Source organism: Aquila chrysaetos, chromosome 4 (assembly GCF_900496995.4).
Source record: "Aquila chrysaetos chrysaetos chromosome 4, bAquChr1.4, whole genome shotgun sequence".
In the NCBI taxonomy this organism is placed as follows: Eukaryota; Metazoa; Chordata; class Aves; order Accipitriformes; family Accipitridae; genus Aquila; species Aquila chrysaetos.
In genome coordinates, this window is record NC_044007.1 from 39,842,902 (window position 1) to 40,308,463 (window position 465,562).

The 465,562-nt window shown below is 39.1% G+C and overlaps 1 protein-coding gene and 1 long non-coding RNA gene across 5 annotated transcripts; one reads left to right on the forward strand and one right to left on the reverse strand.

Annotated features, from left to right (window-relative positions):
- Nucleotides 1–17,945: 17,945 nt before the first annotated feature.
- On the reverse strand, nt 17,946–403,184 carry NKAIN3 (sodium/potassium transporting ATPase interacting 3). 3 transcript variants are annotated; one of them, XM_030012704.1, is made up of 7 exons: nt 402,857–403,184; nt 215,451–215,588; nt 205,967–206,047; nt 111,969–112,166; nt 44,502–44,562; nt 24,711–24,794; nt 17,946–21,007 (listed from the first exon to the last, which is right to left on the reverse strand). In XM_030012704.1, the coding sequence occupies exons 1-7, from the start codon at nt 402,908–402,910 to the stop codon at nt 20,994–20,996; spliced, it is 630 nt and encodes a 209-aa protein (XP_029868564.1). In that variant the 5' UTR covers nt 402,911–403,184; the 3' UTR covers nt 17,946–20,993. The 3 variants fall into 3 exon arrangements, with proteins under 3 accessions (XP_029868564.1, XP_029868566.1, XP_029868565.1); XM_030012706.1 differs by lacking the exon at nt 24,711–24,794; XM_030012705.1 differs by lacking the exons at nt 17,946–21,007; nt 24,711–24,794; nt 44,502–44,562 and adding an exon at nt 108,163–108,315.
- A 5,951-nt stretch (nt 403,185–409,135) lies between these two features.
- LOC115340543 lies at nt 409,136–415,583 on the forward strand. 2 transcript variants are annotated; one of them, XR_005932259.1, is made up of 4 exons: nt 409,136–409,207; nt 410,531–410,612; nt 411,658–411,935; nt 415,322–415,583. It is a non-coding gene; the product is annotated as an uncharacterized LOC115340543 (long non-coding RNA). The 2 variants fall into 2 exon arrangements; XR_003923088.2 differs by lacking the exon at nt 409,136–409,207 and having other exon boundaries at nt 410,263–410,612.
- The last annotated feature ends 49,979 nt before the right edge of the window (nt 415,584–465,562 follow it).

Below are 465,562 nucleotides of genomic sequence, written 5' to 3' on the forward strand. Positions count from 1 at the left end.
CAAACTGTAGGAACCCAGAATTGGCTAGCACTCACCAAGTAGAGGGTTTAAAAATTTGTTCTAACGGGTTTCAGTAGACCTTCTCTCTGCTCTACATGATTTGCAATATGGTTTTTTGTTGCTCAGGCAGAACTTCTAACATAGCTTTTAGGGTTAATGCTGGAGAGAGAAGAAAAGGAGCCTGTGGCCATACTCTCAGCTTATTCAGAGTATGGCTTATGAGCCTAATCATCTTGCTGCTGTGTGGGAAAAACATCCATTGATCAGGAAGGTAACCCTGTGTGTCTTGCAGATTATATTAAATCATCTTTAAGAAGGAAAAGTTTGAAGTGGTTTTCTCTTTGTACTATTCTGCTTTTACCACCAGATGGCCTACAAGAACCAGTATTTCATCCAATTTTGTAATCGGGTGTGGTGGTGTCTCAAAAGTTTAAAGTGACATGTTGAGTAGGATATTTACTGTACTGTGGTATTTACTTATGTACCAGGGTATTTGGGATGTGGGGGAAGAAGAAGGGAGCAGACAGAATAAAACTGGAACCATATTGGCATAACTGGCCAGATTGGCAGGATTGCAGGAGAGAAACAGAGAGTACATGAGCATAGAATTAATTCAGCTGGGATTAAATCTTGTTTCCAGTGAATATTTAAAACACTTGAGCATCAGCTGGAGGTGACTGGAATGACATCACTATTTTCAGGTGATTGTTCCTCCCCTATAGCTACAGAATCTGTCTTGGTTCCTTTTTCTATAAATACAAAACTAGTTCATCCGAAACAGGACAGCTTAGATGGGAAGAACTGAGAACTGGAGCTTAGAAAACCTTTGCCTGGGAGGTAGGAAAGACCAGTCTGAATTCCTTCAGGTAAGGAAGAAATTACAAGGAAGAAATATCCCGAGTAAGTGCTCTAAGTATTGAGTTAAAGAGTAAGAGGAAGAGCCTAGCCCACAAGCTGCATTGTGGGGAAAAAAACCCCAAACAACCCACCCCAAACCCCAGCACTTCTGGGCTGGCCAGCTATGCAAAATTTCCTAGCAAGGTAGTGAATCCAAAGCAAGAGATTAGTGTCTGAGCAGGCCATGACCCCATTCCCAGTTCAATGCTGACTAGCTTATTTTTAGGCTAATTTTTATCCTTTCTCCCTTCATCATCAGTTCCACCTTATTCATTGCTGTGGGTTTCACTCAGCAAAATGATACTGAAAGCTAGACTGTACTGCACTTCTGGGCAGATTTCCACAGAAATTAGTGGCCTATTAGGGATGTGGTTGTTATTTTCTTGGAACAGCGGAGAAAGTATGGAGACAGTTTGAACAACCAGGAAGAACAATAATGAATAGTTTCCCAGTTGTGTGTTATCTCTGCATTGCCCTTACGAAGCAGGAGTCCCAAGGGGAGAGAAATAGCTGTGTGTGTGATCAGGCAGCTGAAGACTGCATGCCAATGCATACTCTAAGAATGTTTGGATTTGAGATGGGAGGGTGTACACGAGAAGATTTCACAGCCACTTTTATTGCAGTAATTAATTTTTTATTCTGTTTTATCTGGGGTTGTGTTTTTTTTCCTTCTGTGGAGTTCACTTGTATGTAGCTGGTGGTGGTATTATCAGAAAAGCTATAGGAGTTGGCTAGCATTGAAGTCCCATTAAGGTTTCTAAATGCCTGTTGAAATTATTTTGGTTTGAGTACTTACCTGGAAGACAGATTGCCAGATACTGTGAGGTGATTAATTACCTTCCCTTGTTAGCCTTGTGTCTTTCCCCAGGACAGGGCTTTTTCCTAATCCAGTGCTTATTTATAGGGCAAATAGCGAGGAATATCCTGCCCAGAGCCACCTGTTGATAAGGATACTATTCCAGCTTTCATCACTTCCTCATAATGTTTATATTTGTTTCATAATGTAAGCAGTATGTTTTAAGAGCCAACTTTCTCTGTGAGTTCTTATATAACCAAAAATTTCCAAGACCCTTCCATTGAAAAAAACTCCAGACCATCTAAAAATAGCTATCAGTATTTGAAAGAGCACTTGAGCAAGGCATTTGCTCCAAACTTAAGCAAAACCCCTCAAATTCTCTTATTTGTGATTCTCAGAAATGTAGTGAACAAACATTCCTTGCAACCAAGCTTTCTGTAATGAAAAGCAAAAAGCAAGCAAAACAAAAGGCCGAAAGGAGTAAATTCTAGTAATTGTTGCTTCTGATCATCAAAGCAATTGGGTTGAGTACTATTAGCCTTGGGACTATGTACCTCCCAAGCTTCCTTTGATGATCTAGGCTGGAAGGTATTTCACTGTGTTTATGCAGTTGTACAAGTCCAAGAGCTGGTTTTATATGTGTGTAGTTTCTTACTATTTTTCTGAAGAGTAGATCAGCAAAACCAGAAAGCCTGAAATAGCACTTTTCTAGCTAGGAGCACATTAGGAAATTAGTTTCTCCCTGTGACCTTCTTGAGGCACCGATATAAACAGTTTGTAATCACCTGAGTTCAACTTCAGACTGGGAAGTTTAAACTTCACATAGCTGTACTTCACTGGGATTTACTCAGCAGCTCTCACACTAGGCTAACTCCTAGGGGCCTGCCTTTTCAGAAGACAATGAGACATATTATTGTGACTAATTACTCAACAATTAGTAATTAATATAATAATACTATTATTACATTTTATTAATAATAATGTTAGTGTTACAGAGGAGACACAAAGTACAATGAATAATTTACAGACAATTTCTGAGATTTTTCCAAAGAGTCCCTGGCAAAATGGAAGTACTCCAAAGATTTTGGCCAGACCCATTCTCACCCTGGATGGAGTTAGTCCTTGCAATCCTTCTAGGCTTCCAAATTAATCACTAGCATTCATACTGTTGTACCACTGATGGAGTTTGATGGAGGCCATTTGCAGTCTCTCAAAGCAGATCTAACCATGTCTTACACTTCCAGAGGAAAAGAGAGAAACCTGAAGAACCTTATTACTTGCTTTGCTTTAATTAGAGGAATTTGTACTGATTATTTCTCATTAATATTTGCAAGAAGCGTGTCAGTCCACCCTTTCAACCAAAAGTACCCGTAAACATTTTGTCTCTGGAGTTATACCCACAACAGTTTTGTTTGTTCTTTATGCCACTAAACTGAAAACTTTATTTTTCTCTTACTAGAAACAGAAGCTAGTTCACCCTTCATCCCTAGGCCCTTAAGCTTTACTTTGGGTTTCTCATCCCTCCCAAAGATGAGTCTGAACACATCCCTGCAGTTTTCCCACTTTGGTTCTTGCCGCCCATGCTACTTTGCAGCACCTTAGGGAGCTTAGTTACGGTACCATAACTTCCAGCCAGCAGTCGCTACTTCCAGGAACAGCTGCCATAGTCTTCCCAAATTACCGACAGTTGCACTTCAGATGCTTGCAAATGAGGGAATTGGCTTCATGAACGCACTAAATGCTTAAGCAAGCCCAGTAGCTCCCTGGCCAGTGGACATGCTAGCTGGAGCCCAGCCTGCTGCACCATGCTGGGAGGAGATGCTGGAAAGGAAGCAGCGAGCAGCAGAAGCAGCAGCCTGTGCCATCTGAAGCAGCAGCTCAAGCCGTCCTAGCCTGAGCTATGATTAGGCAGACAGAACTTTAACATAAAGGACTTTCATGTCCTTTTATTCTTAACCTATCAATGCTCTTGCCCTCCCTTAGTTGTGTTTGTAAGGCTTCCCGAAGAAAGCCTTTCAGAATCAGTGGTTTCCTCTTTATTTTCCACACCCAGGGGGTCTGAGACACGTGAAATGAATGAACCTGGACTAATTTCCAACTGTTTTAACCCAAAGAGAAGCGAAACTTGCACTGTGGATATACTGTGGCTTTTAGCCGCACCTCAGTGTAGCAGTGGGGGCAAAATTATGGTACAGATGAAAGTGTATAAATAAATTTTATTTGAAGAGAAGATGAATCATATCACATCAGTCTGGGGAATACCAATCCAGACAAAAACACCTGTTTGAACAGCAGGGCTTGCTGGGCATCTTTTGTTTTCCCAGATTTCTAACTTGAGCATTTTGATAGCAGAGTCCAGGCTATTTTATAATAGGCTACCCTTTTGGCAACTGTTTCTGCAACGGCTTAGTGTAGATGGTGACAGTCACACCAGGGCTTTGGTTCTAAACCCAGCAATGCCTCCGTCTGTGGTTTGGCTGTCTGTGGCAGTGAGGCCACAGAACTGTGTGTGGGAAGAATGCAAGTCATGTGACAGATGAGGTTTGACAAGTCAGGGTTTCACAATCACACCCAATCTGTCATGTCTCACTCACACTTAAACAATTTAGGAGAGTTTCACTTTCCTAAAAGCAGAGCAAGTCTGAGGCTCGTACTCTACACTACCCCACCAGTGAGCGCAGACGTGTGCAAAACGTGCCATGTTTTTGTGCTGTTCACAAAGGTCTTAAAGTGATATTCAGAAAGGTCATAAGGTGTCAAATAATGTTCTGTCTTCCTTCATTCTTCATAAGAGATAAAATTGATACTTAAATAGCACGATGAAATTATTTCTATTTAGAAATTATATCCTGTTATCCGAATAAAGGGGATGTTTTTTCTCTTCTGCTGCTTGGGACCTTGATAGGGTAGCAGTGCTTCCTCTCCTGCTCACCTTTTCAGTTTGCTGTCCATATCCCTACGATCTATAAAGAAGCGAAGAGCCAGGCTTGCAGACGTGATGTCAGCCCATCCTCTGCTCCGTGGATGTCCCTCCCAGAAGCGGACATGCTTGCTTGCTGCTGCCCTGCACCTGCGTAATCCAAGAAGGATGGCGGTGACCACGATAAACCTCCCGTGCACTCACTGGAGTTGAATGCTCATCAATGCGGTGGCATTGCTAACAAAGCCGGTGTGTATTTTGAATTTCCAGACAGCCTATTTGGTGTGGTGGTTGACACGAAACAGATCTCTCCTGGGATCACTTGTCCCCAGGTTGAGGAGTGTAAAAAAAAAAAAAAAAAAGCTGTCTTTAGAACAGGTCTTGATTGTCCTGCTCAGTGTTTAGTTACAAGACAGATGACCCCATATGGTAAATGAAGGGGTAAACTGACATTTTTCTTATGGACTTTGCTACAGCCTCTAAATCACTACCACACATCATTTTTATTCCTTTAGCACAGCTTATCTCCTGCTAAGCTTGCCATGAATTCATTGCATGTTTTTTAACTCATGACTATAATATTGAAGAATATAATCCAGACAGATGGATGATTAATTATATGAGAAGTAATTAAAAAGAAACATGATCTAATACTTTCATGAGCAGCAGGATTTTTGGTAGTTGTCTTGTTCTCTGTGTCCTGTTGAACTTATTGATGAATTATAATCTAGATACCAAGACTTCAAACCAGACAAGAAAAATTGAAGAGCTTCATTTATGCAATTTGAAATTAGACCGGAGCACTAAAAAATAGAGGCAATTAAAATTTGGGATGTCTCATCTGCCTGATTAAACATCCAACAAGATGCGTGACTGACACTCCTCTCCAATCTTCATTTATTTGTTTAATATTAAAAAACTCCTCAGATGTATATAAGCCATCTGCTGTTCTCAGATTCACTGAGCCTTGGTATATTATGCATCTGCAAAGCATTTTCATTTGATGCTATTAACTATGGAAATTTGCTCATGAAAATTTCCAGTAGAAAAAGCTAATGCTTTCTAGACATTTCTGATTATGGCCCAATCTTCTTTCCTCTTTTGTCCACAACAGCTTTATTTTGATCATTACAGCTAAGCTGCAGACTGCTTTGGTGTGATAAATAACACTGGTCGAGCGACAGCAGCCAGGCTGGTTCCTTCTCAACACGTTCGGGCCACGTAACCTCGTTATTTCCTCAGCGCACTGCAGAAATCTCCACCTGGAGATGGGGCCCTTGCTCAGCCGGTGGGCTATGGAGCAGCCTGGAGCCTCGATCCCAGTGTGGTGAAGGTCACGGTCTAACAGTGCCAGGGTGAGCGGGAGACCGTGACAGCGTGCAAGGAGCTTCAGGCGGAGGAGGAGGAAGCCGTGTCTGCTGACATGGACGTCAGGCAGCCCAGGGAGGGACTCATCTGGGTGAGCATCCCCGCTGGCCACCTTGGCTCCCTGCTTCACACCCTCCATCACACTGAAGTAAGCTGACCCATGCCTTCGCGCTGCCCCTTCCCCTCCTGCAAAGGCAAGATCCCGCAGCCCTCCCCGGGCAGAAGCAGGGTTGCAAAGAGACGTGGGAGGAAGCCCAGCCTGGGTCAGCTTCATCCAGACCCGCCATGCAGCTGGTGGTGAGCTGCTGTCCTCTCTCTGCCTCCATTTGCCTTCCTACCTACTGTGCCTTCTGTCTGCTGGAAGCTGTTATACGTTCGTACAGTAACAAGCGTGCTGGGATTTGCTGGGACAGCTGCTGTAATACAGCAAACATATGGAAATGAGAAGGAATACATCAGTGCCATAAAAGAAACTAGCCCTTAGGTCCTGGATGCAAGCTGAAGCAAGACATGGCAGTTGCAGTCGGTTAACACTGTGAGTTACTTCAGGCGTTGGACTTCCCGTTTGACTCTTGTTTTTCTTGATTTGAACAAGTACCTGTGGCTTTCAGTCATCTGCCTGCCTGCCAGCTGCAGCGTCTGAAAGATGTAAATCCTTAGAGATGATTTCTGCTCAGCCTTATGGATCGGGACAAGGATGAAATAGCAGTGTTCGGTGGGTAGCTACCATTTGACCTTCAGTGCTTATCATCTGCTTCCACCTGCAAAATGTCGGGAGAAGGCCACGCGCGAGGGGGATAGTCCCTAACCCTCTGCTGCAAGGAGCCCGTCATGTAGCACCAATTCTGTGGGCCTCTTCAAGCCCCCTGAGTGAAAACCTGGTGGTGGGGAGGTACCACTCTGACAAGTGAAGCATGATTTCGCTGTACCAGGTCCCATCACAGCGTAGAAACGTTTTTCTCTGAAGAAAGGTGGTAGCTGATCCTCTCTACCTGTGCACGTGGCACTGCTTGCCTTCCCCCAACTCCATCAGTCAACCCACTTAGCTGCAGGGAGGGGAAGTCGGTGCCACACAGCAAAGATTTCACCTCTCTCAGGTAAAAGGTGAGATTGGAGCGTGCAACTTCGCATTTGTGAAGCATGCAACCAATTTTCAGGTCAAAACCTATATGACTTTGGCTTCTATTTACCTGCAGCTGCACCAGCACTTCCCATTCACATTGCAGGAGTAGCCGGGACTCGAGGCAGATGTGTGGAGCAGAGTGAGCTAGGCACATCTGAAGAGGTGGATGAGCAGTTACAGAAGCTCATGGACACAAAAGAATGGCTGTGGAGACTATCCAAGTGTCTTGCTGGGTCCAGGTATATTTTATGCACTCCTGTTTTCCTCATGCTTTTCCCTTTTGCCATCTGTGTTTGTACAACCCTCCCTCCTCCTTGTTTCTTGCAGAGACACAGCGGAAGAGCGCAGTGAAGTCAGCAAGCTGTGTATGTTATTGGTCACAGCAGCCTCTCCACTTTGAATTCCAGTGTTTGGCTGCACAGTGCAGTATGTGCACTGCACGCAGTATCACAGCCCCACTGCAAACTAAGAGAAGTCAGCATGAGAAAGTAAGCTTTATTTTATTTTATTTTATTTTACTTTATTTTATTTTATTTTATGTCTCTTTGCTCCTAATGACCCTTTAGTCTCCTATGCAGCAAAGCATGAAAAGAAGAAGTAGATAAAATGGCAAATCATGCTGGTCACACCTTATCCACTTAATGTACAGAATGCAGGTATTACACCAAGTGGACTACAAATGCAGAGCGCCTGGCGTATGTGCAAAGAAGCACTCCAGTGTGTGATGGTCTCTTCCCGGACTGGACAGAGATTTAATCCAGTGCAAGCAGTGTCCAGAGCTTGCTGAGTATGCTGAAGGGATAGGCTGCCTGTCACTCCAGCGGGCACTAACTCAGCTCTTGCTGTGACTATGATCATTGGTAATGATCTTTATTACAGTCACTGGGGCCAGTTTCAAAGACAGAGACTTTCCTATGGCTGTCTGCAGGGTCACCCAAATAAGCACATGCTATATAGCATTAAACATGCTGTGTGCAAGGTGCACGTGCCCCTAACAGTCTATATATTCATACTGAACAAATCAAGGGTCGTTTGTTTACAGCCAAGTCAAAGCTAACACTCGCTACAAGCCAACCCCCCCAAAAGACTATGAGATTACTAGAAATCTGGGAAATACCCCAAGTCCTCAGATGATGATCCCAAAGGGTGCCAAGCAGGTGTAATTTCTGGATGGGGAGAAAGCACACACCCAGGAGCAATGGCCATGCAGTAGCCCTACACAAAGGATCCCTATAATTTAAATTCTGTTGCACTATATCAGCCTTTGTACTATATTTTTATAGTACACTGCTTTATTGCAGTGTGGTTTTCGGCAAAGTTTTTTTGTCTCCTTCGGAAAACCATTTAATAAACTCTTCTGGGTTTTGTCTGATTTTGCAAAAATAACAAAAGCAAACCAACATAGCACTGAGTTTTGGTGAGGGCAATAGGACCTGATGTGGTGTTAAGAGCAGCAGGTACAGGGAGTACTATTGCTCAGTTACTTTTTGACTGAGGGCTGAAGTGGAAGCAAAGTCTGGGGACTGTGTCAGATTTCCTGACTGTGCTTTTAAACTGCTTTAAGTGTTCAGGAGCACTTTTGACTACAATGAAGAATAATACATTTCTAGTTGAGTCTTTTAACCTATTTCATGGAGGAGTTTGTGGGCATTTTTTTGTTGTTGGTTGTTTTTTTTTTAACGTCTCTCACTTTTCCCCTGAGGGAAAAAGACATAGATAAAACCCACTCCTGTAAATGACAACATGTTATTTTTAGTTCCTGAACTCAGCTATGCTTAATTAGTTTATCCAGCTGAAAATGAAAAAGAAAACCCCATGCCCTACAGCAATATGCATTCATGTACAGCTCCTAATAACTTCAATTCTTTAATTTGTCTGTAAAGAACACCCATTAAAGTTGTGTGTGAAGAAAGCGGCACAATCCTTTATATATAATCCTCATACTTAGAGAAGTACAAATACTTTCCACTTTTATAAAAAAGTGGGCAACTTCACTGTCAACCTGCACACACCCATAACAAGCCCTGAGAAAAGCCATTAGAAACCTAAATGTAATGGAAGAATCTCACCTTCTCTGTTGGTTTCCTGCATAGCTCTTTCTACTCTGTTGTGTTTGTTCCTCACACAGCCCATGGAATTAATCTTTCTCTGACTGGCATATTTTTCTAAATTACCTCTTCTCTCTGAAGATGGAATATTCCCTTTCTTATGTTTTCTTCTTTGATGTACCTTTCAAAGTTCTCATCTTTTGCACTGTTTTCCGTGATTCATGTTACATGCCATATCATTCCCTCCTTTTTGTCCTTACCTTGGTTTTCCCTTAAAAGAGGTGAAGCCTTTATAGCTCTTCAGTTAAGTGGCATGATTCACAGGATGGTTTTGGTGTTGCCTTCTCTATTCCTTTTCTTTGCAAATGTACCTGCACTCAAAGCTTTCTTAGCGCACCACTGCACACCTCGTTTTACCGCCCCCATACCTGTGTCCATAAAGTGAAGAAAATAAAGTGCTCAAGAGAAGGCAAGGGAAACCTTATGACCTGTGAGCTTTCCACCCACTCTGAGGTCAAGAGCAGCCAAAATGCAACCCCCACTTTGTACAGAGATCTCCCCGTGTTCTGTCCATCCAGGCTGGAGGAAGAGGAGCCCTGGGGGTGTTGTGAGCCTCCTGCCCCTGCCCTGCGATTTGGTGTTGTGGATGGTGTGTGCTCTAGGCAATGAAGCTTTGCAAAGTGGTTGGTGGTACCACAGCCATGCCTGCTCCTGTATGTACATATGTGACATACGGCATATTCAACAAGTTAGGGAGAGCCATCACTGTGGTTACGTCAGTACAGAAAATAAAGTGTGCCAGGGCCTGTGCTCTAACTTTTTGCTCAAGGGGCCCAGTGCAGCTCATTTACATGCTGCTAAAACTCAAAGCAGGGTGTACCCATCCATACTGACTACTGGGGACATTCCCCAGCCTATGCTTTCTCCCAGTCTGGGCTAGCCTTGCTGGGACTTTGAGCTGGCCTTACTCAAAACCATGCTAAGGGGTTAGTGACAATGCCACAGCAATGGTGGTCAAGGCTGGTGCCTGAGACCCCGTCCTACATCAGTGTACTAGGCAATACAGAGCCTGAGCAGCTGCTCTGCCCTAATCTTTACCAACCACAGCTGTGGGTAGACCCCGTCCCCCCCTTGTGAGACTAGACTTGGCGGGGATGGAGGGGAAGAGAGAAGGCGTTTGGTGCCAGCACAGGTTTGCTTTCTGAAGGAGGCACAGCCTTGGTCCTTTCTCTTTGCAACTACATGATAATTCGCATCTGGAGTCAATGGAAATTGAATCTTAGAAGGTGACCTGGGAACTACTAGTACGGCTGCCATCCAAACATCATACTTTGTAGTCAGTGACTCTGCTAAATAAAATGTCAAATCTGAGTAAAATCCTGTTTCTGTGGGCAAGGGCTACATAGTGATTACTGTTCACATTTCACAGAGGAGTGTGATACCGAGAGATTGAACATACAGTCCCAGTCCCACGGTGGGACTCCATTTCACAGCCACAATACAATTCGGGCCATTACATTGAGGTCTCACTAGCAGGCAGTGTTGCTTCTTCAGAGAAATCCCAGGAAAATTCTGTTTCCTTAAAGCTTCTGTGGCAGATACAGCTAGCAGAATGCCTTGCAATTCCCTACCACAAAGGGAAAAGGCCTGCATTTTCTTTTTGGTTTGCCAGTAAGGCTTGGACCTCAGAGTACAGCTGTGTTAAAATAAAGTAAGTAGCCACATCTACTGAGAAAGCCAAGTCTTTATTCTTCTCCAGGAGGACAAAGACATATCTACACACCATTAATTACTAATGCATTGGTCCAAGCAGGTATTCATCAATCATTTTAAATGTCATTATAGAGGACCTGAGTGTTTTCAGAAGATAGCTTTTGGAGTGTATATTCCAGCCAGCTCCAGGGAGTCATCTGTATGTAACTTGGAAGCAGAAACTCTATTTATTAAGGAGCCCCCACTTCCAACATACTGACTGATGTTACGCAAAATTATATGTCACACAGAGCAGACTGAGAGTCATAATAGTTACACTGCATGAACAGAATGAATCTCAAAAGGTAGGAAGCTGGTCTGGTAACGCATTATTCATGGCTGGCCAAATTAACCCCAGAAACTGGAAGTAGGGGAAGAATGCACAATTTATAGCTTGTTTTACTCTCCAAAGATTCTGACTGCAATGTTGCATTTGCACCACACATGACCTCCTTGTTTAAGCAATCTCCAGAAAGAGGTTTCAGGGTGATTAGATATTTCTGCATTCTAAGTTTAAAAACTGGCATAGTTACCAATAAATGTATTTTGTTTTGCTGTAATGAACAATTGCTTCTGAACAGGAAATAACTAGTATTTTTTCTGAGGAGGCTGGCATTTTAATTTATTTGCATGGTAAGTCATCCTTCGGGAATATGAACTTCCTGGCAAGTCAGAGAAATGAGGATGATCCCTAAATGCATCAGTAAATCTGTACTGCAGATTACTGCTCCAACAAGTGCATTCCCTGGATAAGAGGGAGAGAACCCATCCATAGCCTTTCTAGACATACAAAACAAAAGTATTTTATTATCCCTGAATTAGATTGCAATAAAAATAGGGCACAGCCCTTTTTTCAAACAACTACATTAACAAGAGAATCTGAATATTCAAATGCAAATAGTGCCTGACTTTCACAGTCACTTTTACAAAGTTAGCGAACAAGTCTCTTGCTGAGAGATAAACCAAGTAAAGTTTTTCTATCCTCTGTCATGATGAAAAACTGCAGTACCCTTTAAAAGAGGAGTTTTAAACTATGCGTAGTTGTTTCTCATGTGTCCTGGATGGGTTATCTGGTTTGTGAGTTAACCAGGTCATAGAAAAAAAGCCAAAAGACCTAATTTTTGATGCCTCATTTCCACTTCTCAAGATGGCATGTGTGTGCCTAATTGATAAATGTTTTTGCTTTATGTAGATTTCCTCAGATCCTCAGGAGCTGACCATACTCTGAACTGTCTGAAGCTGAGTATACTTCATTGAAAGATTAGGAAAGTAAAAACACAGGATTTGGAAGTACATTTTTTCACATTCCTCTGGCTTGACTCTGGGTTGGACTGAGGTGCCCAAGTTAAGAGCTTGATTACCACAAAACCCATACTGGAGCAAGAGAGACACAGTTTCCTTCCTCCTGCTCCTTTGATAATGTCAGGTGACTGGACTCCCTAATTTAGATATTTCATATAAAAATGCCTAACCTTAAGTGAGATTAATCTATTTCTACTCATACATGAGCCATCTGAGTCCAAACCATTGGTTTTAGCAAACATTTTCTCCAAAGTAACTTTAGCGTAGCTGAGACTCTAGGCATCACCGAGCTGGCTGTACACTCCAGGTCTCATCGATTCACCCATCTTCCATTTCTACTTCATTGTATAATTTATTCTAATGCAAAAATGTAATCCAGTCTTTGCTAGTGTATATTATGAACTCCTGACTCAAATGAAAATCATATTCTCCTGAGGTTCTGGATTTGGTTTTGCCTTAAGAATTTTAGGTCATGCTAAAATCCAAGTCCAATACTTAGGTGTATGTTATACACATCCATGACTGGAATTCCATGTTAGTTATCCAACTGTAAATAAATAATATTTCTTGTTATTGAAGTGAAAGAGGCAAAGAGATGATACTTCCTGGAGTGGATAACACTGTGTGCTTCCAGATAATGGCAACCTACTGAAACAAGTTAAACATGAGAATGTAGCTCCACAGGAGGAGTTGTTTATGGGATAGTACCAGATCAGATTTGGATTACATGTTATGTTAGCTATATATTTGCAGTAAACCAGCAAAATCAACTGTTAAGAGGAGATGTGTTTTGCAGTTCTTTGTCCTTATATATTATATATAATTCACAGGTTTGATCTTAGCACTCTGCAATGATTGATCCCAGTGGGACCTGTGACATTTCAGCAATATGTACCAATAAATGAGATGTGCTACTTTTTTTCCTCTGCTATATTTTTGAAACAGCACTCTTGAGAGTGTGGTGGTATTTCTGCCACTAACCATGAGGTGGCATAACATGCACAGCAGAACAGCAGTCAAACCTCCCTTTGTACATCATATTTCTTGGCATATTAGATTTTAATGGTGAAAAACAGGCTGTAAAACTAGTTGAGCTTTTAGAAACCCTACACTATTACCAAAGCAATGACAAAGATACATATTTGTGTGTGTCTATGTTGTGCTGCTTTTCATTCCAGCAAACAACCATTTTGAACATATTACTACATGATGATGTTAAAAACAAAATCACAATTCTTTTCTTTTTTTTAGTTTGCTTTCCACTATCTAGTTTTGCTTTTAGCGTGCTGCCTTTTGTAAGTCTGATTTTTTTTTTTTCCCAAATCTCTCTTCCTTCACAGACCTAGCCTCTCCAGGTTTGATTTTCCTTTCAGATTATTGTAATGTGAAATAGATTTGATGAGTTAAGAATAGCCACAAGTCTAATTTCTTACTAACTGGGCAGATTAATAGAAGTGTCTTTTAAATTAGATACATATTACACGACTGTTAACTACATACGTGAGTTTAATACTTCTCCAAATACACAGCTTGCCTTAAGAGGGTGGAGTCTTAATTTGGGTAAGAACATCTTTATCACAGTGCATGAATTTAATATTTTGTCATCAAAAGCATATCAGAAACTCATTTCTTGAGCACAGCTTTTTGTATTTGCTTGCTTGAAGAAAAAAGGCCAAAGATTCTGTAATCCTAAATAGAATCCAGCACAAAAGACTTCCTGCAGATTTGGAGAACTCCCTGGCAAGCCATAAATCAGGAAATGGACTATATGCCATGGGTCTTGCTTCCCTAGCAAACACAGTCTCTGTTACAGCTGTCTCATTTTGATCACTGGAGCACCTTACAATAAAAGGATGCAAAAGGGAAGTCATTTTAAGCTGTCAGTGGAGAATACTTTATACAGGAAGAATCCCAATCCTCTGCTTCGCAGCCCACAGAGAGAGGAGTGGAAGAATGGAAGAGACGAGGCCAGGACAAAGGTGTTATGTGAGCCTTTGTTGGGGGCAACGGGAGGGGGATGCTTGGCCAGGGGAGGCAAGCCGGGAGCTGCAGTTGGTGGCCAGACTGGCAGGACCCTGCCAGTACCAACGGGGCCCTGTCACCCCGTGCCCAGCGAAAAGAGCTGCCACCATCCAGAGATCACCAGAAAAGGTGGCGGTGACGAGGCAGAGCCCAGAAGCGGCGTTGGCGAGTTGGGGTCAGGGAGGTCCCTGGCCAGGCGCAGGCATGGCCACAGCACAGCTCAGGTGAGCACCACGGCCCGAGGCCTGGGTTTAAATGCAGTTAATTGCAGGTCCTGAGCAAAGCAGGGGAGGTGCGTGATGAGGTCTCCCAGGGCTGTTTCCCAGCAGGCTGCTGCAGGTCGCAGAGCCTGGGGTTGGGACCTGGCTGTGGCAGACAGGCCCTCCTGCTCCTCTCGGAGCTCTCGGCTCCTCTGGGTTTCCTCCAGAGCTGCCAGCCAGTGCTGGCACCAGGACAGGTCCTGGGGGGGCTCCCATGGTCAGGCAATGGTCTCCATAGGTGTTATTCTGGTCTCCAAACACTCCAAGGGACACTCCCTACAGCAGTCTACATACACAGCCTCCTCTAAACTTCAGGGAAAACAGACTTATTTGAGTTATAAGGCCTTTAGAAACGAAAACATGACTGTGAATATATACGTGTAAGAGTGGCATAGAAGGTTACTGGTTATCACACACCTGAGGATCTGTCTGCAACCTGTAAGCCAGGCAGCTTTATTTGCTAAGAAAAAAACCACATTGCAGTGAGGATTATTAACATCAGACCAAGGTGGTTTAAACCAGTTCTTGGCTTGCATTTGCCCCAGCACTTGGGACTCTCCACCTGCTTGCCACTCCGGTTCTGGCTATGCAGATAAAGCAGGATAAGTACACCCTCGTGACGTTTTATTGAATAGTATGGGCCAACAAGGGGAGCTGATTTGTTTGCTCATGTGTGACACAGTTCTCATTCCAAATATGTCATGTGCTGGGAAATGCTGTAACCCTTCCTTGTATATGATGCTGTACTAATTGGGCAGGTATGCAATGTTGTGGAAAAAGAGAAATTAGATTACTCTTGGAATTGCATTCAGCCAACTTATAATTCAGCTTCAGCGAGTCTGCTTGGCACTGACTTACAGGAGTGTTTTGAAAGCATGGTTGCATATGGCTGGTGTGAAATAAATAGGAAACTGGGACAGAAGGCTTAAAGAAGTGATATTGGGTCCTAGGGGGATAAGAAAAACAGGGAGAATCTTTTTTCTTTCCTGGTATTATTTACGCATGGCTGCTGTTTAGTAAGACTATCTTCAGAGTCTGTTGCTGGTTTTGAGAGGCAACAGACCATGCGAGGGCAGCTGTTCCACAAAGCTGTCACATCCAGGACTGTTGTGTGACTGACCAGCAGGTACTCATGTGGAGGCAGGAATTAAATCCAGATGTTTAATTTGTTTAAAACCAAAGAGAAACTTTCAAACTACAACTTGTGTGAAGGAAATGGAAATTACGGCAAGAAACCATCATTTATCAGCAGTTGCCTATCAGCCTGGGGAAAATGGTGCATCTTATATGTAGCTGTCAAACAGCAAGCAGTACAGGCTAGATCTGTGCCCTTAGCTGCTAAATAATTATTTAGGGTCCTGAACAGGCTAGTGCCCCCTTACAGTGAAGCAGAGTGCTGCTGGTACTCCCGGGTGATCAGGGCTGCTCTGACACTCTATGAGCACACCACCAGCGTGCAATGCAGACAGAGCTCTAAGGGGCAAACCCTTCAGCAGTAATCTTGATAGGAAATATCTTCTTTATGTGCCCATTTTCGCAGATCTGAATTCCCTGATTGTCCATAACGCATATATTAGTTCACTCCTGAACCCCCGGCAAATTAATGAATCTTTCAGGCTGATCCCTGGTTATGGTTGCAGGGATAGTCAGCTCCCTGGACAGAGAGGAGAGAGAGGCCACTTTAAGGCTTTGGCAAGGGCACCCTCCACCTGATGCAGCTCCAACCCATCAAATTCTGACATAACCTCAGGGTGTAACCCAGCCACCCTGCTGTAAAAGCCCTGCTCTGGCAGGCAACGATACGGTCCCAACACTGTGTTGGGCACTAAAGAACAGGTTTCTGTCAAAACGCTCAGCATAGCAGGTAAGAGCTGAATTCGTCTGCGAAAAACATCCTGCCGACGTTGGAGCTTCACGTGGAAGGAACATTTTCCCAACTTGAAAAGAAACTTCTTCAGTGTGTAAAAGAGCTCCCAGGTTGTAATTTGTTATAATTAAACTAGATGAGGCCGATACTGGAAGGAGGCAAGCCAATTAGTTTGGGACGTCAAATTTTGTTTGCCACTGTCAAAGTCTGTTACAGGAACTTGATAGATTGCTGGGTTGGCTTTTTCAACCAGATAATCCTGAAGTGAAAGACAAGCAGGCAGCCGGGTGCAGAGAAGCACACTGCAGTTGCCATTGAAAAAAGGCTGCACCTGCCAGGGTGATGCTCAGAGGTGACAACGGTGTTGCAACGCCTGAGCTGTGGACAGCTGGATGGAGTGGTGAAACTCAAGATTCAAACATGGAGCAGAACTCTGCACAGCAGCTGCAAACAAAGCAAGCCTGCACTCAAAGGTGTTTGAAAGAGACAAGCCACCAGTTGTTTGGGCTAAAATCTGACATTTTGGGGACAGGACTACAGGCTTTCGAGTGGCCCAATTATGTGTGCTCAGATTTTAAAGAAGAAAAGGTAGTCTTGTCGCATGTTAACCAGCAACCATACCACTAGCTTAAACTCCAATACCCTTATTAATATATGGTAAATACCATCTTCTTAATACCATCTTCTGCACTACAGAAAGCAAGCAGTTGTTAAGTAAAACCAGGCATAATTCCCATGGTTTTAACTGGTAGAGCTCTACTGAAAATTATTTATACTAGTTAATGTCATATCCTAGCACTAAAAAACCCTTCAGCAAATCCAGGCTATGAACTGTTTAATTTTAGAGAGTTCTTCCAGATCATAACTGAACTTCAAAAAATTTATTTGTTTCAAATTTTTGCGTAAAAAATCTCTATGGATAGGAAAGAGCTGGGGACATCAGCCCAACCAATAATTCCTCCAGCAACACCAGAAATTGTAATATATAATCACTCTATGTCACTGTACCCGGCAAAAATCTGTTAATTTCTTGATATAGTTCCTGTTTTCACATCCTGAAGACATCAGCTGCTTTTTTATGAAACTGGTGGTACCTGGCTCAGTCCTTAAAGAATATATAGTTCCATATTTCTGCAGTCACATCTCCAGTTTTGCTATCAGTTAAAGTACTGTTGCAGATCTGATTCTCTGTAAAACTTTAATTGAGCAGAAACTTGGAGAAAGGAAAAAAGTCTAAAAGTTTGAAGGACAGATCTTCAGCTGTTCTAAGTTGTTACACTATGACTTATTAATGCCACCAGAACAGTTCATACCAACTGATAATCTGCTCTGAGGTTTTAGGATTGTCAGCAAATTCTGTTTTGCAGTACAAACCTAGTCATTTCCTGAAATTGCATGTTACAGTTGAGCTTAAGAAAACTACCCAAGTTTATTTGGAAAGCCAACACTTATTTCCTGTGTAGCTGGCTGATCTGTGATTCACCTAACACCTTACTGAAAGTATGTGTTGCAAAAATAAAAGAATTATTGCTCAAGGCTTCCTACAAAAATGTGAGCCAATATACTCTACTGTATTGGAGGACACAGCAATTAACATTCAAATCCATTTATTATTCTCAAGATTTTTTACCCCAACATGTACAGATTGATTGGTACTATTTTTTGTGTCTCAATTTAGAAAAGAATGACAGTTTCCCTTGGCATTGCAGTGTGCATTTTGGCTTGTTCTAATGAAGACAAATTCTTCTCAATCAGGATCGTTCTGTTCATTAAGTGAGACAGATGGCAGACTCGCTGTATTGGTAACGATTCTGAGATTTTAAGCGTGTTTGAGATATACTGGTTTGTGTTCCTCAGCTAAAAAGTGATCGATATTTCAGATGGAAGAGAAGTCAGGTTCGTTCTTGGCAGAATTTTTGTGGTGTGTACACAGTTCTTCATTAGCAAGCTGAAAACCTGAAGGACCAACAGAAAGGCAGGGTTTAGACACATTCAGACAAATTTGAAAAACACAGTCCAGCAGACATGTGTGTCTTGGTAGAAAATTAAATACACACTTCCAAAGCTCTGCCAGAACAGAGTGTGAATCTGTGCAACCAGTGGGGATGTAGCGCTCCTTCCCTTTCCTCCTGCCTGGTCCTGAGGGTAGCACTGGGTTCAGTTGGAGGCCTTTAATCTGCCAGCCCATAACAATTAATGCAGGGAAATTAATGCTGAAATGTAAAGCACAAATGGGAACCGTCTTGATCATAGGAATCATTATGCTAGATGCCCACGTCCTGGGTTCTCACTGTACTTGAGAAAGTTGAAGCAAGGCAGCTTCTGGATACTGTCAGACACTGAACGGTGCTCAGATATCCCTATCTCTGAAGTTCTGGAGCCATCACAAACACAGAAGGCTGCAAGCACTGGCTAGGTAGATATCATCGCTGTTTAAGGCATCATGTAATAAAATGGAGTAATCTGTTGTGCTAAGCAGAAGTAAATTACAGAAGTAGATAAAAATATGTTCACCTTATTAAAATATTACAGCTATAAAGCAATTCACACTGTATATTCTTCATGATGCCTCAAAAATGTTATTATTCATATTAGTTTTGTGACAAACTACCAGTTTTTTAGTGCTAAGATGAGATTTTCAAGATGGGACAAACCTAGTACTTTGCAGTATTCTAGAATATAGGGGAAAAGAGTGTATGAGGGAATACACAAATACACAAGGACAGATGGCATTAACTTCATACAAAGCATCCCTCTTTTTGACACAGTCTGGCTTCACACACGAAGACATGCCATTTGAGGTATATTCAGTTCTAGGAATACTAAAAAAGGGTTTTCATAGAATCATAGAATGGTTTGGGTTGGAAGGGACTTTAAGGACCATCTAGTTCCAACCCCCCTGCCATGGGCAGGGACATCTTCCACTAGACCAGGTTGCTCAAAGCCCCATCCAACCTGGCCTTGAACACCGCCAGGTGTTCAAGTCATCATTTCTGTTGGATTTGTATTCAGTTGTCGTTTCTGTTGGCTTTGTCTTAACACTTACTCATACTTAGTTTCAGGGAAGGTTAACCTATGTTCAGGCTGTGTTTTCTCCAGAGATGGTGAGGTCTGATTTAACTAGCTGGGAAACAGGTGGATGCACTGCAAGAGCCTCGTCACCTAAAAATGATGAGACTCTACCTCCTTTGTATTTATTAGCATCCCCATTAGGTTTGTATCGATAAATAACACAAATAGACTTGAGAAGGGAAAGAATCAAGACAAGCCTTCTTCTAGCTCTCATCTGCTCAGACTTGAAAATAGCTGATTCAAGAGAAGACCCCAAATTTAGGATCTAAATGTTGTTGGACCAGGAATTACCAGGTGAAGACTGTTTAGGATATTTATGAAGGAACTTAGTGGACCTCTGTTCAGCTTCTGGTGGAGAGGTAGAGATACACATAGCAAAAGGAATGTCCTTCCTGACAGTCCCACCAAAGAAACCATAAAATAAGAAAGCTCAAAACCAGAAACAGCCCCAAAACTCTGATGAAATTTCCGCTGAATGCTGAGGCATGTAGGCTCTGTGGAGAGATGTAACTCCCTGGGGCATACAACTGTGCACAGCACTATATATAGTAATTAAGAAGAAAGAAACAGTGTTCTGTTAAAAAGACTGCCAGTTCCCCAGAGAAAATAGCTTTGTGTATCACTTTATGCTAGTGGTGACAGAATAGAAAACAAAATACCACAGAGTTACATACATGTTCTTTGTCTAGAAGTATTTACAAATAACTTTACAAATTTTTACACACATTTTCAGGTTTGCTTGTCTACTTTTAAATTAAGAGCAAAATTAGTCCCCAGAGGCTTCTAAGGCTTCAGTTGGTGCCTTGTACGGTACATTCATGCTTGGCTTCTTCCTGGGAGAAGGGAGGAAAAGAGTTTAAAAATGTGCAAATCATAGACATCTAAAGAGCCCTGGATGTAAGGGTTCCACAAGACCAACATCCATAGATCAGTCATCCTACTTCTCTTCAAATCAGAGAGGGCTACTGGTGGTGGGCTCAGGGCAAAAGAGATTAGGAAAGGAGAAGGAGCCATATATGAATTGTGATAATTAGATGAGTACGTTAGCGCTGGAACATCTTTTCAAACAATGCAAGGAGTGGACATTGTGAATTCTAAATACAGCATTGAAATGATCTCTTGTACACTGTTAGGGTTTGACTCCTGCTGCATATTTTGGAGTCAAAATTACTGTTTACTGACACAATCTTGACCAGGCACAGTATGATTCTATCAGTCAAAAAATACTGACTTGTTTGAGAAAGACTCACCCTTCTCCTAGTTTTCACAGGTTGTTTTGTTTTCATGCCTTAAGACTAAATGTTGTAAAAATATTGAAATTAAAAAAGAAAAAATTTACAATTTACAAGTGTCCATATAAGTAAATTATTCAAAAATTCAAGATCATCTACAAGGATCTACGAAATAACAACGCTGATAATGACACTGAGCCTGTGGGAAGAAGAATCCACATGCCGTGAGAAACGGATGGTGGGTTTCTTCCAGAACGATGAGTCACAAGGTTGGTCTTTTCTTCTAAAGTCTGTTTCTTCAGCTACAGCAGCAGAAGTCTTGAGTCCATGTTCATTACTTACTTCGACCTAAAAAGCAGAATATATGAATTACTTACAAATTAAAACCTATTCTGTTTATCTTCTAATTTGTGAGATGTAGGTTCACACCAGCTGACCGATTAGTAAATAATGAACAAGTGGATAAATCACCTCTGGTCACTAATTTCCTCAGCTCTATGACCCACATATAAGGTCAAGAATGAATAGTTGGGTACAAAGCAGTAGCTTTGTATCATGGATACCACAAAGGCAAAACACATTTGGGGAAAAATCCCGCAGGTGGTGAAACATGTTCAAAGCTAACATAATAATAGATTCTTTTTAGCATAATATATTTTAACAATTTAAGATGCATTTTCATCAGGTTATAAAATGCTGACATGACCTCATTACAAACATGTGCATTTGAGCTGGACTTACACTATTTATAGTCCTCACCACAACCACATGCCTGCTGAATCTAGGTATTCTCACATGACTCCCTGTAAACCATGTTCACTTGTGTAATCTTGGACAATCTGTGATGGTCTTTCATAGCAATTTTACAGTGGGTAGAGTCTCAGGAGAAAATACAAACAGGACAGGACCACACAGAGGCATCACACAGTGGTGACCGCTCCACTGGCAGAGTTTCTCAGACACTGAATCAGTCCCACGAGCAGAAGTTAGCAATGTCCCTAGAAATGCTAGGGACATCCCTAATTGGAATTAGGGATTTGGTGCCTGTCCAGACAGGGTTGCCCAAAGCTATAGTAGCACTGGATCAGATGTACTCATCCAAACAGGAATAAGGCACATATAAACTTGAACTTCTGCAAAACATTAATAATAATAATAATAATAATAATAATAATAATAATAATAATAATAAAAAACCCTAATGCAAGCCAAAATGCAACTTCTTATTTTTTTTCTTCTAATCCCCATTCTCCTCTCTTTTCCATGTAGCAGTACATGAAGCAATTCTAAATACTACTGAGTGACCCGGCTGTTGATATTGTGCTTGAAACAGATGAAAACACAACAGTCTTCTTTATAGTCCATATGCTTTAGTCCATTAAGAGAACATGATGATTTTTTTCCACTCCCTCTCTTGTCTCCTGCCTTACACATATCTTAATTGAAACTGCACAGTTCAGGGCAAAGATCCTGCTTCTCCTTGTCCAGTAGCCTAATGGAGTTATAGGCAGAACAAAGAGCAAGCAGACAAGCTATGATCATTCATATTTGCATTAAAAAGTGTTCCCCGTGAGAACAAGTTCAAATTTAGCCTCTTCTCAGGGGTGACAAGGAAAACTAATCTTAGACTTGCTAATCATTAATAATTATGGCAACACTAAGTAGACATTATGCTGAATATGAGTACTTGTTAAAAACAGACTGTCTTCTACATAGTTTGGATGAGGCCACAAAACCTTGTATTTTCAATGGGCTATGTTTAGTTAATTTATGAATGACATAAAGGAAACAAAAGGGATGAGAAAAAGGGAAATATAGCCAAGCTTTCATTTATAAAAAGCATCACGCTAATTTTTCCCATGAGTAAAGTTGTAAGGATGACAAAAGATCTGTAACCTTTATTAAGGCTTTGAATATATTTAACAAGCATTATTCATGTTCAATTCTAAGAGAACAGAAATGGAGTTTTTCACAGCCTGGATACCAGAAGTCACATTTCTTAGGGATACTCTGGATTCTCAGACTATATATAACTGATACAGACAGCAACTAACTTATCAAAAGATGTCAAGAAGGCTGATGTGCTGCAGAGGGACAAACATCTGCAAATTTCTGGCACAATCCACTGACCATACAAATTGTTTCCAGCAATTTGGCTTTTAATTCAGACTTTGATCACTGATAGTATTTTTCCTCCCTGCTTAGGTAAAGATCCTCTCTGTATCTTTCAGTGCATAAAGCCAAAACATCAATAAAGAAGAAAACACGATATAATTTGTCTTCCAGTTTTATACTTCAAGCAGCAATAAAAAGGCCAGAGAGGGTCCTCCCAGCTGTACAATACCCATACATGGGCAATGGGAAGATGCCATTTATTTTCCAGTATTGCAAGCTCACCAACAACCCCCAAATTCTTTGAGCTACTTAACCAAAATCTGCTATCAAAGAACAAATTCTCAGATTCTGTGACTTTTCTACTGCAAAACAAATGAACATATTCTGCAGGAACATATTTATAACTCTTCTGTGAAAATGTCTTTTTTTCCCCTCCTTTAATTATAGTAAATTTGCTAAGAAAGTACTAAACATTTATTCACCTAATAGTTTAAAATTAACCTGAATGAAGGTTTAGAGATTAAAATCTTTTATGGAGAGGTGGAGGTGTAAATGTTGTAGCTGTGGCTTTCTTCCTCCTGGATACCAATGTCACTTTTTCAGCCTAGCAGCTTATTCAGAATGGTCAAAACCCCATTTTGCTGTCATCTTTCCCACGGAAAATACAGTAAAATTGGCATTTAATGAAATATTACTGAGAATGCAGATTCCAGTGTAGAAGGTGTACTTAATGCTGTGTCAAACTGTTCATTGTTTCATTTTGTTGTCTTAATGTGATATTTCTTCCTGTTCTAACATACACAGTCATATTGAGAAAGGCCTTTTCTCCTTTTTGGGCCTTCATAATCCTACAATATTTACTCACTAAATTTGAGTAAAATTTTTTCCATGTTTATTTCTACAAACTGAAAGCTGCAGCATGAATAAAATATATTTAAAAAACATGCAAAAATTAATAAAGTCAGAAGAAATGTTCAGGTGTCAAGTGCCGACTCAAAACATTTGGTTAGCAATTGTCCACTTTAAATTAAAACTCCCAGCACATGCACACATGCATACACCAGGAAAAACCTTCAAACCCATTTTAATTCTGTTAACTGGTAAGTAAAATACAGTAAGTCATTAAATCAGTTTCAGTCAATTAGCTGCATGTGGGTCTCATGTTGCATTTAAGATGCATGAGAGGCCTGAAGGTAAATTTAAAAACAGAAAGCATCACAGCAACAACTTACAAGCATCTAAGAATTTCCAAATGAACATCTTCTGTTTTACCAGTAATACTTTGAAATATCATCTATTGGAAGTTATCTGAGCTTCTGCCAAAATATATGTACTAGTAATGTCTCCCCATATCTTAATTTATTACACATAAAAAGAATAGATATGCATCCAAACTTATTCATTAGGTAGCAGAGTAGGAAGACTCTATGAAAATGTGATTTTCATGGTGGGAGCAAATAAGTGATGGCAAAGAGATAATGAACTTCCAGTGAGACTCTACAGATAGATAGATTTTAAGCTGACTAGCAGTTTTTCAGCAAACATTTTTTGTTCAGTAGCTAGACAAATGTAAAAGCTTCTGCTTTTTCATAAATGGGTTAATCTCATTAAGGTTTATAGCAGCCATAAACCAGCTCTTTTCTTGCTAAAAAGTCAGCAAGGAAGCAATTCCATCCTTCACTGAGAGCCTCTCCTTGCGTTAAGCCAAGGCACGACGTGGCAGACGTGGTGGTATCTACTAATCCTTGCTTTAGTGGATATGTCATCAATGACAAAGTGGCCTTACTTGAATGTTTTATGTGGATTAATTTTTAATTAAGTTCTAATTAAAATATAATTAAATTATTAGTAACCTGATGCCAAAATTATTTCAGGAGAAGGTTAGCTTTCAGTCCAGTTAGAAGGATTAATGCAGTCCATAGGACCAGAACCTTACCTACAGGCTTTACAGGCTTTAACTCAACATGTTCCTGGGGGGGCTGTCGGTAGGAGTATGTGTCAAGTCCGCCTATGAAATCAACTGAAAATACAACAGTTCCAGAAATGAACAAATGGAAATGAAAATATGTCAACTGAAAAAGAAATATGGACAAATTATGTTAAAAAAAATAGTAAGCGCATGCACAGGTTTGCGTACAAGAAATAAACCAAGTAGGTAAAGATGCTGTGGAAACGGCTTACAGAGGGCTCTGTGCTCTGTCTTCCTTGGGGTCCATTTAGCCCTGTGCCTGGCAAGACAGGCGAGCAGTTGGCTGACCAGACCTGCACACTCCTGCCAGTGTGCGTGCAAAAGGAGCATTCACGGATCTGCAGAGTATGTAAACAGAAACCACTGCGGGGTAATGTAGCTGCTTCTCTTTAGGGCAATCTCAGCATATATTTCATAATTCACTTTCAAATCCTTTTGAAGGGTTTAGAAATTTAGGCAGTGGAAACAGTTTAGCTCCTCAACCTAATTTCACCTAAACTTTTATGACTCAATGGACTTGCAGGAATGTAACGCACCAACAAAAACCAAAGGTGCTGTCCGCTGAGTTAAGAATAATCAGGTGAGAACTGAATGTGAAAAAGCAGCAGCTGTCTTCTCCAGATGAACTTGTGGGGACAGGAAGCCTTTTCAGAATCCTTCCGCTTTCTCTCAGGATTTCTGTGTCAGAAATAATGTGGGGATATCTGCTCTTGAGAAGTTTTTAGTTCCTTCTGTGGTCATAATGATTTTAAAATAAGACATTTTAGTCTGAGTCTTGTATCTCGTTATTTTTTGTAAGATTTTAAGCAGCTTCAAGAAGCCACACATCCAAGCTATCCTAGAAATCTTAAAAGCAAGTTCATGCAGAAGGTTCTTTTTCTATTGATTTAGAAGAGCTTTTTGCAGACCTGTGCAGAGCTGACAAATTCAGAGCACATTAGGATTCTTTGGTCACATGGAAAGCAACAGCCTTCATTTGTTTATATATAGGCGTATATACAAAAGTCCTAAGCAGACTTTAGATCCTCATTGTGTTAATCACCATATAAGCACCTAATAAGCAACAGCCCCTTCCCAGGCAATGTATGCACTAGGTAAACAAAGAAAGAAAGAGTGCTCACCAGGATGAGGGGATGGGGAAATAAGGCTTAGAGATTGAAGGGCTGATGAAATTACCCATTGAAATCTGTGAAAACGCTCCTGTTGATTTTAGTTGCCTCTCCTCGTGGCTCCAGGAAAGGGGTAGCTTGGCTGAAAACTGAACTTGATGTACTTCAATCATACAGCACCACCTTAGCCACAAGACTGTTTTCTTAAAACTGTCTGAGCAGGACATAATGCTGAAGAGGTGGCCCAGCCCGAGTGCCAACCTTAGCCTATCTGCACCTCCTCTTTATACTGTATTTCCTTCATGTTGCAGCTCTCCTTCAGAATGCTGTCACTAAATAAAATAGCATACATCAAAATTGACTTAAGCACTAATGAGACTGAACTCTTACAGAGAGACATATTTGCAGATATATTTTTGTAAAAGTTGATTTTTAAAATATCTAGATGTCTAATGTAAGACAGTTACTGATTCATTTTTTTAGAATAAATTGTGTCCATAGTGATGTTTTGCTTTGGTTTGGTTTTTTTTCCTGTGGTTATATACTTTAGTTTTCCCTGCTCTCTGAAGGACTTAATTTTTTTACTGAGGACATGTGACAGAAGGAGTTAGAAAGTATGTTTTTGAGATAATTCAGCACTTCAGAACCACACATCATTCCTCTCAGCAATCACAAGCATCATCTGCAACTGTAAGCAGGGAAAGAATTTAAAGTAACTAGTCCTTCTACCAACAAATCTTTTGGAGAAAGAAATGAAGTCAATATGTATTAACGATTGACAACATAGATGTGTCTTTGTCGGACAAAGAAAATATATTTAATAGCACTATCCAACAAGTTTTGAGATGAGCTGCTCAAACCTGTTTAACCGAGGCTTTCTCTTTTGCAATCCAAGATGTGTTATATAGTATTAAAGTTGGAGTTTGACTTAAAATTCATGTGAAGCTAATTCTCAAGGCAAGAAGCTGCTCTATCACAAAAGACAATGGAATGTGTCATTTTTCATTATGCAGTCTATGTTATGGCTGATAGCTCTTTAATATGAAGATTCATCACCAGCTGTTTAAATTATAAGTTACTTTTAGTTTTAAAAATTCAGTCTGATTTTAACTGATATTTTCACCACTTGTATCTAGTAGTTTTCCAGGACTAAGACCACAAATGGCCATTAAATATAGAAATTTGAATTTTTATTTTCATTCCATATAAAGACATTACTATGTACATTTCAGTTCAAACAGGCATCTTAGACATCCAACTTTTTGATCAAATACTTTACAACTTTACATTGACTGAACTTTTCAGAAGCATATATCCCTCTGTTTAAATGACCAAAAGTAAACAGCAGCAACATTTCTATAGGTTTCCCAAGGGGAAAACATTAGTTTAAGGATGATATCAAATAACTGATTTTGTTTATTTCTGGCCTGGTTAATGGATTATGGATAATTTCTGCCAGAGATTCATAGGACTACAATAATTAACTTCAGAAAGTTGCATATGCCTGGAAGAAAGTTCAACACACACAAGAAGATTTTCTATACACTTCTATAATTCTATGCATTAAATGAAAAAAACAAACAACAACCCCACAACTTGTTAGCAGTAGGGATATTCAGTCACTAAACAAGGAAAACCCCACGGAGTCCAGTCATTAACTACAGTCATGCAGAGAGAAACTTAAAATCCTAGGCAGAGGATTTTTTAGCACCCCACAGATAATAGCAGGTTAGAGCAGAAGCTAGTTACTTTATCTGCAGCTGGCTGCAAAACATGATCCATATTCCCAGGGAATTGCTCTCTCCTTGTGTCACCTCAATTTTGTGGTCATGCTGGATACTTAATGGCCAGTGTGAAATGTTCCTTTGGAGTTCACTACCTGCTGGGCTTGGAAGTGCATATCTGTGGTGGCTGTCCACTGTGGGTAGTCCATTAAAATGATGTTCATTCACTCACGGGCCATATCAGAGGAACAGTTGTCATAATCTGCCTGAGTGAGAAAAGAGCAATATGCTGCTGGCTGAAGAAAGTGTATCTACTGTCATCAGTAATTTTGAGGCTTATTCTTTTCTAGACAGATGACATTTACGTTTGTCTTACTACTATTAATTCAGTGCGTTCGCCCATATGCCAGTTCAGATTTGCTTTCCTTTGAAGTTAGCACAGAAGAATCGGAGCTGTGAAAAAATCCTTTCTCCTTTCCCACCCTTTCATCTGGAATTCAGCTTCTCTGGCAATGTCCCACTGACCTGCTGGCAGGCCCTGTGCAAACAGCTGCCAGAGCTTGTCAGCCCATTGGTATATTACTAATTTCTCCTTTCAAAGTTGGCAAATTCTAAGCGTGTCTGGAGGTGCAGGGTATGAACAGAGCAAAGCAATATGCAGATAGCACAATTCTTAGTAAATCCTTCAGCCTCTTGGCCTGGAATACCTTAGATCCTATTGATGCTTGCCTCTCCTTTCTATAAATGAGGGTAAACCCCAAAACTGACCGTTTGAATGGCTGGTACCTCCAGCTGTCCCCTTTCCAAGAGAGGGGCAGGCTAGCAGCTAGCTGCTTGATCGTGTGTTTTTATGTACAGAAGATTTTCTTAACCTGAAGGGCTCTAAATACTGTTTTGCAGTGCATTATTTTCCTTGTGCTGCGATTTTTTGAATGGCAATATATTAATGCAATCGCATTCTTTAAGAAAAGGTGTGTAACTGCGGAGGGTGTAACCAGGTCACGTAAGTGACAGGTAGTAAGAAAAGGAGCCAAAGTCAACAAGGAAGAGGAAGTGAAAATGGGGGATTGATCATAAGAAGTCAGTGGTAGATGCATAAAGTCCAAACTTTGGACTTTCCAGTGTTTGCACTTGTAGCTTATATAAACTTTCCAGATAACCAAGGGGTTTTTCTAGGGTCTCTACTTTTTCAGCTGCCTTCCATTCTCAAGAGACATGCTGTTCTTACACCCTTCACTGAACCAGTCACACTGACCCCGCTATCTGTCTGGAGCCGATACTATTCATTTTCCCCTCTTCATACTAAGTCTGAGCACCAAAGCCTCAAGTTATGCAGCAGAAGAATCACACATCCCAGGAATAGCTTCTCATTTATGTAGAGGACTAAAGGAGGGAAAATGTGTGCAAGACAATTAAGAAAGGGAGAAGAAGAGACATCAGTAATCATCTGTGACACTGTGATTGCTGCTCTGCCTCTATAAAGTACTAGATCGTAATCAGGTTGAAACAGGATAAAGTGGTAGAAAACTATTAAGAGACAACCCTTTACATAAAGTTTTATTACTGGAAGCTAGAAGGGGAATATTTCAGGGTTCCACAGTAATTGTTAAGATTTTGCACTAGATTTTCTTCTTAATCTCCCCCTATTGAGATAGATCATAATTTTAAAAACTGCCCTACATTGTAACACACGAGTACCATGCTTCTCTGCAGGACTGTGCTGAAAGAATCATCCTCTCACAAGATGACTTAAGAAGGGCAGAAATTTTAACTAGATCTTTGCTATTGAACTTTCCCCTCATTGTATCAGTGTTGTGACATCCAAGATTTTATTATTGGATATTCAGAGATTTTTTTATTTTCCAAGGATACGACTGCCCAGTAAGATGAAAAAGTATGAGGAAGTTCAAAGTTGTTAGAAAGCGAAAGTGGCTCAAACCTTCTTATCCCAGATCCCTGAGTCATTCCAAATATGAAAATACCTTTCCAAAATATTCTCTGTGCCATGCCTTTGAAAGCTGTTTACAGCCATACCATCCCATTACTGAGGTTAAATGACAGGCTGCCTGATTATGGTTTTTTTTCATAAAGTAAATATTTCTCAGTCACTTCCAGGTCATCAAGGACCCTTGGCCACTACATGGTGAAAGCCCCTGGAAAAGTACAGTCATCACACATAAGGTCTATAGGAAAAATACTTATCACAAGTTTATTATCACTAATTTAGTATCAGAAAAGGATAAACTTTAAGATGCAAATATGTAGGAATTCTTTCCTTTAGGCTTCAGCAAACATCTGTTTTTCATGATGTTGTGCTATCCGCAAACCTATATGCAAAACAAGCTGATGAGGAACAGTTTTCCATTTTGGTTTAAAATGTTTTATCTTAGTCTCTCTAAATACCTATCAGAGCCTAACCTTTTCGGCAAAGCAAATCAGCCTGGGCAGCAAACATCCCATACATCTCAGCATAATTGGCTATGATGTATGTTATTCATCAGCAATACTGTTCAAACAAAATATTTCTGATGATATGTTTTCTTCCTATACAGGTCACTATTTTTCTGTTCCTTGTTTTAATGCAAATGCTAACATTTTAATGAGAATACTAACATTGTTTTCTTAACTTTTGTATTGATAACTAAAATACTTGTCTAGTGACTAATAACTAAATGACTTGTTATTTATTTATGGAAAAAAGCATATGGAAGTTGTCTTTAAAAACACTTCAGAAAAAGAAAGCTTTTTTCTGAGGCTTGTATTTAAAGGTGCTATTGCTAGTTCTAGAATAAGATTTCAAATTCAGTGAAGGGTAGCCTTCTTTCTGCATATGACCAAAGTAAATTGCAAACAATTCCAATTACAACTTCCTACATAATTTTTATACAGTAAGAAAATTAGAAATGTGAAGAATCTTAGCTCACTTGTTTTCACTAATTACTGATTTTCCCCTCTCTGGCACCTTTTCTGATCTAAGCCCTTTTGGTGCAGCATGCTCTGGGATTCCTGTTTTTTCTTACCATTAAAGTTATTATACTGCCTATGTACAAATTAAGCTAGCAAAGGAAAAATATTCCATGAATAAAAGATATTAAATGCCCAGAAACTACATCTATCAATTACATTTACACTATACCAAGAGAGAAACATTGCCATTGAGTTTTCACAACACATATCCAGTCAATCCACTAAAATGGCAGCTCAAGTAGTCAAGAGGAAAGACTGTTGTACAGAAGGCTGCTACAGCTTCAGTCACACCTCCAAACACATGATCTTCACCATAAATGTGTCCAAGTTGGCTTCAGAAGAGACAGAACTTTGAATCTGCTTTTTGAAGTTATGCTTTGATCTTTTTTGGTATTCTGATTCAGGGATATATGTTATGTATTAGCGTGCTTTTATATTTCTGCTGAGTTTGATGCCATAAACTACAGAGTTCTTTTAAAAATGTTTACTGCAGATGCTAGGACCCATTGGAATTGATCTATTCCACTTACAGTTCATTGCCAAGTCACAAGTTAGGTGTTTTGTTCCTTCAAGTTGGGTATTTTTTTCCTATCAGTTGTGTCCCACTGGGCTCTATTTCTGGCCTGTTGTTCTTTGTATCCATACCAGTTTCTTTTTTTTTCAGTTGTTTGTCAGTCTGATCCAATTATTTATTTTTGAGACAACACTTAAGTGTTTCTATCTGCCTGGTTATTATATATCCGAGAATATCACAACTTATGTTTCTAACCTTAACTACAAGTCACAGATGCTTTAGTATGTGAAATCAATGTTCCCTTTATATAATGCAGACCCTGTTCAACTCTCTTGAATAATTAAAGATAAACTTCCTAGAGCAAAGCATTTACAGGATCAAATACATGACATAAAGCCATGCCCATCAGAACACTTAGGACATTTGAAGGAAAGGATTTCTGTGCATAGAAGAAAGTTCACATCATCTATTCACAACAGAATATTAACTTTATTTTTAGAAGTAGGTTACAGGACTGGAAGGATTCTTTTTATCATTGAGTGATTCTGGATTTTTGTTCCCACCTTCCTAGGGATGGAAGACTGTTCCTGAACTTTGCTGCTACCACCCTCTGTGACATGCTATTTGCTTCATGTGTTTGTATCTTTACTTGTCTTACGAAGAGTGAACAGGAGTGAGCCAAGGGTGTTCAGGAGAGCGTGTCTGTGTTTGTGGCACAGCACAGGACACAAGCCAGAGACGCAAGGAGCTGCCAGCCTGCTCCTCAAGCAGAGGCTGCAGTGGGGAGCAGCAAACCAGGTGGGCCTTAGAGTTGATGGAGAGGAGGCACTGCTGAGGACTCGGGAGGCCAAGCAGAGTCTGCTGCAATTCAAGAAACCAGAGACTTGGCTGAGACTCAGATGGGAAGCATGGTTCTCCAACTGCATGGACACAGACAACAAGGGAGGAAATGTTATAAGCCTCTCATTTCTATTTTGTTTGATCCAGTAACTTTGAGTTTTCCGTTTAAGAAGTATGCTAGTTTATAATCCAATTAATTCTGCCTTTTTTTGTGTTGCGGTTTTCTTTGGGAGTTTTCTATAAAGGGGAGTGTGCACATCCACTTCAAAGATCTGGCTGACTAAAGCTCTGTCATATTCAGCCTACGTTGCCATTTTTCTTGTCTTTCCCTTATAGACCTATTTTCAGATCTTTGCTTTAAAATCTGCTTAACATCTCTGCCTGTTAATGTCTTTTGCTGTCAGTCAGGAGAGTCTCCTTCTTCCCTGACCCTGCCTTCCGTTATTAGTAACTGACTTTTCTGGGATCCAGGTACAGAACTACCATCTTTACCTTGACAGACTCGGAATCTTGAGCTTGACACACATGCTAAAATGTGTACTTCCAGTAGCCTGAGAGGTCAGGTATCAGCTTTTCCAGAAGAATACTGGTCTGGTGATATTTTCCACTTTATGATATCAAGCATATTAACACTGTGTAACATTGTTTTCCATTTCAGGTGAGGCATTTTCTGTTTCCTCATCCTCCTTCTCATCTATCATCCTGCCTTTGCCCCCATGACCGTCAGTGACATCCTATGCAGAAATCCTGCTTCACCGCATGACATTTGCTCCTTAGTGCAGGGCATTGTATGCATTCCCTCCTCTGCAACTACACTGTACTCACAGCTACACCTTGCTTGGTGGTGGTCTGCTTCAATCCTTGGAGAGGCAGACCCCAAGGCTTTCTACCACACATCTGCTAGGGTTTCAGCCTCTTTAAACTCCAAACTGCCTTTTTTCTCTGCTAAGCAGACAACACTGCCTCCAGCACTGCTGGAGCCTTCCTCTCCTCATACCAGCAGAAAATCCCACATTCTCCCTCCCAGCAGGTAAGCTTGTGGTCATACTGTGCCTCGTCTGAATTCAAGTGTACAGATCAGAACAGAAGTGGATTAACTCCTTCTGTGATCTCCAGATTCCCAATCTTCTTCCAGTCTTTTATCTCTGTGGATGAGCACAAACTAGCAAGCTCTAATCTTCTGTTTGTTCTTGCCTTTAGCTTTTCAAGATGGGGAAGCCAGGAAAATAACCCTTCTGTTGATCAGTGTCATGCCAGCCTTCTCTAGCCCCCATAAAAGCACTATCAAGTCCTCTATGGTACCCTCAGTCTGCTCCAGAATACCTGATCATCCACTATTTCAGAGCCATTGTGGATATATCTGCTAAGTCTACTACTTAGTTACATCCAAGTGCATCAACAGGTACTAGTTTGTCTCTGTGAGTGTTTCTCTGCAAATGGGGAAACCTATTGCACCTCATACAGTTATTGCTTTTGTCCTGCTCTATCTTCACCTTCAAGTCTTCTTGCTGATCTCATAATATTTCTCTTGGCATTACCATCTCTGTCAGCAACACAAATTATTTCCTCAAAACTCCAAAATATATTATGACTACATTCTCGGCTTGGAAAATAGAGCTAAAAATGTAGAGCATTATAAAAGTGGAGCTTACAATGGCCAGTGGTTGTCTCATATATGATGGAGGGAAAAAAGGAATATCACGTGTGTCAGCAAATGTGATGGCTAGGAAAATGGTTTTCTTATTGTTAGAAAGTTGGTATCATTTCACATTAGGAGAAAGATGAATGTGCAAAAGAGGAATAGAGTCTGTAGCAGGATTAATACTCAGTTTGAAGCCACCAGTGAATCAATCTGCAAATGATAAAGAAAGATAATGCAATACTGACCTCATCCATAAAAAAATCTTCTCCCTGAAGAAAGATGAAGTAAAAAATACACTTTTATGAGAATCTTGTAACTCTCGAATTTCAGTCCTCCAAAATAACACATTGTCATGATTAAGGAGGAAAAGAAAATGACTAGAAATCAATGCCAAGGAATAAGAGTCACATAGTACTACTTGGTTTTGCTGCACCTAACCTGTAATATTGAGAAAATCACAGATGTACTGAGATTAAATTTCTGCTAACAAAACCAACTGTATATTTACTGATTCAAGCCAAAAGAATGTCAAATGAAGTTTAAAGTGAGTCCAGCTATGACCCAGATCACAGAGCACTGGTAGAAGAAAGCCTTGTTATGATATAGAGCTAATAACGCACAACACAGACTAAATGCTATAAAAATAATGTAGCCTGTTTGAAAAATGTGGTTTTTAGGAACAGGTATTATATTTTATTTGAACAGCTGGCCCAGCTGGAAAACCATATCAGCTATATCACCCAATTTAGTAAGATAACACCTCTTGCTATAAATCTTGCTTCTCTTGTATCCTGAAATAATTAGGGCTGTTGAAATAGTACAACTAGAAAATCTGAAAAGTACAACATATAGACAACGAGTCCAGGTTTACAAATAGCAGGAATTTAGAAAGGTTATTTTATGAAGGGTTGAAGGTGTGATGACATTAGAGACACAGTAAAAAGAATTAAAGAATAAGTAAAATTTCAACAGGCTAAAGAAAAAGGTTTAGCAAAAAAACCTTATATTAGTTTTAATATTTTAATATCTTCTCCTTTCTCTTGGTCCTTCTAAGAAATCCTTGTGATACTTTATTTGCAAGGGTCTTTCTCTTGCTTTGATTTTATCAATAATCAGCATTATTATCCTTTCCTTTTTGAAACGAAATTGACAACTTTTCTTGGTGGAACATGCTGGTTGCCTTTAGATTTAAGAGATCAGAGCTGAGATTTTCAAAGATCAGTAAAACTGTGGATAGTTAATTCTTATTTGAGTTCTTTGATTTTGTCACATTTTGAGAAAGTATACATTACCAAACAAAATGACCTTCCAAAATTACCTATGACCTGAAATTTATGGCTTGGTTCAAGGTACTTCACTGACTTGTGCTGGTTAGCCATCTCTTTTAGAATTTATACAGTAGCTGTTTTGCAAAGTAGTTGTTTGAATAGCCTCTAAGGCTATAATGTATGATTACATACACTGGGATCCATTACATACAATGGGACCCAGATTGTATGATTTTTGTCATGGATACTTCCTTGAAACAAAAAATTATGAGCTTTGGCTTTTTTAGTGCTGTATTTCAAAGCTTAGTATTGCCAGACAGGAATTGTGAGTAAACCTCATCTTCAGGAAAATTCAGTGGCAGTAGCTCAGCTCAGCTGGTCTGCATGGATCTGTTTTCATTTTTGAGGTTTTTGTCTGTTAGGAAAAAGGGAGGACATTTCTTTCTTCTAAAATGAAACCTCACCATCACTCTCTCAAGCCAGACATGGACATAAAGTAAAAGGCATTGAGAACTCTGGCCACCTAAACTGCTAATTCATCCACAAGTTTGTTGAGCGTGCCAAAAATGTTGAGATATGTATAACGGGAAGCCATAGGAGTATTTGTCTCAGTTGTAATGGTTCAGCTCACTGAATCCCCAGATTTCTTATCAGCATATAACCAAGATAATTTATGGCCCAGTGTAGAGCCTGATTAATCCTGTACCCTCCTTGGCTCAGTACACCACCTCATCACACGGGCACACTAACTTGTTCCAGGCTTACGCTTCCCACACCAAAGACAGCAGTTATTACAAGTCAGAGCTCTTAGGTGTGACGTGCTAACTGGGCAATTATCACTTAAGCAACAATAACAATGAAATGAATATTACTTTAGCTGAGGCCCAGAAATCAGGATAACCCATCTGCATGAAAATTAAGACTTGGGAAAAATGGCATTTACACAGAAGAGTGGGAGTCTGAAAAGTTTCTTTTCAAGCTCCACAAATTAAAACAGACACAAAGCTGTTGCCATTTAGAAATGAAGAAGTAAGAAGATTGGTACTGGAAGTGGAAAATAGATTTGTAAAGAGGTTTCATTTTAATGGAGAAGCTGGGTGAAAGGTAGGGACAGGAATGGGCACCACTTAGGCCTGTATGTGATGTCAAGTGGAAAGCTCAGGAGAGGGACGCTGGATGCTGGAGTAAGATTGATTTAACAATAGATGCAATTTAAGTGAAAAGGCTAAGGTGCCGGCAACTGGGGGTTGGGATAGCATCCATTTAAAAGAAGATTTAATTTAAACAGAAAGGCCAAGGAGGTGGAAGGTGGAGACTAAAACAAAATCAATATTAAGTTAGCTAAGTAGAAGCTTGAATCAAATCAGCTAGTTAAAAGAAGGGCATACTGAGTATTTGGGAGTAGGGAAGCAATGAACAGACCTAAGAAATGTCAAGGAACTTTCAGTAAACAATATATACCCTCTAATCAGAATACTAATCCCATTTTAATATGAATATTATTTATTACAGTAGTAAACCAAAAAATCTTAAAGGAAGGTATGATCCCCAGTTAAAGGAAAATTATATGATTATAATTATATTCCTATTTGAAGTTAATTGTCTTTTATGTATATATATATGTGTGTGTATGTGTGTGTATATATATGGGATATGGCATATAATATTCATAGAATCATAGAATCATGGAATAGTTTGGGTTGGAAGGGACCTTTAACGGTCATCTAGTACAACTCCACTGCAATGAGCAGGGACATCTTCAACTAGATCAGGTTGCTCAGAGCCCCGTCCAACCTGACCTTGAATGTTTCCAGGGATGGGGCATCTACCACCTCTCTGGGCAACCTGTTCCAGTGTTTCACCACCCTCATTGTAAAAAAATTCTTTCTTATATCTAGTCTGAATATTCAGAATCAATGGCAGAAACGCTTAACATGACTTATATTTGCAAAACAGAAATTTATGAAGTAGTTGTGAACTAGCCTTTAAAAATTTTCCTTTCTAGTTATCAGACTGGAAACCAATTCAAAGCTAAGGGGAGTCTGTATATACCTATGTTTGAAACAAAATATGTATATATATAAATACATATCCATCCATATGTATATACGGATCCATCTGCACACATATATACATATATATAGTATATATTTATCCAAACAGGTAAAAATTGTCCAATATATGACATAATACTGTTCTGACACATTTTTCTGTTCAGAGAACTGTGTTGTTAGTACTTTCTGCAAATAATACATAAAAAATATTTTGCTTCCCATACAGATATTTCTAAATACTTCACCTGTACTCCTGAAGTTCCATTTAAACATTATATATATGTGCATATTTCTACAGTCAGAATCCAAAATCATGGATGGAAGCTAGTGATTGCAGCTCTGTACCTTTTGGTATCTGAAAGCTCACACAATTCATTGGTATAGAAGAGATCTTCAAAAAATATTAAATTTTACACTCCTAAACTCTCCCTCAACTTTATACAAAAAAGAATGAGTGGATAACTCCGACTTGATCAAGATGACCAAGTATCATTTCGATGTATGAAGTAGAGGGGAGTATGTATCATCTGATGAGCTATCTGTAGCACCAGGCAGATGGCTCTGGGTACTTGGGTTTTTCTCACCCACACAGGAACATTTGAAACCGGTACCATGTGTTCACCACTACTGCTCACACCTACTAATATTCTGGGGAATATCTGATAATAATTCTTTGTGCTAAAGTGATTGAGGTGATTCTTTCCTACTGAATTTCAGGAAAAAAATTGTGTCTTGTGCTTATGGGAAGAATTGTGAGAAGGCACTGGAGGAACTCTTATAATTTGAGTGATTTACCCTTTTCCTTAATGAAAAATAAATGAGCTGCAGGCTTGCATGGAAATGGTATCTTGACTATTATCTTCATACCTATTGCCAGGCAAGTCAGTCCGAGTTTAAAGTCATAATTAAACTCGGTGCAGGAAGTGAAAATTAGAGGCAACCCTAAAGTAAGAAATCAATTCTTTACCGAAGATAGACTAAAATGTTTTACTCAAGTGGTATAGAAACTCAAGGGGGATTTCTTCAAGTTGTTTTGAGTCACACCTTATAGTATGCTGCGCTCTATCAAGGAAAAAATGGAATTAGTTTACGCCTGTCATTTAGATGATGCCATTTTCTCGTGCTTTGTCTGCATCCTATCTGGATAAGTTGCATTCCACGTTAAATGTATGGTACTTTCAGGCAGATAACTTCTGCTACTGCTAGAAATATTCCACAGCCAAGACTTCCCTTGTCGTACACTGTGCAGTATCTATTATTTAAAGACAATCTCTCAGCTAGAACAAGGTGTTCTGCAACAGTCCATGGAGATTACAACTGGAAATGAAGACTATTTTGTACATTTTGCTAGGAGAATGTAAAAGCAGAGGGTGGCATGGGCCTATTTTTTTTTTTTTTTTTGAGTTGTTTTTCTGTGATGGATTATTCATCTATGGTTTTTAAACAGAAAAAAAGAAGGGGGAATCATGCCTCTGCTGCAATTTTTTTTTGCCACTGACTTACCTAAGATCAAGACTTTTTCTAGTTTTTAGTATTTATATTGTTTAACTGCTTTTATTTTACACCACCTCAGAGGTTATACCCTTGGTTGTGTGTGCATTATATCTATGCATATGTTTCCATAGGAACTAGAACAAATGTTAGCTCGGGCACTGTATGATAACTTAATGTAAAAAAAAAATAATATTGAAATAGCATGTAGTGGTAATTTAAATAGTATAATGTCCCTGCTGTATTTCTTCCTTCATTAAATACTTCAGAATTTGTTGTGTTAGTTTAGAGTAAGAGTGAGCATGCATTTTCAGTTAATTCACACATTCAGGCTAATGCTAAACAGGAGGACACCAATGGGACTGTAAGACCATACAATGTTGTTAGAATAACAGGTTTATCCTTTATATTTCCAGTACGGGAGAAAATGGAGTCAGGTATAAGTAGGATAGTAAATAGGTGAGTCTGCATCTAATCAACAAACTCCAGCTGGACAGACCTGTAAAGTCTACAGAAACTGTAACTTGACATTTGTCTCCATTAAATGTTTGGTGGGATTGGCCTCGGCAACAGCTGAACTGATGGAGCCCCCTGGATACTCCCGGTGCTATTTCTGATCGCACTTCAACCTCTCCTTCATTCACGATGGGCATCTGCAAGGCGATGAGAGCAGCTGCTAGCAGGGGACAAGTCACTCCCTGGCACCAGCCACCCCGCCACGTGGGCAGCACCTCAGTGCACGGAGCAGCAGCCAGAGGTTTTACGGCGTTAGCAGGGCTCCCTGGCTTTCCAGATGTCACAGACCACATTTGAGGACAGCTATGTTAGACTCTTCACCTCTGCAGGAGTCCCATTTGTTTATTTTTAGAAAACTGTTCGGCTGAATGAACACTTACAGAATATATTTTGGTTATGGATCCATTACAGTTCTGTGCCTAGCAACATGTATAGTCTATGCCTGATGAAAATAATTGATTCTGTTGTTTTACCAAAACTTGTATATCAAAATTCTGGGGGTTTTGGGTTGCTTGTCCAGATGAACAGAAAGATGCAAACTGCTTTTCAAGCCTTCAGAAATATTGATAGTCACTGCCATTTTACAGAAATGCCAAAGCCAGGAGAATGCTGTCAACCTGGCAACTATAGTGCTGTTTCAGTGCCAGGCTGTAAAACTTACTATCATTTTAAAAGTCTGTGTCAAGCATATTCATCCAATGGTGAGTAACAATACATTTTGTTTCAGTATCTCAAGTCATTATGGCCTAAAGGTGAGCGTAGTGAGTGCTAAAGCCCAGTGATGATCTGCGCTGCTGGCTGCTGTTTGGCAAGTTTCGGTGAGGTAATTTAGGGTAGTCATTGTCTGGGGATGTTTCATTCTTGTATTGCCAAACAGAAGTGTAGGTCCTTCTTGGTCATTCTCGGTATTAACCATTTTATGATAAAAATTCTCTTTTCTAGAAGGTAAATGGACTCAACCATATGGGCAATTGCAATTGATGTAAAGATATTAGTAGTGAGTTCCCAAAAATTCCTTAGTTAAGGAAACTTGTATATTTATATATAAAGGTAATCACACATACAAACATATATAGGTCTGTTGCTAATATTAGCTATCGCTAGTTCTTCATTCATTTGCAAAAAATAACATATTTATAAGAAATTTGTCACTGCTGGACCTACTGTGTAACTACAAATATTAAATTAAACGTGAAGAAAAAGTTCTTTCTCTCTAGTTTGATTACTGCCAACAGATGCTCAATAGTGTGTACAAATGTAATGCCATATGTCAGATAAGGCAATGCAGTAGTTTTTCAGTGATGGTAATAATGTACCTTGCTTTACTTAATATTTGTCTAATGATGGCATATGGAGGTTCCTATTGATACCATAGTATGGGGAAATTCTTCTTTTTTAAAAACAGATCCACCTTCCACTCTGTTCTGAAAGTACAGCTGAGCTCTGAATACAACTAGCATAGGGGAGAGACCAAAAAAAAAGCTTTTGTTCATTAATTTTGTTCTTGTGGTTTCATTTAGGGGATAAAGCTCTCCTTCATAGTGAATGGAAGCCCTTTCCTTTATTTTTTGTTCATGCACAAAAAAGGTTTGAGTTTCCTTGGACTGACTTTTTAGTGTTTCGGTCTTGTTTTTATGATAAATGCTGAAATCACAATCGCAGTTTTGTGGCAGATCTTCTCCTCTGATTTCAATTTTTTTTCCTTATGCAATTTATATGCAACACAGCTTCCACTCCACAAATTCACATACAGTACAGAACTATCAGTTCTGACATGTGTCAATGTCGTATTTATGAACTAGAATTTAGCAGCAATAGTGCTATCAACTGTCTCTCAAAAAAGTCCAGAAACTATTTAGAAATTTAATAATGATTTTAACAATGTATTTTGCCTAGTCTCCAGACTCTGCTTTATTAAAACCATTCAGTAACTCTGACAAGGTGGCAACAAGCTTCTGAGTTCATTTTTAGGAGAAAATGATACACAAACAGGATAGTGACAGGCTTTTATGATTACAGATTTCACATATTCTGTTCCTTCAGAAGGGCTTATATAAATTGATAGATCTACAAAGAAAGAAATGAAAAAATGAAAGGAAGAGATATAAATAGACTTTTTCATTAGGATGAATGATGGAAGGTATTAACCCCACTACAACAGTGTGCCTTTTACATGTCTTCTTTTTCATTCCTTTTGACCTGTTATCATCCTCCTTCTAAGTAAAAGTTAACTACAGTCTGAAACGTAGGTAAGGTGAGCAATAGCTGGAAATAAATGTTTCCTCAAGCATTATTACTGTTCAGAAAAGTGTCCATCAGCCAAAATGTCAGGCTCAAAATCCATTTAAGTACTGCACAGAGGCTAAACAGGCAGCTATTATTAATTTTTAAGTCTGCCTGATGGGTTTCAGACCAAGAACTGGGGTTAACTTGATGCACTGAATATTGCAGAGTATATTTAATTAGGGAGGCTTTGACTCTCAGATGGCTGAGGATTTATTCTGTGCAAACTACTGCAAAAATATGATAGAATAGCTGCATCTACCTAAGAAAACAATCTGCTGCATTATATTAAAATGTGTAAAATTGCTCTTTTGTTGCAGTTTCTTGGACTTTTATCCTAATGTAATTACTGTCTACTTTTAACCTGACTGTTTTGAAGCACCACTGTACTTCTTACTTAAATACACTTTTGTTCATTATGCTGCAAGTTAACAATGTGAATTTTTCTAGAGTAAGTCCTGTTCTTCTCAGCTCATTACCAGACCAAACTCTTTTCCCACTGTGCCTTACACAGACGTTTCTTCATTTAAAACATATCTGTGGGATTGCCATGAATGAGTTACGATTGCCATTTATGTTTAATGTGTTTCTCTGTAAGCATAGAGGACTCTAAAACACAAATGGGCATTAAGTCACAAATTAGCAGAAAGTGAGATATTAAAGGGCTATTTAGTTGCTTTTGATTGGATTCAGGGTCTTAGAAGGGAATAAAAAAGTAACAAATCAGAAATTATTTCCCTCCACTGGTTGTAACATCTCCTAGATGTATCTATTCTTCTTAGCTCCACTTCCAGTGCACCCCTCTCAGCCCTGCCCCAGGTCATCCTCTGCTAACTAAAAAATCTATTCACACCAGAGTCTAGAAGATTATATGTAAAGGTACAAGTGAAAATGTGAAACTTGCCCATTCCTAACAAAGGACATTGCTGAACTAAATTACACCATATTTTCCAAGATGAGTGAGATGGTTTTCACTTGTAACAAAACACCAGATTGCCATCGGCAGTTCTGGAAGGCAAGCAGAAATTAAACACAAATTCCTTTGTGGAGAAAGGGCACTGAGTAGTTTTACATACTGGATCACCCTAGCACTTGATGTGTTTTACTGGTTATTAAATATGTCAGCATACTCAGTGATTTAAATTTCCATTGGTAACATATGGCACGAAACTCTCAAAAGACAGTAAGGTGGGCTCGCAGCCAGAGGAAGGTGGATCGGGCCTTGGATGTCAAAGACAGACCTTGCCCCAACTCTTCTGAAGTAGACACATTTTCTAAGTAAACAAGGCCCTTAACTTGACAATAACCTTCTTGTGAGACCCTGAATATAAACCACATATACTCTTTAGCAGGTGACTGCATTTTCCATGAGCACGTTGTATCTTTGGTGGGAGTTTTGTCTTTCTGTCACATGTGCATAAAACACGGATGTGTGAAGTGCACTATAAAGGACTAAACAAAACCAACAATAATATAACATACTTGTGTAAAAAGTGAAGAGTCTGTCTTCCCAGGTACAGATATATCTGTGTTTGCATGTGGGTGTGCGTATACACACACTATTACTCTTTTAAAAGCAATGTAGTTTGTGTCCTCCTTATCAGTCTGCTGGCCTTCCCAATCATTTAATGAAGCCTCCCTGTTCCAGGAACTTAGTTAGTAATTGTCTCATAAACAAAGTTTCCAGATATCCATATGAAGCCCTAGCTACTGTCATGACTCACCACAGCTATACGGAAAGGAGTTGTCTCTGGATTTCACAGACCAAAGACTCCGTTTATACTTCCCAAATTATACAGCTGTCTTGCTGCCCAGTATCCTCTGCTGTTACCCTGTGTTACCGGTTACTGACTAACTGGCAATTCCCAGCTTTCCAAGGGAACATTGTCTGGGCTTTTCCTCCTCCTCAAGACCTACATGCTCCTTTCATGCTCCTTCTCCAAGTGTTCATATTTCTCCTTCGTAGTATCAGTCTTTGTCCAGGCTCCTTGTACCTTTTCACAGTATGCGATGTGCACAACATGCTTATGACTTCTTCCCACTCAGTTTTATCTGAGAATCTCTTTGATATATTTTCTTCCTATCAGAAATTTAAATGAAAGTGTTAAAATAGATTTGACACTAATGTCTGTTGCATTATGATGGAGAACCGAACGTTGTACAGTTTGTAGCAATGGAAAAGTATTTTGTTTATGGTCCTTCACACTGTTTTCAATCAAAAAGTCTGCTTTTACCTCACAGCCATGAATTACTTAAATTATGTTTTCAATAAGATTTTCCAGATATTATCAAATGCTTTCCTACAAACTGAATCAATGTTTTCTACTATATTCATTTCACCCACTAGTGCTATTCTGTGAAGAAACAAAACAACTATGTTAAGATTTATGAATAAAAGTTTATGAATAAATATTTGGCTGTGTATTATTTATCCTATAGCCATAAAATGGTATTGACATTTGTTCCGCTTTTTTTTCCCTAGAGGTAGATATTTTACTGCTTAACTCCTCATATATGAGAGGAAGTAACTGCCATGATCACACATTGTCCCTTTTTTAAATAGGCTTTTTCTTGTATTTGATCCTTTTTGCTCATCCAATATTATTCCATTCTCACTACTGCTTTTACCAAACGCTATGCTAGTCATGTGGGTATGCTGACCTTGTTAGGCAATTCTCACAATCTCTTTTCACACATCATCCTACCAAAATGTTCAGCATATTCAGATTTTTCCAATGCCTATTTAATGACTTTTGAGAAATAATTTTTTAAAGGTGTGCACATTTTCAAACTTTTTGAACAATATGGGTATGTATATAAGGATTTTATTGATAAAGGCAGGTTAAGAACATAGGGTCAGCATTTTGGATGCATGGTCTAGTAACTTGTAAGTGTTGAACAGGTCTACCTAATTATTGAACAGAGTGATACTGCATACTGCAAATGGCTTGGTCTGTCATCTCCGTTAATTTTACTGCTGATAAAGCTGTCATTTGGAAAAACAGACTAAATGGCTTCAGCACCTTTGATTCAAATCTAAATGTACATGCATAAAGGCTTACATAAATATATATATGCGCAGTGTGGATTACATGATTTTCAGCAGTGTGACTGGTTCATGCAAGTGGTTCACAGATATCTATGAAGAAGTTTAGTAAGTATAGTCCTGACAGCTAGATAAGGTGGTAGTACCTAAACAACTATGTCTTTGAGCACAATTGATTGTGTACATGAATGCCAGATTCTGCCATTTTTCAAACTTTGTTCTTCCCCTTGGTAGTTAATGCAAGACTAAGTCTCACCCCAGGTACTGTGGCTCCAGAGATGGAGAGGTATGTATCAGTACTTACAGCTGTCCTCCTCCTCCATGAAAATACTGATCACGTAACAGGCATACACAAATCCAATAAGCTGTATGAAAGAAGAGGAAAAGCAATCATTAGAACACATTGAACACTTATCAAGCTTTTAGTACAATGGTATATAAATACAGGTATCACAGCTAAATTTAAAAATGATTTGCTTCCATTTCCTGTACCTATATGTAAATTTTGGAGTAAATGGTCACAAACAGCTAAATTAAAGAGACTTTCTCTCTTTTGCTCATGTTGCATTATATTTTAAAATCTTTTCCTATTCCCACTGAGATCAGTATTGATGAATACTACTGTTGAGTAATACTGGTGGAAAACACTCGGACCTTGACGTTCAGCTATTGCTTACATTCCTTTGTTTGTTCAGTACCTCTGTTCTCACATGACTTTGTCCACATGAACGTGGGCCCTCTAAGCACCTAATTTATGTATTAAAAAGATAAAATATTTGTTGACTGCTACAGAATTAAGTCATGGTAAAGCTTGTATGGATACCACAAGAGATGTCTTTTTGTATTGCATAAAGTGTCCCAGTGAAGAACTGTTTGGCAAAAGTTTAATTTGATATGTGAATTGTCATGATGTAGCTGAACAGTAAAGCTGGGTAATGATTCATCAGCATCAGGAAACACCTTATCACAAGGGCCTAACAGTAAATCACATTAACTATGCAAGAAATGAACAGACTTATTTCCCCAAAGGACACCACCAGGAAAATCAAGCCATTATTTTAACAGCAGCTTCCACAAAACCATCCTCCTCAACCCAGATCTGTGTCACTTGTGGCATCATGGGGAAGGGATTAAGATCTTTAGGATCAGAGAACAGAAACTCTGCTTCTTTGCTTTCCATATAGACAAAATGTTTTCTTATGACCACCACCAAGGAAGAAGAAAATCCCACTGGGCAAGGAAACCTATTAAACTGCACTGCCCAGACATGTCCATGCTTGAGAAAATATTGTTTGTGTAGCTGTACACAATTCATGCTATCTGAAAGCCTTGAAAAGACTGTCCACGAGAGATTTCTAAAATAACCCGGAGATTAGTTTTAAGAAAACTCCTTTTTCTCTCGTCCATTCAAAAAATCTAATTAAAATAGTTCTTCTAAGCGTGTTACGGATCAACCATCTGAGAAAGAGGTAATTTAATAGTATCTAGACAGGTATAAGCTCCTTCAGAGGCACAGAAATCATTCCAACCTGCTTTCTGGTTGGGCTGCACGAGTAGCTTTACAAGCAGCTCCAAGAGCCTCTCTGCAGACAAAAACCTTGTCCACACAAGGGAATTCAGGGAAGTTAAGATGAATTAACTAAAGCTGTGAAATCAATGCACATAAGATAAAGTACATTAAATCCCTGTGTGGCCTTTCCCATTCTGAAATAAAGTGGCCTTAGTTCACTGTAGCTTAATCCTCCTCCAAGGGATTAATCTTCCCCACGGAGAATTAAGCTACAGTATGCTAAAGCTGAGTTACTTGTGAATGAGAGCTGTCACAGCGCTGCGGCACAGTCCTGTCAGAGCTTCCTCTCCAGGGCATTCACCTAGTTGGTGCTTCAGGAAAGCGAGTTTAATCCAACTTTCCTCTCGCTCTAAGCAGACCGCAGTATCGGCAGCTTCGCTGGCTTTTTTGAGGGTTCAGTTTACTGGGGCGGTCAGCATTGCCACAGCCTCTATCAGGTGGACACCACTTTGTTGTACTGATGCTCTGAGCCAGCTAAACACAAACCAGCTCTGGAGGAGATGCTCACTGGAGATGGCTAGGGGCAAGCTGTGCCCGAGCTACCGAGCCCTGCTGTGCCTGGTGTCACGGTGCCTGCAGCTGGGTGTACCTAGAGCCACGGCGGGGCTGGCTGGCTCAATGTGAGCCCGCGTTTACCTGCTGAAGACTGTGCGCGTGGGTAAGAGGAGTCCAGCCTCCTGCTATTAATGAAAATGGGATCTTGTGGTTCTGCTGCCCTGCACCTCCAGGACTAGCATGGGCTTACAGACTCCTTGACAGATTAAGCACATTTTTTTCCCTAAACTTCACAGTTTAGAGCACCTTTCAGGCATGACAACTGAAGCAACATGATATAAAGGCTTCCAAGGGATCAAAAAAACGACCGTAGTTGAGGTATATTGCTTGTGCCACCTGAACGTTACATATAGCTTAAATAATTCTTGCATTAGCACCACACGAATACCAGAAAACAGGTGGCTTTTCATGAGGGAATGTCACCTGTTTATTTACCATATTTCCTGTTCACCATTTGTGTTGTGTAATTTGACTGTGTAAGCCGCTTGGGTTTGTTTCTTTTCCCTAAACGTGACTGAAATATTTTGAAGAGGAAAACTGCTGAGTAAATAATGAACATGATAAAAATGAATTGTAGTACAGCTTGTGGGTTGAAAGTTTGAGAAGGAAGATCAAATGTTTAGAATTATTTACTGTTTTCCAATCACGTATTTCTTTCTTTTTTCTTCTTATTAGTATTCTGTATTAAATTAACTTTACTTTTATAAATGCAATTCCTTCTTTATATGTATATGTGTACTCCATATCCATGCATATTATATAAAACATCTATCTGAGAGGGCTTCCAGCAAATTTCTCACACACGTCTAAGGTGCTGGACAGGTGGATAAAGCACAGAGACTTCCACTCTAATGTGTAATAAGAAAGCAAAGAAGAACAGGCAACAATACTCTAAGAGGTCTTCCCTCCAAAAAAGTATGGGACATGGCGAGCCTGATATTGTTTTAACAGTCCTAACAGCTTACATCTTGCTCTTTCAGTAGATCTTCTTCTTAAAGTAAATCTTTTCCCACTCTCTTCAGTGTTTGAGACACACTTTTTCTAATCTATGACCTTCTTGCAAAATCAGCAGTCTCTCTCTGCTTCTCAGTATTTCTTTACATTTTTCAGCATTAGTAGATAAATATTCTTCAGTCAAATAGAAATCACTGCCAACTGTTGTGTTTATGGCATATACTTGTTTAAAATATACCATTTCCCCCCATCTGTTTACTTATTAATACCAGGAGAAATGAAAAAATATATTCACCCTCTCTCAATTTCATGGCCTTTTTTTAGGAAAAAGAAAGATCAGGTCTCTAATCATGCTGGGAGATATCATAACCCACCATATTCCAAGAATATCTTTTTGTAATTAAATGGCAGAATGCACATTTCTGAAAGAATAAAGCAACAAAGAGGAAAAAGAGCCTTTTGGCATCAATTGTCAGGTATTGCTGTTCAGAGGTGGACAGCAGTGTTTGGCTTGTAACTAACATACTAGTAATTATAGTTGGATAACTCATACCTACAGTACAATTAACACGAAGTGATAAAGTGGGAATATATCCTTCTACAGATGAGACCTGTTTCCAGATCCTTAAGCAGTTACAGCCACCACAGTGTGAATATTTTTATAAATGAATTAATTAAAGTATCTTCTTTTGCTTTATTGATGGACACACTAATAAAATATTTATTCCAACAAATTACTTTTGCTATCTTGATTAACCCAGCTGCTGTTTAATTAATAATCTTATGCTCATGTGAACCCATCTAGCCATCATGTTAATTGCCAATTTGCAGTGAGCTGACTGATGTCTACTGCCCGGTTTCTTGATATTAGAAATGTTGGCTATTGGCCTGGCACCAAGTGATAGACTTAAATGTGTATTCCCTGATAACGAAAGAAAATGTGATGCAAATGAGCTGGAAGATACTTAATTTGCTCATCTGGGGCTTCAGTAATCATTCAAAGGGACCGATGAAGTGCTTGGAACAGGATGTCCAAAGCATCAAAGGTCACTAACACCTCAAAGTATAAATGGAAGCCTCTGGCTTGATCCAGAGAGCAATCTAGATGGCAAGGTGGACTTGTCTTGAAAATGTTGAGTTTCAAGGCATGGAAACCTTCTGGGATCCCTGCACTATACCGGGGACTCCCTGTCTTGCCTGCACAGCCCAGTCTAGTAAACTGTCTCAGAAGGCACTTGTTGTCCTGGTTTCAGCTGAGATAGCATTAATTGTCTTCCTAGTAGCTGCTATAGTGCTATGTTTTTGAGTTGGGTATGAGAAGAATGTTGATAACACTGATGTTTTCAGTTGTTGGTAAGTAATGTTTAGTCTGAAGTCAAGGATTTTTCATCTTCTGATGCCCAGCCAACAAGAAGGCTGGGGGGGCACAAGAAGTTGGCACAGGACACAGCCAGGGCACCTGACCCAAACTGGCTAATGGGATATTCCATACCATGTGATGTCACATCTAGTATATAAACTGGGGCGAGTGGGGGTGGGGGGATCGCTGCTTGGGGACTAACTGGGTGTCGATTAGTGGGTGGTGAGCAATTGCACTGTGCATCATTTGTGTATTCCAATCCTTTTATTATTGCTGTTGTCATTTTATTAGTGTTATCGTTATCATTATTAGTTTCTTCTTTTCTGTTCTATTAAACCATTCTTATCTCAACCCACGAGTTTTACTTCTTTTCCTGATTTTCTCCCCCATCCCACTGGGTGGGGGGGGAAGTGAGTGAGTGGCTGTGTGGTGCTTCGTTGCTGGCTGGGGTTAAACCATGACACTTGTCAGTGCTATTCTGCAGAAAATCAAGTGGGAAACTGTGTGAAGAGGCTGTTGCCCCCTGCTTTCATCCAGTTACACAGCAGTTAGAATACACAACTTGCTCTGGAGACAATAAGCAATACATAAAATACTCAGACATTTCATGGAGTCACAGCATGGTTTGGGCTGGAAGGGACCTTTAAAGATCATGTAGTCCAACCCCCCTGCCGTGGGCAGGTACATCTTTCACTACATCAGGTTGCTCAAAGCCCAGTCCAACCTAACTTTGAACACTTCCAGGGATGGGGCATCCACAAGCTCTCTGGGCAACCTATGCCAGTATCTTACCACCCTCATCATAAAAAATTTCTTCCTTATGTCCAATCTAAATCTATCCTCTTTCAATTTAAAACTGTTGCCCCTTGTCCTCTCACTACAGACCACGGTAAAAAGCCTCTCTCTGCCTTTCTTATAAGATCCCTTCATATATTGAAAGGCCACAATAAGGTCTCCCGGGAGCTAAATAACCCCAATACTTTCAATCCTCTGATCATCTTCATGGCCCTCCTCTGGGCCTGCTCAAACAGATCCGTATCTTCCTTGTGCTGGGGACCCCAGAGCTGGATGCAGTACTCTAGGTGGGGTCTCACGAGAGTGGAGTAGAGGGGGAGAATCACCTCGACCTGCTGGCCGTGCTTCTTGTGATGCAGCCCAGGATACAGTTGGCTTTTTGAGCTGCAAGCACACCTTGCTGGCTCATGTCCAGTTTTTCATCCACCAGGATCCCCAGGTCCTTCTCTGCAGGGCTGCTCTCAATCCATTCATGCCCCAGCCTGTATTGCTATTGGGGACTGCCCTGACCCAGGTGCAAGATATTGCACTTGGCCTTGTTGGACTTCATAAGGTTTGCACAGGCCCACTCCTTGAACCTGCCAAGGTCCCTCTGGCTGTTATCTCCTCCCTCTAGTGTATCAACTGCATCACTCAGCTTGGTGTCATCAGCAAACTTTCTGGAGGTGCACTCAATCCCGTTATGTCATTAATGAAGATGTGAAATAGCATTGGTCCCAATACGGACCCTTGGGGGACACCACTTGTTACTGGTTTCCATTTGGACATTGAACCATAACTCTTTGGACATGGCCATCCAGTATTTTCAGAACCACCAGTATTTTCATACCAAACCCCTTATTTCTTCAATGACTAGCTGATAAATGTTGCTCACATTCTCCAAATTATAGTGATGAGCAGGCTCAGGGTGTGGGAAACAATTGTCACCTAGGCTAAGTTGGCAGAGACTTCAGTGTGGAGTGCACAAAGGCATTTCTTATTAGTGGAACATGGGTACCTTTATATGATGCTATTATCAGGGCTTTTGATGCATAATTTATTTTCTGCTGATAGCCTTAGGTAGAAATGAAGTAGTAGTCTCTGTTATTTTTCTCCTGTGCAGGCAGTATATTCTCTAGAGGACCTAAATGCTTCAGTCTAACTAAAATCTCTGGGCTTAAGCTATGGACACCTGCATGAAATATAAATGCCTAGTTTAATAGAATTGAAATTAGATTATATAATTGTCCATCATTAAACTGTAAGAAACTATGAAAACATGTAAGAAATTAAAAACCTAATCATCTGAGCAAATATATGCTGTGACATATAATTGCTTTAATAAATGAATATTGCTAGAATATATCCTATTAAAAATAAGAACCAAACTGAGTGTAAAATATATATTTACTTGCAAATTAATGTATTTTAATAGTTACCAGTTATTGTGGATTAACCTTTCCTTAGGAAAACAAGGACAAATGCAAAATAAAATTAGAAGTGATTATTTAAATCAAGGCTATTGTCTGCAGACTGAAATATTTTTGATTAAAATTGATGATTTAGATAATTTTGATTTAAATCTTTCTGTTCGGTTTTGTCGTCATCTGCTGTGGCCTTTAAATACACTCACACAGTATGTGATTACTTTCCTATCTATCTGCTTCATATACTGCAGTTTCACTGGTTCAAAGGAGATATGTGGGTGTATACCGGCTATCTAAGATTACATGAAGCAGTGCCCTTGGCTATCAGGTTAATCTTCAAGATCAGGTGTACAATAGGACACTTATCACTGCTAAGCTACTATGCAGAGTTTTGTAGAGATATTATTACAACAAAATAGGACCATCCAAATAAACTAAATAAATGTTCAGTAGTCCTGGCTCCCAGAGGATGTATGCAATGTTATAGGTAAACTAGATTTGGAAGATTTCTCCAATCAAAAAGATAAGACAACTGTGCTTCACATCCTTCCTTGTACACACCCAGTCCACCCAGATTGTCATCTCACTGAATATGGCTTTTTCTTGACTTCTTTTTTGCTCATGACAGCTGAAGAACATTATTTCCCATCTATCTCTGTGGTGCTTCAAAACTGTAACTTGGTGAACACAAGTCCTGTTTTCTGCAACTTATTTCACTATTACCCAATTTCCCACAAAGATTGAGGAAGTATGAAAGGAGAAGAAACTTTTAGAATTGGGTTTTTTTGTATAAAAAGGGTGTAGGATACAAAGCTTGACAAGGTGTCTTTAAATTTAACTTATAAATGGAAACTGTGTAGCAAAAGTGAATTTACTGAGTAAAAAGATAAAAATGCATTAAATTACAAAACATCCTGACTATTACTATCTCCTGACTCGCATTTTCAGGAGAGCTAACAAATTCTGAGGAAAGGGTGAAACATGACTAGTTCATCTTCTTAGCAACCTACTTGCCACTAACATTTTTAATACTCTGCAAAGAGGACTGTAAAGCCCTTTTCTTCCATTAAAGACTAGAAAAGCATTAAATCAGAATGGGAGACACATAAGAGAAACAGGATATTATCTCAGGATCTGTGTGTATACACGACTCATCAAGATAGAAATATGACTAAGTTTATCAGGCACAAAGAAATGATAACTGCACATATTTCAAGACAATGACAAAGGAACCAGGATCAAGAGTAACAGTAGTATATAGTTGTAGTATAATAATAACCATTCACTATAACTGCATGATTATATACTATATACTAATGTATATAATTATCCAATTATATGACTGTATATAATTATCTGCTGTAACTGCTTGATTATATATATTTTATTAGAAAGATACTGTAAAACTATATAGTCATAGACAATTTCAAAACCGAATGCAGTTTTTTGAATTAAAGAAGAGACAGGCTGAAAGGTATGTTCTCATTTTCTAGAACTAAATGATGAAATGCACAACATTTTACGGTGGTAGCAGTAGGAGCCCCAGCCTTAAAGTACTTAGAAATCTAAAACCATAAAAGCAGACAAACTGGGAAAATGTCCAGAAAACATAGCAGAATATGGTAGCAGCAACACCTGAAGTACACTGCGCTGTCTAAGCATTATTTTTTTTCTTTCTTTCATCTTCCTAAAATCTATTGGATTTGACTTCAGTAAAATTCAGGCTATAGGGGCATTGTCTACCAATTTCATCAGCATGACCCAGAGCCGGTCTGGGCCAACTGTGTCGTTTACAGTGGTAGTGGAGGGGTCCCAGAGGCTGCAACTCTGATAGGCCTTAAAATATGTTATGGACTCTAAAAGTGGGTGACAGGAGCTTATGAGTACTTTTGCTTTATATTGATCAGGGAGAAACAAGTGAGCAGAGATAATAAAATAAATGCCCATTCTTAAAATACATAGAGGTTGCTGTTGGCTAATATTGCGGGAGATAATTCCTCTTGAAAGCCATCTACCTAGCACAGGCAGGGGAGAGCAGCATGCTAGAAAAGACTATGCCAGTTAGCTAACCTGCTTTTTGAAGTTCCACCCTGTATCCACAGTTCTCAAATCCTGGTTTTCACAGTGTCCCTTTGTCTTTAAATTAAAAATTGTATTTGACAACCTAATTTTCCCAGGCCATGATCAGAACCATTTTTGCGTACACTTGGGCTGGGAATTTATTTCTCCAGCAGCATAAACATATAATTACCCCTTTTGCCCAGCTGCCCAAAAGGACTTTACCACTTAAGAGGGAAGACTGGCGTGTGATGTTGCCAAGGTGTGTCCCAGCTTTGTCAGGGTTGAGAAAAACAAGTGAGAACATCGTATGTTCTCTCACCGTCTCCCTCTTTAGCTTGGTTATGGCTTATTCTCTCTCCTTTGTTTTTGCTGCAAGACCTTTAGAAAAAATATTGTATGTTCTGAGAACAGAAAGATGGTGGATTTGGAACAAACTGTGTAATCCAGACTCCTGTATAATTTTGTAGGTCACAGAATTTCATCTAGATACTCTGGTAGCCTAATGATAACTTTGTCAGAGCATCCCTCACAGACTAGGTTGTGGTACTGGTGCTCCAGACGAGTTATGTCCACAGAAGGGGTCTGGGAACCTTTGTACTTCACTCGCACAACAGAAAGAAATAAATTCCAAGCGTTAATCCTTATTTATTTGGTTGTCTATCATGTGATAGATATATCAGTTTTATATTTTGAATGAAATGAAAGACTCAATATGTAAAAACACTGAACACAGTATTTAAACATGACTGGCTAGAATACAGTGTTTTATCTTGCAATATATTAATTCCTTGTTAATGATTCAACTGAATACAGTGAAAGTCAAGAGTGTAAAGTAAAGCCAACCTCAAAACTTGAAAGTTAAAGAACAAAATGATGGAAAGTGACAGGGATGAGTGTGGTAGGAAGGAAAAGGAGAGAAAGGAGATCTACATCTGGATAGGTCCTTAACAAAATCACCAGAAAATAACTGGATAAACAAGCAAGACTTTCTCTAGATCTAGTTTTTCTCCAGTAGTAAAGAGAATAAAAGTTCTCCTAAGAATGGTGTCAAAGTTCTCATATTTAGGTTAATGACTAATTAGCTAGTCAGCTGAATAACAAGGAGTGAGAAAACTCTTTACATCTAATTTTACAATAAGCAGACAGAAAGATGACCTTACTTCATTTCTGAAAACCTGACTTTGTGTTATTTGTTTTTATATTTTCTAAATAACTACTTTTATTTGCTTTTGCCTTAACTTGTCAGTGTTAAGGATAATTTCAGAGCTACTTGCAGATGACACAATATTTCACATCTTTTGATATAGCAAATAAATTCAGGTTTGATGGTGTCTTGTAACCCAAAGTGTTTCTTCAAGGTATCTGTCAGGTAATGAATTCACCTCCACCAAGTTGCACATACCACTTTGGAAGCTGGTAATGAAATCAGAAGAAAGGATGAAAGAAATGTCTGCCAGTTACCAGAGCCAATGTAAATCTCTTTGGCATGTGACAAGGTACTTGGGAAGGTTTCTGAATCCCAGGGAAGCCAATTATGCACACAGGGAGTACCAAAGTAAACTCCTTTCAGAACAGCAGAATATTGCAAATCTTGGCCATTTTTTATGCTAATACTCCTTTTAAAATTCGTCCACTGGTTATACTGCAATTATGAAAGATGTCCTCTGTTGGTAGAATGCCAAAAGATACTTTTTCCCTCCTTATCAGATGAGAAGGCACATAATGGGAGTATTATTTCCACTTTCTTGTGGCAATAGACACAGAGAATGCATTTTAATTCCAACAATGCATTGCAATCTGTAAGAATTACTTATTTTCTACTGAATCATTTCTTTCCCTTCATGCACAATGTAAATAACACATGTATGAAACTGTTATATCACCATGAGGCAGTAGCCATTTAAAGACAGACAAACTGTGGCACAGAAACAAAAATAACTAGTTCAAGATTTCAGTGGGGTGACAGTGAATGTAAGAATAGAATTACTACAGTCTGATTCCCACTATTCTCTAATCACTTTTATAGATACTTCTTAAATACCTAGGTAATAAGAGCTAAGACTGAACACATTATTATTCAAGCTCCTGTTAATCCATAAACATGGCTTGAAAATTGTATGAAAAAACATGCTAAGCTTTCACTAACAACAATTATGCCAGAGCATACCTCAGGGAAAAATAGAACAACAAAAAGCAACCCATAGACAAAACCTAAGCCATCATACTAACTCATGTTAGGAAATGTTATATGATCTAATGAACTGCAAAGTAAGATCTAATCTCTACCTATACGAGGTTGCTCATATTAGCCCCCCTAGTGGTACCCTCAGAGAGGATTTTCAGGAGTGGTAGGCACAGAAATGCACCTCAGAAGTAAGCTCCGAAGCCTGAAAGACATGTACCAGCTTAGACTTGGCACTAATTAAATCACAGGCAAAAAAAAGGCTTGAATAATAACCAAAACATGGTTAAAGTTCAGAAGAGTGTAGAAATTCATATAAGGCAGCATGGATGAGCACCGATTGTCTGAAAACTTTTCTTATAATCTAGTCTGCAGGGGGAGCTGGAAAAGCAGCATATAGTATTTCTCTCTGTGGATCTCAATTCCAAATTATTTTTGGACCTTTCATAGTTCAATTTTCATTTTCTATTAACATTTTGTTCGATACAGACAAGGAAAATCACAAAAAAAATTAATTTTTTTCTTGGATGTGTAAATATATACTGGAAATTCTTAAAATCTTATCTTCCTTAGAGGACCACAGATGATGTCTGTCTATTCTTGGCAAAGGAAGTTTACCTCTATCTTTAAGAAGGTAAGAAAAGACAGAACAGGCAAACGGATGATGGTTTTTGATTCTTGAAAATGAAAAATGAAACAAATCACTTCTACGTCCACCAGACTTTGGTATTGTTTTGCCTTTTTGTGTGTGTTTGTTGAAATACTACAGTGATGAACAATAGTATATCACAGATAGAAGTGGTGAAGATAAGAAACTCCTTCTTGATCATCACTTTGTTTTTCCTAATCAATTTCCACCTAACAGGATATTTAGCAGCTGATCAACCACATGTGTTCTTTCACTTGTGCATGAATGTGCTGTATTCAAACTACAGAACAAATGACTTGATTTTGAGCCACAGTTGAGCTGGTTTTGCTCTTTGGAAGGAACAATACTATAATCAGAAATGTGGCTGTATTTATGTGTTTGGCAGGTAACATAGCAGACTCTTCACTCAGCTGTAACATCTAAAACTGCAACACAAAGAACTCAAAACCAGTAATGCAGGTTGTTTTGAAAAATCCTTGTTTGATAGTTGGTTTTCTTTTATGGATATCCTTCCCACTGTATTTCTTCTTACTATGGATAATATTGTTTAATTCCTTCAAGCTGCTACCTGAATGTGCAGATGGACGTACATAGACACACAGACACACACGCATACACGTCATTAGAATGCTTTGTGGAGTGGTCTGCTGTGATATGTGAGAAACAAGACTACCATAAAAGCAGCAATGTTATCAGTTTGCTCAGGTATTCCCAGTTAAACTGTGTGCTAAAAGGCTTTTATGCTGGATTCCCACTGGGCAGAAAAGCTATCAAGAATTGCAATGAAGCTTCGCATTCTATCAATGCCTATTGAATTTCAGAAGCTGCTTCTCCAGTCATATCTGACCCACTGTGATCTCTTATACCACATCTCCCCGGCACAGTTTATTTGCTTGCTGTATACGGTTCCTGTATGTATGTTGTGGCTTTGTGTCCTATTCACTCCTGTTTCTTACCAACAGCTTTCACTTGACACTGCATCCCACTGCTCCCTTTACCTTCATCTGGGTCTGATTCTGCAGCCCAAAGCCGAGGGTGCACCCCAAATCAATAATTCTTTCCCAAGGAGCCTGAGTTCACCCTGTAATGAGGCAGCGTGCAAATACAGAAGCTACAGTGGAGCCATTCTAGAAAGGACTTTGTCTCCCACTGTCAGGACAAAACCACCATAAGCATCCCTACATGGCTGGTGAGGATGTCCCCACGTACTGGGTGTATGGGTGGCAACAAATGTATTGTCCCAGAGCCAACTGTCAGGGTGTTTTAGCAAATGGAAGACAGATTTAGCCTGAACGCCTACCTTGAGGTTACTGCTACAAAGAAATGCAAATGCAGCAAGAGAGTCTGCACCTGGTAAATAAGCAATCACAAAAGGAGCCAAAGCAGAATTTGCTGCACTGAGAATATGTCTTGACCAGAGACAGGTATTAACTATGTCTTTGGAGTCCTTGACTCTGGCTCATCTAGACTGAGCTTTTGGCTACAGCATGTAGAGTTTCTTTCCAGAAAACAAGCTCAGATTTAAAGAAATCTAGGACATAGGTGATGGTGCTTATTCAGGTCTTGTTCTGACATGAAGATAGACTCTGAATTATGCAGCCTGAAGGAGAGGAAGTCAAGCAGAGAAAATGCTAGCCCACTTCTCCTCCTCCTTCTTGCATCCAGAGCTGGCACAGATCTTTGCCAAGAAATCTCCCCCCTGTACATGGGCGACACCAGGACCTCAGGAGTATGTCCTTAGTCCTTGAAAGAAACCTTAATATACATTGGGGAGGTTGAAGGCATCACCAAAACAGGCAGCTTTGGGCATTTGGAGTACATTTCTATTATTCCTCTGCTTCCATTGGACTGGCTGTTTGCTTGAACCCTCCTCCTTTGCTTTGTTGCAGGTACAAATAAGTTTAAGCCTACTAAACCATGTGGTGCTGCACAGACTAGCTGAATAAATATCTGGGAGGTTAAACTTTATGGCACTCTTTCCCCTGCTGTTACAATTCCCTTATATTGTGAGCAGAAGTAGAGCTAGCTCATTTAAAGGCAACTCAGGTAGGTCTATTTTATTGACAACTCTCACAGTTCTTTGAAATGTTAACTTTTACAAAAGCCAAATTTCATCAAAAAGAAAATAAAGGAGAGGCAGTCTGGCTCCTGTAATAAGCAAATTGGCACAAACTGTAATTATTCAATATGAGGACACAGGGACATATATGACAGAATGGTGAAGAATGAAAGATGATGGAAGGGGAAAGCCATGTCCCATGTTAAAGCCCTTTGGGGATAAGTGATCCAATTGATATAGAGCACTTGCACATCCAAAAATTTGTTGACCAGATCCCTAACCACAGCTTCTCAAGAATTACATGCTGTCATGGAACAAAAAAGATTCATCTCTTAATCAAATAGAATAGAATAGAATAGAATAGAATATTTCAGTTGGAAGGGACCTAAAACAATCATCTAGTCCAACTGCCTGACCACTTCAGGGCTGACCAGAAGCTAAAACATCTTGTTAAGGGCATTGCCCAAACACCTCTTAAACACTGACAGGCTTGGGGCACTGACCACCTCTCTAGGAAGCCTGTTCCAGTGTTTGACCACCCTCTCGGTAAATAAATGCTCCCTAATGTCCAGTCTAAACCTCCCCGGCACACCTTTGAACCATTCCCACACGTCCTATCCCTGGATAGAAGGGAGAAGAGCTCAGCGCTTCCTTGTCTCCTCCCCCTCCTCAGGAAGCTGTAGAGAGCAATGAGGTCACCCCTCAGCCTCCTTTTCTCCAAACTAGACAAGTCCAAAGTCCTTAGTCTCTCCTCATAGGACATTCCTTCCAGCCCTTCCACCAGCCCTTCCACCAGCTTTGTTGCCCTCCTCTGGATGCATTCAAGGGCCTTAATATCCCTCTTAAATTGTGGGGCCCAAAACTGCACACAGTACTCAAGGTGAGGCTGCACCAATGCTGAATACAGTGGGATAATCACCTCTTTTGACTGGCTGGTTATACTGTGTTTGATGCACCCCAGGATGTGGTTTGCCCTCTTGGCTGTCACCCCGCACCCCCGAAGTATAAGGATATATAAATGGTGTTATGAGTAGATCAGTGTTCACAATGGGGGAAGTTATGTATAGTGCCCTATACAGAATCACGCTCAGCCCTATGCATTTCAAGTATTCATGAATGATTGGGAAATACGCTTAGGAACTCAATCAATTTTGGTGACAATGGAAAATAAAAGTCCACCGAAATGTTGCAGATGGATCTCATGATATTAAGTGACTAGGTGATAAAATTAGAGCTGAAATTCAATGTCAATAAATGCAAAGTAATGCACATAAGGAAAACCAACCGTAACTACACATATACAGTAATAGGCTCTAAATTTGTTATTACCTCTTGGAAAACTTGTGAATAGTTCATTATAAACATCAGCTCAGGCTCAGCAGCAGCCAGAAAGGAGAATCAAATAGTAGAAGAGCAATAGAAAAGAAAGTAGAATACATCATTATGCCACTGTACAAATTCCTTGTGTCCTGCATCCTCAGTACTATGCACAGGTCTTTCTCCTCATCTCAGAAAGGGAGTAGTTGAATCAGAACAAGCACAGAGAAATGTGTCAAAGATAATCGAAGATATGGGTGGCTTTAGAATAAGGAGAGATTAAACAAATTCACCATTGGAAAGGAGACAACTGATGACAGAATTATAGAAAAAAAAAGAATGGCTTGGAAAAGATGAATACAAAATAATTAATCCCACTTTTCACTATATAAGAACAATGGAAAATCAAACAAATTATCAGATCACAGACTAAGGCGTTGCCTTTCATCACAGACTGAAGGAAGGACATTTTCCACACAAATCAGAATTAAACCGTGGAACTCAATGCCCAGAACATGTTGAAGAGTTGAGACCTGTACATGGGTCGAAAGCTGATTAGGCACATTAAGGGAAAAAATGTTCACTGAAGGCTATGAAAAACAACATTTCAGCTACAACAGGTTTGTCACAGGAAGTCCCAGGCAATATCGCCAGTAGATGTTAAGCACTCATGTTTGCTGCATTAAACATGTCAATTTATTACTATTTACATTTGCTAAATTCAGCTGTAAATCACATAGCTGGAAAATTAGAAGTATGGAAGTCTAACTTACACAATGGGAAAAAGATTAAAATATTAGCTCTAGGCTTAATGTATGTATTATAATTTCAACCCACTATTTGTTGAATTGAAATGCATTAATTGAAGTTTGGTTGCATTCAGGTTTTGGAATTCATATGAAATGATTCAGTTAGGTATGCTACCCATTCCAGACGAAAGGGAAGATGTAATGTTAGATACTTCCACATAAAATATTGAGAATAGACATCATGCTAGATTTTAGAATTGCTCTCAGCAGTTCATAATCCAAGATTTCCTTGCAGCTTTATTCATTGTGAGAAATATGGGCTATGATCGGAGCTGGGCCAGGAAAACTTTTATTGTTTAATTATGAGTAAGTTGGCTATAGCAAAATGTCAAAATACTTTATGGATTTGGTTCTGAAGTCTTTAAAATGTCAAAAAGTCACACTAGTCAGCCAATCTTTGCTGGTAAAAAGTCATTAATACATAAGAACTGAAACAACTGCAGGGAAAAAAAATACCCTCTTAAATGAAAGGATGTGTTACGTTAATCGTTACATTTCTAAAATATTATTTAGCTGACTGTGGGACTCATATTCACAAACTTATCTCAAGAACTGATATCAATCTTCCAAGTATCAACCATACCTATAAGCCCTTTGTATTTTTCAGATTTTTGGACGATTAGTTCGTCCATGGTCAACTTAGCAGATATGTTGAAATGAAAAGCTGTGCACAGAAGCAACTTTCCTCTGTGACCAAAGGCCTAAAAGTCTGTCCAGTGGGAGAGGACTGAACTGTATCCATAATCCAGAATATCAACTAGTTGGTCCTGAAAACTTGCGTGAGAAAACCACCCCCAGGTGAAGAGTACTTAGAAAAAAATTATTCTTTTGTTATACATCTTATTTTCTTATAGTCTGGCCTACAAAATTCAATGCCCCTCTTTCTCCATTTAGGGTCTCCAGAAAAAAAGTGATCTGAGGATTTAATTAAGGGAGTTTGGTAAGTTTACTAAAACCTGAAGATCTTACATTCGTCAGGTAAACTCCTACTGCCTGTTTAGAGATATTCACAACTCTGTGACTCAAGCTTCACTAGAACTCATTCTTCCTTAATTTTTCACTGTATTTTCTTAGGTTATGGCTCAGTCTTTACATGTGTATATGGGAAAATGTGTGTGCTTACAAAATGACACTTCCAAAAATTCCCAGCATTAAACAACAAAGATTTTTAATCTCTAAATTATACGTACATTAAATATTTAAAAATAATTATCAACCAAAAACTTGTATTATGCTGAACTTGACCTTTATTTATTCTAAGTTAGGGGAAAGATTCTATGTTACTACATGAGAAGAGGAACAGAGCAACAAACCAATAATATTTGGTAAGAATGAGATTTAAGCGAGAAGTGGTAAAATAGCTTCACCATGACAGAGCCAAGGGATATCTCTGTTTGTTCTGGGAAATACCCAATAGCCAAAGTGCAATAGTCACCGCACCAATACGTAAGTTATACCTAAACAGTGACCTGTGGCTTCTTAAATCTTTTGCATGTTTAATGCTTAAATTGTATTGATCACTGATAGGGTCTAAGCAGGAAGGACAACGGCCTCTAAAGAAATAACAAATAATTATTGCCAGTGGCATTCAATCTGGTTATCTGGTAGCATATTAACTGGATGATGTGAGAAACTGAACTCACTGGTTCATTGACTCAATCTTAAATGTAGTCTTGATTTGATTATATATTCCATCCTTTCCATTAGCTGAATTGAAGTAAACTATCTTAATAATCTTGCTTAGGCTTCTATTTGTTTGTTAAATGTTTTAACAAAATCCATAAGAAGTTTATAGAATAAGTCGTCCTCTCAGATTGCAACATGGATCATGAACACAAGCACAGTTAAAGAAGATATTCACAAGGCACTTGACTCTGTGTCCAAAGTGACAGGGATATTTCAGAGTGGATAAACAGTGAGCTAAAGAAAACAGTATAATACAATTCCCCAGATCAATCTAAACAAAGAAATAATTTTCAGATAGCTCCTTTAAGACAAAAAAAAAATAGCTTGTGCATCTTTGCTGGTGAAAAAATTAAAATACAGATGTCCAACAACTTTATTTAAAAATCTTTAATGTATTAATTTAAGGTAAGAAGAAACTTCTTAAAATAGCTTTTGATAGATCATAAATTACTGTATAATGAAATGCTAAAATGTCAGTAATCTCTTTTAAAATTGGAAATATTTCTGACTGATTGTCAGGGAGCAGAAAATTAATCTTTTACATGGAAAATGAACAGACAATTTCAGCTTGTGAAATCCTTATATAACTTTTAAAAATTATTAAATTTAGCAATTTGGGGAATCCAATGCAAACCTAATAGCTGTTAATAATTTTGTAAACTTCTAATATTCTTAGATAAATATTGTTATTTGTTTTAAGAACACAGTCATTTTGTCTTCTGTATGGTTTCTCCAAAAATTTACGTCACTGTGAAGAAAAAAAATTAAGTATTTGTTACATTCATTTAGAGGCAAGAACTGATACTAAGAAAACTTTAAAATCTGTATGATCTTACTCACTTTCATGCAGAAAGTCCTGTGAAAGGGATTAGATTTCTTTTTTATCTTATAATGAATAAGATTGATAACATTTATAAGAAATAACATTGAACAGGAAGACAGCTTGCACTACAGAAACCATGAACTACCAGAGATAACGATTCTAGGAGGAGAACAGTGGAATGAGGACAGTAAACACCCAGGAACCAGACTCCAGTGACACGAGATAGAAGGTAGCTTCTAAGAGTAAACAGGTGTATCGGAAAGTGAAGTTCAAGAAGGCAGTCAGACTGACTGGAAGAACACACACTGAACAAGTACAAACTTTTCCAAGCACAAAAAGTGATGGGTTTGGGTCAATAATGGTCTCTTGGGTGACGTGCATACAGATTGCCAGAGACAAACATATAATAAAACCAGAAGGGCATAGGCACAAAGTCAGAAAGGTTAAGATACAAGATAAAACTAAAAAAAGAATACAGCACAATAAAAAATATTCAGTGGCACATTACTAATAAAGAGAAAGCTCAAGCAACGAGCTGTCACAGTCCTCAGTGATGTGACCCCGTGGCTGTAGGTGCATGTGGCAGCAGTAACTATTTTCCGGCATGGGCAGGTCAATCAGCTGGGCAGCCCTCTGCAGCTATGCAAACCTCTCCTCCAGCCAACTGGAGGCATGGGTTTGAGCAGCTGGGTATAAGGTTTGGCTATGTCAAATGGCAGTGCCTTCAAGGGAATGAATACAGAACCATGGCCTTCAGATGGCTAAAATCCAATGTCTTTTCTCTATCCCCTTCTTCAGTAGAAAGATTAACTTTGGTCAGCAAAGTAATGCCACTAACACTAATGAAAGACAGGTGAGAAAAGGGAAGAATATGTTATTGAACATTTGCATAAGTTAGAAATCTGAAGAAATTCAGATTTACTAACGCTGGTAAATTCACCTCGAAGCATGTAGAAGTCTGGCTAAAGCAATCTCAAGCATGTTAGAACATACTTGTGAGAATTTGATTAAAACAGGAGAGGCTGAAAATCAGAAAGTCAAAGATTGTCCCTATCTCTTTACACAAAGACAGGAAAAGAGAAGAGAAAGAAGACACACAGAATTATATCCCTAACTCCATTTGCTATAAACTTACTGAAACAAGTAATCAAATTATTAGTGGGTAAATAAACATACTAGTAAGAAGACAAGGTGATAAGTAATAGTCAATATGAATTTATCAGAAAATGAATCATGTTAAATCACGTCTGTTCCTCTTCAGGAGAGATAATGGGCTTTGTGGTTAGGGAAGGAGCAACAGGTGTGATATATCTTGATTCTAGTAAGCATTTTGACACTGCTTGGCATTCTTCTAAGCAAAATATGAAAATATTGCTTAGATCAAAGTACTGTTACATAGATTGAACAACTGCACTCAGAAATAGCTACACATTGTTCTCCATCAAATTAAGACATGGTAGCTGAATGGGGCTCCATAGAATTCCACCTGGGTCCAGCATTACCCAGTAGTTTCATTAGTCACTTGGTTATCTGAAAAGATATTATGACCTTTACACTTCCACATGGAAGCAAACTGGCAGTGGTTGCAAACCCCATGGAGGACAAGACTAGAATTAAAATAATCTTGACAAACTGGCAAAGGGTCTGGAAAAAAAATAGGATGTGATTCAGTAAGGCCAAGTGCAAATTACTATATTTAAGTAGGAATAATGAAGTACTCGAAGACAGAATAGGATGAACAAAAGGCTACTTAGCAGTTCCACAGAATAATGAATCACACCCAGACTATGACTTGATAATATCACAGTATTGGGAAAAAAACCAGACAGCACACTGGGATGCAAAACTTAATTTCAAGGTGAATAAGGAGTTCTCTAGAAGGCATCGGTTGACAGATTGTGTATATTCTGGAGACTTCCCTTCAGCAAAGATGAGAACCAATTGGAGGAAGTCCAGATGAGAATTATAAGTATGATCAAACATCTAGAAAACATGACCTCTGTGGAAAGATTATGATACTAAACTACACACTCCCTTAAAATTTCTGGATCCAGGAGACTGCATTTACAGTGTATTGTTAGCTCACATTGTTCATAGAAAGATTAAGTGCAAAGGTCTTCTTCACACTGCTGCCATCTAAACCACTTATCAAACAATTTTATTCTAGAAATAATAAGTTACTGTCAGAGGATAAAAATCTTAACAGAGCTTTTCAAATTCAATTACATCATGAAACAACTACTAATATCAAAAGGCTCAAGGGTTTTCTCATTAGTATTTTAAAGCAGCATGACAGACTATTTTGAGTGTGTCAATAATGATTCATACTTCTTCTTGAGTCCCCATTGTAAGGGAAAATCTTGAGACAGTTGAACTGTCTTTTTTCAGGCCAGTATATGAAAAACATCATTAAAGTTGTTATGAATCTAGACAGGGCATAACTTTGTCTGACAGCTATAACTAGAGCGGATCAGATGCAAAACAGAATCTGATCACGTTTTGTGCTGGCTACTATGAGGGCAAGATTCAATTATTGTAGAAGAAACATGACACACAGGAAATCTGTCCAAAGCTGAAAAGAGAAACAAGGTGCAGAGGGGTATTATTCTCTGATGGTGAAAAGATACTATTCAAGATGGGATATTACCTTCCCAATAGGCTAAACAAATCATCACCATGAAATAGTAAACATCTTCAACATTTAAAATAATGTAAATTACTGTTGGACCCTGGGCTGTACATGAGAATAACTCTGTAATTCTTTCTAGGAAGCACCTTTGAGACATTGCCAGCCAGATGTCCAGATGCCTACAGCTATCCAGAAGGTGGATAGATGTCTAAACATACATATCTAACATCATTTTAGGAATCACAAAGTACTTTGCCAGTTGCCACTCCAGGAGGTTGATACCGTGTAGGTCCCACTTCACACCCATTTACCATATGCAGATGTCTTAGGCATTTAAAATAGCCAGCTGAAAACTTGGTTGGATAGCATAAGGTGTCTACAATGACACCAAATACTTTCATTTAGAAGGCACAAGATATCTTCCAAACTGGGAATAATAATGATAATAAAAAAAGGTATTCTAGAAAGTTTTTCTTCACGGTCTAAACTTTACCTCACTTACATCGATCCAAATGTGATTAGGTTGTGTATGGTTGTACTGTACAAAATGCTTGATGTTCCTCCTACCTACATAATACAGCTTGGCACTACCAAGGGAAGTTGAATTAGATGTCAGTTAAGGGTGGTTGTACTTAGATTAAAGTCTTCTTCCCAGAAGAGGCAGAGGAGCTCAGGAACCTAGAACTGGTCCATAGGACACAAGAGAATTTCTTCCAAAAGCTGTGGTTTTGTGCTGTGGTCAAAAAGACACCAGGGAACACAAGTTTCAGATGAAAACTAAGTGGAATGGGTGAAAGATATGTGTTGTACTAAAAATATTGTGCAGGCTGTGGAGATCACCCGCCAGACTCTGGGAAAACAACACATTCAGCCAAAGTCTGAAATGGCAGTCTCCCCTGTCCTGCATGTACCTACAGGGATGTTTAACTAGCTAAGAAGGTGGACAATCTTAATCCAGACTAAGAATCAGGAATGACTTGATTACAAGATAGTATTAATAAGGAATAAGTTAGTTATATTTTTATGTCTTACATTTTGAAATATGACAACAGAGTTCAGGCAGTATCTTTCTCTTTGGTCTGGACCATCAAAGAAGTGACATGAGACCATTTTACATCCTTTCCTGCATCAACTTTCTCAGGATCATCTACAAAAAATAGCAGAAGGGCAGAGTGAGAGTTGTCTGTTTTCCAAAGGAGGTGAAGGAAGCTGAATGGAAAGCAGAAGTACCTGGCTGTGTGTGTATTCAATAACTTTGTTTTCAAGAACAGTTTGATTCTCAGTGCTTATTGGTTGGGGAATCAGAATACATCAAAAGGCCAGTGAAGGATCAGGATTTGACTACCTGTCCTACTCTTGCATCAGTGCATACCTGGCTGTCTTTTTGAAAAGATATGCAAATTTAAAAGGCTGTGCTTTCCAAGCTTGGCTGAAGAGTATAAAAGAGGTGAAATCTTACCTTACAATATATTAAGATACAGTCCAACTGCCTTTTAGAGAGCAGAGAAAGATGCTGAATAATAGTAATGATGGCTGGAGTTAGGTGGGGAGGTGACAAGAGCGGTGGTTCTTACTGTGAAGACCTTTATGAATAAGGTTTGTATAGATTTATTAAGATTTAGTTGACTAAAATCTAGTGTATAAACATGAGTAATTATTACACTGAAAAAGTGGTAGTAGTATACAGAATGAAAATATTTTATAATTGCAACATTTCAACACAAAAATTGCTGAAAGCTGTATCCATTTCAGATTTCAAAGACAGATCAAGAGGTTACGCTGGCAAAATAACACCTGTTTTATCTTTTTGTCAGAAAAGGAAGCTGTAAGTTTTGCAGTAAACAGTAGTAAATTCAATTTCCTCACTGCATTTTGCTAATTTTCTTATTTTCTCTTTTCAATATATGCCGATCGTATCTGGTTTGTACCTATGCCAAGTCCTATCTGCATTACAGAAGGTGAATAATACAGGCTGGAAGAATTTTCTCTGCTTATTTGCCTGTACAGAACCCTGGGAAATGAGATAGTTTGACTGGCATTTCTAGTTTCTTTTCCTGTTTGTTGTAGCATCATATATCTCCCAAATACTTCCTAAAAATGTTTACTTCATGTGAAACTTCCTTAGATGAGCCACACAGAAAAACAATTATTATATCATGGTATATAAAAATTAATCCCTACTGCAGCAGAATTCCTACTTGTGGAAGACAATGAATTCAAAGAGATTTAATGCATGAACGTAATTTTATGTACTGAGTTACAGTCAGAGGAAAAAAAGACATTGACATACAGGCAGTTAGGTAAACAACTCTTCTACCATGCATTTCCCATATTTTTAATAACATCTTATTAGTACAATGTATCCTTTGTTCCAATAAAGTGCTTTACAGACCCAGTTCCATCTATTTAAAATATCCTTCTTTTTTAAAGCGATGGACTAGCAAGAATAAAGAATTCCGGTTGGTGCAGTGCATATGAAAACATTGTCTTCTCTTAGGATTGCAGTTTTGTCTTCTGCCCAGCTTAGCTAGTTTAACATGACTAATAGGCAATAGACATTAACAGTTAGCTTAGCTTATCTTGCTTCTGAAGGTTTTTTTATGTGCATGATGAAAATTGACAGGAAAGATAGGTAAGGGGAAAGAAGAAGAGATACTAAAAGTGAACTAGAGGTAGTGTGAGAAAGAGGACTGGCTAAACCAGAGCAAAATCCTTCCTTGTATTTTCTCATTGCTTGCTTGCAGGAGGCCAGCTGGCTCCCAAAAGCGCTATGGAAATAGCTGTGTAGAATCTGCAGCTTAGCAAGGATTTCAGACTAACTGTTCTTTCTAATGCTATTGCCGTGCGTATTTTCCCCTTCAAAGGAGGATCTACTGGAAAGTTATTTATTTATATTGCATATAGATTGCATGCTTCGATTGTTATGGTTAGTGTCTCCAGCTGCAGAGCTCAAGGACACCCTCTGTCATGGTGGTTAGCTGTTTTCTGTCCTCAGCTCTCGTGAAGCTAACTTGTAGTCAGAGCAGCAAGTCAAGACCATGAAAAGAAGGAACTTAGGTTTTAGGATTTATATATTTAAAGCATCCTGCAGCCAAAGCACACCTAAATTCAAAGAAAAGCACTGATGGAAAGCAATTTCTCTACTTTAAAAGGCATCTCACTCTAGCAGTAGATCAGGTTGGCAACCCTTAGGAAAGGCTCACCTGAGACTGTTGGGATCCTTAGGGAAGAACAACTGATCTCGGCTGAATCCAGCTGGACTGCCCTAGCAATTCATTCCTTAACAGAAGAATGGGTGACCATAGAAACTGTTTTGATGTGGTACAGGAAAAACTTTTCTATTCCTAAAAAAACAAGGAAGAGGGTTTACCAGGCCCTACAATAACTGTTTGAACTGTTATTTTTATAAAGTATTTTAAGCAAGTGCTCAATAAAAATATGGCACACTATTGTATAGAGTGGATATTTAAACCTGCTAAGATAAATTTGCAAAACCGCTAAAAAAAACCTAAGTATTGCAGCTGAGGCAGATGAGTGAGAAGTCATTTTGTCATTGAATAAAAGCTGATAGTGAGATAGCATTTATTGGATTATAAACATGGTAGCATTCAAACATGGGTTTATTGAAACATTATTTTAATACTTTTTAAGATCAAATGATTCCAGATGGTTAATCTGGAATCCCCACAGCTAGGCCTGTCAGATATACTGAAAGTTTAATCAGGCTTTTAACACACCAATGGGCTTTGAACAGCCTAGATCCTCAGGAAAAAAAAATCCTTAGGAACAATCATGAAGAGATTGATGAAGATATCTGAATAGTAGGCAGCAGCAGTTATGAACATCAAGAGAATGCTTGAGTGCACTGAATTCAGGCAGAAGGTAACAGCACATTAGAGCAAAGCAACTGTAGCCAAGAATAATGCACTTCTAACATAGGAAGCTGTGCTTTTGATTTTCCCCACCTTGCTGAAGAAACCTGCCTGAGACTTCAAATCTTGAAAAGAAAGGCACATAGATAAAGGATTAGCAAATATTTATTTTAACACTTGTGCAAGACTTACCTATAGACAAAGATCACAATAATACTTATCTTTAACATTTCACTACTGACAGAATATGACAAATGACTGTCCCTGTTTTGCTATGGACAGAAGCTATTCAACCTAGAATGAGTCCAGAATAGATACTTTCCAATCCCTTCCTTTGACAGAAATGCAAAAATTGTGCTTACTTCTATAAGTACAAACATCGCTAATTAACCCTTATCTTAGGTATGCAGCTACATTCTGATATTTTCATTTAATAGTTATGGAAGCATAACTATTAAACCATTCCCCCCCAACCCCAAGTGTCACACAGAACAAGAATAAGGACCAAGACCTATCAGCTTACAGGTTTCCATCAGCGAACCACTTAGACTTTGCTTCAGTTTTTAAAGGTACACAGTGTATTAAAAGATACCAAGTCAAATAATGATAACTCATGAACATATTTTAGAGTTTTTGTGATAAAGGCCCAAAGAGACAGGAGGTCTTAAAATCATACCAAAAAAAGGTTAGATACTGGAGTTTAACTATAGCCTGGCAGAATAAGAGAAGCCTAAATCCTGAGCCCATGTCACATGCTAGCCAACACCCAAAATTTCATGTTAAAGTAAGTAGGACAGGCAAAACCTGGAGGTGCAAATCACATCTCTAACCCATCCTTATCTCTGTTTCTTGGCTACAAAGTACTTCTGACAGTACTTCACACAGAATTTTTCCAAGCCAAAGCAGAAGACAATCTAATCTAATGACCAATAAACACACTTCATGTGGTGTTTCTGAGAGGTACTGTGATATAGTGAATAAGAAGCTGATCCAACATGAAAGAAATATGGCTGCTTCTTCCCAGATCTGCTAAATCATCCCACTGAGTCCACTGTGCCCTCTATGTTTCACCTATTGTATCAGTAAAACCAAGTGAAAGGGTGCACCTCTCTCTTAGGGATGTGGCATCCCATCACGGGAGGCTTTGAAAACATCTCTCGCAGCTGCTCCCTAGAAGTGCAATTCTGCTGAGGCTCATGCTGTTCTTAAAAGCTAGTCTAAAAACTAGTTGCATCTAAAGGCATTTCTCTGGCTTTCCAGAGACTGATCTGAGGTTGCTCCACACGACCTACCTAACCCTGTGTCCCCAACACAGCGCAGGGGTCTGAACCACTGCAACACTGTACTCCTCCATAGGAAAGTCAGGGCAATAAGGATGCACCACAGAGGTAATATTGTCCAGATTAACTGGGTGATTGTATCAAAGACCCTAATAACAGTGTATGGGTGCTACAGCCCCACAGAACCTCTCGTGTCTGCAGCTAATTGTTTCTGCTGTGGGTCTCCCTGGCTTTACAGGGTGATTAATAACATGTTCTCTCATTACTAGAGTTTACATCTCCCATGTCAGGTCATAGCCTATCTCTCCCATAGGTAAAACTCATTCAGAACAAAATGAGGGATCCTGTGTCACGACAATTATTATCTCAATTAGTGACATTATTAATATGCTCTAGCAAAAGAACAACCGCACTTTACTGCTTTAACAGGTGGAAATGTTCAATTCTTAATTAACTTTATAGGACAGAAAATTATTAGACTACATCTAGAAAGGTCAAATTAAAGGGTAAGAGAAGAGCAGAACTATACTGTAATAAATTCTGTAGCCAGGGAGCCCGTTTCAAGTTGTGGAACCCTTTGCAAGGGACTGAAAAGCAGAAAGCCAAAAATCTCTTTACATAGCCACAATTTCTGAAGGTATATGCTATGTTCTTCTAAGAAATCAATACTGCATTTGTAGAGCAAATTATTGCACAGATGCTAATGTGCCGATGCACTGTTGAATGCCTCTGCCTTTAGAAACTCCAAATCATAATTCAGAGTAACAGAAAAAGCCTCCCCAAGCTGCTTTTTCATTGACTACTTAGCCAGCCATGCAGTAGGAATTCTCCTGCCTTTCATGCCCTATGTCCTTCACCATCCCTGGAGGTATTTAAAAGATGGGTAGATGTGGCACTTAGGGACATGGTTTAGTGGTGGACTTGACAGTGTTAGGTTAGCGGTTGGACTCGATGATCTTGAAGGTCCTTTCCAGCCTAAATAATTCTATGATTCTATTATTTCCCTGGTTTCCACCCTCCTTACTCAATGAACGATGATCTGAGGATGATTCACAATATAGTAGAGAAGAATGTAAAAATAACAGTTTTTACACAGCACTTGCAAATGGATGAATGTTGCTGAAGCTTCAAAACTCAATACTAGGCTCTCCTTCAAAATTCCCAGGCTTCCAATGAACCTTTTCTCTTTTTTTAGCCCAGTCACTCTGTTTTTACGGTCCCTCTCCCTGTTAACTATGTTTTTTTCTAAGGATTATCTCATACAATGTTTACAGAATTAGCGACTGGGTTTTCAGAATACCACTAAATAGTGTGTTTGTGTGGAGGAATTAGTCTCAGTCTTTAAAGACTGAAGCTATTTTCCCTTAATAAAGCCTGTTTTCATATTTTCAGTCCTCACAGCTTCACCACAACAGAGCTAAACAATATGGTATTTCACATGCAGACTTAGCCATGGAAAGCCAGAACAAGCTTCATGTTTGGGTATACAGGAGGTCAAACAGTCTGAGGGGGTCTCAGGGCACTTTCCCAAATTATTTTGCATTGTTGTATTTCAAAATTGATTTAGACTGGAAACTCATCTTTGTCCAGAGTTTTTGGCAGATGCCTTCAAATACTTAGATATGGAGGGCAAAGTGAGTAAATAATTATTTATACATTTAAGAGGACTTATGTGTATTTCACAGAGTCTAAAATCCTTGCAATAGACATTGCCTGCTCTGCTGAGAAGCTTCTATAGTAGATATGGTGCCAAAGCTTGCTTTAAGACTTTGCGTGGCCTCTGTGAAGTTGGACACTATAGGAGGACTGACAGCCAAGGAACATGCACAAAAGGGAAAGAGAGCACTTTGGGGTATGGGAATAACATAAGAAACTCTGTGAGGCAGCAGAATTAGCTTGAAAGTGAGTAGAATACGGTATTCTGTAATGATTGCCATGCTCCCAGCAGCAGACAGATGTACTGAGTGAAGAGCTTCTCTCCCTTTCATTATTATTATGGTTATTATTGCTGTTATAAGGAAATGGTACCTGAATATTTATGGGAGACTGATGTGCTATTTCCTTTTCATTGATTAATCTAAACTACAGTTATCACTTAAAATCTCAGCATTTTTATTTTTAAAAGGCACTGGAGAATGTATTTTGTGCATGTGGTAAAATCTGTACAGAAAGGAAAAAGATTTCCCTTCTTATTTAAAACAGTGGGAGTTTTGTGATTTGTTTCACCAGCACCAGGACTTCATCCACACTCTTACCTTCTCTCCGATTCCTGCTTCTCATTTTGCTAACAACAGTGATGTCTAAAAATAATTTCCCATCTTAGGAACTAGCTTCCTCCCCTTTCCTTGTTAACTGCTTCTTTATCTCTTATCTGACAAGGGAGCAAGAGGAGTGATTTAAAGACACTGGTTGTTTTCATTCATACAGAAAAAAGCAAAATATTTTGCTTTTTAGCACCCAGAGACTTTGGCAACAGAGGCTGAAGTTACCCAGGTGCTTCCATCACCAGGGAGGTGGATTCCAAATCCTGAATCTCGAATCCCCCTTGGTGTCTTCTGTTTGCCTGTGGCATGGTCTGCTGCGCTTCTCTCAGCTGTGCTGCTGGCACACAGGCTGTGAGGCTGATGGTAGAAACATCCAAGCTTTAGAAAATGGTGAAGAAAAAAGTTTTAAAATAATAAACAGCAAAGAAAAAGATTTAAAGCATGCCAGCACAAGTATTTACATGAGTAAAGAGACAGGGATCTGCTGCATGTTGGGTCAGAACATTGTCTTCCGAAATTGGCTTTCCTGCTCTGAAAGCAGGTTGGAGTCACTGCCCGGAGGGGCTTCCCCATCTTGGAAAGTCCTGTCTTGTGAGGGCTGAGGCTCCCACTCTGCATCCCGCAGGTGGTGATTAGCCATGCAGAGCACTCGTCCTGAATTTTCACTTCTTGTATGTTTTCGTTATTCATGACCCTATCATGCTGTTTCTGCAAGGGAAACTTTCATTGAATTGAAGCTTTGGATGGGTTTCAATGCTTGACTCTTTTTCTCTTTTTTTTTTGTCAAATCCATAACAAATTTACTTTTACTTTGAATTGCTAACTTGCAGAAGAGACACAGAACCTCTGGAAGTCCTTATGCAAATGGTACATTACCTCTTTAACTCTCTTTCTTTAACTTATCAGAGCTTTCCTTTCAAATAAATGACCTACAATCTCAAACAGTCTTCAGCCTTCAGGTTTCCCCCCCCCTCTCTCTTTTTATGTATTAAAATATGGATCAAAATCACATTTTCCTCTAACGCTCTTTCATCATGACTTTGAATGAGTGTGGAATTTTCCCTGGAAGTAAATGACTGTGTTCATTTTCCAACAGATACTCAGATAATGAAAATGCTTTCATAAGTCATGTCTTTATAGAATTGACTGAGAGTCTATTTTCAAGTAGAAGGAAACAGTCACATTTATTTCAGAGTTCCCCTGATCAGGCATTATTTGTCCTCCACCTTCTTCAACTCTCTAATAGTATATTTTATAATGTATGATTATAAACTCTGTAACTATATTTTTTATATCATGATACCTGTTGTGACTACTTTTAATCCAGTAGATTTATGTTTAGACCTATACTTTAGTATCTCAGGTGGTGTATGCTTAGAACAGATATTGTACCTCTCTACAAGGTAGCTGACTTTGCTTCTAGGTTTTTCTACTGGATAAAAGCAGTTTGGATTTTTTTTTTTTAAATAAGAAAAAAAAAAAGCAGGAGACAGCTGCTTAGTTTTACTGCTCTTGTCTCTGATAACATCCTCATTTGTTCTTATGAGATGAATCATTTTTTTCCTTCCCATCAGAATCAGTGGTCAAATGGAAAATGTGAATGGCACATAACAAAGTAAATAAGGCACGATGTGAGGGGAAATTTGGTTGGTTAGAGTAGAGGTCTAGGATATAAGGACAATAATAGGGCTCTAAAAGTGCCATATGGTGACTAAAAGGCTCAATTTGTTTCAGAAGCGCTGCATTACACTAGATAAAAGACCTTTTATATCAGCTTCTTTATATCTCGTCTTTGCAAATCGACCCTACTTTATTCCTTCACTCATTTACATATTTTTCTGTTGTTAATAGCAAATGTAAGAAAGCTCAAAATTGCCCAAGTTCCATAAAAAATCGGATTTATTCTTCACAAAGTTGCAAATGTATGGATAGTCTTAGAGCTAGAAAATATATCTATTACACTTTTGCCCAAGACAAATATAAAAAAATACACTGTATGGATGGAGATAGGAGTTATCTATAAAATCACAATTCACTAACAAACATATACCAGATGATTGTGTTAATCAGCCAGACCATGAAAAAAGTCATTTGCATCTTTCAATTTTTGATTGACATAATATCAGTTTAATGTATACATACTGAAACATATGCTATCTAGATTTCAATTTTAGAGAAAATAAGGCAAATACGGTTTTAGGAAAGAAAATTAATATGTGCCTATAAAGAAAACAAATTACATTGGGGTGCTAATTATAAATACCCCTAATTTGGCCAAACCAACAAGCTTTATATCTAAGCAATTCAATTGTATATTTTTTCATTTCTGTACAAATAATAAAAAGATACATAAGGCCAACATTTGATATAGAGGACTTGGTTTTAATCTTGCTTAAACTAGCATAAATCAAAGGCTGCTCAGCTAACAGCAGTAGAAATACGGCAACGTAAGATAAGTGTGAAGTGAGAATTAAGCCCATACTCTCCTTTTGGCATAGCTTTTTTCTTCCGAGATGTAGTATTATGTGCTGTTCTCTCAGCACCAAAGACACTATCTTTGCTAAGGGCATAAAATGTATTGCCTGGCACACAATAAAAGAACTCATATTAATGCAGAATGACACTTTAGAGTAGGGATTGGTTTGCCATATACTCCTGAAAGACATAGTAAAGGATAATTGCTATTTTCATTAACTATCTCACTTACAGAGTTACTTGCAGTGGTTTAGAAAGCCAGCAACCTAGACCGAACCCAAAAAACCACAGATAGCTGTCTCTTTGATACCCTGATATCCAGAGGCAATATTCTGTCACTTCTGATAGACATGCAGTATCTTTTAATTGAAAGCTAGCACTTCTTTATACAGCCAAGCAAAAATCTTGGAAGTATACAGAACAGAAATGAAAACTGGCCAGGAAAATGTTTTGAGATTGAAATACTCCACTGCAATCAGTGGGACAAGATATTTATGGCTGTGAAAATGCCACATGAATCTGCACTTCTCACTTCAAATTCTTTCCTTTAAAAAGAAAAAGAAAAAAAAACCCCAAAACCAACCAAACCCAAACTATTATAGTTCGCATTCCACTAAGGCTTCATTCAGTTTTATTTTTCGTAATCCATGTGAGAAATGCAGGTCAGTGACCATTAGCAGCAATGTATCTTAAGAACATTTAGAAATATGTGTCAGAAGCCCAAGTGCAATAAAAGACAGAGTAGAGTGTAAGAGTACAGATTAGTCTATTCTTGAGTATCCGATGTTCTTGGAGAAGAGGTGAGGAGTCACTAGATAGACATTTAGCAGTGAAAGCCGGCCGAGGAAAAATGGAAATAGGAAATGAAAGAGAAAGCAAGCAGACTGTCTCTTTGCTTCCCTTTAACCTCTCTCCTTGAGGTTCATTGGTTTAAAAAACCCAAACCAAAACAACAACAACAACAGGAAAACCTAACTCTGGTGCTCCAGAAACATGCCCAGTAGAGAATCAGAGAGTGAGCTGTTATGGCCTGGGGAGTACGAGCTTCCCTACACCATAAATAAATGAGTGCATAAGGAGTCATAGAGCTATGTATTTTTCATGAGAGAAAAGATGGACACTAGAATTTACTGAGAGGCTGACATTTTATAACAAGGAGATCATATTCTCCTCATAGTTACCTAAAAAAGGAGATAGTGAGAGTAGTATATGAGAAAAATAGAACAAAGAGCATATATATAAGGATTTTGTTGTAAAAATGCCATTTAAAATACTTAAATACACATTGATTTGGACTGTTCTGTATCCTCACATGCATCTGCCTTCTGGAAACAGCATTTGGCTAATTTGGCCATTAGCCATTGTGCCTGAATATCATATGAAAAGATTCATTTCTGCCATGTAATTTCAAAAAAATGAAAATCTGGCACAATACTTATTCTTCTTTTGATAAATCCAGCCCACTATTTTTAATCATTGATTTACAAGACAAATGTTTGCCTAGGTTTTCATTAAGTCTTGCTGCTTACTTTCAAACGTGGTTGCTGCCAATGTGCACTTGGTTTGTATGAGTGAAATATGCCACACAAAATTGGCATTCCTGACTTTTAATTCTTATTAATAATTAAATTGTAGTTTGCTTTGAAATGAAACCATTAACAGTGGTGCAAGTAGGAACATACTGCAATTCATCCTTTTTGTTCTAGGGGCCTCCAGACAGCGATGGTCTGACCGAGTGTACAGGAGCATTAGAAGAGCTGCATTTTCAGTGTGCATTACTGAAGTGTTACGAGCCATCACCACCTTACCCTGTAATTTCCTGTGATTACTTTGCAGATGTCTAACACATATAACTGAGATTGTAGTACCCTCTTACATTGGAGAGCTGATACAAAGTTTCCTGAAATCAATAAGAAGCATAGCATGTTACATTTATTATTATGGTAAGCAGAAAGTATGGGCTGCTAGAGAGCCTACTGAGGATTTTCAAGTGTTCAGTCAAACTCTGAACTTCAACCATTCTCTTTTTTCTAATCAGACAACTTACAGTGTAATTATCTTGATATATGAAAGGAGGAGGGCTGAACAGAAACAATTAATACTTGCAACGCTTGTTTCGTCTGCTAGCAGTGGACTTCACCATCCTTCACTCCCTCACGGTGTCACTTAATTCTTGTTTAAACAGCTCCTGTCTTCTTATTTCTTCAGCTGTGACTGTTGGACCATTTCTCACAGTCATGGCCCTCAATATGATAACGGCTTTGCAATTTTCAGGCACCTGTTCCAGATTTGTTTTCCTTCAAATTTCCTTTATGAACGTATTTCTTCTAGAGTTACTATCTAGCATGAACAGAATAATTTACCTAGAGTGGACTAAAAATAACACTTATATAGAACTAATTTTAGAGAATTTTTCTGTCACCTCCTAGCCCTCCTACTGTATGCATTTATGTGGTTCTTCATGTCTCTGCTTTTTGCTTTTGTTGTGCTTAAATACATTTATATTGATTGACCACATTTGAATAAGCAAACCCTGCGTTGAAAAGAAAATCAATCCTGTTTTAATTCTGAACACACCACTTAGTATGTAGGAGAAAAATATATCCCCAATTAAACATGTGCATGAAACCACACAGACAGAAATACAGACTGATCTTTCAAAATTGTGTCCTTTAAATATGTATGTAATAAAAATGGGGCAGATTTTTCACAGCCACAATCAACTAATGAGAGAAAGGAAAGGGATTCAAAATGACCTACTGAAAAAGACAAAAATATTTCAATTTTTCTGCATCCTCATTCTATATTTATGATGTTTTAACTCATTTTGCAGTTATCCTATGCCTACCTCTGGAATCCATATCTTACGCTTTTAGCAAGAGTCTAGCTTGTCAATTTTTATCAGGGGCTTTTAGAAGATGCTAATAATTTACATCAGTGGATATAGATTGCCATTACCATTGAGCCTGGCTAAATAAAATATTCCTGAAGTCTAACTGACCATTTCTAATGAGAATATTATAACTCTGTATTTACTATCAGCATGTCTCCTGATAGTCCTAAGGAACTTGTTCTTTGGAGGCTTTCCGTTTAAAAATCCACAAGAAAAATGAAAACATGTTAGAAAGGTTAAAAAATAACAGCACTCACCATTAATCAGTTTCAGGACTACAGGCTGGTCTAATCTCCTTATACATACTGGTAAATTTAGTTGCCCAGATACCATTTTAAGCTTTGTGTTTCTAACCCTCATTTTGGTTTTTCCTCCCGTGTGCATTTCACTTGTAACTAGAGCCACATAATTCAAGCTGGTAAGTCTATGAACATATTTAAGGATTATTTACATAAGCCAAGATTTCTAGGACTGAGTCTCCAGCTCCACAATCCCATCTCATACCTTCCATTGTTTTCAGAGTCAGAGTCATCAGACTTATTTCAATAAAGCCTGAGTTTGTGCATGCCTAACGTATTCCCAGGGATGCCAAAAAAGCATCTTCTTCTTTGTTTCTTTCTCTGCAGTCCTGGATTACTTAACTCTTGAAGGAGCTCTGGGATACACTTTCTGTCTAAACATTTGAAAGGCAGTTGCCACAGTGCTGTATTGCTAAAGAGGAGATAAAACACTATTCTTCAGAGCCAAGAGACCTCCTTTCTCTGAAAATAGCCTTTAAACTCAAATGCATTCCTGAACCAAGATTTCTCAGGGCAAAGAATTAGAAGATAAAAGCAGGTGACTCTTCCCACGTACATTGTGGAGAACCAAAGACATCTAGCTTGTTACTCAACTAAAATTCAAGACAAATAAAGAGAGGCTGTCAAAAGAAACAGCATAGACACTGCTGGCTACAATAAAATGAATATTGCATTTCCCCTCCCTAATGGGAACTCTAAACATCACAGGCTACTGCTTCACACCACTTTTTAGCCCTATTCTTGTCAAACAGACATTGCATACCCTACTGCTGCAATCCTACTACTTTTCTATATAGTTTGGTGATATGATGGATCCTTCTGGTGAGGTTCAAAGACAGAGGTAGGACACATGGTTTTTTTCTTTGTCCCATATTAGTTCCTTTATCTCTCATAAGGCTACCTATTTTATTTCCTCTAAAAAAAATGAGTTCTCTCCATGTTCTCTGCTCCACCCTCCATCACTCCTTGTGTCTCAGACCCTGTGATTGTGATGTTGCCTGCTTCTCTGTGCTGGCTTCAGTGTCTCGGTGTTACCCATTCTGCTACCTCCTTGGTCCTCCACTTGGTGTTCTCACAGTCTCTCCTCGTCCCCATACCTTTTCATTTCATTACTCATCCCTATCAGTTCCTATAGTCTCTTGTATGTTGTCCACAGTCATGGCTCTCAAACTTATCTCTTCATCCATGGTGTGACTCCCTGCTCATGTAATTTTATGTCTCTGTCTGTTTTCAGGAATGTTGACACTTCCAAAAGCCAAACTGCTGCACCACTTCTGCAGAAGCTACTTTCATATTCCTTTTTTTCAACTACCATATTATCTCAGTTACTTTGACATAAAATATTAAAGTTGGTTTTGATTAGTTTCCCTTTCCTTCCTTTTATGTTCGTATCAGTATACTTGCACACAAACTAATCTTCTTACTTCTCCCCTTATAACTGTTCTAAATTCCTCTGTTCTCTTCCACTGTTATCTAAAACGGTGATACGGCTATGGTTTTATTTTTTCTTTGTGTTTTATCAGAACAACAAATCACCCCCTTTTTTAGCCTTCTTGGACTTCTTTGCTTTCAAAAATGAACTTACAACTATTTATAGCAACAAAACTGGAGGGCAGTATGTGGAAGGGCAAAGCATGCTCCGATAAGACTGAAATGAGTAATCTGTCACAGGACCTACATGAGCATGAAGCAAGGCCATGCTCATTAAAAATGCATGTTAATTCCTTAAGTAATATTTCTCATAGCCTTTCTTCCACAGCCTAAGCCTTTTACTGTTAGCTGGGAGTTCTCAGAAAATAGATATTAACGAAGTCTTGCAGCAGTGATGAATAGAGACTAGTAGATCCTTCAGCTCTCTGTGAAGAGAAAATGGCTTTTAGTGGTAGAAAATTAGACCTTTATTCTCTCCAGTCCAGAGGGAGCTTTCAGTTATGCGGTTAAACAAATGGCACGTGCTCCTCTTCTCTTCATTTATTCTGTTGGCAGTATCTGCGCAGGCTTTATTCTTCTGAGACTGTTAGCGTTATGCCATTTAAGATTAATTGAGCAAGGTTAGGAATTAAATTAATATGATTTCATTAATATTTGAACAGCATGTTACAACTGCCTATAAGATTATTTATAGCTCTTTGTGCATCACAATATCATTAATATATATTTTCCATCTGAAAAACTTCTATTCAAAATATGTTTGATATTGTGAATTAAAATACACACTACGAGGTGAATGCATGTAATAAACATATTAATTATTAAAATAAATGTATATGTGCATTAGCTAATTATTTTATTCACATTTCCCAACTAGCAGCAGAATGAATCCATATGTGTGACAAAATTTCATAAATTCGCCGCACCGTAAACAAATTGGCCTTGCTTTACTCTTCTAAACAGCCTTAGAAGGTTAAAAAAAAAGAATATTTTTACATGCTCAGAAATTCAATTACTCAAGCCCCAAACCCTAGACCTATTTATAAAAACAATGTACTAATCTTAAGTGAAGTCATAATTTTATTTCTACTCTATTGGTCCAAATACAGGCAGTAAGCTGGAGTAAGGCTCAGAGAACTCCCCAGAGCAGCAACCACCTGGTCCAGTCAGTGCAGTGGTTAATGTTTTATTCAGAGGAAAGATCAGATTAATTAGTTGGTGGTGTACAAAAACAGATATGTAGGTTCCCAAATATGCATATTATGCTAAACTAGGAAAAGCTACGAACAGAGAAAATAGGATAACAAGGAATAAGGTGGTAATATGGGCAGGAACAGGAGCTTGAGATTCAAGTGGCAAAAAAAGCAGGTCAGCACATTCTGAAAATAATAATCTAAAACATAACTCTTCTGATGGAAATACTTGGAAAACAATAATGCTCGGAGAGACAAAGGGGAGATACAGGTCATAAATTGGACGTGAATCTGTGCTGGGAAACGAAGGCAGCCAGTATGATTTTGAGCTGGATACGCATAAACAGTGTATGCTAGGACACTGATAGCCCTTTCTATACAGCACTGATAAAACCACAACTAGAATCTTCCATCTCAGTATGAGAAGATGCCAACAGAGAGAAATTTTGAGGAAAAGAAATAAATATATGCATGTGAGAAATAGAGTTTTCACACGTGGAAAGGTGAAAATAATGAAAAAACCCACCCAATACTCTAGAAATGGGAATATAACATCGGACTTCCAAATTTACGGCTCTATACCTTTATGTATGATTTACTTAAAATGTATTAGTTTGTGATAATAAAAAGAATTTCTCCTCAACACCTTTAAAGTAAAACTGCTTAATAAGGAAAAACAAATTCATTAACACAGATTTAAATTTGGCAGATTAACCCACTTTGGTTAATTTTCTTTAATTTTCATTTTCAGTTGTTGGCCATTATGCATTGTTTAGGTGAAGTGCTGAAATAATAAAAAAAATATATTTCATGAGGTACAAAATTGAAGAAGGAAAAATAAGAATTTTGTTCAAGGATATTATAACAGTGAGTAGTATTTCTTTAGACTTTCTGTGCTTCAGTGTGCTCTGAGCAAGCACTCATGTTTTGCTCCTCTTACAGCTGTAGCAACATTTCCTGGCTCCAGAGTGTTAATCTGGAGAGGTATATCAGAATATTTTATATACACATATATTATATAAGTAAGCAAATAAACTTTAAAGATTAAACAGATGAAAGAATCATAAAATATTTGTGATACTGAGATAGAATGAGAATCAGATTTTTTTCCCATATGTTAAACAATGGGAAATATTATAACCATCATTTAGAATTGGATTATATGTTTTGAAGCAGACTTCTCTGACCCTGTATGGATGTTGAACAGAGGAACTGTTATTTTCACATCTGTGATTTAAATGGATTGTTAATTTTTACCTTCACTTGTGAGAAAACAGAGCAATGACAGAAAGAGGGCAGGAGGGCAGAGCCAACTCAGGCTCTACGTCACCACTCAGGGCAAGACACAGGGTGACAAATTGCTCAGGTTCACCATTTTCCATCTGAAAATCAGTGAGGTCGCACAGAGAAATTAGGGTTGCCTAGTATTTCCTGATAGTTCCAGCTTCCTCTGATCATTCATTCTCAAGGACAGCGAGCCAGTGAGTTCTCCAGTTTCCCCAAGCATCTTTCTCTGCTAAAGCTGAGAGATTTGTTGCAATTTATTGCTGTGCCCAGAACAAAATGTCAGATGGTTTTAACCAGCTGTTTGACTGAAGAACAGTGCCTTGGGTTCATTAGGGCAACACAGGAGGTATTTGCAGACAGTGCCCTAGTTCTTTATTGTTGTTTCATTTTCATGTTAAAGAAAATGTCAACTAGGCAAAGTTGGCCAGTTACAAATGCTGCAAAAAAAAATGCCTGATTAAGATCTAGCATATTCAAAATTCAGTACTAATGGCAAAAAATGTGTGCGGTCAGAAATGCAGGTACCATATATAAATATCTGTGTCTTGGATTATTATAAGAAAAAAACCATACTGCTCAATATCTTGAAGAACTAAGAAGGGATTAGTGATGAAAAGAGCAGGTATTTCATTTTGTCCTAGACCCCTTCTGCAGCTTTTGTCAGTGATAATGACTTTTGGGGCAAACTAAATAGCTGATCAGAGACCTACCCCTAAAAAAGCCTGAAGCGAGGGTCACTTCAAAGGTTTTGCTAAATCCAATTCTGGTAGATTTTCAAGGCCATCACATTTTGAATTTATATTTTTGATTGCCCTGATTCCAACAAAGATGTTCAACTGGGAAAAGGAAGTCTTGTGAGAAATACATGAACGATCTCACAGAAAAAGCTGTTTTATGGAAATGACAGCAGTGTTTTTGGGAATGTGGAGGTGCTCAACACTTGGAGACATCTTCCTCCCTGATTTCAGTAGTGTTTTAGTGGGTTTCTTCACAAAAAGTTCCAGCAGACAATTCCTTTGGCAGTGTGTTTTAGGCAGTAATGTCTTAAATTTCTCCACAAGGCCTTGCCAGGACTCACCTGCACACCCACTGAGCTGCTTTTAGAGATTTTTTTTGTAATGAGAAACCTTTGGTGCTTGCCTGTTTTCTCCCTTTACAACCTCATGCTTACAGTCCTTTAACTTCTGAAGGGAGCTGAATAGAGCAGGGACTGGAGGCTGCCCTTTAGTAAAGATGGCTAGACTGGAAAGTGAGTATAGCAGTATATGTGACAGCAAGTCAAAGGACGGGGAAGACCGGTGGGAGGAGATGCCAGGCAGGGGAAGCCTTGTGCAAGCAGTGGGATAACGGGGAGGGTACACAGCTGAATCGGGATGCAGTTCAAGCCCAATTTTGAATGTGCTGTTGAACATCTCTGGAGAGTCTGGTCCTTTGTTGTTTTTTTCTTAGGTTACATTAACAGGTCTTTTTATCAAACTGACCAAAACAAAGAACAATTTTACTTTTTAGGCATGTGTATCACAAGTTTCAGAGATTTGCAAATTTAGTAGCAGATGCTGCTTGCTGCTGCTGCTTCTATATGGTGTATCTTGATTTAATCTGAAGAAAATAAGTCTTTTCAAATACATCTGGTGATTATTCAAACAGAATTATGCACACTGAAAATTTCTGCTAATTTATTTTAAATAGGGAAATGCATTTTAAGCATATACCTTTTTTTCCAAAAGCAATTTTCCAAACCGATCTTTGAAAAAGATCTCACTCCAAATTAAGCTAACAAAACCCCAATAAACATTGAACTATTCCTCATTTAAATAACAGATATGAATCAATTAAAATGAGTAAAGACAATTTTGAAAATAAGATTACACAAACGTGGTTATAAATTTAAGTTTTTTCACCATTTTACAGTCAACTCTACTTGCAAACTACAGGTCATAATCGTTTTAAAACTTGGTAGTTTAGCCAAAAAGGGAGCAAGATTTTTCTAACAAAGCCAGATTATGCCCTCTAGCAAAACAAATAATTAAGTGTGATTACTTACTGTTGTAGCAAAGCACAGTTTGAACTGATTTTAGGAAAATTATCTTCCCACTTTTAAATACCTTTCCACAACCCTAAAATTCCTCAGTAATTATATAAATGTATATATTTATAAATAAACACTTACTATATATATAATATTTATAGTTATTATTTATAATTATAATAGTATGTAACATATATTGTCCTTCTAAGGGCTCATATCTGTGTAATTCAACCACAAAACCAAGGTACAGACTGAAGGAAATACTAGAATTATTGTGAATATATGTTCTCATTTATATTAACCATTCAGGCCAATATGAATTTTTTCTTTGAATATTTTGGGAGCAGACTGCATTTGGTCCATGGACGCAACTGGATTAAGCAGTGAAACAAAGGCTGAGAAAGTGTGGCAGTTTATAATAGCTGCAAAAACATTCCTGCAAAAGTTTGCTTTTCCAAGGAGGATGATATTTATGAATGTAAAGTTGCAATGCCATTAGTGTCTTATGAAAATCGTCACTTATTTACATTGCTGTTTCTTTCCTGAAGATATGTATCAACTTGCAATTCACATGCAGATTGTATAGTCCTATGAGTATTTTGAACATAACAAAGCTAATATACAGGTGGGCAAAGTGCAATATCCCCCTCATTTATTTTCTGCTTGTAAAAGCATTTTACAATGAGGTAATAAGGCAGAAAAAACCATAAATGTAAGAAAAGTGCCTGCATGCACGTGAATCACACTTTCAGATAGCACCAATATAATGAGATTAGTTCAAACTGGGATCATTTCCCAGCCTCATTTCAACCTGCAGGTCTTCCTCAGACACTGGTCCCACAGGTTCATTTGAAGCATGTGGGTGCTCAATTAGACTTTTTTATGATGCCTATTAAATTATACAAGGTGGTCTATGCTCAAACCTGTGAAGCACTCATTAGCACAGTGTTATAATGGTGAGCAAGCTTGATTGCAAAAGCAGAGTCTGAGTAGCTCGTTCATGTTTTCTCAATGAAACTGATTTTAATTGCCTGCCACCTTACACTCTGTGCCGTTGCAATGCCTCATCCTAACAAACGGTATCAAAGGCTCTACCAGCTGTGCCCATGCTTTCATCTTCCTTTCAGTAACAGCTTCATCAAGAGGACTTAGGACATAGGACTGTGGTTAACTGAGGAAAGGCAAGCACTCCTTGTCTCAAAGAGCCCCTGTAGGAAGACAACCGGTCGTCCAGACAATAAGATCAGCACAGCTTTGTGCTCGACTGATCAATGGTGCTGCATCCCTGACAGTATGTTTGACTCTCATATCAAATAGCCAGCTTGACTTGATTTCCTTAACCTGCTCACAACCCTCTCTGTTGCTGCTTTGCAAGGCTGCCGGAGCCTGCTGCAAGTTCCCAGCAGCCTGGAAGCTGGTCTGAGCTTTTTATTTCACCTGATGTTTCTTTCAAGCACTTGTGTTCAAAGGGAACATCAATTACTCCAAATCAGACTGATAGCTTGCATGAAACGCAACTGTGAGTCCGATGCCTCTGACTCATATCCCACCTTTGTTCACTATATAACCCTACTATTACTTGACTTTTCTTTTAATTTCTACCTGTCTTCCAAACTCAGCAGTGAGCCAGAGAAGAGACTGATCCTTGACTAACAGTGTAAGCATGGTGACACACCGTGTGACAAGTGTATGTCAACACTGAATAGAGAGAGGTCGTAGGACTAAACCAGTTAATAACAGAGTAATGGCTGCACAACCTCGCGCTGGGGAACCGATGACACCGGCAGTGCCTCGCCAGGGAAGAAAATCCCCCAAGAGATGCCCTTGGGTGAGGCTGCATCACCTCTCCTCACACTGGGTGATGTGTTTGTTGTGTGCTTACTTCACTGATTTTGATGAGCTCCCCTCCAAAGTCAGGCACCGCTCAGCTGGCAAAATGCAGCCTCACAGAGCAATCACATGAGGTAGCAGGCAAACCATGGCCAGCGTGCAGGAGGAATATGCCTGCTTCTATTCCACAGTGCCATTTCAGGCTGCATTAGACTGGTGTGTAATACATTTCACACAAATATTTACTAAGGGATGACTATGGTAGTAGTACTGACATATCTCTTACTGGCTCACAACTGTTTCTATTCCCACGCTGACCTCCGTAAGAGAGAATTTATACCTTCTGCATATTTCATTTACAGCAAAAGTAATTGAAAAATCATTTGCCTCTGGCTGCTATGTAGAATATGGGAAAATGGCATTTTCTAGGATTGCTACACAATGCTTCCTTTGTATTAAGGAGTCTCTGAATGAAGAAAGTGACTTTCAGTGATTCCCTTAGTAGCAAAATAATACACGAGGCAAGATAATATCTGTTATCAGTTCAGCTTTCAGACACAAAGAAGGAATCATGCACCTGGAACCTTGATTGTTCATACCAGCTACAACCATTTGTTGTTTCTGTTTCTGTTTTCTGTTGTTTCTGATTTATGTTGCCTGAGTTTTGTACAACCTTTGCAGCTGCCTGGGGAACAGCCTCACAAATGCCAGCAGAGAGACGTGATCAAAGTTTAGACTGGCACGACAGAAGAGGGCCAGACTTAGGGAGGCTCTGTGGTCACACCATGAGAGCAGAAGCATCCCATGAAGAAAGAAGGTCATTTTATCTAAGATATAAATCAGGCTCACTGCTCAACTCAACTCACCATATAGTGGGTGAAATTTTTAAATTATGCATTTTGTGAATTTAGTGCAAGTATGAGGTAGGATGACATCAGTGGTTGAAGTCTACCTTAGCTACCATGTTCTTTATTGGGCATCACACTTCAGGAAATATTGGAGAGAATCCAGAGCACAATGACAATGATCACAGGCTTGGCGAGAGTGACCTAAAGTCACAACTGGAAGAATTAGTACAGCTAATCTGGAGAAGAAATGACTATGGTAATCAGCAGGATGTATGATAATAGTTTTCAAATATGTGAAAAAATATTCTAGAGAGAAATGTAATTTTTTTCCTTGTTCACTGAATCAAAAATGTGGTGGAAAAAATGCTTTTCATTTTTAGCAAAGAAAATTTAGGTAGGAAAACTTTCTAGTTATGAAAAGTGTTAACTAGGAAGACTGGAAATGCTGGCATGGTCAGACTTTGCAGAACAGATTGTACAAACATCTATAAAAGATGGTAAAGATTACTTGATCTTGCCTCCATGCAGAAAGTGAGACCTGATGATCTCTTGAAATAACGTGGAACTTTTTTCAGATATTCAGTGATGTCTTAATAAACAAATATTACATGTATTAAAGTAAGCATTGCAAGCAGTAGAATTTTTTAGCAAACATATGTAATGCTGAGCCATATTAATAGGCATTGCAGACTAGAAAAAGGATAAACTGAGAGCAGGTTTTTGTTTCCATGGCCATATGCCCAGGTCAGTTGTTTGCTTACCTGTTATCCCCCGCAGCTATGTCTGCAGTAAATTAACCACATAGACTACTTTCTCATAGGAAAAAGATACAAAGACAATAATAAGTCAACATCCAATCATCATTTTTTTCTTAGATATTGCATAATTATATATTCCTAAGGCTTTCCAGAACCCTGGGAGCTTGAGCAATGGTTTCACATATATGTCTTTCTGTGAAATGCATAATGTGTGTTAGCAAGGTAAAAGCAAAGCGTGTGTGTGTAGTGTATGATAACGGGAGGAAAGAATTGAGGAATTCCTTATGGGCTGTAGGTTAGATAAGGCAGGTGCTAGTAATTGCCTATATGTCTCCATGAACTACTGATGGGTGGGTTGATATCTGTTGTGTAAAGGTTTAAAGCAAAGCAAATAATTCCTCAGGCATCCCTCAAAGTTGTTTCTTTGGAGATGTCTTTCAAAAAAGGCACTGAAGAGCTCTTTGGAGAAAAGCAACAAGAAAACTAGGCAATGGTGGTTACTGCTATTTACTCCAGAGCTAATGCAGAGGAGGAAGGAAGAAAGACATGTTGGCAGCAGGATGAGGAGAGTTGTGTAGCAGTGCCTGGCAGTGGGATCCGTGCTGGATGCAGAGACAATACAGGACACCAGCAGTGTTCGTTTTCATACCTGCAAACCAACACGCAGTGGATAACTTGTCTTTTAATACTTGACGTCCACTCAAAGTAGAATCCTTAAATGCAACCACAAGACAACCCTCTCCTTTGCTACTTTTTCTTTTCTGTCTCTTGCCATAAATGCTCTTTTTTCCTTGAATGTTATTCTTGTCAGCCCATGAAGTGCCCTCTCCCTGGGCATGGAGAAAAGGAAGGACCAAAAATTAAATCCTATGTAGGGGTTGAGAAGAAAAGCACTAAGCACTGGCTGCGTTGCATGCGTAGGGAAGGGGGACATCCAGGTATTTGTATATTTTTTAATACGTCTCCCATTTTGAGCAGTAGGTAGGAGCAGGGTGAGAGAAAAGAGACTGAATGCTCAGGACAGAAAGATGATTAGAAAAGTGGTAATGCCATCGTTCTCACAAACCAACACTTTAAGCCTTTCTTACAATCATATTAATATCACACTGTGCTGATTGAATGTAGTCTCCTCTTATCTTTGGGCCTCCAACAGATGTGTGATAGCTCTTCACACAAGTTTTAGGCAGTATGAAGTCTCCCACAGGCCCTATCATTTTGCTAGCACTCCTCCAACCTGCCACAAGCTCCTTTGCTTTTACTATGTTACTGCTTTCTGTCCCAGCTTTTTTATTCTGCTTGCAGACCTGCTAGTCAATCCTGCTAAGTGACTGTTAATCACTCAGAGGGATCTGTACTTACCCTCTCTCCAGAGAGGACTGGTACCAGCAATCATAATATGCGACTACCCAGAAGTATCCATATACCCCACAAGTTAGAGCAGCAAGGGGTGACATCCAGCTGCACACCCACATTTCATCAGGGAGGTGACACTGGGCTGGGATGGTCTCAGAGCACTAGTGGCAGACGCAGGTAAGCTGGCAAGCCAGGTACTGTGGGACACCCGTGAGAAGGCATGGTCATTGCACATCACTTCTTCTGGGGGAGGAAGCATCTAGGCTTGTTAGCACGAAGGGCAAACCAGCAGTTTCCAAAGGAAGTGTGATAATGCTCATGAAGATGACACACAGTACCCAGGCACAGAAATAACTTATGAAAGAAAAAGATGTCAATGAAAATAAATCCTAGTTCACTCACAAGAAATCTGAAGTTCAGATACATCCTCATGCCCACAAGAAATATTCCTTTTTATTCCCTGAGATAATCAAGGCTTCCAGCACTTGATCTTAATAGTCCTCTTCTCTATTACAGTCATGTTCATTTAACTAGAGAACAGGGCTTAAAACACAGGCTGAATAACCAACCCCTTTCCAGCTGATAATTATTTATAATTAGTACAATCAAAAAATTGTGCAGGCAACTCACTGCCTAAAATTTATTTGTGTGGAAGATTTCCTGAATAACTTTCTGTAACAAAATCACAGTCTATTCACTTAAGATTCATGAATGAATGTGGGAAAAATTTATTTGTAATTATTTGCTGCTAGTAGTTGGCCCCACTAAATATTCTTTCCAGTTTAATAGACCCAGGTCATGATAGAACAATCAGATATTAATGATGAGAAAGAACCAGATAATTTTCTTCTCTAGCTGAGTACTGTTGTCCTCTCTCTTCGTGATGTGCTTCTTAACAAAAAGCCGTGAGGAATTTCTAGTCTGTGTACATTCCTTTGATGCTTTGTACTTGTCCGGTCTCAAAATCTTCAGTATTGCTTTGAGCATGTCTGCTCAGTTGAAACTGTGTTAATGACAGTAGGTTTTTTACTGCTTACTGAGATTGATGCTTTCTTTGAAGGCTCCTTGCTCATTTAAATCTTTGCTGGATAGTTAAAAAGCAGTAGTATATGCCTGTTTGACAGGCATCAGTGTTCTGTCTGCTTCGTCCCACATGTCTCGCTTTGGCTTGTTGTAAATCATAATTCACAGACAAGACACCACTAAAACTTGAGTGAACGAATGTTTTGAGAAACTCAAAATGCCAATTAGTAAATGACAGTCAGATGCAATGTGTTCCTGCTTATTCAGGATTGTAACTTCTAAAATAAATTGGTCTTAGTATCTCTACCAGCTTTTTTGCCACTAAATTATCCCAAAGAAGCTCTGGAAAATCTCTGATTACCACTGACCATGTCTTGTGCCTGTATGACAGTAGCCCAATCTCAGGCAAACAAACTGGTGAAAGCGGTGACCCACTCTCTCTTAAACAGACTACTTATTTTCAGATACATATCAGTGGATAAAGCCTGAGCACAGCATTCAAGCAATTGCTCACCACAGAATATGAGAGAGGAAAGAGTGGGAAAAACCACCTTACAGTATCATGTGGTGCATACAAGGAGTCTGACCACAGCTATACAGAGCACCCTTATTCCGGGGCTGCCTTATTTTACTCATTGGCAGATGTTAGTGTTTCTGTTTGCTAAGCACCAGCATTGTGCTTACCTGTGTGGACAAATACAAACAGAATCACTCAGCCAACGTATTTACATCAAAGAGTTTGATCTGGGAGGTGCTCATCATCTTCTGAAGATCTTCAGCATTTTTTTCAGAATCAGACAGATGAGAGAAAAGTTACCAAAGACACTACAAAGGAAAAAAAGAATGATAAAGATACTGTAATTTGTCCTAAATTTTACAGTACATATCACCTGAGCAGCAACTAGCAATTCTTCTGAGCCTGCGCACCCTTTTTTTTTCTTGAAAAAGAGTAAGCAGCAATTAGTCCTAGTATGAGCAGGTATGAAATAGCCCAATGTCAATTACCGTCTACATAAATGCATAGAAGAATAAAGTTAAGAGAGTTGGGATATTTCAAAATTGGTACTTAATTAGTAATGCTCTTTCACTTGAGTCCAGACACACTAACTGTAGCTAACACTTAACCCAGAAATGTCAAGCTAGATTAGGCATGCACGATAGTTCAGGTACTGATATGGAAAGGTGCTTACACTAACTGTGAAGGACGGATCAAAATGTCTACAAGAAATAGAGCATCTGTGTTTTCATATAGGATGTGAATGTACTGCTTAGAGTCAGCTTATATGTCTTCTCTGAAGAGCACACCTAACGTTTGAAGTGGAGAATTTCCCCTCTCCTTTTATCACTTAGCCTCCTCATACATTTTTCACTTGTCTGCCTTCTCTATCGGTCCTTGCTTACGTTGCCTCCTCACATGTCACCAGCAAAAGCGTGAGATCAAAAGGCAATGCCTTTCGGTCACTCCTGGAGGAGCTGCTCTAAGTGAAAGGCTTGCTGGGCCTTTGCAGCTCACCTATGGGGACACTGCAAGGCAGCTCTGAGGGCTGGGCCTGCTCTGCATTAACAGAATCATCAGAGAAGGAATGTGACATGTTTAAGAGAAGTTACTGAAACAGGACTCCACCAGATTTCTGTGTAGTCAGAGAACAAAAATATTGAACGTCAGAGGACTCCTCTTCATCTCTTCCTCCCCGCAGACTTCAAACTCCTGTTCTACAACAAGGATCTCCTCATTTTTTTTCTAATTGGCAGGGTGGAGCATTTTATCTCGGTCTCATTCTCAAAAAAGTTTTGCTAGTTGAGCTAAGTCAGCTTCAGGCATTAGCATACTAGGGATAATTTTAGGCAGAATGTTTCAAATTTGGTAGAATTATATGGTAGTGGAAAATATTTTATAAAGCTAGGCAACCTTAACGACAATGATGACCAGGGCTGTGTCTACACTAGCAAGCAGTGCAGACCAACAGGCACAGAACTGTACAGTCTAACAGTTGGACTTGAGAATCTCACACTTACACTACACACATATCAGGTTCTTCTGTCTTTGTTTGGCTTTAACTTTTGGATTGGCTCTGGTCTGATCCCAACAGCTGAATGCCCATTTGGGGTTCTCATGCCTGATGTGTCCTCCAGGAGTTCATCTTCCAGTTCAGTTTCATGCAAAGGGAATCCAGCTCATGTACTTGGAGATGTCTCCCTGATGTGAACCACAGCACAGCAAGTTGGCATGGCTGAGAGATGTGCTGTAAAAGCCGACTTTCATCGGAAATGAAACACTAATATAAATTCATGCTAGCAGTACTAAGGATGATATTGCAAGAACGGTGACAGGGTTATTCATCAAATGTTATCCTGTTCCCATGGGTTCTGGACACCTTAATCTTCCATTTGCTTGCACAAGGGATCACCTGGCATCTCTCATGCTCAGAATAAGACGTTCTGATTTCAGCAGAACCTTATTTGGGGTTCAGTAGAAACCAGAGTTAATGACATTTGCCTATGTCCACTTTGCAGACTGGAACATATGTGACATGACTGATAGCAGCAGAGAGAAATTTCAAAACAGGAACATAAATAACTTAGCCCTCAGTTTAGAACAACTGACAAATGAAAAAAAAGTCCTAAAGTTGATAGGTAAGAGAAAAGTGGGAAGGGAGCAAATTTCTTGCTCTACAAAGAGAGATTGCAGTCTATTTTATGACTAAAGGTGAGTCATGGAAAAGGTAGGTGAGGGAAGCATGGAAACTACTCTCAGCTGAAAGATATTAACACCGAATTTGAACTGAGGGTAGACTTGTTCATGTTATAGTATCAGAAATCAAATGAATTGGCCAGCTTTGCAGACCATAAGGCTCACCAAGTTGGGAGTTGGCATTCTTAAAGCCATTGTACCTGTAAAAATCCAACCAATAAACTCTAATTTGATTCTCCTCATTTTTTTTTATTTGTCTCCATTCCTTTCCACTAGGATTATTGCTGAGTCTGAACTACTCATTTAAAAACTGCTAATCCACAGAGCCCAGCTGATGCTGCCTCAGGTCAAAGTGCAAAGCAGCTCCTACCTTACATCCTCTCCAACCCCAACATATGCCGCGTATATTGGCTTTGAGAATTAGGTGGTCATAGACTAGTTCCTCCTGACTTATGCCCCAAAATATTGTCTGTGAGTAACTGTCTAAAGAGTATCCATATGTGATGCATAGCCATGCTGTTAGATGTATTAAGTAGTAACCAAAACATTAGGTTTTACTTTGAATTAACACAGTGCACATTATAAAATCTCCACATGCTGGAAGAAAGAGTAAATCCTCTGTGGTTTACTCATAAATATTTATAGGATTATTCAACCCATTGTGTAGTGAATAAGCAAATGCATTCTGATGCAAACCAGCCCAGCTCCTGTGTTTATATAGTCTATCTGACAGAACACAATTACAAAACACGTTTTTCTTTTTTAAATTTCTACTTGAGCTCCTTGAAGCACCTAGAATTTGAGCTTGGCAATATAGAATTGTAATTGTCCAGGGACCTGGCATCTTACAGATTAGAAGTGCATGTATTCTTCAAGGACAATACTGCATGGTTTATATTCACATAAATGTATTCTGTAAGGACAAATCAATATATTATATACATACATCCTATATTTTTGTTCCTGGTAGGTAATTGTATCACCAAGTAGAGCAAACCCACAAAAACAACTCTACAGATTCAAGAAAGGAACACTGCCTTTGCTTTATGTTACTGTATGTTCAAAATGAACACGGCTCAGGTGTAGGATGTAAATTTCAATTTAAGATATTCATGACTGGGGCAATTGGCAAGGGTCTGCTATTTCTGACAGGTGTAGACAGTCAGGCTCAGCCTTAAATGCATCTTATCTCTTTGTATTTATTCTGGTTGTTCCCCACTATTCAGTTTATTTGCTGTTGAAAGATTTCTTTTATCAGAAAATCATAATCTGAGCCAGAGACCGAAATGCTGATTTCAGCGACAAATTAGAAACTGAAAAATGAGAGATGAAAGGAGTGGGAAAGTGAGTCCGTACTGTGCAGATGCACTTTCATTCTCAAGAGCCTCTGTTTCCTCAAATGAAAGGAATTCCAACAAAAAAAGGGTTTAATTCACCATGGAAATGTGGAAAACATTTCAAGGCAAAGTCTTTGCATATGCTAAAGGCACAGATGATGTTCCATGTAAAGCATTACTTTTATCTTTATTGTTTTGAATATGTTGGATCATAAGAATGGATGCACTCCAACTGCCACTTCAAAGCTGTACAGATAATCCCACATCCCACTTGCTTTGTTTGCATTTTTAATTTTGCTCAAGTAAAAGCAGAATCAAAGCTCATACTTTATTCTCTGTACAACCTTCCTCAAAAATCCAGCTCATCTGCACCAGGGTAAGTTACAAAGTTCCTAACTCATTTGAGGATATTTCTACTTACTGTGTGTGTTTGCCTTATTTTACATGATAAAGTGCTTCAATTTCTCACTGGATGGAAGTCATCAATCTCCACCACGCTCAAAAATTCTTCCTTTGTAGATCAGGGGGCCCCTAATCTGTGGAGCAGGTGTTGGTGTTGAAGCAGGGGCAGCAAGAGAAATGTAATTGTTTCTGATGCACGTGACAGTCATTGTCACTCAGCTTGCAATGCAGGTGTCAACAAAAGCAAGGTCAAACTCCTAGTTGCAGGACATTTTTGCCTGTTTTGGTCCCTGAGCCTGAAAAATGGGCCTGAGAGTAGGCAGTCTGTCCCCAGCTTCCTCATCACCTGGCTGCAGGATCCATGGGCCAATGTGGTGCCTGGGGTGGCTTGCTCAAAGGAGGAGAGAAATGGCTGCAATTGTAAAATTACTTCATTCACTGGTAAAACTTTCCCAGGTGACAGGGAGCAGAGAAGTCTGGTGCGTCTTCATCTGCCAGCTCTCTCCATTCCCTCTTTGAAGTCTTTGAATCTCTGTTCAGGCTCTAAAGGAGTTCCTAAAAGATACAGTTCCCACGTTGACATCTACTGCTGAAAGACTTCCCCCGCCCCAAAAGAGGTCGAGAATATTACTATGAAACTGAAACAGTTGGTATGGAAGGGTTTATAGATCAAGTGCTTTTCAGTGTCACTTCTGTTCAGAGCATTTCAAACACAAAAATAAATACAAGTTAGGAAAGCTTTAAGTGGATAAAGCCTTTTTTAGATGACATTATTCCCTCAGATGGCTTGATATGCAGTGGTTGCTAGTTAGAAATAAATATATCATGGTGACACTCCTTTGGTCTTTCGTGAAATCAGACACCCTATATAGCAAATGTGTGGATGCATTCCTTCTCACCAGAGGGAATACACCTTCTATTCCCTCTGTAAAACCCCACAAAGAAATGAGTGTCTGGAAACACACTATTTATTGTAATGAGTGCCTTAGGTTCAATAATGCTGCTAGGAAATATGTGAAAGTCCTGGAAACTGCAAGGTCTAGGCAATCTTCTCCTTATTCATTGTTTCCTATATAAATTCTTTATCAATGAGCACCTAGGGGCTTATTTTTCACTTGCATCAGCTTTACAACTGTATATTTCCATTTATTTCACTGGAATTATTTCTGGTGAAAATGGTGGTGTGTTTTAGTGGTGTTAGTTTACAATATTTTAATAAAAATGAATGACTCCCCTATGAAAAAGAAAAATCCCTATTCAGCTATTTTCAAGCAGCACCTCTAGACTGAAACTAACAGGCCAAAGGAGAAAACACTGGTGGCTATAAAATATTTTTAGCCTGGAGGTATGAGAATCTGCCAATATAACATCATGAAAAAACAAGCGCCTGGGAGATTTCAATGTTATTTATGCTTTTTGTCTACAGACCTCCCATGGAGTCCCATCACCATCGTCTGGGGACAAAATCCACAAATCAGTAAAGTAAGAAGAATTTGCAAGAGGCTTAAAACCAAAAGCAAACACCCAACTCTTTCAGGCACTCTATTACAAGAGTAAATTGGACACCCCCCCGCCCCGCGTTTGGTGTGGGAGCTGAAGAGTGTGTTTGTATGAAATAACTGACATGGTACCAAGCAGTCACATTCCTGTGAAGTTGAGTATAATTCCTCATTAATGTGGGGCTGTTTGTAATCTCAGAACTGGCCAATGCAGCCTCCCTGTACCAATGAAAACTGGACAGGCGGCATGGAAAACAGGGGAACAGGAAAAAAAAAAGACCAAAATAGTCCCAAACCCTGAACGATTTTTGTAACTGCGTCAGGCACAAACACCATGAAAGTGCCCCATTTGTGATGGTGAATGATGGAAAGCCCAAGCAAAGAAACTCCACAGCACTCTTGCTTCCAGGGGCTACACGGCAGGAGTAAATAAAATGGGTCAAGGCACAATCCTGGCCGTCCCAGGGTAAGTGGTGTGGCTGGCATGGCTCACACCTTGGCACCTATTTCCTCCCCATCCCTCCCCCTGCACAGCCCAAACAGGGTGGGTTTGTCCGCCCTGGCTCCTGGGCATAGTCCCTGGCCTGCGCCGTGCCCAGCATTGGTGGTCAACATGGCCAAAACAGTGATGCTAACGTTCACACGGGACGGGTAATGGAGGATGATGCTCAAACTCATTTTCTGGCCCTCTTGGGTGCATTGGTCTAGACAGGGATATTGAAATTCTGCAATGCACACCAAGTGTTTTGGAAACGTGAGGATGTCCTGCCTATTAGTACGAGCGATACAGAAAGCAGAGCATCAGAGGGGAATGGTGAACTGCTCTTTTTATGACTTTCATACCCCACTTTAGCTGACTGTGGAAAAATGAGCAGATTAAAATATCCTGAAGTCTTTTGTGCTTTTTCCTTGGAGTCTAATTACTTGGATCATATTGTAGTTAGGTAAGATTGCTAGAGAGGGTTATATTATTACTATTATTAATTATATATCATATGATAATATTAAGATAATTACACATTGTACTGTATCAATATAATTTTATATTAGTATTCTAGCTCACATTAGAAAAAATTCTATGCTTAGAAAAAGCAGACAAACTCTCCGGGTACAAGCCCTGATGAAGGTCCCATCTTTACATCATTTATGTAGGATTTGCACAAGAAAATAAAAAAGTGAAGGCCAAAAAGACTCTTGTAATAGGAAAATTCCTCAAGACAGTTACTATATTTGAAAATTATATCTATTAAGCTTTCCAGTTGGAAGGGCCCGTCCCAGATTGTATATTGATAAATTATCGTACTGTATCACTTGTTAAAGCTTGGTAGCATGAGGCAGATATGGTACATGTTACCAGTGAACAACATGATGGCACAGATAACGAGATTTTCATTACTGAAGACTAAAATGTGTTTAAATGAGGCTGTGGTTTGGGTCCGCAAATGAATTAAACATAGCTTCCAGCACTTTCTAAAAATAACAAATGGAGAACAGAGATTTTTCTTTTTCTTTTATAGTTTGGTTTTGGTGAAGAATCACTTTGATGGTTTGTTTTCTGCTCACATGGACACTAAACTCACTGCCTTCCAGAACATAGGGGAAGCTTCAAACGTCTGCAGAATTTCGCTGATACCCATGCTTATGTAGTTTATGCAGAAAAATCTTTTGTTTTCAATTGTAGTAGATTTGTTTGGCTTAGTTTTGGAGAAAAGTAATAGAACAATTTAATCTATCATAGACTGTTGTTCTTACAAGCTTTTAAGTAAACAAAGTACTAAAGAAAAAGTTCTGTGCTAGTTTTAGCAAAAGAAAAAATACTGATTAAAACCACAAAGAGTGGAGAAAGCCAAAAACTTCAAACCTTCAAATATTATTTAAAATGTTTCCTTTCCACAAAACAAAAGTGCAAATACTGCCAACAAACATTCAAAAAGTTGTCCCTGGACAATTAATATTGATCCTGGGTTGCTCACAAGAACTGTTGCTCTGTCTTGGGCTGATAGAGACAAGGTTAGGGGGCTGGTTTCAAAATCATTCTTAGGTCTTGTGGATGTAAGGAACTGAGCATTAAGCAGTGCCTGTAAGTGCTGCCATGTGGATAGAAAAGGTATTTTGAACCTAAGAAGGGGTAAGATGTTAATAAACTCTTTGGTCATTATTGTAATATTTAAATGTGAACTGGCGGTTTGCATCATATTAAGATTGGCTTATTTTTCACTGTACCTCTTTGTATATCTTTTTTAGTACTGAGTTAGCAATACAAACTGTTAAAACATTTGATATGTAAGATATTAAGGAAGAATTTGAATTAAAAAAAGAAAAATCCTGTATTTCTTTCTCTCAGGTTTGACTGGGAGAGAATGAAGAGGTGAGCCTTAATGCAACGGTTCAAGCTGCCCTCACTGAACACACGAAACATGTGGCACGCGATGTGCCCCTGGCAAGTCTCGCCACAGTGCCACCTCCCTGCCCCACCGCCCGTCTAGGCTACAGAGGCCGTGTGGAGAGACAGATGAATGACTATGGGACATGACACATCCACAGTCCCAGATGTTGTTTTGCATTTTGCGTGGGAAAGGGATCTTTAAAGGATGTTTAGGGGGTAGCTGAAATAAATTACTTTAGTAAGCACGTTAGGTGAAATGGTCTGGGGTAGCTGTTATTGCTAATAAAGTCTAAGCCAGACTCTTTTCAGACAAAACAAGATAAACAAGTGCAAAAGAAGGTAGAAATGAACAGCAGAGCCAGAAGATATAGCTCCTCTTTCTAGCACAGCCTCTTAAATGTGAGGTCAGTGGCGGGAAACCCCAGTATGGCATGGCTTCCCATAACTCTCTCCCACTCCTGGTTATTTGTACCCGTAACAAAATATTTAGAAAATTGATTTCAGCTGCCTACAGCAATGACAAACTCACGGCAGTGAAGGAACAGATGCCTTTATAGTGAAGCCAGAACTTACTGCACAAGTGGTAGAGAAAATAAGGAAATGAAGTGGAGAAGTAAAAGAAATGCAAAGCTTGCAGGCCAGTTGTGTTCTAGACTGCTCCTCTGTGGGCTGGTTTAGGGAGAGCACCTTCATGTGGTGTTACTGGTGAAATCATGGTCCCAGGAAGAGGAAAGGAAGAAGAAGGAATACTGAAACGCTTGGGTCTTTCCAGTTCACTCCTGCTTGCCTGAGTAAAAAATCAGTGTCCAGGAAGGGGGAGCTTGGCAATCCCTGGCCTTTAGTGATGAGAGCTACCAGGAAGATCAAATTTCTAAGAAAAGCCTACAGGTGATGCAGAGGGTATTTGAAATACTCACCATGCAGGATTTCACTCTTGAAAACTATTTCTGGAAATCAGTGTATTACGTGAAGAAACACTCAAGCTATCTGGTATAAGTGACCAGAACGCAGCTTTAGTTTTTTATGTTGATCTGTATATTTTAGCTATTTATTTGAATCTGTATACATGTACATGTGTGAATATATCAGGTGCATTATAAGTTAATAAACAAGATAAAAATAAATTAATCACAAATAAAAATGGAAATGATCATGTTGCTTTAAGAGGCTGTTTAATTATCTACCACTTTTTACTGTCTTTCACAATGATTATCAATTAATCTACATAGCAGGAATTTACATAGGAGGTAATGGAAAGTTAAGCTAGAAAAGTTCCACATCATTAGGCATGATTTCTTGAAAAATCTTTACCTATGTCATAGATTCAGACAGAGATCTAGTAGATGCAACACCCGATTTATTTGATTATCATTTCGATTCAGACTAACATCAGAAATTTGAAGCAACATGATTATTCATCAATTTTGTCCTTCCACGTGGGCAATTGTTTCAACTGAGGCCTTCTACATATTATACAAAGGTAAGAAGAAATGAAATTTGCTTTTTAGGCTTCTACTTTAAGGTGATTTTGTTCTCTCAGAATAGTTACTGACAGCAGACAGAAACTTACAAGCTGAATGTAATTCACATCAGTCTCCCTTTCAAGACCACTAGCAATCTTACCTGTTCAAATCATAATCAAACCACAGGAAAGAAATGCCTGAAGCATCCATTTCACTCAATCTCTGTCTATTCTGAACCTTCAGAGAACACAAAAATCCTTATATATACTTATTGCCTGGCCACAACCTCGACCCCATCCTTCTCACCTGTGTTTGTCGGTTTTCTTTCCATGATATGAGACACATTTCTTTTTTTCTATAAAAGTAACAGAAGTGCTTACTCCCTTAGGCAAGCCTGCCAACCACTGAAAAAAAGAATTCAAACTGAAAAAAAGGCAAATTCATCAGGCAACTCTACATAAATTGCTACTGTGATATTGTAAAGCATCACTTCCTAGGTACTTATCAACATGAGTCTTGGCTATACTCGTACAAAATTTGTATTAGTCTTCCTTGTTGCATTGCAGTGTCACCTAAATGCTGCTGTCTGCTACTTGTGTGAGTGAATCTTGTGGGTTATATTACATATATAGGCTCAGTGCCTTTCCCTACATGCTGTATCAGAGGATTTTGCATGAACTGGGCTGTTTCCATGTCCAGCACCTTCCCCAGGAAAGCTGAAAGGAGCTGAGTGGATATTTGTAGCAGGGGATGAAAAAGCCCCATAACGAGTCCACCACGTCCTGTTTCCAAACCTGTCACCTACACGGGTGCTGGGGAAACACAGCCCGTGCTGGACCTCACACCTGCAGGTGGGATTCCCTGCTCTGCTTTGCAGAAATATAAAGGAAACAGTTAAAAGAAGTTTTACAACAGTTTCTGCAATACTAGATGGTGAACTAAGAACAGGGAAAGATATGCAGCTATATTACAGCATTTGGGCCAGAAGCATTAACTATAAAAGCTTATGAAGGCAGCATTTACAGAACACAGGCCTTTTAAAACTTACTCTGGATTCCAGTCTTTCTAAATCAAAATATATTTTCCCAGAAAACCTTGTATGTCTTTCTGTGAGTTGTTCTAAGAGGAGCACATATGCACATTGACTTTCTTGCTCAGTGAAAACCAAATCATTCCCTCAAAGCTTGAGGAGTATGAGCTGTTTCACTGCTTGTTTAGTGAAATCCCTGCTCTGTCTTCTCATATTTCCCTAGGACAAAACAGAGAGCATTCCAAATCATTGGAGACCGTAGTCAAGAGAAAAGAGGAATTCTTTCTGCAGTCAGGTCACACTCAGGCGACAAATTTTAATGGAAGAGCTAGGCTGTGAATTCAGTACATGATTAAAAGAAAAACGTCCTGTTGGTGGAAGCTCACACAGAGACAGGTTTTAATGAGTGAATATTTTTCCCCCATATAAGAAAGTCTGGTCACATAGTTATCAACTACAATATGCAGAAGGAATCATTCTGATGAATATCAGTGAGCACAGATCTATTGCTGTTAGGATCAGTGAGACTGTAGGGTGAGGCTTGTCTCTGATTTGCCTGTGTCCCTTATACTACATGTGCAGATGTAGACTAAGGAATCAGACCATCTTAGTAAAATACTTTTTCATTACTTAAAACCACATCTGCATCTAAAAATCAATCCAGTGTTTTCTGGAAATAAAACAAACCCAACAAAGTCAAGCCTATTCAGCCAGAGCTGTCAATCACCATGCAAACACTTAGCCTAGAGGAGTTAATTTCCTTGGTTGGTTTATCAGCTTTGCAAACAGACCAGACCTGATGCAGCACACTGCTGGAGATGGAGCAGAGCTGTTTGCACTGAATTGCAGCTAGGCAGAAAGGTATGAATCTGATTCCACTTTCTGAGGAAACTATCACAGACTGATTGCCACAGAGGTTGCTGAAAGCTCAGGAGTGTCCCAAGAGGCATGAAGACAAACGTCCTTGGGAATACCGTGCTCTGGCTTTCTGAATTTCCAGGATCTTTGGTGTCTCAGTAGTCCATCAAACAGTTAACAGCTTCAGACAATAGAGTCAATAAAAATATCCCTAATGTACAAAGGAAATACTGCTTCAATTTTTCTAAATGAAAAATGCTGGATTTCCTTGCTCTCTAAAAAAATGGTTAAATTGCTAATCCTTGTTACACTTTCCACATTCTCTTATAATTTCCAAATTCCTAGTGCAACATTCAGCATTCTGCTCAGCTCTAAACTTGTAGGCTTTAACGTGTCTTTACCTTTCCACCACCTCTCCTGCTTATTTGCAGGAATGCTGCCTTGTATTAGAATCAGTGACCACCAAGTTTACTGTGCACCAGATCGCTGCAGTTCCCTGTTCAGTGTCAGTTCAGGTTAACTTGAAAATACTGGAAATGGGTCTGAATGAAAGTATCTAACTGAGAATTACAGTAACTAAGTTGCAGACATATAGTCTATTACACTGCTCCTGCCATAGGGGACGTAATTTTGGGCAAAAGTTGAAAGGGAAAAAAAGGATATTTTTCAAATCTTCCATTTATCTCCACTGTTTCTGCATAATTTGTATTGAAATATTAATGAACTAAATAAAAAAAATAAGCAATCAACTTTTATTTTTAGTCTAAATATTTTTATGTAAATGAAAGTATTTCATAATACCTGCATACAATTTCATCAAAATTTTTGTAGAATATTGAAAAAATGCCATAGTAATTTTCATGTAAAATGGAAAACAAATCTATATCAAGTACTGCAAAATGTCTAGAACAATTTAGTTCTCATATTGATTAGTTGACAAGGTGAAGGCACTACTATATTGTTAGTGCTTAAGTTGCTGTCCCCTATCCCCTCACCTTTAGCCAGCTCCACTGCAGAAGTTGCCTAACTCCTTTTCACAAATCCATATCATAACAGTTAATGAATAAATGAGCATGCAAATAACTATAATATCAGTGGTTTCAGTTCCTTTTAAATGAGCTGCTTGAAAAAGAAGATGCCCCCAGAAAAGACAACTGACATGGAAAAAACAGATTTTTCTTGATTCTGTCTCATGTAGTGGCTTTATTGACCCAGACTGGTAATTAGAGAAATATACCTGTGTATTTTACTACCTACACACTACCATGCATAATGGGGTCTAACTAAATCTAACGAGAAAGGACAAGGTCAGTTCTAGAACGTAGGTGCAGATAGAGTCTCTCACTAATTTTGTTTCTCTTAGTTACATTTTTTTAACACTGAAGGCTTGTTATTGGCAAGGGGCTGTATGTATCCCTGATTTAATACTATAAACACTAGAGGAACTGCACAAGGCATAGATTGCCATAAAAACACAATAACACAACTACTACAAAGAATTAGGGGAAACATCAAAAGCCATTTGCACAAGCTGTCTTCTCTGCAGTGTGTTCCAGAGACTGACAGCTCCTCTGTAACATTGCTCAGGCTGAAAACATTTTTCTGAATTTTAATAATCTGGTGATGACTTTAAACTTACTAATGAATCTTTGAGAAGCCAACAGCCCACCTTAACTCACTATTCACATGGCTAAGAGACACGTGTTCCTGACTACGATGATGATGAAGAATAGGTATATCTTTCATACCCTCTTTGGAGTAATGTTGAACTTCAGCTTTGCAGACAACGCAAAGTTAATTTTCCATGCCATTTGTGTAATGGTTTATTATGGAAAAGGAGCTACGTTAACTATTTCCTAAAAAAAAAAAGGTGAAAAATTTGCAAGCAAAAATTCAAGAAAAGATGTAATACCTCCAGGACAACTGTATTTTATTCATGTACCATTCCTCTAGCCCTTAACACTAAATTACCTCATGTTTTTTTATCACATGCTTATACCAACCAGCTTTCTTCGTCAATCACACGTCACTCGAGGAAATCGAAAGAGAGCAAGGAACCTGGCTGAGCACTGGTATCAGCCCCTACAGGGATATTCTTTGGAGAACAACATACATGATATGCTTCCTAGCATCCTTATCTGTCCAATTATAAAAATAAGAGGGCCATAGCTAATGGGAAAAAAGGGGCTGCGGCAGTGCCCTTGAGAAACCACATTATACATTGATATCATTAAGCCTTTTGTCCCTTTTAAATGAATATGAACCAAACTGCATCTCTGGCTGCCTGAAGGAAGGGGCAAAAGCTGCTCTGCAAGCTCTTATGGAGCAACTCCTAGAGCTTTTCAAATGGCATAGGGAAGGCAATCTTAACATCCGGGATAGAGGAAGAGCCATCCAAATTAACCCAAAAAGTATTCAAACTTATGGCTCAGTAGTAAAAGCTTGGTCAATGATCTGAACTTCATTAAGTCACTCTGGCACTGCCCCTGATCTTAGTCTCTCTATAGCTCAATAGTCACAGTGTTTCCCTTGATTAATTATTTACACGGGACTCATAACCTCATTTTAATATCTGTTGTGCTAAATACAGTTGTTAATTAAATTCTATTTTTCTCTGATAAAAAAAAGCATTTAAGTCTAGCAAATGTCATAATTCATTTTCATATTAAATAATCAACATTTGGCAGATTCTTTGAAGACAGCAAGGCAGAAATAGTTCACAAAGTGAGTGTGCTGGTTTTGGCTGCGATAAAGTTAATTTTCTTCATAGTAGCTAGTACGGGGCTCTGTTTTGGATTTGTGCTGAAAACAGTGTTGATAATTCAGGGATGTTTTTGTTCCTGCTGAGCAGTGCTTACACAGCATCAAGGCCTTTTCTGCTTCTCACCTCACCCCACCAGCGAGGAGGCTGGGGGGGCACAAGGAGTTGGGAGGGGACACAGCTGGGACAGCTGACCCCAACTGACCCAAGGCATATTCCAGACCATATGACGTCATGCTCAGTGTATAAAGCTGGGGGAAGAAGGAGGAAGGGGGGGACATTCGGAGTGATGGTGTTTGTCTTCCCAAGTCACCATTAGGCGTGATGGAGCCCTGCTTTCCTGGAGATGGCTGAACACCTGCCTGCCCATGGGAAGTGGTGAACGAATTCCTTGTTTTGCTTTGCTTGTGTACGTGGCTTTTGCTTTCCCTATTAAACTGTCTTTACCTCAACCCATGAGTTTTCTCACTTTCACCCTTCTGATTCTCTCCCCCATCCCACTGCGAGGGAGTAAGCGAGCGGCTGCGTGGGGCTTAGCTGCCGGCTGGGGCTAAACCACGACAGTGAGGCAATTGCATAGGGTCAGTATGAGGCACTGACTGGTGACAGATATCCAGAAATAATGTAACCAAATCACATTGTTTTTCATTTCCTTATGGAAGTGATGCTCTGTGTTCTGGGGAGAAGAACACACATCGAGAGACTTGTGAGGAAAAAGTAAGAGGAATTAATTCCTCAAAAATAAGAGGAACTAATGATCTTTGTAACAGGCATGATTGCATTATTATGAGACGTCATAATACCAACAAAAATTCAAAATATTTGAAATCATCCTACCTGGTTAATTAATACAGGAGAACCTGCAAATGTAAGGATGACAAGTCTAAGAATATTAATGATTAGATTTTTAAAAGTGTTCAGCATCAATTTACATCAATAATTATGAAACATTTGGTAAGATACCAAGACAGGTAAGTACTATTTTTACAGAAAATGAGGTAAGAGCTAGAAATGTTAATTTTTTTTTTTTTTTTTAGCACAACATGCATCATGAAGTTCAACAAGGGGAAATGCAAAGTCCTGCACTTGGGGAAGAACAACTCCATGCACCGATAAATGCTGGGGCCACCCAGCTGGAAAGCAGCTTCACAGAGAATACTGAGGGTCCTGGTAGACACCAGGTTGAACATGAGCCAGCAATGTGCCCTTGCCACAAAGAAGGCAAATGATACCTTGGGCTGCATTAGACAAAGTATTGCCGGCAGGTCGAGGGAGGTGATCCTGCCCCTCTGCTCAGTGCTGGTGAGACCACACCTGGAGTGTTGTGTCCCTTGCTGGGCTCCCCAGTACAAGAAAGACATGGACATACTGGAGAGAGCCCAGGGCAGGGCCACAAGGATGATTAAGGGACTGGAGCATCTCTCACATGAGGAAAGGCTGAGAGAGCTGGGACTGTTCAGCCTGGAAAAGAGAAAGCTCAAGGGTGATCTTACCAATACCTGAAGGGAGGCTACAAAAAGGACGGAGCCAGGCTCTTTTCAGTGCTGCCCAGTGACAGGACTAGAGGCAATGGTCACAAACTGAAGTACAGGAGTTTCCCTCTGAATATCAGGAAACACTTTTTTACTGTGACAGTGACTGAGCACTGGCATAGGTTGCCCGGAGAGATTGTGGAGTCTCCCCCCTTGGAGATATTCAGTAACCATCTGCACATGGTATACATGGAAAGTATACACTATTTATAGATTCAGGAACTGAAAGGTGCACTGAGAGGACATCTTCACAGGACATGTATTTTAGAGGTTATGTTTTATATGCTTTTGTTGTCTAACTCAAATCCTGGAAAACAGTGACCATTTACATGTGGTTTTGTCATCTCCTGCATGCAGACTCATAGTTAGATATACCCAGATATGAAGTTGTCCACGTCCAACTACTATACAACGGTGCAAGCTGCCTCCGCACTGTCACACTGCTGTACCTATACCAGATGCATTCCGGTAGCAGAGTGAACTCATGCTCCAGACCAAGGCAACCGATACTGAAGGAAGACCAACTTCTTTATCTTCAAACTCTCTTAATGGTTTTGGCCCCAATGGTCTCTAGAGCACCATAGAAAGTTTCAGACTAAAACTATGGTCAGCAGCCCCACTACTTCTGATAATATCTTCACTCCACCATTTACACAAAGACAGACCTTTCTTGGGGGCCAGAATGAAGCCAAATATAAATTAAATGAATTGCCACAATAAATAAAGAACATCTCAAGCCTTGCAGATCTGTACCCCAAGTTTGAGCTGTTTTCAGCTTCTTTTCTGTCTGCACATCAAGAGGGCACATGTTCAAGAGTGAAACAACATTCAGAAACCGCACGGAAACTCAATCCTTATCCAGACAAAGCCTCAGCTCCATGCCCCGTTCTGCATCTGGGGAGAAGGTGGCAAAACAACAGACATGAGACAAATGTATGTTGTTTAATGCAAGGCTGGAGGTGCTGACACATTCCTGCATGAGGATGGTAGAAGAGCTTAAAGGGATGGAATGCCCCTGAATGGAAATCCACCACTATCTCTGGTTTCATCACTGGTGGAATTAGCTAACCTCAAAAGGGGATATTAATAAGAATAACAATTCATGAGATTAGTCCAATATTGCTTGCTTGACATTGTGTATTATCATAAATGTCACTGTAACCACTAGATATCGTATGAAAACATATCTTTCTCTACCACGTCAAAAAGGTAGGGGATAAGTTTCTCTGGTAAAGATTTAAAAAATAAAATGTTGGTATAAATCACTGACTTCTACACCCCTCCAGCTAAATAGGCCATTCCTGCCAGCTCCTGCCTCGGTCCACTCTGAAGAATGAATTGTGGCTGGACATTTGCCCGCTACAGCTGCATCAATAGGAGGGAATTCCTGCATGCCTGGGAGTGTTCCCGGCACTGGAAGCTGTCACTCATGGTGCTACATGGACATGAGTTTGGCCTGCTCCAGCCAGCACTCTCCCCACACAGTTCCCAGGCACAGTTTTGGTCAGGAGAACAATCCCAGGGATTATTCCCAGTGGGTGGCTTGAATGCACCAGCCTGTTTTGAAGACTGAGACTGTTAGTGGAGACGTGAGCTGTTCTGAGCCAGTTGGCCTCAGTACCCAGTTTCCTTGGCATGCTTTATTTATGTGTATAGATATAGTCTGTCCATCCTGTGGGAAAATTGTTCAGACTCACAGTGACCACAGTATCCAACTCCCAGTTTGGCTGCCAGGAGTGTTTTTTCTTATACTTGTAATATTACAACTTCATTATATTCTGTAGAAAGTAATATATTTTTCTGGCTATGTTTTGTGCTTGGTAGTGTTACTGTTAAGTTATTCCCCATTGATTAGTGCCTGACTTTATCTTAGGCAGGTATGTTCACTGCTTTTAAGTCCACTATGGAAAAGATTCAGTACTCTTAATGTCTCTATATCACATCTTTGCCTGGCTTTACACTGTAGTGAAAACCACGTGACTCTCCAGGGGTGTTTTTTCTGTGAGTGTTCCTCATCTGTAGGCCCAGCAGTCACCCACAGGTTATATCAATTGACACTTATGAGAGGCAACAGATGGACCTCCGCTAAGTAAACCAGTCCTTTTCTTCAGTACGTCCTCCATCTGTCAGCATCAACATGTCAAACAGCTTGAATGTTTTGCATGTTTTCAGGTTTAGGGTTCCTTCTTTCTTTCTTTCTTTCCTTCTTTCTTTCTTTCTTTCCTGCTTTCTTTCCTTCTTTCCTTCCCTCTTTCCTTCTTTCTTTCCTCCTTTCTTTCTTTCTTTCTTTTATTTTTTTTTTTTCCCCTCCTTGAGAGTTCTAGATTTTGGGTATGGCTCTTCTATACAGTGAAGATTAAGGTGATGAGACCCAGACAGAAAGTTAACCTCACCTTGTGCAACGCAGTGTTGTGGGAAGGTAGTAGCTCCTGTCCCCAGAAGCAGTCGAGTTGTGTTAGCTTGTTGCTCTGGAAAATTAATTTGTTTTGCTTTTTCAGTGCTGATGAATTTATATGGCTGCTAATTCCAGAGCTACCTCAGTGAACCCTAGCTTGGGATGTCTCTGCTTGACAGTGTAGCTGTGGACAAGCTTACTATGGTATTAGGCTCATGGTCTAATACAAAATTCTCTGCAATCACTTGGAGAACTTTTTAAATCTCAGGCTTTAAAACCCAGTGTCTACCTGGCACTTAACAGTCTCAGCGTGCATTATCTATTTTCAAATAACAAAAAAGACTGTATGAAAGGCCTTTCTCAAAGTTGCTAAACTGTCACCATTTTGACTGTAATATCCATTTGTCCTCCAAAAATTCAGGTTTCAGTAAAGGTGATCTGCCTTGCATTTTAAAATTAAAGGTGTTGTGTGGAGGGATTTATTAATTCAAAATAATATGTACTGTTCCCTACATATAAAAAAATGTAGAGTTTAAACACATAATTTAGATATATTTCTTCTTTACTATTAATTGCATCCCACTCTCTCATATTTCTCTTGATTTTCCCCCAATGTAAAGAAATGCCTTCAATAGGCACCCAGAATCAGGATGAGATACAAAGTTACTGTTTCACCAATAAAAGCTACTTTTTTTTTAGAAACAACTATAAAGCAAATACAAAAAGAGCCTTACTATGTTAGAATTAAATAAATGAATGTCGAGCCTATTCCCTGAAGCAGGTTCTAATGTAGTCACAGCTGCAGCATTCTGTGCATATAAAAAATTTTATACCAGTTAAAAAAAAAGATTTCAATAAAAAGTCACCTTTCAAAAATGGAGAACTGCTGCTAGTGAGTTATATATCTCGACAGGTATCCAATATTTACCCCTGGAGGGATTTCTTCTTACAGAGGCTCTAACTGCCTACCAAATGGAAGCGCTCACCTTCCCAGTCGTTTGGACAAAGGTTAGTATGATGAAATGATTTGTTATGCCAATAAAGTTTTTGTTACGCTGTAAAATGGTTTGTTACGCTACTACTGCTACATAAAAATGTTATGAAAATTAAGTAGGTTGTAAGGTCCAAAAAGGAATAGGCTACTTTTAGGACTAGCTACTAGGAAAAGAAAAAAAGAAGGCTCTTCTGATCTACAATTCTTCAGTACTGTAAAAAGACAACCTAAATGACCTTTTAACTAACAATTGAAATTGGTACCCCAATTAGGAAAACAGTTATGCATCTGAAACAAATGGGAACTTCCTCAGGTCAACAGTATTCAGAAAATGGGAGGAACCTGCAACAAGTCTGATAATCTAGGTGGTGGCTTCTGTCCTGTGTGACAGTAAATTAAACAAGCCTAAATTACAATTCAGAATGGAAACTGAAGTACAGACTCATGGTACACTAATCATAATGCGTCACAGATGGGATAGCAAGATAATAAGACTGGAGGAAAACCTTACTTTGCATACAGGATTTTAATTTTAACATTGTATATATCAGTCAAAAGCAGTATCTGAAACTGGCAACTATTTAATTCACAGTCAAGCCTTGTAAGTTCCTGGCATATTTTGAACTTGCAATGAATTGCATCCAGAATTTATTTATGATTGTTCCAGGCAATCAATCACTCCACAGGAAAGGGAGGGCCTGTGACATCTTATGCTTTACAATTATTACATCATTTTTATACTTTTCCATTTTCATATTTCTTTTAGTTTGTAAATATTAATTTTTTATTCTATTATCCTAATATTAATATTTGTGTTCCTGTCATTTGGTAAATTTTGACCAGAACTGTACTGCGCTGATAAGCTGAGAAGAAAACAGTTCCTGATTTCAACAACCAGCTGTACTTCCACTGAACACTAAATTTGTTTCTAATCACAAAAATTCTAGAAAAATTTCTAACATGATACATTTTGTCTTATAGAAGTGAGGAAGTGTTGGAAATATTTATGGTTTTCTTCTGTTAAACCAACCACACCCCAGTTTCCCTTGTACAGGCTCACTGAAGCAGAGTGAACGACACTGCATTGCAAGGGGAATTTGTTGCAAATGAAGAACTCATAGGAGAAGCAACCTGCTTTGAAGTATCAGGCCCCCACAGGAGTAAGGAAGGTGCATTCAGTTAAGCTTTGTAGACATATTGTGCAAAATCCTTCTGCAAGGCCTGCTTTCACAGAAAAATTTTAAGGTATGTTGACATACACAGGACTGGGCCTCAAGAGAAGTAATTTTGTCTTCACTGGAAAAGATCCTGACTCAAAAAGACTTTGGTCTTTGCTGCCTGACTGAATGACAGTCAGGAGACAGCTTGTGTAGGTGCTTGTGATGTCACTGGTACCTGAGAAGCTGATAGGCCAGGAGCAGACACATGGCTTGTGTAGGTGCATGTGATGTCACTGGTGCGCTAACCAAGTGCACTATTTCAGACCTGGATTGTCAAGTAGAAGTCCATTAATCACTGCTGTAAGATACAAGTTTATCAAATTTTGATTAAAAGCAGTGGCAAGGAAAAAGCACTTGACATCTTACAAAAGGCATTTAGTAATGCAGAGAAATTATCTTGAACTTTTAGACTACTTCATTCTAGACAGTTGGACAGGATGATAGATGTAACCATATACACTGATTTTTTTCTTTCAAAAGAGAACTGTCCTTACCTTGAAAAATGTAAAAATTAAAATTTTTACCAGCCTTTCTGGTTGCTCAGACCAGGTAGCTCACCCGACTAGTAGGTGTGGACTGTAGACTACATCTCTTCTCCCACTGTCTGACAAGTACTGGTGGCCATGGTTAGGACCACGAGCCATGAGCATAGAATAGGTCCAGACATCTGGGGTGTATCAGGCCTATGTGCACCCACTTGGGGTGGGCCAGTTGCTATGTACTACACATAGCTATGTAGAGAACAAGCTACCACTTCTAGGACATCACACGCAGCTCATGCCATACAATATTTTAAGCAGAAGCAGAAGCAGCCATCAGATTGAGGAAAGGCTGTGGCCAAGACTGGGCTGTTGCTCCCAAAGCAACTCATCCAGCCCCAGCACTTCCCTGCACTGCAGACTTTTTATAACGACTTCTTGTATTTGCAGGTTTTGATTGGTATTGCAACTACAAAATGTGGATCACGGAGTTAGAATATTCCGATAACACAGAGTTCCAGAAAAGAACAAATAACATGGTTAAATATAAATGAGTACTTTAATTCCTAATATTTCTCTCACCTTTTTCAAGTGTTACATCCATATCTCACTTTGGGAAGAAACCTGGCCACGTATCATGTAAAATGTATTTACATTCAGGGCTGAATAAATACCGCCATTGATTGTGAAATTTGGAAAGGTTTAGGCAAATTGATTTTGGACAAGTCTGCTCTCCTTTGCTGTAGAAGTCTCAGTGAATGCCAGCCAAGAACTCAAGTTAATTTTCACCTGTCCCAGCAAAGGCCAGAATGGGACTATGCCTGTACAGTGCTTTACGAGATATAAGGAAAGAAAAGAGCAGTGCACATTTTAATAACATGAATCTCATTCTCTAATTGAAAATACAATTAAAAACCTGCACTGCTATCCATCAACTACTACATCCCCCTTTCAGGACAGAGACACCCAAGAGCAGCAGGCTGCATGCGAAAGGACTGCTGGAATCCGAATACAAAAAGAAACAGGAACTTACGGAGAGGAGTATTTGGATAGCGCTGTGAATGACCTCTAGGTACTGGAAATCAATTATGCAGCCTGTCACGGAGACGTAGGAGTAATCCTCTAGGACACCAGGGGCAGAAGGACGCACCACCCTTCGTATGCAGCCAGGCCCGTGTTCCCGCCACCAAGAGCGGTGCATTGAGATGTTAAAGGTCATGAGATCGGTTTCCTAGGAGACAGGGAGGGAAAAAGTGTGAAAACCTCTAACTTTGTATTATTTAAGGTAAAGCAAGGGAAAGAAAAGATGTTTTCAATTATCATAAGGAAAATGAGATAAATAACTTGCCTTCTCCCTCACCCCAGTAATTTTAACATGAATATAGGCCGTTAAAGGCGAGAGAGGAAATTGCAAATGTATCATTTATTTTGTAATTGTGCATAGGGGCTTCTGTCTGGCAGAAGAACCGTCGTACCAGGTACTGTACAAAACACAGTGCATATCCTATGTCTCCATGGACTTATAGCCTGAAAAGCAATTTCATTGTTACTTGATTAGAATGTCACTTAAGAATTAATCTTTTTAACAGGCAACAGAGGCAGTTTTACCCCATGGTACTGGAGACAATCTAAAACAAACTTCCACCATATTTATTTAAAATATTAACTATAAATTATAGCTATTTTTTTAAGTAGAACCACAGACTGTTCCAGCTGCCAAAGGTTCAAATGAAAGATTGTCTCCAGCCAAGCACCCTGCTCTCTTTTCTCCCTTCTGTCCCCCATCCAGATTACCATCTCCTCAGTTTAGTGAAGAAACCTGCTTCTCTGAACAGATCTGGGTTTAAAATACAAGCAGTAACTTCTCTTCACTGAAATCATCTGCAGCCTCAACCACGGCTTGTCTGATCGGGCCTTAAATCTACCCTAATGGGTACTGGCTGCATTGTAACCTGCACAGTATGTATGTCTGTGCATTTTAGTAAATATCATCGCACTTCCACTTGGAGCAGTGAAAGTGGCAAACATATTAATGTACTAAAGATTTTCTAACAGCTTATCTATGAAGTACAAACAGGAAAATTCATCTGAATTAACAACAGATTTAGGTCTTTAGGTCATGCCCATGTAAAATACACTGAAGTTGAATGGATACCATTTAAATGCAAAAAAAACCCCTCCTCCCTGGAGATAAATGAGAGTTGAGCTATAGTGATACTTCAAATAATTAATTCAGATTTATGTTTCCGTGTTTCCCATTCTCAACTCCAAGGCAATTGTAAATAATGTATGCAAAATTGTCAGCCGTATGCCCACAAAATATCCCCATTTCCATACATGCCAGTTTGTGAGCACTGCCGTGACACTGATTTGACCTTTGAATCCCACTCCAAAAATCTGTCCTGTCAGTCCTGACCCTGTCCTGACCAAAGGGGCATTCAGTGCAGATTCCAGTTGCAGGAGTCCTCTTGTTTTCCTCTGTTAACTGCCTTTATTCTGGCCATACCTGAAAATTAATGGGTGAATTACATCCTGCCAGTCTCTGTTAATGCTAGTTAGCAGTAAGAAACCTGCCTTTGTGATCTGCTGTTTTGCTCTCCATAACTTCTTTACCCTTAAAATGCAGACTTGCTGGAGCATTATTGACAGTTGATGAGGCACCTGTATTTTGACTTTGCGTGTCATTCCTTGATACTGGTCTAGAAAATTTTTAGCTGCAATATGAAAATGACTTGTGAAATCAGAAGTTGACAGACAATTCAGTTTAATGAAAATGTAATTATAAATATATAGTCAGAGGAAACAGCCGACGCTTTCTGTGTACAACAATGCCAGAGATTGCACAGTGTTATCAAGTGCTTTTAACAATTGTCAACTGAAAGAAATGCCATTTGTCAAGCAGCACACACATATTCACTGTCATCTATTTCCGCAACTCTTTGTTGTGTAGGAATATGGGTTTGCCATGTGGGTTAGTGTGTATCAAATATTGCGAGTTAACACTTTGTTATCACAACTATGGGAATACATTGTGATGTCCGTGGCATTGGTGTCACAGCGTTCTCTGCTCTCAAGGGATTTTTTTCTCCTTTTTTTTTTTCTTTAAGTTTTTATTATTATGCCCCATTTCAGTATTTGTGCTTGGCTAGTTCACAGCCAATGGCACAGAAAAATGGTAAACTTGCATTGGGAAACAGCTTGCTAAATGTTGCCAACACATTTAAAATGTAAGAATTTGGCATGCGGTCAGTACAAACACCTCTTATAAATAAAATCTTTCATTTCTGGAATACTGTTATGTTTGTTTCTTGGGGTGATTAAAAAAAAATTGCTTGACTTGATGGTCCTGTTTAGAGATGCTTAACTAGATGGTCATGTTCATATTTCAAGGCTGCTGCTGATGCAGTGAGAGAAGGAAACAGCAATATTATAGATAAAATTGTTTGACTAAAAACAAAAGAGATGTCATCAGGGCACTTGCTGCTTTTTAAAAAAAGATTATTATTAAGAAATTATGGATAAAGGCTGGGAGAAGAGCTTTGCATAATTACTTTTCACTATGTATGTGTTCTGAGTCCTTAAAGCAGGTAAAAGCGGATTATGATGGCCCAGCAAAGATCAGTTTTAGAAATGCAAACAAAACCACCTGGTGTATTAGCTTGACCTCTAAAATATCACTTCACAAAATGGCAGCTGTAAGCTGTTTGAGCTGATAAATGTTAAGCTGCCAATCAATAAAAGAAAGCCTGACAAAAATCAATTATTTTTTTAGCAGCTGAAGCACACTCTTCTCTAACTTCTTGAAGATTCTTAATCCATAAAGCGAGTTGAATGTGCCAGGCGTTAAAAAATTCACCTGTACCTTTATCATCATTTACAGAAGTTTTGAAAATTCAGAAACTCTTTGCCTGGGTGTACAGGTTTTAAATATCAGTGAACTTCTGATGGTGTTTCAGTATTTGTGATCTCAGTGCTTGGAAACACTGTGCATGGTGAAAAATCTGCTGCCCAAGTGGCTTATTCTCAGTTTTATGTTTAATGAAAGTTTAGAATTCTTTCAGAAAGAACAAGCAGATACTTGAAGATTTTCCGCAGATCATGTACTGTTTTCCAATGTCACAAGCCATCATTAAGCAAATGCATATAAAATGCTTAATCTTCAGCAGGTCATGTAATGTAAACTGCTTATCTCTTATAGAAGAATGCTGCTACTTCATAGCAAGAGACTCAATTTCAGGCTCTGTACAAGAAACATCAAGTAGTCTCTTTGACAAATCCAGTTGGGATTCATTTAACAATTCAAATTTCAATAATGGATGGAAAATTGCTGTTTTCTGAGCTTCACACTCATGACATATATTCTGACTTTAATTCCATACATCAGCTGGTAAACTACACTTCCTCAGCTGGTAACCTCTCAGATGCCATAAACAAAGAGTGGGCAGAACACAGATAAAAGGACTTCCAGGAAAATCACATGGGACTTATGGAAGTGATACAAGGAAGGGAAATCCTGTGCCCTACTCCTCCCTTTTTCAGGCAGCACTAAAGCAATACTCAAATTTGTGGTAAGAATTTTGCTCCTGAGTGTAGGAACAGCCCGTAATCACACTTCTACTGATGTAGAGTCCCTACTGATGTAAAGTCCCACTTAACTGTCCATGGATTTTTAAGCTTTTAAACTATGTGTAGGATTCGTGTTGGCTGTCAGCCCAAGGATTAATTTTGATCATTATTGGAAATCATTGCTATGGCAGGTACTTTCTTTTAGGTGAGATGTAATCCCTTTAAGTCCCAGTAATACTGTTTCTAAGTGCTTGTAGATAATGTTTAATTTCATTATATCTGCTTAAATTCTACATTTGGTTTCAAGTGGACATTTTCTATTGGGCAGGGCTTTGAGCAACCTGATCCAGTGAAGGATGTCCCTGCCCATGGCAAGGAGGTTGGTCTAGATGACCTTTGAGGGTCCCTTCTGACCCAAACCATTCTGTGATTTTATGATTCTATTTTTAGGTGGTGAATCTAGATACATTTTAACAGATAATAGCATAACACAGTTTATTTTAAAACTAAAGAGCAATAATAAGGATGATGTTCCTTTCATTTATTTGTGTATACTTTATGTACAGTGCCTATACTAACAACACAAAAAATTAATGAGAAATTAAGACTAACTAAAGTCACCAGACGTAAAGAAAATAAGACACTAAAACTCCAGGAAAAAAACCAACACACCAAGATTGCCTTGTATAACAAACAAATATTCTGCTGTGACACGATGATAACGCATTGCAGAAATATTTTTTTCCACTGTATGTTTCTGCTTTATGACATGCTATTTTATATTTCTTTCATTCCTTGTTAGTATCTGAAAAATACACTCTTAGGAAAACTATAAAAAAGACATTAGTATGTTGAGTGGGATGGAGGAGAAGCACTTTTTCCTCCACAAGACAGCATTCAACACTTGAAATTTCACAGAAAGGTGCAAGAGCACAAAGGCCTGGCAAAGCATAATGCTAGAGACCTCGACTTTATTGTTGCTTGTGTGGTACCTAGCCCCCCTAACACTTTTTATTTTATTGATACAAATTATAATACTTATTATAAATGAACATTAATTAGGCTGAGGCAATAAATATTCCCTAAGAGTAACAAGGATGCTCTAGTTCTGACTTGCTACCCAGTTTCTGTTTTTAACAGTGAGGAGAAAAGATTTTCAAACAAACACCTGGTCAATAGGTAATAAAAGATAATATGCATGATGCCAGGAAAAAAACCACCACATTTCCCTGTAATTCCCTACACCCAATTAAGCTTGTAGTTAAGATGCAGTGGTGTTGGCATGGACAAGGGACACGTACATTCCTTAGTATCCAATTTCAAGGAGACGTTAATCCTCATTAGATACAAATGATGTGTTCCAGCGTTAACGAAACCTGCTCTAATTGTAGAAGTATTTTGAAGCATGAGCATCAGCTATTAGCCAAAGACCCCCATTGGCAGCATAACCTTAGTTTTCCACCCTGTTATTTCCCAAAACCACAGGTTCTGATCCTGGCTTGCTCTGCATGTGACCAGTTACGCTCCTTCTCCTCTCACTGCCGCTGAACAAATTGGTTTTGAAGGCCTGGGCAGATAATACTGAAGAAGTCCATTGACAAATAGGGAAACTTGTGTCACTAGCTCCCACACTTTCTTGACTGGGATGATAATTTTTGAACGTTGACTATTGACTCAATTTTTTTTCTGTTTGTTTTTAATTTAAACTCTTGCTTCAGTGTTACACAGATGGCTTTTACCTGCCCCATGAGCTAGAGATCGAAGGCTGCCCACTCAATAATTGTGACATTCCTGCTAATGGGATGGAACAATGAACTATGCTGCTTCCAGGCAAGCTCTCTAGGTTGAGGTGGCTGCTGAAAATACAATACAGTCAATATCTCGTCCTCATCCTGAGCACTCTGATGAAGACATCACATGAAGAACATTCATAAATTGAAGCTTATGGGTTGACTCCATTGGGACTATTCAGCTGTCTGAACTGGCTGTTAGACTAAGAAAATTCATCTCTTTTTGGTAGCACACCCAATGCACACTAAACCAGAAGAACCATGTGAGACACCTGAATTAATTACCACTAAAAGAGAAAATTCACAGCATCAAGATCTTCAGATGTAGACCATGAGGTAACCCCAGCATCACGGGCTGAGGGTGGTTAAGAGAGGTAAAGAGGCAAAGTCACTTTTGGGTGGTGTGGTTAGAGGTTCATGGTTCCCACTCACTGAGATTAGAGGCTCACATATTGAACAAATCCTGTAACCATGACATTGGACCATGACTACAGGAAAGGATTTCCATAACAAACATAATTACTGTTAGAAAGTTACACTGATTTAATCTGTATTTTTCCCAATCAATCCACACAACAACACTTGTTAACCATTTGGCTACAGGCCACCCCCCACCCCTACAAAAAAAGACGTACGAGTTAGGCAGTACTGTCTTCTCCTTTTTTTACTACTTTTACTCCTTGGGCTATAGAGAGTCTTGTCAGATTTTACTTTATTTTTTTTTAAGTGAAAAAAAGAACTTTTGGAAATTCATTTAAAAACCAGGCAGATGATCTACCTAAATGATAAAAGTAGTTCCTCTGCATTGCTTAATTTGCCACATGCTGAGGGATCTGTTTCCTGCTTTGCAAAACAGGCAATTTTAAAATTAGATTTACCAAACTTACTAGCAAAGTGAAATGTCTTTAGAAAGCCAGAAGGCAAGAAGTCAACAAGAGAAGCATACTGCTGTCTCCTTCATGCTGTGTTATTATTAATCACAAGAAGAAGTCATAAGAACCAGCAAGGGGCTGTTTTCTGAAACTTGTTGCCCCTAAAGATGAGCTCTGATCTTTGGCAATATTCAGATCCATGTGAAAATCCCAGCTCCATGGCTTATGCCTTTTCCGTGGTCTACCTCCCTTTTGTGGCAGTCTCTCTGTCTGAGAAACAGCCCAGAGAGGTAACACGGGACAGCAGAAATAAGCTCCAAGCCCAAAGGAAAGAACGGCATAAGACAGGGTGATCGGATCAATAGGAGCCTTACTCATCACTTGTCATAGGAAGTTCAACATGACCACAGAAGCTCAACATGAGCACAAAGAACTCATGACTGCCCAGAAAAGCTGTTGTGCTCTGATGGAATCCTTGACGTGATTAAGCCGAGCACTTCGCTTGAAAACTGCTCTCACCTATTCCCTCTGATGATCCAGAGGTGTGAGACAACATGGGTTTGGAGTGATGGCAAACTGCAAGCACTGCTTCAAGTTTTTGAAAACTGGGAATAGGATAAGGGTTTGTGCAGGTTGGTGAGTCCCTCACTCAAGCCATATCTGATTTTGACTGAAACGAAGAATCAAGACAAGACTGAAATGTAACTGTAACAGCGAACAACTAGAAACATCGTTGGCAGGCCATATATAGCCACCAGCACAAATGCTATAGGAAAACTTTTCAGGGCAGAGAGCCAGGAAAGGTGAAAGTAGGCTTGAAAAAGTCTTAATATACAAAAAAATGTGAAAAAGTTCTGATTATAGGCCATAAAAAAATTCTGTCCAAAAGGTTCATAAAACTATGAACGTTTGAAAAAGGAGTTTACAATGTAAAGCAATTTTGAGCCTCAGCAAGAACGTTTTAATCTTTTTCTTTTTTTTTTTCCTGTTGTCTTTAAACAAAATTGCTGAGATCCCTATGGAGTTATGCATACATTTGAAATATCACAAAATCAAAATTTGTCACCAACATACCTTCCCTCAAAGACAAACTGCCTCAATAGCTATAGAAAGCTCTTCCCACACTATTTTGTAATATTTTATTTATTGATTACCAAAGCAGAAAGGATCAGCCTCATGTGCCTCAGTATCTCACCACTGTGTACAGCCTCTAAGCTTTTGACAAAGACACTCGTTAAGGAAGTACATACCTATTGAGAAGACTCTTGCAATGTTGATGGGGACTGGATTTCTACACTTAAAATGGATAGGACTGGCCTGGCTTGATCAGGCTAAAACTATTTGTTCTTCTGTAGTTCTCTTGTGTTTGGTACCATGGACACCCTAATGTGACAAATCCTACAAAACTGACCCTTTCTTGGGGTTTTAGTTCTGTACTAGGAAATGTATGCAAATAGGAGACGCAGTTTGTGCCAAAAGCCCACATAATCTAGTATGAGGAACAGATGCAATGTAGCCTCTAGCCAAAACAGGATTCAACTTCGTTATTATCCAAATAACCGTATTTTGTGCACAGTGGTTGTGAACAAAGACAAAACATGGGGATAAAGGCATGATTAAGAATACAATGTCACAATAATAGTACAGTTAATTTTAATAATTTCCTTCATTTCTGGTGGGTTCTGTGCTCTGTCTCTCTGTCCCAACTATATGAATACTTTAACATCCCTTGCTATGTAAGCAGATAAATGCTATGCTGGAGATGCAGGAGAGAGTGGGTCCTAAATTTAAGGGTCTGTACCAGACTCCAATGACATTAAAAAGCACCATAAAAAGACTTCTGAAAACTCACTTGAATTTTAAAATTTCTGACAAGAAAAATAACTCCCTCTTTTGAGACTAACCAGAATGTTCCTACCTGCATCCAGGAACACTTTTAAAGATTAATAGGCCAGTTTAAGCAACTGCTGTTGTGTTCTCTGCTTTGCTTGCTCGAAGCAATGCAATTGCTCATGATATTGCCAACTCTTGTTGTTTTATGGCAAGTCTGGTTATGTTCAGCATTTTTGTTAAAGCCTCCATTCCCAGGGACATGCGATTACAATAAGAAGTTTGGCTTGTAACAAGAAAGCGAGCTGAAGAGTAAAAGCTTCAAAAATCATGAGGCCTACTGCTAGGCACTTCCAGTCTGTGCTGTAACTTGCATTATTTGCTGCTTTTCTTAAAGCTGGGCTCCTAGAATCTGGATGCATCTCTAGTTCAGATCATGGCTATCCAGGGCACCATGTGCCATAGTTGCCCATCTCAAACGATCATGGATCCGTCAGGGTATAGGAAAGGACCAACTGTTTTTTAACTGTTTGATCAAAGAGAATGACCCAAGTGCACCCCAAAAGCTTAAAAGACAGAGGTCATAAGAGATACTCAACTTTATTGATATTTAAATTAAACTGCATGTTTTAATTGAACTTCTGTCAGGATATCCTAATTTTATTTTAGAGTGTGTGCAAAGGGCAACCAAACTGATGTGCTAATTCACTGCATCTTTTGAGTGAACTCCTATACAGCTCATAGAAGAAACTGCCACTAACAGATTGCCAGGAAGTGAGTGTCTGCACTGCTGAAGCCCTTCTGAAGACTCAGAATACAAAATGAGACAAGGTGAAATGAGCAGCAGAAGTGTATTGAACTGCTAGGAGTCTATTTTCTTACTAATTTCATTTCAGTGAAGCACAAGATGCTCCTAGAAACATATACTTCCTATGACACTTTTGGTTTATATTTGTCTGTGATATCAGGTCATCATATTTTTGCCAGTACCTCAAGTTTTGTGGTGCTGTTTGCCAATGACCTTGGCTTTAGCAGAGCAATCCTTTAATCACAGGTCTCGCTCACATTCAGCTGGAGCAATGGCAGTCTCCAAAATGAATTTGATAAACATTTTTAAAAAAGCAAAGACAGCCCCTGTGGAAACTTTAAGGTCAGAAGATGAAATTTGAAATCCTCCCTTTCCTAGCAGAAGAAGTGAAGGACCGATGACTATGGAAAAGAGAATCTGCTGTAGCAGAACTCAGTTAATATGAGTTATTATTTAATAATATTTGAAATTATTCATTTCAGATTGACTGTAGGTATTAGTCCATGTGTTAGGCTTCTTAAAACATTTTATGTATTTATGTAAACATATAAATACATGCATACTGTACCTTTTATTTATGGATACACAGTATGCATATATTTATATATTTACATAAATATTTAAAATAAGTATATGCATATTTACTTGTACAATTTAATGACTCAACAGTGCTTTCCTGAGAACAACTGTCAACCATGGTCAAAGAAGGCAGAATTAACAATCTCTTTCAGCAATGCATTGTACCCCAGCCTTAGTCAGATTAATTTAATTTGCAGCCAAATCCACCTCCAAAGCTCAATAACTCTCACAGACATTCATACAAAAGAGAGTTTTCATTTGTCCTCTCTAGTCATTTTCAGATTTTCAGAAGACTATTTCAGGAACAAGGACCCCTTTTTTTCTCTGACATACTCTCTCTAGAGCAGGTCTACACTCATCATAATCAAAATTCTCAAGTTCTTTTGATGAGGTTAATCAGAAAGATCTGATGGTGTCCAGTAACTTTTGGATAATTTCATGTTTGTCATGCCAAAGGAAATCAGTGAGGTGCTAAGTCTACTTACATTTTTTTCATTCTGAAGAAATTTCTCACACAAGTTCCTTTAATCAACATGGTTGAATACGTTCCCCAGAAACGTATTTTCAATTCAAGAGGGAACTATAAAAGGCTCTGTAAAGAACTTTAAGTCTAGGTGGATTACTTAATGGTCCTGTTAACAGATGTTATATAAATCCGGTCACTTTAAGAGATGAATAAAGCCACAGAGAAGCCTAATGATCCATTCACTCTTTAACATCACAAACTTGTCTGTAATCCTTCATCATGCAATTTTTAATATATCCTGCTCTAATAAATAAGAACAAAATGAGACCACTGCAAAGATGTAAGAGCATATTGATATTTGAAATGATAGTTTCATTTTACTGTCAAAATTGAAATAATATTAACAGACAAAAGGAAGAACAATAATCAATTTTTAGATAGGCTGATTGAGTTGTGAATGACAGCAGGACACAACTGTAAAAGGACAAGTAATATTAACATCAGTTTACATACTTACTGAATACAAAATCAAGACTACTATGTAAAGAGTTTCCTCATATATAATAGAAAAAGAATTTTCAGTTTGCTTGAGGAAAAAAAATAATGAAAACATTGCCAACATAAGGCCTTTTACTGCAAGCTGCTGAATATCTACAAAATCCAATACACTCTGGAGATCATTAATCTTTACAATAAATAATAGTAATTATTAATACAACCAGCATTTTCACTTTGTAAGTGTCTCTATTTTTAAAACTGGTTTTAAAAGCAGTGGTATGAGGATGTCAGGGTGACTCCAGAAAGCAGCTGAAAGTCTGAGAAGTCTACAAAGCTACAGAGTTGATTCGACAGGCATGCATGCACGTTACTTAATTTCAATAAGCATCACATTGACATTAGAGATCTACATATATTTGCTGGATTAGGGCCAGCAAGAAAGGCGATAAGAAAGGTATGAGAGGGAAAGGATAAGAAGGGTAAGAACATGTGAGTATATTCTTACTAGCCTAATTGTATACATCTTGGAGATAATACAGAATTTCTTTTCAGTGTAGTATGTCCTATATAGAGTTGTGTAGCGTACTGATGCACAGAGGAAAATTTTCTTGAACACGTGGCATATTTTGCTGTAAAACTCTAGTTAAGTCTGTGAAAACAGTCCACAGGTAACTGTAGTGGATGTTAATGTTACTCTCAGGTGCAACTGCTGCTGTTTTAAGAATATGTTTTTAAAGGTGAATTTCCCTTTCAGCCTCTGGGAGAGGAAGAGGAGCATGAAGAGAGTAGACATTGTTTACTTTTAGCTTATTTGTCGCTTGTAACCAGCTAATGTCTGTGTGCTAAATAGCAACGATATAGACAAATTCAGGACTAAGCGTGTCAGGGGGGACATGGTAGATAGGATAAAGCAGGGAAATTTTGAGATGTGGAGATATTAAGTAGGATGGGAGAAAGTTTCCCACCTCTTGCTGCTCCCTGGCCCTCACAGACTTCCCCACTGCTGCTCTTTCAGTAATTGCCTCTTCTCAGAGCCCAAGACTGAACAATTTTGCTTCTTAAAACACTGCTGAGGGCTGGCTGGATGAGAGGGGACGGGTCAGCTTTAATTGCTTGCTGGCTGAGTGCAGGCTGCATGTCTGTGGGCATCAAAGCAGTGCCAGCTTAGGTGACAGCGGCTGTGGGGAAAAATAGAAATCAGCCCTGCCCAGGAGAGCCGCCTCAGCGCGCTGTATTTGGACGTTGTCTAACAGGGCTAAGGATCAGGAAACATAATGGGGAAAAATCTCACCAAATGCTTCCCCCTCTCAGTACTTCTAGATAACTCTCATGTCTTCACATCTACAGCACTGCAAGTCTTAACATCTACACATTCATGGATTTGGTTTTAAATCTAAGCTGCATAGTAGCGATATGGCCAAACAGCCAGTGGTTGTACAGATCCTCAGGAACTTCAGACAGCTTTGAATTAGATCCCTTTCAACCTAACTCTGGGACAGGGAAGCACACACTACTTTGCTCTAAAACAGAAGGATTTGGGATGACAGGATAGCTACTGGTGGGTAGCTATAAAGGCACATTGACATGGACACCTAGAAAATAGGTATGCCTCCACTGAACTTTGCTTTCCTGTTCAGAATCAAAATAGATTTTGCCAACTTGAAATTTTTGTTTCAAAAAAATACAATTATTCATACAAACACAAGGAGGGCATTAAGTCACCCACATACTGTAATCAGGTATGCCTTTCACAGCATGCAGAACATTGTGGGGAGGGCAGAGCACTTAGTTTTGCAGGTTAGAAAACAAGGTAAACATCTGCAGACATCTGAACTTGACAATCCTTTTAAAAAATGAAATTGTTATTTCTGAATTTTTCTCTTGCCAACAGGAAAAGTGAATATTACACAGTAAAGACTTATGACCTGAACATGGAAAATTAAAATATCCTAATGGAAAAATAAACAAACCAAACAAAACCCCCTGAATGTTCATATTCTGTTTCATTTTAAATGCATTGGGAAGCAAGCAATTTTTCAGCTGAAAATGCACTTCCAAAGTGAGAGCACTAAAAACCAGTAATAAAAAGACCATGTGTCTCAAGGTTTATCTCTGAACAAAGAATACGGCCTAGTTAGAAACTCATGAAAAGGAAAATTTCTAAGGAGAGATCTGATCTAATTTCACAGTTTTAAACATAATCTGTATACTGTATAATTCTGCTACTGCCCTGTTTCTTACAGAAATATTACACTTATTTCACATGATTTTATGAAGTCATTACTCAAATTGGTCCAAATTTGAAACAAAAAATTAAATGTTTGAGATGCCACCTTTAAAATGCTCCCTCACATGATTTTACTGAACTCTAACCTGAAGTTAGTGATATAGTTAGAGTTTCTTTGTAAAAAAATTATCGATAAAAGCTATTTGGTTTTCAAAAGATTCCAAAAACTTTACAATTCACTTGTTATATTTTATTAAATTCAGCTTCTACTAGGGAGGAAAAAAAAAAAAAGAAGTTTTAATTATTTTTCCTGGCATGGTTCAGAAAGCACGAGTCTTGTAAAATCGTGCTAACTTTACTGCACTGTATTTTACAGAGGTGAAATCTGTGGGCTGCAGTTCAAATCTGTAAATCCACAGCTGCCATTCAGTTTCCAGCAAATTGTCCCTGTTGGAGGTATTGTGGCCTGCTGAGTGCTGGAAGCCACGAATCAAGATATTTGTGGAAAAGATATCCTAATCCTATAATCAACCAAACTGCTCAGCTTTCTTTTCAGAAACAGCACGGTGGATTGCATGCTCTGCTGGTGTAGCTTAAAATTTGACACTGGAACAGGTTTCCCAGAGAGGTTGTGGATGCCCCATGCCTGGAAGGGTTCCAGGCTAGGTTGGATGGGGCTTTGATCAACCTGGTCTAGTGGAAGGTGTCCCTGCCCATGGCAGGGGAGTTGGAACTAGGTGATCTTTAAGGTCCCTTCCAACCCAAACCATCCTGTGATTCTATGCTTCTATGAAATAACTCCACTGATTTAGGTTCCAATAAACACAGTTTATGTAAGTGTATATGGCAGGGCAACCTCTCCTATGTGATAGCAGAATGAGCAACTGTTGAAGTCACTGTGAGTCAGTAATATCTTCTAAGGCCACCATTAAATTCCTAAGTCAAAAGTAAGGCTTCATAGTCATTCAAATTAACTACTTTAAAAATGTAGATGACTACTCTTAATTCAACTTTAAAAAATATGTGATGAGAGATTAACAAAAGTAGGAAACAATGTCTAAATGTCATAAACAGATTATGGTGTTAACATGTTTACACATGTTACGTAATTTAAAATATTGGTTAGCAGAAAGGAAACAAACTGCAAGGCTTTGTCATAGAATGATACCCTCTTACATCCCCAAAAGAGCTGTACTGGAATGTACTTCCAGAATGGAGTACATTCAGGTAATACTATATAAGGAGAGGAATGGAACATTGGTACAAATGAGGACAACCCCTAATGCTCGCATTATGATTCATGGAGGCATAACTCTCTTTTTCTTCCTGTATTAGTAAATTGCTACTTTAAAATTCACTTTCCTGTGATTTGAGGAAAATATCTATGTTCTTCAAAAGTTGTGTTAGCCTGATTTGTCAGTCTAAGTCAATAATGCTGTGATAGAATAATAAAGTTATTGTGATTACCTTAACAAGTTTATACAGATGGACTCGTCAGCAAAAGGATGTTTCAATAGCTATGATTAGCTTAGCTGATTACTTCTGTGGAAGGTGCACTTTCTTAGAAGTGGGGAGACCACCTCCACTATATGATTTAGACTCAATTCAAGTACAATCCCTCCCACAACTTTTTAAATTTTAAGGTATGTATCTCAGAAAGGCCAAGAAGGAGAGAGGAAAAAAAAAAAAAAGATAGCTTTCTACAAAACACCTAAGAAAGAAGCAAACAATTTGTTTTCCCTGAAATAAAAAGCATAATACCTGGCAAACTTTATACATGGATTATGTCTGTAGAATAAATTCTTTTGAGTCTTCTTACTAAAGGAAAAAAGAGAAAACAGCTCTTAACAAAGGAGGTTTGCTCCTGCTCACTTTAAATGCTGGCATAGACAATTCTTTGGACAACCTTTAATCGCTAAGAACTTTAGTCATGTAGATTGTGCTAACTCATGAATGAAAAGCAAAAAAATAACCCAAATCCAGACAAACCAAAAATTTCCTATTAACAGAGCATGAGTAAATCACACAGAAGTAAATCACACAGATTGCCACAGCCAAAGCCTGGTCACAGAGTGGTACAATCTCAGCTAAATTGATATAATTAAATTGGCATGATTTCCACTGCCATAGAAAAAATTATAATGCTATAAAGGCATTTTAATAGTCTTTCTTATTGTGCTACAGTATGGAGAACAAACCATAATGGTATAAGGAAGGTTTGTAATATAAAGCATAATAATGACTATGGTGGTGACTATACCATTTCAATAATCTGATTAAAACTAAAATTTCACCCCTAACTCTTGTAGTAGTATTGCTGTTTAGCCCAAGCCTTTACTCCCTGTAAACTGTAAAATGGTCTATCAAGGAGTAAATTACTCTGCAGATGTCATATAAAGAGCCCTAACAAAATTACAATCGTCGATTCACTGCAGGTATGACTCAAAGTCCACTAAAGAATTTTTTTGCCTATCGACCTTACAGACACTTTTAAGGAAATGAGAAAGCCTGTTTGATCTGTACCTAACAGCTTCACCAATATGCATGGACAAAGTACTGCTTTGGGTGGTAATCTACTAAATTCTGACATAGTGATGTATCAAGTTTCTGGAAATCCTAAACAAGTGACCGCAGCTCATGTGCAGAGCAACTGAACATCAAATGTACATTATGCAGACTGTCCAACTTGCTGCATGTCTCAGGTCAACTGAACATTTGCAGCACATTCCTAGTGAGAAATGCTGGACCTATCAGTCCTGAATGGCCAATACTCACAGGTGTATAATAAATCAGGCATGCTTTTTAGTCTGATCCTATCTGGTTTTCATTTGGTTTCCTAAAGAAAGAAATCTCATAGCATCTCAGTATGTCCACGTGTCTGTCTCTCAATCACCTCGGGGCATTTTAACGCATTTGCAAATGAGGAAAGGTCACAAGTATATTAACTTCCCTAAAGATTTCATTAAAATAAGAAACCAGGAAGAGGAGAAGGACCCTAGGGAAAGTTTGCCTTTTTCTGATATCAGAGAAACCATAAGGGAGATTGATGTCAAAGCACAAATATAAAATAAGGCATCATTACTTCCACTGCTCATACAACTACCTATATTGCATATTAACTAGGGTTTCAACAATGTTATGACTGAATGTTGTCAAGCAATGAAATTACTACATTTACGGGAGAATGGCCATCAGAAATTGTGAATTGTTTTCAAAGTATCAAAATATATTATGTAGCTGTTAAAAGGAAAAAGAAAGGAAAAAAAAGCTTGCCCCATCGGAACCAAGGGCCATAGACTGACCTTTTCCTGCCTGATGCATTCAGGCAGGATGTCCGGGGTGCTGGACTTTGAAGAAGATCCTGTAAGAGCAAGCTAAGTTGGAACAAAACAGACAGCTTGTATGAGGCAAGAGGTTTAAAATCCTAGAAACTGCTGCTGGTTGATCAAAGACCATGAGAGGAAGTCCACCCTACTGGCCAGTCTTGGCTGTTGCAATAAGAACAAGCAGCAAAAATGCATGTTGTCATTGAGTTTTATGGGTAGAAAAGGATGTTTGAAGACTGGGCTGTGGAAGGCTCCCCAAAAGAGTGAGAGAAGGTGTCTTGAAAGAGAAAAGGCAGATTCTCAAGAAAACTAATCTCAGGTCTTTTGTACGTATTCCCAGCCAAGGGGGATTGGTAGTTCCTACTTCCCTTTTTGATACCTAAAGACATGTGGGAAAAGCAACAAAAGTCTAACCTAGGGTTTGGGAATAAACATGGTCAAAAAAAAAGAGAAAAGGCTGTAAATAAACAACCAGCTACAAACTGGTGACCTAAGGAAGAGAGAATGGGAAACTCACTCCAAAACCTGTAAACAATAGTTGCTATCCTACAAAGAATATGACTTAAATTTAAGATCAGAAAGTAAAAAAAATTCATAGTGGGAGAAAAAAAAAAGAAGTTGCAGGCTGGGGGGGTATAAGACAAAGTCTAAAAAAGTCTGAAAAATACTCTACCAGATTCCTGGTCTGCCATGACCAGGAGGAACTGATGAATGACAAAACAGAGAAAGCATACAAGAAAATGAAAGTGCTTAGGACTGATCTTGTTGAGCTCTACATAACAGCAAACACTCTCCCCTCCCCAGTATGAAGCAGGGAAGTCATCAGAAGACAGGTCCCAGTTTAACTCTTAGAAGTATTTTGTAATATTCAGTTCCAGTGTAATTTCTTTCAATTCCTCACCATTACTTCTACTTAAAGCCACATGTATTATCCTAAAGAACCCATCAGGGTTCTTGTGTGTCATTATATTTTTTTAGATTTATGTCTTGTTCTAGCAGTTACTTCAGCAGATATGAATCATTTACTCTTTATTGCTCTATTTTCATAATGTAGTCCATTTTGCGTAGTGTGATCTGTACAGAAAACAGCTGCAGAAATTACATGAATCACATCTGGTGAAATGCTGGTCTATGGAAACAACATATGTTTCTCTCTTGATTCTATTGGAGCTAAAGTTTCACTCCAGCTGCATTACTTTTGCTTCTGTCTCTGCTTAAATTTTCATATCCTATGTTGAAACTTATACTTGTCTTCCAGACCCTACTCATCCCCAACTCAGCCACCATGCTGGATTGCTATTCCTATCACAATCTTTGGTGCTTTAAATTGTGCCAAAGACTCGGTGCTTTTTCTGTGCATTTTTAATGCCTAAAGAAGTAAACAAGAATGAATGAAAACAACTATTATCTACTACAACTCACAGTATTTTAAGAATGTTCTTCTGTAAATAAATCAGAGAATTTATTTTCTACCATGGTACAATATGCAAACAAAATATATAGTCATGGGAATTACTCCTCCAGAACACGACATGAGGCTGTGGCAGTATGGAACAGTACCTCCTGTTATAATATATGCACACTCATCTGGAACACTTGGCTCTTTTTAAAAGTTATGCATAATTACGAGCCCTTCTGTATTACATAAACAGCAAAGGAAGAGAAAACATAATTCAAAACTAATGCTATGCTACAGGGGGCAAAAAAGTTTGTCTCCCTAGAATATTTCCTTTCCTTCACCTCCTAGCTTAGATTCTCTGCTAAAGAAAATGGGGAATGAAATGCATTGATGCACCTGCACTAAAGCAAATGCAGAGAAGAACGTTTAGCTTGCTAAAGAATTTGGCCTTGGGAATGTGGTAGTCAGGGAAGAACAGAAATTAGGCATTGGATTTTAGCCTGGAAAAGCCAATAGTAAGAGAATAAGAAACACCAACAGTTACGAATAATGACAGCATCACTTACTTAGGTAATTAGAGTTTCTGCAGTAGCAACATTCTAGGCATTAATGCCATTGTCATTTATAGCCATAGAGTAATTATTAAAAGTTTAAAAATCTCCTGTGACTGAGGTTTACTGTTGCACATTAGACTTACAGTGAAATAACTACCACCATCATATTTTACAGCATTGTCTATTGCCATGAATAATTTCAGGTGTCTGACTGGAAAGATACAGAGTGATGCTAATATTATCTTGTTAATAATTAATCCCTGTCATGTTCAGAGAGGTCTGTTTTCTGATTTTTTTGCTTTCAGGATATTAGCATGGATTTAAAGAAGTATTTTCACTAATTTTTACAGATAGAATTAGTTGCAATTATAAAATTGCAAATATCACAAATATTTCTCCTATTTCAGTATTTGATTTTGTAAACTGTATAAAATACCAAAGCTGCAATCATGCTTCGTTCAGAATGTTGATTAGTTAGTCCAAGGTCATTGCAGCCCTGCTTATTATGAATTGCTTAGGTTCAGTTTTTACGTGCATGCTGGCTGTCTAAGAAAGGGGAAAAGTAGCTCCAGATAGACCTTACGCTTTTGCCAAATCTTGGTGTCAGGCTAATTCAGAGCAATCTTTTTGTAACTCCCTATTCCACCAGCTAAAATAATCCTTCTTAATGGAATCTCCTGTATGGAATGCACTTGTCAAGTATTTTTTTTAAAACTCTTTGTGTTGCAAAGAGGTGAGGTTGTTTTACGACATAGTCTCTAAACTTGAAGAAAATCCTAAACCACTTATTTAAAGCAGGATTATTTGGACTTTCTACAAAGATCTTTCCAAAGAAGTACAATGAATAGTGGCATCTGTCCCACCCTCTGTCTGTTTGTCCCTCCAGTTCTTCAGAAATATCTAAAAGTGGCACCTGACAGACACCATCTGTATCAGGATCATCAGTAGGACGTTGTCACAAACAAAATGCTGGAGGCAATGCCATCATTAACATCTTTCTCCTCAGTTTAGGCATGTTTTTTTTCCTGAAGCAGAAGGTAATGTAAAATAGATTAGCAGTACCAGCCAGGCAGGGAGATATCATCAGTACCAGCAGCAATCATGTAATTACTCCCACTGCATCATTTCTCAGATGTCACAGGAAAAGCCTAAAGTTTCAGTTTTCCAGAATGTGGCTAGTTTTCCCAGAGTCAAATGGTGCAATAACAGTGAAAGAGCTCTTTTATTCTCTGCAAATGGCTACAGATTGCTAAGGAAGGGTTTAAGTGTACTGGAAAACACAGTGTTTGCCTCAGTGCTCCTCTGCGAGTGGTTTATGCTCTCAGTCCATCACCAAGTGTAGTCTTCAGTGTTGCTAGTGACAGTCTGAGAAAGAAAAATAGGTAAACAGAGCAGCTAATGTTGAGAACCTCATTTTTTAATGATTTCTCTGGAAAATTTCCCAGATTCCACATCTGCCCTGGCACAACAGCCTGCACTTCAGAAAGCAAGTTTCACTGGACGTGCAGTGAGAACATCTACACTTACTCACAGTGGGTAGGTTGCTTTCCCTCCCTTCATTTCAAATACTGTGCCTGCTACTTATCCTTTCAAAAAATCCAGCTAGTTTTTAAGAACAAGAACAATATACTTTATAAAAGCCACAGCTAGGTGACCTTCCAGTTTCCAATATGCAGGTTGCAACACCAAGAACAGAAAAGGTGGAGAAACAGATCCATATGACAGACAGATCTTCAACACAGTTAAGATGCTTTCTTTTGTTGTCTCATTGAAATATTTTTAGCTTGTCTCCTGTGCTTCTGTCCTTAGTTGCAATATGGAGGTGCTAGTGATGGTCACAACACAAAAAGTACAGTCCCAGGCATTAATGCTTCGGACAATTTTTCTATAGTACAAATATCAGATTCAATTTCCCATATGTAATATTTTATCTCCCATAGAATTTAATTTTTAGAATATCTCCATTCCTATTGCTCAGGATTTATAGCCATGTAATATTAAAAAATAAATGCTAAAATAAATCATCACATGACCTCATGAAAGTCATTGTGTTTATCCAGTGTTGCCAGTAAGTGAAGAGGACGTCACGGCATATATGAAGGAGTCCCCTTATTTCTGACAATACAAAAAAATTGGCAAATATTCTGGTGTTGTTTTCCAAGATGTCCAATAGTAAAATGATGCATGCTATACAGACTGACTGGCTATTATTTTGCCATATTCTTAAATTAAACTACATAAGTTTGAAAACAGCAGAAAACTCAGCCAGAGTTTCCAACACTCTTGCAGTCCATTTTTGCCTCTAAAAACAGCTCTGTCTTCTTCCTGTGAGGAGAAGGAGATAAAGAAAAATCCTAATAAGAAAGAAAAAATGGCAGAATTGCTTGAGAAACTTGCATTTTCTTTTAAAACCTGGAGTAGATTTAAGAAAGAAAGTGCCTGTTTATTTCATAAGGAACTTTTTGTGTTTTGCAGAGGACACTTTATTTTTGTGTAAGGAATGGTAATTGAGCAACTATAACACACAATGTGAGAGTGTCCTCTCTTTTCTTTGTATGGCTAAAGGGGGCACTATCCCCACAGGACAGCCCTACAGTCCTTTCTCCTCCCTTGACCATCCCCAAAATAATTCTTTGCATAGAGTCCCCAGTTCAAAACCTTAAAAGAGTTTCTAAAAAAAACCCCTGTAATGGGCCCTGTAGGGCCCTATTTTCATTTCATGGCTATTCATCCTATGGAGGAAATACGTTCTATATCGGCAATGAAATTTCATTTGTTCTGCAGTCCCGTCAAGGCACCTGTGCGCATATTCCCCAAGGACCAGGGTACATCTTGAGACAATCATGGGCTCAGGTGTGCTGAAAAGGTTATTCAAGAGACCCCAAGGTCAATCACAGTCTCTTCATTCATGTGCATTTTGTCCCCAGTAAGGCTCCAGCATATGCATATACAGTATTGGACATATTATCTTACAAGTTTGAGATCTTTCTCATATGCTGGTTCTGTAGTCTCCCCGGCCCATAAGTCAGCTGTTACATCATATTTTTTATAGGTTTCACTGTAATTTCCCCAAAATCTTACACAAGACGCTTGAATATCTATATGGCTGTAAATGCAAATAAACCCCATTCTTGACAGGCAAAAGAAAAATAGAAAAAACAAAGACAAAAAACAAGGAAAAGAAAAGCTACCATTAGTTCAAGTCTAAGAAAGGAAAAAAAATCAACATCTCTTAACTCAACTGAAGGAAAACTAACTGCTGATGAGAGAGACTGGGGGACTGAAAGATTAGTTGTTAACTGCTGAAGATTGGATTATGATAGTGGACCTGAGGAAAAGAGTAAGTGTTTGTTAAAGCTGTTTCGCTTAGTTCAGAGGACTGCATAGATAATGAAACTGAGAAGAAAAGAAAGAGATATTCAAGTCAGTGACCTGGGATTAAGGTGTGCACTGTAGCTAATATGACTTGTCACAAAAATAATCAGCTGGTATAATAACTTAGCCTTCTCCAATTAGAAGGTCTCCCCAGGGTACCAAATTTAGTGACAGCAGGCAAGTAATATCTGGCGTTACTCTTTAACAGTCCCACTCTGACTGAAACTTTGACTTTCCAATTACTATATATCAAACAAATAGCCATTTTTAAAGATCCAAATTAATATTTAAATGGAAGGATGAACTGATACAGGCTTCCACTGTTTTCCCTTGATAATAATCTTTGTCTTTAAATAAAGAAAATAGAGAAAGATTTTTATGGAGGATAACAATTTCTGAGTTAATTAATAGCAAGGAGAGTGACAAAGAGAGCATCTTAGGCATCTTAGGGGCGAGAGAGATAAAAAGAGAATTTTGTCTCTCTTTATCAGTTAATTAGTTAAAGCTTACATTTAATTTTACCAATTCTTACTACTCATTAGATGGATCTAATTTGTAGAGCCATGCAGTCCATTCGCCATTTATCTAAAGTATTTCAATGGCACATACTAGGAGTTCTTTTACAGGGCATCAAAAGGAAACTAATGATTAGACTCTTCTCTTGAGAGCTCAATCTCACCTATCTTCAGCAGGTCTAAAGTGTCTAAAAGTTAAGTACCTCATTTCACCCAATTGTCTATCCCTCCTGGAAAGAGAGATGTCCCTCTAAAGGGCAGCTGTTCCTACAAATGGATATTTAAAAGTAGTGTGAGATGCCTCTGGAGGATGCCTCTCCCTCTTTCCACTGAGGATGGAAGGAACCCACATAATCAGCCTAGACTAGTTTGAGTTGATTAATCCTCCAAAGTGTTTTGAAATGTAAATCAAGACTTTAAATCCAGCAGACAGGATCTGTACTAGATGCATTTATTTAATAAATGGTGCTTTTTTTTTTCATCATTTAGAGGTACTGATGAGGCTAAATCCATTTATATGTATAAGTTGCTTTCAAATCCTGGAAGGTGGTGTATAATAAGGTGACTACTTCATATTTCTAAATAGCACACTGAAAAGTTGAAATATAATAATTTAAGAGGCAGGCAACAGCTTGGTTTTCTTTAAATGTAGTAATCATACTCATAAATTTTATTAGTAATAATTAATAATAATATTTTCCTTTAATAAAACAGTTTTTTCCAGATGGACATTTCTTTTTATTTTAGTAGTGAAAACCTAATCCAATTTCCAGCTATAAATAACACTGTTCTGAGCTCTTCAGATTTTGAAAGATGTTGACAAATAGAGGCTAAAGTAGAAGAGAAATAAAATGATTAAGGAACTGAAAAGGCTGTTCTAAGGGCCCAGCAGAGTAGCTGGACAGGCTTAAGTGTTTTGGGTACCAGGTACTCCAAACCAGGACAATCTGTTCAAGTACCTAAACTGGATTTGGACACTTGACAAGAGTGTAACAGGGTGTTAAGAAGGAAGCCAAAGGATGTTTGGGAGCACTGCAAAGGGTAGTTTGCTGGGCAGCCCCACAAGGCTGCAAGCCTCCAGCCACATTGCTCTGAACAGTAACCAAGGAATATTGGGTTAATTTGTTCCCAGGAGAGTAAAATCCTGAAAAAAACCATGGAAACATCATGTTCTTCAAGCCTCCTCTTTAAGAGAAGCTTTATAATTCACGTTCACACAGAAATGGCGAATAAGGCTTATAGCCCTAAAATATGTGGTACTGTGGCACTGTCATCCTTCTGTGTGGATGGCCAAAAGATCTCCAGTTTGCGGTTTAGAGCTGGTCCAACACCAAAGCTCCTGTTGCTTTCAGGCTGCTCCATCGGGCTGCCATTCCTCTTTTGTCTAACGTGATCTCTGTTGCTTTCCATATATACTTTACTTCTTGTGGTGTATCAGACATTTTATAACCCACAATCTCCACTATCCCCAGAAAGACTTTCTGGAAGGGCTGAATACTTTCTTCATAACTGACATACATTTATATTTGCACCACATGAAGGGAAAAAAAAGTCATTTTTTTGTGTACTCACAACTTATCAGTATCGATGAAATAACCATTTCATAATTATTTGGTTCCTTCCAAACTACAAAAGGGGTAAGTAATCTGCGTTCCTAAAGTAGACAGGAGCACAAAAATCTGTGTACTTCTAGAATGACTTGGCATTTTATAGTGAATAACTTATGCTGCATTTATCAAACTGAAAAGAACCTTTCCTCGGGGGTGCATAATCCTTTCTGCTCCTTGTATTATAATGAACTAGATCTATCCCTAACATTCTCTTCTGTATAAAATTTTGCAGACCTACTACATGTAGGTTTTAAACAAAATCTGCAAAGATATTGCTTTCCAATTTTCGTAAGAAAAGCAGTCTTAATGCTTTAAGGAGGTCACTTCCTACATTTCCTTCCTGTTCTGCTTCCAGGCACAGAAATCATACCATTAATCTCCATAACAGTGAAAAAAAAGGGAAATCTCCATCAGCCAATATTTTGTGAGTGTGTCTATTTTAATAGCTGCAGTTACTCTTGCAAGTAGACTATTTGAATTCTGCACTTAGTACCAGTTACAGAATTGTGTTAAATATGAAAGCCCAAACCCAAATAATACTCTATGTCTAAGAGTCAGCAATTTTCTCAGTGAACAGAGGGCAGTGGATAATGCTAAGAAATATCAATGACAGTTCGCTTCAAGTCCAAAGAGAAATTTGACTTCAAAGTATTTGCCACAGAAGATGAATACATGATAGTAAAAAATCTCAAACGTTCCTTTAAAAATAGCATGAAAATAAATTACTCAATAATTCACTACTATTCTTCGCTAACTTTTCATCACTTCTAGCTTAAATTTTCCAGAGTCAAATCTGAAGAATGAGTAAGGAAAATAATATTAATTTTTCTAATGAGATGTAATCCTTTTCACCCAATGTAATTTGAAAACAAATTAGATTAGCAAAGTCAGGTAGTCAAACATCATCTCTAGTGTATTCAGAAATAGTCAGAAATATCTGTGAAACCAAATCAAACAAAATTCACAGTTTCTCTGAACAGCATCCAGCTTTATCTGCATAGGGAAAGATGTAGACATGAATTTGGCAGAATGGCTGCTCTCTTGTGGTATGAAGTCATGTTTTCCTAAGACAAAAAGACTACCACCAATATTTGTCCTCATGGAAATGGTTGCCAAGGGGGCATAAATGTTAAGAGAAATTAATTACACTAGGATAACTGAACTATTCTTTCAAAGATAGAAGTTTCGAGAACAGTTCAGAAAAAAAAGCTCTTACGCATACCTGAAGAGAAAGATATGAAGTAGGGTTATGTTTAGTCTATTGAATCCAGCTCATGGGTATGAAATTGAAATGCAACAGCTATGAAATTGCTGAGATTAAGTGACATATGGACAAATCAGTAGTGTATTTGATTTCTCTACCACACTGGAGTCCAGAAATATATGTGGTGGCTGCCTCCTAGGATTTACTAAAAAAGATCAACATCCTAACGATTTTCCAAATTAATTTTTCAAAATAAAACAAACAAACAAAAGAATTCCTGATTCACAATAGCAGACATATCATATACTCCCATCTGATGTGTACCACACCCTCTAATTTGCTGGCTTTTCCTGGCAGTGTTCACCATGTTGTGCTTGGTAAAGAGGCATGAATCGACCTAGCACTGCTATGAAAACTAAATCCTTCAATAAGTTCATGGACAAAATAGGAAAATAATACACTGTGATCTTATATATTACCTCTTTCTTGACTCACTGTAGTAAAACAAAACCAAAACAGGAATTCCTCCCTGAGGAACATGGACTGGAGATTTTCTATGATTATACTCAGGGTGAGAATTTGACCTTCTAGCTACATTTTTAAAAAACTCTGAAAACTTGCCCTCTGTTGCCTGGTATTACATTTAACTTTGTACAAAATCCATAAACAACACTGCCTCTTGCCCTATGGATGCAAACAGAAGGATGATTGTTGGCTAACTGAAAAATAAAATAACTGTTTTTAACAAATAACTTTTGTTGTACCAGCAGGAATTTTCAGATAAAGGAAAAGCAACTCTGACATCAAACACTAACTGATGTGGACCTTATCTCCATATAAATAACGGTATATCTCCTTTTGGATGACAAAGGACTGCCTGCATACACTACCTGTAAAGATCTACCAACAGACTTGTGTTCTCAGATCCATAAATACAAAATGATGGAGAATGTCATCTTCAAGTAATCAGGTATAATTTGATGTTACCAGCAGCATCTTTATATAATCAACATTGGCAAAGATTACATTTATTAAAATTAAATTTAAATTAACTTTCTAAATGGCTATTGCAATAAGTAACTGCTGAACTAAATTTCAGAGAAATTATGGCTTTAATTTAAAGCACTTAGGGGAATTTTTCTTACCCATTTTATTTTTCAATGCCTGTATAAACATGAAAAAAATCTTTAATAATTCCATGAGAAATGCTTTATACATCCTGAGCAATTAACTATTTCTGCAGAACATTTGTGAGCCGTGTTTGAAATAATCCAGTTGTTTAGTGACTAATTATCATGCAACCTGCAGTTTTTAGAGCTCAGGAAAATGGTGACTTCTAGAATACAGAAAAAAATCCAGGTAATTATGTACTACTAAGGATACCATGTCATCAGTTTTTACAGTATAATTAGGAAGATGTTACATTATCGTATAGAAAAATAAGAGCTGACAGGCAGTGAGGCTGCGTAATTAGGACCCTATCTCAGTGGTGATGTCAAATGTAAGGCCAAAGAAAGATAATTTCCTCTCCCAGAAAGAGCAAGTAGGGAGTGCACTCCCTCAGTGCTGTTACTGATATGAAATAGGATTTATGCACAATGAGGGAAGTCAGATTCAGGTGTTAATGCCAGGGCTACGACTTTTAGTACCATTGCGAGCACCTAAGCTCATTGTCAGGGACAAATGCACCAAGCGCTTCACAGACAGAGCTATACATGGGCAGGGAATGCAAAGTTCTTTTTGAGCATCTCAAACTAGTTCTTAGTTTCTAGCAATCCAATTCTTAATCATGATTATTTTCATGACTAAATAACTTCTGTTTTTAGGAGTTATTCTGAAACACTGAAAAGTTTGGCCAACAGCTGAAGAAGGCATGGATTTAAGTCATTCAGATCCCCTCTCTGCATCTCTGATGCTCTATCCAAACTAACAAAGGAGCCATAAGCTATGCACTAAAAAAGAATAATCTTCCAAAATAACTTCCTGAATTACAAAGAGATGCTACAAGTTCCCCACAAAAAAATTCAGTGATAATGCCTCTTAGTGAATTTACTTTAGCAATTTTAGTTACAGAATCTTGTACCACAGCTGTGATGATAATGTGTACCTTCCAGATGAGAAAGCTCAGAAGGAAAAACTTCCCAAGCTGTTTTATCCTGTACCCACTTTCAACAGAAACCAGAAAGGACTTTTGAAGGGGTCACAAGAGCTATCAAAATGGTTTTCTACAACCACAGGCACCTATGCAATAGTTTTAGTTCAGAAAGGTCCACATGATTATCTTTCCACCTATTCCCATATCTATCCATAAAACCCTTCCCAGAGCTTTGTAGAAAATGGAAGAGCTGCAGTACAAAAGACCAAAACCTGCAAAAATATAACTTAGTTACTCTGGGTTCATCATGGCACTGACGTGATTGAATGTATACATCTACGTCAAGAAATTGCCTTGTATCCAGATCCCTTCATCTTGTGCCTTTGTGGAGGATTTCTCAAATCAAAATTAGGAGTTCTACAATACCATGTAATGCTCTGTTCCTCTAGAACGGGGCGAGAGGGTGTGTTGTTTGGTGTCTTTTTTTTTTTAACTGTGTTATCAGAGCATCTTTCGTGGTGTAATAGCTGACACAGCCAACATTTTTTCCAATGCAGTTCATTTTTCTTTTCTTACACTTCTTTGGGGAAAACTGTTTGACTCTGGGTTTGTACCAGCAAAGAAAGGATCAAAGCTATGTCCCTGCCATGCCTCCCATCTTGGACACAGAGCTGAGGTCTCAGTCCCAGTGTGTAGGACTCCATTTGGAGACAAAGAATTATAAGGCCAAGAACAATCTATTTAATTTTATTGTATATAGCACAATCTTCCAGCTGGGATCCTGGCAGGCTGACAGAGTAAACCTCAGCTGGAAAAGATTTGGGGCATCTGAGCCTTATGTCACTTATGTATATTTATACCTGCCAAATGTCATGGCCGCATACTTGTCCCGATGGCTCTGACCCCTCCTGAAACACCACCCTTTGTTTGCTGCAACGGAGGAGATTATTTTCACTTCCCTCTTGTAGCCACTCAGGTTTGCTGATGAAGTAGCCCAGATCTGAAATCGTTTCTCTACCTCATTCAGACAACTGTGGATTTCATCACTGTTTTCCTTCAGGAACAGCATGAAGCCATTCTAGCTCCCTTTCCTAGGAACTGAGGCAACTAATATGGGAATATTACAAAGGCTTATCTCCCTGGCCTTCCTGTAAATCCTACGGTCTCTGTGTGCACCATAAAAGATGGAATAACAGACAGACATCACTAACATTTGATGCTGAGTGTGCAAAAACTTATTTTTAATGGCTCCAATTGAGAAACCTAAAGCTGTTTTAAAAGTACAGCTAAGTGGGAAAGGGAGGAGGAAGGGTAAAAATTAATGGTGAGGAGGAAGAACAGCAACGTCTACTTCTATTCTCCTCACCTGTGTTCTGCATGTGCATAGTAACAGAATCAAACTAGAAGTGGAGACAAATAAAAGAATAATACTGTGGCAGAGGAAGATGGATCAAGCTAGTAGAAGGCTTATGGGATAGGATAGAAAGAGGGCTAGAGCTGAAGGAAAGGGCACTAGCAAATATGAGAAGGTAGCAGTAGCAGAGAAGAACACAAAAAAGGCAAAGGAAAAACAAGATAAAAGGGATACAAAGACAGAGAGAGGTGAGCAGAGGAGAGAGAACACTACAGATAAAAATAGATCTAGGAAAGCAGGCCCAATTATACAAAAAGCTCTCTTACTTCCCATGCTCACGCTGATGAAAAACATCCCCCTTGAAGCTACACAGACCTTCAAAACCATGTGTCCTGCCAAACACGGAATCACTTTTCTGTGTTCTCTGATACCTGCTCATCTCTTCACAAAATTACATTACTGAGATGAGCCATTAGCAAAAAGGTACTTAAAATTCTTTTGTGAGCACATTAATTTCTTTCTCCTTTGTTCTGTCTCTTCATTACCTCACTGTGCTGCAGACTCTTCTGTGGTCTTTTGTGGGGGAAAAAAAAAAAAAAAAATTAAATACTGGCCACTACTTAGTAGTTTTGGAAACAAGATGGAAGTGGAATTGTTAGCCAGATTGATCTAAATTTAGGCTTTTAATGCTCTCTTCTTTGACTTAACTGCTGTGACATTGCAAAATTATATTTAATTTTCTTTTTTCCAGATCTTCAGCAGCTGAGAAGCATGTAATAAAATGTAAAACCCTCACAAAGTACCTTTCTTGTCAAGCGTATGTAAAGTAATCTGTCTCTGTAATATTTCATGTGCTCACTGATGATCTGGAAGGGAGAGTTTGTTATCAGCAATAAAGTTCAGGTAAGATGCCAGACTAGAAGATGTTTCAAATAGCAGCATAGGAAATGGATTTATGTGCAGCTGGAGAGCTGGGAGTCACTTAGAAGGATACTATATAAGGGAGACAGGATGAGAAGGGAACAAAAGGTCCTAAGAGGGAGATTGAGACTGTTAGTCTTGATAGAAATGCAACACCGAAGGAAGCAGGAAAAGACAGAGATGTCAGGGGAATACAAATCAGGTAGACGATAAGGCTCCTGCATGGTGGAGTGGGACTGATGAGGAGGAGAGGACAAAAAGAAGGAGGGAGAAGAGATAGGTTGGGGAGGACAGAGCAGAAAGTGGCAAACACTTCACCTCGCCAGAGCTCTGTGCTTCTTGAAGCACAGTCACCTCTTTGCCTGTGAGTGGAGTCCAAAAACTCCTATTCGCCTGCAAAACCCATGGGCAAAATCTCCTCTCCCACTCCAGTTCTGGTCCACTGAGATTTCCAAACACTTTTTCTGGCTGCTATTCTGCTAGTTACAGTGGCAGAGGTCTATGCCAGGAATCAGAAAGCTCAAATCTAAATGATGATCCATGTGTTAATATTACTAGACACACATAACTGTGCTAAAGAAGTATAAAAAAGCTCATCAATCAAAAATAAAATTTCTATTTTGTTTTGGTGAAAAATTGATACCCCAGAATTTCCTCTTGTCCAAGCAGAAAAAACAATAATGAATTTTCAAAAAATAGAATGGCATTCTAAATATTCTGTCAAATATTAGAAACGTCAAAACAACCTGGATTAGCTTTAATAATTTCTTTCCCTTTCTTAATTTATGTAAACCAGTGTCATATAAGAGTAACACAAAACCTGAAGCAGTAAAATGAAAGTGAGACTTCCTGACCTAACCAAAATGAAAAGTTTTGGGAAGAATCTTACTACGATGACAATTGAAGACCATACGCTCCTGAAACTTCATCCTGTGGGTGGAATGTTTTCTGCTAGAGAACCTTTTTGTCAGAAATTTCTGACCAGTTGCTAGTCAGCTGGAGAGTTGAGATGCAATGCCAGGCTGCTGCTTGTGTGTCCAGATCAAGGAGGAACTGGGGCAAGAGTGGCAGTTCCCACAGAGAAGCCCTTTGTGGTTTCCAGAGCAGGCTGCATGCAGCAGAGAATGGTTTGCTTTCTTGGTGTCCTAGTTTCCGCTGGGATAGAGTTAACTGTCTTCCTAGTAGCTGGTACGGTGCTATGTTTTGAGTTCAGTATGCGAAGAATGTTGATAACATTGATGGTTTCAGTTGTTGTTAAGTAGTGTTTAGACTAAAGTCAAGGATTTTTCAGCTTCTCATGCCCAGCCAGCAGGAAAGCTGGAGGGGCACAAGAAGTTGGGAGGGGACACAGCCAGGGCAGCTGACCCAAACCGGCCAATGGTGTATTCCATACCATGGGACGTCACATCTAGTATAGGAACTGGGGGGGGGGGGTGGGGAATCGCTGCTCGGGGACTAGCTGGGTGTCGATCGGCGGGTGGTGAGCAATTGCACTGCGCATCGTTTGTACATTCCAATCCTTTTATTATTGCTGTTGTCATTTTATTAGTGTTATCATTATCATTAGTAGTTTCTTCTTTTCTGTTCTATTAAACCGTTCTTATCTCAACCCCTGAGTTTTACTTCTTTTCCCGATTTTCTCCCCCATCCCCCTGGGTGGGGGGGGAGTGAGTGAGCGGCTGCGTGGTGCTTAGTTGCTGGCTGGGGTTAAACCACGACAGTTGGGTTATTTTTTGCTGTACATGACTAGCGCAGAGATTGCTGGCAAAGCCAGAGGAGGATTTGCTCTTTGGGAATAACCAAAGAGGCTGCCGACTCTTTCCAGTCCTGATGTTGTGGCAATGAAATGACCGCTCAGGTCCCCCAGTCTCTCTTGTAGCTGCAGGTAGTTCTCACTGGACACCTTTGACAGTATGACCCACCATGTAATAAAATAAGCCTAAATACCTTCACTATTAAATTATCACCCTGCATCCCACACCACACTACCCACAGTTGTAAAAAAACCCACAAACCCACCCAAACAAACAAACCCCCAACTAATTTGGTTTCCTTCCCTTCTACTTGCTTGTGCCTGAGAGCTGGTCCCCAATTACCAGCATACCTAGTTCAGGCTGACAGAGCACATCTCTCGTGTGTGGAGGTGGAGGGTAGCCCTTCTCCCCTACACACAGGGCAGATGATACTCTCCAAAATGTTGTGAGGAACCACATCAAAAGAAAGGAAAGCAAGGAGACACCATTCCATTGTCACCTTCTGGAGTGTGGTGACAATTTCTATCAGTTTCCTTTACATCCTCTGTCTGCTGGCATAGTAGTAAAAAACAGGAAGAAAGGGAGGGGAAGAAAAAAAGTGCAAAGACTTAACAGTAGAAGGAGAAGTACCACAAAGAGATAGGAAAGAAATCAAGGGATAAGTATCTCAGCCAAAAACAAACAGAAAATCTCCAGGGGAGGATGAAAAGCTGGGGGGGTGGGGCAGGGGGAAGGATGTTGAGTAAAAATCCTGACAATAAGAAATTCCTCCTTGAAGAGGAAGGAGACTAGAGTAAAGTATCAGCCTAGTCTTTAAAAAATAGACAATAATATACTATAGACAGAAAAATGTGGAAAATAATTATTTAAAGGGAGCTGTGTTATGCAGTATAGAAAGTGAGGAGGTGATACAAAAGAGTAGAAAACAAAGGCTAGGTATGTATAATAAAATTTATTATTTAATGTAAATTCTAAGTAAAATGTCAGTCCTACAAAAAGCATGAGTTTCCCTCCCTCCGTGTATTTAGCCAGTTTGTGCAGGCTGGAAGATGGTAGCGGTTTACAGACCTTAGAATCATAGAATGGTTTGGGTTGGAAAGGACATTAAAGATCATCTAGTTCCAACCCCCCTGCCATGGACAGGGACACCTTCCACTAGACCAGGTTGATCAAAGCTCCATTCAGCCTGACCTTGAACACTTCCAGGGATGGGGTTTCCACAACTTCTCTGGGCAACCTGTTCCAGTGACTTACCACCCTCACAGACAAGAATTTTTTCCTAATATCTAAAGCTACCCTCTTTCAGTTTAAAACCATTACCCCTTGTCCTGTCACTACATGCTCTTGTAAAAAGTCCCTCTCCAACTTTCTTGTAGGCCCCTTTAGGTACTGGAAGGCTGCTATAAGGTCTCCCTGGAGCCTTCTCTTCTCCAGGCTGAAAACCCTCAATTCTCTCAGCCGTCCTCATAGGGGAGGTGTTCCAGCCCCCTGATCATCTTCATGGCCCTCCTCTGGACCCACTCGAGCAGGTCCATGTCCTTCTTATGTTGGGAGCCCCAGAGCAGAACGCAGTACCCAAGGTGGGGTCTCACAAGAGCAGAGTAGAGGGGGAGAATCACCTCCCTCGACCTGCTGGTCACGCTTCTTTTGATGCAGCCCAGGATGCAATTGGCCTTCTAGCTGCCACCGCACATTGCTGGCTCATACTCAGTTTTTCATCCACTAATACCCCCAAGTCCTTCTCTGCAGGGCTGCTCTCAATCCACTCATCACCCAGTCTGTATTTGTGCCTTGTGTAAACCTTGAAAATGTTTACACATTAATTGAGTGAGAAAGAGGAATGAAACAGAAATAAAGCAGTGAAATGTTTTTTGTAGCATTGCAGATTCTTAAGGAAAAGTAAGAAACCTCTGCTTCTTAACATAGCTAATTAAAAAAAACCCAAAGCACTGTGTAGAGAATACATTGTTAAAGACAGATGGACAGGGGACTTAACTAGCTTTTGTTAATGGACTTCTTCACTCCCTGTGTAATTTTCATGAATCCATACTCCTTCAATTTTGGGTGCATAGCCTATGTTAAAAAAAGGAAAAAATGCATGTGAAAATACCACTTGCATGTTAAAATTGGGTAGTAAGGAACATGTTTCATCTGCATGCACATATATGCAGAGGGCGGCTTTTGTGGTGTAAATACTGGTTCACAAAGACCTAAGGGCTTAAATGTGAAGGCCAAGTTGATGATAGTTGACAAATTAAACTACTTGGACTTTTTCATTGTAATCTCTGAATTTTTTTTTGTTTTTTTTCCATAACTCTGTGGCCAAGAACCACATTGCTTCCAGAGAACCAAAGATAGCAGAAGGGCACATCAGAGAATAGTTTAAAGTATATGGAAACCAAAGGCACTCAGAAAAAAGGCAGAGAGAACACTGGGATATGCTTGGCCACAGACTGCTGCTTTAAACCTCACAGAAAAATAATTGAAGAAAACAGATCATTAGCCATAGATGAAACCCACAATTATTTCAGTTTCTTCTGGCAATATTGCATCTTCAGAGGTCACGTAATAATAATAATAATAATGACAACAACAACAACAACAACAATAATAATAATAATAATACTGCTAGAAATTACATTGGAAATTCTGTAGCTCTATTGTAGAGCTCAGTGCAGACTAACAGAAAGAATCAATAAAAAAAAGGAGGCTGTAAATGCATTGTGCTCCGCAAGGAATTAGCAGCATCCCAGTGTAATTTGTGGCGGACACAACAGCAATTGTTTCAGAGACCCAATTCTTGTTTCTTATTCAGAGAACAGAGATGAATTGGATCCAAGGGAAATAAGATTCTCTCTTAAAGTAAGAGTTTCAAAACTAATAAACCACAATTTCAGACAAAATAATATCTTTATTGTATATTTTGAGGTCTAGTGCTTATACTACTTCTTCCAGTCTAGGTTGTTTGTTGCATGTTATTTAATGCAGAGGTGGTTTAAAGCTCTGCTTTTAGGCTGTCATCAGCTACAGGTGCACATGCATTCAGCTCTAGGCAATTTTACACATGCAGAACACATTTGTATGATCATATGCATATCTCAGCAAATGGGTCCTCACGTATAGGTAACTTCAGGTTTTGGTTTTGGTTTTTTTTAGCTGAAATTCACATAAATTTGAAATTTTAGATAGAAAGGTCTTCGCTTTGAATAATATCCCATAAAAGCCTGCCTCCCAAGATCTGTTTTCAGAGAGAGGAAGGGACTTCATAAAAAACATCCTCACCACCAAAAGCTGGTTCCTGGGAAGATATTTGACTTAGCAAAATCCTATCAGTTGTGTATAAAAGAGTTATTGATTAAGAACATTTCATGGGCACAGTCAGAAGAGGGGTTTGGTATTGCTGGAGTGAGTAGTCCTACAGCATACTACACTGAAACTGGATGCCAAGAAATTCCATCACCTCCCTCCTTAGCAGGTATGGGTCAGACCCCAGGAGGTTGCAATAATTCACTTCTCTTTCAGTCCTCGTGAAGTACAAAGACACTCTTTCTATCAGCCTTTTTCTATGCACAATTTTATCCTGTTGCTACAAAATAACATAGTACAGAACCTTAGCAGGGATACCAAAGATTATGATAATTAGTGTCACACTATTAATAGATGTCTATATAGGTTCTGGCACAAAAGTAGGTATGGCCTAGTAAAAATTTACTCTCTGGGACACACCAGAAGTAGAAGGTATCAGTAAAAAAGAGAATCACAATAATAAATGGTGTGAATCAACTGGATTTTTAGTAAGAGATGAAATCCAATCGTCCCAAAGTCTTTCATTTAGGGAATGACAAAATACGCATGCTGTCAAATGATCATTTGGAAATGCCCGAGTTTAAGCAGCACTGGACGTGCTAGTATATTTTGGAACAACTCAGAAATGTCAGTGCAAAAAGGAAAAGGCAGCTGTGATACATCAGAGGTAATTCCCAACGAAATAGGGAGGGCTCTGACACAAAGCACTGGTCAGGTTACCTAAGTTCAGTTCAGACCACCCATGCTCAGAAGCTGGAGCAGATGCAAAGAAGATTTAAGGGACTGCTCAGGGGAATCTGGAAGTACGGCGTGAGAGGAGACCAGGAGACTGGCATGTTTAGGCCGAGCAAAATGAAGGCTAAAAGTTTTATGCACTGACCAGGGGAAAAAGGGGAGGAGAGGTAAATGCAGGAATCCATCCCTATCACTGACACTAGCCAGTTTTGTACAGCCCTTTGATTAGCATTAGTTACGATCAGAATTATGATCAGAAGCCAAAATCTAGGATGTAGGGGAGATGCACAGGAAGCTCCATGGAATACATTCAAGATGTGGGTGCTCTGTGCCCTTGAAAATCAGATCACTTCCTTGGTGCCTTCCTCAAACAGCCCAACTATATGAAATTAACTTTAAGTCTCACTATGAATAAAATGAAGCTATTGCTACCTAACACAGCTTTGAAGATCTGTAAATTATATACATCCCAGGTTGCAAAGATTATCAAATCAATGAAAGGAAGCAGGTTAATATTTTTTATTTCTAATTAATTTTAAATTAAAATATAATTATTTTAATGATTTACATATTTTTAATACAAAAAATTTAGTCATTCTGGATATACGAATCTACTGAAGGCAATGGGCTTCAGAAACAAATATACAGAAATCTCCATGCTCATCATCATGGAAGAAAGACTCGTGACATTTCAAATAAAGTTAAAATATATCACTCAGAAGACTTACAGAATATGCAACTGCAGCTTTCCCTGAATGCAGAAACATGGAGAGACTGAGACAAGTTATCTAAAGGTAAAGCACCTAGTATTTTAATTTGAAATGTCAACGTGATATGATTTAGAAGGAAGAACTAGGAGAGGATCCATAAAACAGAAAGTATTATTGTTTTGTCCTTTCATGACACTACTTTTCTCATTCCATTAAAGTACTCAGAATCTTAAGACTTGGTCTCTAAGTTCCATCCAATAATATGTGATACTGTCATGGATTCATCTTCGATCTGTGTTTAGGTTAGAAGGGCACTATTCATTTCTGAGTGAAAATCTCTGAGGACAGAACCTTTGTGAAATCATCTGTCTGATATGCTTAACCTGTACAGGAGCAAAAAGTACCTCTTAAATTACTTCCAAATCTATATAGGTTTCCCCCCTATACTCTGCTTTATCAGCTTGAAAAGGGGAGGGGAAAGCAGCTCTGACTTACCACAGTACAGCTGTTAGTAAATGTAATGTGCTGGCCCAATAGTTAAATACCCCAGCTCAGCAGGATTTAAGACAGCTCCATCCATCATAGCACAGCTCCTTCCATACAACCGTACCAACCAAATGGATGCAAAATAATGATTGTTCTAAGCAGTCAAATGAAAGAAGACAGTGAAAGCATAACATAAACTCTCTGGACACTCCAGCACTTCTTGGAAATCCTTCTCTTTCTCACTGTGCTTCAAGTTAATTTATTTGCTATTCCTGCAATATGTATTTCTATAGCAGAGACATTAGGGTGAACATTGCATTGCAGGGCATACTAAGACTTTCTCATCCGAACTGAAATTACAATAAAGAAAGCAGGGTTAAGCAGGACTGACAGGAAAGTCAATGAATACAAGCAGGCAGATCTTGGTCTCTGGTCCAACAGTTGGATGCAGAGGGTTGCATGCATAATGCCTAATATTTTTTTTTATTCAGAAGATAAACCAGGAAAAAAACCCAACAAACAAGTCAAGCCAACCCCAAATAATTTTTCTACAGTTTTCTCACTTAGAGGAAAGTTAAAAATGTTACTTAAATTAATGTAAGAAAGAACTAGAGAATATAATCTTCTATTAAGTCTCAGAAATAGCAGGGTGGAACATTTTCACTTTGTCCTGTGAAGGATCCATTTTACAGAAAATGTTCAACAGTTTTATACAAATGGGTTACACAGCCCCTGTGAAGGACCTGGAGATTTATTTAGAAGCATAGGAAAGCAACTTCTAAAGCTATGATCTGAAGTCACCTATGGCCTTTGAGTTCATGCGCTATACTAAAAGGTAATTGAATAAACTATCTCTGCATGCTTTTAAGGGATTTTATTTAAAAGCCTAAGCAAGCAAATATACATGTTAACATGTGTATGATAAGTGCATTTACTGTAATATAACTGTTCATTAAAATGGAGCAACATAATGATCAGTCTGAAGGTGGGGCTCTGACTATGTCAATGTATCTTCCAGTGTCATTAATAGATTAACACAGCTCACAAACAAGTAAAACGAGTGGATAAAGTGGAAGGCTAGCATCTGCAGGATCTATCTTGTGCTAAGATTAGAGGTAGCAACTACAGCACTGTGAACCATGGTACACAGTACTCAGGGAAGGATGATCACAGCAGGATTCACTCACTTTCAGCATTATGCTGCTGTTATAGCACTATTTTCTGTTCCCAAGTTAGCTATTTTAAAGCTGACTAGCTAACTGCTGCTGGGAGTGACAAAGAGCTCAAGATCTATGAAGATGCCCAGAGAGTCAACACTGTATCTTGGTTCAGTTTAGGGATGTAAAGATACCCAGCACAATCTCCTTATATTTCACTGCTATCAGAAATCACTGTCTGTTTTTCTATCAAAAGCTTACAATGACCAGTTCAATGATGGACTGACTTAGTGTGCAAGCATATGCATACACAAACAAATAATAAAATAAATGATATTAAAGTATCATTTCACTAAAATATAGGTAAAAATAAATACTTGGAACTTTTTTTTTCCTTTTGTTTCTCGAACAATCTCTTTCACGAGTACTATTTTCTCCAAACTGGTGGCACAGCCTTGAAGCCTTTCTTAAGGTTGCAGACTGATACACATGCAGAATGAGAACTACCTGCTTACCTATTTGCTCCATTCAGTGAATATTTTTTACAGTTTAAAGCTCAGTTAGATGAACTTGAGAGTTTTGGAAAGACAATGCTGAATTGTTCCTTTTATAGCAGACAATCCTTAGGCTTGTTCATGTACAATACCTAAAGACCACAAGTCCGTTCCAGGACTATTTTCTCTGAAAAGTTAAGGATATGAGGAAACACTTTGCCATACTGGGCTGGAATAATCATGGAGAGAAGTAACATGACAAAATGGTCTTGTTTTCTCAAGGTCAGCTCAGATACTCTTTCAGAGATATGGATAGCAGGCTTTATGAGGAAAGGTTTGCTTTCAAAGCAGTAGTCATAGCAAAAGCAGAACTGATACAGGGATGAGAAGGACCAGAGACATTAGAGGCCCATTGGTTGCACCTTGTGCAGGAGAGATCGTGCAGTTGTGTCTTCTTCTCCCTCTTCCCCCTCTCATTCCCCACCCCATGCCCCATCGCCAGTATGTTTCAGTCAACCCTTGATATTGGAAATGCACTCAAGAAAAATAATTTCTGTATAAAATAATCAACAAAACCTGAACACAATTCTCTTCCTGGCAAGTACTTAAGTGTTCTCCATACTGCTTAAAATGTCATGATCTTTTTTTTCAAAAAAAACCCCCTGGAAGATTAACAGAACAGCCAGAACTTTCCCTAATGGCTTTGTACCTAAGAGGACTTAACATTTTATTGGAATAAATTATTTTACAACTTATTTACTTATTAGTAATTGTGTCTGAATCATTTAACTGGAACTTTCTGGAAATAATTCAAATTAAGATAATTCAAACATCAGGTCTGGAAATGATCATCATAAATAGCTTAAAAAAACCCCAACCCACTTTTATTTACAATAACTGTGAACAACAGACAAAGGGCTCATATGTAACAAATTCAGTTTTAGTGGGACTAATCATTTGCTTTCCCAGGCCGGACGAGAATGATCAACACCTTGGAACCAATTATCATTAACACATTTCCACGCTGTCACATAACTGGTATTTTCAGTCATCTAAAAAGCCTTAGCCAAATGTTAACTTATGCATTAGGCCCCTGCTGCCTTGAACTGACATTTCCTAATCACACCCTATGGACAGAAGAGAGTTTTTGCACACAGTGTAATCACTGAGTAAAAGCACATAGGCTTTTGCCCAAATGCATCTAAGCATGAAAACTTTCACATATTCAACCAGAAATATTCTACTTCTACGTGATCAAATGTACTGTTAAATCTTGATCAGAAAGCACTAAACATCGAGTAAATTGTGTGTGATGGCTTTGGGAGGGCACTGTTCCTCATTTTGTCCAGCAGACCATACCACAATATCCCTTTCATAGAGGGAAGCTGTTCATGACTGCAAGGAAAGAAATCTGTGCTGTAATGCATCATTAAGTCAAATTAACCCAATCATCCACCTGTTAAGTGAACAAAATGAAGGAAGACTCATTCTCAGCAAGTTCCTTTGCACACAATCGACAGGGAATGGTTGCATCATGCCAACAATTCCTTAATCTCATTAGTTAACTTTCAGTTCTTTTATAGACAAGTAATGTACTTTGCTTCTAACTTTTTAGCACATTCACTACGGCCAAATACAAGTTCTTTCTCAAAATTAACTGTAACAAAAATTGTACTTCCTTTGAATGCTTTTGTCTGTTTTCATGGGAAGTGGGATGTGTTTCTTTGTAAAATAAATAAATAATCCCCAAAGGGAAATATTTAATATCGAAGATGTCACTATGGCACTTGCTACTTTTAGTTTGCTTGTGTTATGCCCTCACCCCATCTGGGCTTGGGCTTCTACCTAAAACTCCATTTTTCTTTATTTACCTCCTCTTCACAACCAGTGACATGATACACTGGGAACTCCCAACCTTTGCTGGTTCAGAGTGGGGACTAATTTGCTTTTCTTCCTTACCAACACAGCATCACGAAAACAAAAGAACTATCCTAGAGCATTTTTTTCCCTGTAAGAGTAGTTAGTGGCTGACTTCAAGGGAAGGTGTGTGAAATTGCAACAGGCCCCTTATTAGAAAATAAACTACCACCTATGAAAATTGAATCCTAGTCTTACTTCAGTTTTACAAATTGAAACATCACACTTATAAGCCCTGCAACAGCATTTTTGTTAATGTGCTTTGACACCGGATAGTTTTATTATTCATATAAACATGATACTTTTCTTGCTTTGATAATTTATTTTATCAATAGTATACAGTTTTCCTATCTGGTGGAAAAGTATTGTATTTTTTAAAAAGTGAGGTCTTGCTTAAGAGGGGGGTAGGTGGGGGAATCCTGATGTATTGGCTGATATAGGAAAAGTTACAAGCCATTTTCCTATAATTAATTATACTAAATGAAATCAAATGATATTTGGATTTACACAAATAAATGAACCTTCTTGTCTATTAAGGTAAAGTAGACAATCCTTTCAAAATACAAACTGGAAAAGTAAAGAAATCAGGAATGACTATAGCTGATATGACTTCCATTGCATCTGGCAGGTAAAGAATTGTGGATAAAAAAATTTGAAAAGCTGTGGAAGATAAGGATTTATTGCATTTATTACAGTAAAGATTGAAGAGAAAGGCTTTAGGTTGGACAGTAATTTAGAAGCGTTGAAGATCACACCAGAATATCAAATTGTTTCTTATAAGATGAAATGTTTCTTGTGATCCTATTATTAAGCCTTGGTTTTGGTTATGTGGGCATATGTACATATATCAATGACAAGATTAAAAAAACCAAACAGCAAGAAAAATGGTTATTTAAAATTATGTGCTAAGGTTTCTGTTCAAGATTACCTTTTTCTACATCCTAGTCAGTCTATTTTGTAACTGTTATTCATGCAGTAGATTTTGAATTTAAAATGTTTGATAACACAAATATGCAGAAAATCCTGTCATTCTACAATTTATAACTAAGGACATAATGGAAAAACTATCCAGCAAAAATCCAGCAAACAGAAAGCGAAGAAATGTGTGAGCAATAAGCATTTTATTGCTGAATTTCCTAAACAAACAAGAAACCTTCAGTCTAGTTTTCAGATAGGATAAAAACATTGATCAAATAGGAAGAGAGACTTAAGTGAGAAAAATAATTATTGCAACAACCTACTTCTTTCAGGGGTACACCAGGCTCTTTAAAAAATTTATACATTTTCAGCATTTAAAATTTTTGCACATACCTAGTATATCCATAGGATGTGTGTGAAATTTACAGTGGAAAAGGCTTTTGTGATCAGTGTTGTGGAAATACAAACTATTGACAAAGCAGCAAGGTTCTTTGACCAAGGTGAACTGCTGTTACACAGTATAGTAGCACAAAAGGAGGGACTGAAGAACAACACAAAATCATCATCCTTAATGGCCTGACAGTCATCAGCAAAAAAAAAAAAACAAACCCCACCTGAACAACCCCCCCCCCCCCCAAAAAAAGGCCATAGAATAAAAACCATCTGCTCTCAAAGTAGCTCTGACCCTGACCTTCTTGAGGAGAAGCAACACATGGGGCCAGTGTTACCAGCAATGCTTGCTTTGAGTAATGTAATTCTTGCATGGTATGAATTCTCTCTTTTAGTCTCGAGCTAACCTGGGAACCAGGAGTGTAAGTTAGCCTTTCACTCTCTGAGTCGCATTTAGGGCTTGATCCAAAGGCATGACCTGGTGTTACAGACCAGTAAGGTATATATCCTTGCCAGTGTCCAAGAGGTCTCCAATGTTAGATACTGACAAACACCAAGTATATTTGTCCTCTTGTAAAGAGGCTGTAAGAGTGTTTGGGAACAACCTTTAAATGTCTCATATAACTCAGACTGAATCCCTACAGGCAATATTTTGTCTACATCAAACCTTTTTCTGCAAGAACCAAAAGGCTCATCTGCTATTGCACACAGTTATCAAAGATAACACAGGTTGATTTCTAAAATTAAAACCACTTAATTCCCCTATATAAAAACAAACGACCTTTCTCTTAGTTTTCTTAATGACCAAAGAAAGCTCCTGAAGTGTTACTACTTTTTTAGCAAAACACTGAAGCAAGGGATTTCCTGAAACAAAAATGATCTTTGAAGAACGTGATTCCTTTACAGCATCCCCCGCTAGGGATGGAATCTCCATCTACGTGGTTGAAACACCAGGATACTTGGGAGCTGCTTTTGAATTGCAAGCAGTGCTTTTGAATGTCCAGAAACAGAACTTGGGGAGAGGATTTCATGCAATACAATTAAATAGAGAACAGAAACAAAAATCCTTGCACATGTGACATTTGGGCTTGACTGGTACTGGCAAAAAAAATTAATATGAATTACAGAACTACCATCAGACAGTATACACATTAGTTTCTCTACTGGGTATCTCAGGTTACTTTGAACCTACCTCCCCTATACTCTTTGCCCCTGACCAAGATGTCTCATGATATTTGAAGCTCTGCATAGCTAGACATGAAGTACACTTCAAAATTGTTAAACTGAGGAACAGCTTAAACTTTTAAAATTTAAACTTTTGAACTTTTAGTTTAAACTCAGGAGAAAAAATGAAAATTCTCTAAAGTGAAAGATCAAAACTTGAACATGAGCTCAACCAAGCAGGAAATCAGATGGCTCCACAAAAAGAGCATTTGCAAGACTTTAACTTTCACATTTTTCCCTAAATATATTTTCCTCTCCCTGTTTCTCTCTCACACACTCACCTCTCTTCCTACCTCTACTCACTAAAAGCTACAAGCAAGCAAAATGTCTCTATTACCCAAGTTATTCCTCTTTCAGCCACACTGGGAAAAGAAAGAGCAAAGGGTCTCTCCGCTCATTACTCGTGAAATACCATGAGCTGTTCAGGTACTATGTGGTTTTTATACCACATAAGAATCTAAACAGATAGAATTCAGACTACTTGCATCATCATAACATGTAACACAGAGAATTGTGCTGTATAAAATTCGTATTACTGTAGGTGAGAATGCTAATCAGTATATGACATAGGTTTATTGGATTATAACATTTTAGTTGATAATTAGGATAGAAGCTGGCAGCTAGGACCCAGTATGGGGCTGAGTAATGCTGAATAATGCTGGATAATACTTAATGCTGGCAGGCAAAGGACACATGGGGCCAGCAGTTCAGATGAAGCTGGGCTTGCAAATAGCCATATATATGCCATCTCCTTCAAAAGGTCACCTGCAAGCTGGAGCTACTCCAAACATGGCAAGGGTGTGCAGGCAATATTCGGTGGCAGAAGACGTTTATGTACGTATATATCTGTGCACCTGGAGTCTATAACTATGTTTTGAAGTTAGGATGTAATGCCTTGGAATATACAAAGTAGAGAGAAGCTTTGATTAGTAAATTTTGGATTTCTAGCTCTGGACAGCTAGAAAGTTCTTTGTGCTCCTGCTTCCTGAGGTATAATATAAACTGGGCTTTTGCTCTGCAGTTTGCTATATTGCCTGACAATCCTCCTGCTGCACTTGATGAGGCTGAGGAACCCAGCAGGAGGGGCAGCCATCACATGAAAAGACAAAAAACATGTTAAAACAGAGGTCTCCAGACTAAGCTCCACATATCTCTACATGACAGGTATACCACAGGAAAGCAAAACACAGATCCTGTGTGACAAGCAAACATCTAATCTCATATATGAATAATGTATAGATGTATATATGTTACTAGGTAGTGCTGCTTCTGCTTTCTCAGTGGTCAAGAGCAAATTAGGAAATCCCTGTGTAAAACGTGCCTGAGCAGGAAATAAACCATAGGCCTCCAGCTCTAACAAATACAGATCAGAGAAATTTTCTACTCTGCTCCAAAGATTTTCTATGTCCTTTCACTCCCAGCTGCAGGATGGATGGCATGAAAGAAGCTTTTAGAAGGGATGCTGAGCATCCCAAACATCTGTTTGGGTTGGAGAAAAATTGCTTGAAAATATCTTCAACATTGAAGATTAAAAATTCCATCTCTGGGATGATTCATTCCATTAAAAATGCAGACTCAACTTACAGAATCACCATGAAAATAGCAATGCAATAGTATTTCATACAACCTTCTGAAAAACATAGCTGTCTGCTCACATCAGTAAAAGCATTGGAAATCACAGTGGATTGTATATACAAATTAATGAAAAGGGAGACAATTTTAAAATTTTCATTTCATTACTGGTTTTCTCCTACAAATGATTTTGACTTTCTGGAACAATCTTTAAAAGAAAAGTGGAACCTCTTTTATCATGCAAATGTGAATGTAAAAATGTGAACAAAAATTAAACTACAGGTTACACAAAGAAGAAAGAAACATATCAAAGTTGCTCTGAAAAGCTTGCTTCTCCCTAGGGAAATTAAACTTGCAAATGTATTCCCTTTCTTTTCAAACATTTTTCCTTCCCCCCCCGCCGCCTTTTTTTTTTTCTTTTGCAGGTGCTGGTGGGAAATCAGAGAAGGTATTCAAATGTAGATTAATTTAAAAATATACATCTGATTGGATACTGTATTTGCTGTGAGCTTTTATTGACTGCCGTTCAAAGGCTCAATTAAGACAATAAGAAGAGACTAAGATGAGGCTGTACTAATAGAGGCCTTTTCTTTCCATGGAGAGCAAAGATTGTTAATTTAAAAGAAAGGTCTTGTACAGCTAATTCCATCTGTGTAGCTGAGCTACAGAAATCTTTATTTTCAAACACTCCTCCATAAGTGATGAATAAGCAACTACACACATACATAGCGATAATCACCAACATGCTGTGGACACACATCCAACATCCAATATTCAAATCTATATATTCTGCAAACCTGCCACTCATTAAAATTCTGGCACCAAGTGATTACAAACATTGGTGACTACCCAAAAGGATTACTTGTTTTCTTCATCAAGAATATCTGGTTCTCGGAGAATGGGAGAGAGGAGGAGGCAGGATACCAATCACTCCTTTTAAAAAAACAAACGGAAGCAAGTGAGAACACATGGAACAATACAGAGAAGGCACATTTTTCCCTTTCTTTCTTTTGCTTTTTCCCCTTCCACTTTTGCTGTGGTCACTGCCTGTATCTCCCCCATCTTGCTGGGGTCTACATTGGGACTGTCAGGTGTGTGTGCAAGTTCTTTAGTGTTTCCATAGTATCTGGATGCAGCAGCACTTTGCTGGAGCACTGGCAGAGCCTCAGCTGGAAGAGCAATCCCTAGACAAATTGGGTGTACTGGGCCCATGTGGTGACCACATCTGGAAGTCCTCTCTCCCAAAGCATCCTAAGTCTTCCAGTACCTACTCTGGTGAGTCACCCAGTACAGCACCTACACCGGTGCCCTCAGCATACTACCAGAGTTTGGGTTAACGCATTTACTAGGCAGTGGATTTACTTGAAGTACTGCCATCGCCATAAGAGAGCAGAGGAGGGCAGGCACCAGTCAGGATATCGAAAGCCGCAGCATTTCCAACGTAAAAATCCCCAAAGATAAAGACATTTTCTGTTAAAACAAGGAATGAGAGCAACTCTGCCCATTCATCAACTGCTTGCCCTTTCTCCAGTGCCTTTCAGCAACCATCTCCATCTAAGAAATCCATCCAGACCAGAATTCCCTGGAACCTACCACATCAGCCGGTAATTGGGCCTCTGACTTTCCAGAAGTCTCAAATTTGAGCACGAGGAAAACACCCTGGCAGGAGACATTTGAACTCTCTTCATCTGCTGTAGGGAGGCAGAGCTGGATGGTGCAGGAACCCTGAGGGGTGGTGGTCACCAGCATACTGCCCTGCACCCTATAGCAGAGGGTACGCTGCCTTCACAGGAAAGCTATTCCAGCTGGAGACAGCGCTTAGTGATCCCCGGCTCTGTGCTGGAGCCTACGCAGCCCTGAGTACCCTTTCACTCTCTCGCTACAGCAACACAACTTTATTAAAATATCCAGTCACTTCCTAAGTCTCCCCCATGCTGATGAAAAACATAAGACAAGCTAATATAATTGAAAGTCAGGTCTTCTGAGACTGTATGCTTTATCTCCAGTATTAAATATATTGAATTTATTTATTTTAATTATATTTATGTTATTAGCTCTTACATTACAACCTGCTTAAACTGATTTATTCTGAGAAAGGAATTATGAGAATGATGTATTTATAATTTTAATTCTGTTTTCATCAACATTTATTACTCTGATGTGTTTTGTTTGTTATTGTTCTTAAAACATTTGTTTTTATGATGTTTTTTCCTGCAGCAAGTTGTTTTTCTATTAGTGTCACTGTTTGTTTATGCAGTTATGAGATTTGCTTGATGCGCTATTTGCCTGGGCACTAGGACAGATTAACTGCGGAGAAATGTCATTGCTCTCCATTCAGGCACAGTTGTTACGCTGCAGTTTTATTTTCTATTGAATAATATCTTACTACACTATTTTTCAACTGATTTAGATTCTTTGATCTTCAGTTCTGCAGCAAATTTAAATTAGGAATAACTGGAGAAACATTGAAAAAAAAAAGTTTACTTGGATAAACAATTTTAAACATTTTTCATATCATTGCTGTTACCACTAGCAAGACTGCCACTCTTTCTTCCACAAAGTCCATTGATTATCACCTCTAAGTGTAGCAAAAACTTAGAGGTTATATGTATAAAGCCATACTTTATGCAACCTAGAAAAACTTGAACAGAAATATGAGTGCCCCATGTCTTAAACGCTGGGTTTTGAGTGGCCATCTGTAAGTCCTGCCTGATCTGTTCTTCTGTAGCTGTCATCACTGCAGCTTTTGTATCTGAGCGTCTGTCAACAGGACCTGCAAAATAGCTTCTCTGTACAATCTGAGGTACCTGAGTTAGGGTAGACAATTTCCTTTTTTTCTTGTTCTGTTCACAGATTTTATGACATAGTCTTCTACACCTCTATACAGGTAAATGGATATATGTTTTTATATATATATAGATAGATGCACATAGATATCTATCAATATATACACACATACACAAACATATACAGGAGCCAAAATACAGTGCTATTATGCATATAACTCAGACGCATAATGGTGTAAATGGTAATGGTGTAAAAAAATGCTGAAACATTGTAGAAAACAGGAGTATTTGTTGAAAAAGTAAATACTTCAGTGACTGTTACATGCAAAATGTTTTGCATAGAGGTCTATAGTGTGTATCTGAAAGACAAAGCTAGGGTTGAAAATGCAAACATAGAACTAAACTCACTGTCTCCTTTCTGTCTTTACAGGTTTTATCAGTTATCGTCATTTTGTTGTTTGTTACATCATTTATGGACTTCTGGCATTCCTGTAGAATACTCTAATTTACTCCTGAATTCCTATAACTTACCACTACTTTTACTGTAACCATTACATTTTAATGCCACAATTACTTATTCCAGATAAAAAAGGTTCACAGAATCCTAGATGCTTCTTAGACAACATCATAAATTAGCAACAAACAAAACCCATAGGTTTTATACTTTGCTTTTGGGCTTTAAAATAAATTAAAAAAAAAGCATTACTGATCTTGTTAGGGAATGTAGCTAGTGCACCCCTCTCTATGGTGATGAATAGCTTGTGTTTTAATAGGTAGTTTACATAAAAATTACTTGGTGTCTGTGAACAGTAAAACTATTCTAGAATGAGGACACTTAGAGTTACTTTAATACATTGGTTTAATACACTTCAACAGCACTCCTACAGTGTGTTTTCAACTAGGGAGGGAAGATTGGGTAATTTTTAATTGCTCAAACCTAGTTTTAATGTAAACTGGCTGTGCTCAGCTGTATATCATGACTCTGAGGTCTCTTGCTATGGTGGAACAATAGCATGTGATAATTACCACTTCTGCTGGAGCAGAAGGAGTGAAACAATATAGTTGATAAAATTCAATGACCTCAAGGCTACACTGTCTGTGCTTTCATATATAAAACTGTAAATGCCAGGAGGAATAAGAACTCATCTTGAAAAAGAAAATGACTGCTGCCAACAACATGCCTCAGCAAGAGGTACAGCTCAACTGGCAAAGCTCAGAAGGCACTTGCAAAGGTACACAGTGAAAAGCAGTGTTAGGCATCCTCCCAGAAATTATTATAAGTGAATGCCATTTGTTGTGATCTGGAGTGGAAATATTTACTCATGGCATCAGTGGCAAGTAAAATCTTTGTAGTACACATAAGCCATTTGGTGGTAGGTCCTAAGCTTAAGGACTGCACAAGCATGTTTCCCAGAAAACTCCCTGGTGTACTTCACGAGCGAGGAGATTAAAACAAAGAAAATGAAGTCCCACAAGGAGAGCAACATATGATGCTTGCTGCAGTCCATTACTGGTCTTACTGGTTATTGGCCAGCAAAAGTTAGGGACCACTACTTTAGCATATATTCTTCTCAAGTGAAATACTTCGTCATCTTATTTGCTTGCTGTGTATTTGGCACATTTCATTGCTGAGGTCATCATTCATCAAGGCATTCAAGAATGTGCTGGATTTAACAGTAACTCAGAAGTCAGGCATATAAGTGTTTGGCTGAAAGATGGTCTATATTGTGAGAAATAATAAAACATCTGCACTTATACTTATTTTCCAGCTTACACATATCAAACTTCATGTTTATGTTGCCATAAGCATGGCAGTCAGATTCAACCAGGTAGTAGGCAATGAGTTTCAGCTGAGATGACCCAAGAGTAAATATCTGGAATGGTTTTTTTCCTCTCCAGAGATGCATTTGTGCACCAGTTCTGGCATAAATATTTGCCATACAAGAGCTGACAAAGTAACCATTCACACCTACTTTCCCAAGCTTTGTCCTTCATTTACCACAATGAAATTCATAGGGTAGATGATGGCACTAAAGCTGCAGAAAAAAAAAAAAAAATTGTCTGTCAAGATTTCTTCTTAATTTTTCATCAGAGTCTCAAAATGGCTGTATACAGTTGAAATTTACACAGACAAATGCTAGTGATCCGTATAAAACTCACTATAAAACCTGTTTAAGGCAGGGTAAAAACACCATAGGAATTTAGGTTTTGCACTGGACCTCTTTTTCTGTTTCTTTAAAAGGACACTAACGTTCACTGAATGAACTCTTTAGCAAACAGAAGAACTAAAACCAGATTTCCTTGAAAAAAATCATATTATGAATAAAAATAGAAAACTGGACATGTTGATACTTTATTTCAGGCAGAAGGAATAAATTAAGGAACAAGTGTAATCCAACTGTGAGCATCTGCTGAAGGTGTGTGGTACACTCTTTGGTATCATTCACCAATATAGGAACCAACAACAGTGACAACCACAAGCAAGTTTGGCAACTTTACTTCAAGGTTTTGACTCTTGTGCATTATAAGCAGCCCAGTTGCTTTTCATTTTAATTTTTCCACTGAAACTAGGAATGAAGTTGACTTAAACTGAGAAAATTTACCCAATCTGTGAGATAAGAAAAGTTATGCTGTTTGTTACTACATCTTAGAGGATGTAGAGTAACTTAAACTCTGGCAGATGGATCACCTGTCTGAGCCATTGCCACCTTCAACACTGTTAGGTACAAAAGATCTGATTTACAAGGTCTAGTTACTTACTGGTCAGTCACGGTATCCTGTCTTCAGAAGTGGTCCGCATTTGATATTTTAGAAAATAAAAGATTCACAAATACACTTGCTTCATTGTTTGACAGGGCACAAGAGATGAAATTCCCTCTTAATCCTGGAGCTTATACATAGTTGCTTGTGCACTGTTATCTCAGTTCACAAAGACTGCTGTTCGTCCTCATAGCAAATATACAGATAGATGATCTTCAAACCATTTTTACAACAGCCTTTCCAGCTTGAGTTGCAATTTGTGTTAAACAAAAAAAACAAAACAAAAAAACCTCCAAAAAAAGAAAAGAAAAAAGGAAAAGATAAATGTTTCCTGAAACAAGAGATCCCCAAAGCAGTAGCAATGTCTCAGTTCAGAGGCCCCTTATTTGGTTCCAGAGAATGAAGGTGCAAATACCATAACAAATTGAGAAAAGAAAAGCGTAACTGTGGAATCCATATCCCCAAGTGTATTATGAGGGAGGGGGTGACTGAACACAGCCATGGAAATATGCACAAGCTGCAGATTTCATTTATGCAACCGGCTGCCCCCCAAGAGAGCAGCCAACCTACATAAGATGAATTGATGCATTTTACAACTACCAGTCCCACTAAAAAACCCAAGTAGTCAGACAATATGTAAGGAATAAGGTGCTATTAATGTAAGCACAAGACCTGCAGATGGCGTGAAATCTGTTTCAGAAGCATAACAAGGCAGAATTGCTGCCAGGCTACCTATTTTATTTCAAATGTTGGAAGACACAAAGCAGACAATGAGTCTTTTCTTGGATGATTGCTTTAAGAAGCAAATGGTCATTTGGGGATTCTTGCTTTGTTTCTTTTTTAGTTTTAAGTCAAAACATAGCAAGAAGAATCCTCATGTTTTCCACAAGTTGTTCATGGAACAGCAATCAAGCATCCATTTCTTGGACTAAAAAGCCCCCACATTATTAAGACATCCACTGTTTCTCATAACTGCAGCTATGGGATCTGCTGTCCTGTGTTGGTCAAAAAGACTTACAGTTATAGAAGTAGCCTATTTTCAGCAGACAGCCAGTTATTCTCATTCCTATCTGGATTTACCAGAGAGTACTCCTGCAAGGCTAAAGGTATGTAAAGTAACATCAAGAAAATAAGCATCTGAACAACTACATATTAGTACAAAGTACTACATATTACGCAAACATTGCTTTATCTACCCTTATGGCCTATAAAAACAGTAATTTTTTTCCCTTTAAGATCATAATGGTAATGAACACATCTTTCACTCATTTCCTCGCTTTTAAGGAGTTCTCAGAAGAAATGCCTGAAAGGGTGACATTACTTTCTTTTCTAATGCCTTCAGCTATCGAGTTCCACATGGTTCAAATTATTTTCCATACACTGGGAACCCCCAAGGAGGCAACAACAGGTGAAGCATCATCATTTTACATAAAATGCCCAAATCTGCATCTTTTTAAAATAAAATTAATAACATTACTTTTCAGCTTTCAAAATCAGAATGCATAAAAAGAGGTGCTAATTGTAGGAAAGATTAATATAACTGGGAAAGAGGAGGAGTACTTCAGAAAAATAAAAAGACAATCTCATTATTTTGGAGTGACCTGGCTCAGCTTGATTTGTTTGGGTGACGGGTACTAATGAAGCTGTCAACCTACAGAGGGAAAATTTTCAGATGAAAACTCTTAGAGAAGCTAATAAGAGATTAAGATCATGTTCATTCAAGATCCTAAACCAGTCATAGGTTTCACTACTTTGCAAAATTAACTCAAAAACTCAATTCTCTAGCTTTCATAATTCTGAACGCACAAAAACACAATGTACCAATTCATCCACAAATAAAGAAGACGACAAAATACTAATCAAGAAATTGGAGACTGGGAAAGAAGCAATCAGAATTAAGGATTAATAAACCATGAATCATTGACATGGGTCTGGGACTGAAAATCAGGCATTTCTAGTGTGAAAAAAGCAGATTTTTTTCTAATCTTTTTACTGAAAAGTTACTAGGAGGCAATCCTTATACATCTCAGAGGATGAAGGACAAAAGGTGTGCTACATTATTAGCTGCCCTTGGAGATTTTGCTACTTTTGCTTTGATTTTCATCTGAGTTAAAAACTGGCCGTTTCTTTGAGGTAATACTCAAACCAAGGCATTGACAAGCAATTCTAAAATTTAAGGATTAAGAAGTGAAGCTTGCCAATGGCCTCCTAATGTCTCTCACTAGAAGCATGCACACCTAAGTTAATGATCCCTTCATTTCATTACTAGGAACCAGAAACTTCCCTTATTGCAGCTTCAACAGACCTGTTGGCGTTGCTCATCTGGGAACACTTTCTGTACTGGAACAGCTCGGCAGGCAGCTCTCCTAATAGACTCTGGCACTTACCGTGAAGGCTTCTGGACCTGGATAGCTTCATCCAGATGTCAGGGACAACAAGAATGTTTGTATACCTTTAATTTCACTACTGTGTTACAGATCATTGGAGCCTTTGAGCTATCTGTGGGGTAGAAGTGTGAGATGACCGATCTATGTCATTTCCCCAATATCTGTCTCTGCCAGTGCTTTATGTGGACAGAACTCTACTGCCAAGGCAAAATGAGACAACATCTGACTTGCTTCCCACGCACCTTGTGATACAGCTGTCAGTCATAATGTGCCCTCTTCTTGAATTTCCTCTATTTTCTTTTCAATAGGTCTGCTTATTTTAACCCCCTCTGTAAGTCATTTACCATGACTTTATCAGTAGTTGCAACATTTCTTTTATTATTTACATATATATGATGTATATATTAATATATTTTTATATTAATATGCTAGGCTACCATTGCAGCAGAAAAATATCTAAGAAATGTACCTTGTTCAAAATGCAAGAGTTTAGCCTTTTTTATCATAGAGAACATTATGAAAATACCTAAGACATCTGAGGCATCTGAAGGCAAATTAATAGTACTAATTTTTTATTTTGAAATCTCATTGTTTTTCTGGTCTTGATTCGTTATTTTTGATTGTCTGGATTAACAGTACTCGGCCTTACCAATAATTCTGACATAGTGCTGGACTCAATTCTTTTGAAAGATATAAAAAAAAAAAAAATCTAAATAAATAATTGATCTTTAAAAATCCTCAGGTCTTCCGCAATACAAAATGACAGCAGCATTGCTAGACTCCACTTCAAGGATGAATGTACAGTGGTTTCACATTGCACAGCCACACGGTGGAACTACTCAGGAATTATCTGACAAAATGATTCAGACTAAAGCTATTATGTACAGAAATGTACTGGTTTGGGTAAGAGACAGAGGCTTCTGCTAATAACTTTTTGTGTTTTCTGACCTTCTGTATCGCAAGTCACTGTGTTATGCGAGCCCTCAAAATTTCTGCCTGCTGGGCAGCACCACTACACAATGCTGAAAGACCCCTGGACTAAGGAACCCAAGTATTTTAGAGTGGCTTCAAAATGCCTTAGAGATAGGTAAACCTGACCTTTCAGACTTTCAGGAGCCTGGAAGGACTGGAGTCCTGAGGTTCCCATCAGGAGCCAGGATTATCAGGACCTCTGTGTTGCCTGTTATCAGGAGATTGCTATGACTCTTCTATATTTCCCAGGAGGTGCTCAGCTTCCTGGGAATAGCATCATTTTGGGCCAGGACATCTGGGGAATCTGCAAGACTTGTCCTACGAGTTGTTCTGGATTAGGATATGGGGTTTTTTTAAAAAAAAAAACATAACAAAACATAAACCTGGTCACTCAAATATATTTTTCTTTCAGAATGTCTTTTTGCTGAGAAGTTTTGGAGTTTCTTGTTTCTGTTCTGATCTCTGAGTTTTAATAGGTCATTTTCAACAACACTTGTCAGGTTTGGACCAACCCTGAGGAGCACCCAACAGCCATCACAAAAACCTGTAGGAAATATATATAGCTAAGATAGGATGTGGTGCCAGCTTTGGACTTAGTTCGTTAGTAGAAATGCAGAGGGTTTGTAGCATTTTCATCTAGTTATTATCTCCATTTGTGCCACTGTAATTTAAAAAAAAAATTGCTTTAAAAACCTAGAAGCAAGATTGAAGTATGGATGTAGATAGGTTCTGATCTTCTACAGCTCTGGTGGCTGCATCCAGCCTTTAAGATTACACAGTGACAAAATGGTTGACAAGACTGACCTAGCTGGATGCCATGCCTCTCCCTGGTTCCTCTGGCTGTCTGCAACAGGAGCTGCCAGCAAGGAAAAGCACCTGACCACGCTTAGCCACTGTGCACAAAGTCACACAGCCCCTCTGCTTTCACTCTTTCCGAGTCACTTTAACAAGGTCAGAGTGCTGCTACCAAGGAGAAAAGAAACATTTGGCATATAATAAACAGCGCTGTTAATCAAGAGAGAGACTTTCCCTGGCTCTTGCCCAGATGCGCAGGGCTATAAACAAGCATATGTGGAGTTTTGCTCTTTTTTGCACCCTCTGGGCAAAGGCAGGCTTTGGGGAAAGCAATGACTGCTTCTTCTATCAACCCCCAAAGTGCAAATTCCCCCAGAGGTGCCCCAGAAATGAGAACCATGGTTTCAGCCACAGCCCAGACTCATGCTGGGGTGTTGGCCAGCTGAAAAGGAGCATGCACGCTGTTATCTCTTTTGGGCAGAACGACTCAGAATTAATGCGTACCAACACACATTGCCTTATGCATGGTTTAGTTTCGAAATGCCTTGAAGATGTGCAACTAGTCACCAGAACAGTCAGGACCTCCTCTCTTCCCCATTCCCTTAAAAAAAAAAAAATCAATAGAATAGAATTGTGCTCTGAGACTAATGCAGTGTCATTAAACACCAGTGTAAATACCCATGCTTTTCCCATTTAAAATGCAATACCAAATTAATTCAAGCATCAACAATAACACTTGGATACACAGTGCTCCAAGCAAGTACAACTCATAGTATATCTGTTAATTATGCTGTAACTTCCATACTAACAGTTCATCTAATCCCCAGTTGAGCAGAGAGGTGAACCTGTGAGAAATTATGAAATTAAACACTGAAAAAAAAATTTGCATATAATAAACCACTATATCTGTTGGTCGTTAATGTTACAACTTTGTTCGTTTTATTCAAGGGCTCATCTAAGAAAAGTTAGAGACAATTCTGATTGATAGGACAATTCTAACTGAAATTTTACAGACTGACTGCATAATACATGGAAATGGAAAGTGCCCAAAACAAATGGTTGATGTTTGAATTTTCCAAACCCTACCTGAAAATTTGTGCCTCTATAGCTTCTGCAAAAAACCCTCCTCATTAATTGAGGAATTCTATAAGAAGATCAGGAGCTCACAGAAAACAACTATTTTTTTGACAGAGTTACTAAGTGTGGTTTCAATTTTGTAATGCAGGAGTGACCAAGGTTATGGGGTTTGGGTGGGTATTTTTTGGGTAGTTGGGGTTTTTTTTGTCTCCAGCACCACAAATGTGCCTGTGGCTGGGAAGACCAGGTTCCCAGTTCAGATAATGAATTCTACTACCAGCAGTCATTTCCCACTCTTTGACAAAGAAGTCTGTAATACATGATTCTTTATCAGCCCCACCTGATAAATTCATCCAAGAAAGAACAACACAAAGTTCCCATTTTTAAGTGAACTACAGAAATAGGCCAGCTGTCAAAGAAATATTTAAATGCACAAACATGCACATACATGTATACACAAACAAAGCCTTTCGGAAAGATTCTTGTAGCACACTACAACTTAATCCTCTCTGTCATCAACACCTACGATTATTTATTCACAGCTTTTCAAGATGGAGATGAAAGGATTGCTCTTCCAGCATCCATCCTTAGATGACTAAATTTACAGTAGCAAAATAGTGATAAAAATAAATCTTTGAGAAATGCTTCAGTTTTAATTCATGATGTTGTATTATACTGAGAAATCAGGTCTCTGTCTGAATGCTAACTCTGACTACGTAGGAGTCAAACATCCATTTCGGTGAGTGTAAGTTATACCTTCATGACAGAATTCCTGTGGATTTTTTTTTTTTTTTTGTTATTATTAACTGCTGGAACTGTCTGATCTTTTTATCATAACTCCATAGCTACTGTATCAAACTTCAAAATTTGATTGCCAAGAGCTACTGCCCTGTTTACAGATTTTCCAGTGTGGTAATTTTCCAGATAAAGGAAGATGTTGTCAGTCAGTGTAAACTACATGGGACCTCATTACTGAGTACAGACATTCCAATTAATCTTAAATACATGTGGTGCCAAGAGAGTAATTACCAACAATAAATTGCTGTGATTTTTTAAAATAACAATCACTCCTACAAATCTCATTAATGCTTCATAAGCCCCCAAATAGCAAAGTGTATTATTTACTACTGCTATTTTTAAAGACAGTAGTTCTTTCTGATTTTCACCAGTGAGCAACCTAATTTACAAAGTTAGTCATTTTAGCAAACCCCTCCATGGAAGGCCAAAGCATGTGAATTTTGCAAAATCAAGCATAAAAAGTTATTAAGTGCAAGAATTAAAATTGCTTATGTGGTCTTTACTTGGCCCCTTTGTGCATTTGCAGTTTGATACAATCTTTAGTTCCATGAACACATGCGGGTTTTTTTCCCTTAAGAATTTATGTTCTATATAATAAATATTTGCTTAATTATTCACTCCTTCCTTTCATATCTGTTATTTAGTGCATAATCCTAAATCTTTACTGCAAACAATCTACTTATTGTACTGCATGCTGCTTGGGGTGGCACGCTTTAAATTTGCTTCCACAACTTACTTGGGATATGAAGCAGTATTACCGTTCCCATTTGACAGAAGCAAGAGCAGCTCCAAAAGATTAAGATCAACACTGTTTGGGGTAACTGGCATATTTCCTGCTTTTGAAAACATGAGCAAAAATATACACTTGGTTTGTGCAGAACAGATCTTGAACTAACCTCCTCTGCGAGCGCTCAGTGTTTTTGCCCCTCTGCTTCTAATCAGTAAATCCGAAAATGAGGAACACATGACTAATGACTATTATGATGTTTGTATTAGGAACTGCTGCGTGTTGTGCCAGCAACTAAAGGGTTAAGAGAGGCTATTCATCTACCTGGATGTTGCTAATGGATTATCCAGCAACAGGAAAGGGGTTGCAGGTGAGGTGGGAAGGTGGGGTTGCCATGGAGTCAGAGGTTTCCCAGCAGGAGCCTGTCCATTAAGGACTGGCCGAGATCTGAAAGAGCAGTCACACCTCCTGCAAGGAGTAAAACCAAGGGTAGGTACATTCCCCCACACCCAGAACCATCCCTAGAGCTGCGGTGCGGACCACAAACCTTATAAGATCAGGTGAAACCCACAGCAAAGTGGTAATTCTTTGACTGATGGCACAAGCACAGGCATAAAAACTTCCCTTGTGCTGGCCAGTGGCAAAGGAGGTGCAGGTAGGTCACCGCGTGGTGACACCAGAAGGAAGCAGAACAGCAGTACCAGCAGCTTGAAGGAGCTGGGCAGCACTGCCTCAGTCAGCACTGGGTCCCTTAACGGCCGTAGCCAAACCCAGTAATAAGATGTGGTTGGGGGGTGAATGTCCTTACTGAGGCTTTTTGGTTTTTAATGACAAATTGTAGTTAGGATCGAGGGTTATGACCAGTTGTTTCATGCTATTTTGAGGGGAAGACACAAGCAGCCTGCCATGGTCTGACTCATAAGCAGCTCTTGGCATCAAGCTGTGAAGGTGGCCTTACTATATTGGCATGCTGAGTTGTGAGAAGTAAGGTCTGATGCCACGCTCATACCAATCTTTTTCTTAGTAGAAACACTGTAGTAGCTGGGCCCAGGAAGAGCTTTTGCATAATAGCTGGTAGCTTCAGGCAGTAGACTCCGTTGCACATCATCCTGTATCATTTCCGCCTGTTCAGTCACAGCTGATACTGTAGCAGCTGGGCTCTTACAATTTTGTGAGAACTGGCCTAATGAGAGACCGAAGAACACATTTCACTCAATTGCTGAGAGACAAACCAACCCACAAACCAAGAAATTGATTTGAAGCTTTAATCAAAAGAAATGAAAAAAGGCTTCACATAGATGTGTCTATACCACTGGGAGATGACTCTCCTATAATTTCAGATTGCTGTAAGAGAAATCTTACAGGCCTCAGCTAGCTTTTTTTTCTTTTTCTTTCTCCTAGGAGCATTTGGACCCTAGCAAGAGAAAGCTAAAATCACAGATGGACCCGTTCCTCCATGATAAAGAAAAATTTGCACAACAGAGTCTCCAGAAGTCCAGCTGGTACCAAATGCATTTACAGAAGGCATCCTCCTAAACATGGTAATTAATACTGTTCTCTTACTCTAAATTACTGAAGAGACAAGGGCAACATGAAGACCCACAGAAGTACAACTTACAAAGTTTATTAGCCAGACTGCAAGGAAGACAGACTATCATACCAGATTAGTTACAGGATCATAGGATACTTCAGGTCGGAAGGGACATTAGGGGTTCCCTATTCCAACCTCCTGCTCCTTGCAGGGTCAGCTATGAGATCACATCAGGTGGCTAAGGCTTCATATTGTTGGGTCTTGAAAAAGTCTGTCAAAACTTTAGAAGATTCTCATAGTCTTCTACCTTGAAAAGTTCAAACTGGGACTCAGTATAGATCACTTGACAGAAAATCTTAACCTCCAACATTGGAGTGAGTATTACATTTGACAGATGCATTCCGTGTCTAAGATCTAAAAAAGATGGAGGGATGGGAGGGAGAATAGGAAGAACAACATTCAGAGTACTTTCAACTATGACAGTTCCTCATCTTCAACCCTCATTTCCCCAGGATAAAGGCAAAAAGTCTTTACACAGACTTAGGCTGCCACAGTGTTTGATTTCTTGACTTGCAGTAGAAAACGTTCCAGAAACCAAGAAGGCATTTGTAAAAATCATTCTGTAGGAACTGAATTTTTAATGTTCATAATGGCTCCAATTTCTATAACATAAAGCTAAATTCCATCCCCGGGAAGCAGATTTCTTTAACAAGAGCTGCTGAGTAAGCTTGGTGTTGTAGAATAAAGGCTGCACTCATCGCCATTAATACATCTCTGCAGCTATGAGATTAAGTGGAAAATGCCTAATCACAATAACAAAAATTCATCAGTAATCCACTAATGCCTTATAGCACATTTACTTCTGTTTTGCTTTGCACTAAGTAGCTCGATGACAAACTGACGTTCAGGAAAACTGAGCTGAGACTTTGTGCTACTTAGTAACTCAATCACAAGATGAAATTGTTAAAACACACAGAGCTAACGCACCTATTTAGCAGAAGCTGAAGGACTTCTTGGAATACATGCCTTTTTCTGAGAATTTGCTCCAAAATAAGCTAGCCTATTGCACACTGCCTACTTTTGTTTAACTCTTGGTGTGGATGTCGGCATATATTAAGTGAACTGAATTAATTTACATATTTTATATGCCCAGGATTTCCACAGTGGGTGTTAAGATACAGTAGCTAGTATAAATTAAAATTGTAGTGTTCTTCACAGATTTACCAGGGAAGGTAAGCCCATAAGACAAACCGAGACTTAAAACCTTTTTTTTTTCTTTTTTGTCAAAAATCCTGAGATACTCAGCTAGAAAGAAAAGGTTCCTTTGCCGAAATACCTTCCTTCTTTTGTTCTGGAAGCTGGTACAAAATACTAGCTACTGACACTAAAATATGAATGCTATGGTGGACTCAGCCTTGCAGGTAATTTCCCCAGTCACTCTGCCTCGCTTGTAGCAGAAAAAAAAAAAAAAAAAAAAAAAAAAAAAAAAAAAAAGAGTATATTAGAAAAATGTTCTCCTGTGAGATTAAGACATTTTCTAGATTAAGTTTAAAATTCATCAGTTCTCTCTCCCTTAGTTCCCTCTCCCTCTGATAGTATTTATTATTAATTTTGACTCATTTACAGCACAGGGTTTATTCCCTAGTATGAAGGTTGTTTGAAAGATATTATAGCCATGTGGTACATTTATTTCACTACCAAGTGTGGCAGGAGACTTGGACATCTGACCCTTCTATCCAGTCTCAGGATAACCAGGTTTTGTGCTCCAAGCACAAAGGAGTCCATGAAATGAGACCGACAGCGACCATAAGAATTACGGCTCCTGCTGTTCTCCAAACTGCCTGTTGTCCCCATCCATCCCTTTCCTACACCTTAGCCATACCTCTTTGTCATTCATTTCTTGAACGCTTTTTGGGCTTGGTATGGCATGACAAAAGCAGGCCCACTATTCAAGAAGGCAGGCAGTACGCAATGCCATTAAAGATGCATTGGCATCCCAGTTTTGATGCAAAAACCATGACATAGCCCTCGTGAGGAGAGAAGACGGGCTCTTAGCAAGCGCGAATGGCTGGCATTCAGCCGGAGGGTCTCAGCGCCGGGGTAGCTGGGAAGGGCTAAGGTATGCTCAGCCGCACTGCCGTGGGAACCACTCCCATGGGGTCAGAAACACTCTGTATATGCTCACTTGTGTAGATATAGATTGTACACCAGCCATACCCACTATGTTTAGCTTGACCATAGAGAGAGGGCAGTTTGAGAGGGGGTTATTAGTTCACAATTAATGAGGAAATGCTAACTGGCTTCCCTCCTTCCACACTTCTGGTAGACGAACACCTGGCATTAGGTTTCCCTTGCCAACGTGCTTGTTTAGGAGTGGTGAGCACCCCACCACGCATACTCCTTGCTCTCTTTCAAATTGAGGTACCATAAACATTTCCTCCAAGCTGGTTAGATCTCTAATTAATTACTATTGACATCTCCATCCTGCCCTAGGTTTGCTATAGATTTTACCCTACAAGTATAGGTATTTCTGAGTTCTCCTGACTTAGAGCTTAAGGAAAAACACAGCTTCTGACTCCTAGCTCCTTAAGACATATGACCCACACAGTTAGGACAGTGTTAATTGCAGCATCCCTCTTTTAAAAACATAATAACATAGTCATCTGAATATTCGATACAATTGATTAACTGGGAGGGAAAGAGACTTTTCCCAGGAGCTGTCAAAGTATGAAAGATTATTTTGTCTTCATAAAGAGGTAGAAGAGGTCTAGTCATATCTGTTCATTCAAAAGGCAAAACTATGTTGCACCAACTTCAACAGTTTTCTTTCTGTCTTCTCATACAGTGTCTACTTTCTGTGGTTTTAATTCATTACCCATAGTATCCATCCAGGAGTCACATGGAGAATCTTTCTGCCTTCCTTTTTGGATTGCTTCTTTTTTACAAACGAGGTACTAAATGCAATTAGCATTCTTATCTATTTATTTAGTGCTGAAACAATATATAAGAGACAACAAAGAAGGAAGCAGTTGCTGAACCAAGCTTGAGAAAGCAGCCTGCAAGGCATTTGACTGGTGGCACTTAATCTATAATATGAATGAAAGATGTGATCTCCTACAATCTTCTCTCTCTCCCATTCATGAGAGCTGAAAGATAGTGCCCTCATCCTCAGCTCCCTTGGAGACAGATCTTACTGACTGAGTAATACACAAGAGCATCTTCGTCTGACATATAGTGCAGGTATGCCACAGCATAATCCACTGTTGCCAGCCCACTAAATGGCTGCACAATGTCTAGGGTGCTTGACATCCAATATATCTTTTTCAAAGCACACTAAAGCAAGCAGTCCACTGCAGCAGCTACTCTTTTCTTCAGAAATCTGGGTATGTATGCCCCAGGAGGAGGCCAGCTCCCTCTGAAGTTTTTTATATAGCATTTGTGTGGTGTAAAAACATGGAATATTTTGTATGAGTGGATATAGATTCTCAGAAGTAAGAAAGCAACAACACTTTGAATTTATATGTTGTCTTTTTAAATAGTGGTTTTGGCTTCTTTATTGATATTAATCAATGCTAAAATATAGCCCAGCAAGTAACCAGAACATCTACAGAAGGATTATTTCAGCAATCTCTTGGGTGGGAACACAGCATTTCTTTTTAATACCGATAAGAAATACCACATCATGTCAAAACACTATGGGGGCTGCAGATACAGGAATCAGAGTGCTCAACTTCAACACCAGCTAACTGTGCCAGAGCATCTTCAATGATTACAAAGGGGCAAAAATAGGTTTTTAAAAGATGGCAACCTTAGCAGTGCTGCGCCTCTGGGCGCCATGCCAACCGCTGACTAGTTTGGGTCTGATTTACAGGAAAAAGAACAATTTAACTTTTTTGCCAGATAATCTGCTTTCTATTTATGTGTGTCTGTTGTGCAGACCACAACAAGAGACTGGTTTGATTACTGCTGCAAACAGCATCTAATTTAGAAACAAGCAAATACAAATACCTTCCCATCCTAAACAGTGCTCTTGTGTCCTAATGCTATATATAGCACCACCCTAACCAGACAAATGATGTACAAATTTAAGGCTATGCTTGTGTCCAAATGTATCAGGAAGCTGTTCAGAACAATTTAAGGCAGAGTTAAAGATACCTGTTGTTTTTATATACATTAATAACAGCTGATTAATTACAACATACATTAAAAGCCTACATATACAACTAAAACATGGAAACTCTGATAAGTTTTATTAACAGCTCCTAAAAATGAAGAGTCAGCCATTTAAAGGAGCTCTACATTGGCAATTTTCACTTAAAGCAAATAAATTTTAACAACTCTTGAAAACAATTCTCATTTTTTTAATTTTGAGCAGCAAAACTCATTTTAGAATAGGTATAGACAAATCTTAAAATGGGAATGATTGGAGAAAATAATTTTTGGAATGAATACTGATATAATTAATAGGATAAAATTAGATTGTAATCACTTTGGAGAAAGAAACTCCACCTTTATTTTGCCTAGCACAAGGAGAGGGAGTCTGAGCTCCACAGGAGAGATTCTGAAGTGCTACTTTAATACAAACTATTAATAAAATGTTAACTTTCTGGGAAAGGTAGTGATGAAAGCTACAGACCAGGGTGGTGTTGCAACCACCATATGCAGGACCACAGGCCTGAGCAGTGGTCCCTCACAGTGTATGATAGAGACGAAAATGCTGTTCACTGTTAGAAAACCCTAAGGTTTTAAGTACCCTTAAAAAAAGGACCATTATTAGTATTTGGGTTTACTTTGAAGCATTTTCTTAAATTTCAAAGTGAAAAAAGAAACAGTAGTTCTGGATCAAATACATATTTCACTTTAATACAGAATATTTTAGTTCAGGCAGATCTTTACGAAAAACCAAAATGTCAGAAACAAAAGTGACTACAAATAAGAATCTTTTCCCATTTAGAGCAAACATTTTGTTAGGGCATTCAGCCAGGCTACATAAAATCCAGGTTGTTACCCTTTTTTGGATAAAAAGGAGGGATTTAAATGATGAACATCTGCCTTCTAAAGAAAGTTCCTTTGACAACAAGGTACACACTCTTCTGGGGGATGTTTTCATTTTGAAATCATGCCACTGCACAGGAGATATTTTAGTTTGTGTCAAAAGAAGAAGAGTCCTCATGGGACTGTGGGTCCACTCTGAGAGAGAAAAATATTAGAACTTAATGAAATACATCCTGTCCAGAGCAGACCTAAATGGTAAAAGAGAGCACAGAGAGTCTGCTCAGCTGTAAAATTAAGAAAGAAAAGTCCCTGTACCATCAGTTCCCTGACTACTTTGCGCAGAGCCACCTCTCTTTCATGTTGAGCCCTACAAACTTTTTGCTCAGAGCCCCTTCACTACCATCTGTAACTAATAAAATCTACTCATTTTCAAATATCCCTTCTAAAGTTCTGCCCTGCTGCAGACAGCCCTTGTGACTTAGGCAGTGCCATCTGTGCACTAGCAGTTTAGACGACCAACCCCTCTCTCCCACATGGTAGCTATATGCTCTGACCATTGATGACCAGAAAAAAAAACAAAGCAAGCAGGCAGTAGCATCACCATTTTCACTCAGTTTGTGAATCTAGAATGGGGAAAAAAAACCTCTAAAAAAACCAAACTACTGAACCTTTGGGGGAATTGGGGACACTCTTGCTGTTTGATGCTTTCCAGCAGATGAATCTTGTGTTGGAAAAAAAAACATGAAAACTTAGAATTTGCTACAGTACCCATCGATGTCCATCCAGAGCACAAAATATTCTTTTCTTGACAAGCTTATCCAGCTGACATAAGAGTGTGTACAATGCACACCTCTCACCTACTTAATGCACCTTGGACCTCAGCTGATGGGAGCAGTGCACAAGGGCAGCATCTGCTTCTGGTAAAGCAGCACTACATAGCAGAAAATGCTCCTAAAATCATCACCATATCTTATTCTTGCATCAACCCCCTCACCCCACTTAACAAAGAGTTTTAACACATTAATGCTATATTAGCGTAGTGAAAGTATGTGTGTCTATATGGATGATATGTTGTGCATACATTTTTAACAATTTTTTTTTTTCTAATGTCAGCATTGGGAACGGTGCCAATTACTGCATTTGAAAAAGGACATTTTAAAATGCAGTTCATTAGTTCTCAGCCAGTGTTAAAAATTACTTCCTAATGGCTGGGCTCTGTTCCAGCAAATAATGATTCTCTGTACCCAGTCCCATAAGCTGTCCCATATGGATAGGGATGCTGTCAACAGAACTGAAATAAATAGATTGTTTGCTACTTCAACTTTATCCAGTAGTTTGGAAAAAAAAAAAAAAGTTGAAGGTGAGAAACCTTAAAATTGGATCAAACTACAGAATTGTTCAAACACATTGTTCAAACTTCTCTATTAAAAGCATTTTTATGGGCCTGCTCTGTTCACTCTTGGAGAGTGAAAAATACCTATTGTTTAGTGATATCTTAGGCTTAGTATACAGAAATAGTGACACACACACCCCTAACCATCAGCTTTGTGGTAAAAATTTAGAGTGGAAAAGAACAGATTCTGAAATATCAACTTGGTGTTAATGGCAGCTTTAGTTTGTTTCTTCCTCAGCAAGAATGGAGAACATGGTTCAACATGGGATGTGGTCACCTCAGATCTCTAGATCAGAAAAGAGAGTTAGAGACACGAGGCTGGACTACTACTCCTGTGAGATGCTGCAGCAGCACTTCTGGGTCAAAACTATTAGATTTCAAGTAAAGGTGCTGTTTCATTGGGAAATCTTTAGTTTTCCATTTACTTATCTTGAAAATTTTAAATGTTCTCTGAAAAGTATTCTTGGTATCAGCAGAGCTTCTTCTCACGGGCATACAAAGCTCTGCCCATCATAACAAATACTGCATTTTTTTACAATATTATAAACCCTTACTGGAGCACTGAATTGCTCTAAATATTACCTCAATTCAATGTGAAACAGTCATTTTGTAGCATAAGTACTGAAAAAAATGATGATACAATAAGAAAAACTATTCCTATATTCCACATTTACCCTATCCACAATGAAGTCAGAGATAGAGCTGTAACTTAGAATGTACTGGATGAAACAATATAACCTTGAGCTATCTCTCAAAACAGTGGTCCCAATCATAGTTGACCACAGGCAACTGTACTGACACAGAAAGAGCAGTAGGCAACATCATCCTTCGCTTCCTCTGAAAGTCTAGCTTTTATTTTTATAATTTCCTATGCCCACAAGCAAAGCTGGAAACTTTTGTAGGCAGCATGTTGTCTGTGACTCTAGGATAGAGAACAGTATATTTAATGTTTCCCCAACACACGTCGAAAGATCACCTATGCTATATCTTAACTTGCCAATTCCTCTTGTTTTTCATTTCTCATCCCAAAAGTGATGAGCTATAACTTTCCATGTTTCTATTGTAAGAGAAGGCTAAGAATCAGGGGAAAGAAGAAAAGTTATGTACTTGGTGCACTTCATGCAAAGATACGGCTTGTAATTAACAGTTATAACTCAATATTGAAAGTACTGAAGAAAGTCCATTTTTCTTGGTTTTTTTTACAGTTATCTCTGAATACAGAAAAAGAGTGTTTTCCTTTAGAACAATGTAACACTGTAACAGTCCTATAAACAATATAATCACCCTGGCTCAGCTGTAACCTTATCAGATCTATCTACAGACCCTCTGTGCAGTTAAATCTAAGAACAAAGTCACTTGCAACTATTACAGGCACTTTTCACATGGTTGTGACCAATTGCTCATCTGAAAAAGGATTCAGCTCCTCTTTAAGATGTTCTGTTTGCTGTTCTCTGCAAATAAAAATCTCAGTCTGAGAGAAGTAGTTCAAAACCACCCTTGCTCTTCTCCTGTGCTAGGTGAGATGGTGTCCTGAATTTGAAAAGCAGAGGTCTTGGGTAAAAGTCTCTGTACAAGAAAGGCAGTTACAATGCTGACGTGTAGAGAAAGAGGAAAAAAAGACAAGATGGGTAAAAGGGGTTTTCTTAAGATCATAAAAAATTCTTAGTGTCATGAGAAGTCCATCACGTTATCCAACAAATCCAAAATTTGCAACTGCAAATGATTGTGGTAGGCGAATCATAAAACCCATGTATTTTGTGATACAGCAAAATAAAACAACACTGGATCATATAATCACATGATATGTAATAAATTGATTAGTTTGTGAAAGAGATTATATGACAGGACTGTTGGTTATTCAAAAGACTGCACATGGTGACTGAGTAAGTGCATTTTATGTCCCCGTTTCTTAATCCAGTTCCCTTTTACCTGTTAGCTTGGGAAGTGGAACTACCCTTAACAGGATGCACCATTGGACACTATTTGTTCCTGGATATTTTTTTTTTTCCTGCTTTGAAGTATTTGCTTCACTTGGCTGGCCTAGAAAATACGAACTGGATGTGTCTCTCATTATGTGGGCCACGACTAATTGATTTGCTAGATTTATCCAAGAGCCCTGTTATATTATATTAATGTGTTTGAAAAGGGGAAAAATCTTCAGAAAACCCTAAGGAAAAAATAATGAAGCAAAGACAGAAACTGTGAAATCTGTCAAGATTTCAAAATGGCAAGAGCAATGTCACTGAGATGAAATTTTCAATTAGCAAAGTTACTTTGGCAGCCAAGTATGAGATGTTATTAAAGTTTTCTCAGTTCTACTGTGTGGTTTAAATGTACAGAAAAAGTAATGTAAAATGTACAACAGAGAGGTAGAAATCATTATAGTTAAAACTAGTGTGCAATTTCTGCTATAGCAGTTGTAAAACAATTTAAATCTCAGGTGTGAGGGACCCGATATATTCAATCTTTCTTCCTAATCACAATTGGTTTTGGAAAATGTGACCAAAGTATGGCAACCTATTCTTTAGTTGTTCAAGGAAAGACTAAATAGCTTATTTCATTGCTTGAGTTGATATATGAAATATTTATCTTTGAGTATACATAAGGTCATAGGCTGTGAAAGATTATTCACAGATTTCACAAAAGCATTTTCTAACAGATTCCTTTTTTCTGAGTAGTTTATTTAGAAGATGTTGAGGTTCCAACAATATTTTCTACCCCTTCCAGTTACCTTGAAATAATATAGTATCCTGGACATTTCCTAAAGGAAGAACACAATAGCACACAAAGGAAAAAAAAAAAAGGGACAATGTAAGCATTCATTTTAAAGATGCTTTTTTTGTCTGTGTATGTGAACAATTATGCCTACTGCACCTGCCTACATCCATCTCTCCTAGGGGAGATCCAAAATGTGCAATAATATTTCATGATGTGAAAACATTTTCTGACCTTAACACCACAGAGGGATCACTTACCCTTCTAACAAATCCACTCCTGTTTTCTGACTTACACTTCTCATCTGTTTGACGTAAATATAATTCACTCCAATAAAGATGTGGTAAAATAAAGCAATACACTTTTTAGTGACCTATATGATGTAAATATGAGGACGTAATGAAAGGTTATGTGACTGAGTCTGTGACCCGCAAAGACTGCATACAGGACACAGAATGAAATATCAACACAGATGGGATTTTGTCATTGATTTCTAGTGATAGCTTCCTCAGAATTCAACACTGACCAAAAGGATATTATTTACTTTTTAACATGAAGTCACAGCCTATTAGAAATATTAAAAAAAAAAAGAAAGAAAAAATGTGTCGTCTTCTAATTGAAGGTGAATGTCAAACCAGAAAATTAATTTACATCAAACAGAACATCTTCCTCACAAAACACTCACTAAGAAGTCTAAATATGTATTTCATTGGTGTCTTTGTCCCTCTTCTCATTTTTCAGCTATGCCTTTTTTTTTTCCCCCCCACTCTTAAAAAGAAATAAAACATCTCTTCCATTGTTCTGGAAAAAACCTGCATAATCATCAGAGAAAACTGACTGTGCCAAGAGAAGTTGCATTAAAACATCATGATACAATATTTTACATCACGCAAAATATTGCCAGATGTACAAAATAAAGAAAAAAAATCCCCCAGATTTTTTCCATGTAAGGTATTAATGTAATTGTATAAAGTAGCAGGTTAAAGACATCCAGAGAAAAATCAAGATTTTAAAAACAGTGGTTTTCTCTGAAATCTAACACTAAAATGGTTACCAAGTAGAGAATGTGTTTATTCCTCACATCATTATAACTATTTCAATTATAGGCAACTTTGCAAAAGGAAAACAAGCATAAATTTTAACAAGACTGTTGTTAACTGCGCTGGAAAATACCTAAAATATCAAAACCTTACAGCTAAAGACTAGCCTAATTGACAGGCCAATTTCATTACCATAAGTCTTCAAATCTGTGATATTAATTAAGAAACAAAAGGAGACAAATGGCCTGCAAAGAGCTGTATCTGCCTTCTGGCCTACAAATGAGTACTCACAATCTCTGTAATCGATACAAAGAAACTTGCTAGAATTAATGCCCAACCTCACAGCTTTCTGCGTCAGCTCCTCCATTTACCTGACCTTTCAGGTAAATGTATCTTGTGGTTCTCAAATGACTAACTGGCACCTTTGATTACTTTAATCATTGACCTAAAAAAAGTATGTAAATGTCAGCCTTTTTAAGACCACAGTTTGATATATCCATAATTTCAGTATGGAACGGTGTGTCAGCAGCTTGATGGCTGGGAAATGGTCAAGCTTTAGGAGTTCTGAGGGGAACAGGGAAAATTAAAATTATATTTTTCACTCTATTCCAGCTGTAGCAGTAGTAGGGCTGCCACTTAGTATGCCCCAGAAAAGACTTCACATGTTGTATATACCACTTCCCTATATAAAAGACACACACAGCTGGCTTGAATGGCAATTAATGTGATAGCCATAATTCAAATGGAGATGTGTGGATCAAGAAAGTAAAAGTTTTTTAAGCTTTTATTAAACAAAATAACAACATATTAGATGCCAGCACCTGGAATACTGAAACTGCAGGTATTTCCCTCCATAAAGATCAGGGAGTTTAAGTACTTTTAGACAAAGACATAAAAAAAAAAAAAAAAGAAAAAAAAAAGAAAGAAACAGACATTTTCTTTACTCCTCTTTGAATGGCACAAACTTTCCAAAGCAGACATCTCTCTAGGGCCTGCTTGTATACTCAACTGCCCATGGAGATGGAGATCTGCCACACCAAGCTTATCATAAGAAGTCTAAAACGAGCAGTCTAAACCAAGAAAATAATGCATGGGTTCTTCCAATAACATCAACCTAGAAGGCAGTATGGATGAGCAAATGAATATTTGAATATTTTGAATATTTGAATGAATATTTTTATTTTAATAAAATAAGAAAAACTCAAGCCTTCTTCTAAAACTAAATGAATTTTCTTGACCTTTGAAGTACCTGAAAAATGAAAATTTCCAGAAAAAACAACAGAAACATTTGCTTTAATAAGACTTGCAAAAAAATTTCTAGAACCAATAGACTTTTTGGAATGAAGATTATGACTAGACTAGCAGCTTCTTACTGTCAGTTAGTCATATCCAAAAAGGCTTGTTTTGACACGACAAACATAAGAAAGTTCAAATTTCAGATAAACTTTCCCTCTATGTTTCATATATGTAGACGTGCCTGTGAAGTGAGGGCACATCATCCTGTTGATACAAGTGAATCTGATTATGGAAAAAATCTATCAGGGCTCTTTTTTGTTTGGTGGTTGTTTGGGGGTGGGTGGGTGTTGTTTATTTATTTATTTTTTCTTTTTACTAAAGGGAATGGTTCAAAGTTGAGCCAGGCGAGGTTCAGACTGGACATTAGGAAGCCTTTCTTTACCAAGAGGGTGGTCAAACACTGGAACAGGCTTCCTAGAGAGGTGGTCAGTGCCCCAAGCCTGTCAGTGTTTAAGAGGTGTTTGGGCAATGCCCTTAAAAATATGTTTTAGCTTGTGGTCAGCCCTGAAGTGGTCAGGCAGTTGGACTAGATGATCGTTGTAGGTCTCTTCCAACTGAAATATTCCATTCCATTCTATTCTAAATGTAGGCATTAAAATCTTTTTTATACAAAAATAAACACTAACCCCTCCAAACTCTAATTTATCATTACTGTACAATACACAATTAGTGAATTAGCCCTCAAAAAACCACTGGCTTTGGAGAAAAACTGTGAAGACATGATTTGGGATAGCTAATGGTTAGGAATCACGTTATGACTTAAGATGGTCTCTAGAGAACAGTATTTTGCAAGCTTGAGGTCAAGCAGTATCTTGCAAGCTTGCAGGTTTGTGAAGGGTCCCTTAACCCTTCACGAGCCTGTCCCAGCTGAAACATACTTTAATCAGGAATTCTGCTTATGTGTCTTATACATTTTCTTTACCTTTCTCTTCTCTCCAGAACATAATATGAGGCTTGATATTTATGTAGAAAATGCCAATATTATTTGTTTAAATTTGCTATTGAATTAGATTCACACAGAAGTACTATATAACACTTGCAAAAAAAAATATTAATTATCTAGTGAATTTATAGTGTTCTCCCTCTCTATGGACACTTTCCTATATTGTGTAAAAAGACCGCTGATCGGATAGAGTGAGCAATGGAAGTTTTGATCAAGAGAATAACATACTAAATTTATACCACAACATCCTTTGTTCACCCTCAAGTGGAGTCTACAACCACCACCACATCCTGCTTTTCACTCATAATATTCTGCCCCATTTTCATAGCAGAACCGATGACTTCACATATTTCAAAGGCAACACATGAAAAAAATTATTTAAATAGTTCATTACAACATATTCCATAAATTCATTGCAAACTGCCCTGGTTATTTTCATAAAGAACTTGTAATCCCAAACTACTAAGATTAATATGCTTTTTCATCTTTTTCAGCAATTTTTTACCTTTTTTGTTCATCAAAAAGCATTTTCCCTAGTGAATTGACCCCAGATGACTCATGCCTCTCAAAAATTTTTGATAAGTAGATGTCAAAGCAGCTTACGTTTTCCAATATAAAAATTGGTGATAAAATGACAGGGCTGAGAGCACTCAGATTTTAAGGGAAGATGTTGCCTGACATACTCAAACAGAAATCCACAGATAGAAGAAAGTGATTTTTACAAAGCTGAGTTTTCCACAAAGTCACTTGTTCCATTACTGCTCTTTTCGTGGAAGCAGATAAAATAAGATCCTTCTTGCATTTCCTAAAAAAACGAAGATAAAACAAGCCAAAGACTCAGAAACTGACAGTAAAAACAAGTTATAAATTATGTGTCCCAGAACATTTTAAAACGTGACTTCCATATTCCATTGATAGAGAATACCATGAGATGTTACTCAGTTTCTTAATTACATCCAATAATCCAGGGCTTTTCAAACAAGTCACTAATTATTAAACTTTCAGTCTCATAATTTATTATTGTTTTGATTGCACTGTTTTGACTTGTTTTCATTTAAAATGGTAATGAAACTAACAGAAAACAAGGTTTCTTTGCAGGATTACTTTTTATTACAGAACATTTTGGAGCTGGGAGTTCCAAGTTATTTTAAAAACATACTAAATGCATGCTAAAAGTTGACTGCACCTTCCTCAGATTGAAAACAGATGCAGTGCTTGTATAAATTGAGAAACATAAAAGAATCATCAACTGTATTGTTAGGCTATGTTTAGCCACAATGCTACAATCAGCTTTTTTAAACCAAGTCTTTTAAATAAACAGTTTTTAATCAGACTGTTTTTTAAATCAAGTATTTATACTTGAGACAGGGCAATACGTATAGTAGCAATTTAAGATTGTTCCTTGCTTATTTTTCTTTTGTGGTGCTATTTGGTACTTACAAGTATCTATTTAAAGACAACATAAGGCATTGCACAAGATCAGAGGGAGACCAACAGCAAACAGCCCAGGTGTAGTTATTTGGAGGGACTAGCATTTGCAGAACATCAGAGACAACGTAAACGAGCTCACACATGAGAACAAAGTATTTAATACTAATTCTGAAATGTGTTTACAAAAATTAATTTGGCAGCCTACTTTGTTTAGATTCAACACTGGAGAGAGAGCTTGTTTATAACAGTTCAAAAGAGCTAGAAATTTGCATTCAGTCATTTCTAATATGAGATGGTTGTTGCTTGCTTGCTTTTTTTTTTTTTTTTTTTTTTTTTTTTTTTTTTAAAGAGAATATGAGCAAAGGAACTGTGTTTCTTCCACATACTTCAAAGTAATGCTTCTGTTAATAGGTCACGTCTCACGACCTTGTGAAGAACATGCTACCCAGATCTTCCGTGCTTGAGGTCTTGCTGGTAAAATAATTACTATCGCAGATGCAATTTAAAGCTGCCTTTCACACTTCTGAAAAATCAAAAGCTGAGGGAAGTTTTCACAGGCCACTTGGAACTAGCTTGTGTAACATTGATCTGACTTATGAAATAACTCAGGTAATACCAGACTAATGGGCTAATATTAATCTGTAGTCATTGACCACTTCACTTTTTTAATTCCTGTGATGAAGTTCTGACATTTTCTGTTCTTGTCCATGGAAGTTAAAAGGTGAAAGAAAACCAGTAATTTATTAAAGAACTGTCATAGCTTTCAGTTTTGAGAAAAACTGTGTGAGGGTTGGCATTCAGAAAAAACAAAGATGAAAGCAGATACTAATTTGGAGTAGGCTGATTCAAAACACAAGGAATAAAAAAAATATTCTAGGACAGCTTTAGGCAGAGTTTACTCTTGCCTTGCTTATTTACAAAGCAGCATCACTGAATTCCCTGGGAGACTGAATAACTCGTATTAGCACTCAGTGAGGTGAATTCATGTACGTACATGTGAGGTAGGAGATCTCACAACAGCAGCACTGTGCATTACCATTACCATTGTGGCCTCTACCACTTCGCATTGCCACAAGGTCTTGTGCAGGCAGACTTGACTAATGTTCCACCAAAGGAAAAAGAACTATGTGGACAGTACACCCACGTCACAGAAACTAAAAAGAGGGCTTTTAATAAAGCAAGTTGGAAGAGGAGCCTTTCTGTGCATATGCATGTATACATTTTGGGCAGAGGGACTGAACTATAAATCAAAGATGCATAAGTAAAATGTCACAGCAAGACATTTTGCTATAAGGTTTTGTCTTTTCAATAAATCAGGGACTAGGGACTTTTTGCTAGTGGAAAAGTGACTAAAATATCAGCTGGGGACAATTAGATCCCCAGATGTTAACATTTTTTCAGCACCCTGTCTAGTCCAATACAATGAATAATCCAGGTCCTTTCTGAAGCCAGACTTTTATTTACTGAAGAATAATTCAGTTCATTGTATTTTTTCCTTTCTGTTTTTTAATGATATTCTTAAGAACCTATTTGTAACAAAATATCTACTACTCTCTGTGTTACAACTTTATCGGTTTAGTGTGTTCTTCCTACAAAGCTGTTCAAGTGTAAGAGGAAGGAGAACTGATTTCTTCCTTGATGCTTGCTTTATTTGCTTGTCTCTTCACTTGTTTTTTTCCACCTCTCCAAGTACTTCCTGTAAGCAGAATTTTCTAAAGGCAAGTCTACCTGGCACGACTGAAGAAAGTACAGGAATCCCAGGCTAGCACCTAACCCATCTGTGAATACTAATATACATGGATACCAACAGAGTGCAGATGAAACATTGAATTAATTGCTTAATACAGCAACACTATCCATTCATTGCATATAAACAAGCTTGAATCCACTGTCATCAGTGAAGATGTGTTACCTGTGATGCATACTGGCTGAAACCTTTCACCAGTTTGGCTGGAGTAATAGAAGAGGCAATGCCTGAGGCATTACCTAGTTCCTAGAAGACCAAACTGCCACCTGCCTGCGACAACTGTAGTTTGTCTGGTTTACAAGGAGGTCCATTCTTTTTTTACTCTAATCTCTTAGGTTTGCCACACATTTCTGTTGCCTCTTGTTACCACCTGCCTGTAAGTGTTCATCAGCTCTCAGGTATCTGTGGCTTATACAGAACTGTCTCTGAATCTTCTCCTCCAATGCATTCCTGCATGTAATTCAGATCCCAGTGGTCTGCATCTTTTCCTTTGTCTCTCTTTATATATGATACTATCTCAGACTCTTTACCCAAGAGATTCTTCTGAAAATGTTGAAATTTGAAGTTACAGTGCACCTCCTCACGGTCACCTTTTAAGATGTTCTCCAGTGTTTATGATCACTTTCTACTTTAATGGTTTCCTGTCTTTGAATCATAGTGGTCAAACAATTTTCCAGATGAGCAGCACTATAAGACATCCTTTTTCATGCCCATCTGCTAGGGAAGAAGAGTCTGCTGTATTGACAGGGTAATGGTGAAGGAAAGTCTCCTGTCAATACTGTTAATTTCTGGTTTTACTCACTTGGACACCATGTTCACAATATTCCAGGCATAATTTAGGCTGACTGGCTTTCTTCCTCCTCAGAGAGATATTGAAAGTAGAGTTGTCTGAATTTTTTATGCAAAAAAGTTTTTATGCAAAATCTTTTATGCAAAATATAAGGATGTCATATGCCTGATAAGAAGAATTTGATTGCCTCGTGACAAATAAGGAAGTTTCAGATTGAAACTTTCAGTGAAAATTTTGGGAAAGATTTATCATACCTGTAGAGCATACCTTACAAGATGGGCTTTTAGCAAAAGAAATTAAAGTTCACTTTTTCTGTTTTGGCAGTTCCTGGATGATTCACTAACTGCAATGACTTCTTTATACCAAGGACCTATCCAGACCAATAGCCTGCAAAACTGGCCAGGTTTTGAATGAGTGACTACCAGAAAGTACTTTGCAACTATTTAAAAGACAGAGAACCTGAGCAGGAGTTATTTCATGTCAAAAATAAGTTCTGGAGAACATCAAGGTACCTAAATTAGTGCATGTCTGAGTGCATGCTCATTTCTGAAGGTCGCTAGAGAAAGACAAAGATTGTATCACTTATAATGAAACTGCTCCCATGAAGTCAAAGAGAAGGTAGTCAAGACGATGATGAAATATATTCCTTAGGTCAAGTACTACATGTCTACATGCCATGGAAATATAATGGGAACTGAGTTGGTAGGAAGACTTCCAGTTTAGTTGATAATTAAAAAAAAAAAAAAAAAAAAAAAAAAAAAAAAAAAAAAAAAAGAGTAAGTCAAGATGAATATTCCCCCCTCTGGCCCAATGTGATATTCTGGAATCCAACAGATCATCTTCAGAAAATACTTTGATAAACATCACTTACAGAGAGCAGACAAAATGATGAAGCTGATGTGTATTGCTATACTGCCAGCCATCTGTAGCACTTACAGTCAGAATTTCTGACATACCTCAGAAGGAAGAAGATATTTCAGAAATATATTGCTGTGTTTATGAGATGTAAAATGTCAGCACAGCACCATACACCACTGCAGCACATGAATGTCTAAAAAGATCATGTATAATTTCCCTTGAAAGCACTAATTTGCATGCATACATACTTCAGTTACAGTAGGAGGTCTACGTGCTGTTCTCTACCCAAGCAGAAATATAGCTCAACCTCAGTGGTAAGGAGTCCTTCAGTAAACTTTATAATCTCATTCCAAACTCCGGTTGCCAGTTAACAGCTTTTCAGAATGACAGTTTAAATCAAGAAAATGTCACATGTGTATAGTAACAGGTCTAATCTTGTCTGTAAATTGCTGCCTGTGGTTTTCAGAAACACAGTAAATTGCTGGCGATTTACAATGAGTCTCACTGCAAGGATAACTTGACTTTTGCACATTTAACAAAACAGTCTTAAATTATTCATGCATATCACTCAATGTTTGGGCAATTTGGAGAGTCATTGATTTCACGAACCTGTAGTCTGCCTTTTTACTAGATAAATATAAATCTTATGCTTGCCTTCTCAAATATAAGACTGAGAGTCTATCCTGGTACCAAAGATCTATAATACATTTTAGGAATCACTCATCAAGCGTAAGTGGCCAACTTTTTTCAAACACCCAAAAAATACAAACAATGTTTTAGACTGTCTTTGTATAGTACTTCAGGTACCTCAGGGCTATGGGCATCTACAACAGAGAAGATCTTGTTCTGGTGATCCAGAATACTACAGCACCCATGCACCTTTCAAAAACACAGTGAAGCCAAGGTTGTCTTCCATGAGTCAAATATCTAAGCAATGGTTGTCAGGAAAGTGAGGGATAAAAGAAATGCATAGAGGAAAGCTACACAGCTTAGGCTGAAAAGCAATGGCATGAGTTGGTGGACAGTGCTTTATGGAAAAAGGACATCACAGCAAAATTTCTTCTACCCTAGCAGATGGATGAGGTGGGACTGCAGCATCCTTCCTTCACGGATGGGAAGAGGTATGGTCTATTTATGGAAAGGCATAGTAGGAAAAGTTCCGAGTACACAGATGATGTCATCTCCTCCCTCTGGAGAGGCAGCAAGACTCGCAGAGAGAGAGTTTCCTTCCCAGCATTGCCACTGAGGCAGAGTGTCCAAAGGAGAAGCTCCATTCTAGCCCATGAGAGGCCTATGTGAAACCTGTGACTGCATCCCTAAAAACGCATTGTCAGTGTCAAGTTAGCTTTACATCACTGCCTTCCAGGGGTTCTTCCTCCTCAGAAAAGGAAACAAAACCCCACCTCTCCTTTAAGGTTACTTTGCACACAAATGTATTCCTTTTCTTTAAAGAAATAACTGAGTCAACAAGGTCAAATTTTTATCTAATCTGTACAATCAGGGTTTCAATGCTTTTTCTTGTAGCTATGTCAGTTTATACCATCTCAGCAGAAAGCCAAGAACTTTAAAACATTAACATTTCACAAAATGAAATCCTCTTTTTTCTCCTAAAAGTGGTATTTACCAACAGCCCATACATGAGCAGCAGAAAAATCTGCAGATATTGAAATACTATATTTTGTTTTCAGTACAATGTATAGTTATTATGTATTACTTTCTATTTATTATAGTGTAACTCATAAGCTCCTGTGTTTCTTTTCATCTACAGTAAAACCTGAATTAAACAGCCGCTCAATGGACTGACAAAATAATCTATTAAGGCAAGTGGAATTACAAGTAAAAGGGAGTGATAATTCTGTTAGAAAGGCAGAACACAACCCTGCAAACTATTAAATCATACTTATTTGATGCACTAACTTATTTCACTGTTGGCAAAACACTTAAATACAGGAACACATTTATACTTCCATGCTAATAAAGGGACTTGAAATGCAAGTACTAAATTAAAAGACAAACTATGTCAGAAAGATTATTTATTACACTATTCACAGTCTTGGTGATACGATGGAGCAGGACAAATTGTAATGAATTATTCTTTGCTAGGTGGGTTGCAGATCATAAAAAATAACATATTGTGCAGTCTTTTTCACACAAACCTAATGTTTTCTTTGACTCTCAATCTTTTTGGGGTTCTGAGAATGACTTTAATTCTCAGTGATTTTTTTATTCTTCTTTATAAGGACTATAACATTTTTAAAACACTGAATATTTCAGAGATGCACTGAAATAGTAAGCTAAGGCAGATGATTGCTTAAAAAAAGAAACATTAACACAATTTTCATATATCTGCATATCCTTCCCTGACTTGTTCTGACTCTGGTTCATTGAATTCCTCTCATCTCATGTTATGTATTGGAAGAATTTACAAAACACAAGCACAACAGAAGAGGTGCTACAGCAATATATACAAGATCAATACAAGTAAATGCAACCTGGATGACTTGAAAATGCTGTTAAGAGATACTTTTAGGCAATATTGTTATGTGCATAATATACAAGCATAGAATAATATGGACAGACCCATACATCAGCATTTGTTTAATACGTTATATATCAAATATATCAAACCTTTGCATTTCAACTTTATTGCATAAGACAAGATTTTTGTACCTAATGAATACTTAGGGTTTCTTTTCAGTTTTTATATTAAAGCCTCCTCCTTTTCCCAAACTTTAATATATGAGAAGTGGAGAGGTCTATGGATTGCCTCTTATTTTAATGCTGATTCTGCAAACTACTTAAACGCATAGTAAGCACGTGAGTAATTTTATTGAGTTTAATGAGACTACTCATGCATTTTAAGTTAATCATGTGTCTTGCTGTACTGAAGCTGCAGAAAAAAACCCCATACAGAAATCTATGTAGTGGGAATACACAATGTTATAGGACAATAATCACTGTAATTTGCACACACTACTCCCGTGCTTTAGGTTATAGCAGCCTTTTGGGTGTATGCTGCTCCCATTGGCTTTCTGAAGCGGATGTAGAGATTCTGCATATTAAGAACACAGGAAAGACTTCTCAGTGAGGGGAAATACATTTTTACCATACTGTCCTGAGGGAGTCAGAGAAAGCAAAAGTCCATGGTACTGAGCAAGTAGAGGAGAAAGGCTGTGAAGGTTTTAGGTGAGTGGCACACGGAGTTTCAGGGGTTAGTAAGATAAGGAGTATTCCAGGTCCAGAGCTAGGGTGCTTTGGGTGAAGGAGAGAAACTGGGAAGGGATAAAAGAAGGATGTCTTTCCCTTCTCCTCCATTGTGGTTTTTTTTCTGTTTTAATTTAAACTAAAAGACAGCAATTATAAAGTTTCTAATGAAAGGGCAGCAACTTTTCTCTCTGAGGAGGCACTAGACAGTTTCTTCTGTCCCCTCTTCTGGCTACTTTCTTTCATTTGTAAAGGCACACGTATACAAGAATTTCATTATGAAAGATTCATCTTTTGTGAAAATTTCTGCAGACAATATGTACAAAAGTTTTCGGTGCCAGGCAAACAAACACAGCCTGTTTGTCAGCCTGCTCCTCAAGACACCAGAATAAAAATGGAGAAGAGATTTCAGTCAATATAATTTGGAGGATATATAGTAGAGAATATTTAATGGAGAAGAAAAGTATGTCAGGTAGCATCTATGCTAGCAAGGTTAAAGGCAGTAAGAAATTGTTCATTAAGCTTATTAGGAGCAAAAGAAATTATGGAGATGATCTAGACCTATTAATAGATGAAGACTGTGAAATTTTAAAGAGGCACAAAAAGCAGACATCTTTAATAAATGTTTCTGTTCTTTATTTAGTAAAGAACAGCATGAAAAGAGGAGGAAGCAGCACCTTCTGAACCATTAGTAAATGATCTACCAATTTATAAATCATATTCAGTTTTTAGGCCTGGACAACTTGCAGCCACACAAAAGCATTGGATGTTAAGATCCATAAGTGTAAAGAAATTATTTTTTAATAAATCTTGGGAACTTCATGAGACTGAAGTATTAAAGCTTATGTAGGGTTCAAAATATGCACATGCAATGGTTCAAGGACAGTTAGTCTAGCATCAGTCCCAAAGTAACTGAGGGAAAGATGACTTAAAAACAGATGATTGAGAACCAGCAAAAGCAGTATAATTGATGCCACTCAATAAGATTTCATAAGACATTAGGACCTCTTAAACAAACTCGATTTCATTACTTCAAGAGGTTAAAAGTTGAGTTGATAGAAGCAGCTGCAAGAAGATAATATACTTAGACCTCTATACAGCATTCACAAAACATTCTTATTGAAAAAATTAGAATGGCAGTACATTTTTAACAGACTGAAAATTAAATAGATTAAAAACTAGCTAATGAACATAGTTATCAATGGAAAATCATAGCTGAATAAGAGTGTTTCTAGCAGGACTCCCTTGGGGTTAATGTAAGGTCTGATGTTATTCAACATTTTCATCAGTGATCTAGAAGTAAATATAAAATCACTGCTTGTAGTGGCTATATTTGCAGATGACAAAAAGAGGGAGGAGGGTAAATAATGAAAAGGCAGGCAGCTGAACAGGGCCATCTGGACTACTTGGTGAACTGGGATCAGTGAAACATAATCTGTTAAATTATAGGCACAAGTAAAGTGATATAGCCTGGAAACAGGAAAATACAGGTGTTCTGGTTTTGGCTGGGATACAGTTAATTTTCTTCACAGTAGCTAGTATGGGGCTCTGTGTATTGGGTCTGGCTGAGATGGAGTTAATAGTCCCCATAGCAGCCCTCATAGAACTGTGCTCTGCATTAGTAGCTAGAGAGGTGTTGATAACACACCAGTGTTTTGGCTACTGCTGAGCAGCACTGGCACAGCATCAAGGCTGTCTCCCCAACATTTTTGCCCCCTCCCTCAATGGCAGGCTGGGGCAGGGCAAGATCTTGGGAGGGGACATAACCAGGACAGCTGACCTAAACTAACCAAACAGATATTCCATACCATATGACGTCAGCCCAGATATAAAAGCTAAGTAAAGGGAGGCGGAAGGGAAGGCATTTTTTGTCTTCCCGAGCAACCACCACGCGTACTGAAGCCCTGCTTCCCAGGAAGTGGCCAGACATCGCCTGCTGATGGGAAGTAGAGAATAATATCATTTGTTTTCTTTGCTTTTCGCGCGCGACCTTTGCTTTCATTTTATTAAACTGTCCTTATCTTGACCCACGAGCCTTTTGTTATATTTTCTCCCCCCTGTCCAGCTAAGAAGGGGGAGTGATAGAGCGGCTTTGGTGGGCACCTGGCACCCAGCCAGGGTCAACCCACCACACTCTGTTTTGGATTTGTGTTGAAAACAGTGTTGATAACACAGGGATGTTTTCGGTACTGCTGAGCAGTGCTTACACAGCGTCAACGCCTCTTCTGCTTCTCACCCCACCCCACCAGCGAGGAGGCTGGGGGGGCACAAGGAGTTGGGAGGGGACACAGCTGGGACAGCTGACCCCAACTGACCAAAGGCGTATTCCAGACCATAGGACGTCATGCTCAGCATATATAGCTGGGGGATGAAGAAGAAGGAAGCGGGGGACGTTCCGAGTGTTTTGTCTTCCCAAGTCACCGTTACCCATGATGGAGCCCTGCTTTCCTGGAGATGGGTGAACACCTGCCTGCCCATGGGAAGTGGTGAATGAATTCCTTGTTTTGCTTTGCTTGCGTGTGCGGCTTTTGCTTTCCCTATTAAGCTGTCTTTATCTCAACCCATGAGTTTTCTCACTTTTTTCCTCACTTCTGATTCTCTCCCCCATCCCACTGAGGGGGAGTGAGCAAGCGGCTGTGTGGGGCTTAGTTGCTGGCTGGGGTTAAACCATGACAACAGGTCATGCAACAGAATTAGAAGCTGCATCTTAGAGAATAAAATTTTTGGATAAAAGTTAATATTATCCTGGAATGTTTAAGCAAGCTGTCTAGTTACAGATGTAAAAAGTGATCTTACCTAGACATTTAGGAATGAAGAAATCCTAGGATACTGATGGTACTGCTAACATATAGGAACATTTTAAAACTCTCTACCAATCTTTTAAAATTATTTGGTTATTTTATGTATTAAAATCAGGTGAATTTGTGTCCCAAGCACATTTTAAGATGTAGACATTTTCACAAGTATTAGCATATTGTAACAGAGTGACGCAATAAGTTTTCAAAGAAAATGATACCACAACGTGATATAATCTTTTTTAATGGAAATTGAAGTTTTAAAACCAGAATATAAAGTATATTTTTAACTAATCATCAGGTAGTCAATTGATTCATAAGAGTAAAAATATACAAACTAAACCTAAAATAGATAAAAATATCAAGAAGTAAAAATTAAAAAGCCATTATTAAGAAATTTATATCATTGGCTTTTCCAAAATGACTATTTACACTGACTGTGCTAATGTTTGCAGGGTATACACAATGTCTACATGCCTACAAGATTTAACAATAAAAATAGCTAGCTCATGTGAAAAACAAGACATAAGGATGGAAAATAGCCTGAAGCAAACCATAGTTGCAACTCAGGGTAGACATGAAGCATATGAAAATAGTCCCAAAACAGCATGAACAACTCTGAAGTTAAACAACGTACAAGTATATTTCAGATGAAGATATAGTGGAAATCAGTTTCTTCACAGCTGGACATGTACATAGTTTTTTCCTCACTGAATGTAGTCTTTTATCCAACAACCCACCTTTGAAGTGGAAAAAATAAGAATCTTGTGAATGCCTCGGTAACAGGTAAAGAGAAAGAAAAATTAATTTAGTCAAGATGGCTCAAAAGGAAAACATCTGTCCTGGCAATAGTGGCCATATGAAAGTTGCCCAGTAGTTTAGTCACTTCTGATCAAACCGAGGAAAACTACTGAACCAACTGAAAATAATGCTGAAGAGTAAAAATATCACCCATAATTCACAGAAAACAAAGGTAAAATTAATCAACTGTGTTATATCTATTGCAAAGAAGTAATCTGGGTTTTAGGAATAACACCTATGCCCCTCGCGGCAGAACTAGACAAAGGGTCCAGCAGGCAGCTCAGATAGTTTAAACTGTCTCAGCATATCTTTGAGATAAACAAGGATAATCTTCAGCCATAACACCTAAATCAAACCTGAATCTCTCAATCTACCAAAAAGGGGGGGGTGGGGGGGTGGGAGGGAGGGGAAGAAAGAAGCTGCTTCTAAGCACGCAGACGATCCATAGGAGTAACACAGAGCAGCAGTTCTCAGCAGACGGGTATAACATATTCTTCCTCTGCAATGAAAAAGCTCTTCCAAAACAACATCTTAAAGAACTTCTACATGCTCTCCAAAGATATATGAGGAGAGGGAATTTAAGTGTACAGAATGCAATGCTGCTATAAGTCAGACACTATCAAATAATTCATAAACAGCATTTGCCCTTGGAAGACAGTCATAGGCAAGCACTGTTGCCATCACTGTGACTTCTCTTCCAACATTTCTGCCTTCCCCACTTGACTGAATAGGTCAAAAAGACCCAGCATTATTCCTGGTATAGTAAAGCCACTCTGACAATAAACCTCCTAGCAAAGCAAAGGGCAGGAGGGCAGCCAAATCCCCAATAGGATTCTCTCACTCTTTCCCCATTAATCTGAACTGAAGAAGTCTGCTCAGAGGAGCGCTGATACTCATGAATAATAAACTCAGTCACATCATCAACACGAACGAGGAATTTCCCTGAAGGACAGCTGAAAAAGGAAGAGAAAGAGAGTATAATAATCTAGACAAGACACAATCCCTCCAATTCCCTTGTGCATTGAAAAGGAATTCTCAAAACCCATTCACCTTATGGAAGTTAAATAAATTATTACAGGGAAACCAAGTTTAGGAGATAAAACTTGCTCCAAGATTCAAACCACAAAGATTAAGAGACTACTGCCTATGACCTACAGAATCAAAAGCCACCTTCTAATTAAGACAGATTAACACAACATAAACATTAAGCATTCTACAAAAGAAAAGATTGTCAAAACAGACATGTTAGAAATATATTTAAGTCTTACCCAAGGTATGCTATTGAACTAACTAGAGTTTTTTTGGTTTGCTGAAGCCTTCAAAAGAAATTAATAGTGTGGGAGTAAGGCAGGGACACTGCCCTGTAGTCCCCCTTATTTTGCACCAGGAAAGAACCACTCAATAGCAGCTGAATGGTAAAAATTTCTTCCAGATTCTCTTTTGAAAAATCTGGTGAAAGTCAGGTTCAGGTAGGCCCACCAAACTTACAACATTTGTAAAACTCAAAGGCAAAATGCCAACGCCAGACCCTTGGAGCAAAGTAATTTAAGGCAGATGTTAACTCAGAAAGTTCAAGACTGTGCACATCTAATGTTGAGATATTAGAAAATCCTTAAAGAACCAGGAAATCTCTGAGAGGCTACACAGGCTCTATGTGGTTAGTAAAATTGCCTTGGTTGTCAAATGCAGATCTATGAACAGTAAAACAAACTTGTATCCTCCCTTGCCTTTCCTCTAAATTAGGTAGAGTTAATGAATCCCAAAGGATGCAAGTGCAGTCACCTGGGTGACATCTAGAGACGATGAGCAATAGCCTGCTGCTTGTATTTCTTTTCCAGGTCAACGATAGGCCCATGTTAACACGTCTATCTACATAATATATACAGAGGGATCTGGACAGGCTGGATCGATGGGCCGAGGCTGATTGTATGAGGTTCAACAAGGCCAAGTGCCGGGTCCTGCACTTGGGCCACAACCACCCCATGCAACGCTACAGCCTTGGGGAAGAGCGGCTGGAAAGCTGCCCAGCGGAAAAGGACCTGGGGGTGTTGGTCAACAGCCAGCCGAATATGAGCCAGCAGTGTGCCCAGGTGGCCAATAGCATCCTGGCTTGTATCAGAAATAGGGTGGCCAGCAGGACTAGGGAAGTGATCGTCCCCCTGTACTCGGCACTGGTGAGGCCGCACTCTGAACTGTATTCAGTTTTGGGCCCCTCACTACAAGAAAGACACTGAGGTGCTGGAGCGTGTCCAGAGAAGAGCAACAAAGCTGGTGAAGGGTCTAGAGAACAAGTCTTATGAGGAGTGGCTGAGGGAACTGTGGTTGTTTAGCCTGGAGAAAAGGAGACTCAGGGGAGACCTTATCGCTCTCTACAACTACCTGAAAGGAGGTTGTAGCCAGGTGGGTGTTGGTCTCTTCTCCCAAGTAACAAGCAACAGGACAAGAGGAAATGGCCTCAAGTTGCACCAGGAGAGGTTTAGATTGGATATTAGGAAAAATTTCTTCACCAAAAAGGTTGTCAAGCACTAGAACAGGCTTCCCAGGGAAGTGGTAGAGTGATCATCCCTGGAGGTATTTAAAAGACACGTCGATGTGGTGCTTAGGGACATGGTTTAGTGGTGGACTTGGCAGTGCTAGGTTAACAGTTGGACTCAATGATCTTAAGGGTCTTTTCCAACCTAAATGATTCTATAATAGTCTGAAGTCACAGTATTATCAAGTCCCATAAGAAACATTTGGCATCCTTAAAACTCCCACGCAGTTCGGTATCATCATTTCTGGGAAGAACTTTTTCATATTCTAATATCACCAACAATAAATCCTCTGTACTTTCATCAAGGTCTAGGACTGTCTTACCTGTAAATTATTACAAAAAACTTATTTAAAATTACATTTTCTTCTAAGCAAGCATTGTCTTCAAATGGAAGAAAAAACCAAAAACATGAATCAGTGTGAAATTCCCTTCAAAACAGTAAAACTTTCTTAAAACTGGATATCAACTGAATGCAAATATTTATTAGAAGACTGATGAAATGACAGGCTTCCCCATAAATAGGAAGTACTCCTTACTTGGCCAAGGTATGAACTAAAATTCCAAAGGATACACTATAATAGAAAAACAGCATGTAGAAATTATTAGCAAAAACCATCAATTTGACCTTACCAGGCAATAAATAGAGACTGCACTAACACTGAAATAAGTATACTGCCTTACGTAAGGGTCAAAATCTGTACACAGCAGTCACTCTTGTCAGTAGTTAGAAGTTGCTGGACAGACAGCAGATGTGGTTGATCCAATGTCTAAACAAGAGTACAATTAAAGAAATAAAATGTTTCATTGCAGTTTTGCCAGAAGGACATCACATTTACAAAGAAGAAAATCAAAACCTCCCAGCAGTCTTCCCTTTTTCTATAATAAGAGCATAACAATCACTACAAAATAGATCAAATTGTCAATAAGTAGACAAAATAATACCCTGAGCAATGAAACCTAGGTCCACCCTTGTCTGCAGATGTATTTGCCATACTTTCTTACAACCAAACCACAACTTGGAGAAATTTCCATTCCTCACTCTATGAATAAGCTAATGAATTCAACTTCTTCCAGACACATGAGGTTAGACTGGATGGTCCTTCCTGCCCTTATATGCTCCAATTCCTTATTCTATACAATCCTTTTTCAAATTTTGGTACAGGCTTCAGGCACAGATATACTATAGGTACTCAGGTATTTACCCTCTCTGCATCACTTGCCATTGCAGCATGCACTCCTGCATCACAGGACCCAGTTCAGATTGGGACTCCATCCTAATTTCTTTTGCATATCCAAAGGTGTCTTTAGAGAAATTTTGCAAGCTACTTGAGCTACTTACCTCCTCCCTGTGAGGCTGTATTTTAGCTTTTTTTTTTAATTAAGTGTTCGAGATCCTAGAAATTAAGCTAATGAACTCAAACAAACATGAATGTGATGTTTGTATTAATAAGTTTGCCTGTGTAGCACTTAGCTAACCATATATATCACACCCATCATTCCCAAAGCCAATCAACTGTAGATATTAAATGGATTATTAAAAAAAAGCCATAGAAGTATCATCTCAGTTTTTAAATCAAAGATGATGATGGTGGCCTCCACTCCAAATATCAACCTCCGTATTTAGCATCAAGGTGTTATAAAAGAACACCAATTCTGTTTGAAAAGCATATTTTAATGGTGCTGATTGTAGATAATATTATGAACCACTGTAAATGTCACTTGAAAGGATATGAAATTCAATTTTTACACCATCTGGAATGTACTCCTGATTAAGTTGTTCAGCAATGTGATAGTATCACCTAAACAAACTAATTAACATCAGAATGACACATTCTGCAGTTTCGGTGGCATTTATCTGTGTCCCATTTGTTCCACATAATTTTTTTTACAGAATGACCTTATGCTCAAATTGTGCCACCAACCTAGCTGCATGTTAATTTTCCTTCCAAGAGTAGGCATATATTTCATTAAAACTTACGTGATGCTACAGCTTTACACAGTAGAGTGAAACAGCCTGAATAACAAATTACTTTGGTTACGTGAAATCTGGAACATCAAAAAACAACCACAAAGCCTCTTCAGCTAAAATAGAAGTCTTTGAGGCTAGTTCATTGTTGAAAATTTTGAATCGGAGGAATGTGCACTGATTTAAATATTAGAATACTAACAGATTAATACTTTTCTGCTCTTTAATTTGCCCCCCTTTTTTTTTCTTTTCTTAAGAAAGCATGTATTAAGTCACCTTCTTAAGCACTCTGCAGGCAGCATTCCTTTAGTTTTATTTTCAAATGGCAAGCATGAATGTGTAGTTATTCCTTTCTTTGGTTGAGAAATGTAAAGTGCAAATAAAAAGACAATGCATTTTTCCATAGCTTCACCATTTTGAATTCACAGTTCATGGCTAATCATTTTCTAACTTTTCATGGAAACAGTCATTGTATTCTAAACAGAAGCTACCACAAGCAGCTTCTGCTCCTGCACGTATTGATGTCAGCCTAACACATCAAAAAATACTGTTTGCAAGTATCATTGAATGGCATACCACCAGCACACTGAATCTATGATTAACAATACCTAATACCAGCCAAGGCCAGAGCTATTATTCTGAAGCACTGAATTGTTGTTTCTTTTCAATATTACACTGCATAACTTCACAGTAAATTGGTTTCCAGGTTTATTACCAAAGTAATTAAAAATGCAAAAGGTTGCTGTTTGAACAGAACATTATGGAAAAGTATTAAATACAATTGAACCTGGAGATTATTTCTCTTTATGGTGAGAGAGCAGCAGGATGGGAGGAGCAACTTGCATAAGGAAGGTTATATTAGAAGTTCATATTTTAGCAAAACACATTTCAGTGGAAACTCTATTGTAGGAAAGGGCACAAGAATAACAAAAAGGAGGCAACTGGTTCTAAAAACTTGTTTGTTTAGTTTTGGGGGTTTTAAAAAAAAAAACAACAAAACCCAAACCTTTTACTTCTGAGAGCTGGTTCAAAGAAAGAGTAAATGCCAAGCATTAAAACTTATATTGGGGTCATTTTTGTTTGCCTTTATATTAGTTTAGTTTGATTTACTTAAATGGTGTTTAATTAGCACTCCTCCTTTTCCATGTCAGAGAAGATACTGGAACTTTACTTTTAAAACAAAAGTTGTTTAAACCCTTTTGGAATAATAAAGTTGGGGAAGGAGGAGGCAGCAGAGGGTCCAAACCTCAAAGAAATTAAAACAATCTTTTCATCAGGTTTAATTTCTGCAAGTTGAATTTTATTAGCGCACACTATGAAGAGATTATGTTTAAATACTGCTATAAAACTAGTCATTTGTAATGTCTAGAAATTGCAGAATGTCTAGAATTACAGTACATCTACTGCTTTAGCGTGATCCATTATTGTGCATATCACAGCTAGTAGCAGCTGATGGCACCAGCTGAAGCAAATGGACATACAGTAGTGGGGGGAATAAGAAGGTAATGGGTATGTAGTCTCCCAAGGCCCAAGAGAGATGCTGACCAAAAGCAACTGATATGAATCAGATGTGTGTGGGAAGAAATTCTCAGCTGAGTTGGACATGAATGTATGCACCATGTCCAACAGTGAAGAAACATACTATTATCACTCTCACGTTGTCCTCAGTGAAGGATGTGTTGCTGTGAAAGGCAATGATTTGTGTTCAATTAAAAATCCATCAACAGAACAGAAAGCACATGAGTCTTATCTGTAACAGATGTCTAATCTCTATCAGGAGTGAACCGCAATGACAGCATTGCCTCCCACTTGGTGTCACAGAGCTGAACACCAAAAGCCCACCTGCGCAGGCTCAAGAACTGACATTATCCACCTCAGAGCCTCCACTGGGGTTCCCCATTTTCTGTGTCACTACACACCTGCTGGGGAAAAAAAGCCAGAGACACCCCACGCTCCCCAGCTGGAATGCCACTCCTTCTGAAGTTAACGACACTCTGATAATGACATCTTTGATTAAAGATGAGTCTTCAACTTGTACTCACTTTTTCATTTTTAACACCCCTACCCTAAACCATCCACAGACACTATCTTGGGTTTTTATCTTAACAGAGGCTTATTTCTACAGATTAAAAATAGCAGGGCAGAAGAGTTACCTAGATCACCCCACACTGACACTCCTTTACTTCATTCTTCAAATTATCCAGTGACAAGGCTTTGTAACAGCTTTAGATCCTATTCAGTGCCTTTACTATTAAAAAGCTTCTCCTGACCTCCAACCAAATCTTCTTTGACACATGCTCAGCAAATTATTTCTTGCCCTTCTTCCCAGTGGATATGAAAAAAACTGATCACTTTCCTCCACATAAAAATCACTTACATGTGAGTAGATGTACTATGATCTACCTTCAGTCTTCTGCTTAGATTAAGGAAGTCCTTTACCCTCCACCTGCTTATTTTCCATGCAGGTTTTATGGATGCTGCCAACTTTGTCCACAAGCTTTTGGAGTGGGCTATTCCATAGAGCTAATCATGATGTTAATTACACCAAAATAATTGACTGTTTTCTCACTTACAGCAGCACAAGTTAGAATGAGGATCACTTTTTCTTTCATACTGTTAGCCTGAATTCAAGCAACGCTTAGTTAGAATGAGGATCACTTTTTCTTTCATATTGTTAGCCTGAATTCAAGCAACGCTTAGTTAGAATGAGGATCACTTTTTCTTTCATATTGTTAGCCTGAATTCAAGCAACGCTTATGCTCTCATTTCACATTAAAAAAAAACCAACACAAAACCCCCCAGAAAAACCACAAGCCCCAGCATATACCTTTACATCTCTATTAATTACAAATTAGCATTGGTTTTGAGTTTAACTTACTCTATTTGAGGTGATTAGATATAATTGCACAACAATTAAGGATTGACTGACATGCACCAGATGGAGTAAATTGGATTCCAGAAGTAGCCAGGATAAAGTCCACATAATTAGCCCCCATTCTGATGTACAATATTTTGTTTAGAAAAAGAGTACTAGGTTTCCATTCCCACAGCGTTTTACTAAGTAATTTATTAGTCCATTTTGTCCCCACATGGAATAAATCATTAATTTTAACAGAGTTATAATTCTATCCTCCAACTACAGATCCATGTAAGAATTCAGCCTATAGTTCTGTCTCCAGCTTAATAAAGTTGGCTGGGAGCTCTACAGACTTTGAACTTCTATTGATAAAAGTAAATATTACTAGAAAAAAAATATGTGAAAAGAGATTGTTTTATTAATTAACATATACAAAATTTCCTTTGACTTCAGGGGAAAGGTTAATGAAGCTAGTGTCACAGGCACATTAGAGAGTTCATATTCACCTACATTCAATACCTAAAACTAAGGACCAGATAATAAACATAAGCTGTTTTAGCAGTAGTTTTCTACCAAATGTATGAGTGTTTGTCATGCAAATCCTTGGCCAAAAGCAATAAAAGAGTCAGTTGACAGAGAGCTCAACCTTGAGAGCTAAACTTAAAGTAATCCTGAATGAGGCAAAGTTCATGCTCAAGAAGCATGGCACAGAAAAACTGCAGAACAAGCAAAAACATCACAGAAAAAGAAGAGAGCTCATCAACGTTGCCCAGATGCTTAGGTAAGGCATATCAAAAAACAGGAAAGGAGTATACAGTACTGGAATGCTGCTATACATTTACTGAATAAAGGCATTAACACATGCAAACAAATGTCACTAACTCAAAATAAAACAAGTGGTAGAAAAGTGGTCTATCAAAAAGTATCAGTTAGATTAGCAAATGATAAATACAAATAAACACAGCTATTTTCATACTAGATCTGAAATACCGGAGGGATATAAATGATAGAAATATTAACTGTACATACTAAACAAATGAAGTCTCCTTTGTACAGAAGTACATAAAAGAACGTATTGCTGGGGGTGGAGGGCTGGCTTATACAAGTTAGAAGTTCTCTTGTCCATATTTAAGAAGAACATACAAAACTTCAAAGTAACAGCTTCTGGTATTGTATGAGGTAAGATACAATCAATGTTTATTTTCAAATGCTCTTTAGAGAATTTTTTTTTGCCTCTTATTCTTGAGATTTGTGTTTACGTCTATATGTTTTGAATTGTCCATACTCTCAAATGTGGCAATTAGAACACATTTTCATTTCAAGAAAGAGAATAAGATCCAAACAACTAGTGAGCTCATGTATGGATGTAGCAACCTGTCATCCTTCAGCAGAGGATTAAAAGGTCATGTTACAATAGCGGCTTTGTTTCTCTCATACAGAGTGGTTAACAGTAAAACTTACGCTTTCAATTTCATAAAAGTAGTAAATGAAAAATACAGGCAAATTTCATTCTTCATACAGGCAGGTTTTTTCACTGCTAAAATCAGAAATGAAAAAAAGAATGCAAAAACCTAAGTTAACAGAAACAAAAAAGATTTATATATTTATTTTCTTTCTAATCAAATAGTTTCTTTAGCCCTGCAAAAAGCATTAAAATTTTATTTGCACATCTGTAATATAAGTGAAAAAGGAGCTTGACTTATTTGCTGTTTATAAGGTAGTTAAAGAGGAAACCTTTACTCATTAGCTTTCTACTTACAACACACAGCTGTGGGAGAGCCAGGTTTATTTCCTTTTCACACCCGAGAAGACTTGAATCCATATCATCCTATTCCCAGGAGATTGCCCTAATTACCATACTGTAGTTATTGGGGAGTGCTTCCACAGAAAGCTCATCTGTGAAGGTTTCCCTCTTTGTATAAAATAATATGATATTTATTGGAGCAGGGACTAAGACCCAAGTGAAATCCTTGATGACAAGCCTACACCATACATACAGTCTTTCAGTTCCCAGCTTACCACTCCCCACCAGCTTCCTCCACTCAGGTCTACCAGTTTGGCCCTCCAGATTATTAAAAACAAACTTTGGTGGGAATTTGGCTATGTTTGAAATCGCCTTTTTTTTTTTCAAATTACTTTAAAACATGAAAAAAGTTTTCAACTAAAAATATACTTTCCATGTCACTCTTGTGAAGAAACGTCATACTTTTCTGAAAGAATGGAAAGGATGAAGTCACATACATCATGTTTGACACTGGGAGGATAGGTGGCAGAAGTTTCCATCACCCTTTATCAAGAAAAGTTTAAAGATCTTGGTGTACTAGATCCATAAACTTTAAACTAAATATCAGGCTGATCTTTTAAAAAAAAAAAAAAAAAAAATCAGTTTACCAGGAAAATCTGAACATTATGCATTATAATTGAAGGAAAAATGTTTCCTTCAAACTCTTACAGCAAAGAACAGGTCTAAGTTACCTACATTCTTCTTATTCAAATTTTCTGTTAACATTAGTGGAACTTCTTGGCAGCATTAAACAGAGAATATTCAAAGCAGATCTTCCCTTCCACCGCAAGACTAAGAGCTGAGCAAAATTTCAGTGGTGGGGGGTTTCTATTAGGACATTTGAAAAGTCTGGTCTGTCCACATTGTATGCGTACTCCATGTGAAGGTAGTGAATCAAAATTGCCATTTAATATTGCACCAAGTTATATTTTCTGATAGTATTCATAACTGAAGACCTAATAAATTCACAGGACTCCAAGCAACAGCTAACTCTGGTTCTGGTCAGAGCAAATATAAACATGATAGTGCTTAAAAACAAACAGACCAACAGAAATCAGTCAGCTGCCAGACAGCATCATAATTTTCCCTGATAGTATATCAATAGAATTTAAAAGTTAGAATCAATCTGCATTCATTTCAGAAACAAAACCTTTTTTTAAATGGAAGACTAGAACAATAGCAAGAAAAAAGTTGAATATTCCCTGCCAAGAATTCAATGCTGAGAAAATAGCCATCCTTGAAAAGCTTCTGATGGTGTTTGATTTGCCAACGACACTAATGTACCTTGGTGACAGCACATTTCTATCATGCCTGACAACACAGGAGCATATTCATGGAAAGCAATGATGACATTTTTAAGCTAGCACCTTGAGTAAAATGTGGGTCCCAGTTAAGTCAGTGTCAAATACCCATCAATGTATAAATACCCAGGATTTTACACATATGGTGCAAAAAGACCTCAGTTTCTGGATGACTGCATCATCTCTAGCATGGTTTTCAGAAACAGCATTAAACAAACCCCAAATTCCATGGTTTACTGAACAAAATTCTTGATTCTATCATTACTAGCTTGGTCCCAATACCGTTGCCTTTGATGAAATCTATACAAGAGCAGTTAACTTCCATGGAAATAATTTTGTGTCTACCACTTTGTTGAGAAACTACTTTTCAAATGTTGTAATTATAAAGCACAAGATAAAAATGCCACCAGAATTCTGAGATCAACTGAAGTGCATACTAATAAAAGGCATTTTCCTCAACTGTTGAGTAATATTTGTGCTGCTATTTCTCTGCATTGTGATTTGTCATATATGTTAAGTATGAAGACCTAAAAATGAAACACGGTGGTGAAACTGGAAGATACAAGATTTCAATTCATACCTGCTGGTTTATAATCCCCTTACACTAAGGGTATGACGAGAATCCTTTGCAATCAACAGAAAGACAACTCAAATTTTCACAAACTCAGGGGCCAGACTAAAAGTTTTGCTTCACTTCCTAGGCACTTAGATAAAACCACTAGTTATCCATAAAAATATAATAGTCGCTATAAAAACAGTCATCACCCAACTGATTGAAAAAATACAAACTCTGTGTATAATGAAAATGAACAATTACTTTGGGCATTCATCACTTCCATGTGTTGCTCTTCTGTTCATCTAATAGATTTTTAAGTCAGAACATACCAATATGATCATTTATTTTGATCATCTATGAAGTGCACTAATTTCCTCATCAAGCCTATGACTTCTGGTGAACTACATCATATCTGGAGAAAAAATAAACTGTTGTAGCTTTTCACTATGGAATTTTATCACCAAAGGAATCAATCACTGAAAGCTTTAATTTTAATGGAATTTTTACTGAGTAAATTAAATTTTATTTCTTATTAAATCAGTTTCACCACTTTTCTGTTTGTTGTCAGCCAAAAGCAAGGAGTTTTAATGCTGAACCCAAAAAAGTATGTAGTTCGCAAATGTTCCCATCTGAACTGAGTGGAGTTCACAACTCTAAAAACATTGCATGAATTAACAGTGATGTAGTTCATATCACTAAGTCTACAATCAGTAATGGGGACCTTTATTCTATTAGTAATACCAGGATCAGCATACACTATGGGCATACTGTGCCTGGAATCATTTAAGCATGAATGTGTTAAACAAAGATCAATATCACCTACGTCCAACAGGAGGATGAAAAGCAGCAGATGTTGTATGGAACTCACTGTAGATACAATGCTAAATATAACCTATGCTAACGTAAGTGCTACCTTGTACAAAAGCAACCTGTATCTCGATACTTCCAGCAAACATTTCTCTTCTAATCAGAGGTTTGAATAAGCAATCAGTGACCTAGAGGACTGAGTGTCATGTAAAGGAGAGTTTTATTCAGATCTGAAAAAAAAGTCATCCTTTGCCATTTGTTCTTTTCTAAAGAATTAACATTCTCACCATGAGACCAATTTGCTCAACAAGTTGTTACATTAACCTTCTTAGTAACTTTCTTTAGCTGCTTTCAAAGCAGTCTCGGAAATTCAGATACACTTTTCATACATGCTTGAAAATTCAACCAAAATGACATTGTTTTTCAACAATCAAAAAGAACCTCAAATTTTCCACTGAATAACCTTACCTCCCCCCTTCCACCCTCCCTCCAGGATGGTACTTCAGAAGGCACCTGTAATTCAGATTCATTGCATTTATGTACTTTAAACCCATGACTATTTACTATCATCAGAGAAGTTCAAACACTGGAGTTCTCGTCGGAGGGGAAATCTGAAGATCAAATTGTATGTTCAAACAACCACATTTTTCTTCTATGGTTCCAGCCTTCTAAAAATCTGACAGTCCTGCTGTTAAAACACCCTCCCATAAACCTGAAGAAGGATAAGTGACCTACCTTCGAAAGTCCGCCTACTTCCAAATAGAAGCAGATAATGAAAACATTCCAGGTGACCCACAGGGCAGTCCACACCGTGTACTAAACACAAAGCCGGATGAAAGCAAAAAGACAGAAAAATAAAATGTGAAGATGAAAAGACTTTATACTGAGCAGATCAATAATAAAAAACCTGATATCAATAAGCATTGTTCTTCTGGGAACAGCCAAGTGCAGAGAGTTCAGAAAAGGAGGTCTCCCTGCAGAAGTCCCCTAAGAACCATAGGAAATTACAAATCCAATATTCATTGCTGCTCTGAATAAACACCAATAAAAGAGATTTCTTCTTTACAGTTTTATACTATCCTACTGATACCAATTAAGTCCAAAATGCTGACTTAAACACTGTTTTTGGGGCAACTGTGAGTAATTTGTAAATCATGATTTAGCTCTGTTAAAGGAGATTCCAGAATAGTAAAATAATTTAAATAAGCAAATATTATTAAAATAATATTTAAATATTATGAAGAAAGACACAAGAAAAAAACACTACCAAATAAAACAAAAGATCTATTGATCTGATGATTTGGATTTTTTTTAAAAAAACCAAACAGATAAAGGGTAAAGCTGGTCTCTTAAGATCTCTTCCTGAAAGAGATATTTTAATTACATGAAAAATAGCTCACTATTTCTCCAGTCCTCGTGGCCATGAACCCAATCCTACAATGCACCCTTAACAGGTGAACATACCCATATCTCTTCTGGGTTCTCCATCATCCTACCCTAGTGCAAAACTGAACTCATACTTCACCCACAGCATGAATGGGAGATTAATTTGTCTACCTTAAATTATTTTTTGTATTTTAATTGTCAGCATAATTGACTGGCACTATTTCCTCACAGATGCACTGTTTACCTATATACAACTGCAAACTACGTCCAATTAACTCTCCAAGCAGTATCCCTCAGAAGCATTTCTGTGTGAGGGGCTAGGTGCACGCTCAGCCACGCTGGAGCTACACCGACCTGAAAAATGCAATGAGGAGCAGCCCTGCCACTTTACATTTATGCGCTTATAAACTTCACAGTGGAGAACTGCTGCTAAGTGCCTTTGCAAGTCTAATTAGCTGTGACCAGGTGAGGCTAATATGCTATTGTTTTGCTTCAATATACTCAGTAAAGCTCAACACCCTAATCTACAATATGCTACATTGGACGGGTGCCATCAGCTTGGCTTTCTTGGGCAGTTTTGGGCTATGTTCCTCTCTTCCTTCCCCTCCCTGTGATGTATAATGAAAGGTTCAGGTGAAGAGGGTTGAATTTTTCCCCACTTTGATTACCCCCACTTGCATACAGTCGTTTCTGTACAGCAAACAGGATAACTGCTTTAATTTAATTTCTTATGATGTACTTGGCAGTTTGGAGGTGGCTACGGCATAAGAAGTAGGTCATTAATAAACAAAATGAGAGTAACACTCCTGGGTCGTTTCTTCTTGCTTACAGAGAAGGGCAGTGTGGCAACTGAAGGCTGGGTTATTATAAAATATACAAAGCTGCTGTGGTCTGTGAGCAGTATAAGGTCTGTACTACTAATAAGATTAACTTAAAAGAGGGTATCACATTTTACCACACTTGCTGACTCTGTAGTAACTCATCATAAGCTCCTGATTTTCCAACATAGGTCCTCAGAACATTAGGTGCAGAGTGTTCAAAATTAATGAACACTTAATACAAGCACAGCTGCTCATAGAAAGCAGATTTCAGAATATTCAGGAGAATTCCCCTATTTAAGAAAGAATTTTTTTATCCATCCATGAATTAAATCTGTCATCACAACAACAGGAAACCTACTCGATCTGCCAGGCCAAGTCAAATCTGTTACTCGCCTCATTCTGTCCCATGGGCACCCGTGACAACTCTGAACCACACAGGCAAAAACTGTCTGAACATGCTTTCCCAGGCCAAGCTACTCTGTTTTACACACTCAGGACCTGTTTCATTCCTTATCCACTGTGAGGATTACTGAAAGAGAAGTGCAGGTCCAAAGAAGGTGTGCACCTTGAAACCCAGCTGCTGTGTATGGAGAGGCTCTTCCTGCACTATCACTGAACTGCAGGAATATAAATTTAAGATCCATTTGCTTTAAGAACATAATAATTAGATATTCAGTAATTACTACTATATAATTTTTAAAAGTAAGAAAGTTACTGTCCACATTTGAAAACACATCTTTTTGGATATGCAAGTAGCAGAATTTTTTCCTTGTATAGTGTCATAGGTACTTAAGGAAGACTGCATCAAAAGAAAAGTTTTGAGACAGCAAAAGCAAGAAAGCAAAATCAGGAAATGTCAGGATTCTGGTTATATTTGCCATCTTAATTTTTCTCTTTTGTGAATGTGCAATACAATGCAAACATTAATTAATTCATCATAGGTTTGTTTTTATTTTAAAAGACCCTACCTTACTCAATACATTTTGTGGACAGCTAACTCAATTCTTCATTTCTCTTTGTCACTCAGACCCTGCTCTGAGGACAGAATTTTAATTTCCTCATGAGGTTTTCTAAGATGCTCATCACTGTAATGTGTGAGCGCTGCACAAACATTAACTAATTTATTTTATGTTATAAGGGAATGATACAGCTGTCAGAATGCGAATGATGTTCTGATACATGCAGAGATTACATTCAGAAGTATTTATACATTATAGGCATCCAACTTGAGATTCTTAAGCCTTCATTTTTCAGAACACTTGGGGTTATACAGCGCTTTATAAGCTCAGTGTTCAGCTCCTTGTGGCTGAGCATTCAGCACTTGTGCAAATCAGACCAGAAGGTCTCAAGACAAGAACCCAGAACGCAAAGGGAAAACAAAGCATGTGAGAAGTTTGTTTTAAGTGATTAGCTTTGTGTCAAAAAAGCTTTCGGTAGTTGAGAGCAGAGATAAAACTCAGCTACCTGGAGTGGGTTTTACAACAAAAGCAATCCTTTTATTCTTGCTGTCACATGCCTCATTCTTCCCATGTCTTCTGTTTTCTGCAAATCAAGTTTCTATTCTATAGCTACTATCACCAGAAAACCACCAAATGTCTGTCCTTTCTATTCCAAATGAGGTACCCCTCAGAAAAAAATTATTATGCATCCACACAGTTCAAAACTGCAAATATATAAAAGGATCACATTAGGATTGCAGAGGAGTGATTTAATAACAGCTTTTCTTAATTTTTGAGTGTTTCTTCCTGAAAAATTTGTAATATTTTCTGAATGTTATGTGTGTAAATTTACATGTATATGCCTTCAAGGTTTAAAAAAACCCAAACCGTAACAACATTCCATTATGTGGCATCACACTAACACCTGCTTGGGTTGCTACGTGAGGCTTAACTTTCAGATCCATTACAAAGACCTCTCCTTTGAGCTGGCAGAGAAACTGCCTGCAGCCCCGGGTTGTCACCCGTTCTGTGAAGGGACAACAGGCAGGGGAAGGTGTCACAGATGCTGGCAGACATTTGCTGTCAGAGGAGGAGTGGTTAGGGTCTGAAGCATCAGGTTCACACTGAAGCTCAGAGTTCACTTCCCTCCCAAGGCACCTCACCTAACCCATTTCATGACCTGACCTGCCATTCAACCTCTCCCGCCCTGTGTCCTGAGCATTACCCTGATGGTCCTGCTGTGCCTGCTCCTTCTTACTCTCCCACACCCAGAGATTGCTGCCCCAGTTCTTTGGCCTGCCACATTCAGTCCCCCCAGGCTCAGCTGGTCTCATCACAACCCTCACCATATCTGGCATGAAGAAGGAATTTTCCACACAGGTTGAAGCAATAAGAAGAATTGGGTTTTTTTATTTTATACCCCTATGATGCTCTACTTAAAAATCACCTGGACATTTTCACCTAACAGATTCCTTCTGCTAGAAGGACCTAGGACACTGGTGATAATCTTTGCTGATTTCTCTCCATGATGCACTGTATACTTTCTTGCTTTTGGTGTTTTGCCCTAAGGATTGTATACTATGTGGTGTGAGGAAGCATTTGGAGTCTTATATGAGTTATGTGGAGAGAGTACTCCCTAAACCTTGCTGGTTAAATGTCTATTAAATTATTGTTCAACCCAGCAGGTTCCTTTCAGATCCCCTTTCTTAATGCCAGCCTCTCTACAACAGTGATATTTCTATACCTCTTTTGACTCCACAGGTCATATTGAAACTGATGCAGAGATACCTTTCATATACCAGTGAAATACGACCATTTCTAGAGTTAAATCATTGGTATTAGATGGACACAATGTCACAAAAAGAAAGGGTTAAGGAAAAATGCAAAGGATGCCTTCTTAAACTGAAAGGTAAGAGAGAAAAGGGAAATTTCTAAGTTTGAATATTAGAAGGATTGTGGGATACATTTAGCTTTAATGAATAAACTATCTCAAGTGTATAGTTAATTTGAAGTGCAGCACCTCCTCTGACAGTGTCTTGGCATTAGGGGAAATAAATGTTGGCTCAGGGATACTTCAAAGGAGAGGCAGCAACTACTGAGTCATCAGATTGTCCCCCTGTAATACCTGGCTGTGCCTCAGAGGCATCAGTACTTACAGAGCAGGCATCAGTACTTACAGAGCCCTATTAAGTCATATTTGTGAAAGACGACAAGGAAAGTGGCATAAATCAACGTGATGGAACAGTAACAACTCAGGACTTACCAGGAAGGATATTCAAGGAGTAATTTTGGATGCCTAATATTTCACATGTGTTTTGAGTGTCTGTATAACATTTGCTTGAATACTGTGTAAAGTATCCTGTATAGCCTTTCTTCTGCTTTGGTTTTTTTTTTTTTTTTAAGAAACTGCATCCCAGCTTTTCAGGTGTACACATTGCCTATATATCATATTATTTAATGCAATAAATTAAGGCAAGTAAAGCAGAGATTTCCACCTTATATTCCTCTTATTTAAGTGTATTATTTTCATCTCTCACTGTTCATTAATACATTTGTATTCAGCTTTGGGCCAGGTTTCTGCCATTTTAGCTACATGACTCATCATTCAGAAGGCTTTTGAAGTCCCATATCAGAAGTAGGAGAGGGGAAAAAAACCCAGCTTTAACAAGTATCTTGTCATCATCTTTAATCAATTTTAACAGCCTGAAAATCTTGCTGGTGATGGCAAGTTCTGTTAAGAAAGGAAAAGCATGCACAGGGAAATGAATCACAGCAGAGCTCTGGAGCTGCGTGACAGGTGTGTTACAGCGTAGTTAGAACTGAAATTTAGCTGTTTTTTCTTCTTTGCAAATGTTTGGGTAAGTTTCAAATGAGCTAATATGGGAAAATTAGGAATCAGCTCTGCACTTTTATGTCTCCTGGGAACTTTGTACTGATTTAATTCAGCCACAAAATATTCCAGTAGTGAAAATAGCATATCCGCGTAGTGACAGGACAAATTGTTCACAAGAATTGATCTAGATTGCTAATTAATACAAAAACTATTAGAAATAATTATTGAATTTAAACTAATTAGGACACTTAGAGTTAATGCTGTTGCTCCCTCTCTCTCTCTGTGTTTTCTAAGCTCTGAGGCCTCAGAATTTTACCTATGAGCAAGTGACATTCCAGATTTATTTCAGAATCACCATCCTTATAGTCCTGTGTCTGAAGGACCGTAGCCAGAGAACATGAGCCACTACCTTTATCTACTTGGAATGACAATTGTCTTCGACAGAGATGCTTCATGACTCAGTCATTGCGTGGCAGCTCTTAGAGGGTGGGGCATATTTTTGGTAGAAAGCTCTCAGACCAAATTTTATATCACTCAAACTATGAAACAAACCTCAATTATTTATTCAGACTTTTAATCTACAATGGCTATGCTTATGCTGCTGTCAAAGAAATGACTGCAGCTTATGTAGTCATTAAATGTTAGTGACAAATTAGCTAGCCTGGGTTCAATGACAGTGGAAGAGTTAGAAGCATCCAACTGCTTTTGTGTTTATCCAGCTTCTATCACAGCCCTCACTGAGCTCCTTGGCTTCTAGGTACCTGGACCAAAAGCCTGCTCAATTGTGCCTGCAGAACTAGTCTCATATTTGACTGCAGTATAGATGTGCTTCAAGTTATGGCCCTACATGTAATACATTTATTCACTTACTTTCCCATTCCTGCTGTATGTTAAATTTGAGGGGAGAGAACATGACATATGCTGCAAAGGATGGCAAAGTGAAAGCTTTTGTGTAACTTCTCTTGTCAGGGAAACCTTCAGGCACAGCCTTCATTGCACAGAAGATAGATTAAAGAAGTTCTCTTAAGGTGAGACCAAGGACCCTAGAGCTGGTCAGCTTAAGTCAAGATCCCTACCAGAGTATGATAGAATATTATGGGGACAATTTGCACCCACGTGTGCCAGATCAATGTTGTGTAGACAGTTTACAGAAGCAAACTGTTGTATGTGACATGATTCTTTCTTTACTTCAATTTTTTATATTCCAATGGGATCATCTGCACTAGCAAAGCTGATTTCCAGGGAAGTCTTAAGGAAAAGACAATGGATGCTAAGCATACTTTTCTTCAAGTATTTGATTACTTTTCCGGTTAAACTGGATTTAGCTTAATCTAAACCAGGGGCTTCAGCAATCAGAGGACATAAAAGCATGAGTTGACATATTTCTTCTGTCAAAGCCACAGTACCAAATTGCTGCTCTAATGTGGGACACCAACCACTAACATATCCAGGGACTTAGATGTGGCTGAAGGTGCAGATATGGACTCAGAAGCCCATGAAGCTTCTCAATGAATTTGGAGCCCAATTCACCACTCAGAGCCTGGGTAGGAATCTCTCTGCATTGTGTTTAAGTAATACTGAAATTCATGACCCTACTGAAGATTTGCATTAAACAGACTTTATATTTGAAGGCAGCTGTAAAAGTTTACCACTGTAACAGGTGTACTGTGTTTTTAAAGGGTTTCAGAAGCCGGGAGGCAGTCTATGTCTTTCCTTGGGAGAGGTGCCTTCGGATTCCCTTTTGCCTTAGCGAAGACAGCCTGGAGCTGGCACTGGTAGGGGTCTTTGCTGTCTGTACCACTGACTCCTCTAGGGCTTCTGAGGACAGCTGGCAAAGCCCAGCTGCAGATGGGACAGCTCTAGGAAGCACAGCTTCTGGAGAGCATGTATTAGGTAAAGCCTGGAAGATCCTCAGGCTATAGCTCAACGAGCACTTTAAGCTGGTGTAACCCTGCAATGCTGCAGAAAGACTCCATGCGATTTTCCCCTTCCTCTGGCTACTTGCTCCCATTTGCCCTCTCGCACCTCCTCCCTTCTGCTGGAACAAGTGAAACAGGGCAGAGAGCTGATCCACACTTAAAAACACTGGAAAAGAAAATGGTTGCTTTTCAGCTGGATCTGTTCTGGTTTGATAGTTTATCAAGTTGCTGAACTGACATTTGTGCTGGTGCAAATGAAGGAACAGCACAGGGACTAAAGGTAGCAGCTGAGCAAAGGGAGGATTATTGTTATGCTGGCTTGAGGTATTCACTGAATTCAGCCTGAGGGTGAAGCTAGACAAGAGGCTGAACTGACAAGTTTGCAGCTAGCAACAAGGGAAGTCTTGCATCTCCTCCTTTCCCCTCTGCCTCCACACTGCTGTTCATAACCACACAGTCCCAATGCCTGCCTTGTGCTGGCCCTGGCAGCCATTGGGAACCTCACAGACTGGATTCAGCTCACCAACCTGGCAAAAAACTCTCCACTTTTTGCTAGGTTGGTTTTCTGACAGCTTAGAAGTGGAATGGGATTACTGAAGTGTCCGGTTAACTGCTGCTGGAATTGGTGGAGAGGGTTTAGAGAAGTATTCAGCCCAGGAGAAGAGCAGTGAGAATAGGGAGGTATGCAAGCCACCCCCTTCTGCTGGTGTTGAGCTGTAAGGCTGGTTCCAGACAACTTGTGTACTTTCACTCTTCAGACTTCAGGATTGGCTCAAACTATTCCTGCTTCACTGGGAACCTTACATTAGTAAGGATAGAAGCTGCTCTGAAGTCTTGATCTTCCCAAGTAGTGAGTATTTGCACCTACTATAGCATGAGCTTGTAAATATATGCTTAAAGTTAAATCAGAATGTGAGTTCAGTTAAATCTGAGGATAAAGTATCTTCTTGAGGTGCTTCTTTCTTTAATTATGAGTTTTTCTACCTCTAATTTAATACAACTTTAAGATAGTCTAAAATGTTCATTTACACTGGAAAAGATATAGAAACAGTTAACATCTGTTGTGTTTCATTTGAAAACTAAAGCACAGCTTCCACCACTGAACAACAGTGCTGAACCTGAGGGGCAAGAGATTCTGTGGTGTTGCACTTCAGACATGAATTTCCTACATAATTTTACAGATGCTTACCCTCACTTGCTTCCAATGTCTTATGTATGAAATGGAGAACATGAAGCAGAAAGATGAGTCATCAATATATGGATGTATATACACTGCTGCCGAGTTCTCCAACCACAGGTAATGGATAAAAGTGCTATTATTTACATCAATCCATTTTCAATTACTTATAGTCTGCTTGTGAAGCTTAGCTAATGTGAGTATAAAGAATCTTGGGTGCACTTTTTGTTAATTTTTTCTTTTAAGACATGACAAAGAATTACAGGATTCCAGGCTTGACTAGAAAAGATGAAGCTTTTTAAGTATTTGTTTAATGAGTTTTCCCCAGTAGACATTTATTTCACTCTTTTGTGACAAAAAAACCAAACCAACCAACTTTAGACTCTTAAAATCCATTACTGAAAACACAACTGAAATATTCCATATACAGACACTGCCAGGTAAAGACATAATATTCATCCATTCAGGAGACACTATGGAGGAGGAAAAGGGATATTTTTTGTTGGCAGTTTCCTTCACAGCTTTGAAAGTTTTTTTATTCCTAGCTATGTTGAGAACATGGGGAAAAAATCTGTGAAGCTTCATTACAAACATCAGAGATAATTTACAACAATGTAGGGTCAAGACCATAAACACAGGTCTTGGCAAAGTTAGATGCGAGAAGGAAATTTCTTTGGAACCCATGGGTCACAGGACCAAAGGAATTTCTACAATCCTTGCTTCTCCCTGTTAAAAAGGACTTGACCATTACAATTTTTTTTTTTTAAATAGCCGTTGCTGTCTGTTGTCTGCTTGTCTGTTGCAAAGAGAACAACAATTTGTATTTCTTTTCTTCACTTGTGCATAGTCTAATTGTAGATGTTCCCATGACCCATCTAGGTATTTCATTCTTTAAAGAATCTTACTAAGAACTTGTATCACGGTCATAATTTCGGCAGTACTTTTTCTAGGTTACCCATTCTTGATAGCTTCCAAAATCTCAGAAATGCCACTCAGTAGTCCTAAATTTGCAAAAAGACATGGAGACCTCTAAAGTTTCTACAGAAATACCATCTGGTGTTTTGAAACCACGAAAATTCTGCTTTGTAATATGACAGATTTTAAAACCAATTGCAAAAAAATAATAGATAATAAATGAGACTTACCACGACTATATATCGAGGCCTAAACTGGATGGTTCCAAACAAACCCAAAATGACAACTATTATTTGTAGGAAATTGCCAAGGATAGGAGCCCATTGGAAACCAAGGAAGTCAAAGATCTGTCTCTCTAATGCTGCCAGCTGTAAGAAAACACATAAACAGAACATCCACTGTTTAATTATGGGTGAGACAGAACACCTGATATTTTGTTATTTGCACCAGGCTTCACCAGAGAAAAATACGGCAAAATTCTGAAACTACGGTTCCTGGGTGTAGCCTTTGTCAGCATTATCAGTACACTGGTATCTGAAGATAGCTACTAGTCAACATGCGGATCTTCTAATGAAAAAGCACTTGGAAAAACTTTAAGAAAATATTTGTAAAACCCTCATATAATACAAAAATACCTCTACAAACCAAATGAAGACAAGATTTATTTTATTCTTGTATGCTGTAAACTCTAAGGCTTGCCAATATTTACTTAAATACAAAATTTGTCTTAAACAGAAGCTCACCTAGATTGAGCAAAGCCATGCGAACCTTGCTATTGTTACTGAAGTTATCACCATGCTCCCTCCCTCCCTTATGTCCTTGTTTTCTTAGATTTAGTCAACTACACCTGAGTGCAAGTTCCTCAATCTGTTCCTAAAGGAGAGAGATTTTGGCTGAAAGGGGTAGAGCAGGCTCTGAAGCATCCCAGATGTGGCTGTTGGGTATGTTCCTGGGAGTTCTCTAATGCTGGAATTACGGAAGACTGCTGGGACCTCCTCACTCCCTGAGGCATGGAGGTAGGCTCAGGGAGTGAAAGGCTGTAGAAAATGTTGGAAGACCTTGGAGTAAGCTGCTTCAAAAACAACAGCCAAATGAGCTATCTGCATTCTGCCAAAAGCTGCTAGGTTACTTTGGGCAAGTGCAAATCAGAAAGACATGGTGGCAGCCTAATGGCTCTCTTCCCACTGTCCTCATGGCATTTCAAGGGTGGATTTAGTTGGGTGTGGAAATGGAGGAAGCTAAGAAGTATCAACCTTTATCCTTGCATCAGCATGTGGTTCTTAGGTAATTCTGCATTTCTGAACGTTAAGTGAAAAAGAAGAAAAAAAAAGCCAGATTAAAATTCTTCTGCAAACACATTTGCTACTCATAGACAATCCAGTCTATTGTTCTACAGATACTAAAATCAACTTTCTCAGCAGCACACTTGTTGAAGCTTAAACTTGGTTCAATATTTTTCCAGCCGTAGCAAGACATTTTCGAGTAGCTAAACAGAATCCTACTGAGAAATAACTGAGTTTCTGTGCTTGCTAGAATTTATTACGCATCTACTTGATTTTACTACATTGTTACAAACCCTAAAATTTGCTGAATTATGCACTTAAAATATTTATAACTGAAACAGATGGAGTAAGCATGGCCCTATGAATACCAACCAAAGTATTATCTTAGGTGGGTATTTCACATAAAATATTTCATTTTACACATAATGGCCAGATTCAATCCTCACCTACAGGATGCAGCTAGGTGTCACTAAGAGTAGAATCCATCTTTTCTGTACAAAAATAATCCCTTACACCAGTCATGAAAACCACATTCTCTGCTGGGGTTAATAAATATGATAAATCTAAACAATTAAATGAACAAAGGTTGAATCATCAACTTGGTGCAGCTCCTCTGCAATCAGTGAAGTTACATTGACTTTTGTCAGCTAAACATCTGGCCCAGTATATATAAATGAAAAATTATCACACAGCAGACAGTGTTAAAATGATATTATCCTCTTGGACATGTAAGATGTTCCTGTCTTAGCAGAAATTATCCTTTTTGTGCTGTAGGTAAGGGATAATCTCAGAGGGAACACCACTCCCACGTGGGTGAAGCTGTTGGCTCATGTGGCATTAGCTATCATCTACCTTGCTTTTGTCACACTCTGTCCTCTCTTCTTTTAATTCGTTGTCCATCTGGATCAATAATTTGGGTTTTTTTTCCCTAGATATGGAAAAGAACTAGAAAAGTTAATGACCAAATCTAGAAAATGACATATTTACATGGACCTCAGATGGAATTTCAGTGCTTAACACCTATGGCTGTCACCTTCCTGTAAGTATGTAGATGTTCCAGCTGGCACACAACAACAGTGACCCCAATGTCGCTCTCATAATGTCTTCACCTTGTAGTAGACTCACAAGAATCACAATAGTGGCCTAGTTGGGACTTCACTAGGGACACCTCAGAGTCACTTGCTTTTTCTACCACTCCCTAATGTGCTCCCTCAGGCAATTCAGGTGACCTCACATTTGGGAATAACCCTGCCTGTAGCTTCTCTAAACCACAGGATACCTCACACAGTACAGTACAAGGGTGCCCCAAATCCCATGGTAGAGATGGTAGAGAGTTTCAAAAACCCTTTGGCACAGGCAGAACTCCCAGTTTATGGTATTAGCAACAACGTACCAAGAATCCTGTCCTGTGTCACACAGGAAGACATTTCTGACATCCATGACCAGAGCCAGAGTCTGTTTCATTCACACCACACAAGTGCAGATCTTCCAGGGTCAGCAAGGCACCTAAATAATTCACAGACTACCATTCTTCAGAGACAATGTGTCTTCTTCCCAGAGCCCCAACATTACCAAGTGAGCAGAGTATGGAGCTGCCAAATCAGACTAGAATCCACTTATCAGCCACCTCTCCCCGACATTCATTGAAACTCTCTTGTAGCCTAGGTCTTCACCTGCACCAGTAAATGGAGTGTGTCCTATAATGTTCCCAGCACTGAAGGCAGCTGGCTTAGGATTGCTTCCAGTAAAGTGTCCTTGGCTCTGAAACAGGGCAGCTGTGCGCAAACTACATACCTACCTACTCAAAACAGTCCCTGGGCGTGGGTGAACTGTCTGGGAAGACCGCTGGTCACGATGAGCCTGGTTAATATAACAGTGGACTCTTAACAGCTCACTATCACCCACAGTGGCATGCTACTACCTGGCTTCTTCCCCAGGCACATGTGAATTTGCTGGTGTAGTGAGCATAGGGCTTGGCCAGAGTGGGTATTGAGGAAATTCATTTCACACAGATGGATCGCTGCAAGAGATGGCTGCCCTTAGACATTTTATGCAGTGTTGTAACACCTAGAGCTGTCTGAAAGACAAAAGCCTACAGCACAGGCTGAATGAAGCTTTTAGTATGTGTCCCTTGTTAAACTGGTCCTTAGGAGCAATTTTCAGAGCCACATCAATCAGCACCTTAAATGCCTGAAAGAATAGTATTGCAATGTCAACAAACACAGCCACTGCACTTTGCCAACAGACCCGTGTTAACAGGCTTGGTACTCAGCTTATGCCTAAACTGGATCAGATACAAAGTTTGCCTTCATGTGTACCTCCTTGATATCTGCCACGCAAGCTCTGAGAACGTCTAGCAGGACTGTGCTGCCACAAAATAGCAGAGTGGCCACAAATATCTTCCCAAAGATGATTGTACAAATGTGTACATGCACCGTAGATAGACATACACATATAAAAAATAATTAGTCTTTTTATGAATTACTGTGGTAAAGGCACCCACTGTAAACACAGAGAAATAAGGTTCAATTTCCCCTCCTGCTGCCTACCGAGGTATCCATTCCTCTCCTTGCATCTCCTATCCATTAGGATACCAAGGGGGAGAGCTTCTCCTTGAAGCTGTGTCACCGACAAAAAAATAAAAATTTGTATTTAGTGAGTCAAAAAGAGAGCACAAGCAGAAGCATGAGTCTACAGCTTACTGCTTATGGCAGTTATCTGGGATTGGGAGAGTTGCTTGTATTTCTTGCCCGCAGGGCTTGTTCTTTATTTTTATACACAGTGACAGCATGTAAACCACTGAAGGAGTCCTGGGAGCAGGACACCAAACATACAGCACCATTCCTTCCCCACTAACAAGTGCTTTCACCATCGGGCTATGCAGTCGGACTTTCCTGTGCAGCTAAGTCTCATTTATTTTGCTCTTGTCGCCAACACAGAGTAATTTGTCTCATCCCTAAAGCCCACAGAATACATTAGCAGGGGAAAAAAATCTAAAGAAAAGAAAGAGGTAGGAGGCATGTCTATCCTGCTCAAATTGCTACTCTCTTCTAAATTATAAAACGTTCTTGCAGACAGCACAGATAGAATTTAAAAACCTAATAATTCATGATAATAGTAGAGGAAACATATTAAGTTCTGTTTTCTTTATACCATGAGCAATATGCACTGAACAGAGAAAGCATGTAAGTGTTGCTGTTCTTATGTCTAGTATTTCACCCAACAGAGTCCCCAGGCAGAGGTGAACGCCACAGACTTTTAGCTCTGTGCAAATGAATAAATGCAGTCCCTAACCCAGTCTGTGAGTTAGGTATTCACCGCACAGAGGTCATCAGAATAAAGGGAGGGCAACGGGTAGCTGTGCACAATTACAGGCTGTTTTTACACAGATATGAAAAGCCAGTATTATCTGTGTTTGCACAGATCCAAAATCTCAGTAGCCACAAGTGGCCACCAGACTAATCTATGCCATGTGATGCAGTTGGAAAGGAGCAGACACTGTGGCAGATAGTTTCATTTGGAGTTATGTGCATGTGAGTGCTTTGAAATGTTTCACCAAAAACATTTTGATGATAGAGGCTGTTTTTCTCAACAAGAAATTTTCCCAAGAGAATTTCTGCTTTCATCACCATTTTCAGATTCTTCTGAAAACATTCAAAAAACCTGAACCCTGAAGGCAAGGCAGAGGTTCCCAAAATTAGCTGGCTCAACTTCGCCCATTGCTAGAAGACAGATAGCAACTTAGTAGGGCAGAGGTGCTCAAGGCTGGAGAGGTCCTCTGGGGGTTTACTGTCATATCACTTTCCTAACAAGCACATGTTGGGAGAGGCTGGCACCTCCACTACTCGGGATAACTAAGACAACAATGTTTGGGAGTGTCCATCGTAAACTGTTGTTTAATACTGGGTTTTAATGATTAACATAAAAGCAGAATGAAAACCCAAACCTTTCTTGCAAGTAAAAGAGGAGGGTTTCAGTTTTGGCAAATTAAATACTGGGGGTCTGTTTTTAGTGAAACCTATGTGCAGTTGTGTGACAAATTTCATGAGAACTTATAAAAATCTATCAAAGTTGATAGGAAATAACATTTTCTTATCATAACAACACTTGGAAAAGGAAACATAATATTTCTTATTACTGCTGCCAAGGGAGCGCTTCGTTATTTAGTCATCATCAGCACTGACAATTTGTAATGTAAAGTGCACAACTCGGGAGACTAGGACTAGCAGTAAAAATGCTCTAGTGGGACTGTATCAGATCAATTAATGAAGATGTGCCACATTTGTCTTGTTCTTTTACCTCTTTGTTTCACTAAGTCTATCAAACATTCCCCATGTCCCTCTTTCTGCAAAGTGCAAGGAGAAGGTACTAAGCTGCAAGACTGGGCTGCATTAAAGTCACACAGACTGAACTTTCTCTTCTGGCCATGCCCAAGCCCTTCTGTGTTAAGAGCAGCAAAAAGTTCAGGTGAGCTAATCTGTTTGAATTTTGAGCTTCTCCACCTAGATGGATCAACCTGATGTACAGCACATTTGGAACATCTTGAACAGAAGAAATAGGGCAGCTGTAGCCCTAATGCCCCATATGCTGTTTATGGTGAAGGAGTAACAAAATAAAGGGTGAGGCAGCAATCAGCAATGCTGCATAGGATCTACAGAAAGAAATCACCAAGATGGTCCTAGTCAATAGAGAGATCAAAAAAAATCTTTGAGAGCAGACTTCAACAAATGCCCCTTATGGAGTAAACCCCTCCTCTAAATGCTCAGGTCCTATTATACTTGAAAATACATATCAGAAGCTGTCTGAGTGATGAGACACCACAGCAGAGTTAGAGTCAACTTTTCAAAATGAGTGTAAAAACTCAATTTTCTCTTCTGTCAGAAACCTCATGGATAACAGCCACTTTTCTATTTTAATGGAAAAGCTTTTATAAATGACACGTTAGTTTGAGATGAACAAATACATCTACATCCATAACAGAAGGAGTTACTGGATCAAGAAGAGGCTTCATAATGTAACAGATCATTTTAGACAAGACCTAAAAGTGGCTTGATATAAATATAAAAATAAAAGGTTAATGATATATAGAAATATCTGCAAATTTGATACCTTATAAATTACTGTGTTTACAAAATTGGGAATGTATAATCTACTCTGCATTTAATATTAAAAAGTTGCTTCAATTTGTCATGTAAGACAATGCCTAGAAATTATAATAACCAGAAAAGTATCCGTTTTATATCTAACAAACATGTATTCAAGAAATATAACAGCAATCATAAAATTAAATAACTGCAGAGCTGTAAAAGTATACAGTTTTGAAATTTTTTTAGAAATAAAAACAATTTAAAAACTAGGAAAAAAAGACACAAATTATTATGACTTCCCAAATGGACACTGTTTCCCCAGCTTTCAAAAATGAAAATAGTATACAAAAAATCGTGAATCCAAAAATTACAGTCCAGAGCATTCACATTCTAAGTTCAAGTCAGGAATTATCTGAAACATTTGAATTATGCATGTAAGACTTAGAGTTGGCTGATGCTGCTAATAATTATCACAGGAGAAGTGCCAGGGCACAGCTCATCATCCATACTAACTACTGCTCCTAAGGATAAAGATGTTTTCTCCAAAACTCTCTGCTTCATCGTATGGCCATAAATTTAACTGTGGCTTCAGAAAGAGTTTCCTGGACATGAGGAAATGCTGAGGACTGTTGCTCCTTTTACCATTACCACTAGTTTCCAACATGCCATGCTGAATTACAGACAGTTCAGTCCAGTTTGGTAGATGCAACTGTTAAAAACTGAACCTGTTCCTAAGCCTCCTCCAGGAAACTCCACCTGGAGCTTTAAGTGCCCTCTGTTCTAAAGCCCCAGGACACCTTTGCCGAGCTCAGCAGTGCATTCACCTTTCCCTCCCAACCAATCCTTCCAATCCTTCCATCCCATCCCATCCCATCCCATCCCACCCCACCCCACCCCATCCATTCGTCTCTCCCTCCTTCCTTCTCTCCTTCCCTCCTTCCTTCCTTCTTTTTTTGCCCAGATCGCTGTGCACCCCCAGAAAGCTACACACCAGCACAAGGAAGAGGGCAATGTCGAGACAGGAGAGGAGCAGTGGGAGCCGCTTACACCACCTTATAGCTTGGGTACTCCGCTGGAATATAGAAGACCTTGGATCAAGGTCACCACTAGACACATTGACTTAAACCCTGTCTTCACATTCCAGTGCTCTTAGGCATGTATTTCCTTTTTCTTGACAGATGTTCCACTGAGAAAACATTTTTGCAAAACCTTGGAGCAAATGCACGATGTTCACATCATACTTTTACATTATTTTGGAGAATATGTACTTTCTAATTTAAGGGAAAAAGACATCAAAAATCTACCAAACTAGTCTAGCTAAAACCCCAGCATTGGAGAGTAAAAGACTGACTTACCAAATGCTAAGATCCAGAATTTCTAACAGAAAGCTAACAGGTGAAGCAAGAAGAAGGTTAAAAAAAAAAAAAAAAAATTAGTTGTGTCAAAGACTGATTGGTGAAGCATAAAACACTTTTTATACAAATTTTATACTCTTGCTGTAATTTCAGAATTTTAGAGACAGGCTTGACTTCAGTAAGAAGGAACATAAGATTTAACATGAGAGAAATGCCAAGTCTGTAATGGAGGGGAGGACATTTAAATCTGAAGTGGAAGGGTGGTGTCAGATGATCGCTCTTGGCGGAAGAACGCTATTTAGGAAGTTACTGTTCCTCAGCTAAAGGTTACAGCCTCTTTACCTGTGACTTACCACCTTTCAACAGAGGCTTCATAACCAAAGACGAGTGTAGTCTGTGTCACAATGAAATGTTAAAATTTGACTTAAATCACTTCTTTATACCTTCAGTAACAGTTAAAGCAATCATCTGACCACAGAGGAGATTCCTATTAGATTTTTAATGATCTGAATTCACTTGTCTAGGTGAAATACTAGCTTTTTGGTGATTTTCAGATGGTAAACCCTTATAACAGTTCACTAAATACATTTATAAGATTATGTGGCATGAAGGTTATTGAATTTCAAGGGAGGTTCTGAGTAAATCACTAATTTTTATAGAAGTTCAGTTTCATGGAGCAAAAGAGAAACTGCTGGCTTTCTGACAAGTAATTGTCAAAGAAGAAAAAAAACCTGATGATCTAATATCAAAAGTGCCTTTGCAGTGTTGGTCAGATGGATAGGTAATTGGCTGTCACTTGGGTAGCTGTAAGACTGGATAAAATATAATGCAAAAGAAATATATATGCTGAAAGAGCTCAATAAAAGAGTAGCAGCCAAGGTTAGTGAAAGCCAAAGCACAGAAACAAAGAAAGGCAGGTATCAAAAAAAAAGTCCTTTTTAAGAGAGTCTGTTTTGCCTTTCAACAGTGTATGTTACTCTTACTCAACTATTCAGCTCACATGGGAAATATTCAGATTTAGGTAATGGTCTTTCCACCATTCTTGTAGGCACTTCAGTGAATGAATTTATTTGAGGATGATGGTAGTGTTAGCACATAATATTGCAAAAGACATCATATTTTAGCAAAATAATTCAAAGTATTTTTTTGAGGAAAAAAAAGTGTCACTCATCAATACTTTACCAGCAGTTCTTCAATAACTTCTTAAGGAAAAAGACAGGTAAGTAGTGAGCAGTATATGTTCAATTATTTTTGAAAGCAAATACACTGTACTAATGTCTCAGAACCAGCCACCACTAAATGACTGGCAAAGAAGTTGATCTCACCGGAGAATTTGGTGCGTAGTATAATAAGGAGAGCTAGTAAATGCCAGATCTTAGAAATCTATAAATGTAATTATAAGATGCTGAAAAGGTTCTCTTCCTTAGCTCATTTTCTCCATATCTTAACAAATATGTATATATGTATTTTTAATATGACTATTTAACATTATCAGACAGGAACAAAACAAAGGTAATTCTTAAAGGAAAAATGTTTTCCTAATTATGTGTACTACAAAAGCCTTGCAGCTACACCAGTGATGTGCAGGAAGCTTTTGAGTGATGGATTTGATATGAAGGTGTTGCATACTTTCACCAAACTGAGCCTGAGCCTCCAGTTTTGGCTCAGACAAAACTCCCGCAGAAGTCAAAAGGAGCTGTGACTGCATCAAGGCTGCAGGACCTGGCTCAGAAAGGCAACAGTAAATTATTTAAGAATCTCATCAGCATGGAAGGAAGAGCCTGTTAATATTTATTCTGCAGGGTCGCCTGCCTGCAGTGATAGAAAAGGTGGCATAAAATAGTCCCACTTCCCAGAACACTGCAGGTGCCAGTGTGATATACCCGAGGCTGACTGCTACATCTGTACCAAACAGACACTGTAAAAATGCAGTTACAGTCTACGAGTAGCCATCATAGGGAAGAAGCCAACTATTGTAGTAAAACCCCGTAGCGCCAACTCGTTACAGCACAGTGATTTAAGATTGAATTTCAACCCTCCAATGAAGCTGTAACTGATCCCAAAACACTAAAGTCAAGCCCCTTGGCTGGTTGACCTATACAATCCTGCAAACAGCTGGAATGAACATGCTTATAATGGCATTTAAGACTCCCTTCGTTGTTTCATTTAAATGCCAGCACACATACAGCAAAAGACAGTGTAAGAATTGGTTATAGGTTGAAGATCTTTAAAGATTTCTGTCTTATTACGGATGATAAAGTCCATGTCACAAGATGCTAGGGAAAAGGGAAAAGCAAATTAAAATTTGTCATCTTTGTAATTATATCAAGCTATGTATGCAGTGGGTTTAATCCAAAAGAAAGCTTTTATTTGCCATACCATTATATCCCTTCATATCTTAAAATCCTAAAATCTCATAATTGTAAGGTTTTTTCATTTATTTGCACATTTGAACACACCCAGTAAATCTATGTACCTTTACAGGCGTCCTTAATCACTGCTTAAGAAATGGTGGAGTAAAGCACTGCCTGACTAATTAACAATAGTGAGAAACGAACGTGTTTACTACTGCTTTGAATTCCAATTCCCAGGGCATAGTAGGTAAGGCAAGGAGGTAACTGGTGATGCCAGCACTTGATAACAGTGATGCTGACAGCCCTAGATCCTTCCTAGATTCTGATGAGTATGGTATCCAGCCAAAAAAAAAAAAAAAAAGAGAGAAAAAAGAGAGAAAAAGAAAAAGCTGGGAACACTTGCTGCAGGATCTGTACCCAGCCCATCCCCAGCATGAACAGGCAGACTGTGAGCGTGTGAAAAGAGAGAGGCTGAGATGCACACCCAAACTGCAAGGCATGAGTTGAATTGAAATTCCTGTAAGGTAAACAGATAAAACAGTATTTAGAGCCTCTAGTAGATGAATGGTGTGCTCCTTCTGGCCAAAGAACAACCCTCCACTCTTATGAAATACCTCAACGACTCTTTAATGCCATATAAACCCCTGGATCTTAATGTAGGCTCCAAAAGAAGACAGAAATTAAACCAGATGAATCTCTCCTTTCATGACTAAGGAAGACACATGTTCAGAGTTCCCAAAGAGCTGGACAAGTCGGACAGTTTGTTCAAGGTCTGAGTTTAACTGAGTCAAATGGTTTGATATGAGCTTTGGCATAAAACATCAAATGGCACAAACTGACTCATGCCAGATCTTGTGAAACGTAAGGTTTCCCACAGGATGGTGCATCTTCTGTTAAGGTTTAGTTTGTGGTTTCAAAGAGGCAATATATCTTAAATCACCAACTCTCTTTAGGCAAAACAAAGTATTAAGCCAAGGCAGCAAGGTTATAAAAATCATGTGCTGCCTGCTACCCCTAATTTGAACCACAGCATAGAGCCTATTTCCACAGCGGGAGGAGTTCAGATGTCTGCCTGAATAACTTTTCCTTTTTTTCCCGAGAAATCTTCCCTCTAGTGCCTCTCCCGAGTCCCAACTATGCAAAAATAGAAGAATGAGAGACTGCATCTGCCTAGATTCACCAGATACACAAGGAGAAAACAAGCAGTTTAGCACCAGCTCAGAAGTCTGACAATGCATCTAAATCAATCCCTGCATTGCAGTTCATCCATTAGCTATCAAATGCCAAGTTCAAGCATACTAGAAACAATCATGGATCCTTTGACTTCTTCATTGCATATGGGTTTGATGAAAAAACTCTTTGATACTGGATCATTTCATATTGCCACACAAAATAGAGAAAAGTCCTTCCCTGTTTACAGCATAGCAACAATATCCCTCCACCTCATGAGTTATTTCACCAAGAAGAAGGGTTGTGGTGAGGATAGAGGATGCAGTCGCTACTTCCACATGCTGAAAAGGCTGTTGTCTATTTTCTTTGAGGAGAGGAAAAGATATTTACTGAGTATCAAATTGACCTGAGTCTCTTCCATAGTATTTTTTACTGTTGTCTTTGTTTTCTCCCTTCACAGCTCTGTCTCATCCCCACAAGCAGCTCAGCTCACCCCTTTGAGGCAAGTCAAGTGAGACTGTTCATGACGTTATAATTGAGTAAGTCAATTTACACTGTTGTTAGGAAGGTAAACTGAAGTAACTGAACCAACTGAACCTAAGGCAGCAACATTTAGTGAAGATGTCCAAGCCCATTATTAAAAAATAATAAATACAAAGCTGCTCTTTCTTCATTCTTCTGTATAATCACAAATGTCTAATGCTTCCAGCAGTTCTGCCTGCTGTGTGCTGAAAACCTGCAAACTCTCAAAACATAATGCAGGATCTGGACTGGCATATACCAGCTTGCATCTCCTAATTCCTACGGATCCAAGTAACTGGCTGGATGTGAGCCACCAATGGTTCTATATGGAATGCCCTTTGCACTGAATCTTTTTTTTTCTCTTTCAAGTACCATACTTTAATAGCAAGTATCTGAACATGCAGCCTGGACACATGTACAGCATCCCATGAGCATCCTCTTGCCAGCTGCTGTCAATAGAAAGTAGGGCAACTGTTTTCTTTTCTTTTTCTAACCTCTCCCACTAAGAGAAAGAAAAGGATAGGACTGAATAGCAGCATGACAAATTATTTTGACGTCATGTTATCTAAAGTAATTCATTAACAAAGTTTATTGTATGAATAAATTCCAATAGGGGGCTATATTTTACAAAGCTTTCTGCATTGTCTCTGTCATAGTTTAACCCCAGCTGGCAACTAAGCCCCACACAGCCGCTCGCTCACTCCCCTCACAGTGTGATGGGGAGAGAATTGGAAGGGTAAAAGTGAGAAAATTTGTGGGTTGAGATAAAGATGGTTTAATAGGTAGAGCAAAAGCTGCACATACAAGCAAAGCAAAACAAGGAATTCATTCACCACTTCCCATCGGCAGGCAGGTGTTCAGCCATCTCCAGGAAAGCAGGGCTCCATCACGCCTAACGGTGACTTGGGAAGACAAATGCCATCACTCCAAATGTTGCCCCCTTCCTTCTTCTTCCCCCACCTTTACATGCTGAGCATGAAGTCATGCGGTCTGGAATACCCCTTTGGTCAGTTGGGGTCAGCTGTCCCAGCTGTGTCCCCTCCCAACTCCTTGTGCCCCCCCAGCCTCCTCGCTGGTGAGGTGGGGTGAGAAGCAGAAAAGGCCTTGACATTGTGTAAGCGCTGCTCAGCAGGAACTAGAACATCTCGGCGTCATCAACACTGTTTTCAGCACAAATCCAAAACATAGCCCTATAGTAGCTACTATGAAGAAAATTAACTCTACCCCAGCCAAAACCAGCACATTCTCCACCCCATACCATTATGTCATGCTCAGGTCCCACACTATCCAATACATCTTATGTGCTCCTGTGAAGAAAAGAACAAGAGGAGAGTGAGGACTAAATTCACTGAAATATGAATTATAGGTTTATGGGAGAACTGGGAAGAGAAAGGTACTGTGTTAATCCCCAAATTAGTGTTAGTGGCTGACATGTGAATCCTGTTACTTTGCTACTTTAGAAATAAGAATGCTAAAGAGCACTTAAAGTGAATGTAAAAAGCGGGGTTCAATGTAATCTGGCTGCAAAAGTGTACTCAGTGTGCCATTTCAACACATTCATAGGGCAGGGAAGTAAGCTTAATGACATATGAACAGACCCCGTTTCCCCTAAATAGGGAGTGGCATGTAAATAGCATACAGACAGGTAGGCTAAAAGGGCATTTACGGCTCATTTAGACGTATAAGAACATTCTGATTAAAAACAATGGGAAGTCTGAGGTTATTCTCAAACGTGGAAGAAAATAACTATAATTAGAGGTGGGTGACAAAATAGCAATATCCGGCTTTAAATCCTGCTCTTTTAAATTTATTGTAAGATCTGGCCATTCTCTTGTAGAAATAAACCCCCAAATTCCCATTAATTTCTGTGATTTTGTAGCATCCTCACATTGAATGGAGAATTAAATTCTCAAAGCATATATAAAACTACATATGCGGTTTACTAGAAAGTTGTCAAGCATGGAACACTGTGTACATTATGCAGAATGAGGTCCTAAATATGAAAGTGCCCTGCTATAAGGATGGTATCTTGTGCTGAGTGCAGGACTCTTCGCAAAGCCACTGATTGGTGACTCCTTCTGGAAAATGCTGCAAGATTAATTGTGATAGAGCTACAGGGGACTAAAAGGTGTCTTTTGGGTCATCAGTTCCCTGATACCAAAAGCAACTCCACTCTATTACTCCTTTTAAGAATTGTTTAGGTTGTATCTAAACTGGCTTGATCCCACTACCCTTTCTGGAGTGCCATTCCAAAAAGTCATCTTTCAAACAGCAATATAGCTCACCCACTTCACCTTGAATTCATCTTTCCTGAACATGCATGGCCAGAGTTCTCCTAAGTGTGCAGATGAACTCTCATTTGTTCCTTTTCCAGTGGAAATATTTATTTTCATTTGGTATCAAATAAAAAACATCTCAACTTTTCCTTGGCACTAACTGGTAATTCATAGTTCATAAGAGAGAGAGGGATGAATTATGATCTGAATGAAAAACAAGTATTTAGAAGTAGGGATGATACCTTTCAGGGCCATTTTGAAACTCAAAGGTATACATAAAGAAGTGCAAAACTTCTTCATATGTGATATATTTGGAACTCTTTCATAAAATAAGTGTTCAAATTGTTTAATCTTAATATTTCTAGTCTGATTTTAACAAACCTTAATTCATCTCTCAGTGACTTACTTCCATATCTTGTTATCTCCATTTAATCCTTCACTTCTGCTTTTTCTCCCTTGAATGACCTCTCATTGACAAACAACACTGATTTAGCAGTTGGCCTGCAGTGTTTCAAAAAAGTTTATCTAGCCTTGGCCCTTCAAACCACAGATGCAGCAATTATCTCCCTTTACGTTCACAATTCCTGCTGCTCTCCACTAGCCTCACTGCTGGAATTTCAGTATACACTACAAAATGAAGATAGCTAGTGATATTCAGTGGAGCTCTTCATTTATCTCAGCTGTGTTCCCTCTATTTATCTCATCAGTCAAACCTTCTCCAGCAGCTCTTTTGTCCATTCCTAAGCCCAGCCAGCAAACAGACATACGCAAACTTGTCAATTGTCTCTCAAAAGGCTTGGAACAGAACAAACAAGTTGAGGAAAGCAGGGGGGCTACCAGAATGTCATGAAATACACCAGCACTGTTCAAAGGCTGGAGGTAATTAATTATCTCTAATTATCTAGAGATGTTCAGCAAGACTACACAGGCAAAATGGAAGAGAGAGACTGGTCTGAAGTCATGCAATAAACATGGTACAAGATTTCTCCTTTGGATTTCAGGGTACTGATCCCAAAGGTTTGCAAAATTGCCTAAACACTTGTCAGTGCATCATCAGTAGGTGTTTGTGTTAACACTATATAAGTAATGTTGCTATACAACTGAGGTAAGAATGCAACAGCCTTAATTAGTCATAAAATATCACACTTTTGTGCTGCACTTTTCCGAGCTGGAGCACAGTAATGTATCCTACAGACTATTTGCATTGCATAGGCTCTTTATGGATAACAAAAATACTAGAGCTAGCGTGCTGTGTAAGAGAGACCTCACAATCCATTTCAGACATAATCCTTACTGTAACAGATGCTGTGCGAATACCTCCCGGCTATCATCTGAAACTGTATAAACTGCCCCACAGGAAACACAAAGAGACTGGATGGTTTTACAGAAGACCAATGTTAAAGTTAATGCATAAGTCCTAGCTGAGTGCTAGTAGAGCAAAAATGTTTCATGGAATGGTTAAGGCTGGAAGGGACATCTGGAGGTCACCTGTTCCAACCCCCCTGCTCAAGCAGGGCCACCCAGAGCAGTTTCCCCAGGACCACATCTAAATGACTTCTGAAGATCTCCAAGGACGGAGACTCCACAACCTCTCTGGGTAACCTGTGCCAGTGCTCAGTCACCCTCACAGTAAAAGTGTTTCCTTTTTCAGTGCCTTTCAGTATATGATTTCTAGCGAATTCAGCAGATGTGCTATGACAGTACCTGTGGAAAAGGGGTAACTTTGCGCAAATACAAGAAACTCCAAGGCATGTTTCTGTCTTCAAAACATGCTATTTTTATTGCAGTGGCAGACCTGATAGGACTAAATCAGGATCAAATTTATAAACTTAAGCAGGTTAGCATTTCATAAGGAGGACAAAAGGAGACAGTAACAAATAAGAAGCTAAGACAAGTTTAGAGCAAAGGCCCTGGCAAAACTGAGGGCAGTCATACCAGCATCAGACCCTGAAACCCTCGTCCTCAGCAGTAATGCCAATGAAGTTGATGGGGTTATTCCAGAACGTATGAGCTACAGGATGACATAAATGAATGGTAACTGTGCTAAAAGGGTAGAACTGCCAAAATTCACCCTCAGCTCTATTGAGATAAAGGAAGATCTTTATAATGTGACTGCAGCATCACAGCACTATGCAATTTCCTCCACAAAATCATGATGTTAACTTAAGTGAAATGAATGTCAGACGAATCAGAATCTGATTAGAGATACTTGCAGTGAAGAAAAATGTAAGACCAACCAATCAATTGATCAGTGAATTAAACATAAGGATTGAGAAGTAAATGTACCTCAGGCATCTGTAGAGGAAGACAGTATTGCTGGCTCTATGGTTGAAAAAAATTGCACTTGGGAAAAGCAGTTGCTACCAGAAATCTCTAGCATTTGTTATACCAGAACTATTGGGACTACAGACCACAGTGAGACTTTTGGATTATATCATCTAGAGATACTTATTATGCAACTATTGAAGTTCATATTAATGACAGCACATGCAGTTGAAACACTGCAATGCCGCTTGTCTCCTCTATGAACAGGGCATTAAGCATGCATTAGAACATTTACTTTGCCTAGTTTTCTGCAAAAGACACAAATGGCCTGCACATAGTTTGCAGTGCTAGAAAATATTCTCACCTGCACAACAAGTGTAAGGCTGGAGAGAATATCTCTACCAAATTGGACTTTACTAAATTCTACATCCTTCAAGACTTTCAAGAAGTTGTACTATTTAAATGATGGCAGATATCTGTCACCGTGGCACAATAATCTGTTTCCCAGTAGAAGTAGGGTTGTAGTCTTGAAATTCCAGTATTATGACTTGATTTCATCATTCAGCAAAAAAAGGAAATTAATCAGAAGATTCCAAACTCTTATTTGAGCACAAATCAACAGTGAGAAAATGCAATGAGCAAAATTATGACTATCAGATAGGTATGTTTCATCTTTATTATAGTATTTGTCTGAAGATCTTACTGCTGTGAAAATCATTCTTAGAAGTTAGTGAAAAGAATCTTTGAAAAGACCTAGTGGAAAAGTATGTTACTTGGCTTCCTTTCTTACTCACATTTTATCTACCAAAAATAGCTGGATTAGTACAAAATGTGAAGGGAAGCCTTTAAACCCAGGAAAAAATACTGCTGCAGACCTTCTGCCTCATTTAATTTTATTGTGCAAGTTCAGAAAGAGAAGACCGTGGAGAGAAAATATAATGCTAGGTATCCTTGTGAAAACCAGTAACCACATTAGGCAGTGACATGCTTATATATCCAGTGGGTTTCAGTCACTGTAGGCTTATTTATTCCAGCTTCATCTCCCTGGCGAGAGACACCAGTTTTCAGCAGGGCTGAGCAATCAGTCTTTGACAGGGAGTTTTCAGACCCCAGGGAAGGCGTGCTGTAATCTCTGTTCTTATCACCGCTGGAATAGGCATAAAGACAAGGCAAGCCTGCCTTATCTGATGCCATGGCAAGAAATGATAAACATTCATTATCTTGCAGGAGCTCCTGAAAATCCACTGTCAGAAGAGAAGCCTCTTTAATCCAGTGATTCAGCAGATGGGAGTAATATGGAGGAAGCTGATACAATGAAAACCTACCGTATTACTCCATGTGAGGCATGCCCCCCATATCTCTGTTGTCTCATCTCCTTTGTAACTTCAAAGTTGGAGAGGCTGCAAACATGTTTATTCCTGCTCCCACCGAAGCTGCCACGTCTCTTGTTTATCTTGCCGTAATGCCTTCTTTGCACACTCACATGTCTCCTCTGGGACACGCTGCCCACTAAATCCGCAGGTCTTCCTTTTACTTTTTCAGGACCAACATATCTCCTGTGTGCCTCCAACACACTCTTCTGTAAACTCTTAATGACAATGATTGTTGCATTTTTGAGTCACCTGGGGTATATCCCACCATCCTGTGTACTCGGTATTTCTGATGGATTCCTAGAGTTTGAGGTAAACCATATACACCTTAAACTGTTGGTGATTTTATGTTTGTTGACAAGTTTGGATTCCAAAAATGCACAGCAAATATATCATGTAAGTTATGTTTTGCTATTTAATGCTCAACAAGGTGACAAACAGATTATTATTCAGAAATATGCCACAACATGGACACTTCCACCATTAATTTATACCTTACAGACCTTTTATTCCTGGCCTTAATTAAGGGTTGATGTCTATCTATTCTGCTCTAGGGCTACTTTGGAGACAAATAGCAATGATGAATTTTAATGACTTGCCTCTACTTTCATTGAAGAATGAAAGTAAGCCATAGGACCTAGGAAAAATGCAGTTTATATTGGTTTTTGTGCCCTTTGCACACTGCTACTGCTCCATCCCTTATTCCTTACAAGAGAAATGTGGGGAACAAGAAGCAGTTTCATGCTCAAGAGTCAGCTGCACAGTGTGCTAAGAAGGGTTAAAATATTTCTTACTGCAATTCTTTGGTAAAATTAGTTAAACAATAATCCTTTTTGACTGTAAATTGACAATGTATTAACACTGTCTTTTCATAAAGTCTCTGACTGTCAAAATCCCCCAGAAGTCCCTGTAAGTTTCTCGCACTCTTTCCCTAAAAAACTGAGCACTGTTACAGATAGGAAAGTGGATTACCTAAGTATTTGCTCTGATCTAGTAAGGCCATTCTTATGTTCTTGAATGTTCTTGAATTCCTGGGATAATTTATTGCAATCTATTACTACTTCCAAGGCTATTGCAACTCAGTGAGATGAATAAAATATCAACCTTTATCTCTGTCTTATGACTACTTACAAAATACAGTGAGAGGCTGTCATCACTACCTTCATTCTCTACCCTAAACTCGTCATATTTCCTTCATTACAATGTATTCCACAAAAGTCAGAAAACTGCTGCTCCAGTTGAAATACCTTTTATATCCAGCTGAAGACCTGGAAGCACACAAAATATTTATCCAGAAAATATGTTACTTCCCCTATACTAAAAGGGTAAGGACAAAATCCAAATTCACTTTCTCAAAAGTAATTCAACTTTCTCATGGATTACTTGCTCATGGTAGCTACTTCCAGACCCGCTCTTAAAAATACCACTCACACAAGTGGCCCCAGGAGGCTTTTCATTTTCAAGCACTTCTGCATACTCTAGTACCCAACCTCCATCTTTTCCCTACCACTGGTAGACAATAAATACATATAATCTCTTTTTCATGCTGTAAAAACACAACTCTGAGGAGCTGCAATACAGCTTTCACCTTTTATTTCAAGCTTACCTCAGACTCTTGGAAAAGAAGACGACCGCACACAACAAGAGCAGTTATGCCTTTGCACCACGGGCACACCACAGAGAGCCCAGAGGAGGCTGCTGGTCTTCCTTCCCCTCTCTATTTGGTAGTATGGATGTACCCTGCATTTTAGTTCAATTGGCACTTGCAGGGCCTTTTACTAGGCTTCCTGTTTTTAAATTCTACGTTTCTAACATAATATACATATGGGGTGGTTTGACCCTGGCTGGACACCAGGTGCCCACCACAGCCACTCTATCACTCCCCTCCTCAACTGGACAGTGGAGATAAAATATAACAAAAAGCTTGTGGGTTGAGATAAGGACAGGGAGAGATCACTCAACCGATTACCATCACGGGCAAACCAGACTCGACCTGGGGAAATTAGTTTAATTTGTTACCAATCAAATCAGAGTAGGATAATGAGAAATAAAACCAAATCTTAAAAACAACTTCCCCCCACCCCTCCCTTCTTCCCAGACAAAACTTCACTCCCAATTTTCTCTACCTCCTCCCCCCGCAGCAGCACAGGGGGAAGGGGAATGGGGGTTGCGGTCAGTTCATGACCATCACGTGTTGCCTCTGCTGCTCCTTCCTCCTCAGGGACAGGACTCCTCACACTCTTCCCCTGCTCCAGCATGAGGTCCCTCCCACGGGACACAGTCCTCCATGAACTTCTCCAATGTGGGTCCTTCCCACGGGCTGCAGTTCTTCATGAACTGCTCCAGCCTGGGTCCCTTCCACGGCGTGCAGTCCTTCAGGCACAGACTGCTCCAGCGTGGGTCCCCCATGGGGTCACAAGTCCTGCCAGAAAACCTGCTCCAGCGTGGGCTCCTCTCCACAGGTCCGTGGGTCCTGCCAGGAGCCTGCTCCAGCGCGGGCTTCCCACGGGGTCACAGCCTCCTTCGGGCATCCCCCTGCTCTGGTGTGGGGTCCTCCCCGGGCTGCAGGTGGATATCTGCTCCACTGTGGACCTCCCTGGGCTGCAGGGGGACAGCCTGCCTCACCATGGTCTTCCCCACGGGCTGCAGGGGAATCTCTGCTCCGGCACCTGCAGCATCTCCTCCCCCTCCTTCTTCACTGACCCGGGTGTCTGCAGGGCTGTTTCTCTTACATGTTCTCACTCCTCCCTCCAGCTGCTGTTGTGCAGGTTTTTCCCCCTTGTTAAACATGTTATCACAGAGGTGCTACCACTGTCATGGATGGGGTCACCCTTGGCCAGCGGCGGGTCTCAGAGAAGCCACTCCTGTAGCCCCCCCACTACTAAAACCTTGCCACAGAAACCCAATACAACATCATACAGATTAAGACAACTATTAGCTGTATTGCCTATTCTGCAACAAACACTTGTTTAACCAGTTAAGATACACATCTTCCTATTTCTCTCCATAGCCAAGGCAAATTAATTTCTTAAAGTGAAGAATGGGCAGGAATAATAGGACAGGGATAATGTACAAGATATGTATGTCCTCAGGTATACTTTTAATCTTACCTCCATTTTGACTCTCTAATGATCCAACTTATGGTATATTTTCTCTAAATGTAAATTCAAGATCCTACTTCTGAATTCACAGTATATACACTAAAGTGCCTTGTGGTTTAAAAAAAGTGCCTGTTCTGATAAGCTCTTTGTATTTACCACATAAAAGAACTCAATTCAGAGCTATAAAAATTTCTCCAAACTCGACTGGAAATTAAAGCTGTCACTTTGTATTGAAAGCCTGGAGATGCTACATGGCTTCGGGAACACACAAGGAACCATCACCTTTCTATCTTCTTTTTCTCTTCACATTCCATGTTTCTGTCTTATTTTAAGCATTTCTCTGGGAATAAAGATCTTTCAGTTTGTTTTTAGTGAGGACTTATTCCCATTACACAAACACAGGATTACACCACAGGGCCAAGATTTCAATCAAAAGTCAATGAAAAATGCTGAGTCTGTCTACTGGGAACACTAAATCATGAGTGCTATTTTTTACTGTTTGCAAAGTTTATGTAACTAGATTATGTTGTTGCACTACACTTTTAGTCACCTTCAGTATTCACTTCCTTTTTTTCCATGGTATTAGAAGTTATCATTTTGCACTCCCCATCGAAAGTCTGTAAGAGGTCTTACAGAGAATAGAAGCCAGTGAAATAGGAATATATCATTTATCAGAAAATGTTTCACTTGAAGTCATTCAATCAAGTCATTGAAAGAGCTGGAAGCAGAATACAGTTCTTTGATTTCTATTTCTACATGTTCCCTTATGATATATCCCAAAGTATCCAAACCTTTCTTTTATGATTAAGGAATAGTCTTGTGGTTAAAACAAAGGAGATGCTTACAACAGGCTCCTGCGCTTCTCCCCATAAAGCTGTGAATGGTCTGAGAAGGCTGGCGTCAGACACAAAGGCAAGTCATGTATGTCCATGCAAAAATCCTAATAAGCAGGGAGCTAGTTCGTAACATATATCTATAAAAAATGTGCATATATATATATATATATATATATATATGTAATTTATTCAGTGTCCCTAACTGTTTGGATACATAAGCAATTGTATAGAATTCTTTCTGAAAGTCTGGCCTGATCATACATACAGTCTATCTAGATTCAAAATTGTTCCCTTTTCTGAACAATGGAAACCCTGCAAATGGTATGAGTAAGAAAATAACAATATTGTAATAATAGGGAAGTAATTTAACCCAAAAGCTCTTCCCCCAGGAGAACTGCTAGGTTCAGCGAAGCACGTGCACGTGTGAGGAGAGCTGGGTTATGTCTGATGTCCTCCCAGTAGCACTAGCACCCACAGGATCACCCAGACTAATACACACTGTCCCCACACCAGCACTGAATCGAGTCACCGGCTGTGAGGTCCTTATTCCAGGGGGAAGAGCTGGCTTGTGGCTTCTCGTCACCACCAAGCCCTAGGACAAACCAACCTACGGCAGCTGGTGTCCCACAGAATCCAAATCCTGGAGAGAGCCGCAGCACCAGGATAAGGAAAAGGTGCGGGCAGGAGGTGGAGACCAGCTGTTCAGGGACCCCTTTCTGACCACGGCTACTTGCAACTCCAAGCAATTTCCTATGCCTGAAGACAGCTCTGCCGGCAGGGATTTTTGGCCCTGTATGACATGGTTATTACAAAGACTGAATTCTTACATCAAATACAGCTCTCTAGGTATCTGCTAATTTTATTTCTTCAGTGTATTTTCTTTTTGTGTTTGTTTACTTTGCACACCTACCTGCTCTCAGAAACATTGTAAAATTGGTTATTGACTCATATTTGGTAAAGTCTAACAATGCCTGACTAACAATTAAACTCTTGCATTTGAAAAGAATATTTTGAAATCAACAAGGTTTTTATACTGTCTTCTAAAGGAAAAGATTATTGTTCAGTGATTAAACTAGGGTGCAGCGCTAACATCGTAGTAGTAGTTCTTTTCAAAGAACTTAACGTAGTAGTTCTTTTCCAAGAAATTAACTGTCCACTTTGATGTGAGGAAATAATTACTTAAATGGGAAGGTCTGATTCTTCAGACACAATTATAACTTGACATAAGACAATTACTCAAAACTACCACATAAACTTTTCCTCAAAGATATTTTCTTTGACTGACCAAAAGCACTGCAATTAGCCTCATGTTACAAGATAAAGTCCATCTTGGCCAAAAGCATGCCAGACATAATAAGTTAGAGTTCTTTTCCCAAGATATGTGATTAACCCATTTTAAAAGCTACTGCAATAAAGCATTAGGAATATAGGCTTTAAACATAATATTCTTAAACAGAAATCCCTGAGGAAATAGTTACATTTTGAGAACTAGAGTTAAGGTATTTTTAGTGTATTTAAGATATGCCACGTAATTTTCATAACACTTTAATTTCTTGATTGAAGTTTCATAAGGTGCCCAATTAAGCACATTACGAAGCACTGAATATAGTAGTAAATAATTTACTTCTTATAACTCCTTCTAAATTGTTACATAACATTAGCTCTCTTCTGGAACTTCTTTGGTGTTCCAAAATATGGTGAAAACCAAGATGAAATCCTAAGAGAATTCCTCGCCTAATTCTTTTGAAACGTCTGAATGCAAGATACAGCGACACGCTTTTTTCAAAATCTCTATCATTTTAATATTTAGCGCTAGACATCCTCTTGAATTACCACAGGTTCAAAACATGTTTTACCATTATTATCTTTTCAAACGCCTCTATCATTTACTTCTTTGGATTTTTTTTACCAAATATGGGGAAGAAATGCTGAGTTATCACTTCTGTCATTTCTACATTTTTAAGTGACTTTTCTATCACTGCTCGAGACCCACATCATTGTTAACACCCTTTTTACTCCAAACACGTTAATATTTATTTCCATGCCTTACTTCCATTGCCACAGTTTTCTTCCTTGTACTCTTTTGATAATTTTAGCAATTTTCTGACACCTCTAGCTTCAGATATATATTGCTACATACTTGAATATATATCAATCTTTTCCTGATGTAATTTCATTTTCCTTTCTAGTATGCACATTCAAATGCTAACATTGGTTACATTAGATTTAGTATTTTCTGTGTTAACCTAAAGCTAAGCAAACTGGGTTGTGTCTTGTAATGGATCTTCATTTCTTGAGTTTTAAGGGAAAATAAATGGAAGACAAATTCTTTCCCAAAGCCCAAGATGTACATTCTGTGGTTTAGCCAAAATCCCTGTAAGTTGTATAATGTGACCACTATATAGCTATTCTTTTTTTATAAGTTGTACACTTATTAAAAAAAGGATGTGAAAATGAAAATTTTCAGTCATTTCTAGGTACAGGGTCTTGTTCATTGTAGCATATCATAAATTTAGTTCTCTAGTCCTTTTTACAGAAATGACAAATACTTGTAGAATTGTTAAAAACTATTCTGCTCTACGATTTTATAAAATAGCACCAAGAGCAATCTAGTAGAACATTACAAAGCTACTGTGCTTTGATCTTTCCTCAGTATCAGCTTGCTGCATCTCTTGAGCTAAGCAAAATAAAGAGAAGATGTACTGGCGAAAAAGCACACCTTATACACAGCTATTGCTTCCTCTTTCAGGAAATTTCCTTTATTTCCATATTAATGGAAAGGCTACATCAGGATACCAATCAATAATCAATTGTGAACCAGGCTTTCGATTGCTATAAACTGCTTTATGTTAGCAAGTATATGGTCCTATATTTTATTGCCATCCTCATGATATAGCCCTAGGGGAACTACAACTACTACAAAAGCTCTGCTGAGTTTGAGTATGTGTGTACAGAAAAGGGCAGATGGGGTGAATAATAAATAGCTGCTGTTAAAAAATCATATTTAACACTATAAGATGTACAACTATAGGTTCCAGAGCCATATTTTTAATTTTACTGCTCCACTTTTTTGCTGCTATTTCCATGGAAATGCAGTAAAATGCCAGACAATATTTACTAAGCAAGTATCTGAATCACAGTTTGGAAAGACAACAACAAATGAGTTGAAGGAAACACATTACAGTCAAAGGTCTGCGTTTCAGACGTATTATTCTTCACCTGAAATGAATTATGAAAAAGTTATAGGACCTTGTATTTGGTCTAGTATCTGTAAAAATACCATATGTAAATAAATCGGTCCTGTCACTACATTATGAGAAAAATCAAAGCTAGTGATGAAACAAAGGTAAAACATCTAATCCAGAGACTAAGCCTATTGAAAGGTCTGCATCCAGTCTCAGCTCATTTTCCATCAGGCTACAGCAAAACCCCATTTATTTAAAGTTTAAGACAGAATGTATTTAAGTAAGTGGAATACTTGCTTTTGTTTAAAGACATAAACTCCATCAGCACTAAGGAATTATATTCCAGCAGGCACCACTAGTAACTAGTTGTACAGCCACTAAATTCACATCTGGATTCTGGATTTCAAACTGGATAACTATGGTTAAAGATAAACAGACGAAACCTCTCTTTCATAATGTCCTATAGTACAAATAAGAAAGTTTTGTCAGCTTGGAAGAATTGCCGAGACGTGATGAGACCTCAGAACAAAACCATGCTGAGATGACAGTATCAAGCAGAATGAGCCAAGTCCACTCCCCACCCCATGGGAGTAAGCCAATACTATTACTCTTGGCAGCATTTCTCATGTGTTGAAATAAGTACATGGAGTGATGATGAGATGATGAAGAAGATGAAGAAAAGGGAAACTAGGCACTGCCCAGGATCCCTTTGGAGACTGACATACACATTTTGTAGCAGTCGTCACTACCAAAGTGTTGCGGGTTGTTGAAAACCCTTTTGTCCCGTCCATAGTTGTTCATGTTAACTTTGGCACGTCGGTAATTCCCACATAAGAACACTTTTATCAATAACTTTTAATATTATTAACATTCATTATGAGGATTTGTGGCATAGTGCTCCGCATACCACTCTCCATTACAGCTAACTCTGGGTTTTAAACTTGTAGAATTACAACGCTGGTGCTGGTTGAAGAAATTAATATGGGCATATTCATCAGTGTCCTATAATGGTACCAGTGAAGGCGGAGGTGACAGGGAAAAGGACTGGTATCTTGTGGGCTCTGATTTCATAGAACTTTAAGTCTATGTTAATCCTGATATGCAATTAATATGTTTTAATTTGACTGTATATACTGCTAACTAGAACATCTGTTCAATCTGAGCACATTGTATGTCCTCCGGGGACCTGCGTTCATTTTCAAAATGTCAAGATGTGCTTGGGAGCAAGCGTGGAGCAGTCTCAGCTTCCTATAGAATGGGGTAAATGCTCTTTAGAATAAAAGAGTATAAATATCACAGTTGTTATGTTGAAAGCCTTTAAAAGGAAAGCAAAAAAACTTGAAAATCCTCATGGCCTATTTTGACAAGCCATGGAAATGCCATATGTTACAAGGGGATTTTACACTGGTGCAATTACCTCAGGCTGCAGGTGTTAACCCGAAGTTTTGGAGTTAAAACCAAAAGAACCACTCAAGTTGAAGGCTAATTGTGTTTTTTCTTTTGACCTAGTTCTTAAATGATTCCTATTGGGTCATGTACTTCCAAGAAATTAGTTATCCCTATTTTGCCAGTATTGTCACTGAATTACTCTTTCAGTCAACCAATAATTAACTCAAAACTGGGGCAAATGGGGGTATATATGTCCAAAAAGCAAATGCCTCTTAACTGGCACTGGAAATTTCAAAACAAGTTACTAATTCAGTTAGTATATTTCCATGTGAAATCACAATGGGGTTTAGATCTGCCTGTAATGTTTCAGGGATAATATATCCAATTTTATGGCACAGAGTGACACAAGCTATTAACTACACCAAGTTCTTAGCATCTTATCTTTCCATAGCCTACTACAGAGTTCTACCCCTTCCACATGGAAAAATCATTGAGTGTTATTCATATTGAGATTGATTCTTACATATGGGAGAGGATGCTTTACACCATTACGGCATTATAACATAAACACAGTGTAAATACATTTTATATACTACATATAATTTAGAATCAGTGCTTCTTAAGTATTTCAGAAGTGTGAATAAGCTTTACTATCTCCATTCCACAAATCGGGGGGGGGATATCAGACGATTATGTGCTGCAGTTTTGCTCGAACTTCATATGTGTGCAAGGAGATAAAAATTAAATCTTTGTATGGTTATTGGAGATAAAGAGTCCAAAAATGTAGAAAGCAAGTAAGGACTTGCATGCCATGTATCAAATAAGGAGTGAGTGATATGAAAGCTTTAACAGCTAAATGAAGCAGATGAGCAAGTGTACATTTATTTTAGGGTTTCTGTGCTGATGTTTAGTAGTTTTACTACAGACAGAGGTAAGCAGCTGGTTATTATCCCCCAAGAGCAAGAGGAAGCTAGTAAGCAATTATTCTGAATTGTGGTACGAGGCACAATGCCTCCCAGAGCTATTTGTAGGTTGATGCAATTTACATACCATTGTTTGCTCAAGCTTGTGCTTAAAAAACACAGTTTATCCAAGGTAATACCAATGTGCAAGAGCGGTCAGGTCTGAAACCAAACAAGCTTTCCTGTCTCATTGTCTCCTTAGCTACTTTCAGAGACATTCTGCAGCCTTTGTTGGTGAAAACAGAGGGTCCTCTCCTTCGAACTAAAAAAAACATTAGCTGAAGGAGCAGTGTTGTTTCTGGAGTGTCAGTGAGAGATAAAAGGAGATACATGTGTCTAACTGTTATGGGAAATTAAGAAGGGAAGGAATGGATCAAGTCTTTGTTTTCCATACACGGGGATGGAGATGGAGCAAAACAGAAAGTCAAATTACATTTCTGAAGAACAACTTCTAGGGGTTTTTTTTGTTTGGGTTTGTTTGGGTTTTTTTTTTTTTCAATTTTGAAACACCATAATGTTCCCCTGTTCCTGCCAGGATGGAAGCTCTCCTGGGTCCCAGATTCCTCACCAACTAACACACAGAAAGGGTCTGGGTGAGAAGGCAGGCACAGCTATAAGTAGGCAGCAGTTATCTCATTTTTCCAATGGAAACCTCCTAGAGTTCAGTGGGAATCTCTCCAAATGAACACACTCTATGATTCTTTTTCACTTTTGTTTTAGCAACATCAGAAAATTTCCACCAGCCTTCAATAATTCAAACATTAATGGCATCTGCTTAATACAGGCAGCTCAAACAAAATTTGTAGTTGGAAAGTGTTAATATTGTTCTTTGAAATGGGTGTGATATGTGAAAAACTGAGGGTAGGAGGGTTTGTATATACAGAGACATCTGTCTGTATATAAATAGATCAATAGCTGAAGATTGTAGCAAAGACGGCATATGCAGCTAACATGAAGACTTCTTTTATATACCTAATGTAGATTTTGCTTTGGTAATTATTTAGATGAGAAGATATATTTTAGCTATTCTGTGGCATTGTCCTTTAAATTCTCACTTTCTTATTTTCAAATTTTAATAAAAGAGCAGCAAAATATAACCATAACCAGACTATTTTCTCTGTTCAAAAAGTAGGTCTGTTTCTGTAGCCCAGTGATACAGAACGTGAAATGTCCAGACTTTGCATAATATAACGTCATGTAAATTAACTTAGACCTAGAACAGACAAGAATGCATTTCATGTAAATTATTGAAGAATTCATACTGTGAGATAAGCGTACACTTTAGCAAACTGCATAATTTTAGACAAAAAGGGTTGTAAGCAAAATTGGAATCAAGGAAACAAGCTAAAATAAATGAGAACAGGTGGTCTGGTATGTATATATGGCCAGTCTTACAGGACACTCAAAGTGAACCCAGAGGTATCAGGCTCATTTGTCTCTCGCCAAAATGACACATGCTGCTTATGTTTTACTTCAAAGACAACCCATATATTTAACCTTGGAGAAGCTGAAGAGTAAGTCTTCCCTGTCCTATGGTTATTCAGAAGTGGTATTGGGAAACACATACCTTTCTACTGTAGCAAGAAAAAGGTCACCCTGATTTTAGTCTAGCACTGTGTCAAAATGGTAGTAACCCCTTGAAATGTTAAGTAGTTAGGCATGCTTAAAATAATGTAAATGAGAGAAGAATTAAATCCCAGGAGATGGATCCTTGCCTGGTGTAAATATCACAGCTCTGTTAAATCAATTGCATTATGGTAATACCCTATAAAAGAGGATTTGCTCATATGTTGTTTTTTTCCACAAAAAATATAAATAAATTGTATCTTATATATTTTGGGGTTTGAGAGCAATCAACACTAAAAAAATTTCTAAAATAGTCTGCTCTTTTAATTAAGTTTGATTTAGGACATTAGAAGCTCTAAAAGAAAATATGTGGAGTGCAAAAAGGTTAGAGGGGGAAGGAAAGACTCAGAAATCATGTCTCTTCAGCATTCCTTCTCTTGTTCCTCATAGCTCAAACTATATTTCTCATCTGTTCAGAGATCAAGTGTATTTTTGTAATTATTTCCTCCTGTCAGGAGGCAATCTGAGAAAAGACCTTATTGTCTCATTCTTTGAATCATATAAAACTTCATTACTATGGCTGCTTCCCTGAGTTTAACTTATTGAGTGAAATTAGACTGCCTACACAGGTTTCTAGTCTGCCAGAAAATCATCTTTTCCCTCTTCTGAGGCTCACAATGAATCTTGCATGAACCACGCCTGAGTTAAAACCACATATTTTTGTTCATTTTCTGTTTATTTTATTATCAACACGTCTGATTTGCTTTAAATTCTATGGGCATTTCTTTGAAATTGTTTTGACAGTGCAGCTCCTCAGGACAGGCTTTGCCAAGAGACTCTCGGTTGTAGCTCATCAGGATTCAAACCAAATTCAGTCTCCTTCCAGTTTCTCATGGTTGTTATCTTGTAGGCTGTCTTGAATGTTAAGCCCCAAGTCAAGGAAATTCTATCTGAATAATGTCCTAAAACATCTACATTGTAAATAATAAATAACTGTTTCAAGCCAGGGGGACGTTCAAAATGTTTGTTTCAATCTAAGGTCAACAAAATCTCCGCAAAGCAAATCATTCATATGTGAGAGCACTGTCTATTATACAAGTACAGGATTGATTGGATTGTCTCCCATAAAAGCCATTGGGCAATAGTTATTTACTGAAGGAATCTGCAGAGCAGCACTACTTTATGATCTTAAAACATCTTACGTTTGCTGTGTGCTAGATCAAGAACCTTGGTTAGATAACAAAGTCAAAATTTTCTTGTAAACTCAGTTCTTCATACTCTTGAATAGAAGCAAGGTCTGAGCAGATACACACTTACACGAAAGTTCAAAATGCTTGTCATGACCCTGCTGCCCACAGCTGGATAGCAGAAGAGCCTGAAGGTGATCATAAAAATATAGGATTGGTGTTTCAGAGGTGTTCCTTAATGATTTAATGCCTGGGGACGCATTCAAGCATCCCTCAAGTGCCTTAGCACACTAACTATAAATTTCTACGGGCAACTCTGAAACTTGAGTTCTTGCTCTCTAGACAACATACAATAGAGAGAAAGTGAAGAGATTCCTTTGATTTAGATGAGATTTCTCATTTATAATGATAAGATTAGGACCTGAGGCTGTTCCTCTCACTAATGACACTGTGAAGGCTCAATGACGTCAATGAGTGAAGTCAAGGAACTAGTCCCATATTTAACAACTTAAATCTTTTATTCTGCCTTGGACTAGAGCTTAGAAAATCATCAGAAGTTTCTATCTTTGTGTTTTAAACCATGCTTAATCAATACATAATGTTTGGTTTCAGCTATTTTCAAATTGTACAGTTTTTGTAGATTGACTTGTTGGAGTCTCATTCAATATACCACTTATATATCATATTTATGGACTATTTGATCATGCTTCATTTGTGGCCTGTGCCCTTCCTCAGATGAAATAATCACCTGTGGTGGTTCTGAGATATTCTTAAGGGAGTTGAAATCCATTCCTCTGCAAAGAGCCAGAGGGAGCAGTTTCTGCATCATTAAATTCCAATTTAACCCTTCAAAATGAGGCTTGAGTAAGTACTGAAGAGACATATAAGCTTTGTGTTAACCTTCATCAGAGGAATGAACTTCATTCTACTATGATTATCTTTTACTGTGTATCTGTATAACTATAACTCATTGACCAATGGAAATATCATTCTTAGCACAGTTTTAGAGACAATGCTGTTAAACATTTTTTTCTTCTTTTTAATAATAATTTAATACAAGAGGTCATTGCCTCTATGCTTTTTAAAAAAAAAAAAAAAAAGACTCTTACTACTGTAATGAACTATCTTTTCCTGTTACATTAACAGTTTAATTCAAAGTGCACCTTCCATATATATGGAACAAAGCATTACTATAAAAGCACTTAACAACTAACATTTTAGCTTAAGTCTGCTGCAACATCATAATTTGACTAATTCTACTGACAAGCTACAGGAAAACATGTGTTAAAAGATTTGTATTTTGAATGGAATCAAATAGACCTCTTTTTTTTTTTTCAGGCTGAAGGAGACAGATTCTCTATCTGGATCAATCTTTACTTATATTCAACTTTTTAATAGCAATTGAAAAAGAGAATGAATCATTAACATCACAAGAAAAAAATATCAAAGAATATTGTAAAATCCATAATTCTGGCTGACTGTAAAAGTGTGCTAGCACACTTTTCTTCCTTTGCTCCTTTCATTTTTCTGGCATTGACATATATTCTTTTGGCATGATAATCATATGGCATGATTAGAAAGAAATGCTAACCTGATGAAAGCGTCATCACCATATATTGTATGTGTCCTGTGAAACAAGAATTTTTCACAGCCATGATAGCACAGTCTTAAAAAAAAGGGTTTGCTTTTCAAAGATACATGCTGAAAACTTGCAGATGTCAAAATGTCAGTGCAATCAGATGGGACCAGATACAAAGTAGGCAGCTACTTGCTTAAGAAGCTGCATTACTATTTCAATTGTAGCTGAAATGCATTTCATAGAATCATTTAGGTTGGAAAAGACCTTCAAGATCATCGAGTCCAACCATCATCCATGCCCACTAAACCATGTTATGGAGTACCCCGTTTACGCGCTTTTTGAATACCTCCAGGGATGGTGACTCAACCACTTCCCTGGGAAGCCTGTTCCAGTGCTTGACAACCCTTTCGGTGAAGAAATTCTTCCTAATATCCAACCTAAACTTCTCCTGGTGCAACTTGAGGCCATTTCCTCTCGTCCTATCTCCAGCCACCTGACAGAAGAGACCAGCACCCACCTCACAACAACCCCCCTTCAGGTAGTTGTAGAGAGCGATAAGGTCTCCCCTCAGCCTCTTCTCCAGACTAAACAGCCCCAGCTCCCTCAGCCGCTCCTCATTAGACTTGTGCTCCAGGCCCCTCACCAACTTACTTGCCCTTCTCTGGACACACTCCAGCATCTTACTGTCTTTCCTGTAGTGAGGGGCCCAAAACTGAACACAGTACTTGAGGTGCAGCCTCACCAGTGCCCAGCACAGGGGAACAATCACTTCCCTGCTCCTGCTGGCCTCACTATTTCTGACACAGGCCAGGATGCCGTTGGCCTTCTTGGCCACCTGGGCACACTGCTGGCTCATATTTGGCAGGCTGTTGACCAGCACCCCCAGGTCTTTCTCTGCTGGGCAGCTTTCCAGCCACTCTTCCCCAAGCCTGTAGTGCTGCATGGGGTCACTGTGACCAAAGTGCAGGACCCAGCACTTGGCCTTGTTGAACCTCATACAATTGGCCTCAGCCCATCGATCCAGCCTATCCAGATCCCTCTGTAGAGCCTCCCTAACCTCAAGCAGATCGACCCTGACTCCCAATTTGGTGTCATCTGCAAACTTGCTGACGGTGCACTCAATCCCTTCATCCAAATCATTGATAAAGATATTAAACAGAACAGGGCCCAACACTGAGCCCCAGGGAACACCACTTGTGACCCACCGCCACCTGGATTTCACCCCATTCACCACAACCCTCTGGGTTCGTCCATCCAGCCAGTTTTTCACCCAGCGAAGAGTACACTTGTCCAAGCCATGAGACGCCAGCTTCTCAAGGAGTATGCCATGAGAGACAGTGTCAAAGGCCTTGCTGAAGTCAAGGTAGATAACATCCACAGCCTTTCCCTCATCCACTCGGTGGGTCACCTGGTCATAGAAGGAGATCAGGTTGGTCAAGCAGGACCTGCTTTTCATGAACCCATGCTGACTGGGCCCAATCCCCTGCTTGTCCTGGACTTGCCATGTGAGTGCTCTCAAGACAAACCGTTCCATAATCTTCCCTGGTACCGAGGTCAGGCTGACAGGCCCGTAGTTCCCCAGATCCTCCCTCTGACCCTTATTGTAAATGGGAGTCACGTTGGCAAGCCTCCAGTTGTCTGGGACCTCTCCCGTTGACCAGGATTGCTGATAAATGATGGAGAGTGGCTTGGCAAGGACCTCCGCCAGTTCCCACAGTACTCTTGGATGGATCCCATCTGGTCCCATAGATTTGTGAGGGTCCAGATGGCATAGCAGGTCACTAACTATTTCCTCCTGGATTAAGGGGAGTATAATCCGCTCTCCGTCCTCACCTTCCAGCTCAGGGGGCAGAGTACCCTGAGGATAACTGGTCTCACTATTAAAGACTGAGGCAAAGGCGGCATTAAGTACCTCGGCCTTTTCCTCATCTCTGGTGGCAATGTTCCTTCTGTATCCATTAAAGGATAGGTATTCTCCTTGGGATTCTTTTTACTGTTAACATATTTGTAAAAACATTTTCTGTTGTCCCTTACAATAGTGGCCAGATTTAGTTCTAGCTGAGCTTTTGCCTTTCTAATTTTCTCTCTATATGATCTAACGAGATCCCTGTACTCTTCCTGAGTTGCCTGCCCTTTCTTCCAGAGATGATGAACTCTCCTTTTTTTCTTGACTCCTAGAAAAAGCTCCCCATTCAGCCAGGTCGGTCGTTTTCCTCAGTGGTTTGACTTGCAGCACATGGGAATAGCCTAGTCCTGAGCCATTAAGATTTCCTTCTTAAAGAATGTCCATCCCTCCATGACCTCTTTGCCCTTCAGGACCGTCTCCCAAGGGACTCTCTCAACCAGTGTCTCGAAGAGGCCAAAGTTTGCCCTCTGGAAGTCCATAGCGGTGGTTTTGCTGACCACCTTCCTTGCCTCACCAGGAATTGAGAATTCTATCATTTCATGGTCGCTAAGCCCAAGACGGCCTCTGACCATCACACCTCCCACCAGTCCTTCCCTGTTCATAAACAATAGATCTAGCAAGGCTCCTCCCCTGTTTGGCTCACCTACCAACTCTGTCAGGAAGTTATCTTTCACACACTCCAGGAACCTCCTAGATTGTTTACTCACTGCTGTGTTGTATTTCCAGCAGACGTCTGGGAAGTTAAAGTCCCCCACAAGGACAAGGGCACACGATTCTGAGACTACTGCCAGCTGCTTGTAGAATGATTCGTCCGTCTCTTCAACCTGGTCGGGTGGTCTATAAGACTCCCAGCACAATATCTGCCTTATCGGCCTTCCCTCTCATCCTCACCCATAAGCACTCCACCTTGTCATCAGAATCGTGTAGCTCTGTACAGTCAAAACATTCCCTAACATAGAGAGCCACCACGCCACCTCTTCTACCTTGCCTATCCCTTCTGAAGAGCTTATAGCCATCCACTGCAGCACTCCAGTCATGGGAGTCATCCCACCATGTTTCCATGATGGCGACTAAGTCATATCTATCCTGCTGCATGATGGCTTCCAGCTCCTCCTGGTTAATGCCCATGCTGCGTGCATTGGCATAGATGCATTTGAGCTGGGCTATCGAATCCACCCCTAACATCGGCATGCTGCCCCCAGGCTCATCTCTGGTGCACCTAGTTTTATCCCTTCAAACCTAGTTTAAAGCCCTCTCTATGAGCCCCACCATCTCACGAGTGAAGATTCTTTTACCCCTTTGAGATAGCTGGATACCATCTGTCACTAGCAAGTCCGGTGCTGTGTAAACCTCCCCATGATCAAAAAACCCCAAATTCCACCGATGGCACCAGCCTCTGAGCCACGTATTAACCAGGTGTGTTTTCCTGTTCCTTTCAGTGTATTTCCCTGCCACTGAAGGGATTGAGGAAAACACTACCTGTGCTCCCGATCCTTCCACTAATTGTCCCGGTGCCCTGAAGTCCCTTTTGATTGCCTTTGGATTTCTCTCTGCAATCTCATCACTGCCAACCTGCACAACCAGCAATGGGTAATAATCAGAGGTCCGAACCAGACCAGGGAGTTTCCTGGTAATGTCTTTTACCCAGGCCCCAGGGAGGCAGCAGACTTCCCTGTGGGATGGGTCAGGTCTGCATATTGGGCCCTCTGTCCCCCTCAGAAGGGAGTCGCCTACGACAATTACCCTCCTTTTTCTTTTTTCAGAGAATGTGAGAATGTGTGGGGCTGCCCAACTGAGCCTAGGCACCTCCCTAGATAGGGCTTCATCTACACCCTGATCTTCATTGACCTGGTCCTCAAGTTCCAGAGCCCCATACCTGTTGTGAAGGGGCAACTGGGAAGGTGAGGGAGACCGGGAGCAGATCTGCCTGCTTCCCAAGCAGGGGCCTGTATCCATTCCCCTCCATCTCTTAGGTCCCCTCCTGCCTGGTGGCAAGAGGGCAGGGGATCCTCCGCTTCTTGCGGAGCCTCCATCTGCTGCCTCTGCCTCAGGGATGGTAGGTGTGGGCCCACCAATCTATCTCCCTCTCACACTCCCTGATACTCCTCAACCTTTCCACTTCCTCCTTCAGCTCTGCCACCAGGCTGAGCAGATCATTCACCCGGACACGCCTCACACAAGAGGTGTCCCCGCTGCCCTCCGTCACCAGTGATAGACTCAGGCACTCCCCGCAGCCAGACAGCTGCACGTTTACATGGGACCTCTGTCTGCGTCGCCACATTTTTCCTAACAATGGCTTTCCCCCGAGTGGCAACCATACCTGGGTCTCCCTCCGGGCCGACGCCCACCGCTTGAGTAGCCTTCTCCAGCTGGGAAGAGGAAGAGGGGGGCTGCGCCCGGCCTGCGCAAACTGCCGCGCCGCGCCGCGCCACGCCCCGCTCGCCGCGCTCCTGGTGGCCGCCGCTCCTCGGGGCCGCTCAAATCTCCCGCGGTTGCCCCCGGCAACGCCCACGCCGCGTCAGCCGCTCTCGCGAGAGCCGGCGGCTCCGGCCGGGTCCCCCCGCTCTCCCCCGGCGCTCCCCGGCCGCGGGAACCTCCCGGTCCGCCTCCATCCAGCGCTTAGCCGCCCACTTACCGCTGCCTCTGCGGGCCTCGCCGCTGACTGAATTTCCATGCAGACGAATTGTGGGAGCACCTGCGTGGCACTTAAGTTCCGCTTTAGCATCTTAAGCGAGGCTTATTGCTAAGGCCTCTCCATTTGGGTTATTTTCACCATGAATGGGACACACTTTATAGAAATCAATATATGGCCGTACAGACATATCAGAGAGGTTTACAGTGATGAGTCTGACAAGAAAATTATTTCTGAAACCAGCTTAAACACTTGAGTAAGGTACTCTGAGTTAAGAATTGCTATTACTATTCTAGTAAGATAAACATTCAATGCACACACATAGGCAGAAAATTGTTAGGAATCATTCTGATGGCGCAGACCAGCAGCCATTCTTGCTATTCACACGACCTGCTTTGTCTTGCCAAGCATGTCTCTCTCGCATGCAAACAAAGCTATATGCTATGTTCAACTCTATTTCAAGAACACAGATAAAAACTATATATATATATGCACATTGGTGAATCAGAGCTAAAAAAGCTGTTCCAAATAAAATTAAAAGTATTTTTAAATCTGAAAAAATTAACTAGGTGTCTACACTAGAAGATATCACAAACAGACAGTGTCATAAGAATAGCATATCTGTAACACTTTGCTTAGATAAACCCTACACTTTATACTTCAGCATCTAATTTTTAACGTGATTTACTAAGGAAATGTGTGTAACCATCTTATGCGCAAGCATGTTTCTGTGTCTGTCCCCCATCTCTGCTCCCCCTTTCCTTGCATGGCCTATTTCAACTGCATGTTGAAATGTGAGACAGGACCAGAGGTCTCAAAGGTAGTATTTCAAGAAAATAAGGTAAAAGAGACATCTTCTTAAGCAGGAAAAGGCTACAACAAGGAGTCCCATTTCATAAAACACCAGCCAGAGGTTCCATCAAAGCCTACACTAGAGTCAAGTAGCTGGAAGACAAACCTGCAAAAAACCCGTCTCCTCCTTCCAGAGCTCATAAACCTCCTTGCAAAGCCTGGAGAAAGGGAAAGATCCAACTCATGTGTCTCAGCAGCTGTGTGGAGAAGGGCAAGGCAGCTCAGCTGGCTGACCTTGCAGGAGGTTGTGGTTACAAAATTCAGTTCCTTTCTTGACCATACCCAAAACACTGCTGTCTCTGAACTGAGACAACCAGCACCAAACATGGGTGTGGAGGGAAGGATGGCAGTAACACGGGTCACAGCTAGGTCTGTGAGCTAAAGCACCAACAGGCTCAGGCCCTTTGAGAGATGGGTTCCACTCTCTGGACCTCTTTGAGGTGGGTGTTTTTTCAGATATGATGTATTAGGGAATGCCTCAGTTGATCTAATATATAGATGACATTATGGTATCCCTATGGAAGTGGAACATTTTCCCTCCCATAGGCCCTCCCATAGGCTAAAAAGTGTTGAGAAAAAACATTTAACTAACAGTTAACCTTTTAAATTAGTATCCATTAAGCAGTGATTTGGTATAATAAGGTGAAAGTTCATCATGGTGTACTAATACGGGGATTTCACCATCTGTGTTTAACTCTGATAATAGGGAAAAGTGACTCTTACGATGTGCAAAGCATAGAGAAGATTCGGATATTTTATTTGTTCACTTCAATATCTCTGTTGGCTTCTATTTCACTAGAAGAAAGTCAACAGCACAGGTCAATGAATGAACTAAAATTCTACTTTCAAAATGCTTAGAGTTTTACTGAAAGAAAGTTGGAAAATCTGAAAAGAGACTAAGGTGCCTGTATTATATTCAGCTCTAAAACCATTAAGTGATTCATGCTGTATATTATAATCTAAATAGGTACTGAATAATTATCTCTGAAAGATGATTAGAGGATAATGTGTTTATGTGAATACTAGCATACCAAAATATGCATATTTAAATGAAACAGAATGTGGCAACAGCAACAAATTGGAATAGAAGGCACAATATTTGACTTACTAATAGCCTTTGTTTAAAGTGACTTAGCGTATTCTAAATACTGTTTGCAATTATTTGGTTTTTGTTTATTAAATGCATATTTACTAGTAAGTGTAAGGTGCTTTCTTTACAGCTGACAGAACTGTTATTAAGAGCCACATTCAGGACGTTACCACAAAATTGTAATGTTTAGTCTGTTTGATGTTTTCCATAAAATCCTCAAAAGACAAAATTCTGCCATATGCTTATTCCACAAAGTGTTACACAACAGCACAGAAAATAGTCTAAGGCAATTCTATATAAATCATCAGAATACATTACACACACATATCAGACTTGCTGATAAGCATAAGTTTTCTTATGTCAGACAGTATCCTTGTATTACAGATCAAAATTAGCTGATCAAAAGACATATACATACAAATTCTTTTGGGGGTTGCCTAATCTAAGCTGTTGTGACTACCTCCCTCCATTGACCACAGCTGGGAGCCAAGGTCTGGCATCCTTAAACACCAGTATAAATGTCCAAGCCTCATGAGGGCAGATGTCACAGTAGACTGCAACAGGTGTGAAGATGGCCCTAAGTGCGAAGCTGCCAAATGTGTTTGACTGGGAGAATATGTTTTTCCACAAAAATCACTGTCCTCCTTTCTGAAAATGCAACCCTTAAAATGATTCCCTTTCCTTCAGTAGGTCTTCCTTGTCTTCTCCTTCCTTTCTTTCACTTATTACTCCCCCTTCTCTTCAGCCCTTTACCCTTACCTTTCCCACATGCTGTTGAGCCTGATTTTTAAAGCAAAAATCAGGTGGGACTGGTCATACTTAGTGCAGTTCAAGTTAGCAGAGAGAAGGAACCGGTCTTTCTTCCATGCTTTCTCTTCTCTTTAGACAACTAGTGTTGAAAAGGTTGTTTGGGAGCAGGTGGCTGACCTAAGAGATTCATAAGGGTTGTGTCAAAATGTTGCACGGAAGTTGGTATTACATATATTCTCAGTGAAACCAGCAAAGGGGCAGGATCTTTCTTACTGGCCAGAATGGAGATGTGTAAGGGCAGGTTTAAAGGAGGACAGGTCTTTATTTCAAGAGCAATGGAAGACTCCAAACAGAGTTTGTTTTCAGAACTGGCAGTTTCACTTGGAGAAAGAAGGAAAAATCACCGTTCATCACAGGAACACCCTTTGTGAAGTTCTTAATGATGTCAAGGGCAGAAAAGTAAGAGCAGAGCAGGCTTTTTATAAGAACCTGAATGAAAAAAAAAGTAAAGGTGCTTTATAAAACTAGAGAGAGAGAATAGGGGTCAAAGCATCTCTGATCCTGCTGTGAGTTTTCTTAAATTTTAATACAAGCAGTCCAACTTTGTTCATAATCTGTATCTTGAGCAACCTGGTCTAGTGGAACTTGTCCTTGCCCATGGCAGGGGGGTTGGAACCAGATGATCCTTAAGGTCCCTTCCAACCCAAAGCATTCTATGATTCTATAATCTACAAAAAATCATCCACAGAAGATGAAAAAGCAGATACTTCTCTGTAATGCCAATTTATACTCATACTCTTAATATTACCAATCCCCCAAAGTCATGAATATCAGACCTGGCATCTATGAAAAATTGGTTTAGATATTAAAAGAATCTTTCTTGCAATGTTTACACCATTTAACATAACCCTGGCAGTAACAGTCACCAACAGTCACCAGTCAGTATCTCTCCAAATGTCACTTAATGTGCTCTCTCTCTCTCTCACACATTTCCTTTTTGTGTGCATGTCTTTTCTACAGGCTTGTTGCTCCCTTGCTGGCATTTGCAATGGGCTGCCTCAAGTCAGATGTCTGCTGTCTCACAGATCTCACCAAGAAAAGGCTTTTTATCTGCTGACACATTTGAACTATCTGTGGGAAAAGCAGCAGCACTTTAGCACCAGGAAGGACAAAGAAGTCACAGTCCTGTCCCCGTGTCTTCCAGAAGTGCTCGCTCATAAAAATCAGAATAAAAGCAATTTCAGCTTTGTTGTTCCTACTGAAGGAGAATGTAACTTCAGTGGAACCAGTGACTTCATGTAACTTCACGGAAACAGTGAACATCATAGAAAAATGTCTATAGAAAACTGAGCTAATGCTGAATATATTAATACACATAAAAAGAGACAAAGGATTCAGTGCATCTCCCCCCAAAGAATAAAGCCTTTATCAGCATGAGCAAAGAGGAAAAGGAAATGGATTGCTACATACCTGTCTAGTAGAAGGGAAAGCACTTTGACTAACTCCACCAGGGACCAACTAGGCTTAGTGAGACCAAATAAATATTTATCAACATAGCCAAAGGGCACGTCCTTGTCCACAGGTTAATTGTGTAGGCTTGTATACTGCGAACATAAAACTTGGACACCAGGGAGCTTCAATTGACTCTGGTTGGTCCAGGGTTTACTTGTCAGTGTAGCAATGTGATGTGCCATCTTTGCATAAGTGAGTGCAAACTCCTCAGTGAAAGTTATATCCAAGCTCTTGAGATTCATTTGGGATTTGAGATCTCCTGCATACTTCTATAAATTAGAGATAGGCGTTGACCAGAGATCTCACACCATCTGGCTCTCCTTCCCCAGGAATTTCAAGGACATTTCAGGGAAGGCAATAAAGTGCAATGCATTTCTTTTGTTCATTTTCTTTGAGCAACATAGCAAGGCCACCTCCAATTTTGGAGTAGAGTGGAGATGGAGCTTTCATCTCTCTACATACATCTCTCTACAAAAAGTTAATATCAAATACTAGCAGAGCACACCAGGGTTTTCGGCACTAAGCATTCCTCAGTATGCCCGAGTTTACTTACACAGGCTCATCCTACAGGCCTTAGATAGACGGCAAGATATATATTCTAAAACACAGATACTACATGGATTTTCCACACATTCAGAGTTGCCCAAGAGTTCAGAAGAACAGGCAAAATAAATAAATAGTTCAAGTCAAGTAGGGGGCAGAATGGCTACACACACATGTTTTTGTGAGGAGCCTGCCTCCGTGTTTCTGTCTAGTTAACTGAATACAGAAAGAGAAAAAAGCACTGAAAAGACAGTGGAAGAAGTAGTAACACAATCTCAGTGACTCCCCCAGGAAAGCCTATAGGAACCCAAGAAAGGAGTGAAGAGAAGAAGCAAAACATGGGAAGAGTAAGGCAGTGGGAGGGCAGACACAGTGTTTCCCATTGCCCATCAAACCCATGTACTGAGAGGTAAAGTGGCCCTAGGCTCACTCAATGGGAGAATAAGCAGTGAAAGAGGAATGAATTATTGGGTTTCACAGCATATTTCTCATGTATGGGAATTCAACAAAGGCTGATCCCAAAGATGAGGTTTCATGGCGACTTACCCCAATGGTCTTCACTACATTACAGAAAATGATGAACTTTATTTATAACAAGCGCAAAAAAGTTACCATATAAAATAGCTTCCCACACACATAGCAAATGAACTACATGTACACCACGTTATCAGTTGGAAGACACACAAATTAAACAAATTTTCAAGACCACACCTCTGACATTAATGTTTATTATAAAAACCAAGACACTCCAATCAAAGGTCTACACCTTGCAGGAGGCACTTAGAAACACATCACAAAACAATGATTTCTGATACAGGAAGATTTTCCTTTTTCAGTCCCAGAACAGCACAATGGGATTTGCTGTATTAACCTTCGAAACAGAGGTTGGATTCACTCCAAAAAGAGTGAATCCAAGAATATCACTGCAAATCCAGTACTTTGCTGTGACAACCAGAAAGGAGAGACTCAAGGAAATCAAAATATTCCTTCTTTTCTGTATGGTCAGCAGGCAACCAGATCACAAAGTATCAGCATACTGCACTCTGAGAACAAAAGCCTAGCTAGGTAAAGAGAGGGGAATACATTAATGTCAAAGTTTATGGAACACAATATTTATTTACAGCATCCAGAGAATCAATGTCTTTTCATACACAGGCAGAGGAAGGTTTGAACATGAGGTGTAAAGAGGATGAAACCACTTAGCTAGAAGGTCTGAGCTATTTTACAGGACCCTTGAATAACCTGAGGCAAATTCATTCAACTCACATTTTAGTGGGACATAAGAGATCTCACTATCACACCATAAGTGCTCAAATCATAAAACCACTGTGCTTTGACGGTTCTCTAACAGGGGTTGAGCACTTCTTGGGACTTCCTAGGAGTATGTTCATTTACATACTTACAATCTATAAAAATTAAGTTTACCAATGATATATTGACAGGGTATCTGCTTCCTCCTTTAAGCAGGTTTGTCATTGAACTTAATAGGCATTGTAGAGGAGGATTTTGAACACTTCTACTCTTATATTACATTTTGATAGGAAGCGACTTTCTGTGGGAGAACCCCAGATAATAAATCATTGGAGCACTAAACTATGTTGATAGCACATCTGTTTTAACAGTATGTAGTGCCACATGGTGTACTACAGAATAAACTGTTCATCTGGAAGAGGCTTTCACATCTGTTAAAGGACCTTTGCACATGTTCACATGAACAAATATTTCATATTCCATTTTTTTTTCTGAAATTATACCTGTGCAAAAAGATCCAAAATCTTAGGAACAAGCATGGCTGGGATAGGGTATAACAAGTTGAAAAAGTCAAGATATACTTTTCTTTTTTTCTCTCCCTCTCAGTAGAAGAAATCAGTAGGAAATCAGGGGAAAAACGAATGATGGGAGTTTAAAAGAAGGGCATTATAGACCAGAAATTACATAACAGGAGCTAGAGAGGGAACAAGAAGGAATCCAGAAATCAGAGATATCAGCCAAGAGGGAAAAAGTATTGGTCCTACTGATGACATTTTAAACTTGAACTCAAAAAACCCTCTGGTTTTTTCTGAGCTCTTGGTACTATGTCCTTCTGTAGTGTTGAGCATATCATTTCACCACACTGTATCTCAACATTAGACACTTTACATGGGGATCACAACACTTTCCTAATTACCCAACAGTAATACTGCCAGGATAATGGCAATAATGTCTAGATGTGTCTAGACACTCAGAAGGACCCCACTCCCAAAGACAAAGCCATGGGCAGAATACTAAAACCTGAGAGTGGCACTAACCAAAAAAAAGTAGGACAGATCTAAGCAGAAGCCACAACAAATTCTGATATAGGAAAATAAAACTTGCTTTATTAAATCAATCAATTGATTCTTTGCAGATATATTCCTTTGAGAAATGCCCATTTTTTCCTAAACTATATTAATTAGCCACCTAAAACCAATGCTTTTCTATTTAGAGAATATATTTTTTACTGCTTTCACAAGACCATTCTTCAGAACTTAAAAATCTTCTGAGAGACACCCATACTCAGATGAAGCAGTTACTCTTGTTAGCTTTTGGCAAGAAAGCTCCAGCTTTCATGTGTAATGAGTCATTAATTTAACTCTCTAGAAGTCTTAGTAAATAACGAATTTAATCCCTACTAACCATGAAAAAGAAAAACAGGAATGTCTTCTTACCTTCTCATTTTACACAATCACAGAACAAATGAAGTGCAGATATACACAATATATTCTAGCCCACTGCATATCATCAACCTAAAACATATGGAAAGGGAATGGGGAAAACCACCAGCACTGGCCTTGTCTTGCTAATGGGTTTAAAGGAGGTTGGCCAAGAGTATTCCAGATGGCTGGGTTTTATTTTAACCGTTCACAGAGTGAAATGGTCTGTTGCTGTGAGTGATGTTCCACATTAATAAATGTTGGTCTTTCTCGTCACATAAATCATAAGTTATCTATCTTCCTGATGCTATCAGTCCTTTCAAGATGCCTCAACCATGACAAGAAATGATGAGAGATTAATTAAACTGTTAACCTGTTCTGTAGTACTAGCCGTAGTAAGAGAGAGGGAAAGATGGTCCTTCATGGAGAATGCTATCACTACACCATACCTTGGAGAACAAGTGCTCTGAATTAGCCCATGACTGTACAGAATGTATAAAATTTGCAGGAATTATATTTTGTATCATTTTATAAAAGAGGATTTAGCCTGCTGTGATTATAGCTCATGCATACAATGAATGACCACATTAAAGGGTATGAATGATGACAATTTTAGGTAAGTCAAAGGCAGCCCTTAGGTACCTGATAAGTTTCCAGCCCATGCAATATTGTCCAAGAATAAACATATGCTGCAGCTGGCAGGGACACAAGTAAAACAACAAAGCAATGCTACTTGGATATATCAAATAGTCTAACAATCCCATGCAGCAGTATTGGCTGAGATTGGAAATAAGTGATTTCTGTTCCTTGTAATGAGGAATACTTAAAAAAAAAAATTATCATCTTGTCCATTCAAACTCATTACTAGCACAAATAAGGTTGTGTGTGCAATAGAAGCAATACAGCAAACAATGCTGTGTAGTAGAAGCAGGTCTATTGAGAAAAACATCCAGTCTATTACCACATGGAGGGGCTTACTTTGAACTAGTCTGGTCTCATGGAGCAAATGCTCCTGGTTTATTTTCATTTGAAGGAAACCTAGTTCATGTACTCTGAGAGTGCTCCATGACAGAAAGCAAAGTGCAGTCAATAGGAGATAATCAGGATATTCCCTTCAGAAGCACTAATGCTAATCCTAATGTAGACACAAAGTTTGCTTTCAATGAAAAAGAAAGAAGCATAATACATAGTTAACCAGTAGTTCTGCGTTCCAGTAAGAATGAATTAGATCCTAAAAAAGGAACCTGAAACTTTAGACTCCAATACCACGCTGTCGTAGTTTAACCCCAGCCAGCAACTAAGTACCACGCAGCCGCTCACTCACTGCCCCCCCACCCAGTGGGATGGGGGAGAAAATCGGGAAAAGAAGTAAAACTCGTGGGTTGAGATAAGAACGGTTTAATAGAACAGAAAAGAAGAAACTACTAATGATAATGATGTCACTAATAAAATGACTACAGCAATAATAAAAGGATTGGAATATACAAATGATGCACAGTGCAATTGCTCACCATCCGCCGATCAACACCCAGCTAGTCCCCGAGCGGCGATCCCCCGCCCCCCCCCCCCAGTTCCTATACTAGATGTGACGTCCCATGGTATGGAATACACCATTGGCCGGTTTGGGTCAGCTGCCCTGGCTGTGTCCTGTGCCAACTTCTTGTGCCCCTCCAGCTTTCTCGCTGGCTGGGCATGAGAAGCTGAAAAATCCTTGGCTTTAGACTAAACACTACTTAGCAACAACTGAACACATCAGCGTTATCAACATTCTTCACATACTGAACTCAAAACATAGCACCGTACCAGCTACTAGGAAGACAATTAACTCTATCCCAGCTGAAACCAGGACACACACATACGAAAATCCTTATTTGCATTGCACACAAGTCCATGCAGATTGGCTTCAGTGGGACTATTACATGTTGTCACTTCAGCAAAGCAATTCGAATGTGTCTTCACAGTTACATGCGGACACCTCCATTCATGCTTTGAGTTGAGTTACCTGAGCATGAAGTCCTGAAAGACCTGAAAGGAAGGTCTTCCAAAGCAATGCAAAATCACATGCTGATGTGTCTACATGAATTTAACACTACATCTAGTTCATGTTTCACCAGTTCACTATGCCATGACTGTCTGCACTTGACTGGATAAACATGCCCTTCGCTGTCAAAGGGGCAATGCTTGGTTGAATGGATGTTTTCAGATTCATACCTTAAGCAGAGCTGAGCACTGGAAGCAAACACTTATTAGAATAAAATGGAGGAGCAACTATGGAACAAAGAGTACATCACAAGTTTGTGACACAGAATAATTACTGCTTCAAAAACTTGATAGTACTAGATTTAAGTTTCACATATCTGAAACCACAATCATTTGCATTTACATTTTTTCTCTATTTCTGAGAGTTGGAATTCAAAATTTGGAATAAAATCCTGATACAAATAGCCCTTTGCTATTTGCAGAAGAGTATCTCAGCCAGGTTCTGGGATCAGGCAAAGCTGATTCAACCAAATGAATCATGTGAAAAAATCAAAGAAACTTTCTTACTAGCATACCCACTCGTCACGGGACAGTAAATGTCGGTAGGGAAATGACTTGGGTTTTTCCTATTTGAAAAAGACCTTGAATCAATGCCTTCTTAATTGTGAAATGTATTAAGAGTTTTCAGAAATGACATTATTCTCTAATGCCCCTGTCCATTAATGGAGCACATTCATTGTACTTATTAAGATGGTAAAGAATCATTAGACTGGTGGGAATGAGGGAAAGAAAATTGAAACATTCCCTGCTAAGAAACTAATTTCACAAAAATGACAGGAAGTCAGTGGAACTGAAAAGCAGGAGATGTTAGAATTAGGTCTACTCATTTGAGTCACGTTTGATGGCATCAACAAAGGCTGCTTTGAAGAAAATCATCCTGGTCCTCCTGCTCTCTGTATTTTTCCACAGAGTAGTCCCTATTCTTTTTACTCTCTTCTGCCAGAATGCCTGTGTCCCCACTTCATCCTCTGTAATGGCTTCTGAATGAGGGACTGACCCCTTCAACAGTGCTGGAGTTCCTACTGCACTGCCTCATATGCCTTTAAAAGGTTATAAAGTTAAAGTCTGTTATATTCTGGATATATAAATGACTTTTAATCATTTCAGTTCACCAATGCATATAAAATGTTATTGACCATTCAAGGCTTGGAATGCATACCCTAAAAGCACAGGCAGGAGAAACATATGCAGTAGTGTTAGGAGGGAAATATTTTTCCAAACTTTTTTTTTTTTTTAGATTTCAAAAATGTTCCTTATCTCTACTGGAAGGACCTGTGCTCATCCCAGCATTTTGGAAAAACCCAGGGATAGCAAATGCTGTGATAGTGGTCATCTAGCAACCAGGGAGTTAGCCTGGGATATGGGAGCTGAAGACATATTTAGATTTGACCTGATTCAGATTCAAGAATTAGATCTTGCTGTCCTGCATCCAAGGGAACTGTCCTAACACAGATGAAATCAATCACATTCGTGCTCTGGCACAGTAATTCTTTTCTTTAATACTTCAAAGTGCAAAAGATAAGATACAAAGGGTAGGCCTAAGTTTTTAGTCTGGAGTGATGGACTTCATGTAGAATATGAGATACTGATGTTTGATTCCCTAGCCCGACTCAGAACTTAGCACTGAACATGGGCATCCCCATATCCTGGCTGAATTTTCCAGGCTCCAGGTATTTCTGGGGTCTTGGGTTTCTCTGGTTTTGAGAAAAAAAGCTCAGTTATGGAATAAAATATGCTTCCTCCCAAAACGGAAAACAGAAAGGAAAGCAGTTCCTACCAAACAGGAGAGCAATTATCATAACATTCCTGACTAGCCATGCTCTGTGGTAAAACAGTAAATGGAGATGCATTTCCAAAACAAAGTCTGCATCAGATTTAAGTCTCAGAAAGTGGTAAGGTGGTTGATTCAGTGTTTCATAGTTTTACTGCCCAAAGTCGTCGTTACACAAATGAACCATAAGAAGACTGTCTGCACCTATGGGACAGCCCCCACCGCAACACAGGGGCACAACTACTAGAATGATCTTTTTCACAGGATAAGAGAGATAGTGGTTGCCCAATAGTCAGCTCAAGACCCCAATTTCCAAGCTTTATTTTGTAACTCAGAACCTCAGCATTGCTTTGTACTATTTCTGGTATTAACCTGCAGACATATCATCTGAATCAGAACATGGCAAAACAGGGAGCAAGAGAACTAATCTTCCATTCATTGGTTTGCAATTTTAAATCCAAGGATGATAATAGCAGGAACCGGTGAGCTGGAGGTGTAGGGAATCATCCCAGGGAGAACAGCGTTAGCACGGCTTTAGTGTGCAGGCTGTTGGGAGCAGAGGATTCAGAGTGTGGGTTTGAGCAGCCAGGGTGTTTGGGGAAGGGAAACCAAGCAGGTGGTGAATAGGAAAGCTGGATCAGTAAGTGGAAAAGAGCTGTCAGGGGAATCATTAGGAGCAGTTGCCTGGCCAGCTCCCATTTAGAAGCAGCAGCTGTGCCAGCCGGATGAGGGGAGGGGATGCTGCTCCACGCCAGATGTGCACAGCGTGAGCGCACTGTGTTGGCTGCCAGACATGGGGAGGAATAAAGCGGGAAGCCGTAGGGAGGGTGGTGTGGAGAACTAGGGGAGCAACTGCCAGGTTACTACAGGAGACAGACGCTGTCAACAGAATAGCACATACCCCTGCTGCAGCCCTGGGATCTCCGAGTCATTTCTGCCTAGGAGTAAGGGGTTAAATAAATGTCCAGGGAAAAAAATATTTCAGGGCTGTAGGTGCTGATTAGGCTGATCCATGCCTTTGTCACCGCTTCCTGCAATCAAGATGAGCTGGTATTTTCTGCTTGAACTACTGCTTAATTTTATCACTGCACAGTAGCTAAGAATTATTTCTTGGACTAGGCACTGGTTTAAAACTGCAGTGAAGGATATTAGATTTTGTTCTGCCGATTGCCCTATAAAGTCTGATTTTTCTCCCTCTTTCTCAGCTCAAATGTAATTCATGAATTCAATCAGAATAGACACGTTTGGCTCCTTCTGAAGCTGAGCTGTGATGAGCACCACAGAACACAATCGATCAAAAGTTTCAAGACAGTGTTCATGCCTTGGGACTATGAACATCTATTTTGATTTCCTCTCTTGGTGCTATGTGATGCCTCTACTATGCATTCGCACTTCTGCGACCGTTTTTTGCTGAAACTCTTCTGACGTACGGTAGCGATTATACTTCTGACCATAAGGGGAGGTCTGAGCTTTGGCTGGAATATTATAACCCAGCAGGCATGTTCTGCCTCCCCTCTTTTATAGCAAAATTTCACTATCTCATCCTTCATTTTCTGCAGTTTTTTCAAGTTCCTGTCTTGCCCCATTTTCAATTGTTGTATCTGTAGAATATTCCTTGTCTCTTTGGGGAGGTCTCAAGTTTTTTAAATCATAATTTTTTTATACATAAACCTTGCAAGCACGATTCTGACACACCATTCCCCTGTCGTTGCCACTGGAGTACAACAGTACGAGCCCTGAATTGAGCTAAGCTAAACCAGCGTTTTCTGTACTTCTACTTACATTTCAATTCATCAAAGACAGCATATCTGGTTTAGGCAGCTTCTTTCTGCCTGTTTAGAAGTCAGAATATAAACAAATATCAATTTTTATTTCTCCCAAGAGATCTAAGCTAACTGCCATAATATATAAAGAAAGAGGGAGGATGTTTTATGCAACAGAAAATTCCATCAGAAACATTGTACAATGAGCCGGATGGAGCAAATAATTCATAGTGATTACATTATTAGAGAAGCTTAACCTGTCTTTTGTCTAAGGCACCTATGCCAGGAGATTTCCATTCTTTTAAATGTGTACAGTATTCAGTGTTTATGTCATTTTTTAATGTCTAAATGGATCGAAACAGGTATGTGCTAATACTTCCTAGCTGTTATTCACTGATTGAGTTATACTGTAATTGATCAGAGAGGTCACACAGCATACCTTTTGAAGTCTGGATAGAAGTTGCATAGAATAACCTTCTAAAGCAAAAAGATGCATGTGCCAATGCAAAATATGTTCTGCTAAACTGGGTACTTTGATAGATTTTCTTTTTAGTCTAGTAAAAAATATAAAACCCATAAAAATACTATAAATAAGTTGTTATATAAAATGTTATAAAAAAACATGCAGAAAAAAATCAAGCATTGGGATAAATTTTGTTAAGGTATATTTTCACAGCTTTAAAGAAATGTTATATTGTTAAAATAGTATGGACTATTTGTGTTTAGGTAGTTTTTGACACGCTAATGATGCATACATTTAGATAAAACCATGAATAGATATGATTCCCTGCTATATTATTATTACTATAAAAGTAAAAACCTCAGTAAAGTTCTACAATCATCTTGTGCTCCAAACTTAGGTCTTCAGTGCACTTTCAATTTTATTTTCAATTTAAATAAAACCAGTTCTTCAGCTTGTAGCCTGAATTACTAACATGAAATAGAAAAGACCAGACCGTGGTCCCAGCTCATGATACCAGACTAAATACTTCTTCGTGAGTTTGCAGTCTGTATTAACACCACCATTTACGAACTTCTCAATTTCACATGACTATGACCAAGCTGGTGAGAAATTATGAAGGCAGACCATGGGCCTTTAGTCAAAAAAAATGGAGTCTGCTTTTCTAGCCAGTAAGTCATTCTTTAACTACTTACTCCACCCTGTTAAAGCCCCCACAGTAAAGTTCTCTTCTGTAGGACTCCAATCATCTCTGACTGATTTATTGTCTTCATTCCTTTCTCCTACTCTCTATATAATTTGAAGTAGGTAATTAAACACTACAAAATGCTTAGTTGAAGCTGCTGGGTGTAACACACAGCATGGCATCAAAACCAGAGGACAGGTTTCCAAGGTGCAATATCAAGACAGCTTAACAGCAGCTTCATTATTAATTTCATAATTATAAGGCACTTTTGGAATTCCTAGTATTGGACAATATTTAAGAAGTGCATCTTGTTTATCACTGAAATGGGTATTTATATTTGTGATAATGATTATCATATGCTTTTACAGAACTTAGCCTCTACTTAAAAAAAATGATTGTATCTAGTAAATATATCTATTTAAGCTACAACCATATATTAGATAGGAGGATGTCCAACATATTTGGATGTTATAACCCTGATTTAGGCAAGCATTTAATCAGATGCTTAACAGCACATAAAGAGTTAAAATGAACTCAAATTTTCTTCTTCTTTGCCTTTATTTAGATATAAAACTTGATCACACAGGCTACATCTCACAAGAAACATTGTTCACCAAGATACACACTGAAATCAGTGCAATGCACTTACACATATTTTTATTCTAAAACATTGCTTCAACTCTCACATGCACCACAGAAAGGGAAAGTGCTGCTTGAACTGGGGAACTGAGAGAAGCCACTAGACCAGAAACTGTAAAATGAAAAAGGTGGAAATAGTGCAAACCTCTCTCTCTCAAAAAAAAAAAAAGTAATGAAGATTATTTTCCCTGCCTTCAATTATCAAGATGAGATGGAAGTAGCCTTGTTTCAGAGAATTTTGCATCCAGTATCTTTACCATCTCATTCCAAACCTAACTTGAGGCTTAGTATAAAAGCTAACACAAATTTTAGGAATGCCTCCCACTAAAGAGAGATAAAGACAATCACAATATTGTAATCGTCCTAGGTCATTCTGCCAATTTTCATTTTAAAATAATGTTCTGTTTTGACTTGAGAATTTCATACTGCCTTAGTCAAATTGTGGTTGATAATATTATTCTGATGGGTTTCTCCCCCAAAATGGCAGATTTTTATCTGTTTGACCTCTGTCACACATATAGAAACCGCTAACTGAAGAGTCTGGATGAAAGATGGAAGGCAGAGACCTAAAGCCTGTACTCCAGCTTAATTCATCCAGGGCTAGCATAAACAGACATCCCCGCAAGTATCTCAGTTTCCCATTTTACACATTGCTTTTATCTTGTTCTCTGCGAATAAGTGGATATTTCTGTGGAATTAACCCGATGACACACTTGAGTCTGACTTGCCAGAACTCAGCTTTTCTTCTGCTTTCCACCACTAGCCATGACAAAGGGAGTTGATCAGGGAAGTACCTGAAACATGAAACCCAAAAATATTGGCATCACACAAAATTCCCTCAACTTCTATTATCCATCAGACTAAAGTATGCATTTCAAACTAATTTCCTGAAAGTATTTACTTACTATCCACGCTTGTACAAGAAATAAGACTTTCCTAGGACACGGCATCCTCTGCCTTAAAAGACAGCCATGTAACCCTACCATCTGCACTGAAGTGATGTTATGTCTCACCTCAGTTAAATATGGTGAGATGGTAAATATACGCTCTATCTATACATCTCTGTAAACTCAAAATCCTTTGCATTGGCCCAAAAGGAACTGCAGGGAAAGAGATCATGAGAGCCATTTTTTTAAGCTATCCAAGCCATTGACAAATATTTTCTTGTTTTCAAAAGTTTTCTAAATAGCCAAGAAAGCGTGCTTTGGAAAATTCTGCAGGAAATAGAAAGATTCAGTTAGTTTCCACTTTTGTTCTCATTCTCACCCTTTGCCTAAGAGCTGTCTTGCTAGTTCTCCTCGTTTGAACAGTAATTTATTACATATGTTTATTCCCTCTTGTGTACTTAAAGCATTTTATAGTTCCTAATTTCCTAGTTATAAGATTATACCCTCTGATTTCTGTGGCGCTCTGCCAAATATAACAGTTCATTCTGGATTATTGAAAACATATGCAGAAGTTTCAGCAAGCCTGATTTCCTATCCATCTTTATTTCTTTCACAAACATTCTTTCTGAACGCACTGATGCCTCAGACCTTTTAACATTTATTTCTTTTCTTTTCTTCATGGACTTGCTGCAGTCACTAACTACTGTCCCTTGCAATATTAACCGCTTCAGAAATTGCTCACCAGATATTTTGTAGTAAATGGGGCAGACTCTGAGCAGAAGTAAATTGTACAGATGGAGTTACATGAGTGTCCAGCTGCTCCAGAGGAGTTGTGGGCTCACCTAAAGGAGGACGCTTTGGACTCCAGGTTCCCCCAGCCTGCCAAAGGCACTGCAAATATGTAACGATTTGCATATGGGGCAGACTAATGAAGCAGCTGTATCTAGCAAAAGCAGCTGCCATGGTTATACCCTGACACTGCTCCACTTGTACCCAGCAGAAAATCCATTTTTGTTGGTTTTTGCCTGGCTTATCACCCTTGCTAACAAATTTCTTTCTCTATTAATGGAGCAATAACACATCATCTAACTCATCTGTACCAGTAGCATCTTAAAGCTTTCATGCAGTCCATGAAAATCCTTTCTGGAATTGTTCCCACTAAAATCCTACAGGGAACACTACAATTTTGACTCAAAAGAGTGCTGAACATATCCCCTGTGCTTAGTGTCCTAGCCTTTCCACAAAGCCGCTGCCTCCATCTGCATAAACATTTCCTAGTCTGCCTTTTCATTCTGCCCTGAGAGATCTGTAATAGTTCCCTGTGATTGCTCTTATGCCTTTCCTGTGCTTCACTTCAATCAAAGCTGTCTCTGCACTGGTAGCCAAACCACATGTCATTTCATCCTTCCATCAGAGTGTTCTCCCTTGTCTCTCATATTCCTCTGTACTGGTGTGGCAATCCATTTTAAACTGTCTGCGACCCCGTTAGACTGCAGCAGGGAAAAAAGTACATGACGTGCAATCTTGGAGAAAGATAGGAAAAAGAAAAATGAGGAGACAAAGCAAGGAGAGGACTAAGTTGGAGAGAGACTTTCTGCTTTATGTAGCGAGGCAATGTCCCCGCCGCCTGCAGAGAAAGCCTGCCCATGGAAGGAGGCTCACGCTCCCTCGTGGGCAGTCGCCCACCTTCCCACGCTGGTCTGCAGGTCACCACAAAGGTACAGGCATGCTTTCAAAACCTGCTTCATGCCAGAAATAATACTAGGAAGAAAAACAGAGCTAAAGCTGTCCTGGGAGATGTAATTCAAATAAACGCATCTGCTGGTTATTTCTCTTTAAGCCAGACCTACTAAGGGGACATTTTACTGTGCTGCCCCAACTCCTCCCAGCAGCTCCAAGAGGGGCCCTCTGCATTTTCACTGCCCACGTGGTGATGTGCCCATATTTCTTTCTATAGTTCCTTGCCACACTCCATTTGTACCTTAAACCTACGTGGTCGAAAAGTTCCACAGAATATATTTTGTTTATCTAAATACCCAGTTAAAACTCTAGGCAACTGATAACCATTTTATGCAGAGCTGACCACCTGAACTGGTTGGAGCTCCCCAGCTCACTGTCACACAACCACTTGCTAAGGCACCGTACCTACAGCTCACCTGCACCCACACCTACCCTGCACCTCCAGCCGAGCAACGGTGTCTCAACACAAGCAATACAAATGTGACTGTACGAAAGCAACTCACTCTTTGCCTATTGCAAAACATTCTTCCTGTGCCATGTAGATAAAGTCAAACTGCTAATGAGATAACAGGGAATAAACATCACTTGTGGTCATTTATCCTCTCTCTACTCCGTTACAGGCTGAATACTTGGTTTATGGTTTGTTGGGTTTTTTTATTATAACTGACTTTCATCTGCGATGTGACCAGGATGAGCTTGGTCCTGAGATGCACCCCATAAGGGAAGGCAGCAGACACCAGCCCACCTCTCCGGAGGCCACAGCTTCATGGCTACCATCTCGACTGCGGCACTCAAGTCCAGCTACAGCACCATGGATCCTCAACAACTACAACAAACATTTTAATTAGATTGCCTTACGCTTTGAAGCATAGACGGAGTGTGAATCAAAAGTATGTTTGCTATATTTTATACAGTAATTTTGTTCAGAAAAGAGTCGTAAATTGAGTAGGAGTGACTAAAATTAGTGTCAGAAGAGATGTTTTGTTACTTGAAAAATTTCAACTGTAAATAATGCAAAGTTATTTGAAATGGCTACTGTTTGTGAAAATTCATTTTCCACACTGCACTGCCTTTCCTGATCAAATTATGAGCATTAATGTACCACTAGCAGCTTATTTTTCTCAAAGAAATCTGAATTACAGTGAGCAGGGAAGCAGTGAGGGGAAGTGAGCCAGGGATAATTCTTAGACAAGGCGACCAAAATTACAAGCATGCCTACAGACTCAGAGTCTTTATTTTCAGATTCATTTTAATTTCATCAAAAGGCTACAATGCCTGATCTAAATAATAATAATAATAATAATAATAATAATAATAATAATAATAATAATAATAATAATAATATTTTAAAAGGTCTATACAATCAGTTCTATTGGAAAATCTATTGGTCTGTCAAGCTAATTATCTGACACCACTGTTGCAGTACATTAAATTCTGCATTAACAAGGCACTTGGCACCCTTATTTGTACATATGTGACTCCTTGGGAGACTGAACATTTGCTAAACAAGCTACCAGGCAACAGGACTTCAGAAGTTCCTAATTCCCAGGCTCCATTTCTCTCTTGGCGTATACACACTACACTTCCCCGCATGCACACCGTGCATCCTGCGCATGGAAGGAAAAATGAGGTGTCTAACAAGCAGCTGGACTAAACCACCTTTCCAAACCGAGGTGCTTTGGGATTTCCTGTAAAGGAGAATGATCACGCTGAACTGACCTATGTCTGGATCAGTGTAATCCTCTTCTTTGACTAAATTAAATTTGGTTGTGTGCTGGTTTACAATAAGACTTGGCCATTGCAAACATGACACTGTTTAAAGTAGTAACGAAAGCCTTGTCATCCCATGTGCGACAGGTAAGACAAAATCACTCAGGGGAATTCACTGAGAGCTTGTTGGATCTCCCCTTCACACTCACAAGTGTGAGGAACAAGACTGAGGAAAGAAAAAGCATTGTCTGCTACCTTTGTATTTCTCAAGTCCCACAGCTGCCAGAAGGAAGGCTATGGGGAAATTCTCTTCTGGATACCTGGGTTGGTTTTAGTGCTGCTTTGTGCCAATGAAGACTCCCAAAATTACCTTAAGAGGTCCTAAGACCCACAGCTGGGAGCTCAGGGTTTCACAGATCTTGAGGTACCAGCTGCTATAATATTCAAATATCTCCAGTTTATCACACTTAAAATATAAACTAGCAAGAATTAATTCAAAGTCAGAGTTTGGACAGGAGGAACTCCTTAAAATTTTATTTGGCAGTTTGCTTCTATAAAATCCCATTTTTTCTTTTTCACCATTTTCGTTATGTTTTATAACCTTGCTAAGCTCAGGTACAGGCAGAGGTGGTGAACACACAACTTGCATATAAAATAAATGAGCTTTTCTAATTTTTGCTGATAAAATAAAAACTTTCACCTAAATTAGGTTGAAATACACATCTATTCTTCTGCAGTTATGTGGCTTTATTTATTTTAAGTGCCAATTTGTACTTCAGTGAACAATTACAAATCATTTTCCCAATTTCTTCAGACACTCAGGCATGCCAAGAGCTAATTAACTAGTATGACAATTGCAAGAAGCAGCAACATAATTCAGTTTTTGAATGGCTGGAAGGTATTTAATTTGAATAAAAGAGGAATTAAATAGCAGTAGTAATAAATGGTATTGACAGGTAGGGTACACACATCAGAAAGGTCGCTAACAAAGTATTTGCAGGTACTTTCAAAACTCCGCTTTGGAGTTGTGAAATTAGGATTAATTGGCTGGAGCTGTTTTATAGACTATTTTACACATTTAATACCTTGCAATCTATTGAGGTAATCAGCCATGTGTAAAGAACAAGTTTTGAATCGATTCCCTGATTAAGTAAAATGTAAGGGTCTTTGTATGCAAAATGTGGAATGCTTAATGCAAGATTCATCTTGCAGAGTGGAATACGGGTAAGAAAGACCTTTTCAGTGTTGTGAATCCCAGTGTTTGAGATATAGTGCTCATGGCAATGAACTTATCAGAATTCGAGCAACTGTTGGCACCGCTCAGAAGCAAATCCTGCTGTTGCTGTTGGAAGTAAATTTGATAAAAGCAATAACTGAATTATGTAGACATCTGTTTGGTAACCATCAGTGTTATCCTAAATCCACATTTTTTTCTTGTTTAGTTTAAGTAAGCTTTCACTGTGTCTTTTACAATACCAAAAAGAAGACATCCGATTGGCTAATGGGAAACTATTCTCCCTTTCTCTTCTTAGACCACTAAAAAATATAAGAATGAGTAAGTTTCCCAAGAAGTTTGCAAAGCAGAATACAATTATGAGCTAAAAACCACATTGCCCAGAAATACTGGCCCTACAGGAACTGGATTTTGCTTGACATTCTACCTCACCCTCCACTCTCACATTATGGACTCAAATTACTCCTTATCCAGGGCACTCCACTGTTCTTGCTCCTAGTTTGTGTGCTCTCAGTATTGCCCTTCCCTTGAGTCAAATATCTTACAGCAGCAAAAACAGTTGGATCAAATACCTGATGGACTTGAAAGAAAGAATAGTTCTCCACCACTGATCCAGAGAAGGAACATATAACCATGGGTAGACTTGATTAAAGAAGGCTTACATGGTTATATCTTAATGAAAATCCTAAGTACAATCGCATTCCCATGGTGAAAAGGTGCATCATCTATGGGTACATCTATATTAACGTTCTTTATTTCAGAGCAGTAGCAAAATTAAGTGAATCCTGTGATCATTCCCACCTATTATGTATTTGTTCAGCTCTTGGAAGGGTTCTGGTGTGTGTAGACTGGATTCTTTTAGGATGAAACTGATTGGCTGGTGCACTGTAGAGAATCACAAGAATCCAAACCAAGAAGCAGGCTCCACTGTGACGAAGTCTTCCAGTGAATAGTGACACCAATGTACTGGCAAAAGACTCTGAAACTGTCAATCTGCAACTCCCTGATGTGCTCTGTGCTTTCCTATGTGTGGCCCTGTGTGCAGAAAGGCCCACAAAGATCAAAAGCACTGCGGTTTCCCCAGGACTGGGGGCTGCATGCCCAATGGAAATGTAGGATGTGTACAGGCTGGGAGACAGATCTATCTATTTGGCATAGAAGGTGGTTGGCAGCTGAAGTAGAACTTGGGACCATACCCCTCCTTCATATTTTGGCAAACATGAAAGCCACCTAGCTTCAGTCTGGTGTGCAGAAGAGATGTACTTCTACTCCAGAAACTTTCAGGCCCCCAGGAAGGGAGAGAAACAGAAAAGGAAGGAAGCTCTGTCCTGTTTGCTAACATGTCGCTGTGAAGTCCCTGGCATGCCACACTATAACCCAAGGCACAATGAAGATGCAGGCAAGACTGTGAATCAGGCAGAGTTTCAAGTAGCTGACTACCAAAAGCCGTAGTGTTTAATTTTAGAGTCCTGGCAACACATCAGTCCATTCTCCAAGCTGGATGGGGAGTATCTTGGTGTGGAACAAGTTCATATTAAACAGTGGTAGAATGCCCTCACTGAGCTTAAAAGCCTCATCCACCATCTTTGGGGACATTTGAAGCAGTAACATGTTCTCAAAAAACAAAGCATGACATAATAATGGAAACTCTTTCTTACTTTTCTTCACTTTCACTACCTCAGGCCTTCCTTCCCTTTGAGCACCTGAGAGCACCGCTATCTGTCCTGCCTTTTCCAGCTGCCAAGGCTAGCAGATAACAAAGACTCCCATGGCATAAACTTATCAGGTTTGAGGTAGGCCATCCTGCTCAGAGCTCACCTTCACCAGTCCCTCTCAAAAATTAGAGAAGGAATGGGTAAATTTCAGCACTACACAGAAAATTGTGCCCTAGAGAACCAGGGGGCTGAAGGATGGATATCTGTAGGCAGTAGACTTTCATTGTAACCTTGCAGACAGTCCTGGAGTCACAGACTTGCTTTTCTTTCCTCCACAGAGGTGAGGCACAAAAGCCTTGCTCTCTTCCAGTTTCTACTCCCAGCCTCTGGTACCTCAGACCTACATTGCCTCAGGCAAGAGGCATTGTTTGTCTAGGATGCCATCCTAGAAAACATGCTGTAGTATCAGCCTGAGGCAGTGTTTAGAAGAGAGGAGGGAGAGAAGGTCAACTCAGGAGGCGTTCACGGACAGGATCAGTCCTTAACAGGCCTGACAACAGCTCCTAATGAAGAGGCTTCAGATTGCAGAGCAAGGGAACAGGAAGCTCTGGAGATATGGCAGGAGCACCCCATGCTCTTGAGTGGCAACTAGTAGGCAGGCAGATGTAGGAGGAACCAATGGAAGAAGGAAAAGAGGACCAGCCAGATCTGGGGACCGCCATGTCCACCAACACTTGCCGTGCAACTCCAGACCCTCTCTAGATGTCAAGTAGTCTTGGGAAGATAGTAGTAGTAGGCTCTGCATAACCTCGTGACTGTTGGGCCTCTCCTCTTCTCACATCTGTGGTCAAAACAGTGTGAGTGACAAATATGAACAGTTACAGCGCAAAAATTCCTAAGAAAGTCTTTGTCCATGTTACTTCCTCACTCAGCGCTTGGTAGAATGGCCCACTGAGGAGCTCACAGACCAGAAAGCAAAGATCAGTTTTCATCTGAAGAGCCTCAGGCAACAGGTATTGGGGATGTTAGATCTAGGGGATCAGCCTAACTCTAGCCTAAAGTAGACACTGATGTCTTCTATGGTTCAGGAAAATGGGACTTATATATTTTTATACACGTAAAAATTTGCATCAGATAAGTATCTGGGACCACTGCAATTCCTTCTAAATGAAAGAGTATGGCAATTTTTTTTTTCCTAGCTGCCCACTTTGTCCTGGTTTCAGCTGGGATAGAGTTAATTGTCTTCCTAGTAGCTGGTACAGTGCTCTGTTTTGAGTTCACTCTGAGAACATACTGATGTTTTCAGTTGTTGCTAAGTAATGTTTAGTCTAAAGTCAAGGATTTTTCAGCTTCTCATGCCCAGCCAGCAAGGCGGCTGGGGGGGCACAAGAAGTTGGCACAGGACACAGCCAGGGCAGCTGACCCAAAGTGGCCAAAGGGGTATTCCATACCATGTGACGTCATGCCCAGTATATAAATGGGGGGAGTGGGGGTGGGGGGATCACCGCTCAGGGACTAACTGGGCGTCAATCGGCGGGTGGTGAGCAGTCGCACTGTGCATCACTTGTATATTCCAATCCTTTTATTATTACTATTGTCATTTTATTAGTGTTATCATTATTAGTTTCTTCTTTTCTGTTCTATTAAACCATTCTTATCTCAACCTATGAGGTTTACTTCTTTTCCCGATTTTCTCCCCCATCCCACTGGGTGGGGGGGAAGTGAGTGCGCGGCTGCGTGGTGCTTAGCTGCTGGCTGGGGTTAAACCACGACACACTTAAAAATGGTTACACGTTATGAAAGGCAAGTGCAAATCCATCTGTATATTAAATTAGATGAGAAGCATTCTTATGTACTAGCTCTTGCCAGGAACAGATGGGCTTGATAACAGTATGCTCTAGCTGGGCATATACTTTGCACTCCAGTTCCTATGTAATGTATCAAACATTTAAATTCTATGTTGAGTGTTTAAACACAACATGTTATAGCAGTGCTAGACCAACAATCTTTACTTTTCATTGTGATACAAATTCCATATAAATTATTAGAGTCAGATGAATTTCAGCTCAACTGTCCTTGATCAGGACTCCTTGCAACACGATCAATATACAAAGTAGTTCCTTATCTTTTGGGGAGATTCTTATTTACCATAAATCTCCTGCTTACCAGTCTGGCTGATATATGTCTCTAGGAAATAAGAGCATCAAATTTGTACCAGTTAGATTTAGTTTCTCAAGCGAGGAAGTGATTCAGCAAGAATAAACTTGGAAATATTCTGCAGGTTGGACTAGGAATCATGTTACTGATAGGAATATATTTATGTATCTATGTGGGGTTTTTGAAAAATATTTTTCTGATTTGTTTGGACTATTACAAAACAGTATCTACAACTTATTAATAAATCATCACATCCTGTTACATAATAACTAGTTTTGTTACTAAACACTTCTCTTTTCCTTTCACACTGATAACATGTTCCTTATAGCTCTTTACTTGTTAGCCATCCTTTGATCTCTAGGCTACAGCTTTTTATGTTACAATTAAAAAACCTGCTGTTTACTTCCTGCATGACCAAAACACACAACTTGAGATCTTTGTGCATCACAGTTAGCCCCATTTCAACTTAAGTCCTTCCCAAGTATAGTTCATCCTGCCTATTAAAAATCATGCTATGCTTGTTTCTTCAGAACAAAATTCAGACTATGCTGGGAAGTCAAGACATTAAAAGTAAAGGAGATCTTTTATGTTTTTTAAAGAAAATAAGAGCTGATTTGGTAGGTTTTTTGGACAGCTGCCTTTCTCATCATCTGGGTCGCACTTGAGACAGATCTTCTTGCTTTAGTTTCAAACCTTGAGTTCAATTTACTGCTTTGCATTCCCCAGTCAGAAACAAGAGGCCTGAAATGACAATTGAATAATGGCACATAGAATTCAATTAAGTCATTATCCTTCCTTTTGTTTCTTAGATGCCTGTTCATTTTTTTCTGTACAAATGTGATAAATAGTATGACCCATTCTAATATATCCCTTTTTTCTTGCCATTTATTTCCTGATTCTTCCTATTTGAGTTTATCATTACTTCCTTCTTGACTTTTCAAGAGTAAGTCTACAAAAGCATAAAAGAAAGACTTGCGTATTCTGAGGAAGTGCCCTCAGAATGGAAATATGTGGATATATGCAGCCCTGGTGGTAGTCTACTGATACATACTGAGTTTTGTCATGAGTGAACTTATCCAATTTTTGAGGGAACAGACTGAAAGAAGAAAAATCTTCTAGGCCCAGTAGAAGTCTCTCCTATTTAGTCTTTTCATACAGTCTGGAGTAGGATAAGATTACTAATCTATGAGGGACTGAAATGTACAGTTAGGAGATTGAAAAGCATTATCTTGTAAAATTCTTCTTTCACTAAGACAGCTGTATATTTTGCTTCAGTGGCAACCAACCTTGCAACAAGAAGAGATTCTCTCAAACACTTTGAAAAGAGAACTAGCAAGAAAAAAAACCCCAACATTTAAATTTACAGTGCTAAAATTCATGATGAAAGTACAGCTGTAGAGATAAGGAAGGCATCACAAGCTTTCCAGGTTTTCATATTCCGTGACCTTGCTTAATCTCACAAAGCACTGTGCAGCGGCATTGAAAACCACCTATAATTTCTCTAACAATGTGATGTGCGCTTCATGGAATAGACAGTTGTTGACCTATTGTAGTAATTGTTTGGTTTCCAATTACACAGCTTGAAAAACATCAAGTCCTTGTAAGAGTACGTAAATTTTATCAGCTAAATGCACCCCTTATATTACTTCACTATGGTCAACCTATTCTAATGGAATTACATCAGAGATAAATTTTGTCCAATGTATTATTTATCCAGTGTATTGTTTAGCAGAAGAAAATCAAAATATCAATTAGCTGCTTTGAAGAGAAACCACAAAGAATATAGCAAAGGGCAATCACAACTTTTTTTTTTTTTTTAACCTTTGGATGCTAGCCAAATTCCAGAGCTCTGTAAAATGTTTGCATTTTAAGGAGACTTTAATGGCGGGGTCTGGTGTGTTTAATCTGATCCAGCTTACCCACAAAGATTATACAAAGACCTGTTTCTCTGAATTCAGTAGGCAATACTTTGCTGATGGCTTCAGCATTGTTTCATTAAGCGTTCAGCTTACGAGCTATCCTAAGTTTTCTCTCTACATCCACAAACTTTCCCCGTATCCTTTGAGACGCAAATCACCTCCATGCTACATGCTTATCCAATATCCAACACAGCAGCCACATTGGAGGAGCTGTCACCATATTTAACAGTAAAAAGTAATGATTCTTGAGCTACCTCTATATCTGCTGAAGGGACAACACAGAGGGGCACAAGCAATCTAGGAGGTTTCTGGAGTGCATTGATGGCAACTTCTTAACACAGATGATCAAGAAGCAGAAGAGGAGAGATACTCTGCTGGACCTTACACTTGCAAACAAGGAAGAACAGGCCAGACACGTGAAAGCTGGGGGCAGTCTTTGCTGCAGTGACCATGGGATGGTGAAGTTCAGGATTCTGAGGGCTAAGAACAAAGCAAATAGTAGGATCACAACCCTCAGCTTCAGGAGAACAGATTTTGGCCTGTTCAGGGATGGGCTTGGAAGAATCCCATGGGTGATGATCCTGGAGGTAAGAGGGGTCTAGGAGAGCTGGTTGATTTTCAAGGATTGCCAGATCAAGATTGGTCCATCCCCATGTGCAAGGAGCCAAGCAAAGACAGTAGGAGGCCTGCACAGATGAACAACTAGGTCCTGACTAAACTCAGACATAAAAAGGAAGCATACAAGAAGTGGAAGAGGGGTCAAGTGACCCAAGAGGAATATAGAGACACTGTCAGAGCATGCAGATATGGGGTTAGGGAAGACAAAGCCCATCTGCAGTTGAATGTGGTAAGGGACATGAAGGGGAAGAAGGAGGGCTTTTACAGGTCCATCAGCAGCAAAAGGAACACTAGGGCAAATCCAGGCCTGCTGCTGAATGGGGCAGGGGACCTGGTGACAAAGGACACAGAAAAGGCTAAAATACTCAACACCACCTCAACTTAGTTGGGGAGGAATAACCCCATGCACCAGTGTAGGCTGGAAGACAACTGCTCAGAGCTGGAAAGCAGTTTAGTGAAAAAGGCCTGGAGTTCCTTGTGGACATCTAGCTGAACATGATCCAGTTATGTGCCCTTGCAGCAAAGAAGGCCAACAGCCTCCTGGGCTGCATTAGGCAGGGCGTTGCCAGCAAGTAAATAGGGGAGTAAAGAAGATGGAGCCAAACTCTTCTCAGTGGTGCCCAGTGGGAGGACAATATGCAATGGAAACAAATTTAAAAATAAGACATTCTATCTGAACTCACAACACTTTCTTACTGTGAGGGTGGTCAAACACTGGAACAGGCTGCCCAGAGAAGTTGTGGAGTCTCCATCTTTGGAGATATTAAAAAAACTGACTGGACAGTGTCCTGAGCAATCTGCTCTAGTTGATCCTGCTTTGAGCATGGGGTGGAGGGGGGTGGACAAGATGATCTGCAGAGGTCCCTTCCAACATCTGTTATTGTATGATTCCATGATTTATAGGTAATCTAGTTTTTTTCTGAATTACTTGTTTATATTCATAACCAACAAGCCATTCCACTTTCTGAATATCCTTTAGCTTCTTCTCTCATCTACACCATGCTTAAAGTTCTCATCTGTGGCTTTAAGTAACATCTCTCTTCATTACATCGGTTTTCCTTATGACTCTTCTCTGCTGCTTACCCTTCTCTTCATTAACTCCCCATAATATTCCACCCCCATTTTCATGCCTTCTCCCTACATACTGATAACTACATTCCAGCTCCAGAGAACATCTTGTGTCTTTAAGATTGTATGATTTATATTAAATTATTGGGAAAAATACTTGAAAGCAAAGTTTTCATCTGCATTTCTCTCTCTGCTATTATATCCTTACCTACCACCTTTGCTCACAATGAGTAACAAGTTCTTTCACAAAAAAATCCCACAAAAATGGAGTAAGTATCCTTCAGCAGCAAAGCACTGCACAACAATAAATTTTAATATGCAGAAAGCATCACAGAGTTTTCTATTTTGGAATTTTAAAAAACATTAATTTCTTTGAAAAAGTAGAAATAGTCAACAAAGCAGTTTGATCACTTTATACCATCACTGACAAGATGCAGCAATAGATATCAAGGACTATGGCTATATTGCCTCTTCTTGTTCAGTCATTCTGGTGTGCTTTCAAGCAGTCGTGTAGTTCTTGTTTTTTCAGTGAAGAGCAACACAAACAGACTTCTTACTACAGAGGGACTGTTAACTCATTTCTTGTTCTGACCACTCTTCACACAACTAGTCAACTACTAGGAATAGTTTTTCTGACACTTCCAAGATGTAGATTCAGCCTACAACCTTCAGAGACACCCTCATCCCACTTTAAAACCTGTGGAAACTTCTTTTGTGTTTTTGTAGCACCACCTTCTCTCATCACCCTTCACAGTAAGTATACTTTCTTACTATGGGAGCAGTAAAAATTACTACTTACAGAGTAAAGAACGCTTTAACATGATTGGGCTAACAGACTTGGTGAGCATTGGGTGAAATTGAAAAATTATTAATAAGGAAAGAAGAAAAAAAATCAAAAAAACCTGAAAATAAGATATTTAGAGGAGCTTTTCTTATTTTGCAATTAAGTAATGTGAAGAAGGGAAGTTTTGACCTCTCACATCAGAGCATTCCTTTTCAGCAAGCAATTATGAAAGTGGGAAATCGCAAAGATACTTGTTCACACATGCGCACACAAAGATATTCCCTAATACACATTTTTGGAGTGTTTTCAAGCTTTTTTCAAGAAACTCTTTTAATTACTAAAAATGTAACTTGTCACTATTAATATGTTCAGATTCCCTTTAAAGAAGTTGAAATAAGTCATAATAGCATGATATAAAATGTGATAAAGCTCTTTCATCAACACTTGCCTTCCTTTTATCAATAGAGATGCTGACCCTCATGTTGTCAACCCAATATTGGTGACTGATGTAATTCTCCAAGAAACCCATTGTTCACTAAGGATTGGACAGAGGAAAAGTGATTCACAGAGTAAGTTTGAATCTGCATCAAACTTTTAAAGAACATTTAGACAAGACAAAAATACAGAAAAGGAAAACCAAATCAGTAATATATCTATGATGTCAGCAGTTTTCTCAGATCAAGGTGCTGTGTGAAATGTGCTTTTGTCCACTGCTACAAGGTGATCATGGCTGATGAAAAATCATATGAGGAGATATTAACAGACACTTGAGGACAGAGACATCCAAGTTTACAGCAGGATATCTACATCTCTGCACACTGGCACACCTTATAAACACTATATCCACCAACTCCTTGACATTAGTACCCTCATTTTTTTGTTTTTCCTTTTTCCTGCCTGAAATCTAAATTTAGTGAATGACATATAAAAATGGCACCAATGAACAGAAAAGATGAAAATGTGAATTTATCCTGGCAACTTTTAATGGACAGAAAAGTAAAGTTTAATTGTAATAGACAAATTCAAGTGCACAGACAGACACACATACAATTTTCTAAACCTTTTTACAACTGCACTGGCCATAAATGGATTTAAATAGATGCTGTTTATTTCTGAAGCTCTCATAGAGTTACAACCCACACAAAGGGGACAGAAAATCACTATATGATCAACAGTGAAAATACTGCAGTTACTCAGGTGGTTTCTGGACATTTGTCTAACATACAGAAATAACATGATACTATGTTATGTACTATGTACATGCTATGTAGATGAGCAAAGGGCAAATTTTGATGCTAATACTGAGACAAAGCAATTTGAAATATAAGGTAATCTGCTAGGTTTTAAATATTTCTTTGCCTTAAGTAAATAAACTGTGATTCCTTGGTGAATAGCAGAATCGGTGATAAATTCTTCCTGCAACTGTTGTATTAATTACTGGTAGAATGAGGAGCAAAGACTTGTTAGTGAGAAAGAGAACATGATTTTTATGAAAAAGAATACACCTATGTAAGTACTTTACTTAACCAGATGAAAGAATTATTTGCACTCCACCTTTGGGTATATATAGGTTTCATCTTTATGAATCTGAATAAGATTATTCAATAAATGTCTTAAGTTTAGTTACGTAACTGTATTGTCCCAAATGTTGCAGGTTCCAAACTATTTCAATGAATAGCAAATTTTCTTTAGTTATTTTTCAGGAGGAATAACTGTAAGTCATGATGTGCTGGCAAAAAAATCTTCCTAACAAGCTATTGACATAATAACACTATGATTCTGTCCTAATGACTCACTCCACAATTATTTTGGATCAAGTTCTTATACTAAGTAACATCTTATTTGTTGCAATAGGGTAAGATATTCCCTGAATGGGGCTACTTTTCAGTAACATACAACTCAATCTGACTAACATGGAAGAATCTGTTCCTAAATAATTATCACATAGGGGGCTGTTAATTATATGATGTTGAAATATGAAGGCACGTAACTAGGCATATTGTGCCTTATACTCAGATAAGTCTAAAGATAACGGCAGTTAAATTACATGATCAAAAAATGTCTTCTCTTCATATTTGAAAACGAGGCCAAGAAATGTTGTAAAGTTAATAAACTGTCATGCTCATTCTTCTTCTATGCCATATGAAAGAAGCTCAAAGGAAAATTTCCTCGCAAAAAGAAATGCAATTAAACAGGACAGAAAAATAAAAGCAAAAAAGCTTCATCAGAAAAGCATCTAAGCAACCTTTTCTTCTCTTTAAATATTCAGATCTTTCTGTGCCAGAGATTAACATCCAGTTCATACTCTCAAAAAAAAAAAAAAAAGAATGCAGAAGAAAACAGCAACTTTCTCCTCCTGTTCTGCTTGAACTGCAGTGTTCAGTAGAGTGAATGAATGCTTTAAAAAGAAGTTCTCAAGTAGACACAATATGCTTTGATTTATACTTTCTGGAATATCACTGAAGTCAATTAACTGAACTGAGGGTTTGGCTTTTACCTGCAATGTACAAAAAATGTGAGATACAAGCGATTACATCATGATCGAGGGGGATCTACTCAGAACAAAGCTGGCTAAAATGCAGGATTGCTTTTTCACAAAACATTTATGTTTGTTCAGAATTTGTTTTCAATCCAAATGGAAGCTTTTTTCCCCAAAAAAATTTTCCAGTGAACTAGAAATTCTGAGAACAGGCTTTTTAAGAAGCAAGAGGACTGACTGTGGCTGCCTTCCGTTTAGTTCTCATGCTTGATCAGTTCATATCTCCTCAGGTAGCAACAAAATCAGAAGGCAGTATGCTCTTTAACAGTAGAAAGGGTCAGGACACTAGGAATAGCCATCCCTGGTCCACTACCATATAGGACTAAATACTAATTTTAACAAGAAATAAAAGATTTTCAATCTTAATTTAATTTCACATCAAATTCTAGTACTCTTGGTAGAAAAGTCTGCTGATAGTGGAATAACTCAGTGCAGCCAGGACATACAGTCCAACCTCAGGTTTGGCAGGTCAGCAACCCACCGTTACACCAAAGCTTCTGTGGAAGTTTCGGATAGCCCTAGTTATGACCTATGCTAAAGGAACATGAGAACACATCAGGTTACACCTGTAACAGTGAGAAAGCAAGTTTCTTCATGGGACTGAAAGGAGGCAAAATACCTTGCAGTACAGCGGAGAAATGCTAAGGCTGAAGCTCTGAGACATCGATGAGAACCTCTGTAGCACCACCAAGCTCTCAGCAATAAAGGGCTGGACATGCCAGCTGGAGCCTGGAGGTCTATCAGCCCTCTGCTGATGTACATATGGATGTTAAGGATGCAAAAACCTCAGCTGGCACCTGTCATTCTACCTCCACAATATGACTGGAGCAATACAGATTTACACCACTTGAGAGCCTGACCTAGCAGCTGAACCCTCTGTGAAACGGGCAGAGGAAACCTCACCCATGCAAACTCCTATGCCAAGACAGCCACAACATCCTCTTTGTGCGCTGCACCTCCACATGTGCAATCTGACAGCTACAGCTGTGCTAAGGGCCTCCCTGGAACCCATTTCTGGTAAGAAACAAGCTGGAACTTCCACTGTGAACCCACAGGAGATTCGGCCAAGTCAAATACTTATCGTTTGACCTTTTGCATCGAAGAGAGTAATTGAAAAAAACAACAGCAACAAAAACCTGAGTGCGCACGTCCCTACAGTAGCTTCAGTATGTTACTTCATTAGAAATGTAGAAAATTACCTAGGAAATCCGGTGCCAACTGGCATCGCTGTTATTAAGAAAAAAAATCCCAATGGTTGCAAAAAGCCTTCTTTATTAACAATACTTTCTATTACAAAACCCCTTCCTTTAAGCAGAGTGTTATTAGTAATGACACAGGTCACATATTTTGATTCATTTATTGAATCCCTTGCTCTTCTGATTTATTAATAAGGGACTTCCCCAGGTTGGTGGGGCTTATTACAGTTCTGTTTAATTCTTCTTCATCTTTCATTATTAGGTTCTTACACACTTTAAGCCACTACTTTTTTCTGCTTTCTGAACTCCAGTCAACTTAGCCCAAAGATATAGCACAGGGAGAGACTGCAGACAAGGAAAATAAAAAGCCACAAAATTCTAAATATGCTTTAACTGGACAATGGGCGGGGGAAGCTTAAAAGACATTTTGATTCAATATTCTCCACTTCCTCCCTAGGGACAGCGATACTCTTTTTATTCTGCAATTTATATACGTACCCTCCCACACATTTCTTTTCTTTTAGTCAAAGCTTTCAGGCTAAGCTGATGACAGGTGGCAGTCCTAGTGTGAGAGGACCACATGCTGTGGACATTAATGAGTTTCCTTCAGGCCCAAACGGAAGTTTTATAACCTTAGGTTGACTTACTCTCCTCTTCAGTTAAATAAAAATGTTTCAGCTCATACAAACAAACTCAGCAAGATACAGAAACAGCAAGAGCCAAATGAGTGGAGGGATTTAGAGCTTTTCCAAGGTTTACTTCCAGTTCAATCATTTTCAGTCACTTATTAGGCAATGCAGTAAATCCCTTACCCTCTCTTTTGGAATCCAACATGCATTACCCAAAAGTAAGTGAGAAAGGAAGACTAGGATTGTAAAGTATATTCCAAAGTTTATTTTTACTTCTGTGATGGACTTCAGTGAATTATAACAAAACAGCAATTCTGGCTATAGCTAACAAGCTGCAAATGCTGCCCTAAAAGACTTAGTGTAATGCCACACATGTGGAACAGATCATTTTGATGTTTGCAGTGCCTTATAGGCTTTAAATATTTTATGCCTTCCCCATTTGTTAATGTTTCCAGTCTAACACGGAAAGAAATCAGAATACAGCAAGTTGACTAAAGCAGCAGATCATGAGGACAGAGACATTCTTAGCAAACTGCAAGTTTTAGTTGTAGACTAAATGAACAGAGCTTTGGCCTTCATTCATTCAGCTGGACTTTTGCGAAGCTTCAAACCCATGAATTCAAACCTTAGATGGCAGAAAAGAAACATGATTTTTGCTTGTGACAATCTGCCTTATACTGTGCCTGAGAAAGGGAAAGAAGCAAGGCTGTACAACAAAGCATTTGGCTCTAAATGACCTGCAATAATTACTGGATACATAGTTTCTCTCACGGATGACCTCTGGTCTCACAGTGACCGTGATAAAGATTATGATGTAGAAATCTAGACATAAAAAAGGCTGGACAAACAGAATATGTATCAGAGAGGTAGCACTGTGATACTCAAAAGAGTTTTAGCTTACTGCAGGACATCACAAAGTAATAAAGTCTCTACATTTATCCACTTGCTTATCTTCCTGTTTTAAGTACCTCATGCTGGTTTTTATCATCAGGATAAAAAGATCCCCAGCAGACCTCAGGTGATAGCGACTACAGCAACCTGGACTGGGATTTAAATGAAGGACTTTGAGGTGAAAAATTCTCTTTCTCATTACGGACCTCATAACTCATTTATCTTGCCCTTAAAATAAACCACATTTCCAAAAGTGTGTTTTGATGTCTCTTCTCTTTTCCTTCAGTTATGACAAATGGAAAAATTTGTACAACATGTATTTCTACTCTGACTGGCAGCTTATACAAATTATTCCTTTATGTCTTTTTAGTTTTACATTCAGTATTTTAAATGCCTGAAACTGCATATAGTTGTATTGAATTCCATTAGGATTCCTGAGTCTGTCAGAGTAATGATATATTTGAGTTTTTGAACTTCATACATAATTTCATTTACAATGGTTCTGTTAAAAAGTCTATTTTCTTATCCTTTTAAACGAGGTACAGAACAAATTCTAATCATTATCCCATGAGATAATGAAAAATTATTATTTTTCTATCAATATTTGAAGCTAGTCTTTCAGAGAGGGCTGCAACATATGTACTTAAAAAAATGTGCATCCATCCAAAGGTCTTTCAACAACCTCCCTAGTTCCCACTACACACCTAGGATTCCCTCTTAACTTTATGAACATAGATGCCATTCAGATGGTCCCTTCAATAAAGCCATAGGAGAAAGTCCCTACTGCCCAAAGAAATAAGAAAAATGAGACTCTATGGCTCCAAAGGATAGGACTGCAGAGAGAGGAAGAATCAAAATTGTACAGTAATGTTTGAAAATCTGAGTATCAATAGTAGAATATTGTTTTACTCTTGCTCCCAATACTAAATAGAGCTAGTTATACTAGCAAATGGTGAAACAGGCCATTCAGCCAATTTCCACCCATTACCTGATGGTTTTGCAGTAAATACTTACTAGGTCATTTAAAGCTTTCAGGGTCATACCCTGCAATCAGTCTGAGTGCTGAACTTCCATGCATTAAGTGTCAGAATGTTCCAGACGCTTTTATTCAGGAGCTGCAAACCCTATCTCCTAAGCATATCAACAGATGTTTGGTGTACAGACCATGAACAGCATATACCCAGGCTTTGAGAGAAAGGGCTTTTCATAATAGGCATAATATATGGACATAATATATAGACATAATAGGCACCAGGAGTAGATTAGAAATTAAAACTGTTATAAATCTGAATCCTTATCAGAATGGAATGGAATATCTGAATTATGCATAATGTGGGGAAGAAGAAAACACAGTAGTGCACATGCACACACTAAATTACAGGATGAATATCAGAGCCCTTCATATTTCATCCTCTACCTCCCCTTCACTAATAAACCCTGCCAATGAAATAAGCCTCAACAAGATTTTCTCCTGCTTTGTCAGTTCCTCTTGTTCATTGTACCTTACACGTCATCCTGATTTACTGGTCTTTTCATACCCCATCTCTCCTGAAGAGTAATTTTTCCATGGTGCCCCGAAGAAGCAAACACATAGCACATACTAAATTCTGAGACAAATCCTTCCTCAGTCTTCACAGTACATCCTGCCTCTCTGTGTCTTCATTTAGATTTTGAATAGCTCAGGTTAAGGATTTCATTTGTCTGCTTGTACAAAGCAAACGCATACAGTGACATTTAAGAAAGACTCAATCATCATGATAATTAGCTCCTTACATTAGCATCCAGAAGCTATTGCTGAGGTGACAGTGTATTGTGCGATATCCACAAGCTCATACAGAGAATTCACATATAAACTCATTAGAAGGCAAGGCCAGTCTCAAAGAGTTTACAGAGTAAAAAGCAAAAAGGCAGGCGCTCGGCTGCACAGAGCAGAAACTGGGTCTCCACTGTGGCAAAGTAGGATGCGGGGCACCTCGGGCACAGCCAGAGCAGGCAGAAGGCTGGCCCTGTGCCTTGAACACAGCCCGGGTTACCACAAGGGTAACCTGCCTCTCCTCCACTTTTGGCCAGATGCTTGCAAAAATCACTCTCATGAAGGTGAAGGGAAAGAGGTAGCAGGCACCAGGGCCAGGGGGAGGGAGTACCTCTTGCTACAGGAGGCTTGGATGTTCAAGGGGACAGAAACATGGAATTCAGTGTTCTCCCTTCTACCTTCCCCACCCACTCAACATACCGAATGGATCGTGAAGTCAGGAAAAGTATTTTCCACAGTTTAAGTAGCTGTTATGCTCCGTATGTGCAGGTCCCCATCACTCCCATGGATACTCGTTCTGCTATATGTCACCTGCAGGCAGAATATGCCCAGACAAAGTAGCTGTGACCTCCAGTCACTCCCTGCATGGTACAGTCCCTAGCACCAATGGCCTTGTTCATGATTATACATTTATGCCCAAATGTTTACAATGTTAAAATAAATCTGGTTTGACTTTGAACACATACATTGTACCTTGAACAAATGCAGAACTGATAGGTTTTGATCATATGTATATACAATTGGGCGTTATTCCAACTGACTCCTGGTTAAAAGAGATTTTTGTGTAACAGAAATTTCTTTTTTACTCTAGCTTTTTGCCTGTCCTCAGGGATTTTGTCATTATTGATTAGATTCAAAATTAGATCCTAACCTGACTAAATAAAATTTCCTTTCATATGACAGTTCTTTGGTCTCTGCTTCCCACTTCACTTTATTACTCATTGTGCAAATTGTATTAAAAATTTAATTTTCCTTTTCATGTAAAAAGAAAAATCAAGATATCAGACTGAATCCAATTTACAGCTATCACTCATAATGATAGAACAAAAATAAACCTGTCTTCACATAACAAATGAGCATTGCTTCACAGTTTTGATTATAAACACATCGTCTCTTGCATAAAAAACTCTAAAATGCATGCTCGCACTTCTCTATGTTCTTCTCTAAGTCTACTTGTCACTATTTGGCAATTCCTGCTATTTAAAGGGAATTTGTACACTGTTGCCAAGAAGAACCTTGTCCCAGAATACTACAGGGTTAGACATCTTGACTGTACTGTCACCACAGTATCTGACTTTGCACATGGTTAGTAAAATAAAATACCAAATCCTTGCAGAAACAGATTTTCATTTGATACAGCTCTGTACTATACCACTTTTTATCCTTGTCTATCATGCTGACTGAATACTGAAAAACCCTCCTATGATACAAACATTGCAAGCAAAGCATGGCAAGGACTGACAACATAGAAGATTTCAGGTCCAATATTCAATAATGTATTTGGCTTATCGTAACAAGTTGCTATGAACAAAGCATCTTGAAGCCAGCTGCTAGCATGACAGCAAAGTCATGTTTAGCTAGTCTGGAAAAGAAGGAGCAAACTAAGAGAAATTAAACATGTTTTTAATTAAAATTCTGAATTTAAAATTTAGGTGAAATTTCCCACATGATACTGCTGTGCACAGCCTTACAAGCTCTCCCTTTTAGCATTTGAGCAATGTGAAATCCTGTGTCTGTTCTGAGATGGAGTTTTGGGGGAAAGAGGCTGTAACAAATCAGAAGAGAATTTGGCCTCTGCCCTGATTAAAGTAAATTTTAGAGCAGAGTTGCGTTTTAGTCATGAGCATGTCTACTGAAGAGCATATCTGTAAAGTGTAGGATTGCCTTTTTTGACCATTTTGTTCAGTTACAGGTATGTTAAACAACTACAGACTGTGTTGATTTCTTCACCAAACGCACCTGAAAGCCCAAACAGCAACTAAGGTACAGAGGGATGAATATTCTTATTATTTTTACATGACAGTGAAACCTGGAGAAACAACAAAATAAAGTTAGGGTATTAAGAAAAATCTAAAGCAAAACATGAAGAAGAAAGAAGAGAAATAATAAAATTGTAAACAGAGAATCAAAAACCACTCTGAATAGTAAGCCATCCTGACTCTACCTACATGAGTCATACTTGAAAGTAGGAAATTACTATACCTTTTGTACGGAAAAAGAACAGTCTATTCACTTCTAAAAATCCCATGACCAGAAACACGATGTCAAAACAGAAGGAGTTCAGATATTTCTGTGCCTCCTTTTCAGTTTTAATAGATGCCATATCCCCATGCAACAAGAGAGAAAAAAGGTCAGCTGAGCTAAGCCGCATGAGGGAAAGAGTACCTAATGGAGGAAAAAGGAGAGAAGTGATGAGGAGAGATATGTATTGTAAAGGCTATGCCTTGGGAACAGAGAAACCTACTTTTTACTTCTCATGTTTTCTCCCTGGCTCATTGTACAAATACCAGCAAGTCACTGAATCGCTCTGCACATCTGAGACAAGTGCCATGCTCCTAACAAACTGGAGAGAGGGAAGATGCACAGGCAGAGGCAAAACAGAATAGCTCCCACGGCATTTCTGTAACAAGGTTTCTCATATCACCAGCAAATAGTCCCGGCAGAAAATACTTTGTACTGTTGGGGCTCCATTATTTATTTTGCAGATGCATGTAAAAGCCACTATCGGGACTTGCTTAGCCCTTTGGTATAAAACAAAGCATACATATTGTGAAAAGGCAATCACTGCCCCAAGGAGATGACAATCCACCTGCAATGTGGGGATTAACAGATGGAGGCCCCCAAAAACCTGTGGGGCAGCACAAGGTCAACATGAAGCAATTATAGTTAGTGTCACCGGCTGGGGTCACATCTCACTACCTGCTAAACCTTCGGAGAGTGCTCCTCAGTCAAAAATCCAGCTATTATTACTAAGTTATCCACAAACTCCACGGGAGATGTAACTCTCTCTCCTTTGCCTGAGGAGACTGGTATAAAACCCAGCCTACTTCACAGGACCATTTAAATTCCTGCGGGATTCATGCCAATAAGTATCCAGTGCTTGCTTTCAGAAAGATTTTCAGGAAGACATTTTTCCAGGAAGAAGCCAATCTGATGAAAATGAAACACTCTGCAAAAACATGAATTCAGTTTTGTTAAGGGTTTTTTCCCAGCCATGTCCACAGCAGGGTTAGAGACAAAATACCCCATACAGCCATTATGATCAACATTAAAATTACTGCTCCTGAACATGAAAATTTGCCTAACACAGGCTGCAAAATGTTCAACTAGTTTTGAAGGCCCAGGGGCATGCGTTTAACGATCAGGTTATTGTTCACTGTAGGTGGGATGACCTATTCCACCTTGTATAACTAACAAAGTATTCACTGGGGTAGGAATGTGAGCCTGATGTACCCACATGCCTGTTACGTGTGATACCCCCTGGGCCATGGTGCCTGTCTCACATGCTTTAAGAGTAAAATGAAAATGTTCCAGCTAAAGACAGTGAGAAAGTGAGGTCCTACTGTCTATGAGATGTTGGAGATCCGTGTCCTGGCTTCTTGCTTTAGTCAATCTTTAGTTATTGATACAAAAATAGAGAACTCTGTGTGGTAGAAACTGAAAGAGATGCTTCAAATTTGGTCTTAGTCCAGTGAGTAGGTATTATTTGAGTACCATATCTCCACTATGTGCTTTTGCAGCTACACTACTAGTCGCAAGGGGGAAGGACATGCTCCTTTCCTTAAGAGCTGTGATGAAGCATGCAAGGTAGAAGAAACACTCAAAAAACCAAACAAAAAAAAGCTTGAAGATTTCTTAGAGAATACTTAACACATTAAAAGTATCTCTTCATCCAACTCCAACTTTGGTACTAACACATGGTCTAATCTTCAGAAGTATTCAGCAGTGTCATTTCTCATCTGTATCAGTAAGAAGTGAACTTGAAATGAAGATGAGGTCACTAGGCTCTAGGTTTTCTTCCAAATGCAGAAAAGTATAACGCTTAGCTTTGCTTTGCCTGGCTGCTTGGTTTGGGGGGGAGGCAGGAGGTTGTGTTTGGTTTTGTTGTTTTTTTATTAATGATCTGAAGAATATTAAATACTTCTAATCAGCTAAAAAAAGTCATAGAAATGTAAAATTTTAATTTTTTAATCTTCTGAGCCCTGTTGGTGACCAGTAAAGGAAGTACACAAAAATGTTCCAGTGAATAAATAAAAGGATAATTAAGTTTTCCCAAATGAAGAAAAGCTTAGTCTTGTAAATGCTTAAGATCTTACACACCTTTCAGAAAAGGAGTTTCCCACCCACTCCCTGTTTTTCTACACTCTACAGAGCTAACTCAACATTCAGTCAGGAAGGTACAACAGGGGCAAGGAAAAAAAAAAAAGATTCCACTAAAGAACGTACAAAGTTGGCAAAAGGTCTTTGAGTTTATATGAACAGAGGAACAAACATAAGTGTCAGTGAAAATGAAAATTTTTATTTGCAGTATTCATAAGCAAGTATAAAGTCTGGAGGCAACAATATAATTTGAACCTTTCACTGCAACAGGAGAATAACAATTGGAGAATCAAGACTACTGTAAAAATGTCAGATGGTGTTGAGCAGCACTTTCTCTGTGTAACAGTTTGTTACTAGTCCAAATTTCTAGTATGAAGATAGTAACTTCTAAAAGTGTGGGGGTTTTTAACAATAATATCTCCCTAAACTTTTTCCTCATGGGATCCATTTAACCCCATAGTCCTGGTAATGCTCCTTTTTGTTTCCCCACCTTTTAAAAATTTGGAACCAGTAAAGAAGTTTATTAAAAAATAAAATTTATTCACTAAATTCAGCTGCTTTTCTTTTCTGTTTCTAAAGGATACATAGAATTTTACAAATTCTTTCCTAAAACAATATAGTTCAGTGTACCCTTTATGCGAAAATATTACCGATGCTTATATCATTTACATCTTACTCCTCACAATGTTCTTCACATTTGCTATTTGTGCTTTTGTATTACTCATTAAAATAATAGTATTGTGTCTCCTAACATGATGACTATTTGTACTTCTTACGTGTTCCAGCAGGGACACATTATTGGACAGGAAAATTGGTATTCACATATAAATGAGTGCCTCTTCATTTATGAAAGGTTCCCCATGTTTTCATGTTAACTTAGTCAATGTTCATTAATATTTTAATAAATTCAAATGACTCTTTATCCATTCAAAAATTTATGAACATTGACTGAGTGCAGGATTTCAAAACTCAGCGAATGGATTTCGCTGTTTCTATTTCTAAAAATATTCATGGATAATGACCTGGATATAGTTACCATCTTCTGCTCTCACTGGGTAAAGGTAGGATTTGAAAAAGCATGCTCTTATTGCAACATTTGCAGGCACAGATGAAAGTTAGGCTCCATTTCTGTCTACTGGAATGGTAGCACTTACAGGCAAAAAGCAGAAGAGGATCTCAGCACCAAATTGTTTACAGACCTAGGTAACAGCTGCAGACAAAAGGAAGGGGAAACATAAAAAGAGAAGAATCACGAGAATTATTCTAGGGAGTTAAATGTGCTTTTCTTGTAACTGATTATGTGCAGGCGTATAATGGAGATTGTTGTTGTCTTGTACAAAGATAGGAGATGAAGACAGAAGATGAAGTTATCTAATACCATTCTGGACATTTTTCAAAACTCAGGGAAGAAAATATTAGCAGTGGGATCAGTATCAGGAAACGTACTGATAAAAATGACAGGCCTTACCTAACTTGGCACTGAAGAACTGTGTCTCACCCACGCCATTTGTTTGCTCTTGGCACTCCCATCCTCTTGCCTCTTAAGAAGCCTGAAAAGCACACCAGCTCTCCATTTTACCATCTCTTCATTCCAATAATCCCAGAAATAGTGTCTTAAAATTCTAAATAAATTTAATTAAAGCCAGTGGTAGCCTTTCCATTAATTTGAGTAAGAACTGGTCAGGCCTTTTGACTGGGAGATGCTTGAGGCAAGAATTTAGCATTTCTTCATGTACTAATTGTATAATAATTAATGAAAGTAAATTAGATCAAATATAACTTAGAGAAAACCACTCTCCTGAATTATGATTGTTGAAACATAGCCAGAGGAGCACTTTCAGGAGCCTGCTTGGCTGTTTAATGCTGATTTAATTATGATATTTAGACATGGTCTACTACTGAGATACCTGCTGTAGCTTGCTAGCTACATGAGACCTCAGGTGGATGAGCTTACTGTTAATAGTCAGAAAGACAAAAAGTGCAATATACCAATATGTGAATGAATATGGCTTATTTTGTAGAGGTTTGTGCAAACTGTTCCTTTAGTTTGGACTGAAGAAAATTCAAACCAGGGATTTAAATCTGAAATTCAGATTTTAGAAAAATTTTGTCAAAACTCATCTTTACGCAGTTTTTCTGCATTAAAACGTGACTGTACATGATTCTGCAGATTCTCAGTGATTAGGACATAATATCCATCAGTCTATCTAACTAACTCATCAAGTACTGGAGCCTTTCATCCCCAAAGTTTCTTCTCACATACACTCTGGAGTTACAGCAAACAGACGCAGAATCTACTGATCAAAGTTCAGTGTTACAATCTCATTTTAACAAAAGTAAATAAAGACTGTGCACAGAAAAAATCCACTAAGTACTAACTTTAATATACATTATATATTTTTCTGGCCTCAGGAAATTTAATCTAAAAAGCAAAACAAATTTTCTTTCCCATAACTGATAAGGTGTTTTCTTTTTTTTAAACTCACTAATGAAAACAGGCAATCCTGTATTTTGTTTCATAGTGTTTCCCTAAGGGCAAAGATAAACTTCACTCTTATCTGTTCTTCTGTTGTTCCTAGAATGATTGCTCTGTTCATTATATTGTTTGATGTTGCCATCTCAGCTTTCCAGTGCCTGATTTGTTCACTTATTCTCTAAGTTATTAGGCTCTCCATTCCAAAAATAAGCAGGTTTTCTCATTTAAAAAACAATGTCATCTTTATGTATTATGGATTTACAGTTCACAGTGCTAATGGATCATGGAAACACTGACATGAAAGGTTAAATTATGAAAATTTATTTCACTTGCATAAAAAGGGAACAAGTGATAGTGCCGTATAAGTGAATATGGATCATTACTGCACAAAGATCATAATCGAAAGGCACCTATAAGGCACCTGAGCCACAACCCTCACAAGTTCACAGAATGCTAAGAAACAAAATCTGAACATGTGGATTATGAGGTGGAGTGTGCTGGCCACACACCACTCTCCTGGTGTGCATCCATCCAGCTGCACACTGAATTTACCTCCAAGGTGGGAGTGACCAAGACTATATCTCGCCCACTTCAGCTGTGCATATGGATCCCGGGTCATGGGCACAATAGGAGCTGCAACCATTCCACCTTTCACCCCAGTGCCTAGGCTGGTACCCTCCTCATGTCCACATGACACCACAGGTCAATGTAAAAAAAAATGCGCCTACTGAAGTGCCTTATCTTTTTCTTCAGGACAGTCTGGGATGGAGGAAAGTAGCCCAAATCCTCTTCTTTTGACAAGCACTTGGCTCCACCTTTATCCAGGACACACAATAAGAAAAGCTTCCAGTGCATTATGCACTTTGTATACCTTCCTAGAGGTTGGGTCTATCAGGTCTCCATAAAACTGTAGCACTGTTATATGCCCCAGAAGCTCTTTGACCATTTTTTTTCCCTATTACGAAATCATGTTGCCAGTTGTACTTCACTTCTGGTTTCTCAGCACTAATCTGTACTGTAACCTTGTTCACCAAGAAGCTCTTGTTCTGCAGGTTGACAATGTTATAATGCAGCTTATGCTTCAAATCAGAAGACCTACATCATCTAAGTAATCAGAATGCTGTTTCTACCATTTTGAGTGACCATCCTTTCCACACACAAATAACATACAGCTAAGACACCACTGGGTTTTTTAAGTATTCTACATATCCCAAACCAACATTTCTCAGGAGGATATCATATGTGACAACTGAGTAAAAATATGGTGACTTAGCTGTATGTTGACTTTAACTTTCAAAACTAGGGTGACTGTAAATTTTCGTCTTGAAACCACTCCTCCAGATGTCCTCTGCAATGGTAAAAATAAATAAAAGTCCTTAAATTCTTTCATAAGAAGTTTGGGTTTTTTAAGTATAAAAGGGAATTGCTGATAAAATAAATAAAGCTAAACACGCCCAAAATAAAACCTCTAATCTGCTGTTATCTGTTAACATAATGCAGAAATAGCAATGTTGGGGTTGACTTTCACAATGCCATTTTATGTAACAGCTAAACTCTAATTTCATATGGAATAACATACTACACAATAGCCTGACAGTATGCCACCTGATTTTGCTTTTTTTTTTTAAATGGTCACCACAAATTCTACTAGATCATGAGTCCCAAAGTCTAAGGCATTTGTAAAGATTTGAGACCAATATCCATGTTTTCTTCATGGGGTAAGGGAGTTTGACCACTGCGTGTGGGACTTGTTGCAACAACTAATCATCTTTGGTCTATGTGCACATAGCATGCCAGTCTACTGCTTGTCTGTGCAGACAAAATCAATACAAAAAGAAGGTCAGCACATAGTTTTACAACACTTGGAATCCCAAAGGGTCAGTATCAAGATGTTCTCCACTACAATTTCAACTTTCTTCATTTAAAGATAGAATCATGAATCTTCCTGCCACTTGAATAACCAAGCCAATACTTACACAACTGCTGAGAGACACTGACTCACAAACAATGCCACAATCGTCATGACTATTAATATGAGCTTATCACGCAGGACTAGCTTTAGGCTGTGGGTGCGCAGGTATCTAAGCCACCCTAAGTCCTTCTCGTGTACTAGCTGATGCTGCTGTGAAGTACTGTGAGCCCATTCAGTCCAGTGAGCTGGCATCAAACTAAGTTGTTTTTCATTACACGGAGTTAATTTTATGCCTTATCAGTAAGCTGAACTGGTTTACTGCTGGATGAGAGAACTGCCAGCATAAGGCAAAAAAATAAAAAAGGGAAAGAAGGGACAGGATCATACACATTAAGTTAGCACAGGCTGCCAGATGAGAAGTAAAATTCTGTGTTGCTCCTACTAGAAATGGTTAGATTCTGTTCACCTTTGTTCACCTCATCCATCCTGTAGGTCTACAGTACATAGGTGGAAAGAAAGGCACCTATTGCTAAATGTGGATATTGAGGTGGCCAGGGGTAGGAAGCTAAAGACAGCAATTGCCAATTGAGTTGGAGGCCAGTTTAAGTGAATGATACTTGAAAGTCTCACTTTGGAACAATGTGATAAATGCTCTTGAAAGGAAAACTTGCAGGCAACCAGCATCCTGCTTATCTGTGTCTCATTAAACACTTTAAACTTCAGGAACAGGTCAATCATCTGGCGCTGACAGTCATCCACATTTAGAATTAGCCATTCTGCAATTCCAGCAACCGGAAGTATGTGCTTTTACAGAAATAAAAGCAATTTTGTCTAGGTTTGCAACGTGCATGGTGCACACTTGCATTTCCTTTAAGGCACGAACTCTGCCCTCCAGAAAGGATCAGAGACAGCATGAAAAATATAAAGTCTAAAACTAGCATGACAAGGCATCAAGTATCATGTTAATATGCAGTGTCTGTCACAGATTAATTTTAATGCACAAGCCCTTGGGTCACATCAACATCACAGAGTTTTCTGGGTCACCAAATTAAAAGGCATGGCATCATCTTCTTTTGACACAGAAGCAGTTCATTAAAAATATTTGTAGAGATATAGGAAAGTAATCTTGGTCAGACACATGCTTTGAAAATTCTTCTTCAAGTTCTGCTGGCTTGAGTAGAGACTCATTCAGAGACAAGGTCTTCTGGGAAGAAAAGTCAAACTTAAAAATTAAACTAGATGAAAGTTCTCAGCTGGACTTTGTTCTCAGAGAGGCGAAGTACACTCTTTGTGAATGCATAAGTCCCTGACATATCATGTACAGACAATAAATGCTCATTTTTTGATGGGTTTCTGAACCTACTGTATCTCTGATTATCATGAGAACAGTGTCTGTGGTCTTTCAAGAATGATTAAATTTTCCCTCCAAACAGCGCTCTTTTCTAAGTGTCAATTTTGATGAATAGCCTGTCAAGCCAAGATACAGTCAAAGAGTTGAAATAAATCTATCATCACATGGTGTCTGTCATTAAGAAAAACATTTGTACTTTCTCAAGTATTGAATTCATCTCCTTCTATTTGTTACTACAGCTACACAAAAGTATTGGAGTTTCTTGTATTATCTAAGCAAATTACTTGTCAACTATAATCGGAAAGGTTACATTTTGCAGAAAAATTTAATTCACTTTTTTATTAAAGTTGTTTCAAATTTTTTTTTGAATCTCTAAAACCAAGATAATTAGAACTCTAAGCCACTATTACTGTCAGTCTTCACAATAATCACCAACAACAGTTATCAGAAAATAAATGAGATTCTAGTGTCAAGTTACCTGAATACATAAAATATTATGGCTGATAAAAAATAGAGAAAAACCAATCAATATATCACAAGCAAATAATGATTTAAAATACAAGACTGTGGAGAGGATGAACACAGACAGACATCAGATACCTTCCAAAATCTTTAATGTATCTGAAAGAAGAATGTTCATTTGTGCTTTCAGCTGTTGGATTCTTGCCCCTTAGGCAGTAGCAAATGCAAGCTCATGGACTCCAGTACAGTGTACGTGTCATGGTAAGAACTCTTGGGTTAACCAGAGTTTGTACAGAAATTTGCTCTGAATGTGCCTGACATATCAAAAAGAATAAAGTGATGACAGAAAAAAAGCAATGTTATTAAAATGTTTATTTAACTATGATGCTGTTCTGAGAACATGAGTCAGTTTATACCAAAGTCATAGTGATTTTGCTGTTCTGTTTTACTTCTCTACATTCTTTGCTTGTGCCTTTTATGTCAGTGTCCTTAAAATGGAAAACTGACCAAATAAATATACTAGCCCATAGATGAATTCATGGAATTCTAACTTTGGATATCTTTAAAATGTGAAAAAGACTGTAGGCACATCAAAAATCAGAACTGGATACTCAAAATAAGAAAATTAAATTGCCTTCATTATCCATTCTTTGAGAGAGGCTGAAACTGCATCTGAAGGACACAGCTATTCCACAAAAAGCCATTAAGCTGGTGTAAGTTGTGTTGCCACTACCTTCAAACAAGTCAGACACATGGCAAGAGAGACATTGTCCATTCTTCTCACACCCGTTTCTGTTGTTGCTCTCTTTGACAGCTCTATTCCTCAGAAGAATCCTGATACCATGAAAGTTTGTGCACGCACTTCATTTTATGAGAGCACTCCAACTAAGTATTTCTCAAAATCCTTGTTTGTCCTTTGACAAATATTACTTACATTATTCTTATGATTAAGCTGGAGACACTTGTGGTGCTTTTGTTTGATTAGTTTCCTTGATCTTCCCATAGATGACTCCTAGGCAGCTAAGTAGATACGATAGTCTAGCACTCACCTAGATAGGACTCATGAATTTTGCTGATGATAAACTGCAGGATATCCACAGCATATTTGTAACACATCACCTAAACAGTGATATGCACGAGATCCCAAGGGCTCCAGCATTTTCCTACATTCTTCACAGCTCTTCTCTGGCTAACGCTTGTCCCTCTGTCTCCCAAACAAGAAATCTGTTTTACCAGATGCTGAAACAGCCCACACACCTTCAGAGAGAACACTACCACTTCTCAGTATTTCTGAGCTTGTACAACATGGCAGGGTACTAGGGAGTAGAAGAGTCTCCTGCTTATTGTGGGATACTATTGCAGTCTCCTTGCAATGCTACTGCATAACCCACCACTTTAAATCACCTTTTTAAAACCATAAAAAAGAAAAACAAAGAATAAAATTATCTTATGAACAATTTATTAACAAATTACTAAAGTCAGATCTGAAACAAATTTCAGAAGTTTTCTTTTTACAGAGATGTAAAAAAGAACTGTTTAAATCTATCTGTTCTTCAGTTTACCTCCGAGAGCTTTCCTTTCTGCTCCATCCAGTTAACAAGCTATTGGGATGCTTGGGCAGTTGGATCCAGTTCTCAGCCATGATCTTTATCCCATGAATCACTTTCACTGAGTGAGGACCATCTCCAAAAGGATTTATAAGCATATACCCATTTTCCCTTAGGAATTCCTTTTTGTATTCACACTCACCTGAAGACTACCCATGATTCATGAATGTGATAATTAATTACAATATCAAGTTTTCATAATCCTCTCCCAAGACTATCAGTTGACCCCTATCTCACTCTAGAAATACAAATATCCCTTAGGCACGGCTAGGCAGAGCCATCTCCTGGCTAGACCATAAACAGAACATGCTACTGATTCCACCAGTGCTTAACTCAACTAATAAAAAAAGCATTTACCTGACTGACTGGCAGGGTAGTGTTCAGACCTCAGCACTTAATTCTTACATACTGAGAATGATCCCATACCAGCATACGAGTTAACAGGAAGAAATATCCAAGTCGTTCACTACTAGCTGTGGAGAGAAAATCTTAGCCACAGTTATACCTGAAGTTTGAGGTAATAATGATCCTAAGGTAAGTGGTGCACTGATAAAAGACTTCTGCCACAACAGTGGATCTGAGGGAACAGAAATCTGTAGGGAAAAATGAGGAAATTAATCAAGCTTCTGTAAAATCACGACTGAAAATATGTGAATATGAACTTGTGTTAGAAATTGGTTGTGCTAGTTAGTTATGCCACAGTATGTCTCTCCATCCATATAAACTCCTACCTTGATCATCTTTTATACCTAAGAGCAAGGATAGTAATTGAAGTTGTGAAAACTGCATTCATAATGATTTTTGCTTGAAGTATTTGAGACCAATATCTCTAAATTTTGTCTTCATAATCCAACTGATACTTCCAACAAGGTTAGAGCAATAAACATAAAATTATTTTGAAGCTAGAATGATTTGTCTTTGCTATTAATATGACAAATCATGACACCGTCACAGACAGTAAGATTAAGACACAAAAGAGTGCTACTTTCTTTTTACGAAGAGCCAGCTCAAGGCTTCTGAGATACATAACATGAGCTTTGCCATGAAAGAAGATGCTTCACGACCTGGGCCACTCCTTTTAGGTAAACAAGTGTAGGGAAAGGAGAAGAAGGAGAAGCAGCAGGCAGTCACAGAAATATAAAGGATAACTGAAGCAATGTCTGTGAGGATCTCTCTCCCTACTTCAGCAGAAGATAACACCTCATTCATCCATTACTTGAAAGTAATGGTAGCACTAGCTGACAATCTGACTTTTCAGGGATTGTGATTAGATAAAGTGGTCTGTCTGCTTTTTTCCACCATAAGCACTGTGCCTAATTTGCCCCTATTTAGAGCCAGGCCTGTCCTTTATCATCTAATTTCCAGGATTGCACTGTTGTCATATGGCAGAGGCTATGAATCCACCAGCCAGAAATGATGCTTTACACAAATATAAATTGTGCAAATATGTGGGAATAGGATGAAGCTGTGTCATTAAGCAGTTCTATCAGCATCACATCGCAGCATCCAGTCATGCACTTTGCAATGAAATAATAAACCCAGTATTACCTTGTGCATTGGAAATGCTACCAGGTAAGTCGGGGGTAGTTCACTACTGATAAGAGTCCACAGTACTTCATACAGATTTAAATGCTTCATCAATATGTATTTTATGTATCAAGGACATGCAGAGGAAGGGAAGATTGAAAGAAAAGTAATAAAAAACCCCTGTCTCCACAGATGGAGACTCCACAACTTCTCTGTACAATCTGCGCCAGCTTTCAACCACCCTCATAATAAAAAAGAGTTTTCTTGAGTTCAAGTGGAATTTCCTATTTTTTAAATTTGTGCCCATTACATACCATCCTGTCAGTGGGCTCTACTGAGAAAAGCTTTTCTCCCTCATCTTCATTCCTTCCCATCATGCATTTATTCACATTGATGAGATCCCTCCTAAGCCTTCCTTTCTCCAGGCTGAACAAGCCCAGGTCTGTCAGCCTTTCCTCATATGGCAGATGCTCCAGTGCCCTCATCATCCACGCAAAGGTAGGGCTTGCTCCACTAAATCCACATCTCCCTTCTACAGGGGAGCCCAAAGCTGGACTCAGCACTCAAGATGTGGCCTCACCACTTCTGTGTAGAGGGGAAGAATCATCTCTCTCAACCTTCTGGCAATTATCGTCCTCATGCAGCCCAGAGTACTGTTGGCCTTTTTTTGCCGCAAGGGTGCATTGCAGGATCATGGTCAGCTTATTGTCCACTGGGACCCCAATGTCCTTCTTTGCAAAGCTGCTTTCCAGCCAGTCAGCCCCCAGCATATATTAGTGCCGAGGGTTATTCCTCCCCAGATGCAGGACTTTGTATTCCCCCTTGTTCAGCTTCATCAGATTCCTCTCTGCCCATTTCTCCAGCCTGTCCAGGTCCCTCTAAATGGCAGGACATTCCCTCTCCTCCATCAGCCACTCCTCCCAGTTTTGCAGGGTCTGTGAACTTCCCGAGGGTACACCATATGTCCCAGTGTCCAGGTCATTAATGAAGATGTTAAATAGCTTGGCCCCAGTATTGACCCCATCATAGTCCAGTCACCACCATGTGACTTGCCTCCAACTGGATTTTGTGCCACTGATCACAACTGTCTAGGCCCAGCCATTTAACCAGTTTTCAATGCAGATCACTGTTTATTTTTCCAACCTATATTTCATCAGCTTGTGCATGAGAATATTATCAGAGAAAGTGTCAAAACATTTATTCATGTAGAGGTAAACAACATCAACTGCTCTCCCTTGGTCCACCAAGCCAGTCACCTCATTGTAGAAGGCAACAGGTTGGCTAAGCATGATTTCCCCTTTGTAAATCCATGCTGACTACTCCCAATCGCCTTCTCGTCCATGAGGTGTTTGGAAATGGTTTCCACAAGGTTTTTCTAGGTGAAGCTAAGAAATGTCCACTAAAAACGTCTCTAATTCTCAGCAGAACTGGAGTGAGAAGAGAAAGTGGGAAGTAAGAACACCAGTAGGTGAATCTACTGGCGTAATGATAAACAGCTGTGCGCAGAGTTTTTTCACTTCACTACACTTCACTTCCTTGCTTCTAGCAAAACACCCTTGGAAAGGCAGTAGGTATGCCGTATTAGAATCATAGAATCATAGAATCATTTAGGTTGGAAAAGACCTTCAAGATCATCGAGCCCAACCATCATCCATGCCCACTAAACCATGTCCTGAAGTGCCTTGCCTATGCGCTTTTTGAATACCTCCAGGGATGGTGACTCAAGCACTTCCCTGGGAAGCCTGTTCCAGTGCTTGACAACCCTTTCGGTGAAGAAATTCTTCCTAATATCCAATCTAAACCTCTCCTGGTGCAACTTGAGGCCATTTCCTCTCATCCTATCTCCAGACACCTGACAGAAGAGACCAGCACCCACCCCACCACAACCTCCTTTCAGGTAGTTGTAGAGAGCAACTAGGTCTCCCCTCAGCCTTCTTTTCTCCAGGCTAAACAACCCCAGTTCCCTCAGCTGCTCCTCATAAGACTTGTGCTCCAGGCCCCTCACCACCTTGGTTGCCCTTCTCTGGACACGCTCCAGCATCTCACTGTCTTTCCTGTAGTGAGGGGCCCAAAACTGAACACAGTACTCGAGGTGCGGCCTCACTAGTGCTGAGTACACGGGAAGAATCACTTCCCTGCTCCTGCTGGCCACACTATTTCTGATACAGGCCAGGATGCCATTGGCCTTCTTGGCCACCTGGGCACTGCTGGCTCATATTCAGCCAGCTGTTGACCAGCACCCCCAGGTCTTTCTCTGCCGGGCAGCTTTCCAGCCACTCTTCCCCAAGCCTGTAGCGCTGCATGGGGTCACTGTGACCAAAGTGCAGGACCCAGCACTTGGCCTTGTTGAACCTCATACAATTGGCCTCAGCCCATCGATCCAGCCTGTCCAGATCCCTCTGTGGAGCCTTCCTTCCCTCAAGCAGATCAACACTCCCGCCCAACTTGGTGTCATCTACAAACTTACTGAGGGTGCACTTGATCCCTTCATTCAGGTCATTGATAAAGATATTAAACAGAACAGGGCCCAACACTGAGCCCTGGGGAACACCACTTGTGGCCGGCCACCAACTGGATTTAACTCTGTTCACCACAACCCTCTGGGTTCGTCCATCCAGCCAGTTTTTTACCGAGCAAAGAGTACACTTGTCCAAGCCATGAGACGCCAGCTTCTCAAGGAGTATGCCATGAGAGACAGTGTCAAAGGCCTTGCTGAAGTCAAGGTAGATAACAACCACAGCCTTTCCCTCATCCACTAGGCGGGTCACCTGGTCATAGAAGGAGATCAGGTTGGTCAAGCAGGACCTGCCTTTCATGAACCCATGCTGACTGGGCCCAATCCCCTGCTTGTCCTGGACTTGCCATGTGAGTGCTCTCAAGACAAACTGTTCCATAATCTTCCCCGGTACCGAGGTCAGGCTGACAGGCCCGTAGTTCCCCAGATCCTTCCTCCGACCCTTCTTGTAAATGGGTGTCACATTGGCAAGCCTCCAGTTGTCTGGGACCTCTCCCGTTGACCAGGATTGCTGATAAATGATGGAGAGTGGCTTGGCAAGGACCTCCGCCAGTTCCCACAGTACTCTTGGATGGATCCCATCTGGTCCCATAGATTTGTGAGGGTCCAGATGGCATAGCAGGTCACTAACTATTTCCTCCTGGATTAAGGGGGGTATAATCCACTCTCCATCCTTGCCTTCCAGCTCAGGGGGCAGAGTACCCTGAGGATAACTGGTCTCACTATTAAAGACTGAGGCAAAGAAGGCATTAAGTACCTCAGCCTTCTCCTCATCTCTGGTGGCAATGTTCCCCTCTGTATCCAATAAAGGACAGATATTCTCCTTGGGATTCTTTTTACTGTTAACATATTTGTAAAAACATTTTTTGTTTTCTCTTACAACAGTGGCCAGATTGAGTTCTAGCTGAGCTTTTGTCATTCTAATTTCCTCTCTGCATGACCTAACGAGATCCCTGTACTCTTCCTGAGTTGCCTGCCCTTTCTTCCAGAGATGATAAACTCTCCTTTTTTGCTTGACTTCTAGCAAAAGCTTCCTGTTCAGCCAGGCCGGTCATCTTCCTTGGCAGTTTGTCTTGCGGCACATGGGAATTAGGTCATGACATAAATACTTTCAAATATGTAACATGCTTCAGGATGGATTTAAGTAATTATTTTTAGGTTCCAAGTTCGACAGTTCTGGCTAAGATCTCTCACTTTTTCTACAAACATATGCTTACAGCCTAAATATTTTTTCTAGAGAACTTCCTTCCCAAATTAGAAACCATTTCAAGTCTTTTAATTGATGATCTGAAACCTAATAGTGAATTGTGCTCTACAAGTGCACCAAGCAGGCTGCCAGATAGGGTCTTGAGAAAAAATGTGGAGGAGAGAAGGGGATGTAGGAAAGAAAAAAAAGAAGTAAGAGTACTGCTGTCCTGCATGCTTAGTTCTCCAAAGGTGAATAAATAGAGATTCAAAACTGTTCAAATCATCATAGAGACATACCTTTCTTTTAAAAGCAACAAAAAGCATTATTCTCCCTTTTAAATAGCTGGTCTGTTGTTAGGTCTTCTGTAACCATGGAGACTACCACTGCTGTTGCTGCTGCTGATGATTTTCTCTAACTGGTCAGAACATGTTTGTACCATCACTTAATATCAACCTGAGTCACCAGTAGAGAAGTTTATATTTATTCTCAATGAATGTCAGTCTAGTAAAAGAAATGCATTTGGGTTTGTTTTGTTGATTTTTTTATTGCTGCTTATTTTGTATCATATACAAATTCCTATTAATTTACTTTCCTTATTCTCACTCCAACACAAATTCCAGGGCTGATACAAGTATAATTAAGGAACTGCTGCTCTCACTGCAGGTCTTCCCACGTGCTTGTATTCTTATCTTCCACTTATTAAATAGGATAGAAAAAATTACAGTGACTTAGTGCAGTCAGCTGTGAACATGACGTCTGAATCCCTTCCCCAAAGTAATACTGACCAGACACTAAATCTCATTGAATCTGCATTCAGTTTCTTCCTGATAAGAGTGGAGAATGATACTAAGTATAGTATATGATGTTCTCCAACAAATACTCTCCAATATATTTACAGATGTATTTAAAAATCAGAAATATCTATTTATTTTCAGGTATTCAATCATATATATAAAAATTTAAGCATTATTTACACAGTTATTTATAATTTACTAACATAATTTCAGAAGTAGGTTTCCAACACCAGCACCATGAGAGTTTCTGCTTTTCTTTTGTAACAACCTCAATGTAGACAACAATGGCTTTATTCAAATTCTGTGGAGTATTTTAGATACTACATTCAGAAACATAAAATAACTTGGGGAGCATTGTCTTCATTTTAGTACTGGTTTCTTTGCAAGAGGAATAAAAGTACAGAACTTTTCTGAAGTGATAATGAGAGCGTAAAGGATTTGAAAGCAGAAAAAGAAAAGTTCTAAAATCTCCTTGCTCAGACTGCACCAAATGAGACTGCTATGGTCATGAAAAAGAGAAGACACAATACAGTCTCTTTTGGTTACCGTTTCAGATACTAAGCCCTTCATTTATTCACTCCTGGTTTCTTGCCTGAAACCAACCTCCTCTATAGCAGCAAATAATGTTTTTCATCTTTCCTAGAAACACAAGTTTTGCCACTGTAACATGGATGACTTGACATGACTCACGTTGCTCACACTTTCATCATATCTTGGCTGGACCATGGTAATGGGATGCAGATGGACATGCAGTCCTCAATGCTTAGGAATTGCCAACTAGTAAAGATCACTACAACACATCTCCTCTGCAGAATACGTTACTATGAGCTAATCAAGCCCTTTTCTTGTTGACTGTTACCGATTTCCATGAAATTTCAAATCAGGTACAAGACCTTGTCCCTTCAAGTTCAAGAACTGGTAACACTGCAAGATGACAATTGTGTTTAATGACAGCATCTGCTGTGGCACAACAGAAGGTTGAGGAGACAAAACTCATCTAGACTGGGAATGTGACTGGAAATTTGGGCATGAACTTTCCAAATAGTTATGAAAAGTCACAGGTCTTACTACTTTCTTTTCCTAGAACAGAAGATACTGCTTCAACATCTGGCACATACATAATGTGTATCTATTAAGGAACTTAATTAAAAATAAGAAATTTAGCAAGTTTCAATCACCACGGACAGTGAAGTGACTGAAAGATACTGCTGATCCATTGCTTCATGGGGTGAAGATAAAGAAACAGCTGAGGAAATATATGACAAACATTAGCCATGTTGGCTACTGAAGAGAGCTCAGGTGTTGGTGATGAGTGAAAGTTACACTGAGTCCTGACCACTCAGCCAAACTCAAAGAAAAATGCTTAGTTTCCTCATTGAGAAAGCACAGAACAAAACATTTTAACTAACAAACACAGTGGAACAGTGGAAAAAAAAAATGTTCTTGCTTAACCAGGGCTTTGAATAAGGAACTGCCTTTTACTACCTCTAGAATATAAAAACTTTTTCATGAACAGCAGCCCAGGGTATCAGCCATTAGACTCTACAATTAATGATCTAACCCTGCAGCTTCTTAGGCCAGCAAAATTCTGTAGTGTAGACCAAAACAAATTGCGCTGATCAAGGCTACGAAAACATCGTCCCTCTCTCCACGCTATTTCTGCTTTCAGCCTCAGTACACGCATACTCTGGGTCTACAATCTCCCTCCTCCCGTGCACGCATCACTAATTCATTTCAGATCCAATGACACATTACTTACTGCACAGTTATCCAGCTTAAACAGAAGAAAGGCATTCCTCAGTCTTCCTCCTGTATCCCTTCAAAAGACCATTACCAGAAGGGCAATCATCTGTCTAAATAACACACTAGAACCTGCACTGGTTACTCATCTGAAATGTGACTGAAACCTCCTCAGCCTGCTAGGATCTGTATCTCACACATATTTCTACCTCACCCAGCACTGCTTGATCAAAACCAGGAACAGAAACCTGATGAATGAATAACATAAACAGAACTTTACTGTTCTTTTACAAAACTTGGGTGTTGATATCCAGGTGTAAGATACCCTGAACACCTACTTATCATCTAAGTTTTTGCTAGTAAAATTCCTCAGGTGGCTAAAGCTGTGTTCTGGGATAAATGTGCCCCAGTATTTTGTCAATGTTGAACAGCTTGGCACGACCTGTACATAAAGGTTCTTCCTTACATATAACCCCACCGCAGTCCTGCTCAAAATAATGCAGTTCCTTAATGCACATAGTGCTTTACCCACACCTTCTAGAGACCCTTCATTGGGTCCTGCTCTCAGAAATATACTGGTGGACGTGATTTGACTCAAAACAGTATCCAGAACAGAAAAAGCTGTTTAATTTACAAGCAGAACAGTCAATTCCTGCCCACAGGAATTGAGACAGACTGTTTGCCCAAGAGTACTCTAATCAGCACGCTAGAAACTGTGCCACAGTGAAACAGTAATAGCCCCTTATATGTAAAAGTGATATTCAGTATCAAGAACAAGCTGAACATCCCAGGTCAAGTCAATAATTTAATGAGCGTCCCTGACTAGATAAATTTGTTCATTTTGCTGTAGATACTGTCTCTTACACATTGATTTGGCAACTGTAGTTAAACTACAGTTTTGAAATCACTAACTTACTCTGTTAACCAGTATTTCCACTACATTAAGTTTAAGCACTCTAAAACAAAGACTAACACCTTAAAAACGCATGGATCTCTCAGAGGAATAATGTCAGCTACTTCTCACAGTCCGTGTTTATTCTTGGATTCACCATTCTCACCTTGATGCTTTTCATTGGGCCCTTTAGTTGGGGAAGAAGGAGGTATATTTATTTATTACGTCAATATTTTAGCAAAGCATCAATAAACTTCTCAGAACTTTCTATGTTCAGCTGAAGACGTACCCTAGATTAAAAACTAAATACATTGGATTTTGATAATGACTTAGATTCAGAAAACTACTGAGCTGATGTAGCAACTCAGCCAATAAAAATCTAAGCTCAAAGGATATTTCTGTCAGTTAGTCTGCATTGTAAGTGATTTCAAAAGAGTAATTGTCCATTATATATAAGTAAACTATGCAGACAAAAGCTGCACTCAGAAGAGAAGAAATTCTTTATGTACAACCACAGATGAACTGTATACATCTTAGTTCTGTAATCTGAGACAGCCCAGGTCTGATCATAATTCCAGGCCTTTGAAGTAAGATTCAGTCAGTTCATGAAACATAGTAAGGTTATGAAGAAATATGCACCTATGTTTTGGCAAGGTTGAGCTTTTCCTTTTCTGGAGCTGGAGTCTTCAACTATACAAGAAACAAAATCATCAACACAGTGAAGGAAATATAATTTTCTTATCATGGTCATCAGTGAAATAATCTTTCAGCCTAGAGTAATTAGTCTTTAATCTATGCTTCTAACTGAAACAGTTAACAGTTCCAATTATCTCAAGTGTTGATGTCTCTAGACTACGGGCAAACACTATGTTGGTTTATGGTTGTGGACAAACACACTGTGTAGATATCAGTCTTCTAGACCTAAGACATGTAATTGAGACCTTATCACACTTTTCACTGTATCAATAAGCATTTAAATAAGAAGAGATTTTTATAAACCAGTGAGAACAGACACTGAAAATCTTTAGACATGGTAAAATAACTGTTTGAGGATATCAGCTACTGCAGCATTAGGCTAATGACTGAGAGTCTTTCAACTCAGTTTCCTTTTATACAGGTATTTCATAAAAATAATTGCAGAGGTTGTAACCTATGCCAAGCATTTTTTTAGATTTACATATTGGATAAAGCCCTGTTTTCTACACTCTTCAGCACAATCAGTAATGTCATAAGTATTTGAACTCCCTCCCCAAAATTTAAATTATATTAACGATTAGTATCACATTCTCCTCTTCTCAACATCCCAAATCAAGTAAATAACCCATAGCAGCTATCTTATAATCATATTTAAAAGTCTTCTTCCCTGCGCTAATCTCATTCTGAAATATTAAACCTGATTTTTTAAAATCTAATTTACTTCTCATAGCATACTACATGTTTACTTTTTACACTTTGCTGGCTGAATCAAGATTTGTGCAATACTAGTATAGAGTTGTTAAGATATTTATGTGACTGAACTGACTGTTATGGCTTTTTTTTTTTTTTTTTTTTTTTTTTCTCCTTTGCATCACTCCTGGCCCTTTTTCTAATTTGGGAAGACAGAAAAATCAACATTGTAATGAGAAATTATCATCACAATCAGCACACACATTTGTGACTATCTTGCTACAGTTATGTGTGCATAACTAATCAATACACTAAGCTAGAAGAGACCCCTGGAACTGGTTTCTCTACAGATATTTCTGAAAGTAGCAAGACAATTCATTGAGTACAGGAAGACATTTGCAACTCAGAGCTCAGGAGTAAAAGAAGTCCTACCTAACAGTTCTTTACAGACCATGTTGCTGGCAAACTTAAATGCTTCCATCAAAGCTGATCACTGAAAAGACAATGAAGGCTTCATTTTCAAAAACAACAGAGAAACATCAGAATAAAGGTGGGAATGAGAGCAACAGAGGATCTCCCTAACAACTCTATGAGAAGCTTAAAGTCCAGCTGGTTCCAGTCTGAAACAGGCAAATCCAACTGGCTGAGTGCAGAGCCCATCCCAACCATCTTTCACCCACTTCATTTCCAGTCACCATTAGCGCTCTCTGGAGTTCCATGATGGTTCCCAGAGACACCAGGAATCCTTTACATCACCACTGCTGCCCACTTCATTAGTTACAATGTTGGCACAGAAAACTGACGTGTGTCTTCTCTCAGGAGTACATCTGCACCTTAGACGAAATTCAGCGCTAATGTCACCTTGGAAGTGGAAGCCTGATGTTATTCACAGTGCATAAATAACTATATATGTCTTATTCCTCTCAGAAATGTGTCACAACATACTCATGGAGCAAGGAGATTTTACAAAATCTGGGTTTATGACACAGCAGCACATCAGCTCCATTCATTTGAGGACTGGATCCCAGAACAACAGTCCCACCATAGCTGGCATTTTGGAGAGTGAGGCCAATGTATCCTCCACAGCAGAACAGAGAGTTCTTCTTAAAGGTCTGATCTTAAACCAACGGAGAGACTCCCATTGACTTCAGTGCATTTTCCATCATGGTTTTCATAATCCCACCGACTGTGCAATACAGTTTTAAGCAATACATGAAGAAAATAGGTATTACATTTAATATCTTTGAAAACGAATAACCTCTTTCTTTTTTAAAATAGTTCAGATGGCTTCTAGGACAGTCTGCCCCCAGCTCTCAGCTGAGCACTTTGAGGATGTATCTGCAGTCCAGAGCTGGCCCTCTCAAAACTGTGGTATTTGAAATTTCCACTTTCCTGGGCACAGGGAGTTAATTAAAACACTTATCCAGGCAATGGTAAGTGACAGTTCAATGACAGCTACACACGACAGTCAGGCTGAGAAAATCTAAACATGAAATCTGAACATGGAAAAAAAAGCTGAACACAGATGCATAATTTCAATAGGCTAATTCTACATTTTGCTTCACATTCCTGATATCTTATACATGCAGTGTGTCACTCAGATGAAGGGAACTTGGGGAGAAACTAATAACTCATTCAGACAAAAAACACAGTTAGAGGGGGCTGGGAGGAGTACAAGAAAGAAGCCTGTCATGTCTTTCGTTCACAGGTCTTCAGTATTTCATCTTCTCTGTTAGATTTGCTAGCACAGAAAATCTTTGTATCACTCTTTTCCTTTTCTCTTTGCATATTGTATATCATTACATCAAAGGGACCTGGGAAAAAAACTGGGCCAAATTTCATATTCAGGCCAAACATATCATTACAAGACTAGCAAGGTTGCATAGGAATTAAATTGACCTGTCCTTATTAATATCAATGTATTTCATATAAAAAGCAACACTGCACAGTAAAATTAATTTGAAATATTATTTTATTAATTGTTGGCTTCAAATATCGCAGCGTGGATTCAGCCCATTTTATATTTTAATTGTAGTTGAGATGAAGAGTGATTGGATTAGATTCAATCTATGTGTAATTGAAATTAATGAATTTGGCTAATGAAATATTTATAGGTGACCTTTCCCCAAATTGATTAAAAAAGCCTGTTTTGTTTAAAATATCTTTGATATTTACAGTCTGAGGTTAGATTTAAATTATTCCTTTACACAAGAAAGCTAAATAGACAAATGTTACCCCTGTAGACTGACAAAAAAATCAGCCATATTGCAGTTTTCTCCTGCCAGACATATTTAGTGCTTCTTGTCAGGTATACAAGTGCCATTCCCAAAAGTTAAAAGTCTTACAGAAAATCATTAATGCACTTGTTTGTATGTGAATAATTTATTCTCATCTTGGTCCACCCACCAATTCTACTGACGTTTAAATGTGATCTAGTCTCAGGCATGTTGTCATTAATATTAAAGCAATGTGAAACTAGGACACAGGCCCGAGCTGCATTAATGAAATTCTTATCAAATTGAAGTATGTTAGTATTGTCACAATTAGCAATGCAGAAATGCTAATACAATTCTCCATGGATTACAGTTGCATATTCCACTTTGTTAGAGCTCTGGTGTTATGATGACTATTATGAAACCCTGGCTGCAAAATACTGACCTAGCAACTTTGCAAACTTTGAAATAACCAGCATACTTATCTCTACTTAGCCAGATCTGAAACTATATTAAATTAAAATCAGATAGAAAAATGCATTAAAATTCCCTCGATGTATTTTAAAATGTTGAGATGACATAAAATGATAGCATTTATTGAAGTCAGAATCCTCTGTGTCTTACTCATGTGATTAGCCCAATGCTGTCTGATGGACCATTCGTTTAAGAAAGGTGAAAGACATTTGGCCTTTGAAAACTCCTCTTTCCCTTCTCCTGCTGCCAACAGTTTCACACTACCTGGAGTGCATAAAAGAGGAACAGCATCAGTGAGAGACACAAAGTTAATCAATCTCCTGCTCACCTGTGCATGGGTAGAACACACTCTGCAGCATTGCACAGTTTTGAGCTTAACATTTCAGGAAAGATGTGGACCTACCAAAAGGTATTAAAAGCAAACAGCAAGAATGATCAGATCTAGAAAACTTGATCAAAAGATCAAGAAAAATCAGGACTCAGCTTAGATTGAGGGGAGGCAGGATAACAGTCTTTAAATATATAAAGGACAGTTGTAAAAAGACAGGCAATGTTTTACTCTCCCTATCCACTCTGAGAATGGAAAGAGAAGTAATGGCTTATAAAGCAGCAGGGGACAAGCAGAAAAGACTTGAGGCGAAAGTACAACTTTCTAGTGGCAAGGACAGCCAGGCAATGAGGCAGACTGCATGAAAGCATTGTAGAATTACCACCCTTGGATGTTTCCAGAGCACACTAGGTAAATACCTATCAAGACCAGAGTAAGCCTATTTGGTCCTGTATCATACCCAAGAGACAGAGTGGATGAAGCCTTGCAATCCCTTCTTGTCCTATTTATGACTCCATAAACTCATGTGGTGGTCTTTTCAAAATCCAAGTATCTATAGCAGCCATTTCAAAGACCAACAGTTTGCTTTCCCACAAAGCAGATGAGACTAACAGTGACGCTATCTCCAACACACACACAACCCAGTTCACAGGACACACATTATATCCAGGATTAGGGCATTCGATTATATTTCATACTCGAAGGTTTTACTGAAAAAAAATCCTGTACCATTAGCTTTGTATCAGTTAAATTTCAGAGAACGTATGACAGGCAGAAAGGCAAATAGAGAAGTGACAGCTTTGTGCACAGAAGCAAAAAGAAACAATAAAGTCTTTGCCCTACAAATATGCTTTCTAAGGACTTAATGTTTACTAGTTTAGGAGGCTTGGTCAGAGGGTTAGATGGATTTAACTCTTGGCAAAACATTCTGTGACAAACATTTTGCCAGCTGTAAGTTATAAAGTGCTAAGAAATATGAATATGAAAGCAAGAAGGACCATTTGAAAGCCTTTAAGTATCCATTTATATACCTCCCGCAGTGTTTATCTCTTAATTTTCCTCTTTTATGACTTTAATGTGTAGATAATCACTGGTCCAAATATCTCTAAATACAGTGCACTTTAAACTGGCACATTATCTTTATAATAGGGGATTTCAGATAAACAATTCTTGGTTGGTCTCTAGAGATATAAAGAGAGCTCACTATAAAAGGCTGAAATCTAAAGAAGCAGAAGCAAAACAACAAAGAAAACATTATGGCCACCATTTAGATTTACAGGAACAAAAGTTACGCATTGCAGATTGCCAAGCGTAGCCTTCAATGAATAAATATAATAAGGAAAGGCAAAGGTCAGCACGTGGTCTGGAGTGACAGTTTTTCCTTACACTTTACAGCTGGGTCTTGCACTTGTTCTTCAGCACAGGGCAACTCCAAATCCGAAGCTAGCAAATGAAATTTTCAATCCTACTTGTCCATTTCCTTGTTTTATTTCTTTTTAGAGTTGCATTTCACTGCGATATGGGAATTCCCCCCTTACAAAGATGAAGCTATTGCTCTCCTTGTTTCCTCTCCCCTCTCCCTTCCCCTCAGAGCAGACAGTGCAGAACGCAGAAGAAAGAAATCTTGCTTAGAGGAAAATGGGAGATCTGCATGCAGAATCATGACACAATCTATTCTGACACAAAACAGAAAATAGACTTCCTGAAACTCCTCAGAGGAGGAACAAAAAAATACTATTTATTCTAATCAAACCACAGTACTTAAATAGCCAGGAAGACCACCAGATTTTGCAGCACCCAGGATCAACAACAAGTGGGAACCCAGCAGGTCTGGGAACTATGACCCCAGGCAGGATTCAGGATTACTGAGGCTCCTCAAGTCTTCCAGTTCCAGAGCTGCACCATCAGTAACCTGGGAGACCTGAAACCCCTGTCAGGGAGGGAGTTTGGAGCTTCCTGCTCCAAAGCCAGAGCTGAATCTACAAGAGCCCTCCCTGGAGCTCCGGCTCTCCCAGATCCCTACATCCCCACCTCCCAGCTCGCAGGAAGGAGGCTGGAAGTCTTAAAATCGCTGACTGGGAGGCAATGCATCTAGCACAGCTTCCTGGAAATTAGAAAACTCAGAAGGTTCTCATGCTTGCGTTTCGCTGATAGTTTATAAAAGCATGTAAATATTTGGCCTTCAGTAAACTGGTGCCTTTGAAGACCAAGACTCTGTCAAAAAGTTCCTGCCCATCTCTAAACATGGTTAGTCTTCACAGCAGGAATTAAGTGGCCACTTGAAGACTTGGCCACTTGCTCAGTAATCAAAATACAAATGAAAGCAAAACCTTAACACTTTTCCAACATTAGCTTCTTTATCTGCACAGCCACACTGCAGCAGTCACAGGACAGACAGAATAGCAACTACAAAGAAAATTAGGATATGGCAGACTTACATACCCACTGCTTTGACTTTACTTCTAGCTTTCAGCTGCTAATCAACAGTTTTTAGTGCATCATTATTATGCTGAGACAATACAATAATAACTTTATTAGGAAGCATTCCATCTGTATTCCCTGTGTTTGAGCAGATACTGACAGCCTGCACAATGCTTAAGAGTCTTTTTCCCTCTCCTTTGTAAACCCATTGCTTGGAAATTCTGCATCCATCAGTGTTGCCATGGCGACAGTCCCACGAGACTGTTTATGACCTCCCAAGACACTTGGCACCTACCCATAATTCTTCACAATCCACATCAAAGAGAACTAAAACTAATTACCATATGGATTTGTAATTATTTAGTAATTAAATATATATTGGAACATACACATGATCTAAAGGATTGAACATAGACAAGAGGGTGAAGAGATCTAATTCTGTTCTTGGGTTGGCTGAGTACTTGGACAAGTTTGATTTTCAGAGGTGCTGAGCACTTAGAGCTCACCAAGACTTCAAGTGGATCTCTAAATCCTCCACGCTTCTAAAATGCAGGTCTTTAACATCTCTGTCCTTAATTTTCCATTTTGCAAAACACAGTCACTTTTGCAAATAATTTTGTGGTTTCTATTCAAAATGAACTACACAATTACACAGTATTATTTTTACCCTTAATAAAGCACAGCTTGTATAGCAATATAATCCACGTTTATTATTTTTTGAATAAGCAGAATGTTCCCAGTCAGAAAATTATTTTATTTCTTCAGCAATTCTGAATCTGTAAAAAAAAAAAAGAGAAAGCCTAGAAACTTCCTTTGCAAGTCACAGATAATTCTCCTCCTAATTACCTTACCTCTTCCTAATGAACCCTTACTTCATTAAATCTGCTCTGGGGCTAACGCATACCTGAAAGGACCAGCCCTGATAGATTTTTGTGCCAATGTATAGTACATTGGATCTCAGCTGAGCTAAATTGATAAAAGTGACAGTATTGTACCTTCCTAGATGATTTATAAAGACAGGATTTACAAAGGTGGGGAAGAAAGCAGAAATGGGAGATAAGTGAAAACATGTCTGAAAATAAACAGCACAATCATTCAGACAGGTTGTAGGCAAGCTGTGGGTAAGCCTTTTCTGAGTTCCTTAACATTTATTATGGAACATTAACATAAGCATCCTTAGCATAAGGATTGTATGTATATAAACATACATACATATATATATGCATGCATGAAGCAGCTGGATAATGAAGATTAAATATTGATGAAGGGCCACATTCTTCATTACCAATGTCCATGCCAAGTGCTTTAACAAAAGTAGGTTTATTGCTTTGCCTACAAAATCATCCTGTCAAGATTACCTGAGCTAAGGCAGCTCAACAGCCACACCGAGATCTTCCTGTTTCCTCAGAAGTTAAATACTCCAACCAATGAAAGGGGTGAATTTCCTGAAACAAATTCTTCCTTCTCCTGCATGGCTGCACGGTTTTGCAATGGACCCACATCAAGATGGCACACCATGCCATGCAAAGTTTAGACCAGGTACACCTCTGCACCTCAAAGAATCACACAGCCTTTCCTCTTGTATGCTAGAAGACCATTTCTGCAGTTACAAGATCCCTCTAGGGCAAAGAGAAGACTTTAGGATTTGTGCCTCAAGAGATGCTTATCCACCTCCTACCAGCAGTGCAATGTGGCATCTCAGGTTCAAAGATGAATTTGAATGAATTCCTAAGAATTATAGTGGAAAATGCACAGCAGGAGCAAAATACCATTTTACAGGATCTGAATGCAATGACTTTCTTTAATAAAGACAGACTTGTGAGCTATTTCTACCACTGACTGTTGTTTAACTTCATGGAGTTAATTAGGTCAAACCAATAATCAATGCATCACCATCTACCCTGTTAACACCAACAGTCTGTGGTTTGTTATGGAAGGCAATATACATGATTTAAAATGAAGGCAGTTCACTGCACTAGGAAGGAATATTGTGGCGATTCAAAAGGAGACAAGGTGTACTGCAGGTGTGTTCACAGAAGGCTTCAACATGAGTTAAGTTAGTACTACCCACACCTGTAAACTTGCCTGGCATCCTTGCCTAGTTTCCAGATAGTATTCCTCCTGTCACTCAAATGGATCATGCACTTGGCATGAGCTCTCCAGACTTAAGAACTGGCATAGCAAAAGGCTCAGGAAAATTACTTTTAAATTTAAGTGAGAGGTGAAAGGATTTAAGTTCAAAATCCATATTCAATTCTCCATTACACTAGCGTAAAGCCACAATAACACTCTCAGGAAAGTTATTTCAGACTCATACCTGCTTAACTGTGATGAGAATCCAGTCTTGTCATTTGAATTCAGTTAAACTCAGACATGGAGCTGTGTGCCTTTTTTTGTTACTAAAGGATTAAACTATGTCAGGCTTTTCACAATTTAGTGCCTGTTTCAGATTGCTGACTTAGAACATGATATAAAAATATTGTCTATCCAGTGCTCTTTCATTTTAACTCAAAATAGATGTATTATTCATACCAAAAGTTTAATTGAAGTCCCTGGAATGCAGAAGAGATATACAGAGTTACTGACATCACATATGTAAGGCTTAGCCACAACAAGGTATAATAGAAATAGGAAAGCTGTCTACTGTCATAAATGAGAAAGGTAAATGAGCTAGGACTCCAAAATACTCACTAATAAGGATTAGAACCTGCAGCAAAGTATAATTGTTTCACTGCAGGCCCAGCCTGCACCCTGCTGTGCTGCAGATGTTCCATTAGCATTTCACCAAAAGCGGTGGCCACTACAATTCAGTAGCACAGTGTGGAGCCATCTAATAGACATATCTGTCATTTATTCAGCAGCAAATGGGTTAAAAAATCTTCATACCCAGGAGCTCCACCATTCTTCTCAAAAAAATTTATAAATGAAGTAAGCAGCAACCCACCACATCTTCCTGCCTGACATTACGTATTTCTCATTTGCCAAAGCATCGGTCTATTCAGATAGCATTGGGAACTGCGATCACACTATTTCATTTTGTTCATTTCTACCGAGTGCAGCACACATATAGCTGTTTCATTTTCTTCTTCTGTATGTTTCCTTTGGCTCTACAATCTCTCCTACAGCTTTCAAGCTATCAAACCTACAGCAAACATCTGTGTAGGTCTTTAATGCAAACGTAACTTACATATTATGCCTTACCTATTAGTTCAAGAAACTACCACCACTGAATAGGAAATCAATTTTTTTTTTAAGTTAACTAGCAATATATTCCATGGCATATTGTTACAAAGAATAGTTATACATTTCCCATTTAATTCTAATCTAACCCTTTAAAGATGACAAGTGCACATGAATTATAATAAAGACCAAATAGGAAGACTATTATAAAAAAATTTGGCTACACCATTCACCTTGCAAAACAGATGCAGCATTTTGACAGCTAGTCACCCTGGGCTTTTTCCTCTGCATCCACCCAAGTTTCATGCTGACCTATTAATTTTAATCACTTGCTGGACTCCCATTTAATGGTTCAATGAATATAATACACTGGTGCTTTTCTTTGCATAATCAAGAGGTTCAGTAAGCAAAATAACTTTTTTAACTTAATATACCAAAAGGTTTCTGTAAATGTTATAAACATTTCAACTTTTTCTTTATTAATAAAACTTTATCTAAATTATTTTTAAACCAAGCTTTATGCCTTTCAACAGACCTAGGAATATATTACCTGCTCCCAACCATGCCATATCTCAATTCACATTCATTTTTCAAGATGCATATCCTTAACAAGAATAAGGACCCTAATCCTGTGAGATACTGAGTCTTTCTTTAAGAGAAGATGAAGCCATTCTTTTTCAACCTCTTACCAGCATACTCGAATTGCACTCTCTCTTTTCAGGAGCCATTCATTCTTTTCAAGGATCAGGTTCTGTTTCCTAAAAGTCTGATGGTTTTAGGACTATAATTAATCCTACAGTACTTTGAGCACCAAAATCTACATCGCTTCATAACTCCCACTGCAAAGAAAAAAATTATTTGCTTCAGCCAACCAATTTTGTGGCCTTCTAGAAAAAAGTGTATTTATAATGCATATTCTTAATTAATACTTCCTGTATTCAGACAGCTGACACATTTTTCTTCCACCTGAACTACTATGATTCCTCTACACATCCTCCCTTAGCTGAAAGTCAGAGAGAAATTAAAAAACTAGAAACTAAACTACTACTGCACTTATAAGAGCCAAGGTAGAGTAAAATTAAGTGAACTGAATTTTTGAAGATAAAAAAGGCCATTCCTTGGCCATTTAACAACTAGTTCAGAAGCTGATGAATAGGCCGTTACAGTAAAGCTGCTCAAAAGTTAAAATTCCCTTTTCACAGGGAATTCTGACATTTCAAGGAATAATTCATTCTTGTTAAGCTCAAAGGGGAAATTTCAATTTTTCCTCTACCAGCATAAGGATCCAGATCCTCAGGTTCTCATCATGAAAACTACAAATCCAGAAATTTTAACTCATCTAGTTGATCAAGCCCTTCCTCTTTGTTAAAGTCGCCAAGCCTCTCTGAAAGCTCCCTGTGTTTCCATGCTCTTGAATTCATGGTAGGCAATCTGGAAATGCTAAAAACGTCAATTTAAGTAGAGCTTCTTTATGCCTCCAGCCTCCCTATTGTGAAGCTTTGATTCAACCGGAATTTTGCTAAGAGCCAGGAGCCAAGATCCATCCGACACATGAATACCCAGCTTTGCCTTGGAAGCCTCAAATCTCTGATCTCACAGTAGCAGCTCCCAGGGAAGGGACTGAACCCTGAACACGTCCCGGTGGCAGCTCCAGGAGGCAGTCCATAGGATCCTAGACGGCAAACAAAACCTCCAGAGCTGTGGGACCAGAGTGACCTTTAACTGAGATATGATCCCTAATAATTAAAAGGTAAAAGTTAAGTTTTTCCTGATTTGCAAAAAATGTTTATTAGGTATCATTCAGTCCATAGAAGTTCCTTGACTGGTAGCCTTGAAGAACAAAGAGCTCCTCTCAGGCACAGAGTGGACAGAGGACAGAAATGGGGATCGGAGTTTTGATGCATGCGGCATCACTGACTTATTTCCACATGTCATAGCCAGGCTCTGAATTTGGTAGAAACTGGATGAAGACTCCTTTGAGCCTAGCTGACGTGGGCGTTCATACACCAGTGGAAGACTTGGACTGTCTCGGCTACTGAGCAGCCATGGGATGATAACATGTTTTAATCACTTTTACAGCAGCTGGAGGCGAGCCAGCAATCTACAGATAAAGGGCTACAAGTGACTTAACGTACCCATTAAATATGTCTTATTGTTAGCAGTACAAAAGATTAATGAGTAAAATGAAAGTGAAAAGATAACACTGGTAGGTGACAGTTTTACTTAATCAAAGAGCCTCTGGGGCCTGTAGAAGTACGTCAGGGTCACAGGGATTTATTTTCTTCCTTGTTTATTTAGACAGATCTGTTTTGCAATGCTGGCATAGAGACTCCTTATATTTACACTATACAAAAGCTGCATTAGAAGACAAGGGCAAAGGTCTCATACCAATAGCTCTAGCCCATGGCTGGCTGTCAGTCTCTGCTCCTCACAATCTTCCTTGCCGGTTTTGGATTACTTGCTGAGGCAATTCAGGTACTAAGCTTAGCTAAATTTAAGGGAAGACGGTAAGTCTCCCTCTGCAATCAATGGCAATAAGTAAGTACATAACATTACCTTTCATTTTCATTTAGGCACCTCACACCTTAAATGTAATAAATTGTGCTATACAGAGGTCTCTAATTATCCATTGACTGAAGAGTAAGATTAGGCTTTTCTTGCTGAAGCACTTCAGCTAGGCGCTTAAAGTTAGACTGGATGAAATTTAGGATATGGCTCAGTGGAGTACCAAGCAGAGCTGGAAGCTCAGATCCCAGAGCAATATAAATCCATTAGCTGAGAGTCTGATACTTCACAGTCTGTGAAATGGGAGTAACTGTACTTCCTTATTTCACAGTGCTATTAAACTATACATATTAAAAATTATTCAAATACTCAGTCTGAGAACATAAAGAGCTTCAAATCACTATGTCTTATGAAAGAATGTTACAGCAAATATTCAGAAGTTTAAAAGTACCTGAATTAAAGGATATTCTTGGAAGTAACTTGATCTAAATTTTTCAAGGTAACCATTTATTCTTCCACTTTCCATGTTTGGTACTCAGATAAGAGACTCCCAGGATCTATTTTTTTTAAACAACAAGAAATTTCCAATGGAAAGAAATATCTACCCTGGGAAAAAAAAAAATTAGAAAATTGAGTTACTTGAGAAATAACTCCTACTAAAGTTTCGTGAGAAGAAATTAGTTAATATTTGTGAGGCACTGATTATGCAGATAAGTGCTCTTGAGTATTTCCATGAGGAAATTAATAGCCACATATTCAAAAGAACTGAGTACTACTGGCATAAGGGCTTTATTAGCATGCTGCCCTCCATTACAAAGTTGTTGACTATCTGCACATCTAGTGGATCCTTTGTCTCTTAGCTAAATTTAATCAGACATGAAGGACATGAGCCGATACTATGGGTCACTGCCTGAAATTCCCCAAGCAACAAAGTGAAGAAAACTATTGAAAGTCAGTGGCAGTAGGTGTTACTTCCTGCTATAGGAATGATGAGACACTACAGAAATAGGGATCAGGATGCGAGTTATAGCAAAAACATTCACAGGAAACTCAAAAATCCTTACAAAGGGAACTCAAAAATTCCTTACAAAGGAAACATTTTTTCCTCAGAATTCAAGCATACATAATTTGGTTTAACTAACAATCCAGAATGGTTCCTTTGGCAGGATTATTCTTTACACTATGGTAGATTAAAAGCACTTATGCTGATTCCAGAAACTCTAAGTAGATTGCTCAAATTGCTATGACAAAAATTGCAATGATTATTCAAATTTACAAGTAAGAGTTTAGCAAGTGCCCCTTTTTCCCCTTCTCTTAATAAGACGGCATAGGAAAAAAAGGTATTTTCAGGTGTTTTCCAATAGGCACCTAGTATTTAAAGTATCTGCTTTTTGTGGAAAATAAAGCATTCACATAAAATTGAGAACACGCACTTACTAATTTGGAAAAATTATACTCTAGCTCTAGCTCTATATTCTGAAGGCATTTTTAAGACAATCTGGGAAGTAGTAGTTGAATAGCACAGAATGAAGCTTCATAATTAGAGCATGTTACACCTGGGAAAAGTTCCTTGATGAGCAAAGCTAGCTGTTAAATTGGGAAAAAAAATCACATTGATTATGGTCATGAGTCCAAGACAAGCTTAATTAAAATCAATGGAGAACTTTCAAGTGAAAGAAGAAAAAAAAAAAGAGAGCAGCAAAGTGTTATCTCTTAATTATGTTATGGAAATTTTCTCTTATTGATACCTGTCCCATGTCACTATAACTAAAGCAACCTAGAGATCTCATCCTATAAATATTATTTCACATTATCAACCCTGGAGCTTAAGTAAGAGATGGTCCTTTCTCCTTTCTCTACTCCCTCCACAGACTTTTACCAGGACTGACAGCCCTGTTCAGCTTTTCTCTGGTGGCTTTTCTTCTTTTCCTGAAAACTATGGGTGGTGTTCTAAGACAGAAGGGAAAGCCGGGGCAGCAGTTCTACCCACTGACTTACAACATCTGCCTGGGCATGTCACTTCTATCCTTACTTCCCAGTATTTAAGTGTGTATGACTATTCTTTAAATGTTCAAGACGCTGCTCAGAGAGAGTGCCAAAGACTATAGCTGGTCCAAATCTAGATACTTTTACTTAAATGATATCCAGCTAGTTTCAACTGGAGTTAAAGAAGGAGTAAAGTCTTACACTTTGTATTTAATCTCTGTTTTTTCCCAACAAGCTGCAAGGACTCTCAAATGTTGAGCAAGCCAGTGTGAATGGAAAGCTATCCAGCAGTTCTTGGAGAATGGCAAAGTACTAGAAGCAAATGCCAAAGCCATAAAAGAGAACAGGACTACCACACAGATACTGCTATTTAGTGCTCATGTATTATGAGTGACTTGATTACTTTCATGACTTACTCTTTCAGTATAAGATTTCTTTGGCATTGATATCTACATACAGCTACCATCTTCCCTGAAGATGTCCCACAGTCACAACTGCTGCTACTGAAATCCATCTACCACTTCTTTGAGACATTTCTGCTCCATATTTTCTGCTCTGTACCCTCTCTGCTCTTCCCGTCCCCCCCTCCAATTTTTCTCTGAATTCTGTTCAAAAGACACAGGTAGAACCTAACTCTGATGTCTCAGGTCAGATGTAAAAATGCACCTGCACAAAGTTCACTAAAAATTAGTGACAAGGATTCAAAGCCTGTTGGGATTCCTTATCCAGGGTCTAGCACAATCTGGATGCTTAAGAAGAACATAGTCTAAATTTTTACTGGGACTTTGAATAAGGTAGCACAGATAAAATAAATTTAAAAATACTAAATAACCTTCCCTTGGTCACCCTATTCTCAAAAGAAGAACTGGCTATTAGACATCAATGAAACAACGCCTGTGATTCTACTGAACAACAAAACTAAACCCCACTATTTGCATGACAGCTTCCCTGCCTTTACTTTCTGAACACAAATTACTGCTCACACATGCTAGCAGTGAAGCTGTGGTCAGGCTGGTGCCAATAAGTTGGCAATCACCCCTGATACGGTACTGTTCATCAGAGGGTGCCCTTTAACAGATTCCCACTGGTTTTAGAAAAAGCTCTAAATGGCAATAAAGGTGGTGCTTCATCCTGTTAAGAAGAGTTCGCTTGAAGTTTCAGACACCTCTGAGTCTGTGGTACCTACAGCTATGGAAAGGAAGAGAGGCAATTTGCATCTGCTAACGTCTTCTTTTCCTGGTTTGTTTTCTTGTAGAAAACTGCACATAATAAAAACAACAGCTAATGAAGAAAGTTTGGAAGTTCTCTCATAATACCAGGGAATGTGACCAAAGCATACGCTTCCCGTTAGAGTATTAGAAAAAAGGATTTGCCAGCTAACTTAACACCACTGCTGTACTTTAATTAACCACTGCTCCAATTAATTATTAATTTTTAAAAATTAAAAAGGGCCCAAAACTTAAGCTGATTTCAGAGAAATGTTCAGCCCAATGTACACGATAATAGCTAGGTTAGGACTCTTTCCATCTAGGCTCATTACTTGTATTGTAACAGGCCACTAATTAAAACAGCAAGTCATGCATAGCTGCATTTATTACACTGTCGTATTCATGACAGAGGGGTGAAATTTCTACATAGCCTTTTCTTCTCTTCCCCCCATCAGGCTCTCTAAACTTGACTACCCCAAGAATTGAATGGAATAAATGTCAGATAAGTATTAAGACATTTTGATAATCTTATTGGAAATAGAAACAGTAGCAATAATTTTAATGGCAGAGCTACCTTAAAGCTTGTAGTAGCTTTTCACACTAAAACTGCTCTGGCTGAACCTGATGAAGGGCTGGGGATATGCAGGTGAATTACAGTTCAGAAGAAGGTAAGGGAAGGCCTTGTACTCATTCCTCTGAGTAAATCCTTTCTGGCCCGTTCTCGTGCTGAAGCAAGAAGGCAGGGATTGAAGCATCCCCAGCTCGCCCTGGGAAGGGTCTCTGGTGGGGCAATAGAGGCTAAAGAGGAGAAAAGGGTAAATCGACAATGTTGTATGAATATTTAAGCAACTTCCATTCCATATTACAAATACATATAGCAGCCAACATTAGAGAAGCAAGCAGAGAAACATTGCAGAAATAGTCTGTAAGCATTGAATGAGCAAGAAAGTTCTGGAAGAATCCAATCACTGACATTTTGTAGAGCACGACGCTTCATTTGAGTTGAAACCCTTAAACCATCATGGCAAGTAACAAAAAAAGCGACATTTCCAAGAAATAGTCATAAATTTGTGCTACTCAAAGCCAAAGCCAAAGAAAGTCTCAATGGGTTTTTTACAAAGTCAATTATAAAACCCCATTTGGGATTGAATATCTCTTAATATGAAAATCCGTTCTTAGTTAGCACTTTATAGATGCTGTGTTGTTTTGACATATAATACAATAGAGTTTCTACTTAACATGGTGAATTATGTCTGAATATACCCACAGTGATTTCTTTTATATCATTAGTTTTTCTTAAAAACTGTTAAGTCAAGTGAGTAGAGTTGTCGTGGTTTAACCCCAGCCAGCAACTAAGCACCACGCAGCTGCTCACTCACTCCCCCCCCACCCAGGGGGACAGGGGAGAGAATTGGAAAAAAAAAGTAAAACTCATGGGTTGAGATAAGAACAGTTTAATAGAACACAAAGGAAGAACCTAATAATAATAACAATAATAAAATGACAATAATAATAATAATAAAAGGATTGGAATATACAAAACAAGTGATGCACAATGCAATTGCTCACCACCCACTGACCAATGCCCAGTTAGTTCCCAAGCGGTGGTTCTCCCCACCCCCACTCCCCCCAGTTGATATACTGGGCATGACATCACATGGTATGGAATACCCCTTTGGCCAGTTTGGGTCAGCTGGCCTGGCTGTGTCCTGTGCCAACTTCTTGTGCCCCTCCAGCCTTCTTGTTGGCTGGGCATGAGAAGCTGAAAAATCCTTGACTTTAGTCTAAACACTACTTAGCAACAACTGAACACATCAGTGTGTTATCAACATTCTTCTCATACTGAACCCAAACCACAGCACTATACCAGTTACTAGGAAGACAATTAACTGTATCCCAACCAAAACCAGGACAAGAGTCAAAGATACTACACATCTCTTTTCATTCTCCTTATTCTTTTGGAATAATCTAAATTTTGGATACTCCTGAATGGAGCTGAGATTACAAAATATATCCTCAAGGAACAGCATTCTAAATCTTTAAATGCCAGTGTACACAAACGATGCAAGAGGAAAATGTCAGGGTCTTGCAGTACATCCAAATCCAATGGTATTTTCATTTAAACCTTCCATCACATACTATTTAGTCTGAAAGGTAGATTAAAGCCTTGGACTTGTTCCTTGTTAAGTAAATCAAAAGCTAAAATTGCACCTAACACAAGAGCCAATTAGAAAAATGGGTTTCATTAAAAATGATCTTTAACCAAAATTGAAGTGCTTCATGGAATTACCTTATTGATAAGCTTTCACTGGTAATCCTGGTTGTCCTGGAGGCTCTCATGACTTCTAGGCCTTCCTGCATAGAGCCAGGAGGTTGACACCCAACAGCTGAACAGCAATTTCTGAGAGGTCTCTCTGCCACGAGTCTGTGCAAGGCCAGACCATGCTGAGATCTTGGAAGGGCACCTGGAAGCAAGTCTTTCCATTATGTTGTTCGTGACGGGAACCAAAAGCCTTCAGCCCTGACAGGTCCCAGACTTTGGGAACCTATCCATTCTCACGTGTGAGGAAGCCCATAAAATCAGAGGGACCAGCCTGGAGGCCCAGAACTGCCATCGCATTTGACTCATGGTAGTTCGCATTCTCTAGCTTCATGATGCTAGGCCATAAAATGGGAAAAAGCAAGAAAAGACTGGAAGACTAGATACAAGATTCAAAGATCTCTTCAACTCAGACATCTCTGTAACATCAGTAATCAGCAAGAGATTAGGTCATGTACTCAGACAGCAGCCTGTGTTCAAACACCACTAAACTATATATCTTTTTGGTTTTTAAAAAAGTTGTTCAGTATTTTTAAAAAAACACCACCTGTCAATGATCTTCCAACTTTGACTAAATTTGAAGGCCATCAGAAAATGAAGTATAATGAAAGATTTTATTTATCATGATACTTGTAAGAGAGCTGCAACAAGGAGCATTTTATAGAAAGCCTGTGTTTACAGGACTCCCAGATAAGTTTTCAGGCCAATAATTGAACATTCAAATTTCAGTATGTTGGCTGAATCGAAGCACTGATTTTTTTTCAGACCCTTTCTCGTGACTGCTCTACAATGTAGTAAGTTAGGTACATTTCTGAGTTCTACCTGCTGCCTTTCTGGCCCAGCAAGAAAATTGCCAAAAGCCACTCATTTGTAGACCAGAAGGTGACACAGAAGCACTCAAATCTTAAAGGCAATTCTGACTCCCTTGATGGGCCTCTTATCCAGTGTTCTTATTTCTCCAAGTAAATAGCTGCAAGATGAAATCAAAACTAATGGTAAGCTATAGTAAATGTAAAAAATGTTGAACTCTTCAGGATTCCTGCTGACACAAGAACTTAAAATCAGAGAAAACTCAAATCAAATGTTTAACAGCTCACTGATTTAACTTAGATTACATGTTCTAATGGTGTAAGGAAAAAAAGATTTATAGCATAAAAGTACTATAGATTGCAAAGGAAAGCAAAAGTTCTTAATACAAAGAAACCAGGCAATAGAAAGAGAAGTGAGACAGAGAAAATAGGTCTGCATTTGAAACAGTCTTTTGAATGGAGAGCAAGGAAGACAGAGTGAGTGCCAATACATCCCCCGAAGGCCTTGAAAGCAAAGAAATACCAAGCTCTGGAAATGATTATATTTTTTATGTTAAAGGATGAAAAATAAATTTAATTAGTTAGCAAAATGCGATTTTATTCCATTTGGAGTAATTTTCCAATACATTAATTTTCTCATTAGAATTCAGTTTTGTTTTGCTAAACAAAAGGAACCACTTCAACCCCTGTGGCATGAAGAATCATCTAGAAGATGAGTTGTGCCCCAAATTACTGCAAATAATTGAATGCAAGTTCTACACAGTAACACCAAACAGCAGCACTTGGGGAAACAAGCCCAGCCTGACTGAACAGGCAGCCAGCATAATTAGCAGCATCATTCACATCTCAAAAAAAACCCATCGGATTTGGAAGTAGTGACTAACTAGTAGAAAGCAAGTTCAAATAGACACTACATTTCTCCTCCAGTCTCTCTTCTTCCCTCCTCTTCCATGTTCTCCCTTGCAGTTGCTCATTCTCAGCAATGTTATAGGGTAAGATTAATTGCAACACTCTGTTCTTCTAATTAATTTTGCAATTTAAGATACTTTGTTCCATCAGTGCAGAGTCATCTACCTACACAGCTTAAGCATATATAAATGAAGCTATTTCAGTTTACTCCATCTGCCTTTAATTGAAATGGCTACACTAACAAAAATAATGTTCTACATGGAGTTTTGCACAAATTGCTTACATGTCAGTTTATGTTACACTAGTACAATCACCAGAGTTTGATGCAGTTTCCACCTAAATGACCAGAGCGTCAGGTCAGGGACTGTCTCAGTACAGCTCTGTTCAGCTAATAATACAACAGGACTATGACTTACTGAAGCATTGTGGTACTTCTGGAACAGAAACACATTTGAAAGACAAGTAATTATGAAAAATAGGGACAGCTAGGCTAATGTTAATCTGTGTCAATAGGAGAGGCAAAAAGGGGTATTATTTACCGATGTGACTGTTCTAAAACTCATGTTCTAAAACTCATGTTGTTTGCTCTTTGTCTAAGCAGCCAGTTCAGTTAGGAGAAGCTATAATTTTATTCAACCACAGACATTTAAAAAAACTGTTCTCCCTGTTCTCTGCCTATAAAGAAATACAAAACCTCACCCACAAAATATGTTTGATAGCTCTAAAGACCACAGCAGTAATTGTTTGCGTTGGCTGAGTTGCTATACTACTGATCAGTTATTATAAACTCTTAACAATATCTCATCAATAACTCCATGCACTGCTCAGAGGAAAAGGACTTTGTGCTTTTAAGGCAAGCCACTACCTCTGATGATGAGTTTTTACAGGTCCATGAAATGAGTTACAGTCATCTAGAGTTCTCATCTGTAAAGAAAAAAAGAAATCAAAGGAAAACAACTGATATAATTATACCTAAAAAAAAAGGGGGTTGGAAATACCAGCTCCACTTCCAAGCCAAAACAATCCTCAGGCTAAATACAATTTGGGAACAATTGCACTGAGTTTAACTTAATTATGTTAATCATTTAGATAACTGATTGTGAGAAGAGTATGGCTGGCATCTGTGAAGCAGAGCAAATCTAGCAAGGAGACAGATGAAAAGCTTGTTTGTCCTATGGGACAGGGAGAAAAGAGAGAGGCAATTACCAGCTGCAACACAGGACCACTTCAGCTGGGAGAAGGGCATGGGGAAAATTGTATGTGCCAACACCAACATTTCTACTAAGTCCATGAATTTTAGTCTTGTCTTTTGAAGGTATTTTACCGGTTTCCTGACAAATGGGGCTTAAGGTGTCTGCCAATAAGGTAGCTATGTATTATTTAGCTGACTGCAAATGCAATAGAGCAATTACCTGTCTATTGAGAGGGCTGCTAACTCCCTGTTCCAGAACAACTTGTGAGGCCCCAATGAATGTGGACACAGCATAATCTCTTCTGTTTTTTTCAGCCTGGCCTTTATTATGACAAGACGCTTGGAAAAAAGGAAAAAAAAATCAAAACTGGTTTCTAGGTTCTATTCAAAACCAAGTCACACTGGAATAAATTTCAAGAAGTGCTATCAACTTTAGTCTGCCATTAATTCTCCCTTCCTTTTGACTTAAAAAAATAATCAATTAAGTGCTCAGTTCTTATCTAAGTGGTTCAATAATTCCACAGTTTTGTTCAGCTAAAGAGGGAGGAAAATCTTACTAGGATGTTCTGCTGTATGGCTGTGATTGATAGCTTAATATTTTGATTATTACTATCCTTCAGTATTGAGGTGCTGCGAGGGAGCTTTTCAATATACTGCCCCAGCACCTCGTCCTTTCCTCTAGGTGTCCCTCTCCATTCCTTCAGTGGCCCTGATGAAATCAAGGACTGGTATTCACAGAATCATAGAATCACAGAATGGTTCGGGTTGGAAGCGACCTTTGAAGGTCATCCAGTCCAAGCCCCCTGCCATAGACAAGGACATCTTTCACTACGTCAGGTTGCTCAAAGCCCCATCCAACCTGACCTTGAACACTTCCATTGAAGGGGCATCCACAACTTCTCAGGGCAACCCATTCCAGTCTCTCACCACCCTCATCATAAAGAATTTCTTCCTGTGCCCAATCTAAATCTACCCTCTTTCATTTTATAATCATTGCACCTTGTCCTGTCACTACAGGCCTTGGCAAAAACCCTCTCCTGCCTGCCCTACAGAAACTGTTCTGGCCAAAGGAAATGGCCCTGTATCATCTCTGTGTTTTTACTCCTCTGTTCATGACCCATCCTCTACTGTACTTTACAGTACAAGTCTCTTTATTGCTTGGCTTTTGTGCTTTATGAAGCAATTTTAAATATTGAGGGTATTAGATTCTTCTGGAGCTATTCTGTTCTCATTTATCAAGAAAAAAATTGACAAAAATCTCAGCAATTTTCACCATTGAAAAACCTTCAACCACATAACCACCTCTGAAATAGTTTCCCTCAGAACTACATAGCACCTTCCTGAATGAGACTGTTCCATGATTCTAGACATATTCTAGTTCAGTTTTTCTTCTGCTTTTTTCTGTTCTGGGTTATAACCACTCATGAAGTGCAGAAAAAGAAAAATGCCTATAAAAATGAACTCTCTGTCAGATCTGAGTACAGAAGCAAATGTCAAAGGAAAACTTTACTTGTCCTTTAGGACTTGAGTGATGGCTATGATCAATCATACCACACGAACTCTGAATGCCTTGGTATTCAGGTATTTGTATATATACTCATGCACAACACAGTGGAGAATGTGTGCATATCTTTCAGGAGTCCACTATAAGTAAGTCTTCAACTTGTAATTTTGCACCATTCTCTCATTCTTTCTTGCTGGCACTGCAGGACTGGTTGCACCTTACGTGACTTACACCTCACAACTTTTTCTTTTCACGGTATTTTCAGAGGTCACGAATCTTTGTGCTAAGAATCAAGAGCCTTTGAGAAAGACACAATTCTATTATGTGGACTATAACCACAATCTGTGATAGTGAATATTGGCATGTGTTGTTCAGATACTTCCAGGGGTTAACAGGTACCACCATCATCAAGAGGAACACAATGCAGGATCCTGAAAAGGCTTTTCTAATCTAGGTTGGGCTTAGGGTTTGAAGTGTTTTTCTTTAAAAAAAAAACAAACTGAAAAAGTCACAGGCTGCCTGAAGGAGCAACTTTGAAATTTTAACTTTTATGATCTCTATGTATATATATACAGAGCAATACACCTCTAATATCTCTATGTATCTAAATGTATTTATTTAGAGTGTTAAACCAGGCAAATTCATTTGAAATTGGTGTCCTGATTCTACAAAACATTAACTATTGAAGTTCTGAATCCTTCTCTTAACTATTAACTCTTAACTATTTCCCTTCAATCTGAAAGGAATTTTCTTTCCCACATGTTTTAGTAAGTTTAAAGACCTTCCTGTCACTCTAATGACATCCTCTCCTAGAACCCCCAACACCACATCACACAGGCTGTCCCCTCATTCTTCTAGGAACTTCCAATAACTTCTACATCAGTTCTTGCCTGTTCCAACCCATGTTCAGAGCCCTGGATAAGAAAGCATTTTAACCTGCAACTTGGTATTAGCAGGTGCACCAACTGCGTGTTTAGTATTTGCAGGTGAAATTTCTTCCCGTACAGTCAGCGCTAGGCCAGCTCTGAAGGCAGCATGCACTAATTAAACTACAATGGGTAGGCAGGAGCTATTCATTTAAACTGATAGTAGCATCTTTTGGAAGCCACTTAGCAAGATTCTGGCCGCAACAGTGTCCTAATTCCCACAACATTGCTTATTAGCTGCATAAGGGCAGCAATAATGTAAAATCTGCAGCAGAATATATCTAAGGCTGTATCCCTTTACAGCTTGCCCATAACCCTCATTTTATGGGTCAAAGTGCAAAAGGGCATTAGGAACTTTCAGAAAGCTGCAAGTTCTGACCATTTTTTCCTTTGACAGCAGAGATATTCTTGGGTTTTGACCCTTGAGACTCCTCCAGAGATGCAGAATAATGTAGCAGCTGTGTGGAGCCTGAGTGTGCCTTTCACTTCAGCTGTCAGTTCAGTAAGATGGGAGCAGTGCTACATAGCTAGAGATAATTAATTTGATTCAGTCTTTTGGAAGGCTCTCACCTTGTATATAAAACCGTATTAGAGGTGATTTTCAGGGATGATATTTGCCTTAAAAGGGTTCATCTTACAGCACCACTTCTGCAAAAGCTGATAACCAATACACTGTTAAACAAAGTCTGTATTTTCAAAATTTAAGGAAGGGATTCAGCCTTCAGGGCAATATTGACAATGCATACCTTAGCACTGCACTGAAAATACACTTTGTAAGCAAACCCTTCATGATACCGAGGATGAGAGCATGGTGACTGATTTGAGTACAGATTAGAATTCCACCCTGCATACAATGGGGGAATCTGTATGTTCTGCAGCACTGTTGTCATTGCTATTTAGAGGACATCACTGTTTTGCTTTGTTAGAAAACATGCTGTGTGATCTAAATAAATATCTGTGCATGCTTAGTCTGTTAATGATGCAGAAGAAATGGAGTCAATTGGATTTTCTCCCATGAATACTATGTCGGTATTTTGTGGATTATTTGAGAAGAGGTTATACATAATAGTCTGGTGAATGGGCTAGACAAACCATTTCTAGCATGTGGTTTTCTTACAAACTCACACATTATAGCTGTTATGCCACATCATTGATCAGCTAAACTGCATGGACTGGAAAGAAAGTGTTATTTAAAGGATCAATAAGGGAAAAAAATCTCCTCTCAGTGTCTTCTAGGAGCAGAGAGGACAAACTCAACAAACGCCTCATTTTTCAGAGCAGAGATCAACAGGACAGAAAATAAGAGGCCATCTATGAAGGAAACAAAATTTCAGAGGCATTGTCAAGAACAAGGGAAGCAATCTTCAATATGTAGATAGTTTAAAGGTCTTTTTAAGACAATCCAAGTGGCTGGGCAGACTAAGGAAGAGAGAGGATGCTCCAATTCAAAAAGGCTAAAAGAAAGTACAATACATTTGTTTTTTCAAAGCCTAACAGGCAGGAGTAAACAAATGTTTCCGCTACAAAGGTTTCTCTTTCCCCTATTTGTGTAGCATTGCAGACAACTTCTAGAGGAGATGCAGGAGTAATAGAAGCATCCAACCTTGCTAACATCTGCTCTTGATTACAGGACATCTCCAGCCCCAACTCAGGATTTCCCAAGCCAAACCTATCACGTGGCAGAGTACGACAAAGGCAATTATCTGACTTGCAACAATTACCCATATCTACTTCTCTAAATTCTCTGTTTTCAAATAAATAACTCCAGTGAGTAAAGAGAAAATAAAATGACAGTGAAAAATTACTAATTCTAATTCTACAAATGAGAAAAAAAATTAAAAAGTAGAAAACTAAATGTAAAAAGGGCAAATAAATCCCTTCTTTTTCTTTCTAAACCTCTTACTTGGTCACAGGGCTCTGTTAGAGGAGGCTGGGGATGAGGAGGGGGAGAAGAGGGAACAAATTCTGCAAAGTACAAAAGAAACCAGGAAGAGTGAAGAAAGGATATGTAAGAAAGGTCATAAGGAGGCCCAGCTAAAAGAGTGAAGGAAGGACAAACTAGTACAAGAGAAATAGCACGTATCTTTCCAAAGCCCATTGCAAGGAATGATAACCAACAAAGCCTCTCCATTCACGGTACTTTAGTGGGTACAGTCCTTAGAAGCACCATCTATTTATACCCGGCAGAAGCCAGAAAGATACAGTAGAGAAGAGAAGGGAAACAGTAAAGGTTTACACTAGGGTCAGAGGCAAGGCATGCCAATGAAAACTGATGGTGTAAGAAGCTACATTATTCTCTGATCTCCTCCAGATGCTATGTAACCAGAAGAAATCGAAAATGAGGTATTAGCTGTGCTCAGGTACCTGCCTTAAACTTCACTCAAAAGCAATTCCACAGGGAAGACTTAATCAAATGCTCCACTGCCCCCATGACTTGGGCATGACTCAAGTGATCCACTGGAGAGACATCTGTGACTTTGCTGTTCTGAGCCCACTCCCAGGCCTCGCTGCGTTCCTGCCTCTCCAGCAATCATTCTGCTGCACAAACTTTTTTGGAAGCCTTTTCCTTCAAGGAGAGGAACCCTCCTTCTTCACTTTGGGTGCCTGAGTAGCCGGGCCGAGGGACCAATTCTTCTGCACGCTCCTGCCAGCCTCCCTGCGCAGGCAGCAGCACGGGCTACCAACCGACCTCCCCCTCACACAGCATCCCTGGGCTGCAGCTTTAAAGTTGAGGTCCCATTTATCACGATGCAGTTTCACAAACAACAGCTGCCTGGGGACAATGACCTGGTCAATAGAGATGAGCTCTAAATGTGGCCCATGATTTCATTCACCAGAGCTGAAAAGCAAAGAGGAGATGCTGAGTGGCTTTATAGCAAAACAAACCATTTAGCTTTCGGGTCACTAGAGTGCAGCGACACAAGATAGTAAAAGCCCAGCGTAACTCCTGCACGGTAGCTGTTTGATGATCTGATACGGATGTAACGGTGTTTGCTTGATTCCTGATAATGAATGAAAATCTAACTCACACCTGGCAGCCCTGCTGGATATCCCATTGGAGAGGGCAGAAATTAAATGGATGTAGAAGGTCAAAACTGTATTTTCCCTTGTAAAGATGATCTTTCTGCAATCAGCACTGGGAAGTAAGGAGTGCAGGGAAAGCATATATACACTGAGAAAAACGGTGCAGATCCTCTTATGTAGCATCAAAAATTCAGGCTTGATTATTCTGATTCCTTCTATGATCAGCAGAACTATATAAACAGAAAAAACTATGTTTACACCAGAAGTTCAGCTGGCATAAACTGGCTTAGCTGTGTTTAAAGGAAAAGGATTTTGCCCGCTTACGTTAGCTAGCTGTCTACATTTTATCAACACGCTCTAAGAACATCTTTGTTTTTCTCTCACTCAGATAAGATACTTTCAACACACTTAAGATACATTCAACTTTATCTTTCTTAAGAAAGCCATTCAGAAACAAAAGCAAAAGGAAGGCCTGTCTGATGGGCTAAATTCTGCCCAAATCGTTCTTACTAATTCCATCTACAGCTTCAGTGGCATACAGTTATAAACACGATTAAGACCACAATGGGAGGAGACTGGAAGAACGTAAATAATAGTTCTAGAGAGAAGTAGGGCATGATATATATGTGTGAGAAAATGGTGAAAAGATGGAGTTAAATGCAAAGTCTTACCCCATTAAAATCTGACCAAAAATTGCATCTATTTAATGAGAAGAAAGACTTTTCAAAATTTTCCATAAAACTGGGGGCAGGGGGAGAGATTTATTCCACCAACCCCTTTTTCATCCTTCCATAAGGACAATAAATAGTTCTGTCTTCAGGGCACTTGCCCAAGATGGAGAAGACCAAAGTACAACCTTCCGTTCTGATTAATTCTCATCAGGGCTTTGACAGGATCTCCCACATCCCAAGTGAACACCTTATCACCTGATTAATTCTGTGTATACAGTCAAATCAGCCTTTGACTTGCAAGAGAAACTGCAGCTTGTGTTTGCTGGAAAACCATAGTTTCAGCAACGCAATCTTCTTCTCATTCCAAAATATCCATATTGTGAAATTCCTAACCAGCTTTAATTATTTACCCGAAGCAACAAAAATTAAAGAAAAGCTGCATACAGACTGTATTAAGGTCTTTTGGATTAGGTCCAAGTGAGGGTGGATTCTTCCAGGCAGAGAGTGACCCTGGCCTAAACAATGAGTAAGGCAGCAAAGACTTTGTGCATCATGAGTAGAATTCCTCCTAATGATAAATAATAATTTTAGATCTAAGGCCATAAAGTGATTAATAGCAGAAGCCAGAACTATGTTCTTCTATTCAAGTACTTGTTGATCTTAAAACCCCATCATCATAATTACCTATAGTACATAAAACACTGAATAAGCTGCAGCTCTTCTGTGATGCACTTCAGTTCTACAGCAAGTCCATGCACTGCAGAAAGTTAATTCTGGGTTACCCAGGCCTAGATCCTCTTTGCAAAACTATTTCAGATGCTAATGTCAAAGAGCAAGTAAGGATCAGAAGGGTCAACTGCAGACACAAAAAGCAGTTTCATACTCCTCAGATGGTTTGCAAATTGTCTCTCTTCCCACTTCTGGGCCAAGACTCATAGGCTTCCTTTAGGGTTAGCAAGCCTCAAAATGACCTGTTGCTGAGGACTGCAAATGGGCCCATTTTATCCATCAGATTCTGATTCAGATGTAATAAAGGAATTATACAACTTCCGGTACTGTTCTGCACTCCAGTCCTTCACAGTATGTACTGATAATGTAATAACATATAAAGGCCATTTAGTGGTAGCCTTGCCAGATACAGTTTGATCTTTTTCATATAAGCTAACATGGTACAGCTACCTGCTGCTTCTACTCGTAGTCAGTTCAGATATTGTGGTTTTTACAGTGGAAAGGAATGAAATTGCCAGGTGCCTGGCAATAATTAAGTATGTTTCAATAGGCAGTGCTGTTTCCACTCATAATTTTGTACAGGTGATATTTTAATTATTCCTTCTGTTCACAGAGCAGTTTTCTTAAGACTTCAGCCATATACACTCATTACAGATATACAGGACCAAAGGCTGCATAGCTGATAACTATCAAAGATACCCTCATCTTCTTCTGTCTCTTTCCTTTCCATTTTCTCATACTTCAAGCCATGCGGTTTGTGATGCAATTTTGTATAACCCTGCCTTCATAGTTTAGCTAAAGTTAGAGTGGAAGGAAATTCAAGCTACGGCACTTACTGAATGCAATTCAATCTGATTTATCAGACAGGACTGTTGAAACACCTCTTGGAAGACAGCAGCTCTTGGCTCGGTCCTCACATATTTTACAGGAATATCAGTATAACAAATTGACTTACTGAGTTTCCTGATATGACAACTCATTCAATCAAATCCTTCAGACAAAGACATCTGCAAAGAGAAGCATACTACATCAAATTGTGCATTCCACAAACCATGTACAATAACATCTGCAAATAGGTTTACAAGTGCATACCTCTACAGCCTGATGCTGTCACAGTGGGGGAGATGTTAAAAAATACCAGATATTAAATAAATAAATATGCACATCTAGTGCTTTGCAGTCCAAATCTTTCTCCTAGTCAGGCAGATTCTGTTGATTTCCTGTACAGGTTAAAGAGGTATAGCAACCATACATTACTGGCTGCAAATCTTATGATCAGGAAGCACTTTGCTTGTCAATCTAGGTAATACATTTTTAATTTGCAAGCTCATTTACAAAGGAAAGGCAACATGCCAGATATTATAAAAATTATTATCACTAGATTATCAAAAGAAATCTATCAGCTTTGTAACAGACTCTTTGCAGTTATCCCTTTAAATATGCACACACAGTTGCTACCACTACGCTTTCTCCCTTCACTGGAGCTTGGACAGAAGCTGTGTCAGTAAGTGCCTCTCATTTTTAAGTCATTTTAAGTTTTAAGTAAGTTTAAGACACAAATGTCTCATCATTTGTACATGATCTATTTAGGTTTTAAGCTTCTTCAAGCAGAGACTGTTTCTTTATCTTTCTGTACAATTTCAAGCATATTTTGGAGTTGTGCTTGCAATAAACAGTAATGCTGAATGGACAAGATATTAGCAAAGGTTTGGGCTGATTCATTTCTCTGTGCATCCATTACACAGTAAATATTTGCTAAAATTATTCTGTACAAGGGAAAGAAGTTACTGTTTTTAAGTTAAGTGCACTCTTAATCAGGCAGGATGCCTTTAGGACTTGAATTTATTCATAAAGAACAAAATCTTCACTGAACACCAGAAGCCTGCATTAGAACAGCAACAACGCAGAAGTTTGAATAAAAACTTGCGTGCATGCTGGTATAAAGAACACATGTAGGAACAAAGGACTTTATACATACACAAGAACAAAGCACCACAGAACAAAGCCCTTTACTTTACAGACCCTCAAATGCATTTTAAGAAACATGCTGTGATTTAGAAAAACCTACTGGACTTAGAAAAAGGAATTGAATCATGGAAATCCTGTGGCTTCTGTATGAAGGACATTTTGTGGCTAAGACATCACAACAGCATTAAAAACTCTGAGTCTTTGGGAAAACAAATAGTCAACTCCATTGAAAAACACACTACTGACTCAGGAACAATTTCTACTGAGATCATATTAACTACTACAGGAGTCAAGATAAAATGAGAATAATGAATTCTCTACCTAGTCTTTTTCCTAAGTGGACTTCTGGCAAATAGTGTCATAAGTCAGGCAGAGTCACAGCCGTCCAGCTGTGGTGAGGGATGACCACACACCAGAGGCAGAGCCTGAGCCTGCACCCTGGACCATGTTTGTAAATGCATCCAAGCAACGCGTCGCCTCCCTCTTTCAAAGGTAACAATGCTCACACACAGAGTTAAGAATACAAGATCATAAATTTTAAGGTCACATTTTAGAAGGTATTAAGCTGCCTTGGTATTTCAGAAAACAGACTTTATACCCATCCAAAAGATAGTTAAAATCATATCAGTGTATTCCGTGTGCACGCTTGGTGTATTGTACACATTGTTTAGACATAAACTGCCAGATTGTTCAGATTAGATTTAATTCAAGCTCTCAGGCAGCATTTTTCTTTGGAACTATGGTATGAGTTGTATTTAAAATAAAACCGCCAACACATAAATAAGAAAGGCACCGCTAGGGTCATGACTTCAGGCTTGCTAGGAGGATTGTCAGACCTTTGGCACCTTACAGACACTCAGCAGTGAGTGATGGCGAGTGCCTGCACCTCCCTCCCTGTCACAGACACTGAAGGTACGAGGCTGACTGTCATGGTTCCTGGGAAAACTGGCACCTTATCGCCTGCACTGCCTGCGTCTCTGGTTTTGGAGTCCTCAGTCTCATTCTGGAGTCAGAAATGTCTTTGACCTTAGCACAAGATAAGGAAAAGGAGGTCATTTCTAGTGCCCAAAGATGAGAGGTAAGTAAGTTTTGCACCCAGTAACGGTGCGCTCTTCTGGGTCTGCCCTCCTGGAGCCATCTTCCCTGCATAAGCTTTATCAGGTCTAGTGAGGATGGGCACCCAATTAAGCCTTGATAAAGCAGTAATGAAGGAAGAAATCTTGAAGGCATCTGTAATAAAATGTAATTGTCACGGTTGTTTGTCTATACACTCTGATAATGATTTAAGGACCAGGAAGGATTTTTTTTTCCGCTTTCTTTTTTTATTGAAAGCTCTCACATTTCACCTTTAAGGCATTATTGCAAATTTTATCTTGTTAATTTACTGCTCAATGTGGTAATAATTTTACACCATATTAAGTAATGTTCTAATTTGTTTTAATGCCCTCACTTAATGGGAATAAAATGCAGCATATATAGAAATTATTAACTTATTTACATATTCAGTATACATTCTTGTCATCCGGTTTTAGGTATGAAGGGTGTGTATACATGACAGAGAAATATAGGAGGAATATATGTGCAGGAGAGAATGAGAAAAGCAACATAATAAACTGTCAAACTGAGAAGAATGGTGAGACACCAATCCAGCAGGCATCAATTCCACATTGTTATGTACATCACTGAATGCTTTCTGCTGCTTCAGTTGGGCTGAAAAACAGCAAGATAGAAGTAAGAACCTGATTAAACACATGACTGAGTATACCAGGGATGACAGATGCAATGAACGTGTTCCTTTCTATTTAGACAGGGGAAGCATCTTTAGTTTGTGTGTGAGAGTAGTAAAGAATTTGGAGTGGTGGAAAAGAAACTGTTAGAACTGCATCCCTGTGCTGCACAGTGACTCCCTCCATGGCCCCAAGTCATTCGCGGAATCCATGCGGCACCAAAGCAGAGGGTATTCTCTCCCTGACACATTTCTTCTGCATTTGTAGGGATCTGACTCCATGCTTGTCTCCATTATAGTTCATTAAACCGTAAGTTAAGAATAAAAAAGCAGTAAAGCAGCCACATCATGAATATTCAAACTTCCCTGCAAAACCTCAGAGACTTGGAACTTTTTTGTATGCATTTTCAAAAAAACAGCAGCTCAGGCCTTTATATATAATATTTCCCTATAAACACCATAATAACAAGAATATTTGTCCTTAAATGTCCTACTCTTGTACACTAAAGCATATTAATGACTGGAAATTGAATGGCATAAATTGAACTCCCAGCTGTTTGCATTCTTGTTGGTGGCTCTCAATATTCCCAGAGCTACCATTTGGAAACTATTACTTTTCCATCACTCGCTACTCTCCTCCAGAAGGTCTAATGAATTGCGTAGGTCAACTTTCTGTCTTTCTCTTAGAAAGAAGAGCTAACTTCTTTTCATGACCTGATCTGACTTTATTGGTGCACCAACATAATTACACACTTGATGATATTAGATTTTGAGAGAATTGTGTACGTCACTGAGGACACAGAAATACTGTGGAAGGACTGAGATAAGCTATAGAGATTAAAAAGCTGAATGAGGTTTATTATTTTTTCTAAATCTGCAGATTTAAACGTGTAGATATCTTACGACAATTAAAAACTTTGCAAACAATAGCACTAATATATTCCTACCATTTTTTTTCCATCACTCCAACACTAGGATTACAATACAGTGATCTCCTTTGTTATCTTTATGCAAAGATCATTGCATGACTGTGATCTTAAAACCTTTACATCAGACAACTAACACAAAATTCCCATAGTTATTTTAAACCAAATACATTGTATAGACTGGCCAAAATTCAAAACACTTGTGGGTACTGCCAACTTCTGTTGGGCTCTCTGTACGTGAGACTTACTGCCAGCATAACTGAATATGTCAACTTCTGTATCATCCCTTATTCACCTATAACAAATAGAACCTGTACTTTTGATTTAAAGTTTTGCAGTCAAAAAGGCAATACTTATTGACAGATATAAACACAGATACGTGAATACGTACATACAAATTCATATGCACTGCCAAATTTTTGCAATGTTTACACAAGCTATTTCCACACTAGCCAGTGACCTTCAGCTGCTCCTAAAAGTTATTTAGCAAATAATTTCAACAACAAATATCTCAATGGAAATATTTTTAAAAAATCACAGATAAGGAATTTTTTTTTTCCCCATGGATTGTAAATTACTCAATGCAAATCTAAGCATGATGGTCTAGGATGACCAGTAAGTCAACCAAAAAAAATTTGCTTCGCCAATAAATAAATAAATAAATAAATAAATAAATAAATGAATATATGAATGAAAGAAATTAAAAAAGCTAAGAAACATCAGAAAAATATTAAGGGGGGGAAGAGAAGAAGGAAAAAAGTTACAACATCCAGAACAGCTCTATGGTCTTTCCCTTCACTGCAGATACAAATAGGGGGATAAAGTTGAATGTTTTAAGCATTTTTTCATTTAAAAAAAAAAAAAACAGAAGTCTTCCATTTCACGAGCAAAAAAAAATCTATTTGCAAATGCTATTTTAAATTTTTGTCTTTAATAGTAGTTTTTCTGATAGGTGTAAGACAGCAGAACTGAAATCTGGAATCTGTCCTTGTATGGCATTGACCTGGCACTCCTTGTTGGTTTTACATACGACATCAACCTCTCAAACCATACTAACTTTCAGCTCCTGAAGATGAGCCCTTTCTGCTCCCATTTTTGCAGAGCACAGAGTTTTCCTCTTTCCCCCAGCTACGGATAACCACATGGATCCCACATTCTGTTCCACCATCAACATTTTTTAATACCTCCAGGCATTTCTCCCCGCTACCTTAATCGTTACTGACCACCGCGTTCCCACTGATAGCTTGGTCTCTGCTACCATCATAAAGGTTAGTATCCACACAACAAAAACTGATCAGGCTTGGTGAAAGAAGGGTTTGTATTAGCTGCAATTCACCGACTTCCCCTCAAGATATATCTCTCAACTGTTTCCCAATTACAAATCCTTTCTTTATTCAACCATGATGCATACGCAGCCCTAGTCACAACGTACTAATGCAAAGAATGCCATCATGTAAAGGGTTAGAAAACACTATTTAGACTCCACTTGTTTCTATTTGCATGGTCATTCTGGGATCATACATTCTCATTTGCCCTATGCAGAGAAAGAGGGGAACAACTTGTTTCTTGCATGAAGCTCTCAATGATACAAGTGAGATTATTTTTTTTACTGCACTCACAGTGAAATAAAACTGGTTAAGGAAGTTAACTGTTAATCAACTCAGCATCCCTAAAGCATTGTGCCAAATAATACACACCTGTACGAGGATAAAAGATAGCACAGTCTAGAAACTTGACCCTGAATATACAAATCATGTAAGTCTTATACTGTAGGACCAAATAACACTTAACTTTTCTGTTAAATATCCTCTACAGGTGTAAAAGATAGTCAAACCAGGACCAGAATTTTTTCATTCCCTTTGTCTCATACTTGCCACTAGGCTGTGAGAGCTTCTCCTCATTACATGCACCAAAAAGGCCCCAGGAGGAATGTATTCTGTTCAAAGACAGTCTACACATGACCTATTTCCCTAGCGAGTGGAAGTTCCCTTGCAGCAATTTAAATTAAAAACCTACCCAAAGGGGACCTGCTTCTAAATACTGTACAATTTGACATTGGAAACAATTCTTCTTTTCCTCCGTATCATGATATCCCTAGGGCTGGAGGTGTCTGTCTCCTCAGAAGCTGCTGTTTTCAGAACAGGTCAGCATCAGTTTTCATTCCTCCTTGAAAATAGCAAAAACACCACGGCAACAAATGAGAACTTGTTATCCTTTCCTCTTCCCATAGTGACTTGCAACATAGCCCTTCAGAAAACTATGTAAGTTCTAAGCACTGGAGACATGCTAATACTAAGGAAAATTTACTAGAAACAGTTGGCAGGTGGAGTAGTTGGAGGTGCTGGAAGAAAAGTCTTTTCCAACATTTTCCAAAATTCCAAGTTATTCTTACAACTTTCATTCCTGAAGTTTTCATTATTTGAGATACTGAAAGGGTTTGATTTGCAGGGGATGAGTGTCCAAAACTTCAAAAACTCAAGTCTCGAACAGATAGCACACAAATTGTTCTGAAATTTTTATTGCTATATTTTAAAATTTCTGAAACTTTGTTGCTATTGTTACTGCAGAGCATGTCCATCCTATAGCTTATATTTGACAGAAGATTGCATGAAAGCTGTTCTTGACACAGACCTCAGGCAGAGCTGAATACCTTTTGGCAGCAGATGAAGATGGAACTGAAAGCAGGCAGCAGAAGAAAAAGGCAGCTCAACTTAAGCCCTTGAAAATTAAAGAAACCAGGCTTTCTGCAAAGCTATTCCACATGGTGTAGTGTTGTTAAAAATCACCTGCCTTTTTCGCACTAGCACAAAGTACAAAATGACAAGTCATTCCTGAAAAGCTTAACACACCTAGTCATCAGGAGATGCTGCTGTCAGCAGTAGTCAGTTACTTGTTGTAGCATCATATGAAGGGTTTCAGTTTCTTTAACCGAATTAGAAAAATGTAAATCTATTTATGCCTACAGATTTAATGTATAATGGAAAAGAACCTCTCTGTCTGGCTTACAAAGCACTTTGCACCTTATCAGCTACCATTAAAATGCATTAAATAGCTCAAATAATGGTGCACACTTGACCTGCATGGTACCTCAGCATTTCTAATCGTCTTCAATTTGTGTCTAAATACGAAACTCAGTCTAATTATCAAACTACTAACTTCAGGTCTTTGGAGTATTAAAAAAAGCAGCATATTAATTAGTTCCAACAATACGCTTTATGAACTTCAGAAAGTTCAGCATGATATTAACATTAGAGTATGTGTAATGGTTTGTCTAAGCTTGAAAGTTATTTTGCACTGCAATCTTCCATTTAGACTAATCGGGAATGGCTATTCTACAAATTGTGCATCCACACAGTTTTGCTATAGCTGCTCCATGCATTTCTCTTCGGTTGCACCCACACAAATATCTAATTTTCCGAAGTAAATATAATCTGTTTTGGCAGAGATGCTAACAGCAAACCTCAGCACAGCAATGGCAAATTATGGAATTTCTATTATTATTGTGGTAGGTTCTGGTGTATCCCTCAGCCTCTGGAACTTGGATCAGATTCCCATAATCCCTCTCCTGTTATGCCTTTACCCACAAGAAGTGAGTGGCACCATCAGTTTTAACCTGCTGTTGAGCAGTATGGTCTAAGCACTGAATTCCCTACTCCTGATGGACTTTAATACAAGTAAGACAACTCAGCAGTGACGGAGCCTGATGGCTTTCGGTACTTCACAAGGCAGCAATAGCAGTGCCACATAGGAACCGCAGGGGAGACGCTGCAGCCCGTGAGGGTGGTTCCACTACTGTCCCCAGCATTTTCACAACTCTCCTCAAACTCCTTCCCTTTCTTGTAGACCAGAGCCATGCCAAAAGTATGAAAAAGGTAACCTCATGTGATGTGATAACTGTTCACCTATTTTGGCATCCCATTGACTCTCTACAACTGGAACAAAAGACAGCAAGAAAGTCCTAGACTTCAGCATAAGACAAGCTAAAACAGTGGCTATTTTGCAACCTTTATGTGATGAAGTCATGCACGTGTATTTTGCACAAGCTAGAATCGCAAAAAAGGTACCATACAGAAGATGTGAAACCAGATAAGCAAGCTCAGATCTGAAGAAAAGCAGTTAATAAAAGACATGCTAATATCACCAAAAGCAAGACAGCAGTTTTGAAATGGGGATGTATCTACATCTACCTTACAGAACAATTCCTTCCAAGTTTGAGAATTTATTTCAAGAAATGTAAAATAAAAATGTAAATAAAAGAAGAAAGTGTAAACAAAAGATTCATGTTCAACTGCCCTGCACCTTTCAGTTATTTTCCTTAGCTACTTGGCAACTTAACCTGCCTCGCTCTAAAGTGTTTACTCCTCAGGCAAGCCCTTATGAAAAATATTCCTATGACCACTTTCAATTTGACAAATTAGGTGAATTTTGTACTGGCCATAAGGCTGGAAGAGAATATCCCTTCCTAACAAGTCAACTAATAAAGCTTACATGAAGACATCTCCTATTAGTTTACAACACCCTCTAGGCTGCCCTTGGCTTTGGGAGGGTAGCACTGCAGAATAAAGATGAAAAATTAGTCACATGAATTTTCTTATAATTGTAATTCAAGTAAACCGTGTCTATCCTAAACTGACTGGCCCATCTGAGTTTGGAAGTGATGGTGATAAAAAGGTGGAAAGAGTTGACAAAATCATTAGCTTTCTCAAATAAAGCATCTAAATACCACTTCAACATGAGGACAGAAAGGAAAACAAGGTATACTGCAGAAAGGGATACATTTATAGCAGACAGAGTCTCATTTGGGAGTGTGAATTACATTTGCTGCTTCTTGAATGCAATGGGCTGGTTCATGATTGGGGTGAGTGAGTAAGGGTGGCAGTGAAAGGATGCAAATTTAGTCAATTTCATATGTAGACACATAAATATCACCTTACTGAACACTCAGCAGTTCTCTCATCCACACTCAGAGCTTTGGGGGAGACATAGATAAGCAAATGGGACAGATAAAAATAAGTGATCGCATGGACAGTACCATACAGTTTAATTACTGCATTTATCTGATGTGCCAATCAGGGAATACACAAGAGCTACCTGAAAAGTCCTGGGAAAAGCCGTGGTGCTCAGGCAATTAATCAAACGAAGTGAAATGACCATACTCACCATTCACAAATGGCACTATATATGCAAACACAAACATAAGTATTTTGTGCTTATGTGAGAGAAGAATGCTGCCTATAGCATCTACCCAACAGCCATTAAGTGTCATATATCTCATTCTCCCTCATGGCCAAAGAGGCATTTTAAATCTAGGGTTATGGGAATAGTTCAGTCCCGAAAGGTATCAAGCATCTCCTCGTGCTGAGTATCTTGAACATTAGCTGATTTCACCAAAAATCAATGACTGTTGATAATGAAGTCAGTAAAAATTGAGTCTCCTCAGCACAGCTGAGATGACACCAAAAACTGTAGGATCAATGCTATCTTCTGCAAAAAGATCATCAACACTCCAGGTCTGTTCTTCAGTTATTGCTCTAAGGAAAGGGAGGACTGATCACTTCTTCTTATTTTTCTTAAAAACTGCGAAGGCAAACCACACCAGCTGCTCTACAGCAAATGGAAGAAATGTACTGTCATCAAAGGCAGAAGTCTATACTTCTATATTTATATTATATTTACTTTTATGGGAAGTAAATATAACAGATAAGCTGTGCTTCATCTGCTGGTGAACTGTTCATTAGAAAGAAAAACTCTACATAAAACTGCCTATAACAAATAATTCAGCCCTCTCCTGGATTAATATATTTTTGATTCCTATCACCAAGGTTGCAGTGAAATAATTTGGGTCAAACTCCTGCCAAGTTCCTGGTATTGAAACTATTTTCTAATTCAGCTAACATAGATTTACAGTGATTGCTAGACATTTTGTCACCCTTTTTTAAAAAAGTCACCTTGAATGTCACAGATAAGCCATGCTGATTTTCTTGACACCAATAGCTCCCAGTGGCATTAACAGTATAGAAATTAAAGTTAGAAAAAATATTGGAGACCAAGAGTTGCAAGAATTAAAAGTAGAAAACAAGAAGCCACTAAGAGGATCCTCATCCTTTTTAAATCTGTTCTGTTGTTTTACTAGGCTGAGATAGCTATTTAATGTCTTCACTAGATGTATCTTCTGATCTTGGATGTCCTCCAGTACCGGACTGCATTGAAATTCTGTGCAAATTCCAGAGGGACTTTCTTACTTACATAAAAATCAGAATGATTCAGAGAGAACCGCATCTAAATACTCCTAACATTAAGTGACACTGCTCTTGACAGACTACTGAAAAGATATGTGCTCTTACAACCTCATTTGTTGATATTTCAACTAAAAGTAACAGTGAATGAATCCGGAGTGCAAACCCAAAACGTATCCACATAGATCATATTTAAGTCTCCTTTAGGGGAAAAAAAGTAGTTTTATACATTCAAATTAGCACAGGTGATTTTGGGAAAAGTAATTACATTATTAATACCCTGCCAAGCTGCCAGTAATGCTAATTTGAGATAGGTTACTCAAAGACTGGCTTTCTCTATACATGTAAAGAATGACTGTAAATCTCCTTTGGTCATTTCTAAGTCCCATAGGAGTAAATTCCTTAAAAGGCCCAGGAGAGTCCATGCTATGACCTCAGATATTAAAGGGCTTGTCAAATGCCTTCATGGGAATTATTACTGGGAGAGCAGATGTGATATTTCAGTAAAATGTGTGCGACAGGAAAGGAAACAATTGCAGAAGTGAAAGTAACATTTTGGAAAAGATGAAATACTCTTGGGCAGGTGCATCCTATTTCACAATGACACGTGATCCATGGGGTACATCTATTTGATTTTCAGAAAGGCGCAGATCAAGCTCTGTCATCTCATTCAGCTCATTGCTGAATCCTAAGCAAGGTCTCCCATCTGTTTTCCAACGTTGCTTGTGGCTTCTCCTGACACCTCTGCAGAACACTCCTCGTGAATAAAGCTGGGGGGATGGGGGGAAGGTGACTCTCCAGCCTCAACTCTCTCCGAACAGGCTGCTGTAGGGCTGACTGACAACCCAAGACAACTGTTGACTCCAGTAATATATTCTTTTCAGGCTCTGTGACAAAGGACACAGGCAGGCACCGCCATGTAGGCTGTGGCTGTTGCGATAACCCCTCTTTCATGCAGCTCATCAACGAAAGAGGAGCTGAGTAACTCTGTTCCCCTGGATCATGAAAATGAAAAGCTCTCGAGTTCCTTTGTCCAGCAGCCTCCCTGCTCCAGCACCAGCGAGGAGCCATGAGCCTGCCCCTGTGTGAGGGAGGGGGATTCAAACCGCTTCCACGAATGCGCAGTGCGAGAGAATGAAAAACTCTATTACAAAGGAAGAGAGTCAGGATTGCGTGGATACCTCACACTCAGGAGAGGTTTTGTCACCTCTGCAATGGATTTTACTAACTGCATAGTATGTCGGGCCTCAGCAGCAGAGCCTGACTGCATGGCTGCCTCCATCAGACCAGCAAGAACTAAGTTAATACCGCTAATACTATATTTACAAGTAAATCTCCTCACATTCTCAGAGAGATTTGTTTTCTTGTTGATGGTACCACAAATAAGGTGGGCCATCATCTTTCTATAGCTAAAAAGCCAAACCTAACTAAGTGTTTCATTGCCCACGTGCCCAGCGAACATGAAGGGAGTTACTCAACTGCAGAGGAACTAGTTTTCCTCATCTCCTGCCAACTGGCAGCTTTTGCTTGCTTATTCACTGGACAAAATGAGGTTGGTCATTCTGCATATGTTTATCTACAGGACAATCGGTGCCAAGGTGTGAATATTGCCTTGCACCCTCCAGAAGCCAAAGTGTTCTCTAATGTGACTGCCAGCTGAATTTCATAAGAAGAAAAGAGGAATGATCTGAATTGGAAAAGATTTGGTGGACTGGTGTTTGTTTAACCTTCTTCAAACTACTGAGTCCTTGCCAAAGGTAATCATCAGCAACTTAAGTCAGAAATATATGAGATCAAACGTTTCTATTTACTTTACTTAGACATTAAAGCATTTGTTCTTGCTTCTCAGCAAAGACATGCGAAGGTCCCTCTGGGGTGGGGTTTTTCCTACCTCTCTGAAATGATGTAACTTTCAATCCACAGACAGGATTCTTTTTTTAACCACATAATTCCACAGAAATTAAGTGAGTCATCCTCATTTATACTAGTATTGTTTTGTGTTTCTAGAAGGATTTTTCCAACTAATTTTATTCTGATTTATTCAGAAATAGGGGCAGTGTACTGCTGCTTCCTCCGATGTCTGAAAGGAAAACTACCTCCACTGTCCAGAACAATTTTGCTGCTTGCTTGTTTTGTTTATGACTGTTTTAAACATTTAAGCTTCTTTATAAAAAAAGGAAAACAATGTCTGAAACCATAGGTTCATTAAGCAAACAGGTCAGAAATGTACACAGCTCAGAAGATATTAAACTATCCCACCTGTCATTGGGTTTGAGAATACCATGGAAGATAACATTGAGCTTAGTGAGATGTAATTCAAAAAACTCCATTAGTATAATAATAGGTTTGTCTACTGGCTCTGTTTCCCAGCTACAGTGCATTAAATGTCATTTAACTGTTCCAATAAATTCAGGCTCATGGGTGCAATTGGTAAGCAGGAGAATGGAATAAACTGGTATAATAGATGGATCAATAGACAATACAAAGATGTAATGAGCAGTTAATGTGTTGAGGATGGAACCAATAAGAAAAATCATTATTAATTGTTTTGAAATTTTAGCATTCAAAAAATGATCCTCTGAATTAATAGTTAATTTATTGTATGCTGCTACAAGTCTCCTGTTAAATTTCAAATCAGTTACTGCTAGAACTTATTTAGCAAGAGGAATAAAACATTTGCAAACACAGGCGAAGTTGCTCCTCTGTCAGATGTAAACTTGTTACAAGATCATTAGTGCTGTGCTTTAAAGACAAACTGAGTATTTCCTGGGATTTTCTGGTTCCTGTGAAAGAACACAGCACAGCAAGAAATTGCCTTGTGTACCATCAATGTTGATACAGCAGGGAGAGTTTATCAAGAGATTTATATTTTCACAGCTCACTTGCCTACAAATAAATATTTCCAAATGAAATGTTTTCCATGGTGTAGTCCAATTCATTTTCAGAATAGCTAAGCCTGTTAAAAGAAGAATTACCTTCAGTTAACGGTGCCTGTAGGCAAACTCAGCACACAAACACTGGCCAACGCACCTATGGCCGCAGCCATCAGAGCTCCTTTGCCGACTGGTACAGTCAGCAACAGCGTGTGGCATGACACTGTTGCCAGCAGGGTATCGTCACATATCACACTGTTCATCTTGAAAGCTTCTGCCGCTGAGTGAACAGGCACTACACCATGGTATTAAACCTGTTCTGCTACACTGCTGCCTAGTCTGGGATATCAAGCCTCCTTACAGACTTCCCTGGCACAGTAAGAATTACCTGCCATTCTTTAGATGAGGGCAAAATCAAACCTTAGAGAAATTTATTAAAAGTCAAATAAAACATCCAGCTGGCTCATCAGAACAGGGCACAGAGCTCTTGGCTGCAGAGACACTGCTCTTGAGAAAGATGCTCTTACTCAAAAATCAAACCACACACCCCACTAAAGACAGATATCAAACGGTCACATGGACATGCTGAGAACCCAGTCCATTTATTTCTACTTTATTTCTGAAAGACAGTACAGCATGAAAGACAAGAATGATACGAAACGTGAAGTGAACAACAGTACCCAAGTACCAAGTCCTTATGCTTGGACCGGAGAGGAACACCTGATCAAGCAGCAGTGCCTTTTTCCTACGGCTGATGCAAGGTGTTGGTGTTACATCTCCCACAATGGGACAACAGTTATGTATTCTGAAAATCGTTGCACAAGGTGTTTCTTATGTCGTACATTGACAACCATAAAGCCAAGGTTCTGCCCATTTCCCACCTTTTTTTCAGTTCTCGCTCACCTGTGCAGACTGGGAATGCAACCATGCTGCAGAGGCTGCTCTGCTTCCTCCCCCGCGGATGGACAGGCTTGGCCATGAACTGGCCCACAACTTGCCCAGCTACGGGGCTATGCTCACGTTACTTTTTCTGATCAACGCAGCCTTCACTGTTGGTGAAGGAATCACTAAGGCCATGAAAAATCCTTTCCACATACCTTTAGCCCCTCACAAGCCACACTTTTTATATTGTGCTATAAATTTGCAAGAGAGAACTGAACTTTGCTTCCCCAAAAATTTGCAAAAACAATGGAAAATTTGCATACTGCAAAATTAGGGAAAACAATCTAGACAAAGCACCACAATTTTAATCCTTTTTTTTTTTTCTCAAAGAGAACTCATCTGCTCATTAATTTGCTGGATCCCTCATCTCATTATTTATGATGTAAACCCTGCAAAGGAAGAGCCAATCTCTTCACTATTTGCATACAAAATGCTTAGCAAAGTGGTAACCTGATTTATACAAGCTCCTAAATATCGCTACAAAAATAAAAATAATAAAGATAGTAATAATACATCTTCTCAGTGACATCAGCTTTTGTGCTTAACTCTTCCCTTTGTGGAATCTACACAAGGAAAATGATAAGAAAAGTGGTCTGGCGTCTCCATTATGGCTAAGTACTTTTCTCAGTCAGAACCATAATCTGTGAACTAGGTAATTATTTCAGGAAGGTCTTTTTTCCACACATTTGTTCAGTGAGTGAACAATGTTGAAATAAGTAGGTTTGAGATTAATTATTTTTTTCAGGAGCCCCAGCAGGATTCAGTGGGAGGTCTGTTGCAGTGATTTTATTAACTGCTTTGAGGATTTGTGATCTGAATTTACTTTTCAGGGTTACCAAAATTGTGCAATATAGGTGACTGGTTTTAAACAAAAGAAATGGACTGTGTGCAAATTTGGCACAAAAGAAGGGAATGACATGCAACTGAGTAGAATTGCTTCCCTGGATTTTTCTTTTGTTGAGGCAGAGGGAAATGAAGCGCCCCCTCTCTCACATTCACACAGTCACTACCTGCATTGGGAGTTTTTTCTGAGTGTTTCTCTCTATACTTTCCAACGCAGGAAGAGGAAGTTGAACATGGAAACAGCACGGAAACAGCAGGCACCAATGGATGGCTTCACTCCTACTATCCAATGCCAGCATGTCAGCAGGTGCAGCCTCTCATTTCTACTGGTGGGCACATACACTGCCTGTGTCGCCCTTCTCATAAAAGTTAGTGTATGAAACACCTAATGATTTTCAAAATATAACCAGATGCACTGAGTGGCCTAATCTTAGAGCCAAACTTGATTCCCATTTCTTCCAGTATGGCTGGTCTAGCTCTGTGACACCAGGTCTGAATCCTGCTTCTGCTCCACTTCTTCCATGAGCCTTTCTGAAAACTGTCTTCTGTCTTAAGAAAAATTACTAAAGCAGCAAAGCAGCAGCTGCCAGTATTCATGTAAATTAATTCAGTGTTGTGATTGCAATTTCCTCAACCTCTTCTATCTGACTGGAATATACTCTCCACTTAATGATCCACCGTGATCCGTTACCCCTCTCTTGAAGCATCATCCCTGCACTTTAACACATAGCCTAACCTTTCCATTCCTCTAGCAGAAGGATGAAAATGAACAACAGAAAAATCAATTGACAACCGATAAAGCAAGTCCGCTGCTTGTAAATACCAGCTAAAGCACAGGATGCTACTCAACCCACATGAAAGTCACGCTATAAATGCATCTGAGAGCATGAGCAAAGAGACAATGAATGACAATAAAATAAGGTGGTATTACATGAGAAAGAGCCTAATTTAGCATAAAGGGAATGTACAAAGTTTCATAGTTTAACACCAGGCATTGGGCATCCTCTGTAAAACACAAGTTCATCTTGTTGAATTCTGCCAGGCATTTACATTTATCTTAGCATATGCACACTTTTGCATTACTGCGGGCCAACAATGCATCAGAAGCCTTTTTACATAAATCACACAAAGCAGACTTGCCTTAATTCTTCATTCAGAAACAGCATATAAAATTCAGGTTCCACTATGGTGCATTTTTCTACACTATCTTAAAAGCTAAGACCTAGAAACCTAGTTTTTTAGCAGGTCTGAGGCTACCGAATGATTTTGTACTTTCTCAAAACATAGTCAAATGCATTCACAGAGGCCAAAGCTTTTGACAAAGATGACTGGACAAAAAGACTATATTTCACATACCCTTGCAGAAAGTCTGTTAGGAGTTGTTGTTTTTTTATTTGAAGGAATGTAAGAGAAAGCATCTCCTTTTTTAGTGAATACAGCTTTTCCTATCTACAAGATTCCCACTGGTGAGATAGAATTTTTCACCCTTGAGCTGTTAATAATTAATAAGAATTCTCAGGAAATTTCTGATATACGTGCCCTTGGGCACTTACTTTCCTAAGTAGAAAGAAACTCTTGTCTTACAACACAATTATGAATAAACCTACCACAATACTACTTAAGTGTCTTTGGTGTTTCAACAACAGTATAGCTGAACAACTGATTTTTTTCTGAACTTTCCATATGAGGCATGTAACGCTCAGTATTAAATACAAATTATTCTCTATTTATAAATCTCCAATTTGACTTCAATAAAGTGACTTATCCAGAGTGTATATCACTCACACAATCTAAAACGTTTTGTTCAGAAAGCAAAAGTTGACTAATGACTTATTTTACAAAGAAAATTTCTCATCAGCATCCTATACAGACATTGGTAGACCTCAGGATACTTGTTTATGTTTCTACTGAAGGTTTGAGGTACTCTAGATTTCAGAATAAATACATGCAGTAGATATTTTCCATTAGTTGTAGCACTTGGTCATGCAAAAAGTTCCTCAATATTTTCTGATGGAATAGCCCATGCTCTCAAAGAACATAGTGAATCTAATTCAAGGGATCTTTTTAAAACAGTAAAAGTTGTATAAGCTTCTCTGAGTAGTGAAACAGAACTTGAATTGCCATTCAGTGGGCTGGACCAAGGGCAGAATTTCTTGATGTATATAGTTTATCTTCTACATATGCTTGATTGCTATTTAAAGTACATTAAAAGCAAAACAGTTTATGTTTCCTAGGCAAATTACAAATTCTACCACATGACAGCAGAAACTATATGCTTATGTGCCAGGTTTTTCGTGACAAGAATGTGTGAAGAAAAACTGTTATAAAGTAAGATAGAAGTAGAGGATTCTACATTATTAAATACCAACAGTTTCAAGAGACCTGCAAATTGCTTAAAGCTGACAATACAAAGATGACCATCGTGTAATTTCACAGATACTACAGAATGCGCTGCTCCCTATTTAAAGTGAACAGATGTACAACTGCAACCTTTAAAGTGTATAATGCCAACATAACCCTTTGATAATGATAAAAATACCTCATTTCCAAAGCATATCACAACACACTGAATGGTAAACATGTCAGAAGTATAACTGCTTTTTTTTACATCACATTGAAAATAATGTTTTATAGGTGATTAAGAAAAAAGGGTTGTATGGTATACATTAAAGACAAAACTATGTCAGCCACCAGGTTCTCACAAGGATCTCACTTCAAATCGGCAGTGAAAGTGAAAATGCATCTATATCTACAGATATATCTATGGGAGTTACTCCCAGATACACACAAAATTCAAATAGAAGAACAAGCAGTCTAAAGCTGCAATGCCTTTTTGGGGTGTTCGTGGGGGTGTTCGTTCATCCTTGCTATTTGCCTGATACAAAAGGCTTCAGAACCTTGTCCCGCCTGAATCTGCAGTAAATTTGTTTTCAGTAGAAGTTCTTGTTATGGTATGCAGGTAGATGACCAGTCCTTGACCTGATGTTTAGCTAAGTGAAGAGAACACGAGGAACTCTGGAGATAACACAAGAAATTGCTGGACAGTAACAAACACCAGGGTGAGAAGCTGACAGAAGGTACAGATAGTGCCATGAAGGATGGTTGGATTGCACGGTTAGTTAAGGGGAAGCTATGTGAGAAATGGCCAAACTTCTCCGAGAAGCGGAGAGGAATACTGGGGACCTCTGAGGACAAGAGACTTGCAAGGCCAAGAGTACACAGGTGGCCATATTAGTGATACCATATAAGGCTGAGAAGACCTAGGTAATGCTGTCAGTAATATCAGATTTGGGTATGGATGTAGTGCAGCTGGAATTAGCAAGGGAAAAATAATTAGGGATGGGTTTTTTATTTGGGAAGCAGGCAAGGACAGAGACCAAGAGAGATAAAAGTGGGCAGGCAGAACAAGCGTGGAAAAATGGAGAGAAGAGGAGATAAAGGGCCCAGCCAAGCGTAAGCAAGTTGCTGGTCAGTACAATTGTCTGGCCAACCCCAGCACCGGATCACCAGTCTACCCTGTCTTATTAAACACTACACCTAACTCTTTTCTCTGTAACTATACCTAAATGTGCTTTCTGTTCTGTGTATGAGTGCATGTGTGAGGTGTTAGCAAACTTTGTGCTGGACTAGCCAACGGGTAGAGTAAGAGGTCTGGGAGCCAGCTACCAGAAAAAGCATGGTCTGGAGAGCCTGAGAGTGGGCTATTCTCAGGAACCACAGGCCTGGAGACATCTGTGTGTGTGTGTCTTTATGTATGGATGCATGGGCATGAGATGTACTAGCATGCTTGGAGTCTTATTAGCCAGATGCAAAGAACAGGATCAGCACATTTGTATCGTTCATGTTGCGTGAGCATACATCTACACATGAGGTGCCAGACCCGGCACTGTCCCCCTGTGTGTGTTAATTTGCTGGTGGCTAGCTGTGTGTGTGCATTGGGAATATGCACTCAGCCTTTCTACTGCTAGGACCAAGGAGCATGGGATCGCAGCAACCTGGATCTGCTGGATTGAACTGGAAAAATCCGACAACTCCCAAAGTCCATCACATTGAGCTTTCCTCAACAGCTCGAAGTGACAGCAGAAAAATTATTTCAAGGATTATTCTACAGTGAATTATCACAGGGTATCTTACCAGAAACAACAGATAAATAAATTGTACTTGAATATTTCTCATGCTATGCCTACTTTTAGCCAAGAATGGGATGGGAGGTATTTTGTGATATGTGGCTAAACAGCAGAGGAGTATTATATCTTTTGCTCCCTGATACTTAAGAAAGAAAACTATATACAATAGCCAAAGCTAAGATATATTTTTCTTTAAGGACTAAACATGGGAGGAAGCAGTGGCTTGTAGGACTGCCTTCTTCAACACATCCCAGCTTACCACCATTCTTTCTTTATTTTCCTCCCACCTCTCTATCCTTAGCTTTAAAAACACCAGAAACGCCTCTCCCAAATACATATCTTACTCTGTGAGACAAGAAGATGTATCTCCCATTTTTAGCCTGTCCACCTCTGAACCTAAAGGAAAAAAAGCTGTATTGTTTTCAAAAACATATTCCTGTAATGTAAAACTTCTTGCTGACCTTCTCCTCTGACCGCTCTGATCTCACGCTTACACACCCCCTCTTCTCGTGGTGCTCCACTCACCCCTTTTGGTGTCCCTCATCCCTCCCCAGCTGGGAAGGTCATGCTTTTGCTTTCTCTACCTCCTTTGTCTGTAATTTAATCCTGTCCTCCCTTCTCAACCACAAAGGCAATTTATCTCCTTAAATCACACCTTAAAGGCTTACTTTGTCTCTGTTGTTTAGAAGTCACTTCCTTCTGAATCATTTTGTGATACTCTGTATGAACGCCACTATACGATATAAATTATCTTGTGTTTCATTTGCTGGAGCTTTAAAATAAGTTAAGTGTTCCAAGTAATCACACAAACGTGTATCATTAAACAATTCACTTCAAAAAAAAAAAAAAAAAACATTTCATTAGAATAGTCTCTTCCTTAGAATTGCAGTATTCGATGCACAATTGTAACTGAGACAGAATGCAAAATTAAAGTGTCTCAATCAATACAGAAACATAGACACTAAGCTCCAGGCAATAGGGTAGCCTATCACATTCCATCTATTATTCCAAAGTTGGATGCTTTTTTCTTTTTTATGTAACTTTCCCTGAAGCTTGATGTCTCTCAATTACAAGCTGCAGAGTCTTCTCCGAAGCAGCCATAAAGTTGTATGTGCATTTTCTAGCATGCAAGTATATGAAGGGAAAAAAATTAATCATTTGAATATTATCACCTGATAATTCTCCATTTAGAAACACTGAATTAAGCGAGAAGAAATAAAGAATGAATTATAAGTGCCAATATTCCGTCACGCACTACGTGCTAGTTTATTCAAAATACTGCTTGTAAAACTATATACATTATATTAAAGACATCAGGTATTCAGCAAATGTTTCTGTATTCACTTTTGTTTTCAAACAGTATATGCATTTGTTAAATCAGCAGTTGATACAGGAACATTGAAAGGGACTTTATGGGTCGTCATAACCAGCCTGTTGCTAGCACACTTTTTTCCTAACTGCTTAAAGACACTTTTTAGCAAATGATAAAATAATGTCTTTCTCTTCCTCAGCTCTTTGCAACAAAGTAGCTCTATGTTAAGAGCAGTAAATCCCAATACAGGTACCTAAATACAAGGTCTTGCATTTTGCACTGTTGCATTTCAACCCATTTCTCTCCATTCAGCCATGCTGCCTTTGATTTGACAATGCCTCCTGGCTTCACCCATCACCAAATTTTACAGGTGCTACTTCTTGTGCAAGGTCATCAGTGCAAATGCTAAAACTGGCTCCAAAACCACTCTTCAAGGCACCAGACTGGTATCCTCGCTCTAGATCAACAATTCCACACTCAAAAAAAGCGGCCACCCCCTCTTTTGTTAGTACCTACTAAACTCACAGTACTTAGGCTAATCGCCATGATCTACAATTTTAAAAAATCATTTCCTATGTAGAAACTTTGGGGTTTTAATTGCAGGATGATTTCCTTATGCTTTAAAAGAGTAGCCCTCTGATAACACCAAAAAAACCCCCCGCCCAAACCCACAGCCTACATTATATGCTTTTTTATTAATTTTTGTTTATTCTATCTTGTGAATATGCAAGCCTGAAGCAGCATAATGTGCATATGCAGATTATATCCACATAAACTGAAGTAGAGTTCAGGCTTGACAACTGGACATAAAGTTTATACTTTATGATTTTTTTTCAAACTAACAAATAATCCAATCAAACCCAATTAAAATTACACTATCAACATTCTTTTCAGACACTATTTTTCATCTTTCTTGTCAATAGAGGTTTTTATCATTACAAGGTGTAAAGTTATTTAATTTTAATGAAGAAGCACCTAAAAAACCAGGGGTTTCCTCACTGAAGGCATTACCAAAACAATCAGCAATGACATAGTACCTGCTCCAAGAAATTTACTAAGACAATGTACAACATGTATATATATATATATATATATATATATAAAAGTAACAGGTGGGAAACGGAAGATATAAGAAGAAATAATGAAGTGTTCAGCTCAGCCACAAGTCAGAGAAAACACTGTAGATTTTAAATCACCTGCCTTTACCATGTATATGGAATACATGGAACAGCAAAACAGCATTGCATTTGTTTAGTTCCCCTCCAAAGTAGAGAAAATTAGTAATACATGAAAGCGAAAGGTCAGTCACCTGCAGCCATCTGTTTGGTTTTACTCAGTTAGGGACCCGTCCCTGTCGAACATGTTAAACTACAAATCCTGAAAAAGAGCCACAGTTTTGCAGCAATGTTATCTGCAATTAAACAGCATGATCTCTGTAGGAAAAGGCTCACTTGGGTATTTTGAAATATAGTGAGTTCTGTCCTGGCTTCAGCTGCGATAGAGTTAATTGTCTTCCTAGTAGCTGGTACAGCGCTGTGGTTTGAGTTCAGTATGTGAAGAATGTTGATAACACTGATGTTTTCACTTGTTGCTACGTAGTGTTTAGTCTAAATTCAGGATTTTTCAGCTTCTCATGCCCAGCCAACAAGAAGGCTGGAGGGGCACAAGAAGTTGGCACAGGACACAGCCAGGCCAGCTGACCCAAACTGGCCAAAGGGGTATTCCATACCATGTGATGTCATGCCCAGTATATCAACTGGGGGGAGTGGGGGTGGGGAGAACCACCGCTTGGGAACTAACTGGGCTTTGGTCGGTGGGTGGTGAGCAATTGCATTGTACATCACTTGTATATTCCAATCCTTTTATTATTATTGTCATTTTATTATTGTTATTATTATTAGGTTCTTCCTTTGTGTTCTATTAAACTGTTCTTATCTCAACCCATGAGTTTTACTTTTTTTTTCCAATTCTCTCCCCCATCCCACTGGGGGTGGGGGGAAGTGAGTGAGCAACTGTGTGGTGCTTAGCTGCTGGCTGGGTTTAAACCACGACAGTTCCTTCCAAATACCTAATTTATTTTTTGCACAAAACATATTAAAAAAACCCCATGAAGTAGGGGTTGAGTTGGCTGGAAATTAGACCTGCACAAATAGGCTATATTTCAAGACTCTTGTGATAACCTTAGAAAATAAGAAGGGAAAAGATCTACTCACACTAGCAAGTATGTCCAGTTTTATTGTGCTGAGACAGAGATAATTCAGCACTTCTACACATTTCATTTTAGTTGTCACAGGATTAGTCACCAAAGACCACAGCTGCTTTCAAAAGAAATGTTAAATCAAAAACTGGAAAAAATGTATTTGGATACATTTTCCCAACAAATAGTAATTCGCTTTTATCCTGAAGCTTTAGCCTGTGGCATCCTTAAAATGCATCAAAACTATGACTACGCAGAAATTAATCTACTTCAAGTCCCAATTTCCTGTTTACAACCTTGCTGAAAGGGTTTCCTGTATGATACTTGCTGTCTCTTTCCCTTCATCTGTCCCTGAAAGACCCATCAGCAATTGGATTGATCCTGTCCTCATAGCACAATGTTGTCCTAGCAGCACAACCAAGACCGCCAGCCCAGGGCTATTGCTTTTCTAGTGACTCTAACTCACCGAAGATTGGAGGAGGGAAAATTTCAAGAAGAAAGTATGAGACTGCTACAGAAAAGCAGGCTCTGACTGCAACCACAAGCCAGTGAGGGGAGCATGGTCTGCGGAAGACACTCAGCAGCCCCAAACAGGCTGTCAGGAAGCCAAATGAGGAAGATTTTGTGGGTCGACATCTATCATTTTTCAGTGTCACTGGTACTGTGTGCATGATAGAGTGTATACGGCTTACACTGTCATAAGACCCTTACAAGGTGAAATAGTAATGCAGCATGTCCATGAGCACAGAGCTCTGGAGGGGTATTTGTATCCTCTATAAAGAGGAACTGACTTCTCACCATTGATCTTTGGTTGTACAGCAGCCAGTCTCAGAGCTCCACACCACAGGGAAGTGCAGTATCCCATAGTCCAAACATAAGGACAGTTTCTGAATATTCCTCAGATTCAGTGGTCTTAAAAGTCATGGGCCCAATACAACAGCCTGGTGAGCACCCACAAGTAGAAAACAAGCAGGGACGTGACTGTAACAAATATTTTACAATGGTCTCCTGTAAATAACCTGATTTCAAATTTTTCATATTTCCTTACAGTTTTCTGAGAAAGTAAAATGCAGCGTAAGATTGACAGATTGCAATGTACTCATAAAGAGTGAAGTACTACGCAGCACCAGAGTGGAAACTACAATTAGAAGTAAGACTACAACACAGAACAAACACACAGGAAGAACAAAAGCAGCTTGGCATATCTGTTAGCCTTTCACTTTATAGGTTCCTGTCCTGACAGGCAATGAGTATGCTGTCCCTCTGAATCAAGTCCATAAATATTGCCATAATCTCTGACCTTGTTCATGTACACATGAAAAGCTCCAATAACTTGAAAAACCCCCAAAGAGTAAAGTCAAATCATCTATGCTTCCTTGTTGAATGGCACCACCCCAGGACCAGCAAATCATAGAAAACTCCTATCAAGGAGCAAATTACTAAATCCGTTTCCTCAATTTGTGCTTGTACACATACATAAATACTGGAAGCTTTCAAACTCCTGCAGGTAGCTGTCTTTCATGCAACAGGGCAGGCACGGAAGGTGGCAGTGAAATGCTATGGTCATGCCATGAGCGCTCTTGTGTCATTCTCCTGGCACACACTGTGGGACACGTGGCTGGAACTGAAACTGAGATACAGAAATCAGATGCACAATCAAAACCTCTTCAATAACACAGGCATCCATATGGACAATGCTGAGTTCCAAAACATCAGACTTAGGCAAGCAAAGGGAAAAAATATATAATGAGGTAAGCATAAACTGCAAATGGATGATGCTCCAGTTTAAGTTCATCAGTTAACCCATGTGTCCTCATTAAAATGAAGTTTTATTATTTTTCCTGGTTTCTAAAAGCTCCTAGTCCTTATGAAAAGAATGCAAGTGAAAATTTGAAATAAACTTTAAAAAAAATAGTCTCAGTTATTCTGCAGCATTTTTCCCCACTTTTAGAAGCAGATAAAATTTCTATCAGAAAATTTGTCTGTTTTCTTAACTATTGCATTCGGTGATAGGTACATTTGTAGGGACAGAAAAAGAACTTCAGCCAACAGTGAAGAAATTCCAGCAGATTTGACATAATCTTGAAGGAAAATAATTTACTTTCTTATTTAACCCACAATGGCATGTACATTTCAGGGAAATACCCGTGCTGGAGTACAAAATCATTATTACTGTTAATTTTGAAAAAAATATGCCATAGTGATAGTGTAACTAGTAAACACAGTCACAGTGTAAGTAGCAAACAGCGGAAAGAACCACAGCTCTGTACACCCAGTATGCTTGTTAAACTTCTCCTAAACAATATTTCCTCTGACCCCCCAACCTAGCAAAACCATATGTCCTTCCTGCCCTCCCAGACTCTGCCGCACCTTCTTACAAAGATTTCATCTGATAGGAATATAAAGGTAAATACAGCAATAGCCTAATTGTGGAGCTATTGCAAAATCATGCAATTTATTTTTCTGCATTTTATAATGACTGATTATACTTCAGAAACTACCATCTCCCTCTGGTTTTCCACACAGTCTTTGCCAGTATTGGAATCAAGAGTACATTTGCAGTAGTTATTCCTGCTGTGAGTGACTTAGGAGACTTCTAGGCATGCAAGAGAGACAGAAATCTGTCTAATGTTCTTCAGTGTTTAGGAGGTGGAGAACTAAGACTAAGAACAGGTGACTACAAGGTTGACCAGCTGATGAAAGCAACACTTCTCAGGGGAGAGTGAAGATCTGATGGACTGGATGGGTGGATGGATGGAAAGGAACCATTTAGGATTCTCTCCAAAGGGAAAAATTGAAACAAAGATTTTAATATGCCATTGGCAGACTAAGTCATTAGGAAAAAGCCTTAAGTTGGAGACTTTGAGTAGGAAAGTGCAGAAGTTATTCAGAATTACTACATATACCTTTGTTGTGTACTCTTATTACTAGATGAAAGCCCAGAAGGGATATTTTATGCAATGCTGTCCATGTGATCTGTGGGTTTGTGTTCATTCAAGACCACACAGCAGAGAGAAACTATGGTTTATCAGCAGCAGACAGCACAAGATGAGCTGACTTCTCAGCCTGAGGCTTACGAACACTATTCTGCTACTTGTTCATTTGAAATCTTTTCAAAGTACTAAAAGAAGACATTTTCACAACTCATTTTTTTTTCCTCCAGTATAGGAATTCCATCTAAACCAGACTCTTTCTGCAAACAGGTGTGCTTGGGGGGGGGTGGGACCGGAAAACATATTTTTCGGCAGAAATATTTTCCCAGTAAATGCCTCAAAATCCCTAACTATAGTACCACATTAAATTTGAGTACAGTCACACAAAGAAATAGCAAACAGGGAGAGTGCCTTACTAGGAACTATGCCTCAGAGTGCTGCCATCCCTCCTTGGTTTACCCCCTCCATGTATAGGATGGGAAAACCAACCCATACCATCTTAGACACAGAGGATGCATTGTGCTTCCTTCCCTTCTGTACCAACAGGGTACTGGTTCCCTCAGGGTACGCCAAAAAGAGTCACATCCCTTTTTTGCAATGCACAAACAAAAGATGTCTAGATTTCTTTGCACCCAGTGGACATGCCTAAACATCAGTTGCAATCAAATGAGACACTACTGTATCTCACATTGCAAAGCTCACAGTAGTAAATTTCCGCTTCATTTGTTTCAGTCAGCATACCCAAGCACACTTGTGGTTTGTCTAGCTGTGCTTCTGTTAACATTAATATCATTTAGCTCATACAAGCCCATGCTTTAGTTATTACATACATTATAATGATGCAGTATTAAAGATACAAAAGTAGAACTGAAGTTTAAATATTGCTTCATGAGAAACAAATACAGGGATTTCTAAAACAAAATCTATAGTAAATCTGTAATAGATTATTCCACATTTCACCAATTATAATTTTCCCATGAACAAACCCATACAGGAATGATGAGCTTTTTCCTTGCTAGAGCATGCTAAGGTAACCTACTGTGAGAAAAACTTGTTTTAGCTGGCATGATACTGAATCGGTGGCTATGTCAGATAGTATATGAGATTTCAGTTCTGAGTACACTGCCTCTGGGTCTTTCAGAAAAAATATCTCTACACAGCAAAACTTTATTTTGGATAGGAGCTGGTTATGAAGTTAGCATATATCTGGTTAGTTTTGGACAGGAATATCAAAGAGAAAGCCATCACCACAATCTTAGCTTTTTTTTTTTTTTTAAATAATTCCTGGGATTTCCTTGATGACAGAGGAGTGAGGAGGAGAAAAGAAGCAACTCAATGCAGGGCTGTAAAACTCCATTTCGTATGCAGAATTTTAACGGAGGAGTGCTTCAGGTCATCAGCCCTGAACTGCTTTCCAGTAGTACAAAATTGACTGACGAAGGTAAACTGACTGATTTTTTTATCACAGAATGGTTTGGGTTGGAAGGGACATTTCAAGGTCATCTAGTCCATTCCCCCTGCAGTCAGCAGGGACATCTTCAACTACAGCAGGTTGCTCAGAGCCCTGTCCAACCTGACCTTGAATATTTCCAGGGATGGGGCATCTACTACCTCTTTGGGCAACCTGTTCCAGTCTTTCACCACCCTCATTGTAAAAAATTTCGTCCTTATATCTAGTCTGAATCTACCCTCTTGTAGTTCAAAACTATTACCCCTTACCCTATCACTACAGGCTCTACTAAAAAGTCTGCCCCCACCTTTCTTATAAACCCCCTTGAAATATTGAATGGCCACAATAAGGTCTCCCCAGAGCCTCCTCCAGGCTGAACAACCCCAACTGTCTCAGCCTTCCTTCATAGGAAATGTGTTCCATTCCACTGTTCATATTTGTGGCCCTCCTCTGGACCCACTCCAAAATGTCCGTGTCTTTCTTGTACTTTTACCATGGTTTTGATTTATTGTTGTCTAAACTGAAAACCAGAAACTTTAATAACAGCTAGGTAAACAAACCTTGCTTAGATCAAAATACATGGCTGTGCCAATTAGTGACTGAGTAAACAGCAGCATGAAAAATGGTAACCCTTAATTACAGCCTCAAGTGTAGTGCTGGGCATTTTGTATTTTCTGTTTATCCAAAACGAACAGTAAGTAGCTTGCCACATGTTACTCAGGTCTCCAAGGACTAATTAAAACTGGCCATCCCTGTTCCTGACCACCTGAGTACCAATTAGATCTCCCTGGGTAAACATTGCTTCCAGCCTTCGTCCACTGATGCTTTCTCTGTGACCCTGTGCTGCTTTTGTGTAGTAGCTCACTATTAAATTTTGCCTGCTAATTCAGCTGAACAGTACTGAACTGCAGCCGTCCCACTATTTTAGTAAAGCAGTAACTCACCTATATAACTGAGCTACTAATGTTAAGGCAATGTTGCTCCTATGTTTCCGGTAGCTGGCTCAGCATGCCTCTGCCTTTGGCCACTGCTGCTGAGTGCACACTTGGTGTACCGTGCAAGAACCACAGGCTCCAAAACGTTTCCTCAAGGGCCATGCCTCCAATTTGAGCTCCCAAACAATCCTGCCGATGAAGTGCCTCCTTTGAGAGAAGTTGGTGTTAGAGAAGCTACCTTATTAGCAAGAAACCACAAGGGTACTAGTCTAGTACCCTTAGTAATTACTGCTAAGTACCATGAGCGTATTAGTTCTAGAAAGCAAAGTGACACAGAGTCTCCTTGAGATTAAGAAAAAAAAAAAAAGAACAAGCCAGGCTGTTAGAACTATCTAATTGTGTGGACACAAAGAACTTGGATCCAAGGCATCTCAAATTATTCCTTCCAGTGTGCATTGCTTTGCATGTATTTATATTGAATCTCTCAGGCTTTCACGACACTGAGTTCCATTCATTCTTCCCGAAGCCTGAATTAAGAAGCCTAAATGATTTGTCGTCTGCAAATGTGCTGATGACTGCTAGTCTCTCCCTTCTACCAACCCACTGGCAAACATTTTAGCAGCTCCTCATCCAAAGAAGGAATCCCCTGTTACCATATGGCTGTACCAAATGTCTTTCAGATGCCACACAGCAATACTTTATATTCTAAATCTTGTAGATTAGGCAAATAGTATTACTAGTAACTATTTCCTCCTAACTGATTTTAATGCTATTGCACAGAAAAGAGGACACCTAAAGTATAACATATTTTAATAATCCCAGATGAAGGCAAAAAAATGAAAAAAACCTATCAATTTAAATATCTTGTAGAAACATATGAGTACCACATGGCAAAGGAAAAAAAAAAAGTTATTTTTCATGTGTATATGCTTAATGTCCATGATAAAGATGCAGTCAGAATCTGCTAGCATCCTGCAAGGAAGTGGTTTTCTCTGAGGGAGACAAAAACTGGACCATGGTGATAGTCTAACTCATTCCTTTGTACAACAGAAAACAAGGTCTTACAGGTAGCATTGGAAGGCTTTTCTTCCCACTGAGCTAGAATGCAGGATTTTACACAGCTGATGTGAGTTCCTCCTTCCAAGAAAGTAACCAGTCCACTTCGATCCTCTTGCAGGGTGGTTAGCTCTGGCATGCAAGTGTTCATGGATGCTTTTCCTTTGGACCTTGGTGAGGTAAGTTTAACTGGCACGTTTCAAAACCTAGGAAGATACTTCTCTACGTATAACTCGTGGGGAAAAAAAACCCAAATGTTTGACCATTGGGGATTCATATAAAGGAAGACCTCCACATCATACCAAGAAACCTGACAACTGGGAGCAGGCATCTTCTTGGAAGGGGCCAGCATGGAGCCATGAATAATAAAGTAACTGCTGCCCTGAAGGGAGACTCCCCTCTGTTTCAGCAGTGGAAACTTACAGCGAATTGTACCTAAACAGCCTAACTTGAAAGCAATACCAATACTTTTTTAATGAGAATAGAATGGTTGATTAAGGGTCTGCTTAGAAATGAAGCTTCTTCCCCTTCTTTGCAGAAAGGAGATGGGTGATAGGAGAAGATGAAGCTCAAAAGGCTGAGTTAAGAGACTGAAAGACCTCACTGCAAGACACTTTACTGAGGATGCCACATAGAAAACAAAAAAAGACAGAATAGGAAAGCAAGAGTTTCTATGTATACAACATACTAATGTCAAGCCCAGGGTAGTTATAATGTGTTAATCTTCTCTGAATAGCATCCCATATACGAGATTATGTGGTTTCATTACTTGATTTGTAACATATATCACTTATAGACTATTGTACCTTTTATACATATTTAAATACAAAGACAAAATCATATGAAAAAACATGAGCTTTGCAATTAAGTCACTTCAACACATGATATTGGGTTCCTGTAAAGTGCTGAGGTTATTGTTCTTCTGAGTATCATTACAATAAAAGAGCCCACAGTTAATGTACCACAAATTAGCAGTATCAAACAGCTCTCCTGAATAAAAGATGCAGACATATCAAAAGACAGACAGCAATATGACTGGGATATTAAAATTTGCCAGTAGTAAGCAAGATCAGAGAAATACCAATATCTGCCTACAGAGGAAACAAAGTTTTGAGGTCAAGGCAACCTTATGTGTGAGGAGTAATGATAACACAAAGTTCATTTGTGTTGAAGTACATTGGAAAAAACAGTTATCCGGGGGATTGTTTCCAGATCTGAATTCATGCCTTGAAGACCACTGGATGTTGATGGTATCCCAATTGCTCTCCCTGGGATGCTGACCTGTTTGCATGGTGGCAGAGGACCTCAGTTCCTGTGAGCTGGGCCTGTCACGCTCTTGTAGGAGGCACATGGCTAATCCATCACGAACCCATTTGCTGTGAAACAGAGTGTTTGACAGCTCCTCAGCCTCCTCACTCCATTGCACTAAAAACCTCTGTTTGACAGAAATAACCAGTCAATTAAGGGAGATGGCTGCTAAGAACTGAAATGTGGGTTTTTTTTCTTCCAACAATTCTCTACTGGGTCTAAATAAAGAAATTTAAAATGCTCCAAAGAAGGCGACAATGCTTGTACAGGGCTTCCCAACAGCCACTTACTGCAGCAATTGCCAACATTTTCATTTGTAAAAGATAATTGCCCTTCTAGATCATTTAGGAAACAAGCCCAGCTCTCAGCTTCAAAACTCCAGTTTGTGTTTAACTATACTTAGACATTAAATGCCTTTTCTTGTATACTGAAAAAAAAACAACTCAGGGCTACATTAAGATTCATATACAATGGTATTTTATAAAGTATTAAATACAAAATATACTTTGAGTATATTTTGAAAATATAATGTATGTAAAGGTTAAAAATTAATTATTTATTGCTAGAACCACTGAAATTCCATAATATATTTTGAAATATTAACCAGGGCTATGTGTAATTTAGTTACACATAAATTAAGGGAGGGGAACTTCGAATTTAAGAGAATTCACAGCAAGGGAAGTAATAAGAATAAGAAATATCCTGAAAATATTTCCTCAGTTCTATACATGAATTCTTCATATGATGCTCTCACATTCTTCTGCACATTTTCTATAAATATTTGTGAGATCAGGTTTTATTACCCTGAATGGTCACATGAAATAAGAATTTCCACTGTTTCCGTAGAAACAGTATTTTAAATTGACCTGACCACATACTAGCAGTACAAATACTTACTCTCCCCATTCAGTTACATATTACGTAAAATATTCCCTAACTTACTTGTTGAATTAACTATTTACAGCAATAAAAAAAAGATAATAACGAACTTGCTTTTATTTTTTTCTTAAAAGCCAACTGGAAATAAAATGAGAAATAAATTTAATCTACTTAAAAGAGCTTAAAATTTAATGTAATGTAATGCTCAAATACATTTGATTTTAGCTGTTGAATGCCCTGAAACATTAGGAAACCTGAGTTCTGTGGTCACCTAAGCATTCTTAATTCGATCCAATTGCATGTAGGCATTATGCTTCAGCCTCGTTGACCTTTTTGGTTGATTCATAGCTTCATTATTATTTAGATGTTGTATTACAGTGACAGTCTTCCAAACTTGTGACTGGATCTAGGTTTCTAGATCCTTAGCTACCTGTAAACTGTCTGTTTGTCAGAAGTATTGATCTCCCAACAGCTGACTCAAATTGAGATCAGATCTTGCTTGCACTTAGGTGCCTTCACCTGTAATGATCCACCAAATTGGGATGCTTTTGGTCATACCACTATGTTATATGGACATTCTAAAAATAAGACCAAGATCAGGGGCTCTCTTGATTATCAAGAGATTCTGTAAGAAAACGAAACAGGGTTTGGTTTTGGGCTACAGGCCAGCCCAGACTTCTGAAAGTCTCCATGATCATCTTTTCAGAAGATATTGTCCATATTACTTTTTAATGCTCAGAAAATGGCAGCTGCACCAAAGTGAACACCAAGGATGCGATATTGTTCCAGGTTGGAATTCTGTGGTTTTAAAATATTGCAAAAAACAAATGGCCTGCTTATAAACCTGAAAAACATCCTCCATATCATACAAATCATATGCATTCAGTAACATCAGTTTTGCTTCTGCCCCAGCTCAACTGAAGTTATTTAAGCTATTTGGTTGGAGTTCTTATACCAATATACTAATATATATTCTATATACTTAAAACAATATATAATCCTCTGTATATCTTTTACCTTCAACTTCTGCTTTATTTCAACCAGCGTTTGCAATATGGAATAAAAGTATAAATAGTTTCCTTACACTTCAGAAAACTGAAGTGCTGTCTTTTCTAAAGGTTACATGAACATCTGATATATATAGAAAACATTCTTCCAACATAAAGCACTAATTCTCTTCCTGTATTTTAAACCTGACACATGTTATTTACTGAAAATTTAAGATTAAATTTCTATTTATAGATAATGTTCAGGACATAAAATGCCTATTAACTTTCTGCAAAGCTAGAAAAAAATGCAAAAAGCTTATTTAACAGTTTCAAAACTGCAAAAACGAAAACGGAAAAAGTCAAACTTTTATTTACAGGCTTCTTACATATTCCAAACAAACAATTCATGCTTGTAACAGGAAGAAGTAAATTTTTGGCAAATTAAGAAATTAAATTGGACTCTTTCTAACCTAATTGTTGTCTCCCAAGGGGATAAACACATTTGTGACAGGGTTCTTACAATATTACTTAGATTTACTCTCTATGCATTTCAAATCCAGAGATCAAAAGACAGAGAGATGGAAAACAAGCTCTTAATCTGTGCCCCAAAGCTGCAAATGTGTTAATATTCTCATCTTTCATGTTTTCAAGGTAATTACAGTAAAGAGCTCTTTACTGTAGATTTCAAGAAGGAACTTAACCTCTGATGATGGTGGACTTTAAAACAAGAGACAGTATTGCCTTTATTGCAGAAGAACTTGTTAGATATTTTCTGGGTTTAAAATCAAAGTCTTTATATCCATTGTGCTTACAAATAATTCTAAAGTGTTTTATCCTCAGAAAACCAAAAAGCACCTGCTATTACTTGACTTTGTTACTTTTACCTAATGTAGAGATAAATAATACTAAAGCTTTCAGTAATGTATGCTTTCACCAAAATTAACACAAAACTGTTCTTAATCAAACTTTTATAAATTCAAAATTATAACATAAACTTCATCCTTAATGAATTTATATCTCCCCACACTCCTTTCTCTATTTCTAAAGCAGAAATCATTCTGTTTATACTTCAGAAAGGAGTTACGATGACAAATGGGCAAAAATCTTTCTTTGCCTTGCTGACAGTTCCAATAAATACATACATGCATTATTATTGCAGATCAATATAAAAACAAATTTGCTCCAGTTTTTTACTGAATGAAAAAAAAATGGTTTCCTCTTTGGTCATTTTTAACTGTGTTAATAAAAGCAAAGACAATTTGGAAACACAGAGCTGGACTAAGTGGCTTTAGATACCACTCAGAGGACATCAATTAATAATGTCTCATGTACTACAGCTTAATAATTAGGACACTAAATGAGCCTGCAGAAAACTTGCCTAGAAAAGTTCACTTGGCCAGAGATGCAGCTTTCATACACAAACAGTCTTTTGAGAAGACTCCCTTCTATATCATTTCTCATTATGTTGCAGTCTTCATGGGCCACTGACATTGATGTACAGTTTTTAAGTCACTGAAAACTTATCATGTTTTATTTATGAAGTGCTACATAACCTGTTTCAATTTTTGAATTTTTATATTTATTTTTATTTCAGATTAAAATACCCTGTGAATTTGACCAAAGTTATGCATAGCCTATCTATGCTTAAAAATACATATACCCAATTCAGGCTGCAAGAATTAACTCATTAATGTTTATAAACTGCTGCAAAGATTTAAAATGTATCCTAAAATCTAAATAGCATCACTTTTGTAATCCATCTTATTGGGCAAATAAATTGTCTTCTAAATTGTTTGAGTACACTCTATCAGACTAGGTTTCAGCAGCCAGTATCAAGTTTTTGGATTCTTGTCTTGGTGAATTCCTGTATCTCTCTGAGAAAAAAAAATAATAGTTACAATTTACAGAGCTTGTTTAACTGTGCTGTCTTTGTTAGAACTATTTAACAGGAGGCTGTTTCTTCTCCTTTATATGCTCTGGTTTTGTTTTTGCTTTGGGGTCATTAATAGCTTCTTCAGATTTCCTTCTCTTTTTGCTTTTGCATTTTTAAGTGTATCTTAAATAATTAAAAGCACAGCAAAATGCATTTCAGCTCAATCAAAAGCTGTTTATCAAAAAAGTGCCATGTCCATGTCACCTCTAATCCTCTCATGGCTCTTCAGAGATCAAACAGATGACAATTCTTCTAAATAGAAGTCAGTTCTCAAAAGGTTACAGGCACCTGTGCTAGAAAGACAGTAATGATTCCCTGAGAGCACCATAATAATCAATAAACCTTTCTCTTGAAAAACATCAGTGGTATACTTCAGATAAACCACAGGAATGAAGCCAGACAATAATACACACTGGGATAGCTCAAGTCCATGCACCAGTTATTTAAAAAGCATGAAAAAATATTTAATTCCTTTCAGTCTTTCTTAAATGATCTAAAATATATGGATCTCCACATGCAAACATGCTAAATCATGTAGCAAAGAAGAGAATTTCTTATGCCTAGCCCAGATGTACATTCTTACCTGATGGCATGTATGGGCCACACAGCTGCCATGAATGATGATGAAGATAGCCCAGTTTTGTGCTGCAGCTCTTAGACTATTTAATTCTGCTTTGATGTAAATCTGCTTTAATTTTTAGGTCTTACTTTATCCAACCCATAACTGTTTTAAGCTTACGACAGGAAACACAGCTGGAAGTGAGCAAAGAATTGCTGGCCCTGCTCTCCACGTTCACTGTGGTATGCAAGTAACTTGACATGGAATTTGCTTTTGTGTAGAAAGCATATAAGTAATTGCATAAATAGTAAACCATGGACCTCAGTAAAGCAGTTTACATGGTATTTTAAGGATTAAGAATAAAGCAGTGCGTGTGTTGTACAAGTATGGCTAAGGAAGGAAGGGAAAGACAATTCCTCAGCTCCTTACACCAGATATATATACATCCTGGTGGGTAGGAAGTAAGTTATGGCTTATACTGGGTTTTCTTAAGCCAAGGTGAGTTTTTGATGGGATGATGCAAGGATGTTGTATGTTATGAAAGAGCACTCCAGAATCCAGAAATTACAGGAGAAGCATGGGGAAAAAGTACAAAGATACCAGTGGGCAGAAGTTCAAAGTACTGGAGAAGGTCCCAAGGTCAGTTTGGTCAGACAGAGAAGCAAAACCACCCACAGTTTTTCCCTGAGATTCTAAGCTACATTTCCTTTCAGTCAGCCTTGCACTGCCTTTTCATTGCTTCTGCAACATTTCTGTTGATAAAGTTTTTTCCCCGTGAGCACTGTGGAAATATGTAATGCCAAAACTGATTTCAATAAACTAATTTTATGAACTGAGTGTTAATCCTGATATAGGACCTGTGATCCTGTGATCCCCTAAAGATCCGCTGCCTTCAAAGGAAACATCTTAATACAAAACCAGCTAGATCAGCAATTCTAAGATTACAGACTAAAAGTGCTGGGAGGATTTTGATGGCTAACTCTGAAGCTGATAAACTCTGTATTGTTGGGAATGTTAATGACTATTCCCTGTGGCAGGTGCACCTGCCCTGACTGAGACTGAAATTTCTCGACCACTGAAAGGAAGGAGTTAAAACTAGAAGCTGGGGTTTGGGGCTCCAGCCGCCTGGCCTTCGTGGTGACTGTGGTCACTAACATACCTCAGCCACTGGTGACAACCATCTCAGTCGAGGATAGGAAAGGCAAGGCCCTTCGGTTGACTGACAAGGCCCTCGGACAATGAAACGCCTTGGTCAAGAGAAGTTTCTAGACCACTGACCATAGATGACCACGAGCCCCGATTCGACTTAGGGTATAAATGGAGCCCACCAGAAGACCCCTTTGAGCCAGTCTTCCTCAGAACAGTGGGTCTGCAGTTGGAGACTCTCCCCTTAGATTGGGACACCACCTAAGGAAACTTCCTGGAACTGAGTGCCTCGCCATATCGCTGAGTGATTGCGCATTTTGAGTCATTCTAAGTTTAGATTTGGTTATTGTTCATGTAGTGATAGTTCCCAGCTGACATCCTGAACCTGTAAATAAGTTGTGTTCGTCACAGTGTTTATGGCCTAATATTCCTGTCCAATCTGGCTGTCATATCTCAACACAACGTAACATTCCTGTTCAATTTGACTGTTACATTTTGTTATCATTAAAGAAAATTGACTTTTGAAATATATCGCTGCCTGTCTAGTGTTTCTGCAACATGCCCAACCTCAGTGTCAGCCACAGCTGCTTCCTTAGGTCTCCCTTGACGCTTTAAAATGTAATTTTCTGCTTTATGCCAAATTTTCTCACAGAGGGAGGAAGCGTTCGACATCTAGTTCATGCCTAAATCAGTTTGAATCCAGAAACTAAGGGGATCTGAAATATCCTAATTTGGGTACTTCAGAGTTGGATGTTCACACTGGAGCTTTCACGCTTTCTAGAGTCACTTTTGCAGAGCAGCATCCATCACTAGTTTTTTTAAATCATCCTCAGGAGTTCCCTGCTTCCTCTCCAGAGCAGTGAGAGCACTTGCTTAGGTTATGGGAGACAAGCTCAATTCCTTCTTCTTCAGCATTTGAAAAATCAAACCCATGACTCTGAACACTAGGTTGTCACCTAGTCTGACTCTAATAGTGAGTGTTTGTATGAATGGAGAAGAAAAGAAGGATTAAAAGAGGATAGGGAAGCAGGGGTATCTGTGTCATTCAGTTTGCTGGGGACACAGAAGAACATAAATCCATATTTTGGAGCTTATCAGACCACCTGCAGTTCAGGCTTTTCTCCAGGCTGATGGCTATATTTTGGGCAATTACTGAAATGTATAAGCAGCCCTGAAAACACATCCAGAAGCCTTTCCAGTGTTAACATCATCATTCACAAGTGACAGGATAATGTACTTCCATGCAATTCTTGGTATCTCTCCAGCACAGTGAATGCCTCAGTGCAAAGTGACCACTTCAGCAGGTACAAGAAAAACCTCCCCAAAGACTTGGCAATGCTGTCCTAGCCATGGCCATCCACTGTCTCAGGGAATTGGAAAGGTCAATCAGTGATTGATGGGAAAAGGAAAGGACAATGTTGACCTTATCACATTGCTTCATCACTGTTGCATGCCCAGTAAGGTCTGATCATCCAGCTGGGAAATGGAGATTATCCCGTGTGATTTAGGCAACTGATCATGTAGCTCTGATACCTATAGCAACCACCATGAGTGCCTTCCAAACAGCCAAGAGCCTGAAATACATCCACATAAACAGTTTAATCACTTAGCCTTAATAATGCATAGATATGTAAAAACTGAGATCTCTGTGCAGAATTTGCCTCCATCCACTGGAAGAAAATATGTCTAATAAGTAACGTCATCAGCTCTACTGCAAACAGCAGGCGTCTTCTACGCTGCTTACATTAAACTCCCAGTGAGTAAGGTAAATGATATAACTTCTGCTTTAAGTTAGCACTCCCCCATTACAACAGAAAAAAAGATCAAAACCTTGCCATTAATCACATCTTTGCTCTTAAGCAGCACCATACCATTACTTCAAGATAGGTTTTCAGTAAGTAATAAAGTACTAACAGGATAACGGTAGTAGAATAGCAAATGAAATCCATTCTTGCTCACATTTGTTCCACTTCTCTGCACTGATAGTAAAAATACATAAAATGGGACACTGAAGATACCCATATGCAATGCGTTAAAATGAAGAGGAAAAAAAACAACCCTAGTGGATACCATTTTCTCTCATGCATCATCAACTGCTTTCTGCCTAAGTCATACTAAGCTGCTAAGAAGCAATAAAAAGCTGTAATTGGAGAACTACAGAAGATTCAGGGTATGTAAACATACACTAGCCTAAAAAATAGCAGTTCTGATCCATAGAGACATCCCTCTTATCCACCTTCTTTTCCATATTTTGGACATCCTCTTCACTGAGAATTGGTATTTCTGTGGTTTTAGTCAATATTGGGTATTCACCCCAAAACATTTCTAACTTCAGCAACCCATAAGTCCAGCAATACTCATACCTGTTCCAGAGCCTAAAGCTTGGCCTGCCAGTCTACAATGCATTAATGTACTGAATTTCCAAGTGTTTTCCAGTAGACCAATATGAAAGTTGTATATGCCCTATGCTCACCTTGCATCCCCATATCCAAATCCATCTATCTTAATAGGTTTTAGGGAAGACATCAGCTCAAAAGAAGTGTCCAGTTCTCCATTAGTACAACAGGACTCTTCCACGCAAGAATCTGTGCAGAATAACAGGGGCCTATATTAATGGTGGTTTTATGAATATCTGTATCCAGCGCACTTGAATCTTCAAATACCCACCACTTCATGGTAAGGAACTTATATCCCACCAATACTTGGCATGTGAAAACTATAGTGAGTCAGTAAAGCATGCCATACAAGAGAGTAATTGTGATTATTATTAGTTCAGAATATTTGTCTTACTTTCCAAAGATTTTAAATCTTGAAGACTCATCACCACTTCATGGAAAAATACAGGTATGTCTCAGGACAGAAAGCAAGGCAATGTGGCATTTATCATGCAAATAAAAAAAAAAAAAACCCACTCACTGGAACCTTTTTCTTGTTTGTTTTTTTCTTGAAAGAAGTTGCCACTTGGCCCCTGGATCTTTGACCTTGGTAGTCATTGCATCGAATCTCAGTGCCAGAGTTTCAGGGGATGCATACAAGTATTAAAAAAAAAAAAACACCAAAACCCAACCAAAAAAACAACCCAACCCCCCAAAAAACCAACCAATTAAAAAAACAAAACCAAAACCAACTCCAACCAAAAGCTCCAGCATTCACCTAGGTTCTCCAACTAGCATCATCAGTGTTCTTGAAGACAATAAGCATTACTGCAACTGTTTCTGGACCTGACGCTATCAGCTTGATCCAGACACAAATATTAATAGCCTTTCAAAATATACCTGCGTGTCAGAAACTGTGACATTTACAGGGGATACATTAACCTTCTCTATTGCCCACGTTCCCATACAGTTCAGCACTACTACAAACTAACAAGAACAAAAGAACAGGAAATTCTGACCGTGCTAGTTAACACCTATGTGACAGCAAGTAATGGTATGAGCCAGAAAGTAAACAAACATGCACGCATACATGTGTATGTGTATTTGTATGTGTATATTTGGCAGAAGAGAATAAGAAACTGAAGAGAAAAAAGCGTATTTATCTTATTCACTTGATTAAAATCAACTTTGGTAAGAAATACAACTAAAATTGCTATTACTCATGTAAAATGTGTTTATTAAGTAATTCATATTATGAAATGCCATTTTCATTAAGATACAGTACTTCTGCTCAAAAAGAACTCCAGTACAATATTAAAATGATAACCAATGGCTAACTCTGCCGTTTTCAGTTCAAACAATTAGAAAACATGCAAAATCAGGTTTTGAATTTCAATTTTAAAATATTTTCAATGAAAACTTACAGCAAAAGCAAGAAAATTAGTTCCTTCTTAGCACTAACCTGGACTGTATACATAACTTCAAATTACCAAGAAATAGTCTTAAACTACTTGATTGCAACAGTGGAACAGAAATTTAATAATTAATACAAAAAATGGTAGATGCATATTAATTAAACTAGCAGGAAAAGGTAACACTTGTCACCATAAAGACTACTCATTTGAATTCTTTTGCAAGTGAGTAGAATTTGGCCATGGTTGGATCTTCATGTACACAGATGCTGCATCCCTTGACACTGCTCCCTTGACACAGCTGTAGATCAGATGTAACACTAGTGAAGACTGAATTCACTCACTGAAAAATGTTACAAGACCCGGTTACAGCCTCCAGCTCTTCTCATATGTTCAAATGTTTAACCATTATGGTGAATGTATTCCTGTTAGATCTAATTTTTATATTTCTGAGTCCTTCTGGCTTTACTACAGTGAAGCTGATTATCGAAGCACAACACGTAACACCTGCTTTCTCCATTCTACTGCCCAAGTAGCTTGTCTGCTTGTCTTCAAGAAGGTACTAAACAAGCAATATACAAACTGTCATAGTCATGGATAAACCTGCTTTACTGCAAAAAAAATCATGACTGGAAATATCTGCAGTTTTACACCTATCATAAATGCACCCTGAAAAATAGTTTCTGAAAAACAGCTCTGAAAAACAGTTTGCCTGTGCTTAACTAAATCAGAAGAAAGCAATGTATAAACCAACAGGTTTTGGAGGCTGCTTTAGTACCAACTAGTTACAAAGAAGTCAGGTCTGTAATGCAAAACCATACCTTTTGTCTCCACTTTGTCCTTATGTTTGACCAAGTCATGCATTGTTCATTCAAATTTTTGCTCACTAAAGAGGGTATATGGTGCATTTGTACTCCTTAGGCTTCTACAATTTCCATAAATGAAAAGTCATGCTGGGAATCCACCCCACATAGAGCAAGGAGAACCCAATTTGCCTGCGATTTTCTGAATAGTTTCAGCTTCATAAATGTACTCAGCATACTGTTTCCAGCTTTTGTTTTGACCTTATTCATATTTCCTAGTTTATAATCTTCTAATACTGCATTTCTCTCACACCTGGCCACTCTGGAAACTTCACTAAAATGTAGTGTATAGCTAAAATAAACTCTGTTATAACCCTGCTATTGTTAATAGAGTTCATCATTATTTCCAGTGTGAACATTTTTGCTCTGTTAGAACTGTGTTAGCAGTCTAGAGAGAACTTGCAGAGCTGGTGGTTCAAAAGGCATCAGAAAATTGTCTACAAAATAATTGGGAATATATATGTTTTTAATTATATATGCATGATCTTCTACACATAAGCACAGAAACAAGCAAAGCTAGGGAAAAGATTATTTAAAAAAAAAGCATTCAGCATGGTCTTGAATCATGAGAATTGTGGTAACAATCTACAACTTCCTGCCTCTTCAGAAAGGATACACAGTCCTTTGATTTAAAAAAACAGTGGGGAACCACTGGACTACCTGTCAAGGTGATGGGGAAAAGGCTAGGGAAGTTTTGGACAGGGTGGATTTTAAGGGGAGAAGGGGGAAGCCACTGTCATCACGTATCTCAAACCATCACCTTACTAGTAAGTACAGGCATTTTACCCATGCTGAAATAACTACTGGTCCTGCCCCCAGAAGGAGCAAACCTTCACATAAATCATCTCCATCTCTGTCAGCATGAACACCACCCGGGAGCCAACTGATCCCTGAAAATATTTTCACAGGTTTCTGCCACATTCGTAATATACTTTCTGAACATCTATTGGGCAAGAGTTAGCACAAATTTTGTATTTAGTCAAAGGCAGTGGAGAGAACAGCCAAGTCAAAGGTTTACGGAAGGAAGAAAAGCTATCTGTTTTAGCATGTAGCTGTCATGAGTTATTTTATGGGATATAGGAAACCTAGTAAATTACATTCGCATCAAAAAGAAACTAAATCCAACACTGACTGAAATACATCCCCTTGTTATTGCTGCAACCTGAGAGTCTGACCTTCCACATTACATTTAATAGGAGACAGAAAGAATGAGAGCCACATATAGTAAAGAATAATCTAAGAAACCTCTTAAAAATAAATATTTGCAAGTCCTAAAAAAAAACATTAAGAAATAAGAGGCGTATGAAAAATTGTTTATGCGCTCAAACGCACAAAAATTGTCTTTTTTCACATACTTATAAATTAATCCCTTTGCAGAAAGAAAAGGAAGACTAGGCAAGCATATATCACACAACATAGAATTCCAACAATTACTTATTTTTTATTTCCATCTATAAATTTGAAAATGCAGTTGCCAGCTTTTTTGGTGCCTACTGTAATTTTCCTGCAGACACTAGTCTCCAGACAATTTATGGTAAGATTGATACATTAAGTATGAAGTGGTTTCACTATTTAGCCCTTATGTCACATCCACAATTTGCTTATCAATCCCTTTCAGGGAAAATACAGTTTTATACTAAAAAAAAAACACTGATAAAATTGGTAAGGCACAATTATTCATAGCTTAAAGCCCAGTCTTAGATACACTTTTGCATCCATTTAACTTCAGCTACATGAATCTCTTGAATTTTGTGCCTGTCAATCTACACAAGATAACAAATACTAGTTTGTTTTTCAGTATGGGAATCTTTTCCCTATACATTTACTTCAAATGCTGAACCTACCCAGAATTGATAGCAGCCCATCCAGTGACAGCTGAAATTCATGTTTGAACTTTGCATTCAATATTATCAAAGATGCTGCTCACAGGCTTGTGCTTAAGTATATGCTGATTGTTAAGGAATTATTGGAGACAGTTGCAGTAATGCAGTCTAAATGTTGCACATGAATAATAAACTGGTCAAAAAATCTTACAGTGGAAGACTTTTTAATCCAAAAATATTGATTCAACAGTAATAAAACTATTCCATGAAAATCCACTGTTAAAATCCTATCAGAAACAAAACAGGTGGGCTTTCGACAAGCCCAGACCCCCCAATCCCTCATGCCATTGCTTTTCTGGATTGACTGAACAATTCCTCAAGGAGCAATTCCTTCCCAAGAGTCAACCACATGGGGACGTAGGCAGCAGAAAGCAACCAAAAACTGTGTTGACACACAAACACACACACACACATATACAGTAACTTGTTTAGCTTTAGTGACATTCTTCTAAAAAAAACTTGTTTTCCTGTTCCACATATGTACATGCTCATACTTTTTACACGGATGGCTGAAGTTTCTCTGTAATAACTGTTAGACCACAGACACACTTTTGAATAAATTACAATTTTCACACTAGGTGAAAATTTAACTTTTCAGTTTAAAATATTCTGCATAAAATTCAAACAAACTGAATTTGACAGTGCTTTTTAATGCTTCTTGGCAATTTTTGTGCAGCTCTGTCTTCTTTCTTCTAGGTGTTCTTCACCTGTACTGTATATGTCATGATTGATTAAGACTAGAGATTCATATCATATGACAACAGAGGAAAGTATGTCACTTTACACAATGCAGAAGTCATCTAGATATCCACAGAGAAGACTGAAGGTACGTCAAGAGATGTCAACTCTTAGAGAAGCACCACAACAGAATTTCTGAAGGAGTGAGTCCAGAGGAGAGCCACGAAGATGATCAGAGGGCTGGAGCACCTCTCCTATGAAGAAAGGCTGAGAGTTGGGGTTGTTCATCCTGAAGAAGAGAAGGCTTCGAGGAGACCTTATGGCAGCCTTCCAGTAACTAAAGGGGGCCTACAAGCAACCTCAAGAGGGACTTTTTGCAAGGGCATGTAGCAATAGGACAAGGAGTAATGGCTTTAAACTGAAAGGGTAGATTTAGATTAGATGTAAGGAAGAAATTCTTCACTGTGAGAGTGGTGAGGCACTGGAACAGGTTGCCCAGAGAGTATGTGGATCCCCCATCCCTGGAAGAGTTCAAGGCCAGGTTGGATGGGGCTTTGATCAACCTGGTCTAGCAGAAGGTGTCCCTGCCCATGGCAGAGGGGTTGGAACTAGATGATCTTTAAGGTCCCTTCCAACCCAAAACATCCTATGATTCTATGATCCTCTGCCAAAAAAATTCTTACTAATGGTATTTTTGCCAATTAAAAAAGAAGCTTTTCTTGTCTTTTGTTTCTTTACTAGTTCTAATTTTTTCAAGTTAAAAAAATACCATCATACAGTAGGGCAATATGTAATATTTCACTCTGTATGGCAACAGCATCAAGTTTTATAGTTTGCATTAAAAAGAAGATTAAAAAGAAAAATATTGACAGATCTGTTATCAGTAGTTACCAAAAATCCTGCTGCTTTTCTAGCTGTTAAAACATCTGGCTGAACAGTGAGCTATCATTAATATGTAAAATATACCACAGGGACCACATTTTATTGACTGTTAGAAAAATAGGTGACCACATAGTGTAGTTTCTTCTTAAACCAATGTATTAATGGAGACACTCCACAAGTTAATGTATAAAGTTTGATCTTTACACCTTACCTTTGCTGACACAGAACTTACCACTATATTGTATACCTTATACGTTTATATGGTTCATAGACTCTAATCTACACAAGGTAGAAAATACTATGAATTTTATTACGGATGTGCCTCAGTGTTCCAGCCCCATGGTGCCAGATGTTGTACAAACTACGAGATTAAAATTTAAGTAGTAAATTATCAGTTTTCTGAAACTGGGCTCTTTGAACTTCACTGACTGAGCAGAATGATCTGAATTACTTGGATAATAAAAAAGAGCACATGTACTCATTTATTCCTTTGACCACTTCTATTTATGGTTGTTTTTTCACCAGTCAGGAAAGCATCAGGATCACATATGAACCTTTGATCCCAAAGAACCCATAGTTCCTAGTGTATATAACCTGCTGCTTGTGATGGTCCTTGCAACAGCATCAGCATTTGTTTTGTAGGTCCAAAGGGGTGACATGCTGACCTTAAAGTCATTAACAAGATGCTGGTCTTTTTTATTTGTTTGTAAAGAACAGAGCACATCCTGAAAATTAAGAAATAATGATGAGAATTAAAAATAAGCCCTTACTAGAAACATATTTTGAAACTCCAGTGGGCTTTGAGCCTTCAAAGAACCCCAACCAGTAGGACGCAATGTCAAAATGCTGTGCTCGACATGCAGAAAAAAAAATCCTAGAGCCCCCTAAAGATTGCCACACTACAGATACGATACGGTTTTCAAACTGAATAAACTGTGTGACTGAACTTCTCAAAAACTAGGATAAGGAATTAGGGAAGAAAACACCTATGAAAACATTAAGTCCAGTAGTGCCAAGATTTTCCCTTAGGAACTTAGAGCAGATCTGTAAGTCTTACCATGTTTTCCCACCATATTATAACGGTTTATTATAAGCAATGTTCCTGGCCAAACTCCAACCAAGGGGAAGATCTCTCCTGCAAATTACTTTAGAACATACCTTTGTAAAGACTTACTAGCAGATACTCACAAAGCCAATAAGAGAAGACATTCATCATTAAATGTGAGGTTTCAAAAATATTTATTTAGCAGCCTAAGGTGAAAGAAAATAAATGCATGACACTGAAAATTAATTAAAGTCTAAATTGCCACTTGAGTATTTTTTTTTTTCTCCAAATATGTGGGCTTTTCCACTAGCGATATCTGCATTAACCACTTCATTGTTCTTCTAAAACCTCTTCCAGCTTCCTTATACATGAAATTACTGGTGGACTGCTGAGGCAGAGCTGCTAAAGAACTTCTTTCCTATAAAACCTATTTGTAACATCCAGTTCTGAATATCTGCAAGGATGGAGACAACCACTGTCCCTCTAAACAGCCTTTTCCCCCCTCTCATTGTGCTTGAAGATAAACCAGCTCTCCTGTCTCCCATTTGCTCTTCAGCACATCTCCATGGGAAACTCTCAAGCAGATCCATGAGAAAGTCAAAATCTGCTGTCTTGAAGACTAGGTTTATAATTCTGCAAGTCTTATTCACTTCTCTCAGGATTTTAAAATCCACAGTTTCATGGTCACTTGTGCAAAGGCTGCCATCATGTACTGGCACCTGAAATGGGCCCCCAGTCCTGTTGCTTTCACAGGGGAAGTGTTACTGTCCACCAGGCACTTGCTTACTGCCCCCCACATCTAAACTTTGCTCTAGACTTTGACCACAAGCACCAGGGAACATAGAATCACAGAATGGTTTGGGTTGGAAGGGACATTTCAAGGTCATCTAGTCCATTCCCCCTGCAGTCAGCAGGGACATCTTCAACTACAGCAGGTTGCTCAGAGCCCTGTCCAACCTGACCTTGAATATTTCCAGGGATGGGGCATCTACCACCTCTTTGGGCAACCTGTTTGTCTTTCACCACCCTCATTGTAAAAAATTTCTTCTTTATATCTAGTCTGAATCTACCCTCTTGTAGTTCAAAACCATCACCCCTTGCCCTATCACTTCAGGCCCTTCTAAAAAGTCTGTTCCCACCTTTTTTATAAGCCCCCTTGAAGTACTGAAAGGTGGCAATAAGGTCTCCCCAGAGCCTCCTCCAGGCTGAACAACCCCAACTGTCTCAGCCTTTCTTCATAGGAGCCATGTTCCATCCTTCTGATCATTTTTGTGGCCCTCATCTGGACCCACCCCAACAGGTCCATGTCTTTCCTGTACTGAGGACTCCAGAACCGAATGCAGGACTCCAGGTGGGGTCTCACAAGAGTGGAGTATAGGAGGAGAATCACCTCCCTCGACCTGCTGGTCACGCTTCTTTTGATGCAGCCCAGGATACGGTTGGCTTGCTGGGCTGCAAGTGCACATTGCCAGCTCATGTCCAGAGAATAATCTGAAGCCTCCCTTGCTAGATCAGCAAAGATGTTCTTGCTACACTTTCTCAGATAGATCATCTCTCAGGATCCATCAGCAGAATGGTTCCTCAAAGAAGTTGTAAAAGCCAAAGCCATTTCTGTAGTAACAGCAGAATTTTGACCAATGGTCATTGACAGATAGACTAACTGGGCTTGCTGGAGGGTTTGTCTTGGTTCCTCTGAGCAAATTATCTTACAGATTATCTTGCAGTGACTTGGCTGCTAGAATAAAACATATACTTACGGAGTTTATGGAGGACGTGAAGGCAGGAACCATTGTTAGTCATGTTAGAAGGGAAGACAGTATTTAAAATTATTTTGATGAATGGGGAAATGGTCTCAGATGAAGAAGGAAATTCAGTATGGCAAGTAGGTATGAATACAGTGTAAACCAGTATATGCATAAATACCAGATTGGAAACAGCAGGCTGGATAGCTGCTCTGAAGAAAAGGACTGCAGTTTACAGTAGATAAACCAAATGAGTCATCAGTGTCCCACTACTTCAAAAAAAAAAAAAAAAAAAAAAAAACCCACACAAAAGAGACACGTACCAATAAGAGTAAGAATTGTAAAATACATATAGTAACTCTTTCTCTATACTTAGAGGCCTTAGCTGGAGGCGTGGCTTCATATTTGGGAAGCATATTTCAAGAACAACTTGGACCAATTGGTAAAAATCCAGAGGAGGGCCACAGGAACAACCAGGAACAAGGAAGCATAACCAAAGAGGAATTTGAACTGTTCCATCTGAAGAAAACAATGGAAAGAGATATTCAGAATAACCAAAACCATCAAGGGCTATTGTAGAGAAGAAAGTTGCACACCAATAGGGAAAAGAAGCGGAAATAATTGTCTTAAATTGCAGCAAAAGAGATTAACATACTCCAGGACTGGATCTAACAGCAGTGTGAATGAGCAGCATAGCCATGCCATGCGTCCAGAAGCTTCTAATGAGAGAAGAGGACACTTTTCCTAACATTCCCAAGTAAATCTATGTCACTGGGAGGCACTGTGACACATTTTCTAGTTGTAATGAAACGTAAGTAGTAGAATGACAAAATTTCCATAACTAGACATTTTTTATGATTAGGTTAGACAAAAATAGGCTGATACTGCCCTGAGGCCTCAGTAATGGCTTACTTGAGTTTTGATAGTTCCTCTAACTTGAGTTTTTATAGAATCATAGAATCACGTAGGTTAGAAAAGACCTTTAAGATCATCAAGTCCAACTGTTAACCTAACACTGCCAAGTCCGCCACTAAATCATGGCCCCAAGTGCCACATCTACACGTCTTTTAAATACCTCCATGGATGCTGACTCTACCACTTCCCTGGGAAGCCTGTTCCAGTGCTTGACAACCCTTTCGGTGAAGAAATTCTTCCTAATATCCAACCTAAACCTCTCCTGGTGCAACTTGAGGCCATTTCCTCTCATCCTATCTCCAGACACCTGACAGAAGAGACCAGCACCCACCCCACCACAACCTCCTTTCAGGTAGTTGTAGAGAGCAACTAGGTCTCCCCTCAGCCTCCTTTTCTCCAGACTAAACAACCCCAGTTCCCTTGGCCGCTCCTCATAAGACTTGTTCTCTAGACCCTTCACCAGCTTTGTTGCTCTTCTCTGGACACGCTCCAGCACCTCAATGTCTTTCTTGTAGTGAGGGGCCCAAAACTGAACACAGTACTCAAGGTGCAGCCACATTATTACTGATACAAGCCAGGATGCTATTGGCCACCTTGGCCACCTGGGCACACTGCTGGCTCATATTCAGCCAGCTGTCAACCAGCACCCCCAGGTCCTTTTCCGCTGGGCAGCTTTCCAGCCACTCTTCCCCAAGCCTGTAGCGCTGCATGGGGTTGTTGAGACCCAAGTGCAGGAACCGGCACTTGGCCTTGTTGAACCTCATACAATTGGCCTTGGCCCATCGATCCAGCCTGTCCAGATCCCTCTGTGGAGCCTTCCTTCCCTCAAGCAGATCAACACTCCCGCCCAACTTGGTGTCATCTGCAAACTTACTGAGGGTGCACTTGATCCCTTCATTCAGGTCATTGATAAAGATATTAAACAGAACTGGGCCCAATACTGAGCCCTGGGGAACACCACTTGTGACCCGCCACCAACTAGATTTAACTCCATTCACCACAACTTTTTGGGCCCAGCCATCCAGCCAGTTTTTTAGCCAGTGAAGACTACACCCATCCAAGCCATGAGCGGACAGTTTCTCCAGGAGAACGCTGTGGGAAATGGTGTCAAAGGCTTTGCTGAAGTCCAGGCAGACAACATCCACAGCCTTTCCCTCAGCCACTAAGCTGGTCACCTTGTCATAGAAGGAGATCAGGTTAGTCAGGCAGGACCTGCCTTTCATGAACCCATGCTGACTGGGATGATTCAATATGAAATACGATTCAATATGATTCAATATGAAAAATGTGAAAAATATCCACTCAGTAAATGGCTTTGGGTAGTCTAACGCATGGTCATCCTTGTACATTCAGTAAATAGCAACAGAACAACATGTATATGGAAGAAAACTATCATAAAATCCAAGACTGAGAAAACAGGTTTCTAAGTCACCACCAGACATTCAGCAGACATAGGCCTTTTATCAAGTTTGTGTGAAACTGTGAGCTCTCCAGACTAAAGACATAGAAGCAGAGAAGCTGACCCCAGCAGACTTAGTTGTTTTATTTAGAATCTGAGCAACAAGGAGTGCCCCTGGAATCAATATGTCTATCCGAGGTCAGATGATACTTTAAAAGAGTAAGGCTGGAATGATACAGCAACAGAAACAAGACGCTCACATGCAAAAGCAGACATGTATTCTTTCTCCTCCCATCCTTTTGGCTGTTTTTTTTCTGCCACTATTAGAACCCTTGATAATTACTTTTTAAAGCAACATAATACATGCATAAAACAAACATATTTGACCTAATCATAATTAAGAAAAGGCACTTCTGATTATTGGTGTTCAAATGATGTGCACAATTTTCTGCTTGCCATTAATGAGATTCTCACTCTTCAAAACATACCATTTAAGTCACTATTTTAAAAGGAAAAAGACTTGCCTTATAACTTTGCATGGAATAGGAGTAGCACAGACAGCTTTCACATTCATATGTTAGAACTGATAGCTGCTGAATACATTGCTCACTTTTGCATAGGCAGGTACTATCCAGTTTACATCACAAAGTTGTGCCATAACTGCCCCGTACTTCTATTAGCTCACATGAAAACTTCAACACCACAGCTAACTGCTCTAGGATGGCAAAGCCCTTGATACAGACATGGTTGCATCAGTAGATAAGAGCTGTCTTAGCTAAGCTTATACATTTAAAGAGGTGGTATAACAGCCTACAGGAAAAAAGAAAATCCTGTTGGCATATGTCACATCTACACCAAAAGGCTCTTGTAATGAAGCTATGCCAGTACTGCTAAGACTGCAGCCTGCAATTTAGACAAAACCTAAGCAATATGTATCACTACAATATCCACATGTTCCAGGGTCTTTATTATATGATCTTTATATCCAACATAGTGTTGCAAGTCCTTATGAGTTTTTCTTCAGCTGGTGCACATTTCCTTTTAGCCATTTCTGAAATCAGGGTCAGAAGCAGCCACAAGAGATCATCTGCCTCAAGACAGAATCAACTGTACAAATGATATGTTCATGATCAAACATCCCTGCAACAGAACCCCTAATCCCTGAGAAATTTATTGTTTTCATGAAAAAGTAAAGATGGAGCAGTGTTTAACCCATATAATATATATACTCTGCAAGCAAAAGTAATTCCTGAATGAGACAGGATAGGCGAAAATGTGCACTGTTCAAACCAGAATCATAACCCTTTTCCCAAGAAATTCAGTGAGAGTATTCTCTTATTTTTCAAAAGGAGGACAACCAAGCCAAAGCTTTCTTCACCTGCATAAATGGAAAAGTGCACCTGAATCTGAAAACATCGTTAAAACAAGGTTTTGCCTTTCTTGTTGAAACTCCCACTGCCCCAGTTCTTACCACTCCTTGAGATAAGAACTGATATTATGTGTATTTCAAAAACCTTGTCTTACATTTTCAGAAAATGGCTCACAGCTCTTCCTTTCTTCTGAAAGGTGAAGAATGCAGAAGAAATGTGCCTCTCCTGACACCTCTGGAAAGGTCTTTAGACAATGATTCTAGACAGAAGTAAGTTTCTACCCTGTCAAGTAAGAGTGCTAAATGCAAAGAATTCTGTTAATGCAATGCTATGGTTGAGATTTTTAATAAACCACAGTGAGGGAAGCCTAAATTTTGCCTCTTGCAGCAACTCTAACAAAGTGCATTTAAGTGTCTGAAAAAAGAAAACACGAAAAGCATTGCAGAAAACTATGTGCAGAGCTGACTCCAAAACCTAAAATCAGTGAGATCTGTTCCATTGATTTCCAATAGGTTTTGGGTCACATCCTTATTTTTTTGAAGTGTTTTTTTCCCTTCAATATTAATGAAGGAAATATTATTTCCTGAACATACCTGTGTTTCTGCTGGCCACATCTTCAACTTCCTTACCATCACCCCTCCATGCTCCTTCAAAGGAGACAAAAAAACATGTTCTGGAAAGGTCAGAAGTTACAGGACTATTATGAGTCTTCTTGTAACAACAGCCTTCTGCTAAAAACTGTGAGGATTCTGCAGCATTTTAAATCTTTACCCTTTCCAAAATAGGACAAGGATGAAAGAGGCAGAATGCGTAGAGAGACAAACCCCCTAATGAAGATAGTGGTATGAGAAACTACTAAAAAATACATATTTCAAACCAGTGACACCATTATAATCTCAAACCCTATTAAGCATTTTATTAAAATGTGGAGGTAAGAAATATTTAAAAATATACATTCATTGTCAAAGCAATTTTTTCAAATATGTGAAGGACACTTACCATCAAGTATTCAGCTGTCATCTCTTAAAACTGATATTCAGCAAGTATAAATGACCATAACTCCATTGACGTTAATGGATTTACAGAGGCTAGAGAGCCAGAGAAAGTGAGTTTTGCATGTTCTAATAATAGAAAAAGCAAGTGATAATGATCTCAGTTTTATCATCACCACACACCTTGTTGGTCATAAACAGACAAGTGTGACATGACCGAAATTTCCCAAGGAAAAATCTATCTTTGTGCTATGAAAAAGCATGAACACTTCAATCTCAGTGCCAACTTTCCTGAGAATTTGAAAGCACCAGACAAGAAAGGCTTATAAAAGACAAATGGTGATCTTGTGCTCAAGATATGAGCATGGGAGTCATGAGTCTGTGTTTCTTCCCTGGCTTTGTCTCAACTTCCCTATGGCCTCAAGCAAGGTCTACTAGCAGCAATGGCAGTAAAAGGCTACAAATCCACTTTTGAGCATAGCTGTGGAAAATAGTTCAGAGTTCCCAAAAGATTAAAAATAACCTGCTAAGAGGACAGAAAAAATAGATCAACTAAGCAGGAAGGGTTATTGGTAAAATTCAATGTCTGTGTTAGGCTTATGACTGGTAAGCTAAGAATGAATCTAGATATTAACAGAGCAAAAGTGGTGCACTTAAAATTAGTCCTGCATCAGCTAAATAATAAGGGGAAGGTTTATTCCACCAACAGCTCCTGTGTAGAGTTTTAGAAAACAGAACTCCAGAAATCAAAATAGCAAGAGATTTGCAGGGGAACTCTGGAAAGCATGATGGAATTTCCGACCCGGTTCGAAGAATCTGTCCCTCTGCTGAGCTTCAGCTACAGGGGGACAACGGCAAAACCACTCCAGATAAACCTGGCCGCCAGCAGCAGGATATTAATGCAGCACTCCTGAGATTCTGCTGGTGTACTTTTCCTCTGTCATGATACTCCTCTTCATTCTTACCTTTCACCTAATCCTAAAATCACATTAAAACAGCATTATGGATTAAGATGACCCATTCCATTCTGCTGCCCAAGAATAACCAAGACAAGAGAGAAACCTGACTGGGATGAACAAATCAGTTTCTCATGAAAGCAATAAGCTGGAATCAAACAAAACAATAACTGGTGGATCCAGTTTGCTCTCCCAGTGTATCTCTTTGCAAGAGCTGCCTCACATCCTGAGCATGTCAAAGATTGTGTGTCCTCACATTTTGCTAACTCTCCTCTTTTTAGGCCAGTTGGCCTCAGACAGGGTAGTAACTATTATTACTATTAGTTTGATTAATGCAAAAATCTAAATGAGGCTGGTTGACAGGTCACTGACCCAGCTCCCATGTTCAGGTGAATATCCTGATTATACCCCAGACCCACATACAAGGGCCCTGTTACCTTCCCCCATAAGAAAGGAATGAAGCACGCAGTCCAAAAAGGGACCTATGGTGTGTGTACATCAGCTACTTCTCTGAGCTGGTCAATGGGCAGCTGTGACGCCAGCCTACACTACAGAATCTGACCTTAGTTTTGACTTGGTCTGACAAAACTTAGTCAGGTTTCTTTGCTCACAGGAAGTTTAAAATGGATTCAAATAAATATATCTAGTGTAACCATTCAGTTTCAATATCCTTAGAATTTCTTTCTTACTCTTTTTTTTTTTTTCTCTTATTCTTTTTTTCCTTCCCTCTTCTGTATGCTAATCAATAACTTTCCAGTGTCTGATTTGGTTGTTTTAATCATCCTGATAGGTGATCTAGCAGATGGAAATCACTGGAGTCCAAACTTTGCTTAAAGTTGTTCAGTGACAACATCATCTCAACTCCTTTGGCTCTCTGGTAGCAATTCCTCCATCAGAATTAACACAAAATACCTCGATGTCAGTAGCTGAGAAACTCAGATAACAACATCTCTTTAGAGAATAAGCACTTTGTAACAGTATTAATCTTACCAAGGTGCATATCTTTTCCAGATGGGTCTGACTGCTTTGCCTATACTCCAGCCTGTCCACACACAGGCCAGCTTCTGTCCAGAAGCCTTGTGAATGCATTAGCACTGTACTATGCCTGAGCTACAATATTCTCTGCAGGCTCATTAACCAAGGCACCACACCATGCTAACTCCACGGTTCCCAGATGCAAACTGGCTTGCCTCTCACCATCTCAAAGCAGAATGAACATGCAACTGTCTCCATCAACTTGTGTAAGCAAACACAAGTTTACTTCTCTAACTTAAGAGTTCTTTGAGTCTATATGCATGCCAAAGAATAACTGGTTACGATAACAGGAGAAAGTCTCACCTTGCCATACAGCCAGTATTTCTAATGCAAAACTGTAACTGCACATACATATGCACTCAAAATAGGAAAAGGGGAAATATTCTGTAAAAACTGTGTATGAGGCTTAAAGATATCATTATATAATAAAATGGCCTCAAAATCTGAGGTATTTTCTTATCCAGAAATCAGCATATATTAGCTTCTGACATTTGAAAAGCCTTTGTTCCCAACTAATAAAATGAGAGCAGAACAGACCTTGAAAGCATCTTAAAGTAATGGAAGATTTAATAAGAAAACAGATAATAAGATACTTCTAGCCTAGCAAAAAATGCAAGCATATTAATAATAGATGACCAGCACTACTCAGCATGATGTAGAGATCCATGAAATGTTACAAAGCTAAGTCTCGTGCTAGTGAGATGCTGGCTGGTAACACTGACAGAGTCAGTATGTGTGAAAGAAATCTTCCCTTGAGGATGTCCAATGGGTATATTCTCAACCACAACACTTTTCAGGTTAGAAGAGGGTACTCATTTTTGCAGGCTTCCTAATGGTTCAATGACTTCATCTAATGGTACCCTCTAATAGTGCCTGCACTTACCGAGCCCAGTCAGTGGCACAGATGCCTTGGTTACAGCTCGATCCCTCCGGGTAGTGATGCCTGAGTGGAAGGACACGAGTATACGTAACTCCTGCTGTTCTCGATGGGAGATGAGGTTACTCACTCCCTTAGAGGAGGTCCTCAACACTTAGCACAGTCAGACTGGTATGACTCCGATAGTTTATGTTCTTTAAAGCCACAGAGATTACCCCTTAAACAGCAGCATAATTTATTGCTTTGTTTTTAGAGGAAGAGAATTGAATGTGAATGGCTTGCCTTGGAAATTACTCTTCTGCCTAGATAGTTGGGATTCACTGTCAGATGTGCTTTTGTCATTCAGAGAAAAAGGTACATGCAAAAACGAAGGTTTGCCTCCCAAGAGATTAGGATTTCTCCTTCCTATTGCAGTGAATATGCTGTAATTTCTTAGCCAATTCCAGTTACCGAAAATTGAACAAATGGGTTGACAGAGGTAACATACCAAGAAAACCATGAACTCACGGTTCTTCTAGTGCAAATTAAATGGTGCTTCTATCTATCAGCAGAATGAAAACAAAACTTCCCAGACTCAAAATTGTCCCTTCCCTGTTTGCATATGGTCAGTTCCAGCATTTTGGGGACACTCATTTATTTTCCTGTTCTCCAGAACACCCTTAAGATACTGACTCCTGTCTTCTCCAAGTGCCTGTGTCCAGAGGTGACAACACAAGGGTGAATCCCCAACTAAGCATGTGGTCAGTGCAAGTGCAGATATTTGCAAGTCTCATTCTGCAGGAGAGCTAATAGTGTCAGGATCAACTCAAATCTGTCAACACCTTAAAATAATCTTTCCAAAAGAGAATCCATAGTTACTACATTCCTCCTCAAACAGAAAGAGATTTTTGTCTTTGCAATGAATTTTAGCACCTCTAAACCACTTTGCAAACAGTACAGAATTAAAAAGAAATGTATTCTTCAATATGAGCCCACCCAAATACTGAGAACTTGCCTACCAAAATGTTAATGTGCTCACAGTCAGTTGTGGCCAGATGAAAAAGGAATTATGGTAACTGTATGCAGAAACATGAAGAAGCACCAAGTAGAAAAACAGCCTGAACTAGGGCTCCAGAGACTTTCTGTAGGGCCTAAAGCAAAACACTTGCATGCTTCCTTTTCTAACTCCATTACCTGTTTTGGTCTGTAAGCACTTGAGGCAAGGTGTATCTCAGATACACATCCTAGTCCAGAGCCAATCTCAGCTGCAATGTGTTTCATATGATCTTTAAAAGTGCAAATCCAGCACCGGATTTGGGGCATTAATTACTTCAGTGTCTCAACAGATGAATAAGCAGAGTGAAACCCCAGCAGTATTTGAGCATTCCGGCATGCCTGGCACATGCACTAATTACAGTTCAGCCTAGAAATCTAACTACAGCCTAGAAATCTCACAGAAAACTAAGAGATTCACATGGCCAAGAATTTCACAGGTCAGACAGGCCAAGGGAACTAAATACGTAAGAAAGATAAATAACAATTAATTAAATTATTACCTGTACATGCAAAAGGCCAGAATCTCTGTTGCTCAGTGAGATCTGGGATTAACCTTGACACTCTTTTGGCCACAGGGCTCTGCAGAAACAGTTCTGCAGCTTTCAGTGCAAGTAAGTATCACATACTGGCTGAATGCTGAAACCTGGAACCTTTCATGGATACAAAAATGCACTTGTCCCACAACAGAGCAAGCAACAAAGTGCAGGTACCTATGTGATGGGACTCGGTGACAACCTGGTGTGGCTGCTCCACACTGCAGTTAAGGACAAGGCTTCAGGCACCTCGCATTACTGCTGTGCAAGGCAGCACACCGCATCTCAGCTGCACAGGCTACATTTTGGAAGAGTCATCAGTGCATTCAAGTGATTACAGTCACACAGATTAACAGATCTAACTGGTTACAATTAAAATCAAAACACATTTATCTTCGTGATGTCTACTTAACTCATGAAAAAAATACATATTAGAGAAATGAAGGGCTTCATCAATCCAATTTTAATAAACTTTGGCACTTTGTGGTTACTTCTGGCACAACTCAGTCAGCTTCAGCTCTCATCAAACCACTATGATTAAATTATACATTAGTAATACAACTTAAAGCCATTCATGGCATCTAATATACTTCGATATACTTAAACTCATTTGTGACATTTGAATGAAGTTTGGATTTAGGCTACTGTCATTCATACGTCTAATTTGTCATTGTAAATTCAGACTTGGAAGCACTTTTTCCATTCCATTCCAACACTCCTGTTGCAAGTCCTCTGACAACAGCATTACAGTAAATCATACGACTAGTTCATTTATCACGTATCATTCGTTGACATTGCCTTCTTTTCTGCACTAACTAGACCTTTTTATGATGTTGTGCAACCAATATGATGTGAAGAACCACAAGTAACTGTGGATTAGACTAAAAGAAATCTTACTCACGTTGTATAGATGCAGATCAATCAGATAACAACCACACACTTGATTTTCCTACAAGTGAAGAGAAATGGACCACAGTAGCATAAATGCATTTCTGCATGCCTTTGCTTTTTCTTAATAATTCTGGAAGAGAAGTTAGAGAAATACACATGTAGAGTCTTAAGACTGGAAATTCATCCTTGTTTTTGAAAGTGCTCTTCTAAACAGCACTAATTACCCTATCTGTTTAACCGAGGAATTCTATCTGTCATTTGTAACTGCAAACACATTTGCCATTCCTTCCAGTCTCTAGAATGATGCAGTATTTTTAGCCACAGTTATGGAAGAACTCAACCACAGAAGTGAAGGATATTTTCAGGATGAGGAGAAACTTAAACCTGATGTTCACCGGGCCCATTTACATCCACAAGTAAATTTTAACAGTCTTGACTGGTTTGGGGTTGGGGGGAACAGAGTCTGAATCCTACTTTGATAAAACAGATGAAGATCAGAACTTGGAACTTGTTCTGAAATAGTTGAGAGGAGAGTTAGGAACAAATCATCTGGCTCAATAAAAAAGAGGAACAGGAAAATGGAAATAGCGTATCATTTCACAGCTAGGCATTGGAGCCAAGAGTTTCCATCTTGATGAGAAAAGAAATGGTTTATAAGAAGGATGAGGCTGAGCACCAATCTGCGACTTTCACCAACATATGAATTAACTAGAAACAGTGGGAATTGGCAAAAATATTTTCCAAATCTGGCCATTTTTAAGGCTTCCTGAATGCACATGTTAGTGGGTCCACTAAAACAGGCATCTTACAAACGTACAGCTGGCTGACTATAGACTGATTAAAGAATCTTCAGTAGCTCAGGGGATATCCACGAGGAGACCATCTTTCTTCAGTTTTGTGAGTAGCTCCATCCACCTTAGAGGGCAAAGAGGCTTTTCAGGTTTCTGTGATGAACATTATTCGATCTGTAGGAGCAGTAAAGTTTCTGCTCCAGTTAAAATCTAAACACACTTACCTTGATGATGTCTACTTATTTTACGAAAAAAATACATATTAGAGAAATTATACACCCTGCTCACTCTGCAGTAGAAAGATACAGCAAGCTTTTAGCAGGAAAAAATAAATAGCTCACAAGCAGATGTAGAACTATATATTTTTATGATGTTATTCGTGTATTATAATGCACTCCAGTTTCCAGCTTTAGAATTCTTCAGCTTTTTATTCTTTGATTGTGGAGACTAAACTTCCAAAAGGATTTTTGTCTATGCACTCCATTTTAGCAGAATCCCATTTCCAAAATGCATTTAGACATATTATGAACTCTTTTCAATCCATCTAAAAATCTGCATTTAATTGTTTGGGTTTTTTTCTTTTGTAAGGATGCACAAGGCTGATAAGGATTTACCCGTCTACTCATTTCCCCTGCGGCTTGTGCTGAGCTTCAGCTGCACGCTCCTAAGCTCCAGATGCACTTTGCTCACGTGAGGTTCCAGGAGCTGCCGACAGGGCAGTGAAGCTGCAGCATTCCCATAACAGCACAGAGTATTCAAGGCTCAACCAAAGGCAGAAACTCAAGTTGGATGAGAAAGACTGCCATTCATTCCAATCTCCCTAGAAAATACCATAATAATATGGTTTTGCCTCCTTGGCTCTTTTTACTCAAAAGGTCTGACACTAACACAGTAACTTTACAATAGAACAGTGAGAAACTAGCTTATCAGCAGCGGCATGTTGGAAAAGACAGATAAAATTTTTTTCTTAAGATCTTGTTTTCAGTGAAACCTTGGACAGGAATTCCTCCCACACACAGAGCCAACTTTCATCTGTCTGCTGAAGAGGGCTTCCATGTCCCACTTTCTTTACACTCATCTAATTGCACCTTTCTACACTTTTCATCCCATGTTCCCACATAATGTCCCTCACTACAAAAGCATTTCAGGATCTTTCTGCTCATGGTTCATCTCCTAATTATTCTTCCTTTCCTTTATCTGTAGCTTCTTTGGTGTGTGTCAAAACCCTCCTCAGGGAAGTTCCATTTGGCTCATTGTCAAACATACGCTCTTCATATATATTTATACTTACTCTCAGCCAAAACTCTGTACTGATGAAATAAAAAAACTTTCTCTCACCCCCCTTTGGAGAGATCTGTGGAAGAACCAACTGATTATTCAAGAGAGTCACCCTCAACATAAATAATTGTTTTACAATTATCTTCCTTTTGCATTTCATAAAATTTTCAATTTTACTACTTTGTGATATTAATCTCTGTAAGGGATATTTGTCTGGCAGAAACTGGTTGTTGTATCAAGTAGCAAACTTTTCTTTTTCCTTTTCTTTTACTATAATGCTGGCATTCACTAGGTAGAAGGGGTTCACTGCTGCTTTTGCTTGAACGTATCATTATAAAGAGCCTATATGTAAAAGAATGACTTTCAGCAACTTTAATGAGAGCTGGAGGGCATTCAGCAACTCGTAAGAATGAGTCCCAAATCACCACAGCATTAAAAAATCCATCTGAGCTGAGATTACATGCAAGGTATGGCTGTGTTTGAAGAAAGACAAGATGATAAGGAAGTATAGTAAAAAGTAAAAAGACTAAAATAAAATCTTTTACTACCTTTTTATTACCAGGGTCTTAAGCACTCTGTATGTTCCTGAGATCAGAGAACAGTGATTAAATCCAGCTTACCACTGTCTTTTACAGACCTACCAAAGGCACAGATCCGTAGTGAGATTACAAAGATTTCGCTGGTCACACATGGAAAAAAAAAGCCCATGACATACTAAAACGTGTCGAAGTGCTGCTGGCACTGCTCTGTCAAGGAGTTGCAGGTCTCTCTAAGTGTAGCAGTGTATGATCTGAAACCTGCTGGCATACCCTTTAGGAAGGTATGTATTAACTGTTCTTGATAGATGAGGAGAAAACTTAGAACATCTTAGACAAATCTGAGCTGCTTCAAGATTCAAAGAAGTGAGACATTTTCCATTTGCTATTGCCTGAATTCTATTTTCAAGGCAAAATATACTAAATAAAAAGTAAGAAATGTTCTTCTTTCTGACCAATGAAAAAGATGAAATTTACACAAAATCAGTGCAATTAACATTATTTTTCATTTTGATTTAATGTAACTCACAAAGATTACAAATGCCTCCCTATGCTGACATCCCTAGCAAAGATACCATGTCCAGTATGAACAAAGGCAGTGCAAACTTCATTACGCTGTCCAGCTAGCACCCCTGTAAAGATGACCTGAAGAAAACATTAGCAAAAAGATCACTTTGGTCTTCACAGTAACATGGCCACCAACCTTGACCCTCCTAGTATAACATAAAAGGTGGAAAGTAGGATTAATATGGAGATTATATTTTTATACTGATGCTGTATCAAGACTGCTAACATTTCATATAAACCATAATGACATTTGCCCTCATCTAACTTGCAGTGAATTTCAAAATGTGACCTACAGGTGAAAAACTCTGTATCATATCATCAGCCTCTTGAACCACACGGTCACTTATTACTGCTCCTTCATATTACTCATCTAGAACCAAAACCATGCATTCATTTCCCTGTACAGATAGAAATAACAGGCTTTTAGCCTCAGAATGACTGCTTAGCAATTAATTACAGGACTGAATGAATAAAATTTATTTTGCTTCAATACTAATGAGTTCAAAAGATCTGACATACTACATTGTATCACAGAATTATTATTTGCAAAATAATAGATTACAAGGCCATCAGAAGTACTTCTCATTTAATTTAACACTGAAGTTTGATACCAAGAGATACAACTGTATACTACAATTGTTATTGCCATATCAAACCTATTTCCACAGTATTATTATTTTAAAACAACCCAAATTACTGTGTATTTTAAATACCCTCCTAATAAAGAATTGAAGGCCCTTATTCCTTATGCTCTGGTAAGATCATATAATCATGGGACAAGCTAAGTTGAAAGGAATCTCTGGAGCTCATCTGTTAAAACATTTACTCATAGCAGGGCCAAATTCAACATCAGATACACTTCAGTTAGATCAGGTTTTTCAGAGCTATGTTCAGCTAGGTTTTGAATTTATTCAAGGATGGAGTTTCCACAACTTCTCTGGAAAACATGATCCAATGTATGACTGTGAATTTTTTTTCCTAATATTTAATCAGAACTTCCCCTTTGTTGCATCCTGGGTCCACTGCCTCTCCTCTTTTCACTGAGCACATCTAAGAAGAGACCATTTTACCCATACCTGTATTGAATGTGTGAATTGATTCTGGTCCTATTCGAGTGAAGTCCAAAACCTCCACCCTCTTTTCGTGTGCAGTATCAGGGCCAATGATCTGTGCAACTGCTTTGACTCTCTCTTTGCTCACCTAATCAAATTCATCTATTTATGTGGAAATGTAATTTGGATATCATAGAGGAGCCAAAATGCAACACTTTTACCTGAAAAATTAAAGAATTGTATTTTATTACTCATTTGTCAACTTACCAGATTGGGCGCAAAACTAGAAGGATGCACTTTATACCTATAAGATGCATGTAAGATACATACAGGTTGAAAACATTTCCTAACATTATCTAGCCTTACAACTTTTTATTTCAGATCCAAACCTCACAAAATCAGCAAGATTTAAACACCACGTAATCAACTACAAGTGCAGTAGATTCCATATGATCTCTAAACATAAACCTATTGTGTGTTCAAGTTCTGGAACTCCTACCCAAATTCCATTTAGATTCAACAGTACCATCCTTGTGAATTTCAATGATTTCCAAAAATGCAGTCTTTGTTTCCTACTCCCAAGAATTGTGTCTTGGCAGAACGTAGCAGATCTTTAGAAGCAGATCAGCAGCATATTCCAATGTTCTTAATAATTTCCAAAATGTAGTGATCTTAGACAGGAAGGATAGCATATAATTCCCAATTTTTAGTGAACTAATTGCCATTACTATAATTGAAATCCTAACCCTTTCACTTCATCACTGTAAAAATATTCGTTAAATGTTTGTATGACAATTGACCATCAGTCATAGAGCAGCAAGGAATTGTAGAAAAATAGCCTGCTGTGGTGAACAGAGCATAAAACCAAGCAAGAGCTGCATGGTTTCTTTAAGACATTCACCCAGTTCAGAAATTTCAGAGAGCTCTGACAGTTCAGGGTTCCTTAAGTTTTGAATTCCCAACTTTGGATCGCTGAACTGAAAGAAGTATTACGTGCAGCTTTGTCAGGAGGGGATTTCATTACTAAGGCTGAATTTCTGGTGCATGGTGTGGTTAAACACTGCAGTGCTGATGCACTGGGAATGTGTGTTTTACCAACAGGTATCTCCCAAGAATTTTGTAAAATAAACCAAAAACACAAAATGAAAAACACTTACTGCTTGTTGTTACTCTTTTGTCCCTGATGAGAGAGATCCTAAAAATGATATAGTCTCATACATTTTTTGGATTGCAAAGATTTAACTCAAGTAGTTCTACTGGATGCAGTGTATTACTTCCAATCTTAATGTTAAATGCAATTATACACCCGTACAACAAGCGTATCAGCCTCTTAGGCACAGCCACCAGCAACGGTTACACATTTTGGGGATGTCGTATGAGTTAGCAGAGCAAAACACCATCCCCACGTCAGCTGCCTTAACAGAAAGGGCAACATCCTGCAGCCAGTGCATTGTTCGGGGCTAAAATCCCAAGCCTCCTCCACCCCTGCTAGTACAATAGGCACCCCCTCATACTTCCTCCTCCTTTATCAGTGGACAGATGCTTCATCTCCAGATCAATGGGCCAGTGATTCTTTTACCAACATAAAAAAATGCAGCAATTTACCGGTTCAAGGATTTTACTTTCTCAAATTTTTCAAATCCCTTGAATCCCTTAACTGAATAACTGTTATCTGTCAGTTCTAACATACAAGCACTGAGAGCCAAAATCATAAGTTAGAGTTTCCAGCTTTATAAAGCATTTTAAAATGAGATTAAAATCTATGCGTGGCATATATCACTTCCCCACATAACTGCTGAAATTCCGCTATGTACAGTAACAAATGATGAAATGTTACTGTTCAGTCTAATGGATATAGTCTCATCTCCAAGCATAAGGATTTACATACATCAGTATAATTAATGTTAATGGCAATCACAAACATAAATCTTCTGAATATAGAGAGTAATTAGTCTGTTAAAATGACCAACTGCACTCCCCAAACCATTGCTAGTCAAAACATTAATACGCAGAAGCTGTGTTTCCACTGGAATCATTTCCCAGTGTGGTCTGTTGACACTTAAATTACTTGGAAAGTAACAGCTTAAATAGGGAACAGCCTATTTTATCCTAACTATACTTGATAAAACATACACTTCGAAATCAAGACCTAAACAATGAACACAGTGCAGGGAAGTCCAAGGATAAACAGATGAAATGACATTGTCAAAGCAACGAAGGGGACTTAGCCACATGCTTTTCATTAATCTTCCCTTCGCTGCTTTGAAAATCTCATTCACGATCTCCATTAGAGTTCTTTGTGTTTGTATATCTGTGTACTTCTAGGTACCAAAAACTTACACTTACTGTAAATGTTGAAACAAAATTATCCTGCAATGGTAGTTGCTCAGAAACACATTTTCAAAGTAGCATGAAGGTTTTCACTGTGTGACACATATTAACATCAATTGGATTCACACAGCTAAATCTCTCTGCAATTCGTTGTCAATTTACCCCTTCCGGAATTCAATATTTTTTGAATTTGTTTTATTTTCCAAACATTTTCATGTTGCAGTATTTTATGGCACGGTGGCTATACTAGCACAGGCACCATCTCTGGCAGCTGCTTTAATTTTCTAGTACAGACAAGGCCAACATCTGAGACTTCTAGTGGCACCAGTGAGAATTATGGCTGTAATCCAAAGGATTCATATATCCTCATGATATATTTTCCTGATGTATACATAGTTCTTAATAGTCTTAATGACATATTTATGTACAGAAATACACAGACACTTCTGAGTTCTTAGCTTGACAACTTTGGAAACGGCTTATGACAATGCTTCAGTTAGGAAGTGAAAGATCACAGGGGGTTTTTTGGGGTGCACAATGTAGTTCTCCTTATGCAAAATTCCCTTGGCTTTCAGAAGCAGAATCCACCTGCAGAGGTTCAAGGAAACCATGCAGCTAACAGCTTTTCCTGAACTGGTGCTACTTAGCCTCCCGTCTTGGTGATTTTTTCCAGAATCCTGTATTACACATAATGATATGGATTCACATTTAAGAACGGGGTTATCACTAAATGACAGAAGACTAACTGCAGACTGTCCTTGGGATTACTGAATTCAACGTTAGAATGTGTTTGTTACAAAATGTAAAAGCTGTCAGTCAAACATAAACACTTTCATGGATCAAAACATAACTGAAAACTACTTTTCTTGTCATTTATTACTGTTTGTCCAACTGACAAACAGCAGTGAAAATTACAAACAAATCTTCTTGAAGTTAATACACTTAATGTGTTATCATTAGAGACAGGGTATTTTATCGACTGTCATGCAATAACTGTTGTTTTCTTCACCTTGTAATTCTTCATCCCAGCAACACATAAACATGCAGCCTAGGCAAAAGTTAGAGAAGACGACAGTTTTAAGGAATCGAGAAACTGTGCTTTGAGGGCACTAAACACCGCATCTTTCTTTAGAACAAGAACCAAATCTTTGGTTTGAACATGTTTCCGGGAATTTGGCTTTTTTATTTCACATCATCTTATACCAAAGAGAACCTACATAGTACACATATGCTATAAAGGGTGTTGCCAACTGTGTTTTGTAAGATATCTCTTTCTCAGGTAGTATCTAAAGGTTAATCTTAAGGTTAAGCTTGAACTGTTCCCAGGCCCTTTTCTGACATGACCAGAATACGACTAAGGTGAACAACTTCCTTTTTTAAAATACGTGCCCATCTGTCTCATTTTCTAAAGTTTTTCTTCAAGTCATATATATCATCAGTACTTCTGAAATGCTCCAAATTAGCACTACAAGAGCTTTGAGTTTTGTAACATTTAATCTAAATGTTGTCCACAGTCAGCAATACCTCTTTCACCTCTCCATAAATTGACGCAAGGTAAAATAAATCTCGCTTAATGACAGCAAAGTCCAGGGATGCAGTTTTGTTGTGCATGCTTTATACTCATGACCTCTGAGATGTTAGAAAAAGACCTAAAACCGCCTGTGGCGACAACTTCTACAGACATAAACTGAACACTACCACCATTGAGATCACAGAAAGTACCTGAGCTTTAAGTTCATGTCTACTAGATTCCTTCTTGGTTCTAAAACATGACTTTTATTTTTAAATGAAAATAAATTAAAATGAAAGCATTTTGCCATACAGACATTTATCAGTGCCTGAAAGACATGGATTTGACAGTGGAACATTATTATAAAGCAGGTAAGTACAGTAGAAAAAACTACACATTAAAGTCATTTTTGAAAGTTGTTATACCATCTGATAGGTCTTTTATAAAATATGAATCTTTTTCTGAAAGACTTTATATGCATTTCTCTGCAGATTATGGTGGCTATTCACACTTTACTTCAATTTTTATAGCCTCCAAGTAATTCTACAGAATAGTAAATACAGTTATTATAACCTTCATAACTGTCGGAGACATATATTTGAAGAAAAAGGGTTTGTTTCCCCTCCCGCATGCACTGAAGTAAATCAGGAATGATTCTGCTGCAGTCAATAGGACAGGATCTGCAAAACTGATGGAAAACGAGGAAAAAAAAGGCCAGCAATGTATAAACAAAGCTTTCCTCACACTAAAAGTACAAATCACACATCTTCTCTGCTTTTTGGCAAGGTTGTGCCATTGAAGTACTTAAACCACACTTAGCTCCGCCACACTAAAAAGCACATCTGAATAAAGTCCAGACTCACACTGGAAACAATGGAGGTACACCAGTTTACACAGGCTGCAAATCTGGCATAGAGCCATGAAAATGAATGAGGATCTCCAAATGAAGTAATTGTACGTATTGCATTTAAGTGTATTACCCCTGAAACAGAAGCGATTTCAAAGTGCTGTAACAGAACACTAGAAAGATTAGCAAAGGATTAAGAAAAAAAAAAAAAACCCACAGTGACTGCATCCCACTTTTCTTCTTTACAGACACACACACAAGGAACAGCACTCATCTTAAGAAAGATCATGTGGCAAAATGATGACTCTGAGTCACTAGAAAAGAGAAAAATCTTTTAAAATACTCTCGGGACCAGGGACGACTGTTAAAGGAAGAGCATTATTCTATCATCCGGCTAATGAGCCAGAGGAAGCATTATTACTGTTTGGCGGTGTTTTGTCTCGACAACTCTTTTCTCTGAAACAAATATGCCAACTTCAAGTAAACAAAGGGAAGAAGATGCACCGTTCTGTTGTTTCCATCGCACACCGAGGAATATTTGATCAGAGGCAAGGAATCCCAAGAAAAGTCACAGGAGGGGGCCGGCAGATGCCGCTTTTACGAAGGTTAAGAAAAACAGAAAGAGGAAAGAGGCGGCGATGACGGTGTTTTTCCCGCACACGCACCCCCACCCACACACCCCCCGGCGCTGACACGGGCGGTGGGCGGCCCGCGGCGGCAGCGCCCGGCAGCGCCCGGCCCGGCCCCGGCCCCGCCGCGCCGGCCCCGAGCCGCCGTCCGCCCCGCGGGCACCGGCTGCCGGCCGAGCGGGGGCACCGTCCTCCTCTTTCTTCTCCTCGGCGTCTACTTTCCGCAGATGGGGGAAGCCCCTGCCCCGCACCCGCGGGGAGCGGGGCCGCCTGGAAGCGACGCCCGGGCGGGGGAGTCTCCCTCCCTCAGGCAGGGAGCGCTGACGGCCGCCCGGGCTGAGGCACCGCGGCACCCGCCCCGGCCCGCCGCCTCCCCGCTCCCCAGCCGCGGGGCCGCTCTCGCCTCACGCCGCGTCCTCCTCGCGTCGCACCGCAAAACTTAACGGGCCGGGGGCCGGGGGGGAGAGGAGCGGGCGGGCCGTCGGGGCGGCGGGAGCGGGGCCGGCCGCCTGCGCTCGCACAGGGCGCGGACAGCTCCGCAGCCGGGGCAGCGCCGCTCCGTGCCCCCCGGCGGCCGTGCCCGGGGAGGGGGAGAGCGCCCGTCCCTTCCCGTCCCCCCGCGAAGCCGAAGCGTGCCCCGGGGCGGGCGGCCGGGCACTCACCAGCTGCAGCGAGCAGAGGAAGATCAGCGTGCAGCGCCCCGTGCAGCAGCCCATGGTGGCAGCTGGCCGCGCCGCGCCGCGCCGCCGGAGAGCCGCCGCTTCTCCTCTTCTTCCCTCCCGCGCTGGCGCGGCCCCGGAGGCGAAGCGGGGGGCTCACCGCATCCGGACGGAGCGGCCGGGCGTGTGCGCGTCGCCCGCCTTTCGCCGCTCCCCCTCCTTTGTCGAGGGGGTTTCTCCTCGGCGGCGGGAAGGAGGGCGCGGAGGTCAGCGCGGCCCCAGGAAGGGGAGCCGGCGGCAGCGGCGGGGGGGGGGGGTTCTGCCCGGCGCGGCGCGGGTCTGGCTCTGGGGAAGGGGCAGGGGACGGGGGTGGGCGTGTGCGGACCTGGGCGGGGGTGGGCAGAGGGAACGCGGGCGGGGAGGCGGGGGGCTGGCGGGTGGGGTGGAGTGGAGGGGTGCCGCGGGTGGGCGTGCTAGGGAGGGCGGGGGGCGGCTGCGGGAGGGGAGCGGGGCGCCGTGGTAGGTGTGCAGGGGAGAGGAGCGGGGGCGGCGGCGGCGGGCCGTTCTCGGGGCGCCGGGCCGGGGCAAGGGGCGCGGAGGGTCCCCGGGCGGGCGGCTTGCGGGGCTGTTGGCGGCTCCGCGGGCAGGCGGTGCTGGCGGGGGACTCGGCGGGAGGGGCAGGGGGCCGTGCGGGCAGCGGCGGCCGAGGCAGCCCGGCGCGGGCCGCTTGTTGCGAGCGCCCGGGGAAAGTTCAAGGGACTTGGGCGGCTGAGGCGGGGAGGGGCGGGGGAGCGACGGCCGCCGAGCGGCGGGGCGGGGCGGGGCGGGGCCGGCCCCGGAGCAGCCCGCCCGTGCGGCGGCCGGGGAAGCCCGGGGGCGGGCGGCGGGCTATTGTTAGCGGCCTGCGCTGTGCCGGGTGCGGGGGGGGGGGGGAGGCAGCCGGGCCCCCCGTTCCTCAGGGGGTCCCTCAGGCAGAGGCTGGGTGCCGGCTCCCGGGGCGGGTGGCAAGCGGGTGACGGGAGGTACCTCAGGGAGCCCGTTTCCCTCCCTCTCCGCCCCCCTGCGCGGCGCCGGAGCGCGGGAAGGGCGAGCTGGCTTCCCCGGCGGCGGTGAGGGGCCTGGGTGTCCGAGGCCGGCGCTCGGGTTGTTTAATCCCCTCCTCGGCCGCTGGCGGGCGGCGCTGGGGGAGGGGGTTTCCCTCCGTGGCAACGCCATTGTGCCAGGAGAGCCGCCGGCTCCCGCTGCCCCTCGCGGGTGTGAGCTGGGGAGGGCCTCGGGGAGAGGGGCTCGGCCCCGGCGACGCTCCCTCTCGTCAAAGGTAAATGGACTCCCAGAGTTGCAAAGAATTCCCGCGTGCGAGGAGAGGGACGGATAGCCGCCGCGCTCCCGGAGCCTCTCCGTGGGCAGCGGAGAGAAACGGGATCAGTGGAGACGCTGCCCTCCCTACGTCTATATATGCACTTTGGTGGTAGACAAGTCATGTTTTGGGGAGGAGTAATAGGTACAAATATGCGCACTGTCTCGTAAAAATATTTGGATACATGGATGGAGTGTCAACTGCCTGGGTTTTTTTTTCCCCTCTCCAACAAAGTATGGGTAAATCAGATTATTTTTTATAGGCATTAAGGCAAAAGTGCCATGTTCTGCTGACCAGACAGTGCTTTCCTTCAGCCTGTTACCAGCTGCTGTTCCACGATACAGACTTCCGCCAAACAACACTGAAGCTTGCCCTGAGGGGGAAAAAAAAAAAACAACTACCTTCTGCAAGGCATTTTAGCAAGATATCTGATTAATGTCTCTATGAAATACACAGTATTGTATCCCCAAACTACATACTACTTTTAATGTATGCATTAAATAGTAGTGACAATAGTCAAATAATTACAAAACTGCTGCAAAATAGTATTGTGTCAGATTAGATTTGGAAAGCTGCTTTTTTCTACCACTTCCCTTTTAAGTAGGAAAGCATTAAGATAGTTTTATATACCAAACTGAAGGAACAAAAGAAAGACAAGTAAGAACCAGATTCCACTCATCCAGGATATGTATTTGACGAGGTATGTATGTGAGGAGTGTGAAATATAACCCACATTGCACAACACACAAAACTTCAATAAAACAGCCTGAGATTTATATTTCTATGTATGGCTTTTAAGATAAAATTCCACCTGGGGCTAAACTTCACTAAAGTTACATGTTCTGAGAACATACATATTTTAAAGGATGAATACTTGAAGATATGGAAGTAAATTGAAAAGTTGATAGTTGCCAAAAATACATTGTGCCAGCCTGAACTGGTAAATTTTATAGATAATTGGTTTTCTATACAGAGGACTTAGAGCAGGCATCATCTCTCTGCACTTCACTGAAGTATTTAATACACTACCAGATGCTTTTTACTTAAGCCCAATAATACAGAGATTAATAATAAGAATTGCAGGGTGGGTGAGGAACCAGATAAAAGAGCTAGTGCTGAAGAGATTTTACTTGTACTCACCATATTCAGCCCCTGCTTGTACATCAGTGGGATGAGATCCATAACTCTTCCCCTTATATTTCTCCCCAGGGGTAGTGCTCTTCTGAGAAGGAGCTAAATCCTTACCTTTCCTTTTTGCAAGAAAGAAGATACCTTCCAGTACTAGGATAGTAGCTGACATTAACCCATGTTCTTTGTTCTTTGTTAAGGCAGAACTCTCTGAAGACCTGGATAAGATACACAAGTCACTTTTCACCTGTCCAAGCTATTGTTTTAGCAGCCTGCAGAACCAAGTGGGTATTGCTGTTTCAGAGGCAAGCAGTGTTCAAGCTGTCTTCCAGACTATTAGAGATGGAAAATTCCTTTAAAAAAAAAACAAAAACAAAAACAAAAACAGAAAAAAGAGAAAGACAATAGTGGGTATTTCTGTATAAACAGAAACATTTAACTCGCCCATCTTCACAATTTCTAATCTGTGCATTACTGAACTTGAATTCCAGAGCTGATAACTTTCAGAGCATGTAAAAGTAAGTCTCAGAAGTGACATCTAAAAAGCAAAAAAAAAAAAAAAAACACAACCCAAACTTTTCCAAACCACTTGCATGCTTCCTATCCTTGTAAATGGAAATTCCCATCTTCACTGATGTTGTGGTTTAACATCAGCCGGCAACCAAGCCCCCCGCAGCCAAAACCAGCACATTCTCCACCCCTTATTCCATACCATTTATGTCATGCTCAGGTGCCACGCTATCCAATACAACCTCATTAACCACCACCTCCCTTCCCATCCTTTGATATAATACACAGATATCATTCCCTCAGTCTATGGACCACCCCTGTGAAATGTCCATATAATGCCCATAAAATGTCCACAAAATGTCCATGGAGTTCATCTAGTCCATGACTTTGGGCTCCTTCTGTTATGGTGGTCACTCAGGACAGGAGAGATCATGTGTTGCATGGGGTTATTGGGCACCAAACCAGCTCAGGTCGGGTCACTGCTGCACTTCCACTGCTTCTTGTAAGACTCATCCTCCACTGTTTTGGGTGGTTCCTGCTATAGTAATTCCTATAACATGCAACTCAAATCATGGGTTACAGCAATTTAAAGGTGTATCCATTACAATCTCCACCCCTGGTCCCTCTGCACCAGGCTATAGGGTTTAACATTGCATTGAACTCCTCCCCTTGCTCCTGCTCTGCCTTGGATTATCCACAGACTGCAGTCCCTTAGGGCTGTACTTGCTCCAAGTGGAGCCTTATCTATGAGCCACAGTCTCTTCAGGGGTATCCCTGCTGCAGCATAGACTTATCCACAGCCACAGTCACTTTGAGGTGCCCCTGTTCCAGCGTGGCCTTCTCCATGGCCCACAATGCCTTCGGAGATATACCTGCTCCAGCATGGCCTTACCCACAGCCACAGTCCCTTCAGAGGTAAACCTGCTCCAATTTGGCCTTACCTGTGGCTGCAGTCCCTCCAGCAGAGTACCTGCTCTGTTGTGCGCTTATCCATGGCCACGCGCTTTGAGGTGCTCCAGCATGACCTCATGCACAGCCACAGATGCTTTGAGGTGTACCTCCTCCAGCGTGGGCTTATCCTTGGGCCACGGTCCCTTCAGAGGTATACCTGCTGCGGCACATAACCACGGCCACAGATGCTTCAAGATGTACCTGCTCTGGCATGGGTTTATTCATGGCCACAGATGCTTCAGGGAGTCCTCCTCCCACGTGGACTCATCCACAGGTCACAGTCCCTTCGACTCAAGTTCACACTGGAGTTCCAGCCTGTCCAGTACAGCAGCGTGGAAACAGCAGTGATGCCCTGGCCATCTGCCAGATCAGGCCCATCGCCATTGCTGTTATCAAAGTGTTCCCAGGCACAACAGCGTAAGATGATAAGCAGGGCAGCAGTAGAGCAGGCAGCAAAAGCAAAAAGCAGCCACTAATGAGCACCAGTCTCTAATATACAGCAAGGCAAGCAAGCCCCATGGCAAGCACAGAAGCCTGTCAATTAATAGCTGAACAGCAATAACAGCTATAAATTCGATCTAGCACCTGCTAGATCCAAGCAAACCTGTCATTATCTCAAACCCTTCAAGCCCCACGTTGGATGCCCCGTCTGCCAGCCCAGGCGCATGGGGCTTGCTTGCCAAGGGTGGAGAATGAGCTGGTTTTGGCTGGGGTGGAGTTAATTTTCTTCACAGTAGCTAGTATGGGGCTCTGTTTTGGATTTGTGTTGAAAACAGTGTTGATAACACAGGGATGTTTTCGTTACTGCTGAGCAGTGCTCACACAGCATCAAAGCCTTTTCTGCTTCTCACTCCACCCCACCAGCGAGGAGGCTGGGGGGGCACAAGGAGTTGGGAGGGGACACAGCTGGGACAGCTGACCCCAACTGACCAAAGGCGTATTCCAGACCATAGGACATCATGCTCAGCATATAAAGCTGGGGGAAGAAGGAGGAAGCGGGATGTTTGGAGTGATGGCGTTTGTCTTCCCAAGTCACCGTTACGTGTGACGGAGCCCTGCTTTCCTGGAGATGGCTGAACACCTGCCTGCCCATGGGAAGTGGTGAATGAATGCCTTGTTTTGCTTTGCTTGCGTGCATGGCTTTTCCTTTCCCTATTAAAATGTCTTTATCTCAACCCATGAGTTTTCTCACTTTTACTCTTCCGATCCTCTCCCTCATCCACACGGGGAAGGGAGTGAGCAAGCAGCTGCATGAGGCTTAGTTGCAGAGAAGTTTCAGAGGTCTATGAATCTCTAAAATTTTGCTCTTTGCTTTCTGATGTTCCTGAATTATTTTGCAATTTCTGTACTCTAGCTAGCCAAAACTGATCTCAAACTGAAAAGGACAGTTGTGTAAAGCAAATTTATTCCTGAGTATAAGGTTCCACAAGCAAAAACCTGTTACCTGGTCAGGGAAGCAGTAAAAAAATGTTAATTAACAAGCGAATGCTGTAGAACATGACTTCCACAGGAGCACAAGGAACTAAGCTATTAGGATGTAATTGCCCTACAGCTGAAAGCACTGGGCATAGGAGAGATACAGGAGAGAGAACCTGGGTTGGGAGGAGGTTAAAAATGAAGTATGATTATAAGAAGGCATAGGATTTCTAGAACATATCAGAGAATGCAATATAAGAATAATACAATGTACAAAGCAAAGAGGAAGGACTGTATTTTATAGATTTCTCTACCCATGAATTGGGTAGAGAAGCTGATAGTCAAATAACCGTAGAAACTCATTTCCAGCTTCATAATGAAGACAGCCCTAATATAGCACTGTGCATGCCAAGTAGGTGAAAAAATGTCTAAGCACTAAAAAGCCCTGTGGACTAGCTTAATGCCTAACAAGATGTGCTGTATGGATGCAAATTTAGTGTGCTTGAAAATAAAGCATGTACTCAAAAGCTTTATGATACGTTCATGTAGACATGGCCATACCCTGACACAGTTGTATGATTCCTTATGCTAAAGCCATTAACTGTAGGCCGTCAGAGCTTGTGCTTTTAATCTCTCTGCATTCAAAGCAGAAAACCAAGGTTGTTCACATTTATAGAAAAATATCGTCACAAATATCTGTAAGAGATATTACAACTATGTAGTAGAGACTTCCATTTCCTATAGGTTTATTCCTTGGTAGGTTATACTCTTCAGAATAAAAGATATGACAATTTTAGTTTTTAAGAACTAAAACCATCGTTAAAGGATCTCATATCAAGAGGACAAAATTAAATTCATAATATTTGACTTTTCTTGTAGCTCTTTAACGGTGTATACTATTCCATCTAATAAGCCATTTACTTGTCTGCCTGTGCTGGAGTTTTCCTCAACCTGCATCAAACTTACCTGGTCACTGACCTGAGCTTAAGGAGGTGCATTTTGTTAACTATGCCCATTGGACTACAGTAATAATCACAGATGATAGCAGAAACACTTCCTTCATGCCTGGCTTTGCCATCTTTGATCATGAGTATTATTCAGAGGAAATTACTGATAAAAATGAGTAAGAGTGTCAGAGGATAACCCTAATCCTGGAAAGATTTGTGTATTTACTTAATTTTAAACACTGAGAGTAGCCCTAGATATTGTGCAGAGATTAGGTAAGTACATTCAGGGTCTGCAGAATCGGAGTTTAAGAACAGATTCCCGTGGCCTCAGATTTCACCTTTAATTTTGGCATTTAATGCAGAAAGACTGGGAGTCAGAAGCTTTGTAATTATTTTATAAGCTTTCCCAGAATGAGAGAGGATACAGGGATCAAAATACACCTCCACGTAGCTATCAACAGGTCACACTTTAGGCAGACATGCAGTTGTAATAGCTTAGAAAAACATTCCACTGTGTATTCCCCAAGCAGTCTTGAAATACCTCAAGCAAACTAGAAACCCCATGAAATTTAATATACCTTTAAAGACAAATGAGGGTTTCAAGATATTATCAGTGTTTTTAGTAAATCCTATTTTCAATTTATCCTTCTGAAGGCAGATACACAATACAATGATCTCATTTTCCATTTCAATGTTAACACCTGCCTCTAGGAAACTGTATTCTTCATTAAAATGCAAGTACTTTATGGAATGGAAAGATACGTTCATTGTGAATGATGTTTTTTATTTTAAAAGTAGTGTTTTAAATGTTCAGGCCCAGTGTGGGGAGCCAGGGTCAGGCACAGCCCCTCAGTGGCCAGGCAGGTCCATGGGGCTGGGGACGGGTCAATGCCGGGACGGGACCTCAGCCCAGAGGTCGGGCTCACGGCCAGGCAGGGTCGGGCTGCGGGGACCTTGAGACCGGCCCTGCTGCGGCAGGGACTGGCGGCCCTTGGGGTGCTGACACGGGGTCCCGGGCCGTGGGCAGGGTGGGGGGAGCCCCAGGGGGGTGGCCGGGGACAGGCAGGGCTGGTGGTGCCCTTGGGGCCCTGACAATATGAAAGCAGTTTTGAAAACATGAGCGCCTTCAGTACACAGACTGACTCCGTATAACTCATTCTGGTTTGTCAGCAGTAGACTCCAGCTCAGCTTTCGGTTTGTTTCTTCTGTCTTTACCTTTTTTTTTTTTTCGGTATAATACATGCTACCACATCCCTCTGGCCAGCAACAGCCAGACTAGAATAAAGCACAAGATCTTTGCACCTGTCTCTCATATTAACTGCAGGAACAAAAAGCTGACAAATAATAAGGCTTTCTTCTTGTTTGCAGGTCAGTGATCCATTTTGAACCATTCAGTGTAAATAAACATTGCTACAATCCTCAATTTTAATATGGGAAAACTTGAGTGGAGGTACAGTGGAGTTTACAAGAATGGAGTTTACAACAAAGCTTGTTGTAAACAACCATTGAAAGATGGATAAAGGGCGTTTACACAATAAACCAAGCTTTTTCTATCCTCAGAGTATTTCTTGGTAATAAAAGATACTTTTTGGTGAAGCATTTCTTTAGATGGGTGCAGATACACTGAGAGTATTTTTGCTGACATTTCCCTGATGAGAATAAATGCAAAGGAGAACATGTATTTTTTTTTCCCACTGAAATCATGAACAGCTTATCAGGTGTCCAGCTGCAGATGTATGATGACAAACATTTTCAGTGATCCATTCATCATTGTTTAAAAATGTTTCAGCTCTCTCACCGTGTACATGTTTGTATAGAAAAGTCCTTTGAAATGCAAAGCTGAATTTATATCATCTGAAATGGGGTATAGCATGGATTGTTTTCCTTTGCTTGCTGAGGCTCTTGCGTTAGGTTTTTAAAAGGCGGCACTGATACCAGCTGTGTTATTCACAACCAAAGGGTTTTAGATGCTAGGATGGTCTGAAATATTCTTGTGACACTTGCTACATTCATGCTCTGCTCAGCTTTTGTGACTTGGTGAACTAGATTTTGAATCTGGGGAACAGTGATAAACCATCACAGGCCACGGCACAGGTTTTGCCACTGTAGGAAATGTGGGCAGTACCTCCTGCTCTGGATACGTTCAGAACTCCCACTGAAATCAACTGGAGTTTGGGAAGCAATGAACACATTGCTAAGGCCTGAATAGGGCTTGTAGGCTGAGATGACAGGTTGTTCCATGCAATTGTTTTAAAGTTTCTGTTGTCAGCTATAGTAGAGGCAATATTTTTCTCTGAGTAATTCACACTCATTTTCCAGCTATTTTCAGGCATTAAATGTCAGCTTTCCATAAGAAAGGCAAAACTGACTTGTCCGCTTGGTGCCAAATAACAAAATTTACCTAAATTATTGTTATTATATTTGTAGTTTAAAAAGCTTCTTTTGTTATGTCTACAAAGCTGAAATATTTTAACTCAAGTTTTCTTTTTTGACAGAGTGCAAGGTTGCCATTTGGATAAAGCCTATGAACAGCATCCATCCAAGGAGATGCACTAGGGGAATTTTGGTTCAGGGAATCTGTATGCTGTCTGACTGAAGTTTTAACTCTCTGGAGCCAGCTGTATCCCTCAAAAGAAAGGTTAAGGAACTGGATCTGATGCATCTGATGCAAACTACCCTAACGCCATTACTGTCAGATGAAATGCAGTGATATACACAAGTAGAAGATCTGACTACATAAAGCTGCCTTACCATTACACAATCCATATGCACGGTAAACATCTCGTGTCTTTTTGTACAAAGCCATCAGACTAGATTCTGGGAGCAATGAATTCCTACTTATATGACTTAATTGGTGTTTTCATAAGAGTATTTTTTGCCATGTTCATTTTTTCCTTTCAGTGAGTTCATAGTACAAACAATAACTTTCTAGGAAGTAATTGTCCCTCCTTTCAGTTTTTCATCAGAACAAATTTCTATTTGCTAAATCAACCTGATTTACTAATTAACAGCTGGATCTTATGTACACGCTATGCACACACACAATAATTCCATAATTATATTATATTAGCTATTTAAGGGCTCATCTAATTTTACTTTATACATAATCCTTGAAAATGAGATTTGCATGAAGTAATTCAAGATAGACAGGGCAAACTAGAAGTATATAATTATGTGTCGCTCTGAAATACATACATTTTCAGTTTTCAATTTCCATAGCTGAGTTCATTGCAACATAATTAGCCTCTGAATATCTGAATTAATAATAAAATGACAGTATTCCACTGTCATATATGTACTTACATGGAATTTACAGACCGGAGACTCCTTTGTTATACTTACTGGATTACCTGTGCAGTGAGTAAACCTTGATAACATTGAAATGATCCTTCTCTAGGAGCTGTGGGAAGGAGGAAGGTGAGAGGCACTCTCAGCTCTAGTCTATTTAACAACTAAAGAGACTTTTTCCTATCAAGATTTCTACCACTTGCAATGTGGGGAGCTTAGGCTCCTAACCTTGGTTCTCTAAATTGTATTGAAATTTGATGCTTATAATAACCTAAAGTCTACAACATAAGTATCCCCCTAACCTTCAAAGTGAACCTCTTCTTCAGGCTCATGGTTTGTCTGAGACCAACCTATGACATTATTTTTAAAGATTTTAACAAATCTTCACAGACAGTTCAGAATTTATGAGTTTGCATGTTAACGATCAGTGCATAGAGGTAAATAAATACACTCCTTCTTGGTTTTCTCTATCAGTTCCCTACACATTGCAGATATATTTCCATAACCTACTAATTCCGTTGTAGACTATGAATTGCCAGTGTGTAAGCATGCTGTTCAATATCCAAACATAGTGGCAATCCATGTTACCAACTATGATAATTTTATCACATTTGCTAATATATGTTAGTTGTGTAAGACCAACTCCAGGAATCAAGTGATTACAGGAAACTTACTTTGCATAAAGAAAAATAAACCGAGTCTTGCCCACAACAAAGTAGAGCTGTTAAGTGTGTAAGGGTAACAGTAACACATCAGTTGAATGGAACCTGAATCAGCTCCAGAATCTGATAGCACACACTCTGACTGTTAAACATAATCAAGCATACTATGTACTGATCAAGAAGGTAGTACTGATGAATTTTCAGCTTGGATGACCAATACTGTCTGAGAAGTTGGGTACTAGTTAGTTATTTTAATACAGAAAATGTAGTCATATAGTTTTGCATTCATTTGACACTCCTTAAAGTTATAGTGCTATGCTTAAAGTTAAATATGTTGTTGGAAATTTTCACTACTGCATCAAACTCTGTACTTGCTATAAAAGGGCTCTTAAAGAAAAAAAAAACAAAACTCAGTCCCAGGATTCAAAGATTAATGTAGCAGGCAGTATTTTGATGACGACTTTATGCTGGGAATTAGGAGGACTCCAGCCAACAAAGGAATGAGATTCTAGAACAACTTTCCCAAGGCTATTGGGAGGAACAAATTAAGCCAATTAATTTTGAGATGGAGTTGACAAATTAATGAAGGGAAGTGGATAACACATAGATACTTGCAATACCAGGACCCTACAGGATACCAGGAAGTCCTTTTGAATCATAGAAAGCCGTCAAAAATTCTAACACAAAGACAGTACGAGGAGTGAAGGGAAGGAGATGTGTCAGAGACAGAAAGCCATTGTGTCACCAGTGATACTTTTATGAAAACTCTGGACAGCATAGATGCCTCTAAGCAATAGATCCTGCCCTAAGTTAGGCAGTCCTCCAGGATGCTTGGAAGAAAATGAAAGCAACATTAGGAAGCTTATTTGAATGTTCCGCTGAACAAATAGCAAATTATGACTGGCTCATACTTGAGAAAAATGGCCAGAGTGAGCAATTCAGGAGCAGTGCATAAACTCTAATACAGCTGCATAAAGAACTCGCTGAATAACTCTGAATAATAGGCCAGCACATAAAAATCAGACTGTTTGCAGATAAATTTCAATAGGAAAAAAAGCAAAAAAAAAAGGCTAAATTGTCTGAATAAATGCTTTACTACAAATACTTTTCCCAGCTCTAATGAAGAGAGTTTGCTCTAGCAGCAGACAGAACAGGGCTGTGATGATAGATGGTATCTTGGTCATTTAAAGCTGCAAGGCTATTCTGTTCAATGCCTGATTTTTACCCATTCCTAAATGAAAATGCTATCCCTAAGTCATTTAGGATTACGTGAAACTGTAAATTCCAGACAGAAGCCAGGTCAAGCAGACCTTCAGTCAACACTCAGGGAAGACAGGATGAGGCCAACAGCCTTAGCTGGGCACCCTTTTTGGTCCGGGGCAGCAGCAGAGGGAGCGGTGCGAGCCCCTCCTCTCCCTGCCCCCATCGCCGCTCTGCAGCTGCACCTCCGTCTAAGCCCTTAAGTGTAATTCCAATTTGACAGCTTGCATGGGTGTGAATACATTTAAGTAAAAAAGACACCCGGCCAACCTTAGATGAATTAAACAACTGTGACACGCACTGGGCCAGATTCTCTAATGCGCCACAACAAATTTACAGTGCTGTGACTGTTAACTGGAGTCCCAGTTCATTTTTAATACTGTAGTTAACAAAGCTGTATACAGACGCAACGATTGCTAGAGGTGTTAAAATGTTTAAGTGTTTTTGTCCGAGATTGCCTTTTGCAGTGGACTTACTTTCATATAAAGTTTTCAAACTGAAATGAGGGCCACGTTTGCATTTGCGTGTCTAGCATCAGAGTCTGCTATTTATCCTTAAGAAAGTTTTCTGATATTTTTTGATATATTCGTGTAAAACTTCAAGGCAGAGACTGTGTTCCACTAACTAATCCCTGTTTGGCTCTTAAGTAATGTCTCAAAGAATGTTTCCATGGTAAACATAAAAAACTAAACTTCAGAAAAGTTTTTGTGCTGTTGTCTTAAACAGCTCATATTTCTGCTTTTTTATCCACTTGCCTATGTAAAGGAAAAAAAGGGGTTAAAACTTGGGAGCAAATAGCAACTTGTATAATGTTTCTTCAAAAGCCAATGAAACCAGAAATATCCCTGTCTGTCACTTGTTTGCTGAATCAAATATTTCAGAAAAAATGTAATATGTTAGTTTTATATTTTCAAATGTCACTATTCAATAGAAAATGTCATCTTTTCAGCAGGAACATGGAACTTAACAGTAATATAATGAAACTGCAGTGAACTTCTGGATATGAATTTGACCTACCTGTGGTTCATTCTTCATGCCTGTGAAGGGTTTTGTTAGCCCCAAGGAACAGAAAGGTAATATGAACCAGGCTGGGGACACACGGGGACTCATCACTTGAAGCTCCACTGTTTTCTGGCTGTGAGGGAACTCTTGTGGTTCGAATGTTACAGTAAATATTGAAATCTGAAATAAATTTATTATTTAAGATGAAATGTTTGCTGGCTTGTAAACACATTACCAGCTTTGATAGCTCTTTTCTGGCAGAAAAAAGAATTCTTAAGAAAGTGGTAAGAGAGAAGCAGCTGTGTAAAAGACAGCATCTTCTCATTCAAAAAGTTCTGCTCCTCTGGGTGAGGGACTATGCTCATTAGTCTTTCTTTTGGAATAGGGTTTGAAGCAAAGTACCTAAAATCTGGGTGGTAGAATTGCGCAGCTTTTTTTTTCATGTCTGCACATCCACATTCTTCCTGATTCCAGCAATATCATGCTCTTTTTGACTAGGTGCATCTCTGGGAGCCAAAAAAAAAAGTAGTCGTCCTTGCTTTTTGGTTAAGTTGGCACTTACCAGGAAACCAGTGTCACTGCACATGCAAAAGATGTTCTGTTCATATATAAAAGGAGCTTACACTATGTTTATTCCTCTGAAAAGACAGCCCCATGCAAAGTACATTTTCTGTGTTATGCATTGTCAATAAACATGTTTCAGTTGTTGAACATCAATATAGAATCATAGAATGGTTTGGGTTGGAAGGGACCTTAAAGACTGTCTAGTTCCAACCCCCGTCATGATGAATCCAGGGAGAACAGAGCTTCATACTCCAGGTTAAACTTCAGATGACAAGGGCCGAGAAAAACACCTTAAAGAATGCTTTTGAAAAGACCTCAAGTGAGGATTGAGAGATGAGGAGCAATAAGAACAGAATAAAAGTGCCATTTTAAGGGCATTTGAGAAGAGGATCACATTTATACCACAACTCTATGAAAAGTGTAAGTCAAGAATAGCAGCCTTGCCCTTCATCTGCCTCTAAATACAAACTGCTGCCCTCCCAGTTGCCCTCTTTTTAGGCTGACAAAGGCATTCTCATTGCTGAACAGCAAAACAGTTGGAATTAATCTGGATTAAAATTAATCATTACTATTTTTTCTTTCAAGTTAACTTTGAAGTGGACCCATTCTCTCATGTAGTTCATTGCTTGGCAATGCAAATACTTATACTGGCAGCAGGCAGGGAGCAACACAGGGACAAGAACAAGCATTTGGGAACTGGGCAAGGGCAGGGCTGTTCTTTTTGGCAGCAATGCTATACTGCTTGCAGAATTGCAATGTTAAACCATCCCATCCCGACTTTGTTGGGTTATTTCTGCTTATGCTAACAGAACCAAAGCAGATCAAGCTACACTGAATCGGAGGCTTAGACAAGGCAATCAAAAACCACACTGTTAGAGTGGCTGGAGTGTTGACTGGTAATGAGGTCTCGAGTAGTAAATAGGCAGTTTAAAAGCCAACAGCGGTGCAGTCAGTAGTGCAGCTTTTGTGAAGAGATGTGGAGACCAAATCCAGATTTGTGCTGCAGCTGGTTAGCACTGTGCTGCTGACACAAAGCAGCTCTAAAGCTGGGGTAGCCAATTAATGCAGAGAACTGGCATAGCATGTCTTATGCCATTGCTCTTCTGGCAGCTGGTGTTTCTCTGCCTGGAAAGGAAGTGTAGTCAGATCATCCCTGATGTGTGACTCTCTTAACTGTCCCAGTGGCCCTTATTTGCCGGTACAATCTTGAGTCTGTATATCTCATTTAAAATTGCTGTAAGAACAGAATAGGAGTGAATGCATGCACCTCCAGGCTGCTTCTGCTCCGAGTGAGCTCTGCGCTGTTTGGCTGCCTCACTTTTTCTGTTTCACAAATATGCCCGCTAACAAAGAAAACTAAGAAAAGTAAATGCTTTTCAGTAAAATAAAATTATTCTCTTTACTGTTTATGTATACTGGAACACTTGCTCAGTGATAGCTTAAAACATGTACTTGATGGAAATGAGAAATCGCTTGTGATTTGGAGTATACAAGCACTTGATAGCTATCTGATAATGTTACAGTGCATAGAAAGTTCACTTCCTAGGGCTATCTGGGCAGGAGAAGCCACATAGCTTGTAGGGAGGCATGTAAAGCACATAATTACCCCATCTTTTTCCATGAACATGGAGTATCTCTCACATGATCAAAAAGTCACCCCTGTTACGTGACAGACGCTTGTTCAGTCAAGAGTACAGGAATGGCATGGTTGACAGTTCCTTGTGTGGTCGGTGATGGGATGGGATGGGTTCCCCTGAGCCAGTGCCCTGGCAGGAAGCCCACCGCACTGATGAGAGAAACGCTGCTGTGGTGGCACGAGGGAAGGGTCACAGGGCTGCGAGAGGATTCACCAGGGGACTCCTCGGACGGTGTGCTGACCTGTAGCCTGCTCACACCAATGTGCTTTCAGGAAAGCATAAACCGGGTAGAAGGCCTGAGATGGGTAAACTGTTGTCACTGCTACTGTGGGTAACCAGCACTAGGAAAAAGTGAGAATTCATAATGCAGGATGACCTTATTGTCTTAATTACCGTGGCATGATGTAAAGAGGATATTTCTTGGAGGCAGCTAAACACTGTGACCTGTAGGTCATAAGGGTGCAGCGTGTTACCGATCCATAGAGCTGAGCAACATTCTTTACACTTGTAAAATCATATTATTGAGCTGTCACATTTGGCCAAAAGAATTTACTGACAGGAACCGATGAAGAGATGTGTTCTGTATGTGTTTGCTCATACTGATGATGATTCCGGGTTCATGAAATACATAGAAAGTTCAAGGTGCTCTTGCTGTAATCAACATGCTGCAGGGAACAATGAAATTGAAAAAATTCTGCTCATCCCCTGTTCCAGCCTTAGAACCAAATTCTGCACTCAAGAAGAAAAATGTGCAGTTTCCTTTGCTCGTACAACTTTAATCATACCTGCGCACGTGGGAAGTGTTTGAAATTATTCTAAACTTCTATGTCTCGATTACCTCAAACCTGTATTTGCAGGAAAGGGGTTTTTTTAAGGCTATGGACCCACCTTTCTACCAAAATTCTTTATATTTAAAATTTACCAATGGCCTTATATAGCATTCTTTTTACATGCTTCTATTCCTTCAGCTTTCCTACTCATCTGTCACAAACAATTAAATCACTGGATTTTTCATTGTTTGAAATAACTGGTTGCATTACCATCTGGAAACAATACATTTTAAGTGCATAATTACGGATGTTTGAAATCCCAGGAACCCAACTTTATATGCCCAGGACTAGGACGCAGCATGCTCGGAAATGTACTGTCAGCTGTGTGATGAACAGTTAAGAGGAAAGGAGGAGCAATTCTCAACCGCTTCTCCGCTGCCTTCCCGCCACTAGCCTGAGCAAGCTAAAGTCAGATTTGACTGCAGAGCAAATGAGAATGTTTTTGACTGCAGAGCAAATGAGAATGTTTTAGACTGCTCTCACTTGCACTGAATTTTAACGATTGCAGTGGCACAAGGGGACCCTAGTTGAACTGGGGCCTCTAAGTCCTCACCCTTCTTAGAGCTCACTTCTTGTCATGAGGCTGGAAAGTCAACTTTGCAGTAGTTTCTAGCAAGTGCAAAGAAATGAAGCATACTACACAACAGGACTATTGAGGTTAACAGTGTGCATGTAACTTCACAGTGGCAAATGTTTTGAGATTCTGAAACAGAAGCTGCAATATGGGATACTGAATTTCTACAAAACCAGCACATCTCAAAGATATGACAGTTAGTCAAAAGCTAGCTAAAACACTAGCTATTAGCTAAACTTTGACTAGTCCAAATGGCAGACTCCATCCCCTTTTCTACCCTCTCTTTCCTTACATATGACCTGTTTCACAATGTATTCATTTGCCACAATGTATTCCAACTGAAAAGAATCAGACAGGCCCTCCAGCTTCACTAATAAAAGCTGCAGGTCCAGATGAGCCTCAGAAATCACATCAGAGCATGTTCTTTATACTGCCAACAAAGGTATTGAGCAAGTAAAAAAAAAAAGTAAAAAGAGTTCACTACATACAGGCCCAAACACACCATCAAATGTAAATTCTATTTAGCTTTGATTTCATAGTGTCTGTATTTCCACTTCCCCATTATCTTTCTGATTTTTTTTCCTAGGATTACTTTGTACTGAAAGACATTTAACTTCTAGTCCTTTAAAGTCACTGTGTGCCAGGACACCCATCAGTCAGTTCCCCTTCTTCTTACATGGTCCATATCTATACAAGGTGGGAGGCGGGGAAATTCTCAGCCATACGCACTTCAGGAGATGTCAGGAGTTTAGTGTCCATGCCTTCTAACTGCCAAAGCTTTTCGCCTTACTGATCGGATGACACGATGGACTACTATTCAAACTAATAACAAACTCTTAGAGAACTTTTTAGTAACAGACAGTATGCTGGATTTGTCGTCTCTGTAGGAGATTAAAGTCAGCTAAGAAGCATGGGGAAAAAAGAACCACAAGAAGTAAATTGGATATTGCATAAAGTGGTTGATGGTAAAACTGGAGGGGCTGGTGTGTGTGTCTTTCTGGAAACCAGACCTCCCATAGCTGCAGCCACAGTGGAGCAAACTCTCAGCTGGATGTACAGCCTGACCTGACCATGCAGTCTGTGTCCCATTTAAGAGATGTTGGGGGGGAAAAAGTTGTTATTTTTTATTTGCATTACAGTTGTGTATTACAAAGCTTCCACACAGTTTCAAGACCCTATGTGCTAAGTCGTGATCACACATATGTCTAAAAAAGTTTCTTGCCTCAAAAATTTTTCTATTTTACAAACGTGCTAATATCCATAAACTGAGCCACCTTACCTGTTACTAGATGGAGGCGTCATAAAAGAAATTACTCTTAAGGTGTCTCTAACGGAAAATAACAAAATTATCTAGTGGGTTTTAACCCAAGGAGACTCTCACTGCTTCCTCACACAGACAAGAAGCAGTGTGATTAAAGGGGAAAGGGGTATTTGGTCAGTTAATAACCACTGAAATTCCAAATGCACAAAAGGCACAAAATATAAGTTTCAGAGATTCCACACCCTCTTTGTTTGTGTTGGGAGGGACAATAAAGATGAATGATCAGATGCTACCAGCTTTGCGAACCCCGTTTAAACTTTTGGAGTCTCTTTCCCATACTATTCAGGGTTGACATACAATTGCGTTTCTATTCCTAGATATGAAAAGAAATAAATTGAACCTTGACAGATGCATTCTAATATCAAACTTTGTACCAGATTCAGTACTAGTAGGCTGAGGAGAAAAGCTCAAACCTCTGACCTGCATATCAGTAAACACCTGCTTGATTAAAAGTGCTTTTCTTAAATCAACAAGTTAAAATCCACACTATCAAGTTTACCTCTGTGCAATTTATTTCTCCATTTCCAAATCAGTCTATTTCAGGACAGTGAATCATGTCTCTTCTGTGCATTTTTGTAATACAGGTATCATTTTTATTTGAAATACTGTATGAAATGCATATGCAAAAATCAATATACCAAATCTCCTTAAAACCACATGTAGAATAGCACTTCACAGCAGTAATTCCCCCATGCACCTCAGTTCTGCATTACCAGCATCCTTGTATAGGCACGTACAACTGTGCAAGCTGAGGACAGTTTATTGAAGAGTAGCATAAGACACATGACCAGAGGGCCTTGACATAGCTAATTAAAGGCATTAACATACAGCATTAAAAAAAGAGAAAGATCATTTTAAAATAACAGTCAAAAGAAATTCCTATTCCAACTGAAAAGAACCCCAAACACACCCAAGCATCTGGCGGAAGGAAAAACTAGTTGTACACTCTTGGGCACAAGGGAAGAGCATTTCAAACTCCCTGGGACTCTGCACGTTTCATTGTATGAAGACAGGTGCCCTGCACTGCACTCAGCCTAGTTAAGATACTGCCAAAAGTTGTATACAATGCCAGATGTTTTTAAACATTTTAAAATATTTTTATACATTTTCTTAAATAAAGAAATTTCAAAGAAAATTAAGCGGGTTTGAAGTGGGAGAAACACTCAAACTGAATAAATGCATTTCTTTTCCTTTTTTGAATAAAATAAATGGCATTTATTGGCTCATGATATACTGACTGACACACACCCAGGAAAGAATGTGATTAAATAGCTTTTCACTTGGTGCATTGTTTATTTATTCAGCCCTGACGACGATGTTCCCAAAGACAATTAATCATTGATTTTAATTTACTTTATTGTGCTAAAGAAAAGAATGAATTAAAAGTAGAATTTGTTTAGCCTTTCTCTTGCATTTTGTAATAATCCAGATGGAGCATATATATTTTCTATTTAGTGACACTAGCATGATTAAGCATTAAGACTTAATGAGCAGTGCATTTTTTTAGGACTCATTAATAAAAGTTAGAGATAGAAAAGATCTATTGGTCATCAAGTTTATCTCTTTACTGTGTTTGTGGGTTTATTATATGGTCAATAATGATGTATTATTACTCATTTATACCGAATTGCTGAGGAAGCTTAACTCACTTTAAACTAAGTGAGATCTTTTTATCCCTAAATGGCTCAAAATCTAAGATGCGTAAGTCCCTGCAGAAGACACAGACTGGATCTGGTACAGATGGATGAAGAAAGATGACAGTTGAGAAGAGCAAGGCAGGAATAATTCACAGAAGAAACAGGTTTGACAGAAGGAAGAAGTATATGTGAAAGAGGGAAAAGATAATGCTGCAACAAGAAATAGACTGATTTTAAAACAAGGCAATATACAACAGAAGGCACACAGAAAAGTGTAAAGGGTCTGGGAAAGGAAATGTAGTGACTCAACTGGGTTATTAATTGGTTTCAATGTGAGGATGATAAATTACACCAAGCTTTAGACCTGAACATTGTCTAGCTAGAAACAGACAATGGCAACATTATGGTTGTAACACAGGTACAAGCATGTTCTGGGAGTGCATTTTGAAATGAAAAAGAAAAATCGCAAACCTAATAGGTGGTTTATGTCTCTTAAAACTACTGCTCAGTACAGTAGAGTATCATATGAGAAAGGGGGACATTCCAGAAAACCCCACATACATAATCTGATTTCAAAGGGCAATATATTAGTTCTATAGCTACTCCATCTCTCTGCTTCTCTCCCTAAGACAAAAAAAGTCATAACCAAAACATCATGTGGTAGTATAGTAATATAGTGAATAGTAACACAAAACAGAGAAGCAGCAGCAAGGATGTGCTGTAAATTGCACCTAGGCTATAATTTCTAATAATATGTATCTGCTTTTAATGATTAAGTGAATTCACATTATCTGTTTTTACATATCTTCATCTTTACCTCCTGAGATATATACTCTCAAGCCTCTAAAGTGTCCATCATTTTGGTCCCTTGTAACTTGGTATGATTCTTGTCCTGTGTTAGAGACGGTCTTGAATATCAGATTTTACAGCAATGAAAATGGAGTATGTAAATTAGAAAGGGAATTTGTATATCCCATATAGCTTTGGATTTACGTGCAAGTACTCTCTGATTGACATATTTCAACGAGCTTGGTCCTACTGCCTCCTCTTAAATATAAGTAAATATGTTTAGTTCTACAGTTGCTAAACTTTATAGTGCTTCCCCTGGTACAGATACAAGGGGTATCTGTATTCATAATGGTTTGTCTCTGGCCACTACACCTGGAAACAAAGCTGCACGCAAGCCTAGAGCCATAGGACTGCAGCACTGGGGATGTGTATCAGGGACTGTGCTACTTTGAAAGGGGCTGCTTCCCATGTAAATTGTGCACAATAAAATTGCAAGTGTAAAAATTACATGAAATTGTTATTTTCTTTTCCTATTCAGGAAGGAGTCAAACAGCTGGTCCACAGCCAGACTTGAACCTCCACCTGGTTCAAGCCGTACCCGGGGTTTCAGTTTTAATAAAAAAACCCACAGAACTTACACCACACTGCAAAGTCTGCAATCAGTACTCAATTGCCTCATCAGCAGAAGATGCTAAATTGGCTGTTCTGGATTTATAACTGTAGCATAACTACTGTGAGTCACTGTCTCCTCTTACAGAGCCACAGGCACTGTGGGAGTGCCCCAAACGGATCACAGTTCGCTGTACAAGGACAGCTGAGGGATGCGTTCTGTGCAAGGGGCTCTGGAGCTCCCCACCCACCCAGTTTCGCCAGGAAAAGGCAGGCACACCTTCTGCCTTCATGGCTGCATCGCTTCCTAAAGGTTTGTCTTAACTGGTCCACTTTGCAGCATCCCAACCTTTTGCAGATTGCACTGGGAGTCAGCAAAAACCTCACTGCGGTGCCCCAGACTTGTGAGGAGGAGACAGAAATACAGCCTAGATTTTCAAGCCTAGAAATGCTGAGCATGGGTATGGCAGGGGACAGGCCATGGTGTGCTCTAGCAATTGTTATACTGTATCTCCTGAAATCATTAAACCCTGGCAAAAATTCCTGAGTTTATTATGGAAGTACCAAGGGGCCCCAATCATGTATCAGAGGTCCATTATGAGAGCTGATACACACATTTAATTAAAAGTTGTCAAGGCTTGTATGGACAAACAAGGGGGAATTCTTACACTCACAGCTGTTCAAATTTGCCAAGCCACATTTTGATAGAAACTGAGTCAGTGTGAGGGAGCAACTGAGAACCAGAAAGTATTTCCTGATAAAAATAAGTGGTTCCTCAACATGAAATAGGAAAACAAGTCTATATTTATTAAGTTAATGCAGTGATCTATGTCACATGAATTTTAAAATTCAAAAATATTTTGTATGATCCCTGAAAAATGATGTTTATATAGTTTATTAGCAAATTAACAAATTTAATCTTTGCATAATTAGTTTCTTACCTTCTCCCCACTGCAAACCATTTTTAATTTCAGGGAAATGATTTTCCATACAACATTCTCAATTCTTTATTTTCCTGTTTTCAACAGCTTCCTTAAAAGCTAGTTATTTACTTATTCAATTTCCTTTCCCTTTTGCACATGCAGCATCTTGAGTAATGACTCACCGTTTTCTCTTGGGCAGGTAACAAAATCCTTCTATAGATTATGGGAGCAATGAAAATCATGACAAGCTGCAGTAACTGTATGATAGTTATTGTTCCACGTTTGATGGTAGAATTTCAGTACGTACAGGCTCTGAAATTGGCAACTGATGGGAAAATTCTCCCCATTTAGGTAAATGTACCAGAATTTAACTAGCAAAAAATTCTGTTGACGGGGGACTCTGTTCTCAAATAGTGAAGAGGATCATTTCTTACTCCTATCCCCTGCTAGCTATCAGGAAAATAAGCAGGTGCAGAGAAGAAAAATCAAATCAGGCTATACTTCGGTGTGCAATAGTGTTGTGGGAATGTAGAAGACTTCAGGAGACCAGGACATGGATTTTGTTGCTGGTAGCAGCGCTGAGCTGTAACAGTGCTAGTTTATTAGTATCACCACTGCCAATTTAGCGAGCTAGCAGAATTTGCCATACATAATCCTTGGTGCCTTTCAAGGTGAATTGAAAGATGAGTGAAGAGAAATGGGAGAGTGAGAGGGAGAGAAATGTCACAGCCAGTGGCAAAACAGCTGTGATGAGAGTATAGAGTACTCTCACTTATTATCCTTAACTTGTAAACGAGCCTTCAGTCTTGCTGTTCTTTGTAGTTATACGTGGTTACAAGTAGGGGAAATTATACAAGCAGTTGTGAATGCCCCCTGCCATAGTTCCTGCTACAATAAATTATTTATATAATTATTTAGCCTACAACAGTACCTAACAATATCAGCCATAAATCAGGACCCTACTATGCTAGCTGCTGTACACACACAGAGTAAAAGTAAATCCCTCTCCCGGTGTGTTTGCACCTGAGGTAAAATAGCAAATGCTTGTTGCCAGGTTGCTTCCTGCGAACCAGATACACATTTTGAGCAGCATCTAGAGAGAGGAATTGTCTTTCATCTCATTTGGCCAGCTTTCAGGTGTGAAGTAGGCACGTAAATAACTGCACATTTGCACCATAGATTCTGTCTTCACTGGCAAACCAAAGAAGCAGCTCGGACATCTGGTACTGCTTGGCAGATTGTCACACTACAGGACAGAGCTACTACAGTGAAAACAAGATATTGCACTGGCTGTCTGAAAGGGTCTGTTTGTCTTTTCCTTTTGTATCCAGAAATAGTCCTGGGGATTTTCTAGGCTGTTGTCTTCTAGTCCATTGGCTCCTAAACTGGAAACTTTAAATGGCACTATCTACATAATAGTCACTCATGGGGATGAGGGCTAAAACCATAGTATATGCTCAGAAAGTCCAGTATTATTTTTTTTCTCTTTGATAAGAATCTGTATTCAAAATGTTGCTTAATGATACCACAAAACCAATTCTGCATTCTTAAAGCAGTAAATATGAAGAGATACCATAAAGCCCCTTCAGCATCTACTAAAATCTTCCTTCCTCCTCTCCTGACACCTCAAATATCCAGGAAAGATTAGCAGGATTAAACATTTCACCAAGGAAGCCTATTAGATAAAGACGGCTTTCTTTAAAATAGTTGACATTATTTCCAAACAAGAAAAATAGAAAATAACAAACTCTGACAGGTTAAATGTGAAAATCCTATTAGACAGGCCAATAAAAGTCTGAGGAACAATTCTCAAAAAGCTTTAAAACTATTAATAAATCTTGTTCAAATACACAAGGAAGACGAAGCTGACCAGATAGATAGTCTGTAAGGCTAACAGGTGATGAAGGCATAACAGAGCACACAAGATAAGGCCACAGCAGAAAAGTTAGAGGAAGATTTGGCATCCATCTTTTGCATGCAGGACTCTCCAATTTGCAGGAGCTTAGGCAAAGGCCCACACTGAAATACAAGAGCAGATGTACCGCAATACTGTCTCAAATTGAAATGTGAGGAGAAAAAGTTTTGGTCAGTGACATAATGGATAGTAACAAAACTCCAGGACCAGTACTAAAGGACTCAATTATGAAACAGCTGAAATAAGCATTGCAGGGTGTAACCTCTTGCTTAAAATTGCCTCAGTGTCAGCAAACATGATGTGCTTCCAGGAGGTATCCAGGGAACATCAGAGGAATAATGCTGTACTGCGCAAAATGCTGCAGGACTGAATAGAATTAGTGGGCATCTGGATAAACCCTGAAAAACTTTCAGTAGTACCCAGGAACTCTGCTCAAAGATCATGACCCCATTATGCCAAGTACTGCAAAAGCACAAAGCAGAATGCTTCTAGCCCAAGCAACAAGCAGGAAAAGTACACAAAGACTGCTAAAGGAGATACACTAACACAGACTTTTGTAGACCTTTCAGCTGGATTTCTGAATGCTTGTATTACAGCTTATAAGTTAAGTGTTTAACATACACAGGCAAAGATAGAAATGCCGGGGGAAGAAGAATCAAAGGAGACTGGCATTGGCAAGAAAAGGAGCTAACCACGAGACATTGCATCTGCTTGCCTTATTTGTATTAAAGTAGTCTTACACAGGTGATGAGATGCCCCAGGCAGCATTCCTCTGGCCCTGACTTATACTGAGGTGCATATTTGTAGATGTGACAGCCTCATTTCTTTGCAACTTACCTCTGATTCTTGAATAATATTTAGGACTCATCACATGTTAGAGTTTCTTAAAATTTTAAAACATGTTAAAAATTTAATATTACGATATCTTCCCTTCTGTTAAGTTTAAAAACGCTACATTATTTAAATAGCATCATGATATTATCATTACACTATTTTCAGCACATTTTCTTTGGAGTGCTTTGGTACTCAGGACCTGGTTCACTGCATATGCTTGGGAGTGAATACTATGACATATTTGAGAAGAGCTGATATGACTTTCGTGAAGGGAAGTAATGTTTCACAAATCTCTGCCAGTTCTGCGAAGGAGTCAAAGAGAAGTATGTCAGTCTTGTGGGTATAACTACTTAGACCTCCAGAAGACAATCATGAAGACCCCCTTGAGGAGCTCCTAGAGAAAAAAGCTGCCTTGGGATAAGAGGAAAAGTCTTCATATAGCTAACTGACTGACTAAAGAGAACGGCAAATGGTTAATTTTCACAAAAGAGAAGAGTCACCAATGGAGTTCCCATAGGAGACATATACTCAAGCTAATATGATTTGGCATATTCATAAATGATCATGAATATCAAAGTGACAAAGTTTAAATCATTCACAGAAGTAAAAATGAAGGCTGACTAAGAGGAGTTGCAGGACTTCACAATACTGTGCAATGAAATGACAAATGAAATTCAATAGAGACAAATGTGAAGTAATGCCAGGAAAAAAATGAACAATTCTAACTTTATAAAGTGAATGAGAAGCTCTCAGCTAGCTATTACCACTCAGGAACGGAATCTCAGAGTTATAGTAAATAGTTCTATAAAAATGTCATCTCACTGCCTCACAGTGGTAAAAACAAAAACAAGCAAAAATGACCAATACTTTGGAAAGAAGTAGGAAAGAAAACAAAAAGATGTAGTGATGCGCTAATATGGTAGGCAGTAATCCCATACCCAAAGAGAGCATAATGGAACTGGAAAAGTGGCATCATTGCCAACAGTGATGATGAAAATTAGGCAATGGCTGTCAGGCAAGGAACAATTAAGTCAACCTGGATTTCTCAAACTGGAAAGAAGATAACTTAGAGGACTATGACAGGGATCTATAAAATCATAAGAGGTATAGAGAAGGCGCAAACCCCCCACCCCAACTCCAGGGGAGAGATTTCTGGACACTATGTGTAGTTGAAATTCTTGTCATTGGATATCACGGATATCAAAAGTTTCCATGGTCTCAAAAGGATTAGACTAGTTTGTGGAAGACACATACATGAAACACAAAGATACACCTCTGAGTGAGAAAATCCTCGTGATCCACTTTGGAGGCTGGGAGGTCACATCTGCAACAAATGCATTACCAGTTACCAATGTAAAACCAATGAATACAATGTTCATCAGATTCATAAGGTGGAAGATTCATTTACCATTAGCTCAGGCATATAAACTGATAACATAGGAATCTACTTGATGAAATCCACATCAAAACCAATGTAATTTCAATAAGGCAATCTTAGTTTTGAAGTTTCTTCTAACACAGTTCTGTGTTAGTGCAAAATTATAAACCTGAATCAATACAACTAATTGAAGCCAGTCACAGGAGAATATGTAGGTATTCAAAAGCATGAAAACTGGAATTAGAGTCACAGTCATTCTCTAACTGCATTAGAAAAAACAGGTCCACAATTTCAATGTAAGTGGGAAGAACTGCTTTCATTGGAAACTTAAGCATCCAGGATCATTCAAAGCAAAACCAAACAACACTGACATTGGTGTATTGCATGTAAATATACATACTCAGACAACTGCCTAAGAGCTGGATGTGCATTCAGTTTTGCTTCACCTGTGAGAACATCCATTGCTCTGGTACTAGACACAGAACTATACCTAATTAAGCAGCTGAAAAAAGAAAACTGCATTGTGCCAATCTGTCAGCAGGCAATTCCAAAGACACTGTGAGTAAACTACCCTATCAAGTCTAGCGATGGTCCCTCCAGCTGTAGCACATTTCAAACACTATAAGAATACATGTTTATGTTCCACCCATTAGCTGAATAAACACAGAATTTCAATCTTCATGTCTGCCAATAACTAAACTCATACATGTGTATGCTCCAGCTCAGAAGTGGAGTATCTCTGAATGAGTTTCAAAGTGTAAATGAGAACAAATATGTAGATACAGGTATGGGTAGAGAAAGGGGCTTATATTGCTTTCGAAAGCCAAGGGTCTGGAGAAGCATTGGTTCGGTGCTGGCCTATGAAGGAGATGAAACAGGCTCTTTAGCAAGAGTTGCAGGTAGAATTGTTCTGTGGGACAGAGAAAAGTTCTCCTGCCTGGCACACCATTTCTGTGTGGCTGTGCAGTCAACCAGCACTGAAGGAAGCTATGTGCTCTAACTCGTATCATGGAAGAAGAGGTGCACTGGTGCTGGCTTTGCCATGCTTCCTTCCAGGGAGGTTCCAGGTACTCCCAAAGGAGGGTCATCCAGAGGGCCTGAAAGGGTACAGCAGAGGGTTCTGCAAAGACCAGGTTGTCCTCTGTTCTTCTGGCATTCCAGATACATCAATATGTAGAAAGGTCAGAAAAGGTGGCCTCAAGACAGCAAAGTAGGTGTGCTTACAGGGCAGTGCAGGTGCAGCTATTCATGATCTTACATTCAAAAGAAATATTCTAGGGTGCTGCCACCTTCAAAACCTTTCTCCTCAGAAATTTCATTAGTATAAGATTACAATGAGACATAATATCAAGTTGTGCCTTTCTTTGAAATGCCTGTGTTCCTGTTACCTGTGCAATAGGATCAGTTTCCATAAGTCTTGCCACAGCAGAACTGGACACAAAAAATGTAGTGAGGCATCCACAGATTCCTATTGAGTATGTGGAGAAGTGGCATCTGGAAGCCTCTGAAATGCCAGACTTCAAGGTCAAAGCAACAGAACAACTACACACAACGTACAGTGCCAGCAAAGAAACAACATTATGCCAACCAATAAGTAACAGGTACAGACATGATCAGCATACATCCTAAGCATCCTAAGCAAAGTTAATGGAAGCATCTGTGGAAAAATTATAATCAGAGAAAATTTAACTCTAAAAAGCAAAATGTTGCCTTTTAAGTAAGTCTCATGTCAAAGTAAGGCAGTGCCAAAATGATCAGTCAGAGGAGATGAGTGGGGGCAGGAGGTGGCAGCTTGCCATCCGGCAGTAGGGTTACATAAAAGTGCTGCTCTGTGCTTTGGGTTTTCTACAAGGTTTTTATGGGCACTTATGTGCCTAATTAAAAAAGATTGTGAAAGACACCAAAATGGGAACACTCTTCTAGGAACACTTAAGTAGGGGAGGAGAAAGCGTAAAAAAAGAAAAGGAGATTGCAGTTGATGTCTTCTTAAGCCACAATCCTGGGACTCTAAAATGGATGCAATCTGTCCTCCTGTTTCTACACTTCTTTTTCATTGATGGCAACTCTGCCAAATAACAGGAGAAAGTTAATGGCAAAAAAGATCATCTGTTTCTTCCAACTGGTTTGTTGAGTACTTTAAAAATTGGCAGCCTGGAAACATTTCAAGCCAGAAGGGAAAATATTCATGTACCCACACATCAAGGTGTTTCTAAAGATTGAGCATACGTAGTTCTGAACATTTCTCAGGTGATCAAAACAGAAATGCGTTTCTAAGATGCTGCTTACAATATAACAGGGTCAGGGACCACAAAACTGGTTGATCAAACTGAAGCATTGACTTTACAGCTGAATAAGAAGTAAAAAGAGTTCTCTGGGGGGCAGACAGCAGAAGGAAATATTAGGTGGGGAAATTACTGGTACTATAAGCAGCAGAAAGGGAATCCTGCTAAAAGAGAAAGTTATAGTAAGAAACAGAGCTATACAGATAAAAATAAAGGAGAAAAAAGAGTTAGGGAGGATTAAATAGCAATCTGCAAGAGATAATTTTTGTTATTGTTTTAAACTCAAGGCATTGCAAGGTATCTGCAGATGGAATGAAGTGATCTTTGGGAAAAGATGTTTACATAAGGATGATTTGCCCTGCTTTTTGCCCCTGTATTCTAATTAGAAATTTGAGCCCCAAATTAATTTGAATGTTTAATTTTAATCCAGGGTTGAAAACTTGCTAACTATCAAATTTCAATGTATTTGAAATACTGTGCCTGGTCTGCCTTTAATGTACTCCTTGCTATGCTCTGCACTGAGGGGAATCTCACCCAAATGTTTTCTTATGGAGACAACAGTCAGTTTCATAGTTAGCAATAAATTAAAAATTAATACGTACTGAGAAGGTTCCCTTACCTCTCCTTTCTCTAACTTTCATTTCCATCACAAAACTGTAAGTTATGGTCCCACAGCAGCATCCAGCGTCCTGTACATACAGATGTCCTTTTGGAATCCTCCCCTTCCTGGAATCTGGGTGTCAGCATGTAAAGCCACCACACACTCTTCAGGACTTTACAGACATGTTAGAGAACATGAAACAGGTGGAACAATGTGGATGTGCTAACTTTGCCTAACAGTCCTGCACTTAGCCATGCAGATCAGCCTGTACTGAAATAATACAGCATTATGTGAGGTGGTATTTATAGGTCTGTCCTGTGCAGCCACCCAAGAAAACAGACATGACAGAACCGTATTTACTATCAGATTACTCTCTTTTCTTCATATAATGGAAATAGCCTGGAAGTGTGACAGAAGCCTGACTGAATCAATGTCCTATATGAGAGCCATGCAGCAGATTTGCATTGCTCCTGAGCGTTCTGTGGAGACACTTTAATTCATGAGTCTGAATGGTTTCACAATGCAAATGTTGAGTTTCAAAATGGGCAAAGTAAAACAAATAGTAAGGACCTGCAGCGTCAGCCACCAAACACATAACTGACACTGGAACTGTACTGGTAGATTAAGAAACACACAGAGAAACCGAGTTGAGTCAGCTCTGCTGAGAGCCACATTAGAGTATACCATGTTTAGCTCTCATTACCTGCTGCACTGCTGATTTAAATTGTTGGTAAACTTTGTTTTCAGAACTCAGAGCTGCTCGCAAGCACTGCTTTTTAAATAACATTTGATTTTGCTGCCTTTCTAAAACAAGGAGAATTTAACACCTCAGAAAACATTCTAGAAGCTGTCAGAATGGATCAGCAGAAAGAAGCTGACCAGCTCAGCTAGGGTTTCCACTCTGCATTGGTTGCAGTAATGATGCTCAGAGTATCACGCAATTTCTTAGAGCTTTTTTACAGGCAAGAGTAGGCACCAGAAGTGGCGCAAGGAAAATATTACAGCTAATGCACTCCTAATGAAGAAGAAGGGCTCTAGAGTGAAATATAGAAATGGATCCAAGCCAAACATTTTGAATCCAAATTGCTCCAAATGTTGTAGGGTTTTTGTTCAGACTCAGTGGTTTGAGAAGCATTTGCTCCTAGATGGCTACTAGAAGGAAACCAAATCATCAAGAAGAAACTGGTCTGTGATGAATTTTGTGCAGCTGCCCAGGGGTAGACGGTGCTTATACATGTGAAAGAAACAGACTGAACAAGGAAGCAAGATCTTGGACATGTACAAAACACTGTTTCCTTTAATGGGGCTCTTCTTTTTCCAAAGGCATATGAGCAGGTGTATAATAATGATCCTCTACTCTGTCACAGTAGGGCTTCAGTGGATTTCAGAGGATTTGAAATTTGGGATGGTACAAATAATTGTGATGGTCAGCAAAGTCCCAGTAGGGCACAACAGGCATAGTGGACATGAGAACGCATCTGACATATCCTAAAGCACATTATGGTCTGTACAGTTATTGAAACTGCAGAGCTAAAACTGAGTCTTAGATGCACAATACTATTGTGTGCATTTATTTTTTTGTTCTTCATTCAGATTAGAAAATAACATAAGGCACAAGAACTAGCAGGCATCAGATATCACACCTCATATCCTGCCCTGGCAACTCTTGTCACAATTTCGTCCAGCTGAACCATGGTCTCAGACACACAGATGGCCTGCAGAATTGCCATTCTCACCTACCAAGGGTAGTGTAATCTGCTGAGGACAAAAACCACATGATTTTTTTTCCTGTTTCCCATCTCATGGCTGATGGGTCTGCACTGAGGGGAAAAAAAAAAGCAACCCATTTCCCCAACCCAAAGGCACTGAGAAGCCTATGTGGTAAGACCAACAGCCAGTAAAAAAGCAGTGTCAGTACTAATGCTGCCATTGGGCCCTCCTAGAACCATCTTCTCCTTCCTCACTTCAAGCTGCAATTATGTTTTATGCAGCTTCTTGCATTTCTCCTACATGATCTGAAGCAGAATATGTTGAACATGCTACAGTTTACAATATCCACATTACTTGCAAGCATGCAAACAGCCTGTTGTATACATTCATTATGTGTCTTGCATAGAGAAGGACAAAACGGGGCAGTGAAAGTTTTCTTTTTGCGTTAATAGTTGTGAGACACTGACTCTCACTCTTAAGCATTATCTTTCAATGTTTGGGATGCAGAGCACTGAAAACCAATGTTCTGTCTAGGTCTGATTTGGTGTAAGCAAGTGGCAGAATAACTAATACATGTGGGCAGAGCCAGGGTCCAGAACACTAGCCTGACCATTTCTGCATAACATTATCTTTTTATTGTATATACAGTCAAAGTTTGGTCTAATGGGCATAACAGCAAGCCTTGATCCCAGAACATGAGACCTGCCACCATGCTGTACTTGCTACCAGGAAGGCTTTGCTCCATAGAACCTGTGTGTTTATCTAATCTGTGCTAGTGCAAACACAATTCACAGACCAAATTCATGCCAACTGGCAGGAGGGTGAGACAAGCATCAAGAATTCCAGATTTCTTTACCTGACATTGAACATTTTTCAGCATCAACAGCTCTTTCAGTTTTTCCATGTATCAGAGTGGTACAAGACAAAGCAAATAGGTATCAGAGCCCCACAACGTTAATAGACTCATGAGATCCATCTCCCTCTCTTTGCTACCTGTCTTACTTTAGGAGGAAGAATACAGGATATAGCTCTGTCTGTCCCACCATTGTTCTTACCTTCAAGATAGACAGTGATGGGAGAAAAACTAGAGCAGACCTTCCTTTGTCATGTTTAAAACCACAAAACTCAGGAAGAAACAGGTGAATGGAATGGAAATAGTTTTCTCCGTTGCCTTGTATCCCTCTTGTGTTATCTGGCCCACACGTGCACAGCTGGTGTAAGGGCTTTCTGAAGTGACAGGAATGTCCACGCTGGTGCATTATCCCTGCTGTGAGACAGGAAAAAAATCAGGCTCTGGAGATGTCAGGTGTTACTTCTTCTGCAGCATTTTAAATGAAACAATTTTTCACTCTTTGAGTCCTTGTAAACAAGTTTTATAGTGCTTTCAACCTGAGTCTATCGCATGTTGCTGGAGAATTGCAAGTGCTTAGGATTTAAACCCTTTTCTCAGAACATCAGGCTGGAAGAACGAATAAAGGCTTTATCTCTAAAAGCTTTCAGAATCTTCCAAAACAAAGTTCTTGCATTTATCAGTATAAGCTGGCATAAGACACCTTGTGAATGAATTGCTCACTCAAATGAGAAAAGTTCAAATGAAAAATAAATAGATAATTTTAAAGTTCTCTGTTGCATCCATCTTTCCATCTACATGCTGTGTTCCTAATTGCAAACACTTCAGGCACAGACCTGCCTTTTCACATCCACACTAAGGCCTAATCCGAAGTACACCACCATCAATGCACAGGCGTCTGTACTTCAACAAGCTTTAGATTAGACCTTATATAAATAGCTATATACAGAGAAGCTCCTGGCAAAACATTTGGAAGCTTTGACTCTCTGAACTTCGCACAATTATTGTACAATAATCCTTTCTGCTACCACTGGGCTAGTTCTTCCACCTCTCTCACTGCCCTCCTATGCATGTATGTGCCATAGAAGTGTCCCAATAAAACTCAATGCAGGGGGAAGAGGCAGCGACTGTAGGGTCACAGGGGCTTTGACAGCTTGGCATGAAGCATGGAATAATGCATGCTCTCCAGCCAAAGTCCAGGAACCAGTTCATTGACTTTGGTTTTTAGAGCATGCAGATCTGGACAGAATCTGTCCTGCTGAATGTTGTTTTGAGAACTGCTCATTTGTATTTTTATTTATGGAGCCAGAATACTGTATTGGAAAACCTAATGAACTCCATAACCAAATCTTGGAAAAATCTGGGCAACATTTGGAGGCAAATGTCATTTTCCTTAGTTAGCTCCTTGGACACTGAATGGGGACACCAAATCTAAGTGGCTGCCAAATTGGCAGTTTGTGTCCATGTCTTGCAATTCTACAAGGAGTGAATCAAGGTAAGCATCAAGGGCACAAACTCAACTGCACCAAAATAAATGCAAAAACTCCTACTGACTTCGAGCATTCTGACTGAGAGAAGGACATTCTGGGAAGAGCATATACTCATTTACTGGCAAAGGTTTTGTTTCTTTCCAGAAACAGAAACATTCTTAGTGTGACACCTAGTGTCAGCAACAAATACCTTACAGACCCATCAAACGCAACAGACCAAGGAACAAGTCAACTGTACTGAAAACTCAAGTACAAAAATTACAACAAAACATTTTAAATTTGAACTAACATCTAAAATACAGAAAATTCAGGGGGAGGAAAGTTTGTTTCTATAAATAAATCCATTAAAATACAGACTGGTCATCCTTTTTACGCAAACCCAACTCTGACCTTACTATTTCTCTGGTCACCTCAGTGTATCTAGTTCTCTGGACTCTGCTTATACAGCACCTACCACAAGACAGTCCAGCTTTATGGAGTATTTCGGGTGTCATTGTGGGTTGCAAACCCATTCCTGCTGGCTTGAAAGGGCACAAAAGAAATTACGGTGAAGCAGATTTCAGAGGTCAACACCCTGACTTGAGCTATTGCTGTGTTTGTATATTTTTAGGTCCTCATGAAACAAATTGAAAAAGGAAGGAAAGATAATAAAAGGATTATGTGATAATGTTCAAAATATTAAATTCTCTTCAAAATCAAGTTAGCAGCACCTCAAAAAAGGTGTGGGAAAATGTTTCTGGATCATTTTTCAAGTCAGCAACTCAGGAAAGTCATTAATTCTAAACAGTAATTACAATTGATTATTAATCAAGGTCTGGCACTTTTAGGCCTAGATACACTATAAATATGATTTGTTACAATAATTATGCTGACAGGTTACAGTTTTACCTTTCTCTGCTTTGCCTTTAAGTTCCACAGCTTTACTGATATTCAGACTCGGAGGACAACACTGTCTGAAAGTGGACTTCATCATGGCTGGCATCTTATGACCAATTTTTGGTAAATGCAGGCCAAGGGAAGTATAAGCTGCACGCCAAATTTTTGCAAACCGAAGGCTAATCTGGAAGTCAGGCTTCCAGAAGCTACCTGACAGCTGGATTTCTTGACTTAGCAAACTGCAAACATTTCTTCTAAAGGAGCAAACTCCTAACTTTTTCTGCAGAGAGGAATTATGTTTTGAGCAGGCACAGTGACATTTACTGCCATCTCCTGGAGGTGCCTCTGAGGTACTCACACTGGAGATATTCAGAGCACTGTCAATGACAGCAAAGTGTAAAAACCACAGGGGAATCACTGATCTGATGTCAGTTCTCTTACAGAACCAAAACTTCCTTCCAAAATAGGAATTTTCCCAAAGTTTTCATTTTTATAGAATAAACTTTCCCACAAAAGATGACCGCAATGACAAGTCCCTGTGTACTTACATGTATCAGCTCAATTGCTGAATAACTATATAGAAAGCTCTTAAAGCAGCAAACTTAAACCCATCAATAGAAGTTCTATTGACAAAGGTACCTGTGCACAAGCTCATTGCTGTGATTATATTGATCTGACCATTTCACTTCATGAACAAATGTAGTCAGAATGCAGAAAAAGCAGCACCCCCCTACAATATTGCTACAAGCATTACGTAAAGGGAAAGAAGCAAAATATACTGTCAAATTTGTAAGTTACATACATTAAATACATGTATATATATATATGAAAGTGGATATTTTATTTTCAGCTGCCTCATTGTCACATCATTATTTCCTGATTAGCTGGCTAAGTTCTTGTAGGGATCACGATTTAAAAAGGCCTGAAGGAGTAAGTTCAAGGAAGCAGTTCTAGACACAAAAGTCAAGCCTTTTATTAAAATGTCCCAGTGCAAAGGAGCCTGTGGACATAAAATCTATGTCCCCAATATTTGATGGTGACAATATTAAAAATGGTAAGGGCAAAAAGAAATCTCATCCTGGAATTGCATGGAGCTCATCTCTCTTGCACCAAGGTAAACAGACACCATGTGGTCATGGTGCCCTTCTCACCAGGATCCTTTACCACACTACCCGGAGATCCTCCTCATGGATCTGGTTTCCTAGAGCTAAGAAAAGCAAACCAAAATCGGGATGAAAAACATCCACGTCATCTACTGCTGCCAGCCTGTGAGAAGCCCACAAAAATAGACCAGCCTCAGAATCTATGGCTTTTCAGCACACCTCGGCATGAAATTGTGCTTTCCCTCCACAGGAACTGCATGGGTTAGGCAAGCCACGCTGGTAGTGTATCCCAGGAGTATTATTTCCAAGGACTGGAGAGAACACCTGGTGCTGGGAGGGATGCTGGGTATTCTCACAAATAACGCTGATGCCCCAATACTGACAGAGCTTTCCATCACTATGTCAAGGTGTGGGTGTGAGAACTTTTGCCTCCTTCAGTCTCCTCATCATTTCAGCATTAAACTGAGGTCAGGAAACCTGTAAAGCAGAGGCATAAAGAGATTTAATTTTTACTGGTTGCTCCCAATGGGTCTTAACTTCAGGAGACTGTGATTCCAGCCAAAACCTTTTATTTAGCTGTAAGAGAAATACACATATTCAGTTGTGGAAATTGATTTTTTTCAAGGCTATTTTAATTAGAATTGACTTTGAAAAAGACAGAATAAGACCATAGCCACAAAGTACTTTGAAAATGTTAACAACAGAAGCTAGCAATTTCTGATGAACTCTAAAAATATTTTTACTAGGTTTAAAGTTACATCTGTATGCAAGATGCTCAGTGGAAATTAATTATCTCAATTTATTAGGGAACTGCTGGTAATCAATAAGGTGTCCGCTTCCTCTGTGTAACACATTTAATGCCCACTGCATGGGCAGTGTGGAACAAATTTGCTCTTTAATTATGGTTACAACAGATTTATTCCGCTGCATCATTGAGTAATCAGTCATCTGTTACCTTCATGAATTTGAAAGATTTCTATGGCTAGTAATGAAATCACAGAGCAGAAAAATAAGAATGCAAAAGGGTATTTTCTCTATAAGTTTGTTATGAAGATTGTGAAAGGCAAATAAATTCTGACTTGAAAGTTTTCTCTCTCAACTATTTCCATAGGTGTCTTCTAACAGAAAGCACAGCTGATGAATTTTTTGAATGCTTGGATGCAAACCTAGAGCCCAAACAAAGAAACAGCTTAAATTTCACTTCAAAATCTACTTCACAGTAGATAGATAGTATTTTAACACAGAGTATTTCTTTTAAAAGGGCTTCTTCTTGGGGAAATAAGGACATCCCAAGAGAAAGGGTTCAGTCACAGAAATACCACGTGTCAGCAATGTGAAGGAAGAAGTTATTTAGAAAGCATACATGCACTGGTAGTGAGTAACTGTTATGGGTTTGTGTGGCGTGGTTTTTACCCATAACAGTAACCACTTGTACCACTTAGTGTATACAAATGACATACACTGAAGCCTTTATTCATGAATTCAGTCTAACACAGGCTGAAATATTTTCTTAATTTTTTAGACTCACTCATTAAAATCAATGTCAAAGCTCTAACTGAGTAAAGATGCTGCATCAGGTCCCTAAAACATATGCTTAGCTGTAAGATTACATTAAGTGTTCTTTAGAACCCACAGAGAGTTCAGCTCAGTGACTAAAATATAAATAAATATTCCCGACATTTTTCTTGACATATTGTCAGGAAGAATGGAATAAATATTTTACTTTTTCATATAGGAATTTAAGAAAAGTGTTTATGCAAATACAACATTTTGAGAAACAGTCTAAAACTTCTGTAATTTTCAAAATTAAACTTTTAAACTTTTCAAGTATTTTCATCATTCTTTCCAGATATTCCTCTTAACTAAACCTGACACTCATCATGAATGATTTTGTCCCTTCCCAAACTGCATTTTTCAGTTAATTTACTTTTAAATGAAAACAGTTATCCAGTTCTACTGGTGTTCTACTCTGGCACCAGTTTGAGTTTTCAAAATACAGAGGTTGCTTTCAAAAAAATTTAAAGCACAACTGTCAGGAGCAGAAACCTATAAAGCAGAGCTAAGAACTAAAACTTTGTCTGGATCACTGCAGGAAACTTGGCATAAGGGTGACTGATGTCATGTATATGTTTCTTAATAAAAAGATCTTGTTGATTTCATAGTATTAAGTTACTTTAGTACTGCTATGATGTGTTCGTGCTTCCTGCTTATGATCCCGGGACACTGTCATCATCCACAATCCAACATACTTTCCCTCTGAATGGTGGAATTTTGCACCTGTGAAATGTTCCTTTGTTAGCACCACTTCCTTCTTCCTCAATCCCAGAAAAATCCTTTTCTAGAAATTCTATGAAACCCCAAGACTAGAAAGATCGGCTTAAAAGGAAATGGGCAAGAATATTACCATTCTTTAATTTCTTGCTTTCTCAAACACATGGAGTTATATTGCCTACCACCATCTCACACATAATTGAGCAATAGTTCAAGAGAAAAACCTCAAAGGACTTCCAACTGTAGCATTTCGCATATGGGTCCTTGTTGTTGGATGTTGCAGTACATGTGGGTTGATATCATCATAGTTCAGTAGTAATATGATTTTAGTCTATCCCCGCTTGATGAGTCAAATGCTGTTTCTTTTCGTACTGTTCAAACGATGAAATCACCCAACAATTACATTCGCCCAGGATAGATCAGAAACTGCCTATCTGGCTTGCTGGCTAACACTTTGGTTGTGCATCCTGGAGCAAGCTACTTTAAAAAAATCCACTTACATGTAGATGCCAATTTTTGATCCCAGCAAGGATTCAGTCAGAACTGTCCTGCTCCAGTATTAGTCACAGGATAGTGTGCCTGATGCATCTGTGTTACTCTATAGGCAGTAGTCTTTGCTCTGCTCACCAAAATGCCATCCAACCTTTGCTGTGTGGCCTGTCAATGAATGCTTCACAGTACTTTGTCCTTTCCATCTCTTCTACAGCTTCTTTCTTTGAGGCAAGGATGAACAAGTAATTTTTGAGCTTTCAGAGAAGGTCATGCAACAGCCATAGAAGAGAGACGCTCTACATGTTATGGATCTGTGAAAGGACTATCCACAGTTTAGCCAACAATAACTTACTATTGATTACTTGGGATTTTCAAGCTATTATTTAATATACTAATTTTGCCCTACTTTTGCACAACCTGCCTCTACCACAGACCAGAATATGCAAAACATCTTTAATCCTATACCAGAAGCTTAAATGGGGAAGAAGCATCCTCCTCAGACTTGTGTCAAGGCTAGAGCCAGCCACCTGTCCTTCACAGAAACAATTATTCATGAAAGAAAAATTAAACGGATGTTGATCAAGAGTTCGCTTAAGCTAATGGTGCAATCGGACATTAGTGTGACTAATGGTAATGGGCCCTCTGGATGAGTTATGTGGTAATAGTGCTCCAGCTGCTTTGGCTTTGCAGAAACCAATCAAATGGCTGAGAATCACTTTTCTAGTCTTTCTACAATTAATCTCTATTGAATGAAATAATAAATGAAAATTATGAGCAGTTCTGAAACTAGGGGAGGGGGTTATTACTATGTCTGTGTTAGGCATTAAAGTACACTTACAATCACCTTGGCTGTTTAGAATTCAAATAATCACTTAACAGCTTCTCAAGACGTACACTTAACATTGCATTCACTTGAAACAAAGGCCTGATAAGGCAATCATTCAGTGAAAGGCCACTGTAACATACAAGTTGTATCATGACCATGTCAACTAAAAATAACTATGCCCCAAACCTCTTCGCAGTTATTAGCAATGTAAATGTTACAAATAAAACCTGCAACGCTATTAAATTACAATGCCATTATATTCTATTTCTAGTATGCTCTTGATCATTTTCTAACAAAGGATTTTGAATCAAAACTGCCTATTACTTTTCACTGCCCCATATTTCTGGCCAGTGTGTGGGTTCTCAGCACCCCAAAAGTTTCATTTTCAAAAAGCCTTTGTCCCCAAATCCCCAAGTAAAGACTCCAGGAGTATAATTTCTTTTCAGAGATTTAGGGAACAATGAAATTTGTTCTAAGTCTAAGGTATGATCATTCAGTAATCACTATGCTGCAAGATGCTGATGGTATGGATGAGCAAGATAAATACTCTGCTTCACGTATAACAGATGTCTAAACAAAACTTCTCATGGCTACAGTATAGACGACTGACAAGTAATGGTGTGAAGTCAGTATCTTTTGAAATAAAAATACCAATTTTTTAAAAAAATTACTGAAATAATTAGTGGAACAAATTCCACTGTAGTTTGGCAAAAGCATCTTATTCCCTAATATGCTCTTACTGAGCAGAAGGCTGAGTATAGTCTGATTATATGTACAAGGGAAACGCTACCTTCATGTTCAGTAGAGTTGTTTTGAAAGGAATGAGTTTTTATAATGCCCATTTTATCATCTATCCAGAAGTATTCATTTGTATTGTATTATATCCTGACTCCCTTCCTTCCTGAAAACAGATGAAAAACCGGCCATGGAATTAGGACAGATCTGGACAGGTTTTTAGAAATATAACTAGAGGCAGAAACAATATTTGATAAACCTATAGTGTCTTACAAAACTTAAAGTGTTGAGGTTTCCAGTTTTCCCATAAGTTAGGTGCTGAAAATACAAAAATATTCATGCAAGAATGTAGAATGGAAAAAAAAAAATGTTCAATAGTCTTTTATTCAGATATCTTATCTTGCCATAGACAGTTACATGATAATGCAAATAGGAACATAGCTAAACAGACTTTCTGGTTTCCTTCCATTCCAGTTCTGCATGAGGTTTTTTTGCCTCTGGGTTGGGTCTTATGTTGTGAAATCACTTGGGAAAAACTAACCTGTCAGTGGTGCACAGGGTTTTCAGATCAGGATTTTCAACACATTGGCACGTTTTACATCATTTTACATAGATGAAAGTGCCAGCAAAATACAATGCAAGGACGAGTTAGGTCCACAACACACTTGCTGTATTACACCATCACGCTGGAACGTTTCCTGAAACGAACAGCAGCACAATTGCACTGAGCCAAACACAGACCGCTTGGGAAGCCAGAGTGGTTTTTAGCACAACCTGCAGCAGTACCTGGGAGTTAAAATTCTCTGGCAGACCAGCATGTTTTCCCTGTTGCTTCACTGAAACAGAAATAAGGATAAAAGATCAAATTATACTGTAATATGCTGAAAGGTGAAATCTAGCGTAGAAAAAAATTTTCCCCATGCTTCAAACTAGGAAATAAGGGTAGATACAGAACGTATGTCCTCCACAATTTAAACAAATGCAACTCTATGCTACCACAGCCAAGTGCTAGAACTGCCCTTGTTAGCTAGATTAAAGCCATATTGGAAATCTCTACACTACACTGTAGTCACTTCTCTTGCATGTGCTATAGAAGCATGACATGATAAAGACTGAGGAATGATATTAACTATCTTTGTGCCTTTCTGCTCCTTTTTCTAAGTACTAATGAGAAGAAAAAAAAGAAAGAAAAAAAAAAGACTTATTCAAGGAGACTGATGAGCAGAATGAAACACCTCCACTGCTATACCTGCTGTTCTCCTTTCTCTTCCTCACAGCAGCCCTGGAGGGCAACCCAAATGCCAATTCAAACCGATTTAAGTCTAGCTGGCTGTGCAGGTCACATCTAGTGGAGCAGAAAACCTGGCCTTTTATTTGCTGAATACAGCATGCTTGCCAAAGCAGCCTGGAATCAGAACATGATGCCCCATCATTCCTCCCCATGCACCGGATAGAGGTTCTGCCCACAAAATTTGAGACATGCTGGGGACAATCAGGTATTTAGATACCTACACAACATTGTGCCCAAATGTACCGAGCGGCTGATTAGAAGAGCACAGATTAAGTCCTTTCAGAATCTAAGTGCACTTCATGTATGTCATGCAGTTCAGGAATGACCAGCTAGGCAAAGTCTACAAAGTCTCACAACTATGCCATTACCCTCTGAAAGGAAAAGAGAAGGAGAGGAGGAAAGACAGAATCGCATGATAACTAAAAGTGTTTATTTTCTCACCGCCTCAGAATACATTGTACAATTGCATTACACACAGTAGAAAATTAAAGAATTTTATTCTAGCTATTTTTCCTGGGGGTGGGTGGGTGTGTGTGGGGTGTCTCTACTTCCCTAGAAACATATACAGTTACTTCCCACCTTTGAGGCCCATCTATTGGGTTAAATCCAAAACACTTTCCTTTGTTTTATTTAGCTAGGATGCTTCCACAATTAAGACTTAATCTTCAGCTGTCTTCCACTGAACAGGACCAATGCCAGCATCTGAATATACATAGACAGTCCCTGAGGTTCTTTCAAAAATGCAGTTGATCTTGACTTACCTCATTGACATTTACCACCTCACTTTAAAAATGTTGATGTCTCTGGGACTGGTAAACAAAACTATGTCCTATAAGAATGGTAAACAGACTATGCTAATGGAATTACTGGTACTTCAACATAAACAGTTAACTCTGTCCTGCCGACCAGAGCAAGATTCAGTTTTGAGTGCCTGATTTCTTTAGGTATTTTATGTACCATGTTTAACAGAAGCCATATTTTTCTCAAAAACAAAAATGACAATAAAGTATTCCATTAATTTTACTCTTGAGATTAATGTGATGGCAGACAGATAGCTTGGAAAGGACAGTGGATGGAGACGGCTATATATCCCTGATACTGATTGAAGGAATATTCCATTTTTAGAGGTAACTCTAACTTCTAGAAAAAGCCATCAAGAAGGATTTGTTTGTTTTCAGCAGGAAAGAGCCCAGCTCCTTTTCAAGCTGAGAGAATGGGGTGGAGGAGACATGGACTGGATTTTTGAATTCTTAAGGGCACCCTTTGTACCTTTACCTCAAAGCTCATAGAAACTTTGCAAAAAATAAAACGAGGCCCTGAACTTTCATAAGAGAGAGGCACATGTTTTTGCTGACTGACTGTGATTTTTATTCTTATATGTAAAGGCTGAAATGTTCAGTTGAAGCTTTGGGCAAAACCTAAAGGTGGTGGGGAGGAGGATGTTTGACTGCAGAGGCCTCTGGTAGCAATTTACGAGGAACTGCCTTGGCAGCAGTTCACAGTAGCCCGAGTGCTGAAAAACTGTTCTTCGAAAAACTGTCTCAGACCATGTTCAAAAAGCACCAGAATGTAGTAAATGCTTCTATTGATTTTGCATTATTAAATCCTGAAAAATAACCCAGCTTTGCATGATATCTAATTTACTTGATTTAGTACGTTAATAATTCTGTCCCTAAGACCGAAATGAAAACCGTAGCAATTCTTCACTCTGGAATTAAATGTCTGCAGAGGAATTCATTTTTTCAGATTATGTAAATTATTCAAGAATGTTAAAAAGCACTGTTTTTAAACTGTTAAACTGCTTTACCATTTCCACCAATATGAACTGCTAGTCTCTTGGGGACTACTATTTTAGGGTCCTGACAAAAAGTCGGTAGGAGGCAGCGGAGTCTTAACGATGGTGAGGTTTGGATTGGGGCCATAATGAGCCTTAGAGGAGACAGGTCTTAATGATGCATATTGAAACTGGAAGATTAGATGTGCATTTGGGACACTGGTGACCAAGTGAGCGTTATATTGCGTGCATTTTTGCATTTGGCATCCACATTAAAATACAATCGAGGTAATAAAACATAAAACTTTTAGATTGTACTCACCATATCTCTGTAGTGCTGATTTGTCGGAACTGAAGATGACAGTTATGCACCCTGTACTTAAGGCAGTAATGTGACTTTCTCTCACGTAGTATATCTCTGTTTGGAGGCATACTGAGATAATTATTACACCTTTAACTTATAATTTAAATCTGTTGGTTTTGCCTGCAAAATCATCTAGCTTGCATTCAAGTGATGGATACTCTACTATTACATAAAATAAATATTAGCAAGGAACTAATGACTTCTATGTTGAATCCAATGTTCAGAAACTATATCCTCATGCATTTTAACCTGAAATCTCTTTTAAGAGAATATATTTAAATTCCACATCTGGAAAACAGATTTTTTTTCTTCCTGTCTCAGATACAGTAAAATAACTTCCGAACAGAAGAGAACTCAGTTGTTTAAATGACTGCTCAACATTTCCTGTCATGCTTCACTGCTGACCTCTAATGAGCAGTAAGCATACTGCCTGAATCCCTTAACCCTTTCCAGAGAAGAAAAGTGCTATTAACACAACTTCTTCATCATAGGGGTTTATCCTTTCAGAGTAAATAGGAACACTTGTAAGAGTTGCTGGGTTAGATTCCTGTGTTATTCTTCCTAAGAAGCTGCTTTCCAGAGGAACATATAATACAACTGGGAGATGGTATTTTTTTAACCACTGTGGACTAGTAAAATTTCAAAGATACTAGCAGATTAAAGTCAAATCTGCAAACATAGGACATGACACTCAAAGTACGGAGTGCTCATAGAATCAGGTTTGCAAAACTTACGTGAATACAGTGAAACCTGAGTCTTTGTGAGAAGCAGCTTTGTAGTATATTGCAAAAATAGCACACCGTTGAAATAGTCTCATACATCTCTCCCTTGGTATGTGCTTGACTGGTCAGGAATTTTTCTCCTGAAGAATACCATATACTGTGTCAAGCACATGACATTGAAAAACATATTACATTTTCAAAGTATTATATAGATTTCAGATGGTTAACGCATTTTCAGTTTTAATATTTATTTTAAATGCTTGTCAATTGTATTAAAGTTTTAGCTGTTTACCCCTCATCCTAGTTCATAACATAGTTGTTATTGTACAATTTGACAGTCTTGTAAAAATGTCTAGGTTAACAGCTCTTACAATTACAGTCCTTCCGTCTTCAGTCTATTAAGGTTATCATATTTTTGCACTATGCAACTATCTTTACACGATATTGAAAGAACCTCCATTCAAGGGTAAGAATAAAGCAGAAATGTTTCCATGTCACAAACAACTTCAAATATCCAGTGACTGACAATATTGTCTAATTGTGGGCCTTTCTCCAGGACTCCCACATCCTTTCATCCAGGGTGCCAGGTGCCAGGAGAATTTCACTAGCTCTAGTCCTCTGTAGTCAAGTCTAATACAAAATTTCTATTTCTAGTGACTGAGCAATTCATTCCCCAGGAAGGATACAGTATACCTGAAAACTGCTACAATATATTTCCTAAATTGCTGTCTTCATCTGTGTCAATAATGGCATTCACAGGATTTAAAAAAAAAAAAAAAAAAAAAAAAAAAAAAATAGAGACAATTTTAACAGTTTCAACTGCCATCAAAAAAATCAAAGGAGGAAATAGTATTTCCCAAAATAGACTGGTAATAATTAGTAGAACAAGAAGCTGTTTTTAAGAAGGGATAGGGGAATACCAGCACAGGTGAATGACAGGGTCAGTTGGGTGCTATGAACTTCCAAAGAAAATATTGTGAAATGAGGGTAAAGCTACACTCCCTCCCAAAAGGCTGCAGCCACAGTCCCTTTGGACTGGCAACACTCAGCAAGCTCCACCAAAACCAGATGCTGCATTAAAAGCCATTTTGCAACAGCTAGCTTTTCTGAAATAACCAAACACTGAACCTGAGAATGTATTTGTATTCTGGACTAAGCAGTCCTAACAGGGTATTATTCCAAAAGTGCTATTGGGTTTAATTTCACTATATCGCTGCATAATAATTTCCCCCTATTGAAGACAGTGTAGGCAGTTTTAAACTTAAGCATTGATTGATGATTGGTAAAAGTCATGGAAGCAGCAGCATGTTACTTATACCACTGGGAAAAGGACAAACAACGCTACAAAAAGACACATACTAATGAGCTGTCTGCCTACATACCACTGAGGACAGACACTGAAAAAGGCTGAATCACTCAGCAGGAGCCGGGAGCACTCTTTTCCTTTGGTGCTGCCTGTTTAGGAGAGGCAGGAAGACCTGGATGGAGATTTTTGTCAGAACTATCACTGAAATTCTTGCTTTCCAATTAATGCTGCCGTGTTGCACTACACGACTGCAGCAGTACACTACTGTTACAGTCATGGTGTTATGGTCTCTCTGCTTCAACAGCAAGGCCTCACCAACACTTCACTCAGTGTTTGCTTCCTCCCCAAGGTGGTGGGAGGCTCTTACCCATCCACTGAACCTGGGGAGGAACCAAGCCACAGTTATGCTTCTGGAACCAACTTCAGGAGCTACCAAGTCTGCAACCTCACTGCACTCAGCAGGAGCTTAAACCGGCAAAGAGGGAATCACACCTTTCCTCTACCTCAAATTGAGTATAACTGTTGGGTAGAAATCTCATCTGAGAAACTTCAGGAAGTTTTCTAACCCCTACTCTGGAATAGTTTGGATAGAAAATAAATGAGTGGGTTATGGAATTATAATTGCAAATGTGCAAATGTGCAACTTTTAAAATTTGAATTATTTGTTTCTCTTCATTAGAGACAAAAAACATACTCACAGCAGAAAACCAGCATGGTTATAATTACTTTCAAAAACTTCAAAATCAAGTAACTAGTATAAACTGAAAAATTAACACAAAAGAAGTGTTGGATATGTGCAACATATCTAATAATTAGGATACAAAGAGGATAATAACTTCTAATATGTTTTTGAAAATAACAAAAAATAATTCTGCCCTTACTAGAAAAACCAGCTCTGTATGGAGAAAGATATAACTTGCATTACAGTGTTTTGACATTTTTTTAAACAGACCATGAAAAACAAATCAGTTAATTCCCCTTTTGCTTTTAGAGACTGTTTAATAACAATATAATGCTTTTATGTATTTCTCCAAGCTCCACATCTTCTCAGCAGTAAAGGTGAATATTTATATTAACCAATCCTAAAGGCTTTCATACTAATATATATAAAAAAGCTCATGATCAATAGTCTTGAGCAAGATAGTTTTCTTTTTCCAAAATAAATAACATTTCAACCCTACTCTTATTAAAAAAGTGAGCAGTGCTATGTAGGTGTCCTAAAATGTAAATACATGCTCAGCTAGAATAAATAGGACTTATTTGTTGCCATAGAGTCAAAAGATAGACTAATTCACTGGCTGGTGACTCAGGTCTCAGTGACATGCTTGAGAGTAGATGAGATGTTAAAATTCCTTGAAGGGAAAAAAAGAGGTGCTAGATTAAACACTGTTTTATATTACATATAGATTTTTATTGCAGAACGACAGAGAATGCACCTGTGAATGCAAACTCAACGGACTTCAGTGCCTGCCCTGTGAAGAATACATGCAGTCTGTTAAAAGTTCTTAGTTAGGTACATCAGATCTAAGCTCAAACTAACTCATGTTATTAGTTTTGGGAACGGCAACCAGTAATCACATAAAGGAGAGTTTCACACCAGGACAGAGTTATAGGGTGCAACCTGGGCACTGTCAACAGTCTCCCATATAGTGGGGTACTATATCAGTCCCTCAAGAGGCTGTTGAAAACCCGCTCTGCTCTCAGCCTGTAAGAGATACAAGTCTGTTTCCATTTCTAAGGTATGAAAGCTGGCTTTTTGATTCACACGTTTCCACTTAGTAGGCCCTAGTACAAATCCCAAAACACCAGTCAAAAGGACTGCCATTATACAAAACAGAAATAAATCTGGAAACATTGCCTCAGGAAAAGAGATGAGTTAATGTTTAATTAACAGCAGTGAAAGAACATTCTTAGGATCAAACAGAAATCAAAGACATCTTTTAACTTTGAAAGCCAAAAGCAATCATGCAGACTGACAAATACCTTCCTCTACCAGAGCCTCCCCATTGCCAGTCCATGGAGGCAGGCAGCTCCACTCATCATCATCTCAGATAAAACCTTCTGCCTTTTGACAAGTGTCTTTTTCTGTCCTTGAATGTAAACAACCCAGATCACCAAAGTCAGGCAAAATGAATCCAAGCCTCCTCCTTTTTCTAATCCCCAGGAAGTCCAAGAATATTTTCCATGTTTCTTAAGAGAACCATAGACATCATTCTTAAGCAGAAGTCTGAACATATCCACATAACATCTTTAGCAACATCAGAAGTCCTCAGGACTCTCTGCTGTGAGTCAAGTTGTGTACACGAGGACTTGGGCATCTGAGCATTGGGGTTCTGAGTCCCAGACAGGAGACAACTTGGCCACTCCTTGCAAAGAAGCCATTGTCAAAATCTGGACTGAAGCAAAATGGAAATCTCTTTTAAACTTTCATTTGCCCCATTGTGATTTCCTTTTCTTGCAAAAGCATTACTAACAGCCACAACTGGAAAGAAGAAAGAGCAGATCTAACACAAATGTTCAGTACATGGTAATTTATTCATCTCATTATTTTATTTTGTCTCCCTTAATGTTATGCTATAGCATAAGCGTAATTTCTTGACAGATGAATTACATAAACATGGATTTTTAAAATTTCATTTCTCTCATTAAATTGCACTTATCCAATTACCCATTAAAGCCGTTTGTAATGCGAATGCACATTTCTCACATGTCATTCCAAAGCAATGAACTGGAAAATGACACCTTGCCAAAATGGCATATTCACACATCTGATAATAGAGTTGAAAGACCAAAAAAAAAACCCAACCAACCCAACCCCCAAGCCCCCCACCCCAAACCAAAACCCAAACCAACCCCCAAACTAACCCCAGTAGTTTAAACCAGCTTTTGTCACTGTTTCAGAATCCAGTAAGGTGTCTTCAACTCAGCTTTCTCTAGAACAAAGCAATTTTATTCTTTACCAAATGTTGGTAAATCACAAGCCTGAAGAACAGCCCATTTATTGTCCAAAAAGTTACCAGAGGAGCTCTAAAGAGCAGAACAACCAGACTCATCTGGGACTCAGTCAAAGGACACTAAAAACAACCTCCCGAATCACTCTGTGCTGATAGGTGCAGACAGACATCAACGGGATCTGACTGTGCTGAACACGGTGTGGGGCCAGCACGTTGCATAGAAATCTGAGAACGATGAGCCAGCTCCAGGCCATGGAGCAACAAAGCTGCATTAGTGCAGCTCTGTGCCCCAGTTATTGTGCAGTAGCAAGAGTCAGAGCTCATTAGCTCAGGAACTGTGCTAAGCTCATTTATACACATGCTGTCTTCAAAACTGAGCTGCTAAGTCTGTGAAATGCTGAACTGTAGTTGTGAACCTACCAGGTCAGACTGCATCTCTGCACTTTATGCCACTTCTCACTAAGCAGATGTCCCCTCTGATCTCAGCCAAGGTCTGAAGAAGTACAAAATGACTCTCCAATCTAAGGATCAAATAGATAGTTATACCTCAGAAAAGAACCTGACTTTATCCCTATGCATATAACAACCCCATTTAAAACCCTTCTACTAACACAAAACATGTGACTACAACAGTAGTCTTTTTTGGACAGTATAGGTACTCAGAATAGTCTTTCAAAAAAGACTATCAGACTAAAGCAGACTCTCAAAAAAGATGAGATTTTTAAATACAATGGCTGAGTGAGCAGGGATATGTGCAGGTAGTACTGTACAGATCTTCTGTGATGAGGTCTTTTATAGATCTTTCACATTTCCTTGCATGATCTGAATCCATACCTGCTTTATTTTGGCACAAAACCAGGGATCACTCTTTGGTGCTTAGTTACACTGACAGTCAGCTAGGAACTGTTCTCATTTACAACAGCCTTCTGAATATTGCCTACAGGCTGCTTTTACAGGTGTGACCAGCCCCAAATCTCCGTGTTGCTCCAATAACTGTCTTCCCGGAGCTACTCTTTGTTTATATGGGTGCTGTGGTCATACAACACTTGAGAAAGTCTATCCTGTCCCAATCCTATTGGGATTGCATGTTTTCTATAACATTACTGCGTCACATCTTACACAACGATCTGCTTTGTACCTTCAAGGTGAAGAAACACAAGATATACCAGGAGCTCAGTGAAAGTCTGTGCCCATTGTGATCGCAACTGTGATCATGATGGTACTCTAATCCCTATGCAGGACAGATTATAAAACTTTTCCCCAGAAATTCCTTCATCTATCCCAGTCACACAACAGCAATTAAAAATACAAACACGATACTTGGGTGAACAAAAGATAGAGCATATAAATATAATTCATACAAGTGCTAGAACAATAAAGATAAGGTGCAATCTGCTAGAGGTTCTCTTCTAAATTAAGAAAGACTTGTGTCCCCACTCAGAATTGTGCTTCTGGATTTGAGAAACTAAACCATCTACCTCTTTACTTTTTCTTTACTCACAAATCCTGAGAATCTTTGTGACCGTGTACCCACACATTTGCTTGCCTGCTGTTCAGAATGTCCCTGGTGACTTATATTATCTAGGTTGTGGGTCGACCACATTGTTGGAGGCAGAGCCATCTGAAGTGTCTTGAGCAGGCCAGCTTTAGTGTAAAAGCAGTACAGCCACACCTTCACTATCCACACCTATCAGTTTGGCTCAGCTAGAGGATCTCTGTATTCCATGGCCAATTAAATTTTCTCCTTTTCCCAATCATATCTTGCATTAAAGTTTGCTAGGTTAGCTTGTCTATTAATCACATTTACCAAGTTTCTGCCTTATCCAGCCCCTGGAAAAATGAGAGATGGCAGCACTTAAGGAAAAGAGGAGTGAGGAAAGAAGGCACACAATCATATTTCTATTAAATGTGCACATTTATGAGCCATACACTCAATAAAAAGAGCAAAATCTTCTGTGTAACAGAAGTATGGTCATAAAAGCATTCCTAATACTATCTGGTTTACCGAGCTACAATTTAGCCACAAAAGAATTGTGCCCATGGGTCCACTGAGTCATTACCTCAAGTTGGCTCTTTTTTCACATCTGTTTCAGTCCAGCAACATATGTATCACACAGTTCTGCTCCAGCGTGCTCTGACATGATTAATTTCTGTGACATGAACTCTGCCATAGCTGCCTGGTCTGTGATGTTCAAGTTTGTACTGCCTGTTCGGGTAAGAGAAAGCATTAACTCTCTGCACTGCAGCACAACTACACTTCAGACTACCCTTCCTGCAAATCGGCTCACTGTTACCATAGGGCAACTACAACTCATCTTCCTGAGCCTGACAATAAAAGTCCTTTTTGTGCTGCAGTAACTGCCACAAGTTCACCCTGGGCCCACACCAGTCCAAGCCTGCAGGATCCCATGAACCAAAACAGATCCTCCAGACCCATGGACCACACCTTCTGTCCTCCAGATGAAGGATTCAGAAGAAGAATGCTAGACTAGACTGCTACCATTGGGTTGCTCTTGTTTATTCAGAGAGGCTTTCGTGGTTTCTTGGACAGAACTCCATACCCTTCACTAAAAATGACAGAAAAATTTTGGTTGGAAGGGAGCTTTGGAGGTCATCCTGTCAAACTGAAATACCATTCTCAATTCACAACTCCCTGCCTGTTAAGTCAGGATGACTCTCTAACCCTGAAATAAAGCAAAAAATTTGTATTTGTCCTGTCATTAGTACAAAATATTAACCTAGCCAGAACATCTAAAGCAGCAAGAAAACAGTACTGTGTGGAACTAGGAATAAACAACACATTAATTTAGGTAAATTATGTTAGACACAGTAAGTTGTTCCCCTTTACCTCTGGTGCCCAACAGCTAATCTTCCCTCCCAGCTCTGATGTTTCTGTCCAGAAGGATTAAACTTATTAATATACAAGCCTATTGAAAACATTTAGAGTTCTTTCAGTTATTTCAGTTTAAAATAAGTAAATGCTTAACAGGAGCAAAGTCCAGAAATAAAGCCAGTGGAATACCAAGATTTTCCTACAGCAAAAGAAAATGAACAGTAGAATCTCTCTGGGAGAAAAAAGTTACATTTCCAGAGAATTATGAAATTCCTCACGAAAACAGTCTTCTGTTTTGTGGAATTAGAAGTAATGAATCACCTTTCAAACTAAAGGACATCCCATTTAACATAAGAGGGATTTATATTAGTAACATTACATTCCCTACAACACGAATATACCACATATGGATTGCAAGATTTTTTAAGGGGCTGGATGATTAGTTGGCAAATCAACAACGGTCACTTGCTGAGCCAGCTTAAGGTAATATGAGCACGCCAGGGTCCCATGTCAGGGCATAACCTGATCACCTACAAAGATTAGAAAGGAATGTTCCTCACATGTGTAGTCCTGAGCAGCTGGCTCTGTGTATCACAGATCTTGATGGTGTTTTTTAACCTTTTGCTTGAGTAGAAGTTTATCAGCATTTCTGTATTAGGAACACAACAAAACTGACTCTGTATACCAAATCCTATTCTCTTATCTTTTTACTCTTATGTGCTTCCTTGGTGAAAAAGAAAACAGTCCTATTACATACTTCAATATGCAGATGCCTTCCAAGGTCATTTCATTTACATTAAATGGTTTGCTTCCAATTTATTTTCATGGTCCACCAGACACTGCAAATGAGCACGTTATACAAAACAAAATTGCGTGGCTTTACACTCAAGCAAATAAGATCAGGATCATAAAGTTATTCAAACATAGAAAAAATATGAAAGACTTTCTTGACTATAACTTGTGTGTATATATTTCTTACATAATTTAATTGGATTTTACTTACTAGATAACATGATTTAAAAGCCACCCTTCAATGCTGTAGGCATCACCGATAATCTTTTAAAAGCTACCCAAAATACATAAACAAGGTAATAAATACTCCTCAGACCAAATCAGATAATTCAGTAACAACATAAAGTAAACAGACCCTCCTACTTCCCGTAGCTTTCATATTGCCACTGGCAACCCCCATTAAAAATCCAGCTACTCACAGTCACAGGGGTGAGCAGAAAGGCCAGCTTCACAATCAGTCTAGGTGATGATATTTTACATATCTTGGTAGGGAAAAAAAAAAGGGAAAATACTTCAGCCACCCAATTCTTATCACAATAATGCCTTAAGACAAGTTCCTTCTTTGGCAGTATATGCTAGCATGGGATGGGTTACATTCAAAAACACACCTTGGGATATGTATTTATCTGTAAGTCAAAATGAATACTTCACCATCAGCTGAAAAACTTGTGAATATCTATGAGAAAATGTTTATCAATAGTCTGTTTATAGAAAGACTTTAATACACAAATATATATACACACATATATATACCCACACACAAAACCACCACATACAAACACATACATCAGGATTACTTACAAACTATGTTTGAGCCTGACCTATTATATACTGCACAAACTCAGGGATGGTATTTATACACTGCCTTTTGAATGAAGTGAACAAAATAGCTATGGATAGCTAGAGAAAGGAAGGAGAACAATTTTTAAGACTATGCTCTGAACAATGTTGTGCTGTACTAACAACAAAGTGGACGTATCAGTGACAAGTTTTTCCTCCTTTTCCTTTTTCCTCAATAGACCATTTAAATCAAATCACAAAGAGGACCTGAAATAAACAAACACACACCCTGTTCTGGAAAGAGAAAGTGACCACAATTAATAGGTGAATCAATTTTGGTAGTGAAAGAAGACGATTCTTAACAACCAAGGAAACATTAAAATAGGAAGGAGCAGAATTGAAGGGGCACACTCCCAGATTCCTCCCAACAGGTACACTGCTACTCATATAACAGGACTAAAAAACACTGGAAACACAGTGTTCCTTATCAGTAACAATAGTTCTACAAAGGCAAGCTTGTATTCACTGAACAAGCAAATAAAAGGTGGTTGATGCAGTTTAAGTGTATCAGCTTTTTTGACAATTAACCCGCGTCAGCTCAGTGTCAGTCAGGCAGGTTAACTGTCAAATAGGCTGATTCGTTTAAACTGTATCAGCCAGCTTTTGTCTACTTATTTAGCAGAAGAGTAATGAGATTCTGTAATAACAGAAAATATTGATAACACTCAGGCGAGAGTGCAGGGGAGGACTAAAGTGAGAGACTGGAGTGAGCTGCATTGAAAGATGATGTGAAGGTGGCAGCAGAGAGACTTGCTTTCAGAGTGCTAGGAATCATTAAGCATTTGATCACTGAAGGCAACGTGCACTATGTCCTAAGATACCCCTCCTTCACCAGAGGATCCTGGGATGAAGCAAAGCTGAAAGTGGGCAGACCCGCCTGAAGACAGACACTCCAAGCATGCAAAGGAGCTTTTATGTTTGACTTGACCTCTGTGCAGTTTTTCCCCATGGGGCAAGAATGGAATGGTCTTCCAGGTGGAGATGCAAACGTCATTTCCCCTCTCACAGAAATAAAACTTGAGAGCCTTACCTGCTTTCACAAAGACCGAGATCCTACACCCTCCCTGACGGGATCCCTCAGCCCATTTCTGTCACTGCATTACTTTCACGCTGCTCTATCTTCCTCTTCCGTTCTTCATTAATCCAAGTGGAGATGACAGCCTACTATGAGAAACAGCCTTAGCTGGTCTATACTTGGATACTACAAGTGGAGGACCTATATAAATAGGGGTTCAAAACACGGACTCAGGTCTGCTTTTGGGGCTAACCCACCACCACTAGGCTGCACTAATTTGTGACATGAAATTACGATGAGAAACACCATGGACTTCTGGAGCAGGCAGACAAAAACCTGTCTTATTTTTTTGTCATTGCACTACCCTGCAGCCAGGCCACAGATGGGCTTGATGGGTCTATTTGTCTAATGGAATATTAAATGCTCATTAACACTTGTTCGGATTAACTAAGCACAGTGCCATCAACCTAAGTTTCTCCTGAGCTTCACTGCATGTGAATTTGTCAGATGCCACTTCTTTGGCTCCCACACTCCCTTTAACATCTCAGTATCTTCTCCTTTCAAACAACAACCAACTCTCCCCCAAGATCCTGTTGGACACACTGTGTTTGCTAGCATCACATTAATCTCGGGTGTGGGTATGTTCTACTTCTTTTCTTAGTTCTTAGCACCTGTCCTCCTCATGCAGAGCAAGTTGTTGGAGTTAGGAACTCTCTGCTACCTTGTATTCTTCTGGTAACTTCCACATGATGCCCAAATTCCAACCTACCCTTAGATTTTGTAAAAATGTAATTAAGAACAATTAAATCCATTTAGTAATGTATATTTGCGTTTAAGCAAATAGAATTTTGTTTGGGTCAGGTTCACCCACCTAAGCACATAAAATTCCCTCTGTTCTTATCACCTTTCCTTGCCTATTCGTTCCCTGCATCCCCATCCTTCTCTGCTCCATTCCAAAGTCCAAATACCTTTCCATTAATAAAATATTTTGTTCCAAATGTACCAGCATGCAAAAGGTTCACAGGCTGTTTTTCTAAATTAACATTCATGCCATTTTAGTACCCAGTCATGAGTAAAGCAAACAGGTTCTTGAAATAAGGTATCTTCTTTTCAACATTAGGCTTAACACTTGACTAGTTCAGTTAATGTGTTGTGATAGGTGTTGTAGGCTCACATTACCATCTTCCTGTACATCTGCATTTAATTCTCACAGCGCAGTGTAACTGGACCTTCACAAATCACCTTCCACCTATTGGCAACAGATAATGGCACAATTTGTAAAACAGTTTATTACAAGGAAAGTAATGGCCTGATAAACTCAGAAATATAAAGACTGAGTTTGCAAATGGAAATCAGTGGAAATTTTACCACTAACAAATGAGTTTGAGTTTGCATTAGAGAAACACATAGTAAGAACTTTGAGGAAAAAGCATCCTTAACCTAAAGGAAGATTTAATGGTAGTTTTCTCTTAGACACCACAGGAGAGTACATTTCAAAACAGCTAACATAATTTGAAGGCTACAAACCTATGGACAGAGACTTTACAGAGGTAAATCAATAAGGTTTTACTGAAACCAGGAAAATTACAGTTGGTATGATCCAGCTCTATGTGCCACTGGATACTATCTTGGAGCCATTACAGGAACTATGCTTATGAATTTCATGTAGGAAGCACAGGAGCAACAACACAGGCCAGACTCTGTCGCTGGCATTACTCCATTCACTTATTTCTCACTCATATTGCTGTAGCAGCCAAGAACAACAGGAACTATACAATCACAATAAAAGACAGGCTCTTCCCAAAAGGAACTCATACTGTAAGGCAGCTTAGAGGACCACATATGGATGGTCAGGGAGTACTAGGAAACATTACCATCCTATTAATTACAGTGCACCAGTACTCACCATGGGTTAATTTTTTTTGTGGGCAAAAGTGTTTTAACGTAGAATGTGAAGAAGGCGGCAGAGCATGGAAGAAAGTACACCAGCGCTTATTATAAAATTTAACATATGGGCAAATGAAGTCAGCATCTTAAGTGATGAGAAACAATAACTTTAATCCTGATATGGAAAGTCAGATGTCAGACAAATGACAGGCATCTGTCAGCTTGTGGAGCTGGGTCCCACTCAGGCTCTGAATGCCAGTCTTCTATTCTTGACTGTATAATATACAGAACTTGGCACCCTGCCTCCACTCCACACAAAGCAAGGGATGGGAAGCTGAAGGCCCTCGAAAATGAAGTAACTTTAGCATGTGTAATGTTGACAGATTCTGCTTGAAGTCCTTTTTATTTTTTTTTTTTAACTTGCTATTTTAAATGTCAGTCTTCCTGGATTTAGTCTTAAACTTGGCCAGCTTGACTAATCAGATGAAAAAAGGAACAGTCTTGAAGTTCACAGTCATATGAATTTTTAAGAGTGAATGATAACTCTCCAATACAACTGATTTTCCATATCCACAAAACAGAAAACTTTTCATTAGGATGACGGTGCACTTCCACTGCAAAGTCTCTCCCCATAATCTACACACTATACAGTATACACACACTATCATGACCACCACACCTACAGGATACTCAAATTGTAAGGTGAATTACTACTACCTGCTCCCCAAAGGAAGGCACTTGCTTATACCTGCCAGGTAGAACTGACAGCTGGCAACTCAACGCTCCACAGGAACCTTCTGCAAATAGGCTCTTAACACACACGTGTATTCTGGCTTCCTGTTCCCATTCCATTCAAATCAAACACCTCTAGTTCGCACTCCCCACCTTGGTTGGTTTTTGGACTTAGCCTTTGTTCCTCCCCAGTTCAGACTGCTTAATACACACACCCATAATATTTTTAATATTTACATATTTAATCACAGCAAAAATTAATTACATGCATTTAGTCAAAGACATTGCTTCCAGTTTGTTTGCAAATTTCAACAGGGGCAATAAATGTCCTCTCTGGAAATATTACAGAGAATAACAGATAAATAAAGCACCTTTTTTCCTGGAAGTTGCCTGCGCTGCCTCCTTTGGCTGTGTCGCATCAAGCAAAAGAAATCACACATTTCTATGTCACAGACTTTATTCTTTTGATTACCAAATACGTATCCCCCTCTCCCCACTGAGGAGGTACAAGACTAATAATACAGTAAGTATATATATTGCTGCACTGAATGTTCAGTACAGCCAAGTGTTTTCTTAAGTTAGGCTGCACTTAAACAAGACTTGGCGTGCCTAGCTACTCCAAATAAATGAAGCAATTGCTCTTTCAGTTTGAAGTTTGGCAAGAAATTGGGTTTTACTTGTCAGTAAGTGCAACAGGTATAAAACTTACCAGTCCAGTATGATTTTTAAAATAAAAATTACAGTGAAATACACAGAAGAATTAAAAAAACCCAACCAAACCAACAAAAACAAACTAAGGGTTATTTAAACAAATGGTAAAATGAACCACTCTTGAAAGTGTTCTGATCCAGTAAGAGGGAAAGACATATCTGTGGGAAATAAAAGCAGAGCTAATGGAAGCATAGAGCTGGCAGAAAATGCCTACTGCAGAAGACTTTAAAAATCCACAACTTAAAAAAGAAGCATTCAAATACACTATTTACAGTCATATACAAGAAGGCTAACCAGACAGAAAACACACAGGAGATTGTTCATTATCTATCTCAAAGGAGTCATGAAATACAGCGAGTTTTAGGCCAACTCCACTCAGATTTGTCCACGTCCTACTCATATCATCAGGCTCCAAAGGAATAAAACACAGAATATTTTAACTCTGAAATTCGCTTGCCTAATGAATATAGAGTAGTGAGTGTGCCAAGATCCTATGATTAAGTTACATTTCTTCAACTGCTGCATGTCTCACTGAAAAGTGAAATAGGCTTAGAAATAGAAATAAAGTTTACTCCATGAAAACAGCAACCTTTAGTTATATCCTTTCGCCTTGTAAATGAAGGAGCAGATGAGGGTCCCAGAAATGCTAGCACTAGCTGATACATCTAAGAATTTGTCTCTATACTAAGAAGTCACATCTCCCTTTTTCTTGTGTGTATGTGTTTACCCTTGGCAAAAGTAGTCTTTGGAGGCTGGGAACAAGTCTCAGGAGTTGTGCGAGCTCATGTTGCAGGATATGTCCCCAGAATGACTTGCAAAGACATGAGCATGAGCAGGTTCTGGCATCTGATCAGTTCTGGTTTACTGAAATTTGTAATTTTGAAGAGAATACTACTTATCTTATTGGCTGCCTTGTCCCTGTACTACAGCCAGACTGAAACTAGCTGCAAGGGATCCCTAAGCAAGTGCTCTGTACTGAAAAGGCCTCCTACAGGGTAAGCTCTAGCATTTATAGGGCTTTTTTATAACAATACTAGGTATTGTTTACCTATTTCCTGCAGGTGCTTTCAGTTTTTACGTTATTTTAAGTACAGCTAAGTGAAGGTTCTCCATTTTATTTCCGGCATGACTGAGTATGCAAAAGAGTCTGAAGGCTGCAGTACGTTTCATATGTTAAATAAACTTGAGTGGTATTTATTTATAACAGAAGATACAAAGTTCATTAGAGAGGACTCAGTTCTTTAATTTGCCAACAGGATGCCTAATCAGCAAGTATGTGCTGGCCAGCCATGCCAGAACATGCCAGCCTTACAGCTCTGCACTAACCAGACCGTACACATCATCTGAACACCCCATGGGGAAGATCACAACACTCAGTGGAAGATGGGAGGCTATTGAAGCAGAGGTGGGAGAGAGTTTTGGGAAACAAAGGAAACAAATCTCCAGGAATTGAGGCATCGTGTATTTTGCTGCTCCTTGGACAATGTTTTCTTTTCTAATGTGGAAAATTCACAAAATTATTATAATAGAAAGCTTGAAGGTAAAGCAAGGCTAGTTCAGATATGGCATCTGGGGTAAGCAGCTATGGGTGGTGGCTGATTTGATACGAATATTCCAGGTTGATTCTGGAAAGCTGCTAAGTTACTCACAGTAAAGTACAATCCATCAGGACAACCTATTAAGTACATTACTATTTCTGTTCATATCTGCATATTCTCCGAGGTTAAGAACACCCTAATTTATGACTAATACAGGTTTTTCTTTTTTAAACAAACAAACAAAACTCTAGAACTTCTGAGCAGCAATTTTTGCAATTCAGATAGCTCATTTAATATCACTACTTTTGCTGCAGCCTATACAGCAGTTTTACCAAATGCAATTCTAGGCTAGAGATGATTTTGATGCTTTCCCCGTTTTTGCTAAAAAATTTAAGTCTCTGGAAAAGAGCAGGCAGTACACTGGCAGTAAAGTACTTTCTCATTATTTTTCTTACTAATTTCAGTAGCAGGTATGATGGCAAGTGCTGGGAATGGCTGACTAAGCCTCATTCTCTTGCTGCCACTCTAATGAGGATTTTATTTTTACACAAGATAATTGAAATAATACTGATCCTGGTTTGTTGTAGTCTTTATCTGTAGCCAGCCTGTGTTTTGCACAATTTGAGCTCCACCAGTTGCTCTCAACCCATCTAGAAGGTATGACTTCCAGTTTAAAGATCTTTCGATGCTAGTTTCTGATTGTCCTTCTAAGAACACACATTACAAGTAACAGTTACAGGTGCACAAAGAAATGTTTGCTCTTTTCTTCTGAGACTCTTGTGCTGTAGGAGATAAATCCACACATTCCTGCACTGCTGCATAGTGACACAATGAAAGGCCTCACTTAAATTCCAAATAATCTTCACAGTTTATACCAAATCTAATCACCAGATGCAAAATCTTGCTCTGAGAAGTTCACTTCATTCTCAGCTGTAATTACAGTCAGAGGGATCAATTTAGCTGAACCAGACCTGGCAAAATCTGCAGTAAGACCCACAGAATCCAAGGAATGCTGTAACAAATCCCAGACTACCAGGCCATACTACTGATCCAAAGGCCAAATGCTATTTGAGTTACTCACTGGGGAGGTCGATACAAATCAGCTGAGAGCAAGGAGAACAAGCTTTTGACCTAGACTTTATAATAGATAGCCTACATTTTACCTTAGCAATTTTAAGCCAAACTTCACTTCAACTTTAGCTTTGCCTGAACTAGACATGCTTCACCCGGCTTAAGTTCTTTGTGTCCCTTATATTCCGGATAATTACATCCTTCTGAATGCCTCTCCAACTAATGGCTGCTTTCCATTTGTCACTATCACCAACTATTTAGAAAATGTTCTAAGTTTATGTAAGAATGCACAAATCTAGTAACAGGTGTCTACTGCCATGAAAACATTGTTAAAATAAATAGACAAATAAACAAAAGAGAGAGAATTCCTCCTTAAGAATAACCAACTTAAATACAACTTTCTTTGCTGCAGATTCAACTAGTTGTAAGTGGAACACCACCACAGACAATGCAGATGTTTAGGTTTGGATAACTGAGACACTCTTTACCTTCTCTTTTCTCCCCCTCTTCCCAAAACACCTGATCTGGTTTTCCATAAGTGGTTAGTGAATTTTGGCCGACAAATGCAAATGGCTGGATGTTGAGTCTCTGTACTGCCTGTAACCCCATTAGAAACTAGAGAGGGGATCAGCAGTTCAAGTGTCAACTTGATAATCCAGAAAACAAACAGCAAAACCTGTTCATGACCCTCTTTGCCCTAAGTTCACTCAAGGCACATTTTTGAACACAAAGTCTGCTGATGGAAACACATTTTCCAACTGGCTAGCAAGGTGCTTAGTTCACTCACCATGCATGAAAAAAAACACCATCTGGACAATCAAAACCCTTAAAATTCTAAATGACAAAGTTTTCTGTTGAAAATCTTAGACGATCATAGAGTTTTTAACATATTATTTTTGTCACATCCCGAGAATTCTCTAGCTCTTTTCATTGCAATGTATTAAGTCATAAAAATACTTTTTCCCTCTAGTTGGAGAATAGGCTTTCCCTTAATGATCAACTGAAACTCACTTATTTATGAGAAATGTATATAATCTAATGGACAGCTGTAATTCAGTTAGAATTATTAACATAAATAACATAACTCAGGAACACCTACAGAATAAGGCTGAGCCCTCTAAGCATTCAATTATTCTTTATATTTTTTTCATACAAGAAATGTCATGGCCTATTAGCAGTGTAACAGATGACTTTATGACAAATTCAGATAAAAACTGTGAATGGAAATAAATTGTCAATAGAATACACAGCTTAAACTCAGAAAACCATAGCACTGAATTTGGCACAGGTGAAGGGAATTTAAAATGGCTTATTCAGCTATGATATAGGAAGTGAAAAATATAGGGCTAAATTAATGGTTGCTTTAGGTAGATGTCACTCATTCTTTCATAATAATAATGCCTTTTACTCAGCATCTCTTCTCCCTGCTACAGTCAGGTCATATAGTTGCAGTTCTTTTAGAAATTAGGATACTAGAGACTGAAATCTCTTCTTGTGTAATTGTTTCATTGCTGCTTCTGCTTATCACCTTGGACGTGTTTCTTTCTGTCAAATAGCAGAGTCACTGTGCTATTGAATAAATCAGGCCAGCAAAACAGCTGTGACTGCATTAATGCAAAGGTATTTATGGAAACAAAATGCACAGTAAAAACATGCATTTATTTTCCGAGCAGGGCTCATTAATCGGTGGCATTCTTCTAATACAATGATTTATGATATGCAGTATAATTTAAATTTAGTTTAGCTATAGTCTCAACAAGCAGTCAATCAGGACAGTCTGGAGTGGGGGTAAACGCGAGTCTTGCCAAGAGGAAGCATTTTTTATTTTCCCTTTTAAATAAGCCTGATCCAAGGGGAAGGACGCCCAACTGACTGCTGAGGGCTCTGTCTCATACCTCTTGCCTTTTTAACGTAACTTCTTTTTTATTCCATCTGCTTTTTCTGGCTTTTCTTCTTTACCTTCACCTTACAAACTTGCTCCTTTCTCATTTTTACATTCTTTGACCACCCTGTTTCTTTTCCTCCTACAAACAAAAACAATGATACTTATCTTCTTGTGGATTACTGCATACCCTTACAGTGTACCAAACATGTAACTCTAAACACAACTGAGCAGATTAAAAAATGACAAGCCATTCCCATGCGCATTCACCTACCTACATTGTTTGCTTTTCTCTCCATCATCTTTCCCCAAATGACAATTTAAAAATTTGCTTCAATTTTCATTACATTTCAGATCAGAAGGGATCATTGTATCATTTGCTGCAACAGTCACCCTGGCAAATTTAAATCAAATTAAGCATTACTGTCTCTTGAATAAGTCACACCAAGCTGTCCCAAGCTTCTTCAATGGCACAACACAGATCACATAGCCTGTACCTGAATTGTCTTCAGGCGATCCCAGTAGGAAAACCAGGCCTACTGCTTTCTGCTACATTTATCTGAAAGGTTCCTTAGTCCATGATGATCATATTTTAAGTATGCGAACAGAGATACCAGGCAGGAATATTAGAATAAGATTCTCTGATCACTGGAGGACAACAGCCCCTCTTATCTAACATTCAGTTTAGTGTTATCTGTGGTCTGGAAGGAAAAAGTCTTCGTGATGCTATAGAAGATCAACAGAAACCTCTGAGTAACAAAATCATGCAGAAGGCTAGTGATCAGCATAAAGATACAACACTGCTCTATGAGCATTTGCACCTCTGTGTGTGTATATTAATCTTGCACGAGAGTCTTTTTGGACAGAAGAGCGGACAAGCAGGTACTAAATACACCAAATACAAAATGCTGGCAGCTGTGTGCCAATGAAAACAGCAGTAAGGAATTTTACAGTCCATTTATGGTAAAAAATTTTGTTCACAGTAAATCATTAGCAATATCCTTCTAAGTTGCTTCAATGTTCTTAGTATCTCTTTTCTTATCAAACTGCCACTTCCTATAGTATAGCTTCAGGAAACTATCCCACACTAACCACAAAAAGCTGTTGTCTTACTTGACAGTAATTACTAGTTGCAAGAATATAGTCACACAGGCAGTTATTTTCTACTAATTATTATATTTTTCAGTAATCCCTGTTACAGATTATCAATTTTTTCTTTGTTTCCTCAGGACAACTTGTTCCTTACATTATACTTTCCAATTTGCTAAAATATTATAACCCATCATTAGCTTTTCTGTGATAAATTGTACGTGGTCATGAGTACATCTGCTCCTCCCTAGCAGCTTTTGAACTTGTTTGGCAGTTTCAGCCTCACTAGACAAAAGGAGAGCGTCTCGATACACATCATGTGAAAATAAGACTTTGGTAGAGTGCCATAACCAAGTGAAAAGTTTGGATACTCAACTGGACTAGATACCAATTAGTTCACATGAGAGACACCAAGAAGCAGGCTTCATTAGTTCTGATGTTCACAAAACTAGTTGCGTTTACTTCTGCTGGCTCAAGTACCCACACTGCCATCGTGTTACTTGACTAAGCACTTTAAGTTCAAATCTCATTCAAAATTACTGATTAATGCTCTTCAGTAAATTATTATTTCTGGTTAGCTTCATTGCGTCATTACTCGGTTCAAACCACAGTGCCAACCTTTGTTTTGGGAAAAGCCTTCTCTCTCCACACATCCTCTTACAAAGGCTCTGACTTCCAAAATTGTTTATTTGGACCTGAAACACTGTATTTATGGTCAGGACTCAAAGGTGAGTTTTGCTTTTTTGTTTCAGAGCTTTACTGTTATGCCAAACTGCTATTTAAGTGAGTCTCAATCCAAATCACTGAGTAACAAGAAGCACCCTGAATTCCCGTGAAAAAGAGGCTTACTTCGTCACAGGCTATTTTAGGTACTTTCAAAGCCTCAAAAATCTTGTTTGAGAATTCATCCGTTGATGTAACGTACTTGAAACCCCTTTACCATCTCGGTTGAAAAGGCGCTCTCTGTAAGCCTTCACGAGCCACTTCCCATGATTTGGGCATTTAACTGGATGCGTCATTAAGGCTTGAACACAGCGGAGCACGGCTTAAGAAGCAGGACAGGATGCTTTAAGCAGAGTCTCCCTAGAAATAAGCAACCCCCCCGCTCACCCAGCTATACCTTCCCAAGCTTTCCACCCC

Bases quoted from the DNA above. Each gene is read 5' to 3' on its own strand.
- NKAIN3 (XM_030012704.1), bottom strand. From the start codon at position 402,910: ATGGGCTGCTGCACGGGGCGCTGCACGCTGATCTTCCTCTGCTCGCTG. The intron at 215,589-402,856 runs GTGAGTGCCCGG...GTTTTCTTACAG, and splicing joins TCCTCTGCTCGCTGCAGCTG to CTGGCAGCATTAGAGAGACA. The intron at 112,167-205,966 runs GTAGGTCACTTA...CCTGTCTCCTAG, and splicing joins AAGTAGGCGGACTTTCGAAG to GAAACCGATCTCATGACCTT.